This window comes from Scyliorhinus torazame, chromosome 13 (assembly GCF_047496885.1).
Source record: "Scyliorhinus torazame isolate Kashiwa2021f chromosome 13, sScyTor2.1, whole genome shotgun sequence".
NCBI lineage: Eukaryota > Metazoa > Chordata > Chondrichthyes > Carcharhiniformes > Scyliorhinidae > Scyliorhinus > Scyliorhinus torazame.
Genome location: NC_092719.1, coordinates 149285826 through 149862541, shown reverse-complemented (window position 1 = coordinate 149862541; position 576716 = coordinate 149285826). Strand labels below are relative to the sequence as shown.

At 46.3% G+C, this 576716-nt stretch overlaps 1 protein-coding gene across 5 annotated transcripts; it reads left to right on the top strand.

Moving 5' to 3' along the window:
* The first annotated feature begins 113941 nt into the window (after positions 1-113941).
* mitfa (melanocyte inducing transcription factor a) lies at positions 113942-572135 on the top strand. 5 transcript variants are annotated; one of them, XM_072472272.1, is made up of 12 exons: positions 114149-114247; positions 317591-317735; positions 378528-378777; positions 516538-516765; positions 525304-525327; positions 528776-528871; positions 531594-531711; positions 548186-548257; positions 548526-548582; positions 549198-549273; positions 558449-558596; positions 567325-572135. In XM_072472272.1, exons 3-12 carry the CDS (start codon positions 378580-378582, stop codon positions 567712-567714), a joined length of 1407 nt encoding a protein of 468 aa, XP_072328373.1. In that variant the 5' UTR covers positions 114149-114247; positions 317591-317735; positions 378528-378579; the 3' UTR covers positions 567715-572135. The 5 variants fall into 5 exon arrangements, with proteins under 5 accessions (XP_072328370.1, XP_072328373.1, XP_072328371.1 ...); XM_072472269.1 differs by lacking the exon at positions 317591-317735 and having other exon boundaries at positions 113942-114247; XM_072472270.1 differs by lacking the exons at positions 114149-114247; positions 317591-317735 and adding an exon at positions 328609-328725.
* The last annotated feature ends 4581 nt before the right edge of the window (positions 572136-576716 follow it).

Here is a 576716-nt window from a genome sequence, read left to right as displayed (position 1 = left end):
ATGGTATATCTGATGAGGGACTTAGAAAATCCTTATTAAAACAAAAAGACCTAACCCTAGAAACAGCCATGCAAAGATGCTCTACTTATGAAAAAGGTAAAGAAGAATATGAGGAGTTTACTTACTGGGACCAAGGCCTTCACCACGAGGTCGAGCCCGTCAAAATGGTGGCCCAGGCTTCCAGAAGGCGCTCCTCTAGCAGCAATCCCGCGCGCGTGAACCTGAATGCAGGCCACACGCATGCGCATTTCTCTCGAAGATTTGACACGGAAGAAAGGCCGACTGTGCATGCGCGAGCATGGAGGGACAGCGTCATGACGTGCCCCCGCTGCGGACACGCCCACTTAAAAGGGCAATGTCCAGTTTCTGGAAAACAATGTTTAAAGTGTGGCAAATACAACCACTTTGCCTCACAGTGCAGAGCTGCACTGCAAATGAGGACAACAAGACAGAAACACATGAACTTCAACGTAAAAAGCATAGACTCAATGGAGCACAAAAAAACCAATGATGTGTATTCCTCGGATGAGGACAACCTCGCTTGCGACAACTCGTGGACACGATCGAGACAATTGAGGAACATGACGCAATAATCGCCGCGCCTCACCCGGTCAACAGCATTGATTCCAGCAGTGAGTGGACTGCGACTGTGCAAGTCAATGACTTTCCATTAGTCTTCAAGCTTGACACTGGGGCCTCAGCTAACCTTACACACTAATAATGATCTCCATTCGATTCCAGGAGACCATGAAATAATACCCGCTGCATGTCGGCTGAAGGACTACAACGGCAATCAGATCGCCTCAAAGGGATCGTGCCATCTCCGGGTGAACAACAAGACGATACGCAAGCAGCTACGATTCGAGATTGTAGACGACAATAAATCATCACTGTTAGGCGCTTTAGACTGCAAAGACTTGCGGCTGGTGCAACGCATTTACATGTACACCCAGGATCCATCAAGCCTGGAAGCTAAAATCCACAGATTGCTACAAGAATACCCCGACGTATTCAAAGGCATGGGCACCCTACCCTGCCAACACAAAATCATGCTGAAGACAGGCACGAAACCCGTCATTCAGCCGCCCAGGAGGGTTCCAACTCCACTGCGGGAGAAGTTGAAAGCGGAACTCAACAGACTGGAGTCACAAGGCGTCATATCGCGAGTCACACAGCCGACTGACTGGGTTAGCTCCATTGTCTGTGTTAAGAAACCTTCTGGAGATCTTCGCATATGCATAGACACAAATTACCTGAACCAGAACATTCGCCGGGAACACTACCCCATCCCCAAGCGTGAAGAGATCACATCTGAGATGGCGAATGCTCGTATCTTCACCAAACTCGACGCCTCGCAGGGATTTTGGCAGATACAGCTCGATGACTCGAGCAGATTACTGTGTACGTTCAACACGCCATTCGGACGTTTCTGCTTCAATCGCATGCCCTTTGGCATTATCTCTGAGTCAGAGATCTTCCACAGGATAATGGAGCAAATGACCGAGGGCATCGAGGATGTCAGAGTCAATGTGGAGGATGTCAGAGTCTATGTGGATGACATCATCGTATGGTCCACCACTGAAGAAGAACACCTCTGTCGTCTGAAGAAGGTGTTTCAGAGGATTCAGAAATACGGTTTGAAACTGAACCAGGCAAAATGCATATTTGCAAAGGAGTCTGTAACCTTTTTGGGTGACACCATATCATCTCAGGGTGTCAGCCCTGATTGGGCGAAAATCGCGGCAATATGGACCATGAAGACGCCACACGACAAGAAGGCGGTGCTACGATTTCTGGGCTTCGTCAACTTCCTCGGCAGGTTCATCCCAAACCTGTCCCCACGGACGGTAGCTTTACGCAATCTCCTACAAAAGACCACTGCGCTTGAGTGGACACAACGTCACCAAAATGAATGGGTGGATCTCAAACAGCAACTAACGAGGGCACCGACCCTTGCTTTCTTTGACGCAACCAGACCCACCAAGATCTCCACTGACGCCAGTCAGGACGGGATTGGCGCCGTTCTCCTCCAACAGGCCGACCAGTCTGATTGGGTCCCAGTGGCATACGCATCCAGGGCCATGACCGCAACTGAGTGCAGATATACACAAATCGAAAAAGAATGTCTCGGACTCCTCACTGGGATTCTGAAGTTCCATGACTATGTGTATGGCCTGGCCACGTTCCTAGTGGAAACCGACCACAGACCGTTGGTCCATATCATAGACAAGGATCTAAATGACATGACACTTCGTCTGCAGCGCATCATGATGAAGCTGCAAAGGTATGATTTCACTCTAGTATACACTCCGGGAAGAGATCTTGCCATTGCCGACGCACTGTCCCAATCAATTGGCACTGACAACGCACCATCAGCCCCTATCAGAGAAATCGAGGCCCAAACACAGTTATGCATGGAAAATTTGCCTGCTTCAGGTGAGAAGCTTTCCCTAATCCGACAGGAGACGCAGAAAGACGCAACCTTACGGAGGGTGCTGCGCCTACTCCAGCACGGTTGGACGAGGGGACAATGTCCACAATTTCAGAATGTCAAGTCAGAACTGATTGAAGTTGACGGCCTGCTGCTACGCGATGCGCAGATTGTGATTCCGGCCACACTCCGCCCCCAGATTCTACGTAAGATTCATGAAGGCCACCTAGGAATTGAGAAATGCAAAAGGTGAGCACGACAGGCTGTGTACTGGCCCGGCATGAATCAAGACATAACGGACATGGTCATGACATGTGACACCTGTCAAAGACATCAACCCACTGCAGCAACACAAACTCACAATGGCGCCGTGGACAAAAGTGGGTATTGACCTATTTCATGCCACAGGGCGTGATTACGTCTTGATCATGGGCAGCACGGTAGCCTTGTGGATAGCACAATTGCTTCACAGCTCCAGGGTCCCAGGTGTGATTCCGGCTTGGGTCACTGTCTGTGTGGAGTCTGCACATCCTCCCCGTGTGTGCGTGGGTTTCCTCCGGGTGCTCCGGTTTCCTCCCACAGTCTAAAGATGTGCAGGTTAGGTGGATTGGCTATGCTAAATTGCCCTTAGTGTCCAAAATTGCCCATAGTGTTGGGTGGGGTTGCTGGGTTATGGGGATAGGGTGGAGGTGTGGACCTTGGGTAGGTTGCTCTTTCTAAGAGCCGGTGCAGACTCGATGGGCCGAATGGCCTCCTTCTGCACTGTAAAAAATTCTATGAAATTTTACTCAAACTATCCGAAGGTACTGAAACTCCATGATCTCACGTCTTCATCTGTCATCAAGGCGTGCCAGGAGACATTCAGGCGACATGGAATCCCGCGTGTGGTGATGTCAGATAATGGTCCCTGCTTCGTGAGCTGGGAATGGAAAGAGTTCTCAGACCGCTGCAGCTTTTCGGCATGTAACATCCAGTCCACGCTACCCACAGTCAAATGGGAAAGTGGAAAACGGCGTCCACACTGTTAAACAACTTATTAGCAAAGCAACAGATTCACGCTCAGACATCAACCTAGCGCTGTTGTCCTACCGAGCAACCCCATTGAGCTCAGGACTGTCGTCAGCGCAGATGCTCTTCGGCAGGGACATCCGGACAACCCTCCCGGCGATTCAATTCCGAGACCCCGATAATGCTCTGGTACTCGACAAAATGCGGGTACTACGGTCCAAACAAAAACAATACTACGATCAACATGTGATCCCACTCAAGCCACTGAACATGGGCGACATCGTCAGGATCAGGGACCCAGAAGGCGGATGGTCTGAGCCAGCCACGGTGATCAGGCAGGAGGCACCGCGGTCCTACATTGTCAAGTCGTCGGCGGGAGTGCTCTTTCGCCATAACCCCCAGGATCTGTTAATGCTTCGGCCTACAACGCCGGTGTTTCCCACACTGGACTTGACCGAGTCCATTAGTCCACAGGACGTTCCTCGCCACACAACGCCAGACAGTACTCTTGATGACATCAAACCATCATCCCCACCACCACCGTTTAGACGCTCCAGCAGAAGCCGTAAGGCACCCGACCGGCTAGATTTGTAATGACACTTCAACACACCCACAAGACAAATATCTCACGATGGACTCATAACACTGTTAATTGTTTCTGTATTACTTTATCATTTTCGCAGTGTGCAGCTTTCCTTATTCTCACCACTTGTTATGTACAGTTTTCTTGAGGCCAGACTAGAAAACATATCAAGTCAACAGGGGGGGGGGATGTAGTGATCTGTACATCTGTACATACATCTGCACATACACCAGGGACTGCAGCACAGATGTGACAGCCACAGCATCACTAGAGGGAGCATCAGAGACGGGTATAAAGGGTCGAGCCCATGGCAGAATCCGTCTCTTTGAGAAGCACAGAGCTAGTGAACAGCAGCACACAGGGATAGCTTAGCATAGGCAGCTCACCTTAGTTTCACTGGTGATACCTCTTGACTGTTTTACATCTAGTTGAGCTCTGGAAGCAGAACAAACCCTTTGAATAAAGTGTCAGCGTTAACTGTAAGTCTACAGTCATTATTCAGAATTAGAGAATAACATAGTAGGGATCTATCGGGAGTTGTATGTAAGTATCTGTAAATAAACCAAAGTTCTTTATTCTTACTCGGAGTGGACTCCCTGTGTCCTTATTAAAACAGCATTCAAACTCTTAAGGTGTGTAAACACCCTAGATCTTTTCACTGGGCTGTTAAATCTCCTTACCATCCAAGTGACCAGCCGAACAGAGAGCAGTCTACCCTCCACCGCCCCGAACAAGAGTCAGCCATTCCCACCATGTGGGGTAGTCCAGCAACGACTCTGAGAGTGCCGACACCAGGCTCACCCGAGATGGCTGCCAAACCTCCCATCAGAACAGAACAAAGACAAAGTTGTAGCCAACATCAGAGAACTGACCCTCCCCCCCCTGCAACCCACACCGCCTCCCATCAATACAGCACCCAAATAAACCAACAAGCAGCAACAAGGCGAACAAAGGCCCCTACTGTCTCCCTCATCCTTAACCCCAAACAAATCAAAAACAAACCCCCCCCTCACAAAGTATGAGCTGCAGTTATCCCCATAATTCTGCTCCCATTAACTAACTACACAGCTAGCAGGGCGGCCCCCGCTCAGAGCAAAAACAGAACAAATAACCATAACACCAAAGAGCCGCCCAACCCACGTCCAACTTTAACAATCAAAGAAAGAAAAACAGCACCCATCCCACAAACCAACAGTAACAATACAAGTACAAACTCCAAAATGCCTAAAAAGCACCCCAACAAATCCCAAATATCATATGCCTAGCCACAAACACAAATCTCACAACAAATTCAATACACAGTTAACTCGACCCCAGCCCATGCTTCTGCACAAATGCCTCTGCCTCCTCCTGCATCAAAATAGTACTCTTTCGATTCGTAAGCTACCCAGAGGCATGCAGTGTATACCACACCAAATCAAACATTGTTCCTATACAATGCCGCCTTGGCCACTTAACCAGCTCCGCTCCCACATCTTGGTAGAGCCAAATGGCATGGCCTTGCAATTTATAGTCCCAGTAGTCCTTCGCCCACTGCAGGTTTACTTGGTAGTTATGAAAGCACATGATGATTGCCCGCGGTGGTTCACCAGAACGGGGCTTTTGCCTGAGCGACCCACCTCGGGAGGGGATGCCATTCCACCTTCCCCACCATCATCCCAAATATTTGTGACATATAGTTAGTTGGATTTAGACCTTCCAGACCCTCCGGCAGCCCTAAGATTCTCAAGTTCTGCCTTCTGGAGAGATTCTCCAGATCGCCCACCTTGCCCCTTAGTGCCTTGTAATCACCAGCCACCCGTACCATCTCCACTTCCAGGAAGGTGATCTGGTCACCTCAAGAGGGCCACCTCCATATCCTGTATCACCACGCCTTACGCTTGACCATCTGGTCCGTTATTGCCATGGCCGCGCAAATCATAGATCACAGAATTTACAGTGCAGAAGGAGGCCATTCGGCCCATCGAGTCTGCACCGGCTCTTGGAAAGAGCACCCTACCCAAGGTCAACATCTCCACCCTATCCCCATAACCCAGTAACCCCACCCTCAGGGCAATTTATCATGGCCAATCCACCTAACCTGCACATCTTTGGACTGTGGGAGGAAACCGGAGCACCCGGAGGAAACCCACGAACACACGGGGAGGATGTGCAGACTCCGCACAGCCAGTGACCCAAGCTGGAATCGAACCTGGGACCCTGGAGCTGTGAAGCAATTGTGCTATCCACAAGGCTACCGTGCTGCCCACTTCGATTGCTCTGTCGAGATCTTCAGAGACAGCCTGCAGTAACTTCTTAAGTTCCACCACCAAGATGCCTGTGAGCACATCAGCCGTCAGTGGCGTGGCCAATGTCGCAGCAGGAGCCTCCACCATTTTCTCAGCAGACGAAGCTCTTGAGGCTTCCAGTCTGATCACGGTTCTTTACTTGTATGGTGCCTTGTCTTGTACTTCTTGGGCATTCCTTTTAGGTGGGACTCTTATCCCATCAAACTGTCAAAGTTTCAACCCAAATCACCCCTGAAAATCGGGCAAAAAGGGCCAACATCGAAGTACTCTGGCAGGAGCCACATCATGTGTGACTGCTCTCCACAAGCTGCCAATGGAAGTCCCACCCGAGACAGTGGAGTACTACCTACCCTTCTTTGAACAGTGCCATGTGATCTTTGAAATCCCGCTAAGAGATCAGTTGAGACCTAATTTTAATGTCTCACCTGGATGCCAGCACCTTTGACAGTGCAGCATGCCATCAGCACTGCATTGATGTGTCAACCCAGAGTGGGGTTTAATCCATAACCTTCTGACTCAGAGGCAAGAACATGATCATCCTGTGTATCACAGTTAAGCAAATAAATGTAAACTCTCAGAGACAGCAGATGAGGAATGTAACAGTTTTGTTAGTTTATTGGGTTGAACTGATAAGCAAGACACTAAATTTAACATCTGTGCTTTATTAACTATTCTCAGCTGGAATGGAAGTGAGGTGTCACAATTGTGCAGGACAGGGGAAAACTGCCCTGCATTTTAGCTCCTAATTGTTCTTTAGTCATTGGTGTTTGGAAATGTATGTATGACAAAATCAGGTGAAGCAAGGTTCAGATAACCCCACAAAATAACTCCACAAACCCTCTGAGATATATCCATTCTTCCAATTTCAGCCTTTTGAGGATCCTTGACTTTAATTGCTCCACCACTCATCAATATGCCTTCAGTTTTCAAGGTGTTTGTTGAAAAAGGGAAATCCCGGGGCAGCACGGTGGCACAGTGGGTTAGCCCTGCTGCCTCACGAGGTCCCAGGTTCAACCCCGCTCTGGGTCACTGTCCGTGTGGAGTCTGCACATTCTCCCCGTGTTTGCGTGGGTTTCGCCCCCACAAGATGTGCAGGCTACGTTGATTGGCCATGCTAAATTGCCCTTTAATTGGAAAAAATTAATTGGGTACTCTAAATTTATAAAAGAAAAAGGGAAATCCCTATTTAAAACTTTTCGTGCCTCTTTTGTTCCTCTCAGGCACTCCTTAAAATCTACCTCTTTGGTCAAACATTTGGTCACCTGCAGTAATATCTCCTTATGGGATTTTGTTGCCACATTTTGTTTGATAAAGCTCCTATGAAGTGCCTTTGGATGTTTTACTGCATTAAAGCCATGATATAAATACAAGGGGCAGGATTCACTGTTGCTCGATGCCGATATTGTAATCGGCGATCAGGCGGAGAAACCCTTCCGACTCCCAAATCAGGGACGGCGCCAGTTTGACGCTGGTTTTCTATCCTCCGCACTCTCCAAAATGGCATCATCGTGTCGAGTGCCACATGCCGTTGGAACAGCGTTAGCACGTCACCTGAAAGTAGAGCTGGTGCGTTCAGGAGTAAATTAATTCTTAATAGCGTGGTAAGTGATCATTACTGCCAAACAACCTCTGTGGCTGGGATTGCTTAGCCCTGCCATAGTGGGACCTGCGACAAGGGATGCAGAAGGCCAGACAAAAGTCCACTGACTTTCAGCAGGGCCGGAAGGTCCCGACGGTGAGCTGCAAAATCCCATCCTCTATCTTTAACATTTAATCTCATACGTTGGAGTCAGATTCCTCCAAAAACCAAGTAGCGTTGAATACATGGGAAAAGAGTTTTAATTTAACTTATTTATGCACCTTGTTATCTAGCTTTTAATTTAATCTTTTTATCTGTCTTTCCCAGTCTTTATTCCACTTTCTGTCCATATAAACCTCCTTGTTTAGACTTTATGGGAGTTTTTTATGGATACTTTAAGTGTTAGAGTCTCCTCGGTGGCCGAGGTGAGATCTTAAGGTGAAATGTTGGTTTAGACTGTGTTTAGTGCAAACCATCAGCTTGGTAAAGTGTTGATGCTTGTTCTAGGAGTGGCTTGTTAAACAGCTGATTTACACTTCACATTTATTCTGGAAATTCTCTGAGGACTTCGCTAAAAAACAGTAAATGCTGTGTTAATTCTACCTTGCTGGATATTACTCCTTACATATAGGAGTCACCAAGAGAAGTCACATACTTGACCATTGGTACCTTGCCAGGGGACCCCCTTGGTGTCCAGGTGGAATCCAGAGGAGGACATGAGGGCAGGCAGAAAAGGAGGGGCAGGTAAGGACGTAGGGACAAGAAAATGAGGTAAACTCCTTTCTCCTGTGAGTACAGGATATCCTTCCTCCTCCAGGATCTACTTTACAACGTCACACAGTCCTTGAGACATTCGGCTCCACAAAATTTGCATCTAATCATTAGAACGGGGTTCTCCGTTTGAGAGACAAAGGGCAGGATTTACTGGCCTCGTCGCGCCCGACTTGGTGTTGCGATGAGGCCATTGAATCTTGCGAGATCGCTGGGCGTGATCCAGATATACATATGTAAATGATCCATTAGGCTAATTTAAATATGCCCGCGCAGTATTCTCCTGGGGCCCAGGAACTAGCGGCGTCCGCAGCGAGGCCTCGGCTGGGCGCCATTTGTAGTGGCACCTGGGGGGGGGGCAAGCCTTTGGAGACCCCCCGGTGGTCTGCCAGTCTGGCACCTTGGCACTGCCACTAGACACCTGGCACTGCCAGGGTGCCCAGGTGGCACTGGCAGAAGCAATGGCAGGGTGTCAGGCTGGCAGTGCCAAGGTACACAGCTGCCAGGATGCCCATGTAAGGGGTTGGGCCTGGGGTGCCTGGCCCTTAAGAGATGGGGTGAGCGGTGGCTCAAGGACCCCGGAAGAGGTACATGAGTGCAGGGGGTGGGGTGGGGGCAGAGGCTGTGGTGGGGTCACTCAAGGGGGTCTTTAAAATGATGCCTTGAACCGCAAGTATTCTTCCTGTACTGACGAGCTGAGCTGGTTAACCAAAGTTTTCGGCTGCACTTGTCGCTCGAAGGACAGGCGCCAATAGTATACACATGCCCTGATGCGGAGCCTCCTTCTCACCTCCTCCTGAGCCTGTTGGATGGCTGGCACTCTTCTGGGTCAGGCTCATCTTGTGCTGAGCCCTCCCTGAGCAGGCCCTGTTCCTCCTGCCTCCTTGCATTCGCAACGGCAGTTGCAGCCTGGTAGTTCGTGAACATTGCTGGCTGTACTCCAAAATTCATTCTCTGCATGGAAGAGAAGACATGTGAGCAAGATGAGTATTCCCTTTGCCGTCCAAATCCAATAGGCTACATGGTGACCCTGAGTTGCACTTCAGTTCCATCCTCCACATACCCCTCCCAAACCTACCCCTCCCCTCAGCCGTTCCCCCCAATATGGTGCTCTCTGCACTGCACCCCTACCCCCATCAGTGTGTGGCACCGGGCCTGTGATGTGGGAGCCTCTATCCTCACCACCTGTCCCTGTCAATGGCACCAGTTGCTGCGGCAACCTATGTCGGTGATAGGCTCTGGGGCCCCTGTCCTGTTTCCCCAGTTGGGTCTACTGTGGGTCTGCTCACTGGGTGGGCCGTGTGTTTTCCCAACAGCAGGCTGGCACCTGGCTGTGCGGTGTGAACGTCACCGTGTGCCACCAATTGCCTCCGTGCTTCGAGGTTTGTATGTGGGCAGGTCCTGCAGATGGGGTTAAGCAAGCGAAGTGTGTGTCTGTTGTGAGATTAGCGGCAACGTGATATGGGGCCTGGGTATGACACAAGTTATGACAACCTGACTGGAAGCAGGGGTGCAGTAGGCAGGTAGGGCTTAGAGACAGCTGGTGGTCCTGAGGGGTGGGCTAGCTGATAGTGTCACTGGTGAAGCCTCTAAGGGGTGCATTTAAAACACACGCCTAGTTCGGCCACTCTCGTGGTAAAGGCACGTAGATCCTCTGGGAGGGCTGGGACCCATAGAGCACAATGTGACAGACCATGGCCAATAATGGGTATGTCTGTGTCCATGCCTTCACCTGGGCCACCGTAACAGCCAAAGAATCCACGCATTTGGCGTTGGCGTACTGGTGGGCAAAGGAAGGTGGCGGAGAGTGTCCACCTGCAGATTCTTCATTCCCGAGCGATGTTCCAAGACGTATTCATACGCCGCCAAGAACAGAGCCCAATGCTGAATGCAGGCTGAGGCTGCCAGGGGGACTGCCCTATCCTCCTTGAACAAACCCAATAAGGACTTACGGTCCATATAACCTGTGAATGTATGTCCGTAGACAAACTGATGGAACTGTTTCACTCCAAAAACCAGCGGCAAACATTCTTTCTCTATTTGAGCAATCATTTTGCTCTGCCACCGCCAAGATGCGTGAAGCGAATGCAATGGGCCGCTCCGTAACATCGTCCATTCGGTATGCCAGGAATGCCCCAATGCCATAAGGCAAGTATCGCATGTTAAAAATAAAGATTTGGGAGGGGGTCTCTTCCGCCTCTGCCATAGTGAAGACCATGGCGAAGGCGTAAGAAAAAGAGTGCCCCCACGGCACAGGCCTGCCCGTGGATCGGTGGACCCCGATCGCGGGCCAGGCCACCCAGAGGGCACCCCCCCGGGGCCAGATCGCCCCGCGCCCCCCCCCCCCCCATCCCCAGGGCCCCGGAGCCTGCCCGCGCCGCCTTGTCCCGCCGTTCAAAAGGTGGTTTAATCCACGCTTGCGGGACAGGCATTCCTGCAGCGGGACTTCGGCCCATCGCGGGCCGGAGAATCGGCGGGGGTGGGCCCGCCGACAGGCGCAGTGCGATTCCCGCCTCCGCCGACCGGCGCGATGTGATTCCCGCCCCCGCCGAATCTCTGGTGGCGGAGACTTCGGGACACGGGGTGCAGGATTCGTGCCAGCCCCGGCGATTCTCCGACCCGGCGTGGGGTCGGAGAATCCCGCCCCATAGCTTTGATATTGCTACTGAGCTAAAGGTGGGAACAGCATTTTTATCAGTCACTTTTGGGTTAGATGAACTTGGCTGATTTCAGCGCAATCAACCCATACATCAAGACTGTTCAGAGTCTGAAATAGCTCTTTAAAGCTGGTTCGATTATAATGCTCCATTACAGGAGAAAGAAAACTACAAACACGTAAAAATTATTTCTGACAAGTATAGGATTAAAAACAAACATGAAATAAAAACAGGGGAACTTAGTTAACATTACTTTTGAGATTTGAATGCTTTGGAATTAGAATAAGCATTACATTTTTATGTGACGCGACCAAAAGAAAACAACAATAAAGATTTGGACAGTTGAAATGAGTCAGCAGGTGTGAAGATGATAGTCGCTGTTTTACTTAATTGAAAGCCAACTGCTGCGACGGGTCCCAAAACCATCTTTAAGAACAGGTGCAGCAGGCGCATAAGGCCCAAGAAAGAACGGAATTCTGTAGGATCCTTTTGCACAGGGGCCTGTTGGATTGCCCGTACCTTATCGCCCACTGGTTGCGACCCGTTTCTGTCCATCCTGTACCTCTTTTGCGTGGAATACGCACTTTGCGTATAGGCAACTCTGACGGCCTCAAATCAACCTTTAGGTTCTTTATGTGTTCCTGGTCGGATGAACCAGTGATGAACACATCATCCAGGTAAACTTATTCCTGTGGTAATCCTCAGAGGATATTCTCCATCACTCGTTGGAGTATGGCACATGCTGATGAAACTCCGAAAGGCAGCCTGCGGTACTCATATAAACTCTTGTGTGTGTTGATGGTTACATATTTCCGTGAGGCCGTGTCTATTAACTATAGATAAGCATGGCTCATGTTGAGCTTGGTGAAAGTAAGCCCTCTGCTAAGCTATGCGCATAGATCCTGAATCTTGAGCACTAGGTGACAGTCCAGAGGGGACGCTCGATCAATTATCATCTTATAATCTCCGCAAAGGCGGATGGAACCATCAGGCTTCATGACCGGCACGACTGGCATAGCCCAATCCGTGAATTGCACCAGGCGCATGATTCCCAGCCGCTCCAGATGGTCCAATTCTGCATCTCCCTTTGGCTTCAATGCAAAGGGGACAGGATATGCCTGAATATATCATGGTGGCCACTGTGATCTTGGCAGAGGCCCCTTGGATGGTACTGAGTACTTCTTGGAAAACACTCGGGAAGCATGCCAATACCACATCAAGCCCGTCCGGTATGTGGCACATATGCTGCCAATCCAGGCGGAGACGTTACAGCCAATCGTGCCCCAGCAAATTTGGGCCTGAACCTTTCACTACCACCAATGGTAGGTTCGCTGACTGTGTCCTGCTTTCCACGGGGACATCCGAGGTGCCTGTGATCTCCAAAGGTTCCCCGTACATGTTGCCAGCCATGCATCAGTGTCCCGCAATGCCAAAACATGGATACCCAAGCGGATTTTGTCGTAAGTGTGGCAGCTGATTACAGAGGCCATGGGCCCCCTATCAAGCTCTATCTGCATTAGGAAACCATTGATCCAGACTGTCACTTGGATTGGTGCCACCCGTGGTGCCGAGATGCAGAAAAGGTGGTGAGCCCCTTCCAGCTGGTCGTCCATGAAATGGGTCTGTCCTCTGGGATGGTCATCAGGGTTGTGGCGGCAGGCAGACGGGCTTCCTCGCTGGCGTCCATTTTGTCAGTTTCTCCGGATACCGGTGAATCCGTCCCATGGGTCAGGAGTCTCCAGTGTGGGCGAGTTACGATGTATCGCGCCGGGAAAGTGTTGTCTCTGGTCCTGCCATCCTCGGGTGAGTCTCCAATTGCAGGAGTCTTGAACTACAGTGAGGGAAGCGGGCACTCCATGGGTATCCTAGGTCATTCCCCAAAGCTCCTGGGCACCTCATTCAGCACTCTCCCGGTGCAAAGCTATTTTGGTTGCTTTCTTCAGGTCAAGATGTGTTTCCCCTCAACAAGCGTTCTTGGGTTGCTGCATCACGGATACTGGTCTCTAAGCGGCTCAGATAACGTTGGGCCAAACTCGCAGAACTCGGCCGTTTCTGTAAACGGGCCAGAAATTCAGTTACAGATTTTCCCTGGTTTTGGGCGGCCGTGTGGAAGCGGAAATGGTGGCCAATCAGCAGCAGTTTTGGATCAAAATGGTTGCTTACCAAGGTAACTAATTCTGCAAACAGGCGGGTGTCGGATAAATCTGGAAAAGTCAAACTTTTTATGATGCTGTAGGTGTCTACATCGCAGACCACCAGGAGAGTTACTGTCTGACTATCATCCTTGACAATGTTGTGAGTCGAAAAAAGTAGAGCATTCGCTCAATGTATTGGGTCCAGTCCCCTGTCTCGGCGTCGAACGCCTCTAGTTTACTGATTAGTGACATTCCTGAAGCCTGGATGGACCCCTCCTGAGGCCTAATCAAGGTGGGCCTGGTCCGGAGGAAATGGCATCTCCTGCAGCTCCACTTTACTCGCGTCGCCAGTGGAAAGTTTCAGGAAAGCGACCACTCGTCACCGATAACTAGAAAAAAGTAGATTTATTTTACTTATATATTTACATCTCCTACTCCCCGAAGGGTCTCCCAAGCCCGGCCCACACTTGGGCCGGTGTATTTATGTCCCAGAGGCCCCTGGTTTAAGGGGGCGATTCCCTCCCCACCCCCCCCCTCCCCCCTCCCCCCGTGACTCCCCCGGCCTCAACTAGGTAGACCGCACTCAGGTGTGACCACAGGGACTCTGAGGTTGCAGATCCCTGGGTTCCTGTCAGGTTACAACAATGGGAAACTTTGGGGAAACAATAGCAGGTACAATGTTTTCTCTGGGTTATTTTAGTCTGACCAATGGACACGCCTTCATTGCAGTTAGTGTGATAGAATTGTTATTCTTCACCAGAACAAATGATTGCAATGGCTGGCACCCTTCGAGTGTGATGCATTCAGATGCCAATAGCAAGTCTGCTAAATTGAAACTTACAAGCACCTGTAGCAGAGCTACAAGTGCTCACTTTTGTCAGATCCATTATTTTATTAGTATTAATATGTAATCGCAGTTCCAGTGGGCTAATTTCATCTCTTCCAGTAGAATTAAAATGCTTTCTAATTCTGGAGTGAATCATAGAGAGCAGTATGATTCATTGCACTGTTATGCTGCTGCTTCCTGATTGCTGTGCTGAATATAAAATATAAAGAGATTGCTAATTACAATTTAAATATCTAAACTGTGCATCATATCAAAGTGATGGAAAGGGTAGTGGAAGCAGGAAGGATGTGGTCCCAAAATATGTTAACAAAAGCTGAAATAGACAAATCTTTACAGCGTTTTAAAACCATAAGAAATAGGAGCAGAATTAGACTATTCAGATTGCTTCACCATTCAATATGATCAAGGCTGGCCTTCCACCTCAACTCGACTTTCCTGAGCTCTCGATATCCTTTGATTCCCTGATAGATCAAAAATCTATTGCTCTCAGTCTTCAATGTACTCAACAAAGGAGCATACACAATCGTCTGGGGGAGAGAACGCCAAACATTCACAATCCCCTAAATAACAACATTTATTCTTGCCTCAGTCCTAAATGATGGAGCTCTTTTATCCGAAGGCTGTGCCTTGATGTTCTGGCTTCCCCAATCAGGGAATAAAATCTCCGTGTCTAATCAGTCCTGCATCTTCAGGATTATGTGTGATTCAATGAGATCACCTCTCATTCTTCTGAATTTCAGGGAGTATATTTATTCAGCCTCTCATCGTAGGACAATTCTCCCATCCCAGGAACCAATCTAGTGAACCTTTGCCATATCGCATCCAATGCAAGCATATTCTCCCTTAGATGGAGACTAAAACTTCACTCAGTACTCTAGGTGTGGTCTCACAAAAGTCTGATATAATTGCTGCAAAAACTTCCTTATAAGTGTACTCCAAACCCCTTGCAATAAAGACCAACAGGCCATTAGCCTTCGAATTGCTTTCTGCGTCTACATGCCAGCTTTCTGTCTGCCTTGTACAAATACATCCAAGTTTCTCTGAACATCAACATTTACTTGTTACAATCCATTTAAAAAGATGTTTTTTCTATTCCTACTACCAAAGTGAATAATATCTAATTTCCCCGTTGTTGCTCAGTCAATTAACCTGTTAATATATTCCTTTGTGGCCTCAGAGTCATAACATTTTATAACACAAAAAGAGCCTCTCTGCCCAATTGTGTCTGTGCTGGCCATCAAGCACCTATCATTTAAAAAAAAATATGGGCAGCACGGTGGCGCAGTGGATAGCACTACAGCCTCACGGCGCCGAGGTCCCAGGTTCGATCCCGTCTCTGGGTCACTGTCCGTATGGCGTTTGCACATTCTCCCCATGTTTGCGTGGATTTCGCCTCCACAACGCAAAGATGTGTAGGGTAGGTGGATTGGCCACGCTAAATTGTCCCTTAATTGGAAAAATGAATTGGGCACTCTAAATTTATAAAAAGAAACAATTTTTTAATAGTATTTTTATCCAGATTTTTAAGTTTATTTAATACAAAATCATGCAACACAACAAAACAGAACAAAAACCCTGATACCAACATAAATCCCCCAAAACACAGCCTATCCCTCCCAAAACCTATCCCACTTTCCTATCCCCCATCACACCTTAACAACGGTGACCAATTCCTTGAAGTAAACAATCAATGGTTTCCATCTTCGGTAAAACCCCTCAATTGCTCCCCTCATGGTGTATTTGCCTTTCTCAACCTATAGGAACTCCATAAAACAGACCCTTTTGTTAATTAAGACCGCCCCCCTTCAGAGGCCTACAATCAAAGCTCGAGTGAAACACCTAGCTCACCCAGCCGTTTCGAAGCCTAGTGCGACCCGCAGGTGGTCTCCTGCAGCAGCACCACATCGTCCCTTAACTGTAGTGATGTGCATGTAACCTCCGCAGAACCCTGCAACTAGCAGTTAGCATTGCCCATAGAAATGACTTGGTCCTTGAAGACTACAACTCAGACGTTGATTTCTTCTTTGGACATCGCGAGCACAACGACAGCTCCGACACAAAAAGTGATGATATGGTCCTTGAAGACTACGACTCGGAAGATGATTTCATCATTGGATGTGGCGACCTCAGTACCAAAGAGAACACAGAAAGACTCCACAGCGGGACCACTGCACGACTCCGTTGAGAGCGCACAGATCGACTCCACAGTGAGACCACTGCATGACTCCACACAGGGAACGATGCCAGACTCCACAGAGAGAGCGGTACAAGTCTTCACGGCGAACTCGTCGACAGACTCCACGATGGAAGCAATGCAAGACTCCAGAGCGCAGTCCTTGCATGAACAAAACCATGAAGGTCTAGCAACCTTATCTGAGCAACCAGCAGCAGACAATGCAAGTCTGCCATGCTCAAGTGCACAGCAAGACAACTATGCCAGTCTACCACGCTCACGTGAACAACAAAAAGACTATGACAGTCTACCCAGATTATTTGAGCCATCAGAAGAAGACTCTGACAGTCTACCCAGCTCATCTAACCAACAAGAAGACACTGAAGGTCTACCCACTGTATGTGCGACAAGTGATGAAGGCTTCACAATTCCCATACAAGATGTGCGACATCTCAGCGAGACTGACAGATCTCAGTCAGTATGTACTGAGGCACTCGACAATCCAAGTGAGGCTACTAGTGACTCCAGTAACAGCACGTTAATTCAAACCTCATCCACTCGAGCCTCTCCACAAGAAAATGCATTTCTGAACGTTTTGACTCCGGACTGGGGGCATCAAGACACCTCAGGATGATTCAAGTGACACCTCAGATGATTCAAGTGAACCTGAAATAACTCCGGACGGGAAGTGTCAAGAAACCAAAGCTGATTCAGGTAAACCAGAAAGGGCTCCAGATGGGGAGCATCGACAAGTCGAAGATGATTCCAGTGAACCGGACATGACTCCAGATGGGGAGCATCGACAAGTCGAAGATGATTCCAGTGAACCGGACATGACTCCAGATGGGGTGCGCCGAGGAATCAGAGATGGCATGCTCAATGAAACAGCAGGTGCCACAAAGGACACTGACAAGTAACTTTGTGAAGGACTCGAATTCTCCACTCGGTGTGGTCATTGAGGGCAACAAACGCAACAACAAAACCTACAAAAACAACACCAAAGACAACAAGAAGAAGCGTACCAAAGGCACCAACGTCAACAACAAGCATGACAAAAACCAACAACACTGGAACAACGACTGGTATGACATGGTACAACTCTGCAAATGCAGGACAATGTAACAGCACAGCTTCTAGCACTGGCAAGAGTACAGGCATACCATGGCTTGACAGCAGATCTCACCGATTCAAGTTTGCTCCACTATGAACAAGCAGACCAGCTTTCAAGGCAGCTGACATATGGCATCAATATCGCTATCACAAGAAACAGTGCAGGTCGGGCAACACAGATGACATACTGCATCGCTACCACAAGCATAGAAGAGTCCACATCAGACGCCGAAGTGATTTGACCATTTGCACACCTCCTGATGACTTCTTGGTTCCTTAAGCACAGGGATACTGTCGGCGTTCACAAGGAACACTTCAATAACAAAACAAGAAAGCCACTCGACCATATTAATTCATGAACTTTGGACTCATACATATTATTTGGTATTGTATAATCATCACTGTCATCATAACTTGTACATGTCATCACTTATCTACCTATTTTGTTCAATTTTCTTTAACACTGTACAGAAAATATGTAACACGAAAAAAGGGGGGGGATGTGGTGATATGCATCACTATAAATACTCAAGGGGTTAATGCAAATACAGTAAGACTAAGTAAACACTAGAGGGAGCACCAGAGGCATCATGGCATTCAGATATACAGCTGATGAACACATAGAATAGGACATGACCAATGGGCAGTCAAGACAACTAGAGGTGACACTACCACAAGGGTGTCATAATATGCACCCATGCACATCATGAGGTAAAAGCAGGCAGTGACAGACACCCAGGTGAGCCAATAAACATACAGAACAGAGCACGACGACCAATCACCAGACAGAACACCAGAGGGGGGCTTCCAAATATAAAACACACGAGGCATCAGCACTCTGCCTCTTTCCCCTGGTGACAACTGTAGTGACAGTCAGGGTGTACAAATCATTCAACACCTTCTACACGTGGATCAGAGCTAGCCTGGTCTAGATAGTTAATGTTAGTTTACTTAGAGTAGTAGAGAGTCAACCCACAGGCAGCTGTGTGCTTCGTTACTGAAGTTCAATAAATCTTATTGAACCAACGCCTACGTTTGGTGTGTGCTTGATCATTTAACTGCATCGTGTTACAGTCCGTGTTACCCCAGGGTGAATAATACGACATGATACCAGGAGTGGCTACTGCTTCTCAATAATTTACCTTAAAAAATTCACTCACGACCAGCAACTGCCTTCCAGCGGCATGGAAAAGATCCAGGCACCTCCACAGCTCCGGAAACCTTGGTGCCAACTGGCGGGTCTTCAAGCAGAAATTCAGTCTATACCTTGAGGCCTCGGGCCTCGAAAGTGCGTCCAATGCCTGAAAAATTGCGCTGCCACTGTCGACTGCGGGGGACCAGGACACCCAAAGCTTCAATTCGCTCACTTTTGCTCACGGTGAGGACAAGACCAAGTTCCAGACCGTCTTAGCCAAATTCGACAGTCACTGTGAGGTCGAGACGAACGAAAACTTCGAGCGTTATGTCTTCCAGCAGCGCCTTCGGGGTAAAGATGAGCCTTTCCAGTATTTTCTCACTCATCTTTGCATTCTAGCGCAATCCTGCAACTACGGTGACACCGCTGACTCCCTCATCAGGGATCAGATCGTGTTTGGCGTCCACTCCGACGCTCTGCGGGAGCAGCTCCTAACATTAAAAAATATGACCCTGCCAGTGGCTTCGAGACTTGCAAAGTCCACGAACAGGCGAAAAGTCGCTATTCCCGCCTTAAGTCGGCAGAGCAGGACCAACTCGCCTTCCACGAGGCTGAGAGTGTACAGGCCATCGCCCAAATGCGGCGCCTGAGCATCGATGAAGGCGGCCACTTCGCCCGCTTTTCCAGGGATCCCATGCATGCGCACCACGGTCAGGAGAACGGAGCGGCCGAAAACTACTCTGCGCAGGTGCAAGCGGCGGCTGACCGCACTGCGCATGTGTGACGACGCACCGAGCGTCATGACGTCGATGTGATGACATGCCCCAACTGCGGCACCGCCTATTTAAAGCGGCAATGCCCTGCAAGAGGCAGGCGATGTCTCAACTGCAAGAAGCTTGGCCATTATGCGGCTTTGTGAAGGTCTGCATCTCTGATAGGGGTCCAGCGATCCCAGTTCCAACGCAGACGCGTTCGAAGTGTGCAGCAAGGGCTGCTGGATTTGGAACCTGATCCCACCACGGATCCAGAGGATGACTGCCCGGAGTCCCCATATCAAGTGGGCATCATCACCATGCATGACAAGGCCTCCTTGCATTCAGCAACACACACACCCATCCTCAATGTGGATTATGCGGACGAGTGGCGTGCCACAGTACAAGTCAACGATTGTAGCATTCGGTTCAAGCTGGACACCGGTGCTTCGGCCAATCTAATCCACCAAGCAGATCTTGCTCGTATCCAAAGGCAGCCAACAATTCTTCCGCCGGCCTGCCAGTTGCTCAACTACAATGGAAATGCCATTACTGCGTTAGGGTCCTGTCACCTTCATGTATCCAACAAGGCCATCAAGTCCACTTTGCCAAGGACCCTCTTCTGCAGCTGGTCATACATCACCTCATGAATGGCTGTCAGAAAGGGCAATGCCCCCAATACTATAATGTAAAGGATGATCTAACTGTTGTCGAGGGAATCCTCCTGAAATTGGATCGCATCGTCATTCCGCGCAGCCTCCAGAGCTTGGTGCTCACGCAGATACACGAGGGACACCTCGGTATTGAGAAGTGCAGGCGCTGGGGCCCGGCAGGCTGTCTATTGGCCCGGCATCAATGAGGATATATCAAACGTCGTCCTCAATTGCGTGACCTGCCAGCGCTTCCAGCCTGCTCAGCCCAAAGAAATGCCCCAGCAGCACGAGATCGTGACCTCTCTGTGGTCTAAGGTCGGAGTTGACCTTTTTCACGCCAATGGGCGTGACTACGTCCTGATAATTGATTACTTCTCCAGTTACCCCGAGGTAGTGAAACTGTCTGACCTAACATCCAGGACTGTCATAAAGGCCTACAAGGAGGCATTTGCCAGGCATGGAACCCCGCTCACGGTTATGAGCGACAACGGTCCCTGTTTCTATAGTCAAGAATGGTCCAACTTCACAAAGCAATACCACTTCCAGCACATCACATCGAGCACGCATTACCCGCAATCTAATGGGAAGGTCGAAAAAGGGGTCCATATCGTGAAGCAGATACTCTAAGGCTGCAGACTCAGCTTCGGACTTTAACCTTGCTCTTCTGGCATACAGGGCAACCCCTCTGTCCAACGGTATGTCTCCGGCACAGCTCCTTATGTCAAGTTGCCTGGTGGAGGCTGGTCAGCTCCAGGTGTTGTTGTTCGACAGGCTGCTCCCAGGTCGTTTGTGGTTTGCAAGGCTGATGGATCTATTGTCCGGCGCAACAGAAGGGCACTACGCAAACTTGCCTGTCCACCACCGGATCTCACGTTTCCAGATGTCATTCTGCCTTATCCGGCCACCTTGCTCCACGAGGCCACCAATCTGGCTGCAATCCCGCCTGTCAAGGCACCATCATCCCCACCTCCACCTCTCAGGCAGTCCACAAGAATCCGAAAACAGCCCCAACGACTGGACTTATAAATAGTTCCTTTGTATATATACTGTTATGTTTCTGCACACTAGACACCTTACATGTACATATCCATTCACTCACCAATTGCTGTATATAGTTACTTTTGTAAATACGTCATACATGATCTAAGCAGCCAACAACTTTAAAATAAAAAGGGGGATGTCATAATATGCACCCATGCACATCATGAGGTAAAAGCAGGCAGTGACAGACACCCAGGTGAGCCAATCAACATAAAGAACAGAACACAACCAATCACCAGACAGAACACCAGAGGGGGGCTTCCAACGATAAAACACACGAAGCATCAGCACTCTGACTCTTTCCACTGGTGACAACTGTAGTGACAGTCAGGGTGTACAAATCATTCAACACCTTCTACACGTGGATCAGAGCTAGCCTGGTCTAGATAGTTAATGTTAGTTTACTTTGAGAAGTAGAGAATCAACCCATAGGCAGCTGTGTGCTTCGTTACTGAAGTTCAATAAATCTTACTGAACCAACGCCTACGTTTGGTGTATGCTTGATCATTTAACTGCATCGTGTTGCAGTCCGTGTTACCCTAGGGTGAATAACACGACAAAGGGGGCACCCCATATAAAAGGACAGGGCACACATGCTCTTTCTCTTTCCACAGGCGACACCAAGAGAGAAGGACGGGGCAGATCAGAAGCAGATCAGACTGGTTAGTTAGACTGAGTTACTATAGCAAGATTAGCAGGACAGACGAAATCAAGTAGGAGAATTGTTAACTGTTCAATAAATGTGTTGAACCTGTCTTCAAGTCTGAACCTCTCTTTGTCAGAGCATACACCAAGGAAGCAGCTTATGCTACATGAAGAAGCATAACACAACATTAACCTCTTTAGATAAAAGAAAACTCTCAATCATTGCACTGGGCTCCCCAATCGTTCCACATGACTAGTCTGATCGGGGGTCTCTAACTCCCTCTCCCTTCAAGTAAGCCATTTCTACCACAAAGAATTATCCTCTCCTTCTTCCAAGATCCTAAAACCGAAGCCCATCTAAAAAGGCCGCCAGCCCCACCTATAAGGTGAGATATGTAAAACCCCTGGTCACCATCAGCAATCTACCCTGCCCCTCCTACACTTCTCCTAATCCAGAAACCTACCAGCTATCTCCCAATGAACAATGCACTCTCCTTACCACCCCCTTTCCCCTTCCAAACAAACCTTCTAGACTCATCGAAACCTGACCAAACAGGTCCAACGGGCCATAGCCCCTCCCCCACCTCAATCCCATTCACTAGCTAAGGTCTATCTGCTATTGAGGTAGCCCACACCCAAAGAACAAAGAAAAAAGATAGAATATCCACCGCTACAAGGAAATAATCAAAACCAAAGTCTTTACTCTTCTCAACCTTTCATCTCGGGCCATATATTATTCCCATTACACCCTTAATCATTACTCCCAAATTTTTTGGCTCCCCCCATCACTCCCTCAACAATATATACACTCCAATACAAAACAATAGACCCCAGTTTACCAGACTTATACGCAAAAATATTAAAACATCCCCAAACAATCACTTCCTATTAACACCCATTAAAGTTCCACTCAAAACATTCAGGTCAGTCCAAATCCTTGTTCTTTGACAAAAGCCTCCGCCTCCTCTCTGCTCTTATACAACGCCCACTTTGTCTTATTAAAGGCTGCACGCCTCCTTTTAAGCTCTGTCCCAACATCCTGCTAAATCTGAATGCTGCTGCCTTCCCAGCTCACATCCCGGTTTTCTTTGGCCCATTTCAGGGCCCGTTCCTTTGTTGTTCCTTTGTGTGGAAACATACTCTCACCGTCCGTGGTGGCTCATTCACCCGTGACCTCAGCTAGAGTGTTCGGTGGGCCCTATCCAGCTCAGGACCGGACACCTGTTCATAGCCCCCCCAATCACTTTGCAAACATCTGGGCAAACTACTCAGTTGTCCTCGATCCCTCCACCCTCTCCGGCAACCCCACAATCCTGAGGTTCTGCCTCCTCAACCTGTTCTCCAAGTCTTCGACTTCTTCCTCAGGCCCTTACCCCGCTTCTTTCTGAGGGTCTCCATCATCACCCTTCCCTACCTCGCAAAGTACTTGCGAAATTGTCTCTCAAACTCGAGTGCCATTACCTCCATCAGCGTTTCTACCGTGTTAGGCGGGCCCAATCTGACGAGGTTGCCTCTGCTATCTTTGCTCCCAACGAGCCTCGTACCTTCTCCGTCTCCGCTAAAGGGTATCACTCATACCCTTCTTTCCAATATTCTTTTTCACGACGTTCGACGCCTTCCCATAAAGTGCAGTTAAATGTGCCGGATTTGTCAACCAATTTCCCCTGGGAACCAGGCTAAAAGGACTAAAACAGTGGACTCCGGCGGGTGCCACCTTATATGTGACCTCCTCCTCACATGCTGCCACCGGAAGTCTCCAAGCACGGATCTATTCTAATGCCATTCTACAGCACTTGGTCCGTAGCCTTGTCTGCTATGACATTTCATGTGCTCACCGAAATGCTTCTTAAATGTTGTGAGGATTCCGATGTCAAAGCACCCTTTCAGGCAGTGAGTTCCAGGTCCCACCACCCTCTGGGTGAAAATGTTTTTCCTCAAATTCCCTCTTGTCCCTTACATTTAATCTATGCCCCTTGGTCCTTGACCCCTTTAATAAGGGGAAAGATTCTTTCCTATCTGCCCTATCTATGTTCGTCATAATTTTGTACACCTCAATCAGGGGCCCCCTAGCCTTCTCTGCTCCAAGGAAAACAACCCCATCCTAACCAGCCTTTATTCACAGCTGAAACGCTCCAGCCCAAGCAATGTCCTCGTGAATCTCCTCTGCACCCTCTGTAATGCAATCACATCCTTTGCTAGCTTTGACAAAGTCATCCAGATTCAAAATGTTAGCTCCAGTCTCTTGCCACAGATACTGAGATTTTCCAGAATTTTCTGTTTTTGTTTCAGATTCCAGCATCCGCAGTAATTTGCTTTTATCCTTCCTATAATATGGCACAGTACTCAAGTTGTGGCCTAATGAGCATTTTATACAGCTCCATCATAACCTCCCTGTTATATTCTGTGCCTCAGCTATTAAAGGCAAGTATATCATATGCCTCCTTAACCACATTATTTACCTGTCCTGCTGCCTTCAGGGATCTATGGACATACACCCCTCTTTACTTCCTAGCGTCCTACCGTTCATTGTGTATTCCCTTGCCTTGTTAGGCCTCCAAAATGCATCACCACGAACATAGAACTTTTCAGAGTTAAATTTGATTTGCCACTGTTCCGCCTTCTGACCAGCCTGTCTATTTCATCTTGTAATCTAAGGCTATTTACCACACCACCAATTTTCATGTCATCTGCAAACTTACTGATCATGCCTCCTAGATCATTAATGTACACTACAAATAGCAAGGGAACCAGCACCGATCGTGCAGTACACAACTTGACACAGTCTTACAGTTACAAAAACAACCTTCAACTATCACCTCTGTATCCTGCAGGAAGCCAATTTTGGATCTAATTTCCCAAATTGCCTTGGATCCCATGGGCATCCTTCATGACCAGTCTCCCATGCAGGATCTTGTCAAAAACTTTAATGAAGTCCTTGTAGACTACACCATCTGCATTTCCCTCACTTATACACGAGTCACCTCCTTGAAAAATTCAATCAAATTTTCTAGACATGTCCTCCTCCTGACAAAGCCATACTGACTATCTTTGTTCAATCCTTGCCTCTCCAAGTGTAGATTAATTTTGTCCCTCTGAATTCTTTCCAATAATTTCCCTACTTATTCACTGGCCTGTATTTACCTGTTATCTTCCCTACTTCCCTCTTGAATACTAGTACCACATTAGCTGTCCTCAAGTCATCTGGCGGCTCTTCTATGGCCAGAGAGGATTTGAAAATTACCATTTGAGCCCCTCCCTTACCTCCCACAGCAGTCTGGGATACATCTCATCTGGGCCTGAGGATTCATCCACTTCTAAGCCAGCTAAAACCTTCTCCCTCCCAATGCTAATTTGTTCAGTTATATCACTGTCCCCCTCCTTGATTTCTATACCTACATTGTCCTTCTCCGTAGTGAACGCAGATGCAAAAACACATTTAAAACCTCACCTATGTCTTCCGGCTCCACACGCAGATTGTCACTTTTGTCCTTAATAGGCCCTACTCTTTCCCTTGTTACCCTCTTGCCCTTAATATACTCATAAAATAACTTGGGATTTTCCTTTATTTTACCTGCCAGTACTTTTTCATGCCCCCTCTTTGCTCTCCTAATTACTTTCAAAAGTACCCCCCCTGAACTTTCTCTACTCCTCTAGGATTTCCATTGCCCTGAGCCCCCTGTGTCTGCCATAAGCCTCTCCTTTTACCTGTGCACTCTGCTTCCCACCAACTGTGTACATGCAGCTAACTTAAATGCATTACTCTTAGTCTCTCTGTCTAAGTCATTAATATCAATTGTAAATAGCCGAGACTACTTCACCAGTTACAGCCTGCCAACTTGGAAAATATTTTGTTTATCTGTACACTCTGCTTCCTTTTTATTAACCAATCCCTCAACTGTGCTAATGTATTAACCCCAACTCTATCATCCATTACCTTTTGCGTGGCATCTCATTGAATGTCATTTGGAAATCAGGTCTGCAACAAATACTGGTTCTCCTTTGTCTTGCCTACTTCATGCATCCTCAAAAAACTCGAATAAATATGTCAAATATGATTTTCCTTTCATTAAATCATGTTGAATCTACCTGATCATATTATGATCTTCTAAGTAATAATAATAATAATCTTCATTGTCACAAGTAGGCTTCCATTAACACTGCAATGAAGTTAGTGTGAAAAGCCCCTAGTCACCACATTCCGCCGCCTGTTCGGGTACACAGAAGGAGAATTCAGAATGTCCAATTCACCTAACAAGCACGTCTTTTGGGATTTGTGGGAGGAAACCGGAGCACCCGGAGGAAACCCACGCAGACACAGGGAGAATGTACAGACTCCGCACAGACAGTGACCCAAGCCGGGAATCAAACCTGGGACCCTGGCACTGTGAAGCAACAGTGCTAGCCATTGTGCTACCGTGCCGCCCATAAGTGCAATGTTGTGACTTCAGGGGCGAGATTCTCCGACCCCCCGCTGGGTCGGAGAATCGCTGGGGGCTGGCGTGAATCCCGCCCCCGCCGGTTGCCGAAGTCTCCGGCACCGGAGATTCGGCAGGGGCGGGAATCGCGCCGCGCCTGTTGGCGGGCCCCCCCGCGCGATTCTCCGGCCCGGATGGGCCAAAGTCCCGCCGCTAAAATGCCTGTCCCGCTGGCGTAAATTAAACCACCTACCTTACCGGCGGGACAAGGTGGCGCTGGCGGGCTCCGGGGTCCTGGGGGGGGCGTGGGGCGATCTGGCCCCGGGGGTGCCTCCACGGTGGCCTGGCCCGCGATCGGGGCCCACCGATCTGCGGGCGGGCCTGTGCCGTGGGGGCACTCTTTCCCTTCCACCTCCACCACGGTCTCCACCACGGCGGAGGCAGAATAGACTCCCTCCACTGCGCATGCATGGGAAGCTGTCAGCGGCCGCTGACGCTCCCGCTCATGCGCCGCCCGGAGATGTCATTTCCGCGCCAGCTGGCGGGGCACCAAAGGCCTTTTCCGCCAGTTGGCAGGGCGGAAATTTGTCCGGCGCCGACCTAGCCCCTTAAGGTTGGGGCTCGGCCCCCAAAGATGCGGAGCATTCCGCACTTTTGGGGCGGTGCGATGCCCGTCTGATTTGCGCCGTTTTGGGCGCCAGTCGGCGGACACCGCGCCGTTTCCAGAGAATTTCGCCGCAGGTGTTTCCTGATGACTGATGTCCATCTAACTAGTCTTTTATTTTCACTCTCTCTCCTTTCTGGCATTACAATGATTAACTTCCAACCCAGTAAGACTATTCTAAAATCCAGAAAAGTTTGGAAAACCATAACTAATACATCCTCTATCGCTATGTCATCAAGTCCTGAGGATTTAATTGTTGGTTTTTAGTCCCTTCAGTTTCCCCAATAATTTTTACCTGCTGGTATTAATTATTTTAAGCTCTTCACTCATATTAGCTCCTTGGCTGTCCTTTATTTCTGGTGTGTAATTTGTCTATTCTACTCCGAAGAAAAATAAAAAAATTTGCTCAATATTTCTACCATTTTCTCATTCCTCATGAAAATTTCTTACATTCTGCCTCTAAAGGGACCAAAGTTTACTTCAGCTACTCTCCTCATATACACTTGTTAAAGCTTTGAAGTCTGTTGTGTATTCCTGGCTAGTTTACTCTCATGTTCTACTTTTTCTCCTTTTTATCAATATTTTGGCTGCCCTATGCTGGTTTCGAAAACATTGCCAATCCTCAGGCTGACTATTACTAACTGTATTGCTGAAAAAGGGGACACACTAATGAAGCTCTTTGTCTTGCATTCATCAGACAGCGACTCAAGATAATCCAACAGTAAAGGGAACAACAATTTATACTACACGTGAAAAGAGAGTTCTGATTGGTCGGCAAGTGAACTCTGATTGGTAAAGGCATTGCTGTGATGAATAAAGCAAAGAACATTTAACTGTCAACTGGCAATTTTTTGCTGCAAATTCACTCTCATTGGTCAAGATATTGCCATTGGGAATGAATCAAGTTTTTGTGTAGTTGGAAAAGACATTAACCAGAATTTTCCGGCCACTTGCTGGCAGCGGGATTCTCTGGGCGGGCCGGCAACGTACCCCCACCCATGGGTTTCCCGGCGGTGTGGGTCACTTCCATGGGAATTCTCATTGAAAGCAGCGGGAGCAGAGAATCCCACCGCCAGTGACCGGTGCATCCCTCCCGCCGCCGGCTGGGAGACCGGAGAATGCTGCCCAGATGTATGGATGCTCCGTTCAACGCTAGTCTGATCGGGATTCACAATTGGTTGAAGAATGGAGTGCTGAGGGGAAAACGGGGTTGGCGCCTTGCGATGCTCTGATCCCCCGCTGGCAGCCTCAGCGCATTACCTGTCCAGCGCGGTGGGAGGATGTAAAGCAAACATTAAACATATGTTAATGTCATTAACGTGCTTAAAACCTGAATCTCCACCTCTCCCATCATTTATGATCTGACTCCCACAGTGGGAACTCCATTGGGCAGGCTTTGATACAAGCTTGCCCAAGCATGGTCCTGATTTGGTGGACCCCAAGGTGGGTCAATGGGCTCAGAGAATAACTGAGGTGCCCTACAAAGTCCATCGGAAGGTCCCCCTATCCCCCATAACACAAATCCTGCCAACCATGCCGATAATTAGGGGTATCCTCCTCACCACAGGAATTGCGTGTGACCCCCCCCCCCCCACAGCATGCACACATGAGGGTGACCCGAACCTCCCCCCTCACCAACCCCACCAGTCCACCCACAGATCCCCCCTCATTAGACCTCCCATCAGGCATCCCCATCGGTCACCTTTATCAGAAGCCCCATCAGAAACACCCCTATCCATCAGAACCTGCAACAGAGACCCCCAACAAAGACTCCCATAACTTACGCCTGCCTGAAAGCTGAAGAGCAGTCCAGGTAATAGAGTGAAAATTCACTGCATTTTCACATACCCTTCCCCAACATCTGCTGCATCAGACAAATGTATTTTAGATTCCTCAGGCACTGGGACTGATTCTGGAGAAGATGGAAACCTGTGCAAACTGGATGGGTTGCATCCCAGCAGAACCAGGACCAAAATCTGGCAGTGGTATTTGCTAGTAGTGTGGGCGAGGGTTTAAACTAGAGTGGCAGGGGATGGCAACCTGAGCAGCGAGATGGAAGGGAGGAAAATAAAGAAATTGAAGATGGAAAGATAAAAAGCAAAAGTTGAAGGTAGAGCATGCAAGGGCTAGCAGCAAATATAAATGTACAAAAAAATGGATGAAAATGTAAAATAAAGCAAGTCTAAAGGTATTGCATCTGAATGCATGGAGCATTGACAATAAGGTAGACGAATTAGCAGCGCAAAAAGATGTAAATGGGTATGATGTGTTGCAATTACGGAGACATGGCTGCAAGTTGACCAAGGCTGGGAACTGAATATCCAAGGGTATTCTATAGTTAGGAAGGACAGACAAAAAGGAAAAGGAGGTGGTGTGGCATTGTTAGTAAAGGATGAAATCGGTACTACAGTGAGATAGGATATGGGCTCACAAAATCAAGATGTAAAATCAGCCTGGGTGAGTTGAGAAGCAACAAGGGGAGGAAAACATCAGTGGAAGTTGTCTGTAGTATTACTATCCCAGACAAGACCCCAACAGTGACCGAAACTCCAATATTTTAGTTTATTTTAAGACTGTGCGGAATGAATGATTCACTTCAGGAGTGATTGCATAAAAAGAAATAGGGCTTCGGTAATTCTAAACATTTATTGTAAATACAATATTAAACTATTAATTCACACCCGCAAAGGAATAGCTTACCCCTTAACACAACTAATCAATTTCCCATTAAACAAGAAGAAAAGAAACATACAGCTCTGAATCCATCTTAAAATTAGCAGGGCATCGAGTAATACTTGAGGTACAGAAAGATTGTGGCCCTTGTTAGAACCCCTTCAGACTCTGGCTGAATATCTTCGAATAGCTGGTTCAACCTGTTTTTTTCAGCCTCCTCGTCTTCAGACAAGAATGCTCTGATTTTAAAATATTATTACTAGTTTTTCCCTATGCTACTGGAAAAATAAACTGTGGTCTGAAAAACACAAGGGTTGCCAGATCAGACTTCACTTCCAAAAGCCTTTTCTCCAAAACCCTGTCTCTCTCCACAGCTTTCTCCAAAACTGCCTCTCACCACAGCTTCTGAAAATGTCTTTCTGCATTCCTTGGCTCCACCCAGTAATGACCTCGGGCAGGATTCTCTGTTTCTGAGACTAAGTGCTGACACCGTGTGCGTGGGAACAGTGGTGTTTCACGACAGGAAAAACGGCCCATCAATTCAGCAACTCTAAATGGGCTAGCACCACCGCCACGTGGAATGCAACCGTGCAAAACTGTGCCGGATTCACCGGGTTCATGATTGGCGTACATGAGGCTCTCATGCCGCAGCCGCACTTAAACGATCCATCCCCCCACACACACCATCCTAGCCAACATGATGGCTGGAAGGAGAGCAGCGCCACGGTTCAGGGACACTGTGGAGGAGAGGCAGATGACCTTGTACCCCGGCCCGGGAGGAAGGCCACCAGGCACCACCATTTGCCGGGTAGCCTCCTCCTCCTCGGCCTGTTGGGCGGCCGACCCTCAAGCCTGAGCGGCCGTCACTTGCCCCTCTGCAACCCGCTCCTCTGCTGCAGCATCCCCCTCCTCTCTGAGCCGACGCCGCTCACGTGGCTGCAGGGTATCTTGCAGGGCTGTGGCCATCACCACAGTGGCCAGCATTGCAGTTGATGTCCAAATTCCATTCTCTGTATGGGATGAAAGGCTAACATGTAAGCATGGCGCATACTACCGTGCCCATCCAGGTTCCATGGGCTACATGGTGGCCCCGGTTGGCATTGCGGGCCCCGCCCACGCATGTCCCCCTAACCCCCACAACCCTGCCCCTTTGGTATCCGGCCCCGTTGGTGCCTCTGGTCCTGGCGCCCGTCCCTGCTGCCAGCGTTGGCTGGCACTGCCTTCTCTGGGGGCTGCCTTGGGTGTGGCCCTGGGTGGCCCCTGGTAAGTTGTCGCCGGTTGTGCGGGGTGCTCAGGGTTGGGGGGGGGGCACGATTTGGCGGGGGGGGGGGGGGGCGCACAGCCATACGGCCAGTGTCACTGTGTAGAACCAGGGGCTGGAGTGGGTGGTCAGCAAGACATCGGTCGGTGCCTGGGCACCGCCCCAGTCCCATGGGGATACCCAGGCTGCTCGCTCCCCCCACCCCCCGCCACAGCCAGCACGGCCTGTGTCCGGGCCAGCAGCCCGCAGTCATTCCTTGCCATTTCCTATCTTCTCTCTCTCGCTCAGCAGCCAGGATGCCAGGTTCACGATTTTTACAACCACAAGTGAACCACGCCGTCGGGATCGTGGCCTATCGGAGGCCGTGAATCGCGGAGGCCCGGAGCATAGGGTGTCAGGCCCGCTAATGGTATGCCTACTGTACTTTTACCCCGCGCAGCGAGCAACGCATTTACGCCATTTTCAGGGTGTCGGAACATCCCGATTTGGCGCCAAACTGGCGCCTACCGTGATTTCAGCGTCTGAAGCTATTCTCCGGCCAATCGCGTACCGTGATTTCGGCATAGGCAGATGGAGAATCCCGCCCTTCATCTCCCCAAGCTCAAAACCAAATGACCGCTGCAGGCCGCAAAAGCACATTAACTCTCCAGGGACCTCCCCAGTCAAACCACTCCATTAGCATAGACTGAAAAACATGTTTCTTCATCAATTTCACCTTCTATTCCCTGGAAGCAAAACATTTTTAAAGCCATGTTCACTGTAGCCACACACTATAACTCTAGGCTTTTAATTCACAGCTTGTCAGCTACATGTATGATCCAATTGGGCAAACAAATTTGCAATAATACTGTGGTTGATGAATTCCTGGAGTGAGTATGAGAATTTGTTTAGACCAGTAATTCAAGGAACCAACTAGGGAACATGTTATCCTAGATTTGGTATTGGTATTAACAATGGGTTAATTAATAATGTTGTTGTGCGGATCCATTGGGAAGAGTGACCATAACATGATGGAATTCATCATTAGGTTGGAATGTGAAGTTTTTAAAAATAAATTTAGGGTACCCAATTATTTTTTCCAATTAAGGGGCAATTTAACATGGCCAATCCACCTATCCAGCACATCTTTAGTTGTGGGGATGAAATCTATGCAGACACAGGGAGAATGTGCAAACGCCACACGGACAGTGATCCAGGGCCGGGATTCGAACCCGGATCCTCAGCGCCATTGGCAGCAATGCTAACCACTGTGCCACTGTGCTGCCCGTGGAAAGTGAAGTTGACCTGATTGGCAATGATCTTTGACAGAACTTTATGGTCCACATTCAGCAGTGAAATGGGTCATCAATTTCTAGTTTCTTATCTTTTCTCCTTCCCCTTATAGATGAGGGTAATGATGCCTTTCCTCATGGTATGAACACTGACAGCAAGTAAGGCAGGGCTGATTAGGCCATCGTTGATTGACCATCCCTAATGGTCCTTGAGAATTTGGTGGTGAGCTGCCTTCTAATATGCGATTGTGGAGGTACAGGGACAATACAAATGAGCCTAATTCTCATCCAACATCCACATATGAATACTTTCTCAGCAGAGGTCACAGGAAGGGTTTGAGATTAGAAACCAAGCAGTAGAGTTTCCACTTTGGGTGTAATCAGCAAACCATGAAAATTGTGCTCGAAGCAATTATTCAGATTTCTGCTCAAATACATTTGCATAATCACAAGTGCAAAACATTACATGAATCAGCACAGTTGTGCAGCTTCATAGGATGTAATTACTTAGTTTCTTTTCTTTGCATTAAATACTATTCATTGATGTAATTTTGAATGGAAATCTGGTGCAGTTCTATTAATCCAACTGAAAATTAGTTTGTCACAACAATAAGTATTTTTACTTTGAGTGTGTAGTTCATCACTTGTGAGTAACCTGATTTTAAGTCACTGAAAATAACTTAAAAGAACAAGACTGAACCATTTATTAGCTTTGGTGATGTACATTAGTCAGTTACTTAGTAAATAAAATATTTGTTGACTTTTAAAATGTGCCTGGTGTCTAAAACAAATCTCCACTTGAAAGCCCTTTTTAAGTAGCCAGAGTAGAAATTATCCATGTTCATTATTTCAATTTAGGGTATGTTCAGATTGAGAGGCTGGACCAGCTTCCAGCAAAGTTTTTTTAAAGTTAGCATTAAAGATTGGGGAATGCCACGTTTACACGTGACAAAACTTGCATTTAAAATCTGCAATCTTTTACACTGATATGGATGGTTTCAGCTGTTGTGTTATGCTGCTTCGGATAACACAGGCTGCTACTTGATGCAGTCTTAACTAAAGGATGCTCCAGACTCTGAAATGAGTTCAACGTGTTTATTGAACTATTAACACAGTTCTCAAATGAGTTTGACTCTCTGCTAATCTAACTGTAGTAACTCAGTCTAACTGTACCAGCTAATCCACGTGCTGGGGTGTGATGCTGCTGATCAAGCCTGTCTAAGTCTCTATTTGTCTGTCTGTGGAAAGAGGCAGGGTGTGAGTGCCTCATCCCTTTTATAGTGTTTATGTCATGCCCCCTTGTGGTGATGCCACCTCTGAGTGTCCTGACTGCCCATTGGTTGTGTCCTATTCTGAATGTTCATTGGTTGCATGTTTGCATGTCATGACATCAGCCAGAGTCAAATCAATGCAATTTAGTGGAAAATCTAGGCCAACTGTGTATTTTTGTTCCTCTCTCCTGCTCAGCCCAAGGACCCAGGTCAATTTTACTGCTCGTATTATTAATCTGGTTTTGTTCAGTTAATGGAAAAAGAAGCCCGAGATCAAACCTAGAGGGAAAAGAACCTGGGGTTCTTCACAGTCTTTAACAAGTGGGGAGTGCTGCATCCTGGTTGCTTCATTTCTGTGTATTTTGGAGCTGATGAATAAAACAAAGGTTTGTTTCTATGGCTCTCACAGGACCCCAATCACTAATGTGGCCAGTTTTATACTGACTGAGTAAAACAGAGGAAATATGAGGCTGAGTATTACTGGAGACTGCTGTCTCATTCTTCCAAATGTCGGCTGCGAGAGGAATACTGAACAAGGCCTTGGATCAGGTTGTTTACGTAATCTCTACTCCATGAATGTTGCATGTTGTGTAGCCTCAGGAGAGGAAGGCAAACATATTTAAAAATAGGGCAAAAATGTAATTTTAAAAAATGCACATGGAAGAATCACAAATGAATTGACCACAGATAATTCAGAGGAAGAAGATGCGTTGCAAATGCTGTATAAGTAGGTTTTTGAATTTCCTTCACCCTCACAAGATTGAAAGATCAAACTGAGGAAGAAAGTCTATTTCTCCCGACTCATCCACTCAGAATTGACCTCCAGTTACCTTCTCACAAGTCCAAGCACAACATCATCAGTTTCTTAAATTATTCAAGGGCTTAATTAGCTTCATTGCCTATATCCAGAAATTCTTTCCATGTGTCTATCAATCTTTTTGTGTGGAATAACTTCTTCATGTCAGTCCTAAATCTTTATCGGTTGGACCTGTGCCCCCTGCAGTGACGGTTTAACACAAAGTATTATTCTGGGTTTATCTTTTACCATAGCTTGTGGGATATAAGTCGACCTTTGAAGCCTTGAAAAATCCTTCCAAACACAGGGTTCGACTTATACGTTGAATAAAAAATGTCCAGTCAGCATCGATTCTGAATGCCCACAAGGAATTTTGCCACCCAATCTTTTTATACACTTTTAGGTCAGGACTTCCTAAACTGACTGCAGGAACAATGGATCGGTGCAGCCATCTCCACAATAGACCAGCGAGCATGGGAGAAGACGGGTGAAGAGAGGATGTGTCACTTTTTGCAACATTAGTTGCCATGTTCAGGTAACATTTTAAAGATCTCCAGTTTTTCAGTGGGTTCGTGAGTAGATGGGTGATTGAGTAAATGAGCGAATGGATGAATGGATGAGTGACTGAGTGGGTAAATGGATAGTCAGGTGGGGGGTTAATTGAGTGGGGCCAGTCAGGTTGTGTCTTGGGTGTAATTGGGTAAGTTCAGGATCGGGGGTCAGGTCAGGGAGGTAGTCAGGCGAAGGGGGCAGTTGAGAGAAGGAGGTGGTTTGGTCAGGTTGAGTGTTTTCAGTTGGGGGTGGGGGTGGGGCTTGGTTTCCAGGTTGGTTTGAGGGTCATTAGGTCTATGTATGTAATCGGCGAGAGTGTAATCAGGTCGTTTTGGAGAGGGGAGGTGCTGCTGGTGTTGGGTCAGAGCACGGAGGTAGTCAGGTAGGGTTGGTAGTCAGGTGGGCATAGGTAGTTAGGTAGGGTCAGAGAGGAGGTAGTTGAATTGGAGGGCAGTTGTGTCGGCTTCTTCCCCGCTGTTACCAGACTCCTGAATGACCCTCTTATGGACTGAACCGACCTCTCTGTGCATCTTCTCTACTGTTGTAGCACTATACTCTGTATGCTTCACTCGATATCTTTGTCCGTGTATTTACATCTATGTCCATGTATCTATCATATGTCCTATGTTTTTCATGGATGGAACCATCTGTCTGGACTGCACGCAGAACAATACTTTTCAATGTACCTCGGTACATGTGACAATAAATCTAAATCTAATGGAAGCATAAATCTGCACAGTGAGGATACAATCCAGGCATAGCTGTACAACCTCATATTCCTTACCTGGGAAAAGGAGTGCATTGCGGGTTATCTCAGGAACGCCGTGATCGTGACTATATTCAAGAAGTGAGACAAATCTGATTGTAGTAACTATAGATAAGTCTCTCTGCTACCGACACCCAAAAGAGTATTGCAAGCTTCCACCTCAATCAGCTCATCCTAGCCAAAGATGTCTTTCTAGAGTCGCAAGTGTGGTTGTCACCCATTGGGAGGCACCATAGATATAATCTTCACTGCCTGACTATTGTAACAGAAATGCAAGGAACAGCACCAACCACTGTACATAACATTTTTAGACCTCATGAAAGTCCTTCACCCTGTCAACTGTGAAGGCTTACAGCTTAGCCTCCTCAAATTTGGTTGTCCTCAGAAATTTGCCACTAACCTCCACATACTCCATGATTGTTAATATCAATTATAGTGTATGGTGGAGGAATAATATTGCAGCTCATCTTTTACCTTCAGCAAGTTTATTCTTTATACAGTTCAGTAGAGTTACAACTTCCTTATGGTTCCCCAACCACCAACTGTTCCAACTGTATCCATTTATACACTTTTGGAGGTTAAGCCAATGATCATCACCTGTACTTAACAATGCAATTAGCTTAACAATGTAATTACCAAAATATGCAATTGCTGATATATTGACAACAGTGGCAGGCAGCCATAATCTTCACCAATGGAACCACCATAGATCCTGGGCGGGATTCTCCGTCCGCCGATGCCGGAATCGGAAAACACGATTGGGCGGACAATCGGTCTCGCTGCCGAAATCGGGGCCGGTGCAGGTATCACGCCAAATCGCAATTCTCCGTCGCTTTGATAGCGGCGTCAATGACTTCCAGAACGCACGTACAGTAAAATTCCTTGGCATATCATTAGTGGGCCCGACCTGGTATTCTCAGGGGCCTCCGCGATTATCAGCCTGCACTGGGGGGAATTCCCGATGGCGAGCTTCACTTGTGCTTTTAAAAATCGTGAAACTGGTGCATTGGCTGATGATGGAGGGAGAGGAGGTAGGACACTGAGAGGCGTGACCGTGGGCTGCCGGGCTGGACGCAGGCTGGGCTGGCTGGTGTGGGGGAGGAGGGGGGAGAGGGTGGGGGGGGGGAGGGGAGAGGGGAGGGGGGGGAGGATGGGGGATGGGAGGGGGTTGACGATGGTGTTGGGGTGAGGGTGGTGTGGGGGGGAGGGTGATGTTGGGGTGTGGGTGGTTTGAAGGTGGTGTGTGGATGAGGGCGGTGTGGGGGTGAGGGTGGGGGGGTGAGGGTGGTGGGGTGGTTGTGGCGGTGGTGGGGAGGGGTTGACACATGTGTGATACATGTCTATCTGGTATCTAGGTCTGGCTTTTGTTTGATGGCTTATAATGTCCCAGTCATTCACCTCTGAAAGAGTCACCATTCATACTGATGACCCTGTTTCAGGTAATCATTGTCATGCTAAACCCTATGACTCCACTAAACGGGTAAGCTTAGAGAGATGCAAATAATGTCCATTTTCCTTCAATGGTTCCTTTTTGAAATGGATTTTGAGAGTCCCAGATGTGAGATGGGACTGTTTGTACCTCTGCTGGAAAAATTAGTTTCATTGTCTGCGAGTCCCTTGTTTTCTTGATTATAATATATTCTTACAATGAGGTTTGAGATTCTGCAATGATGAGAGTGAAACTCTTTCGTCCTTGCAACTACTGTTTGCGATTTCCAGAGCAGATGGCCGATCCTGTGAATCATGTGACCTGTAGCAGCCATTTTGGTTCAGCAAAAGTCCATTTTAAAATACACAACAAAGAATAAAGCTCGATGTACACAGATGTTGATCTATTTCTTGTGTTAATGACATGTCACAGAACAAATGGGAAACTGTTCAATCTACACTGCTTCAGTCCAACACCAAAGTCACTGCGACCTCAGTCATTGACCTTCAGTATAATGACGACACTTGTGTGCATGTTCACTCATAAATTGAGCTCCAGGTCATTGTCGACTCCTTCTCTGAAGCCTATGAGGCAATGGGCCTTTCATGAAATGTAACTTCCAACCCATAGAATACACCTGTCTCCATGCTCCACCCCCCCCCTCCTCCCCACGCAACCCCAACCCATCAATTCGTAAGATCCTCCAAATCAGTGGCAAGAAACACTAGCATCCTCTCCCAAGCAAAGAAGCTCAGCAACAAGGAGCTAATCACCCAAAACCATCTCCAAGTGTAATTTCATTCATATGCGTTACAACGGACTCCCAAAGCAACGCTCTCCTTGGAACTCGGTCATGGCAGACGATTCCCAGGAGGACAATGGAAACACTTCAGGATGTCACATGATCACTGGAGAAGTCAAATATGCTTGCTGACTCATGAGAATCCTTGTCTTGTGAGTGAGCAAAATGGAGAAGTTTCATTTGGGGGATGGCACCAAACAGACCTAGAGCTTTTTCAGGAATATGCAGAGGCTCCAAATAACACATTTACCTGACACCCTACGCACAGCCTTGCCCCCCCCTCCAAGCACCACCTTCCACCCCAAGCACCACCTTCCGCCCACCAGCACCACCTGCCTCCTCAGCACGTCCTGCCCCCCCAGCGTGACCTACCTCCCCCCAGCACGACCTGCCCCCCCCCCCAGCACAAACTGCCTCCCCCCAGCACGGCCTGCCTCCCCCCAGCACGACCTGCCTCCCCCCAGCACGGACTGCCTCCCCCCAGCAGGACCTGCCTCCCCCCATCACGACCTGCCCCCCCCCCCCCCCCCCAGCACGAACTGCCTCCCCCCAGCACGGCCTGCCTCCCCCCAGCACGACCTGCCTCCCCCCAGCACGACCTGCCTCCCCCCAGCACGGACTGCCTCCCCCCAGCACGACCTGCCTCCCCCCATCACGACCTGCCTCCCCCCAGCATGGCCTGCCTCCCCCCAGCAGGACCTGCCTCCCCCCAGCACGACCTGCCTCCCCCCAGCACGACCTGCCTTGCCCCAGCACGGCCTGCCTCCCCCCAGCACGACCTGCCTCCTCCCAGCACGGCCTGCCTCCCCCAGCACGGCCTGCCTCCCCCCAGCACGGCCTGCCTCCCCCCAGCACGACCTGCCTCCTCCCAGCACGGCCTGCCTCCCCCAGCACGGCCTGCCTCCCCCCAGCACGGCCTGCCTCCCCCCAGCACGACCTGCCTCCTCCCAGCACGGCCTGCCTCCCCCAGCACGGCCTGCCTCCCCCCAGCACGGCCTGCTTCCCCCCAGCACCGCCTGCCCCACATGTGACAGAATCTACAGATCAAACATTGGGCTGATCAGCCATCTCAAATCCTTCAAAGCAGAGTAGGAGCAAGTCATCCTTGATCCTGCGGCTACCTAAGAAGAAGAGGAGATGGAGAAACCTCCATGATGACTTCTCTTAATAACTTGTTTTCAAGGCTGAAAAATTTTCCAGTCTTTCATTCAACCTCAGTTTCATCACTGGCCATCAGTTCATTCATCTTCCCTGTCTCAGCTCCAAGATTCCAAGACCTCTCTTGTGTCTAAATGATCAATATTTGAGGTGCAATGTGACTAAAACCCTATTGTGACTAATCCTGATGTCTGTAACCTGCCCAAACTCTACATTCCCTCATCTACTGCATCTCCAAACACTGTTCTGACAACTGGAACCTCTAATGCTTCCTCCTCCAGCCCCTTTCTCCACCATTGGTAACCATGACTTCAGTCACCCAAGCTCAGCCTCTGGAAATCCCTTCCTAAACCCCTCCACCACTCCATCTTCCTCTCCTCCTTTATGATCACCCTTAAAACCCATTTTCAAACCACACTAATATCTCTGACTTTGGCTTATTACCTCTTTATTTCTTTTCATGCCTGTATGAAGTGCCTTTGGATGTTTTTCTCTCTTAAAGGTGGCGTCTAATTTAAGAATGATAATATCAACTTCAGTGTATAGTTCAGCATTCTATTTGCTGTGGTAATTTCAATTTTACATTACTGGTCAAATGTGCGCCAAGTCTACCAATACCCCCACGTCTTCTACAAATTCAAAGTAGCAATCTCTCATGTGGGACTTTGTTGATGGCTACTCTAGATTTGGGAGAATTCTGAATTCTGCATTCTGAAACTTTCTGCAGGTTGGGACATGGAATTTAAAATGGTTACAAATCCTAAAACGCCTGTTGTGATTCAACTGACATTCTTGCTCAATTGCATAAGATATATATAGAACATAGAACATAGAACAATACAGCGCAGTACAGGCCCTTCGGCCCACGATGTTGCACCGAAACAAAAGCCATCTAACCTACACTATGCCATTATCATCCATATGTTTATCCAATAAACTTTTAAATGCCCTCAATGTTGGCGAGTTCACTACTGTAGCAGGTAGGGCATTCCACGGCCTCACTACTCTTTGCGTAAAGAACCTACCTCTGACCTCTGTCCTATATCTATTACCCCTCAGTTTAAAGTTATGTCCCCTCGTGCCAGCCATATCCATCCGCGGGAGAAGGCTCTCACTGTCCACCCTATCCAACCCCCTGATCATTTTGTATACCTCTATTAAGACTCCTCTTAACCTTCTTCTCTCCAACGAAAACAACCTCAAGTCCATCAGCCTTTCCTCATAAGATTTTCCCTCCATACCAGGCAACATCCTGGTAAATCTCCTCTGCACCCGCTCCAAAGCCTCCACGTCCTTCCTATAATGTGGTGACCAGAACTGTACGCAATACTCCAAATGCGGCCGTACCAGAGTTCTGTACAGCTGCAACATGACCTCCCGACTCCGGAACTCAATCCCTCTACCAATAAAGGCCAACACTCCATAGGCCTTCTTCACAACCCTATCAACCTGGGTGGCAACTTTCAGGGATCTATGTACATGGACACCTAGATCCCTCTGCTCATCCACACTTTCAAGAACTTTACCATTAGCCAAATATTCCGCATTCCTGTTATTCCTTCCAAAGTGAATCACCTCACACTTCTCTACATTAAACTCCATTTGCCACCTCTCAGCCCAGCTCTGCAGCTTATCTATATCCCTCTGTAACCTGCTACATCCTTCCACACTATCGACAACACCACCGACTTTAGTATCGTCTGCAAATTTACTCACCCACCCTTCTGCGCCTTCCTCTAGGTCATTGATAAAAATGACAAACAGCAACGGCCCCAGAACAGATCCTTGTGGTACTCCACTTGTGACTGTACTCCATTCTGAACATTTCCCATCAACCACCACCCTCTGTCTTCTTTCAGCTAGCCAATTTCTGATCCACATCTCTAAATCACCCTCAATCCCCAGCCTCCGTATTTTTTGCAATAGCCTACCGTGGGGAACCTTATCAAACGCTTTGCTGAAATCCATATACACCACATCAACTGCTCTACCCTCGTCTACCTGTTCAGTCACCTTCTCAAAGAACTCGATAAGGTTTGTGAGGCATGACCTACCCTTCACAAAGCCATGCTGACTATCCCTGATCATATTATTCCTATCTAGATGATTGTAAATCTTGTCTCTTATAATCCCCTCCAAGACTTTACCCACTACAGACGTGAGGCTCACCGGTCTATAGTTGCCGGGGTTGTCTCTGCTCCCCTTTTTGAACAAAGGGACCACATTTGCTGTCCTCCAGTCCTCTGGCACTATTCCTGTAGCCAATTATGACATAAAAATCAAAGCCAAAGGTCCAGCAATCTCTTCCCTGGCCTCCCATAGAATCCTAGGATAAATCCCATCAGGTCCCGGGGACTTATCTATTTTCAGCCTGTCCAGAATTGCCAACACCTCTTCCCTACGTACCTCAATGCCATCTATTCTATTAGCCTGGGGCTCAGCATTCTCCTCCACAACATTATCTTTTTCCTGAGTGAATACTGACAAAAAATATTCATTTAGTATCTCGCCTATCTCTTCAGACTCCACACACAATTTCCCATCCCTGTCCTTGACTGGTCCTACTCTTTCCCTAGTCATTCGCTTATTCCTGACATACCTATAGAAAGCTTTTGGGTTTTCCTTGATCCTTCCTGCCAAATACTTCTCATGTCCCCTCCTTGCTCGTCTTAGCTCTCTCTTTAGATCCTTCCTCGCTACCTTGTAACTATCCATCGCCCCAACCGAAACTTCACACTTCATCTTCACATAGGCCTCCTTCTTCCTCTTAACAAGAGATTCCACTTCCTTGGTAAACCACGGTTCCCTCGCTCGACGCCTTCCTCCCTGTCTGACCGGTACATACTTATCAAGAACACGCAGTAGCTGATCCTTGAACAAGCCCCACTTATCCAGTGTGCCCAACACTTGCAGCCTACTTCTCCACCTTATCCCCCCCAAGTCACGTCTAATGGCATCATAATTGCCCTTCCCCCAGCTATAACTCTTGCCCTGCAGTGTATACTTATCCCTTTCCATCATTCACGTAAACGTCACCGAATTGTGGTCACTGTCCCCAAAGTGCTCTCCTACCTCCAAATCCAACACCTGGCCTGGTTCATTACCCAAAACCAAATCCAACGTGGCCTCGTCTCTTGTTGGCCTGTCAACATATTGTTTCAGGAAACCCTCCTGCACACACTGTACAAAAAACGACCCATCTATTGTACTCGAACTATATCTTTTCCAGTCAATATTTGGAAAGTTAAAGTCTCCCATAATAACTACCCTGTTACTTTCGCTCATATCCAGAATCATCTTCGCCATCCTTTCCTCTACATCCCTAGAACTATTAGGAGGCCTATAAAAAACTCCCAACAGGGTGACCTCTCCTTTCCTGTTTCTAACTTCAGCCCATACTACCTCGGAAGAAGAGTCCCCATCTAGCATCCTCTCCGCCACCGTAATACTGCTCTTGACTAGCAGCGCCACACCTCCCCCTCTTTTGCCTCCTCCTCTGAGCTTACTAAAACACCTCAACCCCGGAACCTGCAACATCCATTCCTGTCCCTGCTCTATCCATGTCTCCGAAATGGCCACAACATCGAAGTCCCAGGTACCAACCCACGCTGCCAGTTCCCCTACCTTGTTTCGTATACTCCTGGCATTGAAGTAGACACACTTCAAACCACCTACCTGAACACTGGCTCCCTCCTGCGACGTCAAATCTGTGCTCCTGACCTCTATACTCTCATTCTCCCTTACCCTAAAACTACAATCCAGGTTCCCATGCCCCTGCTGCATTAGTTTAAACCCCCCCAAAGAGCACTAACAAATCTCCCCCCCAGGATATTTGTGCCCCTCAGGTTCAGATGTAGACCATCCTGTCTGTAGAGGTCCCACCTTCCCCAGAAAGAGCCCCAGTTATCCAAAAATCTGAATCCCTCCCGCCTGCACCATCCCTGTAGCCACGTGTTTAAATGCTCTCTCTCCCTATTCCTCATCTCACTATCACGTGGCACGGGCAACAACCCAGAGATAACAACTCTGTTTGTTCCAGTTCTGAGCTTCCATCCTAGCTCCCTGAAAGCCTGCCTGACATCCTTGTCCCCTTTTCTACCTATGTCGTTGGTGCCAATGTGAAACACGACTTGGGGCTGCTCCCCCTCCCCCTAAGGACCCGGAAAACACGATCCGAGACATCACGTACCCTTGCACCTGGGAGGTAACATACCAAACGTGAGTCTCTCACGCTCCCACAAAATCTCCTATCTGTGCCCCTGACTATAGAGTCCCCAATTACTAATGCTCTGCTCCTCTCCCCCCTTCCCTTCTGAGCAACAGGGACAGACTCCGTGCCAGAGGCCCGTACCCCATGGCTTACCCCTGGTAAGTCGTCCCCCCCACAAGTATCCAAAGCGGTATACTTGTTTCTCAGGGGAACAACCGCAGGGGATCCCTGCACTGACTGTTTTTTCCCAGTCCCTCTTACAGTTACCCACCTATCTCCAATCTTTGGTGTAACTAATTCCCTGAAGCTGCTATCTATGACCCCTTCTGCCTCCCGAATGATCCGAAGTTCTTCCAACTCCAGCTCCAGTTCCCTAACTCGGTCTTGGAGGAGCTGGAGATGGCAGCACTTCCTGCAGGTAAAATCAGCAGGGACACTAACTGCATCCCTCACCTCAAACATCCTGCAGGAGGAACATTGCACTCCCTTCCCTGCCATTCCTCTAACTTTCTACCAAGATCTGGCTAACAACTAAATTAAATTTTTATAAAAAATAATAATAATATAATAAAATATGGTACTTACCTCAGACCAATGGGTTTTATTATTAGGTTAGAGGAGGAGGGTGGGTGGGAGACACTACACGTGTAGTGTCTCGGGTTTCCTCTCCACCAGAATTTATTGGTGAGGGTCTTCCCAGACGTCCGCGGGTCGACTTCCTGTTCCCGCCTATAAAACTAATTTAAAAAAAAAAGAAAAATTCTCAGCTCCTGCTGAAATTGACTAACCAGCCAGTTGTTCTCACGCCGCCGAAATCGACTGGCCTGCCCCTGCAAAGACAAGTGCTTTTAAAGGTTGACTTACCTCCCAGCAACCTCCTTCCGCAATGCTCCCGCTGAAACTGACTCACCAGCTGTTCTCACGCCGCCGAAATCGACTGGCCTGCCCCTGCAAAGACAAGTGCTTTTAAAGGTTGACTTACCTCCCAGCAACCTCCTTCCGCAGTGCTCCCGCTGAAACTGACTCACCAGCTGTTCTCACGCCGCCGAAATCGACTGGCCTGCCCCTGCAAAGACAAGTGCTTTTAAAGGTTGACTTACCTCCCAGCAACCTCCTTCTGCAGTGCTCCCGCTGAAACTGACTCACCAGCTGTTCTCACGCCGCCGAAATCGACTGGCCTGCCCCTGCAAAGACAAGTGCTTTTAAAGGTTGACTTACCTCCCAGCAACCTCCTTCCGCAGTGCTCCCGCTGAAACTGACTCACCACCATATATAAAATGAAGGAACCCTAGGAACAATAATATTATCTATTTTTAGGCTTATATTGCTAATATTGGAGGGGGGCGGGACTAGTTGTAACTTACATACCAAAGAATAATGTTATACTTTACACAGGCATGAACAATTCAATTTTGCTGTCAGATCTTAGAGTTTTACAGCACAGAAAGTGCCAAAAATTCCTTTGGCCGATCTTGTCTGTTCCCGCCACCAATCACCTATCTTAATTTTCCAGAACTTGGTCCATAGCCTTGTCTGCTATGGCGTTTCAAGTGCTCATCTAAATGCTTCTTAAGTGTTGTGAGGGTTCCTGCCCCTACCATCCTTTCAGGCAGTGAGTTACAGATTCCCACCAGCCTCTGGGTGAAAACATTTTTTCCGCTCAAATCTCCTTATCTTAAATCTATGCCCCCTGATTATTGACCTCTTTATGAAGGGGAAAGGTTTCTTCCAATCTCTCCCTTTCTATATCCCTCATAATTTTGTAGACCTCAATCAGGTATCCCTCAGCAATCTTTGCGCTAAGGAAAACAATCCCAGCATTCCCAGCCTCTCTTCATAGCTGGAATGTTCAAGCCCAAGCAACATCATCGTGAATCTCCTCTGCACATTAAGATTAAGTGTAGCACACTAAGAATAAATTGATGAAAGAACCCAAGGTCACAACTGTCCTGCATTGCAACAATGCCACACTGGCAAAGATTAATGTACTGCTTAAAGGCAAACTCTGGTGTTGACTAATGTATTGTGAGTGACAAGAAACTTAACTTAAGAGTAGGCCAATTAACTAAAATAACAAATTAATGATATAAATGAAATCAAAACATGTCACCATGTTATTTGCATTTGACATCATTACAATGCAAATAGCGTATATAACTTCTCCCTATCCAAGCAAAAATTCTCACTCTTTTAATGAACCTAAAGCTCCTTTATTAAATACTTTCTTTGTCCTCATCCTAGCATAGAGTTTGTTCTATCGTTCACTTGTCTTCTATTTTTATTACCGTTATAAGTTTCTCCATTGTGCATTATGATGATTCTTTTGTCAAAATTTAAAAAGCTTTCAGTATTTATTTTTGGTTTAATCTTCCTATTGCCTCAATGTCACAAGTTGTTCCAAAGCAGGAATTTATGTGAAATATTGACTAATTTTTTGTGGGATGCAATGATAGATGCAAAGTTACTGTTTGACTTTGTGATAGACTTAATGTCTAGCAGTCATGTTGAATAAAGATCTTGAGCTCTCCCAACACCATTGCATAATTTTCAAGTTATTGACACGTTTGAGAATTCCCCAGCATTGTCACAGTACAGATTGAATACATTGTGGAAGGAGATGATGACAAAAAAATCTTAATAGAGCCAGTCATTTAATGAAATAGATTTTACTGAAGTATCTAGGACGTTTCACATTTCCCAGTTTCATTCTTGAATATAGTTCAGACTTCGACGTCGATGAATGAGATTGTGACATTTCAGCTGGTTATACACAATTCTACCACAAGAAAGCGCTGCTGTGCTGATAAATCTCCCACTAAATCCACCCGTTTGATCTCATTGGTTTAGATTATGTTGTGGTTCATTCCCAAATGGGGACAACATCCTCAGGATAAGCATTGATTAGAAGGACTTGGGCCCTGGTGTTTCAACAGTGGAAGGTCTTCTTTATGCTGCATTTTCTGCATCCGCCAGGCAAGTGGAGATTCGTTGCTGGGACCTTCCCTTAGAAACACAGAGTCACAGTGCAGAGCAGGCCCTTCGGCCCATCAAGTCTGCGCCGACACATGAAAAACACCTGACCTGCCTACCTAATCCCATTTGCCTGCACTTGGCCCACAGCCTTGAATATTATGACGTGCCAAGTGCTCATCCAGGTACTTTTTAAAGGATGTTAGACAACCCGCCTCTACCACCCTCCCAGGCCGTTCATTCCAGACCGTCACCACCTTCTGGGTAAAAATGTTTTTCCTCACATCCCCCTTAAACCCCCTGCCCCTTACCTTGAACACATGTCCCCTCATGACTGACCTTTCAATTAAGGGGAACAGCTGCTACCCTACCCACCCTGTCCATGCCCCTCATAATCTTGTACACCTCGATCAGGGCACCCCTCAGTCTTCTCTGCTCCAATGAAAACAATCCAAATCTTTCTTCATAACTTAAATGTTCCATTGCAGGCAACATCCTGGTGAATTTCCTCTGCACCCCCTCAAGTGCAATCACATCCTTCCTATAATGTGACGACCAGAATTGCACACAGTCCTCCAGCTGTGACCTCACCAAAGTTCTATACAACTCCAACATGACCTCTCTGCTTATGTTATCTATGTCTCGATTGATAAAGACAAGTGTCCCATATATCTTTTTCACACCCTATAACAATAGAGGGACCTATAGAAGGCCAGGGCTGCCGCACACCAAACAATCTAATCGCTTCCAGGTTCGCCGACTAGGGGGCCTGGCCACCGCAGCCCAACAGTCCCATCCCACCCCGATATACACCCTCCCGCACACCCCAGCTCCCGCATCCTCCGACAGTGAAAACAGCGCGGGAGCTGAGTGAGCCGGGACAGTGAAAACAGCGCGAGAGGTGAGTGAGCCGGGACAGTGAAAACAGCGCAGGAGCTGAGTGAGCCGGGAAATTGAAAACAGCGCGAGAGGTGAGTGAGCCGGGACAGTGAAAACAGCGCGGGAGCTGAGTGAGCCGGGAAATTGAAAACAGCGCGAGAGGTGAGTGAGCCGGGACAGTGAAAACAGCGCGGGAGCTGAGTGAGCCGGGAAATTGAAAACAGCGCGGGAGGTGAGTGAGCCGGGAAATTGAAAACAGCGCGGGAGTTGAGTGAGCCGGGAAATTGAAAACAGCGCGAGAGGTGAGTGAGCCGGGAAATTGAAAAGAGCGCGAGAGATGAGTGAGCCGGGACAGTGAAAACAGCGCGGGAGATTTAAAAAGTGCAGGAGCTGCGAGTCAGAGCGGAGATTTTAAAAGATCGCGGCCTAGTTTCGGGAGCCGTTCAGGGGAGGAGGAGCAGTCTCTGTCAGGGAGAGAACCGTAGAACATCTAAGACACTCAGACGGTAAGAAAGTGATTTTTACTCATTTTTACTTTTATACCTTTTTCAAATTGTGTGTGTCGGGGGGAAACTGAAGTGACATCACAGAAAAGCTGTGACCTGAGTGGCTGGTTGGGAATCTACACTAAATTAAAAAAATTAAGCATTGGTAACTAATTAAACATAATTACTTAATTATAATTTAGAGGGGTATCTAAGCCAGAGATCGGAGAGCACTATATTTAGCTTTCGCATTTATATTAGAAATCTAGTGCTAGGAAACAGATAGTTAACAGTAACTTTGAAAATGTTTTAAAAATATACAAAAAACTTTTTAAAAAAAACTTTTAATTTTAATTAATTGACGCAATGTCAGTTAGAGGGGTGCAGTGCTCTGACTGTGAGATGTGGCAGGTCCGGGAGGCTGCCAGCGTCCTGGATGGCTTCATCTGCAAAAAGTGCACCCAACTGGAGCTCCTCACAGACCGCATGGTTCGGTTGGAGCAGCAATTGGATGCACTTAGGAACATGCAGGTGGCGGAAAGCGTCATAGATCGCAGTTATATAAATGTGGTCACACCCAAGGTGCAGGCAGAGAAATGGGTGACCACCAGAGAGGGCAGGCAGTCAGTGCAGGAATCCCCTGTGGTTGTCCCCCTCTCGAACAGGTATACCCCTTTGGATTCTGTCGGGGGGGATAGCCTATCAGGGGAAAACAGCAGCAGCCAGAGCAGTGGCACCACGGCTGGCTCTGATGTTCAGAAGGGAGGGTCAAAGCGCAGAAGAGCAATAGTAATAGGGGACTCTATAGTCAGGGGCACAGATAGGTGCTTCTGTGGACGTGAAAGAGACTCCAGGATGGTATGTTGCCTCCCTGGTGCCAGGGTCCAGGATGTCTCCGAACGGGTAGAGGGCATCCTGAAGGGGGAGGGCAAACAGGCAGAGGTCGTTGTACATATTGGTACTAACGACATAGGCAGGAAGGGGCATGAGGTCCTGCAGCAGGAGTTCAGGGAGCTAGGCAGAAAGTTAAAAGACAGGACCTCTAGGGTTGTAATCTCGGGATTACTCCCTGTGCCACGTGCCAGTGAGGCTAGAAATAGGAAGATAGAGCAGCTAAATATGTGGCTAAACAGCTGGTGTAGGAGGGAGGGTTTCCGTTATCTGGACCACTGGGAGCTCTTCCGGGCAGGTGTGACCTATATAAGAAGGACGGGTTGCATCTAAACCGGAGAGGCATAAATCTCCTGGCCGAGAGGTTTGCTAGTGTCACACGGGAGGGTTTAAACTAGTATGGCAGGGGGGTGGGCACGGGAGCAATAGGTCAGAAGGTGAGAGCATTGAGGGAGAACCAAGGAATAGGGACAGTGGGGCTCTGAGGCAGAGCAGACAGGGAGAAGTTGCTGAACACAGCGGGTCTGGTGGCCTGAAGTGCATATGTTTTAATGCAAGAAGTATTACGGGTAAGGCAGATGAATTTAGAGCTTGGATTAGTACTTGGAACTATGATGTTGTTGCCATTACAGAGACCTGGTTGAGGGAAGGGCAGGATTGGCAGCTAAACGTTCCAGGATTTAGATGTTTCAGGCGGGATAGAGGGGGATGTAAAAGGGGAGGCGGAGTTGCGCTACTGGTTAGGGAGAATATCACAGCTGTCCTGCGGGAGGACACCTCAGAGGGCAGTGAGGCTATATGGGTAGAGATCAGGAATAAGAAGGGTGCAGTCACAATGTTGGGGGTTTACTACAGGCCTCCCAACAGCCAGCGGGAGATAGAGGAGCAGATAGGTAGACAGATTTTGGAAAGGAGTAAAAGCAACAGGGTTGTTGTGATGGGAGACTTCAACTTCCCCAATGTTGACTGGGACTCACTTAGTGCCATGGGCTTAGACGGGGCGGAGTTTGTAAGGAGCATCCAGGAGGGCTTCTTAAAACAATATGTAGACAGTCCAACTAGGGAAGGGGCGGTACTGGACCTGGTATTGGGGAATGAGCCCGGCCAGGTGGTAGATGTTTCAGTAGGGGAACATTTCGGTAACAGTGACCACAATTCAGTAAGTTTTAAAGTACTGGTGGACAAGGATAAGAGTGGTCCTAGGATGAATGTGCTAAATTGGGGGAAGGCTAATTATAACAATATTAGGTGGGAACTGAAGAACATAGATTGGGGGCGGATGTTTGAGGGCAAATCAACATCTGACATGTGGGAGGCTTTCAAGTGTCAGTTGAAAGGAATTCAGGACCGGCATGTTCCTGTGAGGAAGAAGAATAAATACGGCAATTTTCGGGAACCTTGGATAACGAGAGATATTGTAGGCCTCGTCAAAAAGAAAAAGGAGGCATTTGTCAGGGCTAAAAGGCTGGGAACAGACAAAGCCTGTGTGGAATATAAGGAAAGTAGGAAGGAACTTAAGCAAGGAGTCAGGAGGGCTAGAAGGAGTCACGAAAAGTCATTGGCAAATAGGGTTAAGGAAAATCCCAAGGCTTTTTACACGTACATAAAAAGCAAGAGGGTAGCCAGGGAAAGGGTTGGCCCACTGAAGGATAGGCAAGGGAATCTATGTGTGGAGCCAGAGGAAATGGGCGAGGTACTAAATGAATACTTTGCATCAGTATTCACCAAAGAGAAGAAATTGGTAGATGTTGAGTCTGGAGAAGGGTGTGTAGATAGCCTGGATCACATTGAGATCCAAAAAGACGAGGTGTTGGGTGTCTTAAAAAATATTAAGGTAGATAAGTCCCCAGGGCCTGATGGGATCTACCCCAGAATACTGAAGGAGGCTGGAGAGGAAATTGCTGAGGCCTTGACAGAAATCTTGTGATCCTCACTGTCTTCAGGGGATGTCCCGGAGGACTGGAGAATAGCCAATGTTGTTCCTCTGTTTAAGAAGGTTAGCAAGGATAATCCAGGGAACTACAGACCGGTGAGCCTTACTTCAGTGGTAGGGAAATTACTGGAGAGAATTCTTCGAGACAGGATCTACTCCCATTTGGAAGCAAATGGATGTATTAGTGAGAGGCAGCATGGTTTTGTGAAGGGGAGGTCGTGTCTCACTAACTTGATAGAGTTTTTCGAGGAGGTCATGTGCGACCTGTGGGCGCCGCCATCTTCGATTTCAGCCGCCATGTGTGACCCATGGGGGCCGCTATCTTTAACGCCATTTTGTACTTCACCCACCACGCACGACCCACGGGGGCCGCCATCTTTGACGCCATCTTGGGACCACTCCGCAGCCTCCCAGGAGCCCTGCTCACCCGATCGCACACTGGCCGCCGCTACCTCTGACCAGCCTACCCATCACCTTCCGAAGGTCGCCTCCATCACACTCGACCAGTCCCGGCCTCATCACCTGACAATATCGACGATAACCGTCCGGATCAACAGGCACGAGACGGCCTGCCTTTTCGACTCCGGGAGCACAGACAGCTTCATACACCTGGATATGGTAAAGCGCTGCTCCCTCCAAATCTTACCCGCGACCCAGAAAATCTCCCTGGCTTCCAGATCACATGCAGTAGAAATCCGGGGGTACTGTGTCCCGACCCTTACTGTACAAGGTGTAGAGTACACTAACTTCAAACTCTACGTACTTCCCCATCTCTGCGCTGCCCTGTTACTGGGGCTCGACTTCCACTGCCACCTCCAAAGCCTTACTTTAAAGTTCAGCGGACCCCTGCCCCCCCTCACCGTCTCTAGCCTCGCCACCCTTAAGGTCGCACCACCCGCGCTCTTCGCTAACCTCACCCCGGACTGTAAGCCCGTCGCTACTAGGAGCAGGCGATACAGTGCCCGGGATAGGACCTTTATCAGGTCGGAGGTCCAGCGATTCCTACGAGAGGGGATCATTGAAGCTAGTGTCACGTGAGAGTACCTTTAAGACATGGATGTTTAAGCATTGTACCTTTAAGAAAACAGTGATGTCAGAGAGTGGGTGGAGCTGAGGTCAGGTCAGCCATTTTGCAGTTTAGTTTTGCAGTTTGCAAAATAGTTTGTGTGTGTCTGGGTGTTTCCAGAGAGCTGCAGTTTTAAAAAGCAGCTGGTGTGTGTCTGTGTGTTTCCAGAGAGCTGCAGTTTGGAGAAAAAGAGCTTGGGGAGTGTCTGTGAGCTGGATCTCTGCCATGAAAGACTATCTCTGGATCATTTGGGTGATTTAAACTCACAATAGTAAAGCCTTTAACCTGAGGTAATTCTGTTTAAAGGTGTTAAGTCTCTTGGAAGTTTGAAGGAACATTTTGAGGAATTATGTACTGTTGCAATATTTTCTGAGGTATCTTTGAAGTAAGGGGTGTTAAGAGATCCAATGTTTATTTAAGATGTTAAGTTGAGTTCATGGAATAAACATTGTTTTGTGTTTAAAAACCCACGTGTCCATAATTGTAATCCCACACCTAGGGAACAAGTCGTGTGCTAGGAAAAGCAACAAATATATTAAAGGGAGAGGTTGATTGAACTCCATGATACATTTTGGGGTTCTGAAAACGCCTCACCCATAACACTAATAGCAGCCCCTGGAGAGCCCAAGTGGTGGTGGTCACGACTGGGGAGAAGCACCGGATGGTCATCGACTACAGTCAGACCATCAACCGGTACACGCAGCTCGATGCGAACCCCCTCCCCCGCATACCTGACATGGTCAATCAGATTGTGCATTATCGAGTCTGCTCCACAGTTGACTTGAAGTCCGTGTACCACCAGCTCCCTATCCACCCGGAGGACCGCCAATACACAGCTTTCGAGGCAGATGGCCGCCTCTATCACTTCCTCAGGGTGCTCTTCGGCGTCAACAATGGGGTCTCAGCCTTCCAACGGGAAATGGACTGAATGTTTGACCAGTATGGGCTGCGTCCACATTCCCGTACTTAGATAATATCACCAGCAGGACTATGATGAAAACCTCCGGCACTTCCTCCACACCGCCAAACTCCTGAACCTCACTTATAATAAGGAAAAATGTGTTTTCTGCACAACCCGCCTAGCCATCCTTGGTTACGTTGTGGAAAACTGAGTCCTAGGGACCGACTCTGACAGCATGCGCCCCCTCCTGGAACTCTCCCTCCCCCTCCGCCCCAAGGCCCTGAAGAGATGCCTGGGGTTCTTCTCCTACTATTCCCAGTGGGTCCCCAATTATGCGGACAAGGCCCGTCCGCTTATTAAATCCACCGTTTTTCAACTGACGGCCGAGGCCCGCCTGGCCTTCAACTGCATCAAGGCAGATATTTCCAAAGCCGCGATGCACGCTGTGGTCGAGTCCATTCCGTTCTAGGTGGAGAGCGATGCATCGGACTTTGCGCTGGCCGCTACCCTCAACCAGGCGGGCAAGCCCATGGCTTTCTTCTCCCGTACCCTCAATGCCTCTGAAATCCGACACTCCTCCGTCGAAAAGGAAGCCGAAGCCATTGGGCAGAAGCCGTGTGACATTTGAGGCATTACCTGGCCGTCAGGCGATTCACACTCCTCACTGACCAAAGGTCGGTTGCCTTCATGTTTAACAATACACAGCGGGGCAAGATCAAGAATGACAAGATTCTGAGGTGGAGGATCGAACTCTCCACCTACAACTACGATATCTTGTATCGGCCTGGGAAGCTCAATGAGTCCTCAGATGCCCTATCCCGCGGTACATGTGCCAGCGCACAAGTTGACCGACTCCGGGCCCTCTGTCACCCGGGGGTCATCTGTTTTTTTCAGTTTATCAAGGCTCTCAACCTGCCTTACTCCATCGAGGAGGTCAGGACCTTGACCAGGGACTGCAAGGTCTGCGCGGAGTGCAAACCGCACTTCTTTCAACCAGAAAGAGCGCACCTGATAAAGGCCCCTCGCCCCTTTGAGCTCCTCAGCGTCGATTTCAAAGTGCCCCTCCCCTCCACTGATCGTAATGTGTACTTCCTCAACATTGTTGACGAGTACTCAAGATTCCCCTTTGCCATCCCATGCCCTGACATGACCTCTGCCACCGTCATCAAGGCCCTGCACAGTATTTTCACCTTGTTTGGGTTCCCCACCTACATCCATAGCGATCGGGGTTCCTCGTTCATTGACGATGAGTTGCGTCAGTTTCTGCTCGGCAAGGGAATCGCCTCCAGCAGGACGACCAGCTACAACCCCCGGGGCAAGGGACAGGTGGAGAGGGAGAACGCGCTGGTCTGGAAGGCCGTCCTCCTGGCCCTACAGTCTAGACGTCTCCCAGTATCCCACTGGCAGGAGGTCCTCTCCGATGCGCTCCACTCCATCCGGTCGCTCCTGTGTACTGCCACCAACGAGACTCCACACGAGCGTATGTTTGCCTTCCCCAGGAAGTCCACCTCCGGGGTCTCGCTCCCGTCCTGGCTGACAGACCCAGGGCGCGTCCTCCTCCGGAAGCATGCGAGGAGCCATAAATCGGATCCCCTCGTCGAGAAGGTCCTGCTCCTCCATGCCAATCCACAATATGCCTACGTGGCACATCAGGACGGGCGACAGGACACAGTCTCCCTTCAGGATTTGGCACCTGCAGGTTCCCCAGCGACCATCACCACCACCCCCAATCCTGCACCGTCTCACTCCACCACTACCCACCTACCTCAAGAACTGGCACCCACAGGCCCACCGGCGACCATCACCACCACCCCTGCCCATACACCGTCCCCCCCTCCCCCCCTCCACCGACTCAACAACTGGGTGAAGAAGGGGACAACATGCTCCCTGACGCGCAGGTCTCGACACCAGTGCCCACACCACAGCTGGGACTGAGGCGATCACAGCGGAAGGTCAAGGCCCCCGACAGACTTGATCTTTAAGCCCACTTCATCCCCGCTGGACTCCTTTTTTTAACAAGGGGTGAATGTGGTAAACCACTGTATTGTATTGTTACATGCCTGGGCTTGTCCCTGCTGGCTCCGCCTGTGGCTCCTCCCCTCGTGCTCATGTATAAAGGCGGCTGGTCTCCGCCTCTGATCCAGTTCGGGATCAGAGGCCAGGAGGCTTTCTGTTTAGTGTATTAAAGCCTCAGTTACATTCACCACTCGTCGTGTGTTCATTGATGGCATATCACAGCCCCAACAAAATGCAGCCCAAAGTGATTTGTATATCGACACATAAAAAATTTGTTATAAAGACGTGCAATTGGGTAGAGCCTTGGGGGATCCTTTTTGATATTTAGAATATGCTTTAAAACAATAATCTGACGTTAAGAGTGGTAACTTGGTGCACCTTGATTAATGCAGCTGAAAATGTTTTTAATCACAAAAATTAGGCGCAGTATTGTGCAATTAACTCAATTATAAATTATTGGAAATGATTCGGAAAACAGGAGCATTTGATGGTTTTGTTCATATAAAGTTGTAAGTTTTTTAGTAAATCTTTATAAATTGACAATTTAAAATCTTTTTAAACATGCTTATTGGTGCTCTTGTGTTCAAAAGAACCAGCTTAATTTTTTAGAGCCACTTCAAATGCCTGCAAATAACATGATTTGCAGAAACGCCCATGGGTGACTAAATTCATCCTGGGGTCATGGCCAATATTATAGGTGAGACTGACTTCTAAAGTGAGACTTTTGAAACTAGCGCAAAAGATTGCGAAACTCAATTTGCACTGAATGTAATTTTCACATAAAATTCCATAATGTTTTGTGTTGGTTATTGATATTAGAACAATTTTAGCTAATGCTCTCCCCATTTGTTTAGCCATTAGGAACAAATATTTAACTCCTCAGTGATCAAATTTATCTATGTACAGTGTGGCCTGACGCCAAAAGGGCCATCAATTTAAATGTGAGTGTATTATGTATCAATAAAAAAAGACTTCCAGTAATAATGTCATCTCATAATTTTTTCATTGGAAAGGGGAAATCAACAAATAATTAGTGAACTATTTGTAAACAGTAAATGCGGAAAGTATTAAATCAATTCCTGGTTCAGAGGAAATTTGCTTCATTGCAATTTATGTACTGGTTAAAAATGAAACAGCAGGTGAAGAAAATTCTAAAATGGGAATAATTAGATAAGAACAAGACAGGATGTACGCAAGAGCTGAGTGACTTGTAAAAACACATTTAATTTGGACTCTGAAATGATGAAACTCTTGGGACATTCTTCTGCAAATTCCTAGTGCATCTGTTTAATCTGCCATTTGGAATTAGCACATTCCTTAATGACAGGAAGATGGTAAAATCACATTAGAGATGTAAACATCTATTGTAGTGAGACAGTGCATCATGTGTTCTGCTGGAAAGCCACATCGATCGGAATTGACCAAATATTTGGACTTGGGACTCACCATTTGGGAGAAGTTTAAGTGCAGGAAGTGAAAGTTTTAGATACAAACAATTCTCAACATTCAGAAAAAAACACCTAATTTACCATAGAATTTACAGTGCAGAATGAGGCCATTTGGCCCATCGAGTCTGCACCGGCTCTTGGAAAGAGCACCCCACCCAAGGTCCACACCTCCACCCTATCCCCATCACCCAGTAACCCCACCCAACACTAAGGGCAATTTTGGACACTAAGGGCAATTTTAGCATGGCCAATCCACCTAACCTGCACATCTTTGGACTGTGGGAGGAAACCGGAGCACCCGGAGGAAACCCGCGCACACACGGGGAGAATGGGCAGACTCCGCACAGACAGTGACCCAAGCCGGGAATTGAACCTGGGACCCTGGAGCTGTGAAGCAATTGTGCTATCCACAATGCTACCGTGCTGCCTAATGGAACTATAATAGTTTGATTTCCAAACAAGATATTCTAATATCTACAATTGATAAAATGTCATGTTGTAGACTTTTAAAAGCATTTGATGAGATCATGTCACTCATCATTTGCAACATTCTGCAATGAGATAGGATTAAATAATGACTTCATAGATCATAATTTGGAGTCATAGAGTCACAAATGTTTACAGCATGGAAATAGGCCCTTCGGCCCAGCTTGTCTATGCTGCCCAGTTTCTATCACTAAGCTATCCCACTTGCCCGCATTTGGCCCACATCCCTCTATACCCACCCTGCCCATGTAACTGTCTAACTATTTTTAAAGGAAAAAATTGAACCTGCCTCTACCACTGCCTCTGGCAGCCTGTTCCAGATGCTCACCATACTCTGTGTGAAAGAATTTCCTCTCTGGTCTCTTTTGTATCTCTCCCCTCTCACCTTAAACCTATGCCCTCTCGTTATAGACCCCTCTCCCTTTAGGAAAAGATGTTGACTATCTACCTTATCTATGCTTCTCATTATTTTATAGACCTCTATAAGATCATTCCTCAGCCTCCTATGCTCCAGGGACAAAAGTCCCAGCCGATCCAGCCTCTCCTTATAATTCAGACCATCAAGTCCTGGTAGCATCCTTGTAAATTTCTTCGACACTCTTTCTAGTTTAACAATATCCTTCCTTTAATAGGGTGACCAGAACTGAACACAGTATTCCATGTGTTGTCTTACCAATGTCTTATACAATTTCAACAAGACGTCCCAACTCCTATATTCAATATTCTGACCAATAAAACTTAGCATGCAGAATGCCTTCTTCACCACCCTGTCCACCTGCGACTCCACCTACAAGGAGCTATGAACCTGTATCCCTAGATCTCTTTGTCCGTAACTCTCCCCAACTCCCTACCATTAACTGAATAGGTCCTGCACTGATTTCATCTACCAAAATGCATTACCTCACATTTATCCAAATTAAACTTCATCTGCCATTCATCGGCCCACTGGCCCAATTGGCGAAGATCCTGTTGCAATCTTATATAACCTTCTTCACTCTCCACTATGACACCAACCTTGGTGTCACCTGCAAACTTATTAACCATGCCTCCTACATTTTCATCCAACTCATATATATATAAAAATTACAATGGACCCAGCACTGATCCCTTAGGCACTCCGCTGGTCCCAGGCCTCCAGTTTGAAAAACAACCCTCCACAACCGTCCTTTGGCTTCAATCGCCAAGCTAATTTTGTCTCCATTTGGCTACCTCACCCTGGATTCCGTGAGATTTAACCTTTTGCAACAACCTACCATGCGGTACCTTGTCAAAGGCCTTGCTAAAGTCCATCTAGACAACGCCAACTTTACTGCCCTCATCTACCTTCTTGGCTATCCCTTCAAAAAACTCACTCAAATTTGTGAGAAATGACTTTTCCCTTACAAAGCCATACTGACTTTCCCAAATTAGCCCTTGACTATCTAAATGCCTGTAGATCCTGTAGATCCTGTCCCGCAGAATACCTTCTAACAATTTACCCACTACAGAGATAAGGCTAACCGGTCTGTAGTTCCCAGGCTTATCCCTACATCCCTTCTCAAACAAGGGCACAACATTTGCTACCCTACAATCTTCAGGCACCTCTCCTATGGATGTCGCTGATTCAAATATCTCAGCTAGTGGGCCAGCAATTTCATCCCTTGCCTCCCACAACGTCCTGGAATACATTTTATCAGGTCCCGGGGATTTATCTATCTTGATGTGCTTTAATTCCTCCAGCACCTCCTTCTCTGAATTTTACATTCAGTTTGAGGGAGGGAAGAGTGGATCTAAGACTAGTATTTTAAACTTAAATAAGAGCAATTATGAAGGCGTGAAAGCACAACCAGCTAAAGTGAACTGGCAAATTATGGGCTGGATGCTTCGGCCACACCCTCTGCAAGATTGCCATGGACAGGATGGGGGTCCATGTAAAGATCCGTTGACCTCGGGCAAGAATTTTCAGTCGGTGGGCGGGCATGGCCAAATAATCCCGCCCTAGGTTAAGTAGTAGGTCATCAGAGGTGCAATGGTGGCCATTTAAGGGGATATTTCAGAATACACAGAGTGGATACATTCCTACAAAAAAGCAAAATTTAATCGGGAGAACCCACCATCTGTGGTTAACTAAAAAAGTTAACGATAGTTTCAAACTTAAAGAAAAAGTATATAATTGCACAAAAATGTGTGGCAGATCAGAAAATTGGAAAATATTGTAAAAAGCAAAATATAACCAAAAGTTTGACAAGAGAGGAAAAATTAATGTACAAAGGAAAGCAAGCCAAAAATATAATGACAGATAGCAATGATTTCTATTGATATATTTTTAAAGTTAACAAAGTGAATGTTGGTTCGATAGAAAATAAGTCTGGAGAAAATAAGGAACTAGCAGATGAATTGAAGCAGATGAATTTGGCATATTTGTCCACTACAAAGGATACAAGTAGCATCCCAAAAATAGCAGTAAATCAAGAAATGGAAGGGAGGGAGGAAAATTACAATCACCTGGGAAATGGTACTGAGAAAATTGTTGGAGCTGTGGACTAACAAATCTCTGGGTCTGGATGGACTTTATCTTGGGTCTTAAATGAGGTGGATAGTGAGATGATTGATGCCTTATTTTTAATTTTCCCAAATCCCTAGATTTGGGGAAGGTTCCATTGGATTGGAAAATAGTGAATGTATCTCTTTTATTCAAAAAGGGAGGAAGACAGAAATCTGGAAATTACAGGTCAGTTAGCTTCGTATCTGTCATAGGTAAAATGTTAGAAGGTATTATTAATGTCATTATAACGTGGCATTTGGGAAAATGCAGGGTAATCAGGCCAAGTCAACATGGTTTTGTGAAAGGGAAATGATGTTTAACTAATTGATTAGAGTTCTTTGAAGAAGTAACATGTGCTGTGGATAAAAGGGAACTGGTAGATTTCCAGAAGGCGTTTGATAAGGTGCCACATCAAAGGCTATTGTGAAAATTGAAAGCTCATGGTGAAGTGGGTAACATATTGGCGTGTATAGAAGATGAGCTAGCTAACAGAAAGCAAGGATGAACATAAATGGGTATTTTTCTGGTTGGCAAGATGTAATGAGTGGTGTGCTACATGGATCAGTGCTGGGGCCTCAGCTTTTTACAATTTATACAAAAGACTTGGATGAATTGCTATGTGCCAGGGTTTAGAGAACCCCAAAGTGTATCATGGAGTTCACCTGACCCACAACTTTTAATAGATTGTGATATGGGGAGCACACGGCCCACTCTACAGGTATGGTACAGCAGAAATGGAAAGTATTTTTTAAAGCAAAACAATGTTTATTCTATGAACTTAAGTTAACCTTTTTAAAACATACAGTGAACATCTTAGCAACCATTAATTCAAATACAACTCCTAAAGACCACAACACTAAGTAAACCTTTAAGCTTTCCTTTTTAATATCCATACGACTTAAAAACAAAACCTTCATCAGAAGCACATCAGGTTAAAGTTACTACTGACACATTTATAATTCTGAATTCACCAAATGATCAAGAGATAGACTTTTGATGGCAGAAAGAACAGCAGTACACCTGCTTGGTCTGGCTTCAGCTCCAACACTGAAAACAAAACTAAAACACACCCTACAGCCTGCTCAAAAACAAAAGTAAAAAGCTGACAGACAGCCCAGCTCCACCCACACTCTGGCATCACTGCAGTAGAAAAGGTACTCTCACTACAGATATTTACATACACATGCATTTATAAACACCCATTTCTTAAAGGTACTCTTACATGACAGAATGGGCTGAAGGTATGGTTGTTAAATTTGCTGATGACACAAAAATAGGTAGGATAGTAAGATAAGAAGAGGACACAAGGATGCTGGAAAGGGGTTTAGAAAGATTAAGTGAGTGAGCAAAGAACTGGAAAATAGAGTATATTATGGGTAAGGGTGAAATTGTCCATTTTGGTAAGAAAAATTGAGAAAAGGATATTATCTAAATGGTGAAAGACTGCAGAGCTCTGACCTGCAGAGTGATCAGAGTGCCCACTACATGAATTGGAAAAAGGCTAGTATGCAGGTAAAGCAAGTAATTTGGAAAGTTAATGGAATGCCATCATTTATTGCAAAGGGAATTGAATACAAAAGTAGAGAGGTTATGCTTCAGTTGTACGAGGCATTGGTGAGACCATCATTTGGAGCACTGCGTACAGTATTGGCCTCCTTATTTAAGGAAAGATGTAAGCGCATTGGATGTTTTTCAGAGAAGGTTGACCAAACTAATGCCTGGAATGGGCAGGTTGTCATTTGAGAAAATGTTGGAAAGGTAGGCTTCTTACCACTGGAGTTTTGAAGAGTAAGAGGTGACTTGATTGAAACATATAAGTTCCTGAGCAGCCTTGACAGGGTGAATGTGGAGAGGGTGGTTTCTCTTCAGGGTGAATCTAGTACTGGGGTCACTGTTTAAAAATAAGGGGTTGTCCATTTAGCACAGAGATTAGGAGAATTTAATTCTCTCAGAGGATTCTGAGTCTTTGGTATTCTCTTCCTCAAAAGGTGGTGGGAATAGGGCATTTGAATATTTTTAAGGCAGAGCTCTATAGATTCTTGAAAAGCAAGGGGGTGAGAGGTTTTGTGGGTAGGCAGGAATGTGAAGTTGAGGTTAAAATCAGATTAGCCATCATCTTATTGAATGGTGGAGCAGGCTCAAAAGGCCAAGAGATCTACTCCTGTAGATAAATTAATAATAAAAAAAAGAAATTGTAATTTATTATGAGGCCATAATCCATAGAAGTATCAAACATTATCTTGTGAACTTTCTGTTGACTGGATTAACTTGATGAAATTGCTCTGGACATTTAATAAAACAGATGCTCTGTGCTACTCAGTACAAATGAAACTTTTGTTGAAATTGAACAAAACGGTTTTAGATCTATGTATCTTGGAGTAATGGTGTAAACATTTACAATGGCAACTGCATCTGAGTCAGAAGGTTCTGTGTTCAAGTTTATCTCCTACGCTAGTGCCCACTGTAGACTGGTATAATATTAAAAGTGATCACTGCAATTAAGGCTAGCTTCCATCTGGTATCATCTCCACAAACTGTAACTCAAAATGAAACTTGTATTCAATGGTTCCAAAGTCAAGGATCTGCTGACCAAGCTCTATTTCACCTTCGGAAATTGTTTTAGCTGTTGAGGGACCTTGGTATTTTTTGATGAATTGCCCCGTTCACATCCAGATTGTTTTCAGGGCAATGTTTCTCTTCTCATTTTGTTGTTGTTGTTGTAATATTCAGGCTTTCTGAGAACTCCTGAGGTATTTCTACAGTACAGTGGGTCCCTTGAAAGAATATAAATATTACATATTACTTCTCCTTCAATCATTTTGGTTTGGATTTTTAGGGAGAAATGTGCTGAAGAGGATTTTTGTTTGAATGGAATGTACTTTGAAAAGTTAAACCGGAAAATCTCTTTGGAGGACTTGTTTAAGGTTCTTTTTAAAAAGGATGAAGCAGCGAGTAGACAATTTGATAGACAGAAATGCAAGTAAGTGCGTAACAAAATTTAAATTGAGTGTTGGTAATAATTCCACGATTCAGGAACATGATAATTAGCTCAGTGATAAACAATAAAGCAGTTACAGTTCATTATCACTTAAACATCCACAATGTTACAGAATGTATTAGAAAGTAACCTATAAATAAACAGAACCTTATGTTGCTGATGAAAATCAACATAAATTCTTCTGTGAAAGATTGTTAGTTAGGAGTTCTTCTAAGTGCCTCACCATTGATGCAAATAAGAATTTCCTCACAAACCCTATCAGGGAGACTAGAGTTAGGTGCTGCTTAATTAAGTGCATGTACAAAGCTAGTCTCATTGGTCTGCAAATGCCAGAACAAATAAATGAAAACAGCAAATAGTTGACTGTCCAACCATTTTGAATGTAAAACTTAAAAAGGAAATATTGACTTCTGATATTTTAACTGGGCAAGAAAAGGGATACTCTAGAATACAACTCTGAAATAGGTCTTGTTTTTAAATATTCTTGTTAAAATACTACCTTCTCACCTGATTATAAAAGAAAACTGACAAATAAAAGATTTGACTGTCAGAAAATAGCTCACTATGAGGTGACTAGCGTTGTAATTCAGGCACAACCTTTAAGAACTGTATGATAAAGAGGTTGACATCTCCATGCTTGGTCTCATTATTGCTTGACTTCAGTTTAAGTGGAGAATGGCTATGAGAATCTTTGAAAATCGAAAAAGCTTTCCGCGATCAACTATTCAAATATAATAAATAGAGTTTCACTGTCTGTGGTGTTGAAACAAGACACTGCCTGACACATAATTTTACAGGCAACTCAATTTTCCAAAGTTTTATTTGATTTTAAACACAACAGTGTGTATAGTCAACTTTCCAAAACTGGGTCAACTGTCATGGAATACGTACATCCATGACATTGCACTATCTTGCCGCTGTAATTTCTGCTTGCCCTATATTTCCTCCTGAATGCCCTCTTCCTCAAATTAATGACTTCTATGTATTCCCCCCTCCACTGCCCCGCTGTTGTGTAGCAGAACTTTAGCGACCATGGTTTTACTGTCTTGAACTCTTCTCCCACCTCTCCACTTTCTTAAGCATTCACATTATTCATCTCTTTAATTAAGTTTTAATTATGCTCTCCTCATCTCGCTGTTCAAAGTTCGGTATCTATTTTCCTTTCCCTAACTGTGGTGTGTTCTGGGATTTTTCTTTTATTTAAAGTATCAATAACTGTTGTTGATGAATACTTAGAGGAACATGTAATGGTCATGTAATTCAGACAAGTATTGCGCTCTTTTTGATGGAAAAGCAGAGATTTAACAGAAATGTACTTCCCACTGTTTTAAAGACAGGGAAGGGAACCATTAATGCACAAAGTGTGAATTTATCAAAAAGCAGAAACCATTCTCATTCGTAATTTATATAAAGCATTCTGTTATAAAGATATTTTTGTATTTATCACCCATAAATATTTTGCATTCAGCAAACTTTACATGTATTGAATGCACTGACAGTATCTTCTAGAACATATTGGAAAACTTGTACAAGCGGAATAGGAAATATTAATTTACCTATTACTGAGCTAAAATGCTTGTGACCGCACAACTTAAAAAATAATTCAATGGGAGATAATAGGACCTTAACAAAAATATATGTCCCACAGGTAGGATATTTCAGAATTAAAAAGTCTATTAACAGATTCCTTGGGGTGCATATATACATAGTTAAATTTACAAAATTAGGTCAACTGTCATGCTGTTATGCTTGCTGACTAGATAAGCACCTGGAGAAATATAGTACTTTAGATATCAAACAAAATCTGAGTGACTCTACATCAGATTCATTATTTTGCAATCCCATATTATTTTATTATTTTCTTTATAATGCTCATAGGTCAGTAATGGCTGGTGACAATTTTGACAGCTGAGGTAGCAATAAAAGCCTAACCAGGCTGATGTAGTACCAGGACAATGAGTGAGCCTTTAGTTTTGTGGTCGTGCCTTTGAAGCAGAAGAGCCAGGGTTCAAATTCTGCTCCAGGTGGACGCAGTCAATGGAGGCCCGAGTTCAGTCTTTGAATTACAGGTGAACATTCAGCACTGTACTTGCATCCAATGGTCATTCGTCTCCCCGTTCACTATATGGGTTGTAGGAACCCATAAAACCTATCTGCCATATGGAACTAATCACCGTATTAACTGGTATAAATGTAGTTACAGCCATATGAAGAGCCGTGGAAGTGTTGCCCAGTCTGTGAATCCTTCCACAACTTTCTTCCAAGAAGACGTTGTCACGAGATTATGCCCCTTTACTTTTGAATATGATTTAAACTTTCAACTGACTGAAAATGTTGCAATTTGAAAGGAGACAGAACAAGCTATGTAAAAATGCAAGGGCACTTTCCAAGGTGAAGGCAATCAAGTCGCCCTCAGGGGAGTGTGAAGAGAGAGATATTTCCTATAATTCAGATACCCAATGAAACTCATCACACCAAGGAAGAGATATTAAAATGCAAAGTGCTGGATGTTGAAACAATGGCTGCCACAGACAGACTCACCCAAAACCTCTTGGAAATACACAATGGGTGAAGTATATCAGGCCAGGCTGCAGCCACTGCAGAGATATTGCATGAATGTTTTCAGCAGAGGAAAGAGCCAAAAATCTTTTGAAATGAGTGTATTTCCTGTTTTAGAAGTCAACATTATTCAAAATCTATCAGTGAACTGAGATCTCATAATAATTGCAACATCTTCTGCATATGACTGCATCCACAAAACCAACTCATCCAAATCAGTTGTAACATTTAAAAATCTACACCTCAAGGACAATCAAAGGACACTTCACCATAAATTCTTTGAACTTTTCTTTATTGGACTCCAACTTACTTTATTTCTTACACCTGTGTGCATGTGTGACGTCACATTATTTTATTGCTTTTTCTCAGGTTTAGTGGTTAATAAATGTGTTTGTTCTTGAACTCAAGAAAATCTTGTTTGATCGGCTCCTTATTGCTCACAGCTGAAATAGTTAAATTAGCTTTAGAAAAGGCATTTCCTTGTGAAACATTTGTTGTGACCAACTGAGGAGGCTGGGTAGAGGGGAGCCAGTTCATTCCTTCTCACCTGATCATTACAACATTAAAACACCAACTGTGACAATGGACCTTTTCTGTGGAATTCCACCAGGAATATTTTTTATTGTAACAACTATGTTTGAAATAGCCAAAGTAAGTGCATTACTTAAAGAATGAATGAAAGAGCTGTTTTTGTTACGATCATATTCTCTGAACAATAGTTAAAAGGTGGTATAATGTGCAGAAAGATATAAATTGGCTGTGTGGTCAGAGCATTGATACGATATTCTGACAGCAAATTCTCACCCAGACTCATCGGCCGTAATTCAATACTGTGCCTCCGTTTGTGACAATGACACATCCGTGTCAACAGCAAAATGAACTCTTCACTTGTGTGAGCAGACACAAAACTGCCGCACTGAGCTGACATGACGCTTCCGTCATAAGTTATCCCTTAGACATAGGTGGTGGGACACAAGGGAGAACGTGTTGCTTGGTCCTATTAATTTCTACAATACTATTTTTAAAAAATTATACAAATTTTTCTAAAGATTTTCATTCTTGCTAAACCCTTGGTTTTCCATTATTTCAAGAATTTATTTGTGTCTTCCACCATGAAGACAGATACATAGGGCAGAATTTTCCCCAAAAATGACTGTGTCATTTCGGGTGAGAAAATCGTTGCGATTTCCGTTGGCACCAATGGTGTGACCCAGATCACAATCTTCGGCCACTTAGTCAAATTTCTTCCCCCCCCCCCCCCCCCCCGCAAGTGAAACACGCTGCACCTGGGCCATCCGGCATCTTACTCCCTCCCCCCTCCCCCAGTGGGTCAGCTGAGCACAGCAATCACAGTATGGTCTTATAGATAGGTTCTTGATTAATAAGGGGATCAGGGGTTATGGAGAGAAGGCAGGAGAATGGGGGTGAGAAAAATGTCAGCCATGATTAAATGGCGGAGCAGACTTGATGAGCTGGGTGGCTTAATGCCCTATGTCTTATGGTCTAATCAAGGTGGCATTGCATTTCACTGGATCCTCAGCATTCACTTTCAGTCAAGCCAGGAGGATGGCTGCAAGAAGACCCATGCCTAGATTCTCGGAGGGAGCCTTACCAGACTTATCGATGCTGTGGAGGGGAGGCAGGCCTCGATATACCCACATGTTGGGAGGAGACCCCGGAGCAATGTCACCAATCCCGTCTGGCAGGTGGTGGCAGCAGTTGTGAGAGCAAACACCATGACCAGGCGGACAGGGGTGAAATGCCCAAAATAGATGAATGACCTCCTATGTGCTGCAAGTTTGAGTTCTCAGCTGTACCCCCCTGGCATTATTACCACAGAAATACTGTTAACCCAATGGCTGCCAACTTGCAGCCTCCCACAGGGTCTCATCCAGCCAGCCTCTTAGGCTGGCAGCATTTAGTCTCCTCACTCCCTTCCCCCATATAAGGAGCCCCGCTCCCCCAGTCAGTGCACACCCCCAGGCCATTGGTAACTGTTAATCTGTGACCTTGTTCTCACTTATTTGGCATTCAGACTTCTGTTATAACCTGCCTACTTACCATTGGCTGGGGACTAATGACAATCCCACAATCCTATGGGAGTATGAGCTTCCCCAATGAGGGGGGCGGAGAAGCCATTAGTAAACTCCAAGTATAAATAAAGCTGTCCAGTTTGGAAACAGCAGGAAGGAATGTGCAGCAAGGGAAGTTGCTGCTGCTGTTATATATATATTATTGTAAATAAATGTTATTACTTTGTATCCTTAAAACTCGTGCTGGATTCTTCGTGGCCCTCACAAAACTGGCGACGAAGGTTAAAGTGAATAGCTGTCTACACTGCTGAAGCCACCTCCCTGGTTTTTTGTTGGATACAAGTTGGAAGTTGTTTTCTATTATACCATGCCTCTGTACGGACGTTTGGATGTTTTTGATGCTGCGCTGGAAAGCTGGAACCAGTACGCACAACGGATGCGTTACTATTTCTGGGCAAACAATATCACCGAAAACGAGCGCCAGGTGGTCATATTGCTCACCGCCTGCGGCCCGCATATGTTTGGGGTGATTAGGAGCCTTACGTACCCAGCTGCACCGGACACCAAAACGTTTGATGAACTTGTGAATATAGTGGGGCAACATTTTAACCCAACCCCGTCCATGATAGTCCAGCTTTACCGGTTTAATACCACTGAGAGGACCCCTGGAGAATCCCTTGCCGATTTTCTATCCAGGCTACGCAGGATTGCGGAGTACTGTGACTATGGTGAGACCTTGTCAGAAATGTTACGCGACCGTTTGGTTTGCGGTATTAACAATGCGGCCACCCAGAGAAAGTTGTTAGCTGAGCCAACATTGACTTTTCAACAGGCCATTCAAATAGTATTGTCCCGAGAGAGCGCAGAACGAGGAGTGCAGGAGCTACAGGGAATGGAAGTGCATGCCTTGGGGTGCAACCCCTTCCGTCCGAAAACGTCCCCCCGCACTCCTGCGGTACCTTGGGCGAGGCAACGTCCGGACCGACGCCAGTGGCCGTCGGACATTCCTCCCCGAAGGGAGCCTTCTCCAGAACCAATGGATGAGGAGCCATGTCCGTGTCAGACTTGTAGGCGCCAACCCCATCGCGGACGGCGGTCCTGGGGGCGCCAGAGGCGCCGTCGTTCTGACCGAAACTGGGACCAGCCCAGGGGCAATAACTGGGACCAGCCCAGGGACCGTACCTTCCATGTGGATGAACCTGCGACTACTCCTGAGGACGTGGAGATGGAGGACGACTGCCTGCAGCTGCATTGTGTGGCAGCTCCCCATGTGGCCCCCATTAAGGTGACAGTACGGGTCAATGGCCACCTGCTTGAGATGGAGTTGGACACTGGCGCAGAGGTCTCCGTGATCGCCCAGAGGACATTCGACCGCATCAAGCAGGGTATACAGACCCTTACATTAACCGACTCACAGGCCAGGTTGGCCACCTACATGGGGGAACCACTGGACATTGCAGGAACTACAATGACCCCTGTTGTTTATGGACGCCAGGAGGGGCGTTTCCCACTTATCGTGGTGCGCGGCCATGGGCCCAGCCTGTTGGGTCGGAACTGGTTACGCCATTTGCGGTTGCAATGGCAGCACATCCTCCAAACAGTTTCTGAAGGGTTGGCTGAGGTGCTAGGACGATACCCAGATGTATTCCAGCCTGGTTTGGGGAAAATAAAAGGGGCCGTAGCCCATATCCAAGTCGAACCAGGAGCCACGCCGCGCTATTTCCGGGCGTGCCCGGTGCCTTACGCCTTGCTCGAGAAGGTATAAGGGGAGCTCACTCATTTGGAGAGTTTGGGTATTATCAGGCCCGTCCGTTTTGCTGACTGGGCAGCACCAATTGTACCTGTAATGAAGCCAGATGCCACAGTTCGCTTGTGTGGCGACTATAAACTTACAGTGAATACGACTTCCCGACTCGACCGATATCCAATGCCTCGCATAGTGGATCTCTACGCGAAGCTTGCAGGCGGACTCTCGTTCACAAAATTAGATATGAGTAACGCCTACCTGCAGTTGGAGCTGGACCCTGCCTCCCGACCATATGTAACGATTAATACACACCGGGGCCTGTATGAATATACACGGCTGCCCTTTGGAGTATCCTCTGCCTGTGCAATTTTTCAACGTGTTATGGAGGGCATTTTGAGAGGTTTACCACGTGTTGCTGTCTACTTAGATAACGTTTTGATTACAGGGACGTCGGAGCAGGAACATTTGGAAAATCTGGAGGCTGTCCTTAGACGCTTTTCGGAGGCTGGAGTCCGTTTACGTCGCACAAAGTGCGTATTTCAGGCAAAGGAAGTAGTCTAACTAGGTTGTCGGGTGGACCGCGAAGGTTTGCACCCCGTCACAGAGAAGGTGCGTGCAACTCAACAGGCCCCCGCCCCGACTGACACTTCGCATCTTCGTTCTTTCCTCGGTCTCGTAAACTATTACGGGAAGTTCCTCCCCAATCTGGCAACTACGCTGGCCCCTTTGCACCTTCTGCTAAAGAAAAATCACACCTGGGTTTGGGGTCAGCCGCAAGAAACCGCTTTTCGGCGGGTAAAGCAACAATTGTCGTCGTCTGGGTTACTAACCCACTATGATCCTGGAAAGCCTTTGCTCGTCACATGTGATGCATCCCGTATGGTATTGGGGCCGTCCTGTCCCACAAGATGGAGAACGGGGCCGAGCGACCGATAGCTTTCGCCTCCCGCACATTGACTGCAGCAGAGAAAAAGTACGCGCAGATTGAGAAGGAGGGCCCGGCAGTGGTTTTTGTGGTGAAACGCTTCCACCAGTACGCGTATGGCTGCCATTTCACTATCGTGACTGATCATAAGCCTCTGCTGGGACTTTTCAGAGAGGATAAGCCAATACCGCCCATTGCTTCTGCACGGATCCAGCGCTGGGCTTTGTTGCTTGCTGCATACGAGTATTCTCTGGAGCACAAACCAGGTACGCAGATAGCAAATGCCGATGCACTGAGCCGATTGCCTTTATCGACCGGCCCCATGTCGACCCCCACGACCGGTGAGGTGGTTGCAACCCTAAATTTTATGGACACCTTGCCTGTCACGGCATCACAGATCCGTGAGTTGACCCAGACGGAGCCAGTCCTGTCAAAGGTTCGGCACATAGTCCTGTATGGTAGGCAGCATGGACAGCTCCCAGGCGAGTTGCGGGCATTTTCCTCCAAGCTGTCAGAATTCAGCGTGGAAGACGGCATCCTCTTGTGGGGGACGCGTGTGATTGTCCCGGAAAAAGGCCCGGAGCTGATACTAAGAGACTTGCACAATGGGCATCCAGGTGTGACCAAAATGAAAATGTTGGCCCGGAGTTATGTCTGGTGGCCAGGCCTCGACACCGACATTGAGAAGGTGGCCCAAAACTGCTCCATTTGCCAGGAGCATCAGAAGCTTCCGCCGGCCGCGTCCCTACATCACTGGGAATGGCCAGGGTGGTCTTGGGCACGCTTGCATGCAGATTTCGCAGGCCCTTTTCAAGGATCCATGTTCCTTCTATTAATTGACGCCCAGTCTAAATGGCTAGTGGTGCATAAGATGCAGGGGACAACGTCCTGCGCAACAATTGAAAAGATGCGTTTGTCGTTTAGTACGCATGGCCTCCCCAAGGTGCTGGTCACGGAAAACGGCACTCCATTCACGAGTGAGGAGTTTGCGAGGTTCACGAAGATGAACGGCATACGCCATATCCGCACTGCCCCTTACCACCCGGCTTCAAATGGGTTGGCAGAGCGCGCAGTGCAGACATTCAAAAGAGGCCTAAAGAAGCAGTCTTCCGGATCAATGGACACGAGGCGGGCTCGCTTTTTGTTTACGTATAGGACCACCCCCCATGCGGTGACTGGGGTAGCTCCCGCAGAACTCCTAATGGACCGGAGACTTTGCACCCGCCTTAGTATCGTTTTCCCGGACATTGACGCAAAAGTACGCCGCACACAAGATCGGCAGGGACAGGGATTTTCTCAGCATCGGCCGATTCGGCAGTTTGCGCCCGGTGACCCGTCTCGTTACATGCCGCCTGATCCAGCGCCACGTGCAAATGGTGTCCGGCCTGCGGCAAAACGAGTCCGACGCCCTCCTTCGCCAGGGTCTTCGGTGGATTCCTTGGACTTTGGGGGGGGGGAGGGATGTTATAACCTGCCTACTTACCATTGGCTGGGGACTAATGACAATCCCACAATCCTGTGGGAGTATGAGCTTCCCCAATGAGGGGGGAGGAGAAACCATTAGTAAACTCCAAGTATAAATAAAGCTGGCCAGTTTGGAAACAGCAGGAAGGAGTGTGCAGCAAGGGAAGTTGCTGCTGCTGTTATATATATATGTTATTGGAAATAAATGTTATTACTTTGTATCCTTAAAACTCGTGCTGGATTCTTCGTGGCCCTCACAAAAACTTCAAATTCATTAATGGCAATGAAAGAGGTTTTCAAACACTAAGAATTGCTCTAGAATCTCTCAGGGCAGTCAACAACTGTGTACACAGAAAGCCTTTTCTTTCACTCTGGGCTGTGAAGGGGGTTTAAAGCAGACAGGCTGAAGACTATCTCTGGCCTGTGAAGAGGATTCAAAACAGATACACAGCAGGCTTCATGGCAACACACATCATCCTTCCTCGCTCATGGCGCCTGCTTCCCATTTTTAAAAAGCAGTAATTTGATCCTGCGTGACATCACACTAGTGGGTGGATAGAGTCAACAAGGCCTGAGGATTCGACTTTAAGCTTGCTAATGAAATTTAATGCATTCAAATCAGGTTCTCATCCTTTCTGAGCGTAAACCTGATTGCATCATCAGGGAGGGGCTGGGAACATTGCGATCTGAAATCTCTTTGATAAGGATACAGGGAATCCACACCAAATAAAATATAGACAAAATTTTATTTACACGAATGTTATGTACACTACCTGCTAGATCCGTACCGGATTCCTCTCTGGTCAGTGTCATGCTGGCTGACCTGATATACATTGGGTAATTTAGATGCACCGTTCCTGGCAGGGGAGCTCGTACTCCACAAGGAGCACGCAGAAAACAAGCATTCCGATCCCGTAGGACCGGTGCGGGATATTACAATCTCGCCAGTGCAAATTCCGTTTTAGGTCTCTCACAGGAGTTAGCGTCCAGAACAGGATTTGAGGCCACAGTGAATGGGCCCTGGAAATTTTGCTCATAGTATTTGTTTCATGTTTCTATTGTTTCCATTTTTACCCCATTAAAATTTCACCTCTTTCTAACTCAAATTGGTCCACGTTTATTTTTATTCTTTTTCTCCTGTTTGCATCAATTGCTTGGTTCTTCTTTGCTCAATTCTAAAGTTCTCCCAAACCTCAAGCCAGTTTAAGCCTCTTCCTTTAATCTAATCCTATCTTTCACATCTCTTGTTTGTCACATTGGACCACTTTTTCGGTGTGGGCTTTGTGCCTTGAGGAAATACATATTTGTTCCAAATTATGCATTAATTATTTAAATGCTAAGCATTGCTTGTTTAACCATCATGTTTTTTAATGTAATTTCCTTTTAACTTGACCAACTCACTCCTCATACCTTCATAGTTTGCTATGCTAAAATTTAACACCCTTGTTTTTAACTGAATTGAATCATTTTCAAACTCAATATAAAATTCTATTGTATTGCTGTCACTCTTCCTTCTTTACTATAAGGTTATTAGTACTTAGCAGAGAATTCCCACTTACAGCAAATTCCCAACTTGGTAACAAAGTGCTCTTTCACAATTAATCTGTATGGTAGCAAATGCTCTTTACTTGTACAGAACCTATGACCCAAATCAGAGGTGTTGAATCAACTTCCTGTGATAGTAATTAACACCTATTCAGCCAACCTATACAGCAGGATTTAGATTGTTTGGAGACTTGGGCGGAGAGATGGCAGATGGAGTTTAATCCGGACAAATGTGAGGTAATGCATTTTGGAAGGTCTAATGCAGGTAGGGAATATACAGTGAATGGTAGAACCCTCAAGAGTATTGAAAGTCAAAGAGATCTAGGAGTGCAGGTCCACAGGTCACTGAAAGGGGCAACACAGGTGGAGAAGGTAGTCAAGAAGGCATACGGCATGCTTGCCTTCATTGGCCGGAGCATTGAGTATAAGAATTGGCAAGTCATGTTGCAGCTGTATAGAACCTTAGTTAGGCCACACTTGGAGTATAGTGTTCAATTCTGATCGCCACACTACCAGAAGGATGTGGAGGCTTTAGAGAGGGTGCAGAAGAGATTTACCAGAATGTTGCCTGGTATGGAGGGCATTAGCTATGAGGAGCGGTTGAATAAACACGGTTTGTTCTCACTGGAACGAAGGAGGTTGAGGGGCGACCTGATAGAGGTCTACAAAATTATGAGGGGCATAGACAGAGTGGATAGTCAGAGGCTTTTCCCCGGGGTAGAGGGGTCAATTACTAGGGGGCATAGGTTTAAGGTGAGAGGGGCAAGGTTTAGAGTAGATGTACGAGGCAAGTTTTTTATGCAGAGGGTAGTGGGTGCCTGGAACTCGCTACCGGAGGAGGTGGTGGAAGCAGGGACGATAGTGACATTTAAGGGGCATCTTGACAAATACATGAATAGGATGGGAATAGAGGGATACGGACCCAGGAAGTGTAGAAGATTGTAGTTTAGTCGGGCAGCATGGTCGGCACGGGCTTGGAGGGCCGAAGGGCCTGTTCCTGTGCTGTACATTTCTTTGTTCAACCACTTTCAGCTGATTGACAGTTAACACACTGTTTCTGGTAACTAGGTATTCACTTGTGATTTCTCTTTCAGTTTTTCAAGTTCTAAGTCTCAAGGTCTTATTCAAAATTTAAAACTATATTTCAGCTTTAATTGCCCGAAAATTCCTGATTAGCACTCTGTTAATGAAGCACGCATTTAGGAACACGATGCTCCACTTAAGAATACATAGTTCACTGATGGAGTTAATAATTAGGCTGATAAAACCAGTTCATGGGTATTTTACTCATTCAGCATCAGCTGGCTTTATTTATTACAAGTTGATATGAAACTCAATGTCCAAACCGGCATGACGATGACCATGTTTGTTTATGGCTACAATTCTGTACAGCTGATAAATTATGGTAACAGCTTTGAAATAACAAGCCGACAGGATATAGCTGAAGTTTCGTTGGCTTAAATTTTGTTGATAAGCTTATAGTTTGAGAAATTATTTTGGATTTCATACAAACCCATCCTTCTGGCTTTGATCCCTTTTTTCTGAAATGTTTATGTTGACCTCTAAGGATATCACACTGGTAAACGTATGTCCATAGATTGGTATCTTCTCAAAACTGCTCTTTATTTTTCTTTTTTTCTTGACATTAGAAACATCCGAGGCAATTTTCCAATGGGTGGTAACTTGGTAGAATGGATTGTCCCCTGTTGTAGAAATTATCCCATTTTCATTGCATTAGCATTAAAAAAACAAAATTGGATTCCCTCTTCAATGGGCAGAAGATCTACTTCTTCAGGTTACCTCTCAGGTGGTCAAGGTTACTGGGCTGGATTTACCGCTTTTGAGCATAAGTGCAGAGGATCTGTGGCGTTTTATGTCAAAAAAATCAGCGGCGCCCCCTCACCGATCCTGCGCTGCGTAAAAATCCCTGCTCCCACGATATAGACGGCTGGAGAATGGTCGGGTCCATGGCCGCACATGTGCACAATGATGACCAGCAACGGTCGTGCCATAAAATCTGACTTGCCAGATAGTGCACCCCTGGCCACCACCCACCAGTCCCCAGCCCTCACGGAAGCCCCCCCCCAGCCAGCAGCATGGCTCCCGCCGGACTGTGGTCGCGCTGGACACAGTCTGCAGCCGCCACCCCGGGTTCCCGACTGCTGAGGCCACACGTTAACCGCGCAGCCAGGAATTTGGCCCATCGGGGACGGGTCATCGGCGGGGAGGGCCTTCAGGTGAAGTACTAATGTTGTCCCAATGGCGCGTGCTGCGCGACACGATTTTGGAGGGGGCGGAGCATACAAAACCTGCATCAAACAGGTGTCGTCCCCGATTTCGGCGTCAAAATGGAATCTCCGCCCAATCGCCGATTAAAAATCGCCGGCGGGGAATGGTGAATCCTGCCCGAAATCTTTCATATCACTTAGTAATCACAAAGCAAATGCCTCCCCTAATATTAGACCAAAACTAGGTGATGCATGTAGATTTTAAGTATCAATCGCCTGAACCAGATAAAAGCAAATTACTAGGGATTCTGGAATCTGAAACACAAACAGAAAATATTGGACAATCTCAGCAGGTCTGACAGCATCTGTGGAGAGAAAAGGGAGCTTAAAAAGAGAAAATAATGGACAATCTCGGGGCATCCAGACTCAAAATGTTAGCTCCCTTTTCTCTCCGCCTTAATACCCGTCTCAAATTATGATATCACAATTTTAACAACAAAATAAAACCAGGTAGTTCTAACTATCTGATAACTTTCCCTTTATTGTTTCCTCTACATTTTGTGGCCTTAAGAACCTAAACTTATGAACACTGTTTGTGAAAGATTCTTTGTCTCAAAGTACTGTCATTACCCCCACAAGGACCACAGAGAAACCACCGTCAATCTCCTCATGGAACTCATGGAGTGTGAGCTTCCCAGGTAGATGGCAGAGGCCACCTAGCTGGAGCTCGTTAGACCTACTTATAAAACCGGCCCAAGCAGGGCCCGGAAATGTTGCTTGTCCCAATAGGGGTTGGATTGGGAGTGAATTACTGCCGTGGACAGAGTATTGTACATAATTCTAATAAATCCTTGTTCCACCACAATTGGCTTCCTCAGTTACTAAACTGGTGATGAGGACAAAGGAAGCTCCGGGCTCACTTGTGGAACCGCCCAGCTGCCCCTGACAATTACTATCCTGGAACGTGCGGACTTAAAAGTTCAAGATGCCATTATTTGGTAAGATAGAAGCCTTTGACGCAGTCCTGGAAGATTGGAGCCACTTTGCTGAACACATGAGGTACTTCTTCCAGGCTAAGGTTATTTTGGGGGAAGACTGTCAGAAAGTCATCCTCCTGGCCGCTTGCGTGGGCCTGACCTTTGCAATTATAAAAAGTCTCACTTACCCAGCTGCATCAGACTCCAAATTGCTTGACGAGCTGGTCACATTGGTAGCTGGACAATATGACCCTAAATCTTCCGTCATCCTGCTGCGGTATAGGTTTAACACGGCGGTGCAGTCTTCAGGTGAATCAGTCACTGACTTCTTGGCCCACATTAGATGATTGCCAGACCATTGCGACTACAGGCCATCCCTCTCTTAAATGTTGATAATGGGATAAACAACGCGGCCACTCAGAGGGAGCCATTGGCAGAGCACACCTTAGTTTTAAAACGGGCCATCGAGTTGTCCCTGAGCATGCTGAGAAAGGGGTGCAAGTGCTGCAGTGGTCCATGGACTATGGTGTTCATAGTTTGGCTTGCCCTCTGTTTTGAACTCCCACTCTGTCATGGGGCAATGCCAGTCAGGCCAGATCTTCTGCCAAAGGGCAACCCCAGAGGCAATTCCACACTCGGGCCAAGCACTCGGGAGTTACCGCTGACCTGCGGGATACTTCCCCTGAGGACAAAGGGGAGAGCCAGCTACATTGCCAAATGTATGATCGGAGGACATGTGATGGCCAGAGCTGCCAAATTCGGTGCAGAGAATGCCGTCCAAGGCAGCCGCCGACATCACCGTGAGCCAGAGCCTTACACATGGCCTCCAGATGAGGAGGACAGTTTGATGCAGCTGAACTGCATCACGGTCGCGAAGGTACATAGAAAAAACATGGAAAAATACAGCACAGAACAGGCCCTTCGCCCCACGATGTTGTGCCGAACTTTTGTCCCAGATTAAGAACAAATTAATCTACACCCCATCATTCTACCATAATCCATGTACCTATCCAATAGCCGCTTGAAGGTCCCTAATGTTTCCGACTCAACTACTTCCACAAGCAGTGTATTCCATGCCCCCACTACTCTCTGGGTAAAGAACCTACCTGTGACATCCCCCATCTTCCACCATTCACCTTAAATTTATGTCCCCTTGTAATGGTTTGTTCCACCTGGGAAAAATGTCTCTGACTGTCTACTCTATCTATTCCCCTGATCATCTTATAAACCTCTATCAAGTCGCCCCTCATCCTTCTCCGTTCTAATGAGAAAAGGCCTAGCACCCTAAACCATTTCTCATAAGACCAACTCTCCATTCCAGGCAACATCCTGGTAAATCTCCTTTGCACCTTTTTCAAAGCTTCCACATTCTTCCTAAAATGAGGCGACCAGAACTGCACACAGTACTCCAAATGTTGCCTTACCAAGGTTTTGTACAGTTGCATCATCACCTCAAGGCTCTGAAATTCAATCCCTCTGCAAATGAATGCCAGCACACCATATGCCTTCTTCACAGCTCTATCCACTTGAGTGGCAACTTTCAAAGATCTATGAACATAGATCCCAAGATCTCTCTGCTCCTCCACATTGCCAAGAACCTAAAGTCACAAGGACTTTAAACTAGCAAGTTGGGGGGAAGGGAAGTGTAAAGCTATGGACAGTATAATGGTTAATGGAGATCAAGGCAGCAGGTTACGTGACAGGTTATTATGTAGAGATATGGGTTCAAAGACAAGGAAAATTAGGAGAAAGGGTAAGAGGAAAAATAAATTGCAAAAAGTTACTGATCAAGGTGTTAGGATTCATAACAAAGACATAAAAAACAGCATAAGTGTACTTTACCTGAATGCTCGTAGCATACGAAATAAGGTAAATGAGTTGATGGCGCAAATCATCGTGAATGACGATGATTTAGTGGCCATTACTGAAACATGGTTAAAAGATGGTCACGACTGGGAGTTAAATATCCAAGGGTATCAGACTATACAAAAGGATAGAATGGACGGTAAGGGCGGTGGTGTAGCTTTGTTGTTTAAGGATGGCATCCGGGCAATAGTAAGGGATGATATTGGTGCTATGGAGGACAAGGTTGAATCAATTTGGGTGGAAATCAGGAATAGTAAGGTGAAAAGGTCACTGATAGGAGTAGTCTATAGGCCACCAAATAGTAACAGGATGGTAGGGCAGGCAATAAGCAAAGAAATAACGGATGCATGTAGAAATGGTACAGCGGTTATCATGGGAGATTTTAATCTGTATATCAATTGGTTTAACCAGATTGGTAAAGGCAGCCTTGAGGAGGAGTTTATAGAATGTGCCCGGGATAATTTCCTGGAACAGTATGTAATGGAACCTACAAGGGAACAAGCGGTCCTAGATCTGGTCCTGTGTAATGAGGCAGGATTGATTAATGATCTCATAGTTCGGGATCCTCTTGGAAGGAACGACCACAATATGGTGGAATTTAAAATACAGTTGGAGGATGACAAGGTAAAATCAAACACTAGTGTTTTGTGCTTAAACAAAGGCGATTACAATGGGATGAGAGAAGAACTAGCTAAGGTAGACTGGGAGCAAAGACTTCATGGTGAAGCAGTTGAGGAACAGTGGAGAACCTTCCGAGCGATCTTTCACAGTGTTCAGAAAAGGTTCATACCGACAAAAAAGAAAGACGGTAGAAAGGGGAAAAATCGACCGTGGATATCTAAGGAGATGAGGGAGAGTATCAAATTGAAGGAAAAAACATACAAAGTGGCAAAAATTAGTGTGAGATTAGAGGACTGGGAAGTCTTTAGGGGACAACAGAAAGCTACTAAAAAAGCCATAAAGAAGAGTAAGGTAGACTATGAAAGTAAACTGGCTCAGAACATAAAACCAGATAGTAAAAGCTTCTACAAATATATAAGACAAAAAAGAGTGGCTAAGGTAAATATTGGTCCTTTGGAAGATGAGAAGGGAGATTTAATAATAGGAGACGGGGAAATGGTTGAGGAGCTGAACAGGTTTTTTGGGTCAGTCTTCACAGTGGAGGACACAAATAACATGCCAGTGACTGATGGAAATAAGGATATGATAGGTGAGGACCTTGAGATGATTGTAATCACTAAGGAGGCAGTATTGGGCAAGCTTAATGGGGCTAAAGGTAGACAAGTCTCCTGGCCCTGATGGGATGCATCCCAGAGTGTTAAAAGAGATGGCTAGGGAAATTGTAAACGCACTAGTGATAATTTATCAAAATTCACTAGACTCTGGGGTGGTCCCAGAGGATTGGAAAGTAGCAAACATGACACCACTGTTTAAAAAAGGAGGTCGGCATAAAGCGGGTAATTATAGGCCGGTAAGCTTAACTTTGGTTGTAGGGAAAATGCTGAAATCTATCATTAAGGAGGAAATAGCGGGGCACCTGGAGGGAAATTGTCCCATTGGGCAGACGCAGCATGGGTTCACAAAGGGTAGGTCATGTCTGACTAATTTGGTAGAATTTTTTGAGGACCTTACCAGTGCAGTAGATAACGGGGAGACAATGGATGTGGTATATCTGGATTTCCAGAAAGCTTTTGACAAGGTGCCACACAAAAGGTTGCTGCATAAACTAAAGATCCATGGCATTGAGGGTAAAGTGGTAGCATGGGTAGAGGATTGGTTAACTAACAGAAAGCAGAGAGTGGGGATAAATGGGTGTTTCTCTGGTTGGCAACCTGTAACTAGTGGGGTCCCTCACGGAACAGTGTTGGGCCCGCAGTTGTTCACAATTTACATAGACGATTTGGAGTTGGGGACCAAGTGCAATGTGTCAAAGTTTGCAGACGACACTAAGATGAGTGGTAAAGCAAAAAGGGCAGAGGATACCGGAAGTCTGCAGAAGGATTTGAATAGGTGAGGTGAATGGGCTAGGGTCTGGCAGATGGAATTCAATGTTGCCAAGTGTGAGGCTATCCATTTTGGGAGGAATAACAGCAGAATGGATTATTATTTAAACGGTAAGATGTTAAAACATGCTGCTGTGCAGAGGGACCTGGGTGTGCTGGTGCACGAGTTGCAAAAAGTTGGTGTGCAGGTTCAACAGGTGATTAAGAAGGCTAATCGAGTTTTGTCTTTCATTGCTAGAGGGATGGAGTTCAAGACTAGTGAGGTTATGCTGCAATTGTATAGGGTGTTGGTGAGGCCGCAACTGGAGTATTGTGTTCAGTTTTGGCCTCCTTACCTGAGAAAGGACATATTGGCACAGGAGGGAGTGCAGAGGAGATTCACTAGGTTGATCCCAGAGTTGAGGGGATTAGATTATGACGAGAGGTTGAGTAGACTGGGACTGAACTCATTGGAGTTTAGAAGGATGTGGGGGGGGGGGATCTTATTGAGACATATAAAATTAGGAAGGGAATAGATAGGATAGATGCGGGCAGGTTGTTTCCACTGGTCGGGGAAAGCAGAACTAGGGAGCATAGCCTCAAAATAAGGGGAGGTAGATTTAGGACGGAGTGTAGGAGGAACTTCTTCACCCAAAGGGTTGTGAATCTCTGGAATTCCTTGCCCAGTGAAGCAGTTGAGGCTCCTTCTTTAAACGTTTTTAAGAAAAAGATAGATGCCTTTCTAAAGAATAAAGGGATTCGGGGATATGGTGTACGGGCCGGAGAGTGGAGCTGTGTCCACAAAGATCAGCCATGATCTCATTAAATGGCGGAGCAGGCTCGAGGAGCCAGATGGCCTACTCCTGTTCCTAGTTCTTATGTAACCCGACCGTTAACCCTGTATTCTGCATTCATATTTGTCCTTCCAAAATGGACAACCTCACACTTTTCAGGGTTAAACTCCATCTGCCACTTCTCAGCCCAGCTCTGCATCCTATCTATGTCTCTTTGCAGCCGACAACAGCCCTCTTCACTATCCACAACTCCACCAATCTTCGTATTGCCTGCAAATTTACTGACCCACCCTTCAATCCCTCATCCAAGTCATTCATGAAAATCACAAACAGCAGAGGACCCAGAACTAATCCCTGCGGTACGCCACTGGTAACTGGGCTCCACGCTCAATATTTGCCATCTACCACCACTCTCTGACTTCTATCGGTTAGCCAGTTTGTTATCCAACTGGCCACATTTCCCACTATCCTATGCCTCCTTACTTTCTGCATAAGCCTACCTTGGGGAACCTTATCAAATGTCTTACTAAAATCCATGTACACTACATCCACTGCTTTACCTTCATCCACGTGCTTGGTCACCTCCTCAAAGAATTCAATAAGACTTGTGGGGCAAGACCTACCCCTCACAAATCCATGCTGACTATCCAGCAGTGTCTTTCCAGATGCTCAGAAATCCTATCCCCCAGTAACCTTTCCATTACTTTGCCTACCACCGAAGTAAGACTAACTGGCCTGTAATTCCCAGGGTTATCCCTATTCCCTTTTTTGAACAGGGGCACGATATTCACCACTCTCCAATCCCCTGGTACCACCCCTGTTGACAGTGAGGACGAAAAGATCATTGCCAACGGCTCTGCAATTTCATCTCTTGCTTTCCATAGAATCCTTGGATAAATCCCGTCAGGCCCGGGGGACTTGTCTATCCTCAAGTTTTTCAAAATGCCCAACACATCTTCCTTCCTAACAAGTATCTCCTCGAGCTTCCCAGTCTGTTTCACACTGTCCTCTCCAACAATATGGTCCCTCTCTTCGTAAATACTGAAGAAAAGTACTCGTTCGAGACCTCTCCTATCTTTTCAGACTCAATACGCAATCTCCCGCTACTGTCCTTGATCGGACCTACTCTCGCTCTAGTCATTCTCATATTTCTCACACATGTGTAAAAGGCCTTGGGGTTTTCCTTGATCCTACCCGATTAGCTCTCCTAATCCCTTTCTTCAGTTCCCTCCTGGCTATCTTGTATCCCTCCAGCGCCCTGTCTGAACCTTGTCTCCTCAGCCTTACATAAGTCTCCTTCTTCCTCTTAACAAGACATTCAACCTCTCTTGTCAACCATGGTTCCCTTACTCGACCATCTCTTCCCTGCCTGACAGGGACATACATATCAAGGACACGTAGTATCTGTTCCTTGAACAAGTTCCATATTTCAATTGTGTCCTTCCCTGACAGCCTATGTTCCCAACTTATGCACTTCAGTTTTTGTCTGACAGCATCGTATTTACCCTTCCCCCAATTGTAAACCTTGCCCTGTTGCACGAACCTATCCCTCTCCATTACTAAAGTGAAAGTCACAGAATTGTGGTCACTATCTCCAAAATGCTCCCCCACTAACAAATCTATCACTTGCCCTGGTTCATTACCAAGTACCAAATCCAATATGGCCTCCCTTCTTGTCGGACAATCTACATACTGTGTTAGAAAAGCTTCCTGGTCACACTGCACAAACACCACCCCATCCAAACCATTTGATCTAAAGAGTTTCCACTCAATATTTGGGAAGTTGAAGTCACCGATGACGACTACCGTGTGACTTCTGCACCTTTCCAAAATCTGTTTCCCAATCTGTTCCTCCACATAGAACATAGAACATACAGTGCAGAAGGAGGCCATTCGGCCCATCGAGTCTGCACCGACCCACTTAAGCCCTCACTTCCACCATATCCCTGTAACCCAACAACCCTTGCTAACCATTTTGGTCACTAAGGGCAATTTATCATGGCCTATCCACCTAACCTGCACATCTTTGGACAGTGGGAGGAAACCGGAGCACCCGGAGGAAACCCACGCACACACGGGGAGAACGTGCAGACTCCACACAGACAGTGACCCAGCAGGGAATCGAACCTGGGACCCTGGCGCTGTGAAGCCACAGTGCTATCCACTTGTGCTACCGTGGTGCCCCGATCTCTGCTGCTCTTGGGGTGCCTATAGAAAACAAGGTGACTGCTCCTTTCCTATTTCTGACTTTAACCCATACGACCTCAGTAGGCAGATCCTCCTTGAACTGCCTTTCTGCAGCTGTTATGCTATCTCTAATTAACAATGAAACCCCCCTCCCCCTACCTCTTTTCCCACCCTCCCTAATCTTATTGAAACATCTATAACCAGGAAACTCCAACAACCATTTCTGCCCCTCTTCTATCCAAGTTTCCGTGATGGTCACCATATCGTAGTCCCAAGTACCGATCCATGCCTTAAGTTCACCCACCTTATTCCTGTTGCTTCTTGCGGTGAAGTATACACACTTCAACCCATCTCCGTGCCTGCAAGTACTCTCCTTTGTCAGTGTTCCCTTCCCCACTGCCTCACTACACGCTTTGGCGTCCTGAACATCGGCTACCTTAGTTGCTGGACTACAAATCCGGTTCCCATTCCCCTGCCAAATTAGATTAAACCCTCCCGAAGAGTACTAGAAAACCTCCCTCCCAGGATATTGGTGACCCTCTGGTTCAGATGCAATCTGTCCTGCTTGTACAGGTACCACCTTCCCCAGAATGCGCTCCAATTATCCAAATACCTGAGGCCCTCCCTCCTACACCATTCCTGCAGCCTCTCTCCCTATTCCTAGCCTCGCTATCACGTGGCACCGGCAACAAACCAGAGATGACAACTCTGTCTGTCCTGGCTTTTAACTTCCAGCCTAACACCTAAACTCGTTTATTACATCCACACCCCTTTTCCTACCTACGTCGTTGGTACCAATGTGCACCACGACTTCTGGCTGCTCCCCCTCCCCCTGAAGGATCCTGAAGACACGATCCGAGACATCCCTGGCCCTGGCACCCGGGAGGCAACATACATTCCGGGAGTCTCGCTCGCGACCACAGAATCTCCTATCTATTCCCCTAACCATTGAGTCTCCTATCACTATTGCTTTTCTATTCTCACCCCTTTCCTTCTGAGCCCCAGAGCCAGACTCAGTGCGAGAGACCTGGCCGCTAGGGCCTTCCCCCGGTAGGTCATCCCCCCCAACAGTGTACTTGTTTTGAAGACGAACGGCCACGAGGGATCCCTGCATTGTCTGCCCGTTCGTTTTCTTTTCCCTGACTGTAACCCAGCTACTCTTGTCCTGTACCTTGAGTGTGGTTACCTCTCTGTAACTCTTGTCTATTACCCACTCTGCCTCCCGGATGATCCGATGTTCATCCAGCTCCAACTCCAGTTCCCTAACACGGTCTCTGAGGAGCTGGAGTTGGGTGCATTTCCCGCAGGTATAGTTAGCGGGGACACCGGTGGTATTCCTCACCACCCACATCCTACAGGAGAAGCATGAAACTGCCCTAGCCTCCATCCCCTCTTACCTTACAGAATATAGCTGCCCTGTGGACCAGCTTGAACTCGATAGCATCGATCTGGATCACATTACAAGTAAATGGTCATCCTATAGTGCTGGAAATGGATACTGGAACTGCTGTCTCCAGCAGACCTTCAGGCCTTTTGACGACTTTGTGCAGGGTCATGCCACTGATGTTGTGAAGTTGGCTACCTATACTGGTGAGCCACTGAGCATTGTGGGGACTACCTTAACTCTGGTGACACACGGGCTACAGTTGGTCTGACGACCTTTGGTTGTGATATGAGGACTGGGGCCCAATTCACTAGGGTGTGACTGGTTGCGAGTCCTCCGTTTAAACTGGCAACAGGTTTTTTGGATGGGCACCGGGAATCTGTACGACATACTGGGCAAATACCCGGAGGTGTTCCTGGAGGCTCTGGCAGGACAAAAGGGGGCAAGGCCCATATTTACGTGGACCTTGATGCTCATCCCAGGTAATTCAGGGTGAGGCCTGTCCCCAAGCATTGTTTGCCAATGTTGACACAGAGCTACAGTGCCTGAAGGATCTGGGGATTAAACACCCTGTACAATTTATGGAGTGGGCCGCATCCCTGGTGCCAGTAATGAAGCCCAACAAATCTGTCCGGCTTTGCGGGGGTTACAAGCTGACGGGAAACAGAATTTCACACCTGTACCGGTTCCCTATGCCTAGACTGAAAGATTTATATACAAAACTGGCTGGAGGGTGTTCCTTTAGGAAACTTGACATGAGCCACACCTATTTACAGGTGGAGCTAGATCCAGCTTCCAGGACATTTACGACCATTACACCTATAGAGGGTTATTTTAATACACCTGCCTTCTGTTTGGGGTCTCATCTGCCCTGCCGATTTTTAAGCGTATGATAGAAAGTATCCTGCAGGGTCTGCCAAAGGTGGCCATTTAACTAGCTGACGTGCGCATCATGGGTGCCACCGAGAAAGAACATACGGACAACCTGCAAGAAGTGCTCAGACGGTTTTCCCAAGTGGGCGCCTGGTGAAAGGGGAACAAGTGTGTGTTCCGCTCAAGAGAGGAAACAGGGTGGACAGGGGTGGTCTACATCCAGTGGAGGACAAGGTTCGGGCCATAAAAGGGGTCCCGAACCCAAATACCACTGAACTCCTGTTGTTTCTAGGCCTGGTAAATTATTATGGAAAGTTCATCGTCAACCCGGCCACTTTATTAGCTCTACTTCTCATGCTGTTGAAAAAGGACCAGAAGTGGTTCTGGGGTGCCTCACGAGATGAAGCATTCGCCGGGGTAAAAGAGCATCTGATGTCCACACAGCTCATCACTGACTATGATCCAGCTCGGCCGCTAATCCTAATATGTGCTACCTCCCGCAATGCCATTGGGACGTTGCTGGCCGACAGATGGGAAGATAGCACAGAACGCCCCTTCACTTTAGCCTTGAGGACCCTGGCGGATGCTAAAATCGAGAAGGCTTGGCAGTAATATTTGGGGTTAAGAAATTCCATCAATATGTTTGTCGGAGGCACTTCTCTATTCTGACTATAATCCCCTGCTCAGCCTCTTTCGGGAATTATAAAGGTATCCCAGCCATCGCATCAGCCACAATTCAGCACTGGCCGCTTTTACTCACCGTGTATGAATATTTGTTTCAACACTACCCGGGTACGCAGATTGCCCATGCCGGTGTTCTCAGTTGTGTACCTTTGTCCACGAGTTCCTCATCCTCGCCAGTCGTGGATGCAATGGTTGCCTTGCCAGCGTTGGCCACTCAGGTGTGAGCATGGATGCAGTGGGACCCAAGAGTAGCGAAACTCCGCCACATGCTTTTGAGCAGCAGAATGCAGAAGACCGCTCCTGTAGCCCTACAACCTTTTGCCCAGAAGCTCTCGGAGCTCAGCGTGGAGGACAGTGTCATATTATGGGGAGCTCACATGTTATCCCACCGCAGAGTCAGGAGTTCCTGCTGAATGACCTACACAGTTGTCACCCGGGCGCCTCTAAGTTGAATATGCTGACCCATTGTTATGTCTGGTGCCCTGGAATTGATGGAAACATTGAGTCGTACGCAGCTGCCCGACGTGCCAGGATCATCATAAGCTCCTGCCGGTGGCCTCCCTTCATCCATGGGATTAGCCGGGACACCCATGGGTGCGATTGCATGCAGATGCCGAAGGGCCTTTCATGGGGTCCATGGTCCTTGTCATCGCGGACGCCGACTCAAAGTGTACGAAGTGGCCTCAACGACATTCAGGGGCATGGTAGAAAAGCTCCGGTTCTCGTTCAGCCCTTCACAAGTGAGGATTTGCCATGTTTGCAAAATGGAATGGCATCCAGCACATCAGAACCACGCTGTACCATCCCTCATCTAACAGCCTGGCAGAAAGGGTGGTCCAGGCTTTCAAAAGGGGCACAATAAAACAAACCATGGGCTCTATGGACATGCGACTGGCATGGTTCCTTTTTAAATACCACACAACGCCACATGTGAGGGTAGGGGTAGCTCCTGCAGAATTGGTGATGGGCCGAAGGCTTAGAACCGAGTTGAGCCTGACGTTTCCGAACCTCAGCGGGAAACTGGAGGTGCAGCAGGAGGCGCAGAAGTGACACCATGACCGGAGGACACCAGGGCTGCAATTTCACTTGCGGTACATGGCCTATGCCCGTTAGTTTGGTGACGGTTTACTTTGGCTCCCTGGTGTCATGCTGAAGGGAACAGATCCAGTCTCCGACAAGGTTGGAATTCATGGGATAGTTCAGCGGAAGCACTTGGACACTTCAAGAAGTGGAAGCCTACGCTAAACGACACCCAACCAGCAGCACTGGCATCCCCTCTGTGCCAGGAAGTGCTCAGCCAGGGGACCCAACCCCCTCTATCCCGGCATCCGGCCAGCAGGTTGAGGACTCTGGCTTGGAAATGGACGCTGAAGTATCCGTGCAGACGGACAGCGTCGTGTCCGGGATTGAGGTCCTGGCGATAAAACTTTGGAAATTGGCCAGGAAAAGACGATCGACAAACCGATATGCACCGCCCAACCTAAAGCCACCGTAAGCTGAAGCGCAGCCTCAGGCAAAGTGGCGTAAAAGGCCCCTACCATTGGCGGTTGAAGGGGAGCTTTCGGACGTTGTGGGGGAGGGGTGTCATTACCCCCACGATGACCACAGGGAACCATTGTTTTGTTGGATCTACTTAGAAAGTCGGCCCAAGCAGGGCCCAGAGCTGGTGCTTGTCTCCACAGGGACTGGAATGGGAGAGAGTTACTGCTGTGGTCAGTCTACGGTGTGAGAACAGATGGAAGGCAGGTTGAAACGTAAGGCTGGACTTAGCTCTGCCCATCTACCACAGGAACAACTCCTTCCGGTTGAGCAACCTGCATCATAGTTGGACATTAAGAACAGTAATTACTTTCATTTTCTTTTTAAACTTGTAATTTAATTGTGATAGTGATTTTTTTGCGGCGGGATTTACCGACCACCCCGCTGTGTATTTTTCCGCACCGGAGGCGGCCCACCGGTGGGATTTTCTGGTCCCGTTGTTGTCAATGGGATTTTCCGTATGAATTATTCCAAAAGCAACAACCTTAACTAAAAAAAAAAACACCCTTTTAACTGAGCTACATTAAAATGAAACTCTGGTAGGGAAAGGGAAACTGTAATTCCAAATAACGAACTCTGTGCACACGTTTGCATTTGTACCTTTTGATTTTATTTTCGGTTTCCTTTCTCTCCTGAGACCACTGGAATTATGTTGGCTCCATGTGTGAGTCTATAATGAATGTCAAAAATATATAAAGAGAAATCAGCACAAATTTGTGTTTATTGAAGAAGTATCGCTAAGGTTAGACAAGAGGAATCCAGTAAATGTTTGGATTATCCTGTAACAGCCTCCCCGAACAGGCGCCGGAATGTGGCGACTAGGGGCTTTTCACAGTAACTTCATTTGAAGCCTACTTGTGACAATAAGCGATTTTCATTTAATTTCGAAAGGGTCTTGATGGACTGGCGGCGGCCATGTGAGTGGTCAACATTTGGCAGCTCCCACTCGAGGTGTTTTTTTTGGTCGTCTTCCCCGGTTGCCGGGTGGATATTTTGGAAGAAAAGGGTGCAGGGGTGGTGGAGGAAAGTTATACTCCACTGGTGAGGTCAGTGGATGGATTTGTGGACCAGAAGTGGGTTTAGAAGAAAGGAGCTGCAAGAGCAAGAAACTCGTCGTGGGACGCAGGGAAGGATGGCAGAGAGCAAGGGATCGGCCCTACCAGCCCAATGGTCGTCGGACCTGTTGGTGAGCTTTCTGAACGATAAGTTCAGCCAGCAGAGGAGGAAAGCTCAGGAAGACCTGGAGAAGGTAGTAGACCCACTGAAAGTGGGGATTAACTGGGTGGAGCTGAGGCTGGAGACCCAGAGCCAGGTGATCCAGAAGGTGAAGGAGGTGATGGAGGAGCACACGGATCAGCTTGTTTAGGGCTTGGCAGCAGCTGAAAGGGTTTGCGGGGGGGGGGGGGGGGGTTTGCAGATGTAATGTCCGAGGTGCTGAATGTGAGGTTGCCCCGAGTCCAGAGGTGCCGATTTTCAGAGTGTCGGAAGATCCGTGAGTTCAGGGTCCAGGCTTTCGGCCTTTGCCTCCCTGGTAGCCCAGAGACGGATTTTGTTGGAGTGGAGGGACTCGGGGGCACCCAAGCCGGGGAGGGGGGGGGGGGGGGGAGCGACCTCACGGAATTCCTTAAAACTGCAAAAAAAATCAATTTTGCCTTGAGAGGGTCAGTGGGGGGATTAGTCCGGAAATCGAAACTGTTTATCGACTTCTTTAAGGATAGTTAAGATGTCAGCAGTAGGGGGGGGGGGGCAGCATAAATGGGTAAAAATGGGGAAGGCAGGATGGGTGGAGTGGAATGGCAGGGAGGGGGGGGTGTTATTTATCTGTTGTAAGATTTCCTGCTTGTTCTCTTTTTGGTGTTGGTTGTGTTTAATGTATATGTATAAATACTTTAATAAAAATATTTCTTAAAAAAAGGGTTTTGATAAGGTACAGCATAGCCAATTCATGACTAAGTTGAGAGCATGTATAGTGCTAGGGGATAATCCACAAAATGGATAGCAAGTTGAGGTTAAGTGTAGTTACTTAGCCTGGCAACATTTTGGAAGTTGTGTTCGACAAGGGTCGGTTCTGGAAGCACTGTTGTTCACTGCTTATATAAAATACTTGTACTCTGGAATCGCAATAGATTCAGAATTTACAGATATATTTAACACTGAGAAGAACTTCAACAAAATGCAAGAATGCATTAAACTTGCAGAATGGGCATGTAATTGGCAAATTAATTTCAATTCAATTCAAAAGTGTGAAGTGGTGCAATTTTGTTGGAAGAATAAGGAGGCCACATATTCATTGGAAAATAAAAGCCACAGAACAGATGAGCAAAGGTATTGAGTGGTACAGATGCTCTGATCACAAAACGTTGGTAAGCAAGTAATGGACAGGAGCCATTCAGGAAGGCAGCTCACCACCAACTTCTCTGGAGAAATTAGGGATGGACAACAATTGCTGGCGTAGCCAGAGAAGCACACATCTTGTCAAAAACTAATTTAAAAAAAACCAATACAATCAAATCACAAAAAACAAAGCACAGAGTTAATTTCCAGGGGGACAGAATAGAAAAGCAGAGAATTACGTAAAACTTGCATTGACCTTTGGTCAAACCCCACCTGGAGTATTGTGAACAATCCTACTCGCTATATTATAGAGAAGGATGGAGAGGCACTGGAGAAGGTGCAAAAAAGACTTCCAAAGGTGATTTCAGAATTGAGAGATTATACCTATCAGGAAAGATTGAACATGGTTGGCTCTTTTATCTCGTAAAAGAGACTTAAGGGTGAGCTGACAGAAGTCTTCAAGATTATGAAAAGGTTTGATAGGGTAGCCATAGACTAGATATTTTCACTTGCACGTGTAACCAGAACAAAGGCGAAAAAAAGCAATAGAGAATTGAGATGAATTTTTTGCACAAGGAATGGTTAGAATATGGAACTCTCTAAAGGAAAGGTTGAGGCAAACAATACTGATACATTGGAAGCGAGATAAACACAAAGCAAGAAGCGATAGGAAGTTATGCTGATAGGTTTTGGTGAACAGGGAAAGGAGGATGTTAAGTAATGGGTTAAGAGTTAAGTAATGCATTAAGAGACATTGCAATTAGTTGTCTCATTTATGTTAAGTATCCAATGATTGACACTGATATGTAAAGGGGCTTCAGGTGGCCCTTGTGTCAGGTGGTGTGTTGTTGGAGTTTTGTGCGGGGGCTGTGGAAGTGAAATAATTGGTGTTTGCTGAAAAGGAACAGGACTTCTGACTCTTCATACAACGGTAACTAAAACGTATAACCATGGTAGCAGAGGATGGTTGCTGTGCAAATGTGAAGGTTTGAAAGATACAACTTTTCCTGATCAAACCAAGGAGTGAGTGAGAAGGAAAACAAAAAGATACGTGGCTGAACCCAGGATAAAGATGGCTGGATATAACTATCCCCCCTTATTTTCTGAAAGGGAATCGTACGACCAATGGAGAAGTGCAGTAGTTATGTGGACTGAGGACTAAGGCCTTGGGAAAGAGAAAACAAGGTATGGCATTGGCTCTTTCTCTACCTTATAACAGTAAAATCCGAAACAAAGTGCTTCCTGAGCTGGAATTGGAAGAGTTAGACTCAGAAGACGGTCTGGGGACTCTATTACAATATATGGATAAGATTTACATGAAAGATGACTTGTCAAGTGCGTATGAAGCATGGTCGGAATTTGATAAGTTCTGGAAAATAGAGGAATTCTCCATGGAAGACTATGTAATGGAATTTGGCAGACTATATAAAAGGCTGCAGAAACACAACCTGGAATTTCCACAGTCTGTGTTGGCCTTTAAATTACTTGACTGTGCTAGAGTGAGCAACATGGATAGGCTCCTGGTTTTGACAGGAGTTCAGTTTACGGATGAGGATACCTTATTCGATCAGATGACAAAAGCTTTAAAGAAGTTTCTGGGGAAACATTTGATTCCGATGGCTCTGATGACTCAAATAGGTCAGCCTGCTATAAAGCAGAATATGGAAGATACACTACTAACAGGATGGCGAAATTGTATGGCTACGGACAGTGCCTAAGACTATAGAAGGAGATCGAGACAAGGAAATTATGAAGGCAGAAACCCAGTTAGAACTTACAATAGGAAGATGAACCCCAGAAATGCATGCGGCATGATAAATCGATGTTTTTGTTGTGACTCTCAATACCATTATGTCTTCAACTGTCCAAAACGTTATGATAGAGTGTTTGAAGCGACACATGACACGGAAGAGTCAGAAGAGGAAAAAGATAGTGTTCAGAGAGAAGACATTGGCCTATTAACAAGCAGTTTTACGCCGGTAATGAGGGTGTTGGTTGCAGAATCCTTCAATTGTGCTGTATTGGACAGTGGCTGCACATCTACTGTGTGTGGAATTGACTGGTTAAAATGTTACCTGGACTCCTTGAATGCTGAAAGTCGTAACAAGGTTAAGGAATTTGAAAGTTCCACAAGTTTCAGGTTTGGGGATGATAATACTCTGAAGTTGCTGAAATGAGTGGTGATCCCTTGCAATATTACCAGAGCATTACATTAGCACGGATGTTGTATCAAGTGAGATACCTTTGCTTCTGAGCAGACCGTCGATGAAGAAAGCACACATGAAACTGGATATGGAACAGGATAAGGCAACAGTTTTTGGAAAGATGGTTGACTTACAATTTACACAGTCGGGACACTATTGTCTTCCATTACTGACAAATAAGATTTCAAGTAGAGTGGTTAAGGATGTGTTAGTGGCAGTTGAAAATGGGACTTTCGCTGATAAAAAGCTTGTTGTATTAAAACTGCATAGGCAGTTTGCACATCCGTCTCCTTGGAGGCTGAAAAATGTATTAAAGGATGCAGTGGTAAGGGATGAAGACTATACTAAACTGATAGAACAGGTTAGTGATTGCTGGAAAGTTTGTAGGAAGTACAGAAGGACACCAGCACGACCGATAGTAACCCTACCGTTGGCCAGGGATTTTAACGACATTGTGGCTGTGGACCTTAAGACCTGGGATAAGGCCATTTTTCCGAAAGGACAACTACCAAAGGTTGGTACAAAGGTGACATAGTTGCCTGAAGGGCCTAGTCAATGGAAGGATGCAACTGTTATTAGAGCAGGGAAGGCCACTGGAAAGTATAAACATTGGTTGAATGTACAGCATTCAGGAGAGGGAGTTAAGACAATGGATTGGGAACACAAAGTTCAAAAATGGAGGTCACAGAAACGCAGTGCCAGTTCAGATAGTACATCGGTTAGTGAACAGGTCCGCAGGAAAAGGGCGAGAATTTTGAAAGGACATCCCACAGCAGATAGGAAAGATCAAGCAGTAGCAGTATAGAACAAGTTACCAGGCGGGAGAGGGGACGTAGTTTATCAAGGTCTCGGAACATGAGTAAAACTACGAATACTAATCAGAGTAGAAGCCCACATACACGTGAGATTTTGGTGGCTTCCAATAAATGATATGAAAAGTTATCAAAGATGCTAAACAGCAAGAACTGCATAGTTGGAGTGAATTTGGGGTATACACGGAAGTACCGGATAGGGGACAAAGAACTCTATCTCACAGATGGATTTGAACGTAAAAGTTTCTTCCGGATGGAACTTATAAGGCAAAGGCCAGGCTTGAGGCAAGGGAATTTGATGAAAACTTAGAAGATCAGGATTTAAGGGTAGATTCACCTACAGCAGGAAAGGTTAATTTTAAAGATCTTCTTTTAGCCACAAAGGGATGGGAATGCAAATCTATAGATATCTGCTTCTTGCAGGGGCATCAGCTCCAGAGAGACATGTTTCTCCGTCCTCCTAAAGAAGCAGCTAACACAGAAGGGGTACTCTGGAAGTTGAACAAATGTGTATATGGATTAAATGATGCATCTAGAGTCTGGTATTTTTCGGCGAGGTCAGTTTTTTAAAAGTTAGGCTGTTACCAGTTGAAAGTAGATCCGGTAATGTTTTACTGGCACTATAAAGGGAATCTTTCTAGCATCTTTATGATGCATGTCAAATAATTTTTGTGGGGTAGGACTAGTGATTTTGAAGCTTTTGTAATCTCTGGATTGAGGAAAGAATTCAGGGTCGGAAGTCAGGCTTCCGGTGAATTTAAATATATTGGACTGGAAATCGGACAGGCTACGTTAGGGGCAACTTTACGTTAGCAATCTTATTTGGAAAGCATCAGCCCAATAGCAATTAGTCGTGGCCGGGTTTTCACAAAAACATGCAAGGTTTCAAAGATGGAAAAAGAGCAACTGCAAAGTTAAATTGGGCAACTGAATTGGTTAGGTAGGCAGACTAGACCGGACGTGAGTTTTGATGTCTTATAGTTGAATACAAAAATGAATGGTCCCAAAGTGGAAGGCATAATAAGAGCAAATAAAGCGTTGGCCAAACTAAAAATGCAGGAGTGTGTTTTGAAGTTCCCGGTTTTAGGTGACCGTAGGCACTTGAAATTCATAGTTTATAGTGATGCGTCCTATGCAAATCAAGCACAGGAGGTTTTATAATTTTCCTTTGGGAAACAATGGTAAATGTTGTCCTCTTATGTGGGAAACAAAGAAAATAAGGAAAGTGGTCGAAAGCACTTTGGCTGCTGAGACGTTAAGCTTTGTAGAGGCGGTGTATATGGCCTTTTATATTTCTCCGATATTGACAGAAATGTAACTTTTGGATATTGTTAATGAAGGGCGCCTGTTTCTGTGATTTTGTTTTCTTCCAAAAAAAAAGAAGGGGGGAAATTGCGTGTGTGTTTTTGAGTTTCTTTAAATTTTGTTTTCACCTAATTATTTTTTTCTCCAAGCAAGGGGAGACTTTTAAGTAATGGGTTAAGAGTTAAGTAATGCATTAAAAGACATTGCAATTAGTTGTCTCATTTATGTTTAGTATCCAATGATTGACACTGATATCTAAAGGGGCTTCAGGTGGCCCTTGTGTCAGGTGGTGTGTTGTTGGAGTTTTGTGCAGAGGCTGTGGAAGTGAAATAAATGGTGTTTGGTGAAAAGGAACAGGACTTCTGACTCTTCATATAACGGTAACTAAAATGTATAACAGAGAAGGCTCACATGTAGCATGGACGACTGGGCTAAATGACCTGCCATGTGCTCTACCCTCAATGAATGTCAGTAGGCTATTTATCCACAGATATCATAACTAGCAAAATTTTGGGGATAACCCAAATATGCACGCATACACGCGGAATAGATGTCAAATAGGGAATTATCCAGAGTTTGCCTCCTCATCTTTACCCAATAATCTCCTGCTGGGGCGACACATACTTGGACACCAGGGAAGGGCAAGATTTTTGAGACATCATGGAAAATGTATAACAGGCCATTCAGCCATTTGTGTCCATGCCAGACTAATTCCTGTACTCGGTCAATAGCTCTTAGGTCAAGTAAATATCCAAGTATTGGTCCCATGTGTGATGGTATCTGTAGTTGAATGACCTGAAAACACGATATCTGACTGTTGCCAGGCTTTTTCACTGCAGGAGATATTGTAGGTGAGTTTAAAAGACACTTGGGTGAGATACTAGATGTCTGGCACCCATGATCCAATCACCCACAAGGTCTAATTAATAAGGACAGAAGGGAGGAAAAATTGCCTGAAATAAGGGCCTGGAAACTTTGCTCGATTGTGCTGTCTTCTTGACTGCAATTCTGCCAAATTTGCAGTAACCACGCAAAAGATGGCAGAACTATAAGCGTAAATAATGTTCAGTGCAACTTGTGTATCCACGATCTTTACACTAGGTTACAAATACTCTGCACTAGAAGCATGTCCCACCCAAAAAAACTGGCCCATCCTCCACGATGGTATAATCCACCATTGGGACGTTCTACTAATTGTGCTAGTTTGCAGACCTTTGAGAATGTTTGAGAAAATAAGCTGGGTATTTTGGGCACAAATACACGAATAAGATGTTTTAAAAGCTTTTCAATGTAATTTTGATTGAAAAAAAGTTAGAAATAAATTGACTTCAATATAACTTGGGAATAGTTCTGCATGTATTTGAAAAATAATTTTTGGTTATTTATAATCTGGTTACTCACAGATGGTGGATTAATATTGTGATTTTTAAGTTCTTAGTTTTTGTGATAAACTCTTTTTCAGCTGTAATAATCAAACTGCACCATGTTACAATTCTTAAATACTTCAAGGGATATTTGCCTGAATGTACTGGTGTGCGCATATTTTGCATTGGCAATATGCAAATAATTCTGAGCAGAAACTTGAGACTAAAGAACACTCTTTTGGAATGGGTATAAATTTGGGTGACCTGCCATATGTGCTCATTTTGCCAATTACACCCAATCAGGAATTCCATTCTTAAGGTGAAAATACAACAGTGCAGAATCGTATTTAAAGTCCAAGTTAAGTTGATCAATTTGAGGGTGGACGAGACTTAAATTTACGCTTATAATTCTGTGCTATTTTTATGATATTTTGATATTCCTACATGAGGGAAAAATCTTGAAGAAGCTGGAGCAAGAAATCATCCATCTCCTTTCTGTCTGCACAACCAGATCTATTTTTGAATTGCTACTTCAGTTGCTGACTCTTGCATTTTTGTCTATACACTGTTGTGCTGATAATGCTCATTTTTCTATTCTGCATCACCAGCTGTTTGTGAACTAAAACAAGAAACACGCCATTTTCTGCTTCAAAATGTTTGCCTCTCAGTGATACCATATTGTTTTTGATTTCCTGCTCGTGTCATTCTTCTTTGGGAGCTTTGTTTTATGTCTAACTGAGAGGGCAGATAGAGGGCTGGATTCTCCGCCATCGGGATTCTCCATTTTGCCGGCAGCCCAAGGGTTTACCGACGGCGTGGGGCTGCCCCATAATGGGAAACCCCATTGACCAGCCGGCGAAACAGAGAATGCTGATGGCGTGGTGCGGCAGGTTCGTGCTGCGGCTGGGACGGCGAAACCCGTCCAGAGTTTCAGTTTAATATTTAATTCAAAAGACCACACCTCCAGTAGTGGAGTGCTCCCTCAAGGCTGTATTGAAAAAACAAGAATATAGTTAGAAAAGCCTGTGGTGAACCTTGATGTACAAAAGGCCTTTTGATCATATTCTTGGTCCTTGGTTTAATTTCATTGCAACTGAATTGAAGATTGCTGGATAATTCAATTTTGTGATTAAAAATGGAATCAAAATTAATGGTAAAAAAACCTTTCTCTCCACAAATAATGCTTTGATGCACAAAATATTGCTAGTACTTGTTGTCTTATGGTCATGTTGAAAGAAATCATTTGCAGGATGGTGTATCTGTTCATATCTGTTCCATTCATGGATAGCAGTACATTAAGACTGTTTGGAAGAAGATTTTCATATTGCAACATTGACTCTTTAGACACAAAACAAAAGTTTGCAATTTGTTGGAGTTATTACTGCTCGCAAGCCTTGCCTAATCTATGCTTAATTTAATGTTATCATTGTCTCATTTGACGCTGCTAAAAAGGCAGCAGGCCAATTGTGTAAAGTTTGAGACTGAAATGATCTGGAGTTATCCAGCTATTGGGAAGATTGTGCACAGGTGTCACTATTTATTCATCAAACACCTATTCAAATGTCACATTTATGACATTGTGCTCCCCATCTCAGGTTCTGTAAAGCTCAATTGGTTTGGGTCTATTTTGTCTGGATCAATAATTTCATACTGAAATAAAGGAATATAGAGAATCATTGGGCGTGATCTAACGGCCGCGTTGCGGGGGGCACAAATCCAAGTGAGCTGGTTAGATTGCAGAAAAGTCCGAAATCGGTAACCGTGCCAAGCCCCTCTCGGTTTCCAATTTAATCAGCCTGCTCCTGTTTGCGAGATCTGGATCCCGCCGTGGCGTGGAAAGAAACCAATAATCACCAGTTCGAGCCAATCTCCAACCCATAAACGGGAAGAACCCCGCGTGCGATTCTCCGATCGCGGGACAGAGTGTCCGTGCCGTCGTGATGCCGTCGCGTTTCACGACGACGTGAAACGGGCGCGGGCAGTACAAGAACAAAAGAACAAAGAAATGTACAGCACAGGAACAGGCCCTTCGACCCTCCAAGCCCGTGCCGACCATGCTGCCTGACTAAACTACAATCTTCTACACTTCCTGGGTCTGTATCCCTCTATTCCCATCCTATTCATGTATTTGTCAAGATGCCCCTTAAATGTCACTATCGTCCCTGCTTCCACCACCTCCTCCAGTAGCGAGTTCCAGGCACCCACTACCCTCTGTGTAGAAAACTTGCCTCGTACATCTACTCTAAACCTTGCCCCTCTCAACTTAAATCTATACCCCCTAGTAATTGACCCCTCTACCCTGGGGAAAAGCCTCTGACTATCCACTCTGTCTATGCCCCTCATAATTTTGTAGACCTCTATCAGGTCGCCCCTCAACCTCCGTTGTTCCAGTGAGAACAAACCAAGTTTATTCAACCGCTCCTCATAGCCAATGCCCTCCATACCAGGCAATATTCTGGTAAATCTCTTCTGCACCCTCTCTACAGCCTCCACATCCTTCTGGTAGTGTGGCGACCAGAATTGAACACTATACTCCAAGTGTGGCCTAACTAAGGTTCTATACAGCTGCAACATGACTTGCCAATTCTTATACTCAATGCCCCAGCCAATGAAGGCAAGCATGCCGTATGCCTTCTTGACTACCTTCTCCACCTGTGTTGCCTCTTTCAGTGACATGTGGACCTGTACACCTAGATCTCTCTGACTTTCAATACTCTTGAGAGTTCTACCATTCACTGTATATTCCCTACCTGCATTAGACCTTGCAAAATGCATTACCTCACATTTGTCCGGATTAAACTCCATCTGCCATCTCTCCGCCCAAGTCTCCAAACAATCTAAATCCTGCTGTATCCTCTGACAGTCCTCATCGCTATCCGCAATTCCACTAACCTTTGTGTCATCTGCAAACTTACTAATCAGACCAGTTACATTTTCCTCCAAATCATTTATATATACTACAAACAGCAAAGGTCCCAGCACTGATCCCGGCGGAACACCACTGGTCACAGCCCTCCAATTAGAAAAGCATCCTTCCATTGCTACTCTCTGCCTTCTATGACCTAGCCAGTTCCGTATCCACCTTGCCCGCTCACCCCTGATCCCGTGTGAGTTCACCTTTTGTACTAGTCTACCATGAGGGACCTTGTCACAGGCCTTACTGAAGTCCGTATAGACAACATCCACTGCCCTACCTGCATCTGTCCTTCCACAGTGGGCCAGCATGGCGTTGGAGAGGTTCACGCCGCTCCAGCCTTACTTCCTGGCGCGCACTGGGGGCGGCGCCAAACCGCGCATGCGCAGTGGCGACGCGCCAACCCGCGAATGCGCGGTGGCCTTACTGAACGCTCCGGCCCCGACGCAACATGGATGGTGCAGGGGTTCTAGGGCCGGATGCACAACAGAGTAGGGCCAGGGGGGGTAGATGCCGGCCCACGAATCGGTGGGCCCCGATCACGGGCCAGGACCCCATCGGAAGCCCCCCCCCCCGGGACGGAGCCCCCTCCCCAGTACCCCCCCGCCACAGGCCGCCCCCGACCCTTCGCGCAGAGTTCCCGCCGGCAGCGACCAGATGTGGACGGCGCCGGCGGGACTCTGCTTTTTCCATGCGGCCATCGGCGGCCCCACCGCATACAGCAGCCCATGTCGGTGCCACGCCAAATTCGCCGGACCTCGGAGAATCGCGCGCCGGTGTCGAGGCAACGTGGCGCGGTCACGCCGATTCTCCGGCCCGCCGCGGGGCTCGGAGGATCGCGCTCCCCCTATCTAATGGCCTCCCATCATCTAACCTGCTCCCCTGTGAGCGGCACACAGGCGCCGATTAGTACTGGTCCACACAATCGTGGACCAAACATCATGGCACCTAGGGGGAGTCTCCTGGGCTATCAGAGACCCATTGGTGGTCAAGGATAGGACAGAGTGCCCCCTGGCCTTCCTGCTGGACCATGAATACCTTGGCACTGCCAGGTTGGCACCTTGACACTGCCACACAGGCACTTCCAAAGTGCCCAGGTTAGCACCGCAAAGCTGGTAGAAGCACTCCCAGGGTGCCAGGATGCAATGCTGCGGGTCAGGGTGCCACGATGGCACAGCCAAGGGTCAGGGCCTGAGGGGGGCTGTGCCCATGAAAGGAGGGTGGAGGAGGGTATGAAGGGTGGGGGGTGCAGGGTGGGATGTCATTACTTGGGGAGGTGTGGGGCAATGCCCACGTGTGTGGGGGTGACATTCTCCAAGGTTTGGGGTGTGGGGGACTCACAAGCCCACTTAGTGATCAGGGCACCCTTTCAAAATGGTGGCACGATCTCTGAGGAGCGGCGTGGCCAGGGAGTTCAGCTCCCCAGTGATGAAAACAATTCTAAGTGTGGGCTTGACCGGGGAGAAACTCCCAGGGCCCCAAAAAGTGACTAAGTGTGGTTAGATAATGGTGGGGATCACGCCGGGGCGGGAAACTCCCAACAGACCCCACAACAAATGACACTTGAAAACTTTTCCGTTAGATAGCGCCCATAAAATCATAGAATCACTACAGTGCAGAAGAAGGCCATTTGGCCTATCGAGTCTGCATCTACCCTTACCTAGGCCCATGCCCCAACCCTATCCCCATAACCTAGTAACTCCACCTAACCTTTTGGACACTAAGCGGCAATTTAACATGGCCAATGCACCTAACCTGCACATCTTTGGACAGTGGGAGGAAACTATGGCACCCAGAGGAAACCCACGTAGACTTGGGAGAAAGTCCACACAGACCGTTACCCGAGACCGGAATTGAACCTGGGTCCCTGGCACTGTGCCACCGTGCTGCCTATTAAGATGTATAATATATAATCGCTATATTATTATAAATTATAATATTCTATCATTTATATATATATTATATATAAAAATGTATATATATTATATTAATAGTTTCATATTAATTTGGCTGTCTGCAACAACTATTCCCCTATGCTTGCACATTTCTACTCTACAATTAAATTAATCAGGTTGTTGTTGTTCGCATTAATGTATCTTCACATCCATATACTGTTCTTTTTACACTTTGTGGAATAGTGGAGGAAGTGATGGGAGGATTTCCGAGCTGATTATCATCCCATTGAATCATGTTGAATGCTCCTTCTGTGGCCAACAAGTCCTAGCGTTGGACTTGAACCCAGAGTTTGTGGTCCAACGGTAAGGGCGCTACCACTGCGCCACAAGGTGACCTTCAACTAATTGTTGTAAAATCCCATTGGGTTTACTAATGCCCTTTAGGGAAGGAAATTTGCCAAGCTTACTCGATCTGGCCTACATGTGACTCTAACCCACAGCAAGGTGGTTGACTCTGAAATGCCTTCAGAAATGGTCACTTAATTCAAGGCAATTAGGGATGGGCAATAAATGCTGGCCCAGCAGGCGATGCACACATCCCATGAATGAATAAAAATAAATCAGATAGAAAGGACTTAACTAAAACGAGCTAATTGATATCAGTGCAGAACCTGGGGCGCAATTCTCCGATCTGGAGGCCAAGTGCCGGCGCCGGAGTGAAAACCGGAGTGTTTTACACCGGCATCGGAGGTCGTTCCCAGACCCCGATTCACACTCCCCCGGGGGGCTAGGAGCGGTGCCGCGTCATTTACGCGGGCCAGGCCTTGGCGCCGCGTAAAAGCGGTGCCGCGTAAATGACAGGGCCGGCGCCGCGTTAATGACGTCAACTGCGCATGCACGGGATAACCGGCGCCAACCCGCGCATGCGCGGTTGATGTCCTCCCCGCGGCCGCGGGAGGGCGCCGGACCGGCTTCGCAGGTAAAAATGGCGCCCCAGGCGATTCTCTGAAACGGCGCGGGAGCAGAGAATCGCGCCCCTGGAGTCTGGATCATCTGTTTGTGCTTCAATCATTCCTTCACGAAAATTTCAAAGAATAGTAATGCATTACAGCATCTGCCTTGGCGATTGATATATTATTAAGATTATGTAGCATTTAGAAAAATGTTTTGTTGATTTATACTTTTACTGGTGTGGTTTCAAGTATCTGCTTACACAGTAAAACATAAAAGTACACAAGATCAGCATCTCTAAGTCTGGAAATATCAGGAAATGTTTAATTATGCTTACAAGACATTTACATATATAGGATATACAGCACAAAGAGATAGGCCATTTGGCCCAGCCAGTTCATGCTGGTGGTTATTCAACACTCAAGCTTCCCCTCATATTTTCTGATCTAAGTCTACCATCGTAACTATCTATTCCTCTTCCCTTTGTGTGCTTGTCGAACTTCTCGTTAAATGCATCGACACTATTCATTTCACCCACGCCTTGTGGTAGCTATGATAAAGTGCAGGGAGTCTGACAGGTTTCATAAAGCCTTTTTATTCAGTAAAACAACATTACCGACGTGAGGCCCAGTACACCTCACCGGGTCCTCTCTCCTTCCTAATTGGCTCCACAGTGGCCAAGCTTTTATACTATTTCTGGGTAAGCTACCCTGCCCACAGCAGGGGAACACAAGTTCCAATGAGCACGGGGAAACATTCATCCCCAGCTGGATGATTTCCGTGCAGGTTATTACAACCTCCGCCCACCCCCCGCAAAGTCAAAAGCCCTCTCAAGGCCAACCTCTGAGGAGGAGACAGCAAATAAAATGTTGAGGAAAAAGAGAAGGACGAGATCGTTGCAACACCCAAAAAGTGTTTCAGCTCCAACAAGACGTTTTCGAAGGGGGAGCTGGTCGGGGAGTAGGACAGGCCGGCCTATATCCAGCCGAGCATTATGTCTGGTCGACAGCCCCACCAGGCACTGAGGGGGCGAAGTCACCAACAGCCGAATCCGGGGAGGGCGTGCATCATAGCGTCTGACGCATCAGCCCAAGGCCCAATCGGAGTGGCGGTCCTTCCAGCCACAGAGGGACCGGGTGGGGGCAACAACAGATAACGTCCACTCTATGTCCCGTATGCCCAGTACAGCGCCAGCATGGAAAAAGGGGGAACTACAGCGTCCACCGAAATGCCAGGAAAGCTGTGGCCCCGAAGTGTTTCCTGGATATTTCTCACATACACATAAAACCACATAGCATATTTTATACAAAGAAAAATAGCTGGGTTCCTCAATCGCTGCCACAGGACCTGCAATCCCTTACACAACGCCCAGCCAACTCAACGGCAACGGTCTTCAATGTGCTCATCTACACACTTGGCCTGCGCCGACAGCGTACAACCCACCAGTGTGTTTAGTCAGCAATTATCAACTATCAGCTCTCAGGCAGGATCACTGCAGCACAACCCTCCAACCAACCGGTCGCGAACAGTCCAGATAACATGACGTCCCACTCACAATTCAAACGACGTACCAACAGGGCGGCATCAAACTTGAGAACAGACTCCCCGGTGGACCACTCTGCCGCAGAAAATCACATTGCAAAACAACGGCAGATGGAAACAGACAGAAACGTTGCACGGCGCTCAGCAGAAGTCGGTCAAACTAAATTGCATCCAGCACGGCGGGAACTGTCAGACTCTGGACCTCTCCAAGTGTTTGAGCTCCACAAATCGGCAGCAAAAACTTGGCCTGGCACTCAGCTTTCATATCCGCACTGGACTGTGGGAGGAAACCCCAAAAGAACCACAGCAATGAATTGTGTACCTTATTCCACTCAAAAACTTTTTTTCGGTGAGGCTGCTCAGCCGAATAGGAAGCACGTCGACAGCACCAATTCACCTTCGTCGCCTGTGTGATAAAGTGAGGGGAGTCCAACGAATTTCATAAAGTCTTTTTATTCAGTAAAACAACATTACCTACGCGAGGCCCAGTACACCTCACCGGGTCCTCTCTCCTTTCTAATCGGCTTGATAGTGGCCGAGCTTTTATACTACTGCTGGGTAAACTACCCCGCCCACAGCAGTGGAGCCCAAGTTTCAATGAGCATGGGGATCGTCCCCAGCTGGATGAGTCTGTGTAGGTTATTACAGTAGCAAGTTCCACATTCTCACCATGCTTTGGATGAAGAGTGTCTTCTGTTTTCCCTATTGGATTTCTTGGTGGCTAGGTTCCACTGATGGCCTCCAGTTTTGCTCATCCCACCAAAGGAAACTATGGCCCATATCTTCTGAGGAGCAGTAATCATTGTCAAATTGCCACTGTACTTCTACTGTTACGGCCCGGGTTTAGAAACTCCAACGTATATTATGAAGTCCACCTGACCTACAACCGTTATGTTGAATTTGGCAAGGATGAGCACAAGAGCGTTCCCTTCAGATGTGATTCCTCTGTCTTACCAGAAACTTTAATCATAGAATCATAGAATTTACAGTGCAGAAGGAGGCCATTTGGCCCACCCTACTTAAGCCCACAACTCCACTCTATTCCCCTAACCCAGCAACCCCATCTAACCTAAGGGCAATTTAGCATGGCCAATCTACCTAACTTGCACATCTTTGGACTGTGGGAGGAAACCGGAGCACCCGGAGGAAACCCACGCAGACACGGGGAGAACATGCAGACTCCGCACAGACAGTGACCCAAGCAGGAATCGAACCTGGAACCCTGGCGCTGTGAAGCCATAGTGCTAACCATTAGGCTAGCGTGCTGCCCCGTGCTGCCCCATTGTTTTAATCAAAGCAAGCTTTATTCTAAGAACTTAGTTCACATATATGTATAAACACAGAGCAAGAATTTTTAGCAATTACAAACAAAAGACACCACTCAGCTACAGTAACACTTAATATATGTATAACATTTAATGAATGGCCCCTTAACTGTTCCAATTCAAAAACAAAATCGGCTAAATCAAAATACCTTTTTTTCAAGGGTGTGGCCCAGTGCTCTGCATTCTCACTTGAATGAGACTGGCTTTCGCTGAATATATCCTTTAAGTGACCAAAGCCATTAGCCACAACCTGTTTACTTCTGGAACAGTTTTTAAAATGAAAATAGAGAGACAGGCCAAAACACTTCTTTCTCCTTGTCTGTAGTCCACACAGTCAAAATTTGGAACTGAAACCAAAAACAGCTCACTGCCACAGCGCAGCTCCATGCACATGATGACATCACTGAAGTCATGTGATAAGACAAAAACCTTTCTGAAAGGGACACTCCCATGACACAACTTTTCTGCATCACAACTCTGCTCCACACGTCTAGCCAGTTTTCCAGTCCTGGTTTCTTCAGAAGTGCAGAGCAGTCTTCCATCAAGCTGCTTCCTTGTAGTACTAGATTGTCAAAGGGGCTGCACTACAGCACTAGCTGTTATATTCTGGCAAGTGTTTACCATCACGCTGGGGTGGGTGTGAAATTGGGGCTGTTGAATGGAGGCGGTTGTCAGGTCGAGTCAGGGTATTTGGGGGATCGGGATAGTAGTTGGGTGGCTAGGATGAACTGCGGGGAGGAGGGGAGTGGGTGTTGTCGTGGATTAGGGGGTGTCAGTTGTAAAATTATCGAGGAGTTTAGACTGGGAATTTTCTATGCAACATTTCCTGGGTAACTATTCAAGTAAGTAATTTGGGACTGTAAAGCCTCCAACTATAACTCAGAATTGGAGACTTTTTCGGAGGGTCTTGGGAGCTGGAATATGACTCCCATAGAATCAGTACACTCAGACTTCTGAGGGGTCCTGAAGGGCATCTTGTGAGATATTACAGTCTCCGATGGTCTGGAGACTAGAGGATTTGGGCCATTCTCTCACTAGCCACTCCATCAAAGTCTTACATCATTTTAAAGAACTACAGCAAGTCACCCTTCAGTCTTTTTCTCAAGAGAAAAGAGACCTAGCCCATCCTTTCCTGATGTGTATAGCCACATAATTTTGGTAGCATCCTTATAGATTTCCTGTGCAGTCTTTGCATTGCGTCTGCATCGTTTAATACAATATGCTGACCTGAACTGCATGCAGTATTCTAACTGTAGTCTGACCAACATTCGATACAGGTTTAGGATAATTTGCCTATGTTTCAATTCTGTCCCTCTAGAATTATATCCTGGTGCTTGGGTTGCTTTTTTAAATGGACTTGCTAATCAGCAGCGCAACTCTTAGTAATTGATGTATTTCTACTCTGAGATCCCTTTGTTCCTCTACCCCATCTAAACTTGCACCTTCCACGGAATTAGCAACCTCCTTATTCTTCCTATCGAAATGTACTATCTCGTATTTATCTGTATTGAACTTTATTTGCCAATTAATGTCCTCCTGTAATTTGTTACGGTCCTCCTCAGTATTGGCTACCACCTCAATTTAAAATTGAAAGAAAGCTTGTTTCAGGAATGGTGATCATGAATCTATTGTCAATTGTTGGAAAAGCCCATCTGGTTCGCAAATGCCCTTTCGGGAAGGAAATCTGCCATCCTTGCATGGTATGGCCTAGATGTGACTCCAGACCTACAGTAATGTGGTTAACTCTTAAAACTCCTCTGAAATGGCCTAGCAATTGTGTCACTGAGTTTTACCAATCCACCATAGAAAAGCCAAAAGGGATAACACCATACGGACCACCTGGCATTGACCGAGGCCATGGAAACTACGACGGCACACCCTGCCCTGTCAACACTGCATACTAACATCTGTCCGACAGACTAGTCAAGCAACATAGTCATACTCACCGATTAATACCTTACGGACAATATCATCCCTGGGGTATGTGCTGTTCCACTGGCAGGGCATACACACAAAATGTGGCAGCACAATGGTATACAATTGGGAGGGAGTTGCCCTGTGAATCCCCAACATTGACTCTGGATCCCATGAAGTCTCATGACATCAACTCAAACTTGGGCAATGAAACATCCTGCTGATTACCACCTACTGCCCACCAACCCTCCCCTCAGCTGATGAATCAGTGCTACTCTATCTTGAATACCATTTGGAAGAAGTATTGTGGGTGGCAAGGGCACAGAATATACCTTTGGTGGAAACTTCAATGTCCATCACCAAGAGTGGCTCAGTAGAACCACTACTGACTGAACTGATCAAGTCCTGAGGATATAACGCCTAGACTTGGCCTGCTGTAGGAGGTGAGGGAGCCAACAAGAGGAAAAAACCCACTTGACCTCATCCTCACTAATATATGTGTCACAGATGCATCTGTCCGTTATGACATTAGTAAGAGTGTCCTTTTGGAGAAAAAGTCCCTTCTTCACATTGAGGATACCATCCATTGTGTGGTGTCACAACATTATATGCTAAATGGGATAGATTCAGAACGCAATGAAAGGTAATGAAATAAACACTGGAAAGTCTCAGCAGGTCTTGCACCATCTGTGGAGATAGAAACAGAGTTAACCTTTCGTGTCAGATTGACTTCTTCAGAGCTAAAGAGAGGGAGAAATGTGACGGATTATATACCGATTGGAGCAAAGCAGAAGGCCGGTGATGGGTGAGAGCTAGGAGAGATTGCAGCAAAGGTGTGTAGGCCACAAGACAGAGGAAGCCTTACTGGCAGTGTGAACAACTAAGGAAAGTGCTGATTGTGGCATTGAGGTAGGATAGCAGAATGTGTTCATAGGAGAAGAAAACTCTGTGCTTAGTGAAAGCAAACATTAAGAACAAGTGACAGACGGCTGAGTGGGGGATGCCTGTGGCTTCGGATGAAACAAAAAATAAAATGGAACTGGGGACAAAGACAGCTTTGAGATAGGGTGCTGCTGGAGAGAGAGGTCGAGTGTGCACATATGGCGGCACATAGCAGTGAGTATGGATCTCAGAATGCACAGAACAGCAGTCCAAGAAGCATTGCATGATCCAGAGATAGCTGTAATCCTAGTTGGATTCAAAACACGTGATTGAACTTCAGTTGGAATCCATGTGGGGTGAGTCGGAGACGGAGGTTGTTGCTAAGGAGGGAAATATGGTTGTGGAAGTGAGTTTTGGAAAACACCTTGTCAAACACCAAGAGAGAAATTGAAAGCAATGAAGGTGAACTTGGGAAAAAAGACAAATGGAAATTCCATCAGAGAGAAGAACAGTACTTCTTCAAGGTCAGCATTCCTGGAAGAGAAAGAGCAGTGAATTAAACTAAAATAAAGCCAAAATACTGCAGATTATGGAACAAACAGAGTGAACTTTTTGAGTCTGTATGGCTCTTCTTCAGAGATGAAGAGAGAGAGAATTGTGTTTCTCCCTCCACAGATGCTGCCAGACCAGCTGTGCTTTTCCAGCATTTTCTGTTTTTATTTCAGATTTTGAGCATCTGTAGTATTTTGCTTCTATTTTAGATTCAGAACTGATCTCGTAACTCAAAACTGGGTCTGCATGAGGGCGCTGAGGACCATCTGCAACCACATATTTAACCACAATCTCTAACCCTATGGCCCGGCTTATCCCTCATTCTACCATTACCACAAGCCAGGGGATCAACACAGGTTAAATGAAGAGTTTAGAAGAGTATTCCAAGAGCAGAATTAGGCATGCCAAAAAATAATATGCCAATCTGGTGAAGCTACAACATAACTACTTGCGTAGCAAACAGTGGACACAGCATGTGATAGACAGAGCTAAGTGATCACACAGCAAATTCTTCAGATCAATGCTCTGCAGTTCTGCCTCATCCAGTCCTGAAGGGAGGTAAACAATTGAATAAGCAACCGGAGAAGGAGGCTACACAAGTATCCCCACCTTCAATGACGGGGGAACCCAGCAGATCAGTGCAAAACACAAGTCTGAAACATTTCCAACCATCTTCAGAGAGAAGTGCCAAGTGGATGATCAATGGCCTCCTCCTGAGGTCAAAAGACTTTATTCTGTCTGGCGACAGGTAGTGATTGGGTCCTACCTGAGTGGGATGGTTTTCAGAGGACCAAGGAAAGTCGGGTCCTGAATGCTCAGAGAAGAAGTTGTGAATGTCTCTCTCTCTCTTTCTCCAGAAAAGCTGCATAGCTGCCGTGTTTCTGAACCTGCAGAGAACCTGGATGAATTGACCATTACAGACTGAAAACAGAAACCTTGAACTGGAAGCCGAGATTGAAGGAAGGTGGGCTAGAACGCAACAATTTGAAACAAAGACTCTCAACTGGGATTCTCCAAAATTGTGGCAAAGTGTTGACGCCGGCGTAAACACCGGAGTGTTTCACGCCAGCATCAACGGGCCTCTTGGCCCAGCGATTCTGCAACCCACAGGGGCCCAGCACGGTGCCGGAGTGCTTCTCGCAGCTCCAGCTGCTGATACGGGACCCGTTTTCACACCGGCCCCCGTGCAACATGGCGGAGCCCTACGGCGGCCCGGCAGAAGAAATGTCCCCCCCCGGAATGCGCGCGCCCCCCGATCGCGGGCCTGGCCATCGTGGCCCCCCCCCACACACCAGCAGGACTTGATGGTAACTCGGCCGGTCGACCGCGTGGAATTGCGCGGGGGCCTCTTTCAACGGCACCCGGCCGGCGCCGCGTCGACTGTGCACGCGCGACTTGCACCGATTTCTCGGGCGCCGGAGAAGGGTGCAAGAATTTTAGTTTAAAATTACCGGGATCGATCAGCAAAGCTGGTATTTTTCCCCTTGCAGCAGAGAAAGCTTAGAGGAGATTTAATAGAGGTGGTTCAAATCACAAATAATTTAATTTAATGAGAAACTGACCAAAGACTGATAACGAGAGGACACAGATTTAGGATGATCGGCAAAAGGCACTGCCATTTTTTGAAGTGTCACAATGAGGAACATCCTGTTTGATACGGTGGTGGAAACCATTTCAATATTAGCTTTCAAGAGGAAATTGTATAAATACTTCAAGTAAAAAAAATGGCAGGGATCTGGGGAAAGAGGAGTGGGACAAACAACATTGCTCTTTAAAAGTGTCCATTTAGACTCAATGGATTGGCCTCCTTCTATGTGGCACTCTTATGATTTGATTTGCATTTATATTGTGTCTTAATATTGAATAAAGTCCCAAGGCCGTTCACAGAGGAGTAGTTTGATTAAACAGGACAGATAGTGAGTCAAAGCAGAAGGCATTTCAAGGGGTAGCCAAAAGCTTTGGCAATATTGATGTACCGTCAATTACCACGAGACGAGAATGGTGAAACAATCGAGGCTTTATTGCACAAGATGTTGTGCCTCCTGCAGCTGGAACCAGAATGGGAGCAGCGCAGGAGAGCATACACTTTTATAAGCTGCCTGCTGGGAGGAGCCAGAAGGCTGGGATTTACCGTTGTACCTGTAATACAGTATCAGTACCGTAATACATGCAATGTGTTACTAGTGGTGTTTACCACATGCACCCCCTGTTTAAAAAAGAGTCCGACAGGGGTGAAGAAAACATTACAGATTGAGTCTGTCGGGGGCTCTGACCCTACGCTGCGATAGCCTCAGTCCTGGTGGTGATGTGGGCGCCGATGTGGTCACCTGCGACTCCGGGAGCGAGTTGTCCTCTTCTTCATCACCCCGTAGCGGATCCAGTGAGGGGATGATCCTGCTGGGGTGGGGGCTGCAGTGAAGTTCGCTGGTGGGAGGGTGGGTGGCGCAGGGGTGAATGAGGCAACCGGAGGGGGGGAGGAGCGGTATCAGGTCGGGGGTTGTGGGAGCGGACCCAGCGGGTGGCAGGTCCCGGAGGGATTCTGTGTTCTGTCGCCCTTTGGGGTGTGCCACGTAGGCATGGAGGAGGTGGACTTTCTCAACCAAGGGATCCGATTTATGGCGCCGCACATGCTTCCGGAGGAGGATGGGTCCAGGAACTGTCAACCATGCTGGGAGAGAGTCCCCGGAGGTGGACTTCCTAGGGAGGGGTCTCATTAGTAGCGGTGCACAGGAGCGACCAGATGGAGTGGAGCGTGTCAGGGAGGACTTCCTGTCAGCGGGAGTCCGGGAGATTTCTAGACCGAAGGGCCAGCAGGACGGTCTGTGGATGTATGTGGGGAAACCGAACAGAGTGAAGATGCTGTGCAGGGCTTTGATGACCGTGGCAGAAGTCATGTTGGGACATGGGATGGCGAAAGGGAACCGGGAGTACTCATCAATTACGTTGAGGCAGTACACGTTGCGGTCGGTGGAGGGGAGGGGCCCATTGAAGTCCATGCTGAGGCACTCAAAGGGGCGGGAGGCCTTCACCAGGTGCGCTCTATCTGGGCGGTAGATGTGCGGCTTGCACTCTGCGTAGACTTGGCAGTCTCTGGTTACGGTCCTGACCTCCTCAATGGAGTAGGGCAGGTTGCGGGCCTTGACAAAATGGAAGAACCGGGTGACCCCTGGGTGGCAGAGGTCATAGTCAAGAGCCCGGAGTAGGTCCACTTGTGCGCTGGCACATGTACCGCGGGAAAGAGCATCAGGGGGCTCATTGAGCTTCCCCGGGCGATACAAGATCTCATAGTTATAGGTGGAGAGCTCGAAACTCCACCGAAAGATCTTGTCATTTTTGATCTTGCACCGCTGCGTATTGTTAAACATGAAGGCAACCGACCGCTGGTCACTGAGGAGAGTGAATCTCCTGCCGGCCAGGTAATGCCTCTAATGTCGCACAGCTTCCACAATGGCTTGGGCCTCCTTTTCGACAAAGGAGTGCGGTATTTCGGAGGCATGGAGGGTGCGGGAAAAGAAAGCCACAGGTCTGCCCGCCTGGTTGAGGGTGGCGGCCAGAGCTACGTCTGATGCATCGCTCTCCTCCTGAAAGGGGAGGGTCTCGTCGACTGCGTGCATCGTGGCCTTGGCGATGTCCGCCTTGATGTGGTTGAAGGCCTGGCGGGCCTCAGCCGTCAGGGGAAAAACTGTGGACTTGATAAGTGGGCGGGCTTTGTCCGCATAATTCAGGACCCACTGGGCATCGTTTCAGGGCCTTGGGGCAGTGGGGGAGAGGGAGTTCCAGGAGGGGGCGCATACGGTCGGGGTCGGGCCCTAGAACTCCATTTTCCACTACGTAGCCAAGGATGGCTAAGCGGTTGGTGCGGAACACGCATTTCTCCTTATTGTAGGTGAGGTTAAGATGTTTGGCGGTATGGAGGAGTTTTTGGAGGTTTGCGTCGTGGTCCTGCTGATTGTGGCTGCAGATAGTGACGTTGTCTAGGTACGGGAAGGTGGCCCGCAGCCCGTACTGGTCAACCATTCGGCCCATCTCTCGCTGGCAGACCGAGACTCCATTGGTGACGCCGAAGGGAACTCTTAAGGAAGTGATAGAGGCGGCCATCTGCTTCGAATGCAGTGTATTGGCGGTCCTCCGGGCGGATGGGGAGCTGGTGGTAGGCGGACTTCAAGTCAACTGTGGAGAAGACTCGATACTGCACAATCTGATTGACCATGGTGAGGGGGGGCAGGGGTCCGCCGAATTTCGGAGGTGGCATTGAAAATCAAGACCTAGTAACAGGGCAGCGCAGAGATGGGGGAGGACGTAGAGCCTGAAGTTGCTGAACTCTACACCCTGAATGGTGAGGGTCGCGACACAGTACCCCGGATTTCCATGGAAAGGGATCCGGAGGCCAGGGAGATTTTCTGGGTGACGGGGAGTACCGGGAGGGAGCAACGCCTTACCGTAGCAGGGTGGATGAAACTCTCTGTGCTCCCGGAGTCAAAGAGGCAGGTCGTCTTGTGCCCGTTGATCTTCACCGTCATCGTAGCGGTCGCGAGGTTGCGGGGCCGAGACTGATCCAGGGTGATGGAAGCGAGCTGCGGAAGATGTTGGGAGGTCCCGGGCTGATCAGAGGTGGCGGAGGTATCAATGGACAGCGAACGGCTAGACGAGCAGGGGTCCTGAGGCGCGGTCCAAAATGGCTGCACCCACAGCACGCACATGGTGGGTGGCATCAAAGATGACGGCGCCCACGGGCCGCATGCGGTTTGTGGTGGAGAAGATGCCGGCGTACCTGGATCACACGTGAGGGGTGTAGCAATGCCGGGCCTGGAAACAGCGGCGACCAACCGGGCCTGGCAAACGGAAACAAAGTGGCCCTTCTTCCAGCACCTCCGTGCCGGGCAGCGTTGCCTGGGATGTTTGCTCTGGCCACAAAAATAACACTTGTGCCCCCCCAGGGTTGGCTGGCTGATGCGTGGCGCAGGCTTGCGGTGAGCTTGAGTCGGCAGCTGGTGGGGCCCAGGATGCCCACGAGGGTGCCGCGCGGCCGGAGGTGTAGGCCTCCAGATTACGGGAGGCCACTTCTAGTGAATTAGCAAGCTGCCTAGTCTCTGCAAGATCGAGCGTACCCCCTTCCAATAGTCGCTGGCGAACGTACGTAGATTCCTTCCCGTGACATAAGCGTCTCTGATTAATAGTTTGATGTGTTGGACTGCCGAAACTGCCTGGCAGTCACAGTTCCTACCAAGAATCTGTAGGGCCCACAAGAAATCGTCCAGAGTCTCCCCCGGGAGTTGCATGACCAGGAGGTGCCTGGCGTACACTTAATTCACCGACTTAATGTAATGTCCCTTTAGTAGCGTCATCGCTTCTGTGTAGGTGGGCGCATTCCGGATGAGGGGAAAAATTTTAGCGCTCACTCGTGAGTAGAGGACTTTGAGCTTCTGTGGATCCGAGAGTTCTTCAGTGGCTGCTCTGAGGTAGCCTTCGAAGCAGGCTAGCCAGTGGTCGAAGGTGGACGTGGCGTTGGCTGCGTGAGGGCTCAGCTGCAGGCGATCAGGCTTGATTATGATGTTTATCTTTTAAAATCTTGTGCACTAAATTGATGTACCGTCAATTACCACGAGACGAGAATGGTGAAACAATCGAGGCTTTATTGCACAAGATGTTGTGTCTCCTGCAGCTGGAACCAGAATGGGAGCAGTGCAGGAGAGCATACACTTTTATCTGCCGCCTGCTGGGAGGAGCCAGCAGGCTGGGATTTACCGTTGTACCTGTAATACAATATCAGTACGGTACTACATACAATATGTACTAGTGGTGTTTACCACAAATATGATGGTTTACAAGGAGTGTGTTAAAGGAGCAGAGGGAGGTAGGGAACTGGAAAGGGAGGAGAGGCAACTCCAGAGCATGATGCTCAGGCATCATTGGTGAGGCAAGAAGAGTGGGAATGCAGAACAGCCTGGAGAAACAGTGAGTTTGGGCGGAGGTAACAGAGCTTGGACAGGTGAGGCCACAATTTTTCTCTGTATCAGTTTATAGCTCTGTACTAGCTCTTGTTTATTTTCTTTCATTGCACAGTAGCATTGTGGTGAGCACAATTGCTTCACAGCTCCAGGGTCCCAGGTTCGATTCCCGGCTTGGGTCACTGTCTGTGCGGAGTCTGCACGTTCTCCCCGTGTCTGCGTGGGTTTCCTCCGGGTGCTCCGGTTTCCTCCCAGATTTGCAGGTTAGGTGGATTGGCCATGCTAAATTTTCCTTAGTGTCCAAAATTGCCCTTAGTGTTGGGTGGGGTTACTGGGTTATGGGCATAGAGTGGATGTGTGAGTTTGGGTAGGGTGCTCTTTCCAAGAGCCGGTGCAGACTCGATGGGCCGAATGGACTCCTTCTGCACTGTAAATTCTATGATTAACCTTACTGGCTTCGTACTATCATTCCTTTCGTCATTCAATCAACATCTACCTTCCACCCTATCGGACAACTTTCCAGTTTTCCTATCCAATCCCTCGCCCGCTTTTATCTCTCCGCATTTCACTTGGTCGAAACTGTTAAATCTCTAATTTCTTTCTGTTCTGATGAAAGCTCGTCAACGTGAAACGCTAACTCCGTCCTTGGATGATGGCTGACCAGATTTTCTGTTCTCCACCCACAGTACTTTGCTCCCGAGGAAGTGTTATATATCAGACGTTTTTTCATTTTAAATCACGAATGGTTCTGCACAATCATATATTCGAACCCCAAAGTCAAGAACAAGTTGTGCTTGATTTGCAATTTTGTTTGGGTAGGTTTCTTTCATCATTAAAAGGAAACGTTTGTGAAATCCACCTGTGAAACCTGCCCCCCGGGGTAGTGTTTTCCTACATTTGTGTTATATATCCTAACGTATCCGCCTGTATATTTACAAGTGTCAAGCCAGGTGAAGCGAAAGAACAAAAACTCTGGTCTCCTTTTTAACCCCTTTTTGCAAGATCATCCCGAATTGACAATACGTGTGTTGCCCTTTCAAAGCGTATTTGGGATAAATAAACACAAACATTGGTGGAACGTCAAGAGCCAGAGGGAGAGAGACACAAGAACATTCAAAGCACACCCGGATTTTGATGCACTTTGCATTTCGATCCGGCGGAGACACAGGAAAAAAAATAGCAGCGCCACTGCGCTGGAATTAACCGTCTGCCACAGCTCGCTCGTGTATTCCCCCAGCATTTTCCAGTGTTTACCCTTTGGCCGGGCTTGATGCAAACAAATGAAAGTAGAATTTACTGTGGTGCTTTGCTGCAGCAGCCAATAAAACCTGCTGACATTACACTGTATGGGGAGGCAGCAAGCCAGCAAAGCCGGCCGGTCAGCCAAGGGCACATGCTCCAGGGACAGGCGAGCCCGCCCGCGGGGGCTTCTGGGGGTTGTAGTCCAGCGGCTCGGGGGCCGCCGGCGGAAGTGAAGGAGTCGCCGGGCTCCGGAGAACTACAGCTCCCGGCAGGCCGCTCAGCCACCGAGCCGGCAGCCAGGAGGAGGTGGCGAAGCCCGGGCTCCGAATGCGGAGACAGCGTCTGTCACTCAGAGAAACTTTGTATCTTGTTGACATTTATTCCTGCCGCCGCCGCTCCCCTTTCTTTGTAATTCTCCCCCCAAAGTAAAACCCTAATTTTATTCGCAGCCCCTCTATTGCCCCCATCCTCCTCACTCTCCCTCACCATCTCCGGCCCCATGCAGTCTGAGTCGGGAATCGTTCCGGATTTTGAAGTCGGAGAGGAATTTCATGAAGAAGCGAAAACGTTTTACGAGCTGAAGAGTCAACCGCTGATGCGCAGGTTAGTGGGTGGGTGTGGGGAGGGAGATGCCGGGGATCAGGAGGAGGCTGTCCGCTGCAGGCTGCTGACACTTGTCACTGTCGCCCCTCAGCCCAACAGGACGGGGTGTCCTGCCTGTCCAGCGCTGGGGGTGGGCGACCAATCCCCCCCCCCCCCCCCGGAATGTCGACAACATCCCACTCTGCGCCGGCGATAGTTGCCTCTCCACTAAAACAAAACTTGTGTGAAATATCGTGTCAGCTCCCAAAATAAATATTCAAATGCCGTCTTCGCATTGCGCGTGTGTGTGTGAGTCCCGATTCGAGTTGTAAAACGTTAAGCTAAGGAGGCAGCCCGGGTGCTTTCTGAAGCAGGAACTCGCTTCATCCTTTACGCCTGCAATAATTTACCAAGGCTCCCTTCAATCCCTTTTTAGAAAAGGGAGAGAAAATCCCCCCTTTGCTTTTATCGTGCAGCCAAAAAGCAGTCAAATTTGACAGCTCGAGTAATTGGTCGATATTTCCCAGATTTTAACCTGTGGATCCCGGACACGTTGCATATTCGGAAGGATAGGTGCTTATTTTGTAAACTTAAAACAGGTATTTGCTACAGGTTTGGGTGCTACTTTGGATGAACTGATTTTAAAGAACGCCTCTTGTAAACACATTGCACAATTTATTTTTAGTATTCATTTTATACGCTACCGAAATATTCATCTGGGTGCACCAACAATTGAACCATATGGTAAGCACAGATGCTGTGACGAACCCTCTCGGGGTTAATGTATGTATAGCCAGGGTGTTTCCAGGAGTTACTTTTATTTGTTCAGATGTCATAACATTAAAAAAGTGCGTTTTGGAGGATCGAAGCACTAATTGCACGATTGGCAAGTTCTATTTGGTGTCATTGGTCGCATCTATTTTATTTCATCCCCTATCATAGCCATGCAAAAGTATGACATGAGAGAGCGTTTAACACTACATCTTGCCCTAAACAGAGCTAAGTGACTCACAGTCAACATCTCTGCACCCCTGCCACATTCAACCATGAATGGAAGTGAACAATGAAACAACAGGTGGAGGAGGCTCCACAAATACCTCCATCCTCAATGATGGGGGAGCCCAGCACAGCAGTGCAAAAGACACAAGTTGAAGCGTTGGCAACCACCTTCAGGGATGAGCACTGTTGGCCTCCTCCTGAGGGTCCTTGTATCACAGGTGCCAGTCTTCAGTCAATTCCATTCACTCCATGTAATAATAATCACTTATTGTCCCAAGTAGGCTTCAATGAAGTTACTGTGAAAAGCCCCCAGTCGCCACATTCTGGCGCCTGTTCAGGGAGGCTGGAACGGGAATTGAACCCGCACTGCTGGTCTTGTTCTGCTGTACCCTCAAGAAATGGCCAAAGGTACTGGATATTGCAGAAACTATGGGCCTGATAACAGTCCTACACTAATACTGGAGACTTATGCTCTACATCCAGCTGTGCCCTTAGCCAGCATTTACCCGACAATGTGAAAAATCACCCAGTTATGTTCACAAAGAGCAGAACAAATCCAATCTGGCCAATTACCGTCCCATTCAGTCTTTTGTTTTATTCGTTCATGGAACATAGGCATCGCAGGCTGGGCTAGCATTTATTGTCCATCCCTACTTGTCCTTGAGGGGTCAGTTAAGAGTCAACCATATTGCTGTGGATCTGGAGTCACATGTAGGCCAGACCAGATAAGGATGGCAGATTTCCTTCCCTGAAGAACATTAGTGAACCAGATGTAAAAGTACACCTACAAATGTTGTTCCAAATGACAATAGTTCCATGGTCATCATTGGACTTTTAATTCCAGTGGTGGGATTTGAACCTGGGTCCCCAAAGCGTTACTATGGGTCTCTGTTCTCTAGTTTAGTGACAATATCACTATGCCACAGCCTCCTCTCAATCATCAGCAAAATGAAGGACGATGTTGTTGATATGATATTAAGTGACAGTACAGAAATAACCTGCTCATACCTAGTTTGGATCGGCAGGAACACTGGGCTCCTGACCTCATAGAACCTTGCTCGAAACATGGATGCAAGAGCTGAACCCAAGGGGAAGTTAGAGTGACCGCCCTTAACATCAAGGCAGCATTTGATTGAGTGTGGCATTAAGGAACCCTCAGTATTTGGGAATGGGCAAAACTCTCCACTTGTTGGGAGTCCTAGCGAGCACAAAGGAAGATGGTTGTGGTTGTTGGAGGAAATCCTCTCAGTCCCTTAACATCACTATAGGGATACCTCAAGATAGTGTCCAAAGGCCAAACATATTGAGCTATTTCATCATTAAGGTACGCTGATGATTTCATGGTGTTCAGTAACATTTGCAACTTCGATACTGAAGCAGTCAGTGTCCATTAGCAGCAAGACCTAGACCACGTTCAGGCTTGGGCTGACAAGTGTCCAGGAACATTTACGCCACACAATTGCTAGGCAATGGCTACCTCCAAAAAGATAGAGTCTTAACTATTTCCCCTTGACATTAAATGGCATTACCGTTGCTGAATCCGTCACTATCAATATCCTGGGATGAGCTGCTGAATCCGTCACTATCAACATCCTGGGATGAGCATTGCACAGAGACTGGAAATGACCAGCAATATAATAGTGTGGCTATTAGAGCAGGTCAGAGATTGGGAATTCTGAGGTGAATAACTCTGCTCCTTGACTCCTTATAGCCTGTTCGCCATCTACAAGGCACACGTCAGAAGTATGATAGAATACTCTCCACTAGCCTGGATGAGTGCAGATCCAACAAACTCAAGAAGCTTGACACCATCCAGGACTGCTTATTGGCACCTCACTCACCAACTTAAACATTCACTCCCTCCATTACCGACGTACAGTGGCAACAGTGTGTACCTTTTCCTTCAACAGCACCTTCCAAACCTACTGTCTAGAAGGACAAGGGCAGAAGATGCATGGAAAGACCACCATCCACAAGTTTCCTTCCAAGCCACATGCCATACTGTCTTGGAACTATATCACCATTTCTTCACAATTGCTGGGTTAAAGTCCTGGAACTCCCTTCCAGCCCTGGGAGTGTGCCTACACTAGCTGGACTGCAGGGTTTCAAGAAGGTGGCCACCACCACCTTTTCAAGAGATGGGCAACAAATGTTGGCCTTGCCAGTGACACCCACATCCCATTAAAGAATTTTTTAAAAAGCACGGTGGCACAGTGGGTTAGCCTTGCAGCCTCGTGGCGCCGAGGTCCCAGGTTCGATCCAGGCTCTGGGTCACGGTCTGTGTGGAGTTTGCACATTCTCCTCGTGTTTGCGTGGGTTTCGCCCCCACAACCCAAAGATGTGCAGGCTAGGTGGATTGACCACAATAAATTGCCCCTTAATTGGAAAAAATGAATTGGGTACTCTAAATTTATCCCAAAAAAAAGAATTTAAAAAAGGGAAGGCTTTGGATCAAGTAAATATTTGTTCTCCCAACCATTGCTGTAGAGAATAGAAAGACACGTTCCTTTCACCACTTCATTAGTTACATGTAAATTAATTTGATTCTGTTTATTTATGAAAACAATTTTTTTGCAAGAAACATTTTGCCCTTTCCTTTCAAAATTATTGTGCTTTATTCTGAAGCAGGTTGTAGCCAAATCTTGTGGAGACCAGAACCAATCCCATGGTCTACCCTCAATCTTAATTACTGCAGTATAATACTGTTGTCCAGTGTAGATTAGGTCACATTGGGTTTTAAAGCACCATGCAGTTTTATTTGTGAAATTATGCCTTCAGAACTGTACATCTGACATTTTCAGTTTTTTCTATGACAGATGTGATTAATTAACACAACTGATTGTTTTCGTCGACCTGTCCCCAGAGACAGGTGTACTTTTCCAGATTATTTCTACACCTGCTTCTGGTAGCTTGGTCTTTAGATGGCAACACTTTGTTGTTCTTGAAGTAAAGTGTTTCTGCAGTGAGCTGTATTTTGAATTGTTAGAAAGTACCCCAGCTAATTATTATGTCAACTAAAAGGATTCAGTGTGATAGAGTTGTTTGTTTGGTGTAAGCAAGGCATAATAGTTTATGGAAATTTAACAAAATCTATTTTAGCTATGATTTTTTACTTCACTCGAACTTGTGGAGCATAGGAACTTGAGTCGGCCATTCAGCCCCAAAATACATTCAGCAAACACAACTTTACAAATGTACCTGGGAAAGAGTCCTGAGTAACAGATGTCTTTGTATGTAATTCGTTTAATCTACTTTTAAACATTAGTTTTGAGTTTATGTTTCTTCACTTTTGTCTGCTACTTGAGCTCAGTTTCCTCCCTGACATTTAATTTGCTGTTAAAATCACTTTCTTTCATTTCCCTACCATTACCTGATTTCATCCCGACCTCTGTACCCCTTTGGCCTCTATTGCCTGATGAGTTCGCCAAAGCATTCCATTCCACCCTTCCACTTCCATCATTCAGAATGCTGTTTCATCCACCACCCCTATCTATTTCTAGCAGACGGAAAACTTGCTTCAAGGATCTGCAATCTCTCTTGAAAATTCTTCAACCATTATAACTCTTCACCAGCCTATTTTTGTCCACTCCTCCACCACACTTGCTTACTCCTTCCTTGCCTTTGGAGATCCTATTAGCACCTCCAGGTTATCTCCCCCCGCCTTCAAAAAATTCCTTTTGACCTTTGCTTTCTCCTTCCTTGCCTTCGGTTTTGGAGATCCTATCAGCATCTCCAGGTTATCTTCCTTGCCTTCAAAAAATTCCTTTTGACCTTTTTCCATGTGCTTTTGTCCCTTGATTTGTAAAGCATGCTGCATAATCTATCTGTATGTGTTGGCCATTATAGAAGAATAAGTTGTTGCTGTTGAAGTAAAACTGCCTAAGTTCCTGAATGTTCAAAAAGAAGAGTGCTGCAGTTGTGTGAAATGGCCACTGTGCGGCTTTTATTTTCAACTGGACAAATTCATTAGGGTCTGAGCAGATAAAAAGTTATCCAATTTAGGTTGGTAGAAATTTGGATTTTGGGTGAAGTCCACATAGTTCCTATCTTTTCGAATATAATATTTACATGCTGTACAATATATATTGCTTTGCCTCTGTTAAGGCAGCATACTCGGTAAGAGCGTTTTATGTCTTCCAGACTTTTCTATATTAAGACTGTCATAATTTGATGAAAACCATTGTGGATTAAGCTCTAAATATAGGAATCTATGGTGTTTAAACAGTTTGTATTATTAAAATATAATTAGTGGAGGTTAACAGTAAAGCTTCTGTTTTACTGTTGTTCATGGATAATTGTTTATATATTGCTAGATCTTGAGCAATTTTATGATGTACAGATATCCAGGAGTTATAATGTGTGCATTTATTGCACTTACTGAATTAAAGATTGGGGATTAACATGAATTATGCAACATTTTCTGCTAAACTAAGATTGAAGGCTATCTGGAGTTATCTTAATCGTTAGGCAGCCAAGTAGCACAAAATTGGTTTACAAAATGCCTGACATTTAATTTGACCAGATAGCAAAATGCTGAGAAATATCAGAAGTGCTATGGCAATTTACAAGGCACATGTTATTTATTGTGCTGAACTGAAATAAAATGCAAATAATTGTCTGAAAAAGTATCAGTACAAGCATTCAGTTAAGGCTTCCCAATATGTAACCAGAACTGTAGAGGGAAATAAATAGGTAGATTGTATGACCTGATCAGGGTTGATTTACAATTTTAGAATACCATTGTTTTACAGACAGATATTTATCTCTGGATATAAAATGCACTGCATCTTGACAATGGCCGCAAATTACAATAATACACCTTTTTGAGGACTGCTGTAGAAAAAAACGAGTGCGAATTTTGTATGCTCCCCGAAATTTATGCTGTATTGATTTATAGTAAAATAACATATTTGAATTTATACAAGTTTTTTTGTTGGATTGATTATATCTTCCAAAATTAAGACTTATGCTGAGAACTCATTGGAATTATTATTTGTTTGCATTTGGGTTTTGTATGGTATTTCAGACACACAGATGCATAAGGAAGCAATTGAAAACATAAATCAGCCTTCTTAAATTTATAGTTTACTTCAGGTGCTGCGAAGGATAGAACAGTAAATCATAGCATCATTATAGAGCACTGGAGGCCATGCAGCCCATTGTGCCTGTTCTGGCTTTTTGTAAGAGCTACCCAATTAGTCCCACCCCTACCTTTTCCCCATAGACCTGCACATATTTTAATTTTCAAGTATTTATCCCTTTCTCTGTTGAAAATGACTATTGGATCTGCTTTCATCACCCAATGCATTCCAGATCACAACAATCTGTGAATGATGGATGAGTTTATTTTACAGCATTTACTGTTCTGGTTTGAACTTCGCTACATAAGATGTTATCAACATACACATACAGCAATGCGTGTTTCAACTGTGCCTCAATATAGTTTTATTGAGCATTTTGGACCAGGAACATGTCGGATTATTTCTAAACATTTGAGAAGATCGTTTCAGGGGTATGGATCAACGGATGCAGCTTTTAACAAAAGTATTTAAATCCTGCTATTTTTCATTCTCCCTGATGTTGTCCAATTGTAAAATACTGCAGGTTTCTTTATGTGTGGCAGCCATCTGAAAGCTCAAATCATCAAACAAAAACCTATATTTGTTTACAATCCGTAGAACAATAGCTACCAGCGCAGACTCTTGAAATGTACCTAGTGAATGGTCAAAGTTATTTTCACGAATCAAAGCAAGTTTTATCACCAAGTGGTGCCAAATTAGTTGTTGACGTTTAGTGCTACATTGAAAACTAAAAGTACTAAATGTAGTTTTGAAATTTTGATCAAAAGAAAAAGCAGAACACAAGGGAAATAATGGTTTTCTTTGCTCAGCATTTAGGCTTTTCTCTGTGTATTGTAATTTTACTTTAGTATCTGTATTCAGAAACTGGAATTGTGGGTAGTCTGCTGACATTGTACTTTGTTTCAGAGCAATTACCTAGGCCTAGACATTGCGCTGGGAATATAGTGCATATTTTCACATTGCATGTGTAATGTATTCATAAAGTTAGCATCAGTTTTGAAAATATGTTACTGTCTGGACTGTAGGGTAAATTATGTAGGTTTTCCCTTATGATCGTGATGCACATTGAAATTATTAATCTTTTCCATAAAGAGTATAGAAACTTTAGGAGAAAGCAATTTGAAATAAAGTGATTATAATGTTTGTTTTGTATAGATCCACGGAGAGTCTACAATGTGTTGCTGCTGAAACCAGGAAAATTACAGCAAACATTTTAAGGGACTTTTTTCAATCATTGGATGTGAGCACTGCTGATGAGACAAACATTTATTGCCTGTCCCTAATTGTCCTTGAGGAGGTGGTGTTGAGCTGCCTTCTTGAGCCACTGAAGTTCATGTGGTGTTGGTTCACCCACATAGCAATAACCTGCTCACTGGTGCTCAGTTTGGGTTCCAAACCAAGCTTCCTGTTACTCCCTAGCAACATTTATAGGTGTACTTACATCAGATGAACTGCAGCAGTTAAAGGAGCGCCACCTTCTCAAAGGTAATTAGGGATGGCAACAAATGCTGGCCTTGCCAGCATTGCCCATATCTCAGGAAAGAATGAAAAGAGAATTCCAGGTTTTTGACTTGGTAACAATGAAGGAATGGCGATATTGTTCCAAGACAGGGTGGTGTGCAGCTTGAAATAGAACTTGCTGCTCATGGTGTTCGCAGTTATCTGCTGCCCATGTGGGATGGAGTGCTGAACTATCAAACTGCTTTCTCTTGGATGGTGCCAAGCTCCTTATCATAGAATCCCTACAGTGCACACCAGTAACTTGAGGGTAATTAGAGTTGCACTCATCCGAGCAAATGGAGAATATCCTATGTACCTTGTAGATGGTGGACCAACTTTGGGGAGTCGAGAGGGGAGTTACTCTCTGCAGAATTCCCAGCCTATGACCTGCTCTTGTCAAGAGCATTTATGTGGCTGGTTCATTTACTTTTCTAATTGCCAGTGGCAAAACCCAAAATTTTGAAGGTGGATTCAGCAATTGTAATTCCTTTGAATATCAAGGGGAGATGGTGGTAACTGCCTGGTATTTGTTTGTTGAGTTTTATTTGCCACTGATCAACCAACATTGAATGTTGTTCAGGTTATGCTGTATGAGGGCACGGACAGCTTCACTACCTGAGGAGTTGCAAATGGTACTGAACACTATGCAATCATCAGTGAATTTTCCCACTTCTGACCTTATGATGGAGGGAAGGTCATTGATGAAGCAACTGAAGATGGTTGGGCCTCAGACCTGAGGTACACATGCAGTGATGTCCTGGGACTGAGATAATTGACTTCAAACAACTATCACCATCTTCTTTTGACTGTTGACGACACCTTCCATCATTTTGCTTATGATGGAAAGCAGACTGATGGTGGTAAATGGCTGAATAAGATTTAGCCTGCTTTGTGTGGACAGTACAAAACCTGAGCAATTTTCCACATTGCCAGTTAGATGCCAATATGATAACGGTACCGGAATAGCTCTTCCGACCATCCTCTGTCGACCATTTGCTCCGCCAGAACTGAACTCCACACTCGGTCTTACCCACCTTTTATCCTGGACTCCTGTATTTAGCTCTGGTTTCCCAACATGTGAAGTTAAACATTTTCATCCTTGTGTATAAATCCTTTAATGCTCTCACCTTACCCTATCTCTGGACTTTTCTCTAGCCCCATAATCCTCACTTCAAACTCTGTTTTTCTTACTCTGGCGTCTTGTGAATCCCATGCTCCCTTTATTACACGTTTGGTGCACTTTCCGTGTCTGGGCTCCATACAATATCTCTCTAAACTTCTCTGCCTCTGTACCACCCTCTCCTCGATTTAAGGCACATCTTGAAATGCCCCTTTGATCAAGCATTTGGTCACCACTTATAATGTTTCATGCTGCAAGGTTAGGAGATCAGTGCAAGATTGGTGTAATGGTAACTTTGCACATTAGCTACCGAGTGGCCTTTTTGATTCAACGTGGGAAATCGTATTGAAGTTTGGTCAATGAAACTTCCAGGAACTTTGAAGCTACCTAAACACATACTGAGTTGAAAGCTTGAATCCACAGAGAAAATAGACTTTCATCCCATCAATCTGATAAGATTGTAATTTGGCCTTAGTCTAACAATCTTTTTTTTGGATCAAGGTTAATTTTTAGTACACTTTTATGATATTTATCTCATTTTAAGACAGCATTAAACAGTTTATTTTAAATAAATTCCTGTTGAAACAGCCAAGAAAGAAATGTCCTATAAACCTATTAAGAATTTGTCTGCAGAATTGCCAACAGTCGTTTCTGGGCATAAAAGGTGCCAACCTTCGGTATCACTTAGTTCCTGACTTTACATTTCTTTCTATGTGGTGATGCACAAAATTAAAACATTTTCGAAATTCTACATTATCTTGATGGCACATAACTAAGGCTGATGCCCCAGCTGAAGGAATTATGGGATCCCTACAGTGCAGAAGGAGGCCATTTGACTCATCGGGCCTGCACCGAACTTATGAAAGAGCACCATACCTAGGCCTAAGCCCCCATCCTATCCCCACCAACCTTTTGGACATGAAGGGGCAATTTAGCAGGGCCAATCCACATAACCTACACACCTTTGGACTGTGGGAGGAAACGGGAGCACCCGGAGGAAACCCACACAGACACGTGCAAACTCCAGACAGTCACCCAAGGCAAGAATTGAACCCGGGTCCCAGGCGCTGTGCTCGCCACCATGCCGCCCTATATTATATTGAGAAGCATGGTCACACAGTGGTTAGCACTGTGGCTTCACAGCGGCAGGGTCCCAGGTTCGATTCCTGGCTGGGTCACTGTCTGTGGAGTCTGCACGTTCTCCCCTGTGTCGGTTTCTTCCGGGTGCTCCGGTTTCCTCCCATTAGTCCTGAAAGACGTGCTGTTAGGTAATTTGGACATTCTGAATTCTCCCTCTATGAACCCGAACAGGCACCTAGGTGTGGCGAATGTGGTGATAGGGGCTTTTCACAGTAACTTCATTGCAATGTAAGCCTACTGTGACAAATTGTATTATATACTGCCTTTTAGATGGGCACTAAATTAAGGCTCCATCTGCATGTTCCGCAGCATTTAAAGAATCCCAGATGGTTCAGTCGGGGTGAGCAGGGGGATTCTCAGTGTCCTGGCCAGCATTTCTTCTTCAACCACCAACTAGATCCAACTGACCATTCATCTTGCTGCTGAGTGTGGAATCTTGTGGGCAAAAATGGCAGCTGTGTTAGCCCACAGAACAACAATGACTATACTTTCAAAGTAATTCATTGTGTGATTGTCATATTTGGGATATTGCTGAGACATTATTTAGTACAATCTAAGAGCAAGCTTGGTTTCCCTTTTCTCAAATCTGAGGAATACATAGTTGTGCGTGCTTGAGGTGATGTTGAAATTTGTAGTTAGTTGGTTTTTATTTGTGTTTCCTATTGGCTTAATTTCCTTGATGTTAGAGGCAGCCATATTTCTGGCCATCAGTGAACTAATTGGCTCAGCCTTCCCCGCCTGTACAAGAAAACTGTATTGAATTTTGCAAGTGCAATTCTGTGCAGTTGCAAACTTTGGGGAAAATAGGTCTGGCAGAGTTAATGGTACAGTTGATTCTCAGATATTCTTCACTGCTGAGGAATTCACTGTATATTAAAAATTGATTGGTTTCTATGTTGTCTAGAACTCTGGGGCTCTATATATTTTGACTATTCAGTTTTATACTTGTTTGGGTGCCCTGGTTTAAAATTACACTAATTAAAGACTGTGTTTGATATTCCACATACACATTCTATGTATACATGTGCAAACATTGAAAATGAATCACGAAGGACAAAAACTTTGTTCTCTACCCTTCGGATATTTTCCTTGACAATAGATCATGCATTGACTCAACTGTGCTAGTGCTGGTTGTACACTTGCTACATTTTTAAGACCTACAATAAATTAAACTTGCTACACAGTAAGTCCTGCAGTAAGTTACCTTTTTCCATTATCAATGTGACATTGAGAGGGAGCTCAGTAGAGCATAGTAATGAAATGATTGCTGTATTAAACAAGAGGTGAATATCAAACTCCATTTGGACTAAAAGTATAGCTCAAGGTTTGTGAGGAGTGTTTTTACTGTTTACTGTCAGGCCACCCAGATTTGCTTCTATTTAAAATCCAGAAATAAAATTTTACAATTTTTTTCAAAGGTTCTTTATTATTTGCACAGATGTTTGTCATTATTTATTTTAGCTTAAAGGACTTTTAAATATTTATTTGATTTAAATATATGTATAAAGATTGATCAGAGTTGAGACGGCACCGTGGCGCAGTGGTTAGCCCTGCTGCCTCACGGAGCGGAGGATCAGGATTCGATCCCGGCCCCGGGTTATTGTCCGTGTGGAGTTTGCACATTCTCTCCGTGTCTGCGTGAGTCTCACCCCCCACAACCCAAAAGATGTGCAGAGTAGGTGGATTGGCCACACTAAATTGCCCGATAATTGAAAAAAAAGAATTGGGTACTCTTAATATATTTAAAAAAAAAGATTGATTAGTTTCTTTTGTAAATGTTTACCAATTCTAAGGCAAATATAAAGCACTATAGGACTTTTAAAAAGATCTGGGGAGGAGCATTCCAATTCGTTCTTGTGCATAGTGTTTCTCCAAAAGCATTTACCTGCTGGACCCAGCTGCTTTTGACTCCATTTCATGCTTGGGGTTTTTTGAACCCTGAGAATCTTGACCTGCAGCTGTTAAATTTAAATCCAGCTCCTCCGACACACACTCCCCACAGTCCAAGGCTGTGAGAACGGTGGCAGGTATCTATGCTGTGGTTAGATGTAGCATTCCCTGACTTTTAATTTTTGACCTCCCTTTCATTGCCAATATTTAGTATCAAGTCCAATCTATTTCTTTTCTAGAATAGGATGGCAGTGTATTTTGAATTTCATGCTTTGATATAGTTCTGTAGATAAATGTGACAATGCAGTTCTGTTTAACTGGAAATTAAATTTGTTATAGTATTTACTGCTAATGTCTGAGTTTTGTGGATCTTGAGACTTCAAAGTCTGGCTAGCTGAAATACCTCAGTTTTGTTAGATCCCGAACCAGACCCCAACGCTTATTGGGATGCTGGACAAGAACACCAAACACTTCTTTAAAAAATTGTAAACCTGTGAGGAAAGGATACTTCACTCCAGGAGTGATTCCACTTACCAATAGGTATCTTTTCTATTAAAACAAAGTTATCCTTTACACTGGATTAAACACATTAACACCGCAGAAAGCAACTTGCAATTAGCAGTTAAACAATTTAAAGCAATAAAAGGAAGCTCTATAACTGATACCTTCTCTTTCACCAATTAAGCAAAACTGATCACGGGTTTAAAAAATACAGTTACCAAACACAGGGATACTTGCTGTACGCTTGAATAGAGATTTCTTGGAAATATTGCTTGAAGAGAGAGCGATCCCATCATGGAACAGCCTGCAGATTCTTGTCTGTGGACTGCTGCTTAACTTGACAGCCTTTTACAAAAGCTGATGCTCAGCTCAAAGCTCCCAGCAAAACTAAATAGCCTGCTATGGACATGGCTCCTCCTATTAATTACATCTTCTCTTTCCCACTAACCGGGTTGTGACCATCTTAGTAAGGCTAGCCACAACCGCTCAATTATCTAAACCTCGGGGAACCTTCTTTCTATAAACAAAATTTACTTAGCCCGATATAAGTAAATAATATATATAGTTGGAATGAATGATGATCTCACTTAAACGGCATCTTAATTGCACTTTCTGCAGCCACAGTGTCTGGAAACCTTAACCTAGATTATTTAATAATATTACTGAAACAGATATAAAATGTTAGACTGAAGCAACGTGGTTTCAAGACCTCTCCCCAGCATACTCCTGGCAAATGTCCAAGCGATCAAAAACAAGCTGGATGAACTTTACGCTAGACTTACCTCTCAGAGGGAAGTAAGAGACTGCTGTGTGCTCTGTTTTACAGAGTCATGGCTCACCCCCGCCTCACCGGACTGTGCCGTACAACCTGAAGGTTTCTCAATTCACTGGGCGGACCGCACCGTGTCATCAGGCAAAGCAAAGGGTGGAGGGGTTTGCTTCCTCATCAACTCCTCCTGGTGCTTGGATGTGGCGACCCTGGTGGCCTACTGCTCCCCGGACCTGGAATACCTGACCGTGAAGTGCCGCCCATACTATCTTCCACGTGAGTTCACTTCAGCCATTATCACAGCGGTCTACATCCCACCCCAGGCATAAGTGAAGAAGGCGCTGGACGAACTGTACACAGTTATAAACAGCTACGAAACAGAACACCCAGAGGCGTTGTTCATCGTGGCCGGGGACTTCACACGGCCAACCTCGATGTGTACTGCCAAAGTTCAACCAGCACATCTCCTGTCCCACCAGGGGCGACAACACTCTTGACAACTGCTACTCAAAAATCAAGGGCGCCTACTGTTCCATCCCCGACCTCACTTTGGGAAATCAGACCATAAGACGGTGCTCCTTCTCCCGGCATACAAGCAGAAACTCAAACAGGAGAATCCAGCTAAGAAGGTTGTGCAGTGCTGGTCCGAGGAAACAGAAGAGCTCCTCCGTGACTGCTTAGAGACAGTGGACTGGTCCATATTTAAGAACTCAGCGACCAACATAAATGAGTATGCCACCACCGTCACAGACTTCATCAGCAAATGTGTGGATGACTGCGTGCCAAAGAAAGCAGTACGTCCGTTCCCCAACCGGAAACCATGGCTCAATGGCGAGATTGACTCCCTACTGAAGGACAGGTCTGAGGCGTTCAAGTCAAACGACCCTTACCTACACAAGAAATCCAGGTACGACCTCCGCAAAGCCATCCGAGATGCCAAGAGAGAATATCAAACCAAGCTATAGTCACAGACAGACTCTCAGCGGTTGTGGCAAGGCGTAAACACCATAACAGGCTACAAAGCAAAGCCGAGCAGTATCTCCGGCAGCAGTGCACCCCTCCCCGATGAACTCCATGCATTCTATGCTCCGTTCGAGCAGGAAACCAACAATCTGCTGTCGAGTGCCCCAGTAGCCCACAACTCACCCATAACCACCATCACAGCTTCCGAAGTCAGATCGGCCTTCCTGAAGGTGAACCCTTGGAAGGGGACGGGCCCGGACAGGATCCCTGGTCGTGCACTCCGAGCCTGCGCAGACCACTGGCAGAGGTGTTCGTGGACATCTTGAACCTGTCCCTACTCCACTCTCAGGTCCCGACCTGCTTCAAGAAGACCATCATCATATTGGTGTCAAAGAAGAACTAGGCAACGTGCCTCAATGACTATCGTCCGGTGGCCCTGACTTCAGTCATAATGAAGTGCTTCGAGAGGTTGGTCATGAAGCGCATCACCTCCATACTCCCAGAATGCCTTGATCCACTGCAATTCACATACCGCCGCAACTTGTCCACAGCAGACGCCATTTCCCTGGCCTTACACTCATCCCTAGAGCATCTCGACAACAAGGACTCCTACAACAGACTCCTATTTATTGACTACAGCTCCGCCTTCAACACCATAATCCCAGCCAAGCTCATATCAAAGCTCCAAAACCTAGGACTTTGCTCCTCACTCTGCAACTGGATCCTCGACTTTCTGACCCACAGACCACAATCAGTAAGAATAAAGAACAACACCTCCTCCACAATAGTCCTCAATACTGGGGCCCCGCAAGGCTGCGTAATTAGCCCCCTACTCTACACCCTCTACACACACGACTGCGTGGCAAAATTTGGTTCCAACTCTATCTACAAGTTTGCTGACGATACGACCATAGTGGGCCGGATCTCGAATAACGACAAGTCAGAATACAGGAAGGAGATCGAGAACCTAGTGGAGTGGTGCAGTGACAACAATCTATCACTCAATGCCAGCAAAACTAAAGAGCTGGTCATTGATTCCAGGAAGCAAAGTACTGTACACACTATGTCTGCATCAACGGGGCCGAGGAGGAGATGGTTAGCAGTTTCAAATTCCTAGGGGTACACATCATCAAAAACTGTCCTGGTCCACCCACGTCGACGCTACCACCAAGAAAGCACAACCGCACCTATACTTCCTCAGGAAACTAAGGAAATTCGGCATGTCCACATTAACTCTTACCAACTTTTACAGATGCACCATAGAAAGCATCCTATCTGGCTGCATCACCGCCTGGTCTGGGAACTGTTCGGCCCAGAACTGCAAGAAACTTCGGAGAGTCGTGAACACGGCCCAGTCCATAAGACAAACCTGCCTCCCATCCATTGACTCCATCTACACCTCCCGCTACCTGGGGAAAGTGGGCAGCATAATCAAAGATCCCTCCCACTCTCCCAACTTCTTCCATTGGACAGGAGATACAGAAGTCTGAGAACACGCAGACTCAACAGCTTCTTCCCCGCTGTTAACAGACTCCTAAACAACCCTCTTATGGACTGACCTCATTAACACTGCACCCCTGTATGCTTCATCCGATTCCGGTGCTGCCATAGTTACATTGTGTACCTTGTGTTGCCCTATTATGTATTTTCTTTTATTTCCTTTTCTTTTCATGTACTTAATGATCTGTTGAGCTGCTCGCAGAAAAACACTTTTCACTGTACCTCGGTACACGTGACAATAAACAAATCCAATCAAATACAATATATATACCAATTTCTTACATTCATCCCAGTTAGATTTGATTATATATACAGTGCACAAATAGGACCTAACTGACCAGAAGCATGGATGAGGAGATAGCTGATGCTCTGCTCTTTATTTGGATCACATGCTTCTTTTGCATGCATTCCCAATTTAAAAAGTACATGAGGTGGCAGCATGCTGTATAACTAATGAGAAATTCTCAGGATTAAGTTGGGCCTGTACTTTTTAGAGCTACACTCATAAATGGTCCAGCTACTTCACATTTCTATTGTTCCACCATTGGTGGTTGTGCCTTCAGCTGATCGTACCATAAGTGCTGAAATTTCTGCCCTTTTCTTTGCCTTTCACCATCTTTATGCCTTTCAGGTGCCTTTGCCTTTGACCTACTTTTGGTCATCTATCTTGATAACCCAAGATTTTGCTCGTAAAGTCGCCACAGTCCCAGATGACCATAAGCTGCTTTCCCTTTTGAGGGGGAGAGCTGACTGGTGGTGATTTAATCTGAGGATCGCCATACCTCAGGCGAGGGACAAGGTTGAGAAGGTGGGCTTTCATGAATAACGGCAATTGAACCCACACCTTACTCTGCATCACGAATCAGCTATCCAGCCAACTGAGCTAAACTGGCCTGATATCACTCATGTGAAGATGCAGGTTGTTGAGGCTATTCTTATGAGAACCCTTCAGATGTGACTTCCAGTAGCTATTTGTTATTATGCTTCAATTGGATGTTTTGTTGCCAATCAGTGAATAAATAGGGTGAGAAGATGCAGCAGGCAGCAGGAGAAAACCATCTCCAGAACTTCCTTATCAGGAACATTTGATACTTTCAGCATATGTAGCAAACCAAGGAACATGGATAATGTTCTGTAGGTGACCTAACTGCAATGAACCATATTTCTAAATATTAGCATGGAATGTCTTCTATATTCCATGGTCATTCCTCCACATTGTGCCACCAAAATCAAACTGCAATTTTTGTTTATATTTTATTGTTTATTGAAACTAGAGTTTTGTATACTATCATGTGAAACATGTCATTGTCAGTCAGACATGTAACATAGCTTGATTTGCCATCTGATTTCAGTGAAATAACAACTTTGATTCATAATTTCCAATTTTACTTCATTGGCTCTTGTTTTCTGAAAACGGGTTTTAATATTTGGATGGAATAAAATACATCATTAACTCTATTATTTATCACTTACCCGTCCCTATTTTACTTGTATGAGTGAGAATTCCAATTCCCTCACCCCTTTCCAATTTCCCGCCTTTCGTACAAAGGTGATTATACTTGGAAAAGTACCTCACTGGATCTAAAGGGCTTAGGGAGCATGAAAGATGCTACATAAATACATGCATTTTTAGTTTCTCTCCTCAAAGCAATGCTGTTTGCTGGTATGTAGTTCCCCAGGTACTGACTTTCTACCAGTGCCTTAAACATTGGCTGTTCTTCATGTATGAGCCTATGCAGCGACCAGCAGGTTGTTTCACCATTAAGAGTGCCTTTGGGAAGCCTTGTGATATCTTTGCAGGACAACAATTGTGTGCAGCATGGTGGCTGTCTGGTATCCAATTGCAAAATAGTTTAATCTGGTTTGGTTTATACACATCTATACACAAATGGCCACAAGAAGTTGCTATTACACTCTTTCCTCATAAATGAAAAATAAATGTTCAAGCTCCATACAGCTTACATTTTTTTTGTTTTCTATTTATTTACAAATCAAACTTCACCACTGATTTCCAACCCCAAGAATAGCTGTTGCACTTCAAATTTGGCAAAAACTATGTGCAGCCTCTGTCATGCTCTAGCTAACCATTACCATGGGGACAAAGGTACCGATGGTGATGGATTTTCTACTGTTTGACATACTCTACGCTGTGTGATGAATGGAGGATTTTAGGAAAATTGGATTATAAATATATTGGGCAATTTACGGGTTAAAAGCCAGGGCATGGAGTGTGATTGACTGCAGTGGTCATGTTTTAAAAAAAAATAATTCTGTTTTGCTAGCCCTGGATGCTTTTAGGAGCCAGAAGGTGAAATTGACCAAGAGGAATGTGTTTGTCAATCTGGGCTAACGCATTGTGGTTTGACTGGGGTAAGTCTCTGGGGAATTACTTTGCTTTTAGCATGGAAAGCGTAAGTTGTTTTTCAGCTTGGGGAGACTATGCCATTGCTGGGTAGAGCTGAGTGATTCAGAGCGATGTTTTGAGAAAAGTTCTGGAGAGAATTGTTGAAATCTGATCCGGGAATCATTGTTTTAACCTATCATTAACTCTATTATTTATCACTTACCCGTCCCTATTTTACTTGTATGAGTGAGAATTCCAATTCCCTCACCCCCTTCCAATTTCCCGCCTTTCGTACAAAGGTGATTATACTTGGAAAAGTACCTCACTGGATCTAAAGGGCTTAGGGAGCATTTAACCACAAGTAAAGGCAGTTTTCTTTCCCAGTAGGATAGTTTTTAAAAAAAAGATTAATAATCAGAGCAGTCTTGGCTGAAGACAAGGAAGAGGCTGAATCAACCCAGTTGAAGCAGCAATTTAAAGACATTCAGCCAGAGTCTGAAGGAACCAAAATCTGTTCCGTGAAACAAGTATTACTTTGTGCCTTGCTAATTTTAAGCTGGATCGAGAGCTCTTATGTTTATTTTCTCGTTGTTTAATGGAAAATTGCTTAGTTATGTTTTTTTCATAGAATTTACAGAGCAGAAGGAGGCCATTCGACCCATCGAGTCTGCACCGGCTCTTTGAAAGAGCACCCTACCCAAACCCACACCTCCACCCTACCCCCATAACCCAGTAATCCCACCCAACACTAAGGGCAATTTTAGACACGAAGGGCAATTTATCATGGCCAATCCACCTAACCTGCACATCTTTGGACTGTGGGAGGAAACCGGAGCACCCGGAGGAAACCCACGCACACATGGGGAGGATGTGCAGACTCCACACAGACAGTGACCCAAGCCGGAATCGAACCTGGGACCCTGGAGCTGTGAAGCAATTGTGCTATCCACAAGGCTGCCGTACTGCCCCATGTTATGGGGCAATTGTAAGCTGTTCCTTTCTGGGTGTGAAGTTGAAGAGTTTAATATATTCATAATAAAGTTTTGTTTTAAAATAACAAAGTCCTATTTTTTCATTCAATTACTCCTGGAGTGAATCATTCTTTCCGCACAGTCTTACAAAATAAACTAAAATATTGGGGTTTCAGTCCGGTATCCTAGCCACTGTTGGGTTCTGGCCTGGGATCATAAAAGTTTTACTGTGCCTTTTTTGTCTGTTTTAAATCCTGGTCACCAATGATAGTTTCATAGAATTTACAGTGCAGAAGGAGGCCATTCAGCCCATTGAGTCAGCAACGGCCCTTGGAAAGAGCAGATGACCCAAGCCCACACCTCCACCCTATCCTCATAACCCAGTAACCCTACCAACCTTTTTGAACACTAAGGGCAATCTAGCATGGCCAAACCACCTAACCTGCACATGTTTGGTCTGTGGGAGGAAACCGGAGCACCCGGAGGAAACCCATGCACACACGGGGAGAACGTGCAGACTCCGCACAGACTGTGACCCAAGCCAGGAATTGAACCTGGGACCCTGGAGCTGTGAAGCAACCGTGCTAACCACCTGTGCTACCGTTTCTTGCTAGGCTCTTTGGCAAACTCGTATAAATCAGATAGCAACCCCAATCTGGAACTTTCAGGAATTAACGGCGGTGGCTTACCTTGAAACACAAGCTTTATCAATTGACAACTCATTCTTACACATCAAAAATGGCCTGATTTATAAATCCAGTAACCACCCATTTGCTCTATAGCCTATGAGTTCTACTAATCTAGTGGTCCCTATGAGTTATTCTACCAGTGCCATCTGCTGTGACTGGCATCTGACGTGTAAAAAGGCCCTGATGGCGATGGTAATCTTTTTAAAAAAAAAAAAAAAAAATTTTTTAAATTAAAGTTTTCACAAAATATCAACAACAAAATGTTAAAGGAACCCGAAAGAATTAAATACAAAACAACCCCGTGCCCCCCTCCCCCTATACATAAATAATATTTTAACACCCCGAATTAACACATAGCAAATATATACACCCCCTCAGATCCCCCAGTATAGACAAACAAAAGTAAAATAGACCCCCCCCCCCCGGGTTGCTGCTGCTGCTGACCATTGTCTACCGTTCTGCCAGGAAATCCAAGAACGGTTGTCACCACCTGAAAAGCCCTTGCACCGATCCCCTTACGGCAAATTTCACCCTTTCCAATTTAATAAACTCCACCATATCGTTGATCCAGGATTCCACGCTTGGGGGCCTCGCATCCTTCCAATAAAGAAGAATCCTTCGCCGGGCTACCAGGGACGCAAATGCCAGAATACCGGCCTCTTTCGCCTCCTGCACTCCTGGCTCCCCTGCAACCCCAAATATTGCGAGCCCCCAGCCCGGTTTGACCCTGGATCCTACCACCCTCGACACTGTCCTTGCTACGCCCTTCCAAAACTCTCCCAGTGCTGGGCATGCCCAGAACATATGGGTGTGGTTTGCTGGGCTCCCTGAGCACCTAACACACCTGTCTTCACACCCAAAAAAAGGGCTCATCCTTGTCCCGGTCATGTGTGCCCTGTGCAGCACCTTAAACTGTATGAAGCTGAGCCTCACGCACGAAGAGGAAGAGTTCACCCTCCCAAGGGCATCTGCCCACGTCCCCTCCTCGATCTCCTCCCCCAACTCCTCCTCCCACTTACCTTTCAGCTCCAGTCCCCTCACCCTCGACTCGGGCCTCCCACTCCCCCGCGGGGTCCCGTCCCCCCTACCGGCCATCTACCCCCTACTCCGTTTATTTGCCCCCCTCCAAGAGCCCACCTGACAGACCCAACCAAAACAGTGCCCAACCCACCCTAACCACCCATACCGAATCAAAAAGAAACCAGAACAAAGAACACCCCCTCAAAATGTAACACAACAACAACAATCCCCGACCATCCCCACGCCCGACCCCCCCATCCCGACCCTCAGTTTGTGTCCAGCTTCTCGGCCTGAACAAAGGCCCACGCATCCTCCGGGGACTCAAAATAATGGTGCCGGTCCTTATAGTTGACCCACAGTCGCGCCGGCTGCAGCATTCCGAACTTCACCCCCTTCCTGTGCAGCACCGCCTTCGCCCTGTTGTACCCGGTCCTCTTCTTCACCACCTCCGCGCTCCAGTCCTGATATATTCGAACCTCTGCGTTCTACTACCTGCTGCTCCTCTCTTTCTTGGCCCACCTGAGTATGCACTCCCGATCAGCGAACCGATGAAACCGCACCAACACCGCCTGCGGCGGCTCATTAGCCTTGGGCCGCCTCGCCAACACTCTATGGGCCCCTTCCAGCTCCAGGGGCCCCTGGAAGGACCCCGCTTCCATCAGCGAGTTTAACATGGTGACCACATAGGCCCCCACGTCCGGCCCCTCCGGGAGGCCCAGGATCCGCAGATTCTTACGCCTCGACCGATTCTCCATCTCCTCGAACCATTCCTGCCATTTCTTTTGGAGCGCCTCGTGCGCCTCCCCCTTTAGCGCTAGGCCCAAGACCTCGTCCTCGTTATCTGAGATCTTTTGTCGGACCTCGCGGATCGCCACCCCCTGGGCCGTCTGGGTCTCCAGCAGCTTATCAATAAAAGCCTTCATCAGGTCCGTTTTGAGCTCCCCGAAGCAGCGCTGGATAACCTCCTGCTGCTCCTGTGCCCACTGCATCCAGGCTGCCTGGTCCCGGCCCGCCACCATCTTGCTGTTCTTCCCTCGCATTTTCTTTGGGTTCACCACCACTTTTTTAGTCGCCCTGCTCCTGGTCCAAGCCATACACTGTCAGGGGCAGCACGCTAGCATGGTGGTTAGCACAATTGCTTCACAGCTCCAGGTTCGATTCCCGGCTTGGGTCACTGTCTGTGCGGAGTCTGCACGTTCTCCCCGTGTCTGCGTGGGTTTCCTCCGTGCTCCGGTTTCCCCCCACCGTCCAAAGATGTGCAGGTTAGGTGGATTGGGCAAGCTAAATTGCCCTTCGTGTCTAAAATTGCCCTTAGTGTTGGGTGGGATTACTGGGTTATGGGGATAGGGTGGAGGTGTGGGTTTGGGTAGGGTGCTCTTTCAAAGAGCCGGTGCAGACTCGATGGGTCGAATGGCCTCCTTCGGCACTGTAAATTCTATGAAATTCTATGAATGTTGCAGTCTTCTTCCCACACCGGGAAATGTCGAAAAAATGCTGTTGGGGGCCCTAAAAAGAGCCCAGAAGTCCGTTACAAGCGGGAGCTACCGAACGTGCGACTTAGCTCTGCATAGCCGTAACCGGAAGTAGGCGTTTGTAATCGTTGGCATTATAGTGAATTAACGATCGTCTGTACTTAATATTGTATTGATAAACCAAACCCATCCCTCCATTTTGGCTGCAACTAAAGTGGACATGGGAGACTTTGGATTCAAAACGGCATCAGTGGCTTATGATCAGTTTTGATCGTGAAACAATGACCATATCGGTATTTATGTAAACTTTTTACTCCAAAAATCAAGTTCAATGCTTCATGCTCTATCTGAGCATAATTTTACTGACTGGCACAGAGGGTGCATGAGGAAAATGCAGTTGTTTTTTCTTTATCATGATCCAACATTTGAGAGATCAGAACATCTACTCCATTTGGAGAGGCATCACGTGTTAGCTTAATCTTTTTGGACACATTGTAACGTGCAAGCATTATGCTGTCTACCAGTTGACTTTACACAACTTGATTGTTTTGGGACATTCCTTGTGTCTAATTCCACAGAACATTCTTTCCCCCAAAATATATTCCATGAATTCAATAAGGTTTTGAATTTGGTCAGAATCTACTGTAGTAATTCCCTCGGCTTAAAAATGAATTGAGCTCAAAGATATTTTGAGGGTGTGATGGCATTTCTTACAGATTGAACCTTATTCTTGTTGGGTTATAACCCAATTTTGTTTATATCGTAACCCAAAAACCTTACAGAGTTTTGAAGCATTTCATATTAATGTGCTTCACCCAAACTTCATACTTTTCCAAATGTTGGAGAACCTTTTTCAGTCTGTCACCATGGGTCTGCGTTTTTGGAGCTGAAATAAGTATGGCATCCGAATAGCATACCACCCCATTAATTCCTTGCAAAATTCAGGGAAGGATATAATAATAATCTTTATTGTCATAAGTAGGCTTACATTAACAATGCAATGAAGCTACTGTGAAAAGCCCCTAGGCGCCACACTCCGACGCCTATTCGGGTACATAGAGGGAGAATTCAGAATGTCCAAATCGCCTAACAGCATGTCTTTCAGGACTTGTGGGAAGAAACCGGAGGAAACCCATGCAGATGCAGAGAGAACTTGCAGACTCCGCAGAGACAGTGACCCAAGCCGGGAATCAAATCTGGGACCCTGGTGCTGTGAAGCAACAGTGCTACCCACTGTGCTCCCGTGCCGCATTACCCTTTTGGGAAATTCTGGGGGCTGAAGAAACACCAAATGGCAGCTCATGAAACTGAAATAGACCCATGTTTGTATTAGTAGTCAAATATGATTTGGATTCGTCATCTAGCTCAAGTTGCAGATAGACATTTGTCAGATTTATTTTTTCCTTTTTATAAATTTAGAGTACACCATTTATTTTTCCAATTGAGGGGCAATTTAACATGGCCAATCCACCTACCCTGCACATCTTTTGGCTGTGGGAATGGGCATGGGACACCATTGCCGCAGCTGGAAAGGCAGCCATGCAGCTGCAGAGACTGCGAACAGCCCACTTTGAACCTGGTGCCACGGGTCATATAGGTGTCCCCCCAAGGCACCGCCCTGGGTGCTCTCTGGCCCCAGACGCCCCATCAGCCGTATGGGCGCACTCCAGCAAAACCAGTGCCATATTTTTGTCTGGGGTAAGTGTGTGTGGAGAATGTGATTTGTATGTGCGGCTGCAACTTGTCAGCCTCCTTGAGTGGCAATCACGGACCTGGCGAATCCCACACAGTTTTTCATTAGAATCGATTATGTTCCTCGCAAACTGGTGCTAGCCCTTTAATAGTAGCAGAATTGGTGCAGGTGCGGCGATGACTTTTCTGTCGTGAAAGTCCACGGATTCTCCGTTGTCGTCAACATTTAGTCTCAGAGATGGAGAATCCCGTCCAATGTTCTCAGACTTGAATCTTTTCAGTTCTTATTCTGTTTTCTCTCTTAAAGCATAGTGTAGAGATAGAGGCCTACAATAAACTGTGTTGATTTGCTCTCAGCACGTACCTTATGATCCCTAAATCGGTTTGCCGGTTTCACTGAGCACCTGCGGGTACTTGTCAGTCATGTCATCTTGCGTTGTGAATTTCACTTCAACATGTAAAAGCTCATTCAAGTTTAATTTGAGTGCTGTTAATCAGTTTCTTCTGAACAAGGCTGGTTTCTCATCCTTCTCCACAATGATGGTTGTGAGTGGAATTAACACATACAATTATGGACTTTTTCTATCCTGCATATCTATATTCAAGATCGCTAACATTGACTCAACTTTTCACAATTCAGCGATTCGGGAATCATGAAAATCTCCATGTCTACCGCAGCTCTGTTCAACACTACTTAAACTACAATGCCTTGCGAGTTTCCAATAGCATGCTTATGCTTTCGATTGTATTGATCTCCACAACCCCTCAATAACCTGCTACTGTTCCACAACTGTATGCAATTACTGCCATATCCTCCAACCAACGTTTTCTACATTTGCATTCTTGCGTGATGCCTTGACAAGATGAGCCTTCTTGCAGCTGTCGCATGATACCTTCACAAGTAGACAATTCTGCGCCCAATGTTGACCTAAGCACTGTTAATATGACCTTGTACCACTGCTACCACGAACTGCTGTCGTTGGGATCTTCTGCTTGCTTTGCTGCAGGTTATTTATTTCAGCAGATGACCAGCGGTTGTTAACTCTGACTCACCTCGTCATATTCAGCCATATCCGTGGACAGTGTTGTCTGGCAAGCTACGTCAAAAGTTAACTTCGGCAATGTAATCAACTTATAGCGAATGCATTAATGTTCCAAACTGCGCACACATCTGTCGCACAATGTTCATAGCTTTCTGCAATCTCCAATGGTGTGGGACTGTAACACTGCTCCAGATTACACAAAAGCAGTGTGGCTTTTCGCTTTATAGGGGAGAGCAAATTCTTGAGCATTTCATACAGTTCTCAGCCTGTTTAAGTCTGCAATATTGTCCTTTTCCTTTCTCTCACTGCCTGATTAATAGCTGGGTTACCAGGATCTTCATGGATATTATTAGAAGTGACAAACATCTCTAGTTGCTCCACATACAGACCAAAAGACTCTTGAACATGACTACACTTTCCTAGTCACCCAATAATACCTGTTGACGAAGCCATCTTTGAACGTTAGTCCACCCACCATGTCTATCCGCCTATTATTAAAGCCAGATTTTTAAGCTCACAAATTAGTCTGCTGGGTTGCAGGAAGCTCTAAGCTGGGAATCCGCAATCCCACCTCATCGCCAGACTGTGACATCTTTGCAGGACAAAAATATTATGCACAGAATGGAGTCCATTACCAAAATTAAAACCTAGTTTAATCTGGTTTAGTTTATTTACATACATACACAAAATCCCCACAAGAGGTTATTTGACCTGATAAACTGCTCTGCTACACATGATTTGTTCAGCCAGGGATCAGTGACAACTGAGATCATGAATACGATTTGTTTCCTTCGCCTACCATCCTCGCCCAATGGTGCTGAAATGTTGTAATTATGATCATGTGAGGCAAGATAATTTGGAACAGATCAGGAATTTAAACCTAGTGCAGAATGATCTCAAAAATCAGAAATTCACGATTGAATAATGCATGCTGAGCGCCTACTTTAAAAGATCAGGTAGCCTGGCGCTCAGGTTATCATCCACTTGTATACAAGCACGACCAAACGGTCAATGGCAGGTTGCCATAATAGTCAGTTTGACCATTTGTATTGGAAACTTTTTCCTCGTTTTACTTTGCTCTACTTCGGTTTTGGTGCCATCGCATACTCGTATAACAATCTCTGAGATTGTCTCAAATTAGCCATTTAATTGCATGACTGATGTACTGTTGGGTTCTTTTTGTCAAAACTAGTTGAGATACTTCGAGTCGCCTGAGGACGCGTTGGACTTTGCGAAAAAGAAAGGGCTGGTGATGGATTGAGAACTTTTGAACTTGGCTGCAATGCTTATGTTTTTGTTTTTTGTTTTTGTTTCTCTGTTTTGGTAAAAAGTTTCTCGTTTTGCGATTCATGGAAGATGTTTGTGGTGCCGTTTGCATTGATTTGGAACCAGCGGTAGAGCTGAGTGAGTTAAGGTTTTCATTTGCACTGTTTGGGGATGGAGGTGTGCTTGTTTTGATCTTGGTGTTTTTCTGTTGGGCAATTGTGTGGGGATTGTTTGATGTTGGAGTTTGTTTGTATGAGTGGGGGGGCGGGGGGGGGGGGAGGTTGGGAGGGAACAATAGGTGGGAGACTATCTGGCACCAGGGATGGGGGCCACCAGGCTAGCTGGGCGAGCTACCTCTCTGAAGCGCAGTGGGGGTGTGTGCATATGTTTGGTTTAGTAAAGGGGTTGGGTTACTGGGTGTTGTTACTAGGGGGGGGGACGGGGGACGGAGGGTGAATGTCCTGCTGACGAGGGAGGGATTTGGGCTGAGGGACAGAGAGGAGGTTGGGGGCGGGGGCTGCCTGGGGATGGACCGGTGGAGGCGTGGAGCACTGGCTGGAGGCGGGCCTAAAATAGGGGATGGCTGATCAGCGGAGGAGGGGGCAATGAGCCCCCCAACTAGGCTGATCATCTGGAATGTTCGAGGGTTAAATGGGCCGGTCAAAAGGGCACGTGTTTTCACGCATCTTAGGGGATTGAAGGCGGATGTGGTAATGTTGCAGGAGATGCACCTTAGAGTAACGGACCAGGTTAGACTGAGGATAGGCTGGGTCAGTCAGGTCTTTCACTCGGGACTAGATTCAAAGACTAGAGGAGTCGTGATCCTGATCCTGGCGGGGAGAATAGTTTTAGATGTGGGAGGTCGGTACATTATGGTCAGTGGGAAGCTAGAGGGGGTGCAGGTGTATATGCGCCAAATTGGGATGATGTGGAGTTTATAAAGAGGATGCTGGGGTAGATACCGGACCTGGACTCGCACAGGTTGGTCATGGGAGGGGACTTCAACACAGTTATGGACCCTGGCTTGGACCGGTCAAGCTCGAAAATGGGCAGGGTGCCAGCAATGACAAAGGAACTAAGAGGGTTCATGGAGCTGATTGCGGGGGTGGGGGGTTGGATCCATGGAGATTTGGGCAGCCGAGGGTGAAGGAGTTCTCCTTCTACTCACATGTGCATAAAGTGTACTCCCAGATTGATTTCTTTATTTTGAGCAGGGCCTTGCTGGCTGGGGTGGTGGACACAGGGTACTCGGCGGTTACAATCTCAGACCATGCTCCGCACTGGGTTGACCTGCAGGTTAGTAAAGACAGTAACCAGCGCCCGCACTGGAGGTTGGATGTGGGACTTTTGGCGGATGAAGGGGTGTGCGAGCGGCTGAGGAAATGTACTCAGAGCTACCTGCAGGTCAATGACACGGGGACATTTCAGCAGCGGTGGTTTGGGAAGCACTGAAGGCGGTGGTCAGGGGGGAGCTCCTACCGCTAAGGGGGATTCAGGACAGGGTAGTTTCCAGAGTGTGGGTAGGGGAAGGGAGCGTCTCGGACATTTATAAGGAGCTTATGGGGTCAGAGGAGACGCAGACCAAAGAGCTGAAGCGCAAGTGGGAGGAGGAGCTGGGGGGAGAGATAGAGGATGCTCTATGGGCGGACGTGTTCAGTAGAGTCAACACATCTGCAACATGTGCCAGGCTCAGCCTGATACAATTTAAGGTTGTTCATCGGGCTCACATGACAGTGGCCCAGATGATCAGATTCTTTGCGGTGGGGGACAGGTGCGCAAAATGTGCGGGAGGACCGGTGAACTATGTCCACATGTTTTGGACATGTCCAAAGCTTAGGGGATTTTGGCAGGGGTTTGCGGACGTCATGTCCACGGTGTTAAAAACAAGGGTGGCGCTGAGTCCAGAGTTGGCGCTTTTCGGGGTGTCAGAAGACCCGGGCATCCAGGAGGAGAAGGAGGCAGATGTTCCGGCCTTTGCTTCCCTGGTAGCCCGGAGATAGATACTATTAGCATGGAGGGACTCAAAACCCCCGAAGTCGGAGACCCATCTATCGGACATGGCTAGCTTTCTCTGGAGAAAATCCAGTTCGCCTTGAGAGGGTCACTGTTGGGGTTCACCCGGAGGTGGCAACCGTTTGTCGACATCTTTGTGGAAAATTAATCATCAGCAGACAGGGTTGGGGGGGGGGGGGGGGGGCGTTGTTTAGATTAGACTAGGGGGACAATAAGGATGGGACCTGTATAAAAGGTAAATGGCTTTTGCACTGTGTTTATGGTTTCATGTATATTTTTTATTTTTTTTGTTGTTACTATACCAAAAATACCTCAATAAAATGTTCATTAAAAAAGAAAACTAGTTGAGATGTTAGTTGTCTGGAATTGAATTTAAAATGTTGGAAGGACCGGTGAGCCTAACGTCTGTAGTAGGTAAGTTGCTAGAAGATATTCTGAGAGACAGGATCTACAAGCATTTAGAGAGGCAAGGACTGATTCGGGGCAGTCAGCATGGCTTTGTGCGTGGAAAATCATGTCTCACAAATTTGATTGAGTTTTTTGAGGGGGTGACCAAGAAGTTAGATGAGGGCAGTGCAGTAGACGTTGTCTACATGGACTTTAGCAAAGCCTTTGACAAGGTACCGCATGGTAGGTTGTTGCAGAAGGTTAAAGCTCACGGATCCAGGGTGAGGTTGCCAATTGGATTCAAAATTGGCTGGACGACAGAAGACAGAGGGTGGTTGTAGAGGGTTGTTTTTCAAACTGGAGGCCTGTGACCAGTGGTGTGCCTCAGGGATCGGTGCTGGGTCCACTGTTATTTGTGATTTATATTAATGATTTGGATGAGAATTTAGGAGGCATGGTTAGTAAGTTTGCAGATGACACCAAGATTGGTGGCACAGTGGATAGTGAAGAAGATTATCTAGGATTGCAACGGGATCTTGATCAATTAGGCCAGTGGGCCGACGAATGGCAGATGGAGTTTAATTTGGATAAATGTGAGGTGATGCATTTTGGCAGATCGAATCAGGCCAGGACCTACTCAGTTAATGGTATGGCGTTGGGGAGAGTTATAGAACAAAGAGATCTAGGAGTACAGGTTCATAGCTCCTTGAAGGTGGAGTCGCAGATGGACAGGGTGGTGAAGAAGGCATTCGGCATGCTTGGTTTCATTGGTCAGAACATTGAATACAGGAGTTGGGACGTCTTGTTGAAGTTGTACAAGACATTGGTACGGCCACACTTGGAATACTGTGTGCAGTTCTGGTCACCCTATTATAGAAAGGATATTATTAAGCTAGAAAGAGTGCAGAAAAGATTTACTAGGATGTTACCAGGACTTGATGGTTTGAGTTATAAGGAGAGGCTGGATAGACTGGGACTTTTTTCCCTGGAGCGTAGGAGGCTTAGGGGTGATCTTATAGAGGTCTATAAAATAATGAGGGGCATAGATAAGGTAGATAGTCAACATCTTTTCCCAAAGGTAGGGGAGTCTAAAACTAGAGGGCATAGGTTTAAGGTGAGAGGGGAGAGATTCAGAAGTGCCCAGAGGGGCAATTTCTTCACTCAGAGGGTAGTGAGTGTCTGGAATGTGCTGCCAGAGGTAGTAGTAGAGGTGGGTACAATTGGGTCTTTTAAAAAGCATTTAGGGTAAGATGGGTATAGAGGGTTATGGGCCAAGTGCGGGCAACTGGGACTAGCTTAATGGTAAAAACTGGGCGGCATGGACTGGTTGGGCCGAAGGGCCTGTTTCCATGCTGTAAACTTCTATGATTCTATGAGGGTATTTTGAAACGGCATCGTGTACAAATTAGATTATGTGCTCCAAATAAAGGCAGTGTAATTGAGTAACGATAGATGAATGGAAAATCCACTTGAATGGATTAGTTTGAGCACGCATTAGAATGGTGAAGCATGACCCAATTTAGGATCAAATTCAATGTCCGTGTTTAAAAATTAATTATCATGAATGTCGGTAAATTTAAATCAGTGCTCTATATCTGTGGCACTCTAGATTGTTCAATATGCAAACAAAATATTCCATAAGTTTGAAAAGAAAAATATATCGGAAAAAAACAACAATGAATAATATTCTCCTGCATACAGCCAACCATAACTTCTTTTTTAACCAGCTTGTTTTAATTCTCACTGTCATGGCCAGTGCCATATGGCTTTGGCAGTGACCCCCCCCCCCCCTCCCCCCCACACACGGAGAAACCTCTCTTTTGTGTGTCTCCCTTTTCCTCCTCTCCTACCTATCCTCGTGTTTCCTCATGTCTTTGTAGGCCCCCTGAAGTAAGAAGCCTGGCAGGTTTTCATTTAATTATTTCTTTACTTCTTTACCAATTTCACCATTAGTCACCAGATTATGTCTGGGATCATGCACCAGTCAAAATGGAAGGGCAGATGAATGCATAGGTGGTGAACTAGTACAGGAGCGTATTCTGGCAAAGTGGGACCGAAAATGTTTTTTCTGGGATGGTTTGGTAGTGCTGTTGGGGAGGGGTTAAACTGATTTGGCAAATTAATGGTAGCATTAGAAAGGAGAAGCAGGTGCACAAAGGATTGGGAGAAAAGGTGGGGTTAGAGTAAGAGGAAATGATGAGGTCCAAATGAGGTATATAGTGTTTGTATGTTAATACACAAAGTGTGGTAGTTAAATTTAGTGAGCTGCTGCCACAATTAGTCAGTTGGAAATATGCAGATTGCAGGTGGAGGGTGGCTAATGTAACTCCACTATTTAAAAAGGGAGGTTGAGAGAAAGCAGGGAGTTATAGACCAGTAAGCCTGACATCAGTAGTGGGGAAAACTCTAGAATCCAGAATCAAAGATTTTTTTCAAAAACAGTGGCAGGATCAGACAGAGTCAGCATGGATTTATGAAGGGGAAATCATGCTTGACAAATCTACTGGAATTCTTCGAGGATGTAACTAGTCGAATTGATGAAGGGGAGCCGGTGGATGTGATGTATTTGGAATTTCAGAAGGCTTTTGACAAAGTAATGCATAAAAGATTAATGTGTAAAATCAATGTGCATGGGATTGGGGGTAGTGTATTGAGATGGATAGAACACTGGTTGGCAGACAGGCAACAAAAGGTAGGAATTAACGGGTCTTTTTCAGTGACTAGTGGGATACCGTAGTGATCAGTGCTTGGACCCCAGCTATTCACAATATATATTAATGATTTAGATGAGGGAAGAAAATGTCATACCTCCTAATTTGCAGATGCCACCAAGTTGGGAGAGGGTGTGCTGTGAGGGGGATGCAGAGATCCTTCAGTATGATTTGGACAGATTGAGTGAGTGGGCAAATGAATGGCAGATGCAGTATACTTTGGATAAATACAAGATTTTCCACTTTGGTAGCAAAGACTATTATCTGAATGGCCATAAATTGGGAGAGGGGAACATGCAACGAGACCCGTGTGTCCTTGTACACCAGTCACTGAAGGCAAGCATGTAGGTGCAGCAGGCAGTAAAGAAGGCAAATGGTATGCCTTCATTGCAAGAAGATTCGAGTACAGGAGCAGGGATGTCTTGCTGCAAGTATACAGGGCCTTGGTGAGGCCACACCTAGAATATTGTGTGCAGTTTTGGTCTCCTTATCTGAGGAAGGATGTTCTAGCTCTGGAGGGAGTGCCGTGAAGGTTGTCATGATATTCAAACACACACATCATGATAGACACACCAACAGACAAATCAGAACACACAACACCTCAACCAATCACAGACAAGGACAGGGACAGTATAAAAGGACAAACACGACACCTGGTGGCCAGTATTAGCTGGAGATCAGGACAAGGACAGACCTGTTACGCTGCACACTCAGGGAGACACAACGTGCAGAGTATCCAGAACGAACTGTATGTTGAAGTTAAAATAAAATAGAGTTGTACCAAATACAACTGTATTGGTTCATCTGTGCTTCAGAGCACCCAACACCATATGGTACAGGAGTGGATCGATACCTGCCGACATACCTCAGTATACAGAGACAACCAGCAGTACCCAGGCAAGATGTATTGGCTCCCGGTTCCGCAGCCGTTCCAGTGCCACGGCGATCTCCGCGAAAACTGGCGGCGATTCCGGCAAGTGTTTGAATTGTTCCTGGTGGCAGCTGAACTCAAAGACCTGGATGATAATGAAAAAATTGAATTTCTCCTCACCATCGCCAGTGCAAGAGCAAAAGAAATCTTCACAAGGTTCAGGTTTTTCAGGAGGCAACAAAGGTACGATTACCAGGCAGTCCTGGACAAATTCGCCAAGTACTGTGAGGAAAACGCACTCCAATCGGCAAGTAAAGGTAAGAAAAGAGGCAGTACTCACCTCGTGGCCGGGATCCCGGAGGCCGAATTCCCAGAGGCCGAAATCCCGGGCCTGAGAGAGAGTTGGGGTCGATGTCAGCGGCCATCTTGCTAAAGGTAACACGCTAGCACAGTTGCACGAGCAGTGCGCAGAACCGGAAGTTTCGTTTGCGCATGCGGAGACGCTGCGCATGCGCAGTCAAGAAAACGGCCATCGGTAAAGGAACAGCGATCTGCGCATGCGCAGTTGCTTCCTACGTGCTACATACCGAGCGTCAGGATGTCAGAGGCCCCAGACCGCACCAATTTAAAGGGGAAACGTCCCAAATCCAATTTAACAGGGAAATGTCCCAAATCAAAAAAAAACAAAAATCTGTTAAAGCTGTAAAACAACCTTCCCTCACCTGGAATGACAGCACATTGCCGCAAATTGACCCAGGAGATGAATTTGACCTCCAAAGAACCCTGCAACAAGCAGTTACCTACGCACAAGCCGATGATTCCGACCTCGAATACTTCGAGACCGATCTTTACATTTTTTCTGGACCTCGCGCCCAATGACAGCTCCATGGTCCTAGACGACTACGACTCGGACGAACCTTTCGTGTTGCACATTGGCGACCCTCACATTGAATCCGACGCAGATGCGGATTCATTTTTCGGATTTGAAGATCTTCAACCCAGCAGATATGACGTCCCAACTCATCAGTGCAGGATGATGCCGCAACCTGAAATTAACAGACAGGGAGCGGTGCAAGCCCACAGAGAGCGGCCTGCTGCCACACAGAGCATGGTCCACGTCCCGCTCAGCGTTCCCGACTCCACGATAGAAGGAATGCAAGACTCCAGAGCGCAGTCCTTGCGCAAACAAGAAGTGACTCCAGTGTCACAAGCCTCCACAGAGAGCTCGTGGACAGCCTCCACGATCGAAGAAATGCTTGACTCCGATGCGCAGTCCTTGCAGGAACAAGACCATGAGGGTCTAGCAACCTCTCCTCACCAACCAGCGGCAGACGATGCAAGTCTGCCATGCTCACGTGAACAGCAAGAAGGCTATAACAGCCTACCATGCTCCACTGCACAGCAGCATGACCATGACGGTCTCTCATGCTACAATGAGGGGCACAGCGCTGATGACTGTTCAAGCCCAACTGAAGACAAGCCAAAGGAATCGCCTCCTCCAAGCCCGAAGGAAAAAGGTTTATGCGCTGACCTTCAGGATCATTATAGCCGAACAGAGATTAATAATGCTGCACGGTCACAGAAGGATGCTGAGGATTTGCTAAAGAAATTACTTGTATGTTTAACTTGCAAGGAGCAGACTGAGAATTGTCAGTGTTTTAGTACCGATTTAAAAAAAAAAAATGGACAAGACATTGATCCTCAGTTAATGGAAATAACACAACCTGAATCATACCTACAGCAGGGACAAATGTCTCCCTTCAACACAACACCGCAAATTCCCAACTTCGGAGACCAGCAGTTAGTCAGTAATGACTCTTCAAACCTTGAGGGGAACATTAACTGCATTGAATCTATACACACTCCACTGATAAATGAGCAGAACATTGGAGCAAGAATCCTGAGGACACCGACATCGAGTAGCCAGATAAAGAACTTAAAACCCGCAGCAGTTTCAAGTGAACCAAGTGTGCTTTCCACTAATGGTGAAGATGCAGATAAGGTCGACCCGATTATCCACTGTACCACACTAACCCCAGAGATTAAGCAGTTATGTCTGGGGAGTATAATGTGGGCAATTGAGAACAGTAAAAGAGAGACTGTGACTATGCCAGTCCCAGCAAAATCAGACCCAGAGACTATGAAGGCATGTACATTAGACAAAGATACATATGAGGTAACTGAGAAGAAAATTGAAACGGAATGTTCTTTGCAAAATAGTACAATGTCAAAAGAAACATTGGATCCTACATTCGAGACCATACATATGGGAGAATTTGAGGATAATAAACAAGGTTCTGCAATGTCTGGGGGAAGATTTAAAATTCCAAAGAAGAAAAGCCCAAATGAAGGACAACGGCAAGACAATGACAGTCCACCGACATGGTTTGCACCACCAGATGAAAACTCTGACAATTTACCCAACCCGAGTGAACAGCAAGCTGCTAATGAGGATCTATCCACGGGATGTGAGGCGAGTGACGACAGCATCCCACTTCCCAAGCAAAAGGTGCAAGGTGACAGACCTCGCCTAGTGCGTACAGAGGCACTCGACGATCATGGTGGGACCACTGACGACTGCGGTGGCGCCGCACCGCTTCCACCCTTGATGACTCGAGCCTCGCCACTGGTCGGTGCATTCCTGCATGTTCCGACTCCAGAAGTGCAGCTTCAGGGAATCTCGGCTGCCTCCAGTGAACATGTTGGGACTCCGGACGCGGAGCATCGACGGAAGGCAGACCGGACTCCAGATGGGGAGCAGCCAAGCGCCGACACTGATTCGCGTACGCCAGACTTTGCTCCGGACGGGCAGTGTCACGGCCTCGGTGATGGCACGCTCAGGGTGACGGCGGATGCCACGGCAACAGGGAATGGATCGCGTGGCAGTCACACTGGGTCGGCAGTGGCGACCAGCACCGGCGGTCCAAGACGGATACACCAATTCGTGCCATCGCCAGACATTGATGCGAGCAACAATTCTCTCTCCAAGGCGACATGCTTCGACGTTCCTCTGTGGAGTCGCCCTTCCAGCACAGCATGTGGCCGGAACCAGCGTGCACGGTCTCGGCCGACTTCAACATCTGGCACATTCATCGCCTTGCATGACATTAGTGATGGTGCCTCTTCAATGGCAACGACCCATCGGCTACAAGATGCCGTCCAGCGGCACCACCACAAACATAAAAAGAAAAAAGACTCCACCTCGTTCCTGGTATGCATGGCGGATGGATTGGTGCGTAGGCGCAATCGGCGAGCCTTGCGCCGCCTTCAACGCTCGCAACTAAACCGTGCACACACGCCGGATCCTCCACTGGTTCCCAAGGATGACTTTGTGGAGCTGCCACGGATCATTCCCCTTCCATCGCCACCCGTGACCAGGCCACAGCAGCTAAAATCCTCCCCATGCAGAAGCTAAGGCTGTTTCTGGGACCTTGCCACCTGTCAAATCCAAGGCAAACTTTATTGAAACAGACAAGTATTTTCTCCCTTTTGAGTTGGCATGCCAGTCGAAATGTCCCCCCATAGTCAGCACATCACTTGACTGTTTACAGAAATTAATTGCCTATGGGCATCTCACTGGTAATGCCCCAGACAGAACAACACCTGGCAAGAAATTAATTGATAGAATCATAGAGACAATATGTGGTTGTTTTCAAGGACCACAAACCGACGAAGGTGTTCAGTTGCAGATAATTAAGGCCTTACTAACTGCAGTAACATCTCAGCATATAGAAATACACGAAGGAACTGTGCTACAGGCTGTTAGAACGTGCTACAATATTTACCTGGCCAGCAAAAACTTAATAAATCAAACCACAGCCAAGGCAACACTAACACAGATGTTGAATGTTATATTTGCACGAATGGAAACCAAGCACTGCAGGAAGTAAAACAAATGGAAAAGGAGAGACTCCGGCAACAGCATCACCTCCAACAGTCCAATGTGAACCAGTGTGAACCCGAATCTCCACAACTGAACCGACTTGAGGACCAGCCTATTCTTGAGGTGTCACAGGTGCCTGAATCAGGCCACCTCAATGAAGTCGACAAACATGTTCGCGAGGATACAGAACCAGAAAATGGGATGGATATTTGTAATGCCGAAAATGAACAAACCGAAGTTGACCAGGCTTGCACATCAGCCGGTGGTTCTTGACCCACCCTTGAGGCGGTCAACCCGAATTTGTCGCACACCTATTAGACTGGACTTATAACACTGCGCATACGTTTAAATGTTAAACACTGCTGTATTATAACCTGTTGTTCTTTTATCGTTCCAGATATCGTTTGACCGGACCACTAGTCAAAGTTTTTTTGCATTCATGTTTTGTTACGGTACAACCTCATTAGCATGATGCACCCGACATCGCCCCATGTATATAGTTACGTCGTATGCACATGCTGTAAATAACACACACACTCTGAGATGCACACACGACACGATTATATTTATAACCAAGTAGGCACATATCTTTGTAAAAAGGGGGGATGTCATGATATTCAAACACACACATCATGATAGACACACCAACAGACAAATCAGAAACCACAACACCACAACCAATCACAGACAAAGACAGGGACAGTATAAAAGGACAAACACGACACCTGGTGGCCAGTATTAGCTGGAGACCAGGACAAGGACAGACCTGTTACACTACACACTCAGGGAGACACAAAGTGCAGAGTATCCAGAACGAACTGGATATAGAAGTTAAAATAAAATAGAGTTGTACCAAATACAACTGTGTTGGTTCATCTGTGCATCAGAGCACCCAACACCACAAAGGTTTATCAGACTGATTCCTGAGATGGCAGGACTGACGAACGAGGAGAGATTAAATCGGTTAGGATTGCATTTGATGGAGTTCAGAAGAATCGGGGGGGATCTCATAGGAACTTACAGAATTCTAACAGGACTGGACAGGGTAGATGAAGGAAGGATGTTCCCGATGGTGGGTGTGTCCAGAACCAGGGGGCACTGTCTGAGGATTCGGGGTAGACCATTTAGGACAGAGATGAGGAATTTCTTCACCCAGAGTGTGGTGAGCCTGTAGAATTTGTTACCGCAGGAAGTAATTGAGTCCAAAACTGGTTTCATGAAGCAGTTATAGAGCACTTCGGGCAAAGTGGATCAAAGGATATGGGGGAAAGTGGGATTAGGCTATTGAGTTAGATGATCAGCCATGGTCATAATGAATGGTGGAGTGGGCTTCAATGCCGAATGGCCTCCTGCTCTATTTCTTCTATGTTTCAATGTTGTGGCAAGAACAAACCTGATTCAGGAAAGGGCTGGAGTGGGAACCAAATATTCCTAGTTAGAAGGGATTGAATTTCATGTCAGGTGTGCCGAACTCGCGTTCCCTTCTCAGCTTCCTGAACGCAAACCCATTTGTGACTGACTTTGTCCAAGTTTTTTCACACAGCCTTCGGGTTTGTGGTTCAGTTTGCAAGCTACGATGGAGTGCAGGTGCAGAGGCAAGCTCGTTAGGAAGCCCACAAATAGAAGCATAAATGCTGCAGATGCTGGATAAACTCAGCAGGCCCGTCAGCATCTGTGGAGAGAAACAGAGTAAACATTTCCGATCTAAATGATCCTTGTACAGACTCTGTAGAGTCCTCACACGCCATGCAATAACAATGGAAATTCTTTTTAAGTGCATGTGTAAAAAAAAAAAATCAAACCTGTAACAATCTAATAAAACTCGCTAATTCAAACATCTGTCATTGATTCGACAAACAAAAGAACTGTACTCCACAAGGTTTAATCCCTTAAGTAGTCATTAAATTGTGTAAACAAATAATTATATAATCAGAAACCACATGAAAGACAGATTGTTATCACATTTCCTGAAAATAGTCAATCGTACCTCTGTGAATCTGCGTCAATAGACTACCTGACAAGCTAAGAAAGCTGCATGCTTTTGGAACTGAGCCATACATTCATAATGGCCACAGCTGTCAAAACATTAGCTTCCTACTCCAAGATGTGAAACTGCAAGAACATGTGTTCGATTTCCATTTCAAAGCAGATTGCCCGTCAGTCAGTGGAGGGCAACATATGGGGCAAAATTCTCCCCAAACGGCACGATGTCCGCCGACTGGCGCCCAAAACGGCGCCAATCAGATGGGCATCGCGCCGCCCCAAAGGTGCGGAATGCTCCGCATCTTTGGGGGCCGAGCCCCAACATTGAGCGGCTAGGCCGACGCCGGAGGGACTTCTGCCCCGCCAGCTGGCGGAAACGGCCTTTGTTGCCCCGCCAGCTGGCGCGGAAATGATATATCGGGGCGGCGCATGCGCGGGAGCGTCAGCGGCCGCTGACAGTTTCCCGCGCATGCGCAGTGGAGGGAGTCTCTTCCGCCTCCGCCATGGTGGAGACCGTGGCGGAGGCGGAAGGGAAAGAGTGCCCCCACGGCACAGGCCCGCCCGCGGATCGGTGGGCCCCGATCGCGGGCCAGGCCACCGGGGGGGCACCCCCCGGGGCCAGATCGCCCCGCGCCCCCCCCCCAGGACCCCGGAGCCCGCCCACGCCGCCTTGTCCCGCCGTTCAAAAGATGGTTTAATCCACGCCGGCGGGACAGGCAATTTATCGGCGGGACTTCGGCCCATCCGGGCCGGAGAATCCAGCGGGGGGCCCACCAACCGGCGCGGCCCGATTCCCGCCCCCACCGAAAGTCCGGTACCGGAGACTTCGGCAACCGGCGGGGGCGGGATTCACGGCAGCCCCCAGCGATTCTCCAACCCGGCGGGGGGTCGGAGAATGACGCCCATGGTTAGTGTTTTTTTAACAAACAAAGGGGCAATTTATTTTTGAGTCCAAAGGCTCTGTCCATTTAGATCAAATCACAGGACCAAATTTTACAGGAAGGTTTCCAGAACATTTCTCTGCAGTGTTGAATGCATTGGGGAACTTTCTCCAATGGATAAAGTACCCTAATGCATGTCAACACTTGCACAATGCTGGCCAATGTAATGGTCAAATTATCTATGATTAATAACTGCTTTAAAACACATCTACATTGCAATATAATATCTTTTGGTGACATTTGAAGATGTAAGACCATTAAAACCTTACCTGTCAAAGTGTCACCATCTCCTTAGTGGACTTCCCCCAGTGGTCATGAGCTTGCCAAAGACTTTTTTTTTTAACGCCTTACAAAACTCATGCCCCAGGACACAGACACAATGCGCAGAAGGAAATACAATTTTCCTGTGATCCTCACTAGGGTGATGCTCATAATGGTGACCCAGACTTGGCGGTGCATCTGGATTTTACATCCAAGACCTCCCTGACTTGCAAATAGGCAACCCTAAGATGGTTAGGAAGACAGAGGAAAATAGTTTTACCTGCAATCAAAAAACCTGTGCTCTGCATTCTCCAGATCCAAGACATTTGGAGATTAAAATTTGGCTGACAAGTGTTTAGTAAAGATAGAGAAGGAAACAAAGGACGAAGGGTGACAATATTGATTAAGGAGAATATTGCAGTGCTGGAGACGATGCCCTGGAGGGATTAAAGAGAGGTTTTTTTTTTTAACAAGCAAATATAATTGGGCTATCAATACACTCCTAGATGGAAGGGGTGAAAAATAGAGGCTACTGATAGGAGGTGGATAGCGAAAGAACCAACAGTGATAAAGGTAAGATCACAGTGGGTGGTTAAGATCTGGAATGCACTGCTGAGTGTGGTGAAGACCGACTCAGCGGTGGCTTTCAAAAGGAAATTGGATAAGAGAAAATAAATTGCAAGGCTAAATGAACAGTGCAATTAGCTGAGTTGCTCTTGTAGAGAATTGATACAGCACAATGGGAGGGATTTTCTAGCCCCTTCCACCAGCAGGATCTTCAAGTCCCTCCAAACACAACAGACATTTGAATGGCTTTCCACATCTACTGTGGGGCAGAATATCATGGTCGACAGGGTGAATGGTCTCCTGCGATGTGCAACCATTCCATGATTCTATTTTGGCTAAAAGATTACAATCACATCTGTTGAATACAATTGCAAGATTGAGACAATTTGCCTTCAGTGCATAAAATTGTTACAGTTGCTGAGTTGAAGAAGGGATTTAGTGAGCTATCCCAGCATTTTAGAGGAGCCATTTTCTTTCCTAAACTTGAATGTAATGAGTTTTCTTTCCTCCTGAGTTGACCTGTAAGGGGAAAGAATTGCTTATTTCTGAATTTGACTGAAATAATTTGATGTGTAGTTGTGAACATACATGATATTTTCAACTTTGACGTCATCAGTTACATCAACGTCATTAATTACACTATGCAGAAGGAAAAGTTTGGACCAGGATTCTTATTTCCCCGTTTTACTGGTGTTCCATTTTAAAGTATACAAGTTGAGATCAATATTCTTTCTCCGTTTTACTGTTTCTTCCTTCAGGGTAATCATTGGTATTTATCTAGTTATGAACCTGAGCATAGATGTGTTACAAGTCTTTTTTTGTTCTCCCAATGAACTTGATTGAAAAGGTAATGGCTGCAAAGTACAATAGAAAGCAGAAACAGATTATTTGTCTCTGAGGACTGCTAAATAGTTTGTTAGTCCTATCTAAAATGTGCACATGAAAATTAGCAACAAAAAAATCTTGTTGCTTTTCAGGCCTTTTTCGAAAAAGTCAAATAAGGCAACTTGTGCAGAACTATACTGGCGATGAGGGAATATCAACAGCAGTGTCTGAACAAAGGACAACATTTGGCAGAATCTCAGACACTGATAAGTACCCAAAATTTCAGCTCTACAACAAAGGTGGACTGCACGTGACTGGATACCTCTTATGCCATAGCTATTGAATGCAGTGGTGGGTGCATGAATTATTCCATTAAGCCAGCAGATGTACTGCAACAGGATATCATGAAAATATGGTCCTGTGATCAATAAACACTATTGTTGCAGCAATGTTTTGTTTCTGGTACTAATGATTTATGTATAATAAATATCTGTTTTAGCAAAATAGGCTTAAAGTAGGTAGTTAAAAATGAAAATAAGCTACAGTTCTGATTTTAATTTATTTTTGAATTATTTCAGTAATATAGATTGGTTATAAAATATTTTACAGAAACTATAAGTGGAAAAAAAAATAAACATCAACATTTATATGCATGCTGTTTTTTAATACAAATATTTATCATAGTGGCCCCTGTCGTGTTATGTACTCTGGGATAACACAGGCTGCAACTGGATGCAGCTTTAACCAAAAGATACTCCAGACCTTGAAGTTAGTTCAATCTGATTTATTGAACCAGTAGCACAGTTCTCGATGAGTTCAACTCTCTGCTAACCTAATTGTGGTTACTCTGTCTGACTGAACCAGAGTAGCTCGTAGCCACGTGCTGGAGGTGTGATACGGTACATACACCCAGACTCACTCTGTAGATGTTCATCAGTGGAAAGAGGTGGAGTGTGAGTGCCTCGTGCCTTTTATAGTGAGATATCACCCCTGAGTGTCCTGCCTGCTCATTGGTCATGTCCTGTTCTCTGTGTTCATTAGCTGCCTGTCTGTATATTATTGTCTGCATATCATGACAGCCCCATATCACAAAGTGCCTTGTAAATGCCTCCTTGTTGACTTAAGGAATAACCATGTGTGCAGTTTCAAGTTCCTAGTTGTAGAGTAATACATGGCCAGTTAACTTTGAAGCAACCTGATTTGAAGCAACCTGATTTGTGTATTTGAATTGTGCTGTAAATTGGTGCTGTATGCGTGGCACACCTTGACCAGTGACTAAATACTTTTGCTGAGCCCATAATTAAATATAAAAGAGTTCTAAGCAATCAATTTTTTTATTTTGAAGTACTTAACTTTTAAACAAAGTTTTGAAACCGCACCAAAAATTTGACAATGGGCTGCATTTACTGATGCTTAACTGTATTTATTTTCCTATCTTAATTCTTGTTAATAGCATGTAACTCTTTGCTTTGAATAGCTGCAGTAGTTGCATGCTTTTCTAGCCAAATCTAGTGCTACCATGGAAAGTGAATTGTTAATGTTTAAACTCTGAAACCCAGGTTTCTCTCTACTCAAGTCATTGCTCTCAGCAAAGTGCCTGTGTTTGATTAGCTGCCAACGCACCAGAGTTTAGGCAGGTCACACAGGCCTGAACAGGATGTTCCTCACCAGCTATTAACAAATGCAAGCCACAAATATCTTGAATGTGAAACAGATCGTATTTACTTTTTGGGCTCCGTTCAGTGTCTGTACGTTGTGAATAGAGCAGGACGGGCTTTCATAACAATATTTATGATTCCAATACAAACTGGAGGGGGAGGGATGACAAAATGTGTGAAATAAAGTAATTTCTCCACAGATGGGGAGTAGGTATCGATTGTGTTAATCAGTATAAAAATAGCTGCCAGGTTTACTTTCACTCTTTGATACAGCTGGTAAATTGGCTGCAGTTAAAAAAGCACATGCTGACAAATTCTATTTTTAGTTTATGTACTTCTGTTTATATATAAAGTTTTGCTTGTTTAATTAGAAAAAGATATATAGCCTAGTACTTAGCAATTTTAGCAAAAGCACTGCTACTTTTTTCTCATTTTGGCTGTGTCAACAAATTCTTGGCATTGAAGTGGTTATGGATAAGTAGCAGAGATGCTTGATAGGGTTTTGATTTTTCTGACCATGTGCTGCACTCACGTCCAAATTTGGACTATTTTAAGATTTCAGATGTGTCTTTGAAAACATTGCGAAAGCATAATTTAACTTCACAAAAGATATTGGTTCATGCTTCAGTTGGAATCTTTTACTTTTCTATTTCAAATCTCAATGGACCTGGGGCGGGATTCTCCCATTCGGCGACAGAGTGTCCAAGCCGTCGAAAACGCCGTCGCGTTTCACGACGCCGTGAACGGGCCGCTGGGAGTACCGATTCTGGCCCTTGCAGGGGGCCAGCACAGCGCTGGAGCGGTTCACGCTACTCCAGCCTCCTATCCCATGCGCAGTGGTGCCGAGCCAACACGCGCATGCGCGATGGCCTCCCTCAACGTGCCGCCCTCGATGCAACATGGCGCAGGGGTTTCAGGGGCCTCTGGGTAAGAAAATAGGCCCGGGAAGCGAGAAGCTGGCCCGCCGATCGGTGGGCCCCGATCGTGGGCCAGGCCCCATCGGAGGGCCCCTCCCCCCGGGGTCGGAGCCTCCCCCCCTCCCCCCCCCCCCCCCGCCTCCTCCACAGCCGCCCCCCCGACCCTGCGCACAGAGCTCCTGCTGGCTGCGACCAGGTGTGGACGGCGCCGGTGGGGCTCTGCCTTTTTAGAGTGGCCGCTTGCCCATCCGGGCCGGAGAATCGGCGGCCCAGCCGCGTAGAGCGGCCCACGACCGGCGCCGCGCCAAACGCGGAGCAGAGAATCGATTGCCAGCTTCGGGGCGGCGTTGCGGGGATTGCCCGGCCCGGGCTGGGAGAATCCCGCCACTTGTGTATAGGTTCACTGTTTTTTCCCCCCAATGAACAGCATTTTAATTATTTTCAAATTAAGCCACAGATTAAAAAAGGAAATATTCAACATAGTTTGGTAAGATTATGGGGTCTGGATATGAATGATAGAATCTTAGAACAGGCCTATCATGCTTGCGATACTCTTCAGAAGAGCTACTGATGAGTTACACTCTCTTTTCCCAAAACAGCAATACTCTTCCTTTCAAATATTTATCCAATTCTCTTTGGAAGTTATTATTGAATTTGCTAACACCGTTCTTTCAGGCAGAAAATTCCAGAGTACAAGAACTTATTGCATTTAAAAAAAAAATCTTTAGTCAATGGTCTGAAATCATTACCCTCTGGTTACTGATGCCTCTGCCAATAAAGCCCTTTTCCCATATTTGCTCTCTCAAAATCCTTCATGGTTTTGAATGCCTATATTAAATCTTCTGTAATTTAAGGAAAACAGTGCCAGCTTCTTTAGTCTCTCCACAAGTCTTATACCCCTGCTTCATTTGAGTGAATCCCGCCTTCCCCTCTTCAAGGCATTGACATCCTTCCAAAATCATGGTCCCAGAATTGAAGTTTTACGAACTTCACCAGCAACCTTCAGCAATATCTATATAAAGTGTACATGTCTTTCTGCTTGTGCACCCATTTTAAACAATTTGGCTTATATTTTCTCTCCTCATGTTTCCTTCCAAATGCCTCATTTCATATTTTGTGTAAGTTTTGTCCGCCTGTTTTGCTAGTCTGTCTATGTCCTCCTGAATTCCACTATCATCCCTCTGATCGTTAGGCTGATTGGCTTGTAGTTACTTCCTCCCTCTTCCCTTTTTTGAACAGGAGTGTAATACCTGAAGCCCGCCAATTCTCTAGCTCCACTCCCATATCTTTTGGTCTGAGCCACTAGTGTTTCTACCCATAGTTCCCTCAGCAACCTAGGACACCATAACTGGATTAGATAACTTTACCACTTTCTGCAGTCCAACATTTTAAATACTGATAACAGGATGAAAACATTCTGTGCTGCAACTGGATAATGTGTCCCTTAACAGTGATAATCATGTTCTGTTCCATGAATTGGAAAGGTGAAAGTGGTGGGTCAGATCCCAGAAAGGAATTCCGAAGGAAGGTTCTTCCCAGAGGATGATTTTCACACTACAGGAAACAGTTTTCATTGCATCTTTCCATATTTGATGGGAGAGACTTGCCTTCCGCAGGTTAGAAAATGCCTAGCTGTCCAGGTTTATACAGTATTTTTGAGGGGTGCATCAATGCAATCGAATTGTAGTGTCAGGTGTGAACATCCATGTCAGTGCTGAGTAATAGGCAGTTCAGTTCTTCCAGGCACAACTCCAAATATGGTTCTGTGTATAGAACAGGTGTATTTAATTATAACCAGTACAATGATCCAAGTCAGCAGCTGCGTTGGCATTTTGCCTTCTGAAACACTCTCTGTCTTTCTCATACCCTTCTGTCGCTCTTTCCCTTCTTATCCTCCTGCTCCTCCTCCTCTTTCTTCATCGAACTTTCTACATTTTGACTTACATACACCTTTCCCGCAATGGGAGGATCTATAACTCTACCTTTCCACAGCTTAATTCTTCAGGGTCACATTTACCAACCTCCTCACCATGCATTGTGTCTCTGTAGTCAATATTGAATACAATTTATAGCCACATAACAATTTTGTTGACAAAACATAACAAGACAGTTTCATTGTAACATCTTTGTGCTCCTACTTACTCGCTCTCATCCCTTCATTAATTTTACAGTTAACCAAGGTTACAACTGTCACAGTACCTGATCTACGTGGGTAAACAGTACATGTTGTTTCATTAGAAAGAGAGATGTGAGGACAAAGTACCTCCATCATTAGAATCCAATCAGGCCACAAGGTTATCATCAATCATCTCTGCTATGAAGCTAGTTAAATTTTATTGAATGCTCATAACTCTATGACATGCTTCCATGGGCTAATTGCAGATACTGTGTTCTCCCATTCCGCTCCTTTGGATTCATGTACTGATAACATATTTGCTGTCTGAACATTAGAAAGTGACAAAAGAGATGATTATATTGATGCCAAAGGTGAGAATCGGTTCCATCCAGTGTCACTTCAACATTTTTTGATACTTTCTTGTGTAGTCCACCATGCACTTTATTCCATATCCTGTATGGAAACAAATGAACTGAAAGATACCCATTGTACCTGCCTGTAAACTCAGAAACCTAGCATTCCAAGTATTGTACTCTATTTGGACTCTTGTCGGTAAAGTCTAGTTAACCATGTACCTTGCAGTACCTTTGATCACAATGTGTTTTTACTTTCACCAAGTTGCTTTTATCGAGTAAGTTGGCTATCTGTTCTTGTCCTAATTTTCTTTGCATATATTGTAGTCAAGTGGTCTTTTTCAAAATGTTTTTTATTGAATCACCCAGGGTCAGCAAGTAGGCTGTAATGTGTTGCAAAAACCTTTCTGAAAATGATAATTGCCAATCCAGATGTGAGCCTCATATCTGGCAGCAAGAGCCAGTGAATCCATACTTTAAAAAAAAAACAATGTATTTTTATTACAAACATGTATCAAAACAGGTTACAGTGGATAAACACCCCAGGAAAAAAGCTTCCCTACAATCAACTATACAGTCTGTACAGATTGTTCCTCTTTTTCATCCCCCCTCCCCCGAGACGAACAGCCCCTCAAACATGGTCACAAACATCCCCCACCTTTCCTCAAACCCCCCGAAGAGCTCCTTAACTCATACTTTATCTTCTCTAATCGCAGGGTGAATCCACATACCCTAGTCGTTGTAATTCTGATCAACATAAGCTGTTTTGGAATCCTGGCTTTTTGAAGCATCATCTGTTTGATTTGAATAAGCATAGGTTTCCACGTTATGCAATTTTATTCTCAATGTTTCTGCACTGAGTAGGTAGGGTAGATGAAGAAAATGTACCGGTGAAGTATACAAGACATTAGAAGCTGACAAGTTTAATAAAAAGGCCAAGAAATTTGTGTTCCGTGTCAAGAGATACAATAATACAGAACAGTAGTAAAACCTAATTTGGTTTTGGGCAGCCAACTTAGGAAGGATATATAGATTTTTGGAGATAGTTCACTGGGGTGATATCTGGGATGTGATAAGAAACTGGGGTTGTATTATATTCCCTAGAGATAGGATGAATGTGATGAAATACTTTAGCCACAAAATTGGACTCTGTAGTTTTGGTGCTCTGGCTGCTGTTTGAGTACTAAAATGACATCTGCACAACATGTGTTTACTTCTGGTATTACGATCACGGACCAGACCCCACCATTTGCCAGGATACCGGATAGAAACACACTATTTTATTCAATTTGTAAGAATATGAGGAAAGTTAACTTCGCTCCAAGAGTAACTCCACACACAAATAAGGATATGGTATGTTGAGACAAATGTTATTATTAACACAGTATTAAACTAACTTTAACATCATACAAGAAATAGCTTAAACAATAGCTAAATACCTTAACAATAAAATGAAACACTAACTCCTAACTGCTATCTTTTAATCTCCAATCGAGCAAACCCCATCTCGGGTCATAATCCACTTTTAAAGAGATATATTTCATGAAACAGCCTGTAGATTCTTGCTTGTGTCAAACTACTGTTTAACTTCTCGGCATTTGAAAAGAAGCTCCTGTTCTGTTCACATCCAAATCTAAACTGCAACTCAGTCGACTGCTTCAGCTCCTGGCTCCTCCCTTTAATTCCAACATCTGATGCCTCACGGTGCTGAGGTCCCGGGTTCGATCCCGGCTATGGGTCACTGTCTGTGTGGAGTGTTATAACCTGCCTACTTACGATTGGCTGGGGACTAATGACTATCCCACAATCCTATGGGAGTATGAACTTCCCCAATGAGGGGGGCGGAGAAACTCCTAGTATAAATAAGCTGGCCAGTTCAGGAACCAGCAGGAAGGAGAAGGTAGCAAGGGAAGTTACTGCTACTGTTATGTATATATTGTTATAGTAAATAAACGTTGTTATTTTGTATCCTTAAAACTCGTGCTGGATTCTTCGTGGCCCTTACAAAACTGGCGACGAAGGTAAAAGTGAATAGCTGTTTACACTGCTGAAGCCACCTCCCTGGATTTTTGTTGGATACAGGTTGGAAGTTGTTTTCTATTATACCATGCCTCTGTACGGACGTTTGGATGTTTTTGATGCTGCGCTGGAAAGCTGGAACCAGTACGCACAACGGATGCGTTACTATTTCCGGGCAAACAATATCACTGAAAACGAGCGCCAGGTGGTCATATTGCTCACCGCCTGTGGGCCGCATACGTTTGGGGTGATTAGGAGCCTTACGTACCCAGCTGCGCCGGACACCAAAACGTTTGACGAACTTGTGAATATAGTGGGGCAACACTTTAACCCAACCCCGTGCACGATAGTCCAGCGTTACCGGTTTAATACCGCTGAGAGGACCCCTGGAGAATTCCTTGCCGATTTTTTTATCCAGGCTACGCGGAATTGCGGAGTACTGTGACTATGGTGACACCTTGTCAGAAATGTTACGCGACCGTTTGGTTTGCGGTATTAACAATGCAGCAACCCAGAGAAAGTTGTTAGCGGAGCCAACATTGACTTTTCAACAGGCAATACAAATAGTCTTGTCCCGAGAGAGCGCAGAGCGAGGAGTACAGGAGCTACAGGGAATGGAAGTGCATGCCTTGGGGCGCAACCCTTTCCGCCCAAAAACGTCTCCCCGCACTCCTGCGGTACCTTGGGCGAGGCAACGACCGGACCGACGCCAGTGGCCATCGGACATTCCTCCCCGAAGGGAGCCTTCTCCAGAGCCAATGGATGAGGAGCCATGTCCGTGTCAGACTTGTAGGCGCCGACCCCGTCGCGGACGGCGGTCCTGGGGACGCCAGAGGCGCCGTCGTTCCGACCGAAACTGGGACCAGCCCAGGGGCCGTAACTGGGACCAGCCCAGAGGCCGTACCTTCCATGTGGATGAACCTGCGGCGACCACTCCTGAGGACTTGGAGACGGAGGACGACTGCCTGCAGCTGCATTGTGTGGCAGCCCCCCGTGTCCCCCATTAAGGTGACAGTACGGGTCAATGGCCACCCGCTGGAGATGGAGTTGGATACTGGCGCAGCGGTCTCCGTGATCGCCCAGAGGACATTCGACCGCATCAAGCAGGGTATACAGACCCTTACATTAACTGACTCACAGACCAGGTTGGCCACCTACACGGGGGAACCACTTGACATTGCAGGAACTACAATGACCCCTGTTGTCTATGGACGCCAGGAGGGGCGTTTCCCACTTATCGTAGTGCGTGGCCATGGGCCCAGCCTGTTGGGTCGGGGCTGGTTGCGCCATTTGCGGTTGCAATGGCAGCACATCCTACAAACAGTTTCTGGAGGGTTGACTGAGGTGCTAGGACGATACCCAGAGGTATTCCAGCCTGGTTTGGGGAAAATAAAAGGGGCCGTAGCCCGTATCCAAGTTGAACCAGGAGCCACGCCGCGCTATTTCCGGGCGCGCCCAGTGCCTTACGCTTTGCTCGAGAAGGTAGAAGGGGAGCTCACTCGTTTGGAGAGTTTGGGTATTATCAGGCCCGTCCGTTGTGCTGACTGGGCAGCATCAATTGTACCAGTAATGAAGCCAGATGCCACAGTTCGCTTGTGTGGCGACTATAAACTTACAGTGAATACAGTTTCCCGACTCGACCGATACACAATGCCTCGCATAGAGGATCTCTACGCGAAACTTGCAGGTGGACTCTCATTCACAAAATTAGATATGAGTCACGCCTACCTGCAGTTGGAGCTGGACCCTGCCTCCCGACCATATGTAACAATTAACACACACCGGGGCCTGTATGAATATACACGGTTGCCCTTTGGAGTATCCTCTGCCTGCGCAATTTTTCAACGTGTTATGGAGGGAATTTTGAGAGGTTTACCACGTGTGGCTGTCTACCTAGATGACGTGTTGATTACAGGGACGTCTGAGCAAGAGCATTTGGAAAATCTGGAGGCTGTCCTTAGACGCTTTTCGGAGGCTGGAGTCCGTTTACGTCACACAAAGTGCGTATTTCAGGCAAAAGAAGTAGTCTACCTAGGTTATCGGGTGGACCGCGAGGGTCTGCACCCCGTCGCAGAGAAGGTGCGTGCAATTCAACATGCCCCCACCCCGACTGACACTTCGCATCTTCGTTCTTTTCTCGGTCTCGTAAACTATTACGGGAAGTTCCTCCCCAATCTGGCAACTACGCTGGCCCCCTTGCATCTGCTACTAAAGAAAAATCACACCTGGGTTTGGGGTCAGCTGCAAGAAACCGCTTTCCGGCGGGTAAAGCAACAATTGTCGTCGTCTGGGTTACTAACCCACTATGATCCGGGAAAGCCTTTGCTCGTCACATGTGATGCATCCCCGTATGGTATTGGGGCTGTCCTTTCCCACAAGATGGAGAACGGGGCCGAGCGACCGATAGCTTTCGCCTCCCGCACATTGACTGCAGCGGAGAAAAAGTACGCGCAGATCGAGAAGGAGGGCCTGGCAGTGGTTTTCGCGGTGAAACGCTTACACCAGTATGTGTACGGCCACCATTTCACTATCGTGACTAATCATAAGCCCCTGCTGGGACTCTTCAGAGAGGATAAGCCAATACCGCCCATTGCTTCTGCACGGATCCAGCGCTGGGCTTTGTTGCTTGCTGCATATGAGTATTCTCTGGAGCACAAACCAGGTACACAGATAGCAAATGCCGACGCACTGAGCCGATTGCCTTTATCGACCGGCCCCATGTCGACCCCCACGACCAGTGAGGTGGTTGCAACCCTAAACTTTATGGACACCTTGCCTGTCATGGCATCACAGATCCGTGAGTGGACCCAGACGGAGCCAGTCTTGTCAAAGGTTCGGCACATAGTCCTGTATGGTGGGCAGCATAGACAGCTCCCAGGCGAGTTGCGGGCATTTTCCTCCAAGCTGTCAGAGTTCAGCGTGGAAGACGGCATCCTCTTGTGGGGGACGCGTGTGATTGTCCCGGAAAAAGGCCAGGAGCTGATATTATCAGACTTGCACAATGGGCATCCGGGCGTGACCAAGATGAAAATGTTGGCCCGGAGTTATATCTGGTGGCCAGGCCTCGATACCGACATTGAGAAGGTGGCCCAAAACTGCTCCATTTGCCAGGAGCATCAGAAGCTTCCGCCGGCCGCTCCCCTACATCACTGGGAATGGCCAGGGAGGCCTTGGGCACGCTTACATGCAGATTTCGCAGGCCCTTTTCAGGGATCCATGTTCCTTCCACTAATTGACGCCCAGTCCAAATGGCTGGAGGTGCATAATTGAAAAGATGCGTTTATCATTTAGTACGCATGGCCTCCCCGAGGTGCTGGTCACAGATAATGGCACTCCATTCACGAGTGAGGAGTTTACTAGGTTTACAGAGATGAACGGCATCCGCCATATCCGCACTGCCCCTTACCACCCGGCTTCAACTGGGTTGGCAGAGCGTGCAGTGCAAACATTCAAAAGAGGCCTAAAGAAGCAGTCTTCCAGATCAATGGACACGAGACTGGCTCGGTTTTTGTTTACGTACAGGACCACCCCCCATGCAGTGACTGGGGTAGCTCCCGCAGAACTCCTAATGGGCCGAAGACTTCGCACCCTCCTTAGTATGGTCTTCCCGGACATTGGCGCAAAAGTACGCCGCACACAAGAACGGCAGGGACAGGGATTGTCTCGGCATCGTCCGATTCGGCAGTTTGCGCCCGGTGACCCAGTATTCGTGCGGAATTTTGCTAGTGATGCCCAATGGGTTCCTGGTGTAATCTTTCGCCAAACGGGCCCTATATCTTACCAAGTGCAAGCCCAGGGTCGTCTCCAGCGAAAACATGTAGACCACGTCCGGTCCAGAAGATCATCCCCTCAAAAGATTCCCCGCCCCCGGAGCTCATTTCAACAGCTGCAAAGACCAGAGTCAAGGGAAGGTAGTCCTCAAAATCTTCCACTGGTGCCTCACTCGAAGCCTGCGCAGGTCGTTACGGGACCGAATGGAGATAGAGATGCTGACATGACGGAGGCAGCAGACTCTGACTCCGAGAAGGAGACACAGTATACATCAGAGGGGAAATCCTCGGGTCCACAGGCCGTGGATGTACAACCGCGCCGTTCATCACGGAAGCGCCGGTCTCCGTCTCGTTACACGCCGCCTGATCCAGCGCCGCGTGCAAATGGCCTGCGGCCAAACGAGTTTGACGCCTTCCTTCGCCAGGGTCTTCGGTGGATTCCTTGGACTTTGGGGGGGAGGGATGTTATAACCTGCCTACTTACGATTGGCTGGGGACTAATGACTATCCCATAATCCTATGGGAGTATGAACTTCCCCAATGAGGGGGGCGGAGAAACTCCTAGTATAAATAAGCTGGCCAGTTCAGGAACCAGCAGGAAGGAGAAGGTAGCAAGGAAAGTTACGGCTACTGATGTGTATATATTGTTATAGTAAATAAACGTTATTATTTTGTATCCTTAAAACTCGTGCTGGATTCTTCGTGGCCCTTACAAAATGGAGTTTGTACATTCTCCCCATGTCTGAGTAGGCCTCGCCAGCACAACCCAAAGATGTGCAGAGTAGGTGGATTGGCCACATTTAAGTTGCCCCTTAATTGGGATTTTAAAAAAAAGGTATGCTCTCAGTCCTGCTAGCCTTGGCTTCAGTGACAGCTGATTATGTTGACCATTACCTCATGTTTGGGCTTTAGGACATGGAGTTGTGCTCATTTCCTGTTAGAAACTGACTGTGTGCGCCACCTTGTCCTGCAACAGAGATTGAAGTGTGAAACACATTCAATGGCAATGTGATTGGGTGATGTGGCTGAATGACTAGTTGCAAGTTGTGATGTGGATGTGAGGCATGCGGCAGTGGCCAGTGTTGTGAGGCTGAGGTCTGGCTGTGACTGTGAAGTATGAGTCACACTTGATTGAGAATGTTGGTAGATGATTGGGAGTGTGGTGCATTGAATAGTGTATAATTCCACCATGAGGAACATAGCATTTACAGATATGTTCATTAGCTTTGTCCCTTGAGGTCACTAAGCTTTCAGCACTACATCCAAGTGCTCAGAGACAATGCTCATATTGATCTCTGTGGCTATCTGCTCATATTCTCTGGTAAGTGCATATCTGAAGTACAGCATTAGAAATTCTGGGTAAATACTTAAACCCCTGTGCTTTGAGACCTCAGGTGGTCATGAAAAGTGCTACATAAATGCAAATCTTTCTGCCTTTCCGTTCTCTGCTATGTTGTGCCGTCTTCTGTAGACCAGATGCGCTTATCCAATGACTTCTCCTGCTACAGTTAAATGACGCTGCTCAGACTAAGTTTAAGCGACGCAGGCTAGCTTTAGGTGGAGGTGCGAGACTTGTGAGAACACTCTGTTATCATTTAAATATTAAGAAGTCTTACACCACCAGGTTAAAGTCCAACAGGTTTGTTTCTAATTACTAGCTTTCGGGGCACATTCCTTCCTCAGGTGAATGAAGAGTTAGATTCCAGAAACATATATATAGACAAAGTCAAAGATGCAAGATGATACTTTGAATGCGAGCATTTGCAGGTAATTAAGTCTTTACAGATCCAGAGAGAGGGGTAATCCCAGGTTAAAGAGGTGTGAATGTCTCAAGGCAGGACAATTGCCCTCTCTCTGGATCTGTAAATACTTAATTACCTGCAAATACTCGCATTCAAAGCATTGTCTTGCATCTTTGACTTTGTCTATATATATATGGTACAAAGTCTTACAACACCAGGTTAAAGTCCAACAGGTTTGTTTCGATGTCACTAGCTTTCGGAGCGCTGCTCCTTCCTCAGGTGAATGAAGAGGTCTGTTCCAGAAACACATATATAGACAAATTCAAAGATGCCAAACAATGCTAGGAATGCGAGCATTAGCAGGTGATTAAATCTTTACAGATCCAGAGATGGGGTAACCCCAGGTTAAAGAGGTGTGAATTGTCTCAAGCCAGGACAGTTGGTAGGATTTCGCAGGCCAGATGGTGGGGGATGAATGTAATGTGACATGAATCCCAGGTCCCGGTTGAGGCCGCACTCATGTGTGCGGAACTTGGCTATAGGTTTCTGCTCGGCGATTCTGCGTTGTCGCGGGTCCTGAAGGCCGCCTTGGAGAACGCTTACCCGGAGATCAGAGGCTGAATGCCCTTGACTGCTGAAGTGTTCCCCGACTGGAAGGGAACATTCCTGCCTGGTGATTGTTGCGCGATGTCCGTTCATTCGTTGTCGCAGCGTCTGCATGGTCTCGCCAATGTACCACGCTTCGGGACATCCTTTCCTGCAGCGTATGAGGTAGACAACGTTGGCCGAGTCGCACGAGTATGTACTGCGTACCTGGTGGGTGGTGTTCTCACGTGTAATAGTGGTATCCATGTCGATGATCTGGCACGTCTTGCAGAGATTGCCATGGCAGGGTTGTGTGGTGTCGTGGTCACTGTTCTGAAGACTGGGTAATTTGCTGCACACAATGGTTTGTTTGAGGTTGCGTGGTTGTTTGAAGGCAAGTAGTGGGGGTGTGGGGATGACCTTGGCAAGGTGTTCATCGTCATCAATGATGTGTTGAAGGCTGTGAAGAAGATGACGTAGTTTCTCCGCTCCGGGGAAGTACTGGACGACGACGGGTATTCTGTCGGTTGTGTCCCATGTTTGTCTTCTGAGGAGGTCGGTCCGGTTTTTCGCTGTGGCACGTTGGAACTGTCGATCGATGAGTCGAGTGCCATATCCCGTTCGTACGAGGGCATCTTTCAACGTCTGTAGATGTCTGCTACGCTCCTCCTCGTCTGAGCAGATCCTGTGTATACGGAGCGCTTGTCCATAGGGGATGGCTTCTTTAATGTGTTTAGGGTGGAAGCTGGAGAAGTGGAGCATCATGAGGTTATCCGTGGGTTTGCGGTGAAGCGAAGTGCTGAGGTGACCGTCCTTGATGGAGACGAGTGTGTCCAAGAATGCAACTGATTTTGGAGAGTAGTCCATGGTGAGTCTGATGGTTGGATGGAACTTATTATTGTCATCGTGTAGTCGTTTCAGTGATTCTTCGCCGTGGGTCCAAAGGAAAAAAATGTCATCGATGTATCTGGTGTATAACATCGGTTGAAGGTCCTGTGCGGTGAGTAGGTCCTGTTCAAACTTGTGCATGAAGATGTTGGCGTATTGGGGTGCGAATTTGGTCCCCATGGCTGTTCCGTGCGTCTGGATGAAGAACTTGTTGTCGAAGGTGAAGACGTTGTGATCCAGAATGAAGTGCGGCCTCAACCGGGACCTGGGATTCATGTCACATTACATTCATCCCCCACCATCTGGCCTGCGAAATCCTACCAACTGTCCTGGCTTGAGACAATACACACCTCTTTAACCTGGGGTTACCCCATCTCTGGATCTGTAAAGATTTAATCACCTGCTAATGCTCGCATTCCTAGCATTGTTTGGCATCTTTGAATTTGTCTATATATGTGTTTCTGGAACAGACCTCTTCATTCACCTGAGGAAGGAACAGCGCTCCGAAAGCTAGTGACATTGAAACAAACCTGTTGGACTTTAACCTGGTGTTGTAAGACTTCGTACTGTGCTCACCCCAGTCCAACGCCGGCATCTCCACATCATATATATATGTGTTTCTCGAACCTACCTCTTCATTCACCTGAGGAAGGAGCAGTGCTCCGAAAGCTAGTGATTTGAAACAAACCTGTTGGACTTTAACCTGGTGTTGTGAGACTTCTTACTGTGCTCACCCCCAGTCCAACGCCGGCACCTCCACATCATCATTTGAATAAGCAGACTGCACACTAAATCTTTGTTACTTCAGGCACAGGTTAATTACTTGTTGCATTCTCCCAGCTCATGTTTTTTTCGGATGTATTGAATTTTTCGGCCTTTTGGAAAAACAAAAGAATATGAGACTGGATGACTTGTTTACAAATGCAGACTGAACTATGTTGGGATCTGCTTGACTTTTTATACTGAACCTCTGCTGTAATCCATTTTATGAAGCATCCAGGGTCAGGAAAAGTGATTTACAGGATGCTGATAGTGACGTGGTTGTAAAATTTACTGTTCCCATCCATATATTACAGCAGTAGACTCTGTACTGCCTGGAAACAATTCATGATTAATTTGGAAGAGGGTAAAATATAAAGTCTTATGGTTTAAATGTTTTCTGCACCCTACCTAAAACATAGACAAGAATGGTGCCAGCAAGATATGAAGTAAGCTGTCGACTGGTCCGGGAAGTAGAAAACGTACTGTATATTAAGATGAGAAACACAAAAAAGAAATTGAGCACCATTTATTCTGAAACAAAAACATCTCAGCCACTTCAGCTAACAATAGTTAATTGAGTAAAAGTCCAATGTGCTTTAAAACTTTGGTAGAATGTTGTGTTCTAATTTTGTAACCGTATATTTTTGAGATCTTTCACTACTGGGTGAATTCCACAGCTGAATCCATGTCTATTTGGTTTCTTTGTTTGATGCTGAGATTACAGGTGATAAACCCAATACTGTGACATGTTGAGCCAATTACACTTCACTAACTCCCATTACAAACTCCTTTCGGGGCATTTTGAGTGCTCCGGTTTCCTCCCACAAGTCCTGAAAGACATACTGTGAGGTAATTTGGACATTCTGAATTCTCCCCCTGTATACCTGAACAGGCGCCGGAATGTGGTGACTAGGGGCTTTTCACAGTAACTTCATTGCAGTGTTAATGTAAGCCTACTTGTGACAATAAAGATTATTATTATTTGACCCTTCGAACCTGCTCTGTGACAATGAAGATTATTATTATTTGACCCTTCGAACCTGCTCTGCCATTCATTTTTTAAACTTGTTTCATTCAAAATTTTACAGAAAACCACTACTAAAAGAAGGCCCAAAAAACCCAAATAAAAGAATTAACAACTTAACAAAACAAGGTGGGATAACTACCATTTACAAGAAAAATCTATCCACAACCCATACAGTCCCCCCCCGGATTGCTGCTGCTACTGACCTCTTCACTTAACGTTCCGCGAGAAAGTCACGGAACGTTTGCCACCGCCTGGAGAACCCCAGCAAGGACCCTCTCAAGGCAAAATTAATCCTCTACAAATCTAGAAACCCAGCCATGTCACTGACCCAAGTCTCCACACTTGCTGGTTTCGCATCCCTCCACATTAACAAGAGCCCTCTCCAGGCTACCAAGGAGGCAAATGCCAGGACCCTGGCCTCTTTCGGCTCCTGCGCTCCCGGATCTTCTGATACCCTAAATATCGCTATCCCCAGACTCTGCTTTACCCGAGTGTCCAAGACCTTGGACAGAGCCTTTGCAAAGCCTCGCCAAAATTCTTTAAGTGCCGGGCATGCCCAAAACATATGGACATGATTTGCTGGGCTCCCTGAACACCTCACACATCTGTCCTCCACCCCAAAGAGCTTGTTCATTCTTGCCGCTGTCATGTGCGCCTGGTGTACCACCTTAAACTGAATCAAGCTAAGCCTGGCACAAGATGAGGAGGAATTGGCCCTGCCCAGGGCGTCTGCCCACAGGCCCTCAACCAGCTCTTCACCCAGCTCCTCCTCCCACTTGCCCTTCAGCTCCTCTGCTGAGGCCTCCTCCGCCTCCTGCAGCTCCTGGTATATGTCTGATACCTTTCCGTCTCCTACCCACATGCCCGAGACCACCCTGTCCTGTATCCTGCGGGCAGGTAGCAGCGAAAATTCCACCACCTGCTTCAAGAAAGCGTGGACTTGCAGGTACCTAAAGGTATTCCCTGGGGTAAACCTGGATCTCTCCTCCAGCGCCCTCAGGCTAGCAAACGTCCCACCTATAAACAAGTCCCCCATCCTTTTGATACCCGCTCTGTGCCAGCTTAGAAACCCTGCATCTATTCTACCCGGGACGAACCTGTGGTTGTTTCGTATCGGGGTCCAGACTGAGGCCCCTACCTCCCCCCTGTGCCTTCTCCACTGACCCCAGATCCTCAGTGCCGCTATCACCACCGGGCCCGTGGTGTACCGTGCTGGTGAGAGCAGCAGCGGTGCCGTTATCAGTGCCCCCAAGCTAGTATCCCTGCAAGACGCCGCCTCCAGCCGCTTCCACACTGCCCCCCCCCCCTCTACTACCCATTTCTGAATCATGGATATGTTCGCTGCCCAATAATAGCTGCAGAAGTTCAGCAGCGCGACCCCCCCCACCCCCGACTGCGCGCTAAGAACAGTCTTTTAACTCGCGGGGTCTTGTTTGCCCACACAAATCCCGTGATAATCCTGTTCACCCGCTTGAAGAAGAACTTGGGGATGAGGATGTGAAGGCGCTGGAAGACGAACAAGAACCTAGGGCGGACCGTCATCTTCACGGACTGCACCCTGCCCGCCAAAGAAAGCGGGAGCATGTCCCACCAAGTCCCCCTCCATCTGATCCACCAGTCGAGTTAGGTTGAGCTTGTGCCTGGCATCCCAACTCTTAGCCACCCGTATGCCCAAATAGCGAAAGCTCCTCTCCATCATCTTGAGCGGGAGCTCTCCCAGTCTCTTTTCTTGGCCCCTCGCCTGGATCACAAAAAGCTCGCTTTTCCCGACATTCAACTTCTACCTCGAGAAATCTCCGAAATCTTTTAGGATCTGCATGACCTCCCCCATCCCCTCCTTCGATCTGAAATATACAGGAGCAGGTCATCCGCCTAGTGAAACACGATACTCCTCCCCTCCCCGAACCAGCCCCCTCCAGTTTCTAGACTTCCTCAGCGCCATGACCAACGGCTCGATTGCCAGGGCAAACAGCAGGGGGGACAGGGGGCACCCTTGCCTCATCCCTCGATGCAGCCTAAAGTACTCCGACCGCAGCCGGTTCGTGGACACACTCGCTACGGGGGCCTGATACAGTAATTTGACCCACCCTATGAATTCTTTGCCGAATCCAAATCTGCCCAACACTTCCCACAGGTACTCCCACTCCACCCGATCGAAGGCGTTTTCCGCATCCATTGCAGCCACCACGTCTGCATCCCCTCCTTCTGAGTGCATCATGATCACGTTCAGGAGCCTCCGCACATTCGTGTTCAGTTGCCTGCCCTTGACAAACCGAGTCTGGTCCTCATTAATCACCCCCGGGACACAGTCCTCAATTCTAGTGGCCAGGATCTTGGCCAACAGTTTGGCGTCTGCATTAAGGAGCGATATCGGCCTGTAGGAGCCACATTACAACGGGTCCTTATCTTGCTTAAGGATGAGCAGATCAATGCCCGCGACATCGTCGGGGGAAGGGTTCCCCTTTCCTTAGCCTCGTTGAAGGTTCTCAGCAATAGCGGGCTCAACAGCTCTGAGAATTTCCTATAGAAGTCTACAGGATATCCGTCCGGTCCCGGGGCCTTGTCCGACTGCATACCCTCCAAACCTTTAACCAATTCCTCCAACTCAATCGGGGCCCCTAATCCCACTACTAGCTCCTCCTCCACCTTCGGAAACCTGTGTTGGTCCAAGAATTACTTCATCCCTTCCCTCCCCTCCGGGGGTTCTGACTCATACAATTTACCATAAAAATCCTTGAAGACCTCATTGATCCTTTCCGAGCACAGGATCATGTTACCACCCCCCCCCCCCCCCCCCGTCCCTAATTCCCCCAATTTCCCTGGCCGCCTCTCTTCCGTAGTTGGTACGCCAGCATCCTACTTGCCTTTTCCCCATACTCGTACACCCCTCCTTGTAACTTCCTCAACTGAGCCTCTGCCTTCCCTGTGGTGAGCAAGTCAAACTCCGCCTGCAGGCTCCGGTGCTCCTTTAGCAGCCCCTCCTCGGGGGACTCCGCATACTTCCTTTCCACCCTGAGGATCTCCCCCACCAACCTCTCCCTCTCCATCCTATCCCTCTTCTCTCTGTGGGCCCTGATAGAAATTAATAACCTCCTGATAACTGCCTTCAGCGCCTCCCAAACCATACTCACTGAAACCTCCCCTGTATCATTGGTCGCCACATAGTTTTGGATACTCCTCCTAATCCGCCCACAGACCTCCTCATCCGCCAATAGTCCTACTACGTCCAGTCTCCATAGAGTGCATTGGCCTCTCTCTGCCCCCAGCCTCAACTCCACCCAGTGCGGAGCATGGTCGGAGACCGCAATGGCTGAGTACTCTTCCCCCCTCCACTCTCTGGATTAGCGCCCTGCTCACCACGAAAAAAATCGATCCGCGAGTACACTTTGTGGATGTGGGAGAAGAAAGAAAACTCCTTCGCCCTTGGCCGAGCGAATCTCCACGGGTCCACTTCCCCCATCTGGTCCATGAACCCCCTCAAGACCTTGGCCGCTGCCGGCCTCTTACCCGATCTAGACCTAGACCGGTCCAGTGCCGGGTCCAGGACCGTGTTAAAGCCCCCCCTTCCCCCATGACCAGACTGCATGACTCCAGATCTGTAATTTTACTCCATATTCGCTTCATAAAGTCTGCATCGTCCCAATTCGGGGCATACACGTTCACTAGCACCACCCGGGCCCCCTGTAGCTTGCCACTCACCATAATATATCTACCCCCTTTATCAGCCACAATACCCCCCGCCTCAAATGCCACCCGTTTGCTCACCAAGATTGCGACCCCCCTGGCCTTCGCGTCCAGCCCCGAGTGAAAGACCTGCCCCACCCATCCCTTCCTCAGCCTAGTTTGATCAGCGAGCTTCAGATGCGTTTCTTGTAGCATGGCTACGTCTGCCTTTAGCCCCTTCAAGTGCGAGAACACACGGGCCCTCTTGACCGGCCCATTCAGGCCCCTCACGTTCTACGTGATCAGCCTGGTCGGAGGGTTAATTAACCCCCCCCACCGACTAACCATCCCCTTTTTTAGGCCAGCCACGTGTCCATGTCTCCCGCACACTCCACCCCCCCCCGCCGCCGGAGGTTCCCCGTCCCCACTCTTTCTTTGACTCCGAAAGTTGCTTCCCCTACAGCCAGCAAAGCAGCATCCCAGCACCCCGCCCTCGATCCCCCTCTCCCAAGTCAAGCATCTGCTTAACCCCACTTCCCCCCCCATTGCTCTCCCGTAAGTCAGCTGACTCATTGCTCTGCCATTCATTATGATCAAGGCTGATCATCCAAGTTTAATACCCTGATATCTTTCCGCCCCCATTATCCCTTGATTCATTTAGCCTCAAGAGCTTTATCTAATTCCTTCTTGAAATTAGGCAATGTTTTTGCCTCAAACTGCTTTTACGGGAATGAATTCCACAGGTTCACCACTCTCTGGGTGAAGAAATTTCTCCTCGCCTCAGTTCTAAAAGGTTTACCCCTTATCCTCAAACTATGACCCCTAGTTCAGGTCATCGGGAACATTCTTTCTGAGTCTACCCTGTCTATCCTGTTAGAATTTAATAACTTTCTATGAGATCCCTTCTCACTCTAAACTCCAATGAATATAATCCTAACTGAATTAGTCTCTTTTCAGATGACAGTCCCGCCATCCCAGGAATTAACCTGGTAAACTTTTGCTGCACTCCCTTCATAGCAAGAACATCCTTCCTCCGATAAGGACACCAAAACTGCGCACACTACTCCAGGTGTGGTCTCACCAATGCCCTATGCAATTGCAGTATAACATACAATTGCAATATAACATCCCTATTCCTATACTCAAATCCACTTGCTCTGAAGGCCCATATCCCATTTTGCCGTCTTTACTGCCTGCTGTACCTGCGCGCTTACTTTCAGCGACTGTTGCATGAGGACATCAAGGTCTCACTAAGTATCCATTTCTCTCAATTTACACCTATTCAAATAATAATCTGCCTTCCTATTTTTGCTACCAAGGCAGATAACCTCACATTTATCCACATTATACTGCATCTGCCATGCATATGCCCACTCACTCAGCCTGTCCAAATCCCACTGAAGAATCTCTGTATCCTCCTCACAGTTCACTCAACTTTGTATCATCTGCAAATTTGGAGATAATACATTTAGTTCCCTCGTCCAAATCATTAATATATAATGTGAATAGTTGGCGTCCTGGAACAGATCCCTGAAGTACCCCACTAGTCACAGCCTGACAATTGGGAAAAAAAACATTTATTCCAACCTTTTGCTTCCTGTCTGCTAAGCAGCTTTCTATCCATCTCAAGCCACTACCCGCAATCCCATTCACTTTAACTTTACTTAGTAATCTGCTATGAGCCTTCTGAATGTCTAAATAAACCATATCCACTGATTCTCCCCGGTCAAATCTACTAGTTTACATCTTCAAAGAATTCGAGTAGATTTATCAAGCATTATTTCCCTTTCATAAATCCATGCTGACTTTGTCTGATTATGCCATTGCTTTCCAAATGCTGTGCTATGAAATCCTTCATAACGGACTCTAGCAGCTTCCTTACTACCGATGTTAGGCTCGGTGGTCTATAGTTCCTAGTTTTCTCTCTACCTCTCTTTTTGAATAGTGGGGTTATATTAGCTACCCTCCAATCTGTAGGAACCATTTCAGACCCAACAAATTTTGGAAAATTACCACCAATGGATCTACTATTTCCAGGGCTACTTCCTTAAGTATTCTGGCGTGAAGATTATCAGGCCCTGGAGATTTATCCTCTTTCAATCCCATTAATTTCCCCAAAACTACTTCTTTACTAATATTGATTTCCGTCAGCTCCTCACTGAAACTTGTGTTTCTTAGAACTTCTGGTACATTATTCATGTATTCCTTTGTGAAGACAGAAGCAAAATACAAATTTCATTCCTCAGCCATTTCTTTATTTCCCGCTATAAAATCCCTTGTTTCTGACTGTAAGTAGCCTACATTCATTGGATTAGCTCATTTGGCTAGGCAACTGGTTCATGAAGCAGAGCAAGGCCTGCAGCGCGGCTTCATTTCCCTGAGGTTATTCATGAAGGCCCGACTTCTCAACCTTGCCCCTCGCCTGAAGGTGTGGTGATCCTTAGGTTAAATCACCACCAGTCAGCTCTCCCCCTCAAAGAGGGAAGCAGACTGTGGTCATCTGCGACTTTGGCGACTTTACCTTTTACTACAGACCCCCAAAAGTGAGATAGAAGATCAAATCTGTAGGCAAATTTCTGCCTGTAATAACAGGAGGGCAATAATAGTAGGAGACTTTAACTATCCCAATATCAACTAGGATTCAAGCAATATAAGGTGAACTGAGGGAGAAAAATTCATGCAGTGTATCCAGTAAATTCTTTGCAACCAATTAGTGACGAACCCAACAGGAAGAGCTATAATTGTAGACCTAATCTTGGGGAACAAAAAAGGGCAAGTGGGTGAAGTGATAGTTGGCGACCATATCGGAGATAGTGATCACAATTCAGTTAGATTTCGTATTACCATGGAAAAGGACAGAGATAAAGTAGGAGTAAAAGTTTTGAACTGGGGAAAGGCAAGTTTTTCAGAAATGAGAAGGGACTTGGCTGAGGTGGATTGGCCAGCACTGCTAGAGGATAAAATCAGGGTGAAGCACTAAAAAGAAGATCCTAAATCGACAAAGTCAACATGTCCCCTCCAAAAAGAAGAGCGGTATTGCCACATCTAGACCCCTCTGGTTACCTCGAGCAATACAGGGAAGATGAAACAGAAAAAGAAAGCATACGATAGGCACAAAAAACTAAGCGCTTCAGATAGCCTCGATGAGTATAGGCAGTGCAATTGTTAATAAAGAAATCGAAGAAAGGATATGAAAAAAGATTTGCAAGTAAAGTTAAAGAAAACCCAAAGATATTTTACCAATATATTAATGGTAAAAGGTTATTGAAGGAAAAGGTGGGACCTAGCAGACATGGAGAAGGGAACATGTGTATAAATGTAGAGGCTGTGGGAAGGGTTTTAAATCAATATTTTGTCTCCGTGTTTACAAAGGAAATGGATGATGCAGATATGGTAGTCCAGGAGTGTAATAAGTCCACGGAGGCCGAAGTCCCTTCACCAGAATTCCTTTTATTAACAAAACCAACAGCAGTACGACCAAGTGCATTCAGCTTGCTATCTACACTGGGAGTGCAGAGGATCTGACACTCCCTGCTATACACCGAGAAGAGGTTCCCTGATTGGGCCACTAATCAGGGAGCTCGCCAATCTCAAAGGCCTGGTCTAAGTCGTTACAGGAGGAACACTGAGATATTGGATAGGATAATCATAAAGAGAGAGGAAGTACTTGAAGGGTTGAAATCCTTGAAAGTTGATAAGTCACCAGGGCCAGGTGGATTGTTTCCAAGGCTACTGAAGTAGGTCAGGGAGGAGATAGCAGCTGCTCTTAGGATGATTTTCCAATCCTCACTAGTTACAGAGGAGGTAGCAGAGGACTGGAGACATGCAAATTTGGTTCCATTGTTTAAAAAGGGATCAAAGGAAATGCCAAATAATTATAGGCCAGTTAGTCTTACATCAGTGGTGGGAAAATTAGTAGAATCAATCCTGAGGGATCAAATTAACTGTCACATAGAAAGGCATGGAATAGTCAGGGATTGTCAGCATTGATTTGTTAAAGAAAGGTCTTGCCTCACAAATTTGATTGAATTTGGTGAGAAAGTGACAAAAAGGGTTGATGAAGGTAGTGCAGTGGATATTGTGTACATGGATTTTAGCAAGGTGTTTGACAAAGTATTGCATTGGTCAACTAAGTGAAAGCCCATGGGATACAGGGTGATGGATCTGTATTTTGTTAATATATTTATGTGTCGCCACACTATATATCAATCTTACAGAACTCGAGACTGAGCTTCTTGGGTGAAGTCAAGTATGTCTTTATTTATGTCAGTTTCAAAGTCTATTGATCAAATCAAATTTTATATGAATATGGAATCTAAAATGTTCTTTGTCCAACGCAAATATAGATGATTGAGTTGAATTCAATTCAGTTCGAAGTAATTTCTTCAGGTCAAAATGCACGATACAAAAATGAAACTAAAGTAAATTATCTTGTTAGGCTCTGTCCCCTTTCTGACTGTGATTGGGTTAAAATAATTATTGTTCGTCTAATTGACCGAAATGTCTGTCTATCAAATTTTAAGAGATAATATGGCATGGGAAAACTTCTCTATGTTTCTATAATATGGTGTGATCGGATCACCTGTTTCCCACCATATTCTCCAGAACTGGGATGTTTGCCCAGTAATGCTAACAATGGGTCTATTCTGTAACGTGGATGGTTTGAATACTGACTCCCTTATCAGATCTTTTCCCATGCTCTCAACATTTTCTGCTCTCATGGCTTAATATATATTCTTAATAGTATAATGTCACTAAATCATTTTTTCCCTTAAAACTTTATTACCTATAATAAAGTAGGTTTCTATCACAGGGCAATGTGGCAAACTGGATAAAAAGCTGGCTTAGTAACAGGAAACAAAGGGTAATGGTCGATGGCTGCCCTTGCAATTAAAAAGCTGTTTCAAGTGGTGTTCCACAGGGCTCGGTGTTGGGACCCTTGCTATTTGTGTTATAGATTAACGATTTAGACGTGCACATGGGGAGCACGATTGGGTAATTTGTAGATGACACAAAGATTGGCTGGGTGATGGACAGTGTAGACGATAGCTATAATCTCCAAAATGATATAGATGGGTTGGTGGAGTGGACGGTAAAGTGGTAGATGGTCATGCATTTACAGAGGTCAAACAGTTATAGGGAGTACACAATAAATGGGAATATACTAAGAGGGATAGGTGAAGTGCGAGATTGTGGTGTACAAGTACACAGGCCCCTAAAGGCAGCACTTCAAGTACACAGGGTTGTAAAGAAAGCATATGGAATGCTCTCCTTCTACATTAGCAGCCGTATAAACTATAAAAATAAGGATATAATGTGGGAATTGTATAAAGCACTGATGAGGCTGGGGTATTGTGTGCAGTTCTGGTCACCACATTACAGGAAGGACGTTATTGCTCTGGAGAGAGTGCAGCGGATTACAAGAATGTTGCCAGGCTAGAAAGGTATAGCTACAAGGAGAGATTAGATAGGTTGGCGTTATTTTCCTTGGAACATAGAAGGCTGAGCGGTGACTCCATTGAGGTGTACAAAATGAGGAGGGGAAGAGAGTGGACAGGATGAAATTGTTTCCCTGGTGGAGAATTCTAGAACTGGGGACATCGATTCAAGATAAGTAAGTGGCAGAAGATGTAGAGGGGACATGAGGAAAAACATGTTTTTACACAGAGGATAGTGGGAGTCTGGAATTCGCTGCCTGAGTTGGTGGTGGAGGCAGAACCCTTTTTTAAAAAAAGTAACTGGATCTGAACCTTAACTGCTGTAAGATACAGAGCTATGGACTGGGTGCAGGAAAGTGGGATTAGAAAGGGCACCTGGGTGTCCTCGAGCTGGCATGGACAAGATGGGCCGAATGGCTTTCGCATTGCCAGCACCCAGTCTAAAATGGCCTGTTTCCTTGTTTGTTGCTCAACATATTGTTCCAGAAATTCCTCCTTTATTGTGCTGTGACTAATTTGACTCGCCCAATCTACATGCAGGTTAAAGCCACCCATAATCACATGTACCTTATCACCTGCATATCTGATTTCCTGTCTAATGCTATTCCCAACATTACCACTGCCATTTGGTGGTCTGTATACCACCCCTAAGAATGTTTTTTGCCCCTTGGTGTTTCTTACCTCGACCCATACAGATTCCATATCATCTGTGGTAATATCTTTCCTTAATATCACATCAATATCTTTAATCAGTGCAACTCCACTGGAGGATTCGTCGGAGTGAACACATGAGAATGAATGGTTGAATACAAATGAGCTCAGAATTATTTCTGAACAACTCTATTCTCCACTCCCCGAGGGATCTCCCTCCATGACCTGCGTCCAGATCGGGCTTTTTATACTAAGAGGGTCTCTCTGTTAAAGGGGAAGTCCTGCCTTGTTTACAGGGGAGTTAGTGTTCCATGGAGGTCACGGGGAACTGGATGGTGCACACTCCCTGACCTCTGAGGGGGTCATAACATGCATCACGTTTTCCTTTCTGTCTGTCCTTCCTAAAAACTGAATAGCCCATGATGTTTAGTTCCCATCCTTGGAACCATGGGCGCAATTCTTCCATCGGGAGTCTAAGTGCCGACGCCGGAGTGAAAACCGGAGTGTTTCACTCCGGCATTGGAGCCCGCTCCCAGTCCCCTATTCTCCCGCCCCCGGGGGGCAAGGAGCGGCGTTGCGTCATTTACGCCACGTAAAAGTGGCGCCGTGTAAATGACGCGGCCGGTGCTGCGTAAATGACGTCACCCACGCATGCGCGGTTGCCGTCCTCCCCGAGACCGCCCCGCAAGAAGATGTCGGATGGATCTTGCGGGGCGGCGGAGATAAGGAGGTCCCCCTTCAGAGAGGCCGGCCCGCCGATCGGTGGCAACGATCGCGGGCCAGACCATTTGAGCCCCCCCCCCCAAGCGTTCCCGCGCTGTTCCCGCCGGTAGCGACCAGGTGTGAACGGCGCGGGCGGGAACCCTTCGTATTGGGCAGGCCGCTCGGCCCATCCGAGCCGGAGAATCGCCGCTCGCCTGTTGCAAACGGCGAGCGGCGATTCTCCCAGCGGCCAGCCGTGATTCTCGCTGCGCGGGTTTGGGGGGGGTGGGAGAATAGTGTGCGGGTGTCGGGGCGGCGTGGCGGGACACGCGTAGCGCCCCGGCAATTCTCCCACCTGGCGTGGTGGGGGGGGGGGGGAAGAGAATTCCGCCATGTCTCCGTAATCCCAACTATATCATATCTCTTTACATCTATCTGTGCAACTAATTCAACCATTTTGAATGCTCCGCGTGCTCAGGATCAAAACCTCAAGGCTAGTCCTTTTAACGTTCCCTGTCCTGTCCCTACTATTTTTACCGTGTCCTTATCTGATACAGACCCCACCCCCCATCAGTCCCGGTCCTTGCCAGGTGTAACCCATCCAGTTTGTACAGGTCATACCTCCCCCAAAACAGGTCCCAATGCCCCAGGAATCTGAAACCCCCTCACAAAATCTCTTTAGCCATTTATTCATATGATATATCCTGCTATATCTACTCTGACCAGCATATGGCACTGTAAGTAATCCTGACACCAATACCTTTTGCAGTCCAACTTCTCAACTTCCTAACTCCCTACATTCAGCTTTTAGGACCTCCTTTTTTTTTAAACCTATGTTGTTGGTACCGAAGTGCATCACAGCCACTGTCTGTTCATCCTCCCTCTCCAGAATGTCCTGTAACCATTCCAAGACATCCTTGACCCTAGCACCAGGGAGCCAACATACCATCCTGGAGTCTAGTTTGCGACAACAGAAACGCTTATATATTCTCCTTACAATTGAATACCCTGTAACTATTGCATTGCACACTTTTTACTCCTCCCCTCTGCACCAGAACCAACCATGGTGCAAAGAATTTGGTTGTTGCTGCTTTCCCCTTAGTGGATATTCCTCTCAATAGTATCCAAGCGGTATATCTATTTAAAAAAAATTAAAAAAAATTCTGGGATGTGGGCGTCTCTGGTTAGGCCAGCATTTATTGCTCATCCCTAGTTGCCCTTTGGAAGGTGGCGGTGAGCTGCCTTCTTGAACTGCTGCAGTCCTGGAGGTGTAGGTACACCCATTGTGCTGTTAGGGAGGGAGTTCCAGAAAGTTTCCCCAGCGACAGTGAAGGAACGATGACATATTTCCAAGTCGGGGTGGTGAGTGACTTGGAGGGGAACATCCAGATGGTGGGGTTCCCAGGTATCTGCTGCCATGTCCTTCTAGATGGTAGTGGTCATGGGTTTGAAGGTGCTATCTCAGGAACCTTGGTGAGTCACTGCAGTGCATCTTGTAGATGGTACACATGGCTACCACTGTTTGTCAGTGGTGGAGGTTTTGAATATTTGTGGAAGGGGGAGCAATCAAGCAGGCTGCTTTATTGAGCTTCTTGACTTTTGTTGGAGCTGCACTCATCCAGGCAAGTGGAGGGTATTCCATTACACTCCTGATTTGTGCCTTGTAGATGGTGGACAGCCTTTGGGGGTCAGGAGGTGAGTTACTTGCCGTAGAATTCTTAGCTTTTGACCTGACCTGGCAGCCACACTACTTATATGGCTAGTTCAGTTTCTGATCAATGATAACACCCAGGATGTTGAATATAGGTGATTTCAGAGATGGTAATGAATGGCATGGGGCAATGGTTAGATCCTCTCTTGTAGTAGATAGTTGTAGTAGACTTGTGTCGCACGAATGTAACTTGTCAGCACAAGCTTGGATATTGTCCAGGTCTTGCTGCATTGGACATGGATTGCATCATTATCTGAGGAGTCGCGAATGGAACTGAACATTGTGCAGTCATCTGCAAACATCCTCACTTCTGACCTTATGGAAGGGAGGTTGTTTATGAAGCAGCTGATGATAGTTGGGCCTAAGACCCTACCCTGAGGAACTCCTGCAGTAATGACCTGGAGCTGAGATGATTGACTTCCAACCACCACAACCATCTTTCTTTGTGCCAGGTATGACTCCTACCAGCAGAGAGTTTTCCCTCTGATTCCCATTGACTCCAGTTTAGCTAGGGCTCCTTGATGCCAAATGCTGCCTTGATGTCAAGGGCAGTCACTCTCACCTCACCTCTGCCATTCAGCTCTTTTATCCATGTTTGAACCAAGGCTGTAATGAAGTCAAGAGCTAAGTGACCCTGGCGGAACCCAAACTGAGCATCCGTGAGCAAGCAATTTAATAAGTGCCGCTTGACAGCACTGTTAAAGACTCCTTCCATCATTTTGCTGATGGTGGAGAGTAGACTGAGAGGGCAGTAATTGGCTGGGTTGGATTTGTCCTGTTTCTTGTGTATAGGACACACCTGGGTAATTTTACACATTGCCGGGTAGATGTCAGTGTTGTAGCTGTACTGGAACAGCTTGGCTAAGGGTGTGGGAAGTTCTGGGGCACAAGTCTTCAGTACTATTGCCGGAATATTGTCAGGGCCCGTAGCCTTTGCAGAATCTAGTGCCTTCAGCTGATTCTCGATATCATGTGGAGTGAATCGTATTGGCTGACGACTGACATCTGAGATGCTGGGGACCTCCGGAGGAGACCAAGATGGACCGTCCACTCGGCACTTCTAGCTGAAGATTGTTGTGAATGCCTCAGCCTTGGTTTTCGCACGTATGTGCTGGGCACCTCTATCATTGAGGATGAGGATATTTGTGGAGCCTCCTCCTCCAGTGAGTTGTTTAATTGTCCACCACCATTCACGGCTGGACGTGGCAGGATTACAGAGCTTAGATCTGATGTGTTTGTTGTGGAATCGCTTAGCACTGTCTATTACTTGCTGCTTATGCTGTTTGGCACACAAGTAGTCCTGTGTTGTAGCTTCACCAGGTTGACACCTCATTTTGCAATATGCCTGCTTTTGCTCCTGGCATGCTCTCCTGCACTCTTCATTGAAACAGGGTTGATTTCCCTGGCTTGGTGGTAATGGTAGAGTGGGAGATATTCCGGGCCATGAGGCTGCAGGTTGTGGTTGAATACAATTCTGCTGTTAATGATGGCCCACAGCGCCTCATGGATGCCCAGTCTTGAGTTGCTAGATCTGTTCAAAGTCTATCCCATTTAGCAAGATGGTAGTGCCACACAACACGATGGAGGGTATCCTCAAGCAAAGATGGGACTTTGTCTCCACAAGGACTGTGCAGTGGTCACTTCTACTGATGCGGTCGTGGACAGATGCATCTGCAGCAGGCAGAGATGAGGATGAGGTCAAGTATGTTTTTTTCTCTTGTTGGTTCCCTGTTTTGCAGGGAATGGCCATAGGAGATTCCTGAACTTCCTGCCTAGCTCTCTTGCTCTACCTGGTGGTCACCCACTCCCTTTCTGAGTCTGCAGTGTGAATACCTCTCTATACATGCTATCCACTGTACTCTCCACCTCACAGATGCTCCAGTGTCTCTAGTTGCCGCACCAGCTCTGAAATCCGTGCTTCCAGGAGCTGTAGGTGGAGATACTTTGTGCACACATGCTCGTCCTGGGCACTGGAAATGTTCCTGGCTTCCCACTTGGAGCAGAGGAGAAAACCAAGGCTTTGAGCACTTCTGCCATGAGTTACCCCTTTAAATTAAAGCTTGGGAAGAGGCTTGATACTAGATTATATCCATTCTCTATGACCCTTCTTTCCTTGTCCTAGTTACTACTTGCAGATTATGAACCACAAAAAGTATTTTCAAACGACAAGTGATAAATTTGTAAAAAAAACTTGCCAATGTTACCCAATACTTACCAATCAGTTCTCTCCCTTGTAGCCTTCAGCTGCAGCAGGGCAAGACCACTCTCAAGATTTAAAAGTTACAAAGAAAGGAGAAAAAGCAAAAAGTACCTCTTCCCACTCTATACCGAATTCTCACTGTTACAAATTCCAAAGTTTCAAGCTCACTCTGGCTGTGTCTCACTCCAGGGGCGGGATTCTCCGACCGCCCGCCGGGTCGGTGAATCGCTGGGGGCTGGCGTGAATCCCGCTCCCGCTGTGTCCCGAAGACTCCGCCACCAGAGATTCGGCGGGGGCGGGAGTTGCGTTGCGCCGGTTGGCGGGGGCGGGAATCGCACCGCGCCGGTCGGAGGGCCCACCCCCGCCGATTCTCCAGCCTGTGATGGGCCACCTTTTGAACAGCGGGACAAGGCCGGGCGGGCGGGCTCCGGGGTCCTGGGGGGGGGGGTGCGGGGCGATCTGTCCCCGGGGGGTGCCCCCACAGTGGCCTGGCCCGCGATTGGAGCCCACCGATCCGCGGGCGGGCCTGTGCCGTGGGGGCACTCTTTTTCTTTCGTCTTCGCCATGGTCTTCACTATGGCGGAGGCGGAAGAGACCCCTCCCCTACGCATGCGAGGGGATGACGTCAGCAGCCGCTGACGCTCCCGCACATGCGCGGACCCGCGACCTTTCGGCCCCGGCTGATGTGGCGCCAAAGGCCTTTCCCGCCAGCTGGTGGAGCGGAAACCGTTTTGGCGCGGGCCTAGCCCCTCAAGGGAGAGTATCTAATCAGGCTTCAGGAGATTGACAGATAACTGACACTCAGCTCTCTGGGGTGGGGCAGCTCCTTCTTAATCTTTTAACTGGACCACTAATCTTATCAAAAAGGAAAGAGGGAAAGACTTACCAATTAAATTTGCACTCTGTTTCAAACTCACTCTAGTTGTGGTCTCTCCCACTGCTCGTGCGTAAACCTCACTGCCGTCTAGCCTATTAACACGATGCAAATCAGTTCAAATGATCCATTTGCATCCTCCCGCTGGCGCAGGCCGCGAACCTCAATGCCATCGCCAGGGGGGGACCGGAGGTGCCGATCCGGTTTTTTCCCCAACACAGGATTCTCTACTGCATCGGGAACTAGTGGAGACCCCCCTATCCCCCCCCCCCCCCCCCCCCCCGGGTTGATTTTCTTGCCTATAGTTGCAATCTCCTTTTAAAAAAGACATGCATTTTAAAGATGAGGAAGTGAAAAGAACTGGGTTAGAATGTAAGCATTGTCGCCCTTTCGCTAATGGCCGTATTTTCACTTTGAGTGCACAGACCCGTGGTTGGATATTTAAATCTGAAGCTTGGATTGAAATTAAATTCAGGAAAAAGCAGATTTTTGGCATTCATTCATTCATTGAAAATATGATTCCATATCCTGTTTAATACTTAGGACAAACACATTATCAGTGGCACTGTTGTGATTTACTCATTGCCAGTACATAATAAACTTATAATAGCAAACTGAAAGTTTAAACTCCAAGTATAGAAATATATAAATCCCTTCCATGAAGGTAGACTCAACAGAAACTATCCCCGGCATATCTACTTGTCTTCATGGTCTGTCCTTCATCTTAAAATTTGAGTAATCCCCACTGTTATAACCTGCCTACTTACCATTGGCTGGGGACTAATGACAATCCCACAATCCTGTGGGAGTATGAGCTTCCCCAATTAGGGGGGCGGAGAAACCATTATTAAACTCCTAGTATAAATAAAGCTGGCCAGTTTAGGAACCAGCAGGAAGGAGTGTGCAGCAAGGGAAGTTGCTGCTGTTATATATATATGTTATTGTAAATAAATGTTATTACTTTGTATCCTTAAAACTCATGCTGGATTCTTCGAGGCCCTCACAAAACCCACAATCAAAAGAAAACCACATGGCTCAGATATTGCTTTTGGTGCAATCCTAGTCATGTCACAAAACCTGAACATTTCAGTGAGCTTCTCCCAAGGACAGCATGCAGTCAAAATATACAATGGCTTCATAAAGTATAGATTTAAATGTACATTTTGATGACTACAATTTAAAAAAGAAAGAAAGACATGCCCTGTTCACCCTACCTGTGTACTCTTTGTACTCTTGTGAAAGTTACTGCAATTTTGATGGCTCTTAATCCAATGACAATTGGCAACATTGCAGTAAAGCTTTTTTATTTAGTTTTTATGAGTTTCCATGTAACATTTAACATCTAGTGCTAAAATGGTGTAGTAAAATCCTTTGTAAATGAACACCTCTCAGCATGTCTTATATCTGTCCATAAGTGTTGGAGGAAACCTAATGAAAAATGTCACAAGGGAATTAATGGTGTACTCAGGCCCACATTTGTATGGCAATTGCACAAGAACCTTTTAAGCGAGTAGCAAGCCTTATAATTTGCCTTGTTTTCACTTGTGGATTTTACATAGTGGAAGTAACTGTTTCTTTTGAATTCTGTATGTTGCAGTCAAAGCCTCTGCTGCATGAATCCTTCTGAAATGCAATATTCTTAGCAGTACGGGTAGAATTAGGTAATTACATAATTGATCAAATTGTTGAATTGTAGCAGTTGGAGGCGGCTCTTTAAAAATAAATCTTTAAGTAGACTGTGGCAGAGCTTTGTCCTCTGTTTGGGTGTTTTAAAAAAAAGCTGTCATGGTTGACCTTACACTGGTCATGGAATTGCCATTGTGAAAGAAACACCAGTGACAATTTAAAATGATCATTGGGTGTAAATGTCTGGATTTATTGATAACAGCAAATGCTTAAGAGATCCAACTCTCTATATCTGGAGGAGTAGGTCTACATTATTTTTGTACTTGCACTCCTCATGATTCCTGGTGTATTTGATTTTTAGTGTGATCAGATCCCAGTCTTGCATTGCTATTCTGTACAGGTGCAAGAAAAATGGGCAAGCTCAGGAGAATATAAGTCTCCTGTAACTAATATCTCTTGTTCGTGAAACTAACCTGTACAGAGGTCTGCACTATCATAGAAAATGAAATTCTGCAGTGTCTGTTTTTAAAAAGTAAGTCATTCTACCAGAGCATGAGCTGAACTTGATTAAATAATTAATGTTCATGAAGAATTATGGTTGAATCATCCTGTCTGTGATTTAGCATGTTCAGCACTCTTGCAAAACTGTTGTTTCAGCTTCAAACCTGCTTTCATTAGTGCTGCATTGGCTTATTCTGTGCTATAAAGCAAAAAGTAAAGCATTTCTATCCCAATAGATAACATTTAAATCAATAATTAAGGAACAGAACTGACTAGAATACAGCAGCAATTTTGTGACACTGATTGTGGATGTATACAATTGGGCACATTCGAAATAGGGCTTAATAATTACATTCCCTATGTCATGTAATTCATAGAATTGTTGTGATTCATTTCTATTGACTGACTCCTATTAATTAGCAAAAATTATTGTACTTGAAAGGAACAGGATTACATAGTTCAGCAAAGTGCAATGCGCAACCAACTATTTTACTGAATTACTAAGTTTCCTGACAATACATGTTATCTTCTCTGTACATACACCAAAAGAGGAGTAGGTATGGGGAGTACTTTTAATATAAAGCACTCCATGCCTGTGACACTGGGTACGGTTAAAGAAATATCATTTGAAAAACTTACTTGAGCCAGAAGCTTAAAGTTGCGCTTGTGGACTGAATGGAGATGCTCAGCAAAGTGATCAGCTCATAAATGTTGGTCTTGCCAATTATGCCGCACCCTGAGAATCAAAAATGGTGCGAAACTAACAGTAGCCCGTTTGAAAATGTAGCAAAGATAAAAAAGTTGCATAATACTGCACATCATTGGAAGAGAAAATGAAGTGAATTTTATGTGCATATCAAGAAAACGAGAGTTTGAGTGTTTATGCCAGTTTAGTGAATGAAATAATCACATGTTATAAATTGGATACAGAAATGTTCCATTCAGTTAACATTATAAACAATTACTGCAAAGAACTAAACAGCAGGAGATGAATGATAAAGTGACGAGATATATGAAAACAACATACCAGTGAAGGTAACGTGTGCTATCAGTGTTACACATAAAACACCAAATGTCAGCTGTCAGTTGTACTGCAGCTAAAGGACGTACAACCACTTTCGGATATCAGAACTTGAGAAAATTAGTCTATTTAAAAAAATATTCACAGTAAGAATGCAAAGTGACAAAGAGGGTATGGAAATTTAAATAACAATACAAGGATACATTTTAAGAATTGGATTCTTTTCCCAGTATAACAACAGATTAGGATCAAAAATCTAATTATCCCAGTAACATACTTATCAAGAAAAGTAACTTTTCAATATGTAAGGAACAAGAAGTGTTGTTTTGATAGAATGGAGATTGTAAAGGTCTTTAAAAAATATATATATATATTTTTATTCTCCTTTTTCACATTTTCTCCCACATTTACACCCATCAACAATAAACAATAATCAGCAAGATATGTTAATCCACATAACAATAACAACGATCCCATCCGCCCACCAACCCCCAAACATCAGCACGCATGTTTACATAAACAAATGACAAAAAGGAATCAGGGATTACCCATAGTCACCCTTGATCTACTCAGCCCCCCCCCCCCCCCCCCCCCCCGCCCCAACTAATGTTCGATGTTATCCAGTTCTTGAAAGTGCATAATAAATAGTGCCCATGACTTGTAGAACCCCTCCGAGCTTCCCCTCAGTTCGAACTTAACCTTCTCAAGGGTCAAGTATTCCAACAGGTACCCCTGCCACGCCAGGGCACTGGGTGGAGAGATTGCAAAGGTCTTAAGGAAAGTGGATGAAGGAATTAGAAAGCTCAATCATAACTATTTGCACAAAATAGTAAATTGTTCATTTGTTTGGTTAGTGAACTGAGTTATTGAAAGGGAATATTTCAGGTTTTTAACTTGTTGGGAAATTATGACATTTTTCACGAACAAACTATTTTATGATGTGGAGATGCCGGCGTTGGACTGGGGTGAGCACAGTACGAAGTCTTACAACACCAGGTTAAAGTCCAACAGGTTTGTTTCGATGTCACTAGCTTTCGGAGCGCTGCTCCTTCCTCAGGTGAAACTATTTTATGTAAGTTAGTTGCTTCCTCTGGTTTCTGATAACTGAAAGAACAAAACAAAATGCTTCAGGTGCTGGAAAGCTGAAATAAAAACAGAAAATGCTAGAAAGACTAAGCAAGACCAGTAGTATCTGTTGAGGGAAATGAAAGGTCACAGACTCGAAATGTCAACTCTCTCTCTTTCTGGCTGCTGAAATTGATTATTGCAATCTCCACTGTTTAATGGCATGCACAGATTCACCAAAATTCCATTTGGCATTGAAACTAACTATAGGGTATAAGGGCAAATAAATGTTGTCAACAGATTTGTTACCTCTTCCTTCTTTGACATAAACGCAGCAATGATACATGAGGTTAGGTGAAACAATAATGTGGTTTCTTTATTTGAAGGTAACACTGTATCTAGATACCATTCACTAGGGGGCTAAGTATAATATATCTAATCTCTACTCTGCTACTTGCCAATTGCCTATAAGTTATGGAACTAATGCTTCATATCCTGCTGCAATATGTAATGATTGACAACAGTTTAGGATACACTCCCTTAATGGTACACTTCATATCACAACAAAGAAAATTACAGCGCAGGAACAGGCCCTTCGGCCCTCCCAGCCTGTGCCGATCCAGATCCTTTATCTAAACCTGTCTTCTATTTTCCAAGGATCTACTTCCCTCTGTTCCCCGCCCGTTCATATATCTGTCTAGATGCATCTTAAATGATGCTATCGTGCCCGCCTCTACCACTTCCGCTGGCAAAGCGTTCCAGGCACCCACCACCCTCTGCGTAAAAACCTTTCCACGCACATCTCCCTTAAACTTTCCCCCTCTCACCTTGAAATCGTGACCCCTTGTAATTGACACCCCCACTCTTGGAAAAAGCTTGTTGCTATCCACCCTGTCCACCTCTCAATTTTGTAGACCTCAATCAGGTCCCCCCTCAACCTTCTTCTTTCCAACAAAAACAATCCTAATCTATTCAACCTTTCTTCATAGCTAGCACCCTCCATACCAGGCAACATCCTGGTGAACCTCCTCTGCACCCTCTCTAAAGCATCCACATCCTTCTGGCGACCAGAACTGCACGCAGTATTCCAAATGTGGCCTAACCAAAGTCCTATACAACTGTAACATGACCTGCCGACTCTTGTACTCAATACCCCGTCCGATGAAGGCAAGCATGCTGTGTGCCTTCTTGACCACTATCGACCTGCGTTGCCACCTTCAGGGTACAATGGACCTGAACTCCCAGATCTCTCTGTACATCAATTTTCCCCAGGACTCTTCCATTGATCATATAGCCCGCTCTTGAATTAGATCTTCCAAAATGCATCGCCTTGCATTTGCCTGGATTGAACTCCATCTGCCATTTCTCTGCCCAACTCTCCAATCTATCTATATTTTGCTGTATTCTTTGACAGTCCTCCTCGCTATCTGCAACTCCGCCAATCTTCGTATCATCTGCAAACTTGCTAATCAGACCACCTATACCTTCGTCCAGATCATTTATGTATATCACAAACAACAGTGGTCCGAGCCCGGATCCCTGTGGAACACCACTAGTCACCTTTCTCCATTTTGAGACACTCCCTTCCACCGCTACTCTCTGTCTCCTGTTGCCCAGCCAGTTCTTTATCCATCTAGCTAGTACACCCTGGACCCCATACGACTTCACTTTTTCCATCAACCTGGACTGGATGACATTGTGGGTTAATTGGTACATGATGACAAACTTGAAAAAATAGTTGAAATTACTTCAAGAGCCAACCTGAAACTTAATAAACAAGTATTATTGTTCATGGATTGCAGTCATTCACTTTGTGATGAGAGCAGATATGTATGGAAGTATTAAGTAATGTGATTGTGCAAAGTAGAATGTTTTCATATTTGGAATCAGTGAGTTGACATTTATCGGCAGCACCATCCCTCGTGAAGGCATTAAGATTCGGCATGAAAGCCTTAGCTGTTGATCACATACTGTGTGCACAGTACAAAAAAGATACGGACATGCCCTCTGTATGTTTTATATCTAGGCATACTCGAGTCAAATCTTTTGGAAATCTTTGGTAAAAGGGAGAGTATCTAAGCTAATGTGCCTGGGTGACAAAAGAAATAAAAGTTGAAATAAAACAAAAAAAGGCAGCTTACAGTTAAGGTAATGGTATGTACAAGGGGAAATGAAAAAGCTAGTATGGGAAGCAAAGAGAAGTTGTGAGAAAAAAATTAGAAGGCAATATTAAATTAAAACTTAAAACATTTAGAACACAAAAGTGTAGCTAGTGTGCGAGTGGAGGAGTTGGGCCTATTAAGGGTCCAAAGAGAAATCTTCATGTAGAGTCAGAGGACACAGTAAACTCTTATTCATGCCTTTGTTACCTCTCAACTATTGTAGTGCAGTACTGGCTAGTCTCTTTTAAATATCCTTGGTGTCATTCAAATCCCCGCTGCCCATGTCTTAACTCACAGCAAGTCCTGTTCCCGAGTCATCCCTGTGCTCGCTGACCTACATTGGCTCCTGGTTAAGCAATGCATTGACTTTAAAATTTTCATCCTTATTTTAATGTCTCAACCCTTTCCTATCTTTGTGATTTCTTCCAACTCTACAGCTGTCCCAAGATATCAATGCTCATCTAATTCTGGCCTCATTGGTGGCTATGCCTTCAGTTGCCGAGGCTTCAAGCACTGAAGTACCCTCACTATGTCTCTCTACTTCACTTTCTTCCTTTAAGGCATTAATTGGAATTGACCTCTTTGACCAAAGTTTTGGTCATTTGACCTAATATTTCCTTCTGTGGCTCGATGACATACTTTGTTTATCATGGTCCGATGAAGAGTGTGGGAAGTTGCATTATTTAAAGATGTTATATAAATATAAGTTGGTATGAGAACAGGTCCTAATATCTACGGCCCTGAATGAACATTAGAACACCCGGATATGGATAACAAATGAGATTAGAGTTTTGTGTTGTAGCAAAGAATGATGATTTGAATTCCTTTATATATCTATCAGAATACTGGTTGTTGCATTTGATTGTCAGTTTTAATTATATGATATTGCACAAAACAGTCATTAAAAATATTAACCCTGTGGCCTGCCCCATCGATTTTGTGTCAGTGGAAGGTGTTAATCCCAAATACAACATTTTTTGGTAGTACAACCGTCAAAAAAAAGAACATCTTGAAAAAGTGTTAGAATGCTGGAAACAGCCTATTTGATTATAGCATTTAAATAACTGGATCTCTTAAATGCATCTCAGTAAATCTTGTGAGAGTAGGACTCAGATCAGAATGTAATATTTTTCTGCAGTTGACAAACGTACCTTATATAATTTGCTTGTGATTGTGCTTTTTCAAGTTTGGCCAGCAGCTTCTACACAATGCAGTGAGTGAGTAGAATCTTGAATCCATTTCTGGATGAATTTCCTGCTTCTGCCCTGTCCTGTGCAGAGCATGTTTGAAATAGTTGACAACATTTAGAAATTGTCCCTGCATTAACTCCAGTTTTACCAAGTGGTCTATCTAATCTAATTCAAAACAATTATTTTGTGCAATTTAGTTGGCCAATTCCATCATCGTAATTATTCTTCATTCTAAGTCTCACTAATGCCCTGTATTTCTGAACAACTAATTGACCAGCAAACGTATTCAAGGGGATGTTTTTTAATTTATTTGTGAGGTTTTGAATTTGGCCTATTTCAAGTTTAGATTTAAAAATAAAATAAAATAAAGGCATGTATAGAGGGACAAACATCATTTTTGTAAATGAATGAATGTCGCTGATCAAACTTTGCTTCCCAGTGCATAATGTTTCCCAGTGCATAATGTATATGGTTGGACATGCAGGACTGAAGGTCCAATGTTTATTTTAACCAGTTGACCAGAGGTGTACTGGGACAGGAGAGATATGTGAAAGTGGTACAGTGAAGGAGCTCTTTGAAATCTAAAGATGTTCCAGTAGGTTAATGGATCATCCTGGTGATCTGTGGTGCTTAGTTGTACATTATCCTTGTTTGGTTCGAAACATCCTGAATATCTTTGTTCCAGAAATGGTGAAAAAGAAATGGAAACCTTGATAATATTCCTAATATTTGGTGGTGGAGTGGAACGATGTTTGCATTCCCAGCAACCTGGGATTTATAGTCCTTTAGCATTTGCACACAAGTTGTGGCTTTAGAGTTGTCTTATTCTTGAAATATCTGCCAAATTAAAAATGTTCCTCTTATTCTTCAAATTTTCTCTCTGCACCGACCTTGGATCAACAGAATCTGATGGCCTTACATTAATTAGTCACCAAAGACCTATGTTGCTTTCATGGTGGAACGTGTACAGCATATATAATGTATTGAGGAAATGCAACTGTTTAAAATCGTAATAACCTTGCAGAACTCAAAAGTAGCCTTTGTTGGAACATTAGAATGAATTGCACCCATAAATGCATCAATGTGTGTGACAAGATATTTTAAGTCATTAGGTTTTAGCTAAATATTTAAACAATTCCTGCCATCAGGCATTTGACTCCTTTTGGAGATGTCTTCTTATGTCTAAACGATCTTGAAGCAATAAATAAATAAAATTCTGCTGTAATAGATAAAACGTCATAAAAGGTGCAATCAATGCTTTTATGAGAACTATTATTCTGGCATTGCTGCTAAATTTGTGATTGACATGCATATTATCATTCTCTCCAATACTGCCATTTTTGCTTTCCATCCACAGGAACGGGGAGGGCAGTAATATTTGTTTATTGATGGCACATCGCACTCTGTCCATGAGATTTTTCTAATCTTATTTGGTAGCACTGACAAGACAGCAAATATTGTGGCATTGATCAGACGCTGATTAAATCTTCCATAATCAATATGAAGGAGGAGCGACAGCTAGGTCAGTTGACTTGATGGCGAGTGCGAGTTCAGATTAATTCCAACAGCATGTGTGTGAATTTGATTCTGGCTGAGGCAGACTTGGCGCTTGCCATCTAACCCTGCCCCTGAGAGTGGACGGCGAGACAAACCACCACTGACAATAACGGGAAAGAAAAATGGTTGAGGATGAAGCATTAACCAACAAGGAGTGAAGGATCCACTTTTGGGCAGAAAACCATAAATGAATTGATAGGAAAGAGCTCAAAACACTTTTAAAATAGATACAGCAATGATGATGGCTTCAAGTTAATAGCTGTTGCTTTGTATAATAACTCGGAAGGAAGCTGTTGTGCACGAAGATTAATATACTTACATATTTACAATTATGTCTTTATCACATCATCTCACTCCCAGTGCTTGCTGGATGATAGATCTGATCAGGCCTTGAGTTGGGCCTGCTGTGAACCCCTGCCGTAACGAGCCCCAGGTGTTTGGCCTCCACCCCCTACCTACGCAGCTCATATTCCATGAATCCCAAAGGAGATCAATGATTGTTTCCCTGTGGCAGTTATAAGTTATAACTCCAGATTAAGGTGTAAAGTTCACAGCAGGCCTGTGTACATTGGAGAGTGGAGATACAGCCATTCAGAGCAAGGCCACTAGATTCAACAGTTGGGCAGCAAGGTTTAGAACACCAAAGGGTCTAGATGTGAAAGTCAGGCATTTGAAGTGAATGGGTCCAAGTTGAATGTTCTACAGGTAAATAGGACATGGATAGAAATTTGCATTAATGGATAAAGAAGGTTTGTCCTGTTCAGTTGTTAAATTTCAAAGGGAAGTGAAAAGGGGGTTACAGCTAGGAAACTGTCATATATAAAATAAGGCAAAGTTATGAAATGTTATTTTAAAGGAGAATATTGAAAAAATTATATCCTGGGAAAAGTCAATTTCAAAGAAGGACAATGGGAAAAGCTGAAAGTCAGAAAAACATTTTTAAAGAGAGGTTGGGAGCTGTGTTGGGAGTGGCGATGTAAGACCCCCTGGAGTGTACTTAGTGTTGGGAGAGAGCTGTGAAAAGAAACAAAGGAAAATAGTTCTGATTTATCCCCCCCCCCCACCATCAAGTCTTTCTAGTGCTGCTTGTGTGCCCTGTTGTCCTGGAAGAGAGTGAGTGGTGATTGTGAATGTTTGTTGGCAGGTGTCTTTTTTATATAAATGTTTTTTATTGGGTTTTTGAACAAAGTATATTTACCGTTATGTACACAAAATAAAATATATGTACATGGAAGAGAAGGGAACACGCACAAAAATCAAAAAAAACAACAACAAAAAAGTTAGAATAAAATAACTGGTAGGGTATTATGCGCTAGCTCAACAACAACAGCTCTGAACAATTGGCAATATTGTTTTTAGCACATAAGTAGGCAACTGTTTGTTGGGGGCGTGGGAAAGTGGTGAGAAATGTACATATACATTTTGGTGCCGGGGAAACAATTACAGAGGTCAATATGCGAATGGGTCTGGTGTTGGTGTTGTCGCTTGCTTCTCCCGGATGGTTTTCGATGCTGTTGTCGTGTCGCGATCACCTCCGCTTCAGCCGTTCGTCTCGTCTTTCGCCCGGATTTTCCTCGTTCTCTGCTCCTGTAGATACCAAGTTTGTTATCGTGTCCCGTGCCCTTTTTCCAGCTGTCATTCCCTTGCCTCCGCCCCCCCCCCCCTCCAACCTCTCTGGTTCAACTCTATTGTTCTCTGTCTCCTCCCTCTCCCCCCCCCCCCTCCCCTTCTCCTGTGGTTCATCTTTCTTTTCTCTTAGGTTTAGCTGCTATCCCCCCCCCCCCCCCGCCACCTCGGATACTTTCCCCTGATTCTTGGCTGCCTGGTTATTCTTCTGCTTGTTCGTTGGCCACAAGCAGATCCCGGAACAGTTGGGTGAATGGCTCCCACGTTCTGTGGAAGCTGTCGTCTGACCCTCGGATTCGCGAATTTGATTTTCTCCATTTGGAGAGATTCGGAGAGGTCGGACAGCCAGTCTGCAGCTTTGGGTGGTGCTGCTGACCGTCAGCCGAACAGGATTCTACGGTGGGCGATCAGGGAGGCCTTCCTCCCCAGAAATAGATCTGGCTGGTCTGATACCCCGAAGACCGCCACATTCGGGCATGGCTCCACCGTCTAAACCACCACTTTGCACATTGCCTCGAAGAAGGGCAGCACGGTAGCATGGTGGTTAGCACAATCGCTTCACAGCTCCAGGGTCCCAGGTTCGATTCCCGGCTTGGGTCACTGTCTGTGCGGAGTCTGCACATCCTCCCCGTGTGTGCGTGGGTTTCCTCCGGGTGCTCCGGTTTCCTCCCACAGTCCAAAGATGTGCTGGTTAGGTGGATTGGCCATGCTAAATCGCCCTTAGTGTCCAAAATTGTCCTTAGTGTTACTGGGTTATGGGGATAGGATGGAGGTGTGGGCTTGGGTAGGGTGCTCTTTCAAAGAGCCGGTGCAGACTCGATGGGCCGAATGGCCTCCTTCTGCACTGTAAATTCTATGAAGGCTGTACAGTGCCCCGCAAGTCTGGGCAAGACCAGAACATGTGGGCGTGGTTGGCCGGGCCTCCTTGGCACCGTTCACATCTATCCTCCACCTCCGGGAAGAACCTACTCATACAGGTTCTTGTTAAGTGGGCTCTATGTACCACTTTTAGGTGCGTCAGGCTGAGCCTTGCACATGTGGAGGTGGAGTTGACCCTATGCAGGGCTTCGCTCCACAGTCCCCACCCTATTTCAATCCCCAGGTCTTCCTCCCATTTTTTTCTTCTTGTGTCCAATATGGTGTCAGCCCTTTTTACCAGTTGGTCATACATGTCGCTACAGTTCCCTTTATCTAGTATACTTGCGTCCAGTAACTCTTCCAGTAATGTCTGTCGTGCCGGTTGTGGGTACGTCCTTGTCTCCTTTTGTAGGAAGCTTTTGAGTTGCAGGTACCTTAGCTCGTTCCCCCTGGCTAGCTGGAATTTCTCTGTCAGTTCGTCCAGTGTTGCGATCCTGTTGTCCGTGTGTAGGTCCCTTACTGTCAGTGTCCCTCCGTCGTGTCCCCATTTTTTGAAGGTGGCGTCAGTCAGCGCTGGTGTGAACCTATGTTTGTTGCAGATGGGAGCTTTGTCCGACATTTTGGTCAGGCCAAATTGCTGCCGAAGTTGGTTCCAGGACTGGAGGGTGGCTATCATCACCGGGCTTCTGGAGTGTTTTTTGGGTGGGGATGGGAGTGCCGCCGTGGCGAGGGCCCGGAGGGAGGTCCCCTTGCAGGAGGCCTCTTCCGCGAGCACCCACTCGGCTTCTGGCTCCTTGATCCAAGCCCTTATTCGCTCGGCTGTCGCCGCCCAGTGGTAGAATTGTAGGTTTGGGAGGGCTAGCCCTCCCCTGGACTTTTTGTTTTTTATAGGAACTTCTTTGGGATCCTACCACTCTCTCTCCCCCCCACCCCCTCCCCCCCCCCCCCAAATTGCTAATGGTTTGATCGCTAGAGCGAACAGCAGCGGAGACAGTGGGCATCATTGTCTGGTGCCCCTATGCAGCTGGAAGTAACCGGAATTGGTGTTGTTGGTCCGTACACTTGCCATGGGAGCGTTGTATAGGAGTTTTACCCAGGAGGTGAACCCTGTTCCAAGCCCGAACCACTCCAGTACCTCTGCGGTATTTCCATTCGACCCTGTCGAAGGCCTTTTCTGCGTCTAGGGAGACGATCACCTCTGGTGTTCTCTCCCTGGATCGGGTCATTATCACGTTTGATGTTCGAGGTTAGCTGCCTACCTGTGACAAAACCAGTCTGGTCCTCTGCGACCACCTCTGGTACACAGTCTTCTAGCCTTTTGGCTAGGATTTTGGCATCTGCGTTCAGCAGTGAGATGGCTCTGTATGACCCACATTCCATTGGGTCTTTATTTTTCTTGGGTTTCAATGAGATTGAGGCCTGTGCTAGCCTAGGTGGCAGTGTGCCCCTCGCTAGCGAGTCTGTGAACATCTCCCGCAGGTGCGGGGCCAGTGCTGTCGCAAATATTTTGTAGAAGTCCGCCGGGAACCCATCTGGTCCAGCGCCTTCCACGCCTGCATGGAGCTAATGCGGTCCATGATCTCTCCCAGTGCTTTGTGTTGGGAGAGAGCTGTGAAAAGAAAAAAAGGAAAATAGTTCTGATTTCTATCTCCCCCCCCCCCCCCCCCCCCCCCCCCCCAGCGTCAAGTCTTTCTAGTGCTGCTTATGTGCCCTCTTGTCCTGGAAGAGAGTAGGTGGTGATTGTGAATGTATATTGGCAGGTGTTTTTGTGCGAGGTGCCTCACTTGGTTGAAGAGCTATGAGATGAGCCAGGCATGCATATTGTCTGTGAAGGTTGTAATGGTACATTTGTGTAAATGTTAGTTGGTGGATGAAATGTGTTCAGGTTGTATTGTTAGTGGTGGTGCAGTTTTTGTGAAATGTGGGCGCGATCTACTGGCTACGCTGCACGCGATAACAGCACCTCGGGCCGCAATGTGGCCGGTAAATACCGGGAGACCCGCTCCCGGGATCTACCCAGCTCGCCACGCCTTGCGAGATCTAACGAGGTCTCGCGAGACACTGCAATGTAGACGGGATCACTTTTGGCAGATCTGCATATTAGAATGAGACAGCTAGCCTCACTCTAATCTGCAGTTCCCTGAGTTAACCAAGGCATTGGGAGCTATCCCCTTAACCTTGGAGACCTCGGACAGCCTGGCAGTTCTCCTGCCAGTGCTACCTGGGCAATTTGGCAGTGCCAGGCTGGCACCAGCAGTGCAAGGTGCCACCCTGTGCTGTGGGCAAGCACCTGGAGGTCTCCAATCCTCTTGGAGACCCCCATAAGTGCCATTCCATCTGGTCCACATTTGTGGAGACATAGACAGAACGGCGTGGCCTGAGGTCTCCCAAGACGAAGGGGATAGATCCCAATACCGATGCCTGGCACCCTGGCAGTGTTATCTGGACAACCTGGCAGTGAGCTGGCATTTTTCTGCATGGCGATGATCGGGCTCAGGGGTGCCCTGCACACGCAAGGTTGGGGGGCAGGAATGGGGGAGTGGAGTTATGGCATTTAGAAATGGCGTCCCTTTCTCTCCCTGTACTGAGGAGTTTCGGCGAGCGGGGTTCCTTAGTGCAGGAAATGGAATGAAGTGCCACCTCGGCCGCGCGTTCTCCGCTGAGGCCACGTATCTAACTTGAGTCACGCTAGATAGTATTGTGTTTCTCGTCGCTACGAGCACCGGGAAACACGTGGCTAGACCCGGTCGTTATGGGATACGGGTGGTTCGATCGCGCCTCTGTTCTTACTTTGATCGCTTGTGCTAAATTGCTTGTTTTCTTTTCCAGGATGCGAGCCATGTGGTAGGTGCAGGGTTCCTGGTATGTCTGCTCACATACATGTATTATTTGATCTTGTCGCCTCTTTTGCCACCATACACCACCCTTTGAAATCCTTGACATCCCTGCTCCTCAGTGGACTGTCAGTGCTACTTTCAAGTACCTGTGAACCCTTCCCCTTGATCTCTGAACCATTCTGATATGTGCTATTGACTGCCAGCCAGCCAGCGCATTCCATACCTTCAGCAGATTTGTGTCAAGGTTAAATATACTGCTTGAGCAAAATTGTTGTTAATCTGTGCTTGACATGCAAGTCGGCAGTTTAGCACCTCCAGGAAATTGCAATTAGCTTCAAAATTGCAGGCTAAATGCAGACTTTTAAACAGGCAAGTCTTATTTCCACAGCACCCATTCATACCTTTTCTCAAAATAACTCTCCAAGATGCTGTTTTTTTTTCTCGTCAAATATAAAAATATAGGGCAGCATGGTAGCACAGTGGTTAGCACAATTGCTTCACAGCTCCAGGGTCCCAGGTTCGATTCCCAGCTTTGGTCACTGTCTGTGCGGAGGCTGCTCCTTCTCCCCGTGTCTGCGTGGGTTTCCTCCGGGTGCTCCGGTTTCCTCCCACAGTCCAAAGATGTGCAGGTTAGGTGGATTGGCCATGCTAAATTGCCCTTAGTGTTGGGTGGGGTTACTGGGTTATGGGGATAGGGTGGAGATGTGGGCCTGGATAGAGTGCTCTTTCCAAGAGCCGGTGCAGACTCGATGGGCCAAATGGCCTCCTTCTGTACTGTAAATTCTATGATAGCTTCTTGATTCAGGTGAGATATTTTCTTCAGCAATGTGTAATCTTGCTGAATTAAAACTGAAGACGATTTGGAAGTTTCCTCCCTAAGGTGCATTTTGCTGTTGGTATACTAGGCTGGCCATCTAAGTTCTGTGCAGGAACTAACTTAGTTTATCGTGGCCATAATAATTGAACTGGCTGCTTCCATGATTTGAAAGCTTGACCTTTTGAAGCAAGTTGGAATACTCGGTGAAATAAGCATAATAAACATATTCATGAAAATATATTTTTGAAAATACACCATCTTCTGACTGAAAGAGTCCTACTCATTCCATTCCATTGAATGGATATGTGGTAATTTCTGTGTAAAATGGTTTCTGATTCATGTGGGGGTCCAGCTGTTCTATATTGTGGTTGTGTCATCACTGTGGGTTGGCATGGGTGGAGTAGGTACAGCTAAATGGAGTTATGCTCTGCAGTAGAGATATGGTTTCGCAATTTATTAACAAGCCTTGAACTTTGTGTAATTTATCATCACATGTATGGAAATCTCTGCAAGTCACTATGAAACAAAGATGACAACTGCACAAAAGCACAGGAAAGAGTTAGAATTAATGGTATTTTGTGAAAGTGGCTCTCCAATCTAATGTGCGGTGCACTTTCGGACATTGCATGTCCCTGGTCCATTTTAGAATTCTTTAAAAATGTAACAAGCTAAGTGGATAATGACATCCTGTAGAGGTAGTATATCTGGACGTCCAGAAGGCATTTGATAAGGTGTTGCACAAAAGCTTAATACACAAAGTAAGATTACATGGGATTGGGGTAATTTATTAGCTTGGATAGAAGATAGGCTAATCAACAGAAGGCAAAGAGTCGGGATAAGTTCGTCCTTTTCTGGTTGGCAAGATAGTGTAGTGCCACAGGGTTCGGTCCTTGGGACTGTAGCCACCTAAATTGGCAAACTCCCGATTTAAAATGGCGAATGGCAAAGGCTGATGGGAAAGTCAGCCAACAAGACAGAAACCGGCAGGTGCAGGTTTGCTGTGTATTAAAACTCTGCAAAAGGCCAGACAACATCGATACCAGCGACCATAACAACGTAGCAGCCATCTGCATACTGATGAGCAATCCCCGGGAACAATAAGTAACATTTTGGACACACAAAGCAAAGCCAGACTCCTCGGCGCCAGCAGGAGCCAACACAAAGGAGATGAACGAGCACCTCAAGACCGCCCATCGATCAAGGAACCACTCCAGTATTGGAGAAATCGAACCAAACGATTGGGACAAAGTCCAATCACTTGGGACCAGGTACAGGGTCCGCCCCGAAAGGCGGGAAGCCCCTGGGGACTATAAGAGTTAAGCCCCAAGTTCAAATCGCTCTCTTCACCTCTTCGTCCTGCCCGGGTCACCCAGCAACACGAACCAACATTGACCGTGACCGGTGCAGTGACCACCGAACAAAGTAAGTCTTAATTCAACACTCGCTACGAAATAGGCGCTCCTAGCTACCAATCCGTACCAACTTCGAATCCCGCAGATTCAGAACCCGAACGGAAGGCCATTTTTTCCCCATACCTGGTGGGCCAGTCCAAAGTTAAGTATATGCCTGTTAGTTGTAGAAGTAGATTAGACGTAGAATTTGTGCATGAGTAGCGATTACTGTGTATAATAAATGTGCTTTGATTTGAATCTTACTAATCGGTGTATTGGGTTATTGATCATTACTCGAACTTGAACCTCGTGGCGGTATCATAAAGATACCTGGTGACTCGAGAGCAAAGGTAGTAAAACAGAGCAGTTGAACCAAGGAGAAAGTTAGCAACAGGACCCCAAACCTTTAGAATATATAGTAATGACTTGGATGTAGGGATAGAAGGTGTAACAGCCAAATTTGTAGACGACACTAAAATAGGTGGGATAATAAATTGCAATGAGGAAATTAGAAATTTGCAAATGGATATAGATATGTTAGGTGAGTGGGCCAAAATTTGGCAGATGGAGTTTAATGTGGATGAGTGTGAGGTTATCCACTTTGGTCGGAAAAATGGAAAAGCAACTTATTACCTAAATGGAGAGAAACGTCTGAGTACTTTGGTGCAGAGGGATCTGGGTGTCCTTGCGCATGAATCACAGAAAACTAGTATGCAGGTACAGTAAGTAATAAGGAAGGCAAATGGGTAGAGTATAAAAGTAGGGAGGTGTAGCTGCAGCTGTGCAAGGCATTGGTGAGACAGCACCTGGGATACTGTGTGCAGTTTTGGTCCCCTTATTTGAAGGATGCAGCTGCAGTAGAGACAGTTCAGAGGAGGTTCACCAGGCTAATTCCAGAGATGAGGGGTGTGTCTTATGAAGAGATAGTTTTAGGCCTATACTCTCTCGAGTTTAGAAGAATGAGAGGAGATCCAATTGAGGTGTATAAGATGATAAAAGATATTGACAAAGTAGATGTAGAGTGGGTGCTTCCTCTTGTGTGGCAATCTAGAATGAAAGATCATAGTTTTAGGACAAAGGGTAACAGATTTAAAACAGAGATGGAAGAGAAATTACTTCTCTCAAAGGGTCGTGAATCTGTGGAATTCATTACTTCAGAGTGCAGTGGATGGCGAGACTTGAGTAAATTTAAGGAGTAATTGGACTGATGTTTTATTAGTCATGGGCTGACGGGTTATTGAGAACTGGCAGCAAAGTGGAGTTGAGACCGAGAGGAGATCAGCCATGATCATATTAAATGGCGGAGCGGGCTTGAGGGGCTGAATTGCCTACTCCTGTTCCTGGATTTTGTGTTCTTATATTTGAACCCGAAATGCGCTATCCACTACACTCGTGCACATCATCACCAGGACCAGTTCTGAAACACTGCCTGACTCTGCCATTACCTCAATTCATTCTTTTGCTGAAACCCTTATTCATGTCTTCATTAGTACTAGACTTGACTATTTCAATGGCCAGCCTATCATTTTCACCCTCCATAAACCTGAGGTTCTCCAAAATTCTGCTCTTTGTGTCTGAGCTCACACCAAGTCATGTTCACCCATCACCCTTGTGTTTCCTGATCTGTATTGACTTCTGGTGTCCTGTGATGCCTCAATTTAAAAATTCTCATCTCTGTTTTCAAATCTCTTCAGCGCCTCGCCCCTCCCTATCTCCAGAACCTCTTGCAGCACTATAACTTTGAGACCTATGCATGCTTCCTCTTGTGCATCATAATCACTCCACCATTGGCAGCTGTGCTTTCAACTTCCTTGACCCTAAATTCTGGAGTTCCCGCCTTTACCTCTGTCATTTAAAAAAACGATGAAAGCCTATCTATTTGACAAAATGTTGGGTAATTTGCCCACTATTTCCTTGTACGAAGCTTGTTAACTTTTTGGGTGAAATGCCCTGCCATGTTTCACAATGTTTAAGGTTCTACATGAATGTATGTTTTTGTTATTGCTGCAGTATTGTTTATCTTACACTCTGTCGGCTTTAAAGTGTGCAATAGAATGCTTCTTGCAGACTGTTGATTAATATTTCTGGATGACTCACGTTCTTAGCTTTGCTTCCGATTTATTTTTGAAATATTTGGTCTCACCCCTGTAATTTTTCCTATCATGAACAATCGTAGAGTAACTTTGTAGAGGCTGCTTAACTGACCCATGGATAACATGCCTGACTCACTAGTGATGGTACATCTATTCAATCATAATTTTTGGCAGGCGCTTTGCTGTATCCAGTACTTTAGTATTTGCCATTCTGTCCGCTACTTGATTTTCGTGAGGATTCTAAATGTCTTTGTTGAAATCTTCCTCGCTTCACCGTGTGGTGCTGTAAGTAGTGCAGAATTTGCAGTGATATAAAAGTGCAGTAAACGTGTAGAATAATCCATGACATTTAACTTTATGCTCACTATTATGGTCTTGGATTTGATTCTGGGCTGATTTGACCTTGTTACGTTGAACTTTAATGCAAGGTCAACCCAGCAAATTAAATTAGAAATCGGGTTCAGAAAGGGCACAAAGTACTACATTGTAGCTGGTTTACCTCAGTGGACTAGACAGCTGGTTTGTGATGCAGAACAAGGCCAGCAGCGTGGGTTCAATTCCCGTACCAGCTTACCCGATCAGGTGCCGGAATGTGGCGACTAGGGACTTTTCACAGTAACTTCATACTTGTGACAATAAAAGGTTATTATTATTATTGTGCAAAGAGGAAAGACACAAGTTTAAACATTGAGGATTGTTTGCTTTTTAGTAACTATCCTTGCCATCGAGTGCATTATTCTGAAAGTGAGATTGGGAAATGAGCTTCTCTCTAGCCTTCCTGAGAGCTTTTCGGAGAGGAGGCTGGGATAACTTGGTCTTCGGTTAGGGAAATTTCCCCTTCCTCCTTTCCTTCCTTACTTTTCATTAAAATGGTTTGCTTGTAGCATTTACCCAATGCATGAATGTTGTCTGTGATATGATGTTAAATTGGAATGACGTGATTGAATTTCTTATCCATTAGAATTAGATATTTATATTTCTTTTGTTTCCGAATCCCTTTATTGGTTGTGTATTGTGATGTATTGAACTAATTGTATGTATTATATTTACATTATCTTTTTGCATGAAGTTATGGACTGATAATGAGCATATTTTTACTTTGTGAACCTTCCTACTGAATTTGATCAGTTTATCCACTGCTTTTTAGAATAACAGATGAAAGTGGCAATATATTTATTGAATAGATAAATAACAATAGAAATAATATCCATGTCCAGCTTTGATCGTGCACCAATGAATTTTGATAAAATAGATAGGCATTTATAGATAAAATAAATGGGCTGCTTATTCCAGTGAAAATTTGTAATTGAGATCTTTCTCAATAGAATCTGTGCGACAAGATGTATGTTTTACCGTGAAGTACAAATGATCTAAAGATAAGTGTGTAATACGTCATAACATGGATGACATTAATTTGGCCTGCTAGTGAATTGGGGATGTACATGGAAGATACTTGATGGATCGCTGCTGAGTGTTTTGGTTCATAACTTCTGTGCAGTGGCAATCACAGACAATCCGCTCTTCCGTACTTGGTCTGAAGTGCAGCTGCAATTTTCTTGCCTGATCTTATGACTCGGGCCAGGTAAGAAAGATGTGTTGCAGCAGTTTCCTGAGGCCTTGTGTTGAAGGCAGCTGAGTGGAAGGTAAAGAAGCCACACTGCTTTTTTAATGGCATTAGCTGCCATAAAGCTGGTATATTTAAATCCAACCACTTTGAGAAACCAAGGAGAAGGTAAGTGTAGAAGTGGTTAGGATTGGAGGGCAGGTTGATTGTGGGTTGGGTAGGATGATCAATGTGGGAGGGGAGGTGTTGAGTGGTCAATTGGGGAGGGGAGTGTGCTGTGGTTGGGAGGCGAGAAGGTGGGAAGGCAGTTGGGGCTGGTGGAGAGGACTGTTGGTTGGTGGGTATTTATTTGAGGAGTGAGGGGTGTCAGGGATTGCAGGGTATTCGTGAAGGAGGTAGTTGTGAGTTATGTGCGGGTCCAGTGGGGGCTTGCAGGGCAGTTGTGTGGGAGTCACTTGAGATGTCCTACAGGGTAGTCACTTGGATAGTCCTCGAGAGGAGTGGGGGGGCTGGGGTAGTCTCCTGGGGTGTCTGCGTGGGGGCAGTGCGGTTGAGGTGGGTAGTCTCATGGGCGTGGGTGAGTCCTTGGCGATGGGGTTGTCAGTGGGGAGGAGCTGCTGGGTAGTGGGGGGATGGGTGGTAGTAATATGTGACCAGGTTGGGGGGTAGGGAAGGGTGCAGTTGGGGAAGATGGTTTGTGCTACAGTTGTCTAGAAGTGGTTTTAATTCTTCTAACTTTTTCTGGGTAACTATTGCTATAAAACAGTAGGAACCATCTGAAATTAGTGATTGAAATCAGATTTTTGGATGGCTCCCAGTACAGGGAAACTGCCCAAAAGAAGTTAGAACTTCCCAGACAACTTCCATGCAATCCTTACATGGTGACTTCTGTGATGGCTCGTGGGTTCCCCAGTTCATCTTCGGGGTACTCCCCTTCCCCCAGGTACAATGCCCTGGAGCTTGAATGTTTTCGGCCTTCATATTCAATGTTCACTGGAACGGATTGATGTGTAGTACTTACACTCTGCTTGCCAGGTGATTGTGATGTTTGAATGTTATTTCCCATTTTCTTCATTTCTGGTTTCTCGATTTCCCAGGATATATCCTCAGAGTTCTCCAGAGTGGGTGTTCATGCAACCTGCTCCCAGCTTCTGGCTAGTGCTGCTCTTAGTTTGCTTCTCACTGTAGTGAAACACCATTATCAAGCTGGAGTAATATCTAACAAAACAAAAAAACTCTTGTGATTTTAATTAGGTGGAAACCATTGCTTAAGTGAGCAAGGACAAGTTTCAGTTAGGAAAGGTAGCTTAGTTTGAAGCTGCACTGTGGGCAAATTAATCCAGATGCCAGGAGCTCCTTGGTTTAATCTGCCATTGCAGCCTGGTAACTGGGGCCATGAACACAATATTAAACAGGCAGTTTGCAAGCGCAGGAAGGACCTGTTACGGACAGGAGAGATGGGCAAACTGTACTTCTTTCCTCTCACCAACTGTAAGCAGAAAGTGTTTTGAATTATTTTTGAGGAATGCTGTGGCATGTTTTCCCAGACCCTCAGTTCATGTGACCTAATCTTTATGAGTGTCCCATCGACAGTGGCAGGAGCAGAGAATCATGCCATCAGTGAATGGCACGCCGTCTCCCGCCTGGGAAACATGCCCCACATGTGTTAAATGTAAAAAGTTGCTGAGAGAGTGAGGGAAAGAGAATAACCAGCTTTGGGCAGAAACTGACATTCTGAGTATGCAGTTCTCTGATTTTAATGCTTTTGTTGTATAGTGAGTGAACAGTGAGTTTATCATTTTAATTACTGGACATGCCATTAGACTGGCCAGAGTTTAATCCAATGGGGAATTTGGGCACAGAGCTTAGTCTGCCCAATTTGCATGTCTCCGTATTCCAGCTATTGATTCTAATGGTTGGAAAATCAGGAGTGGAATCTTGCCATTTCATGGCTCATGCATTGTGCGGTATTTGGAAAAGAAAATGCCGCATTTTATTTTGTAGTTCCGACATTGATTCAATCTCCCCACTCAGCGTAGTTTCTGATCTTGGTTGTTTTTTTTCAATGAGAAGGCAGTGATGGTATAGATCGTGTATAAATCAACTTTTGAATCCTCAAAATCCTCACAAAAATGGGAGTCGACTTATAATTTAAAATGTGAAACACTGGTGTTGGTGCAGGTGGTTGCAGTTTTGAAATGTGAAACTCAGCACAATACTGGTAATTCAAATTTGATCATGCGATACGTTTTATTCAACAAATTATTTCTACAAGGATACCTTAAACCACAATTTAAAATCATCAAACTGCTAAGATCCTTGAGAATTACCAATGACCAGAAATGGAACTGGATTAGCCCTATAATTACCATGTCTACAAGGGCATGTCAGAGGGTAGGAATCCTGTGGCTTGCCAAAGCCTGTCCACCATTTATAATGCACAAGTCAGGAGTGTGATAGAACACTCTCCGCTTGCCTGGATGAGTGCAGCTCCAACAATACCTCAAGAAGTGGACAATGCAACCCACTTGATTGGTGTCCCTTCCGACAGATATTCATTCCCTTTCCCATTGACACACAGTAGCAGCAGTGGGTACCATCTACAAGATGCACTGCATGAATTCCCCAAGGCTTCTCAGATAGCATCTTTCTAACTAACCCATGATCAGTACCACCCAGAAAGGCCAGGGCAGAAGACACATGTGAACACAACCATTTGGAAGTTCCCCTCCAAGCTTCTCACCATCCTGACTTGCAACTAGTGATGGGCAATAAATACTGACCTAGTCAGCGACGCCCGCTACAATGAATGAATTTAAAAAAAAAATCATTGGGTGGGATTCTCTCAGCCCAGGGCTGGGCCGGAGAACCCCCACGACCGGCACGAATTGCGCCCTGACGCCGGCACGCGATTCTCCGCAGAGTGGAGAATCGGCGCCATTGGCATCGGCGTGGTTGGCGCGGCGCTGGTTATGGGCCGCGCAACGCGGCCGGCCCACCGATTCTCGGCCTGGGATGGGCCAAGCGGCCGTCGTAAAAATGCCGAGTCCTGCCGGCGCCGTCCATACCTGCTCTCAGCCGGCGGGAACTCACTGTGGAATGGTCGGGGGGTGGCCTGTGGGGGAGAGGAGGGGGGTATGACCCTGGGGGGGGCCTCCAATGTGGCCTGGCCCGTAATCGGGGCCCACCGATTGGCGGGCCGGCCTCTTTGGCTGGTGGCCTCCTTTCTTTTGCGCCGTCCGCTGTAGTCCTGCGCCATGTTGCATCGGGGTCGGCCGTTGAAGGGAGCCAGAACCGCTCCAGTGCCATGCTGGCCCCCTGTAGGGGCCAGAATTGCTGATCCTGAGGGCGTGATGACGCCGTTGAGAAACACGACGGCGTTTCCGACGGCGCCAACACTTAGCCTCAGGATCAAAGAATCCCGCCCCATTGTTTTGGCATCCGATTGAGTTCATTGAATTCATTCTGAGTCATTAGGCTATGGCAACATCTAAGGATTGCATTTTGGGTCAGATTTGGCACTTTTGGTTTTAGAATCATTCTTCAACAGCAAATCTTCTTCCTCTTCCATTGAATTGAAAATTGCACATTTAAGAAAATGATCCGGTGACCCTTTGCACATTCATAACATCCTACAATTTAATGACAAAACCACAAGAAATCTCACGCAGGGCAGCACATATATTTTCACTCTCTGTGAAGGTTTTCTCCTCCATCACAATAAGTGATTGTTATTATTATTTCTTCTCATGCATTTCTTGATTTAATTTATTACATGAGTCCCACACTCAAGTTGCATTCTTTACATAGGCCACCATGACATCTATTTCGCGGTTATCAATCAACAACTTCATTCCATCCTCATCCATCCAATCTTAATCATGGACCTGCACTAATTGCTGTCGGGAACTTTAGTCTTAGCATGGATTTACGTTTGAAAATGATCATAGATTGCTGGGCATATCGACTTTCATGGGCATTTCATCCATGTTGCTGATGTGACATAATGGACACTCGTGTTTCTGCCACTGTCTGATGATGAATTGCTGGAAACTGGTAATCTTGGCATCGCAGTTTTTCTGTTTGTCTCTGAACAATCTGGTTTTTCTGTCAGAACACGAGACATTTTCATTTCAGGAAGTGGCTACGGCAACCAGTTGTTTGTCTGAAATCTTTGCAGAATACAGGTTTGATTTTGCCCATTTAAGTGTCATACATGTGTTGCAGTTTTGGTGCAGATGTAACCATTCTGATGATTCTCGAGGATTCATTCCGACACATGCTTCTCGCGATCAGGCCAGTGGCTGGACCCTGTTATCATTGCACATTTGGTTTTGGACATCATCTTCAGCGTGGTCCTTTTTTTTTTTCCAATTAAGGGGCAATTAATTTGGTGTTGGCCAATCCACCTCCCCTGCACATCTTTGGGTTGTGGGGGTGAGACCCATGCAGACACGGGGAGAATGTGCAAACTCTACACGACAGTGACCCGAGGTTGGGATCGAACCCGGGTCCTTGGCACTGTGAGGCAGCAGCACTAACCACTGTACCACCGTGCCACCCAGCAAATATTGCATTTCTTAGCAAATAACAACGTCATTTTCTACGCTGAGTGCTGGCCTGAACATTAAATCTGGCATTTAAAAAAATGGGGTTGTCTTATATTTAGCTATATAATACCTTTTTAAAAATTCATTCATGGGATGTGAATGTGACTGGCTTGGCCGGCATTTATTGTCCATCTCTAATTCCCCAGGAGAAGGTGATGGTGAGCTGCTGCTTTAAACCACTGCATTCCACAGTGTCGTGAGGGTGGGAGTTACAAGATTTTGATTCAGTGACAGTGAAGGAACTGTTATATACTTCTAAGTCAGCATGCTGTGTGGCTGCACCTGCTACCCTTGTACTTCTAGGTGGTGGAGGTTGTGGGTTTGGAAGGTGCTGTCGAAGGAGCCTTGGTGAGTTGTTGCAATGCTTCATGTAAATTGTGCACACTGCCACAACTGTGCACTGGTGGTGGAGGAAGTGAATGTTGCAAATGGGGGATGGACTGCCTCAGGAGAGGCAGCGGCCTAGTGGTATTGTCACTCGGCTGGTAATTCAGAGACCTGTTGCTAATTGTGTTTCTCTTTATTTGGTCTGAATATGGCGGTCAATATGGTCGCCTTCCTTAATTCTCATTACGTTTTGATCTAGAGTCGCCAGGTATCTCTCGATACCGCCACAAGGTTCAAACCGAATACTGATCAAAGACTCGACTCGATACACCAGTTAGTTAGTTCAAAGTCAGATGCTTATTTATTCACACACACAGCTAAATATAATCATGCACAAATACTACAGACTAAACTATCACTACTGCTAAAGCCTATACTTAGCTTTGGGCGCCCACTCAGTCAGAGGAACAATGGCCGTTGTTCGGTTCTGAGGCTGCTGGGGTGGAACTGGTACGGGATAACAGCTAAGGTCATCTGTCTGGTAGCGTGCGTTGACCTTGGACTTACTTGTTCTGGTGCAGCTTTTGGGCAGGTCTCTCCTCGGTGAGAACCGGAGCCAAAAGAACGATTCTCTCTTGAGGGATCCTTCTTATACCCAAAAGGGGCTTCGCGCGCTTTTGGGTGGGCCTTGAACTTGGCCCCAATTAATTGGGCCGTTTCTCAATCATTCCTATCGATTTCCTTCAATAAAGGGGTGGGTGCCCTGATGGCTGGGCGTGTCCTAGGTGGCCGTTGGCCTGCTTTGTTCTGGTCTCCTCTGGCGCCGGGGTGTCTGCCTTAGTATCGTTTACTCAAATGTTACTCTTTTGTCCCCGAGATGGCCCATTAGTATGCTCATGGGTTTGCAGTTTTGGTCTTGTCTGGGAGCTGCGGCTCTAATCAACAGACAAACCCTGAACCTGCTTGTTTTCTCAGAATTGTCCATTTTCCCTGCAATCTTTGCAAAGTGTCCATTTTGTAATCGGGAAGTGGCCATCCCAGATGGCTCACTCCCTCCTTGTGATCCTCAACGCGAAGTGTGAAGGATCACATTACCGCGTCGTCTTCGTTCTCCGATCAAGCGGGGAACCCATCAACACTTCACAGGCTCTACACTGCCCTATCCTATGAAACACAAATTTTACCTAAAATCATTTTACTTACAAACATCAGTATAAAACTCTACTGGGCGCTATGACATTCAGGCATGCATTACAAAATAAAAAAACTGGAACCTCTAACTATCCTCAATAAACTATCCTCACTCAAACAATCAAAAATAATCTAAACACTTTAAACTGTACAAATAGCAGCAACACCAGTTTCTCTGGCTTGGCAGTCAAGCACAAAGGTTTACATTTCTTTATTGAACAAAACACACATAAAGAAAAGCGGATGCACTTTAATTCACTCAAGGGGTTGGGGGGTTTGGTGAAGTCCGAAAATAGGGGACCTAAACGTGTATATCGCAGTGCGAGAGCGGTAGGCTCTCCTTCGCCATTTTCTGAGTCTAAGTGTCTGCACGACACTGCAGTGTAAATCCAGTACTAAGTGTGATTCTACTGTGTACGATAGTGAATACCAGGTTATGTACTTGTCACACCAGATTGGGGTGTCGGTAACTATCTGAGGGTTAACTATCTCGGGGTGTAGTGTATGGTAGGGGTGGGAATCATTCACGGCCTGTGTGGTAGGGATCAGGGGGGTAGCGTCCGTGCGCAACTGAAGGGATCCCGCTAAGATCCAGGTGAACATGAAGGTTGTCTTCATCTTTCCGTCTTTCTGTCTTCTTCTTTTTCTTCCTCTGGGGTTCCTGAGGTTCCGGAGTTCTATGGACACAAGCATAATATCTGTTATTATCTTGCTTAAGATCTCGTATGTCTGTCTGTCTGTCCTTTGTTGCCAATTACCCATTATAATTGGTCACCATCTGTGACTCCCTCATTTAAAAAAACCTGAATCTTTGGACAAGACATCCGAGAAAAATACAGACACGGTGCGAGCCGTCTCGCAGCCTGTGCGATCTACCATCCTAGTGTTTGAGGATGTAAATAGCATACGGAAGCAACCTAAGGGTTGCCAAAAACAAACAAAAGAATTTTGAATGTAACAAGCCAAAATGGGGTGCGTATGGGCCGCGGCGGGTAAGAAATGGGTGGAATCCCCGGATAGGACGGTGATCCGTACCGTATGTGCTCTACCCGAGCGTAACTGACCAGAGGGGGGGTCTTCAGGCAGGGCGGGGACCAGTGCTGTTTCTCCACTGCCTGAACGACCAGCAAGAATGTAAGAATGTGGTCGTCGTGGGGGCTGCCACTCGTGATCGAATCAGAATAGTAGCTATGAGTGGTGTCTGCCGATAAACTAGTTCCTCTGAACGGTTGTCTGTAGCCAAACTTGTTCCTCTAACAGCCATTGGGCGTCAAAGGGTGGTAGCGTGGGGCCATGAAAAACTTTCAAATTCACAAACAACATTTAACATGTACATTAAACAAACAAACATACAACAAATATGGTGCCGGTTCCATCAGAAAGGACACCGTATCTCTCCATCGGTTCCTTTTTTCCATCATGTGGACACCTCATTGCTCAGTAGCGAACATGGTCGCAAAGGGATTTGTTTGGTGGGAGTCAGACTCTAAGTCATCATCTTCTCCTGGCTGCCATACTCTTGACTGGAGTAGTTTGGTTAAAGCTGCTTGGGGTGAATTGGGGCCCATCTCATCATTCCGGGTGAGCCTGAACAAATTGTCTCGGTGCCAGAATCGTGTGTCGAGGTTGGAGCTACTAGGTTTTAATCCGTAATCGTCGGGCGGTGGGTCTGGGTCAGGGGCTTTGATGTATGTAATTTCGAAGGGGTCACTGGAATCATGCTTGGATTCGCTGGGAGTGGGCCTGGTGCAGGGGTATAATCATAACGTGGTGTGCTGTGGCTGTCGTCATTGCTGTCACTATCACTGTCGCTGTCGCTGCTGGTTGAAGGAAGGGAGAGATGGAGTTGTGTCTCTGGGAGTGGAGTTGAAGATGTGTCTGAGGACGGGCTGGACTGGCTGGGGGGAAGGTAGGAATGCGTCATCGGTGGGCGGGGCGTGCTCGTCTGCTGCTGCGAGCGAGATGTGGTGTGCATGGTTGTTCTGCGAGCCATAAGCCTTAAGCTGGTTTATGTGAAACCACGCAGACTTGCCATTGGGATATGTGATCTTGTATATAGAGGGGCTGACTTTGTCCGAAATGGAGTACAGTCAAGAAAATTTGGGGGAAAGGAATGAACTGGGGTTGTATAGGGAAAACATCACTTGCTGCCCTACTACAAACTCGGTGGCGTGTACCTTTTTATCGAAACAAGCCTTGCTGGTCTCAAGTCTCACAGCTGCTGCGAGTTGGGCTGCCTTTATATTCCCAATAAGCTGATGTACAGCATTTTCATGCGTGAGGGCGGTGACTGCGGGGCTGGCCAAATCCAGTCCTAATAAAAACTCTGTCCCTTTCATGGGGCGTCTGGTCATGAGAGTGTGGGGCGTGTATCCTGTGGACGTGGATACCGTGTTTCGTAAGAACATTAAAGCAAATGGGAGAACTGAATCCCAGGTGCTGTTGTTCTGTTGCACCATTTTCCTGAGAGTGGCTTTTAGAGTTTTGTTCATCCTCTCTACAATGTCGCTTGACTGGGGGTGGTATGCTATGTGAAACTTTTGCCTAATTCCGAAAATTATGAGGACGTTTTTCATTACTCGTCCTGTAAAATGGGAGCCTTGATCGGACTCCATACTGCGTGGGAGGCCCCATCTTGTAAAGATGTGCTATGTTAGTATTTTAGCTGTTGTTTTGGCCGTATTCGTTCTCGAAGGAAAAGCTTCCACCCATTTTGTGAAGGTGTCGATGACCACCAACACATACTTATAACCATTTCTGCAGGGGGGTAGGGGTCCTCTGCAATCTATCTGCAAATTCGCCCGGGGGCCATTAATGGGACGGGTGTGACTAAGCTGAGCCTTTCGTGCATATCTGTCCGGATTGTTCCGGGCACAGATCAAGCAATTTTCAATGTAGTGAATAACATCGGCTTTTAAATCAGGCCACCAGCAGAGAAGGCTGAGGTGGGTTAGGGTGGGTTCAATGCCTTGGTGTCCATGATTGTCATGGAACTGACAAATAACCTGGTTCCTGTCCTGGCTGGGAACTACATAAGTGCCTTATTTCAAAATCTCACCGTCGTGTGTGGTGATTGTGTTCTTAGACTTGTCGCATGGGCCTGGGAATGTTCCTTTTAAAACTTCCCTGAGTTTTTCATCTTCCTTCTGGGCCTTTGCTAGGTCCTGAATGTTGGTCTGTGAGACCTGAACCGCGTGTACTGGGGTGCTCTCGGGAGGGGGGGGGGTTCCAAACGTAACCATGCCTGGAACCTGCCTTTGCTAGGGCGTCTGCTTTAACGTTACCAGGGGGGGAAGAACGGTGATGACTGCGAACCTTAATTAAGCCGTATTTCCTATCTTCAGCTGTCTCTAGGATATGTCGGAGTAATGAGGCTGAGGGTAGGGGCTTTCTATCTGCGGAAACAAATCCTCTAGTTTCCCACAGGGGTAGGAATTCCGTTAAACTATTACAGACATCTCAACTGTCCGAATATATGTCTGCCGGGGTAGGAAATGAGTTAGGGTGGTCTACAATGTAAGCTATGGCTGCCAGTGCTGCTGCCTGCGAGCCTAGATGTCCTGGCAACTTTAGTGAAATTTCATCAAGGGCGCATCCCTGCGCGTCCTCCACATAAATGCCGCAACCGGTGACTCTCTTTCCATTCAAAACTGTGGAGGAGCCATCTACATAAATTTTCAGGGGTGGGCATGTGTCTGTGGGCTGGGGTCACTGGGGTGTATTACCTGCGTTCCTGGGAGCTGACTTAGGTATAGATGGGCCTGTGTTGTGTTTTGTGGTGATGATCTCACACTCATGTGGGGTACCTGCATATTACAAATTATCAGCTAGGAAAGTGTGGGTCTTGGTTCTTTTAACTGTAATGTCCCGTCCCTGTATAAGAAGGGTCCAACGGGCTGCGCGGATTTGGCTGACTGTGCCATCTTTAAATCGACCGTCTAATAATAGCTGTGTTGGGGTGTGTTCAGTGAGAATGGTGATGGGGTTGAGTCCTGTAATGTAGGCGAAGTACTGTACTGCCCAAAAAACTGCAAGCAGTTGCCTTTTTCAGGCATAAAATCCTTGTTTGACAGGATCTAACACACGTGAGGCGTATGCCACGGGGCATAATTGGTCATGGTGTTCCTGGAGGAGTACAGCCGAAAGGTTTCGGTCGGTGCTTGCAACTTCGATTGCGTACGGGGAAAGTGGATCTGGGACCTGTAATGCAGGGGCTGTGCTGAGGGTTCTCTTTAAAGCATCCACGGCATCCGTGTGCTGTGGAAGCCATTCCCAAGGTGCCTGTTTCTTGAGAAGGTCTGATTTCTGCTTTTGTGGCAAAACCATCGATGTGGTTTCTGCAGTAGCTAACCAGTCCTAAAAGTGACCGGAGGCTGTTACGTTATGGGGAAGGGCAATTTGACGATCGAGTCAATTTTCTTTTGCTCGATCTCGCGTTTGCCATGAGTGATTACTGCACCCAAGTAAATCACTTTTTCCTGCAAAATCTGGGCCTTCTTGGGGTTGACTTTACATCCAATTTCTTCTAGGAGTTCGGCGAGAAGCAAAACGTGCTGTCCCTTTGTGTCAGTCTGTAGTAACAAGTCATCTACATACTGGACCAGACAATCGGGTCGGGAAAATTTTGCTAGTCCATTTGCCAGCTGTCGGTGGAAAATAGAGGGGGAGTTGTGGAAGCCTTGTGGAAGGCACATCCACATATACTGTTGTCCCTGGAATATAAAGGCGAATTTGTACTGGCACGCTTTATCCAATGGAATGGACCAAAAGCCGCTGCTAATGTCCAAAACCAAAAAAAAATTTGAGTGGAGTCCCTGTTTGAGCATGGTCTCGGGACTCGCGGCTACGGTGGGGGCTGCTACTGGGGTTACTTTGTTCAGTTCCCGGTAATCAATGGTCAGTCGCCATGATCAATTGAGTTTCCAGGCGGGCCAAATTGGTGCGTTGTTTGTGGAGGCTACTGATCTGAGTACGCCTTGATCAAGCAAACTCTCTATTACTTTGGAGATTTCTCCCTCTGCCTCTTGCGGAAAACCATACTGCTTTTGGGGTCTGGGGTCAGGACCTGTAATGTTCACCAAGCCAGCTATCTTGCCGTGCTTGTGCTATGCAAATACTGCTTTGTGTTGCTGCAGGACTTCCCTAACCTGTTTGTCCTGACTAATGGCTCGAGGGCCGAACCGGAAGTCTCCAACTGAGCTAATTCTGTTTTCATAGTCTCCAACTGTGAGCGTGGCGGGGGCTCGTGCTGCCTTTGCCATTTTCCATACACATTTATTAACTGGATCAAAAGAGAGATTGTGGGAGCTCATAAAATCGATTCCTAGGATGTGTTCAGCTGTCTGGGGTAGATTGACCAAAACTACGGGGTGTTTAGTTGTAATGTTCCCTATTTGTATCGCTACAGGGGCTGTGATGTGTCCCTGTTGTAAATGACCTGTAAAGCCGCTGAGTGTGATGGTGTCTGTTGTGGGCCACGTGTCTCGCTGGAACATCGTGGAGGAATTGAGTGTGGTGCAGGACCCTCCTGTGTCCCAAAGAAATTCTACGGGGTGTCCCCGGACTTTGCCTGCTACGACCGGTCTACCGGTCTTGTCCCAAAGGATGTCACAGACCCAAGTTGGGGTGCCCGAACACCGTCAGTCGGTGCCGTTCATGTCTATGTTCTCTGAACGGGCGCTAACGCTATGGATTGGCTTTGCCCTATTCTTATTTAGGGTGCCTGCCTGTTGGCTTCTCTGCTGCTTTTGGGGCGCGTTGCACTCTCGTGCAAAGTGTCCACTTGTCCACAGTTGTAACATTCCTGGGATTTTGGTTGCAGTGGGCTGTTCCTGCCCTCATTTACCCATGCGGGGTTCTGGTGCACTTTAACTGGATTCCTGTCTGCCTGCTCTTCCTCGGGTTTTGCAAATGCAGTTTTGCCTTGGACGGATTGTTCCCCAGTGCAGGACAATCTCTTCAAAACCCATTTCTCGTTGTGGGCCTCGTCTGAGGGTGTCATTATTTGCGCAAGTTCCCTGTCCTGCCTCTATTGCATGAGAGACTAGGATTCAAATCCATTTGGCCATATTATCCGCGGACAAATGGGCGCGGGCTAACTCTCCGAATACCGCTGTAAAATGTATCAACAAGCATCCAGCAAACGCTGTGGGGTGCACTGTTTTCTTTTGCCTACACTTGTTTAGGCCTTCTACGGGGTCTCTTCTGTTATAGCCGATCTCATCTAGGATCGCTGTGTGCATCTCTTGGAGTGTGCCTCCTCCTACATTCTGTGGGTCGGGAAGGGCTGCCACGACTGAAGGGTCGAGACTTAAAACTGTGAGCTTCACTTGCTCCTTTTCATCCAGGCCGTACATGGTAGCCTGCTGTTTAACTCAATCGAAAAACTGATGGGGGTCTGATGTGGGAAGGAACGGTGTAATCTTTCCACACGTGTCCGTAATTGGGTCACGGTTAACGGGGTTGTATACAAGAAATCTGCGTTTCCTTCTGCTGCGGCCCTGCGGTGTGTGGTTACAGGGTCCCGTGTGCGTATCTGTGGGCAGTCTCATTTAACTCCTGCCAATCGGGGCCGTTTTCCTGGTCTAATTGGGGTCCAAACGTACCTTGAAACCCATTCTGAATGGAAAGCAGAGATTGCAATTCTGCAATTTGCTTCCGGCACTTTGCGTGATTTACTGAGCTCTGCCTTTGTTCCGTCGTGAAAGTATGGAGCGCTCGTAGGGCTGCTTTTAAATCATTGCACTGTTTCTGCAATTTCTCTACCTGTTGCTCAGTTTCTTGTCTTACCAAGACCGCACGTTGCGTGTCCTGGTAGGCCTTACCATACTGGGTCTGAAAACTACTCAAATGGGCGAGACAAGACTGGTGTGCCCCCTTGGCATCATCCACCTCTCTGCCCCTCGCTGCTAACTGTTCTCTCAAATCTTTATTCTCATTCTCAAACTCGTTCACATCTCCGTCACTATTTCTGTCTCTCTCCTCTATCTCTCTACGGAGCGTCCTAACGACCTCCTCTGTGCCTCGCAATTGTGCCATGCAAGACACGATTGCCATCGGCTTGCGAGCTTTCACTAAGCTCTTCTTGTGGATCTCTGACAGGTTCTCCCACCAAGTATGTCCTATACTCCCGGGATCTGTTTCATCATTCGCGCAGAATTCGCTCCAAAGAGGCCATCCTTTCCCTTTGAGGTACTTTCCGATTTCCTCTTCCCATACGGAACACTGTCCTACTCTACTGGTCACTGCGACCTCGAATTCTTGGGTGTTCGTGAGGCATTCCATTGCCTTCATTGCCATTTTCTCTATCTGGGTTCTCTATACTGAATTTGGAACAGGGGGTGATAAAGTGGTGATGTAAACACGGGTACAGCTGACGCTATTTTCCGGCTTAAAAGACTCCCGACAGTTTTACGCAACAAAATCTCTCGGGTTTACCTTATATCCTTATATCCACCAGTTGATGTGGTGTATATGGATTTCAGTAAAGCGTTTGATAAGGTTCCCCATGGTAGGCTATTGCAGAAAATACGGAGGCTGGGGATTGAGGGTGATTTAGAGATGTGGATCAGAAATTGGCTCTGAAAGAAGACAGAGGGTGGTGGTTGATGGGAAATGTTCAGAATGGAGTTCAGTTACAAGTGGCGTGCCACAAGGATCTGTCCTGGGGCAGTTGCTGTTTGTCATTTTTATCAATGACCTAGAGGAAGGCGCAGAAGGGTGGGTGAGTAAATTTGCAGACGACACTAAAGTCGGTGGTGTTGTCGACAGTGTGGAAGGATGTAGCAGGTTACAGAGGGACATAGATAAGCTGCAGAGCTGGGCTGAGAGGTGGCAAATGGAGTTTAATGTAGAGAAGTGTGAGGTGATTCACTTTGGAAGGAATAACAGGAATGCGGAATATTTGGCTAATGGTAAAGTTCTTGGAAGTGTGGATGAGCAGAGGGATCTAGGTGTCCATGTACATAGATCCCTGAAAGTTGCCACCCAGGTTGATAGGGTTGTGAAGAAGGCCTATGGAGTGTTGGCCTTTATTGGTAGAGGGATTGAGTTCCGGAGTCAGGAGGTCATGTTGCAGCTGTACAAAACTCTGGTATGGCCGCATTTGGAGTATTGCGTACAGTTCTGGTCACCGCATTATAGGAAGGAAGTGGAGGCTTTGGAGCGGGTGCAGAGGAGATTTACCAGGATGTTGCCTGGTATGGAGGGAAAATCTTATGAGGAAAGGCTGATGGACTTGAGGTTGTTTTCGTTGGAGAGAAGAAGGTTAAGAGGAGACTTAATAGAGGCATACAAAATGATCAGGGGGTTAGATAGGGTGGACAGTGAGAGCCTTCTCCCGCGGATGGAAATGGCTGGCACGAGGGTACATAGCTTTAAACTGAGGGGTAATAGATATAGGACAGAGGTCAGAGGTAGGTTCTTTACGTAAAGAGTGGTGAGGCCGTGGAATGCCCTACCTGCAACAGTAGTGAACTCGCCAACATTGAGGGCATTTAAAAGTTTATTGGATAAGCATATGGATGATAATGGCATAGTGTAGGTTAGATGGCTTTTGTTTCGGTGCAACATCGTGGGCCGAAGGGCCTGTACTGCGCTGTATCGTTCTATGTTCTGTGTTCTATATCCCTGTTAGTACGCATGCATTAACACACTTCCGAATCTTGGAGGTTTAATCAGTATTGTTCTCACACTTGTGGTTTTTCTGTTTCCAATTGGATTCCAATTCAAATTTGGGTTCTCTCGGAGTGACTAGGCCACTTTTAAGTCGAGTCCCTTCAGAAGTCGCCAATAAATGTTGCTAATTGTGTTCCTCTTTATTTGGCTCTGAATATGGCGGCCAATATGGTCGCCTTCCTCAATTCTAATTACGTTTTGCTCTAGAGTCGCCAGGTATCTCTCGATACCGCCACAAGGTTCAAACCAAATACTGATCAAAGACTCGATACACCAGTTAGTTAGCTCAAAGTCGAATGTTTATTTATTTACACACACAGTTAAATATAATCATGCACACGTACTACAGACTAAACTATCATTACTGCTAAAGCCTATACTTAGCTTCGGGCGCCCACTCAGTCAGAGGAACAATGGCCGTTGTTCGGTTCTGAGGCTGCTGGGGTGGAACTGGTACGGGATAACAGCTAAGGTCGTCTGTTTGTTGACCTTGGACTTGTTCTGGTGCAGCTTTTGGGCAGGTCTCTCCTCGGTGAGAGCCGGAGCCAAGAGAACGATTCTCTCTTGGGGGATCCTTCTTATACCCAAAAGGGGCTTCGCGCGCTTTTGGGTGGGCCTTGAACTTGGCCCCAATTAATTGGGCCGTTTCTCAATCGTTCCTATCGATTTCCTCCAATAAAGGGTGGGTGCCCTGATGGCTGGGCGTGTCCTAGGTGGTCGTTCGCCTGCTTTGTTCTGGTCTCCTCTGGCGGGGTGTCTGCCTTCGTATCGTTTACTTAAATGTTACTCTTTTGTCCCCGGAGATGGCCCATTAGTATGCTAATGGGTTTGCAGTTTTGGTCTTGTCTGGGAGCTGCGGCTCGAATCAACAGACAAACCCTGAACCTGCTTGTTTTCTCAGTATTGTCCATTTTTCCTGCAATCTTTGCAAAGTGTCCATTTTGTAATCGGGAAGTGGCCATCCCAGATGGCTACAGACCCAGGGTACTGCTCTGGGGACACAAGTTCGAATCTCACCACGGCAGATAGCAAAACCTGATTTCTGAAATGAAATGTCTCCTGATGACTTTGAAACGAACGCCATAAAAACTCACCTGGTTCACGAATGTCCTAGGACATCCTTACAAGGTCTGGCCTACAATGTGATTGACTCTTAAATGCCCCCTCAAGGGATAAGCAATAAATGCTGGCCCAACCAGTGTTCCCATGAAAGAGAAAGGGTGGTGGAGGCAGAGACCCTCATAACATTTAACAAGTATTTAGATGTGAACTTGCGATGCCAAGGCATGCAAGGCATATGGGCCAAGTGCTGGAATGTAATATTAGAATACTTAAATTGTTGTTTTTGACTGGTGCAGATGTGAAGGGCCATAGGGCTGTTTCAGGCCAATGGTAACCCCAGGATATTGGTGGGGCATTCAGCGATGTTAATGCCATTGAATGTCAAGGGGAGATGGTTCGGTTCTTATAGGAGGTATGGAAAAGGAGCATGAATGTTCCATTTGACCCATTAAATCTGCTCTGCCATTTAATAAGATCATGGTTGATCTAATAGTAACTTTCAATCTGCAATGTTCCTACCCCCGATAGTCGATCACCCCGTTGCTTACCGAGAATCGATATTTTTAAGGCAGAAGCATGTAGAAAGATTTTTAGGATGAGTTCCAAAGACTCCTGCCCCCCTGAGAGAAAAAAAAGGCCTCTTCTCTGTTTAAAAGGGTGACGCTCATTTTTAACTGGTGACTCCTAGTTTTAAATTCTTCCACAAGAGGAAACATTCTCTCCTCATCCACCTTGTCAAGACCTCTCAGGATCTTGGATGATTCAGTCAAGTTACCTCTTACTCTACTAAACTCCATATGGTCATCGCCTGGCATTTGTGTGATGCAAATGTTATTTTCTACTTGTCAGCCCAAGCCTGAATATTTTCCAGGCGTTGCTACATATGAACATGGCTGCTTTAGTCTCTGAGGAGTCAGGAATGGTGCTGAACATTGTCCAATCATCAGCAAACATCCCAGTTCTGACTTCATGGTCGAGGGAGCTCATTGATGAAGCAACTGAAAATGTTGAGTCTGACCTGACCCTCTGGAACTCCTGAAGCAATGTCCTGAGACTGAGAGGACTAATCTCCAGTAACCAAAACTATTGTCCTTTGTGGTAGATATTGACTTTAGTTTTGTTAGGGCTCCTTGATATCATACTTGGCCAAAAGTCAATCTCGCCTCACTGCTTGAATTCAGGTCTCTTGTCCATTTTTGGAACAAGGCTGTATGAGGTCTGGAGCTGAGTGGAGCAGAACCTAAACTGATCATCAGTGCATAGGTTATTGCTGGATAAGTATCACTTGATAACACTGTTGATGACTACTTCTGGACAACTCCTTCCATCACTTTGCTGATGATCGAGAGTAATTGGCTGTAATAGATTTTCTCTGCTTTTGTGGACAGGAAATGCCTGGGCAACATTCTGCATTGCCGAGTAGATGCCAATGTTGCAGCAATACTGGAACACCTTGGCTCGGGGTGCGGCTGGTTCAAGAGCACAAGTCCTCAGTACCACTACGAGAATATTGTCCCTACGTAAATATCAGGGGAAGTCTGTTGAACGAAAATATGCTTCAGTAAAGAATTGATCTTTTACACCTCTGGGCAGCGTTAAATTTCTATCCTTTCCTTAATCTATATGCACATTTATTCTAGCCATCTTTTCTGGTAATTTTCTCCACTGCTTTTCCTTTCTTCCTTCCTTGAAAGTCTTGACCCCATCCTGACATTAAGCTCGACGTGAACTAATTAAGCCCGATATCTTGCCTAAATTGTCTCCTTACCCTGGATTCATAGAACATACATACAGTGCAGAAAGAGGCCATTCGGCCCATCGAGTCTGCACCGACCCACTTAAGCCCTCACTTCCACCCTATCCCCGGAACCCAATAACCCCTCCTAACCTTTTTGGACACTAAGGGCAATTTAGCATGGCCAATCCACCTAACCTGCACATCTTTGGACTGTGGAGGAAACCACAGAGCACCCGGAGGAAACCCACGCAGACACGGGGAGAACGTGCAGACTCCGCACAGACAGTGACCCAGCGGAGGAATCGAACCTGGGACCTTGGCGCTGTGAAGCCACAGTGCTAGCCACTTGTGCTGCCCAACATTTCCTCATGTTCTGTAAATGAGATGTGGAGGTTATGACTCATCCTACTCTTGGATTATATTGTTATGAACATGATTGCTTCGCTTCCACCCTGTGAGAGAAGACATTACCAGAGTCTACAACTGGCTAAGCTTTTGTGTAAAATCTTCCATTTATTTCAGTTGCAATAGTGTTTATTTTCCACTTATTTCATGTACTTTGGTTTCGTCGATATTCTTGTGTTGATCTTGAGATTAAGGACTGTAGAATTAAATACAAAATTGTAAACTCAAGTGAGAATATTGTCTTTTACCACTTTTTCCCAAGTAGTGCTAAAACCACATTTTCAGGGCGGCACGGTGGCACAGTGGTTAGCACTGCTGCCTACGGCGCTGAGGATTCGGGTTCGATCCCGGCCCGGGTCACTGTCTGTGTGTGGTTTGCATGGGTATCGCCCCCACAACCCAAAGATGTGCAAGTTAGGTGGATTGGCCATGCTAAATTGCCCCTTAATTGAAAAAAATAATTGGGTACTCTAAATTTAAAAACAAAATCATATTTTCAAGATATATGATATGAACAACTAGATTGGACAGAAAAAGGCATTTAAAGTGTGTTGTATTTCAAATGTAGTGGCATAAATAGTTACATAATGTGTTGCATATTTGTAAGAAGTGTAAATGTTTTAAAGAGATAAATCTTGATTGTGCAGAATTATTAGATTTATTTGTATAAAGCAGTGGGGCAGATTCTCAGGTAAAATGAGGCTGTTGTTTCCCATGACGTTTCAGTGTGGAAGATTGCAGACCGTACATCATGGGAAAACTCGATGTTTAGAAATCAGTTAAGTCAAAGGTTGGCCTTGTCAGCAGGAATTACAAATTTGGAATAAGAATATATATAGATAAACAGTGAGGGTGATGATTGTTCTGATTATGAGACATTAAAACAATCCATTATAAAGGTTATACTCTTGTTGGGGAAAATATATGTAAAAAATGGCAAATATCAAGACATTAACCGTAACAGAAAGTTAAGGTCTGTTTTCTCAGTTTGATTGCTCACTTTAAAAGAACAATGGCTACAATGTGAATCAGGTTCTGTGGCACAACTCTTGCTGCTAATCTTTAATTCTGACAAAGGCATCTGAACTCTTGTGGGTGATTTGTTCTTTGTTGCATCTCAATCTGAAGGTCTCCCAAGAGACAACCTTGACTATTTCATTTAAAAGTCACATTGCTTATCAAACCCTGTGGGAAACTGTCCTCTAAAATGTTTATACTAATTAATTCCAGTTTTGTGCGTTATTTTAATTAATGTGCTGTTGGATATCTTGCTGTACCTTTTGACCTTGTGCATGATGTAACCTGCAGGTCATTGTGACCAAAGAACATTAGTCTGATGGCATGTTATTATCTCCCTTTTAAGGAATGGTGGGTAGAATGGAATGGGCTCTGAACGAATGCTCAATGAACAATACGTTGTATTTAGGGTATTAGTTAAATATGGGGATGCTATCCCATGTACTGCATTCATATACACTGAGGTTTTGGTTCCTAGTTACTTTGATTATGGAAAGTGCTATCTAGCCATGAGCCGGAGATGACACTTGGTGAAAAATCTTGAACTATAATAAATGCATTCCTTTCTTGAGGCATTTATTATAACTTGGACCTGTTTTTTTTTTTTTAACTCAAAGCAGGTTTTGGACAAGTGGATGCTGAGATTAGTTGGAAGCTCCAAAAATGATTAATGACCGAGGCTCATTTAAATCTGGCCAGTCATCTGGTGACATAAATAGGAGCTGAGTTTGGGCTCTGGGGGTTTGTGTGTGTGTGTGTGTGTGTGTGTGTGTGGGGGGGGGGGTTGGTGGTGCATGCCTCATTTGTGAAGTGAGGCGGGGTGGTGTTTGGGCACAGCGGGGAGAGTGGGGAAGCTATTCTTGGGCAGTGGGATGTTTTACTGTTGATGATAGATTATGAAACAATGGATTAGATTAGCTGCCACTGAATGCTTATGTTAATACCAGGATATGAAATTACTGCCATCGAACAGTCTAACCTGTTTTTATGTGTGACAGTCCACATAATTTACCTTTCTACTTTATGATCTGAATATTGTCATCTTCAATCACAGTTGTGAGAGCAATTGTTTTTGGAGTGGCTGAAAATGTGTAGGTATGAATAAACCAAATTAAGATTTCTAGTATACTCGTATTCCACTCAGTACGTAGAATTTGGAGAATATATATATGTATATAATAAATATTAGTTGTAGTTTGTCACCATATTATTTTTATTAAAACAGTTTCTAGCATTTAAGGACACAGTTGCTGTGCACAAATGTAAATCAAAGCCATTAATTACCATAGAAGATGCTAAGTAAAAATATCATTGTATCTTTCAGTGATTACAAAACTGAATTCTACTTTTTTATGATCAATGAAAATCCGAATCAGATATAAAATGCCACTTTAGATTTACAGGTTCAAGATGAGGTTGGCACTTGCAAGTTCGTTTATGATGGTGGTCCCATTAATATGTTGAATGACATAGACAGGTGTGTTATGTCCAATCACTGACTCTGCATGCACATTTCTGTAGGCTGAATCATTGGTTATATTGGTGCACCATGTAACTCATTTAACAGATCCAAGTGATTTTGTTCTAAATGTAACTTTGTTGATTACCTGACATAAAAAAAACATTACTCCACTTCAAAGATCCTTTCTACTCGTTTTCTCTTTTATTTCCCCTTTCTGTGAGGAAGTGTCTAGTCTCTGTTTAGCATCTCATCCTCTTGTGTTTTATGTACATCTCTGACTACTTGGCCGATATTGGGAAGTCATCATGCGTTGGAATCAAGGGAGTATACTTTGACTTAAAATCAGAAAATGCTGGAAAAACCCTTCTGGCCGCATATGTAGAAAGAGAAACAGTTAAAGTTTCAAGTAAAACATGACTGTTCTTCGAAACTGCAACCAAAGAAAAGTCCTGTTGGACTCAAAATGTTAACTGTTTCTCTCGCCACAGATGCTGCCTGACCTGCAGAGTTTTTCAGATCTCCAGCAACTACAGTAAATGTCCAGCATCCTTCGTTAATTGGAAAACGGAGCACATTTAAAAGCGCAATTCTCAAAATCCTCAGAAACCTTCAGTGCAGGAGGTCTGTGACCCCAGCCAACTTTAAACCTTGCTTGCTGCATTTGACCTTTAGTACGGGAAATCTAGTAGTTTGTCTGCACTGTTTACCATGTGATTTTTGTGGTGAACATGTCTAGGCTCCAGCCATTGTTATGCAAGTAGGCCTGGCCTATATATGGTATTAGAAATTCAAAATGATCCAAAACGTAATTAGCCCCAAGGGTTTCAGATAAAAGATATTCAATCTGTATTTTGATTTTATTTTAGAGTAGATTTGGGCTTTATTCAAACAGGAGAGGAGATGAAAAATTGTCTGCTGATTTGCTATTGCCCATTTTGCACAATTGCACAAAGTCATGATGAATCGCAAGGAGGTAAAGTTCTAATCACCGAATTTCTACAGTGCAGGAGGAGGCCATTTAGCCCATCAGGTCTGCACCGGCCCTCTAAAGAGCACCCCACCAAAACCACACTCCCACCCTATCCGCGTAACCCCACCAAACCTAAACATCTCTGGACACTAAGGGGAAATTTAGCATGGCCAACACACCCAACCTGCACATCTTTGAACTGTGGGAGGAAACCAGAGCGCCTGGAGGAAACCCACGCAGACACGGAACAAAGTGCAAACTCCATGCAGTCACCCAAGGGTGGAATTGAACCCGGATCCCTGGCGCTGCGAGGCAGCAGTGCTAACCACTGTGCCACCATGCTGCCCCCATCTTTGTGATATTTAGCGTTGCCAGTTCATGGGTGTCATTTAACTGCATAAATAGAATTTATACTTTAAATATTTGCATAATTGTTAGTTTATTACATTGTTTCAGTTACAGCTATTTGGCTCCCATTGCATTAACTATAAGAAGTTGCAGTTTTAAAACAGCTGTGACTTGTTATGTTTTAATGTTTCCACAAGTCATGGCAAAGCAACTGGAGCCTTTCTTCAAATGTATAAAGAATTAATAAAATTGTTCTTGTGCGCAGCATCATTTAAAAAATATATAGATTTGTGACTATTTTTCTAATAAATATAGTTATTCAAGAAAGGAGGAAATCTTTTAGAATTCTACTATTTCCACACACTGCTCTGAAGTTCCTTTTTTAAGTTTAGGTTTTAGTGTACGCAAAGAATTTAATGAATAGGCAGATGAATCAATAATTACACAGTTACAATATTTTAGGAGATTTATGCATGGACGGTTTTATAGGTAAAAAAGTTTTAATATGTAACAACTTTAGTGGCCAGTGAGTTTCAACAAAGCTGTATTTAGACATAAAAACTTGTGCGAACATTCTGGGAGTCATAATTCCTATCCACCTAAGATGATACAGGTTTTTAACCCATACCTCTCCAGCACTTCCTTCTCAGCCAGGGTCCATTGTCCAAAATAATTCTAATGGTTTGAATAAGGGATTATGTCTGGATATCTGTGAATGATTCAGGAAATAGGCCATTTACATTCGTTAAAGTTGATTGTCTCTGATGGGCTACTTCCAGACAGCCCACTTCCATTCTGATGTCTTTGTAATTTGCAAGCTGAAGTTCTATAAATGTTCGGCCATCTTTAAGAGTTGCTGTTTCGGTCGCCCAGAATGCTGTTGCCAGTCTTTGTAAAATTGTACTGGGGTTTCAGCCCACTCTAAACGAAGTCATTTTCAATATAAAACAAGAAAAGAGGATACTGGAAAAACTCAGCAGATCTTCCAGCATCTCTTAGCAGATAGATGGACACCCAATGGGGATATCCTTTCTCTCATGCCGACATGTCCATTTGGCTCCAGTGAAGCCTGGCACAAGTTGGCAGAGCAGCATCTCATCTTCTGGTTGAGCACGTTGCAGACTCAACTTTGAGTTCGGCAACTTTAGATTTTGACATTTCTCTTCCACCTTACAGCCTCATTCTTTTCTTTTTAAATATGCCATACATGTATTGCCTCAATGCAAAAAGCACCCCCTCCACATGTCACACCAGGCCATCTGTTGTTTCTTAAAGGTGCTCGTCATGCTGCAATTTATTGTTCTCTAGCCTTCTCCCTCTTTTCAGTTCCAGCAAAGGGTCTATAGCTCGCAACGTTAACTCTGTTTCTAACCTGACAGATGCTGGCAGACCTGCTGAGTTTTTGATTTCAGATTCCAGCATCTGCAGTATTTTGCTTATTTCAATATAAAACATGGAAGGTTGGAGCTTGAGTGACTGTTACAGAGGTGGAGGTAAGCAGTTATGGTTATTGCATATATGGTCAGAAATTCAACTAGGGAGTCGAGCACAAAACCAAGGCTGAGAACTGTCTTAGTTGTCTTAAGACCGTTACCAGAGATGAAATGGGGACAAGGAATGGGGTTCATAGTGGGGCCAAAGGCAATGGCTGCAGTCTTCCCAGTATTTATTTGAAGGAAAATTTCTGCTTGTCCAATATTGGATGTCAATCAGTGAGTTAAATCGGAGACAATTGTGGAGCCCAAGGAAGTAGTGGTGAGATGAAGCTGAGTGTTTTTGGCATACATTCGGAACTTGTTGTTGCATTTTCGGATGATATCGCTGGGAGCTAGCATGGAGAAAGGATATAAAAGTTATCCTAGAACAGATCCTCATGGAATTGCAGAGGTGAGTAGGAAGAGAAGCCAATGCTCGTTGACGAGGTTTTTTTTAATGTATATTCTTTGACGAGAATTAGAAAAATAATAATGGAGTCAAACTAAGGCAGTTCCATCCACCTGGACAATAGAGGAGAGGCATAAAGAGCAGGATAGTGTGGTCAACTGTGTCAAAAAACTGCAGACAGGTTGAGAAGTGACAGTTTATCATGGCCACAGTCATTAAAGATGTAATTTATAACTTCAATGATGATTTCTCCACTGAAGCTGGTTCAGAAACTTGATTAGAGGGATTCAAACATGGAATTGTGGGGCTGTTGTGCCAAATTTGAGAAATTAAGAAACAGGAGTAAATGTTGTCCATCCCAATATCAAAAGTCCGAATCACGCAAGTCATAAAAGGAGCATTTGTTTATATTCTAGTCAGAAGATAATTCAGTGGCTTTTCTAATCCTCACAAGTGTGTCATCAACAAGTGATTATAGATTTTCTAGTCAATTAAATAATCACAGATCAAAAATGCAATGGGCATTTTTCCGATACTAAATGAATGCTTTGTATCTGTCTTTAGCAAGGAAGAAGACATAACCCATTTAGGATGAAAGAGGAGTAGCTGAGGCAACTGTGGTTTTAAAATTAATAAGTATTAGTTGGCTGTGGTAAGTCACCAGGACTGGATTGGATACATCTGGGATACTAAGAGAAGCATGGGTGGTAATTGTGGAGGTCCTGGTCATAATTTACCGACTCTCCTTAGATACAGGGATGGTGAGTAAGCTTTTAGAAATGATAATGTGGGACAAAATTTCATGTCACTTGGGAAAATGTGTATTTTTTTAATAAGGCAACAGAGAGGGTAGAGCGGCTGATGTAGTGTAAATGGACTTCGCAAATGCAATTGATAAGGTGCCACACAACATACTTGTAAGCAGAGGTAAGAGCTCATGGAATAAAAAGAACAGTAGCAACGTGGATACAAAATTGCTTGGGTGACAGGAAACAAAGGGTAGTGGCGAATGGTTGTTTTTCTGACTGGCTGAAGGTTTATAGCAGGGTTCCCCAGTCGTCGGTGTTCGGACCCCTGCTCGTTTTGATCTTTTTTTAATGACCTCGACTTTGGTGAGAAAAACAATTTCAAAATTTGCAGGTGGTACATAATTTGGAAGCATTGTGAACAGTGGAGGGGGAAAGTGTTGAACTTCAAAAGGGCACAGATGTTTGTGCAATGGATGGACAAGTGGCAGGTCAAATTTGATGCGGAGATGTGTGAAGCAATGCATTTTGGTCAGAAGAATGAGAAGAGGCAATATAAAATAAAGGGTACAATTCTAAAGGGTGTGCAGAAGCAGAGGGATTTTAGGGATTTATGTGCACAAATCATTGAAGGTGACAGTGTAGGTTAAGAGAGCAGTTAAAAAAGCATACGTGATCCTGGATTTATAAGTAGCGGCTTGGCGCACTAAAACAAAGTTGTGATAAGCCGGTATAAAACACTGATTCATTTTAAACTGGAGTAATGCTTGTGTTTTTGGGTAGATTAGTTGTGGGATCCACAATTTAGGATGGTTGTGAAAGGGCAGAAAATCTTTGAGAATAGATCCTGGGTTGAGAAGCTACAGTTACGTGGCTAAATTAGAGAAGTGGGGGTGGTTCTCCTTGAGGAGAGAAGATTGAGGAGCGAGAGATGCTCAAAAGCATGAGGGGTATGTACCAAATGATAAGGAGCTGTTCCCATTGGTAGAAGGATGGAGAACTATAGGACACCGATTTGAATACGAAGCAATGGTAACATGAGCAGAAGTTTTTTTTGGGTAGTGAGTGGCTAGGATCTGGAATGCACTGTCTGAGAGTGAGGTGAAGGCAGATTCAATTGTAGCTTTCAAGAGGAAGTTGAATCATTATCTGAAGAGAAAAATGTTGCAGGTCTTCAGGGAAAAGGTAGCTGGATGGCATTAGGCATATTGCTTTAGCAGAGAGATAGCACAGATGTGATGGATTGAGTGGCCTCCTGTGGGCAGCACGGTAGCATAGTGGTTAGCACTATGGTTTCACAGTGCCAGAATCCCAAGTTCAATTCCTGGCTTGGGTCACTGCTTGTGAGGAGTCTGCCCGTTCTCCCCGTGTCTGCGTGGGTTTCCTCCGGGTGCTCCAGTTTCCTCCCATAAGTCACGAAAGACATGCTGTTAGGTGAATTGAACATTTTGAATTCGCCCTCCGTGTACCCGAACAGGCGCCAGAATGTGGCGACTTGGTGCTTTTCACAGTAACTTCATTACAGTGTTAATGTAGCCTGCTTGTGACTATAACGATTATTATATTATTATAGATTCTGAAGTACTTCTGTGTTCTGCAGTTTACTGATACATTATTCTCTCTTCCAGGCAATTATATGGCTGCGGGGGTAGGTTCAGGCCTGGGGGAATGAAAGGGTTTAGTAATAATTTTGTGGCTATCATGGGATGGGGCAGAATTAATAGAAAAGCTGGCCGTTCCTACTTGTCAATTTTCTATGTATGTAACCACCATTTTTGCCTTGTCAAAAGGATTTATTTATATGGAAATGGGCAGCAACAGTTAACATGCAGTGTAGTTTAAGGATTACTTAAAGAAAAATTGTTGAGTGACTAACTTCTGACGTGAACACTTCTGCAACATTATGTGCAGAAAAACATCTAGCTTCCTTTTCTTCCTCTTCTGTGCTTTGGCTGAAGCAGCTGCTTTCTCCACCCTGTAGAGTAGTTGTGAGCAAGAAAGCATTTTCCCACTACTTTGTCAGATTCTGGAGGGGATTCTGCCATCTTGGAGAACTATTCCATTTTGGAGGAATGGAAGTGAAGGGTCAAATAAAATCTTTTTGTGAATGCTTTTGCAAGGTCATACTGGTTTAGTTGAAAATTTCCTTTCCAGATTACTCACAGATGTAATAAAAGAGCTCATAATAAAATCGCTTTTTCATTCCTTGATGGCCATTGTGTAAACTTTGCCCTCTGTTCCTGTAGGGTTGCCACCAAATAAAATAATGTTTATGCCAATACAAATGAAGTTTGATTCTGGTGGCTGAAAGAAAAAATATGAAATCTTTGCTGACCTCTCAATAACCGGTCATATGGGAAGGTGAACGGGAGCACATGGAGTCAAGCTGCATTTTGAGCATTGCACTATCAAAAGTGCCTTAGTTGTTTGCTGTAACATGCCCCATGAATCAAAGTCTCAAAAATAGAAAGTGTGATGAAAGAACTGACAGATGTCTACAGATGTCTACAGTGAAAAGAATCTATGCACAAGAGTTCACATTTTGCAGTAAGTGATGTAACTTTGCTTGCTGCTGCCCACAAAGATCTAGTGATCCATGGATTTCAACTTTCCTGGTGCTAATTTCATTCTGGAACCAGCTCAAATGGATCTCTAACAATAATAATGTCATAAATTAGGCGAAGTAGCCAATTCAACTGAGGAATTCTCACAGACAGCAAATCAGGAAGTAAATCGCACTGTTTATCCTTTACTTTTCAATCTTTACAGACAACAAAATAAAAATTGGCACATATACATGTTATTAAGGTAGAAACAGAAATATCATAAACTTAAAACTAATTATTTTAAAATCCATGGCATTTCTTTGGTAATAAAAAGGACTGACATTCCACAAATCGAAAATCATTATTTCAGGGCAAGTGAGACTGTTTAGGAGTAATTGTGAACTTTGTACAATGTTAAAAATCCAGTTGCATCTCATTGAATAAGACATAACTTTTTCAAGGGTTTTTACAGCAAAACTAATGGTGTAATAGTGGGGATCATGTCAATTTATGGAATTTCTACATTTAACTGCACATATATAGGCTAGAAATTGCTGCAAGTTTTACAGTTGAACACTGCCAGTTTTCATCATTATAAACATACAAAATCTGTAGGCCAATTTTAATTTGTAGTTGGGAAAATACTAACGTTTTCAAAAACCTTCATGTAAAATGCAATTATGAGATACTATGTGATTGAATAAACAATAGTGTTTTGCTAATGCCATTTAAAATTTGTACTGAATATGGAAAGTGACGTCTTCATTAGACTTTATCGACTGGTTAACATAGGGCTTGCTAGTCTGTCTGATAAAGTGCTGCTCTGTTTGAAAAAGCAGCACTTTTTCACTGTTCACTGTTGAAAAAGCAACATTGTAATATTCAGTATTCCAAAATCAAATCAGAAACAAATGTTTTTATTTAAATCCTCACTGTCAGGAAAGATTTAATGTTAAAGCAATCGACTCCCATTGACAGGCCTCAGTTGGAGTTGCACCTCTTGTTGATGTTTTAATTTGGTTTTCTGTCTTAGCTCTTGCCTCGCTCTAGAATTGTAACACATCATGCTGAACTACAATTTTTCTCGGGAAGACGGAAAGTTGAATCATGCTCTAGTTTGTAAAGCTATTAAACACCTTCCATTATTTCATTCTCTCAGCCTCAGGTGGGATTGATTGTATATTACCAGAAAAACTGCGATGATGTAACCAGTTACATTGTTTTTTTAAAAAAAAGATCCACATTTGTTATCAAAGTCTTAAGAGTGTTATGGGCCAGAGTTTAGGGAATCCCAAAGTGTATCATGGTGTTCACCTGACCCACAACTTTTAATATATTGTGGTATGGGGAGCACGTGGCCCACTCTACAGGTGTGGTAGAGCAGAAATGGAAAAGTGTTTTTTAAAGCAAAACAATGTTTATTCTAAGAACTCCAGTTAACCTTTCCAAAACAAACAGTGAACATCTTAGCAACCAGTAAATCAAATTCACCCCCTAAAGAATACAACACTAAGTAATCTGTATGCTGTTCTTTTAACATCCAAAAGACTTAACAAACATCCAAACAGGAGCACATCAGGGTTTACATTCAAGACTGAAAACATTTATACTTCTTCTGAATTCACCAAATGATTAAGAGATAGTCCTTCATGGCAGAGATCAACAGCAGTGCAGCTCACAGACACACCCAAGCTTTCTCAAACTGAAACTAAAAAGCAAAAGTGGAGCTCAGCTCCACCCACACTCTGACATCACTCCAGTAACATGAGCAGCTCCATTTCTTAAAGGTACATTTTGTAAACACTCATTTCTTAAAGGGTACTCTCACATGACAAGAGTAATGTGCCCCTTTCATTTTCTTAAAGATTTTTGCTCCATTATTTGTTGATTACCATAAGCCATTTGTAATTGGCACCGATTGGTAGCCGGCTTTATCAGTGATACTTTAAAAACTTGTCAAGAGAAAGTATATGAAAGGATTTGAGGATTGATTGGATTTTATTTCTCCGCTCCCTCTTGGAGGCAGGTGGTTTCTCTTTTTTTGCCTTGCTCTCACCATGGAGCAGTGTAATGCCATTCACACTTGATTATCACTCGATTGTATAACGTTGGCATTTCTGTATGTTTTGTTACTTTACGGCACAACAGATCAGGGTTATAATACACGTCATTACGTCAAGGCAAAATGCCGTGGTGCTAATGTTTCCTTAAAAGAGGGCACAACAAGCCAAGTGTTATATTACTCCATGTGCAATATCCATTCTATCACAGTACACAATATATTGGTGGACCAAGTGTAATCGTCTATTGATTTTTATTGATCTTTGTATTTTGTTTTCTCCCTGGGTTGTTGATACCACATATAGAACAAGACACTGAGGGCGGAATTGAATGGAAACATTTCTAAATTTGCTTGTGGCGGGTTTTGCAGGGATATTCCTGCCGGCTCTGCTGATGAGCCCCCCACCACTATTAAACAACATTTTGTCACTTTCTGGACCCTGGGGAGTTTCACCAGTTCAGCCTGCACTTAGAATTTTTTTCAGCACTGGGGAGCTGAACTCTGAGATCGGGCTGCCATTTTGAAAGGGTGCCCTGATCTCTTAAGTGAGCTTGTGGGTCCCCCACACCCCCCACCCATGGCCAATGTCACCCCCCACACACGGGCATTATCCCATCCCCTCCCCCCCAAGTGTGGACACCCCTCTATGGGAGGCCCCCTCTTCAGGCCCGTCATCCCTCCCAAATTTCTAGAGACCCCTACTTATCTGCCCTGCATCTCTCCCCCCCCCCCCCCTCCTTCATACCCATTGTCCTTTCATGGGCATGGCCCCCCTTGAGCACTGACCCTTGGCAGTGCACCCGGGCACCCTTGCACTGCCAATGTGGTATCCTGGCAGTGCTCCTGCTAGCTTGGCAGTGCCAAGGTGCCCCAATTCTAGGGGGAGGCCATGGGGCCACCCTGGACTATCCCTGGCCATCCAAGGGCCTCCGATTACTTGGGAGACCCCTCAGATGCCATTTTACCTGTTCCACATTTGTGTGAACCAGTACTGAATGACGGCCGCTTGCAGACTCCCTGGGGAGGCCGGTAGATCCTGGGAGGCCAGTATCCCGGATAAGCTTGCATGCGTAGGTTTAAAACCTACATAGGCGTGTGGCATTTGGTCACATCCCTTTTGGGTGAGATTTTGATTCCGACGTCTCGCAGGACTTGGGTATATCCTGTGCAGCGTAGAGGCTGCAGGGAATCTCACGGGAGGCCTCTGCCGGGATCTACCGGCCGCAAGAGCAATGGGGCCAGTAGATCGCACCCTAGATTATTCAACATATATTTGAAAAACTAGCCCTATATAACATGTCCTATCCAATATTAATGTTTTTTATTTAAGTGATGCTGAGGAAATGGCAGTTTAACATTTCAATATTTGGGTCTGCATTTTCTCGATGTAATGCAACTTACTAATCTGAATATCATAATTGAATATAAAATTAGAGTAGCAGGGCAAAATTGAATGCTCTGACCAAGAGGATGACAGGTGGTCTACTAGGATATCAATATTATTGTAAGTGGCTTTTATGCAGAAGCCAGAGGGAATTGCTTTCTACTCAGTGCTATTTTCCCAGGAGGTAGCTCAAGGCTTTGACAACAGCACCCCTAAAAGTTGTGACCTGCATGACCTAGAAGCACGAGGTTGATGAGTACATTGGAATGCCATCAACTCCATTTTCCCCTTCTGGTCACACAGCATCCTGACTTGGAGTTTCCTTCATGGCTAAGGAGCTCCTTTGCTATCAGGATGCTCACAACCTGTACTGCTGCAGTTCAAACAGAAGGCTCACACTACCTTCTCAAGGGTGACTAGGGATCGGCAATAAATATTGGGCTTGTATGTGACACCCACATGCTGAGAATGAATAAAATTAAAAGGTCAGGGCATCACAATGTTTGGGATTATGTGCACAATCTATTACAAAATATCGAAGGGCAGTTATGGCATCCCACATTAGTTTATTGGCAGTGTTTACAACTTCTCCATTTCACAGTAACTTATTGTTTTAGTAACATTTTCACAAATATAATGCAATGCAGGCACTTATTCCAATATCAAAGTTGATGACATAATTTGACTGAAAGACAGCACTTGCCCAATTTTTATTTTTGCTTTTGTTTGTAAGTGTAATGAGTGTATATGGTCTAAAGTAGTAAAATATCATTATCTATCTAGTGATATCAAAGAATAGAAATAGGTCGTACACTGCATACATTTTTCAGATAATGGCTGAAATGATTAGAGTTGTAGACCGAGTGGTCATGTGGCGCCTGGCTACTTAAAGGGTGACATGATGGGTGGGCAGATGCTCACCCAGAGTGCAGGCAGAATAAAACATGTAGAGCGGCTCAGCATAGTGAATAAACTTTTGTTGTTCTGAGTCCTTAGTCGCCAGTTATTGGAACACAGCACTTTACATTGTGTCAGGAGTTAGCATTGTGGTATAAGGACTTTGCTGCATTAACCCACTTGTGTTCGACAAAAACATTGTGGACAGTTGGGTTAAGTTTGAAAAGTAGTGGAGTATTTACTGTGATACTGGACAAATCAAAAAAAGATACAAGCTTACACCTTACAAAACCTGGTGGGTATCAAGGCCGTCAAGATGTTTGAAATGTATTATTTATCAAATGGAGGAGGAGAAAGAGGAACCCTAAATAATTCTAAAAGAATTTGAAAACACTTGCCTGCCAGTGAAGAATATACTGCATGACAGGCACACTTTTAACTCAACAAACCAAAAATCAGGTGAATTGATACAACCTTGCTAATCTGAATGAAATAAATGTGCATTTGGCTCCCTCATCGATGAGTGAGTCAGGGATCGAATAGTTTGCGGGATCCAGGGCGATCTTGTCTGCAAGCAGCAGCTGCAAGAGAAAGATTTAACCATATCCCTCTATACCCATCTTACCCATATAACCGTCTTAATGCTTTTTAAAGGGCAAAATTGTACCCGCCTCTACTACTGCCTCTGGCTGCTTGTTCCGGACACTCACCATCCTCTGTGTAGAAAAAATTGCCCCTCTCGACCGTTATGTGTTTCTCCCCTCTCACCTATGTCCTCTAGTTTTAGACTCCCCTACCATTGGGAAAATATGTTGACTATGTTCCTTATCTATGCCTTTCATTATTTTATAGATCTCTATACGATCATCCCTAAGCCTCCTGCACTCCAGGGAACAAAGTCCCTGTCTATCCAGCCTCTCCTTATAACTCAAGCATAAGTCCCAGTAGCATCCTAGTAAATCTTTTCTACACTCTTTCTCATTTAATAATATCCTTTCTGTAATAGGGTGACCAGAACTGTACACAGTATTCCGGTGTGGCCTCACTAATGTCTTGTACAACTTCAACAAGATGTCCCTACTCCTGTATTCAATGTTCTGACCGATGAAAACAAGCATGCCATTTGTCAACCTGTGACTCTACTTTCAAGGAGCTATGAACCTGTACTCCTAGGTCTATTTGTTCCATAACTCTACCGAACACCCTACCCTTAACTGAGTAGGTCCTGCCCTGATTCGATCTACCAAAATACATCACCTCACATTTATCTAAATTAAACTCCATCTGCCATTCATCGGCCCATTGGCCCAATTGATCAAGATTCTGTTGCAATCCTAGATAACCTACCTCACTGTCCACAATGCCGCCACTCTTGGTGTCAACTGCCATCTTACTAACCGTTTAGCTCAGTGGGCTAGACAGCTGGTTTGTAATGCAGAACAAGACCAGCAGCACAGGTTCAATTCCCATAACGGCTGAGAATTCTGAATTCTACCTGTATAGGCGCCGGAATGTGGCGACTCGGGGCTTTTCGCAGTAACTTCATTGCAGTGTTAATGTAAGCCTACTTGTGACAATAAGAGATTATTATTCTACCTCCTATAATCTCATCCAAATCTTTAATCTAAATAACAAATAATAGTGGACCCAGCGCAGATCCCTGAGGAACACTGCTGGTTACAGACCTCCAGTTTGAATAACAACCCTCTACAACCACCCTTTGTCTTTTGTCGTCAAGCCGATTTTGTATCCAATTGGTTGCCTCACCCTGGATCCCATGAGGTTTAACCTTGTGCAACAACCTATCATGCGGTTCCTTGTCAAAAGACTTGCTAAAGTCCATGTAGACAACATCGACTGCACTGCCCTCATCTACCTTTTTCGTTACCCCTTCAAAAAACTCGTGAGAAGAGCGGCAGGCTTCTCCCATCCCGTGGCAGAGTGTCCACACCGTCGTAACCAATGTCGCGTTTTACGACGGTGTGAATGGGCCGCTGCCAGGAGTAGGGCCAGCACGACGCTGGAGTGGTTTACGCCGCTCCAGCTGCCGATCCCGTTGCGAACTGTGCACCGCGGGATCTGCGCATGCGCAGTGGCTCTGGCGCCAACGCGCACATGCGCGGTGGCCTTCAACGCGCGGGAGTACAGGGGCCGGCATGTAGGAAAAGAGGCCGGGGGACAGAGAGGCCGGCCCGCCGATCGGTGGGCCCCGATCGCGGGCCAGGCCACATCGGAGGCCCTCTGGGGTCGGAGGCCCCCTCCACTCCCACAGGCCGCCACCCGACCCTTGCGTGCAGAGGCCCAGGGCTGGGAGAATCCCGCCCATGATTTTCCACTCACAAAGCCACACTAATTGTCCTTAATCATTCATTGCCTCTCTTAATGCCTGTAGATCCTGTCTCTCAGAATACCTTCCAACAACTTGGCCACCACAGACATTAGGTTCACCGGTCTGTAGCTCCCAGACCTTTCCCTGTGGCCCTTCTTAAACAAAGGCACAAACTTTGCTACCCTCCAATCTTCAGGTTCCTCACCTGTGGCTGTCGATGATTCAAATATCTCTGCTACGGGATCCGCAATTTCTTGCTATCCTCCCACAATGCCCTGGGATACATTTCATCAGGTCCCGGTGATTTATCTACCTTGATGCGCTTTAACACTTCCAGCACCACCTACTCTGTAATATGCACACTCCTCAAGACATCATATTTATTTCTCCCAAGTTCCTTAACATGCATGCCTTTCTCAGCAGTAAATACCAATGAGAAATATTAATTTAGGATCTTACTCATCTGTTGTGGATCCACACACAGATTTTGATTTATTTATTTTTCATAAATTTAGAGTGTGCAATTCATTTTTTCCAATTAAGGGGCAATGTAGCGTGGCCAATCCGCCTAGTCTGCACATCTTCTGGGTTGTGGGGGTGAAACCCACGCAAACACGGGGAGAATGTGCAAACTCCACACGGACAGTGACCCAGAGCTGGGATCGAACCTGGGACATCGGCGCCATGAGGCAGCAGTGCTAACCACTGCGCCACCATGCTGCACGATCCACACATAGATGACTTTGTAGATCTTTAAGTGGCCCTACTCTCTCCCTAACTCTTTTGCCTTTTATGTATTTGCACAAGCTCTTTGGATTCTTATTTACCTTATCTGCCAAAGCAATCTCATGTCCCCTTTTTGCCCTCCTGATTTCTCTTTTAAATCTACTCCGACAACCTCTGTTCTCTTCAAGGGATCCACTCGATCCCAACTGCCTGTGCATGTCATGTCTCCTCCTTTTTGACCAGGCACTCAATATCCCGAGTCATCCAGGCTTACCTACTTCTACCAGTCTCGCCCTTCACTCTGAACCCTGAACCCTGGTTAACACACTTTTGAAAGACTCCCACTTACCAGCTGTCCCTTGGCCTGCCAAAAAAGACTCCCCCAATCAACTTTTGCAAGTTCCTGTCTAATACCATCAAAATTGGCCTTGCCCCAATTTGGAATTTTAACTTTTGGGCCAGACCTATCATTCTCCATAGCTATCTTCAAACAATGGAATTATGGTCACTGGTCCCAAAGTAATCCCTCACTAACACTTCTGTCACCTGCCCTTCCTTATTTCCCAAGAGGAGGTCAAGTTTTGTCCCCTCTCTAGTCGGGCCATCGACATACTGAATGAGAAATTCCTCCTGAATACTTTCAACAAATTTCTCTCCATCCAAGCCCCTAATGCTATGGCTGTCCCAGTTAATGTTGGGAAAGTTAAAGTCCCCTACTATTACCACCCTATTTTTCTTGCAGCTATCTGTAATCTCCTTACATATTTGTTCCTCAGTTTCCCGCTGACTATTAGGAGGCCTATAGTACAGTCCTATCAAAGTGATCTCTCCCTTCTTATTTTTCAGTTCTACCCATAGACTCAGTAGGCGAACCCTCGGATATATGCCCTCTCAGTAATGCCGTGATATTCTCCCTAATCAAAAAGGCTAGTCCCTCTCCTCTCTTACCTCCTGTTCTATCTTTCCTATAGCATCTGTACCCTGGAACATTGAGCTGCCAGTCCTGCCCCTCCCTTAGTCATGTTTCAGTAATAGCTATAATATCCTAATCCCATGTACCCATCCATGTCCTGGGTTAATCTACCTTGCCCGTCATTCTCCCTGTGGTTTATTTCTCTTAGTCTTACTGGACCCATTCACTGAGTTCCCCACAGTCTCTGTACTGTCGGCGTTTTTGATTTTTTTTCTCTGCCGTTCACTTTTTCCCTTACTGCCTTTTGTTTCTGTCTCCAGTTTACTTCCCTCCGACTTCCTGCATTGGTTCCCACCCCCCTGCCACATTAGTTTAAACCCTCCATGAAAGTTATGGCAACTCTCCATCCGTGCCAGTTAGGGCAATATTGGTACAGAAATGGCAAGACTTACAGACATTTTAAAATAAGAAAGCTTTCCTGCAAAAACCTGCAACAAAATGGCTGGAAGCAGCCAGACAGAGATATACACATCACAAAAATCATCCCAGAGAAGGACAAAGGGGACAATGGGCCAGGGCAGGGCCAACTGAAAAATTATGCCAGAAATGTGGATGGCTCAGAGTGAGCTGAGGAAGCCAATGACTATGGAAATGAATTCCTGCCCAAACCAGACAGAAACCTATTCCACTAATGGCAAATCAATTCCAACTGTCCCAGTATCCCCTCAAAGTCATTTGTGAGCAATCAGGCAAGCTCTGGTGACGTCATCAGCTATTGTGAAGAAAGTGATCAGGTTAACTTCTTCCTGAGAGTGATTAGCGTGCCTTTTATCTTTGAAATCGATCAGTGGGAGGAGCCAGCCAGCTCCTTTGAGAGAGAGAGAGATCTTGGGTTGGTTACTCAGAATTTCTGATTGAGAAGTTTGGCACAGAAATTTGGGCTGGAGGAGATTTGTAAACCAAGCAGAAGAAACTAAAAACCTACGAAGCGGCCACCACAAGGTAGAACTACAGGCTCAACAGGAGAAGCAAGTCTCCACGAACCAGGTGCAGAGACAGACGTAACGAACTAGAACCCAAGAAGCCAGAGGGGAGCCTGAAGATTGTGTGTGTTCTTAAACGGACCCATTCAGCTAGGAAGTGGTGAGTATATTTTGTCAGCTTACAGAAACCCCCAATTAGGCTAGACTTGTTGAGGAGGGGTGGTAAGGGACGATATATATTTATATATCTATCTATGACCTCCTGTAAAACATTGCTAAAACTGTTTAAAGTAAGGATTCTTTGATGTGCCGTTTAGTCTCTTGTTTTACACATAGTAATTGGTGTTTGTGTGTGTGGGATAATCTGAGTTGCAATTTCTCTTGAATAAATCAATTATTTTTAAAACTACCATTATTGTGGTCTCACCTTCCTTTCACTGTCCGCTATGGTCAAGTCACAATAATTGCCAGGACATAATCCCGTAGTCAAGGACCAGAAAAGGGGATCTGAGCACTTCGAACACGCTCACTCAAGAGAGGCTACTGGTCAGGAATAAACAGTGGTCCCTCTTTCTCTCTCTCTTGTGAAGTTGCACTAGTGGGGCATATCCGGGTGACATTTCACCATCACAGGAGAGAGACTCACACAAGCGTAGGTGGCAGCCAAGGTAACTGGTGTGGCATAAGGACAACCTCACTGGTTAGGTATAAACAGTGAGACGTGTCCCCTCTCTCTTGTGAAGCTGTCCCAGTGCGACACTTCCGGCTCGTGGTTTCAACACCTGCAGGAGAGAGACACCCACAGTTATCTGTGACACCCAATACCAGCCTGTTGTGGAGTAAAGGAAACCCTTTTCGTTACGTCTCCAACAGCACTAGCAAACACTCCCCTGAGGACATTGGTTCCAGTCCTGCTCGGGTGCAGAGCGTCCGGTTTGTACTGGGCCCACCTCTCTCAGAACAGCTTCCAATGTCCCAGGAATTTGAATCCCTCCCTCTTGCACTATCAAGCCTTGTATTCATCTTATCCTAACATTTCTACTTTGACTAACACATGGCACTGGTAGCAATCCTGAGATTACTACATTTGAGGTCCTACTTTTTAGTTCAACTCCAAACTCCCTAAATTCAGCTTGTAGGACCACATCACGCTTTTTACCTATATCGTTGGTGCCTTTATGTGCCACGACATCTAGCTGTACACCCTTCCCTTCCAGAATGCCCTGCAGCCGCTGCTCTGAGACATCCTTGACCCTTTCACCAGGGAGGCAATATACCATCCTGGAGTCTCGTTTGAGTCCGCAGAAATGCCTGTCTATTCCCCTTACAATTGAATCACCTATCACTATAGCTCTGACACTTTTTTTCCTGTCCCATTGTGTAGCAAAGCAAACCATGGTGCCATGAAACTGGCTGTTGCTGCCTTCCCCTGGTGAGCCATGTCCCCCAACAGTATCCAAAACGGTATATCTGTTTTGGAGGGAAATGACTGCAGGGAACCCCTGGACTGCCTGATGGTCAACCATTCCCTATCTTCCTCAGTAATTTTAATCTGTGGTGTGATCAACTTACTGAACGTGCTATCCGTGATTTCCTCAGCATCACAGATGCTCCGAAGTGAATCCACCTGCAGATCCAGAGCCATCAAGCAGTCAAGAGCTGCAGTTGGGCACACTTCCTGCACGTGAAGGAGTCCGGGACACCGGAAAGGTCCCTGAATTCCCACATCCCACAGAGGAGCATGACACGGGTCTGGGATCTCTTGCCATGACTTGACCCTTAAGTTAAGTGGGCAGCACGGTAGCATGGTGGTTAGCACCATTGCTTCACAGCTCCAGGGTCCCAGGTTCGATTCCCGGCTTGGGTCACTGTCTGTGCGGAGTCTGCACGTTCTCCCCGTGTGTGCGTGGGTTTGCTCCGGGTGCTCCGGTTTCCTCCCACAGTCCAAAGGTGTGCAGGTTAGGTGGATTGACCATGCTAAATTGCCCTTAGTGTCCAAAATTGCCCTTAGTGTTGGGTGGGGCTACTAGTTATGGGGATAGGGTGGAGGTGTGGGCTTGGGTAGGGTGCTCTTCCCAAGGGCTGAGGCAGACTCGATGGGCCGAATGGCCTTCTGCACTGTAAATTCTATGATTCTATGAAATTAACTTTACAACACGCCAAGAGAGAATAAGAGAAAAGAAAATAGGAAATAAAAACTACTTACCAGTCACCAGCCAATCACTTACCTGATGGCCGTGATATCCTTCTCTACCTTTGCTTGTCCTCCTCACAGTGCCTTTTTTTTTGGTTAGAACTGGAGGGAGAGAGGGAAACACCTATGTAGTGTTTAAGGCTTAACCGCTTCTTGGCGCCAGTTCTTCGGCTACGTCTCTCAGAATCCTCTTCTGCCGCCTCTAGTGGATGAACTTCCTCCTGTTTGTCACTGAGGGTTCTTCGGCGACCCATAGTACAGTCAAGGTGACGGAGTTGAGTTCTCCCAGAATCCTCTTGTGCTGCCTCTATTGGATGAACTTCCTCCTGTTTGTCACTGGAGGGATTCTTCGGCTACCCACAGTACAGTCAAGGTGACTGAGTTGGCATCTCTCAGGATCCTTTTCCGACGCCTCTACTGTCTGTCTGGGTTCTGAGTGCGGCTTAGTTGCCACATTCCGCTGATTTCCATCCACGTAGTTATTTCCCTACTGGTATGACTGAAGTGATACGCACTTAAAAAAGAGCAAAGGCAAGTGAAGTTAGGTGCATGCTGATTACAGACATTGACTGCGAAAGCCGTGTGCTCTCTCCGCGTCCAAAGCATAACTATTTTGATTTTACCATTTCAAGTTGACGACAGTTCAACTAATATATAAATAATGAAGTAGTTTCCAAAGCTGGTATGGAATATTTGACGTGTATTGAATGTATTTAACCTTATTCATGGGGTCATGGTTAGTGAACAAGCCCAATTTCAAGCTTGCGGCTCGCTAAGGTGAAGGAGGGCCATTCATGTGGCCCACTCATTTAGCAAGGTTGCACCGCAGGGACCAGAACTCACTGCCTGAAAGGGTGTTGAAAGCAGAAACTCTCACCACATTTAAGAAGTACCTGGATGTCTTCCTGAAAAGCCGACACCTGCAGGACTGGAAACCTCGAGGAGGAAAGTGGGATTGGGCTGAGCAACTCTTTGTTGATTGGCATGGACATGATGAGTCAAATCTGCTCCTGTGTTGTAAATTTTCTTTGAATTTTTATAAATCCCATTTGTTGAAAAACATTTTTTTAAAAGAGTAAAAAGATGGTAACAGAAATAAATTCTTTGTTTTTATTTTTTTTAATTCAGAGGACCCAATTATTTTTTTTTCCAATTAAGGGGCAATTTAGCATAGCCAATCCACCTATCCTGCACAACTTTTTGGGTTGTGGGGAGTGAGACCCATGCAGACACGGGGAGAATGTGCAAACTCCAGATGAACAGTGACCCAGAGCTGGGATCGAACCCGGGTCCGCTGCATCGTGAGGCAGCAATTCGCCACCATGCTGTCCAACAGAAATTAATTCTTACTTCGGATACTTCAAGGGAAATACTACTTCCTAAAAAGATATTAGTAATTTGACATTGTTTGACTGTAGTTACATTCAGTTGCATTGATTTGTCTGGAGATATTTAATTAGCTCGATTGGTTGGTTGCCTCTGCTGTGCTGGGCTGTTGGGCAAGAGGTTGTCTTTTCTTTTGATGTCTTTCTGCTGGTACTTAAAATTATATCTGACAACTATTCTCACCTATTAAAGCTTGAAGGACTGCCTGTCAATTCCAGTACAGAAATTAGAACACAACATCTCTCATATGTTTTAAAAGATCCATGTTCTTTCCCATGTCTTTAAAAAGTAAGTGGCCTGAGCAATAAAACTACTGTCATGGCTTCCTATCTGCTAGGAGGTGCACTAGAGAAAACCAGTAATAACTCTTGCTCTGTCTTTTCCTTTTCTATCTGAGGAATTGCTTTTTTCTTCATTACCTTCCTTGGACTCTAATCGCCAGGCCACAACAAGGTGTTCATTCAGTGAGCAGATCAAACCTGCCTTGGTTTTAAACGTAAACTTTATTTCTCCCTCCACTGATATGCCAGATTGGTGAGACGGTGACATTGTGATATTGCCACTGGACCAGTAATCCAGAGACCCAGGACAATACTCTGTGTACTTGGGTTTGAATCCCAATGTGCCAGATGGGGAAATTTGAATTCAATAAAAATCAGGATTTAAAAGTCTAATCATGACCATGAAGCCATTGTCGATTGTTGTAAAAACCCTTCTGGTTCACCAATGCCCTTTGTTTAGGGAAGGAAATCTGCTGGTCCTTACCTGGTCTGGCCTACATGTGACTCCAGACCTACAGCCATGTGGTTGACTCTTGATGCTCCCTGAAAATGGCCCAGGAAGCCTGGCACTCAGTTCAAGGTCAGTTAGGGATGGGCAATAAATGCTGGCTCAGCCAGTGATGCCCACAACCTCAGAACGGATATAAAAAAAAGCTTGCAGAGTTTATCTGGCATTTTCTGTTTTTATGTCAGATTTCCAGCATCCATAGTATTTTGCTTTTATTTAAAGTAGCTTGTTTTCAAATCCTTCCATGACCTCGCAACTCCCTGTCTATGTTATATTCTTCAGCCCCACAACTCCCCCAAAATACACTCCTCCAACCCTGGCTGTTGTCAGTATGGCCACAAATTGGTGGCAATGCCTTGAGCTGGTTAGCCTCTAAAGCTCTGGAATTCCACCTCTAAACATCTGTCTCTCTATCTATCTCTTTCAAATTTTAAGATGCTCCTTAAAACCTTCCCCTGTTTCTGGCCATCAGCCATATTATCTCCTCATATGCCTTGGTGTCAAAACGTCCTTGATAAAGCTCCTGTGAATATTTTACAGCATTAAAGTTGCTATAATTACACTTTGTATGACAAATGTTGTATGACCAACTGTATGTTCAAAAGTATGTTCAAGTTACTGTAACTGCAAATTAAATGTTTTTAAGTATGGACTATTATAGGATTACATTGATTGACATAGATAATGTGTGCTTAACCTGGTTCTTTAGTAATTCTAAGGAAGAGCTTGCATTAAAAAAAAAACTTTCGGGCCCCCACTCCTTCTTGGCCCCTGGCCCAACAAAGCTTGCACTTTTTTTATCATCTTGTATATTTCTGCACATCCCATGTGCTGTGCAACAGTTGAATTATTGTTCAAGTGTAGTTATTCATGCCATTGGGAAATCATGGGAACCATTTTGTGCATTATAAGACTCCATGAACCACAAGATGAACGGTGAGTGATTTAAATGTCTAGTTCAAGGCTCATGTGTTTTGCTCTGTCATTTTCAGTTTTGAGAATTAAGGTTTAACTGATCATTGCAATTAAAGCTAACTTGGAACCTGTTGCATTTAAAAGGTTGGGGACATGTTGCCTTCAGAGATTAACAGCAAGAACGGTAAGGGGCGGGTTTCTCTGTCCGACCGTGCCATATTTCTGGTTTAGCATGCTGTTGGGAATCTTTTTTTCGCCGGCTGGTCAATGGGGTTTCCCATTGTGGGGCAGCCCCATGCTGTTGGGAAACCCCCAGGCTCCCGGCAAAACGGAGCATCCCGACGGCGGAGAGTTCAGCCCAAGATCTTTAAAATGCTGGGCTTTAGAGTTTGTCAGAAGACCTCTAGAAATGACAATTCAAAAGATGATCCATTTTCTATAATAAAGTCAGAATAGAAAAGTTAGAACTATAAAAGAGTAAGTGGGCTTACTTAGCTTAAAAAAACTGGAGGTGTGACATCTGCAATCTTTGCATGCCAGATAAATATTTTTGTTTTGGTAGTTAGAGCTTGGTTAGCTTAAAAGCATTCAGTGAAACCTGGAATGTTGTAAAATCAATTTATTCAATTCGATCAAAGAAGAAATTGTAAATGAGGGATAATTAATCTAAAGGTTTGTTTCAGGACAGCCCATAGTAATGTCATTATGGAGATGGCTGGATCTTGGGAAGGTTCTCTGGTTTCAATTTATGTGGGTGTTTGATGGAAAAGATGGTCAGTTTGGACCTTGTGTGGTTTGCAACTCAGTGGAACAAGATAGCCAAAGTAAATGTCAGATCTGCAACAGAACCGGCTCTGGTCACTGTTCGTGTGGAGTTTGCACATTCTCCCTGTGTTTGCGTGGGTTTTGCCCCCACAACCCAAAGATGTGCAGGGTAGTCGGATTGGTCACACTAAATTGCCCCTTAATTGGAAAAAATTAATTGGGTACTCTAAATTTAAAAAAAAGATCTGCGTCAGAAGCAGAGTAAAAACTAACTTCCGCTTTGTTTGGGATGTGGATACATTTAGGGGCAATTTTGCACAAGTGTTCGTCGATGAAATCTCGCTTCCTATTTTTTTCCACGCACCTCGCTGGTAACATGATGAGGTTGATGCCCACAAGGAGTGGGGACCTTATTCAAATACATTTTTGATGAATTTACATATTATTCAAGGTCCGACATGCTACATGATCTCTATCGCTGAATATTGAAAGTTAAGGGTGGCACAGTGGTTAGCATTGCTGCCTACGGCGCTGAGGACCCGGGTTCGAATCCCGGTCCCGGTCACTGTCTGTGTGGAGTTTGCACATTCTCCCCGTGTCTGCGTGAGTTTCACCCCCACAACCCAAAGATGTGCAGGTTAGGTGGATTGGCCACGCTAAATTGCCCCTTGGAAAATAAATAATTTGGTACTCAAAAGTTTTTAAAAAAAGAAAAAGAAAAGAATATTCAAAGTCACGTTGGTGAGTTTCACCACAGCTTTACGAAGATGGGAAACAGTGAGGGGTTCCCACTAAGAGTGCCAAGCTGACTATAGCCCCTGTGGGGGAAGAGGGCATGCCTGGCACTGCCTCCTGGCACATGTTGGCACTGCCAACCTGGCTATGCCAGCCTGTGCCAATGTATGCCAGGGTGGAGTTCTAGAGGCAGGCCCTCTGGGGAGCCCAGTTTGGGGGGGGGGGCAGAGAGTTCCTGTTATGTGTGGAAGAGGCTGAGACCTTTAAAGCGGGTCTTGGCAGTGATGGGAGGAGGAGCAGCAGCCTTTGAGGGCGTAAATTGCATTGAGGGGGTGTGGCTGTGGAGACGTGGGGAGAGCCCCTGACAACTCCGTCATGGTGGGGAAGCGTGGTGGGGGAGTTTAACGTCAGCTATGATCAGGGCACCCTTTAAAATGGTGCCCCAACCTCTGGGGAGCTGGCCGTGCTGGCTCTGAGCCCAGCCTCGCCAGGCTGACGGCATAAATCCGCTACCTTAATTTTTTTTTGTCAGAGTGGCTCAATGTATGGTCTGAAAATTCGACTAAGCATCTGGAGAGATACACGTCGGTTTTCAGTCAGAGCCTGACATTCTAACGAATTAAGGGAAAATTCCACACTTGATCTCAGTTTGAAGTTTGTGAGAGAACAGAAGATGGAAGATTGCCTAAAATCTGCAGTGGGCCTCCATGTTAATAATTAATTTTTTAATAATCTTTTTTAAATAATCTTTATTGTCACAAATAGGCTTACATTGCAATGAAGTTACTGTGTAAAGCCCCTAGTCGCCACATTCCGGCACCTGTTCGGGTTGTTATCTCAATAGAAAATAACCCGTTCGATTAGCTTGGAAGTATTGGAAAGTAATCAGAACAAGGGACTAACATCCACAGTCAAGAGATGGGAAATGGAAGTTTTACCTCTTGAGAATCGCTGGAGCTGAGGAGAATGCTTCAGAGGACTATGGTGCTTTCATGGTTGTTGCCTACAGAAGAAATAACTTTTATAGAACATATGAATCTCAGAGAATTCTTGGGGGAAGTAAGGAGTAAACCTGAATGTGTGACATACGTAGTTAAAAACTATGGGCTTGATTCTCCGGCCTCGTTGCGCCCTTGCTCAAGCATAATGAGGCCGGTGAATAGTGGGAGATGCCAAAATCGAGATCTGCGCCGGGCACCAAACAGTTTGCGATGCAACCGGCCGCTCCCATAGGCAAAATCGGGATCTCGTCGTAACGTGGCAAGAAACAAATTATCACCATTTAAGCCCCATTTCCAGACAACTAACGAGAGCCACCCCATATCCAACGGCCTCCATTCAGTGGCCTCCCGAGCAAGTGGTCATACTGACGCCGTTAGTACTCCTTTTGAATAACATGAATTTAGAGGAAGGGCTTCTGTGAGGAGCTGAGAAGGTGCTCCCAGGTAAGGAGCCCAGGGACACTGGGCGTGCCACCCCAGCTCGTGGGTGGCGAAGCTCGACTGGGGTTGGGGACCCTCCACAGGGGGGGGGGGGGGGGTTGCCATGGGGGGGGGGGGGCAACCGGGGGCAACTGCTCACGGCACCACCATGCCAACCCCTGGATCATGTGTAACCGTTCCAGGGGCAACCCTTGTCCTTGCCCGTCTGCCCTACAGACCACCCATAACCCCCACCGACTGCTGAGGCCTCTAGCCATGCGGCTTAAAGTTATTGCTGATAGGGAACTGGCAATCGTGCACACATACCAAGTGGACTCCCATGGAAGGGCGGGCCATGTAGCATGTGGGAGTCATCGCCGAGCATCCCAATCATACCGTGATGCCTGTACACTGTGCTTGGACACTGCGGGAGGCAACACCACACAGGCAACATCCGAACACCAAGAGGATGGGACACAGCTCCGGGGACATGTCCATGGCCGGAGGGTGGGTGAGTGCCACGGGTCGAGGGGGGTTGCCTGGAGAGATGGGCAAAGGGTCCGGGGATCAACCCGCATTGCGGAACAAAGTTACAGAGGCATCATAATGGTTGTGCGAAAAGGAGTTTAATGTGCTGTACAATACCCTACTCCCAATGGTACCTCACCTCTCTCCACCCCCTACATATACCTCCCACCCCCTACCCCGGTGCCCTCAGTGATCCTTAATCTGCCTAGCCCGCCTAGCTCTACTGCTATGTCTCGGTGTTTCCCCAGGATGCATATCTGAGGTGGAGGCTGCCAGCTGTCTACCTCGCCCCTTGGCCTTCGATTCCCCTGGTGGGTGTCCTCTGGGGACTTTGGGGCCGGAGGGTCCCGGCTCACTTGTCGGTGGCACAGGCACAGCTGTACCGCCCTGTCCCGTGTGCTGGCCTCAAGAAGCGACCTCATCAGAAGAGTGGAACTCGGGGGAGCTGGTGCCCACCGTTGCCATTCCATGGGACGGGTCCGGGTTGGCACTCAGTGCCCCCTCCCGATCAGTGCCCCTAGGGCCTGGGGGTCCATTTTGGGACAGAGAGGCAGCTGATTCGAGCCCCGGCTGACCCTACGTCGTGCACCAGGCTGTCCACTGCGGTCATCACCCTAGTAGTGTTGGTCTCGGTGCCACTCTTGTGCCCATAGCCACTGGGATTCCTCCAAGGGGCTATGAATCTGTAGGAGCGATGCTGGTATCTCTCTTTGAACGCCCCGGCTGCTCTCTATCGCCTCCATCAGTTCCGGGTTACCCACTGCCATAGGCTCAGCATCAGGCTGGGACCCAGCTGTGTCCTGGCATCCAGCAGCCACTAGGCTGCTATCTCGCCTGCGGGTTCCTGCCTCCACCTGATGTGCATCATTAGCAGTATGGTGCTCACCAGATTGGGCCCCAGAAGCCTCACCACTAACATTTCCTACTGGGGTGTGTGTATCTGCTGGTTGGGGTGGGGATGACAGCTGTGCTGCGATCTATGGTTGCATCCTCGGAGCTTTCTTCCGAAATGTTCTCCTCGAAGTCAGGAGAGGGGGCTGCCCGGATTAGGCCAGCTCCGTCGGCTGGAGGTCCAAGGGAGAACGGACATATGGTCAGTGGGATGGATGGGTCAGTCAGTACGGCAATCAGTATTGACGTGTGACTGGTCCTCCGGGTGGATCCTGGTGGTTCCTCACCTCTGCCGTGTCCGCCAGTCTCCGCATGGGTGACAGATCTATCCTCAGCCGCCCCGGTCACCTCCACGGCCCGCTCCTTATGTCTGCAACCTCTCCGTCAGCCTGGGCCCTCTCTGCCGATTATGGGAGAGCTTTCCACCATGTCCAGGAGCCTCCCCAGATCAGCATCCCCAAAACCTGGGGCTGGTGTTCCCAGCGCCATTGTTGCCAGCTGGCTTGGGTTGGCTCAGCAAGTGCCGTTTAAGTGTGGCTTGATCTTGTTAGCGGAGGGCTGGCGAGCACAGTGCCAGCGAATCAGCTGGTGAGCCGTTATTTGCGGTGAGAAGCCCGTGAGGCCTTGTTAAGTGGACCAATTAACATTGAATTGCATTACCGCCTCGCTGGGACAAGCGCCGAAACATGCGGCAATTCCCGCTCGCAACCACACTTAGAAATTTTTCTGGAGAATTACGTCCCATAGGCGAAGCTAATACTGCTGACATTGCTTTACTTTTTTATGCAAAATTTGTTTTAAAAAAATATATAATTTTGGTGGCCCAGTTGTATTAGTTAACGTAAGGTGTTGGATTTCTCATTGATTGTTAACGGTCCCTAATTGGGCTAATCATAACACTAGCTAACCTATTTACTGGTTTTCGTTAAGGATGGAATATAAATCAGTTGCTATCACCAATGTTCTCTCTGATTTATATTTGCTGTGTGTGACCTGCTTGTCCCTTTAAAATGACCAAGTGGCTATGCATGCATCTTAAGTAGAACATTTCTTGTGTGCAGTCTACATGTTCCCTGTGAAACACGCAGCTTATAAACAACATTATCGCCCGAGTACTCCAGTATTGCAAGGAGCGTTTCCGAAATCTTCCAGTTTAAATGTGTCACTGCCATCCCTTAAATTAATTTTCCAAAATATTTAGTTATATTTCATCCTCCAAAATGGGTTGGGTAGGAGGTTAAAAATGTGAAACCGAAACCCAACCTGCCTTGAGTCTGCCAATTTCCAGTTTTAATGGAGGCGGGGTGGGTGAACATGTCTGCTTTCAGGCAAAGTGTTCTGTCTAAGCTGCATGGCTACAGACCGGAAGGTACTGCACAAGCTGTGTGCAAACCATCCTCTTTAGTTTACCACACGTGCAAAGAAAAGTATCCTGTGCTCAAATGAATTGGCTGGCCCAACAAAAGAAATTGAGGGGACTGCTCAGAAGGTGGGTCAGTCATTGAAATCTTTTGAAGAGACTTTGTGCCTTTATTTTTACTGCACTTCTATTTTTATCCCATGATATCTGTTTTCCTGAGCTTTGGGAAACCACAGATTGTCCAGGAAATCTGTCCTTCCATATCTACTCCTTCTCTGATGCTCCCTCCACCACCCTCTTTGAATGAACAGCCCTGTAAATTTGCCTTTTCATGTGTGTTTCAAACAGTGTTTTCTTGCAGCAAAGTATCTGCTGCGTGGTCGACAGCAAGTTATCATGTGTTGAATCTGGAAATAATCTTTCAATAACGCTACTTCGTCAAAGTGCCTGTCTAAAAATTACACTTGCCCTCCAGTGTATTAACAAATGCAGTTGTCTCAATTTAAGAAGCTGGAAGTTGGAAGAGAAAACTTAGTGAGATTGCAAAATGTACAGCTCAAGAGAAGGAATTTTTGGAAACCTTTGAGTACGGAGGGAAGTTGCAACATGAAGTGGTGAGGGAGTAATCCTAACTTTCAAAATAAGTGGGCTTGGTGTGGAAAGTCTTTTGCAACCTTTCAAGGAAGCTGTGAGGCATTTTCACAGAACTTGTGTTGACCTATGTTGTTTAGCTTTCTTGAAACTTAGGAGCAAAGGCCATTGAGAAGGATTGTGTCCATCTAGTAACTGCCTTTACAACATTGCTTGTGGGACTGGAGGAGAAAAATGCTTCCCCTGGTCCCCCACACCACCCCTGACCCTCTGAACACCCCATATCACCACAATCACCCCATGACCTCTCCATGCTCCATGGCTTCAGTGAAGCCCATCCTTCCTGTTTTCCTCTGCATAGCCCCTTCCACCTGCGTTGTCCCAGTGAATATTCTGGCCATTGTGACTGGCCAACCTCTGATGAAGAAAATCTCTGAATGGATGTAAGTAATCAATAGCGGAAAACGTGAACATGGGTGCATCATTAGAGAGAAATTACCTCACTTGGGAATGAGAGATTGAAGGGGAACCTAAGAATTTTGGAATTTGTACACTGAGGGACAGGTTGTGCCTCGGACTTGACCATGGAAAAAATGCTAAGTGGGGTAGTTATATGTGAGACCAGATGTGGACCATGGATTTTTGGATTAGTGGAGGCTTGTGAAGAGGGAAGCAAGAGAAGCTGATGACAAGATCATTGGAGAATTTAGTTTGTGTGTTGGTGACAGAATGGATGAGGATTTCTAGGAATGGTGGGAAAGGGGGAGTTATGAAGAGGTGATGTTGTTGAGAAGGATGATTATACTTCCTGATTGAGTGGTTATGAGGTTGGAGGATCAAGTTAGGGTTGAGCAGGTCATAGGCTGCACACCACCAGGATTTAGCTGGAGAATATAGTTGTTGAAGCTGATGGACTTGGACAAGATCCAGGTTGGTGCTGGTACAAGGTGACCAGGGTTGCTTTGTGTTTGATGAATTGGGGGAGGCTTTGACTTGTTTAGGGCTTGGTGTTGAGCAGACTACCACAAAGTATGGGAAAAGCATTTTAGTATTGATGTTGGGGCAGGGGGTGAATGGTAATGTTTGTGTCACTGCTATCCATGTGGAAGTTAACTGCTTGTTTCTGGATCGTATGGAAATTCTGAGAGGACTCAAGAATGGACCACTGGAGAATGCTTGAAGTGACATGTATATGGATCGAAAATCCATTTGAAGAAATGTGGTGGCCGCATTTGGTAGGACTGTGTGTGGAACTAGAAAGGATGATGTTGTCGTGAGGGACCATTGGAGAGAACTTATGGAAGAGGAATGTGGGACACATTGAGCAGCAGAAGTTGAGAAGGTCAAGGGGACACAGCGTGCTTTTCTCCCAACCAATTAGTTCATGACTCTGCCAAATAGAGGTTACAATAAATGAACACAGTAAGTGTGTACAACAAGACTTTATGTTCAAAATTGATCATGTACAATCTTTGTGGATTTTTTCAAAAATAAATTTAACACACAAAGGGTTAATTCTTCTGAGTGCTGTAGTTTTTCAGTGAAATATTCATGCATTGATGTTTTCAAATACTGTGGCTTTTGCAAAGTTGCAATAAATACTGATGGAAAAGAGAAACAATTCATCTCATTTAGATGTTATCTTTACATCTTTTCCAGCACAGCTTACATCCCACCACTGCTGAAAATTGCAATAAAATGTATGCTGACTAAACACTTCTGACCACCCTAAATTGCACAACTGTGGATTCAGTTTAGCTTCATTTCTGATTATGCCATTGTTATTTTAAGGCAGAAATATGAATATGACCACGTCTGATTCTTTCAGTATTTGATCAATAAAAACAATCTGGGCGAGGGAGGTGGGCGATTGCACATCCACAGTTTTGCCTTTCATTATCTATAAGGCCCTTTGAGTCATGCAACTCAAAAACTGAGAGAGAGCAGATAGCTGCCCTGCTTTCTGACCATTGTCAAGCTCTGTGTGGTACTGATCAACAGGAGCATACATTTCCTAACTGTTTGCCAGGGCCATGTGCTCGAGGGAAACAAGATCATTTGGTTTATTTTTTAAGAATGAAATGCATGAATGAACATAACTGAGTTCTGCCATCTACTATCACTCTTGCAGCAACAAAAATCATTTACGCTTTGTGCAAGTATTGTTGACAATTTGGCACATGCTTTTCAAGTAAAGGCCATGTGCATTTGAATCACAACCTGGAGTCCATTGTAGCCATCATCTGGCTGGAGATGAAGTGACATGTTTCTGCCTTTGGTTGTTCTAGAACTGTTGGAAATTAGTGATTTAAATTGTTTTGTCAGATGGTTCGCAACTCAGCACAGAGGAAGGACAATTGTGCTTAAGGATAATTGTTGGGTAAACCCTTACATGGAAAATTCCTGGAAAGATTCCCAGCGCATCATTGGTGTACGCTCCAAATGCGACACTGTGGAGCCACAAAGTTATGACTATCTTCAATAGCTTTATTCCTCTGTATATGTAGTTCTTCAAGAGGTTGAAGATCTTACTGCAGATACCATGGGCTGGATTCTCTGCTCTGACGAGCCAGATTTCTGGTTCAACACACCGTTGGGATTCTTCATTTTGCTGGCTGGTCAATGGGGTTTCCCATAGTGGGGCAGCCCCACGCCGTCAGGAAACCCCCGGGCTGCCGGCAAAACGGAGAATCCCGACGGCAGAGAATCCAACCCAATGTCTTCCCTTTCCAGCAGTTTAATTTGTCAATTAAATTTACATAGAGCACCTAATATCTTGAGCTGCACATAACAACAGATGTTCAAGAAATGTTTTGTAATGTGCTGTTTTCTTTTTCAAAATATTTTTATTATAGATATTTTGCATATATACATAGAAATATCAGAACAAAACCCAACAAATACAAAACACAAGCCAACCCGCGGCAATTGATAACAAGTCTGCAACTCACCTGCCCCCTTATTTTTCACCCTTATCTCCCCACCCTCCCGAAACCAAGAACCCTCTCCCACCCCCACTGACACCTTAATTCGCTTTAAAGAAGTCGATAAATAGCTTCCACCTCCTGGTGAACCCCTCCTCCACTCCCCATATGGTGAACATAACCTTTTCCAAGTGCAGGAATCCTGCCAGGTCGCTCACCCACACCCCACCTTTCGCAGCTTCGAGTCCCACCAACCCAGCAAAATCTGTTTCAGGGCCTATCAGGGAGTCAAAGGCCAAAACATTGGCCTCTCTCCCCAACTGGACTCCCGGCTCTTCCGACACCCCAAATATCGCCACCTCCAAACTCTGGGCCACCCCTACATCCAAAATCTCGGACATGACATCCAAGAATCCCTGGCAGAACTCATCAACTTTGGACATGCCCAGATCATGTGGATGTGATTCGCAGGCCCCCCCGCACACCGCCTGCACCTATCCTCCACTGCTGCAAAGAACTGGCTCGCCCTCGCAACCGTCATGTTGGCCCGGTGTACCAACTTAAATTGGATGATGTTAACCTTGCATACGACGAGGGCGCGTTCTCCCTCCGGAGGGCTTCCTTCCACAGCCTGGCCTTCTTCCCACCCCCCCTCCCCCAACTCCTCCTCCCATTTGCACCCAACCTCCACCAAAATGCCCTCCCTCTCCATCAGCTCTGCATAAATATCTGCCACTCTCCCCTCCCCAATGTCACCTTCGGAAAACAGCTTATCTTGTAGCAGATGGCAACTCCAGGAAGCACGGCACATCTTTCCTTACAAAGTCCCTCACCTGCAGGTACCTGTACCTATTCCCCTGAGGCAACTGATACTTTTCCTCAAGCTCTTACAGGCCTGCAAACCTGTCCCTTACAAACAAGTCCCTGAAGTACTCTATCCCCACCTGCCGCCACCCCTGGAACCTCACATCCACCCCCGCCGGCACAAACCTATGATTATTGCATATCGGCGCCCACAGAGACACGCCTCCCAACTCAAAATGTTGAGCCAACTGTTTCCATAGCAAGCAGTGTTTTACCGAGTTGTAATTCACTGTACAAAAAAGAGGAAGTCCAGCCATTCTGCTTAACTCTTTTGGTTAAACATAAAATTGTCTTTCAACCTAAAATGAACGTCCCTTCTCCTGCTCCTTCTCTTTTATCTTACGTAAGTTATTACTTTCTACATTATGTTTGCAAAAATGATATGCAGCTAACATTATCCTGTACCTTGTTTTATGGAGATTGAAATTTACTTCTGCTGGGAAAAAAACTTTGGCTTCATGGTAAGCATGTTTACAAGCGTTTAACATGTCAGGGCTAAAACACTTCTCTTCAAAATTGAATCCAATTAGTACGCATGAGTAGAAACTGCAAAATGTATGCTTGACGAAGGATGGATTCAGAAAGTGATTTCTCATGAACAAAACATGAAACAGAGATTTAATCATCTTGATTTTACATCTTTGATCCAATACTAATCTGCTTATTTTGTTCTTTTGTATCCTAGCTATTTAATGGTAATTTTGAATAGCAGTCCTGATCGAACAGTTAGTAGAAGAATCCATAACAAGTTATTTGAGTGGTCTGGTTTGACTTGCTATCCAGTAGTTCTAATCCATTTCTTTTCCCGGATCTAGTGGTCCACGAAGGCAGACTTCTGTCTGTTTCCATAACCAGTAATTCCCGGAACAGGTAGTTTCACCAGAGGCTTATAACTTGAGGGGCGCCACTCCACATCAAGCATGGCTAACCAGGAGTGTCTCCCACTCTGACCACCCGCCACTGGCATGTTTGGAAGAATTTGTAGGTTAGCACTCCACCTGTTTGACTGCATTATGAATGTACCTTCCCTGGGCCATCATTTCCTGGAGTGGGACTCAAACCCAGAGCTTCTGGCTCAGAGGTGGGGACGCTACCCAATGCGTAACAGGACCCTCCTTATCCAGTAGTTGCTGCTTGATTTTCACTTGGGAGATCCCCAGCTGTGAGCAGAAGCTCCACTAAGCCTCACTGGGAACAGGTTCTGTCCTCCAATTATTGGCGTAGTGTGGGTGTGTAGTAACTCTGCTGCTCTTGACAGGCTGCAACAGTTTCTCATGGCCTTGTGTTCGCCAGATTCTTCAGAATCTGAAAAATGTATTTAAATAAGGTCCCCATTCTTTGTGGGTATGAACCTCATTATGTTACCAGCGAGGTGCGTGGAAAAAAATAGGAAGCGAGATTTCATCGACGAACACTTGTGCAAAATTGCCCCTAAATGTATCCACATCCCAAACAAAGCGGAAATTAGTTTTTACTCTGCTTCTGACGCCGGGATTCGAACCCGTGTCCTCAGCGCCGCAATCCCAGTGCTAACCACCGCGCCACATGCCGCCCCCAAACATCATTTATAAAACATCAAATCACATCTGAAAAAATATTTAGAAGTACAAGTATCTGTATCTAAAAGAAAGCAAGTATTTCCTGCTAGTTTTCAATAATCTGATCACTTGGCCCGCGTCCAAGAGAGCAGCTGGAGATTTACAAGCAGTTGCCAACCTGGTGATAAACATTCTCGAACAGCAACAATTAGTATCTAATTGACCTCAGGGTGCATTTATCTGTAGCATTCCCCCACACCCATTAATTGAGCAGTGGCTTTAAAAGGTTAACAACATTTGCCAACAGAATTGATATTGCGATTTGGACTGAAAGCAATGTCACAGGAGTTCAGCAAGTGTCGTTCTGAATTGTTTTGATTCTGCTGCCACATTTTGGATTTTTGGAAATTGTGGCACAGCTTCAAGATAATGGGGCTTACACCGTTGTTTCAAAGTACAACTCAGTATCTGGTTTAACATAACAAATTTGCAAGGCTATTATTTGCTGGGCCCCATTTAAAGGGTCCTGTCCCTGTCGGATTTGAAGCAATAAGCCAAGTGCATTCTGCACCGTCATCATAAGTAAATAATTATGGAAGCTGTCAACTGTACACTCGTATGTATTAAGGATGACACAACAGATCTTGAATTTGCATTGTAATATTAACAAACATCACTTCTGGTAATACTAAATATATTTGTACAGTATATTTGAATATCATTCACCGAACATATCCACACAAAGTACCTGTTGTACTCACAACAATGACCAAGCTAATAAAATTGGTTAACAGTGCGTTGTTATATTACAAATTGGCTTAATTTGTTAGATGCTTTTGTTGCTGTCTGTGGGAAAAAATGAAACATTTTCATGCTGTATAACTGACTAAAAGGGGTGCTTTCAAGAACAATTTCAAGAAAGACAAAGGCTCCATCAATGTAAACAACAGATCTTTTGTAGATTTTGATTTTCAGAACCTATATCCATGTGATCCTCGGCACTTTCCTTCTGAAGGAGGCCATTTCTATTTAATGTTCTGGAAATGTAGTTGAATATATTTTAACTTTTCTGATAAATTCACATAAGCCAGTGAAATGAAATGAGATCCTGATTCCACAGATTAAAATAATAAACTGCTGCTTTCCATGAGTTGCTCTCAATTTAAATTTACTAGTTTGGTTTAATTGGGTAAAGTTATTCTAAATTGTAATACAATGATCATTTAAGTGGGTTACAGTGAAGGCAAACAGAATGTTCTGATACAAAAGCAAAATATTGCAGATGACAGTCATCTGAAACAAAAGCTGCAAATGCTGGAAATACTTACCAGGTCAAGCAGCATCGGTTCTGATGAAGGTTCATTGGCCTGGAGTGTTAACTGCCTTTCTCTCCATGGATATTGCCTTACCGGCAGCGTGTTTCCAGAATATGTTGTTCAGAATATTCTCGTGATTTGTGAACTGCACAGCTTTGTGCATTTGTGTGCAAAGGAACGTCACATTAATTCAGTGCCTGGAGCACATTGTGTGCCCTGAAGAAGTATTAAGGACGTTATTAAACGGAAATATTTCCACGTGTCATTTTGGGAATGCTGGCGGTGTGTTTCTCGACGGCCACAGTGGCGAGATTGCGGGCTTTATTTAATGGCATTTAGCCCCCACTCGCTTCTCGCCAATACTGGCTCTCTCGCCGTCTGATCGCCAGACTCTGGCTTCAGTGTCTGGCCGCGAACAAAGGGGAGCTGCTTTTAAACGCTCCCTCACCACTCACTCCCAGTCAACATACAAGCATGGCAGTGCACAGACCTGCTCCACGCTCTGACGATGCTGACATGGCCAGACCTCTTAGCCGTCGATGAGAGGCAGGGCGTCCTATTGTCCCAAGGGGGTCGGAGGACGAGGAGAAGACCACCAGTACCGCCCGGGAGGCACGGCACTGGCTGTCAGTGTGGGCAGCATGACAAAAAGGTCCAACATCGGAAGAAGACCAACGACCTCCATAGAGCTGCAAGGGTAAGTTACCACCTCTCTCTCCTGGCATCAGTCTCACCTGCCACTCATCAAATTCCCAACTCCTCTCGTACCCCCCCCCCCCCCCCCCCCCCCCGCCCAAAATCACTGACGCCTCGCACCCTTCCCACCTCCGATCTTCATGCTTGTTCCTCAGCACCCTTGGCACCCACCAACATAACCCCTTCATGTCCAGTTGCGGTGCTCACACATGCCACCTGCTATAGACTCCCCTGATCCGTTAAGTGCATAGCTCACAATGCCCTCTCTTTGTCCCCTCAGAAGAAGATAACCCATAATAAGTGGGAAAGATCCAAGATGGGCAGGGGTGGAGTACCAGAGATCAGTGTCCTCATCCAATACCAGAACGGACCCTGGAAATCGCAAAGTTTTCCAAGGAGAGGGCAGTCACCGACTGTGAGATTCCATTACCCCTTCATCCAGATGGACTGTCTCAAATTAGCTGTTCATGTCAGGCAAAATGATCCTTCCCACTCAATGACCACACTTCCATTCTCTTGCAGGATCTCCATCTGATGGGGCTGGGCCATCTGGAGTCGTCACCCCCCTGCCACCCAAGAGACCACCTTGGAGGATGCTCCGAGGGGACCACCATCAAGGAGTCACAGCTAACACTCCCACCTTCCACCAGCGCAGAGACTCACACCTATGGTGGATGACATCAGCGGACAGGCTTCTGGGATAAAATCTGGTAGGCATCATACAGTTGGTGATGTACATCAGGTGGAGTCAGGAACATCCAAGTGAGTCAGTAATCGGAGGTCAACTGAGTCCCAGTCAGATACCGAGCCTCTGGATCAGGTTATCCTGGAGCTGATGCAGATGCTAGGATATGGCCGTGGGATTCAGGAGGTGCTGTCGGCGACATTCCGGCGAGTGCATAGCCGATTGGAGGAGTCCCAAAGGCTATGGACGCAGGAGATGATGCCGACAATTCATGCCACCGCAACCAACAGTGCTAGGGTGGCGACCGCAGTGGAAAGCCTGCAAAATGAGGTCAGCACCTTGAGTGGTGGTGTCCAAGGCATGGCTCAGTCCGTGACGACTATGGCTGAGGGCCTAGACATCATGTCCCAGTTGATGAGGGATATGTCCCAGATGCAGGTGGGAAGGCATTCCAGAGTATGGCCCAGCACTGAGGACCATCGCTGAGTGCGTCAACATCATGGTGAAGACAATGGGGAGCCATCTGGGCTGGCAGAGCCAGACGACGCAGAAGCCTCTGGAGGTCAGTCCAGCTGTCCCTCCGCCTAATGGAGACCCCTAGAGTCCTACGGGCACTGTAAGGGAGGAAGAAGCACTGGAGGTCAACCTGGGGTCTGCCACTAAGGAGTCAATGGTGGTCTGTCCTTCTTCCAAATACCCCCACCCACTCCTGACGCTGGCGAATCACAAAGGCAGCGGGCAGAACAGGGTGGCAAAGCGAAGCCAGTGACACAGGTAAGTCGGCCTGGGCGTTCCAGCTCCAGGCCCTTCAAAGGTGTCCGCGAAGGGTATCGACAGATTGAACATTGAGGGAGTGGAACATCTTCCTGTTAATGAAGGGCACTCTCTGATGCCCCGGTGTGCACACGGTGACATGCGTGTGATCAATTACCTGCTGAACCTGGGGTTCCTCCTTGGCTTAATGGGCGTCCGGGTCTTCAGGGTGTCCAGTGGCCCCCTGCACATGGGGAACCTCGTCAAGCCAGTGTCAACACCGCTGCCTTTTCTGGCGTCTGGCCACCTGGGCTGCCACCAGCACCACAAGGGCATCCTCTGTGAGGATACCACCATCCATTTTTATGCAGCACTCACCACAGGAACAACAAAAGCATCAGAAAAAATTGTCATTCTTTCCGGCGACAGAAAAGGAAGGAGCGGCAACTGCAGCCTCCAGGCATTGCAGCCAACAGCAGGAACAAACACAACCTGGAAATATTTTAGTTTATTGACAGTATCAAAATATAGAAGACAGTACAATGAGGACACCAATCACCTGGCACCCAGAACCCCCCCCCCCCCCCCCACAACTTACATCAGTCGAAAGGCACACCGGCCCAGCCCAGCCCATCAGAAAAGGCCACTCCGACTTGGAGCACAATGGAAGTGGGGCACAGTTCAGCCCAGAACAGGTCCGACACATTATAAACCAATCCAAATATAGAGCAAACACAGAAGGAGAACACAAAGGCAGGAAGACTCCCTCTCACCCCCTGCAGCAGATCTACATCGGTGGAAAGGCACCTAACACTTTTGCAAGAAAGTATTTGTATCAGTGCATGCATATCGGTGAGAGTGTGCATGCATAAAGCATATGTGCGTGAATGACTGCAAGTTCATGTCTGTTAGAGCACGCATGCGTTAGAACGATCAGCACAGACCGCCGGGAAAGGTCACGCCAACATGGGGCATAACAAAAGAAAACTCAAAACGGGCAGGAATATAACGAGGACACCAGCTGAACCAAAGACACAATCGAGACAAGAAACAAAAAAAAATACAATACCACCAGCAGCCGAGTCAGCAGACCAGCATCGGTGGAAAGGCGACCAATGCGTGTACAGGAAAGTATGTGTGTGAACATCAGTGCGTGTATTTCGGTAAGACTGTGCATAAAGAGTATATGTGTGAGTGCTTGTGCATACCTGTTAGAGTATGTGTGTCTGAGAATGAGCAGCAGAGACCACAGGAAAATGTCATGCTGACACGGGGCACAGGAGAGGAAGGAGAGAGAACACTCCACCCCTTCTCCAGCACTAGTAATCAGCAGGGACCAGGCCATAGAACGAGAGGGGCTGCAGCAGACAAGCACACGGCGGCCAGAAAAAAAAAAGCAACGCAATGCCAACAGTGGAAAAGCGACTCATCCCGACCCTGACCCTACAGTGGACCTACATCAGTGGAAAGAAACTATGTGAGCCAACCACCGAAAGGTCGCACCGACATGGAGCATAGCAGAGGAGGAAGAGAAAGCGAAAACCTCCAGCACTGGCAGCACCTTGTTCCGCCGACTCCCAGGCCACAGAGGCAGGGTGGGGCTGCAACCAGCGAAAAACCTAAACCGCTGTTACATGGTATCCATCATACACTTCTCCCCCACAATATAGACGAAACACAGAACAAAAGGAAAACAAGGAACACCAGTGACCTGCATGGCTCCCATGATGGGAGCAGCAGATGGCTCAAGTGCGCGAACACACGGGCCTTTTTGACTGGCCCCTTCAATCCCCGAACGTCACCAGTAGTCCATGTGTCTCGATACAACCTCGGGGCTGCGCAGTCGGGTGGAGCTGCCACCCTTCCTCTCCTGTGGTATCGGCATCTGAACGTCCATCATCAGCCTGTCCGAGGACCGGGCCTCAGAAACCCAAGTCCAGAACAGAATACACGGTCAACGCACAAAACAAATCTTTAAAACATCCATGGACTGCTCGAGCAAGTCCTCCTACATCCACAGCCCGGTAGTAGGCCCGCCAAAATCCTCCCCTTGCTGAACTCCAGTTACAAGAGACCGAAAGGCAACTATCTTTTTTCTTCCTTCTCTTCATCCAGAAAGCAGCAAGTAAGCCCAAGGAGAAGAGGCAGCAGACAAGCCGAAAAGGCAGCAGTAACAGCAAACAAACTCTCAGCTGCAGTCTCCAGGCATTTGCAGCTAAGCTGCAGCAAGCACAACCTGCAGCTGTGAAGATAAAGGCTGCTCACAGTCAAAAGGAGTTGAAGTGACCCTCAGCACATTATCAAGAACAGGGTTCTGTCCTGGAAGTGTTTGGTAGGACAGACGTGTAGCAGCTGTAGTTGCCCCTATTATGGGTATCCACAATATTTAAAGTTGACTTGAAGGACTCACAGATGAATCCCCACCTTCAATCTGGACGACTTTAGCCCCCCCGACCACGCCTGCCCCCCCCCGCCCGAGCACGGGGGCAGCAGTTCCAGTGCCCTTGCGGAAAATGGAAATGGATACTCACCTCCTCAGTTCCCCATAGCGGCTATTGTGCCAGCTTCACATTTTTAAAAAGGAGTGCTAAACGACACCCGGATGATTTCTCGCTGGGGTCGCGGTTAATTCCAGGGAGATCATTACATTTGACCTCAATCTCGCGAACGAGATTGAAATTAATGCAAATTAGAGTAAGTAATATGCTCACCATATTTGGGCGAGATCCGGAACTTGTCATCAGGAGCAGGCCGCTTAGATGGCAAACTGAATCGCACCTGGCACAAATCTCAATTTATGGCCTTTCTTGCTATTTAACCGGTGCACCCAGGTCTGCGCTGGACACACCATTGTCAGATATCCAGTGAGTGATTGGTTTTGCTGTTGGTTTTGTTTAAATCCAACATTTGAAAAATCTACCCCCGTGCATCAATTTATGTATTGTCTGTGTGGGAAGAAAACTGATCCTTTGCAACTGAAAATGGACAGGTTTTCAATGGGTAGACATGGATGAGATTATCCATTTAACTCCTCCCTCTGGGAGTAGAAATCCTTGCTCGTTCACATTAATCAAAATAATGCATGGTGTAAAAGAGAAGTTAAAAAAAATGTTTAACATTAAAATATAAATATTCTTATGGCCACACAGTATTTAAGTAGGCAATGTCAGTTAATATGCAGGTTTTAATACTGAGTTGTGGCATTTGGAGAAATATAATTCCACCCTTAGTCCACAAAGTTAATAAACAATGAATGTTATTGGAAAATACTTCCATGTTTCCTGTGTCCAAGATATGGGTCAATTGGTGACGGCCATGGCTGATTGTCTCAACAGCATGTCCAGTCGCTGGGGGATGTGACCCAGTACCAGGTGGACCTTGATGAGGCACTGCAGAGCATATCCCAGTCTCGGATGGGCATTGCCTAGGCCTTCCAGAGCACGTCCTAGTCGCTATGGGAGATCTCTAGTCGCGAGTGGGCATATCCGAGGCGCTGCAGGACATGTACCAGTCTCGGGTGGGCACTGCCGGGGTGCTCCAGAGCATGTCCTCATGTCCTAGTTACTAAGGCTTACAACACCAGGTTAAAGTCCAACAGGTTTGTTTCGATGTCACTAGCTTTCGGAGCGCTGCTCCTTCCTCAGGTGAATGAAGAGGTATGTTCCAGAAACACATATATAGACAAATTCAAAGATGCCAAACAATGCTTGGAATGCGACCATTAGCAGGTGATTAAATCTTTACAGATCCAGAGATGGGGTAACCCCAGGTTAAAAAAAGAGGCGTGAATTACATAAAGCCAGGACAGTTGGTAGGATTTCGCAGGCCAGATGGTGGGGGATGAATGTAATGTGACATGAATCCCAGGTCCCGGTTGAGGCCGCACTCATGTGTGCGGAACTTGGCTATAAGTTTCTGCTCGGCGATTCTGCGTTGTCGCGCGTCCTGAAGGCCGCCTTGGAGAACGCTTACCCGGAGATCAGAGGCTGAATGCCCTTGACTGCTGAAGTGTTCTCCGACTGGAAGGGAACATTCCTGCCTGGTGATTGTTGTGCGATGTCCGTTCATTCGTTGTCGCAGCGTCTGCATGGTCTCGCCAATGTACCACGCTTCGGGACATCCTTTCCTGCAGCGTATGAGGTAGACAACGTTGGCCGAGTCGCACGAGTACGTACCGCGTACCTGGTGGGTGATGTTCTCACGTGTAATAGTGGTATCCATGTCAATGATCTGGCACGTCTTGCAGAGATTGCCATGGCAGGGTTGTGTGGTGTCGTGGTCACTGTTCTGAAGACTGGGTAGTTTGCTGCAAACAATGGTTCGTTTGAGGTTGCGCGGTTGTTTGAAGGCAAGTAGTGGGGGTGTGGGGATGACCTTGGCAAGATGTTCATCGTCATCAATGACGTGTTGAAGGCTGTGAAGAAGATGACGTAGTTTCTCCGCTCCGGGGAAGTACTGGACGACGAAGAGTATTCTGTCGGTTGTGTCCCATGTTTGTCTTCTGAGGAGGTCGGTGCAGTTTTTCGCTGTGGCGCGTTGGAACTGTCGATCGATGAGTCGAGTGCCATATCCCGTTCGTACAAGGGCATCTTTCAACGTCTGTAGATGTCTGTTACGCTCCTCCTCGTCTGAGCAGATCCTGTGAATACGGAGCGCTTGTCCATAGGGGATGGCTTCTTTAATGTGTTTAGGGTGGAAGCTGGAGAAGTGGAGCATCATGAGGTTATCCGTGGGTTTGCGGTAAAGCGAAGTGCTGAGGTGACCGTCCTTGATGGAGACGAGTGTGTCCAAGAATGCAACTGATTTTGGAGAGTAGTCCATGGTGAGTCTGATGGTTGGATGGAACTTATTAATGTTATCGTGTAGTCGTTTCAGTGATTCTTCGCCGTGGGTCCAAAGGAAAAAAATGTCATCGATGTATCTGGTGTATAACGTCGGTTGAAGGTCCTGTGCGGTGAGTAGGTCCCGTTCAAACTTGTGCATGAAGATGTTGGCGTATTGGGGTGCGAATCTGGTCCCCATGGCTGTTCCGTGCGTCTGGATGAAGAACTTGTTGTCGAAGGTGAAGACGTTGTGATCCAGAATGAAGCGGATGAGTTGCAGAATTGCGTCTGGAGATTGGCAGTTGTCGGTGTTGAGTACTGAGGCTGTTGCAGCAATGCCGTCGTCATGGGGGATGCTGGTGTAGAGTGCCGAGACGTCCATTGTGACGAGGAATGTTCCTGGTTCAACTGGTCCATGGGTGCTGAGTTTCTGTAGGAAGTCCGTCGTGTCGCGACAGAAGCTGGGCGTACCTTGTACGATGGGTTTCAAGATGCCCTCGATGTAGCCAGAGAGGTTCTCACACAAGATCCCATTGCCTGAAACGATAGGGCGGCCTGGTGTGTTGGCCTTATGTATTTTTGGGAGGCAGTAGAGATCTCCAATGCGAGGAGTACGTGGGATGAGATGTCCCGAAGCGTGGTACATTGGCGAGACCATGCAGACGCTGCGACAACGAATGAACAGACATCGCGCAACAATCACCAAGCAGGAATGTTCCCTTCCAGTCGGAGAACACTTCAGCAGTCAAGGGCATTCAGCCTCTGATCTCCGGGTAAGCGTTCTCCAAGGCGGCCTTCAGGACGCGCGGCAACGCAGAATCGCCGAGCAGAAACTTATAGCCAAGTTCCGCACACATGAGTGCGGCCTCAACCGGGACCTGGATTCATGTCACGTTACATTCATCCCCACCATCTGGCCTGCAAAATCCTACCAACTGTCCTGGCTTGATGTAATTCACACCTCTTTAACCTGGGGTTACCCCATCTCTGGATCTGTAAAGATTTAATCACCTGCTAATGCTCGCATTCCGAGGCATTGTTTGGCATCTTTGAATTTGTCTATATATGTGTTTCTGGAACAGACCTCTTCATTCACCTGAGGAAGGAGCAGTGCTCCGAAAGCTAGTGACATCGAAACAAACCTGTTGGACTTTAACCTGGTGTTGTAAGACTTCGTACTGTGCTCACCCCAGTCCAACGCCGGCATCTCCACATCATAGTTACTAAGGGGCATCGGTGAGGGGGACGACACAATACAGCAGACATGGAGGAGCTGCCAGGGCTGGCAATGGCATGTCTCGGAGTCAGCACCCTGGAGGGGGGGGAGGGGGGGGGGGGGGGGGGGGGGCGGTGGTGTTGTTTGTACCGGGGAGTGTGGGTGGAGAATCTGGGAGGGTGGGGAGAGTGGGATGGCACTATCGGGGGATTGGGGCAGTTGGGGATACGTGTTAGAAATCGTTGACTTCGACTAATATGATGCCTCTGGCACTTCCTTCTGCAATGCGGACCGAGCACCAATCCCATGCCCCATCTGCCTGGACAAGGAAGCCCTGGGTGCCTCTTTGCTCTCCCCCAACCCCCCCCCCCCCACCCCCCCCCCCCTCCCACATCCCCTGCCATCTGTCACGCCCTGGGGGTCCCAGCCTACCGGATCCCACACAGTGTACCCCAGACACCTGCATGTAGCGTTACCTGGACCGGGCGCCGGGCCCCTCTCCGGTGCACACAGCCACCCTCTGGTCACCGAAATGTCCCCGGTGCCGGGGCCCAGCTTCTGAGTCCTCGGATGTTGGCTGCTGCATCCGTGCTGTTGCTGCCTGCAGTGGTCAAACACCGTGTCCAGGCATCATGGTTTGATTGGGATGCTCCACAATATCTCCCACGTGCTATATGGCACGTCTACCCACGGGGATCCATTCGAGAGGTGTAAAGTGCTTACTTAACTAGGATTGTCAATTCTCAATTAGCAATAGCCTACAGCTGCATGGCTAGAGGGAGTTACAGGTGGTGGGCGGGTATTTTTCTCTCTATCTCTCTCTCTCTGCACAATGTCTCTCTCGTTCTCTCTCTCTCACTGCCACTGCATACCGTCTCTCTCGTTCTCTCTCTCTTGCACTGCACACTCTCTCTCTCTCTCTCACACACTGTCTCTCTCTCTCTCTCTCTCTCACAAACTCACTGTCTCTTCCTCACTCACATTCTCATTGTCTCTCACTCACACTGTCACTCACACACTCTCACTCGCACTGTCTTTCTCTCACTCGCACTGTCTCACTCGCACTGTCTCACTCGCACTCACACTGTCTCTCTCTCTCACTGCACACTCTCTCTCTCTCTCACTGCACACTCTCTCTCTCTCACACTGCACACTGTCTCTCTCTCTCTCGCTGCACACTGTCTCTCTCACACTGCACACTGTCTCTCTCTCTCTCTCACACTCACTGTCTCTTCCTCACTCACATTCTCATTGTCTCTCTCACTCACACTGTCACTCACACTCTCTCTCACTCACACTGTCTCGCTCTCTCACTCACACTGTCTCTCTCTCTCACTCACTGTCTCTCTCTCTCACTCACACTGTCTCTCACTCACACTGTCTCTCTCTCTCACTCACTGTCTCTCTCTCACTCACACTGTCTCTCTCTCTCACTCACACTGTCTCTCTCTCTCACTCACACTGTCTCTCTCTCTCACTCACACTGTCTCTCTCTCTCACTCACAATGTCTCTCTCTCTCACTCACACTGTCTCTCTCTCACTCACACTGTCTCTCTCACTCACACTGTCTCTCTCTCTCACTCACACTGTCTCGCTCTCTCACTCACACTGTCTCTCTCACTCACACTGTCTCACTCTCTCACTCACGCTGTCTCTCTCACTCATACTGTCTCATCCTCGTTTCCTCCCCAGCCCCCCTCCGGACATGGGGGCAGCAACCCCAGTGCCCCAGGCTCGTTGCCTGGGAGTGAAGACGGCTACTCACCTCCTCGGATCCCGACAGCAACCCTTCCGCCAGTTTCAAGTTTTTAAAAAAGAGTAGGAATCAGCGCCCGTGTAACCACTTGCTGGGGAGCTATTAGATCACGGGTGGGTGTTAGATAAAGGGTCGTTCCTGTTATTTGTATGGAGATTGGGGTTAAGTGGGGATCATTGGTTTCTCTCCACGCTATGTTGGGATCCTCATTTTGCCAAGGGAACGGGCCGGTCAGATCACAAACAGATCGGCGCTCAGCGCGGTTCTCTGTTTTGGCCTCCGCGATCTAATGGCCTTGTCGCATTCTCGCTTAAGTGCAACACGGCCGTTAAATCACAGCCAATGTATCAGATCAGCCACTCTTGGCCAGAATGCCATTTGAGCCAGAATAAAGTTTGAGGTGCGGTGGATGTCATATGCATTGGCATGCTTTTAACAAATATAGTAACCGTAATAATGTTTGCAGTAGCAGATCACTGGGCTGGTGATATCCTCAAGTCACTCATATAATAATTGTATCCAAGGGCAGCATGGTGGCGCAGTGGGAAAGCCTTGCTGCCTCACGGTGACGAGGTCCCAGGTTCGATCCAGGTTCTGGGTCACTTTCCATGTGGAGTTTGCACCATGTGGAGTTTGCACATTCTCCCCGTGTTTGCGTGGGTTTCGCCCCCACAACCCAAAGATGTGCAGCCTAGGTGAATTGGCCACGCTAAATTGCCCCTGAATTGGGTACTCTAAATTAAAAAATATATGATAATTGTATCCATAGTTAATATGGGAAAATATTGAATCTGAATGAAAAGGGGCCAGACATAAATTATTTGCAACAATTATCTTTGGACTGTAGTAACCTTTAGTGTTTTAGCTTATAAACTTGCTTTTTTCCTGGAAGTGAAAGAAATTTGCTGAATGTAAAGAATTAGCTTAATCATCCCAAAATTTTCCATTTCTAAACACAACAAAAGAGTTCCATTACTTATTTGCATTAGTTCCGCTGTTTGTTGTATGCCAGTTTCTTCTGCCAAGCAAGTATCTTATTTTCCTCCTTTTTTAAATATTTGGGTTTAATCAAGTAAGAATTCATAAAATTTTGGCCACTAGTTACTGATTTTATTTATTTGCTTGGAAACTAGTGGGCATTTGAACCATTTCTGCATATACTCTGCATTATGAATAAGCAGTAACACCTAAACACCTAACATAACTGAATAAATACAGTGACTTAACTACTCCATACGTAAAAACTAATTGGGCTAATCGGGCTAATCAGTATTTTTGTATGGCCAATTGTCCTAAAAATGGGGATTAAACCTTATTCCCGTCTTCAAAAGATGAAAGCTGGATAACTTTCCTGGTGTCTAAAAGAAAATTTGTGCTTTTGAATATCAATAGCCACCTGTCGAACTAGGAGTACAATTTTACCAGGAACTGATCCTTAATCCTTTACATATATTGACATTTTTGAAACTCCTAAAGTCTTATTAAAGCTGCCTTCATTTGGCGTTTTTGCTAGCTTTTTTATTATAGGGATTCTATGATCAATAACCTGACAATTAGAATTTAAAAAATAATAGAACTAGAACCAGTGGCGATCTACTCTGATAAAGTCTGCATTTCAGAGGTGGGTCTGCTTAGGCAGCAGATGTGTTCCTACCCGCCTGAAGCTTGATCCTGTTTATCCAGCCAGCAATGAATCAGTGATAGATACGATAGGCTCACCAGGTCATCGGTCTCTCCAGCTGAATGAAGACTAGAGTGGAAGCAACTAGAACCAGCTGCATTAAAAAGTCTGGGCCTCCGTGCTTTTTGCATTTTTTTTTGTTTAATGTAAAGCTGGTAAATTGACCTTTGTAAATATAAACAGTTCATTTAAAATCTTAATCCAAAATTACTCAACAGCACATTTAGGTGCAATATAGTTCCAGGCTAGCACAGTAAACTGTTCTGGCTGTTCGTTGCACCTCTTGAACACTTTTCTTTGATGTACTTATTTTTCAATGATTTTCATGTTCTTCATGTTAAGAGATGGTGCATGGAACTTCTGCTCATTAAAAAGAAACCACATAGAGAGTAGGGCTTCACATATATCCAGGCATGCACGCCCATAGCCCAGTGTCAAAAGCAGTTGACAGTATGGGGGCGATTCTCCGAGCACCGCGCCGGGTCGGAGAATCGCCGCAACCGCGCCACGATGCCCCGACACCGCCACGCGATTCTCCGAGGTGATGAGAATCGGCGCCATCGCTGGCCACGGGCCACTGGAATCGGTGGGGCCGCCGATTCTCCAGCCCGGTTGGGCCGAGCGGCCGCCACGATACGACAGAGTCCCGCCGGCGCGGTTCACCCCTGGTCGCTGCCGGCGGGAACTCTGTGGGAATGCTCGGGGGGCGGCCTGTGGGGGGGTTGGAGGGGGGCCCCTTCACCGAGGGGGCCGCCAATGGGGTCTGGCCGCGATCGGGGCCCACCGATCGGCGGGCCGGCCTCTCCCCTCCCAGGCCTACCTTCCGGCGCGGACAGCCCCTGAACACCGACCCCATGTTGGGTTGGGGCCGGCGTGCGCGGGTTGGCGCGGCGCCCATTTGGCACCGCGTAAGGAGGCTGAAGTGGCGTGAACCGCTCCGGCGCCGTGCTGGCCCTCTGGGGGGGCCAGAATAGGTCGTGCCTGGGTCCTGTTCGCGCCGTCGTGAAACGCGACGGCGTTCACGACGGCGCGAACACTTGGCTTCCATATCGGAGAATCGCCTCCTATATCTTTATTCTGTCAGCTGCACATTACACCCCACTGGCACAAGTCTGACAATAATGTCTGCAGTTTAACTCTGGGCAAAAATGTTTCGAAAGTTAGGAGTTGCAGTAGAAAACTTTTCTGGCAGTACCTTTTCTGTTGATGTAAAATTTAGTAGTATTCATGTATAGCAGTGTTCATGCGATATAACAAAGTTCGGTAAAACAACCGCTTTGCTTATCAGAATATATTTCTTTTAATGACTTGTTGCTTTTTGCTTGTTGTTCAAATATTTTCATGTTTATTAACATAAATATTTTTGGCTTTCCAGGCATAGATTTTGGTTTGAATAGTAATGAATGAAAATCAAGTTTCTCCAAAATAAAGAAAATACTTTATCTATTTGGTACAGATACCAACACCGGAGAGTGTTTACGACAATTATCGGTATGGTTGTTTGGCAGAATGACAGCTAGCTAGGCCTTGCTACAGGTTGTAATAAACATATAAATACTGTGTTTTAAACTAGTAAAGCCTAATTTATTATTTTCAGCGAAGGTTCTTGTGTCATGTTGACACCTTATCAAAAAATTATTACAGATCCTCTGATCCAGCATTCCTTCTAGAAAAGCCGAGAAGTATGCAGGAAATTGAAGTGTCTCGTTTTGGGTGGGATGAGAGTTTGCATTGAAGTTTGAAGTGCATATTGAGGGAATTTTCAGGATTGTTTTACATTTTATTCTATGCAATTCATTGGATCAAGCATTCTTATATTTAATGCCGAATGGGAAAATATTTAAATTCTGGTGATTCCTGCAGCTGAATATACCCCCATTTTACTTAACTGAACATGCCTCCTTTAAAAACATTTTTGAGGAAGTTCGTACCACCTTTGCTGGTCAAAGCAAGATAAATTGACGCTTGATTTTGTTATATTGAGGCTGGTTTAACAGTAGTAATAAATGGCACCAGGAATACCTAAACAATGCTATGAGGGAAACAAAATTGTAGTTGTTAATGCTCACATTATTGTGAATTCCTGATGACTTACTTCCCAGACATTAAAATTGGAGAATCATAGAAATATAAAATTTACAGTGCAGAAGGAGGCCATTTGGCCTATCGGACCTACACCGGCTCCTGAAAGAGCACCCTACGTAAGCCCAACCTCCACCCTATCCCCGTAACCCAGCAACCCTACCTAACCTTTGTACACTGCAGGGCAATTTAGCGTGACCAATCCACCTAATCCACACCACATCTTTGGAATGTGGGAAGAAATCGGATCACCTGGAGAACATGCAGACTCTGCACAGACAATGACCCAAGCCGGGAAATAACCACTGTGCCACCATGCCGCCCCTATGAGGGAGTTTTTTGAATTGGGACCCAAAATGGAACACAATATCATTGGTGAGCTTGCACTGCCAAATGTGATGAATGTAGAAATTTTTATGTATTTTTATATTCTATGGCAGTAATGTCATTAAAAACCCTGGTTCAAAATACATGCAGTGTGTCTACTAAAGCTATAATTAAAGAATCGTAAAAGGCGATGTAATTATTTAATCCAACTGCATACTTCGTTATGGATAAAGAGCTAATGGAACATTGTTTTTATTTTGGATAGTTCCCTGGAGTGTATATAATTTATGAGGGATTGTATTTAGTGTTAGCCCACTAGGTCATGGAACTAGATTGTGTCATTAATAGGAGGAGCCAGATCTGACTGTAGTTTTGCAGTCTTTTATAGCATTTTAAGTTGAACAGCAGTTTTACCAAATGCTGTTAGGTGGAGCAGAAGTGTACTGGATCTGCTCTTGAAATGCACTCTCTCTACAGATATCTCCACATCTAAGCAAATAACCTGTTTTGTTAACTTTATTTATCAGTTGCATTTGAACTGTATTGGGTTGCTGAAGTGGAATTGGTAGCAGGTATAGATCGGAAGTTCAAGTTTTTCCCTTTTATTTAAAAACTATTTAACTGATAATTGGAAAGCTATTTATTTGATGTGATTAATTCTGTGTTTAAATTAAAGTTTGTTTTAACATAAAAGATACCGATTGGTCAGAGTCATCACTCCTGGGGTGAAGTATCCTTTCCTCTCTGTTTTACAAATAGAAGAATTGTTTGGGGGGTCTGGTCCTGTGTCCTAACAATAGTTGGGGTCTGATCTGGTATCATAACACTATACAAGGCCACTGTTGGAAGGTCTGATCACTTTCAGTTTTGACCTTCACTTAATGTTTAGAGTCAAATTGCGGTTTCCAAGCAGTGCACTGCCGTAGCTCAATAGTTAGGTGTGGCAGAAAATCATTCACTTGTGCATAAAAGAAGGGAGACAGAAGTAGAAAGAAAGCATTACATTTTTCTAACATCTTTCATGACCTCAGGACATCATAAAGCTCATTGCAGTAAATTAGTTACTTTTTTATGAACTCCCTACTTACAACAATATTTATATTCACGTAGGAGACGTAGTGGCCAACTGCTCCCACAAGCATAATTTACAACATGACCAGATTATCTGCTTTCAGTGTTGATTGAAAGATAATTGGTAGGCGGGACACCAGTAGAAACTCTCCTACTCTTATTCATCATCCGACAGGTCGCAGTTCTGACAGTATAGAGCTTCTTCGATTCTATACTCAAGTACCACCCTAGATATGTGCTAATCCTTCTGGAGTGTGGCTTGAAATGCACATAATTTTTTTGAAGCATTTTTATTTGAAGCATTTTAAATTTTATACAGAAAAAAGTTTCATAGCATAGAAAAATAACCTTCAGAGATCGCACTCCAAACACCTAAATCCCTCCGGCCCAGCCCCTGCCCCATTTTCCAACTATAATTACAAAAGAATCCCCCCCCCGCCCACCTCCTGCTGATGTTTCACCGCTCTTTAAAGAAGTCAATGAACAATCTTCACCTCGAGAAGAATCCCTCATCTTCGCCTCTGATTGCAAACTTTATCTTCTCCAGGTGTAGAAACTCCGCCAAGTCGATCAGCCACACCATTGCTTTAGGTGGCTCGGAGTCCCGCCACCCTAACAGTATCCAACCTCTGGGCTAGCAAGGAGGCAAAGGTCACATGACAACTCCCGGATCTTCCGTAACTCCAAATATTACCACCCGCTGGTTCGGAGCTCCCTTCACTCTCAGCACCTTCGACATAGTTCCTGCAAAGGCTTCCCAAAGCTCCTCGACCTTCAGGCATGCCCAAAATATGTGGATATGATTCGTTGGTCCACTTGCGCACTGCCTGCATCTAACCTTACCTCCTGGATAGAACTGACTCATCCTTCATACCGTCATGTGCGCACTGTGCACCACCTTGAACTGGATGAAACTTGGTCTCGCATATGAGGAGGACGTGTCTCTCCACCCCATCCCCACCCCAAACAACCGCAGGGCCTCACTCCATAGTCTGGCCTGTACAACAAGCTCTTCTCTCCCTGTTTACGTTTTTTTTCCTCCACTGAAGACTGCCCTCTCCATCAACTCCCCATATACGAGCACACGTCCTTCTGAATCAGAGGTTCAGTGTGCTACCTTGCGTAAGGATGATGCTTAGTTGCATTTTTGAAGCGGCCCCTACCTGGATCAGGTGGCAACATTGTGTCTGATGGAATAATGATCATTTCAGAGAGCTTTTATGGAATAATTGCTTTTGTATGGAGGCTTGTTAATGACGAGTCTTGTGAGAGATATGATGAGTTGAGTAACAATTTAAAAATTGTGTTCATAATATAGGTGGAATAGTCTGTACCAGCTCTGTATCATTTATACTCTTTGCCACCAAGTTTTCCTGTGATAAGTTTATTTTAGAACAAAAGTACCGTATAATTATTGTGCTGTGTTTTTATTTTGCAACCAGTTTAGTTAGCCATAAAGGCCGGGATTCTCCATTCCCCTCCGCTAAGATCCCGATCGGGCGGAGAATCCCATGGCAGGACAAAATCGTGATTCACACCTGGCGGCAAACCGGTCGGAAGTTTCCGTGCCCGCCCCGCTGCCCATGGCAGGTTTCCTGATGACCCAGTCGGGCTTCCCGCCCTGACTCGGCTGGACCATACAGATAGCTCATCAGAATTATCTTACATGTCATTACCAGGTGGGATGCACCATTCACAAGCCAGGTGGGATGGTCTTCAGCTGAGATTCCCACTGGCCTTGATTAGCACAAGTATTGAGGAATGTGGACCAGGTGACTTGCAGTCCAAGGGGTGGCAAAATGGTAAATACCCTCCAAACAGTAGCAGTCAGAGTGCTGAGGGGGTCCATCCTGGGAAGTGGGTGTCAAGGAGACTTGTGTTAGGCTGGAGTGGTCTTCCAAGGTTCTTTTGACTGTGCTCTCCATCTGCAGCCTTTAAACCCATTAAACAGTCACTCAGTTGATGCACGATCAATGACCACTAAAGCGAGGTTGTAGTCCAACTGAAGGCTTTAATAACATAGATGTTTCCCCCAGCAGCTCAGGTACAGAATGAAGGTTGCTGGGGCGGCACGGGCTCTTATACCCCGCCTAGCAGGTCGGAGCTACCATACATCCGAACCAATAGAAAGCATACAGTTTCCATCAATGGTGCTCCGGCCTATCAGGTACCGTAATACCTCTGATACCACATTCACCCCTGTAAAAAAAAGAGTCCGGCGGGGATGGTGGCCTGATACAACAAACATGGCAATGTGGTAGAATTAGTTATGGAGGTACTGTAATACCTCCATACAGAGTTTTGTAACTATTTACAATTCTGATAGCTATTTACAATTGATGATTTAAGTTTACAGTTTACAGTTTGCAGTTTACAATTTAAAATGGAGCAATCAGTTTACAGTTTACAATTTAAAATGAAACAATCAGTCGATTGGGGGCCCTGGTCGTCCATGGCAGCTTTGGCACCCCTAGACGGCGCTGGTGGGGAAAATGGTTGACCTGGGAAGGGAATGCCTGCGGGGAGCGTCGGTGGGTGCGGGGGCCTAGACGGGGCCGGCGGAAGGACCGATCGTCCTGTAAGGTGCCCCGGTGGAGGGAGGGTGGGACTGGTGGCTGGGATGTGTGTGGGGCTCCGGCGGGCGCCAGGTCTCGTAGGGAGAGCGTATCTTGTCGGCCGTTGGGCTACGCCACGTAGGCGTGCTGGGGGTTAGCATGGAGCAGATGGACCCTCTCGACCAACGGGTCCGACTTGTGCGCCCGCACGTGTTTTCGGAGAAGGATGGGTCCGAGTGCTGCCAGCCAGGTCGGGAGTGAGGTCCCAGAGGAGGACTTCCTGGGGAAGACAAGGAGACGTTCGTGAGGTGTCTGGTTGGTGGTGGTACAAAGCAGTGACCGGATGGAGTGGATTGCATCCGGGAGGACTTCCTGCCAGCGGGAGACTGGGAGGTTCCTGGACCGTAGGACGGTCTTCCAGACTGTTCCGTTCTCCCTCTCTACCTGTCCGTTACCCCGGGGTTGTAACTGGTTGTCCTGTTCGAGGCGATGCCCTTGCTGAGCAGGAATTGATGCAGTTCGTCGCTCATAAAGGAGGACCCCCTATCACTATGTACGTAAGCGGGGAACCCGAACAGTGCAAAGATGCTATGGAGGGCCTTGATGACGGTGGTTGCAGTCATGTCGGGGCAGAGGATGGAGAATGGGAACTGGGAGTACTCATCAATCACGATCAGGAAGTACGTGTTGCGGTCGGTGGAGGGGAGGGGGCCTTTGAAGTCCATGCTGAGGCGTTCAAAGGGACGGGAAGCCTTTATCAGGTGCGCTTTTTCTGGCCGGTAGAAGTGTGGTTTGCACTCCGCGCAGATTTGGCAGCCCCTGGTTGCTGCCCTGACCTCCTCAATGGAGCAGGGCAGGTTGCGGGTCTTGACAAAATGGAAAAAGCGAGTGACCCCCCCCCCCCCCTCCCCCCGGGGTGGCAGAGGTCCTCGTGGAGGGCTCGGTGGCGGTCCACTTGTGCGGTGGCACATGTGCTGCAGGAAAGGGCGTCAGGAGGCTCATTGAGCTTCCCGGGACGGTACAAGATCTCGTAGTTGTAGGTGGAGAGTTCGATCCTCCACTGCAAGATCTTGTCGTTTTTTTATCTTGCCCCGTTGTGCATTATCAAACATGAAAGCAACCGACCGTTGGTCAGTGAGGAGAGTGAATCTCCTGCCGGCCAGGTAATGCCTCCAATGTCGCACAGCTTCTACTATGGCCTGGGCCTCCTTTTCGACTGAGGAGTGGCGGATTTCGGAAGCATGGAGGGCATGTGAGAAGAAGGCCACTGGTCTGCCCGCTTGGTTGAGGGTGGCTGCCAGAGCTACGTCAAGACACATCGCTCTCGACCTGGAAGGGGAGGGACTCATCGATGGCGTGCATCGTGGCCGATGGCGGGCCTCTATCGACAGGGGAAAAGCTGTGGATTGGATCAGGGGACGTGCCTTGTCCGCATAGTTGGGGACCCACTGGGCGTAGTAACTGAAAAACCCTAGGCAGCGCTTCAGGGCCTCGGAGCAGTGAGGGAGGGGGAACTCCATAAGGGGGCGCATGCGTTCAGGGTCGGGGCCTATAAATCCATTTCACACTACGTAGCCGAGGATGACTAAGCGGTCGGTGCTAAACACGTATTTATCCTTGTTGTATGTAAGGTTAAGGATTTTTGCGGTCTGGAGGAATTTTCGGAGGTTGGTGTCATGGTCCTGCTGCTCGTGGCCGCAGATGGTGACATTATCGAGATATGGGAATGTTGCCCGTAAACCGTACCGGTCAACCATTCGGTCCATCTCGCGCTGGAAGACCGAGACCCCGTTGGTGACACCGAAGAGAACCCTTAAGAAGTGGTAGAGGCGCCCATCTGCCTCGAAGGCAGTGTATTTACGGTCACTAGTGCGGATGGGGAGCTGGTGGTAAGCGGACTTGAGATCCACCGTGGAGAAGACCTTATAATGCGCGATCCTGTTTACCAGGTCGGATATGCGGGGGAGAGGGTACGCCTCCAGCTGTGTAAACCTGTTGATGGTCTGACTGTAGTCGATGACCATCTTATGCTTCTCCCCGGTCTTTACCACCACTACTTGAGCTCTCCAGGGTCTGTTACTGGCTTCAATGACCCCTTCTCTCAGTAGCCTTTGGACCTCTGACCTAATAACGATCCGGTCCTGGACACTGTACCGTCTGCTCCTGGTGGCGACGGTTTGCAATCCGGGGTGAGGTTCGCAAACAGGAAAGGCGGGTCGACCTTAAGGGTCGCGAGGCCGCAGACAGTAAGGGGGGTATAGGGCCGCCGAATCTGACGTTGGAGGTTACACTGGAAGTCTGAACCCAGGAGTGTAGCCGCGCAGAGGTGGGGAAGGACATAGAGACGGATATTTTTGAACTCCCTTCCCTGGACTCTGAGGTTCGCGACACAAAACCCCTTTATCTCCACCGAGTGTGAACCGGAGGCCAGGGAGATTTTTTGATTAACGGGGTGGATGAGGAGAGAACAGCGCCTTACCCTGTCGGGGTGTATGAAGCTCTCCGTGCTCCCAGAGTCGTTTAGGCAGGACGTCTCGTGCCCGTTGAATACAGTCGTTGTAGCAGTTGAGAGTGTTCGAGGCCAGGACTGATCCAGGGTCACTGAGGCTAATCACAGCAGTTGAGAGTTCTCTTCGGGCAGTGCGTGGTCAGCCGAGCTGGGGTCCTGGGGGTTCATCCAAGATGGCGGCTCCCATTGGTCGCACATGGCTGGGGGTGCACAAAATGGTGGCGCCCATCCCTCTAACGTGACATCCGTGGGACAAGATGGCGGCGCCCGGGGTCCGCACGTGGCCCTGGATTAGGAAGATGGCGGTGACCGCTGGCCGCACGGGGACCGTGGAGACGTTTGTGGTGGCGGTCCACATTCGCCGCCGGAGACCGCGGCAACCGCACGGTCCTGACATACCCCCACAAAATGGCCCTTTTTGCCGCATCCCTTGCAGGTGGTTGCGCGGGCCGGGCAACGCTGGCGGGGGTGCTTGGCCTGCCCGCAAAAGTAGCAGCGGGGCCCCCCAAGGTTGCCAGGCCACCTTGCAGCGCAGGCTTGTGGGGGGATGGGGTTGCCTCGGGGTCGGCTGCGGAGGGGTTCCATGCTGCCCAGGGTGCTGCCGCGCAGTCGGGAACATAAGCGCGGGCGTTCCTGGAGGCCACGTCCAGGGAGCCGGCAAGGGCCCATGCCTCCTTGAGACCCAGAGTGTCTTTCTCTAACAGTCACTGGCGAATTTGTGAGGATAGCATACCTGCCACGAAAGCTTCCCGGACCAAGAGTTCAGTGTGTTCGCTTGCCGAAACTTGCGAGCAGCTGCAGTTTCTCCCCAACACCAGGAGTGCATGGTAGAATACTTTCAGCGATTCCCCAGGGATTTGTCGCCTTGTTGCAAGCAGGTGCCGGGCGTAGACCTGGTTTACCGGGCGAATATAATGTCCTTTTAGCAGCTCTACTGCTGCATCGAAGTCTTCCGCTTCCTCGATGAGGGTGTAAATCTCCGGGCTCACCCTCGAGTGCAGGACTTGCATTTTCTGCTCTCCAGTGGGTGTGTTTTCGGCCGTCTCGAGATACCCTTTAATGCACGCCAGCTAGTGATTGAAGATTGCCGCTGAGTTCGCCGTGTTGGGGCTGAGTTGCAGACACTCAGGCTTGATTCGGAGCTCCATCCTTTAAAAAAAAAACTAGCTTATTAAATTGATGCACGATCAATGACCACTAAAGCGAGGTTGTAGTCCAGCAGAAGGCTTTAATAAGCTAGATGTTTCCCCCAGCAGCTCAGGTATAGAATGAAGGCTGCTGGGGCGGCACGGGCTCTGATACCCCACCTAGCAGGGCGGAGCTACCATACATCCTAACCAATAGAAAGCATACAGTTTCCACCAATGGTGCTCCAGCCTATCAGGTCCCGTAATACCTCGAATACCACATCAGTATGTTAAAAAATAAAGTTTGCTCATCATTCAGTGAAAGTGTTCATATCTGTAGCCACAAATCATTTAAATAGTCAGTTTATGTGTAGAAGTTAAAGTTTTCCCAGAAAAAGTAAAAATGTTCTCATCTGTACCCCAATACCATTTGAAGTCACGCATTATCTCATAAATACGCATAATAAAGTGAACATGTTCTTTTCTGCACCCCTAAAACCTTTAATAATTCTATTGTATGTCAAGTTTAAAGTTCCATGAGATGAAGGTAGAATAATCCCCTTAAAATGGGAGACACATTTAAAGTGGTTTGCACACAGTCAGTTTCATTGCCTTTTGAAGTATTTAAGTCAAAAGTATTTAAGTCCGTGTGTATGGCTAGGAGGCTGAATGCATTGAACTTGATTTTTTACATTGAATTTCACTCTCCATTGCCTGCTAGATGCATTGTGATTGCCATCTCGCTGGACCTTCAAAGGGTAGAATCAGGTTGTTTATTTTTATAGCTCTGCAGAGATTCATTAAGTGAGGGTCAGGGTAGCAGCTGTTTTCATAACATTTTAAAAAAATTAATCTGTTTCTGTGCTCATAGAAAACGAAGGGGCAGCCTCCAAGTTGTTCATTCCTCAAGAACAAAGAGGCAGACTTTTTGTTGGAGGGGTGGAGCTGAATGGTGGGCTGAAGGGGGTACTGGGGAGGAGGGGGGGGGGGGGCTCGCCAGCGATTAGAGTGGGGTGGTGCCCTGCCTGTGTTCCGGTGGGGGTGGGGCTGCAGCAACTAATTGAGATTGGTCCGAACTGAGAGGTGCTGGACCTGTCCGAGAGATTAGTTCCTGCATCTCTCAGTTGCAGCGCGCTCCTGGATTGGCACGGAGAAGCGTATTTTCACAAAGATCTTTTCCAAATGCGATAGAATGGCACATCGAGGTCGCTCCTAGGGCCAGGGGGAATCGCTCTGGTTTCCCTGCTGGCGGGAGCACTTTGATTCTGGAATGGAGAATCCCGCATAAAGTAATAGAAATAATAGCAGTAAGTTATGGCGGAAGCAGAATAGTTTTAATCCTGACCTTTTTTGACCTTTTAAATGGATATCAGTAAAACAGTTGTGTAATGTGGCTAATTAAGAAATATCGACATTCTGCTGGCCAAATTTCATTGTTGGCTACTTTATTGTACATTGTCATTTTCTCCATGTTATTCTGCAGATGGTTTTCCATACCTTGGGTGCAATTCTCCGACCCCCCACCGGGTCGGAGAATGGCCGGGGACCGGCGTGAATCCCGCCCCCGCCGCGTCGCGTATTCTCCGCCACCGGAGATTCGGCGGGGGCGGGAATCGCGCCGCGCCGGTCGGAGGGAATCCCCCGGCGATTCTCCGGTCCGCGATGGGCCGAAGTCCCGCCGCTGTCAACCCACGCCAGCCAGCGTGGATTGAACCACCTTTGGGACGGCGGGACACGGCGGCGCGGGCGGGCTCCGGGGTCCTGGGGGGGGCGCGGGGCGATCTGGCCCCGGGGGGTGCCCCCATGGTGGCCTGGCCCGCGATCGGGGCCCACCGATACGCGGGCGGGCCTGTGCCGTGGGGGCACTCTTTTCCTTCCGCCTTCACCATGGTCTCCACCATGGCGGAGGCGGAAGAGACCCCCTTCACTGCGCATGCGCGGGGATGCCGTGAGCGTCCGCTGACGCTCCCGCGCATGCGCCGCACGGCAAAGTCAGTTTCCCGCCAGCTGGCGGGGCACCAAAGGCCTTTCCCGCCAGCTGGCGGGGCGGAAATCAGTCCGGCTCGGGCCTAGCCCCTCAAGGTGAGGGCTCGGCCGCTCACGATGCGGAGACTTCCGCACCTTTGGGGAGGCGCGATGCCGGACCAAAGGGTAAAACCTACCTGTTTTTGTGTAACGCATAGTGAAAATTTAGAGGAATCTTTCTGGGAATATTGCCCTGCTGAGAGCATGCTCAAGTAATGGGAAATATTCGACATAATTAAAGAGTCAGGCTTGCCTTTGCTGACTTAAACTCTGGTCATTTAAATGAATTGGTTGTGCAGTAATGGGTGTTGTCAGGCATCATTTACAAGTCATGACCTTGGATTTGACAAAATCTAAACCCACTTCTCAAAGCTTATTTTTCAAGGACTTGAGAAACTAAGAAATAATGATGCAGCAAAGATATGTACTTGTGTAAAAAATTCCCTGCTGGAGATTGTTTTAACAAGAGAATGTTACCAGTCAGAGAGTTTTCTGGATTTGACCGTTCTGGTGAACATCTTTTTCAAATGGGTTGGTTTCTTTTTACATAAGTGGTATGATAATCACAGTTCGGATGAAGCCTTAAACCTGAACAATAACTTTCCTTTTTCGGGATGTTGATGTTCAGCATTTTAAAACACGATAATCATGTTCATTCTAGTCTTGCCTCCTGTTCAGACTATTGAACAGAATTTTCTCTCCCACGATCACGAAAATTGACCACCATAATATTGTATTAAAAGCACAAGTGTTCTATTTTAAAATCTCTCCTTTTCAAGAATTTTTCACGTTATCGGGAAAAAAAATGATGGTGCAGTATTAAAGGAAGCTTGTGTTAATTGATGGAGCCCACATGATTTATATTAGATTAGCTTTGTTAACGGGATGATAAAGGTTCAAGCCAAAGAAGGTTCAAAGGCAGGTCAGTGACTTTTACTGTACAGTGCACGTCTCAAACTTTGGAAGCTACAGTTTTGAAAAAGCTGGTGGTTAATGTTATTTGGAGAGAAAACAGCAAAAACTGAAAGGCATTTCCATGACATTTTACAGAAATGACCGTTTAATTTCATGGTTCCAGCGATACATCATGCGTCACTGAATGTGTCCCAGTAGTTGAACAGCATATAATTATTATGGACAGTCCAATAATTGGTTTTAGTGTTGGTTCAACCAATAATATACAACCCAAATATGTCACAGAAAAGAAATGTACTGGTAGATGGAAAGATTTTAACCATTCATCAGAGAAGATTGTGAAAACAAAAATGTTCTTGCCTCCAAAATCATAATAGAACATAGAACATAGAACAATACAGCGCAGTACAGGCCCTTCGGCCCACGATGTTGCACCGAAACAAAAGCCATCTAACCTACACTATGCCATTATCATCCATATGTTTATCCAATAAACTTTTAAATGCCCTCAATAATCTACCTATTGTGGGAGCAGAATACTGAAACCTTTTTCTTCATTTACCCCCCTCAATATGTAATGCTCAAAATCATTATTAGTAGAAGAATGAAACAGAAAGGATTGCTAAAGTTAAAATACCATGAATTTGCAGGCAAACGAGAACTACTAATGAGAGCATCGTGCCTCCATTTGCATCAGCGCCAGCTGCCTTGTTCTAAAATGGATAGGAAAGTATTAAGGAATAAAGACCTCTAACATGGTAACTATTAAAATTATTTTTGTTTGGTAAAAATGGGCATCTATACACAACAACAAATAATCTGCTCACTGAACTCCAGTTCGGCTTCTGCCCGGATCATAGAACATAGAACAATACAGCGCAGTACAGGCCCTTCGGCCCACGATGTTGCACCGAAACAAAAGCCATCTAACCTACACTACGCCATTATCATCCATATGTTTATCCAATAAACTTTTAAATGCCCTCAATGTTGGCGAGTTCACTACTGTAGCAGGTAGGGCATTCCACGGCCTCACTACTCTTTGCGTAAAGAACCTACCTCTGACCTCTGTCCTATATCTATTACCCCTCAGTTTAAAGTTATGTCCCCTCGTGCCAGCCATATCCATCTGCGGGAGAAGGCTCTCACTGTCCACCCTATCCAACCCCCTGATCATTTTGTATGCCTCTATTAAGTCTTCTCTTAACCTTCTTCTCTCCAACGAAAACAACCTCAAGTCCATCAGCCTTTCCTCATAAGATTTTCCCTCCATACCAGGCAACATCCTGGTAAATCTCCTCTGCACCCGCTCCAAAGCCTCCACGTCCTTCCTATAATGCGGTGACCAGAACTGTACGCAATACTCCAAATGCGGCCGTACCAGAGTTCTGTACAGCTGCAACATGACCTCCCGACTCCGGAACTCAATCCCTCTACCAATAAAGGCCAACACTCCATAGGCCTTCTTCACAACCCTATCAACCTGGGTGGCAACTTTCAGGGATCTATGTACATGGACACCTAGATCCCTCTGCTCATCCACACTTTCAAGAACTTTACCATTAGCCAAATATTCCGCATTCCTGTTATTCCTTCCAAAGTGAATCACCTCACACTTCTCTACATTAAACTCCATTTACCACCTCTCAGCCCAGCTCTGCAGCTTATCTATATCCCTCTGTAACTTGCTACATCCTTCCACACTATCGACAACACCACCGACTTTAGTATCGTCTGCAAATTTACTCACCCACCCTTCTGCGCCTTCCTCTAGGTCATTGATAAAAATGACAAACAGCAACGGCCCCAGAACAGATCCTTGTGGTACTCCACTTGTGACTGTACTCCATTCTGAACATTTCCCATCAACCACCACCCTCTGTCTTCTTTCAGCTAGCCAATTTCTGATCCACATCTCTAAATCACCCTCAATCCCCAGCCTCCGTATTTTTTGCAATAGCCTACCGTGGGGAACCTTATCAAACGCTTTGCTGAAAACCATATACACCACATCAACTGCTCTACCCTCGTCTACCTGTTCAGTCACCTTCTCAAAGAACTCAATAAAGTTTGTGAGGCATGACCTACCCTTCACAAAGCCATGCTGACTATCCCTGATCATATTATTCCTATCAAGATGATGATAAATCTTGTCTCTTATAATCCCCTCCAAGACTTTACCCACTACAGACGCGAGGCTCACCGGTCTATAGTTGCCGGGGTTGTCTCTGCTCCCCTTTTTGAACAAAGGGACCACATTTGCTGTCCTCCAGTCCTCTGGCACTATTCCTGTAGCCAATGATGACATAAAAATCAAAGCCAAAGGTCCAGCAATCTCTTCCCTGGCCTCCCAGAGAATCCTAGGATAAATCCCATCAGGTCCCGGGGACTTATCTATTTTCAGCCTGTCCAGAATTGCCAACACCTCTTCCCTACGTACCTCAATGCCATCTATTCTATTAGCCTGGGGCTCAGCATTCTCCTCCACAACATTATCTTTTTCCTGAGTGAATACTGACGAAAAATATTCATTTAGTATCTCGCCTATCTCTTCAGACTCCACACACAATTTCCCATCCCTGTCCTTGACTGGTCCTACTCTTTCCCTAGTCATTCGCTTATTCCTGACATACCTATAGAAAGCTTTTGGGTTTTCCTTGATCCTTCCTGCCAAATACTTCTCATGTCCCCTCCTTGCTCGTCTTAGCTCTCTCTTTAGATCCTTCCTCGCTACCTTGTAACTATCCATCGCCCCAACCGAAACTTCACACTTCATCTTCACATAGGCCTCCTTCTTCCTCTTAACAAGAGATTCCACTTCCTTGGGAAACCACGGTTCCCTCGCTCGACGCCTTCCTCCCTGTCTGACCGGTACATACTTATCAAGAACACGCAGTAGCTGATCCTTGAACAAGCCCCATTTATCCAGTGTGCCCAACACTTGCAGCCTACTTCTCCACCTTATCCCCCCCAAGTCACGTCTAATGGCATCATAATTGCCCTTCCCCCAGCTATAACTCTTGCCCTGCGGTGTATACTTATCCCTTTCCATCATTAACGTAAACGTCACCGAATTGTGGTCACTGTCCCCAAAGTGCTCTCCTACCTCCAAATCCAACACCTGGCCTGGTTCATTACCCAAAACCAAATCCAACGTGGCCTCGCCTCTTGTTGGCCTGTCAACATATTGTTTCAGGAAACCCTCCTGCACACACTGTACAAAAAACGACCCATCTATTGTACTCAAACTATATCTTTTCCAGTCAATATTTGGAAAGTTAAAGTCTCCCATAATAACTACCCTGTTACTTTCGCTCATATCCAGAATCATCTTCGCCATCCTTTCCTCTACATCCCTAGAACTATTAGGAGGCCTATAAAAAACTCCCAACAGGGTGACCTCTCCTTTCCTGTTTCTAACTTCAGCCCATACTACCTCGGAAGAAGAGTCCCCATCTAGCATCCTCTCCGCCACCGTAATACTGCTCTTGACTAGCAGCGCCACACCTCCCCCTCTTTTGCCTCCTTCTCTGAGCTTACTAAAACACCTAAACCCCGAAACCTGCAACATCCATTCCTGTCCCTGCTCTATCCATGTCTCCGAAATGGCCACAACATCGAAGTCCCAGGTACCAACCCATGCTGCCAGTTCCCCTACCTTGTTTCGTATACTCCTGGCATTGAAGTAGACACACTTCAAACCACCTACCTGAACACTGGCCCCCTCCTGCGACGTCAAATCTGTGCTCCTGACCTCTATACTCTCATTCTCCCTTACCCTAAAACTACAATCCAGGTTCCCATGCCCCTGCTGCATTAGTTTAAGGATTTAGGATCATTCAGCTCCGGTCCTCATTAAAGGCTGAGTTCAAACATGGATAAAAGAGCTGAACTCCAGCTTTGACAAAGTGTTACCCAGACGCAGCATTTTCTGTTTTTGTTCCAGAGGTGAGCTGAGAGTGATTGCCCTTGCGATGCAGATGGCATTTGACCAGGTATTGCATCAAGGAGCCTGAGCAAAATTGGAGTCAATGGGAATCGGGAGGAAAATACTCCACTGGGTTGTCGTCATACCAAGCACAAAGGCAGATGGTTTTGGTTGTTGGAGGCCAGTCAGCTCAGTTCCAGGACCTCACTACAGGAGTTCCTCAGGGTAGTGTCCGAGGCCCAACCAGTGGAGAGTTTACCCCCTGATTCCCATTGACTCCAGTTTTGCTAGGTTCCTTGATGCCAGACTCCGTCAAATGCTGCCTTGATGTCAAGGGCAGTTACTCTGTGCTCTGGAGTTTAATTATTTTATCCATGTTTGAATCAAGGCTGTAATAAGGTCAGGAGCTGAGTGGCCTTGGAGGAGCCCAAACTGAGTGTCAGTGAGCAGGTTATTGCAAAGCAAGTTGTGCTTGATAGCACTGTTGATGACCCCTTTCATCATTTTACTAATGATCGAGAGTAGACTGGAGGGGTTCTAATTGGCCAGGTTGGATTTGTCCTGATTTCTTTGCACATAACATACCTGGGCAAATTCCACATTTCTGGGTGGGTGCCAGTGTTGTAGCTGCTCTAGAACAGCGTGGCTGGTGGAGCAGCAAGTTCTGGAATGCAAGTCTTCAGAACTATTGCCAGAATATTGTCAGAGCCTATAGCCTTTGCAGTATCAAGTGCCTTCAACCATTTCTTGATGTTATGGAGAATTACTTGATTTGAAGACTGGTATCTTGCTGCTGGGGATGATCACCTCTGAAGGAGGCCAAGCTGGATCACCCATTTGGAACTTATTGTAGGTGCTTCAGCCTTATCTTTCACACTGATCTGCTGGGCTCTCCGATCATTGAGGAAGGGGATATTTGTGGAGCCTCCCTTTCCAGTGAGTAGTTTTATTGTCTGCCACTATTCACGACTGGATGTAGCAGGATTGCAGAGCTTAGATCTGATCCCTTGGTTGTGCGATCGCTTTGCTCTGTCTGCCATTTGCTGCTTATGCTGATTGGCATGCAAGTAGTCCTGCGTTGTAGATTCTCCAGGTTGACCCCTAATTTTTAGATTTATGTGGTGCCCTTCTGCACTTCTCATTGAACCCGATATGTGTTGTATTTATTTTTAGACACAACAGAGTTGTAAACAAAATTGATTTAGCAGTGGAGTGGCCTGCAGCCAAAAATGCAGGCATTAGTCCTGGCATTAGATTCAGAGTTGTTTTGTTTAATATGTTCCTATAGCTTTTTGTCACTGCTTTCCCTTTGCCTGAACTTGTTGGGGAGTTGTAGTATTAGTCTGTAGTTATTGGGGTGCGACTTGGATTCTGATTTGCAGACTTCCACTCTGATAAGACAATTCTGCTTTAGGTGAATTCAGAACACCAGATATCACCATGGACATCCTGCCTCCAGGGCTAGCAGCTTTTCTGGAATCAGGGTTTTGCAAGAAGTGTTTGGTATTCTTGACTTATTTCCATTTGCCTGATAAGTTTTACGTCTTGAGAACGATGTTTGCACCTTACTTTGATTTCAGATGGCTGAGCAACAAGAGTACTCAACAATCCTGCCCTGTTCAGGATATGCCACCTATGCAAATATTGTAAATGTATCCACTGAGCAGATATTTTGAAGGGAATTAGAGCACAGTTGATGGTGAGAGCTTAATAGTGGGGATCTGCTTGATTATCTGTTACTGTGGGCCGAAACGTGCACAAAATAGTTGTGCGTAGTTTCCTTAGCAAGGCAGTGGTGAACTAAGAACCACATAGACTCATTGTTGTTTGATTTATCAACAGGTTTTGAAAGTTAAGTGAGATAGAAAGTGAGTGTTGCTGTCACCTTCACTGGCAAAGCCCAACTTGTTTGTAAACCGCATCTGCACAGCCAGCAACAGCTGCTTATTTGATATAAATGATGAGTCTTTGAAATCACTGCCAGCAGATTCTTTCGCACATTTTCCTTCTCATGTTTCTTTCGCATCTTGCCACCCAAAACTATTCCGGCCATTTTAAGCTTTGAAATGCCTGATTGGAGGCTGTGTTTTATACTCCACCATTACCAACGCTGTTGATCTGGGATATTAACTGCAAAGAGGCTTAATGTGGCTTCTATTTCAAAGAATTTCTCCTGTCATTGAGCTTGCAGTTTTTATTATTGTTCCAGCTTCCATTATATAATTGTAGTTAGCTACAGTTTTGTATTAATTAAAATTTCAGTTGTTAGCTTATTTGTATTTATTTAGCATGGCTCACTTGGTGCGGCACGACGGCACAGTGGTTAGCACTGCAGCCTCACAGCTCCAGCACTCGGATTCAATTCCGGCCTTGGGTGACTGTCTGCGTGGAGTTTGCATTTTCTCCCAATTTCCTCTGGGTGTTCCGGTTTCCTCCCACAGTCCAAAGAAGTGTAGGTTAGGTGGATTGGCCGTGCTAAATTGCCCCGTCATATCCAAAACATTAGGAGATGTTATGGGAATGGGGTGGAGGTGTGGGCTTAAACAGGGTGCTCTTTCCAAGGGCTGGTGCAGACTCGATGGGCCAAATGGCCTCCTTCTGCACTGTAAATTCTATGATGCAAGGTATATCTTGCGTTAAGGGGCCCAAGGAAACAAACCCCCCAAAAAATTAATCTTGATGAAATTTGTCCTGCTACTGAAGAGGAGAAATGGGCACAAGAGCAGAATGGCACCATTCCAAGACATAGTTTAGGAGGGGTTGCTGCCGCAGTAGCTTTCCAAGTTGTGCAGTAGTCTTGTTCATCCATCATTCTTGTGTTTACTGACCTATAATAGTTCCTGGTTCTGCAAACCCTTTGTTTTAAAATTCTCATCCTTATGCTCAAATCCCACCCCACCACCCCCTCCCTCACTCACTTAAGTCTCATCCTCACTTATATCTGTAACCTGCTCCAGGCCCTAACCACTACCCCACATACTCTCCCTTCCTCCCCCCCCCCCCCCCCCCCCCCCCAAAGCTCTCTAACCTGTTATCACCTGTCACCTCAAGCCCATACAAAAAGCTCCATATTGATTGTCACTGCTGCTATATGTCTCAAACTAGGCTGTTCTGAAACCTTGCATATCATTTGAGCTGAGTATCTGGCCACTTACTCAAGCATATCGACTTCCAGTTCCAAAATATTGCTCACCTTTTGTACCTATCTCAGTCAATCTACAGCTGCAATCCTGATCTATAGGTTTGTCACATTCAGACTCGACTTCCTTTTGTAGAATATTTCTATTCAAGGCTTTTCAACAAAAGGATAAATGTACTGAATTTCAGAACAACATCAACCCAATAAACACCCATAACCCTCCGCCCCCCCAGTCCCCCTGTCACTGACCACCAGCCACACCCCACCTCACCCATTTTAACCCCCTTACCGACCCTTCAATCCCCCTTGAAGAAATCAATAAATGGTTTCCACCCCCAGTGTCATCCCTTCTACCAACCCCTGCAGAGCAAACTTAATCTTCTCCAACCTCAGCAATTCTGCTTTCAGTGGCTCCGAGTCCTGCCAACACAACAAAATCCATATCTGGGCTATCGGCGAGGCAAAGGCCAATACATTGCCCCCAACCCCCACACTCGGTGTTCTGACGCACCAAATATCGCCACCCCTGGACTTAGTGCCACCCTCACACTCAGATCCTCAGACGTAACGCCTTGCCACCGTAATGTGGGCCCTGTGCACCACTTTAAACTGGGTGGGACCTAACCTCACACATGACGAGGACGCATTCGTCCTCCGCAAGGCCTCAGCCCATGTCCCAGATCCCATCTCCTCTTCCAGCTCCTATTCCCATTTGCTCTTAACATCCTCCACCAGGGCGCCCCCCCCCTCCATCATTATCTGCCAGCCCCGGAACCATGCAACTAGTCATGCCGGCACAAACGTATGGTTATCGCAAATAGGCGCCTGCAGCGACACACCCACTGACGACAAATGCTGCCTACACAGCCCTCACACTCTTAAAGCCAACACCACCATTGGGCTATCAGAGTACCTGGCTGGCAAGAACAGCAAAGACACCAACAACAAAACCCTCAAACCCGTTCCCCTACACGATGCTGTCTCCGTCTATCCACAAACTGACCTCTTCTCCAAGGGCTGATTTCCTCACCATCGCAATGTTTGCAGCCCAATAATAATTTGTCAAATTCGGTAATTCCCCCCACCCCCGTTCCAAAAAAGCCTGCCGCACCCTCGGGGCCTTCCTCTCCCACCCAAACCCTGAGATCAACCCATTGACTTTCCTGAAAAAAGACTTGGAGACAAAGATATGGAGGTTCTGAAAGACGAACAGAAACCTAGGTAGCACCATCATTTTCACTGCCTGCACCAGCTCAACCAACAACAATGGCAAAAGGTCCCCCCTCTTAAAATCCGCCTTCATCCCCAGGCCAAGTTCAATCTATGCAACTGGGCTCAGCTCTGCTCCACCTGCATACCAAGGTATCTAAAACTCGCCCCTACCACCCTGAACGGCAACTTCCCTAATCTCCTTTCCTGCTCTCTGGCATTGATTGGGAACACCTCACTCTTTCCCATGTTCAATGTATATCCTGAAAACCAACCGAATTCCCCTAAAATCTCCATAATCCCTCCAATGCCGCCCAACGGGTCCAAAACAGGTCGTCCGCGTACAACGAAACCCAATGCTTGGCACCTTCTGTTCATTGCTCTCCAATCCCGCCTGCCGAGGGCATCATAATCACGCTAGCTAACCTCTGCACATTCGGCAACAACTGCCTTCCCTTCACAAAACCCATCTGATCCTCCCTGGTCAACCTGGTCCTCAATCCACGATGCAAGCACCTTCGCCAACAGCTTAGCATCGAAACTCAACAACGATATTGGGCGTACAACCCACACTGCTCCGGATCCTCATCCTTTTTTAGAATCAGTGAGATAGAAGCCTACGATAATGCAGGGGGGAGTGTCCCCCCCCCCCTGCCTCATTATACGCAGTGGCCCCAGCTCCGCCCCAGACATTTTTCCTGGAAGACGTGGCTAAGGTGGTGGAGCCGCTCAGAGCAGTGATTGAGAAAGTGGGGCAGAAGTAAGAGGATCAGGGCCTGGCGATTCAGAAGGTAGGAAGTGGTGGGAGAGCATGAGGAGCAGATGGCCTCGCTGGTGGTTCCGACGACCACTGGATGGGCAGCACTGATCCCTTGCCCTCCACCATCGTAACCTGTGGCGCAGCATGAAAACCGTCCTGCTCCAACTGCTCTCTCTATCACATGGCACTTCTCGTCCTCTTATCCATACACCGGTCTCACCTTCCCTGGGCACTCACACTAAAAAAATCCCCAAAACGGTTGGGGAAGGACCAACAAAATGCATCTTGAATGGGAGCCACCAACTGTGGGACCACTCACTCAATGGCCACCGCCTGAAGTCCAGACTCGACTTTTCCAATGGTCTCCAGATAAGCCTCTCATTCTTTGTAAATTTCTCCCATCCAAAACTCTTAACCTATAAAGTTTTCATTTATTTTTATTTTTCTTCCCTTTAGTATTCTCACAGATTATGGGCGGGAATCCTCGGGAATCGGCTGGGTGGGGAACTCCGGCGTGAAGGAGTGGCGTGAACCACTCCGGCGTCGGGCCTCCCCAAAGGTGCGGAATCCTTCACACCTTCAGGTGCTAGGCCGGCGGCACCGAAGGGCCTCCCCCGGACGGCGCGAGTTGGCGCATGTGCGGGAGCGCCAGCGTGTGCTGGCGTCACCCCAGCGCATGCGCAGAGGGGTTCATCCCTGCGTCGCCCATCGCGGAGGACCACAGTAGCCGACGCGGAAGAATTGAGTGCCCCCACGGCACACGCCCGCCCGCGGATCGATGGGCCCCGATCGCGGGCCAGGCCACCATTGGGGGCACCTTCAGGGGCCAGATGCCCCCCCGAGGACCCCGGAGGCCGCCCGCGCAGGAAGGTCCCACCGGCAAATACCTGGTGTAACATACGCCGGCGGGACTGGCTGAAAACGGGCGGCTAGCCGGCCTATTGCGGGCCGGAGAATCGCCGGGGGGGGCCGCTGCCAGAGGCCGTCACCGGTGCGCCGCGATTCCTGCCCCCGCCACATCCCCGGCGCTGGAGAATTCGGCAGACGGCGGGGGCGGGATTCACGCCGCCCCCCCCCGGCGAGGGTCGGAGAATCTTGCCCCATATGTCAGGCTAGCTATTCAACAGACCTGTTTTTAGGTTTTTACCTGAAGCACTCTGAGTGACCTATTCTTGGGAAGTTTACATTAATATTATTTTAACATATGTGTATAATGGAAAATGATCACTCTAAAGTTTTAAACTTGGCTTGGGGAACTATTCAATAATCACATTTACCAATCTGCTGATTAATGCATGTACTGAAACAAGTTGGGTCAGACGTATCCATAAATGTCGCTTCAAATATTGTTAAACACCGGCAATAGATGTTATGTGGAAAGACTGTGTCAAAACTGCTCATTGAATCGTGCAGGGGCACCAGTTTGGCAGCCCTGGTCACGGCTCCCCTACCGCTGTCACCGGCCAGGTACTCCACCAGCCCGGTAGTGGGGGCGTCCCTGCGGATATGGCGCCAGTGGAGGAGGCATGTGGGGGGGTGGGTGCGTCTGTCTGGGCTCCAATATGTGATAACCATCTATTTGCCCCCGGGAACATGGATGGAGGGTTTTGAACATGGTGGTGGGGAGGGTGGGCGATATGTTCCTGGAGGGGAGCTTTGCGAGTTTGAGGGGCTTAGAGGAGAAGTTTGGGCTGGTAAGGGGAAATGACTTTAGGTACTTACAGATGCAGGACTTTGTACGCAGACAGGTCCCATCCTTCCCATGCCTCCCGCCAATAGGGATCCAGGACAGAATAGTCTCTAGAGGAGAAGAAGGAGAGAGTAGAGTCTCGGATATCTACAAGGTGCTCATGAAGGGGGAAGAGTCCCAGTCGGAGGACTGAAACTCAAATGGGAGGAGAAGCTTGGCGGGGAGATGGTGGACGGGCTGTGGGCGGACGCCCTGAGTAGGGTAAACTCAACCGCAACATGTGCCAGGCTCAGCCTGATTCAATTTAAGGTCGTTCACCGGACCCACATGATGGTAGCTCGGATGAGCAAATTCAAGTGCGCTAGATGCGCGGGAGGACCAGCGAACCATGTTCACATGTTTTGGGCATGTCCTAAGCTTAGAGGGTACTGGGAGGGATTTGCGGGGGTCATGCCCCGGGTGCTGAAAACAAGGGTGGTGATGAGTCCAGGGGTGGCAATTTTCGGGGTTTCGGAAGGCCTGGGAGTACATGGGGAGAAAGAGGCAGATGTTCTGGCCTTTGCTTTCCTAATAGCCCGGCGGCGAATACTGCTGGCATGGAGGGACTCAAAACCCCCGAAGACCGAACTATGGCTTTCGGACATGTCAAGTTTTCTGGGTATGGAAAATGTTCGCCTTGAGGGGATCTGTACTGGGGTTCGCCCGAAGGTGGCAACCATTCATCGACTTCTTCGCGGGAGAGTGAACGTCAGGGGGGCGGGGGGGGGGGAGATTAGAGTAGAGTAGGAGGGATAAATAGGCGGGTAGTGTCTAGGGGAGAGGAGCGGGCATGTGCAGTATGGTTTGGTTGAAGTATTGGTTTTATGTTGATGTTTGCACATTTCTGTTATCTGTAACTGTTTACAATGCCAAAAAATACCTCAATAAAATTGTTTGTTTAAAAAAAACAAAAAAAAACTGCTTATTGAAAGCATTGCAAAGGCCTCCTTTGGAGTTTACCAACCTTCATCTCAGGTCCACTTTTTACCCTACCTTCCTCCCTCCATGTGTGGAAGTACCAGGCCACATTCTGCCCACAGTAACATAATTGAGATTCAGTAAGAAGTCTTACAACACCAGGTTAAAGTCCAACAGGTTTATTTCGAATCACTAGCTTTTGGAGTGTAGCTCCTTCATCCTTCCGAAGGAACTGTGCTCCGAAAGCTAGTGATTCGAAACTAACCTGTTGGACTTTAACCTGGTGTTGTAAGACTACTTCTTACTGTGCCCACTCCAGTCCAACACCGCGCATCTCCATATCATAATTGATATTAGTAGCTTAGTATGTGGGAATCATTGCTTTGCCGTTCCCTATCACGTCACACTTCTGCCTCTTAATACCTTATCTGGACATACTTTATAATTAGGCTATCTTGGTACGATTTTTCTTATCTTCCAGTAATATGCAAAAAACATTGGCTGGCAAAGTTGAGTTTCAGTCATTCGACTTGATGTTTGAATTTATAAAATTTTGGTGATCATTATTTCAGCTTCAAACTATATCTTTTAATTACTTATTGAATGTCCAGTTCAGCATCTGAAATACAAACGTGGAATCATACTGATCTGGTCCATTGGTGTGGGATCGCTTGGCCCTGTTTATAGCATGCTACTTTGCTGTTCTGCATTCATGTCATCCTGTGTTGTAGCTTCACCAGTTGGCATCTCATTTTTAGATATGTTGATGGTGCTCCTGGCATGCACTTCCAACGCTCCTCATTGAACCAAGATTGGTCCCTAACTTTGTGGTAATGGTAGAGTGAAGGATATCCTTGGCTGTGAGGCCCAGGATGTGGTTAAATACAATTCTGCTTCTTGACCCGCAGCATCTCATGGATGCCCAGTTTTGAGCCACTAGGCCTATTCTGAATCTGCCCCATCAAGCACGATGGTAGTACTCTCCAACATGATGGAGAGTGTCCTTGGTGTGAAGATGTAACTCATTTCCACAAGGATGTAATAGTGGTCTCTCCTGCTAATGCTGTCAGGACAGATGCACCGATGACCCATTAATTAATGAGGACGAGGACACGTACGTTTTAATTGGTTCTCTCACCGTCTGCCAGAGGCAGTGTTTGGCAGATATTTCCTTCAGGACTCGGCCAGTTCAGTCTACCGAGCCACTGCAGGTGATGGACGTTAAAGCCCCACCCACAATACATCTGGACTCTTGCTACCCTCCGTGCTTCTTCCAATGCGTCAGGCTGTTGTTCGACTCAGCTGAGGTACAGCTTTCCAAATATTGGCAGTTCCCAGATCTTAGTGAGGTGGACTTCCAGGGTCAGTTGGGAAGTGTGCTTCGCTTCTAGTGCTTGCGCTGATGTCGGGAGGCTTGTCTGGTTTCTTGTTCAATTTTTCTGTAGTGGCTTGATATAATAGAATGGTTTGCTAGGCCATTGCAGAGGGTGGTTAAGAATCAGTCACACAGCTCAGAGTCTTGAGGTTTTTTTAATGGAAGTGTGGTAGTGTTATGATTGTTATTACTGATACTAACTGCTTATTTCAGATTTATTTATCAATTGAATAAGTTTCCCAGGTGGTCGAATTTGGACTATGTCTCTGGAGCATTAGTTCAGGCCTCTTGATTAATCATCCTGTAACATTAATACTATGCTACTGTTTTCTAAATCAGTCATTCTATTTTGTTGAAGGTGAAAGAAAGGTGATGCTGGCACTCACTTTATTATGAATTTTAAAATATAGCACCCTCTAGTGCAGAGACAGCAAGTCTACTGGCGATTATACAGATTGATAGAAGTGTGCTTTGCTCTTCAGAGATCTTTTGGCAAAATTGGGCAGAGACTGGAAATGGGTCTGGGTCGTGATGCAGGATTACTCCACCCACATTGCACCGAATGCAGGCAATGTGCAAATGTAGTGCTGCCTGCTAATTCCAATCATTTCAGCTTGTAGCCAACACTAATTAGGCAGTTGAGAGCCTGAACATCTGATCATGGGGGAAAAAATCATCAGAGAGGCTAGTGTGAGTTAAACCTAGCTTTTAATTCTTAAAGTCAATCTGCATCTCTTAAAGGAGTGGTGCATTGTGGCTGGGCAGGTGCTGGAAGTCAATCCAGAAGTGATTTTTAATGTGGAACACACTCAATAATGGCACAACATAGCGGTGATGGGCTCCAAGATGTTTTGATGCTGTACCAGAGGCAGAGTTGGAATTGGCAAGAGATGTGGTCCAGCTATACAAGGGTCCAGGAGGCCCTCTGGTAAATATTTGAAGACAGCAGAACCAAATAGCTATGACAGCCAATGATTTCATTTCATAGAATTTACAGTGCAGAAGGATGCCATTTGGCCCATCGAGTCTGCACCAACTCTTGGGAAGAGCACCCTACCTAACCCCACACCTCCACCCTCTCCCCATAACCCAGTAACCCCACCCAACACTAAGGGCAATTTTGGACACTAAGGGCAATTTAGCATGGCCAATCCACCTAACCTGCACATCTTTGGACTGTGGGAGGAAACCGGAGCACCCGGAGGAAACCCACGCACACACGGGGACAACGTGCAGACACTGCACAGACAGTGGCCCAGCGGGGAATCGAACCTGAGACCCTGGCGCTCACTTGTGCTACCGTGCTGCCCAAATGGTTGGAATTTAGTTCCAAAGTGTTGGATGCAGTGCTACAAGAAGTTCCTGAATCCCACACAATGCTCAAAACGCTTTCTTTTTCAAATTTTCCGTAACATTTGCATGCCTCGCCCCACTTTCACACACTTAGCACTGCTGAAAGCCTCACAGCCACTACTTGCACAAACTCCCAGCTATTCTACTATGACAGCCAAATTGCACCATACTCACTGATACACTTTCCTCTTTCACGTGGGACAAGGTAGTGCATTACTGCAGACACCAGGACATAATTGCTGTATTATTGGTGACAGGCATGGTTGCATATCCTGATCCTCTTGGAAGAGATGGTGTTTGCCCTCATTGCAGTGGCCATGACCAGTAATGGGGCTGAGGCCATTGATGATGATGGAATGCATGTGAGCCTCTTGCCTTTATTTATCCTCCTCCACACACTACAACCCAACACTTGTGCTTTTCTCCTAGCAAATATCCAAGAACCCAGCCAGAGAGTGGTGGCAGAACAAATGGTGTAAAAGCAGGAAAGCCGTGATGAAGATGAAACATCATCATCCTCTTGTACTCACGGTCACCAGATTAGATGATGATACTCTGTGTACTCTCCAGGGTAGCTTTGAGATAGGATCTGCACATGGTGAGAATAGCCATTAATGACCACCAGCCAGGACAGGAGATGAGGTTGGCCTGATGCTAGTCCGACAGAGCATGAGCTTGTAAATGGGTTCGAAAAAGATTTGGTATGAGGACTTTGAAAATATGTACAGAAAAGTGCGAGTGGATATGCACAATGAAATGCTCAGTGCATTGACACCCCTGCCAGAGAGAGCCTGTGGTCAGCGCCAAGGAACATGCTGGAATGTGACACATGGCTAGGCGCAGCACTTGTAGCCCATTCTTTCTAGTGTGGAAGGTAGTGCATGTACGGACCCCCAAAACATGAAGTCTGATGGCTAATGTCTCCATTCATTGCACAAACAGAACACACTGAATGTCTGGGTGCTGCAGTAGGAGCTCAGACTTCTGTGATGCAAGGTCAACTTGCTGCCACTCGAGCTCACACTGCTACTACAGTCTGCAGTTATCAGTGTTCCAAGGGACTTGCAGGATGTCACAGTGGTCCAGAAATTTGTCTTCCAACACATTAGGACTGCTGAGACATCACCCTCTAGAGCGATAGTAACAACTCCATGGAGCAGGAACCCATTGTCCTCCCACAGTATAAGAACATTCATCCTTCCACAAATCAGCCAGCCAAGGCCCGCCTTCTCAACCTTGCCCCTCAGCTGAGGTGTGGTGATCCTCAGGTTAAAACGGCACCAGTCAGCTCTCCCCCTCAAAGGAGAAAGCAGCCTATGGTCATATGGGACTATGACGACTTTACCCTTACTGCTGCTGCCCATGTTGGGTTGGCGCAGTCTGAAGTCTGGCCTATTGGTCCAGAGCTGATTGAGGACATCTTGAAAAGCCATCTACAGTCTCCCTTACTGAAAGTCAGCTACCTTTCATCACTGGGTAGCAGTGTGCAAGAGCACCAGGAAAACAAAGGCTTACAGAATCAAGGCACTAGCAGAATGCACAAGGATGATCAGTTGTATGCAACGTGTTATGGTTTGATTTGTAAATGTGGGTTCACATATTTCTTTTCTACTGTTTTTTTTCTGTGTGTCTTCTGCATGTATGCCGTTTTCTCTTTCAGCATAGAATCATAGAATTTACAGTGCAGAAGGAGGCCATTCGGCCCATCAAGTCTGCACCAGCCCTTGGAAAGAGCACCCTATTTAAGCCCACATCTCCACCCCATCCCTGTAACCCCACCTAACCTTTTGTTTGGACATTAAGGGCAATTTAGCATGGCCAATCCACCTAACCTGCACATCTTTGGACTGTGGGAGGAAACGGGAGCACCCGGAGGAAACCCACGCAGATACTGGGAGAACGTGCAGACTCCGTACAGATAGTGAACCAAACCAGGAATCGAACCTGGGACCCTGGAGCTGTGAAGCAATTGTGCTGACCACTGGGCTACCGTGCCGCCCATATATTGTGTATGAGCAGTTGAGAGCTGAACATCTGATCGTGGGGAAAAAAAATCATCAGAGAGGTTAGTATGAGTTAAACCTCTATAAGCATATTCACCTCAGTCCTCTATGCCTGTATCGTATGGCTCTAACTTCCCAAACTGCGGCATCTTTGAATCTCCTTTGGATTTGTTTTCTTACTGAACTATTTGGTTATGGCATGGTTGGCCAGAATAATTTTTTTCTCCTTTTTCCTCATCGCCAGTATATTTATTGAGGAGACCCGATAAAGAAGTTTCATAAAGTTTATTATAAATGTACAAGGTCACTAATGCAGCATACAACAATATGGTCCCAGTCGGGGACTAACGAGGGTGGCATGGTAGCACTGTTGCTTCACAGCGTAAGGTCCTAGTTTTGATTCCCGCTTGGGTCACGGTCTGTGCGGAGTCTGCACGGTGGGTTTCCTTCGGGTGCTCCGGTTTCCTCCCACAAGTCCCGGAAGACGTGCTGGTAGGTAATTTGGACATTCTGAATTCTCCCTCAGTGTACCCGAATATGCGCCGGAGTGAGGGGCTTTTCACAGTAACTTCATTGCAGTGTTAATGTAAGCCTACTTGTGACAATAAAGATTATGAGAGAGTGCCAGTCCCGGTTCAGGCCAATATTTAAAGGGCGAAGTGACAATCCCCAGTTGGGTGGATCACCACACGCTAGCGGGGAAGCCTGAGTCCCACAGGAATATCTAACAGTGTGTCCTTGTGGGCCTTGTGAGGATTATCACAACATCAATTCCTGATTTTTCATATGTTCTATACTCTGTGAATAGAACTCAGAAATCCATTTGCCTTCTTTTTCGCCCTTTCTTTCATCATTTAAATGTATATTTTTGTTGCACTTGGACTTTTTGTTCATCCACAATATTGTAATCCTCACTGTTTAGTATATACTTTTCATTATAATTTTACCTAAAATTTGTGTCTCTGTGTCTTTGCCACCCATCAGTCCCCATTGAGAACCATCTTGCCTTTCCATGGTCTCTTGCACTCTTCCTCAGATTGCTGCAGCCCTTAATTTGACAGCATCAACAGACTTCAACATCATTTTTCTTGTACCTACGTTTGTAAAATTAGAAAATAAGAGATCCCAGGGCATATCCCTGGGGTATACTATTGTCCACATATGCAGTCTGTAAATAATCCATGTACCCTTCTGATTCCTTTTTGATATGAAACCATCTCTCTATCTATCTACCTCTATTTAGTTTCAATACCATGTGCCTTATTTGTCGTAAGTCAGTGATTCAGCAATTCTTCAAAAAGCCGTTATGCAAATCCAAATATAGATATATACCACAATGTTTTCCGTAACTCCTCCGTTATTTCCCAAATACGTCATTTAGATTAGTCAAGCTCAGTCCTTTTACAGATTAATGTTGGCTGTCACTGATTAATGCAGCCGTGATGGTTTTGGTCTTCAAATTTGTTTAATATATTTGAAGATCATGGCAGACTATTTGACTGGGAAGGAACATTACAGTCTATCCAGTTCTCAGCTGATGACCAACTGCAGGAGGGAAAATTTGGTTTGACAATTAAAAAAAAAAAATGTCCCACTTATTCTTAGCCTGTGGATGCTGAGGCTAATGTTAGCGATTCTCACATTATTTGGCGTGCTACGCAATGAATAAACTTGAACTAGGCAACCTTATAGAATTACATTTTTGTTCCATTTATGTTGCTAATGGACTTTTTTTTCTCGCAACAAAGAGCCCTCAGATGTTGTGACATCCATAGATAAGTGCTCAAAATCATACATTCCTATCTGCACAGACACTCTTTTGATTGGACATTCGAAATCTGATGGGCATAACTCAACCAGGAAAAGGGAAAACAGAGAAGATTGCTTCAGTTGTGGTTGTTTTCATAATATATTTTTAAAAGGACAAGTAAATCTAGTGGTATTCGTAAGGAGTCATCAGCCACAAGGGTCTTCAATTCTCCTCTGACCTCCGCCTACACATGCCTGAAGGTGCAAAGCTCCCCAAAGACCTAGCTCACTAAAAATATTTTGCATTCTATGCAGGCGGGCCTACAACAGATGTAGAGTGACATTGAGAGCCTTGCATCACAGTATGCAGATTGGCTAGGCACAGCGATGCTGTTTGACTACAATACTCAGCAATCAGCAACTCCTGTTGTTGCCAGTCAGTATTTTTTAACGTCCTCTTACAACCAGCATTATGGGAGTATCTGGAAAATCTTGGTTGATATCGATACTGGTTATACACCTCTGTACAGAGGCTGATTCCGAACAGGATTCTTGGGGGAATTTGCATGTCGAGCAGTTCCACTTTCCCCCAAATTAAAACATCGTACTGCAGTTAACAGCTGATATTTTCTTACAATTTTTCAAATTGATATTTTGTGAAACTTTTTTCTGACCATAGGTCAATGCTCTTCATGCTCATTGTTGTTTACCGTTTCAAATTAAATCTATATTTTTAAAAAGCTGTTGGAATTGCTCCTGTTGGCATTGTATTTCGCAATCCCACTGTTTCTGGCGTTTTCTGCATATGTGATTTTATCCTCCGTGACATTATCATTCCACTGTATTCTAAAGTTTTTACATCACATAATCAGGCCTTCAGCCCAAAAGATCCATATCAGTGTTAATCTTTCACACCAACCTCCTCTCTTCACCTAATCCCATCAATGGGTGAGATTTACCGGCTGTTCACTCCGGCAGGAAATTCCGGTCCCTCGCCTAGCGCACGGGTTTCCTGGCTGTGAGGGAAGATGTCAATGGGAAATCTCGTTGACAATGGCGGGACCGGTAGATCCTGCTGGCAGGCCGCCACCCCCGCCGAAAAACATATGGCGGGGTGGTCAGTAAATCCCGCCCAATATATCCTATTGTTTTGGGCCAGGGTTTAGTGAATCCCAAAGTGTATCATGGAGTTCACCTGACCCACAACTTTTACTAGATTGTGGTATGGGGAGCACACGGCCCACTCTACAGGTGTGGTACAGCAGAAATGGAAAAGTATTTTTTAAAGCAAAACAGTGTTTATTCTATGAACTCAAGTTAACCTTTTTAAAACATACAGTGACCATCTTAGCAACCATTAATTCAAATACAACCCCCAAAGAATACAACACGAAGTAATCCTTAAGCTGTCCTTTTAACATCCTTAAGGCTTAAAACAAAACTTTTAACAGAAGCACATCAGGTTAAAGTCACTACTGAGAGCAGTTATTAGTTTTAAATCACCAAAGGATCGATTTACATTCTTCAGATTACAGAGAGAGACTCTTAATACACCTTCTGGCTATGACTGCAGGTATCCAGCTCTGAATACGAAACCAAAAAGACACAGGCACACCCAAGCTTTTCTCAAAGTGAAACTAAAAAGCAGAGCCCGAGCTCAGCTCCACCCACACTCTGACATCATTGCAGTAACATGAGCAGCCAAACATTTCTTAAAGCACCATTCTCATGACACCTATAAACAAAATATATATTGTACTCGATAAAAGATTAGTGGAATGTAATATCCACTGATTTTTAAAAAAAAATTACATTATATATAATGTAATCATTGTGGGTTTTTCTTTTATATATCATTGATAATTATGTAGATCACAACAGTTTCATAAGTGGTAAATCAGATTGCCTCTTAAAGATAAGTTTGAATAAATGATTGCTATTGTGGAAAATCCCAGGGCATGCAGGAGGATCCAGACTGATGGATGCATTAGGTGGACAGGAGGAGATACATCATGGTCCTGCATGGGTCAGGTGACCCTCGAGCACCATTCTCAAGGGGGATGGGATAGGTGACCAGCAAGGGCAATTAATAATAATAATCTTTATTAGTGTCACAAGTTGGTTTACATTAACACTGCAATGAAGTTGCTGTGAAAATCCCCTAATCGCCACACTCCAGCGACTGTTTGGGTACACTGAGGGAGAATTCAGAATGTCCAATTCACCTAACAAGCACATCTTTCTGGACTTGTGGGAGGAAACCAGAGCACCCGGAGGAAACCCACGTAGACACGGGAAGAAGGTGCATACTCCGCACAGGCAGTGACCCAAGCCGGGAATTGAACCCGGGTCCCTGGTGCTGTGAAGCAACAGTGCTAACCACTGTGCTACCGTGCTGCCCAACTCCTCCAGTCTGGAGCCAAGGAACTGGCAACAGTGCCACAAGATGTCTAATGATGGTCAAGGTCAGTGAACGCATCTTCATGACCTCCCTTATCCACCACAACGCCAACTTTTTACATTGCTCACCCGGATGCATTTAAGCCAGACATCCACATACTTTGACTTCATCCTGGCACACTTATCAATGCTGACAGCCTCATACCTCTTGAGGCCGACACTTTCAGCTGATAAGCTATGGCACGCACATCACTGAAACTTGGTGCTGCATAATCAGAGGTATTCTACCCTCTTCTCTTGCAAGGTAAGGTGCTGACGGTAGCAGATCAGAACTGGATAGAGACGAGGACACCTACATCTCCTGTCTATGGAGGAGGTGGTTTTCTGCATTGTGACTCCGCCATTAAGGGTGATGGCATCTTCCTGCATTTTCTCATTTTCAAATCCCAACATGCCCTCACATTTCTATCTAGCACAATGAGCAAATGCTGGTGGCGTGACAGTTGGCCTCTTGCTCTCCAACCCAATCTGTTACTCTCTCCCAAATCTTCGCCTTCTGAGCTCCTGCTTTCACACACCCAAGAATTGTTGCTTGTTCAGGCGTAGGAGCCCAAGATGGAAGAGGTTGAGCCACAGCACAGCACTGATAATCAGGTCACATTTCTTGATCTGACACTTAAAGATACCAACTCAGATACTAGCACTGCACATTTAGTAGGAATGAGTTGTGATCAGCATATCTTGAATCATCCAGGCACAGGCCAGGAGTAAGGCATGTTTCATTTGCCAGCTCTCAGGAGGTCAAGTCCGTAGACACATTCTGCTGGAACTTGATACAGCAGCGTACACGAAAACACTGATTGATCTGCACAGTGGTGCATTGGTTTGCTTGCCAGACAGCCGACTGTCGAGGAGTATGGAGGAGTCTGCTTCCGAATTGGCGGAGGGCATAACTGTGGAGCTTGCCTTTCTGCATCCTCTGCTTCCTCCTGTCATGCTGCGGATCCAGAAGCACTGACTGCTACCCATACTTATTGCAACCTTTGACTACACAGGTGACCTTCTTCTCCTCTGCCATCGCTGTGAGAAAGCAGCAACCGTCTCGGGCAAATATACCAAAAACAGTACTTTCAGACACTAAATGGACGAAGAAAAATAAATTTTACTTCGTAATTGGGGCGCTGATCCTTTATATTTTGGTACTGAAGGGCCTATCTTGGTGCCTCACACTTTTTTTTAAGGAATGGGCAATGCAGGGCCTGCATGTATTAATCAATTTTGGTATCCTGGTATCACATAAGTTCATTGGGATGGTGTGATGTAAAGATATTATAATTTCACATGTTTGGCACACATGGTTGATGCAGCTGCATGTACCCATATTGATGATGGATGCTGTATCGGTCACGCAGGTGGCTCTGTCTGGCCCTGAAGAATGGTGGAAAGTCAACTGTGGCAGTGTGCCATTGAATTGCTTGCCCTGATCTCAGGCTGTGACTACAAATTAGGTTTATTAAGAAACAAAATTAAACAAGTGAAGGAAAGACACAGTATTTTTCACCAAACCTTTACTTGCAGTCGCAGTTTCAAAGTAATAAATGTCTCAGAATGCTAGTTGATGTCAGAAATAATAACTTCATTTTGAGATAAGCTCGACAATTGGAAAAGAATGACACTAAACTTCCAGATTCCCCCACAGATTTCTTTATTAAACTAGTGAGCTGTATTGGTACCCTCTTTCAGGAAGCTTCTGGCTACAAAAGTATCAATCAAACTAGGCCTCTAAGGTACCTGTGAAGCCTGCTGCTAGACCTTAATCAATTTCCAGGATTGCAAACCAAGTAGTCATGTGATAGTGTGATGATGCAGCTACTTAAGGGGGTCACATGTTGGGAGTGCGGATGATCACCCCGTAGCGCAGGCAGATGGAAGCATGTAAGAGCGCTCTGAGTACTTAATAAACTTGTTGTTATAAGTCTTTGGTCGCCAGTCATTGGAACTCAGCACTTCCGCATGGTGTCAGGAATTGCAAGGATGGCAAAGTGACTTTGCCGTATTTGACCCGCCGGTGTTTGATGAATACATTGCTGGGCAAATATTGAAGAAGAGTGTCACATCTACGGCAGTGCTGGGTTATCGGAAAAATCCAAAAAGGTACAGGCCAACACTTTGTGAAATCTAGGTGGCCCTGAGGCCAAGTTTGAATTTTTGTTCTCCAAATGGAGGAGCAGAAAGAGGACCCTGAGATACGGTTAAAAAAAAAAGTTTGAGAACATTTGTTTTCCAGTGAAGAACAAAATAATCGACAAGAACATGTTTAACACTACAAACCAAAGATTTGACGAATCGTTACAATCCTACATTGCAACTTTAAAAATCTTAGCAAATAATTGTGGTTTGGCACCCTTACCGGAGTTAGTCAGGGATTGCATAGTTCATGGAGTCCACAGTGATCTTGTCTGCAAGCAGTTCTTTTGTGAGAAAGATTTAACACTGTATTCAGGAAACAGCATCTGCATGCTATAAGAACTCAGAAAAAAAGCAACAAGGAGATAAGGTGGGAAACAGGTTTTGTACAGCGCATGCCATGCCCCAAGCAGCAGCGAGAATGAGGGGCGGAGTTCTCACCCCCGGGTGGGAGAATTGCCGGGGCGCCGCGCGTGTCCCGCTACGCCGCCCCAACGCGATTCTCCCCCCCCCCCCCAAACCGGCGTGTCGAGAATCACGGCTGGCCGTTGGTGAGCGGCGATTCTTCGGCCCGGATGGGCTGAGCGGCCTGCCCAATACGACGGGTTCCCGCCGGTGCCGTCCACACCTGGTCGCTGCCGGCGGGAACAGCGGGGGAACGCTGGGGGGGGGTGGGTTCCTGCACTGGGGGGGCCTCAAATGGGGTCTGGCCTGTGATCGATGCCCTCCGATCGGCGGGACGGCCTCTCTAAGGAGGACCTCCTTTCCTCCGCAGCCCTGCAAGATCCATCCGACATCTTCTTGCGGGGCGGCCTCGGGGAGGACGGCAACCACATTTACGCGGCGCTGGCCGCGTCATTTATGCGGCACCGCTTTTACGTGGAGCCAAGGCCCGGCACGCGTAAATGTGTGACCCCGCTCCGAGCCCCCCGGGGGCGGGAGAATAGGGGGCTGAGAGCAGGCTCCGACGCCGGAGTGAAACACTCCGGTTTTCACTCCGGCGTCAGCACTTAGACTCCCGATGGGAGAATTGCGCCCGAGGAATCCAGAAGTTACAAGGAAGAATATTCTGCTAGCCTCTGCTGGCTTGAACAGGAGCTTCAGACTTTTCGGCACCAGAGAGAGAGATGGGATGGGACTTGGTTTGATTGATTGATTGGCTGGTGACCAATGAATTGGCCAAAAGGCCATATCATGCCTGGTATCGGGTTGTGGTTGGAACCTATCCCATTGGAATGATTTTCAGAGTCCCAGGGGCTCAGTTTGACTCCTGGAAGCAGAGAAACAGGACTCTCTGTCTCTCCTCTGTGTTTCCTCCAGAAAGACTGTGAGTGCTGTATTCCTGAAGATGCAGAGAACCTGAATGAATGAATCTACAGGAAATCTCTCTCTCTCTATCCCCCATCTCTCTCTCTCTATCCCCCATCTCTCTCTCTCCCATCTCTCCCTACCATCTCTCACTCTCTCCCATCTCTCTTTCTCTCTCCCCATCACATTCTCCCCATCTCTCTCTCTCTCTCTCTCTCCCCCATATCTCTTTCTCTCTCTTTCCCCATACCTCTCTTTCCTTCATATCTGTCTCCCCGATATCTCTCTCTCCCCATCTCTCTCTCACTCTCCCCATCTCTCTCTCACACCCCCATCTCTCTCTCTCTCACGCCCCCATCTCTCTCTCTCTCTTTCCCATATATCTCTCTCCCATCTCTTTCTCTCTCTTCCTCTCTCTCCCCATCTTTCTCCCTCTCCCCCATATCTCTCTTCCCATATCTTTCTCTCCCATCTCTCTCTCCCATTCTCTCTCCCATCTCTTTCTCTCTCTTTCTCTCTCCCTCCCTCTCTCCCATCTCTCTCACTTTCTCTCTCTGTCCCCCCCCCCCTCTCTCCCATCTCTCTCCCATCTCCTCTCGCTTCTCTCTCTCTCGCTTCTCTCTTTCTCCTCTCTAGCTCTCTCTCTCTCTCTCTCCTCCCCCATTCCCTTTCTCTCACTCCACAGAAAGCACTGTATGCCTGAAACTACAGAGGACTGAATGAATCTACAGTAAAAACCTCAAATTGAAAGCAAAGTCTGAAGAGGAATAAGGTGCTGGAAATGCTCATTTGAAACAAAGGCTCTTTTTCTCTTTAACTTATGTTTCTTTTACCCTCTTTCTCCCCCTCTGATTCTCTGTCTTTGTATCTGTAGGGAGGGGGATTAAAGTGGGGAATTAGATAATAGCTAACCAGTTGTATTTGCTACATGTTTCTTTACAGTTCTTGTTATAAATAAACAGGAACTGTGTTTAAACTTACAAACCTGGTGACTGTAATTATTGGGCAGACAAGGCCCAAAGACTTTGGGTATTTTTCAAGAATTATTGGTTAATTTAATTATGTTTCGACTATGAGTCAAGCGGGGCTCGAATTGGTTGAGGACTAGGCCAAGATGTTGTAACAATGTGGCGAATTGAACCATTTTAAAAAGCACTGTTAATCTAAGCCCCCAACAGTCTGTGCTCCGAGAAGAGTACCTTTAGCTACGAAGCAAAAGATAGTCAATTAACTGCATGGGATGCCGACACTGGGTGCCATAGCGCCAACAAGGAGGCCACAGGATGGGTTTCAGCAATAGTGGTTGAGTAAAGAAAGATGGCTTGGTCAAGATTTTCATCAACCCAGTCCACTTAAATAAAGTGCTGCTCAGACTTCATCGCCCTAAGAAGAAGATTGTACAGGTGATAGCTAACATGCCCAATGCCAAGATTTTCAGCATCCTGGATGTGAGATGCCGGTTCGGCAAATCTCACTTAATGAGGGACCTTGAAACTCACCACATTCATGTTCCGGGAGGTAGGTTGATACAATTTTCTTTGCATGCCCTATGGGATCTCCATTGGCAGCGAGGCCTTTCAGTGGTGCATGGAGCAACTCTTTGCAGGCCAACCCTGTGAAATCATCGTCACTAACGATGGGGTTGTGCAATTCAAGAATGTGATGCATGTCTTCATTTCATCGTTGACAAGGGCGGCATGGTAGCACAGTGGTTAGCACTGAACCTCACTGCGCCGAGGATCCAAGTTCAATCCCGGCCCCGGGTCGGTGTCCATGTGGAGTTTGCACATTCTCCCCATGTCTGCGTAGGTCTCACTCACACAACCCAAAGATGTGCAAGGTAGATGGATTGGCCAAGCTAAATTGCCCAAGCGAAATTGCCCCTTAATTGGAAAAAAGAATGGAGTACTCTAAATTTATATTATAAAAAAAATCTCATCCTCGACAGAATTAGAACTATGCAGCTAAAACCTAACGCTACTCAGTGCAGATTTAAGGTCAACCAGGTTCCTGACATGGGTCACTTACGCGCAGCTGATGGTGTGAAGCTAGATCCAGAAAAGACAACAGCTATACAACAGATAGCTTCACACCATCAGCTGCGCGTAAGTCCACGCCAACCCACGCATGCGTGGTTGCCGTCCTCCCCGAGGCCGCCCTGCAAGAAGATGTCGGATGGATCTTGCGGGGCGGCGGAGGAAAGGAGGTCCTCCTTCAGAGAGGCCGACCCCATTTGAGGCCCCCCCGGTGCAGGAAACCCCCACCCCACAGGCCATCCCCCAGCGTTCCCGCGCTGTTCCTGCTGGCAGTGACCAGGTATGGACGGTGCCGGTGGGACCCCATCGTATTGGGCAGGCGATTCTCCCAGCTGCCAGCCGTGATTCTCGCCGCGCCGGTTTGGGGGGGTGGGAGAATCGCGTGCGGGTGTCGGGGCGGCGTGGTGGGACACGCGCGGCGCCCCGGCGATTCTCCCACCCGGCATGGGGGGGGGGGGGGAGAATTCTGCCCAGGGTCTGCCCTCGTCCGCACAGAGGTCGTTCTCCAGATGCACCACGACTACAATCCCCACTGTCGAGGCGCTCTTGCAGCTGAATATCAAAACCAATGTGAAATTTGCCCTCATGGTATCTTAATTAAGAGGGAAAAGGTACTATGATTGAAATGTCCACAGACTCTGCCCTTTTAACACCCGGTCTGGATCCAGAGCACACACGGCCATGACAAATTGGCGGTGGTAAAAGCCATTCCCCGCAGCCCAATGGTTATGTGGTAGCTTCAGATGATGCCCATTATCTTAAAAACCGGCATCACCTACTAGAGGCATCAGAAACCAGCACCAGCAAATGCCACAGTACCCCAACCATCTAGACTACACTACACAACAAAGCCACAACACCAGTATAACGGAGGCTCCTCAAGCGCCTGCACAGCAAACCCTGCACACATTGGATATACCGAAGGAATTCCCTAGGTTTTGAGGACATTCAATTGGCGTAAATTACACATTCAAGGCAAATGACCGAGCCAAATACAAGGTTCCAGTAATAAACTGGTCTACCACTGGCCGTCGTCTTTTAAACAGCAAAGCGAGGGTCGTGAGGGACGGGGAGACGTGATGGGCATTATTCTGCTAATTGACTCTATTATCTGGGTGAAAACCTGTGAAAAATTAGGATGATGAAACTTGTGATCCATATAGCTGGGTAACTTGTGACAATGTTGTAAAGCTAAGAATTCCTAGTATTATATTATATTGCATTTATATTTTTTTATGAAATAAGAATTATGATTGAAAAAAAATTAGATTGACAGAGCTGTAAAAATAAGAAAAATGTAAGGATGTAGTATTTTTTAGACTGAAGTGCCCCAAGGTTTGGTGGCATATTTTCTCTTTGACAGATAGACGAGTTACCAATAGGATCATATTGACATTATATGGATAATGAAGTTCTACTTGTGAAATCGTGCTTGGTTAACTTATTTTTATTCAGAAAATGAGACATCATGTTCAAACCAAAAGTCACTTTAGTCTATTTTAACAGTGAGTATTAAAATAATAAAAACACAGCATTTGTATGATTGGCTGTTCAAACACGCAAACTATTTAATATAATTTTAACTATTACTTACCAAAGTACGGCAGCACGATGGTACAGTGATTAGTACTGCTGCTTCTCAGTGCCAGGGACCACCTTGGGTGACTATGGAGTTTGCGCATTCTCCCTATATCTGCGTGAGTTTCCTCCAGGTGCTCTGGTTTCCCCCCACAGTCCATGTGCAGGTTAGGTGGATTGGCCATGCTAAATTGCCCTTGGTGTCCAAAAATGTGCAGGTTAGGTGGGGTTATAGGGATAGGGCGGGGGAGAGGGTGTAGGTACGGTGATTTTTGGGAGGGTCAGTGCAGATCCGATGAGCCAAATGACTACCTTCTGCACTGTACGATTCTATGGATACTGAGATTCCTTAAAAATTTCAATTCAGATACTTTTTATCACCAGAGATAAGTTTCTCTTTGGAAATGGTTCAAAGTGGAATTGAAGAAAAGTTTGAATATCCTGTAAAATTAAGTGCTGTTACACATTTAAGAGATTCCAGTTACTGCTAAATTGGTCACAGTTGTGGGATTCTGTTCTTCATTAAGCAGAAGGCTGATTCTGGAAAAGGGGTGGGATAAGGGGTGGGTGCAGGATGGTGCTTCATCACTGGTTTATGCAGGTCATTGGCTATCGTGGTTCAATGCTCTAGGAGTGGTTTTCAAATGCTTGAGTGACTGTACGGACAACCGAGGCAGTAATTAACTCTGTCAAGCCAATGAAAGGCTTTAAAAAAATTTTAAAACCAATCTTGAAATTAAACTTGTATACCAAATTTTAATAATGTATATATTGATTTAAATAATCTGCACTCTTTCAAAACTGCTTCCAGAAAAATGTTTACTTTAAAATTTTTTAACTACAAGGTCGGCACGGTGGCATAGTGGTTAGCACTGCTGCCTCAGCACCAGGGGCCAGGGTTCAATTCTGATCTTGGGTGACTGTGTGGAGTTTACACTTGCTCCCCGTGTCTGTTTGGGTTTCCATTGGGTGCTCTGGTTTCCTCCAAGATTCCAAAGATATGCAGGTTAGGTGGATTGGCCATGCTAAATTGTCTCCCCCCTCCAGTGCCCTAGGTACGGTGCTCTTTGAGAAAGTCAGTGCAGACCTGATGGGCCGAATGGCCTCCTTCTGCATTGGAGGGATTCTATGAATGTGATTACAATATATTTTAAGATGTTTGCCACGTTAACTATGTGCTTCAGTGTTCCACATGAGAGCATATCCTCATATTCTGGAAAAAACATAAGAGTCATTTAATTTACTGCTGTTGTTAACAGGTCATAGCTATTGTAAAGGTGTCCCTTTGACTGAGAAAGGAGAAGGTTTGCCACCGAGCTTTTTATTATTTCAACCTGAAATTACTATATTCAGATCATGGAGGAACAGCATTGCTTGAAATCTCAGTTTGAATAAGATATTTTTGGTCTGTGGCAGGTTCACAATATTGGTGTTTCTGCTGCTAATAACATATCTTAATATTCCTTAAAAGGTGGGGAAATAATTGATATGAATTTTTAATTCAAAGAATTATTATAATACATCTTAAAGGGAAGTTTTGACACTTCCTCGATAAAATGACATTAAAGCTGTGAAATATGATCATCAAATTAATTTGTGAGAAATTTTTTAAAAAGCCACTGTTGATATTTTTATGATGAACAGCTTTCACTGATCTATTATCTGATCACAGTGGTGACGTCAATCAAATAACATAAACTGGGGGTCATTTTCTAAATTACATGCTTTCTTTTCACTGGTGTCGCTGACTGGGCCAGCATTTATTGCCCATCCCTAATTGTCCTCAGAGGACATTTAAGTGCCAACCACATTGCTGTAGACCTGGAGTCATGTGTAGGCGAGACCAGATAAGGATGGCAGATTTCCTTCCCGGAAGGAAATTCGTGAACCAGATAGGTTTTTACGACAATCGACAATGATTTCATGGTCATCATTGGACTTTTAATTCCAGATTTTTATTGTATTCAGATTTCACCATCTGCTGTGGTGGGATTCAAACCCGGGTCCCTAGAACGTTACCTTGGGGGCGGGATTCTCCCAGCCCTGCGCCGGGCCGGAGAAACCTCGCGAATGGGCTATGCCACCCTGACGGCGGCACGTGAGTCTCAGCAGTACGGTGAATCGGCGTGGTTGGCGCGGCCCCGGTCGCGGGCTGCTCTACGCGGCCGGCCCCCGATTCTCTGGCCCGGATGGGCCGAGCAGCCGTAGGAAAAGAGCCGAGTCCCGCCGGCGCCGTTCTAACCTGCTCTGGGCTGGCGGGACCTCGGCGTGTAAGGGTCGGGTGGCGGCCTGTGGGGGGGGGGGGGGGGGTGCCCAACCAGGGGGGGGGCCTCCGATGTGGCCTTGTCCACGATCGGGACCCACCGATCGGCGGGCCGGCCTCTGTGGCTGGGGGCCTCTTTTTGTATGCGCCAGCCCCTGTAGCCACTGCGCATGTTCTCGTTGGCGCCGGTGCAACTGCGTATGCGCGGATCCCGCGGCGCACAGTTCGCCCCGGGATCTGCAGCTGGAGCGGCGCAAACCGCTCCAGTGCCGCGCTGACCCCCTGTAGGGGCCAGCATTAGACTTGCCAGCGACCCGTTCACGCCGTCGTAAAACGCGACGCCGTTCACGACGGTGTGGACACTCTGCCGCGGGATTGGAGAATCCAGCCTGGGTCTTTGGATTACTAGTACAGTGACAATACCACTGTGTCACCACCTCACCTAAAAGCCAGGGTGTTGAACACACTCCTCTATAAATGACAATATATATTGTATCTATGTGGGTGATGTTCCCTAATGGCAACATGTTCTCAGAAAATTTCCCAATGGTCCCAACACTCTTGAGTTAGAGATGATAAAAATTGGCTAAGTTTCCATCATAGACAACTACTGGAAGATCATGAATGCTGAATACAGACAGGTGGGGATAAATTTCAGACTATCCCTTCACTCAATCCCCCTTTTTTTGAGAGTAGGAATCCATGACAGAGTTTGATTATTTGGATGAAAATTAGTTTCCTCAACAATGCTCCTCCTACTGCTGAGACTAATGCTAGTGCTTCTAAGATTGCCCTGACTCTCTCAGTTAAATTACACAGACTTGAGACTTTCTTGATGACTCATGAGCTGCATATTACATCATTCACCGAAGATTCATGAAGTTCAATTGGATAAGTTATTCTCTGTATAATATAGACAACTTCTTGGGTAACCTATGTATGTTTATTGTATGTCTCACAATTCATAGACTTGGGCCGAGATTTACCAGTTGTTCACGCCGACGGAAAATTCCGGTCCCACACTGGCGCACGGGTTTCCTGGCGACAAGGGGTGCTGTTACCGGGCAATCCCGCTGACAACAGCGGGGTCGGTAGATCCTGCCTTTGGAGTTGACACCAAGCGTGAGATTCTCTGGGCTCCCTGCAATGCGTTTCTCAGTGGCTTGCCATTGGCCAGTGGCAGGATCATCTGGTCCCGCCACTGTCAATGAGATTTCCCATTGAATTCACCCCCGGCCTCCGGGAAACCCGCGGTAGGGGTGCGCCTTCAGGAGGACCTGAAGATCCCGTCGGTGTGAACAGTCAGAAGATTTCATCTCTGGGCAGCACGGTGGCACAGTGGTTAACATTGCTGCCTCACGGCATTGAGGTTCCAGGTTCGATCCCGGCTCTCTGGGTCACCGTCCGTGTGGAGTTTGCACATTCTCCCCGTGTTTGCGTGGGTTTTGCCCACACAACCCAAAGATGTGCAGCGTCGGTGGATTGGCCACACTAAATTGCCCCTTAATTGGAAAAAATGAATTGGGTACTCTAATTTATTTTAAAAATCTCACCTCAAATTTATTGCAATTTGAATCAACTATTGGAACACATTAGCGCTGAGCTGAAGTTACTTAACAAGATTGGACCAGTCTACTTGTTCAAATTTTCGAACTTCATTCTTGTGGACTTTTCTTGTGAAACCTCCAGCCTACATATTGGGCGGGATTCTCCGACCCTCCACGCCAGAAACACGCCCGGTGTGGGGGCGGAGAATAGCCGTTCACGCCGGAAATGTGGCGCGACAGCGCTTCCGCGGTCAACCGGCCGAACTCCCGCCGGCTTGGTTTACATGGGGTACCACGCGGTGGGAGCTGGGACCCGCAGCCGCGGTGGGGGTATGTAACTCCATGGGGGGGGCTCAGCAGTGTCCAAGCCCGCGATCAGGGGCCACCGATAGGCGGGCCATGGCAATCTGGGAGGACCTACCTTCCTCCGCGCAGGCCTGCTGTGTGGCTCTGCCATGTCGGCGGCGCCCGCGCCGATGTGGGCCCACTCGCGGCCGCTGTGCGCACGCGTGGCCACACGGTCTGGCTAGCAGGGCCCCGCCGGCAGCCAGAGCTGCGGGACGCACGCCGGGGCTCTGCTAACCCCCTGGAAAACGGAGAATCATCCCGGACCTTAGAGGAAAAAATCCGGAGTGATTCTCGCCCGTTTTCCGGCATGCGCGGGGACTTAGTCCCCAGGTGGGAGAATCCCACCCATTGTCCCTACAAATATTTGCTTTCTCTAGATGCTCACCTTTTTAACGGCCAAATTTATATCTACTGTACTGGCGTCATTGCTTATCTATTTCTAGATAAAAGTAGGTGGCAAATCTTATATACAAGATATTTCGAGTCCACTTATATTGCCACTTTAGCTCCTTTTGTTTTTGATTTTTGATGCATGTGAACTTGGCTACAGTCTCCAAGTAATGTATGTTAGCTTGTGTTATCACTGTTTATTGATTGAAATGAAACAGTGTTTACTTTTTATGAACATTTAATTCACAACTCAGTTTGCAGATAACGTGCTCAGTCCAGCCTCTTTGTGTAAATGTACGTGTACTTCAGAATTTAGGTGCATGTGACTGTGACTGTTCATAGCCGGTAATGCGGAATATAAAAGTACACGTATAATGGGGATTGCATCTCTTGATCTGGTTTATGTGGTATTATCAGGTATTGCAGTACCCGAGAAGCTGAAGACCATTGGTTAATCCTAGGAGTTTACCATTGGCTGTTTAGTCTGTAGCTCTGCCCTGACAGGCGGGGTATAAGAACTGGTGCCGTCCCAGCAGGCCTCATTCTGTACCGAAGCTGCTGGGGAACAGTTCTAGTCTATTAAAGCCTTCAATTATGTTACTACCTCGTTTTAATAGTAATTGATCGTGCATCAATTTAATAGACTACTTCATCTGGCCTCGGTGACTCTGGACCAAAATCGACCTCGGACACTCTCAACGGCAACGACGACGGTCTTCATCAACGGCCACGAGACGTCCTGCCTGATCGACTCTGGGAGCAGGGGGAGCTTTATACACCCCGACACGGTAAGGCGCTGTTCACTTGTTACCCACCCTGTAAACCAAAGAATCTCCCTGGCCTCCGGGTCACACTCAGTGGAGATAAAGGGGTTCTGCCTAGCAAACCTCACGGTCCAAGGCAGGAAATTCAACAATTTCCGCCTTTATGTCCTGCCGCACCTCTGCGCGGCTGCACTCCTGTGCTTGGATTTTCAATGTAACTTGCAAAGCCTAACCTTCAAATTCAGCGGCCCTATACCGCCCCTTACTGTCTGCGGCCTCGCGACCCTTAAGATCGACCCGCCTTCCCTGTTTGCGAACCTCACCACGGATTGCAAACCGTCGCCACCAGGAGCAGACGGTACAGTGCCCAGGACCGGACCTTCATTAGGTCAGAGGTCCAAAGGCTACTGAGGGAAGGGGTCATTGAAGCTAGCAACAGTCCCTGGAGAGCTCAAGTAGTGGTGGTAAAGACTGGGGAGAAACATAGGATGGTCATTGACTACAGTCAGACCATCATCAGGTTTACGCAGCTGGACGCGTACCCTCTCCCCCGCATATCCGACCTGGTAAACAGGATCGCGCAATATAAGGTCTTTTCCACGGTGGGACTCAAGTCCGCCTACCATCAACTACCCCCCCGTACTAGTGACCGCAAATACACTGCCTTCGAAGCAGATGGGCGGCTCTATCATTTTTTAAGGGTTCCCTTTGGTGTCAGTAACGGGGTCTCGGTCTTCCAACGAGAGATGGACCGAATGGTTGACCGGTTCAGCTTGCGCGCAACATTTCTGTATCTCGATAATGTCACCATCTGCGGCCATGACCAGCAGGACCACGACACTAACCTCCTAAAATTTCTCCAGACCGCTAAAATCCTTAACTTAACGTATAATAAGGATAAATGCGTATTTAGCACCGACCGTCTAGCCATTCTCGGCTACGTAGTGCGAAATGGAGTTATAGGCCCCGACCCTGAACGCATGCGCCCCCTCATGGAGTTCCCCCTCCCCCAAGGCCTTGAAGCGCTGCCTCGGCTTTTTCAGTTATTACACCCAGTGGGTCCCTAACTACGCAGACAAAGCCCGACCCCATATCCAGTCCACAACCTTTGTCGATGGAGGCCCGCCAGGCCTTCAGCCGTATCAAAGCAGACATTGCAAAGGCCATGATGCGTGCCATCGACGAGTCCCTCCCCTTCCAGGTCGAGAGCGACGCATCTGACGTAGCTCTGGCCGCCACCCTCAACCAAGCGGGCAGACCCGTGGCCTTCTTCTCCCGCACTCTCCATGCTTCCGAAATTCACCATTCCTCGGTCGAAAAAGAGGCACAAGCCATAGTAGAAGCTGTGCGACATTGGCGGCATTACCTGGCCGGCAGGAGATTCACTCACCTCACTGACCAACGTTCGGTGGCGTTCATGTTTGATAATGCACAGCTGGGCAAGATAAAAAAACGACAAGATCTTGCGGTGGAGGATAGAACTCTCCACCTACAACTACGAGATCTTGTATCGTCCCGGGAAGCTAAACGAGCCTCCTGATGCCGTGTCCCGCGGCACATGTACCACCGCACAAGTGGACCGCCTCCGAGCCCTCCACGAGGACCTCTGCCACCTGGGGGTCACTCGCTTTTTCCACTTCATTAAGACCCGCAACCTGCCCTACTCCATTGAGGAGGTCAAGACAGCCACCAGGGACTGCCAAATCTGCGCGGAGTGCAAACCGCACTTCTACCGGCCAGAGAGGGCGCACCTGATAAAGGCTTCCCGTCCCTTTGAACGCCTCAGCATGGATTTCAAAGGCCCCCTCCCCTCCACCGACCGCAACACGTATTTCCTGAACGTGATTGACGAGTACTCCCGGTTCCCATTCGCCATCCCCTGCCCAGACATGACCGCAACCACCGTCATCAGGGCCCTCCAGGGTATCTTTACTCTGTTCGGTTTCCCCGCGTACATACACAGTGATATGGGGTCCTCGTTTATGAGCGACGAACTGCGTCAATTCCTGCTCAACAGGGGCATCGCCTCAAGCGGGACGACCAGTTACAACCCCCAGGGAAATGGGCAGGTAGAGAGGGAGAACGGAACGGTCTGGAAGTCCGTCCTACTGGCCCTACGGTCCAGGGTCCTCCCAGTCTCCCGCTGGCAAGAAGTCCTCCTGGAGGCCCTCCACGCCATCCGGTCACTGCTCTGTACAACTACCAACCAGACACCTCACGAACGTCTCCTTGTTTTCCCCAGGAAGTCCTCCTCCGGGACCTTGCTCCTGACTCGGCTAGCAACACCCGGACCCATCCTGCTCCGAAAACACGTGCGGGCGCAGAAGTCGGACCCGTTGGCCGAGAGGGTCCACCTGCTGCATGCTAACCCCCAGTACGCCTACGTGGTGTTCCCTGACGTCCGGCAAGATACGGTTTCCCTACGGGACCTTGATCCCGCCGGAATCCCTCGCGCACACGAACCGCTCCCCCCCGCCACCCCCCCCCCCCCCCCCCCCTCCCCAGCACCTCACAGGAGGCTCCGTCCTCCTGCCGCTCCTGCCTAGGCCCTCCCACCCACCGACGCCCCATACAGGCACCCCCCTCCCTTGTCAACCTTTTGCCCCACCAGCGCCGTCTAGGGGTGACAAAGCTACCATGGAGGCCAAAGCCACGCACCCGCAGTCGCAGACACCCGGAACACCACCGGAATCACCACCGAGGCTCAGACGATCCAGGAGGACGACCAGGCCACCCGACTGACTGATTGCCTCAGTATAACCGATCTGTAACTGTAAATTAGCACTGAATGTATATATCTTCCACGATTGTAAATATTCTCTACAACCCTGTAAGGAGGTATCACAATACCTCCATATCTGATCATACCATGTTAAATGCAATTGTAACTACTGGCCACCACCCCCGCCAGACTCTTTGTTAACGCTGGATGAATGTGGTATTATCAGGTATTGCAATACCTGAGAGGCTGAAGACCATTGGTTAAACCTAGGAGTTTACCATTGGCTGTTTTGTATGTAGCTCCGCCCTGACAGGCGGGGTATAACAACCAGTGCCGTCCCAGCAGCCCTCATTATGTACCGAAGCTGCTGGGGAACAGTTCAAGTCTATTAAAGCCTTCAGTTATGTTACTACTTCGTTTTAATAGTAATTGATTGTGCATCAGTTTACAAAATAACAAACTTGAACAAAAACGCAAGAAGAAATGTATCTTTGGACAGGAGAGCTGATTTTTTCAGTTGCACCTGATAAGCAAGTATAATGTGGACCCTAGGCCGGTGATCGGTAATGCTGAATCTTTCACAATTCGGCTTAATTTTCTGTTCATACAGCCTCACTTCCATTTTGCCAACCTTTAAAAAGTGGTTCAGGTATTATAATGCTTGTTTCTACCACATTTATTTTGAATGACCCTTGAGGTTTGCTGCCATTTTTGTTACCTATTCTGCCTTTGCAAAGGCAGCACGGTAGCATTGTGGATAGCACCATTGCTTCACAGCTGCAGGGTCCCAGGTTCGATTCCGGCTTGGGTCACTGTCTGTGGGGAGTCTGCACATCCTCCCCGTGTGTGTGTGGGTTTCTTCCGGGTGCTCCGGTTTCCTCCCACAGTCCAAAGATGTGCAGGTTAGGTGGATTGGCCATGATAAATTGCCCTTTGTGTCCAAAATTGCCCTTAGTGTTGGGTGGGGTTACTGGGTTATGAGGATAGGGTGGAGGTGTTGACCTTGTGTAGGTTAGATGGTTTGGCCATGCTAGATTTCCCTTAGTGTTCAAAAAGGTTAGTAGGGTTACTGGGTTATGAGGATAGGGTGGAGGTGTGGGCTTGGGTCGGCTGCTCTTTCCAAGGGCCATTGCTGACTCGATGGGCCGAATGGCCTCCTTCTGCACTGTAAATTCTATGAAATATATATGAACTGCAGTAGAACTCTGTATAAAGGCTATCGACATCGCTAATACCATTAAATGGCTATTTTCTTTGAAGTTATCTACCACTTCTTTCAAGTCGCTTTTACATCCAAAGACGTTTTAAGTCCAATTTCCAACCTGGTATTGCTGAACTCCAAACATTAGGCAAAGTAATGTCTTGGGCCTTATTCACATCATTCAAGTGAAGCTGCCCCTGCTAAATAAGTCCACCAGATATTGAGCTACTACTCATAATGCAGCACCAGATATTCATGCTTTCGGAAAATCAACTGGCGAAAATACAGTTCCAGTTAAGATCAAAAAACTGATTGCAAGCATTTTATTAAATATATATCTTTAACATTCCTTTGTTAATTTAAATAGATGCATTTTAAAATAAAGTGTTCCATACCAACATCCTAGGCGTTAGCATTAACCAGAAACTGTACGGGGATAGTTATCTCGGACCATGCGCCCACTGGCTTGAGATTTGGTTTTATTTGGAACGAGAGCAGAGGCCGGGTGGGGGTTTGATTCGGGGTTGTTGGCGGATGGAGGCTTTGAGGTGATAAGGTGCAGGTGACAATTAAGGAGTATGTGGTGTTGAATCAAAATGGGGAGGTGTCGGTGGCTATATTTTGGGAAGCACTAAAGGCAGTGGTCCAGGGGAAATTATTTTGTTTAAGGCTCATGCGGATAGGGAAAGGAGGGAGGAACATGACCGTCTAGTGAGCAAGGTAGTGGAGGTGAACAGGGAGTATTCGAGGGGGCCCACCGCGGAGGGATTGGCGAGGAGGAACACATTGCAGGGGCAGTTTGACAGGTTGACAATGGGGAGGGCAGTGGAGCAACAGTGTACGGAAAGAGGGGTACAATATGAGTATGGGGAGAAGGCGCGCCGGTGCAAATGGCGGCGATTCTCCGCTCTCGGAGAATCGTGTGCCGGCGTCGGGGCGGAGTGGCACAGTTGCAGCGATTCTATGGCCCGGCGCGGGGCTCGGAGAATCCTGCCCGTGGTGTCGGAGCGGGGAAGATAAACGAGGCATTTAGGAAATACTACCAGGGACTGTACGAGGTGGACCCGAGGGTAGAGGAAGGGAGGTGGGGCGGTTTCTGGAAGGGCTGGAATTTTCCCAAGTGGAGGAAGCAAAGAGGCAGGCGTTGGAGGAGTCCTTGGGTCTGAGGGAGGTGCTGGATAGTATCAGGGGTACGAAGTCGCTTAAGGCCCCTGGGCCAGATGGGTACCCGGCGGAGGTTTATAAGGAATTTGTGGCGGACCTGGCACCGTATTTGTTGGGGACGTTTAATGAAGCACTGGAGAAGGAGGAGCTGACGGAGACAATGACGCAGGCAGTAATTATGCTAATCCCGAAAAAGGGGAAGGACCCGGTGGATTGTGGGTCGTATAGGCCCATATCACTATTGAACACGGATGTGAAAGTACTGGCTAAGTTGTTGGCGGGGAGAATGGAGGATTGTGTCCCGGGGGTGGTTGCAGAAGATCAAACAGGCTTTGTGAAGAACAGGCAGCTCGCGAATAATATAAGACGACTTTTAAATGTGGTGATGAATCTGTTGGGGGCTCTGGTACCAGAGGTGGTGGTGTCCATGGACGCGGAGAAGGCATTTGATTGGGTGGAGTGGCGGTAGTTGTTCGAGGTTTTGGGAAGGTTTGGGCCGAGATTTGTGGTATGGGTGCGGTTGCAGTCTTGGCACCAAAGGCGAGTGTGATCACGAATATGAGTTCGCGGAGCCTTGACTTACACAGGGGTACGAGGCAGGGGTGCCCACTGTCCGCATTACTGTTTGCGCTGGCCATAGAGGTCTTGGCGATGGCTCTCAGGGGGTCGGCGAAGTGGCGCGGGATTATGAGGGGACAAAGGGCGCATTGGGTGTTACTCGAAGCCGATGACCTGTTGCTGTATGTTCTGGATCCACTGGAGAGTACGGAAAGGATTATAGGCCTGCTGGGGAGGTGTGGAGGGTGCTCTTGATATAAACTGAATGTAGGGAAAAGCGAGGTCTTTCCGGTGATTGAGCTGGGACGGCGGGCAATTTCGGGGGGATGCCATTTACTGTAGCGAGGGATAGGTTTAGGTATTTGGGGAATCAGGTAGTGAGGGAATGGACGGGATTCCATAAGTAGAACTTAATGAAGCTGGTGGAGGAATCCAAGGAGGATCTTAAGAGGTGGGATACACTGCAGTTGACTTTGGCAGAGAAGGTCCAAGTGGTGAAAATGAATATTCTGCCGAGGTTCGTTTTTATTTTTCAGGCTCTCGCGATCTTTATTCGGAAGGCCTTTTTTCGGAAATTAGACACGATCATTTTGGACGTTGTGTGGGCGGGGAAGGTGCGGAAGGTGGGGAGGACCCTGCTACAGAGGCAGAGGTGGGGGGGGGGGGGGGAGGTGGTTGACGTTGCCTATCGTGCTTCATTATTATTGGTCGGCGAATGTGGATAGGGTGCAGCGATGGTGTGAAGGAGAAGGGGTGGAGTGGGTTAGGATGGAGGAGGAATCTTGTAAGGGATTCAGTTTGAGGGTTATGGTAACGGCAGTGTTGCCAATGGCTCCGAGTAGGTATTCAGGGAGCCCGGTGGTGCAGTTCAAGGTGAAGATATGGAATCAGTTGAGGAGGCATTTCAGGGTGGAAGGGATGTCGGTGCTTACGTCGCTCTGCAAGAATCATGGGTTTGAGCTTGGGCGGGATGGATAGTGTTTACAGGAGGTGGAGGGAAGTGGGGTTGGACAAGATGAGGGATTTGTATTTGGAGGAAGGATTCGCCAGTCTGGAGGAGCTAAGGGAGTGGGTAGAGCTGATGAAGGGTAGTGAGTTCAAGTATCTGCAGGTTAGGGACTTTGCGCGAAAGGTCTGGAGGGGGTTCCCTAGGTTGCTGGGATACACCCTGCTGGAGCGACTGTTGCTTCTGGATTTGGAAGGGGAGGGAAGAATTGGTGATATATTTCAGTGGCATGGAGTGAGGCACTGCGTTGGTTACACGGGACCTCCTCCTGTGCGAGGATGAGCCTGATACAGTTTAAGGTGGTGCATATGACTTGGGCAAGAAGGAGTGTGTTCTTTCAGGGGGTAGCAGATGATTGTGAGGGTTGTGGGTGGGGGCCAGCGAATCAAGTGCACAGGTTTTGGGATTGTGAAAAATTGGTAAGATTCTGGGCGGGAGTGTTCGCGGGGAGGGTGAGAAAGGGGAAAACATTTGTACAGACTGTATAGTTGATTGCTGGGAAGTATGTTTCCCGGGTGTTTGTGTTGTAACCTGTTTTGATAAATGTTTGTAATAAATGTAATAAAATGTTTTTTAAAAATTAACCAGAAACTAAACTGGACCAGCCATATGAATACTGTGGCTACACTTTTGCAGTGAATAACTCGCCTCTTGACTCCCTAAAGTCTGTCCAGAACCTACAGAGCACAAGTTAGGAGTGTGATGGAATGCTCTCTCCTTACTTGGATGAGTAAAGCTCCAATAACACTCCAATAACGCTTGACATCATCCAGGCCAAATTGCTTTATTAGCACCCCTTCCACAAACATTCACTCGCTCCATCAGCAAGAAGCTGTGACAGCAATGTGTACCATCTACAGGATGCACTGCATGAACTCAACAAGGCTCCTTAAGCAGCACTTTCCAAACCCACAACTGCTATTATCTAGAAAGACAAGGACAGAAGACACATGGGAACACCATCACTTGGAAGTTGCCCTTCAAGTCACTCACCATCTTGACTTGGAAATATATATCCATTCCTTCACTGTCACTGGGTTAAAATACTGGAACTCGCTCGCTAATGGCACAGTGGGTGTACTTATACTACATGAACTGCAGAGGTTCAGGAAGGCAGATCACCATCACCTTCTCAAGGGCAATTAGGGATGAGCAGTAAATACTAGCCTAGCCACTGACACCCAAATCCCATGAATGAATAACAAAAAATCATCTGTGCTTTGGAACTATTGTTTCTATTTCTATGCAGTACTATATTTCCTAAAAGTCAATATTTTACTGTTCTATTAAGTATTATAATGAGTCATTTTTGTTTAATTTGATAAGTTAAATGCAGATTCATGCACATAACCTAATATAACCTGTTTTAAGGTGGCCTAAACTTTTTATTATTTAGAGATCATAGAATACAATTTACAGTGCAGAAGGAGGCCATTCGGCCCATCGAGTCTGCACCAGCCCTTGGAAAGAGCACCCTACTTACACCCACGCCTTCACCCTATCCCCAGAACCCAGTAACCCCACCTAACCTTTTTGGACACACGAAGGGCAATTTATCATGGCCAATCCATCTAACCTGCACATCTTTGGACTGTGGGAGGAAACCCGAGCACCTGGAGGAAACACACTGGGAGAACGTGCAGACTCCACACAGACAGTGACCCAAGCCGGGAATCGAACCTGGGACCCTGGAGCTGTGAAGCAACTGTGCTAACCACTAAGCTACCGTGCTGCCCTATAGATGCTACTATATTTTGCATTGCAGTGCAATTTAAACTAATTCCTCGTAATTGTTTTACCCTGCTAACTATTGCAGTACTGTTGGAAAATAGTAATAAAATTAGGCGTGTTCTGGAGTTAAAGAATTATTAACTTTAGCAGTAAACTGATCATAAATGATTATTTGAACATCTGCGTTAGGTGGTGATTATGTGAATTTGAAAGAATTTCAACCAACAAATTGATAGATATAATTCAATAAAATTTTTGATTTTATCGTGTTTGTCGCTCCCAATATTTCATAGGGTTTCTATGAAATATTGGAAGAGACAAACATGATAAAATTAAAAACTGCAAACACTGGAAATTTTAGATAAAAATAAGCACTGAAAAAGCACAGCAGGTATGTTAGCACCTGAAGTAAAGGAGAATGGTTGCACTTATAGAACATAGAACGATACAGTGCAGTACAGGCCCTTTGGCCCACGATGTTGCACCGACATGGGAAGTCAAAAAACAAAAGCCATCTAACCTACACTATGCCATTATCATCCATATGCTTATCCAATAAACTTTTAAATGCCCTCAATGTTGGCGAGTTCACTACTGTTGCAGGTAGGGCATTCCACGGCCTCACCACTCTTTGCGTAAAGAACCTACCTCTGACCTCTGTCCTATATCTATTACCCCTCAGTTTAAGGCTATGTCCCCTCGTGCTAGCCATTTCCATCCGCGGGAGAAGGCTCTCACTGTCCACCCTATCTAACCCCCTGATCATTTTGTATGCCTCTATTAAGTCTCCTCTTAACCTTCTCTCTAACGAAAACAACCTCAAGTCCATCAGCCTTTCCTCATAAGATTTTCCCTCCATACCAGGCAACATCCTGGTAAATCTCCTCTGCACCCGTTCCAAAGCTTCCACGTCCTTCCTATAATGAGGTGACCAGAACTGTACGCAATACTCCAAATACAGCCGTACCAGAGTTTTGTACAGCTGCAACATGACCTCATGACTCCGGAACTCAATCCCTCTACCAATAAAGGCCAATACTCCATAGGCCTTCTTCACAACCCTATCAACCTGGGTGGCAACTTTCAGGGATCTATGTACATGGACACCGAGATCCCTCTGCTCATCCACACTTCCAAGAATTTTACCATTAGCCAAATATTCCGCATTCCTGTTATTCCTTCCAAAGTGAATCACCTCACACTTCTCTACATTAAACTCTATTTGCCACCTCTCAGCCCAGCTCTGCAGCTTATCTATGTCCCTCTGTAACCTGCAACATCCTTCCGCACTGTCGACAACACCACCGACTTTAGTGTCGTCTGCAAATTTACTCACCCACCCTTCTGCGCCCTCCTCTAGGTCATTTATAAAAATGACAAACAGCAACGGCCCCAGAACAGATCCTTGTGGTACTCCACTTGTGACAGAACTCCATTCTGAACATTTCCCATCAACCACCACCCTCTGTCTTCTTTCAGCTAGCCAATTTCTGATCCACATCTCTAAATCACCCTCAATCCCCAGCCTCTGTTTTTTCTGCAATAGCCTACTGTGGGGAACCTTATCAAACGCTTTACTGAAATCCATATACACCACATCAACTGCTCTACCCTGGTCTACCTGTTCAGTCACCTTCTCAAAGAACTCGATAAGGTTTGTGAGACATGACCTACCCTTCACAAAGCCATGCTGACTATCCCTAATCATATTATTCCTATCTAGATGATTATAAATCTTGTCTCTTATAATCCCCTCCAAGACTTTACCCACTACAGACGTGAGGCTCACCGGTCTATAGTTGCCGGGGTTGTCTCTACTCCCCTTCTTGAACAAAGGAACCACATTTGCTATTGAGCATTAAAATCCTGCTATGGATATGTTTCTGTGTGGAGTTAATGTTAAGTAATATTGTTTCTTTCCCCGGCTCCCCCGTTAACAGCACAATGGTAACAGTACAGTGGCTAAAATGTTAATTCAAAGAAAGTACAAACTAATTGTGTGCCATTTGTATATTGTGATATAGAGCTGAAGTAAAGAAACCTTAGTCAAATCAGAGGAACTCTTTTCAACTGGTGTATGATGGCAATAGTAGGATTCAGGTGGTTCATTTGTATGCTTGTTATAATCGTATAAATATAGATAGATTACATTGGATTCAAGATTTGTCATATTTACCAACTTAATGGTTTATTCAGATATTTCTGTGTTACAGTGGTATTAGTTCTCAACATGATTACAATAGTATGGATGGATTTGTATAGCATAGAGAGCATTATTTGACAAGCCATTAGGATATGTATTAAGTGGTGATGGTCTGTAAAATTATTCGTCAGATGATATTTGCAAACATAAATTCACACTCCAGTAGAGCCAGCCCATTGTGTCACATGCAGGTGCTGGATTGAACAGGTTGAGTGCTGCAGACAGACAGAAGGCACCACTTAGGCATAGAGCTGTGCTAGGATTGGAGTTGCCAGGGCCTTATCTGGAGCCACCCCCAGTGACACATATACTGCTGTAGAGTTTGACTTTCACTGTTCTCCAAGGGCTTGCAGAACACCTTTCAGGGAAAAAAATGGAGGCTGTTGGAGTGCAAATGTTCAGACCATGTCCATTCCAGAGCTTTTACATGTAAGTACTTTGTAACTTTTGAGAAGTTCCTAACTGAAAACTTAAAAAACAAATTTTTCTAGTTGTAAATATCTTAAGGCAAGAGCTTTACAGAAAAACAGATTAAGAGTTTAAAGATCATTCAGAATCTGCTTTATGATTATTTTCAATCTTGATTTGCAAATTTATTGTAAACAGATACTTTGTTATTTAAACTCCTTTGCAGTTTTGTATTTTTCTTGACTGATCATTTACGATTACTTCTTGTTCCCAAATTTTTTGGATTGTCCAGTAAATGTGTCTGTACACAACACATACATTTGTCAGTGAGAACACATCTAAATATAAATATTTAAATACATTGGTGTGAGCTCAAAAATCTCAAACATTTTAGTTCGATGAATAGTAACTGCGAACTTAGTTCAACCTTTTGTGCTGTATAAGATGGTAAAACATTAAAGATACCTAACTGGACATTTGTAGTGTCGCAAAAATGTGAATATGTAATTTGGATCTGACGATGCCTTATCAAGCACATGTTAATTTCAGAACATGAAGGTTTAGAGCATTTATTTAATACTTTGCAGTGCTAGAGTCGAGAAATTCTAAGGATTTGTCTTTTATTAAAAAAGGGTAGCGAAGCGAATCATCATTGTGGTCATTTATTAAGTTCAAACTAAAGAAAAAAATCCAGCAGTACAACTTATTAATTATTTACTGAGTAGTCATGGGTCAAAAGAGAAGGTTTTCTTGAACTGAATTAACATCGTCTTGCGGTATGAGGTTCCAGTACATGTGTTGGGATTTGTACAAAAGGTAGTGTAACACAGAAGCATGCCATTTCTATCTAGATTTTTTTGTTGTGGCACTTATCAGAAGGTGAGATATAATGTTTAAAGTTTTTACTAAATACGTAGTTGTTTAAGTGGAGCTTTAAGATGAATTATAGGTGAATTGTAAGCGTCACTGTGTATTAAAATATCACACTGTAACTGGAGAATTAGATTTCAACATTTGTACAATTGTTTTCTCTAGAATCAAGCAAATCATTATGCTAATGTTCATACTCATGGAACTTTACTATGAGCAACAACAACATTGTTGTTGAAAACCTTCCAAGTTTTAGTTTTGTGCTTGGCAGAGTTTATCTCAAACTTGTTTTTGCTAAACTAATTATCGGTGCTGTTGAATCAAGGCTGTGCGGAGTCTGCGCGTTCTCCCCGTGCCTGCTTGGGTTTCCTCCGGGTGCTCCAGTTTCCTCCCACAGTCCAAAGATGTGCAGGTTAGGTGGATTGGTCATGCTAAATTGCCCTTAGTATCCAAAAATGTTAGGTGGGGTTACTGGGTTACGGGGAAAGGGTGGAGGTGTGGACTTGAATGGGGTGCTCTTCCCAAGGGCTGGTGCAGACGTGATGGGCCGAATGGCCTCCTTCTGCAATGTAGATTCTACGAAGTACTAATGTAAACTTGTGAACAATTTTAATCTTGAATGAACAGGACAAGGTTCTGAGTCCTCACCTGTGATACTGCACTTCACCTCCGGTGTGGTGTCTGCAATTTCCGCTAGGATTTGTTGGCAAAGATAGAAGCATTTTACCTTAATGTGTAAAACAAAATGTTTCCTATTAATGCTGTTTAGTGGCAGGCTCTTTTGAACAATGAAATGTATTTTCAAATACATACACGGGACTGCATAAATGACCTAAATGCCAATTATTGCCTACAGCAATTTTAAATATCATACTGCCACAGCCAGTGTGAATCGTTTGTAACCTTTATCGTAGTTAAAAAATATCTTTCTGCTGTTGATTTTTGATCGATCTAGATATCGAAACCTAGAAAGCTCTGTTGTCTGCTGAAATAGCCATACATTTTCATTGCATTTCGCAGTTGTTAGTTTTACACCCAGTCGTTGGTTTGATATGGTAAGATATCAGAAAGTCACTTTAAAACAAATTGATAATGTTAAGTGATATAGTGTTCTTGTTTCACTTTAAGGAAACTGTAAGATTCTTCTTTGCAAGCTTTTAAAACTTTAATGCTTTAATGATTAAATCACAATTTTCATGTTACTCTCAGCTTCAAAACTGCATATTTTCCAGACGAACAACAGGCAATTAATTTCATGCAAATAGGTAGCAGTAAATATTGAGATGTAAATGTGGAAATGTTTTTCAGGGTATTGTCAGGGATGACTAATTCACAGCTTGTACCTTGCAGCTTTCAAAATAAAGGCTAGATCCACTGGTGCCATGTGCCTGCAGGTATGCAGTGGGTGGAGGGGAATCACGGAGAGCAGACACTGTCCCCATTTCCTTCTGGGTGCAATTTGGTGGACTGAAGGACTTGCAGTCCTCAGCTAATTAAACCCCTAAATTTAATGCAGAATATTTATATGAAAACCTACTGCAATTAGTTTCATACCACATTTGCTGTTTTTCTTTCCTTTGAATTGAAGCAAGAGAGTCTTTGTGTGTGAAGTAGCTTTTATTGCCACAGGATTTATCTTTTCCAGTAGCATGTAGGACAATATTCTTTTAACCTTTTATTCGATGTTTTTCTATTCTGCCAACCTTTTTGTTAAAAATAACTTCATATCCTAATGCTTTACCCAAGGGGAAATCCAAACCAAGTATATCCCCCAAGGGGTGGCATAGTGGTTAACACTGCTGCCTCACAGCCCCAGGGTCCCAGGTTTAATTCTGGCCTCAGGTGACTATGTGGAGTTTGCACTCTCTTCCCGTGTCTGTGTGGGTTTCCTCCGTGTGCTCCGGTTTCCTCCCCAAGTCCAAAGATGTGCAGGTTAGATGGATTGGCTACGCTAAATTGCCCATTTTGTGTCCAAAAGGTTAGGTTGGGTTACTGGATTACAGGGATAGGGTGGGGGTGTGGGCTTAAGCAGGGTGCTCTTTCCAAGGGCCGGTGCAGACTCGATCGACCAAAAGCCTCCTTCTGCACTGTCAATTCTATGATTCTATGGTACATCCGAAAGTGAAGCACACTTATGGAGAATAATTGGACTATAGTGTGCAGATGCAATTCCTTCACCACTATAAATTATTATGCTCTATCCGTCTTTAATTGATCTGCAGCAAGGTCACTTACAGCGAGCATTCAAATATTAGATTGCAACTTCTAGTGGTTGGCAAGGTCATCACTGCCAACAGCAATTATGCCATTGACCCAGTTTTGGCTACCATTTCCAAGCTAATTTATACATACACCAAACGGATGACTGATACTTTGGTCAGTGTGCACTGCACTCTCATCTTTTCATCTTTCCTACTGAATGGCATAACCTTGCTGCCAATGTCACTGCGCTGCTGCATTTCCTAAAGGAGGAGCTGGGTGGAAGATCAGTGAGGATTGGCATATTCTTAAGTTGAAGTTCATCCAGAGTGTCAATAGGTGATCATATTTGTACTAGTGTGGTTTTATATGCAAAGTTGTGGAAGATGAGAGTGTAGCAAGGTACGTTGCATCTTGACAGTGTGAGATGTTGAGACCTCCGTTTGTGTGAGGGGCTTTGTATGGATGCATACGAAGTGGTGTATAGCTTAGTCAACAGTGCTTTATTGCCATAGCATTTGGGCCATCTACCAGCCACACTATTCATTGCCAAATTCCTTCAAGTATGTTGTCTGTTTTTGTATCTGTTCTCTGGTTCAAACTCTGCAGACATTGTTATTGAGCCTAATTATCATTTCCTGGCAGGCATAATGCTTGGATGCCTTGGGCCAACCTTCTTGCAGTCACAAGTCCATTTTGTCCAATGCATGCTGCACCACCAGTTACCCACAGACCACCACCACCATATTAGATTTATGTCCTTTTGACCTCATCCAACACTTTTGTTTCTGTGCTTTGATTAATTTTTATCTTTTAAACAGGTACCAACTATTTTAATGGGATGCATCCCTTTGAAAGGGCTGTATGCTTACATACAATAGGTTGTTAAGCTGAGTCATATTTCCTGTTCAATTTTCAAGTAGCACAGGGGTGTGTTTGACTGTGAACCAGCCTTATAGGCTCTGGCAAAACCAGTTCTATTAGCATGGAATTTGGGATTCCGTATTCTCGCCAAGGTTGTTGATTAAAGCAGTGTTTTCAAACTTTTGTTCCGGGGACCCATTTTTACCAACCGGCCAACCTTTGCGTCCCACGCCGGCCGACCTTCGCGGCCCAAGCCGGCCGACCTTCGCGACCCACGCCGGCCGATCTTTGCGGCCCAAGCTGGCCGACCTTCGCGACCCACGCCGGCCGACCTTATTGGCCCACGCAGCCCGACCTTAGCGACCCACGCCGGCTGACCTTCGCGGCCCAGGCCAGCCGACCTTCGCAGCCCAGCTGGCCGACCTTCGCGGCCCATGCCGGCTGACCTTCGCGGCCCACCTTCGCGACTCACGCCGGCCGTCCTTCGCGGCCCAAGCCGGCCGACCTTCGCGGCCCAAGCCGGCCGACCTTCATGACCCACGCCGGCCGACCTTATCGGCCCACGCCGGCCGACATTCGCGGCCCACGCCGGCCGACCTTGGCGGCCCAGCCGGCCGACCTTCGCGGCCCACGCCGGTCGACCTTCGCGGCCCACGCCGGCCGACCTTCGCGGCCCAAGCCGGCCGACCTTCATGACCCACGCCGGCCGACCTTGGCGGCCCAGCCGGCCGACCTTATCGGCCCACGCCGGCCGACATTCGCGGCCCACGCCGGCCGACCTTGGCGGCCCAGCCGGCCGACCTTCATGACCCACGCCGGTCAACCTTCGCGGCCCAGCTGGCTGACCTTCGCGGCCCACGCCAGCCGACCTTCGCGGCCCACGCCGGCCGACCTTCGCGGCCCACGCCGGCCGACCTTTGCGACCCACTCCAGCCTACCTTATCGGCCCACGCCGCCCGACCTTCGCGGCCCATGCCGACCAACCTTCGCGCCCATGCCGGCTGACCTTTGCGACCCACTCCAGCCTACCTTATCGGCCCACGCCGCCCGACCTTCGCGGCCCATGCCGGCCAACCTTCGCGCCCATGCCGGCTGACCTTCTCGACCCACCATTTTCTCTTACCTTGTTTGCTGCTGACAAAATGGAGGAATCGCAATCACGCCCAAACCACGGGATGTCAACGCTCAGGGGGCGTGTCCTGCTCTCTCCCTCCCTTCAGGCAGGAAGATGACATCGAATTTTTTAAAAAATCTTCTGCGTCTCTGATTGCGCAGATTCGCGGGCAACAGCCGCAGCAGCTTGCTTTTAACAATGCCGGCTGCAAGCGGCCTTCAAAAAGGCTGCGACTATATTAAAAAATGCGTGCCCGCTCATCGATGCTCATGCAAAAAATTCTGCGCATGCGCACCGATGAGCGGGCACACATGCGCATTGTGGCTGCATTTTTTAATATGGTCACGGCCTTTTTGAATGCCGCTCGCAGCCGGCATAGTTAAAAGCCGGCTCCTGCAGCTGTTGCACGCGAATTTGCGCAATTGGGAGTACCGCGACGGACGGCTCCACGACCCTCCCGACACCCACCCATGGGTCGCGCCCCCGACTTTGAAAATGCCTAGATTAAAGCCTTGGAAGCAAACTTACTTAGGTCCTAAGATTACACGTAAAATAACAAATGAACAACTATTAATAAGCTGTTTGATTTTGATGTGGAAGTTATTGTCGGAAGGAAATGGGGCAGTTTTAACTTTGAGCAGTAGGGTATAGGGTGAATTGAGTAATATATCAGCCATCCCTTATAGGCCTTGCTAATCCAAGTCAATTGTCAAGCAACCACTTTAGGTCCACAAGCAATAATATGACATTACTCTATTATATTAGTGCCAAAAGTAAACATCTTACCCTTTTAAAAAAAATTGATTGCTCCCTGAATAGAAAATTTTATTTGATCACACCGACGAAACACCAGGGCCGCGACTCTCCGAAATCCCGGCCAGGTGTTGACACCGGCGTCAAAACCGGCGGGAGCGACGCCGGCATCAACGGGCCTCCAGGCCCAGTCATTCTCCCCGTCCTCGGGGGCTAGAAAGGCAGCCGCCGCAGGTCCGCGCATGCGCGCCATGCCCGTCTCCTTGCCGACCCCCCGGGCAACATGGCAGAGCCCGACAGGGGCCCAGCATGGACGAACATAGGCCCCCCCCGGAATTAGCGCGCCCGCCGATCGATTGCCCCCGAACGATTGGCCGAGTAGGACCATACGCAGACAACGCCGGCGGGACTCAGCTCGTCGAGCGCGCAGAATCGCTGCGGGGGCCGCTTTCACCAGCCCCCGACCGGCGGCGCGATTGTCGTGGATTCTCCAGTCGCCGGAGAATCAGCAGCCCGGATCCGGTAGGAGCGGTGTGGCGGGATCCGCCCCCCCCCCCCCCCTCCGATTTTCTGACCCGGCGCGGGCTCGGAGAATCCTGGCCCAGAACTATGAGAAATAGGATCTTAAAAAACCTGTCATATATCCATTTTTCATGTTAATTAGTGATAACGATAGCTATCTGAAATTAAATTGCTATTTTACTGATATGTAAATCAAAAATCAGTGCTTATCAGATACAAAATCAGTGCTTATTCTGTAAATCACCCATAACTACCTACTTGAGGATGAAATAACAATGGTGTCCATTTTTGCACCAAATATTCCTTTAATTTAACCATATGCCAATATAAATACATAAAACATTGATATTACATAGAATTTAGACACATGACTTTTTAAAAATAAATTTAGAGTACCCAATTCATTTTTTCCAATTAAGGGGCAATTTAGCATGTCCAATCTACCTACCTGTCACATCTTTGTGTTGTGGCGAAGCCCACGCAAACACGGGGAAAATGTGCAAACTCCACATGGACAGTGACCCAGAGCCGTGATCGAACCTGGGACCTCAGCACCGTGAGACTGCAGCGCTAACCACTGCGCCACTGTGCTGCCCCAGAATTAGACACATAATTGAAAGAAGAACCAAAATGCAAATGGTTTTGATCCATAACTGTGCCCCTTCTCTTGATCACATTGTTCCCCAATCAATTTTATCCAATGCCAAAGGTTTATATGAAATAAAGTTTGATTGAACTAGTCGATCTCCCTTGACATTGTTCATCGATAGTTTGGGATTGGGACACAGGTTTGTGATGTTTGTTGCAGTTCTGTTCCTGACCAGGCAGCACCCAGGGTTTGGAACACAGTGTGGCTGGAGGGCAGCATATGCACTTTGAAATTAAAACTAATAATATCAGAAGAGTCAGGAGTTACCTGTTTCAACACAGCAGACATTAAACCAGCACTGGTTCAGGCAACATCTCCGATAAGCTCACGGACCCAAACATTTTGGCAGAGATATGGGTTATAACTCATACATTCTTAGAGAAACAGGAACAGTGGACGTGGAGAGAAAAGCTGGAACCCGAGGGCACAGCCTCAGACTGAAGGGACAATCCTTTAAAACAGAGATGAGGAGGAATTTCTTCAGCCAGAGGGTGGTGAATCTGTGGAACTCACTACCGCAGAAGGCTGTGGAGGCCAAATCACGGAGTGTCTTTAAGACAGAGATCGATAGGTTCTTGATTAATAAGGGGATCAGGGGTTATGGGAAGTAGGCAGGAGAATGGGGATGAGAAACATATCAGGCATGATTGAATGGCGGATTAGACTCGATGGGCCAAATGGACTAATTCGGCTCCTATGTCTTAATGACCTTATGGTCTTAGGAGGAAAATAAATTTTAAAACTTGTTGATTAAACTAGCCTCTATATTGATAGCTGTTCTATTTTAATATGAACCAACTGCTGAGTGCGTCATCAGTATCTTCAAAGGATCTGTCCTACACCCAAGTAAAATGCAATTTATACAGTTGGTCATGGACCTAATGCTATGACATACTATTAGTGTATATATTGAAAGACTACTTTAAATGCGGAAAACATTTTGCTATCGAAATGATGATGAAGACGCTGATAGCTTTGCTACTGCTACTTCTAACCTTCAAATTGCAAGGCCTGTTTACCAAAGGAATAGGTTTTCAATGAATAGAAGTATTTGATTGCGGGGGGTGGGGGAGGAAGGAAAGAGAAGAGAAGAGATACAGATTGGGTCTGATCCATTTCAAGAGCTTGAAACCAGAGGATTTCACCATATAATATTGTGCAAATAATTGTTGATTGGGAGAAGTGGAAACCTGAGCTTCATTTAATTTCCAAGTAAACATTGTCTCCTGTACAGCAAATAAAAATCATGCCATTGATGCATATCCAAGGTATTCACCAAACATTAGTGAGCAGGATATAGTTTCTCTTCTTTAAAACTTCCATTGTTCACAATGCCAAGGTCCCTTATTTCTTTTTCTAGTTATATTTTTTCTATTTTTTATCTGTACAGCTGAGTTTATCTGCTTTACCGTTCTGATATGTTAAAAAATATATAAATATGCTGCTCTGTTCAAAGGTTGTTGTACGGATATGGAATCTGTGGCCCAATAGTGCAATGGTTGGTGCCCGTTGCTCTGACACATATCAGGCTCCACTTATTTTTGGGTGACGAGGTTCAAGGCCGCTTTTATAACTTGTGCTTCTGGTGCTTAACAATACAGCATGTGCACAGACTTGCCCTCTGGGGTTCTTTATTTTATTTTAATGAGGCATCTTCCCAATATTCTGATACGACCATCAGAGCTGTCCTCCAGTCACTAAGTGCTCATTTACAGGAAATGTTGGTGGGGAGGTCTGCCGCAGAAGAAGGAAGATTTATTCCTCAGTGAGCCATCTTGCTCACCAAGACACCACCTTTTAAATCAAATGATGCTGCAGCATAAGAACAGCCAACAGCCTGTTGCTGGTTGGTGACCCTCTGATCTTCAACCCCGGCTCCTATAGTGCTGTCACCGCATTATACTTAATTAAATATTTAAACGAGCTGCCCTCTCCACGTTTTTTCTCACAGGCAGCAGCATTGGATTATTGTTCACCCCATATACAAGGAGTGTCAGCTTCTGCTAAACCAGCCAAGCAATGTTCCTTTTCACAGAAATTCTTCCAGTCACAAAGTTAGTGATAGTTTGAAGACTAATTTTCTGATTATGACATGAGATATAAAAATGTTGAAAGTTTTCTCCAAGCAGTGAATCAGGTGATGAGCCAAAAACTTTCCCATTCTTACATAGGAACATAAGAGATAGGAGCAGGAGTAGGTTGGTAGGAATTCAGGACCGGCAAGTTCCTGTAAGAATGAAGGATAAGTATGGCAATTTTTGGGAACCTTGGATAATGAGAGATACTGTGAGCCCAGTGAAAAAGAAAAAGGAATCATTTGTCGAGGCTAGGAGGCTGGGAACACACAAAGCAAGTGTGGAATACAAGGAAAATAGACAGAAACTTAAGCAAGGAGTCAGGAGGGCTAAAAGAGGTCACGAAAAGTGATTGGCCAGCAAGATTAAGGAATATCCCAAGACTTTTTATACATATATGAACACCAAGAGGGTAGCCAGGGAGAGGGTTGGCTCACTCAAGGACAGAGGAGGCGAGGTATTAAATGAGTACTTTGCGTCTGTATTCACCAAAGAGAAGGACTTGGTGGATTATGAGTCTGGGGAAGGATGTATAGATAGTTTGGGTCATGTTGAGATCAAAAAGGAGGATGTATTGGGGGTCTTGAAAAACATTAAGCGAGACAAGACTCCAGGGCCTGATGGGATATATCCTAGAATATTGAGAGAGGCAAGGGAGGAAATTGCTGGGACCTTGAGGGAAATCTTTGTATCCTCACTGGCTACAGCAAAGGTCCCAGAAGATTGGAGAACAGCCAATGTTGTTCCTTTGTTTAAGAAGGGTAGGAAGGATAATCCAGGTAATTACAAGCCGGTGAGCCTTACGTAGCGAAATTATTGGAGACGATTCTTCGAGACAGGATTTACTCCCACTTGGAAATAAGTGGACATATTAGCGAGAGGCAATATTTTGTGAAGGGGAGGTCTCATTAACTTGATCAAGTTTTTCGAGGAAATGGTGAAGATTTTTGAGGGTAGGGCAGTGGCTGTTGTCTACATGGACTTCAGTAAGGCCTTTGGCAAGGTCCCTCATGGCAGACTGGTACAGAAGGTGAAGTCCCATGGGATCAGAGGTGAGTTAGCAAGATGGATACAGAACTGGTTTGTTCATAGAAGATAAAGGATAGCAGTGGAAGGCTGCTTTTCTGAATGGAGGGCTGTAACTAGTGGCATTCCTCATGGATAAGTGCTGGGACCTTTGCTGTTTGTAATATATATAAATGATTTGGAGGAAAATGTAACTGGTTTGATTAGTAAGTTTGCGGACGACACTAAGGTTGGTGGAATTGTGGATAGCGATGAGGACGGTCAGAGGATATAGCAGGGTATAGATTGGTTGGAGACTTAGGCGGAGTGATAGCAGATGGAGTTTAGTCCGGACAATTCTGAGGTAATGCATTATGGAAGGTCTGATACAGATGGGAAATATACAGTAGATGGCAGAATCCTTAAGAGTATTGACAGGCAGAAGGATCTGGGTATACGGGTACACAGATCACTGAAAGTGGCAATGCAGATGGAGGAGGTGGTCAAGAAGGCATACGGCATGCTGGCCTTCACCGCCTAGGGCATTGAGTTAAAAAATTGGTAAGTCATGTTGCAGCTTTATAGAACCTTAGTTTGCCCGTGCTTGGAATATAGGGCAAAATTCTCCCGAAACGGCGCGATGTCCGCCGACTGGCGGCCAAAACGGTGCCAATCAGACGGGCATCTTTGGGGGCCGAGCCCCAACATTGAGGGGCTAGGCCGACGCCGGAAGAATTTCCGCCCCGCCAGCTGGCGGAAACGGCCTTTGTTGCCCCACCAGCTGGCACGGAAATGACATCTCGGGGCGGCGCATGCGCGCGAGCGTCAGCGGCCGCTGACAGTTTCGCGCGCATGCGCAGTGGAGGGAGTCTCTTCCGCCTCCGCCATGGTGGAGACCGTGGCGGAGGCGGAAGGGAAAGAGTGCCCCCACGGCACAGGCCCGCCCGCGGATCGGTGGGCCCTGATCGCGGGCCGGCCACCGTGGGGGCACCCTCCGGGGTCAGATCACCCCGCGCCCCCCCCCAGGACCCCGGAGCCCGCCCACGCCGCCTTGTCCCGCCGTTCAAAAGGTGGTTTAATCCACGCCGGCGGGACAGGCAATTTATCGGCGGGACTTCGGCCCATCCGGGCCGGAGAATCCAGCGGGGGGGCCCGCCAACCGGCGCGGCCCAATTCACGCCCCCGCCGAATATCCGGTGCCGGAGACTTCGGCAACCGGCGGGGGCAGGATTCACGGCGGCCAACGGCCATTCTCCGACCCGCTGGGGGATCGGAGAATGATGCCCATAGTGTTCAATTCTGGTTGCCACACTACCAGAAGGATGTGGAAGCTTTGGGGACGGTACCGAAAAAATTTACCAGGATGTTGCTTGGTTTGGGTGTCATTAGCTATGAGGAGAGGTTGGAGAAACTTGGTTTGTTCTCATTGGAACAACGGGGTTGAGGGCGACCTGATAAATGTTTATATGATTATGAGGGGCATGGACAGCGTGGATAGTCAGAAGCTTTTTCCCAAGGTGGAAGAGTCAATTCCATGGGCCATAGGTTTCAGGTGCGAGGGGCAAGGTTTAAAAGAGATGTACCAGGCAAGTTTTTATCACAGAGGGTGGTGGGAGCCTGGAACTTGCTGCCGCGGGAGATAGCAGAAGCAGATACGATAGTGACTTCTAAGGGGCATCTTGACAAATACATGAATAGGATGGGAAAAGAGGGATATGATCCCCGGAAGGGGGGGGGTGTTTAGTTCAGACGGGCAGCATGGTCGGTGTAGGCTTGGAGGTCCAAAGGGACTTTTCCTGTGCTGTAATTTCTTTATTCTTGTCAAACATGGTTTCCCTTTCCCCCATGTTGACTCTACCCAATCCTACCATTATTTTCCAAGTGCCCATTCATCATATCCTTTATAATAGATTCTAGCATTCTCCCCACTACCGTACTACTGATGTCAGGCTAACAGGTTTGTAGTTCACCATTTTCTCTCTCTCCCCTATCTTAAATAGTGGGGTTACTTTCCAGTCAGCAAGAACCATTCCAGAATCTATAGAATTTTGACAGGTGACCACTAGCACGTCCACCTCATCCAACACTCCGCAATGTAGATCATCAGGTCCAGGAGATTTATCAGCTTTCAATCCCATTAATTTATCCAGTACTACTCTTTTTTTCCCAATGCTAATTTCTTCCAATTCCTCATTCTTGCTCGTACCGTGGTTCTGTCGTACTCCAGGGAGGTGTTTTGTTTCTTCTTCCATGAAGACAGACACAGAAGGAGGGATTTTCCGGCCCTTCTCGCTGGCTGGATATTCTGGTTGCGCTGAAGTCGGCCTCCATTGCAGGTTCCCCAGTAGTGGGGCTGGTGATCCATGTAAAGATCCCGAGACTTTGGTAGGCCCAGAAGATCTCGCTGACAGCAAATGGCTAGTCACATTCACTATGGGAAAACCTGCCATGGGGAGCAGGAAATTCCTAGCCAAAGTACTTGTTTACTTTCAACACTTTCCTTATTCTCCATTATAAATTCTGCTATTGCTGCCTGCAATGGGCCCATCATTGTGATACACTGTTTGAGATCCCATGAATGGACTCGCCAACATTAAGGGCATTTAAATGGTCATTGGATAAACATATGGATGATAATGGAATAGTGTAGATGGGCTTTAGATTGGTGTCACAGGTCGGCGCAACATCGAGGGCCGAAGGGCCTGTACTGCGCTGTAATATTCTATGTTAAAATTCAATCAGTTACAACTGAGTTTTTAACAATCAGAATAGTAATCATTGCTGAAGTATTGATCTGGCCCTGAAAAAATACTTCATTTGTACATTTTTGTGAAATATCTATTGTGATGAATTATCAGAATTTTTAAACTAATTGTTTTAAAATCCAATTGTATGTCAACATTTTCGAAAGGTTATTAAGCCATTAGTACCTTTCAATACCTGGTTGGCTGGCTATGAGAATTCTTTGATGTGATTGGCTCCTTGGACTGCTTGACATCATCACCTCAGCTCCATGCTGAGAATCTCCATGAGACAACACTACGATCCATTGCATGGCATGATCTTTCGGCAAGGCTTTCTTCAAGGTCAGCAGCAAGCACCCTTGCTTTGTTCATTAACTGGAAAAGTCAGATCATCGGCACACTTAATATAGAAAGTTCTATAAAAGACACACAGATTTTATATGGCACAATTATTTTGTTGGAATCTTATCGGTTTTACTTGAAAATAATATTCAAATTGATTTGTAGAAGCTGCAAACAGATTAGCTCAGATTACTGGTGCTCCATTTCAAGTTATTAAGTTAGTAGCCAAAAATACCTGTTGTTTATGGGCCTGACCACATGGAACATGTAGCTACACTGGCATTTCCACAATTGTTATTTAGCCCTCAGCTACTACAATTCTGCACTCCACTGCTGGATTCTCAAGTGACTCCTTGAGAAGGGGAATAGATCATTATTTCGAGCAAGTCATGATTGACTGCTATACTAATTGTTATCATGGATAAAGTGGCATCCACAGTGGGTGTTAGTAATTTTATACTTATTACAATACTTTCCCTTTCCTAATTGCAGGCAGTTGAATGGAGCATTGTAAAACATTGTTGGAATGCCTCATTTACAGTCTTTGAATCAGTGAAAATGCTTTCTGAGGATTTAAAAGATACCTTGCTATATAATGCAAGGGTGGCACTGTGGTTAGCACTGCTGCCCCACAGCGCCAGGGACCCGGGTTTGATTCCAGCCTTGGGTGACTTTGTGAACTTGGCATATTCTTCCTGTGTCTGCGTGGGTTTCCTCTGGGTGCCCCGGTTTCCTGCCACAGTCCAAAGATATGCAGGTTAGGTAAATTGGCCATGCTAAATTGCCCCTCTTGTGTCCAAAGATGTGCAGGTTAGGTGGGGTTACGGGGATAGGGCAGGTGAGTGGGACTCGGTTGGGTGCTCTTTCACAAGATCAGTGCAGACTCGATGGGCTGAATGACCTTCTGTACTGTAGAGATTCTGTGGATGCTCTTACTCTTTATTTGCCACTTTCCTTCTGATCTGGCCATCCATGCTGGTTTCTTGACTGGGTTTCTGGTTTCTTTCCTTTTTGTATTTCAAATTTTGATTCTCTTGAGTATATCCATTTTGTGCACACTGAGGGTCTCTGCTTTACACACACAATTCTCTCAACCTCCTTTGAAAAGGCCTTTGATATTCTGTCAATACTGAGACATAAATGGCATTGTGGAACGGTTGAAGTGTTGGTAAAGGTTGATAACATCTGGCTAATGTCAACTGGAGCTCCTGTATCCAAGTTGCTTCGCTATAAAGGCTAAAATCAAGTGGAGGTCAAATCATATAAAATTGAAACAAAACACAGCAACTTCACTCCATTTATCTCTCTGCTCTCTATTTTGTATTAACTTAATTACAATGATAGATTGGAACCCAGTGGGGCAGTGAGAGAAAATGATGACAGTGCTGAGCCTTTTGTAGAGACACAAAAAATATTCGACATTACCACTGCGACAATTAATAATGCAAGTTTCAAGTTACAGTTCACATTTGCATCAGTGTGGGCTGCTTTGTTATTCGGAGAACTAATAGAAACATAACTGGAAACAGCGTGGTGTCAATAAAAATCACTTAGGAGCTGCAGAGTTTTTGGGAGGGATTCTCCGGCCACGTCCGCCCGGCGACCGGAGAATCCCGCCCAAGGTCAGTGGAGTTCTCCATTGTACGCAGCTCGCCCGTGGCTTTCTTGCAGCGGGCGGGGCGGGATAATCCATCCTCTTGAAATTATTGTGAAAACATAACAGCCATGGGTTCATTGTAGAGCTGAAAATTATCTGATGAGCTGTATGGCAGAACTGTGATTTGTCTGAAATGTTTTGCTCTTTCAAAGCACTTAATGGACAAAACATTTTAGCATCATTTTGGAACTAGGTACATCACAGAATGAGGCTATTTGACCAGTTGAGGATGCGTGGGCTCTCTGCAAGAACAATTTAGCTATCCCACTCCCCTGATCTTTCCTCATTATCCTGAAAATTTCTAGCGGCTAATTTTAACTGCAATTTCAGCAACTGTAGTTCATTTTGTTGTGTAATTCTCAATGATGTACTTGCATTTATTTTGAGTTACGGAATATGATGATGTTTAATATCCAAGGTGAACCAGGGTTTGAAACGAGGTCGCTGAAACAACAAATTACAATGACTATGGGGGGGGATTTTCCACCCCCCTTTGAGGTGTGTTCCTGCTGTTCGCTGGCGGCAGGATCTTCTGGTCCCTCTGCTGTCACTGGGATTTCTCATTGAATTTACTCCTGGCCATCAGTGGACTTTGCTATCGGCGGGACTGAAGATCCTGCTGATGAGAACGGTTCCCTCTAATTTTCAGTAATATTTCCAGAATTTTACATTTTTCCTATTTTAAGTTTGACTGAGTTTTGGAAAAATTGACAAATTCCCAAATCCCCTGAATTTTCTCCAAATTACATTCTTTTTCCACGTCTTTAAACATTTAGTTTTGTGCACCTTTCCATTGTACCTGGATATAGCATCTGATATAACCTGCAGTGTTTATTTTTATGTCCTCGAGTATGCCACCAAATGGAAGTTCAATTCAATTTATAACTCTTCAATTACTTCATGCCGATAATAATTAGGTACCAGGCTCCCTCCTCCTCCTGGTCTTGACTTCTCTCTTTCTTTCTTTACTATGCCCAGATGTGCTCCATCAGCAGCTCAATCTAATTCAAAGCAACTGCTGTAGAGAAAGAAACTTGGAATAGGTGCCAGCAAGCTCTTTTACCCAGAGAATGTCGGAATCTGGAGCGAAATTCTCCATCCCGCCCCGCCACATTTCTGCCCCTGCCCGCCGGCGTGATGCTCCGTTACACCGGCCGGTCAATGGGGTTTCCCATTGTGGGGCAGCCCCACGCCGTCGGGAAACCCCCGGGCGCCGGCAAAACGGAGACTCCCGCCGGCGGTGAATGACGCCCCATGTTTTAAATTTCCTCTTTGGTGACGGGGGATCTTTTTTCCCTCATAATAAACTTGGGAAAAAATTGGTCATACAATAGTAAAATAATAAAACATTCTAAGTAAAGTCAAATTGGAAAATTCAAGTTGTATAGCCAGTGGAAAAGTAAGTCCATATATTTCTAAATGTTCCTGTTGAGGATTTTGTAATGTGAAAATTTCTCTGGTTTTCACACAGAAGATGACCTACTCATTTACTCTCATCTCCCTGCCCCAGTTTTTACTTTTGTAAGTAATTGAAAAATTGAGGATAAATTGGGTTTCAGAAGAGAAAATCTCGAGGACTAACTAACACCTTCATGGGTGTATCCTTCCAGAATTTTTTTTTTAAAGTACAAATTATATTTTCATCGGCTGCTATTTTGGTTTATGTGTGGATGTATATATGTGTAAGTCTTTGAAGGTGGCAGGACTGGTTGAGAGAGATGGGTTAATAAAAGCAGACTGCATCCAGGGCTGTATCACGAGGAGTCCAAAAGCAAGGAAGTTATGTTAAAGAACAAAGAAAAAAAGAAAAGTACAGCACAAGAACAGACCCTTCGGCCCTCCAAACCTGTACCGATCGTGATGCCCGAACTAGAAACAAACCTTCTGCCCTTACTCGGTCCGTATCCCTCTAATTCCTCCCTATTCATGTGCCCATCCAGATGTCTCTTAAATGTGCCTACTTCCACCACATCCTCTGGCAGTGCATTCCAGGTGTTGTGTTATGCTGCTTCGGATAACACAGGCTGCTACTTGATGTAGTCTTAACTAAAGGATGCTCCAGACTCTGAAATGAGTTGAACGTGTTTATTGAACTATTAACACAGTTCTCAAATGAGTTCGACTCTCTGCTAATCTAACTGTAGTAACTCAGTCTAACTGTACCAGCTTGCTCTAAGCCACGTGCTGGGGTGTGATGCTGCTGATCAACCCTGTCTAACTCTCGATGTCTGTCTGTGAAAAGAGGCAGGGTGTGAGTGCCTCATCCCTTTTATACTGTTTATGTCATGCCCCCTTGTGGTGATTTCAACTCTGAGTCATTGGTTGTGTCCTATTCTGAGTGTTCATTGGTTGCATGTTTACATATCATGACACCAGGCACCCACCACTCTCTGTGTGAAAAACATGCCCTGCACATTTCCCTTAAACTTTCCCCCTGTCACCTTGAGCCTGTTCCCCCTTGTAATTGACACTTCCACACTTGGAAAAAGCCTCTGACTATCCAGCCTGTCTATGCCTGTCATAATTTTCTATCAGGTCTCCCTTCAGCCTCTGTCTTTCCCGTGAAAACAATCCTAGTTTATTCAGCGTCTCCTCATAGCCAACACCCTTGAGACCTGCTGAACCTTCATTGCACTCTCTCCAAAGCTCCCAAGTCCTTTTGATAATGTGATCCGAACTGCACGCAATACTGCAAATGCGACCGAACCAAGGTTTTATACAGCTGCAACATGATTTCCCAACTCCTGTACTCAGTGCCCCGGCTGATGAAGGCAAGCATGCTGTATGCCTTCTTAATCACCTTGGCTACCTGTGTTGCCACTTTTAGGGAACTGTGGACCTGCACTCCCAGATCCTTCTGTATGTTAATGTTCCTAAGGGTTCTGCCATTTACAGTATATTCCATAACTAGATTTGATCTTCCAAAATGCATCACCTCGAATTTGGCTGGATTAAATTCCATCTGCCATTTTTGTGCCCAAGTCTCCAATCTATCTGCATCCTGTTGTATCCTCTGACAATCCTCGGCACTATCAATAATTCCGCCAATCTTCATGTCATCCACAAACTTCATAATCAGACCACCCATGTTTTCCTCTAGATCATGTATATATACTATGTTATGGGCCAGGGTTTAGAGAACTCCAAAGTATATCATGGAGATCGCCTGACCCACGACTTTTACTAGATTGTGGTATGGGGAGCACACGGTGGGGCAGCAGAAATCTAAAAGTATTTTTTTAAAGCAAAACAATGTTTATTCTATGAACTCAGCTAACATTTTTAAAACACACAGTGAACATCTTAGCAACCATCAATTCAAATACAACCCCCAAAGAATACAACACTCTAAGTAATCCTTAAACGTTCCTTTTAAAATCCATAAGACAAAAAACCCTTTTTACAGAAGCACATCAGGTTTAAATTCTCTATTGAGAGCGGTTATCACTCTGAATTCACCAAATGATCTAGAGATAGTCAATGGATGGCAGAGAGATCAAAATTACACCTTCTTTGGCTGGCTGCAGCTCCAAACCTAAAACAGAAACTAAAAAACACAGACACACCCAAGCTTTTCCTCAAAGCGAAACTTAAAAGCAGAGCCAGAGCTCAGCTCACCCACACTCTGACATCACCGCAGCCATTTGAGCAGCCAAACATTTCTTGAAGTGACATTCCCATGACAACCACAAACAACAGAGGCCCCAGCACTGATCCCTGGGGAACACCACTAGCTACAGATCTCCATTCTGGAAAACACCCTTTCACCGCTACTCTCTGTCTTCTATAACTAAGCTAGTTCTGTATCCATCTAGCCAGCCTATCCCGAATCCCATGTGATGTTGGTTTTTGTACCAGTCTACCATGTGGGATCTTGTCAAATGCTTTACGAAAGTCCATATAAATACATTCACAGCCCTTCCGTTATCAACATTTTTTGTCACCTCTATAAAAAACTCAATCAAGTTGGTGAGACATGACCTTCCCTGTACAAAACTATGCTGCCTGTCACTAACTATTCAATTTTCCTCCAAATGTACAGAAATCCTGTCCCTCAGTATCTTTTGCAAAAGCTTCCCACCACTGATGACAGCCTCACCGGCCTATAATTTGCTGGATTATCCTTGCTTCCTTTCTTAAGCAGAGGAACAACATTGGCTGTTCTCCAGTCCTCTGGAACCTCGCCTGTGGTCAAAGAGGATGTGAAGATATCTGTTAAGGCTCCAGCTATTTTTCCCCTTGCCTTCCGCAGTCACCTGGGATAGATCCCATCCAGCCCCGGGGACTTGTCTACTGTAATGCAATTTAGGATACTCAACACTTCCTCCTTTGATATATTGACGTTGGCAAGAGCGTTCACACACCTAACCCTGACTTCAACATCTGTCATGTCCTTCTCCCTGGTGAACACCGATACAAAGTACTCGTTGAGGATTTCACCCACTTCATCCATTGTCCTTGAGTAAGCCTACTCTTTCTCTTGATACCCTCTTGCTCCTAATATATGCATAAAAAGCCTTGGGATTCTCCTTGACCATGTTTGCTCAAGACATTTTGTGGCTCCCTTTAGTCCTTCTAATCCCACGTTTAAGTTCCTTTCTACTTTCGTTGCACTCAAGAGCTTTGTCAGTTTTTAGATGCCTAGACCTATCACATGCTTCCTTTTGACTTTTGACTAAGCTTACAATTTCCCTTGTCATCCATGGTTCCAGAATCCTGCTATTTCTATCCTTCAATTTTGCAGGGACAAGTCTGTCCTACACTTCAATCAACTGGCCTTTAAAAGCCTCCCACATGTCAGATGTGGATTTACCCTCAAATCCAAATCACTCTCAATCTACATTCCCCAGTTCCTGTCTAACTTGGATGTAATTGGTCCTTGCCCAATTATGCACCCTCACCTGTGGGCCACTCTTGACCTTATCCATGACTCCCCAAAATCTTATGGAATTATGGTCACTAAGCCCAAAATGCTATCCCACTGTAACATCAATCACCTGGCCTAGTTCATTCTTCAGTATCAAGTCTAGTAAAGCCCCCTCCCTAGTTGGATTGTCAACATACTGCATCAAAAAGCCCTCCTGGACACATGTGACAAATTGCTCTTCATCCGAGCCCCTAGCTGTATGGGATTCCCAGTCAATATGGGGGAAGTTAGTCACCCATCACAACTACCTTGCTTTTTTCACACCTTTTCAGTATCTGACTACACAACTGCTTGTTTGCCTTCTGCCGGCTGTTGGGAGGTCTATAGTACACTCCCAATATTGTGAGTTCACTCTTCTTATTCCTGAGCTCCACTCATAATGCCTCACTGCAAGATCCCTCCAATGTGTCCCCCCTCAACATAGCTGTGATCTGCTCCCCAATCAGTAATGCAACTCCCCCACCTCTTTTGTTTCCCCTTCTGTCCTATCTGAAACAATGATATCCCGGATCATTAAGCTGCCAGTCCTGTCTCTTTAACCATGTCTCTGTAGTTGCAATTACATCTTAGTTCCATGCAGTAATCCAGTCTTTCAGTTCATCTGTTTGCATTGAAGCATATGCAGTCCAGACTTCCAGTCCCACTGAGTCCTGCAGCTTCCTTCTGCCTGCTCTTACTCTGCGCTGTGTTTATTTCAGCCTCACTTCCCCCCAGTCTCTACACTTACTGGCCTGCTGTTCTGGTTCCCACCCCCCCCTGCCACACTAGTTTAAATCCTCCCAAACAGCACTAGCAAACCACCCACCCAGGATATTGGTATCCCTCCAGTTCAGGTGCAACTCGTCTTTCTTATATAGGTCCCACCTTCCCCAGAAGACATCCCAGTGATCCATGTATCAAAAGCCCTCCCTTCTGCACCAGCTCTTTAGCCATGTGTTCAACTGTACTATCTCCCTGTTCCAAGCCTCACTAGCACATGGCACGGGGAGTAATCCTGAGATTACTACCCTAGAGGTCCTGCATTTTAGCTCCAGTCCTAACTCCCTGAATTGTCTTTGCAGGATCTCTTCCCTCTTCCTGCCCATACCATCAGTACCAACGTGGACAATGGCATCTGTCTGTTTACCTTCCTGCTTCAGGATACCCTGCAGCCCTCTAGAGACATCCAGGATCCTGGTACTAGGGAGGCAATCCTTGAGTCCCATTTGCAGCCACAAAAACGCCCGTCTGTGCCCTTGACTATTGAGTCACCTTCTACTATCACTCGCTTGGACTTAGCTCGACCCTTCTCTACAGCAGAACCAATTGTGGTGCTGTTGGTATCTTCCCCTGAGAGGTTATCTCCCCCCCCCCCCCCCCCCCAACTATATCCAAAATGGGATACCTGTTTGAGAGGGGAATAGTCACAGGAGGCTCCTTCCTTGCCTGCCTGCCTCTCTTGGTGGTCACCCATCTACCTGCCTGAACCTGCGGTGTGACCATCTCCCTGAAGCTAGTGTCTGTCACACTCTGTACCCCTTGTATGCTCCGCAATATGTCCAGCTAGTGCTCCAACTGAACTACACGGTCTGTGAGGAGATGCAGCTGGTCACAATTCCCGCAGACATAGTCGTCAGGGATGCTAGAAAGCTCCCTGATCTCCCACATTTGGCAGGAGGAGCATATCACTGTCCTAACTGCCTTCTCTGCCTTTGTACGCTTAAGAAAGATACAAGAATAAGAATCTTGCCTTGCTTGTCCGCCTCACAGTGCCTGTTTTGGTTAGAGGAGGAGGGAGGGAAACAAGAATGTAGTGTTCGGGCTTAACCGCTCCTTGAGACCAGTTCTTCGCCTATTCACGGTACAGTCGAGGTGACTGAGTTGACTTCTCCCAGAGTCCTCTTCTGCCGCCTCTGCTCGATGATCTTAAACTTGTGTAAAACACTGGTTCAGCTTCAACTGGAATATTACCGGGCAGCACGGTAGCATTGTGGATAGCACAATTGCTTCACAGCTCCAGGGTCCCAGGTTCGATTCCGGCTTGGGTCACTGTCTGTGTGGAGTCTGCACATCCCCCCCGTGTGTGCGTGGGTTTCCTCCGGGTGCTCCGGTTTACTCCCACAGCCCAAAGATGTGCAGGTTAGGTGGATTGGCCATGATAAATTGACCTTAGTGTCCAAAATTGCCCTTAGTGTTGGGTTGGGTTACTGGGTTATGGGGATAGGGTGGAGGTGTTGACCTTTGGTAGGGTGCTCTTTCCAAGAGCCGGTGCAGACTTGATGGGCCGAATGGCCTCCTGCACTGTAAATTCTATGAAAACAGATTACATCCAGTTCTGGGGCCACAATTGTGGAATAATGTAAAGGAATTAGGGAGTGTGCATTAAAAAATCACAAAGGGTGGTTTCAGCGTCATGACAATTGTAGATTTAAGTGGTCACCTTGCTCTCTAGATCTACCTCAGGGTGTCTGAGCACCCCTTATTTGCATAAATAACAGGAAACATTAAGACCATGAATGGTCTCCTTGTTTTTGTTTACATCCATGTACTTAAATAAAATTCCCTTGTAGCTATTTTATTTGAAAATGGTGAGGACCTGTACAAGCCATACTTCTCCCATACGTGTGTGTGCGTGTACAGTGGACCATTGTTAAAAGAGCTGAAATTAATCATTTTACAGCAACCATGCAGCAAATGCGCAAACTACAATCTAAGATGTAACATTTTAAATCTGCATTTCTTTAATTTGCCAGTAAACTTAAAACGTTACTTTCGGTAAAGAGTTCTAAAATGTTGTTACCTGACCAGCCTGATTCAGTTTAGGAGATCTATTTATGTGGTGGGAATTGTAATTGGAAACAATACAGTTTGCTTGCATATGGTGCTGACCTTCGTTGTGCCAGAGGCGCAGCCAAAAATTAGTGGAGCAAAGCAGAGGTCAGATTCCTCTGTTAACAAAATGCACATTTCTCATTCTTTCCAAAAGAAATCTTAAAAACATATCTTGTTTGAATTGCAAATTTTGATATAGAACTGTATTGTGGAGCTCCAACTTTTTGGGGAGGGGCTGCTGTCTGGCATAGGTAGGTGTTATGAAATTATAAGATGTGTGCCACTTTCTGGTTAAATATTTTAATATATTATGAAAAATGAAACCCCATCCCTACTGCATCATCGTCCTCAGCAAAGATTTTTGCTACACTAAAGGTTCGCAGTAATTTTGTATGCTCAATTATCTTTGCCAATGGAAATAGAAACGTGCCAGTACAGCTTTTCAGGCTCCTGCTACGCAAATGCACTTTATCTTCTGATCTGTGCTGTCAGAACCTTTTACTTTTTGTTCATGTGTGATGGTAATAAGTACTTCTAAAAATGTAACACTTTTGTAACCATTCTTAAGCTGCACTATTTGTTTTTACAGTGGGACCCCAGCTTGTTTTATTGAGCTATGTGTAAACATTTCGTGGCAGTTATAGTGTTTTGCACTATCGAGTTAGACCTTCATATTGGCTGCTGTGTAAACACTGTAAATATTAGAAGCTACAACTTCAGAACAATGTGACCTTCAACAAAAGCTTTTTGTACTCTGGAAATTCTGGACGTCTAGTTGTGCATGAGATTTGCCCTTGAAGGGGGCATGTCAGACATGGTTAACGTTGGCCTCTGCAAAAACCATTGGCAGATTTAATCTCGTTTTAACTTAGACTGCTTTTCTAAATCGTCATAAACAAATATGTTTCTGAAATGCTATACTTTGAATATGTCAGTATTCCCTCATCATTTGTTTCCCTTAAACTTGGATCTCTAATATCATAAGATCAATAAAATTGATTATAAAATCAGTATCCGGCTTTTTAAGATTTTGTTCCTTTTCCCCTTCTGTATGATGTGGAGCATATACAGTTGTTTCCGCTGGCTGTGGATTCCTGTGACAGCAATAGAAGGCACATTTTCCAGCAATTGCACAGGGAATCACTATAGATGTTTGCAAGCTGTCCCCATGTTGCTCTCGTATGCATGGAATGATGTGAGGATAATAGCTCGCCTTTTTAAATTTTGCACGTTGTATTTATTTTTTGACTGCAAGAATTTGAAAATAAATTTTCATCTCCCCTTAAGGTGAGATGGTAAAGCTGCTCCATGACTCCTCTGTAATTGTTTGGATGTTTGTAAGGCTAGCCCAGTTTTTAAAAATATTCGCTCTGGGCATCAGAGGGTGTCATTGGCAAGGACAACATTTATTGCCCATCTATAGTTGTGCTGGAGAAGGTGGTGGTGAGCTGCCTTTTCAAACCATTGTAGTCCATGGTGAACAGGTGAAGGTACTCCCACAATAGTACTAGGTCGGGAATTTGGGGATTTTAACCATGCGCTGATGAGGGACCATTGATATATTCAAAGTTAGGATGGTGTGTGACTTGGAGGCAAATGTGGAGATAATTGCGTCCTCATGTGTTTGCTGCTCTTGCCCTTTTAGGTGTTAGAGATTGTGCGCGGGATTCTCCGATTCTGAGACTAAGTGCTGACGCCGACGTGGGAGCGGTGGCCTTTTACGACTGAAAACACGGCGCAAAACGGCCACCGATCCCCCGTCTGGCACGCAGCGTAGAGCACCCGGCTCTAACTGCCGATACGGCCGGAGAATTGCTGGGTCTGTGGCTGCGCGTGTGCATGGCGGCGGCCTGCAGCGGCCCGCCGTGCAACATGGCGCCGGCCGTGCGCGGACCCGGCCTGCCAAATAGTGCCTCCCTTTGGCCAGGCCTGCCACCCCGGACCACCCCTCACCAGTGCCCCCACCCTCTGCCAAAACCCCCCCCTGCCCGCGGATTGCCTCTCCCCTGACTGTGGCGGCGCTGGACTCAGTCCGCAGCCGCCATGCCGAGTTCCCTGAAAAAAATAGCATGAGTGATCCATGCCGTCGGGAACTCGGCCTGTCGGGGGCGGAGCATCGCAAAAGCGGCGCCGCCCCCAATTTTGGCACCAACGTGGATTCTCCGGCCGATCGCTGAATGCGATTTTGGCATCGGAGACCGGAGAATCCCGCCCTGAGAGTTTGGGAAATGTGATTTAGCTTCACGTTGTTCCTTACCCTTTTCCATAATTCCTAGCTCAATACGTGTGGAATGGAGTAGGAAAGGTTCGGACAAGAGTGGTAACATTAATTCCTGGATGCCAAGGGTGTGCTTTTGGATGTTAGACTGAGGCAGGTTTCAACGCCTCAGGACATCTGAAAGTGCTTTACAGCCATGAATAGTGAAGGAAACACAGCAGCCAATTGGCTCACAGCAGTGTTACAATGACGGGATAATCTGTTTGTTGTGATGTTGATTGAGGGATACATATTAGCCAGGATACTAGGGATAAGTCCCCTCACTTGTTCGAAAGAGCAACATGGGACATTTAACATCCACCTGAGGGCAGACAGGGACTCGGTTTAACATCCAAAAGCACCTCTGATAGTAAAGCACTCACTCACTACTGTACCTGGTGCGTCAGCTTAGGCTTTTGTGCTCAAGTGGGATTTGAACACAACCTTCAGAAGCTCGGCAACTCCCAGGTAAGCCACAGCTGATGGGGAATATAATTCTGACACAGTAGTTATTTTGTGGGGTCAGCTGACATCTTTATAAGACAGATACATCTGTTGAAAAGAGTGCTTAATAGGTGTAGAACTATTAACAGTATTATTTGACTTTTTTTAGAGGAAGGAAGAACTTATTAAAATTAAGAAGTTGTCAGCTGGATAAACAGTACACTAAATAGGCATAGTAAAGTTCACTTTAAAATATTGCAATTTTAAACTTGACACCTGGGAAGACATGGGTACTGACAGACCGTAATAATGAACTTGAGGTTGCAAGATCTAGCTGCCAAGAGTCTAGCTCATGAGACAATGCCTGCTGTGCCATTCAGTAAGATCATGGCTGATCTCATTGGGGCCTCAAATTCCACATACCCCCCACCCACCCCATTACCCTTAACTTCCTTGCAGATCTAAAATATATGTACCTCAGCTGTTGCCTGATTCTTCCAGGTCCTGATCTTGAGCTGTTCTTGAATCTGTTCTTCCAAAAATCTGATTACTGACATTGCTTCTGGCCAAACAGGTGCACTTTGAATTGCTGCTCAACAGTAAACTTTAAAGTCAGGTCCTTAGTATGGTTCACCTTAAGTGGCAGAAGTGGTGCTCATGTTTCGGACAGCATTGTGGCATAGTCGTTAGTAGGGTTGCCAGGAAACAGGGTTCAAATCTGGCCTGGGTTATTGACTGTGGAGTTTTCACATTCTCTCTGTGTCTGCGCGGGATTCCTCCCAATGCTCTGGTTTCCTCCCACAGTCCAATGTCCAAAGATGTGCAGGTTAGGTGGATTGGCCATAATCAATGCGCAGGGTTGTGAGGATGGAGGGGGACATGCACTATTGGAGGTTCGGTGCAGACTCGATGGGCCGAGTGGCCTAATTCTGCACTGTAGGAATCCTATGATAATCCAACTTTGTATTTATAATCTCATTTTCTTTTCCATTCATTCTTAAATTGACTCAGTTGCCATTTCTCTGTGTTCTTATTCTCGTATATGTGAGCTGTTTTACAATGATTTGTTCTCTTGCTACCACAAGAAGATGTTTACATCAGTCTCTCTGGTCAGACTTTTGACTCCTCCACTGTAGCTCACCCTCTGGCTAGGTTGTAGACTTACTTACTGTCTGATTGCAGCTTACGCAGACTAGACCTAGCCTCCTCTTTGGCTCCCTCTCCAGGTCCTATTAGCTCATTGAATGGCTTCATATTGAATTTTATGCAGATGCTCTGTGAAACAAAGTATATATTTTTTCTATTGTGCACGACTCTTCCTGACTAGCGAGAGATTGGATAAGTCACACCTTCAGTAGCATTGGATCACTATTTCCTCTCCTGGGAAGGGGAAGCAAGATGGGCTCAGTAAAATAGCTGGACAAAAGGCACGGAATACCTGATAAAACAGTTGATTTTGAGATACCCACAGAGTGATACTGGAAAATTACCCAGCTGCTGTCTGAGGCCAAGAAATCTCTCCTGCAATAAAGAGCATATATTGGAATACCGATGAGGACAACAACAGCATGCTTTTTAGAGCAGGGGTTCTCAAACTGTGGGTCACGACCCAGATGAGAAACTGGGGTCACAAGCTACAAGGCAGATATGGCGGCGAAGGAGTTGGGATTGAGCTTTGACAGCTGAAAGGCCCGTTTAAATGCTTGCTTGTTTTTCTGATGGTACACATAGTTTAATAATCTGTTATATGAGACCCAATTGCTGCTACTACAAGAGCCTGTATCTTGTTTTTTTTGTGTATACTGTGCTGTTTTAACACCCTCTGCTCCTGGTCAACACTCCCCCTGCCCCGTTCAACGATCTTAGGCATCTCTAAACAATCCCCAAAGTTTTTATTCTGGAGTCACACAAAGTCTGAAGCATTAAAATGTGGTCCCATATGTATAAACGCATATGCAGTTCTCATTCCACTTATACAGGCAGAGGCAAAGGCAATACTTGCATTTAACGAAGCAATATTTCTAATGTTAGGGAAATTCGTTCTGAACCCTTTTCCAAAGCCTGCCTCGGCGCAACTTTCATGATCTCCCTTGATCGATTTCTGAAGCCTTCTCCTATACCTGTTCAAAACAGGATTTGTTTCTCTCGGACTTGAACCTATCATCGTTATCCTGGCTGTTTGATTGCCGTTTATACAAAAGAACAGAGCCAAGCTATTGATATGCAATTAACCTCCCACTGACGGACAAAGAGGCCATCAGACTCTGTAATGGACTCGTAGCTATTCGGGCAGGAGTGCCTGTGTATTCCCACTACCAAGTTTATGTCTGACTGGGATAATGTAACACGGCCAGGTATTCCTCTGACTCCATATCAGCAGGTTTTTCTTACCCACTGCTCCTGGTCAACAACTCCCCACTGCCCCAGCATGGTATACACAAAAAACCCAGATACAGGCTCTGTTTAATCTCTAAATTGCCTGCTACATCTGGGATCTCATTACTGGACCCAAGTTCCTAATATCTCCCGCGTGTAACAAGGGTGCCTTCAAATGTTTCACCTTGCCCTATTTGCTTGTGTATGCAGCTGTTAGAGGCTTGGATCCATGATTCCAGGAAGGAATTTTCAAAAATTCTAAAGTAACATAAAAGTTAGAGACCCGGCAAATGTGGCCTTCTACTCTTTTAACTGACCTCTGAGTCCAGTAGTAGAAAATAACCTAATAAGTGTGCTTTTCTACAGTGCCTATAACATAGTAAAATGTCCTAAGGTACTTCACAGGAGTGTTTAAAAAAAGAATATTTGATACAGAGACACATAAATATACAATACAAAAGTGACCAAAATCTAGATGAAGGAGGTTTTAAGGACACTTGAAAGTGGTTGGGAGAGATGGAGAATTTTAACACTGGTTGGGTAAAACGTCACTTTTGCCTTCAGTGGCTGTCATCTTCAATCCTGGAGTCTAGGTTCGGTGGTGGGTGCGGAAGTGGGAGTGATTCCTGCTGTGACATAGGAAGGCTGACCATGCATGATCTTGCGCTATTCAGCTCATTACGAGGAGTGGCAAGGAAGTCGCCATCTCCACTGTTAACTCATGGGTTTGGGGGGTCCAGGTGCCATATTTAAAGGGTGCCTAGACAGCCTGCATTGTCCCTTCCATCTGTGCCCCATCTCTGCTCCACCCTTAGCTGCTAACCCATCCTCGGTCATCTCCCATCAAGATGCACAGCCATCACCATGTCGTAAGCTTATGCTGCCATCTGGCATTTGCAGATTGTGGTGGTATGTATTAGGGGTCATGTGGGACTGTGAAGCCGTGATGCTATTGGCTGACAGATCCCGGGTCCTGGTTGGCTGCTGACTCCTGGCTCCGCCCTGAAGGCGGAGTATAAGAACCCGAACTTCTCCCCGCAGCTTCATTCTGTTGCTGAACTGCTGGGGACAAGTCTCGCTTAATAAAGCCTGAATCGACTTCATCACTTCTCGTCTCTCTCATAAGTCATTGTGCGCTACAATTTATTAAGCGAGCTTAAAAGACTATGGAGCTCCGGATCGCCCCGGAATGCCTGCGGATCAGCCCCCACGCAGCGAACTCGGCAGCAGTATTTAAACACTGGCAAGCCTGTTTTGAAGGCTACCTCCGAACGGCCCCCGGCCGGATCACAGAAGGCCAGAAAATGCAGGTCCTGCATTCGAGGGTAAGCCCGGAAATTTACCCTCTCATAGAAGACGCAGAGGATTTCCCGACGGCGCTCGCATTACTGAAGGGCATCTACGTTCGGCCCGTTAACCAGGTCTACGCGCGCCACCAACTCGCGACGAGACGGCAAAGTCCCGGAGAATCGCTAGAAGAATTCTACGCCGCACTGCTAATTTTGGGACAGGGATGCAGCTGCCCGCCGGTGAACGCGATCGAACACACGGACATGCTAATTCGCGATGCTTTTATGGCAGGTATGAACTCTCCCCAAATCCGCCAAAGACTTTTAGAAAGAGAGTCGCTAGGACTCTCAGAGGCACGGGCCCTTGCAGCTTCCCTAGATGTGGCCTCGCAAAACGCCCGCGCCTACGGCCCCGACCGCGCGGCAGCCCCTTGGGCTCCATGGACCCCCGTCGCGACAAACCCCCCCCCTCGCAGGCTTGCGCGGTTAAAACGCCAGTCCATCCCGGGGGGGCCCGCTGCTATTTCTGCGGGCAAGCGAAACACCCCCGGCAGCGCTGCCCGGCCCGCGCAGCTATTTGTAAAAGCTGCGGCAAGAAGGGCCATTACGCGGCAGTGTGCCGGTCCCGGGGGGTCGCCGCAATCCCCGGGGAAGAACGAGCCCAGCATATCCCAAACGCTCCCCAACCCCCCCAGCGCCCCATGTGCGACCCGCGTGGGCCGCCATTTTGGGTCCCGGGCACCACGAGGGGAGGATGGGCGCCGCCATCTTGTGACCCCCCAGCCACGTGCAATTCATGGGGGCGGCCATTTTGTCCACCCCTGACCACGTGCGATCCATGGGGGTGGCCATTTTATCCACCCCCGGCCGCGTGCGATCCATGGACGCCGCCAGCATGGTTGACAACAAAGGACCCCAGCATCGACGGCTCCACGGGGTCCGAAGAAGACGCCGCGACACTACTACCACTACTGGCTTCGGTGACACTGGATCAATCATGGCCCCGGACGCTCCAGACGACGACAACAACGGTGCTGATCAACGGACATGAGACACCATGCCTGATCGACTCCGGGAGCACTGAAAGTTTTATTCACCCAGATCCGGTAAGACGCTGTTTTCTGACCATCCATCCAAGCACGCAAAAGATTTCCCTAGCTGCAGGATCCCACTCAGTCGAGATCAAAGGGTTCTGCATCGCGAACCTAATGGTGCAAGGGAGGGAGTTTAAGAACTACAGGCTCTACGTCCTTCCCCAACTCTGCACGCCCACATTACTGGGATTAGATTTCCAGTGTAACCTGCAGAGCCTAACATTTGAATTCGGCGGCCCAATACCCCCACTCACTATCTGCGGCCTCGCAACTCTCAAGGTTGAACCGCCGTCCTTGTTTGCAAACCTCACCCCGGATTGCAAACCCGTCGCCACTAGGAGCAGACGGTACAGCGCCCAGGACCGGATATTTATTCGGTCTGAAGTCCAGCGGTTGCTGAAGGAAGGCATAACCCAGGCCAGCAATAGTCCCTGAAGAGCCCAGGTGGTAGTAGTAAAGACCGGGGAGAAGCAAAGGATGGTCATAGACTATAGCCAGACCATCAACAGGTACACACAGCTAGATGCGTACCCTCTCCCCCGCATATCCGACATGGTAAATCGGATTGCCCAGTATAAGGTTTTCTCCACCGTGGACTTCAAGTCCGCCTACCACCAGCTCCCCATCCGCCCAGGTGACCGCAAGTACACAGCCTTCGAGGCAGACGGGCGTCGATACCACTTCCTAAGGGTCCCATTTGGTGTCACAAACGGGGTCTCGGTCTTCCAACGGGAGATGGACCGAATGGTTGACCAGCACGGGTTGCAGGCCACGTTGCCGTATCTCGACAACGTAACCATCTGCGGCCACGATCAGCAGGACCACGACGCCAACCTCCAAAAATTCCTCCAGACCGCTAACGCCCTGAACCTCTCATACAACGAGGACAAGTGCGTTTTAGCACCAACCGGCTAGCCATCCTAGGCTACGTAGTGCGCAATGGGATAATAGGCCCCGACCCCGAACGCATGCGCCCCCTTATGGAATTCCCCCTCCCCCACTGCTCCAAAGCCCTGAAAGGTTGCCTGGGTTTCTTTTCATATTACGCCCAGTGGGTCCCCCAGTATGCAGATAAGGCCCGCCCGCTAATACAGTCCACTACCTTCCCCCTGTCGACAGAGGCTCGCCAGGCCTTCAGCCGCATCAAAGCGGATATCGCAAAGGCCACGATGCGCGCCATCGACGAGTCCCTCCCCTTCCAGGTTGAGAGCGACGCATCCAACGTAGCTCTGGCGGCGGCCACCCTTAACCAAGCGGGCAGACCCGTGGCCTTTTTCTCCCGGACCCTCCACGCCTCAGAAATCCGCCACTCCTCAGTGGAAAAGGAAGCCCAAGCCATAGTGGAAGCTGTGCGACATTGGAGGCATTACCTGGCCGGCAGGAGATTCACTCTCCTCACCGACCAACGGTCGGTAGCCTTCATGTTCGATAATGCACAGCGGGGCAAAATAAAAAATGACAAGATCTTAAGGTGGAGGATCGAGCTCTCCACCTTCAACTATGAGATCTTGTACTGTCCCGGAAAGCTGAACGAGCCGTCCGATGCCCTGTCCCGCGGCACATGTGCCAACGCACAGGTAGACCGCCTCCAAACCCTCCACGAGGACCTCTGCCACCCGGGGGTCACTCGATTTTACCATTTCATAAAGTCCCGCAACCTCCCCTACTCTGTGGAGGAGGTCCGTACAGTCACCAGGAACTGCCACATCTGCGCAGAGTGCAAACCGCACTTTTTCAGGCTGGATAGAGCGCACCTGATCAAGGCTTCCCGCCCCTTTGAACGCCTCAGTTTGGATTTCAAAGGGCCCCTCCCCTCCACTGACCGCAACGCATACTTCCTGAGCGTGGTGGACAAGTACTCTCGTTTCCCCTTCGCCATCCCCTGCCCCGACATGACAGCGGCCACAGTCATTAAAGCCCTCGGCACCATATTCACACTGTTCGGTTGCCCCGCGTATATCCATAGCGACAGGGGGTCCACCTTCATGAGTGACGAGCTGCGCCAGTTCCTGCTCAGCAAGGGCATAGCCTCGAGCAGGACGACCAGCTACAACCCCCGGGGGAACGGGCAAGTAGAGAGGGAGAACGGCACGGTCTGGAAGACCGTCCTGCTGGCCCTACGGTCCAGGGATCTCCCAGTTTCCCGGTGGCAGGAGGTCCTCCCGGATGCTCTCCACTCCATCCGGTCGCTGCTGTGTACCACCACTAACCAAACGCCTCATGAGCGCCTCCTTGTCTTCCCCAGGAAGTCATCCTCCGGAACGTCGCTGCCGACCTGACTGGCGGCCCCAGGACCCATCTTGCTCCAGAAACATGTGCGGGCGCACAAATCGGACCCATTGGTCGAGAGGGTTCACCTTCTCCACGTGAACCCGCAGTACGCCTACGTGGCATACCCCAACGGCCGACAGGACACGGTCTCCCTGCGGGACCTGGCGCCCGCCGGCAACACACACACACCCCCGACACCGATCATCCCCTCCCTGCCACCGGCGCACCCCGCGACCGCCCCCTTCCCGGGGGGATCGGTCCTCCCCCCGTGCCCGCCCAGGAGTGAAACAGGAACAAACACCGAAACGCTCCCGGAGACGACAACGCCTGAACAAGCACCTGCACCACCACCGGAGCTGAGGCGATCGACGAGGAAGACCAGACCGCCCGCTCGACTCGTGGCATCCGCGTGACACCAAGAATGTTGTTGTATTGTAACAAAAAAAATTTTCTTGCTAATATTGTAAATAGTTTTCACAAACTTGTACATAGCCCAGTGTAGGTCTAAAACTGTAGTAACATGTCTGAAATTTTACTTCCAGGGCCAGCCTTGTAAACCCCTACCACCATGCGAACCACCACCCCGCCGGGTTCCTTTTTAACAAGGGTTGAATGTGGTGGTATGAATTAGGGGTCATGTGGGACTGTGAAGCCGTGATGCTATTGGCTGACAGATCCCGGGTCCTGGTTGGCTGCTGACTCCTGGCTCCGCCCTGAAGGCGGAGTATAAGAACCCGAGCTTCTCCCCGCCGCTTCATTCTGTTGCTGAACTGCTGGGGACAAGTCTCGCTTAATAAAGCCTGAATCAACTTCATCACTTCTCGTCTCTCTCGTAAGACATTGTGCGCTACACAGATGCTTCCTCGAGAGGACAAAACAGCAACAACACACTGTTAATCATCGGAGAAGTCACTCTTGCCAGGTGCCACACCACTTACGTGTGGTCATAAAAATGAATGTTCTAATTTCTCGCTGATAGAGAATTTCATTTGGAGGAGGAATTTAATTCCAGTGAGATGACCTTTTAATGAGCATGCATAACTTGCTAAAGCATGCAAAAGGGCTGCCCAACATTGCTCATCAGGATGCTTGACCCACCGTTAACCTGCCTTTAACGTCCCGGGAACTATGGATGGGATTCTCCGACCCCCCCGCTGGGTCGGAGAATCGCCGGGGTGCGGTTGAATCCCGCCACCGCCAGCTGCCGAATTCTCCGGCGCCGGGGATTTGGCGGGGGCGGGAATCACGCCGCGCCAGTAGGCGGCAGCTGGCAGCGGGCCCCCCCGGCGATTCTCCGGCCCGCGATGGGCTGAGTGGCCGCCTGTTTTCAGCGGATCTTGCCGGCGTATGTTACGACAGGTACTTACCGGCGGGACCTGGCGGCGTCGGGTGGGTTGCGGGGGGGGGGGGGGGGGGGGGGGGATCTGGCCCCAGGGGGTGCCCCCATGGTGACCTGGCCCGTGATCGGAGCCCACCGCGGGCGGGCCTGTGGCGTGGGGGCACTCTATTCCTCCGCGCTGGCTGGTGTACCGGTCCGCGATGGCTGGCGCGGAGATGAACCCCCCCCCGCTGCGCATGCGCTGGGATGACGCCAGCACTCCGGCCGGCAGAGGCCCTTCGGCGCCGGTTGGCGTGGCGCCAAGCCTCTTCCGTGTCAGCCGGCGTGGCGCAAACCATTCCGTCGCTGGCCAAGCCCCTGAAGGTGCGGAGGATTCCGCATCTTCAGGGCGACCCGACGCCGGAGTGGTTCACGCCACTCCTTCGCGCTGGAGTTGCCCGCCCCGCTGGTTTCCGAAGAATCCCGCCCTTAATTCCTGAAGTTCATCCTGCTGATTTTTGGCCTCACTCCAAATTAAGTTGCCTTGCCCCCGGCGCAGCCACATAAGTGGCGGTTTGCAACTCCCACCATTCAACATCAGGAATGTCATTATAATGTGTTATAGCATATCATTATCGGACCCTTACGCCGGAATCATATCCCCATGTCAAATAAAGCGTCGACGGTGGTGTGATGGCAGAACGGTATGATGTACGACTGGTTTCAAAGTGAGTGCCCTCACCTGGCGGAGTGACTCCACATCTGCAGAGAAGAGGGGGTTACAGGCAATTTTCAACAGCAGCGTATTTGAGGCTGCCATCTGGTGTGTGAGCACGGGATTCTTTAAATTCCAGCCTTGGGTGACTGTCTGTGCGGAATCTGCACGTTCTCCCTGTGTCCGCGTGGGTTTCCTCCGGGTGCTCCGGTTTCCTCCCACAGTCCAAAGATGTGCAGGTTCGGTGGATTGGCTATGCTAAATTGCCCTTAGTATCCAAAAAAGGTTAGGTGGGGTTATGGGGATAGGGTGGAGGTGTGCGCTTAGGTAGAGTGCTCTTTCCAAGGACCGGTGCGGACTCGATGGGCTGAATGGCCTCCTTCTGCACTGTAAATTCTACGATTCAATGCCCGGGCAGCTGACTAAATCAAATTTGTGCTGGACCAAGCCCATGAAGATGCCTGGGCTGCAGGATTCTCTGCCATTGCTGGAATGCCCTAGGTCCAGCAGGTAATTGATGGCACATGTTGCCATGTGACATGTTTTAATTGTGAACATTTGACATTTCCGCCTCCTCCAAGTGCCCATTCAGTAATCCTCAATCATTTTGATCATTCGTGTCTACTGCTACGTCCAGATGTGTCCCCAGGGTGCACATCAGAGGTGGAGGTAGCCTGCTGCTTTTCGTGCCCTGTGACTTTAGATGCCCTTGGTGGACGTCCTCTGGAGGACCTGGGACCGGATGGCCCCCGGCCGTCTTAACGGTGTAACTGGCATCGCCATGCCACCCTGTTCTGCCCGCTGCCCTTGAGATGCGCTGGTGTCAGGAGAGGGGGATGAACTGGACCATTGTTGTCTCCTTGGTGGAAGGCCCCGGATTGGCCTCCAGTGCTTCCAATCCCACATTTTTTGACGGTGCTCGTAGGGCCCTGGGGGGTCTCCATGGGAGGAGGGGCAGTTGGAGAGAGCTGCACAAGCCTCTGCATCATCTGGCTCTGCCGTTCCTGGTGCCTCCCCATTATCTGCACCATGGTACCAACATCCTCAGCAATGCTCAGCGACTGGAACATGCTCTGCAGTGCCTCGGTAAGTCCACCTGCGACTGGGACATGTCCCTCAGCCACTGGGATGTGATGTCGAGGACTTCAGCCATGGTTGTCACAGACTGAGCCACGCCTTGGGCACCACCACTCAAGATAGTGATGTCATGCTTTCCACTGCAGTGTTGACCACAGTGCCACACATGGTCAGCATCATCTGCTGCGCCCATAACCTTTGGGACTCCTCCAATCAGCTATGCACTCACCGGAATGTTGCAGACATCCCCTCCTGAATCTCACAACCGTATGCTAACATCTGCATCAGCTCCAGAGGCGCGCCATTTGACTGGTACTCAGCTGAGTCCTGGGATCCAGCAGACCTCTGACTAATTAATAATAATCTTTATTGTCACATTCCGGCACCTGATCGGGTAGCCAGGGGGAGAATTCAGAATGTCCAAATTATCTAACGGCACAGGCGGGATTCTCCATTCTGCGGACTAAGTCCCCATGCCTGCTGGAAAATGGGTGAGAATCACTCCGGACTTTTTCCTTGAAGGTCCGGGGTGATTCTCCGTTTTCCAGGAGCCAAGTAGAGCCCCAGCATATGCCCCGCAGATCTGGCTGCTGGTGGGGCCCTGCTCGCCAGACCGCATGGCAGCGCATGCGCACGGCGGCCGCAAGCGGGTCCACGCATGCGCACTGCGGCCCACTTCGGCGTGGGTGCCGCTGACATGGCGGAGCCATATGGCGGGCCCACGCAGAGAAAGGTAGATCCCTACCAGATCGTGGTGGCCCCCGATCGCGTGCCTGGCCACCGCTGAGGACCCCCCCCCCGGAGTCACATATCCCCCGCCCTCCACCAGGATTGCCACCGCGGCCGCGGGTCCCAACTCCAGCCGGGTGGTACCATATGTAAACCACGCTGGCTGGGGTTCGGCTGGCCGACCGTGGAGAATCGCCCCGGGGACCTGTTCCAATGGCCCCCGACCGGTGCAGCGTCGACAGCGCACGCGGGATTGGTGGGTTCGCGGAGAATCGCAAAAGCGCCATCATGCCGGATTTCCGGCATGAACGGCTATTTTCCTCCTCCCACGCCGGGTGCGATTCCGGCGCGGAGGGTCAGAGAATCCCGCCCAATGTCTTTCGGGGCTTGTGTGTCTCTACATTAGGGAAGATGGGGGTATAAACTGTGCCGCCTCAATGGTGGACTCCTCGGAACTCCCCTACGAGGTATTTTCTTGGATGGCTCGGGAGGTGTCGACATTTGATGGGACTGGGCCACCCAGAGGAGATGGGGCAGCACAGTAGTTATCATTGCTGCCTCACAGCACCAGGGATCCGGGTTCGATTATGACCTCAGATGACTGTCTGTATGGATATTGCACTTTTTCTGCATGGGTTTCCTCTGGGTGCTCCAGTTTCCTCCCATAGTCCAAAGATGTGCAGGTTAGGTGGATTGGCCATGCTAAATTGGCCACAGATGGGGTTATGGGGATAGTGTTATGGGGTTTGGTGTGTGGGGTGATCTTTCAGAGGGTCAATGCACTGTAGAGATTCTATGAATCTAGATTCTGTGAGAGAATGGACCAGTGGTCAGTGAGAGGGAAGGATCATTTTGCCTGGTATGAACAACTCACTTGAGACCAGTTACCTGGGTAAAGGGGCAATGGATCCTCTCCTTTGCAGTGCAGGCCAATCTCACTATCGGTGACTGCTCTCTCCTCTGTCAACCCCTTGAGCTCCAGGGCCCATCCTCATAGGGGGTGAGGACTCGGGTCTCTGGTACCCAGCCCCCCCATCTTGGCCCTTTCACACTATTGTGGTCTATCTTCTCCTGCGGGGACTAAGAGAAGGCAGTGTGAACCACACGCTTGGTGGACCAGGGGTGTCTATGACAAGTTGCATGGGCGCATGAGTGGGCACTGCTAAGGGGTTGTGCTGGTGGGTGCCAGGGGGTGCTGAAGAACAAGAACGAAGATTGGATCTGGGGCGGGTGTGAGGTGCCAGCCAGTGATTTGGGCGAGGGGGGTGTTGGGAATTTGATGGGTATCAGGCGGATGGTGGGAGGTCATTGGTCATCTTCCGACATTGTACGGCGATCCTCCCAGTCATGCTGCCCGAACTGACAGCCATTGTCAATGCCTCCCAGGCGGTATTGGTTACCCTGCTGCTGGTCCACCGACCCCTTCAGGGGAACAGAATGTCCCATCTCACCTTCACAGCACCCTGAAGCCTGGCCACGTTGACACCCCCAAATTGAGGAGCAGGTTTACGCCTGCCATCCTTGTGTGTTGACTGCGTGAGTGCTGAGGGAGCACTTAAAAAAACAGCAGCCCACCCTTGTTAGTGGGGAGACGTTGAGGCACGAGTCCGGCGAATTAGACAGCGAGACAGCCAGTAATAGTGAGAAGCTCGTGGAGGCTCCTTTGTGGCACTAAGTGCCATTAAATGTGGGCCGCGATCTCGCCAATGCGGCCGTCGAGAAACACACCAACAATCGCGCTAAAAATGACACCAGAAATTTTCTGTAAAATCGCACCCATAGTAAATTACAGTTTGATTAGTAATGGGCAATCTCATATTTACAGGGTATATGTATGTATACTATGCTTTTTTTTTTTGAATGTTTGTTGGTAAAGTGGTAAGACTGAAAATGTATTCTGGTCCAATCTTAAATGCAGACTCATGTTTGCAAGAGTTGGGCAATAGTACTGAGTTTGCATCGTAGAAGTGAGGAATTGAACTGTGTTCTTGACCTTGTAGAACAGGAAGTTTTAGGCATTATTCTTCCAGCTACAAAGCTGGCGTTTCTCATCTCCATACATGATCATCATCCCTCGATGTGAGGAGAACGCTTGCCACAGAGTACAGGCTGTGGCAATAGCTTGTGTGTGGAGTTTGTGGACGTGGGGAGGCTTCTGTGCTGCAGCTACCAGGCTGACCAAGAAATTCTCCCAATCTTACTAGCCGCAGTAGGTGTATTGGAAGAATTTGCAGGTTGACAATCAACCTGGTTGGTCAGTTTGTTCTGTGGCTTCTGGCTTAGGGACAGTGATGCTACCCACTGTGCCACAAGACCTCTCCTTACATGTATTGATTGTTAAAGGTGTTTTGCTGAAGTAAAGCCGGATTATAAATGATGGCACCCTCTTGTTGCATGATACAATACTGTTATTGCCAGAAACAATAGCACTAACTACAGTTTGATTTTGTGATGACCTTTGACCCAAAAGCAGTAACCACAGTAATAACGATCAATAACAGTAGTAATAGAAAGCAGCAACGATGACTGGGGAATCTGTAATTGTTAGAAAAATATTTGAATAGGATATTTAAGAGTTTGTATAAATTGCAAAGGGATCAGTTCTAACTTTTATGGATAATAAATACTGATCCATGTGACTGTGCGACCTTGACCTGGAAGCAGTACCAAATGAAGTTGAGGTGCCGAAGCCAAGTGGCCAGACACCCAAGGAGGACTGGAGAACAGGAGAGCGAGAGGCAGAAGGCGATCAGCACACGGATGCAGACAGAAAGAAATTGAAGTGAAGCAGAAGCAAAAAAGCTGGAGGGAGAGGAGGGGTAATGCTCCGGAAGCATATGGTGCGCCATACTGGGGAGATTGCACAGGCAGAATCTTGTTTGCGTGGAAAGTTGCTGCCTGTGGAGAATCAACTAAGTCAGTCCTTGAAGGAACTGGATTGAAATTCTGCTTGGATGAACTGTATGACTGAAACTGGTGCCCTACAGGTGAAGTGGGCTTCCTGCCAACTCGGTGAGGTTGTCTCTGCTATCTGTTACCCCTGCTGAAATACAGTTTTTTGTCAATTTTTGACTTAAAAAATGCAGTGCCTCTTATAGGGAAAATAATTTGGGGAGGAAAAGTTGATATGTTCACATAAACAATTTAAAAGATCCAGCAGCTCTGCAATAAGTTGCCGAGTCTGAAAAGGCCAAAGAAATACAATGTTGGCTTTGTCAACAAGTTGCAATCGATTAAGATCCCTTGAAATCTGCCTGAATACATTAAAAGCTGAATATGTAGGATTCATCGACTATTTTTGTGCAATGAAAATTAACTTACAGGAGGAAATTTGATTTTCACCGGAAAGAATTAGGCACTAAAGAGCCTCTGAAGGTGGCCAAGTTGGGATCTTAAGCTGAAACATTAGTTTCAGTCCACATTTTGCTGAAGATGTCATCATGGTGAAGGAATTGAAACTTGTGTTTGGAACAACTGCCTAGAGGATCATTAAGCAGCTAGTTGCCACTTAAATTGCCCGCTGGTGCTTGTTAAGAAGGTTTCTGGTGGTCAGAACTCAAACTAGCCAATAGGCACCAGCTTATTTGGGAGTAAACAAGTTGTCACTGAGGATTTTTAGCACTATTTAAACGGGTAGCATATTTTACTGTTAACCTGCTACTGGTTTGAAGAGGACTTTTAAAATCCACTGAAAGACTTTGCCAAAACTCCCACCATAATTCGGTCAATAGTTATTCTCGAAATTCTGTGGATCTCACCTAAGAAAAATGTAACTGTTGTGCTACTTTACCATATTCAACATTTTAAGGAGTCACCCAGAGAAAGGCATTATCACCTTTCCAGGGGCTCTCCTCAGTCTGCACGGGGAATGGGGAAAGGCCATGAGGATCAGGCACAGCATCACTAGCTGTTGCAGAAGAGGGGAGACAAAGGGGAAGAGGACACTCCCTCGTATAAGACAAAACTCTTCTGAACCTGTGCCATGTCTGAGAAGTTGTTGTCATGATATTCGTATAAACATATCATGGCGCAAACACACTGATGGACAGATCAACGGACCGATCAACACACACGCAACATCACAGCCAATCACCAGTGAGAGCACACGCACTATAAAACGGGGAACACCACAGTTCCCGCTCATTCCAGCAGGCGATAGCTCAGGGCACAGAGCTCACAGCGTGCCACTCAGACAATCACCATGTGCTGAGTGCCTCTCTAAGATAGTGCAAGGCTGGGTCCACAGGATAACTGGTAAAGTACGAACCACAGCCAGAAGTTAATAGTTATTATTGTACAGAATAATAAAACAGAGTTGTACCATCTACAACCGTGTTGTTTTGTTTATATAGCAGAACACCCAACACGACATAGTACCAGGATTGGAACCCAGCAACTGTGAGACCTACCTGCACATCTTCAGCGATCCGCCATCCTGCGCCATGGACATCATCAGCCCGCCGCAGCCGCTATAAATCGCTGGAAACCTCGGCGTCACCTGGCAGCCGTTTAAACAGCGCTTCCAGCTCTTCCTAGAAGCCACAGACAGGGAGAATGCATCCGACACCAGGAAGATCGCCCTCCTCTCCACGGCATGGCAGCACGCCATCCACGTCTACAACTCCCTGGCATTCGCGGACGGCGAGGACAAGACGAAGTACAAGACGGTCCTTCTAAAACTTGAGCAACACTTCAGCGTCGAAGTGAATGAGAGCTTCGAGAGGTACCGCTTCCAGCAGCTCCTGCAGGGTAAGGATGAGCCTATTCAATCCTTTTTGACACACCTCCGTATCCTTGCGCAGTCCTGCGGCTATGAGGCCACCTCCGATTCCATGATTCGGGACCAGATTGTTTTTGGGGTCTCCTCGGGCACCCTACGCCAGCAGCTCCTCAAAATAAAGAGCCTCACCCAAGCCACCGCCATCGCAACCTGCGTCCTCCACGAAAACGCGTCCAGCCGGTACTCCCAATTCCAGGCGGCCGAATCGGCATGGCACGGATCCCACGAGGCTGAGCGGGTCCAGTCGATCGAGTTCCTCCCGGCCCACGGCCCAGACGAGGGCGGCCATTTTGCGCGCCAAAAGAGACGTCGACGCAGAGGGACGTGACGCGCAGGCGCGCTCTACGCAAGACCGAGCTGCGCATGCGCGGTGGCGCAACGAACGCCATGACATCACGACGTGCGGCAACTGTGGATCCGCACATTTAAAGCGGCAATGTCCAGCGAAAAATCGACAATGCCTCCGCTGTGGCAAGATGGGCCACTACGCTGCCTGCTGTCGAGCAGCTCAACCTGCCAACACTCCCCAATTCCGCCAGCCTTGCAGGGACGTGCGGGCCATTCAGCCTCCAGACACCGAGTCATATCCTGACGACGTACAGACCGGTGATACCGACGACCGGGAAGCCTTCCGCGTTGCGGTAATTGACAGAAATTGGATGTCCCCAAGTAGGACCCACCAGCCGATGCCAGTGCACAGCGTCAATCCGGGTGTGCCACCCTAACGGTCAACCCGAATTCGTCGCCCACCTACTAGGCTGGACTTATGAGCCTGTTTGCACATTGGACTCACTGAATTGTTATGCAACAATGTTAATGTGTTTCTCTTTTTGTCGTTCCAGGAGTTCTCTTTCGATGTTTGATGATTGCACTTGTTTTGTTTATGGTACAACCTCATTGCTATGTTGCACCTGACACCTTCCTATGTATATAGTTTAGCCTCATGTACATGTTGTAGATATTGCACACACATATTCAGCTGCACTCAGTACACACCAATATTTATTACCATATAGGCACATATTCTTGTGAAAAGGGGGGATGTCATGATATTCATATAAACATATCATGGTGCAATCACACACACACACTGATGGACAGGTAGATGGACCAACCAACACACACACAACATCGCAGCCAATCACCAGTGAGAGCACACGCACTATAAAACGGGGAACACCACAGTTCCCGCTCATTCCAGCAGGACATAGCTCAGGGCACAGAGCTCACAGCGTGCCACTCAGACAATCACCATGTGCTGAGTGCCTCTCTAAGATAGTGCAAGGGCTTTGTCCACAGGATAACTGGTAAAGTACGAACCACAGCCAGAAGTATACAGTAGATGTTATCAAGAATAATAAAACAGAGTTATACCATCTACAACCGTGTTGGTTCGTTTGTACAGCGGAACACCCAACACGACAGTTGTGTGCCCTCTTTTTTTGTCTCCATAAGCTAACCTGAAATATGCTGTTGTATATCGGCCAATACACTTCACAACTTCAGTGGAAGGAAGTGCAGCCAGCATTTAATGCTCTTAAGCAACTTGCACCTAACCAGTGCTTCAGTGCTAAATCTTTGGGTGTCTGTTTTAGCACCTCCAGGCAAGTTCGTATTATGGAAACCAGGAATTTAAGATCATACTAGTGTTCTAAACTCAAACTTAACAAAAATAACTTCCATGGTGCCTTTGCGAGAGTTAAGCCCATTTTCAGATTTTAATAGTTGAAATGATCAGTGGACCTTGACAGTTGTTGATCTTGTGCGAAGGTTTTCTTGCAGGATAAGTTTTGAAACTTGGCATGATATGAACGAGAAAGATTTCAGAATATTATATGAACTGTTTTCTTTTGGAAAACAGGTTCAGTGCCCAGGTGCAAGTTACAGGGCCAGGACCGAGCTCTCTTCTTGGTTTTCCAGGTGCAGGCATTCGCAACCTTCATGGTTATTTTGAAAATTTAGATACATGTAAAGAGAGAAGTTTGCATTTATGTGGAAAACTTGTAGTGATATAAATTTTGGTCTCTGGTGAGGGTGTGTGAATTTAAACTAGGTATGTGAAAATATTAAATCTGATAATGGATATTAAAGCTGTGAATTGAGGAGTCAGAAATCCTGACGAAATCTGAGATAAGAAAGCAACAATGGAACCATTAATTCTTTCAAATATTAACTGCATAGAGTTCAATGGAAATAAATATCATTAATGAGTAGATAATTTCAAGATGATGATTTCAGTGAAGTTAAGTAGGAAAATGTATAGGCATTAAGGATTCAAGCAATTCACGCGATGTATGAAAGGTCGAAGTTTAATAAAATGAGAATTAAGAGATAAAAAGGAAAACTTGAAAACAATTCATCCCTGACAATATTTGGGGTACTCAAAATAGCACCATAGGCCAATTATCATTTGAAAAGAGAGGCTTTTGTATTCTCTTCATGAAGGTTCATCCAAAAGATTAATTTATCTTTCAATTTGCTAACCAATTTTGTTTTTTTTGTTAGATTTCTAGCAGTCTTAATACTTTTATTTTTGTATTAGTGCTAAGAAATACTGAATCAGAACTTCTGTGGCATGGTAATCACCATTGAATGCCACTCCACTCCCTTTTTCACCCATTCTTTCATTGTGGGCCTGGTAAGAAATGTGTAGATCAAACTGCTCTAGACCTCATTCCAGTAATGGGCAGCTGTGTCAGGGAAGGGACCTTTTTAACAGCACCAATGTTGTGGTGGTGGGTGTCAGTGGTGGAGGTTTGGGATTGACTGGTCAGGGGAGAGTTCGGTGGCCACAAACAAGGGGTCAGGACTGCTTGGAGGGGGGTGGGTGGGTTGGAAAGATTAGGGATGCATTTAGTCATGTAGTTATCAGGAGTTAGAAGAGGTTTTAATCCATTTAACTGTTCTTGGGAAACTATTCTGTTAATAGAGTTGGAATCACATGAAGTCTCCGATTTAAATTGAAGGTTTTAACTTACCAGGCAATTCCTGATCAATCCATGCCTGGGGACTTCCAGGTGGTCCCCTCGCACATCATCTGGGATACGTCCAGGGTACGATCCCCTGGAGGTAATTATAATCTTTATTAGTGTCACAAGTAGGCTTACATTAACACTGCAATGAAGTTACTGTGAAAAGCCCCTAGCCTGTTCGGGTACACAGAGGGAGAAATCAGAATGTTCAGTTCACCTGACACGGATGTTCTGGACCAATTTGTATCTGTACAGGACAAAAATAAATCAGTGAAGTGAAAGATCCTGCTGAAAACCATTGCTGAAGGTTATGAAAAGCAAAGGTAAATGAATTTTGTTCAGGAGAGAATAAATAAACACCATTAAATGACCTGGAAAGTAACCTAAATTTAGAAGATTAGACTGACCCTTTTAGTATTATTCTTCATAGTATGTGGCAATATTCTAGTCTTTTCTTAATTGGACTAATTTTATAGCCAGCTACAATATGGCTTTATCAAGCAGTCTATGGGTGATGCTCCTATTTTCAGAAAATAGAGGAGGAGCCAGTGGAGTAGTAGTATTGTCACTGGACTAGCGATCCAGAAGCCCAGGGTAATTCTCTCTGGACTCGGGTTCGAATCCCACCATGGCAGCTGGTAACATTTGAATTCTATAAAAATCTGGAATTACAAGTCTAATGACCATAAAATCATTGTCAATTGTCATAAAAACTCATCTGGTTCATTAATGCCCTTTAGGAAAATCTGCCACCCTTACCTAGTCTGTGACATGTGACTCTTAAATGGGGTCTAGCAAACCACTCAGTTCAAGGGCAATTAAAGATGGGCAGCAAATGCCCACATCCCATGAAAGAATTGAAAGAAAAAGGTGGATTCATGGAGTATGGAACGTATGCTCGAACACGTTGAAAACTGCAGAGTTCATTCACTCTCCAACTCTCATCAACTCTCCAACTAAAGTATTACTTCACATTTGAATACAAAATAGTCAGGATCCTTTTATTAAATAAGGAAGATCGACCACTCAAATCCTTACACAGTATTCCAATTTTCAGTTGTTTAAACTATCCTTTCTCCGGATAAATGTGAGCTCAGGAAATTGAACTGGATTCAAACTTTCCTACATCAGTTCATTCTCACGTTTGTTCTCTCGTTGGGCACAAAGATTGCAGATTATTTTGCTCTTTTTAATGTGTTCCACTTTGGAAAAGAGGATAGTCGTCTATTCTTTCCACTAACATGATCTGTAGCCTTTGCCTTATCCCATCTTAATCACGCCAAAAGATTGGCCTTTTGTGCACATGACTTGAACACTGCAGAAACTGATGAGGTCAAAGTTGTTTGGGTGCTGTTTAATCCTCTTTATCACAATTGATTGCTTTGGAACATTAATATTGATTGGGGTAGGTGGACTCCATAGTTTAGTAACATGTTGTAGATTTGACTGGGTACACTGTTATGACCCTGAAAGAGAAGAGCATTTCTAAATGTGATTTTTCCAGACTATTTTAATTAGATCAGTAGTATTTCGAAAATTGCCTGATGGAAAATAACTCTCAAGAATTTGGAATCTTAAGTTTATTGCATAATATGGTATGAAAGAATGCCTTTGACATTTGCTGCAACCTTTGGAAGCACTTTTGTAGGAAAGTGTAGTTGCATATGATATCCTTACTAAAATGTTGCATGAGAATGATCATATTGCACAGTTTCAGACTTGTAATGTCGAGGATAACTTTGATTTGTTTGACAACCCTAAGTATTAGTGTCAGGCTGCACTTTGGGACTACAATAATTTATGCACTGATTTAGGAGTTAATTAGTCTTATTGTACACCCGCCGCATTTGTTGTGGCACTAAAGTATTCTTCTCATTTTATGTAAAGGATTAGTGCCTCTGGGAATGTTTTAAACTGATAGATCTTGAATAGAAAGAGAGCTTTTTATTTTTGTATATCATGCTCCGGTTTCCTCCCACAAGGCTCGAAAGATGTGCTTGTTAGGTGAACTGGACATTCTGAATTCTCCCTCTGTGTACCTGAACAGGCGCCAAAATGTGGGGATAAGGGGCTTTTCACAGTAACTTCATTGCAGTGTTAATGTAAGCCTACTTGTGACAATAATAAAGATTATTATTATAATGGTGTTTGTTGCTATTGGATTAATAATAATATATTATTATCTTATATAAGGAAACATTTTTAAAAGTTAAAAGTGGGGATAAATGTATTTTTACTACTTTTAATGTAATTTTTTTTTTAAAGCTGTAATTCATACAGTTTAATTGTATAAGTTGTAAACACTATGTAAGTAATAACAGAAGAAAATAAAGAGCAAAGTAAACTTTTTGCTTACCCTCAGAAGTGTATGGATGCCTGACTAAAATAAGTGTATGGGCCCTGATATGACAATTAGACGTCCAACGCCTGTTTTGGGACCACCACTAGAAAAACATTGTTTTTAAGTTTTCCGTCACTTTCACTCAACATCCCTCCTTGGAAATACCAGTTGATTGATGCTCTTTGATCATCACTGGGTCAAAATGCTCCAACCCAACAGAAGTGACCAGACTTTCTTTCCATGCTTTCCTCTCCCTCCATTCCCACTCTCTTCTCTTCCACCAACAATGGCCTCTCTTTGATCCTACTGAGCTCCGCCAACTCCAACCCCCCCCCCCCCCCCCCCAACACCCCCCCCCCCTTTACACACACAGAAACGACCCCTCCATGACATGTGCTGTACCCCACTTCTGTGGTGACGTTTGTCCATCCCCATGCCTACAGCATCTCCTTTGTTCTGGTTTTCCAGCTGCTGATCAGGCTGACCTCTTTACTGGGTTTGTCAGCCTTTTTAACCTCCCTCACACCATCACTACTTCCTTATTAATACTGAGTCCTATGACCCATTGTATAAACATATGAAGTTAACAGTTTTACATTTTGACCTGAATGTTTTCATCTAATTCGAGGTGTTATGTAAAAGCATTTTAAAATAGATTCTATATTATGCAACACTGTTATTTCCAATATGACCCACAAAAATGAATGTGCTTGAAACGTTATTGTATTGGTTCTATAAATTCACTTTACTGCAATAGAATGCAGGTTTTCTTTTAAAACTTCCCACGTAGAAATTGACCACAGGAGAATACTTTTAATTATTTTGCTGCTGCTATCATCTGTAAAATTAGAAATTTCAAGTTTCTCGTCTGTAAGGAAGACTGTGGCACCTGAAGGAAATGATTTATTTGAAACGAGGCACATCATTTGGCCTGACAAAGTTTGCAATTTTTGTGAATGGATCAGCAAATATATTTTAAAAAATAGAAGAAACAGAATTCTTGATTTGTAATGAGTAAACATAGTGCAGAGCTATATCAGAAAAGGCTAAAGTAGAAATATTTTGTGCATGCAGATCTTTGAGTTTATGGCTTAATAACTGAATGTAGATCAGAAATAAATGCCTCACAATGGGTTATGTTTTAATTGGACTTCTATACTAAAGCCAATATGCTACTGGTATACATAGTGAACGACATTTCATTTCAAACTCCTGATGGGCCGTTTAGTCCACACCATAAGCATCAGCTTCTCTGCTGGAGATTTGACTGGAAATTCCCATTGGTGAGCCTTTGGTCCATCTGATGAATGCTTTTACGGCCTAACCTCTGTTTCAAATACGTGCTTGGTATTTTAAATGTTTTTCCAGAAATGTTTTTCTAGATTATTTTATCTAGAAGTGTTTTTCTTGGAAAAATCATCATAATTTAAAAAAAATTAATTAATGGTTCTAGCAGAAGAAAATAATGTATTTTACTCTTATTCCTCTCCCCATCATATATATGTTTTAAAATCACTTCTGTTTGTTTGAGATATGCAAGGTGCCCCGATTGTGGGGTGAATAGGTGAGCTAGTTCCAGTTAGTGATATATTTTCTTTCTTGTTCGTGGGATGTGAGCATTGCTAGCAATGTCAGCATTCGTGGCCCATCCTTAATTGCTTTAGGGAATGTGGTGGTGAGCCAATTTCTTGACCTGCTGCAGTCCATGTGCTGTATGGACTGATACAGTCACACTGCTGTTGGGGATGAGTTCCTGGATTTTGCCCCAGCGATAATGAAAGGATGGTGATATAGTTCCAAGTCACGACAGTGTGGGGCTTGAAGGAGAGCTTGCAACTGGTAGTTTTCCCATGCTGTCTTGTTCTGCTAGGTGGAAGAGCTTGCTGGTTTAGAAAGTGTTGTTGAGTGTGCCTTGATGGGCTGCTGCATTGGATCATGTAGATGTGGCACACTCCTGTCATGATGTGCTAATGGGGTGCTGACCAAGCAGACTGCTTTATCTTTAATGATTTGAGCTTGTTCAGTGTTGGAATTGCCCTAAACTCCTGACGTGCATTGTTTGTGGTGGTCATCCATATTGGAGGGAGGTTGAGTGCAGTTAAAAAGGAGCGGTGGACATTCTCGTTTGCTTCCTGCCTCAGTCTGATTGGCTGCAATTTTAAATTGTTAGATGGTCAGGACATCTGCCAGAATTCAATAGGTCCTTCTTTAAGTGTGCAGATCGGGCTGTGAGGCCTGTGCGCCTGCGTGTACTGTACTGAGTGGAAGAGCTCCTCTTGGGTATCTCCCAGACAAACAATTTTAATGGCCAGGGATTCGCTTCTTTGTCCTGTTGGTTGGTTAGAGACCCGAGACATTAAAATGAATGTTTCTTGCTCTCCAACTGCATTTTCACATGGGTGTTAAAATTACCCTTTATATCTGTAATGTTTTTGATTGTTGACACTGTACAGATTAATAATTTGTCATATCGAGCTTTAATATAATGTTTGTAACTGAATTTAATATCTGTTCTTTGTTAACAGTATTAGTAGCACATAATTGACAGAAGTTAGCCTGCCTATCTGATTGTACTTGTGTTCTACCGAATTATTGTGATACTTAGTTTAACTGTTTCGGAACAGTTTTTCCATTCATACTGTGTGAAGCTGAAAATATTGTATGTTCGCCTAATTAAAATGGCTGTTGCTCCATAATAATTTTTTAAAAATCCCTCAATGTTTTTTTAGTCTGATTCTTCCTCTGTCTCTTTGAGTTTGGATTGAATGTTTTGCAGCTTTTAAAGTATGGAATCAGTTATCATCATTGAAGTGACCCATCTATGTTTCTAGTTTTTGCCACGAAAGTCGTTTCCAGGCTTTTATTTTTAATACTTTTGTCTTAAGATTTTGTTTTAAATTTCAGGAGGGTTCAGGAGTTTGAAAACTAAGTCACCAATGAAAAATAGGTTAAAAGGCAATATTGGATACCTTTTCATGTGTTAAAGTTTAGCTGCTCTTTGGAATACCTTGTGATATTTTTGATGGCGTTCTTATTGTAGAATGATACAGCACAAAAGAAGGTCAGTCAGCCCTCTCGCCTGTGCCAGCTCTTTGAAAGAATTATCCAAATTAGTCCCACTCACCCTGCTCTTTCCCCACATCTTAACTTTTGTTCAAGAGATGAAGAGGAGGATGGTCTAATTTGCTTTGACTCGGCTCAACTTTGTATTATAGTTCATATAATGTTTTAAAGAGCCAGATGAAGGGATTCTATTTGGTTTATTGAGTAAGACAACTGCATATATCAATGTACATGTATTTCAGAGCAGAAATCACACGTGTCATGATTCACCGAGAACAATTTAAAATGCGTATTCAACTTTTGTATTTAACTATGTGATGATCCTTTTTGAATCTTGGGAGCTATTCAGCTTATTGTGGCTTAAGTATAAAAAAAATTGCCTTGTAAGCGTATACGTTGCATATTGTTAAACTATTTGTGCCAGCTCTTAAATTTTTGCCAATAGTTATCTAAATCGCGAGCTCACTGTGAGTCTTGTTCCCTATCTAACAAGCATATTTTTCTGCTCATCTGTTGTCAGAATCTAATAGAAGCCTGTTTTCTCCATTATTGGTTTCCAACACAGCAATTCATCAGAGCCGCAAGGATCAGCTAAACCCCCATTAACCTCCTCCAATATGACATCACGAATACTGCTACGACAGCAGCTCATGCGCGAGCAAATGCAGGAGCAAGAACGACGAGAACAGCAGCAGCAGCAGCAGGCAGCACAGTTCATTCAGCAGCGAGTGCCAGTCAGCCAGACACAGGCCATCAACGTCAGCGTCCCCACCAGCCTACCCACAAATACCCAGGTGCCAATGGAAGTCCTCAAGGTATAGCTTAATCCTTTATGTCTAAATTCCTTATCAGATTGTGTATCACCCAAGATATCAGACTTTTTGAAGAGATGCTCATTCAGCTAACAAAGAGAATAATATTCTCTGTACTTTAGATTAACCAGATGAGCAATAGGAGAATTATACACAGCATAAATGTTTTCAATCCTTACAGCTAATGTCTTGTTGAAATTAAAAGCAGATATGTACTCTCTACAATGCATTGTGTATGAAAATGATAACAGGGCAAATTTGGTTTGAATACAGCTGTTGCACTCATTTTTAAAGTTATTTTCTTTGGAAAGTACTTCTTGTCGGATGCCTCGAATTGAAGCTCTTCACAGAAACTGCACACGATCTAATACATGCTAGGCTTTCAACTCTTTGCCAGTGGTCACATTTAATCCAATTTCCTCCAATGAGTTGACGTCCTCTAATCGCTCCGATTCTTCATCAGACAAGGAACTGCAGGAGCTTGTTAGTATCTCCCTATTATGGAGGATATAATAAATACTTTCCTAATTACTTCTGGATCTCCAGAAGTGGGTAATAGAAGAATTTTGATTGTTCTTGTTGTGAATCTGCATTTTGATTCAAATACTTGAACAGTCTCTTGAAGTGTTCAGACTTTGATCATTTATTTCATTTTCCTTATAAAATATAACAAATTAAGAACAACTGCATAAAATGGTTAATTTCACAGTGACTGAATCTGGTTTAGCACACTGGGCTAAATCACTGGCTTTTAAAGCAGACCAAGGCAGGCCAGCAGCACGGTTCGATTCCTGTACCAGCCTCCTCGAACAGGCGCCGGAATGTGGCGACTAGGGGCTTTTCACAGTAACTTCATTGAAGCCTACTTGTGACAAGCGATTTTCCTTTCCTTTTCCTTTCCTTTTTATAACTCCACTATTTATCTGCTCGGTGCATCAGGTCTTTGATCAATTTTATGGTTGGTGAAGCTTGTCAAAAAATGAAGTGCCAGAATAATTCCTTCCTGGCTCCACGTCTTTATTTAATGTTGTTGTTTTGAAGGGAATTTTTTCATTGAATGCTTCAAATGATGTAAAGTTTCACATTTAAACAGTCAGATCTGTATTGTCCTGTTTCCATTGGTCTGAAATCTGTAATCAGCTTGGTAAAATCAGATGTAATAAGTTTCACTTGAATGAATGAAACCGAGGAACAGCAAGGCAAAACAACTTGACATGTTTTGAAATTTATTTTGCTGTAGTTCCCATTTTCTTCTCTAGAAAAAGTTTCCGTAAGTATGTTAGAATTGTATAAATTGGACAATATTTGTAACCTGAATTCTTGAGCAATGTGTTATTTTTGTTTCGACTGAAGTTGGTCACAGAGTTTGAATATTGTCACCCTAATTTTCACTGCCATCTGTCTATGGGTAGTAAAACCTCTTCTGTAGCTGGAAATCGGTAATACTTTTTCATGTGTCATAAAACCTATAATGGAATCAAAACAATTTGCTTTGGAGTTCATGCAGAATGGGTTGTAAAGGAGGACTTTCATGTCAAAGATTGAAAAATATTTCTACAATTGACTTTCGAAGCTGTAATGCAGTCAAGGAGGCTGGATTTTCCCTCTGGAGATGGGAAAGAGGAGGTGAAATTATTTCCAGGTCTGAACTCACCTTGAGTTTCAAACAGTCACTCTTCCAGGTTTCACAGAGACAGCCTCTTATTTGGCATGAAGACAGGTGGGCAGGTTCAGGAAGCTGGAGGGCCTTCCAACGCGACAGGAACAGCAAGTTGCAGTAGATTGTGAGTAACTGAGAAGGCCCTTCAACATGGAGACACCCTCTCACCAACTTTTTAAAAAGTTAAATAAAAAACTGGTTGAGTAGCCAGGCTACCAGTGCAGGGAGCAGGGGTGGTGGTCTGAGATGGAAAACGTACCATAGGATGGCCTTTGATTGCACCCCCTCAAAGAGGCAGGCAGGAAACACCTGTAGGCCGACCTGGAAATGCGGACCTCCAGCTTGCAAGTACGTTCCCACCTCCGGGCAGTTAAACCGGCCCCCTTTGGGTCGACTGTTGTTAACTAATCCATTAACTAATCTAATTGGCTGCCCGCCTTGTGGGAACAGCTAACCCTGCCGACCCTGAACTTCCCTCAGCAAAAGTTGCTGGTGCCAGGAATAGGTTTCGGAAACAGGCATGCCAGCTGGCACTGGTACGTTTGGGCATCATCTGCCTTTGTTCCTGCGGTGCCTGAAAATCCAGCCCAGGGTGCTGAGAAAATTCCGAGAATGGAGCATGAGGCTCCTGTATCTTGGATGGTTCAGGCAATACATGGCTGCTCCGCATAACCAAGACAGTTCCACATCCAATTTCTGGCCTTTTCCAAGTTAATTCGTCTGAGTCCAGGTGATGGTGAGGCGCTACAGATAGCCTTAAGTTGAGGCAGGGAGAAGTCGAGAGCTGCTGATTCATATCTAGCACCTCCGGTTTGAAGTATACATATTGAAATATCAGGTGGGGAGGCGATCAGGCACTCATGGTGCTATTTATGGTCAAGCAGCTGATTGATGCACAGTCTATACTCCTGGATATTGTTACCTGGGCATGTTGCAGAACATCAGGTATGTGTGAAAATGTTTTGTAGTAAGAAAGGATGGTGGGAACACTTTGAAAAAGAGCCAATGTTCTATGAAAGTTAGTCAGAAGTTCTAGTTTGAACAGAAATCTCATAGAATGTCATATATAATAGATAGTTTTCAGATATATAATGGGAAGGCTCACATGGTAAAGTGTGTTGGATGTGAAACGTTTGAGGAGACTTTTCTCAATACCATACATACCATACATAGTTTGGTATGATGAGCACTACATTTTATTTGAACAGTGGTTTACCAATGAAAATATAGACATTGATGTTATGTTCGCTGTGAATAAGTTTACTTGTCCAGTTACATTTTTTCACTGAAAGACTTCTGACAATTACACTAATTTGGTAAAGCTGTTTCTCGTGTTTGTCTACATGTCAAGCAGGGATCTGTTTGCATTATGGTAAAGTGTCAATTTGTACAGATTAATATCAAGCTGGCCAATCAAAGGTCAATTTCTTAGTTTATTTCTGCTTACTGCCATCTTAACTAGACTCATTATTCGGTGGTTAAGGGACTTGCCTGACTCAGCCAGGAGGCCTCACTCAAGTATGTTGATCAGGTGAGATATCAAAAACCTTAGTGAGTCTAGGAGAAGAATTATCTCTCCAGGCCCACAAGGAAAGTGTGTATTGTGGCTTGCCATTGTCATGTTACTTCTGAAGTCATCCTTTTGTGTATAAAGGCTTGAGAGCAGAAGTCTGGTATCATGGAGTGTGCAGCTGAAACTGAGTAGATTGCCCCTATGGAGCAGAAGGAAGATTTGAAAATAAATTGCAAATTCTTCCAGTCTCAGTGGCAGAACGATGAAAAATTATAACAAGAAACCTGAACAAATAAGAGTAGCAACTCTGTTGTCAGTGCTGGGGAAATGTCACAAGCTCCATTGCACACTAGACCTCAAGAGGAGCAGAAAAGCCAGTCTTTTGAAACCTTGGGAGCCTTGAAGACCCCCTTTGAGCCCTCTACTAATGTTACTTATGAACACTATTGGTTCAACACCAGAGCTCAGGAAGAGGAGGAAAATATTGATCATTACATGACCCCTATTGCAACCGCCAGCTGAATCTAGTGAGTTTGAGCCACTGAGGATTGACCTGATCAGAGGTAGGATTGTCTTGGGAATAAGAGAGCACGGACACTGAAAGTTGAGAAACTTGCTCTCAAGAAAGTTATTGACATGTACAGAAACTCCAAAGCCATCATATGAAGAGTATTGATGGGAGAACTGACAAGGTTTTGCATTAGATGAGAGGCAGTTCAGGCCAACCAAGCACAAGACAATGGAGAAAAGGAAGCACTGCTTACTGAAAGGCCATCAGAAAGATTAAGGCCAGAGTACTGGATTTAAATATTGTGAACGACACCAATCACCAGAAAAGGAAGCATGTCCGGTGTGGGGAAAGCAGTGGTCCAACTGCAAAAAGCTGAATCGCTTTGCACACGAGTGTTTTGCTGGAAAGAATTAAAACAAGCCCTTTTAAGATGGTTGCTGGAGAGGTGTCGGACATGAGTCCTGATGAATTACTCTACATCCTAGAACAGGTTGTCACCCTCAAATCGCAAGGAAAAACATGGTTTGTGACTTTTGGAACGATGACTGCAGAAGAATGCATAGGTTGGCATGGATGTGAAATCGAGAGTGTGTGTGTGGGGGTGTGAGGGCTGGAGAGATGCTTTTCATTTTATACATTTAAACACCGTGTCGGAGCACAGAGGAAGACGTTCTGCACACCTTGTCTCTGCAGCCTGAACACTTGTTCCAGGGTTGCCCACCCCAACTCCTATTTCAGCTCATCCTCATCCCCCATGACCAATGTCCATCCTGTGAGTGGCCATTTTTAACGGTCAGGTCCGCTGAGCCAGGAGGTCTCCTGACTCTACACAACCCAAGGTCAAAAATCTAGGTCTATTTCTGCAATGTGTCCATAGGAACAGACGAAAGTGGGACAGACTAGAATGGTCAAACAATTTTCTGTACATGCTTGATTATTTCCATTGTACGTCATGTATGTACCTGACTTACAACTGTGAATAGTTGTGTATGCTTCTTATGAAAAGGGGATTGTTTGGAGAAGTGCCTTTGTGCACTGAGGTTGTTATGGGTTTGCTGTAGTCATGTGACCTCCAATGCCATCTGTTAGTGCATGAAAGCTTGAAACAGAAGCCATTTCACCCATTTGGAACAGAAAACCAGGGCTTCTGTTGCCCTTGGTCCTCATCCTTCACAACCTTGAAATGGCAAACATTTGCACTTCCTTTTACCCCCACTATCCTGCTTCACTTTATAGACATGCTAGCAGTATGAAGGTCAATTCACTCTATCGTTTAAGCTATGCTTTAATTAAAAATGATTGGTGCAGTACCACGTCAAAATGTTTAAAGCTGCACATAAACAACTGCGCATATTGACAAACTCATAGTTATCACAACAATACCTTGCATTTTCTTCCTTAAAAGTCATAGTCAGACGGCACAGAAAAAGCCCTTCGGTCCATTGCGTCTGCACCAGTCAAAAATAACCACCTAACCGTTCTTTTTTTTATTATAAATGTTTTTACTGGGTTTTATACATGGTATACTTACAGATGTACCCACAGAGAAACCAAAAAGAAATACAAAACACTAACAACTAAAAACAAAGGGAGAGGAAATAAAAACAGAGGAAGTATATGTACAAAGAAGCAGAAAACAAAAAGATTTCATTACACATGCCAGTGGGGGGGGGGGGGGGAGGGGGGGGTGCTTTCTTGCCCCCTTTTTAAACATTTACTAAACAAGCAAAACAAAGCCGGATGGCAGGCTCCTGGTTGGTGCCCTGATGTAACTTGCATCTCTTTTGTCCATTTGCCTCAGCTTCGGCTGTCTGTCGTTAATGTTGTCCCTTTGTTTAAGAAGGGTAGCAGGGATAATCCAGGGACCTGTGAGCTTGACGTCAGTGGTAGGCAAACTGTTGGAGAAGATACTGAGTGTTAGGATCTATTCACATTTGGAAGAAAATAGACTTATCAGTGATAGGCAGCATGGTTTTGTGCAGGGAAGGTCATGTCTTACAAACCTAATAGAATTCTTTGAGGAAGCGACAACATTAATTGATGAGGGAAGGGCTGTAGATGTCATATACCAATGGACTTCAGTAAGGCGTTTGATAAAGTTTCCCATGGCAGGGTGATGGAAAAAGTAAAGTCATATGGGGTTCAGGGTGTACTAGCTAGATGGATAAAGAACTGGCTGGGCAACAGGAGACAGAGAATAGTGGTGGAAGGGAGTGTCTCAAAATGGAGAAAGGTGACTAGTGGTGTTCCACAGGGATCCGTGCCCGGACCACTGTTGTTTGTGATATACATAAATGATCTGGACGAAGGTATAGGTGGTCTGATTAACAAGCTTGCAGATGATACTAAGATTGGTGGAGTTGCAGATAGTGAGGAGGACTGTCAGAGAATACAGCAAAATATAGATAGATTGGAGAGTTGGGCAGAGATATGGCAGATGGAGCTCAATCTAGGCAAATGCGAGGTGATGCATTTTGGAAGATCTAATTCAAGAGTGGACTATACGGTCAATGGAAGAGTCCTGGGGAAAATTGATGTAATGAGAGATCTGGGAGTTCAGGTCCATTGCACCCTGAAGGTGGCTGCGCAGATCGATAGAGTGGTCAAGAAGGCATACTGCATGCTTGCCTTCATCAGATGGGGTTTTGAGTACAAGAGTCGGCAGGTCATGTTACAGTTGTATAGGACTTTGGTTAGCCACATTTGGAATACTGCGTGCAGTTCTGGTCACCATATTACCAGAAAGATGTGGATGCTTTAGAGAGGGTGCAGAGGAGGTTCACCAGGATGTTGCCTGGTATGGAGGGTGCTAGCTATGAAGAAAGGTTGAGTAGATTAGGATTGTTTTCGTTGGAAAGACGGAGGTTGAGGGGGGACCTGATTGAGGTCTACAAAATTATGAGATGTATGGACAGGGTGGATAGCAACAAGCTTTTTCCAAGAGTGGGGGTGTCAATTACAAGGGGTCACGATTTCAAGGTGAGAGGGGGAAAGTTTAAGGGAGATGTGCGTGGAAAGTTTTTTACGCAGAGGGTGGTGGGTGCCTGGAACGCTTTGCCAGCGGAGGTGGTAGAGGCGGGCACAATAGCATCATTTAAGATGCATCTGGACAGATATATGAACGGGCGGGGAACAGAGGGAAGTAGATCCTTGGAAAATAGGTGACAGGTTTAGATAAAGGATCTGGATCGGCGCAGGCTGGGAGGGCCGATGGGCCTGTTCCTGTGCTGTAATTTTCTTTGTTCTCTCTTTTGCCTTGCTGTGCTTGTTGTGGTCATTGTCGTTTCCTGTGCTCTTCCCCCAGTGTGTGTTCCCTCACATCTGGCTCATCTCTGTTGTTCCCTTTCCCTCAACCTTCCTCTCTCCCTGTCACCCCCCCTTCCCTAGTCCTCCCTTCCCCTCCCCTCCCCTTCTTCTCTGCTACTCCCCTTTCTTTTCAGCTGTGTTTTGCTACTCCCTCTTGCCCCCCCCCCCCCCCCCCCCTGTCCTCCCTCCCTCCCCTCTCTTCTATCATGTCTTTTCTACTTTCCCATGGCTCTTGGCTACTTGTTTATTTATTTGTTTGTTTGTTGAGGGGGGTGCAGAGGAGGTCCCAGAACAGTTGGCTCCCGTGTTTTGAGGAAGCCATCTTCCGACCCTCGGGTGGTGAATTTGAGTTTGTCCATTTGGAGAAATTCTGGTAGGTCGGACAGCCAATCTGCAGCTTTAGGTAGTGCTGCTGACCGCCAGCCGAGCAGGATTCTGTAGCGGGTGATCAGGGAGGCAAAGGCAAGGGCGTCCGCCCTCCTCCCCATGAAGAGATCTGGCTGATCTGATACCCCGAAGACTGTCAACTTTCGCACCTAACCATTTTAATCTAAAGTCATGTAGCTTCTTCTCAAAAGGCACTTTAGGAAACCTGATCTTTGTTTTACGGGTACCTTAAGTATGTTGGATTATTTCCTGTCCGAAATACAATGTTATTAATTGAACTTTTGGACCAAATATTGTAACACGATAAGTTACATTGCGTTCACTTATTAGAAAGTTGTTTTGTTCACTGATGATTTTGTTTATAAATTTAGAGTACCCAATTCTTTTTCTCTCAATTAAGGGGCAATTTAGCATGGCCAATTCACCTACCCTGCACATCTTTTTGGGTTGTGAGGGTGAGACCCATACAGACACTGGGAGAATGTACAAACTCCATATGGACTGTGACCCGGGGCCGGGATCGACTTGAGCCTTGTCTCATCCTTATCTAACTTAACAGAATGCTCCATTCCCCTTACCTTTGTAGTTTCCCCATACTCACCTCAACTATCATCTCACATTCTGGGTAAAGATATTTCTTCTATAGCTCCCTCCTGTTTCTCAACATGATGCTGCCCTTTGACAATATCATCCAGAAACACAGCAACAGTTTTCACATGTGGAGGCAGACAGCTCTACTTCATCACAACCTCTCTCGAACCTGCCACTCTGAATAAATTATCAGACCGCTTGTCAGACATCCAGGACTGGACATTTCCTCCAATTGAAAATATTGGGAAGACCAAAACCATTGATTTTTCATAGATTCATACAGTGCAGAAGGAGGCCATTCGGCCCATCGAGTCTGCACCGGCTCTTGGAGAAGAGCACCCTACCCAAGGTCAACACTTCCACACCCTATCCCCATAACCCAGCAACCCCACCCAACACTAAGGGCAATTTTGGACATTAAGGGCAATTTATCATGGCCAATCCACCTAACCTGCACATCTTTGGACTGTGGGAGGAAACCGGAGCACCCGGAGGAAACCCACGCACACACGGGGAGGACGTGCAGACTCCGCACAGACAGTGGCCCAAGCCGGAATCGAACCTGGGACCCTGGAGCTGTGAAGCAATTGTGCTATCCACTATGCTACCGTGCTGCCTGTGACAGTCCCCACTACAGGCTCCACTCCCTTGCCACTGAATTCGAACCCCTCCCTGGCAGCTTTGAAGCCAAGCCAGGCTGTTTGCAACCTTTGTGTTATATTTGAAGTTGAGATTATGTTCTGACCACACACATCCACACCATTAAGACCGTGCAGTTTCATCTCCATTGCATTGCCTGCCTTACTTTGCTCCTGCCTCAGCTCATCTGCTGCTGAAAGCTCCATTGTTACCTATAAACTTAACTATTCCAGTGGACTCCTGACCTCCCAATTCCATGTTCTGTAAGCTTGAGGTTATCCAAACTCTGTTGCTCGTGTCCATATTTGTATCAAGTCTGTGATCACTGCTGTTCACCGGTGAATGTTTAAATAATGCCTCAATTTTAAAATTCTCATCCTGTGGTCAAGTTCCACCATGGTCTTGCCCTACCCTATCTGAAATGTCTTCCAGACCTCTGTGATATCTGCACTCATCTATTTCTGGCCTCTTGGGCATCACCGATTTTAATTGCTCGACCATTGGTGGCCATGCCTTCACCATCAGTTCTGAAAGTCTCTCCCTCAGCTTTTTCTGCTTCCCTTTCCTCATTTAAGGCCCTCCTTTAAAATGTACCTCTTTTACCATACTTTTGGCCATATGTGGATTAGTGTCAAATTTTGATTTATCATGTTCTTGTGAAGATTTGTGGGACCGTTTCTTATGTTAAAGGAACTATATAAATACAAATTGTTATTGCACTCCCTATTTAAATTCTTGGTGACTATCTTGTATTGATGGCCTCTAGTTTTGCTCTTCCCCACAAGTAGAAATCCATAGAATTCCTACAGGGCCGAACAAAGTCATTCAGCCCATCAAATCTGCACCTGCCCTCTGAAAGAGCACCCTACCTAGGCCTACTCCCTCACCCTATCCCCATAATCTCACCTAACCTGCACATTTCTGGACTGTAAGAGGAAACCGGAACACCCGAGGAAACCCACGCAGACATGGGGAGAACATGCAAACTCCACACGTACAGTCACACAAGGCCGGAATTGAACCTGGGTCCCTGGCACTTTGAAGCCGCGGTGTTAACCACTGTGCCACCATGTGGCCTGTAGCTACTTGATATGTACATGCAGAATTTTAAAGACCTCTTTTAGACCAATCTTCAGTCTTCTCTGTTCAAGAGAAAAGAAATGCGGTCAGCTCCATCTTTCATGATAGATATAACTTGTCAGTTCCAATATCAACTTTGTCAATTTTGTTTGCATCCTTCCCAGTGCCTCTGTATCCTTAATATTTTGACCAGAATTGTATACAATACTCAAAGTGGTCTTTTGATACTAGTTTAACATTTTTCTACTGTTCAATTCTAGAAATAAACCCTAGCGTTTGGTTTATTTTTGTTCTGATCTTATAGTCAGCAGCGCAATACTTGATTTGCATTATTGTACTCCCAGAACCCTTTGGTCCTGTAGCCATTTGGAGTCATAGTTAACCAAAATGTAATGTCTCACACTCGTATGTTGAAATTCACATGCAAATAATGTGCCTATTCAGCAAGTTTATTGATGTCATCTTGTAATTAATCGCGGTCCTCCTCAGTCAATGTCCTTCCCAACTTGCTATCATTGCAAATTTAGAAATTGTCTTTGATTGTGAAGTTTGAACCATTAATATAAATTGTGAATAACACCAGCCTCAGCATTTTAAAAATAAATTCAGAGTACCCACTTCATTTTTTCCAATTAAGGGGCAATTTAGTGTGGCCAATTCCCCTCAGGATCAGCAATTCTGGCTCATACAGGGGGCCAGCATGGACCCCAGCTGCTGATCTCTGCATCAACTGGGTGCCGCGGGGTCCGCGCATGCGCAGTGGCACCGGCATCAATACGCGCATGCGCAGTGGCTTCCTTCTCCGCGCCAGCCCCAACGCAACATGGCGTATGGCTACAGGGGCCGGCGCAGAAGAAACGATGTCCCCAGCCCGAGAGGCCGCTCCGCCGATTGGTGGACCGTGATCGCGGGCCAAGCTCAACGGAGGCCCCATGCCCCCCGGGGTCGGACCCCCCTACCCCACACTGGTCTACTGAGGGGCGCGGAATCACTGCTCCTGAGGGCATGTTGACGCCGTCGTGAAATGTGACGCCGTTTACGACGCCGTCAAAACTTAGCGTCAGGATCAGAGAATCCCGCCCCACATTACACTCTGGAGGATTTGAATTGCCAGTCTGTAATGAGGTTTGAAGTGGCCCTCAGGCCAGTTTCATCACTCCTCCTTTTTCTCTGGAATAGTCCTATTTAGATTGCACAGGGTATCATTAGAGTAACCTGTCACTGAAGATCACCCTTCCTGAGAATCTTCATGTCTGCCTTAATAGTGATATTTAACAAGTTCCATCAAGATCATTCATTTTTGATCTAAAAGGTGGGAGTATTTTGTGCAAGAAGCACTTTATGTGGTATTTAAGGTGGGTTCTGCTACGTGGGTAGATCCACGGTTAATGAAAATTAACTTATTAAGCGGCACCTTGCCAGAAATTAGAAGGCAGAAAAGAGCAATCCCATCGCTTTAATGTGATCATCGTAGGTTGAGAAAGTCAAAACATTGTGTTCTAGCTTGGAGCTTTATATTGTGAACTGTTAGCATTAATTTTGTCTTAGAAGTAATTCAGGAATTGTGGCCTGCATTTGGCTTCAATTTTTAATGAAACGATTATCAATTTTTAAAAATAGAAATATCTTGAACAAAGAAATGCGTCGTAAACAAGCGATAAAATATACAATTCATTAAGCTTCTTCATCGTGTTTGCAAATTCACAATTTAACTATTAGTTCAATTCAGAAACAATCTGTTAAGATAATGTTAGAGGAATGTCGTAAATTGTTTCTGATGCAATAACAATTGTAACTGATATGGTTGTAATATGTATTCAAACTGCAGACTTAATAAATTTTAATCTGAAAAGATAAGTAGTTTAGATTAGTTATATATAGATATCATTGACATTTCTGCGCTTTGTACTATCAAAATGTACGTTGGCTCATTCAAATTTTTATATCAATACTGATGTCTTTATATATGATTTTTGCGAGACCAAAATGAAAGTCACTGATAATTGCAAATGCTACTGTTTCTTTAAATTCATTCATGGATGTGGGCTTCGCTGGCTCGGCCAGCATTTGTTGCCCATCCCAAATTGCCATTGAGAAGGTAGTGGTGAGCTGCCTTCTCAAACCGCTGCACTCCATGTGGTGTAGTTGGTGAAGGAAGTTCCAGGATTTTGACTCAGCTCAGTGTAGAAATCGCAATATATTTCCAAGTCCAGATAGTGAGTGGCTTGGAGGGGAATATCCAGGTGGTGGTGTTCCCATGTATCTGCTGCGTTGTCCTTCTCGGTGGTAGTGGTCATGGGTTTGAAAGATGTTGTCTGAGGAGCCTTGGTGGATTCATACTGTGCGTCGGTGGTGGAGGGAGTAAATATTTGTGCATGGGGTGCCAATCAAGTGGGCTGCTTTGTCCTGGATGATGAAATGAAATGAAATGAAATGAAAAGAAAATCGCATATTGTCACAAGTAGGCTTCAAATGAAGTTACTGTGAAAAACCCCTAGTCGCCACATTCCGGCCCCTGTTCGGGCAGGCTGGTACGGGAATTGAACCCGCGGTGCTGGCCTTGTTCTGCTTTACGAGCCAGCTGTTTAGCCCACTGTGCTAATGTCAAGCTTCATGAGTGTTGTTGGAGCTGCATTCATCCAGGCAAGTGAAGAGTATTCCATCACACTCCTAACTTGTGTCTTATAGATTTTGGCCAGTCTTTGGGGAGTTAGGAGGTGAGTTACTCATCGTAGCATTCTTAGCCTCTGACCTGCTCTTGTAGCCACCGTATTCATATGGCTAGTCCAGTTCAGTTTCTGGTAAATGGCAGCCCCAGGATGTGGATAATGGGAGATTTAGCTATGGTAATGTCAAGAGGTAATGTTTAGATTCCCTATTGTTGCGGATGGTCATTGCCTGGCACTGGTGGAGTGCAAATGTTACTTGTCATTTGTCAGCCCAAGCCAGAATATTGTCCCGGTTTTGATGAATTTGGACATGAACTGTTTAAGTATCTGAGGAGTCGCAAATGGTGCTGTACATTGTGCAATCATTGGCGAACATCCCCTCTTCTGACCTCACGATCGAAGGAAGGTCAGTGATCGAGCTGCTGTAGATGAATGGGCCTAGGACACTACCCTGAGGAACTCCTACAGTGATGGCCTGGAGCTAAGATGACTGACGCCTCAACAACCACAACTATCTTCCTTTGTGCTGTGTATGACTCCCACCAGCAGTGTGTTTGCCCCGATTCGCATTGACTCTAGTTTAACTGGGACGCTTTGATTACATACTCGGTCAAACGATGCCTTGATGTCAAAGATCTCACTTTCACCCCACCTCTGGAGTCCAGCGCTTCTGTCCATGTTTGAACCAAGACTATAATAAGGTCAGGAGCTGAATGTCCCTGGTGGAACACAAACTGAGTGACAGTGAGCAGGTTATTGCTAAGCAAGTGCCACTTGATAACACTGTTGATGACCCCTTCCATCATGTTACTGATGATTGAGAATGGACATATGGATTTGACCGGGTTGGATTTATCTTCTTTTTGTGTACAGGACATATCTGGGCAATTTTCCACATTTTTGGGTAGATGTCATTATTGGAACAGTATGGCTACAGGCACAACAAGTTCTGGAGTACAAGTCTTCGGTACTATTGCAGTAATATTGTCAGGGCCTGTAGCTGTTGCAGCATCCAGTACCTTCAGCTGTTTCTTGATATCTTGTGGAGTGAATTAAATTGACTCAAGGCTGTCATCTGTTATGCTGGAGACTTCTGAAGGAAGCCAAGGCGGATCATCCAATCGGCACATCTCGTTGAAGATTATAGAAAATGCTTTGGCCTTATCTTTTGCACTGATGTGCTGGTCTACCCCATTATTGAGAATGTAGGTATTTGTGGAGTCTCCTCCTCCAGTGAGCTGTTCAGTTGTCCATCATCATTCACAGCTGGATGTGGCAGGACTGTAGGGCTTAAATCTGATCCACTGGTTGTGACATTAGTTAGCTCTGTCAATCACTTGTTGCTTATGTTGTTTTTCACGCAAGTAGTCCTGTTATGTAGCTTCAACTGGTTGACGCCTCATTTTTAGGTGTCTCGGGTGCTCCTCCTGACATGCCCTCCTGTCCATTTCGTTGAACTAGGATTGAACACCAGGTAAATGGTAGCATGGGAGATATGTCAGGCCATGAACTTGCAGATTGTGGTTGAATACAATTCTGATTCTGCCAATGGCTCACACCACTCATGGTTGCCCAGTCTTGATTGGGGGATCTGTTCGACAACTATTCCATTTCACATAGTGGTAGTGCCACACAACACAATGGAAGGTAGCCTAAATGTGATCATCTCCACAACGGCTCCACAAGGTCACTCCAACCGATACTGTCATGGGCAGACGCATCTGTGGCAGGCAGGTTCGTGAGGATGAGGTCAAGTGTGTTTTTCTCTCTTATTGGTTCCCTCGCCATCTGCTGCAGACCCCGCCTTGCAGTTATGTTCTTTAGGACTCGACAACTGCTCATTAGTGGTGCTACCGAGCCACTCTTGGTAATGCACATTGCAGTCCCCACCAAGAGTACATTTTGCACCCCTGCCACCCTCCATGCTTCTTCCAAGTGGTGTTCAACATGGAGGTGTATTGATAATTTAGTGATTGTGGCAGACTCAGAAGAGGCCCTGGCGAAGTAGAGCTGTGTGACATCAGTGCACCTGTGAAAACTATTGCTGTGTTTCTGAATGATGTTGTCAAGGGGCAACATATAGTTGAGAAATAGGAGGAAGCCATAGTAGGAACTTCTTTACCCAGAATGTGAGACATAACCACAGATAGTAGTTGAGGGGAATAGTATAGATGCATCTAAGGGGGAGCTACAATGGCAGGGGAATAGAGCATTCTGTTAAATAATTTAGACAAAGCTCAAGTAGTGCACAAAAGCTGGCATGTTGTGGTTGAGCCAAATGGTCTGTTTCTGTGCGCTGATAAAACCACTATTTTCTTCCTCTTACTGTTTAAATCAGGTTAGAATTGCTATGCTGTCACTAAAGTCGTACTGAAGTAAACTGGACTTGCAGGGTTGTCAACGCTTAGTTTGCCATTGTTATTTCCAGTGCACAGGTTGATGCCAGGTGATCCATCCTCTTCATTCCTTTGAGACTTTTTAGTGGTTTGATACAACTGAGTGACTTGCTGGGCCATTTTGGAGGGAATCTAAGAATCAACCACATTGCTGTGGGATCTGTCCTCATAAGTGGGGCAGTACAGGTAAAGACGGCAGATTTCCTTCCCTCAAGGGCATTGACGGTCATCAGTGACTTGTAATTTCAGATTTATTTTTATTGAATTCAAACCCAGGTCTCCAGAGCATTACCCTGGATCTTTAGATTACTAGTCCAACAATAATACCACTATTCCACTGCCTCCCTTATTTATGAGATTAGCTGTGATTCTGGAGTTGAAAGTATTTTTCAATAAATCAAATGAAATAACTGACACAATTTGCTAACTTCAGTATTATTTTTCGCTATTGATAAATAGAAGCTTAACGTATTGCTTAACGTTAATGTATTAATGACTGAAGTCATCCTTGCAGCACTGGTTATCACCATAAGACAGATAATTTAAAATGATAATTATGCAATCAATGTCAAATTATTGGTTACATTTGCTAATTAAAAGATCGTATTTATATATTTAACTCGTTGGTAATTTTCCATTGCTTATGCAGCAATGTTAAATGTGACCCTGCCCTTCCCTGTGCTGAAGAGAATACCACCCTTGAGCTACACTTCAGAACTTCTTACCATACTGTCGGCAGCAGTCTCTGGCCTTTTGCCAACCAGTGGAAAAGTACCGTGCATTAGTGAAGTTTGTTGTTCCATGCTGTTTTGAGTAATTTCCCTGTGGAATTTTTTGTTGCCATACGACAGTTCAAAGTCATCAAGTGAAATTTAAAGACAATTTGTAATTTAGAACAGCTATGGTTCCCCATAGTTTCCTCAAGAACTCAGTTTCTTAGGTAATGTACTCAATCTATGTGCTCAATTCTACAGCACTGAGGGGAAAAAAATGATTCGTGAGCCAATCATTAGCCAGCTATTAACTATTGTTTGTGACTGGGGGAATAAGACTTATTTTCCAAACTTCATTAATGATGTCACAGTGCTATCCGCATACTTTTACTTCTGTCAACATCAGAATATTACTCCACTTTTGAAGTAGCCCCTGCTTATCTACAACAGGACCTGGGTGACATCTAGATTGAGACAGACAAATGGTACTCAACATTTGTGCCACTTAGGTGCCAAGTAATGGCAATCTCAAACTAGAGAAAGCCAAGTCATCTCGCTATGAGCTTCAATAGCAATACAGTACCATTACCGAGTTCACCCATCATAAATATTCTGCAGGTCACTTTTTTGACTAGAATTGTACAAACATCTCAACACTTTGGTACAAAAGTGAAGAAAGTCTGTGTGGTCTGCAGCACATGGCTCACTTCCTGACCCCTGAAAATCTCTTCACCATCTCCAAGTTTCAGATCAGCCATGTGATGGATTGCTCCCCACACACCTGGCTGGATGCATCCACAAGTACATTCAAGAAGCTTGGCGCCATCCAGGGCAGAGCAGCTAGCTTTATTAATGGCCTTGATTATTGGAATTCATATGTACCTCTTCCACAACCAGTTCTCTGTCGCTGTAGTATGTATGATTTACAGAAATCAGCGTCTCACCAAAGTTACTTGACAGCACCTCTTTCCCTTATGACCATCAAGAAGAACAAGAGCAGCATATTTTGGGAACACCTTCAGCTGCAAGTCGTACACCAACTCTGCCATTGCCATTGCTTTATCACTGCTCGATAAGAGTCCTGGAATTCCTGACTAAACAGCACTGGAGCACCAGTGGCTCGAGGAGAAAAACACCAATCAATAGCTTTGGCAAATGAGAGATGGGCAATAAATACCATATTCCCCACATTCATAGATTGAAAAGAAATGACAAAAGGTATTTAGATTGTCCTGCTTTTATAAAATATTATTAATATTTCTATATCATAGAATATTGAGACCATTAAAATATAACAGAGGCTCTGCATCTTATAATAATGAGGTTTATAAGATTGTTATGTTTTGGGACTGTCTTTAATTTAGGATAACATGAAGAGGGCCCTATGACCTGCTCTGTAGTCTGCCTGACAACAGTCCTGGGGGAGAAGGTTGTTTAAAGATTTATGAAAAGCCCAGGTTGTCTTGCTGAAGGTATAAAGTGTCACAGTTGGAGACAATAGCAGCAGCATTTGTGTATACAAGGATTAGATAGGTAGTCTCCAAAGTCCCAGGAAGGTGTCGAGAATGTCAGTTTGTAAATAGTCATGCTTTAAACTGTCCACTTAATTCCACGATCGAATAGAATTGGAGTATAAAGAATAGCTCATCAGCATTTCTACCTGGATATAAGGCCAATGCCATTCATATTGCCATAGACATGGACTTTGAGAGGGTAAAGGTTTCTAAAATATCCCTGAAACCAGTTAGCTTGCCTGGATCCAGGAGACTGGGACCAGCTCGATGCCAAAAATCTGCGTGGTTCACCACACAGGAATGTGTCACTCGGATTGAGAAGACCAAATTTATAAGGATTGGAAATCGTTCTTCTGCGAGAGAGAGAATCACCAGGGTAAACCTTCACTGGGAAAGACAGGTCAGTGTTAAATGTTAACAGACTAAGAAAGGAAATTATGGAAATAACCCGTGGGAGTTGAGAACCATTTTGGACTGGGTCTAGGGAAAATCAAATGTCTGCTTAAGGGACAGTGTAAAGTTATGTTGTCAATAGTGCTTTAATTCTATTTCAGTAAAAGTCTTGTGTCATCCTCCTATAGCTATTGATTAGAAGTTTGAATTTTTTTATTTATTTAAAGTTATTGGTCTCTATGGGGATCACAATCTAAGAAAAGTCTAATGTACTGCATCAGAAAGGAAAGTTCAGATAGGCATTTCTTCCCCTGGTTTGTTTTTTATTGTCAAGATAAACATTGTACAAGCTAAAAATCTTAGAATTAATGCAAATATATTTTCAAAAGTTCGCAACAAGTTTGCACATATTCAAAAAGACTAATTATCTTCTTTCTAACTCTCTTCCTCCTCCACTCTTGCGATCATGAGCTGTCATGTGAGAGTACCTTTAAGAAATGGGTGCTGAAGAAATGTACCTTTAAGAAATGGGTGTTTATCAGTGATGTCAGAGTGTGGGTGGAGCTGGGCTGTCTGTCAGCTTTTTATTTTAGTTTTAGGCTGTTTGCTGCAGGGTGTGTTTTAGTTTCGTTTTCAGTGTTGGAGCTGAAGCCAGACCAAGCAGGTATACTGCTGTTCTCTCTGCCATCAAAAGACTATCTCTTGATCATTTGGTGAATTCAGGATTATAAATGTTCTCAGTAGTGAATGTAAACCTAATCTGCTCCTTAAAAGGTGTTTCTTTTGTCTTCTGGATGTTGTTTGGGAAGTTATTAAGGATTACTTAGTGTTGTATTCTTTGGGGATTGTATTTGAATTAATGGTTGCTAAGATGGTCACTGTATGTTTTAAAAAGGTTAACTTGAGTTCATAGAATCGTGGGGAGGGGGGGGACCGCAAACCAGCGTGGCGCGATTCCTGCCACCAGCCAAATATCCGGTGGTGGAGAATTCGGCAACCGGCGGGGGCGCGATTCACGCCAGCCCCTGGCGATTCTCCGACCCGGCGGGGGGTCGGAGAATCTCGCCCCTGATCTTTGTGTTCAAAGGGTCTTTTGTCTTCTGAATATTGTTTGGCAATTTATTAAGGATTACATAGTGTTGTAGTCTTTGGGGGTTGTATTTGAATTGATGCTTGCTAAGATGTTCACTGTATGTTTTAAAAAGGTTGACTTGAGTTCATAGAATAAACATTGTTTTGCTTTAAAAAATGCTTTTTCCATTTCTGCTGCACCACTTCTGTAGAGTGGGCCGTGCGCTTCCCATACCACAATCTAGTAAAAGTTGTGGGTCAGGTGAACTCTATGATACACTTTGGGGTTCTCTAAACCCTGGCCCATAACAGAGTATTAAAGGCAAAATATCCCAGTGGTTATGATACTGGACTAGAAGTGATGTTTTGTGTTCAAATTGAATAAAACAGATTTGGTAGTTTGTGGGTTAACACTAGAAGCCAATCATGAAAGCTGTAACATCCCAACTGGTTTGTTCTTCAGGCAAGGAAACCTGTCACCATGCCTCATCTGTCCCAAATGCAATTTTGCTATGTGGTTAACTTTTAATACCTCAAAGATTTGCAATTAATTATGTCTTGCTAGTGTTGCATACACCCACAAGGACTGTTACGATAGAAGAGAGAGGGTAAGTAGCCAGAGTGTAAACCATGTGCCTAGCAGCCATTGTTCAGAGGCGCTTTCAGTCTAGTTAGCAGCATGTTGTGCCAGGGAATTACAGCTGTACTTTCCTGTTAACAATAGCTGTCGAACCTTTATCGTAAATCTGTCACTGAACAATTCTGTACCTCATCTTCAAATAAACCAAACTTATATGCAGGTACAGCAGGTGGTAGAGAAGGAAAATGGTATGTAGGCCTTCATAACAAGAGGATTCGAGTACAGGAGCAGGGATGTCCATGCAATTATACAGAACCTTGGTGAGGCCACACTTGGAATATTGTTTGCAGTTTTGGTCTCCTTATCTGAGGTAGGATGTTCCTGCTCTAGAGGGAATGCAGAGAAGGTTCACCAGACGGATTCCTAGGATGACGGGACTGACGTATGAAGAGAAATTGAATCGGCTAGGATTGTATTCGCTGGAGTTTAGAAGAGTGAGGGGGATCTCATAGAAACCTATAAAATTCTAGCAGGACTCAATAGGGTAAATGTAAGAAGGATGTTCCCGATGGTGGGTGTGTCCAGAACCAGGGGTCACAGTCTGAGGATTCGGGGTAGACCATTTAGGACAGAGATGAGAAAGAATTTCTTCAACCAGAGAGTGATCGGCCTATGGAATTCATAGAATTTACAGTGCAGAAGGAGGCCATTCGGCCCATCGAGTCTGCACCTGGAGGATTAGTTTGTATAAAGATTAACTTTTGAATACACCACTTAGAGCTGATGGCTTACAGACAACAGCCACAAGAATCAATCGATCAGTTCATCTCATCAGCAGGAACTGAAATAAGGGTAAGGATTGTGATTTCTTGGAAGCCAAACTGTCTGGATGAATCATGGAGCCATAGAACATAGAAAATACAGCACAGAACAGGCCCTTCCTCCCACATTGTTGTACCGAACCTTTGTCCTAGATTAATGATAGATTATCATAGAATGTACAGTGCAGAAGGAGGCCACGCGGCCCATCGAGTCTGCACCGACTCTTGGAAAGAGCACCCTACCCAAGGTCAACACCTCCATCCTATCCCCATAACCCAGTAACCCCACCCAACACTAACGGCAATTTTGGACAGGGCAATTTATCATGGCCAATCCACCTAACCTGCACATCTTTGGACTGGGGGAGGAAACCCGAGCACCCGGAAGAAACCCACGCACACACGGGGAGGATGTGCAGACTCCGCACAGACAGTGACCCAAGCTGGAATTGAACCTGGGACTCTGGAGCTGTGAAGCAATTGTGCTATCCACAATGCTACCATGCTGCCCTGAAGAACAAATTAATCTACACTCCATTACTCTACCGTAATCCAGCTGTTTAATTCTTCAAAGCCAATTGAAGCGTTCCAAAAAGATCTTTTGGAATAAAAGAAAGTTCACGATATTGACATACTGCTAAAAAATTGCAAAAAGCTGCAGATGGATAACATCACCTGTCAGCGTTAGGTGCAACTATTAGTATTGGTGCAGAAGCAAGGGCGAAGAAAGAGCGCAAGCCATGTGGGAAGTACAGTCTGTGACACCCACTGTGAAGCTGCCCTGTATTCTAAGATCTTTGTAAGTTGTGCGGTGCAAAAGGACATTGGGCTCGCCTGTTGCAGGATCTGGTTCCAGAGGTGAGATGCAATCAAACGAAAAGTATATGCAGCATACTTGTTGCAACAACGGAGTGCACCAGAGACCCACTTAAGCACTAGCACATATACAAGGTTAGCGACAAGTCGGAGCAGGATCAAGATGCAGAGCAGCGATATCTTCAACTGGAAAACGAACAGGCTTTAACACATTGTGAATCTACAGAATGTGTAAATAAAATCAAACAGTTAAGCTTTTGTTCAACATCACATGCCCGGTAGCATCAAACATATGTTCACAGGCAGAGTTGACACAGGGGCAAGTGCAAATATCTTTCTAGTCGGAATCCTGAAGAATATGTATCTGGATCATTGGAAGCCAATGATACAACACACGGCAAACAAACTAATTGCATACAATGAATTACTCACTTACCGCATAGGTACATTAACATTGAAATGCAGCTACGGCAAGAGTGCATGGTAACCACAAGTATTCCACTTGGTGGACATGAGCAGACTAGCTGTAGCAGGCTTATGAGCGTGTTCAGCACTCAACAGTGTGATCGTACACAAGATCGGTAAGTTACCAATCACAACAGAAGAGGCCGAGAATAATTACATCGATCGTGTCTATCCATGACCTACAACAGATGTAGCCAGACAGATTCGCGCCATAGGGAACTTCAGTGATGAGATCATGCTACATCTCGGAGAAGATGCAGTTCCATAAATTAATCTTCCTAAAAGTGCAGTGTGCATCTATAAGAGGAACCAAAGAGTGAGTTGAATGACATGGAGCATAATGGCACGGCAATATGTGCATGCTGAGAAAAAATGGCACAGTCCGGATGTGACCCAAGATGTCAAAATCTCCCCCCAAAGAGGTGCACAAACAAGATTCCAATATTAAAGGAATTGAATCCCAAATTCCCAGGGGCAAAGTTTTTCTTCCAAGTTGGATGATAACCATTGATATTGGTCGGTCTATTTGGCAGAGGGATCTCAAGAAATAATGGGTGGGATTCTCTGTCTGCCACACCAGTTTTCTGGTGCAGCGCGCACAGCCGGCAATGGTTCACAGCAGCTGAAATAGTGCAGCCCTCCGCTCCTGACTATATGCTGCAGGTCTGCTCCGAATCCCAGGAGGTTAAGCTGCACGAGAACCCCTGGGCTTTATCTATAGGTGCTCCTCGGTTCTCGACTGTCTCCTGAAGGTCCACTCTGACTCCTAGGAAGACAACAATGAAAACAATGAGCACTCTGACAAAATATCTATAAATCAAGAACATCGCGTGAAAGGCTAAATCTCAGAAAGCTCATGCGACCCGGGTGGGTTATTGAACCACCGATACAATATGGAGGTTCTTAAATTCTTAATCTCTGTTCAATAGTTTAAGGATTTATTTTTTGTGTAAATAGTTTTCAGAATTGCCTTCATAGAATCCCTACAGTCTAGAAGGAGGCCCTCCGGCCCATCCAGGCTGCACTGAGCCTTGGAAAGAGCACCCGATATCGGCCCAAGACCCCACCCTATTCCCATAACCCAGTAACACCACCTAATCTTTTGGACACTAAGGGGCAATTTACCATGGCCAATCCACCTAACCTGCATATCTTTGGACTGTGGGAGGAAACTGGAGCATCTGGAGGAAATCCACGTAGACACGGGGGAGAATGTGTCAACTCCACACAGTCAGTCACCCTAAGCCGGAATTGAACCCGGGTCCTAGCACTGTGAGGCGACAATGCTAACTACTGTGCCACAGTGCCACCTTTAATGTATTTTATTCTTAAGGTATGTAATGTTATCTTGGAGAAGAAAAGGATATTGCGATATCATGTTAAGCATGTATATGCTAATGAGTATATGAACAGGATGTAAAATATGTGGCCGGCAGACATTGTTCACCGGAGCTTTCAGTTTAGTTAGAGCATGCTGTGTGAAGGAATTGCAGCTGTACTTTTCTGCGAACAGTAGCCATTGAATCTTTATTGTAAATTAGTCTGCTGAACAATCCTGCACTGAATCTATGTTTAGTTTGCCAGTCCTTTGGTAAGCTTGTGTTAAGCAAACATAGAAATACATCAGGGACAACATTACCAAAAGAAGTGTCAGATCTTGCACCTTTCAAAACTTTTTAGGGGTGAAATTAGACAATGATGGCAGTGTAATGGCTCCAAAATATAAACAATGTTCCTTTTTGCCCTTTATCTGTAAGCAAGTGAATAGTTGGATTACTCACTCTTTTACAACACCTTAATTAAAGCTTTAGCAGGCATCCTGCCTGTATGTATTTTAAACCACGGTTTTTAATAACATTACTGCCACAAATATGAAATATATATGTATATATATATATATATATCAGTTTCTACATTTATCACTGCCAATAAAAATAATGGCATCTTTGGCTATTGCTCACAAATTAAATAATCATATTATTTTATACCTTCTGTATTTTTTATTTCCCATTTGATTAATTGCCTTTTATTTGATTATTTTTGCATTTTCTTGTTCGACTTTAACTCTTGTGTAAAAAAAAAGCAGTATTGTGAACTACAGATAACAGGATATTCCTAAATAAATAATAACCTCAGTTGTCTGTAGGAGTAAGTAATTTACTTCCAATCACCACAGAAATGAGAGTATTTAATGTAATGCACTAAAAACATTTAATTTTTCCTTTTTTTCTTTTAAACGTAGAAGTCTGTCCTTTTGCAGAAAGCAGTCGAATATCAGTGTCAGTATTTCTAAATCCTACTGTTAAAAATCTTCAGTCTCAGGAGGCATTCTGTCAAACTCCGCATCACTGGCCTCTCCAAAAAATGACTGCCACACCTCCTAATGTTAGAAATTTACTCTTTAATGCTCAACATCTTGATATAGCATGGCATGATCTGGGGATGGTAAGATCGTTTATTACGTGCATTGAATATTGTAAAATCGCATTCAATTCTCTTATCTTCTAGGAAGCAACTAATAAACACCCTAGACCGATATGATCATTTGTAAACTGGTAAATTCTATACAAGACAGTGAAGTGAACTTCGCTTTCAGTGAAGTTCAGTTGATTTCATGTCTCTCCTTGCAACATGGAAAAACAGCAAATTATGCCATTTTACTTGTTTTAATGGACTTAATTCACTTTACATTCAGTTTACTAGTAGTCCCTAAATATGGCCAACTAAAACCTCAAAAACGTCTTTCTTCCTAACTTTTTCCCAATTTTCTTTCTTTCTTCTTTCAGAGGATATGGGCATCACTGGCTAGGCCAGCATTTGTCACCCATCCCCAATTGCTCTTCAAATCATTGTAGAGGCTCGTAAAGAATCAGCCACATTGCCTTGCAGAAAGAGGGCCCTGCAGTCAGAATTGAGAGAGCTGGGTAGGAAATTAGCAAACAGGACCTCAACAGTAGTAATTTCTGGATTACTCCCAGTATCATGTGCTGGGGAGTATAGAATTAGAAAGATGGAACCAAGTGAATTTGTAGCTGGAAAGATGGTGCAAGAGGAAGTGCTATAGATTTTTGGGACACTCTTCAGGTGATGGCACCTGTATAGGCTAAAAGAGTTACACCTAAATTGAGCCAGTACTGACTTCCTTGTGGGGCATTTTGCTTGTGCTATTGGGGAGGGTTTACACTTACTTGGGAGGGGTGTGGGAACCAACAGAGAATATCAAAGCGGAATACCAATGTGCAGAAAACTGTGAGAGATAGCTAGCACTTGAAAATGAATAGTATATTAATAGGTGGGGCCAAAGTAAGAAATAAACTTTAAATCAGGATTACTGTACATGTACGTGAATCCACAGAGTGTGATAAAGATTGGTGAGCTACAAGAACATGTGGAAATACAATGTTGTGGCTATAACAGAGATCTAGTGCAAAGGAGGGTAGGGCTGAGTGTTAAATAATCCTTGGGTACAAGATGTTCAGGAAAGATAGGAAAGGCAAGAAAGATAGGAAAGGGGGAAGGCCGTGGTATTGATTAAGGAGAGCATTGCAATGCTGGAGGAAGAGGATATCCCAGAGGTGTCGAGGACAGAAGAGATTTGGCTCGAGCTAAGCGACAAAAAAGATGCAATAACATTGCTCGATATTTTCCAGAGGCCACCAACTATTGGGAAGGATGTAGAAGAACAAATTTGCTAGCAATTTACAACAAAGCGCAAAGATTATAGGGTAGTTGTAATGGGGGACTTTAATTATCCAAATACAGATTACGATAGTAGTAGCGTAGAGGTCAATGAGGGGCAAGGAGATCCTGCTACGAGGCAAACACAGCCAAAGTCGACGGGGAGGAAGAAAAGGGAGGGGGCGGGTGGGAAAGAGGGAGGACACAAGGGGGGCGGGGGGGGGGGGGGGGGTGGGGGTGAGCGGAAGGGACCAGAGGGTGGTAAAATGGACATAAAGCAAATTAAGGGAAGGACAGTATAATACAATAAATTAACGCGGCAAAATGGTATATAACTTGATAAATGTGGAAAATGACAATAAAAATATATATATTTTAAAAACCAGTATGTTTCTCGTCCAATGATAAAGGAGGCAGTGCCAGACCTGGTTCTCCGGAATAAGGTGGGGCAACTGTATCAAGTGCTACTGGGATAGTGATCATTGTATCTTAAGACTTCGACTAACCATGGAAAAAGTTGAAGAACAATCCTGAAAAAGAATAATTAATTGGGGGAAAGCCAACTTCAATGGGGTAAAAATGAATCTGGGCTGAATAAATTGGAGCCAAATGGTGCCTGAACAATGGGCCAAATTTCAAAGAAGCGGTATTTTGGGAACAGTCAAGGTATATTCCCTCAAAGAGGTAACAGAGGGCAATGCAGTTTATATGTACAAAAGATGTTTAATAAAGGAATAAAGAGCCAGTGGCAGCATGGATACATAGAAAAACATGGAAAATACAGCACAGAACAGGCCCTTCGGCCCACGATGTTGTGCCGAACCTTTGTCCTAGATTAATCATAGATTATCATTGAATTTACAGTGCAGAAGGAGGCCATTCGGCCCCTTGAGTCTGCACCGGCTCCTGGAAAGAGCACCCCACCCAAACTCAACACCTCCACCCAACACCAAGGGCAATTTTGGACACTAAGGGCAATTTATCATGGCCAATCCACCTACCCTGCACATCTTTGGACTGTGGGAGGAAACCGGAGCACCCGGAGGAAACCCACGCAGACACGGGGAGGACATGCAGACTCCGCACAGACAGTGACCCAAGCCGGAATCGAACCTGGGACCCTGGAGCTGTGAAGCAATTGTGCTATCCACAATGCTACCGTGCTGCCCTTAAGAACAAATAAATCTACACTATATCATTTTACCGTAATTCATGTACCTATCCAATAGCTGCTTGAAGGTCCCTAATGTTTCCGACTCAACTACTTCCACAGGCAGTGCATTCCATGCCCCCACTACTCTCTGGGTAAAGAACCTACCTCTGATATCCCTCCTATATCTTCCACCTTTCACCTTAAATTTATGTCCCCTTGTAATGGTTTGTTCCACCCGGGGAAAAAGTCTCTGACTGTCTACTCTATCTATTCCCCTGATCATCTTATAAACCTCTATCAAGTCGCCCATCATCCTTCTCCGTTCTAATGAGAAAAGGCCTAGCACCCTCAACCTTTCCTCGTAAGACCTACTCTCCATTCCAGGTAACATCCTGGTAAATCTTCTTTGCACCTTTTCCAAAGCTTCCACATCCTTCCTAAAATGAGGCGACCAGAACTGTACACAGTACTCCAAATGTGGCCTTACCAAAGTTTTGTACAGCTGCATCATCACCTCACGGCTCTTAAATTCAATCCCTCTGTTAATGAACGCGAGCACACCATAGGCCTTCTTCACAGCTCTATCCACTTGAGTGGCAACTTTCAAAGATGTATGAACGTAGACCCCAAGATCTCTCTGCTCCTCCACATTGCCAAGAACTCTACCGTTAACCCTGTATTCCGCATTCATATTTGTCCTTCCAAAATGGACAACCTCACACTTTTCAGGGTTAAAATCCATCTGCCACTTCTCAGCCCAGCTCTGCATCCTATCTATGTCTCTTTGCAGCCGACAACAGCCCTCCTTACTATCCACAACTCCACCAATCTTCGTACCGTCTGCAAATTTACTGACCCACCCTTCAACTCCCTCATCCAAGTCATTAATGAAAATCACAAACAGCAGAGGACCCAGAACTGATCCCTGCGGTATGCCACTGGTAACTGGGATCCAGGCTGAATATTTGCCATCCACCACCACTCTCTGACTTCTATCGGTTAGCCAGTTTGTTATCCAACTGGCCAAATTTCCCACTATCCCATGCCTCCTTACTTTCTGCAGAAGCCTACCATGGGGAACCTTATCAAATGCCTTACTAAAATCCATGTACACTACATCCACTGCTTTACCTTCATCCACATGCTTGGTCACCTCCTCAAAGAATTCAATAAAATTTGTAAGGCAAGACCTACCCCTCACAAATCCGTGCTGACTATCCCTAATCAAGCAGTGTCTTTCCAGATGCTCAGAAATCCTATCCTTCAGTACCCTTTCCATTACTTTGCCTACCGAAGTAAGACTAACTGGCCTGTAATTCCCAGGGTTACCCCTAGTCCCTTTTTTGAACAGGGGCACGACATTCGCCACTCTCCAATCCCTGGTACCACCCCTGTTGACAGTGAGGACGAAAAGATCATTGCCAACGGCTCTGCAATTTCATCTCTTGCTTTCCATAGAATCCTTGGATATATCCCGTCAGGCCCGGGGGACCTGTCTATCCTCAAGTTTTTCAAAATGCCCAACACATCTTCCTTCCTAACAAGTATTTCCTCGAGCTTACCAATCTGTTTCACACTGTCCTCTCCAACAATATCGCCCCTCTCATTTGTAAATACAGAAGAAAAGTACTCGTTCAAGACCTCTCCTATACAATATTGGCTGAGTGGGATGTATGTTTTTTGGAGGATGATTTGTAGTGGAGTTCCCAGGGTTAGGACTCTTGCATTTGCTGATTTTATTCTTTCATGGAATGTGGGCCAGCATTTATTGCGCATCCCCAATTGCCCTTGAACATGAACTAGACCATTTCAGGGGGCATTTTTTAAGAGGGAACTGTCTTTGAGCCACATGTGGGCCAGAATAGGTCAGGGTGGCAGATTTCCTTCCTTAAAGAACATGCTCGTCATTGAACTTTAAATTCCAGATTTTTATTGAATTCAAATTTCACCATCTGCCATTCGGAACCGGATCCCCAGAGCATGACTCTACATTTCTAGATTGCAAGTCTAGTGACAATACCGCCATGCCACTGCCTCCCTAAACACCTAGATCTTTGTGTACAGGGAACAATTTCAGAGTTTGCAGACAGTATGAAACTTGGATGTATTGTGAACTGTGAGGAGTAAATTAGAACTTCAAAAGGATCTAGACAAGTTGGTGGAATGGATGGACAGGTGGTGGATGAGGGAGGAGGTGCACAGATTTATAGTATCTGGTAAAAGGTGCAAAAGCAACACGAGGAAAAACATTTTCATGCATTGAATGGTTAAGTTCTGGAATGCACTGCCTGAGAGTGTGGGGTGCAGGCTCAATGGACGTATCAAAGGGGAATTTGATAGTTAGCTGAAGAGGACAAATGCAGGGTTATGGGGAGAAAGCAGGAGAATGGCACGAATGATAGTAAGTGAATCACTCATTCAGGGAGCCAGTGCAGATGATGAGCTGGAATTGCCTCCTTTTGTGTGTAACAGTCCTGTGCTTCTTTGAGGTACGAAGTGAAAGTAAGAATATGATCTGTCTCTTGTATTCGCACAATTTTCAAAATTAACGGGGGGACGACGACAAATCTTCCCTTGATGATTCATTTTTCCCGCGTCTGAAAGCGATTACATAGGAGGGGCAAGATGCACAACAGAAATGTTGTTATGGAGTGTTGTGCTGTGTGCGAGAGATGGGGGAGAGCGTACACAAATGTATTTGTGAGGAGCTGATGAATGGGACTCCACTTCTCAAACTGCATCATGTCAGTAGATGTATGGAACAGATACTATTTTGCTCCAATTCCATTATGTGAAGCAACAGTTTAATTAGCAGCTCTGCTAAAGGGCCACAGACCTAAAATATTAACCCTATCTTCCTTTCTCCTCACACTCCCTGATTTACTCAGCATTTCATGGGCGCGATTCTCCACTCCCTCGCCGTTTGGGATAATCGCCTGGGCCGCCAAAATTTCCCGCGATGCCGGTCCGACGCTCTCGGCGGTAACGGCCCCGTCGTGTTCCGCGGGCCGCAGGCCGGAGAATCGCCCGAGACACCCAAAATGGCGATTCTCCGGCACCCCTGCTATTCTCAGGCCCGGATGGGCCGAGCAGCCAGCCCAAAACGGCGGGTTCCCCCCCGGTGCCATCCACACCTGGTCGCTGCCGTCGGGAACAGCGCGGGAACGCTGGGTGGGCGGCCTGCGGGGGGGGGAGGGGGGATCCTGCACCGGGGGGGGTACCTCAAATGTGGGGTGGCCCGCGATCAGTGCCCACCGATCGTCGGGCCGTCCTCTCTGAAGGAGGACCTCCTTCCTTCTGCAGCCCCGCAAGATCCGTCCGCCATCTTCTTGCGGGGCGGACTCGGAGAGGACGGCAACCACGCATGCGCGGGTTAGCGCCGGCCAACCCGCGCATGCACAGGTGACGCCAGTTATGCGGCGCCGGCCACATCATGTATGCGGCGCCGGCCGCATCATGTATGCGGCGCCGCCTTTACGCGGCGACAAGGCCTGGCGCGTGTAAATGACGCGGCCCCGCTCCTAGCCCATTATCGGGCCCTGAATCGGTCGGGATAGGGGCCGTTTCTCGCCGTCGTGAACCTCGACGCCGTTCACGACGGCGAGGGCACTTCGGCGCGGGAGTGGAGAATCCCGCCCCCTGTTTTCATTACTTTGATGCTTAATATATTTTAATACATTTTTGTGGTCTTTTTCAATAATTCTGTATGGTTTACACCATGCAGGGCAGAATTCTTAAGATGACAATGGTGACAGGTCATGAAAATTCTTGTCATTCATTCTAGCATTTGGTAATTCTTGATTGAAATTTCTTATTCGCCATAAAATAGAAACAAAAACTGATCACGCTTGCTCTGGATGGCATGGTATGCCTGTGACAAGATTAGCAGATGGCGAGCAGTGTTATAAAAGAATCAAAATTAGATTAGGGGTACTAGCCGGAGCTTTTAAACCTTAAAAGTGAAAACATTTATCTTGGGTGATTCTGTTTTTAATGTGATTGGTCCTTTAATTACCTAAATGACCTCTCACCTCTCAGGAATAAGTACGGGATAATTTTAGGGATCAAGGCAAAGCCTCCCAGAGATTTAGTGCACAACACACACTAATACATGAAGGAATGCTGATAATTAGCTTTGCTCCTGTCATTCTTTTGGCTGTTCTTTTTAAACTGGTTGCTTTGAAATAATACCTACAGGTTCATTATCCGCAGGTTTAAAGCTGAAACGTGGTTGTTAAACAAAAGCATATTGTACAATGAAAAGTAGTTTCCATGTACTGTATGTAATGTGCAGACATGGACAAAAGTAGTTGTGCACTTCCTTTGTTTATCGAGGTACTGTACAATGTTTTTCACTATTGTAATTATTCAGTAACGCAAGACATTAATGTTAATTTGAAGACCATAGGTACTTTGTAAAATCAGAACTCTACAAAGTAAAAGTAGCTGCATTTTTTTGAAGTGGTGCATAAATCTTATAAAACAGGAACTAAATTGATTTGTAATTTTTATTAAATGTATTCTATTTATGTTGTAAACATTCTCTAGTAAGGCTTAAAAGGTTTTGCAACAAAGCTGCCTCTTGGTAGTTAATCTAGTGGACATGACTATATTTAGTATAGTGCTAATTAAATAAAAAATTAGCTTGATTATTTAACTCGGTAAAGGAAAGCAAGCCTATTCATTTTAATGATCTCAGTTGCTTTTTAATCCATATAATGTTTAAAATAAAAACCAAGTGTTCGTTGTACAGGCTATCTCGTAGATAAATACGCAACACAGTATAATGCTGTGCACATACCAGGGAGGTTCTAAGATTTAGTCTCTGCGCTCTGTTAAGTTAGTTGATCTCCGTCAGGGTAGTAGAACAATGCTGTAATTGAACCTGGGCTCTTCGGAGTAGGTCAGAAAATTTGAGCAGAATTCCTTTTCCTCTTTCCTAATCACTGAGCCTTACTGGAAAATGTGTGTGTAAGGGCATCGGGTGAGAACAGTATCAAGTTCAGCTGCAGTATCCCTGCAGTCAAATAGTCTAGAGTTCAGGTTCACACATGAAAAGTGGAAGCTTGGGCAAGGTGCTGGAGGACTGCTGGTACTTGTGGATTTGTACCAAAAATGAGTGACTGGTTTCAGAAGAGAAGAAAAAAGTTTAATTCTAGGTTAAATAGCACTATATTGGAAGGGTGAGCAGAAGCACACAATGTGTTGTTGAAATGAGAACGATATGTTTAAATATATATGTTTAAATTGGTATTTCTGTGTATGGAAGGAGCACTAAAACAGGTCAATGAGAATGTGTCAAATTTAATTGTTTTTGAAAGAAAGTGAAAATTGGTGGGGGTTTCATTGAATATTTTCAGATTTTGCCACTTTTGTTTCTAGGTCAACTTTTATTTTTCGAATTAAATTCATTAGATCAAATTTTTATGCATTTACATTTGATCTTTTTGACAGTGAATGCATCTGTTGAAAAATGAACTTGCAACGATTATCAATCAACTCATTGTTATTCTCTGTGTTACATTGAGTGTGATATGCAGCTTATTTTGCCTGCTGGATATTATTTCAGAACTCTTCCTCATATTTGGTGTGTTATCTAACTGCAACCAGAACATTTATAGAGTGGTGAAATCTGCAACATCAAACTAGTTAGGTCCAGCAGTTAGACTAATCGTGCTAAAAAATTAAATCCTACTCTTCCCCAAAAGTTCAGTTAATTACAGTGAAGGCAGATCAAACCTCTCCATTATCGATGTAGAGTGAAATGGAAGATATTCAACTATAAATCATTATAAGCAGTGATTGCTATTCAACATGGCCCTTGAATTTTTCACTGTTGATGAAGGTCCAGGATGATGACTGAAACCATTCTGAGTTTCTGAGTACTGTAATCACACTTTATATGATGGTAACAAAAACGTTTTGAAACACGATCTGTTTTGCACCTATGAGGCAAATTTGGACTAGTATTTGAAGACATCCACTACTGTTTAGATCTGCACCTGTAAACAGTTCATATATTCACCCCCATCAGGGAATTAACTAAAAACCCTTAGGAATGTAATTAAGTATATAAGGCGGCTTGGTATTTGTATTTCACTACACTGGAGAAGGTTTGTGCTTGTTGACCAAAACATATTGAAATAGTTTCTGCTACACACACACACACACACACACACACACTCACTCACTCACTCACACTCTCCTCCTCCCTGGCTCAAGTAACTCAACAATGCAGTTTTGCTGCGCTGCTATGAGAATGCTCAAGGCAGGAGCTGATTACTGCTGACTCAACGAGAGGTTGCAATGAGAAAAGTGAAGTTGCTTTATCAGATTATCTCAGTTGCAAGCAGTAGTATTCCTCAAATGATGATTCAGTCCAGGATTTGTTGATGCACATGGCAGAGCTGCAGTCCTTGAATTCACGGGGTTGCATTGATTAATTTCTTATGCTGGGAGATAATGACAGGTGATTCCACAGTAAGTTCAAGTTTTTGAATTAAGATACAGTATAGCACCATGCAGCCTAAGTTGCATTGACAATTGGTTTTACTTTACTGCACCTTGCTAGGGAATAGTGAATCAACAGTGTCAACTAAATTCTGAAAACCTGTTTGAAGAATTAGGACTAGTTCAGCATTTTCAAAATTTTGGGGGGTAGAGAGGATAATTGTAAGTTATTAGCAATAATATTTTTTGATCACATAGTTCAATGTATGGAGGTTGATGGCTCTATAAATAATTGAAATCAATTTACTGAAGCTGGAACTGCATGCTGAACATTGTCCAAAATTGGAAGGAATTTTTAAAAAAATCCAGTTGGAATTTCATCTTGTGCCTTGGAGTCTCCGGAAAGATTTCGAAATATGCTAGCGAGCGGGAATTACTGCGAGTTTCCTGGCGCTCGGCCAGCAACACTATTCAACGTTAACTGGTCCACTTACTGAGGCCTCACGGGCTTCTCGCCCCAAATGATTTGCCAGCACCGCGCTCGCCAGCCCCCCGCTAACAAGGTCGTGCAGCACTTAAACTGCACTTGTTCGGCCAGCCCCAGCCAGCTGGACCTGGCGGAGGCCAAGAGGAATGTCCTGTTCCCCCGGGGGTCCCGGAGGTTGAGCCACAAGGCAGCCAGTGCTGCCTGGGATGAGGTGGAGGCAGCAGGAAGCGTGACCAAGAGGACTAGCCTCCAGTGCCGGAAGAAGGTCAACGACCTACACCAGGCAGCAGCAGTCAGTAGACACCAACTCCCCCTCCCCAAGGGAGCATCCACCAATCCTTCCTCCACTCCCCTCCCCCTTCAACTCCCCCTTACACACAGACACATACATAACTGTGAACCACGCATGTGGCTAATAATGCCCTGTCTGTATCTCCTCAGCAAAAGCTCTCCCATAATCGGCAGGAGAGGGCCCAGAATGGCGATGGGGGCCGGACCTGAGAATCCTCAACCCCTTAGAGGAACGGGCCCTGGAGATGACCGGGGTAGCCAAGGCAGGGCGGTTACCCATGCAGAGGCTGGCAGATGCCGCAGAGGTGAAGAACCACCGGGCTCCACCTGGGGACCTGACAAACGTGAGTTGTTATTGCCTTACTGATTGACCCTACCCTCCCACTGACCATATGTCCATTTCCCACAGGTCCTCCAGCTGACAGCTTCTGCCCACCCCGGGCGGCACCCTCACCTGAGTCCCGAGGAGAACACCGTTATAGTTGCATCACAGCTGTCATCCCCACCCTCCTCCAGCGCAGATACACACACCTCGAGTGGGGCTTCCGGGGCACAATCTGGTGAGCACAAAACCGCTGATGATGCACATCTGGTGGAGGCAGGAATCCCAGGCAAGACAGCAGTTGGAGGGCTGCTGGATCCCTGGACCCAGTTGGGTCTCATTTTGATGCTGAGCCTCTGGGACAAAGTTACCCGGAGCTGATGGAGGTGATCGGGAGCTGCCAGGATATTCAAAGGGAGATGTAGCATCACTCCAGCAGATCCTAAGCTGCTTGGAGGGGTCCCAGAGGCTACGGGCGCAGGAGATTGTGCCGGCAATGACTGGCACCGTGGCCAACACTGTTAGGGTGCAACCGCAGTGGAGAGTCTGGTGCACGACGCCATCACCATTAGTGAAGGTGTCTAGGTGTCACTTAGTCGGTGACGAACATGGCCGAGGGTCTCAACACCCAGTACCTGGTCAACTTTGATGAGGTTCTGCGGGACATTTCCGGCTCTTAGATGGGAATAGCTGAGGCATTGCAGAGCTGGTCCCAGACACTGAGAAGCATCGCCAAGGGCATCGACACCGTGGTGCAGTTGGAGGACCTGTGGGAAAATGGACATGTGGTCAGTGGGAGGGTAAGGTCAATCAGAAAGGCACTAACAACTTACGTTTGACAGGTCCCCAGGTGGAGCCCGGTGGTTCTTCACCTCTGCGGCACCTGCCAGCCTCTGCATGGGTACCACCATGCCTTGGCTACCCCGGTCATCTCCAGGGCCCGTTCCTCGAAAGAGGGGAACCGCCAGGGCTGGCAGAGCCAGATGATGGAGGGGCAGCCGGGGCTCGAATCAGCTGCCTCTACATTCCAAGGTGGACCCCAGTGCCCTATGGACACCTACTGGGAGGAGGGGGCGCTGAGTGCCAACCTGGACCCATCCCATGGGGTGGCGATGGTGGCCAACAGCTGTCCCACGTTCCACCCCCCTGATGTGGCCATGTCTTGGGGTCAGCACATGGGACAGGGTGGCATGGCTGTGCATGTGCCGTCGACAGGTGAGCCGGGGCCCTCCGGCCCCAGAGGATGCCCACGAGAGGCATCGAAGGCCACAGGATGAGGGAAGCAACTGGCTGCCTCCACCTCAGATGTGCATCCTGAGGAGACACCTAGACATAATGGTAGAACTAGGAGGGCCAGGCACATTGAGGATCACTAAGGGCACCAGGGAGGGGAAGGACATGGTAGATAGGGGGTGTGGAGAGTGGGTCGGCAACATCGGGTGGTATTGGGTAATTTGGAAATTCTGAATTCTCCCTCCGTGTACCTGAACAGGCGCGGAATGTTGCAAGGGCTTTTTCACAGTAACTTCATTACAGTGTTAATGTAAGCCTACTTGTGACAATAAAGATTATTGAGGTTTTGGGTGTGACCGAGCACTCAGCAGACAGGCAGGGGTAAATGGCATAGATTGAGGAGTACCAATGCCCAGATCTCTGCATGTTATCATCACACCCCTGCCCTCGACAGTGGCCCGCTGACAGTGCCGACACAGTCGCAGCACCCTGGAATGATCAAACATATACCTTGAGAGGGTGGGAAATGGGGGTGGTCGGTGGGTAAGGCTGCGCTGAGGGACCAGGCCACGTGCGAGGTGAAGCGGGTGAGTATGAGGGCCTCCCTGACCCTCCGGGCTTGATGGCCCCTCACTGCTGTCGCCTTTCCTGCAGCCTCCAACTGGGCCTCAGGTTCCTCCCCGGTCTCGTCCTCCAGCTCCTGCTGGTCGACGGCGCCACCTCATTATCCCCATCCTCCTCCTCTTTGGAGGTCGCCACATGTTCTTCGTCACCCTGCTCGTCGCCCTGCTGCTGTGCCAGATTGTGGAGGACACAGCAACCCCCAACAAAGTGGGCGACCCTCCGGGCAGTATACTGCCTGCACCACCGGAGCGGTCGAGGTATCGGAAGCGCATCTTGAGGAATCTGAAGTACCGCTCAATGACACCCCGGATGGCCGCATGGCCCTCGTTATACCATGTCTCCACTTCAGTCTCTGGCCTCCGTACTGGCGTCATTAGCCAGGTTCTCAGTGGATACCCCTTATCCCCCAAGAGCTGCCCATCCTGGGGTGCTCCTCGAAGAGGGCAGGGATGACTGACTGCCCCAGGATGTAGCTGTCGTGCAGACTCCCTGGTGGTCGCACACGAGTTGTAAGTTGAGGGAGTGGAACCCCTTTCTGTTAACATAGGGTACCCCCAGATAACCGGTGAGCGCAGGGCTGCACGCGTGGCCTCCATGACCCCATTGACCTGGGACATCCCTGCGATGGTGGAGAGCCCTGCTGTCCATGCATCTTGCTGAGCCTGGTCCACGTCAAAGACAATGTAGTCTTCCGCTCGGGCATACAGGGCATTCGTGACCTACCGGATGCACCTATGGGCTGTGGCCCGTGAGATACCACACAGGTACCTGCTTAAGCCCTGGAATGATCCCGTGGCATAAAGGTTCAGAGCTGCAGTGACCTTGACGGCCACCGGGAGCGGTTGTCCTCCTCCTCCAAGTGGTTCCAAGTCCACGAGGACATGGCACAGATGTCGCACCATCTCCATGTTGAGATGGAGCCTCCTGTGGCACAAGCTGTCTGTCATTTGCCCAAAGGACCAGTGACGCCGTACACCGTGGGTCGTCGTGGGACTGCCCTCTGCGTCCCTCCCTGACCTGATGGGCGGCCGGGCCCTCGGGACATGGGGCCTGGTCCGGCACATGGGCTGCTGCCTCGAGAACCTGCAGGTGCTGCTGCTGCCACCTTCTCCGGCATCTGGCCGCATCATGTAGCACCGGCACCATTAGGGCAACCTCTGCGTCCAACATCCCTCCCATAGCGTTCAATATCTGTCAGGCATTGGGAGAGGGTGTTAGACTGACAAACAGAGGTGGCTCCAACCCCGTGACACTCTATTCCTCCACTGATCTCCCCTCCACCTCCCCTACCAGGAGCGCTCTGCCCTCGTACTCCCAGCCGCAGCGGGCCCCCCTCACCAGGCCCCAGAACCTGTACCCCGACACCCGCTCACAACGTCAACCAGACTAGGCACTGCCCCCTCCCCGTGGCACTCAACCACCTTTTGGCTGTGGCCATGTACCCCGGAGCTGTGTCCCATCCCTGGGTGTTCAGATGTTGGCTGCTGCATCTGTGGTGTTATCTCCCGCTGTGTTTAGGCACACTGTCCAGGCATCCCTGATTAGGATGCTCGGCAATGACTCCCACATGCTACATGGTCTGCCCATCCACGGGAACCCAGGTGGGTTGTGAGAAGTGCTCACTTAACCACGATTGCCAATTCCCTAAAGGCTGTCGCCTTCCGCTGCACAGCCCGAGGCCTTGGCAGTCGGTGGGGGTTATGGGGGGGTTGGTGGGGCAGATGGGGAGGGAAAAGAGTTGCCGCTGGAACGGGTACACATGATCCAGGGATTGGCATGGTGGTGACGCGACCGGTTGCCCTCCATCGGCCCTCCCTTCCCCACCCTCCTATGGCAGCCCACCCCTGCAGAGGGTCCCCCACCTCCCACTGAGCACGGGAGCAGCTTGCCCAGCGCCCCCTGGCTCTTTGCCTGTGAGAAAAAAAATCGCTGCTCGCTTCCTCAGCTCCCCACAGAAGCCCTTTTGCCGGGTTCATGATTTTAAAAAAAAGTATGCATAGGCGCCAGCGTGAGCACTTGGTGGGGAGGCCGCTGAATGACGGGAGGCCATTGAATAAGGGGTGGCTCTCATTAATTGTATGGAAATGGGGCTTAAGTGGTGATAATTAGTTTCTCGCCACGCTGCGGCGAGATCCCGATTTCACCTAGGGGAGCGGGCCAGTTGCATCGCAAACTGTTTGGCGCATGGTGCGGATCTTGCTTTTGGCCTCTCCCGCTATCCACCGGTCTTGTTTCGCTTGAGTGAGAGTGTAACGAGACTGGAAGATCGCGGCCAGTGTTACAAGTTGAATCGTGCTGCATTTGTAAATCTCAGGTTTCATTTACCACAATTGTGACTTTCAAAAGGAGGTGCCAGGAATGGATGAATTGCATTTGTAACATTGTAATGTGCATGGTTTGTTAAAATTAAGATATCAGACAGCATTGACCAGAAACGTAAAAGAACCAGCCATATAAATACTATGGCTACAAGAGCAGGTCAGAGGCTGTAAATTTTGTGGCAAGTAACTCACCTCCTGAATTTCAAAAGCTTGCCTACCATTTGTAAGGCACAAGTCAGATGGAATACTCTCCACTTGCCTGGATGAGCGCACCTCGCGAAACACTCAAGACCTCAATGCCATCAAGGAAAAAGCAGCCTGCTTATTGGTAATACGTTCACTCCCTCCATAACTGGTACAAAATGGCAGCAGTGTGTACCAGCTATACGACTGTAGCAATTCGCCAAGGTTCCTTTGAGCCTTGTGACCTTTACCACCTAGAAAGACAAGAGCAGGAGATGCATGAGAGCACTACCATTTGCAAGTTTCTTTCCAAGCCACACAACTTCCTGACTGGAAATATATCGCCATTTCTTCACTCTCACTGGGTCAAAATCCTGCAACCCCCTCTCTTAACAGCTCTGTGGGTATACCTACAGCGCACAGGCTGCATCAGTTCAAGAAGGCAGCTTACAGCCACCTTCTCTAGGGCAATTAGGGATGGACAACGAATGCTGTCCTAGCCAACAATGCCAACGTTCCACAAAATAATAAAAAGCAATGGCAGCTGAAAGTTTGTGCTGGTTCAATTTCGCTGCAACAATTTTGATATGTTGCATTTTAAAACCCATTACTTTTGCTAAACATGAACTGGGCATTGCTTCAGCAGCCCTCTTTAATTTTCATGATGGTCTTTTGGCTGTTGAGTCACTGCCTTTCATTAGGTGATCGACTTTGCTGACATGTCACTGGGCCCACTTTATTTGATTGCACATTTAACCCTATTCAGTTCTTCCACTTGATATGTTTGACTTTTTTCCGACATGCTCACAATGTGAGTGTTTTTAGTGCTTTCCGTTTGATGGAAGCGTAAGTGGCATGTACAAAAGAAAATGGTTTTTGAAACTTTTAAAAAATGACATAAATCAAGGACAGCAATTGCTGAAGGCATACGTATCCCTAAACTAGCAGAGGAGGAATAGTACAAAGAGGCTTTGATCTGTTTAAATGTGGGTGGGCACAAATTAACAATGTAAAGACCCCGATTTATTCATTGTATTATATTTATTCCATTGTTCACAGTATGGCAAAAACCATAAAATAAATTTTTTGGTAATGTCAATATTTGGTGTGAAAATGTTTCCAGCTTGCTGACCAAGAGCATTTCATTGGTGACTGAAATAGCTGTCTGATTCATTCAGGCAGGAAATTCAACATTTCTAGAAGCTGTTTGGATTCTTCTAAGAAACATTAAAGAACATGTGGGTTTGCATTGAGGAGAAACTTTTATTCAGAATCAGTGATTATAATTCACAGGATGGCCTACATTTTACGACCTGCCATTCATTGGGTGAAAATGCAACAAGCTTCCACTACAACTCGGCCAATAGCTGTACCAGTGACCTAGATGGAGCCTTTTTAGGAAGATAAAAAGAGATTAAAATTGAACTTTGAGAGAGATGTGAAATAGGCAGCAGGGGATTGGCCATCAGTTACATACTACTGGTGTCAATAGAAAGGAGAGTCATGTATGTGTACAATGGGCTGAGCCAATAGACTATCACTTGTTTTGCACTCTGCTGAAGTTGTATTTCACCTCCAAAACCTAAGGACTTTGCAGTTCCTCTATAATCTTTTCTGTTTGATCTAATATCTAAGCTCCCTCGCTTTGCGAGTATCCTAATTTTGAGTAATAGGGAGACTGAGCTTTTATCCGTTGACCTTTCCCAGCTTGGCAGGAACGTTTCAGCCTGGAGTGCTTTTCTCGGAATCTGTAAACTTGAAGTTCAACCTTCTAGCGTTTCAGATACTGTTGACTTTTCTTTTACTGATACTGAAATGCCAGATGTTCATTGAATGGACTTATGAGATTCAAAGTGCTGTTCAATTATTAGATTTTAGCGGTTTAGGTTTTTTTTTTTGCAGCTCCATTATAGGAACAATATAACTGTGGTCTTTAGGTGATTAGTCCTCTGTGCATGACCTAATGAATTTGCTGAGCTTCCAATCGACTTTTACTTTCGTTGAAGCTTGAAAAATGATATGCTTTCGAATTCTGCTGTTTAGAAAAAAGCAAACCAGTTTCTCACTTTGATCAGAAGTCTCACCTTCCACAGATTTGACTTCTGCTTAATAAAGCAAACAAAAATGACATTTTTAGATAAGTTGTTCCCGCACTCATTTATAACCTTCATTTGATGACCTTGAGGTTTTTCCTAAGTTGTTGATGCATGCTGGATGCAGTTTTCCAAGTATGATGGATGCCCATGGATTTGTCCTTAATCCCCACTACCGCCTATTTCTTATCTGCAAGTGACCCTCTGGGGGAACATAGGAACAGGAGTAGGCCATTCAGCCCATTGAACCCGCTCCACCATTTAATATGGCCATAGCTGATCAGGCACTTCAATGCATTTTATACCCCTACCCCCATAAGCCCTTATGTTATTGTTAATCAGAAATCTACCAATCTCTGCTTTAAAGATACAAAGACTGAGCATCCACTGCCCTCTGGGGTAGAGAATTCCAAAGATTCGCAACCCTCTGTGGAAAGAAAGGTCTCCTCATTCGCCCTATGTTTTGAAATTGTGCTGTTTGGTTCTTGACTCCACAACCAAGGGAAACATCTTACCTGCACCTACCTTTCTAAATCATCCAAAAGCTCAGCAGATTCCACATGTATACATACAGCATCCAGCTGTACCTCAACACTACCTCTCTTGACTCATTGGGTGGAATTCTCCCATTCTGGGACTAAATCGTGTGGTAGAGCGCCAATGAGTCCTGCCATGGGTCTGTTGGGAAACAATTCAAACCTTTGGCCTCAATCTTGTTGATTATGCAAACGGGTGTTTTGTGCCATATTCCGTGATGGGGCAGACCTGATGGGGTGCAGTCTGCCGCTTTATCGGGACGGCACATTGAAAAGATGCCAAATATTTGCTGACGCACTATTGGAAGAAAGAAGACTGTCCTCCTGAAAATGAAGATGCAACTCCCGGAACATTCTCATACTGGTCGATGAACCCCATCCAGGACACCAAATCTGGAAGGTCCCTCTTCAGATGCTCCCTGAACCACTGCTGTTGTATTTCGGGGTCCAGGGTTGTACTCAGGAGGCAATCCCAGGCATTGTTCAGGTGAGCCCTGATATCTGCACGTCACATGTCTTCTGCGGCGACACGTTTTCCTGCTGGTATCGCGGAGAATTTAGCATGGATGGAAGATTCAGGTGGCAGGAAATTCACACCAGCTGAAAATTCATACCAGCGTGAAACCGATTTCTAGTCCTCTTGCCATAGTCTCCCCTCATGTCCATCATGTGTCTTAGTTCCGTCTCGGGAATACACTTGCTAAATAGACAGTTCATGGCTGGTATTTTTTTTCATTTCTGTAGAACTGTTTTGTACATCTAAGTTCCTCGCAACAGAAAAAAAAATTCCTCAAATGTTTGTTCACTTATTAACATGCATAGGTCTTTGTAAACTGTTGATATTTCATTCTACACATCTGTACAATTCTTTGCAATCGTAGACTGCCATCGCACAGCTACTTTTACACCAATGGGAAGAGAGAACTGGCTCTTGTATGCAGTAATTGAAGAGATATAAAAACATCTCTTGCAGATAGTTTTGTACTGGTTGTAGTTAAGACAACTTTTTGAAAACAAAAGTGCCTTGGCAAACCAAATCTGTGAACTTTTAAAAAACTTTCTTATGTAGAATATTTTTAAGCTGAAAAGAATTCGACATGGCAGACCTCTTTGCATTAAAAGCGAACCGTCCAGGTGCATACCTGTTCACATGAATAGAGCGGTCCTCAATGGGAGAGCATATGATGAAACTAACCAAATTTCAGGCTGCTGGTAAAATACTGTCCTCACTGAAATTAATCTCTATTCAATTCAAATTTTATTGTCCACTTGGAATGTCATTGCGGTTACAAAAATCCCACGATGCAACAGTTCTGCGCCATTTCAGGTCTTGTGTCCTAAAATCTAACAGTTAATTTGAAAAAAGGTATTATTCATGAGACTTGAGGATGGAATTGATGCAACAGAAACCCGCAGAAAGGCATTATTATCTCTTTTTAAAATAAATTCAGAGTACCTAATTATTTTTCTCCAATTAAGGGTGAATTAAGTGTGGTCAATCCACCTATCCTGCAAATCTTTGGGTTGTGGGGGTGAGACCCATGCAGACATGGGGAGAATGTGCTAACTCCACACAGACGGTGATCCGGGTCCGGGATCAAACCCGGGTCTTCAGTGTCGTGAGGCAGCACTGCTAACCACTGTACCACTGTGCCGCTCCAGAAAGGCAGTATTCTCAATGGTTCAGGTGCTTCTCATTTCTCTGGAAGATTAATTTACTTTATCCCAGTTGATAGGTGTCACAGTACTCTAGTAGACTGAGGTTTGGGGCAAGTCCAGGCTGATGGTCGAGCCAGCACCGAGTACAGCCTCTCTTCTAGCTTGTGCACAATCCCAGCCTGGGCCCCCTGTCGCTGCTTCATCGGCAGCGACCACCAACTCGGCCTCCGGTTGGGCCTGATTCTTGGAGCTCGGTCCTTCGTCCAATTCCAGGTGGTTCAGCTCCTGGTCCGTCGCTGCCTTGCACCTGCCACTCTCCAGCTCACGGAAGCTGATAAGCACCAAACCCGGCAGGCAGAAACCCAAAGAGACTCTCACACCTGCCAGCAACACCAGGGCTGGGAGGAGGAAGGAAACCCCCAGATCCAAATGGATCTTATTCATTTACACCTATAATTTTAGTTAAAATACTGATTAAAGTTCTTCAGGTGACCCTCATAATTGAATTACGAAGTAACCAATGTTGAATTGTGCGATCAATAAGAATATGTTTTGTAATTATATCTTCAAATTTAGGGCAAATGAGGGGGGTCATAGGCATTGCTCCAAAGTCTGCGAAGCAGTATGCCTGGGTGGATTGATTGTCAGAGATCAAAGGAAGACTTGGATTGTTTTAATCGGAAAGAGGTTTCAACGGTGTTTAGGCTTGGAAACAATAGCAGCAGTCTCTGAGTTTGCAACGTGTAGACTTGAGTTTTCCAAAGTCCATAAAGCTTTGGTAAGTGTAAACAGTTGTGGTGTAAATGGTCCATTTACTTCTAGTTGGGGACAAGAATAGCTCATCAGCATTTCTACCTAGATTCAAGATTCAGGTATTCCCCATGTGTACCATGGGGAAGAGGGCCGAGAAAGCAATTTTTAAGCTTAGGTTGCAGATTTCCTTACAAATCAGTGAACATCAGAGACGGGCATCAATTCTGTGTAGTTATCATAGAGACTCGATGGGCTGAATGGGCTCCTTTTGCACTGTAGGTATTCAACTCAATGGGCTGAATTGCCTCCTGCACTGTAGGAATTCTATGTTCTAAACTGTTCTCCGGCGCCGGTTTTCGGGCGGGGGCGGGGATCGCGCCACGCCGGTTGGGGGCCGTTGGCAGCGGCCCACCCGGCAATTCTCTGGGCCCCGATGGGCCGAGCGGCCGCCCGTTTTCGTCCAGTCCCCCCGGCGTGAAATGGACATGGTCCATCCCTGCAGGACCTGTCTCGTCGGCCGTCTAGCGAGGTCCTCGGGGGGGGACCTGGCCCCGGGGGGGCCCCAATGGTGGCCTGGCCCGCGATCGGGGCCCACCGATCTGCAGGCGGACCTGTGCCGTGAGGACACTCTTTCCCTCCGTGCCGGCCTGTGTAAGGCTCAGCCATGGCCGGCGCGGAGAAGAAACCCCCTGCGCATGTGCAGGAAACACGCTGCCGGTTCTGCGCATGCGCCAGAACACGCCGGCAGTCCTGTGCATGCGCCAACTCGCAGTGGCCCTTCGGTGCCGGTTGGCGCAGCGCCAACCCCTCCGGCATTGGCCTAACCCCCGGAAGTGCAGAGGATTCCGCAACTTCCGGGCGGCCCGACGCCGGAGTGGTTCGCGCCGCTCTTGGAGCCAGCATTGGGCCATCCCGCCAAGTGCGGGGGAATCCTGCCCATGGTTCTACCCTGGGGTGTCCAGACTTGAACTCGCCATTGTTATCTGGGCTTTTGATTGCCCATTCCCATTTACACAAAAGAGCAGGGCTATGCTCTGAATAGGCAATGAACTTCCAATTTACAGACAAAAGAAGCCATCAATCTCTGGATTGGGCAAATGTTTGGCAGAGTTCCGGAGGACAATGGATCTTGAGTGGATCACCCGGGCTGAACAGGGATATCCTGTTTATTCCCATTAACAAAGTCTGAATGGTATAATGTAACTCAAGCCACGTGTGGGCATATGCCTCTGACTCAGTGCCAACAGTTTTACCCTCTGTCTGTTAACTTCCAAATTACCCACATCTTCGATCCTATTTCTGGATCCAATTTCTTAATATCTCCCTTTCATAACACCAGGGGGAAGAAAAATCTTCGGAATAGGCTTGACTGTTAGTTCTGAATTTAAGAGACACTCTCTGCAAATTGAGGGAAGTGTTTGGAGACGGTCACTGGAAGGTACCACTCAGTAAAATGGCAATATGGCAACACATAGGATGCTGGTGAAAACTTCCATAGGGAGTGCTATGTGTGATAAATATAAAAGGTGAATGTTCCTTGAGTACTTTAAAGTATAAATTGCCTCCAAAAAGAAAATAGTATTTAGTCAATAGTGTTTGTTTTAGTCATTTGTTCGGGTAAAATATTTTAAATGTGAAATATTGTCATGTCATTCTCACAGCTAGTAACCAGAAGTTCACAAGTTATCGGTGTCTATGGAGACTGTAACAACAATAATATGAACATAATGCATTTAAAGGAATCTTTTAAAAAGATAAGGCCCTCAATGGTGAACCAGAAACCGTGTTAATTCCAATCAATCCTGTCAGCGCTTAATTGAAGGTAGAGGAAATCTACTTGAGCACTTTACAGAGTATTAGAATAAACTCATGAGCACAAGCCAAGAAGTTCCATTAGGCTAGTTCAGCTTTGAATCTTCATTCAGATTAATGAGCTATGCCCTGGGAACAAATGCTTTTCTGGAATTCAATGAACGTGTATATAATTTATAAACGGAGAACAAATTATCAGAACCAATTGGTTTCTTGGTCTATAATAAAAAGGCAATTTTCTAGATGAATTGATTTGCCAAGTTTGCCTACACTTTGTAAAGACCTTTTTGACGCGGGGTTTTCTATATGTGTTCAAAAAATATATTTCAGAGTGCTTTATATTTTTTGTTTGGAGCACTTGGTGGAAATATCCTTGACATTTTCACTCTAGGAATGCTAGGTTGACAATTTTATTACTCTGGAGTAATGGCCTTGCCTCTCAAAGAACACTGAATGAAAGCAGTTTTCCCAAAGTAAGAGTATTTGTTGAGAACGTTGAAAAAAAAAGTTCTTGTGATGTGTTTGGCAAACATCGCCGCTGACTCATGGGAGACCCTGACTTGTGAAAATCAAAATGGAGAAGGCTCAATTGGAAAGTCACCGAACGTATTGAGAGACTTTGCTGGGTACAGGCAGAGGCAAAGTCGAGGCATCGGAGGAAATGCAAAAACCTCCGAACAACACATCTACCTAATCCTTCCCCTAACCCTTCCAGCAACACCTACCCTGCATGTGGCAGAGTCTGTGGATTGTGCATTGGATGTTTCAGCTATCTCAAGACCCATTGAACTTGAGTGGAAGTAAGTCCTCAATCCCACTGCACTACTTAAAAAAACTATTTACAGACCATCTGGAGTTGTCCTGGGCGTATTGAGAGTAAACTATCTACTGTTGGCCACACCCAGGCAGCAGTGACTCTGAAGGACATGTTTAAATCAGTTCACGTTTTGCAACAGCAATTTCATTGCTATTTCTGGTGTGACCTGAAAAGAACCAATTTTTTTGAATTCAGTTTCCTGAGTATCTTAGTGAGATAAAATGTTAGGACCTCTGTGTTAATCAACCCAATACCATAATTACTGACTCATCTTATTCTCAGTTATTGCAAAGCAAATAGTAAGAATAAAAATCAATATTTTCCACCATGTTTGATAATCTGAATGAATAATTATTTTTTGAACAATACTTTATTAAAAGCTTTAGAACTAACAACATAACAATAGAATATGTAATCAGCAATCAACACATCCAATCCCCCACCCCCCCCATAAATAAAACAAAAAACGCCTTAAGACCTGACAGTGACTAACTCCTTGAAAAAGGAAATGGCTCACCAACGGTGTACTTAACCTTCTCCAAATGTAAAAACTCCATGAGGTCACCCAACCAGGCTGAGACGCTGGGTGGAGTAGGAGACCTCCACCCAAGCAGAACTCGCCTCTGGGCTACTAACCAGGCAAAGGTGAGGACATCTGCCTTCACCCCCATCTGCAGTGCCGGTGAGTCAGAGACCCTTCGCCCCATCTGCATTACCAAAGAGTTAGAGACCCCACAGCGGAAAAGGCTCCAGCTCGACTTTAAGAATCGCCGACGTGGTGCTAAAGAAGGATATCCAAAAGCTTAACAATTTGGGACATGACCAGAATATGTGTGTACGATTAGCCGGTCTCCAAGAGCAACGCTCACATCGACCCCCCCCCCACCCAAAAAAAAACACTCATTCTTGCCTTGGTCAGATAAGCCCTGTGCACCACTTTTAACTGGATCAAATTAAGCTGAGCTCAGGAGGGCGCGGAGTTGACTGACGAACAGCATCGTTCCACACCTCATCCAGAATAGGACCCAGTGCACCCTCCCATTTTATCTTCATCTCACCCAATGGAGCCGACTCCACTGAAATGACTTGGCCATAAGCACCCAAAATACTCCCCCACCAGACCCTGTCAAAAATAAAATTATCTTCAACAGTGCTGTCAGGGGACAAATTCATGGATCTGGAAGAATCTGAACATCGGTTCACAGGGAGTTGAAATTTTTCGGACTGGTAAACCTTCCCTTCCCGAACAAATTCCCAAACCTTTCCCCTCACATGTCCTAATTGAGTCCAAGCCTGCGGGCACAAAGAGATAATTACTACAGATAAGGGCTAACAATGATATGGATCTCAATTTAAAATGCTATCGGAACTGTTTCCAGATTCTCAGGGTGGACACCACCACCGGCTTCGAAGAAAATCTCGCAGGAGAGAACAGAAGTGAGACAGACACTAACGCAATCAAACCAGAACCCCTACAAGAACTCTCCTCCATTTGCCCCCAAATGAAACCCAAATCCCTGAGCCACCTCCGCACTTTCCTAATATTAGCAGCCCAATAATAAAATACCAAATTGGGCAAAGCTAATCCACCAGTCTGTCTATCCCTCTGGAGACAAGCCCTCTTGGGGTATTGCCTGCCCAAATAAAAGAGGACACTAACTTGTTACCTCTCGCAAAAAAGAATTTGGGGAGAAAAATCGGCAGACATGGAAAAGAAACAAAATCCTTGGAGGTCATTTTACTAGTCTGGACACTAGCCGCTAAGGACAAGGAAAGGTTGTCCCACTCCTGCAAGTCACGCTTGACCCCATTCACCAGATTAGCAAAATTTAATTTATGGAGCAAGACCAAATTCCCAGTTAATGAAAGATAAACCTGGCAACGCAAAAAGGCGATATCCCCAGATGGGCTCCCCTGCTGACCCTTAACAAAGCCTGCCTGGTCTTCCTCGATCACCCCTGGAAAGCAGGGTTGCAACTGCAGCACCAGCACGTTTGCGAGCAGTTTACTGTCTGTATTTAAAAGCAAACTAGAATGATACAACCCACAATCTGTCGGGTCCTATCTTTCTTCAAGATCGGGGAAATCGAGGCCTGCGCCAATGTAAAGGGCAATGAACCCTGTGACAAGGAGCCATTGAACATGTCCAACATTAATGGAATCAACTAACCCCCAAACCTCTTGTAAAACTCAGTGGGGAATCCATCAGAGCCGGGAACCTTTTTTTTGAAAAAGTATTTTTATTAAGGTTTTGCAGACTTGTTCATAATAAAACAGTAGTAACAATAATAACAAAACAAACTAGAGTGAACATTAACATAGTGCAAAAAGAGAATATACAATAACAATTAAATAGAAGGTTAGCTGGATTGGCCATGATAAATTGCCCTTAGTGTCCAAAATGGCTCTTAGTGTTGGGTGGGGTTACTGGTTTATGGGGATAGGGTGGGGGTGTTGACCTTGGGTAGGGTGCTCTTTCCAAGAGCCGGTGCAGACTCGACGGGTCGAATGGCCTCCTTCTGCACTGTAAATTCTATGATAAACCCCACGCGACTCAGTCTTCCCACACCATCTCCCCCCCCCCCCCCCCCCACACACACACACCCCCGTCCCCCCCTACGGATTGCTGCTGCTGACATTTTAATTTTCCCTGAGAAAGTTGACGAACGGCTGCCACCTCCGAGAGAACCCGAGTGTAGACGCTCTTAAGGCAAACTTTATTTTCTCGAGGCTGAGAAACCCAGCCATATCGTTATCCCAAGTCTCTACACTCGGGGGCTTCGAGTCCCTCCGCATTAATAAAATCCGTCTCTGGGCTACTAGGGAGGCAAAGGCCAAGACGTCGGCCTCTTTCGCCCCCTGAACTCCCGGGTCTTCTGACACTCCAAAGATCGCTATCTCTGGACACGGCACCACACACGGCACCACCTGTGTGTTAAGCACCTTGGACATTGCCCTCGCGAACCCTTGCCAGAACTCTCTAAGCTCCGGGCATGCCCAAAACATGTGGACATGGTTTGCAGGGCTGCCCTTGCACCTCATACAACTGTCTTCTACCCCAAAAAACTTTCTCATTCTCGCTGCCGTCATGTGTGCCCGGTGGACCACCTTAAATTGAATTAGACTGAGCCTGGCAGATGATGAGGAATTAACCCTGCCCAGGTCCTCTGCCCACAGACCCGCTTACAACTCCTCACCTAGCTCCTCCTCCCACTTGCGCTTGACTCCTCCACCAGGGTTTCCCCTCCTGTAGTTCCTGGTAGATATCCAAAACCTTCCCCTCCCCCACCCAGGTGCCGGAGACCACCCTGTTCTGTATCCTCAGTGGCGGCAGCGTCGGAAAGGCCACTACCTGTTTTTTCAGGAAGGCTCGTACTTGCAGATATTTAAAGACGTTTCCTGGCGGCAGATTAAATTTGTCCTCTAGCGCCTTCAAACTGGGAAAGCTTCCATCTATGAACAGATCTCCCATCCTTCTACCAGCTCTGGAACCCATCATCCATCCTACCCGGGACAAACCTGTGGTTGTTACATATCGGGGTCCAGACTGACCTTCCCTCCACCTTCTTGTACCTCCTCCACTGTCCCCAGATCCGCATTGTCGCCACCACCACCGGATTTGTGGAGTAACGGGTCGGCAAGAACGGCAAAGGAGCCGTTATCAAAGCTCCCAGACTAGTACCTTTACATGATGCCACCTCCAGCTGCTCCCACGCCGCCCCCACCCCCACCGCCCACTTCCTAATCATAGCTATATTGGCTGCCCAGTAGTAGTTGCGAAAGTTCGGCAGCGCCAACCCCCCCCCCCCCCCCCGACTGCACTCCAACAGCGATCTCCTTACTCGCAGGGTCTTATTCGCCCACATAAAACCCGAAATGATCCTACTCACCTGCTTTAAAAAGGCCTTTTGGATGAAGATGGGGAGGCACTGAAAGACAAACAAAAATCTGGGGAGGACAGTCATTTTCACAGTCTGCACCCTCCCTGCCAGTGACAGCGGGAGCATGATCCACCTTTTAAAGTCCCCCTCCATTTGCTCCACCAATTGGGTCAGGTTGAGCCTGTGCAGGGCATCCCATTTCCTGGCCACCTGTATACCCAGGTAACGGAAACTTTTCTCTACCATCCTGAGCGACAGCTCTTTCAGTCTCTCCTCCTGCCCCTTGGCCTGGATCACAAACAACTCGCTCTTTCCCATGTTCAGTTTGTACCCTGAAAAACTACCAAAATCCCTCAGGATTCGCAGAACCTCCCCCATCCCCTCCACAGGGTCCGAAATGTACAGGAGCAAATCATCCGCGTACAGCAAGACCCGATGTCCCCCCCCGCCCCCCCCCCCGCCAGTTCCTCGAGGCTCTCAACGCCATAGCTAGCGGTTCTATAGCTCGGGCAAATAGTAACAGGGAGAGGGGACACCCCTGCACCCCCCCCCCCTCCGAACCCGTCCCCGCCAGTTCCTCGAGGCTCTCAACGCCATAGCTAGCGGTTCTATAGCTCGGGCAAATAGTAACAGGGAGAGGGGACACCCCTGTCTCGTTTCCCGGTGAAGCTCGAAGTACCCCGACCTTAGCCGGTTTGTACATACACTTGCTAGAGGCGCCTGGTACAGCAATTTCACCCAGCCAATAAAGCCCTCACCAAACCCGAACCTCCCCAGCGTTTCCCACAGATACTCCCACTCCACCCGGTCAAAGGCTTTCTCTGCGTCCATCGCTGTTACCACCTCCGCCTCCCCTCCCTCTGAGGGCATCATAATAATATTCAAAAGACTCCGGACATTGGTATTGAGTTGTCTGCCTTTAACAAATCCAGTCTGGTCTTCCTCTATCATCCCTGGGACGTAATCCTCAATTCTTGTGGCTAGAATCTTAGCTAGCAATTTGGCATCCATGTTTAAAAGCGAAATCGGCCTGTATGACCCGCAATGTTCCAGGTCCTTCTCTCATTTAAGAATGAGTGAGATCAAGGCCTGTCCTCATCAGGAGTGGGCTCAATTTTCCCGAAAATTTCTTATAGAATTCTACCTAGTAACCGGCCGGCCCCAGGGCTTTACCCGATTGCATGCCCTCTATACCTTTGACAATCTCCTCCAATTCAATCAGGTCCCCAGCACCTCCACCAGGTCCTCTTCCACCTTTGGAAACCTCAACTGGTCCAAATATTGCCTCATCCCTTCCGCTCCCGTTGGGGGCTCAGGGCCGGGAACCTTACCCATCTGCATTAACCCACCACATTTCATAATTTACTCAGGATTCACCGGGGATTCCAACTCCTCCCGCCTCTCTCTGCACAAGTGGGAAGATCATCACATCCAAAAACACCTCCACGGCCAAACCCTCCTCCACGACTCCGATCAATAGCGATCCCGGTAAAATGTTTCGAAAGCCGCATTGACTTTAGAGGGGGCAGAAATCAAACTACCGCCAAATCCTTTACATGCACAATCTCCCGAGAAGCAGCCTGATTTCAGCTGATGAGCTCAAACGCATCTGGCCTTCTCCCCATGCTCGTAAAATGCGCCACTCAAGTGCCGCAACTGGCTCATCGCCTTACCTGTTGTAGAAAATCAAATCCGGGGTAGGGGTAAGCAAGTACTCGTGGTTCACCTCCAGGATAGAGTCCACCAGCCTCTGCCACTCCGCCCTCGCAGTCCTTTCCATGTGAACCGTGTAAGAAATCATCTCTCCTTCCCGCCCCCCCGCCCTGATGGCCATCTTCAGGGTCTCCCACAGGGTGAAATGCATGTTAGACTCACTTTTAGTGAATTTTATGTACTCCCAATGGCGGAGGATATACAATCGCAAAAACCTTTGTCTGCCGACAGTGCCGTTTCATACCTCCATGGTGGGCATTGGGATGGACCTGACTCTAGGGCCAAATCCACAAGTGAGGAACATCGTCCCAAATCATTTATAAAAAAATATTTTTATTAGGGTATTTGCAAGTTTTTATAATAATAACAATAACAGCGACATAAACATGGTACAATAAGCATTTCCACCCCATCTTAATCCCTCCCCCAACAATAAGAACCCCCCCCCCACTTTGGGAATTCTGCTTCTGCTGACGTTTTAATTTTCCCCGAGAAAGTCGACGAACGGCTGCCACCTCCGGGTGAACCCTACCATTGACCCTCTTAAGGCAAACTTTATTTTCTCGAGACTGAGAAACCCAGCCATGTCACTAACCCAGGTCTCTGCACTCGGGGGCTTTGAGTCCCTCTACATTATTAAGACCTGTCTCCGGGCTACCAGGGAGGCAAAGGACAAGACGTCGGCCTCTTTCGGCCCCTGAACTCCTGGCTCTTCCGACACTCCAAAGATCGCCACCTCCGGACTCGGCACCACCCGTGTTTTGAGTACCGTGGACAGTGCCTTAGCGAAACACTGCCAAACCCTCTGAGCTTCGGGCATGCCCAAAACATGTGGACATGATTTGCTGGGCTTCCCGCGAACCTCGCACACATGTCCTCTACCCAAAAAACCTTGCTCATCCGGGCCACCGTCATGTGTGCCCGGTGGACTACCTTTTATTGTATCAGGCTAAGCCAGGCACATGATGAGGATGTGTTAATCCTGCTTAGGGCATCTGCCCACAGATCCGCCTCTATCTCTCCTAGCTCGTCTTCCCACTTGCCCTTGAGCTCCTCCACTGGAGTTTCCTCTGATTCCAAAAGTTCCTGGTAAATATCTGATACCTTCCCCTCTCCCATTCAGGTACTGGAGACTGCTCTGTCCTGTATCCCCCATGGTGGCAGCAGCGGAAAGGCCGGAACCTGCTTTCTCAGGAAGTCTCGCACCTGTAGATACCTAAACCCATTCCCTGCTGGCAATTCAAATTTATCCTCCAAGGCTTTCAAGCTGGGGAAGCTCCCATCTGTGAATAGATCCCCTATCCTCCTAATTCCTGCCCTTTGCCATCTCTGGAACCCACCATCCAGTCTACCCAGTACAAACCGATGATTATTATAAATCGGGGTCCAAACCGATGCTCCCTCCACTCTCTTATATCGCCGCCATTGCCCCCAGATTCTCAGAGCCGCCACCACCACCGGACTTGTGGAGTATCTGGCCAGCGAGAACGGGAGAGGTGCCGTTATCAGTGCTCCCAAACTTGTGTATTTACATGATGTCGCTTCCCATCCGCTCCCACACCGACCCCTCCCCCACTCCCCACTTCCTAATCATGGCTATATTAGCCGCCCAGTAGTAATTGCAAACGTTCGGCAGCGCCAACCCACCCTCCCCCTGACTGCGCTCCAGCAACATTTTCTTCACTCGCGGGGTTTTACCCGCCCACACAAAGCCCAAAATAACCTTAGTCACCCACTTGAAAAAGGCCCTCGGGATGAAGATGGGGAGGCACTGAAAGACAAACAGAAATCTGGAGAGGACCGTCATTTTCACTGTACCCTCCCAGGCAGTGATAGCAAGAGCATGTCCCATCTCATAAAGTCCTCTTTCATTTGTTCTACGAGCCGGGATAGGTTTAACTTGTGCAGTGCCTCCCATTCGCGGGCCACCTGGATTCCCAGATATTGAAAGCTCCTTCCAACCATTCTAATCGGCAGCTCTCCCAGTCTCTTCTCCTGCCCTCTTGCCTGAATCGGGAACGAATTGCTTTCCCCATGTTCAGTTTATACCCAAAGAAATTATCAAATTCACCAAGGATCTGCATAACTTCCCTCATCCCCTCCAAAGGGTCTGAAATATACAAGAGCATGTCATCTGCGCAGAGCGAGACCCGGTGCCCAACCCCCCCTCTCCCCCCCGAACCAGCCCATTCCAGTTCCTGGAGGCTCTTAACGCCATGGCCAAAGGCTCTATGGCCAGAGCAAACAGTAGCGGGGAGAGGGGGCCTCGTCCCTCGGTGTAGTTTAAAATACCCCAACCTCAGCCGGATTGTATGCACACTCGCTACTGGTGCCTGATAGAGCAACCGCACCCAGTCAATGACGCCCTCACCAAACCCAAACCTTCCCAGCACCTCCCACAGGGAATCCCACTCTGCCCGATCAAAAGCCTTCTCTGCATCCATCGCGACCGCCACCTCCATCTCCCCTGCTTCTGAGGGCTTCATAACATTGAAAAGCCTCCGAACATTGGCCGTGAGTTGCCTGCCCTTTCCAAATCCCGTCTGGTCTTCCCCTAGCACCCCTGGGACACAGTCCTCTATACTTGTGGCCAATATCTTAGCCAGCAGTTTGGCGTCCACATTCAGTCGAGAAATTGGCCTGTGTCATGATATGCAGATAATGATGTACAGCCAGGCAGCTAATGAACACAGAGAACAGGACATGACCAATGAGCAGGCAGGACACTCAGGGGTGGTATCTCACTATAAAAGGCACGAGGCACTCACACTCCGCCTCTTTCCACTGATGAACATCTACAGAGTGAGTCAGGGTGTATGTACAGTATCACACCTCCAGCACGTGACTAAGAGTTAGTCTGATTCAGTCAGACAGAGTAACCACACTTAGGTTAGCAGAGAGTCGAACTCATAGAGAACTGTGCTACTGGTTCAATAAATCAGATTGAACTAACTTCAAGGTCTGGAGTATCGTTTGGTTAAAGCTTCATCCAGTTGCAGCCTGTGTTATCCCAGAGTACATAACACATCATGCTACCAGGAGACTGCTTAATCTAGGTGGTTTACCTCAGTTCGTTCCGTGACCAACGAATGTTTCCCGGCACCATGGAGAAGATTCAGGCTCCTCACCAGCTCAGGACCTCCGGCAATCTCAGTGCCAACTGGCGGACATTCAAGCAAAAGATTCTGCTATACATCGAAGCTTCAGACCTCGTGGGTGCTTCTGATGCAAGGAAGATCGCGCTTCGCCTCTCAACAGCGGGTGATCAAACCATCGAACTCTTCAACTCTTTTCACTTCACCGAAGGCCAGGACAAGACAAAGTTTCAGACCATCCTGGACAAGTTTGACAGTCACTGTGAAGTGGACACCAATGAAATCTTCGAGCGCGACTTATTCAAACCACGTCTACAAGATAGAGATGAATCTTTCAACTCCTTCTTAACTAACCTCTACCTGCTAGCGCTGTCCTGCAACTTTGGTGATATTGCTGACTCCATGATCAGAGACCAAATCGTTTTTGGAGTTCACTCTGATCCTCTGAGAGAGCAGCTAGTGAAAATCAAGCATATGACCCTGCCAGTCGTGATTGAAACATGCACAGTGCATGAGCACACCAGAAATCGTTATGCCCAGTACAAATCGGCTGAAAATGAGAAACGTGCCTCCCATGAGGCAGAGAGTGTGCAGGCCATCTCCCAGATGCAGCGCCTCAGCATTGATGAAAGCGGCCATTTTGCGCGCTTTTCCCAGAGCCCCATGCATGCGTGATGCGAACGGGATAACGAAGCGGCCGACACCCGCACTGCGCATGTGCGACGATGCGCGGAGCATCAGGACGCCGACGTCATGACGTGCTCGAACTGCGGCAACGCCCACTTAAAGAAACACTGCCCTGCAAGAGGCAGGCGATGTTTAAACTGCGGGAAGCCTGGACACTATGCAGCCTTGTGCAGGTCTGCACCACCAGTCAGGGGCCAGTGCTCCCAATTCCGATGACGGCACGTTCAGAGTGTGCAACGATTAGAGGATTCTGATCCTGGCAGCACAACGGATCCAGAGGAAGAATGCCTGGACTCCGTCTACTGTGTCATCATTACCAAATGTGAATATGCCACATCCAACTCATCACAAATTCAATCCATCCTCGCTGTGGATTCTGCGGACGAATGGTGTGCGGTGATGCAGGTCAACCACTGCTCCATCCAGTTTAAGCTGGGCACAGGTGCTTCTGCCAACCTCCTCTCACAGGCACATTTCAAACGCATCAAGAAGCCCCCAAGATCCTTCCAGCAGCCTGCAGGCTCCTGGACTACAACGGAAATGCCATCACGGCACTGGGATCTTGCCATCTACTCATCTCCAACCGGAGAACCCATGCACGGTTACGTTTCGAAATTGTCAAGCCAGAGTGGGCATCCCTACTTGGCGCACATGCCTGCAAGCAGCTGAACCTCGTGCAGCGGTTTACACAACAACATCCTCCAATGTGGATCTTTAGGCCGGCATTGATGACATCCTCGCTCAGTATCCGGATGTGTTCAACGGGATGGGCACTCTGCCATATCGATACAAGATTCTGCTACGACCTGATGCCAAGCCAGTGGTCCACGCACCACGCTGGGTCCCGGCTCCGCTGAGGGAGCGCCTGAAGGCACAGCTCAAGGATCTTCAGCAACAGGGCATCATTTCCAAGGTAACCGAACCGACTGACTGGGTCAGCTCGATGGTATGTGTTAGAAAGCCTTCGGGAGACCTGCGCATCTGTATTGATCCCAAGGATCTCAATAAGAATATAATGCGTGAACACTACCCCATCCCGAAGCGGGAAGAACTCACCAGTGAGATGACCATCGCACGTTTTTTCACCAAGTTAGATGCGTCACATGGATTTTGGCAAATCCAGCTGGATGAGTCCAGCAGAAGGTTCTGCACATTCAACACACAGCAGATACTGCTATAATCGCATGCCGTATGGCATTGCCTCGGCATCGGAGATCTTCCATCCCATCATGGAGCAGATGATGGAGGGCATTGAAGGGGTTTGGTGTAAGTGGACAACATCATCATATGGTCCATGACCCATGAAGATCATGTTTCCCGTCTCCAGCAGGTATTCCGCCGTGTCCATGCCAATGGCCTGAAGCAGAACAGGTCCAAATGTTGCTTTGGCCTGTCGACACTCAAGTTCCTAGGTGACCAGATCTCTCAGCAGGGCGTGCGCCCGTCTACAGACAAGGTCAAGGCCATGGAAGCCATGAAGGTCCCTGAAGACAAGAAGGCGTTGCTGCGCTTCCTGGGCATGGTCAATTTTCTGCACAAGTTCATCCCAAACCTGGCCTCACACACCACGGCCCTATGAAACCTGGTGAAAAAGTCCACTGCCTTTTGAGTGGAAGGCAGCACATCAGGCAGAGTGGTTGGAGCTGAAAGCCAAGCTCACCACTGCACCCGTCTTGGCATTTTTCGACCCAGACAGGGAGACGAAGATCTCGACAGATGCGAGCCAGGATGGCATCGGTGCGGTGCTGCTTCAACGTGATGACACTTCATCCTGGGCACCGGTAGCTTACGCATCGAGGGCCATAACGCCCACCGAAGAGGTCACAAAGATGATTGATGCAGGTAGGGCTGTGGATATTGTATATATGGACTTTAGTAAGGCCTTTGACAAGGTCCCTCATGGCAGATTGGTACAAAAGGTGAAGTCACACGGGATCAGGGGTGAGCGGGCAAGATGGATACAGAACTGGCTAGGTCATAGACGGCAGAGAGTAGCAATGGAAGGGTGCTTTTCTGATTGGAGGGCTGTGACTAGTGGTGTTCCGCAGGGATCAGTGCTGGGACCTTTGCTGTTCATAGTATATATAAATGATTCGGAGGAAAATGTATAACTGGTCTGATTAGTAAGTTTGAAGACGACACAAAGGTTGGTGGAATTGCGGATAGCGATGAGGACTGTCAGAGGATACAGCAGGATTTGGATCGTTTGGAGACTTGGGCGGAGAGATGGCAGATGGAGTTTAATCCGGACAAATGTGAGGTAATGCATTTTGGAAGGTCTAATGCAGGTAGGGAATATACAGTGAATGGTAGAACCCTCAAGAGTATTGAAAGTCAGAGAGATCTAAGTGTACAGGTCCACAGATCACTGAAAGGGGCAACACAGGTGGAGAAGATAGTCAAGAAGGCATACGGCATGCTTGCCTTCATTGGCCGGGGCATTGGGTATAAGAATTGGCAAGTCATACAGCTGTATAGAACCTTAGTTAGGCCACACTTGGAGTATATAGTTCAATTCTGGTCGCCACACTACCAGAAGGATGTAGAGGCTTTAGAGAGGGTGCAGAAGAGATTTACCAGGATGTTGCCTGGTAAGGAGGGCATTAGCTACGAGCAGCGGTTGAATAAACTCGGTTTGTTCTCACTGGAATGACGGAGGTTGAGGGGTGACCTGATAGAGGTCTACAAAATTATGAGGGGCATAGACAGAGTGGATAGTCAGAGGCTTTTCCCCAGGGTGGAGGGGTCAATTACTATGGGGCATAGGTTTAAGGTGCGAGGGGCAAGGTTTAGAGGAGATGTACGAGGCAAGTTTTTTTACACAGGGTAGTGGGTGCCTGGAACTCACTGCCGAAGGAGGTGGTGGAAGCAGGGACGATAGTGACATTTAAGGGGCATCTTGACAAATACATGCATAGGATGGGAATAGAGGAATACGGACCCAGGAAGTGTAGAAGATTTTAGTTTAGACGGGCAGCATGGTTGGCACAGGCTTGGAGGGCCGAAGGGCCTGTTCCTCTGCTGTACCTTTCTTGGTTCTTTGTTCTGGTTCTTTGAAACAAGGTATGCACAAATAGAGAAGGAATGCCTGGGTCTTCTCACTGGCATTCTCAAGTTTCACGACTATGTCTACGGCCTGCCGACATTCACTGTCGAGACGGGTCATAGGCCCCTGGTCCACATTATCCACAAGGACCTGAACGACATGACGCCTCGGTTGCAGCGCATCCTCCTCAAACTCAGAAGGTACGACTTTGACTTAGTGTACACGCCTGGCAAGGAGCTCATCATAGCTGATGCATTGTCCTGCTCCATCACATTGCCTAGTGAACCGCTGGAAATCATCCGGCAGATTGAATCACAGGTGCAGCTGTGTGCTAGCACCCTCCTGGCGTCTGATGAGAACATGGTTCGTATCCACGAGGAGACAGCCAAAGACCCCCTATTGCAGCGTGTCATGCACAACCTCGCCAATGGCTGGCAGAAAGGGCAGTGCCCACAATTTTACAATGTAAAGGACGACCTGACTGTGATTGATGGCATCGTCCTCAAACTGGATCAGATTGTCATTCCACTCAGTCTCCAGAGCTTGGTGCTCCGCCAAATCCATGAGGGACACCTGGGTGTCAAGAAGTGTAGACGCAGAGCCAGGCAGGCTGTCTACTGGCCCGGTATTAGCCAGGACATCTCGAACATGGTCCTCAACTGTGCGACCTGTCAACGCTTCCAGCCAGCGCAGAGCAAGGAGACGCTCCAGCAGCATGAAATCGAGACCTCCCCATGGTCCAAGGTTGGCATCGACCTCTTTTGTGCGAATGGCCGTGACTACGTGTTGATTATTGACTATTTCTCCAATTACCCTGAAGTCGTGAAGCTCTCAGACCTCACATCTCGGACCGTCATCAAGGCCTGTAAGGAGACGTTCTCCAGGCATGGTATCCCACTGACTGTCATGAGTGACAATGGCCCGTGCTTCAACAGCCACGAGTGGTCTATGTTTGCCAAGTCATACCATTTCAAACATGTCACTTCCAGCCCACACTATCCGCAGTCCAATGGGAAGGTTGGAAAAGGGGTGCACATTGTGAAACAGCTCATCGGCAAGGCCACGGATTATGCTTCTGACATCTACCTCTCGCTGCTTGCGTACAGGGCGACCCCACTGTCCACTGGCATGTGGCCGGCTCAACTCCTGATGAACAGGGATCTGCGGATGACACTTCCAGCCATACACTTGCCCAACCTGGATTACCTCCCGGTGCTGCAGAAGGTGCAGCAGCTCCGAAACCAGTCAGGCTTCCATCCCGCCTGTCAAGGCGCCGTCGTCCCCACCACCACCTCTCCGGCGGTCAACAAGGATCAGACACAAGCCCCAGAGACTGGACTTATGAACATTTGTTTTGTTTGCTATGTTCTGTTTTCTCACATTCGACAGCTGTCTTCACACGTTCACATATGCCACTGCTTGTAAATATGTTAATATATGCCACCACATGTAAGTACGTTCCCATATGCCAACAAAACATTTTTTAAAAAGGGAAATGTCATGATATGCAGACAAGCAGATAATGATATACAGACAGGCACAGACAGGCAGCTAATGAACACAGAGAACAGGACATGACCAATGAGCAGGCAGGACCCTCGGGTGGTATCTCACTATAAAAGGCACGAGGCACTCACACTCCACCTCTTTGCATTGATAAACATCGACTGAGTGAGTCAGGGTGTATGTACAGTATCACACCTCCAGCACGTGGCTAAGAGCTAGTCTGGTTCAGTCAGACAGAGTAACCTCACTTAGGTTAGCAGAGAGTCGAACTCATAGAGAACTGTGCTACTGGTTCAATAAATCAGATTGAACTAACTTCAAGGTCTGGAGTATCTTTTGGTGTACAGAACACATCAGCCTGTATGACCCGCATTGCTCCGGATCCTTTTCCCGTTTCAGGATTGATGAAATCGAGGCCTGCGACATTGATGGGGGGAGGACTCCCTTCTCTCTTGCTTCATTAAATGTCCTCACCAGCAGTGGGCTCAATATCTCAGAAAACCTCTCATAGAATTCCACTGGGTAGCCGTCCGGCCCCGGGGCCTTGCCCGACTGCATGCACTCCAGCCCCTCAATTATTTCCCCAATTTCAATTGGGGCTCCAAGCCCTTCCACCAGCCCTTCCATCCTCGGGAACCTCAACTGACCCAAAAACGGCCTCATCCCCTCCACCCCAGCCGGGGGTTCCGACTCATATAATTTGCTGTAAAAGTCCTTAAACACCTGGGGCATGATTCTCCGACCCCCACGCCGGGTCGGAGAATCCGCTCCGATGCCGGCTGCCGAATTCTCCGGCGCCGGTTTTCGGGCAGGGGCGGGGATCTTGCCGCGCTGGTCTGGGGACGTTGGCAGCGGCCCCCCCGGCAATTCTCCAGGCCCCGTTGGGCCGAGCGGCCGATCATTTTCAGCCAGTCCCGCCGGTGTGGATTAGACATGGTCCATACTGGTGGGACCTAACTTGGAGGGCGGCTGGTGGAGCCATCGGGGGAGGGGGGGGGGGGGCGCGGGGGGATCCGGCCCCGGGGGGGGGGGGGGATCCGGCCCCGTGGGGTGCCCCCACGGTGGCCTGGCCCACGAGCGGGGCCCACCGATCTGCGGGCGGGCCTGTGCCATGGGGGCACTCTTTCCCTCCGCGCCGCCCTGTGTCCTATGTTAGACTCTGCCATGGCCGGCGCGGAGAAGAAACCCCCTGCGCATGCACAGGAAACACGGCAACGGTCCTGCGCATGCGCCAACTCGCGCCGTCCAGCGGAGGTCCTTCGGCGCCGGACGGCGCGGCGCCAACCCCTCCAGCGCCGGCTTAGCCCCTGGAAGTGCGGAGGATTCCGCAACTTCCGGGCGACCTGACGCCAGAGTGGTTCACGACACTCTTTGGCGGCGGTCTGGGCCGCCCCGTCGATTCCGGGAGAATCCTGGCCCTCATTCACCCAGACTGGATCCAGGACCGTAATCCCACCTCTACTCTTTACTCTCCGTATCTCTCTGGCCCCCTCCCTTTTTCTGAGCTGGTGCGCTAACACTCTTACCTTTTCCCCATACTCATAAATCACCCCCCTTGCCTTTCTCAGCTGTTCCACCGTTTTCCCTGTCGTCAACAGCCCAAACTCTACCTGTAACCTCCGCCACTCCCTCAGTAGCCCCGCGTCCGGGGCCTCCGGATATCTCCTGTCCCTCTGGAGTATCTCATCAACTAACCTATCCCTCTCAGCCCTTTCTGCCTTTTCTCTGTGGGCCCGTATCAAAATTTATTCCCCTCTGACCACTGCCTTCAAAGCTTCCCAAACTGTTGCTGCAGAGACCTCCCCCGTGTCATTTGTTTCCAGGTAGTTTTGGATGGACTTGTTCACCCGCCAACAGATCACTTCGTCCGCGAACAACCCCACATCCAGCCTCCATAGCGGGCATTGTCCTCTCCCCAAACTAACCCATAGATCCACCCATTGCAGGGCATGATCCGTCACCGCGATTGCTGAGTACTCCGGTATTAGAGCCCCGCTCAGATCAAAAAAGTTGATGCGAGAATATACCTTGTGGACATGGGAGAAAAAAAAAACTCCTTCGCCCTTGGTAGTGCAGACCTCCATGGGTCTACTCCCCCCACCTGTTCCATAAACCCCTTCAATTCCTTTGCCGCGACTGGCACCCTCCCTGTCCTGGATTTTGACGGGTCCAATTCCGGATCAATTACTGTGTTAAAATCTCCCCCCATGATCAAGTTATGTGACCAAGTCTGTGATCTTACTTAACACCCGCCTCATAAATTCCACATCGTCCCAATTTGGAGCATATACGTTCATGAGTACTATCCCTCCAGCACCCCCTCCAGCTTCCCACTCACCATTATATACCTGTGTCTGACACGATTCTCCCTGCCTCGAATGCCACCCGTTTATTGATCAAGATCGCTACGCCCCTGGTCTTTCAGTCCAGCCCTGAGTGGAATGCTTGGCCAACCCACCCCTTTCTCAATCTAGTCTGGTCTATAGTCTTCTCGCGTCCCCGGCCTCCTCAGGCCCCCTCCCCCCCCCCCTCGGGCATTCAGGGTACCCGACCTCCCATTTGTCCCCTAGTAACAGTTCCTCCCCTGTCAGCAAAGCAGCTCTTCCCTCCGTCCCCCGTCCCCCACTGCGTCCCCCCGTGGTAACAGCACCAGAAACCCAACCCCTCATATCAAGCTCCAGCTTGCTCGCCCCCCCCACTGTGCATCTGTGAGTCAGCTGACCTTGCTGACTTGATAGCTCCCACCCATGGCACCAAACAGTCTGTCTCTCCATTGTTCTCTCCCCTCTCCTTCCACTTGGATAAACATATTCAAAGCATCACATTCCCCAGTGGAAAAACAACCACAGAAAAAACAACCACAGGAACCCCGCCCCCCCCCCCCCCCCCCTCCAACCAGCTCCCAGGAAGACAAAGCCATTGAAATAGCCCCTTATTGCACATAACACTCCTTATTCCAACCAGCACAAAAGTGATTGTCAACAAATCGCCACTGCAATTCTCTCCCCAAGGATTCAGTGTCTTTAGTTCACATCCAGTCTTTTTTCTTTGATGAAAGTCAATCCATCGTCTGGTGTTTCGAAGTAAAAATCCCGTTCCTCATATGTGACCCACAGACTGGCTGGGTACAACATCCCGAACTTCACCCCCTTCTGAAAGAGGGCCGCTTTTGCCTGATTAAACCCAGCTCGTCTCTTGGCCAAATCCATGCCCATGCCTTGATAATTGCACAGCTCACAATTCTCCCACCTGCTGCTCCTTTCTTTGTTGGCCCACCGCAGAACGTGTTCCTTGTCCAGGAATTGGTGCAAACGTACCACCATCGCCCTCGGCGGCTCGTTCGCTCGGGGCTTCTTCGCGAGGGCTCTGTGCGCTCGATACACTTCCAGGGGCCAAGGAACGCCTCAGCCCCCATCAGCATGTTCGTCACATAGGCCCTCGCATCCGATCCCTCGCTGCCTTCAGGGAGGCCGACGATTCTCAGGTTCTGCCTCCTGGACCTGTTCTCCACGTCCTCCAGCTGCTCCTGCATTCTTTTCTGGCGGTCATTCATCATCTCCACCTTGGTCTCCAGCACGGTTAGGTATTCCTTGTGCACGGACACCTTTTTCTCCACCTCCTGGATCGCACGGATGGTCCCAAATCATAATCGCCAAATACCCTGCCGCCTTCACCCAGGGAAAGAAAGACCTTCCCATCACAAAAAAGTCAATCCGTGAGTAGACCTGATTGTCATGGGGAAAAAAAGGAAAAATCTTTGTTCCCGGAAGTAAAGAACACCACAAATCCACACCTCCCTCCACCCCTCAATCTTTTCCCTGAAGGAGCCAGTGAATTGAGCCTAGATTGATTCATCCTCTGATCTAAGACGCAGTTTAAGGCCCCCCTCAGGGTTAGCTGCTGCGAGTCCAAGTCAGGAATGGAGGCCAGCAACTTGTTAGCAAAACCCGTATCATCCAAATTTAGTGCATAAATGTTAACTGGGATCAATAAGGTGGCCAGGACAAGGAAGGTGGTACTGCAGAGGGGGCGGCAGTCAGGGGGGTTGGGCCTCCCAAATCTGATGCACTATTATTAGGTGGCGAATGCAGAGAAGGTTTAGGGATGTGGAGGCTATGCGGGTAAGGGTGGAGGGGGTCTAATGGCCCCAGGGAAGTATTTGCTGAGTCCAGTGGTGGAGGCAGTTTCGGCAGCATTTTGTTTGGGAACTGGGCCGGGGAAATGCCAATCGGGGAAATCACTGATTTGGGTGGAGGGGGGGGATTAGGGATAAGAAGGATTTTGTTTTCTGGGATCGCGTGGAGGAACTGAATGAGAAGTTTGGGTTGGCACAGGGGGGAGAGTTTCCGGTACGTGCAGGTGGGAGAGTTTCCGGTACGTGCAGGTGGGGGACTTTGCGACCTTCCCGACAGCACCTGCCTCCTCGTTTTAAAAACATGAGCACTGTAGTCAAATACACTATTGCCCCAGGCTTTTTAACCTTAAATTGGCCCAATATTTAGAAGTCAATATTCCTAAAATCCTCCATTTAGAGTACCCAATTCATTTTTTCCAATTAAGGGGTAATTTAGCGTGGCCAATCCACCTAGCCTGCACATCTTTGGGTTGTTGTGGCGAAACCCACGTAAACACGGGGAGAATGTGCAAACTCCACACGGACAGTGACCCAGAGCTGGGATCGAACCTGGGACCTCGGCGCCGTGAGGCTGCAGGGCTAACCCACTGCGCCACCGTGCTGCCCTTCACATGCGCTTTTACCAACTCATTGTTTTTTTCCAATGCCAACCGAATGGGAGCTAGGGCCTCATCTATTAGCCGCTTCTGCTTCACAAATTCCGCTGCCAAGATGCCAGACAGCACCTCGGCCATTAGTGGAGAAGACTGAGTTACAGAAGACTCCCAGAAACTGGGTGAACAGGGCTGAAAATTCCGTACACTGGCGGGAGTCACCTCGTGCGTGGTCTACAAAGCGCCACTGGAAGTCTCAAATTATTGTTATTTTTTAAGCAACACATTAATTTTGCACCTCGCCATGATAAGGCACTAGAGTTCTTTTCTGACTGAATATTTTTGCTTTGAGACATAATACCAGCTTCATCATACATTGGATTTCACTGTTGTTATTGGTATACTTTATGAGAACTAAAAATCACAAAGAATGATTCACATTCAAAGACACATTAAGAAGCTCTATTTGTTATGAATACACAATGTTGCACTTCATAATGTTTGCCCAAAATAAGAACATCTGTTGATTATTCAGCTTTTATTCATGTTTGTATCAATGCAATAAAGTTAACAATCTTTACAATTTATCACTTAATTAATACATTTCTTCCACCATAGAAAAAATCCTATCAAATGTACATGGGTTTATTGCTCATTCATCTCCTCACTCCTGCTTTCCCAGTTTTACAGCTAGTGAGAGAATTATTCTTTAAACGGTCAGCTATTATGCTGTGATTGCTATGACGCATGCCCAAGGTGTGTTTGGTTTCAGATCTATTAGACTTAAACACATTGAGGAAAACCCAAATCTGGGTTTTGAATAAAGACATTTTGTTTAAATGTCTTTATTTTGGTATCTCTTCCTTCATTACCTTTCTGCATTAAAGCTCAAAACCTTCACGCATCTGATGGTCAAAAATATCTCTAGTCTCACCAGGGCATGCAACATGCCCAAATATGAATAAGTTAACGTTTGAATAATCCGAACAGATATGAATTTGTCATGGGCTTTGATAAAAATTGAGGCTCAAGAGGTCAGAGGCCCCTGACGCAATGGCTAGTTTATGAACTCTAAACAAGATAACCTGTATAATTCTTACTTTTCAATTGGTTTCCTTCTTGCTGGCTTTAGAAACTTAACATGAAGCTGTTAATGTATCCAATATTTGCCAGCCAATTGATTGTGTTTAGCTAACTTTTAAAAATAAAGTGAGAAAATCAATCTCATGGAGATGAAACAGAAACAAGGAAGTAAAATAAAGTGGAAAAGTGCAATAGAAATCTGATGATCTGGTTCAAAATATGTACTTTATTCTTAAAACAGTTCAAAGTTGACATTAGCTGACGTTCATAACATCAATTTCAATATAGTGAGGTACTCTGAGGTGCCTTACTACACTTAAAATGAATATTGTTAATACGTATGTGTTATAACCCGCACAAAACCTACGGTATTGGAGCGATCAGTCTCCCCTTGAGTCTCGCCGAATATGAGCACCCCTGCTCAGGGCACGGGGAGCCTGAGGACATTCGTGATTGAGATCTGTATAAAGTCAGCCAGGTATGGAACCGACAGAGCAGACCCAACTGAAATCTGATGTATATTGTAAATATAATTGCTTTGTAAAAAAACAAGGTTTCTATTTCGGAATGTTTGTGGCCTACTAAAGTATGTCAAACATACAACTCAAGAGATTATACTCTGTTTCCAGCCCCTCAATATACTACGATGGGCAGTGGCATTTTTCCCATTGAGCCTTTGCTGGAACTGCCCCCAACTTTTTTGTGTCCTTCAGCATGTGATTCTGGACCTTGCACTGTGCCAATCTGCAACAGTCAGTAATCGACAAACCTGCACGTTTTGGGCAGACCAATGAGTGTCTTTCACTGAGTTGATGATATTCTAGTAGCAGTAAATTTTTATCTTGACGTGTGCTCCTAAAAATAGGCCATAGAGCATGGAGTTCTGCGTTATGGGATGAGCCTTAGCAAAAGCTGCTGCATCTCTTTCTAGGCCTGCTTTGTACGTTTCAAAGTTTGTGGGCGACGATCAGTTCCACACTGCAGCTGCCTCCAGGGTGGTGTGTGGAAGAGATGAAACTCAAGATGTACAAAAGGATCTGCTGGCCAGTGCCCCTCTCACCCCCCGCCATGTTTGTTTTAAAGTTTTGGCAATGAGGCATTCTATTAATTGACTTTGGTCTGCTTAGGGAACCATTCGACAGTGTTCACCGTCTCCTTTTTCGACAGGGCCTCGAGGGCATTATGTGTGGACCACTGCCTAATGCATTTATAATAATAATAATCTTTATTAGTGTCGCAAGTAGGCTTACATTCACACCGCGATGAAGTTACTGTGAAAATTCCCTAGTCTCCACATACCGCAGAGGTGGTATGTCGCAATCCAACTGAACGGAGCATTCCGTGACCATTTGATTAAATCTATTCTTCACAAAACTGGGGTCAAATGGATCTTCAGCAACATTAGGGGTGAGATTTTCCACACACCCCCACAGTGTATTTTGCGGTGGCAGAGGCGACCCGCCATTGTCAGGTGGCGGGAGCTGGCGATGGGGTTTCCCGTTCGGTGCACCCCTCACTGCTGGGAAACTTGTGGCGAGGGTTCGCCGTCGGTGGGACCAGAAGATCCTACCGGCAAGAATGGCCGGAAAATTCCAGCCAAGCGTTTGAGTTTATACACAGCCTGATGCAGCCACTTCAAAGGGGCCAACAGGATGAGAGTAATGTTGGATGTGTTTCTCCTCTTCTCCCCCCCCCCCCCCCCCCCCCCCAGTTTTGCTTAGAGATTAGCTTGTCGTGAGGGTTACTTAGCAACTAGGAGCCTACCCAGTTCCCACTACTTGCCATCCTAACCAACACGTTTTGCAGGCGACGGAATCTGTGTGATCAGTATCAGTAGGATCATAATTGTATTTTAATTTAAGCCTGAATGGGGAAGCATTGTGGCTTTCAGGTGAAATCAGATTGATAGGTGTGAGAATGGAAGAAAAGGCCAAAATGATCAACAGCTGCTTTGCACTTATTCTTCTCATCTGAGACCTGGGGCGGGATTCTCCGACCCCCCCACTGCGTCGGAGAATCGCCGGGGGCTGGCGTGAATCCCGCCCCCGCCGTGTCCCGAAGTCTCCGCCACCAGAGAGTCGGCAGGTCGGCGGGGGCGGGAATCGCGCCGGTTGGCGGGCCCACCCCCGCCAATTCTCCGACCCGCGATGGGCTGAAGTCCCGCTGCTGGAGTGCCTGTCCCGCCAGCGTGGATTAAACCACCTTTTGAACGGCGGGACAAGGCGGCGCGGGCAGGCTCCGGGGTCCTGGGGTACCGGGGGGGGGGGGGGGGGGGGAGTGGGCAGATCTGGCCCCAGGGGGTGTCCCCACGGTCGCCTGGCTCGCGATCGGGGCCCACCGATCCGCGGGCGGGCCTGTGCCGTGGGGGCACTCTTTTTCTTCCGCCTTCGCCATGGTCTTCACTATAGTGGAGGCGGAAGAGACCCCCTCCCCAGCGCATGCGCGGGGATGGCGTCAGCTGCCGCTGACGCGCATGCGCGGACCCGCGTCGCCTGGCGAAGACCTTTCGACCCTGGCTGGCGTGGCGCCAAAGGCCTTTCCCGCCAGCTGGTGGAGCGGATACCGCTCCGGCGGGGGCCTAGCCCCTCAAGGTGAGGGTTTGTCCGCACCTTTGGGTCGGCCCGACGCCCGAGTGGTTCCCGCCACTCCATTTCGCCGGGACCCCCCCGCCCCACCGGGTAGGGGAGAATCCCGCCCCTGGTGTTTAAATTGTTGCTGCCTTGCAGTATTCCTTTTTTGAGATTCAAACCACTCTCCTGGATTTCCAAATTTATAGACAAACCTCAACATTATTACCATTCCTGGTGTTGCAGTTAAACAGTTCTCTTGTCAGCATTTCAGCAGTAATTCATAGGTGATTTTGTTGAGACCTATCAAAAGCAATCTGTGTCAGGACAAATTATAAAGTTTATATTTGACTGGTGTTGACAATTCCACAACCCTCAGTCATGCCAATAAACTTGCTTGTTTTTCGGGAGTGGGGCAGAGTACACCCATTTTTTCAATAGTGCTTGCCAAATTCAAAAACCAATGTGCATTCAATCTCATTAATTGGTACTAAGCCACATTTTGTACCACAGTGCCTTATTTGTCTTATTTGTTTCATTTGTTTGCACATTTTATTATTGCTGATGCCTTAATTTGCTTCACTGTTAAACCTATTAAAGATTCTGTTTGTTATTTACAGCACAGGAGGCCATTCAGCCCACCGTGACTGCACGAGCTCCCAAAAGAGCAACCTAGCTATTCCCTTTCCCAGCCCTATGTCCGTCGCCCTTCAAATTCATCACTTTCAAATATATGTCCAGCTCTCTTTTGAAACCTCCTATGGACACCACCACTCGCCCAGGCAGCGCATTCCAAACCCTAACGACTCACAGAGTTAAGAAGTTTCTCCTCATCGCACTCCTCGCTCTCTTGCTGACCATCTTGAAATTGTGACCCCTAGTTACTGATATACAAACTAGTGGAAACACAATATCCTGCTTTACCCTGTCAAACGTGTTCAGAGTTTTGAACACCTCAGTAAGATCGCTTCTTAATCTTCGCTGCTCCAAGGAGAATAAGCCCAATTATTCCAATTTTTCCATGGATCTAAAATTCCTCTTTCCTGGTATTATTCTAGTAAATGTCCTCTGCACGCTCTCGAGGGTTTTAACACCCTTCCTTAAATAAGATGCCCAGAACTGAACACAATACTCCAAATGTGGTCTGACCAATGATTTGTCGAGGTGTAGCATCACTTCCTTGCTTTTATACTCTATGCCTCTATTTATAAACCCAAGAATGCTATACGCCTTCTTAACAATTGTTTCAACTTGCCTGGCCACCTTCAGAGAATTATGCACTTGAACCTTGAGGCCCCTCTGCTCCTGTCCTCCCCTCAAAGTTGTACTATTGAGTTATCTCTGTTGGGTAAATGTTTTGTTCTTTCTGGAATTCTCAGAAGAACTGTTTTAGGTGAAAATAATTGTTTGCCAACTGTAGTATTGCTGATGTCCACTGGTCAGATAGCGAGCTCAGCCAGGAGGCTGATGAGCTACATATGAGTGAGACCCAACTTTTGAACCATTCAACACGTTTGGGTCCATCATCTTCTTCAAGCTCGCTCTGGCCTGGCCATTGTGCACCGCTCCCTCTCAAACTAATGGCAGTGTGGTTGCCTCTGTGCAATCAATGAGCTTCTCTGATTGGTGGACTAATGCAAAGATGCAATTTTGGTAGCTAATGTTGCTTCAATCCCCAAAACAGAAAGAAAAGGTCTTTTGTTTTTGTTGAATGAAGTTTCAGTTTCTGAACAAAGCATATTCAAATGAAAGAAGCTTAACTATAAAAACTAAGTACGGTGAAGGCTCGCCCCTGTTGAGCTCGTCGGAAAATGTACAGATTATTCAACCCCTTAAGACTATTCTTCTATTCAGTTATATCATGGCTAATCTTAACTTTGACTTCATTTACTTTCTTTGGCCCCATATTCCTTAATGCCCTTACCAAACAAGAAGCTTTCAATCTCAATTTCAAATTTCTCAATTGACCTGGCCCCATTAGCTTTTTGAGGAGGAAAGTTCCAGATTTTTTGCTATCCTTTACATGGAGGCATTTGCTTGATATCGCTCCTGAACAGCCTAGCTCATAATTCTCCTTGTTTTGGATTTCCTCGCCTGAAGAAATAGCCTCTCTTTCTGCCTACTTTTTTAAACCCTTTATTCATTTGAAACACCTCAATTGAATCTTTTATATTGAAGGTAATACCAGCCTAGGCCATACAACCTGTACTTAAAATTGAACATTTTACCCCTATATGGTGGCACACGGGGGTGGCACGGTGGCGCATTGGTTAGCAGTGCTGCCGCACAGCATCAAGGACCTGGGTTCAATTCCAGCCTTGGGGACTGTGTGTGGAGTTTGCACTTTTTCCCCCTGTCTGCGTGGGTTGCCTTCGGGTGCTCCGGTTTCCTCCCACAGCCCAAAGATGTTAGCTGGATTGGCCATACTAAATTGCCCCTTAGTGTCCAGGGATGTACAGGTTAGGTCATGGGTTACTGGGATAGACGGGGTGGGCATGGGTAGAGTGCTCCTTCAAAGGGTCAGTACAGACTCAATGGGTTGAATGACCTCCTTCTGCATTTTAGGGATTCTATGTACCTTCCACAAGGCCAAAACCTACCTCCTGAGGTTGTGCTCAGATCCGAATGCAGTACTGTAAATGTGTCTTGCCTGAGTTTTCTTACTGTTGTAAAATGACTTCTGTCACTTTGTATTTCAACCTCCTTGAGATAAAGGCTAACATTTCAGTCTTTTAAATATGTTTTGTATTTGTCCATCTGGCCACTAGCTTTTAGTGATTTAAGTACTTGGACCCCTAAACTTCCCTGTTTCTCTACAGATCTCGGCTCCTTTTTTAATTCATTCTTGGGATGTGGGCGTAGCTGGCTAGACAAGAATTTATTGCCCATTCCTAATTGTCCTTGAGAAGATGGTGGTGAAGTGCCTTCTTGAACTGCTGCAGTCCATCAGGAAAATAGTCAGATCTATCTTTCTTGAGTCCAAAGTGTATGACCTCACGTCTCCACATTGACATCCATCTGCCACCATTTTTCCAACTCACTTAATCTGTCAATGTCTTTTTATTGCTTTATGCTCCCATCTATAAACTTGTTTGCCACCTAACTTAATGCTATCAGCAAACTTGGATTATATGGTTCTCCAGTCCTTTATCAAAACCATTGATAAATGTTGTGAAAAGTTGTGGCCGCAATCCAGATCCCTGCCAGACACGAGAAGTCACATCTTGTCATTGACGCACATAGCCATCATTCCTAATCTCTTGTCTCCTGCCCCCTTACTGATTCCCTACCCAATAGATTGCCATATGTGTGGTGTTACGATCTCCGTAGAGACTGATTATTTTTTAAAAAGAGATTTGAATTCCCAGTGATCAACTCAAGCCATGACAAGGTTTCATATTTAAGAAATGCAGTATAACAAACAAGCTAAAACCAACATTGATTAAACATTACTTAGTATGAAACTGATGCACTATACTACAGGAAAGTTATTTCCCCTTCCTGACATGACTGAAAACTTCATGCCATACAGTGCAGATGGAGGGCATTTGGCCCATCGAGTCTGCATCAGCCCTCTAAAAGAGCACCCTACCTAAGCCCACTTCCCCACCCTAACCTTGTCATAATATACACCAGTATATCATGGTGCAGACACACACTGATGGATACACAGTGGGACCAATCAACATACACAACACTGCAGCCAATCACCAGTGAGAGCACACGCACTATAAAGACAGGGGGCATCAGAGTTCCCGCTCATTCGAGTAGCAGCTAGCTTGGAGCACAGAGCTCACAGCCTGCAACACAGACATTCACCATGTGCTGAGTGCATCAACTGGTTAGGACAAGGCAAAGGTCTTTAGTTAAAGCTAGTATCGTATTTACCCACAGTTCAAGCATGTTTAAATAGTTAACCTTTTAATAAAATAGTGTTGCACTACTTCAAGTGTTGGTGACCTGTGTGTTATCCAGAACACCCAACACATCATGATACCAGGAGTGCATAGCACTTCTTAGACCTACCTGCAAGTGATCTGCCTTCCGCCAGCATTCTGTCATCCTGCAACATGGACAACATCAGCCCGCCGCCGCCACTCCGCATCGCCGGCAACCTCGGGGCCAACTGGATGATTTTCAAACAGCGCTTCCAGCTCTTCCTCGAAGCCACGGATAGGGAGGGCACCTCGGACACCAGAAAGATTGCTCTTCTCCTCTCCACGGCCGTGGACCGTGCCATCCACATTTTCAACTCTCTCACCTTTGCAGATGACGAAGACAAGACGAAGTTCAAGACGGTCCTCCTCAAATTTGACACTCACTGCGGCGTAGAGGTGAATGAAAGTTTCGAACGCTACGTGTTCCAGCAGCGTTTGCAGGGTAAGGGCGAACCTTTCCAATCCTTTCTAACGCACCTCCGCATCCTTGCGCAATCTTGCAGCTACGGGCCCACCTCCGACTCCATGATACACGACCAGATCGTTTTCGGTGTTCAGTCGGACCCCCTACGTCAGCAGCTCCTCAAAGTAAAGCAACTCACCCTAGCGACCGCCATCGAGACCTGTGTCCTACATGAAAATGCCACCAGTCGGTACTCCCATATACAAGCGGCTGAAACGGCGCGGCAAGGTCCCCACGAGGCGGAACGGGTCCAAGTGATTGAGCACCTCCAGGGCCTCAGCCTGGATGAGGGCGGCCATTTCGCGCGCTCCCGCGCTTGTGCGCACCAAACGAGGGGACGGCGACGTGGAGGAACGTAATGCGCAGGCGCGCATGACCGCACCGCGCATGCGCGGTGGCACAGCAAACGTGCTGACGTCACGCCGTGCGGCAACTGTGGCTCCGCCCATTTAAAGCGACAATGCCCCGCAAAATCTCGACAATGCCTACGATGTGGAAGACTTGGCCACTATGCTGCCTACTGTCGAGCAGCTCAGCCTTCCAATTCATATCGCTTCAGCCAGCCTCGCAGGAATGTTCGGGCAGTTCAACCCACAGTCACCGAGTCCGATTCCGACCTCCCACACAGCAGTGACACTGAGGACCCGAAGGCGCCTTTTCGAGTCGGTATCATAACGAAAAACAGGCTGTCCCCGAAGCAAAGACACCAGCCGCTATCGTTATACAGCATCGATCCAGATGATGAGTGGTGTGCCACCCTGACGGTCAACCGGTCCCAAATACGATTCCGCCTGGACACTGGTGCCTCCGCCAATCTCATGCCGTGGTCTGCTTTCCAAAGCCTTTGTGTCAAACCAACCATTCTTCCATCGGCCTGCCAGCTATTGGACTACAATGGCAACATCATTCCTGCTACCGGCTCATGCCAACTCGAAGTGACGCACAAGTCACGAAAAGCCATCCTTCCTTTCGAGATCGTGGGCTCCTCGAAGATCTCTCTGCTTGGCGCACAGGCGTGCAAGCTGCTCAACCTCGTTCAAAGAGTTCACTCTCTCCTGATGACACGTCTGCCTTCCAGGATGCTGACTTCAGGGCGCAACTCAACGCCATCATCGACCAGCATCGCGACGTGTTCGAAGGCATGGGCACGCTCCCATATACTTACAAGATCCTACTCAAACAGAACGCCACGCCTGTGGTGCATGCAACTCGCAGAGTCCCAGCACCCCTCAAGGACCGCTTCAAGCAGCAGCTGCAGGATCTCCAAGACCAAGGAATGATCTCCAGAGTTACGGAACCAACCGACTGGGTCAGTTCCATGGTGTGCGTAAAAAAGCCTTCCGGCGAGCTCAGAATCTGCATTGATCCAAAGGATCTGAATTGCAACATAATGAGGGAGCATTCCCCACTCCCCAAGTGCGAAGAGATCACAGGCGAGCTGGCTCGCGCCAAGCTCTTCACCAAACATGACGCCTCGAAAGGATTCTGGCAAATTCAACTCGACAGATCCAGCAGGAAACTGTGTACCTTTAACACCCCTTTTGGCAGATATTGTTACAACAGGATGCTGTTTGGGATCATATCGGCGTCAGAAGTGTTCCACAGGATCATGGAACAAATGATGGAAGGCATTGAAGGTGTTCGTGTCTATGTCGACGACGTAATCATATCAGTCGCCTCCAGCGCGTGTTCAAACGCATACGGGAGCAGGGCCTACGCCTCAATAGAGCCAAATGCTCCTTCGGTCAGACAGAACTCAAGTTCCTAGGGGACCACATCTCCCAGTTGGGTGTGCGGCCGGATGCGGACAAGGTGGTTGCCATCACAGCCATGAAAAAGCCAGAGGACAAGAAGGCGGTCCTCCGATTTCTGGTCATGGTCAACTTCCTAGGGAAGTTCATCCCTAACCTCGCCTCTCATACCACAGCTCTCAGGAACCTGGTCAGGAAGACGACAGAATTCGTTCAACCAGAATTCGTTGCCCACCTCAGAGACTTAATTTGTGAACTTTGTGCACTAATGAACTCTCTGGTCTGTTCTGTTCTTCCGTTTAGTCATTCAAGTGGTTTGTATATCGTGTTCATCTCGTTATTTGTGTGACACGTTTTTCTGCACCAGGCACCTGCCCATGTAAATATCTTAGTTTTATGTACATAGTCCTGTAAATATTTCGCACAAACGTAGTCAGGAACATTCACCACACACTATCTATTGTCACGCAGGCACATTTTTTTTATATAAAAGGGGGATGTTATAATATACACCAGTATATCATGGTGCAGACACACACTGATGGACACACAGTGGGACCAATCAACATACACAACACCGCAGCCAATCACCAGTGAGAGCACACGCACTATAAAGACAGGGGGCATCAGAGTACCCGCTCATTCGAGTAGCAGCTAGCTAGGAGCACAGAGCTCACAGCCTGCAACACAGGCATTCACCATGTGCTGAGTGCATCAACTGGTTAGGACAAGGCAAAGGTCTTTAGTTAAAGCTAGTATCGTATTTACCCACAGTTCAAGCATAAATAGTTAACCTTTTAATAAAATAGTTTTGCACTACTTCAAGTGTTGGTGACCTGTGTGTGATCCAGAACACCCAACACATCAATCCCCATAACCTAACCTGGACACGAAAGGCAATTTTAGCATGGCCAGTCCACTCAACCTGCACATTTTTGGACCATGGCCCTCTGGTTTGTTAACCATATAAGAAATAGCTTTGAAAGGCATAAATTCTTTGTCTTATCTGCAAATTCTATGCTTCAGGTAGACAAGTTGATATCTCTAATGCAGATCACATATACTATGTAAATTGGTCACATTTGCAAATGTCTGTACATTACATTGTACACTCTACAGAATTGTAGTCTTCGCAGGAACCAGTTCAAAATTACTCTTTTGCTCAGTTGTAATGTTTCGTGTCCATCAAAAGTTGTTTCCCTGGGTCTGCTGAGAATCATCAGACCAACTTCCAAAGGCAAGGCTCACTCCGGCAAGCCCACAAGTCCTCGCCCCAGTTATGCTGGGGCAAATCTTCCAGTTTCCTGAAATTTCCACAAGTCCCATCTCTTCGACTAAAGAAGGAGCTTCCACCAGCATCCAACGTTTTCCCCGCAGTTCGCAGCAACTGCTGTTTTTTCTCTCTCTGTCTCTATGTCTGTCTATTTGTGTCCAGGGTCTCTGAGTCAATAAATCTGAGAGGATGTAAGTTTACACACAAATGTCAGTTTGTACCTCTTTGTGTCCAGATGTGAAAGCTGGCACTTGAGTTTCAATAGGACTTGCCTAGGACCCCCTTCCTCCACGGCAACCAGGTCACATAAGGCTGATTGCCAGGCAGGGCTAAGAGGTGGTCACATGTCCTTCTCTACTATTACATTTTACCTTGAATTAAAAATGACATCTTAAAGCACACTCATAACAGTGGGCAAAAAGTTCTTTCAAATGGGGCTTGAAAAAGCAATTATCTGGGCATCTGGATGTAACAGAGTATAATCTGTTTCCCAATAAAATACTCCCGCCCCAGTATTTCAGTGTAATATTTTTAGAATTTCAACCCCTTAACATAAAAGATTGGTACTCCTCACTTATATTGAAAATAAAATATCATGTGCTCAATCCTTTCTGTTCAAGAACAACTGCTTTTATTTAACTCTGAACTTTCTCAAACCTGATGATATGATTGTTGGTTTGGACCTTCCATGATAAAATGTCAACCATCACTTAATGTAAGGAAGTTGTTTTATCAGATCACTAGCATTAAGCTCAAGATGTGGTAGAACACTGTCACCACTGAGGTGGTGGAATCTGTGCTCTTTGAGCTCCCTCACGCTATCAGACCACGGTTTGACGTGAGTGCCTCCAGCTTCATGTTAGTACTCACTGAACGATGAAGTTTTTGATGCAGAAGAAATTAAAGCTCCTTTGAAATTTCTGGTGCTTAGCATTTTTGTGACGTCAAATGTCGAGACTGCTCTAAGATGGTGTTCAGTGGTACCAAACTGAAAAAATAGGCTTTGCTGCAGAATGAAAGATCTTTTGTCTAGTATTTTCTCACAGCCTCTTTGTGTGCCGTTAGATAATATTTAGAAAATAATTTACACTATTTTTTTGGGATCATGAAATCATTGCAGACATTTTATGAAATTGAAATGTGAATGCAATAGTCCTTGTCAATGGAGTTCTTTTTCTCATATTTTAATTACTTTTTCACTAGTGAATGTGTTTCACTCTGCAAGATAGTTCCATATAAAATCAGTAACTTGATGTTGTTTTAACCAAATATTATACTTTTCAATGGGTATTGGAAAGAACAAGTACTTTGAAAAATGACCATGCCATCCATGCTACTTGACATGCAGTCAACATAGTAATTTTGTGATGCAACTAAGAAAAGTAGAAAGAAACTACAAGGTACGTAACATTCTTAAACCTTAATTTGGGAGGCTGAATAAATCTGTAGAAGTCCGGAAGGTGCCACCTAGCAAGAATCCGAGAGCACAGAAACTATTATGGCAACACACTCTTTGAAAGAGCTATCTAGTTCGTCTACGGAAGCATTGCATCTTGATGCTTCCTACATAATATAGTTGATCAGAAAGCGACACTATATCCTAAAACCTAGAGGGTTAGTGCTGCAGAATATAGAAAAGTTCCACCATCCCTGTATGAGGGGAATGCAAAGGAAGCAGAGGAGGACTGTAAACTGTAACCTTTGATAGGATGCACAAATTTTATTTGTACTTTTTCAGTCAAACTTGCCCTGGATGCACAGTGAGGAAAAAGCAGTGGCTTTGCAATAGTATATATTGGCAGGTAGAAATTCATCCCCACTTCTAATATGCCAATTAGAGGAAAATCCAATAGAGGTACCAGTGATAAATTGGACTTGAATGGAGTGTGAGTTGGTCAATGAATGCTACGGTGTTGAACCCTGTCACCAAATTGCAATCTGTCCAGGCTTGGAGCATGGAATCACTCAACCATAGAAGGACTGGCCTCGAAAGGCATAAATTCTTTGTCTCATCTGAAAATTCTATGCTTCAGGTATACAGACATCTCTAATGCAGATCACATATGCTATGTAAATTGGTCACATTTGCAAAGTAAAAACTCAAGCAATTAGCACCATGCAAGTTCATGCATATTAGGAAGGTGAAGTGTATTTGCATATCATTCAAAGGGTCAATTTATGCAAAATATTTTAGAATGGAAGACAAATAGCATCGTAGGTTATCACATTATTATTAATAATAATCATTATTGTCACAAGTAGGCTTACATTAACACGGCAATGAGATTACTGGGAAATTCCCCTGGTCGCCACATTCCGGTGCCTGTTCGGGTACACAGAGGGAGAATTCAGAATGTCCAATTCACCTAACAGCATGTCTTTCGGCACTTGTGGGAGGAAACCGGAGCACCCGGAGGAAACCCATGCAGACATGGGGAGAACGTGCAGACTGCACACAGACAGTGACCCAAGCGGAAATCGAACCTGGGACCCTGGCGCTGTACTACCGTGCCGTCCTTATTAGGACGTTGACCTTTCATTTGGAGAGCTCTACTCCAACCTAGACTGCTGGGATGAAAAGTCTCTCTCCTTGGTGCTACAGGGGTCTAAAATAAAAAAAAAGGTTTGGCTAGTCATAAGCCAGTTCCTGAGATAGCTGGAGTGGAGGTCAGATTGAGGATGTGTGATGCAGCACAATAAAGCTTTATTTTGTATCTGACTGTGCTATTCTATAACTGTAAATTGATCATGCTAACACTCTCAACCAGAATTTTGAAAAGCTTTTCCACTGCAAAGGTTTCGCTAAATCAACTGAACCCACCTCACACTTAGGATGATATTTGAATTGGCTTCCTTCACATCTTTCCCAAACGTAGACCACTCACAATTGAATGATACCCTTGGCTCTAACTTTAATGGGTTGTAGAGCAACCATTTTGCTTCAAACCTTTGACATTATCCTTTAAATCTGTATTTTACTGGTAAGCATGGGTACCTTTTAAAGCTGCAAGGTAAAAAGTCAGAAGTGAAATCGAGAAAATAATCTTAATAATACAGACAATAAAAAATTGTCACTTCTATCAAAGATATAATAGAATTTAATTCTGAATGACCTACATATCAGAAGAGATAACTCCTTTGTGTATCAGTTACCCTCAACAATTGCATACTGAAGCATGGATATCCAGACCAGTCAGCTCCACTTTTACTACAACAACCCCTTCTCCATCCCTTCCAGCATTATTTTTTACGAAAGGGGCCAACACAGGCATGAGGGGTCAAGGCCTGTTTATGATTCACTAAATAAAATACTTCCGTGATCTGAGCCAGGGATAAGAGTTTACAACATAATTGCTTGAAAGTCTGCATTAAATGTTTGGAAGGAAGGCTGTATTCACTTCCCAATATTCAAAGCAGCAGATGAACTCTATAATGGATGGGCATCCTCGGGTGATTTGCAGGGCACTTGCCTTATGAATCTCAAAGACAACATTCTGCGTACTTCTACACAGCACTGTTCCATTGGAAGTATATCTTTGTCCTGTTGAAGAGTGAGTACCATATGAAGCCATTAATGTTTTGCGAATATGTAGTGGCTTATTCATATGCTCGCTGTTTTCACATTCTCAATTTGTAATTTTACCCCGTATCTGTTAATATTGCAGTATTGTGTTTTGCAGATGTGTGTTTGACCTTGGTTGTATGTTATAAATATTGAAATTGGAAGTTTGAAGGCTTTAGATGTATGAAACTAACCAATAGAAGTTTGCGAAGAGCTTTTAAAGACTAGGTGTCTATTTAAGAGAGAAATGCAGTTGCTACTAAATGTACGAAGTGATTTTTTAAATGAATAAAAGGGCTGGAGGTGTGATCTAAAGCAATCTCAGAAAAATGAAAAGGCTGGAGTGCATTAGTGAGCTATGACACAAAGGTGAGATGACACTTTGAATTGTGAAATAGAAGCTTAAGCAGCTTGCCAAAATGGATTCAGCTCCAAGATATGTTACGGCCTTGCAACAGGATGTCATATCCTGTATATTATATGGACTACTTTTTTAAAAAAAAAAAAATTTTTGTGCTTGTTTTTCCAGTTCAACCTTTAGATTTGTTTCTTAGGATAACCTAATGGATTGATCAGAGTAATGAATCAAGTGATCTTTACCAGAACCTTGTGCAAGTGGCATCTGTGTCCCGCCATGGTTTACAGCGTTGAAATTACATGCAGGAATTTGTAGTGTTTGATCTCAGTTCGGACTTGACTGAGGGGATGGGGCTTACATTAAAACCACGTTTCCAATGGGTTGCGTTCCCTTTTATGTGTAATTCCAACATTCACACAGGGGTATTAGCAGTTTGTGACATCATTGCTGCAGTTATATTGAGCATAATCTTCAGGGAGCATTAGGAAATTCTGTGCCCAGTATATATTATAATGGTTTTAATTTCAGACATGACCTCCTTCAGGCTGCCCAAAGTTGCGGAGATCTCCTATTGTGAGGAGCAAATCTCCATGAGGATGGTGCACGTACTAGAGGGACTGCAGCCACGGTTGGGTGAATCCTCCATGAAGCTGGAGGATGACAACAAATGTTGAGGTAGGCCCCATTTTTTCAGCGACGGCTTTGGCTGAGATTTACCATGGGTAATGACAAATATTAAAGAACTGAATTTTAAAATAGTAAAATTACCATATATCTTTGGGCTGATAAGTGACAAGTAAAATTTTTCTTTCTTATTGGGCAGTCCCTCCGCGTCAGATGACTTGCTTCCACTCCAGGAAAGTGTGTTCTGACGTGGTTGAATAGTCCAATTCTAGATCTGCAGCCTCTGCCACAGGTTTGGGAGGTGGTGTTTGATGAGGTGGGTGGGTGGGCAGCTCTGGATTCTGTGCTTTCCTTCCACTGTTTATGCTTGGCTTCTGCGTGCTCCACCCTATGGCCCTTAATGGTGATTGGCACCCTCGCGGATGCTTTTTTTCCATTTATTGCATCCTAAGGCAAGCAAGTAACATACATGCTACACAAGTGCCAGACAATGACCATCTCCAACAAGAGAGAATTTAACCATATCCCCATGACATTCAATGGCTTAACCATTACTGAATTCGGCATATCAACACCCAGGCATTACCATTGGTCAGAAACTGAACTGGATCAGCTGTATAAATACTGTGGCTACAAGAGTGGGTCAGAGGCTAGGAATTCTGCGACGACTGACTCACCTCCTGGCTCCAAAATGGCTGTGCACGATCTGCAAGGTACAAGTCAGGAGTGAGATGGAATACCCTCCATTTGCCTAGATGAGTGAAACTCCAACAAAACTGAAGAAGCTCAACAGCATCCAGAATAAAGCAGGCCATTTGATTGGCACCCCATCCACCACTTTCAACATTCACTCCCTGCACCACCAACGCACAGTGTATGCCATCTACAAGGTGCACTTCAGTAACTCACAAAGGCTTCTTCGACAGCACCTTCCCAACCGACAATCTCTGCCACCGAGAAGGGTAAGGGCAGCGGATGCATGGGAAAACTACCTGCAAGTTGCTCCCCATGCCACACACTCTGTGTTGACTTGGAACTATATCACTGTTGCTTTACTGTTGTTGAGTCAAAATCCTGGAACTGCCTTCCTTAGTAGCACTGCACTGGACCAGCTGTAGCACCTAGACCACATAGAACATAGAACAATTACAGCGCAGTACAGGCCCTTCGGCCCTCGATGTTGCGCCGACCTGTGAAACCACTCTAACGCCCATCTACACTATTCCCTTTTCGTCCATATGTCTATCCAATGACCATTTCAATGTCCTTAGTGTTGGCGAGTCCACTACTGTTGCAGGCAGGGCATTCCACGCCCTTACTGCTCTCTGAGTAAAGAACCTACCTCTGACATCTGTCTTATATCTATCTCTCCTCAATTTAAAGCTATGTCCCCTCGTGCTAGACATCACCATCCGAGGAAAAAGGCTCTCACTGTCCACCCTATCCAATCCTCTGATCATCTTGTATGCCTCAATTAAGTCACCCTTAACCGTCTTCTCTCTAACGAAAACAGCCTCAAGTCCCTCAGCCTTTCCTCATACGATCTTCCCTCCATACCAGGCAACATTCTGGTAAATCTCCTCTGCACCCTTTCCAATGCTTCCACATCCTTCCTATAATGCGGTGACCAGAATTGCACGCAATACTTCAAATGCGGCCGCACCAGAGTTTTGTACAGCTGCAACATGACCTCATGGCTCCGAAACTCAATCCATCTACCAATAAAAGCTAACACACCGTACGCCTTCTTAACAACCCTCTCAACCTGAGTGGCAACTTTCAGGGATCTATGTACATGGACACCGAGATCTCTCTGCTCATCCACACTGCCAAGAATCTTACCATTAGCCCAGTACTCTGTCTTCCTGTTATTCCTTCCAAAATGAATCACCTCACACTTTTCTGCATTAAACTCCATTTGCCACCTCTCAGCCCAGCGTTGCAGCTTATCTATGTCCCTCTGTAACTTGTAACATCCTTCCGCACTGTCCACAACTCCACTGACTTTAGTGTCATCTGCAAATTTACTCACCCATCCTTCTACGCCCTCCTCCAGGACATTTATAAAAATGACAAACAGCAGTGGCCCCAAAACAGATCCTTGTGGTACACCACGAGTAACTGGACTCCAGTCTGAACACTTCCCATCAACCACCACCCTTTGTCTTCTTCCAGCTAGCCAATTTCTGATCCAAACTGCTAAATCTCCCTGAATTCCATGCTTCCGTATTTTCTGCAGTAGCCTACCGTGGGGAACCTTATCAAACGCTTCACCGAAATCCATATACACCACATCAACTGCTTTACCCTCATCCACCTGTTTGGTCACCTTCTCAAATAACTCAATAAGGTTTGTGAGGCACGACCTACCCTTCACAAAACCGTGTTGACTATGTCTGATCAAATTATTCCTTTCCAGATGATTATACACCCTATCTCTTGTAAACCTTTCCAAGATTTTGCCCACAACAGAAGTAAGGCTCACTGGTCTATCGTTACCAGGGTTGTCTCTACTCCCCTTCTTGAACAAGGGGACAACATTTGCTATCCTCCAGTCTTCTGGCACTATTCCTGTAGACAAAGATGACTTAAAGATCAAAACCAAAGGCTCAGCAATCTCCTCCCTAGCTTCCCAGAGAATTCTAGGATAAATTCCATCCGGCCCAGGGGACTTATCTATTTACACACTTTTGTGAGGGCCACGAAGAATCCAGCACGAGTTTTAGGATACAAAGTAATAACAGTTATTTACAATAACATATATATATATATAACAGCAGCAGCAAGTTCCCTTGCTGCACACTCTTTCCTGCTGGTTCCTAAACTGGCCAGCTTTATTTATACTAGGGGTTTACTAATGGTTTCTCCGCCCCCCTCATTGGGGAAGCTCATACTCCCACAGGATTGTGGGATTGTCATTAGACCCCAGCCAATGGTAAGTAGGCAGGTTATAACATCCCTCCCCCCCCAAAGTCCAAGGAATCCACCGAAGACCCTGGCGAAGGAGGGCGTCGGACTCGTTTTGCCGCAGGCCGGACACAATTTGCACGCGGCGCTGGATCAGGCGGCGTGTAACGAGACGGAGACCGGCGCTTCCGTGATGAACGGCGCAACGGTTGTACATCCACGGCCCGTGGACCCGAGGATTCCCCCTCTGATGCATCCTGTGTCTCCATCTCGGAGTCAGAGTCTGCTGCCTCCGTCATGTCTGCGTCTCTATCTCCATTCGGTTCTGTAATGACCTGCGCAGGCTTCGAGTGAGGCACCAGTGGAAGATTGTGAGGACTACCTTCCCTTGTCTCTGGTCTCTGCGGCTGTAGAAATGAGCTCCGTGGGAGGGGAATCTTTTGAGGGGATAGTCTTCTGGACCGAACGTGGTCTACATGTTTGCGCTGGAGCCGACCCTGGGCTTGCACCTGGTAAGATATAGGGCCCGTTTGGCGAAAGATTACACCAGGAACCCACTGGGCACCACCAGCAAAATTCCGAACGAACACTGGGTCACCGGGCGGAAACTGCCGAATCGACCGATGCCAAGAAAATCCCTGTCCCTGCCGTTCTTGTGTGCGGCGTACTTTTGCCCCAATGTCCGGGAAAACCATACTAAGGCGGGTGCGAAGTCTCAGGCCCATTAGGAGTTCTGCGGGAGCTACCGCATGGGGGGTGGTCCTGTACATAAACAAAAAGCAAGCCAGTCTCGTGTCCATTGATCCGGAAGACTGCTTCTTTAGGCCTCTTTTGAATGTCTGCACTGCGCGCTCTGCCAACCCATTTGAAGCCGGGTGGTAAGGGGCAGTGCGGATATGGCGCATGCCGTTCATCTTCGTGAACCTCACAAACTCCTCACTCGTGAATGGAGTGCCGTTATCCGTGACCAGCACCTCAGGGAGGCCATGCGTACTAAACGACAAACGCATCTTTTCAATTGTTGCACAGGACGTTGCCCCTGCATCTTATGCACCTCTAGCCATTTAGACTGGGCGTCAATTAATAGAAGGAACATGGATCCTTGAAAAGGGCCTGCGAAATCTGCATGCAAGCATACCCAAGGCTGCCCTGGCCATTCCCAGTGATGTAGGGGCGTGGCCAGCGGAAGCTTCTGATGCTCCTGGCAAATGGAGCAGTTTTGGGCCACCTTCTCAATGTCGGTGTCGAGGCCTGGCCACCAGACATAACACCGGGCCAACATTTTCATTTTGGTCACACCTGGATGCCCATTGTGCAAGTCTGTTAGTATCAGCTCCTGGCCTTTTTCCGAGACAATCGCACGCGTCCCCCACAAGAGGATGCCGTCTTCCACGCTGAATTCTGACAGCTTGGAGGAAAATGCCCGCAACTCGCCTGGGAGCCGTCTATGCTGCCCACCATTCAGGACTATGTGCCGAACCTTTGACAGGACTGGCTCCGCCTGGGTCCACTCACGGATCTGTGATGCCGTGACAGGCAAGGTGTCCATAAAATTTAGTGTTGCAACCACCTCACCGGTCGTGGGGGTCGACATGGGGCCGGCCGATAAAGGCAATCGGCTCAGTGCGTCGGCATTTGCTATCTGCGTACCTGGTTTGTGCTCCAGAGAATACTCGTATGCAGCAAGCAACAAAGCCCAGCGCTGGATCCGTGAGGAAGCAATGGGCGGTATTGGCTTATCCTCTCTGAAAAGTCCCAGCAGAGGCTTATGATCAGTCACGAGAGTGAAATGGCGGCCATACACGTACTGGTAGAAGCGTTTCACCGCAAAAACCACTGCCAGGCCCTCCTTCTCGATCTGCGCGTACTTTTTCTCCGCTGCAGTCAATGTGCGGGAGGCGAAAGCTATCGGTCGCTCGGCCCCGTTCTCCATCTTGTGGGACAGGATGGCCCCAATACCATACGGGGATGCATCACATGTGACGAGCAAAGGCTTTCGAGGATCATAGTGGGTTAGTAACCCAGATGACGACAATTGTTGCTTTACCCACCGGAAAGTGGTTTCTTGCGGCTGACCCCAAACCCAGGTGGGATTTTTCTTTAGCAGAAGGTGCAAAGGGGCCAGCGTAGTTGCCAGATTGGGGAGGAACTTCCCGTAATAGTTTACGAGACCGAGAAAAGAACGAAGATGCGAAGTGTCAGTTGGGGCGGGGGCCTGTTGAATTGCACGCACCTTCTCTGCGACGGGGTGCAAACCTTCGCGGTCCACCCGATAACCTAGGTAGACTGCTTCCTTTGCCTGAAATACGCACTTTGTGCGACGTAAACGGACTCCAGCCTCCGAAAGGCGTCTAAGGACAGCCTCCAGATTTTCCAAATGTTCCTGCTCCGACGTCCCTGTAATCAAAACGTCATCTAAGTAGACAGCAACACCGTGGTAAACCTCTCAAAATGCCCTCCATAACACGTTGAAAAATTGAGCAGGCAGAGGATACTCCAAAGGGCAACCGTGTATATTCATACAGGCCCCGCTGTGTATTAATTGTTACATATGGTCGGGAGGCAGGGTCCAGCTCCAACTGCAGGTAGGCGTGACTCATATCTAATTTTGTGAACGAGAGTCCACCTGCAAGCTTCGCGTAGAGATCCTCTATCCGAGGCATTGGATATCGGTCGAGTCGGGAAGCCGCATTCACTGTAAGTTTATAGTCGCCACACAAGCGAACTGTGGCATCTGGCTTCATTACAGGTACAATTGGTGCTGCCCAGTCAGCAAAACGGACGGGCCTGATATTACCCAAACTCTCCAAACGAGTGAGCTCCCCTTCTACCTTCTCGAGCAAGGCGTAAGGCACCGGGCGCGCCCGGAAATGTCGCGGCGCGGCTCCTGGTTCGACTTGGATACGGGCTACGGCCCCTTTTATTTTCCCAAAACCAGGCTGGAATACATCTGGGTATCGTCCTAGCACCTCAGTCAACCCTTCAGAAACTGTTTGGAGGGTGTGCTGCCATTGCAACCGCAAATGGCGCAACCAGTCCCGACCTAACAGGCTGGGCCCATGGCCGCGCATCACGATAAGTGGGAAACGCCCCTCCTGGCGTCCATAAACAACAGGGGTCATTGTAGTTCCTGCAATGTCCAGTGGTTCCCCCGTGTAGGTGGTCAACCTGGCCTGTGAGTCGGTTAATGTAAGGGTATGTATACCCTGCTTGATGCGGTCGAATGTCCTCTGGGCGATCACGGAGACCGCTGCGCCAGTGTCCAACTCCATCTCAAGTGGGTGGCCATTGACCCGTACTGTCACCTTAATGGGGGCCACACGGGGAGCTGCCACACAATGCAACTGCAGGCAGTCGTCCTCCGTCTCCACGTCCTCAGGAGTAGTCGCCGCAGGTTCATTCACATGGAAGGTACGGCCCCTGGGCTAGTCCCAGTTACGGCCCCTGGGCTGGTCCCAGTTTCGGTCGGAACGACGGTGCCTCTGGCGCACCCAGGACCGCCGTCCGCGACGGGGTCGGCGCCTACAAGTCTGACATGGACACGGCTCCTAATCCATTGTGCGCTGCACACGTGGGTTCGAATCCCATCCTCGTCGCCAGTTTTGTGAGGGCCATGAAGAATCCAGCAAGAGTTTTAAGGATACAAAGTAATAACATTTTTTTACAATAACATATATATATATATATATATAACAGCAGCAGCAACTTCCCTTGCTGCACACTCCTTCCTGTTGGTTCCTAAACTGGCCAGCTTTATTGATACTAGGAGTTTACTAATGGTTTCTCCGCCCCCCGCATTGGGGAAGCTCATACTCCCACAGGATTGTGGGATTGTCATTAGTCCCCAGCCAATTGTAAGTAGGCAGGTTATAACACACACTTTCCAGAATTGTTAACACCTCCTCCTTATGAACCTCAAGCCCTTCTAGTCTAGTAGCCTGAATCTCAGTATTCTCCTCGACAACATTGTCTTTTTCCTGTGTGAATGCTGACGAAAAATATTCATTTAGCACCTCTCCTATCTCCTCGGACTCCAAGCACAACTTCCCACTACTGTCCTTGACTGGCCCTACTCTTACCCTAGTCATTCAATTATTCCTGACATATCTATAGAAAGCTTTAGGGTTATCCTTGATCCTACCTGCCAAAGACTTCTCATGTCCCCTCCTGGCTCTTCTTACTTAGCTCTCTCTTTAGGTCCTTCCTAGCTAACTTGTAACTCTCGTGCGCCCTAACTGAACCTTCATGCCTCATCTCTACATAAGCCTCCTTTCTTCCTCTTTTTTAAAAACATTTTTTTAAAATTCTCCTCCATTTTCACATTTTCTCCCACATTTACATCCATCAACAATAAACAATAATCAGCAAGATATGTCAGTCCCCATAATAACAACAATCCCATCTACCCACGAACCCCCAAACCTCAACCCGCATGTTTACATAAACAAATGACAAAAAGGAATCAGGGATTACTCCTAGTCACCCTTAATCTTACACAGATCCCCTTTTAGCACACAAACCCCGCATATCCACCTACACCCCAAAGAACTCTCATTTCGAGTGCAAGTCCCGTCCCTTCCCTTGTCCAAATATATACCACATTGGCTCCTTTAATCTCTACACCCGCGCGCAGTGATACAAAAAAGAAGAAAATACAGTCATGAGGTTACATCGGCACATGGCCATTCCTCAATTTGTCAGTTCTGCCACAGTCCTTCTGCTTTCGCAAACTCCTCCGCTGCTTCCGCCGTTCCAAAATAAAAGTCCCTGAGCTTGTAAGTCACCCTCAGCTTCGCTGGATATACAATGCCGCACCGCACCTTGCTAATGTACAGTGCCCTCTTCACCCGGTTGAAGGCAGCCCGCCTCCTTGCCAGCTCCACCGTAAAGTCCTGGTATACACGTATACCAGCTCCAGCCCACTGCACCACCCGCTTCTGCTTGGCCCAGCTCAGGACCTTCTCCTTCACACTGTACCTACAGAAGCACAGAGTCACTGCCCTTGGCGGCTCACTCGCCTTTGGTACAGGCCTCCACGACCGATAAGCCCGATCCAGTTCATATCGGGAGGGGTCCTCCCCCTCCCCCAATAGCTTTGCCAGCATCGCGGCAAAATACTCAGTCGGCTTCAGTCCTTCAACTCCTTCGGGCAGCCCCACAATCCTCAAGTTCTGTTGCCTGGATCTATTTTCCAGGTCTTCCATTTTTCCTCGCAGATCCTTGTTAGTATCCATCACCTTCCGCATCTCTTTCCCCATCGAGGCAAGTTGATCACCGTGCTGCAATAACGTCTCCTTCACTTCCTTCAGCACCTCCCCTTGCTCTCGCACCTCCGCCACTGCGCTCGCCACCTCCGTCCTCACCGGGGAAACCGCCTCCTCCACCAGCACACACACAACCTCCCTCATCTCCTTCCTCACTGTCTCCATGCATTTCGCAATCTGCGCCAACTGCTTTTCAAATTCCGCAGCCATCACCTTGGTTATTTCTTCAGCCATAAGAAGTGCGGCCTTCCCTGGTGCTCCAGCCTCCATTTTTCCTGGTGACCCCGCAGTGACCTTTCCACTCCCCGACGGACCTCCAGCTGTTTTTTTTCCGGCCGTTTTTTTGCTCACCCTCAACATTTTTCTTTGGGTTTTTTTCCCTCCTGTGTCTTCACAGTGCCTCTTCCGTGCCTTCTCCCTGCTTCTGCCACCTCCGTGGACCCTGGGACCGGGCTTAAAGCCCCGAAAATGCCGTACCCGAGCGGGAGCTCTCCATTGTGCGGCTGCCTCCCGCCCGCCATCACCGGAAGTCCCCCTCCTTCTTCCTCTTGACAAGTGTTTCGACTGCCTTAGTGAACCATGGTTCCCTTGCTTGACCACTTCCTCCCTGCCTGACAGGTACAGACTTATCAAGGACACGCAGTAGCTGTTCCTTGAACAAGCTCCACATTTCGATTGTGCCCATCCCCTGCAGTTTTCCTCTCCATCCGATGCATCCTAAGTCTTGCCTCATCGCGTCATAATTGCCTTTCCCCCAGATATAACTCTTGCCCTGCGGTATATACCTATCCCTTTCCATCACTAAAGTAAACGTAATCGAACTGTGGTCACGATCACCAAAGTGCTCACCTACCTCCAAATCTATCACCTGTCCTGGTTCATTACCCAGTAGCAAATCCAATACGGCCTCGCCTCTCGTTGACCTATCTACATACTGTGTCAAGAAACCCTCCTGCACACACTGGACAAAAACGGACCCATCTAAAGTACTCGAATTATAGCGTTTCCAGTCAATATTTGGAAAGTTAAAGTCCCCCATAACAACTACCCTGTTGCTTTCGTTCCTACCCAGAATCATCTTTGCAATCCTTTCCTCTACATCTCTGGAACTTTTTGGAGGCCTATAGAAAACAGGATGACCTCTCCTTTGCTGTTTCTAACCTCAGCCCATACTACCTCAGTAGACAAGTCCTCATCAAACGTCCTTTCTGCCACCATAATACTGTCCTTGACTAACAATGCTACCCCTCCCCCTCTTTTACCACCTTCCCTGAACTTACTGAAATATCTAAACCCTGGCACCTGCAACAACCATTCCTGTCCCTGCTCTATCCACGTCTCCGAAATGGCCACAACATCGAAATCCCAGGTACCAACCAAGTTCACCCACCTTATTCCGGATGCTCTTGGCATTGAAGAAGACACACTTTAAACCACCTTCCTGCCTGCCGGTACACTCCTGCAACTTTGAAACCTTACTCATGACCTCACTACTCTCAACCTCCTGTATACTGGAGCTACAATTCAGGTTACCAAGCCCCTGCTGAACTAGTTTAAACCCTCCTGAAGAGCATTAGCAAATATCCCCCCCAGGATATTGGTATCCCTCTGGTCCAGGTGTAGACCATCCCGTTTGTAGAGGTCCCACCGACCCCAGAATGAGCCCCAATTATCCAGAAATCTGAAACCTACCATCCCTGTAGCCACGTGTTCAACTCCTCTCTTTCCTTATTCCTCGTCTTGCTATCACGTGGCACGGGTAACAACCCAGAGATAATAACTCTGTTTGTCCTAGATCTAAGTTTCCATCCTAGCTCCCTGAATTCCTGCCTTACATCCCTATCCCTTTTCCTACCTATGTCGTTGGTACCTATGTGGACCACGACTTGGGGCTGCTCCCCCTCCCCCTTAAGGATCCCGAATACACCATCCGAGACATCACGCACCCTGGCACCTGGGAGGCAACACACCAACCGCGAGTCTCTCTCGTTCCCACAGAATCTCCTATCTATCCCCCTAATTATGGAGTCTCCAATGACTAATGCTCTACTCCCCTCCCCCCTTCCCTTCTGAGCAACAGGAACAGACTCTGTGCCAGAGACCTGCACCCCATGGCTTACCCCTGGTAAGTACCCCCCCCCCCCAACAGTATCCAAAGCGGTATACTTGTTACTAAGGGGAACGACCACAGGGGATCCCTGTACTGACTGCTTCCTCCCAGCCCCTCTCACCGTCACCCATCTATCTTTATTCTTCAGAGTAACTACATCCCTGAAGCTTCTATCTAAGACCACCTCTGCCTCCCGAATGATCCGAAGTTCATCCAGCTCCAGCTCCAGTTCCCTAACGCGGTTTCTGAGGAGCTGGAGATGGGTGCACTTCCCACAGATGAAATCAGCAGGGACACTGTCGGCGTCCCTCACCTCAAACATTCTGCAGGAGAAACATTGCACTACCTTCCCTGCCATCCCCTCTAGACAAAAAAGAAAGAAAGAAAGAGCCTACCTGTTATTCACTCCCCTTCTCAGCAAGCACTCACTCAGCAACCTCTGCGCCCTGCACGATAGCACCTGAGGGAAAATAAAAGAACAACTACTTACCAATCACCAGCCAATCCTTTACCTGCAGGCTGGGATGTCACGGTTTAACTTCTTTCTACTTCTACCTGCCCTCGAGCCTTCCTCTTGATCTTTACAGCGGTTGTGTTTTTTTTTGGTTAGAGGAGGTGTTAGGGAGGGAAACACTGAAGAAGTGTTTCGGCTTTAAGTGTCACTTGACAACAGCTCCTCCACAAACCACCTTCAAGTTAGGGTGACCACAACGGAGGTATGCAAATTTCCCTTGCAACAGCCAATCAGCAGTGCCACTCTACTGCCCTCTGCTGGACTATAGTGCTTCAAGAAGGTGGTTCACCTTCTCCAGGGAAACTGGGTATGGACAATAAATGCTGGCTTGGCCAGCAACATGTCTCATAAAAGAATAAACTAAAACATGCCAACTTAGGTTTGTGTTCATTGCTCCTGAAGATATGCTATCTGATAAAGAAATGGAACTCCATCAGTGTCAACTCTGATTACATTTAAGTTAACTATACTTGCACCACTGTCATTAAAGGCATTGGAAGAACGTTGGCCAATCAAATCACCACTACAACTTGAAATTATAACCACATACATGTACAGAGGTATTCACAATTGACTGATTTTCACTGTCGCAATTGAAGGTGTCTGAGTGACCCATTTAAAGGGTAAAATTTTAATACATATTGTCACCGCTCATCTGAGTCATTCAAATACCATATTCATCATGTTCACCAAACACAGCAGAAAGTGAAAGTAGCATCTGAAAAAAAAAAATTGGCTTCTCCAACCTTGATAATCTTGCTGCTACCAAGAACAAATGGGGATTTACAAACCCCGGCCAATCTTGCAACAGCAACTTGGCTCTGCTTGCCCTCACAATAGTACTTATGACATTTCGACTTTGTGTCCTAAAAGGCGCAGTCTAAGGTAAGCAATAATTTCATTTTAACATCAGACTGAAAAACTCGAAAGAGTGCTGCCTTCTGCTTTTCATGAAAAGGCTATTAAGCAACAGGTATGTTACTCTTCATTTATATACATACATATATTGGGCTGAGTGGGGAATCTCACAACATACACTATAGTTAGACTTTGTCATGCACTCTTCAGCTTAAACCTTTTGCACCACAATTTGCTGGGAATGCGAATTGATAATGGTGTAGTTATAGCAACAGCATAGTAGATTCTGGGAAGTTTAGTTCATTGTAGGGCCAACAGTACACTTCTTCAACCAATGAGATTCAAAGATTGAAAGGAACAGAGAAACAATGGAGAAGGAAGGAGAATTGGAATTCAATAGGGAGGTGGTGATGACATGGTAATGATACGAGATGCTCGGGGACATGGGTTTGGATCCCACCGCGGCAACTGGTGGAATTTAAATTCAATTAATAAATCTGGGATGAAAAAGCTAGTCTCTATAATAGTGATCATGAAATCATTGTCGATTGTAGTAAAACCCCATCTGGTTCACTAACGGCCCTTTTAGGGGAGGGAACCTGCCGTCCTTACCTACATGGCCTACATGTGACGCCAGACCCATAGCAATATGGTTAAGTCTTAAACCTCCTCTGAAATGGCCTAGCAAGCTACTCCATTGTCTCAATCTGCTACAAAGTCTAAAAGGAATGAAATCAGACGGATCATCCAACCTAGGCAAATCCAGCCCTGTTGACGCTGTAAAGTTGTCCTTAGGAAAACCTGGGAGCTTGTGCCAAAATTGTGAAAGCTGTCCCACAGACTAGTCCAGCAACTTAGTCATACTCATGGAATCATGCCAAGCAAATAATTTCCCAGACACCATCACCTCGGCATGTTCTGTACCACCTACAGGACAGACCCACCGGAGGTTGTGGAACAGTGTTATACAGTTGGGAGGGAGTTGCCTTGGAAGTTCTCAACATTGACTCTGGACCCCCAAGAAGTCATATGGCATCAGATCAAACATGGGCAAGGAAATTGCCTGATAATTACCAGCTAATTCTTCACCACCACCTCAACAGATGAATCAGTGCTCAACTATGTTGAATATCACTGGGAGGAATCATTTGGAGGTTGCCAAGCACAAAGAATGTATTCTTGTTGGGGGATTTCAATGTCTATCACCAAGAGTGGACCAGTAGCACCACTGCTGGCCGAGTCCTAAAGGAGATGGATGCAAGCTGTGACTGTGGAGATGATAAGGAAACCAACAAGAGGGAAGAATGTACTTGGCTTTATCCTCACCAATCAACCTGTTGCTGATGCATCTGTCCACGACAGAATTGGTAGGAATTGGACAAAGTCTGAGTATGCCCACAGTCATATTGTGTGGCACAACCACTGTATTAAATGGGATAGAATTTGAACGGATCCAGCAACTCAAAAATGGGCATCCACGAGGCACTGTGGGCCATCAATAACAGCAGAATTGCATTGTTACTCAATCTGTACATTCTGGATCCAGAATATCCTCCCATGTAGATTACCATCCAGATGGGGGATCAATCCTCATGCATTGAAGAGAGCAGGAAGGCATGCCAGGAACAGACCAGGCATTCCTAAAAATTCAACCTGGTGAAGCCACAATACAGGACTACTTGCATGCCAAACAGTGGAAGCAGCACGTGATAGAGCTAAGCGATCCCAGAGCCATGAATCAGGTCTAAGCTCTGTAGTCAAGAATGGTGGTGAACAATTAAACAGCAAACTGGAAGAGAAGACTACACAAATTTTCCCATCCTCAACGAAGGGGTAGCCCAGTACATCAGTGCAAAAGACAATGCTGAAGCATTTGCAACCATTTTAAGTTAGAAGTGCCAAGTTGATGATCCACCTAGACCTCCTCTGAATACCCCAACATTACGGATGCCAGTCTTTAGCCAATTCCATCCAATACCATGTGATATCAAGAAATGGCTGAAGGCATTGGATACTGCAAAGGCTATGGGCGTTGACAATATTCCAGCAATAGTACAGAAGACTTGTGCTCCATAACTTGCTGCATCTCTAGCCAGGCTGTTCCAGTACAGCTACAGTGCTTCCATCTACCAAACAATATGGAAAACCATCCAGACATAGCCTGTACACAAAAAGCAGGACAAATCCAACCTGGCCAATTACCATCCCATCAGTGTACCTCGATTATCAGCAGAGTGATGCAAAAAATTGTTGACTGTGCTCTCAAGTGGCACTAACTCAGCTAACTAACCTGCTCATTGACGTTTCACTTCCACCAGACCCACTCAGCTCATGACCTCATTGGAGCCTAGCCAGTGGTGCCCACATCCCGAGAAAGAATGAAAAAGGTCAATTCAAATACAGAATGAGATATAAAGACACGGAGGAAATATTGAATTAAGAGAGAGAATAAACTGAAAGGAAAAGTAAGAATCACGTTTTAAATTTGATCTTTTTTACCTCTGTAATAACATGCAGGAATGAGATTGAATTCTTTAAATTGATCTGATGCTTGACACTAACATGATATTGCACCATAATCATTATAAAGTAAAGTTTCTTGTGACTTATTTTGCACAATGTATGTTAGATCTATCTGATGGAACGAGAATTTCCAGTTTTGTAATTCCTTTTCATGCCGATGCTAATTCACTATGGATCGGCTTTTGCATTCTGCTGCCTCTGCCATGCTAATTTGTTCAAGTTACTTTGACATTACGCCCATTCTATATTCCATTTACTGGGATAGACAGAAGTACCATGTGGGCTATGACTGACTTGAAGCTATTTCGGCTGGTTAAGTAATAAATGATGTTGGTTGTTTCATAGCCATGCAATTAAAATCTACCATTAAACAACAGATCCAGGAAACATCCCAGGACAGTTCAGGTTGTAAATTCCAACACTTGTACTTTGACTTGTGGAGGTGCACATCAACACAGCAAATACATTGCAAAGGCTATTTTTGCCAGAGCCATGGTATGCACTAGTTCCTGTATTTTTTTATTGTGTCCTGCTTATGACAGTACATTGAAAGAATATTAAGCAAGATATCATGATTAATGCTTGCATACTGTGAAACATGAGAGTACATTTCTTCTGCAAACACACAAGTACAATTTTGAAGACTCTCCGTTTATGTTACAGTTCCATTTTCACTATGAACTTCTTCTTATGACAGCTTCATGGCCTTTGTCCACATCTTTTGCACAATACCTTTCTCAGAGTGATATTTCACAATGTTTCTGCAATGTCTACTTCTGCTGTCATGATCCAATGCATTATTACCAAGTCTAAAAGGCCAACAATGGTTGAATCGGTGTTGCCAGAAAATCATGAGCACAGAGCATATGGGACTTTTATACTCATTGAAATAAATTTAGGGAAAATGACAGGTCATGCACCTATGCTTCCCTGTGGGTATTGCCCAGTGCCAGGATCCTAGAATTGGCCCACATATGTTTATGCTGCTAGAGTGTTCTATTTCTGCAGAACTGGATGATATTTTCATGAATTCTTCCCGCTGGCTGACTCTAGTCTTTCTGTAATGTCCAAACACTCTAAAGTTCACTTGTCTTGGATTTGGAAAACCTAATTGCCGTCATAATAATGAATAGGGAATTCAGTGAGAAGACTCTTAGAATGGATTTTATATCAGAAACGCAGTCATCATATTTAAGAAAAAACTGGGGGCATGATCAGAGATTTAGCTTTCGGGATTCAAGTGACTATATTGTTACAACTTCACATTCATGGTTTATGACCTTGGGCTCTGTTGCAACCATGTGACACATACCCAGTCATCATCTAGTGGGAAAAGAAGAGGATCACCTTCCAGTTAACACAGCCTGCCTGTTATACAAAGAAAAGCATTTATAAAAGTTTCCCACATGTATGAGATAGCTGGCACAGTAAAATACTTCAACTTGATTTAAACACTAACAAATGAAAAAGTGTTATAATTTTTTTTAAAGCTAGGATTTGAACTAAGATTTTGGGGGCTTTTAAAATAGGAGTGGGGGAGAATGTGATCTTTTTTCTACTTTTGAGGTGAAAGATTTTCCCTTTTGGTACCTGGTGTCTAAATTAATCACTTTGTAGATTGTGTGATGCAGTGTAAAGTACTCTTGCCAATACTTAACATAGCTATAGGTCGGGATTCACCGACCCGCCGGGATTCTCCGACCTGCCGCGAGAATCGCGTCCCAACGCCCGCTTCCCCATTCTCGGGCGCCCGCGGGATTCCCGCCGTGCCGGTCGGAGACCGTTGACAGCGCCCCCCCCGGCGATTCTCCGGGCCCCGATGGGCCGAGTGGCCGACGAGTTTGCCCGAGTCCCGCTGGCATGGGTTAGTCGGGTCCCACACGGCGGGACCTGGGGGGGGATCCGTTCCTGGGGGGAGGGCCCCCACGGTGGCCTGGCCCGCGATCGGGATCTACCGATTGGTGGGCGGGTTGGTTCCGTGGTGGCCTATTTTACTCCGTGCCGGGCCCGTGTAGGGCTACGCCATATTGCCCGGGGGCCAGCGCAGAGAAGGGAACTCACGCGCATGCGCGGAAATATGCCGGCCGTTCTGCGCATGCGTGGAAATATGCCGGCCGTTCCGTGCATGTGCGAACCTGCGCATGCCGTTCCCCGCCGGCTGGAGCTGCAGGGACCACTCCGGCGCCAACCTAGCCCCCTAGGAAGGGGAGCAATCACATATTATCGGGGACCGTTGACAGCGGAGTGGTTGGCGCCGCTTTTCACGTCGGCATGGGGACATAGCCCCATTACTGGAGAAGTCGCCCATAATCTCTGAAGAGCATCCCCATACCCATCATTCTATGTTCTCCCTAAAGAAAGATTTTCTAATTAGCACCAATTAGAGATGTATGAGGTGTGACAAATAGAGGATTTTTAGAAATTAGGGGCGGGATTCTCCCAGCCCTGCACCGGGCCGGAGAATCCCCGCGAATGGGCTACAGCACCTCAATGCCGGCACGCGATTCTCCGCAGTGCGGAGAATTGGAGCCGGCGTGGTTGGCGCAACGCCGGTCGCGGGTCGCTCTTCGCGGCCGGCCCCGGATGGGCCGAGCGGCCGTAGGAAAAGAGCCGAGTCCCACCGGCGCCGTTCTAACGTGCTCTGACCCGGCAGGACCTCGGCGTGTAAGGGTTGGGTGGCGGCCTGTGGGGGGGTGAGGGTGGTTCCGACCTTGGGGGGGGGGGGGGGCTGCCTCCGATGAGCCTGGCCCGCGATGGGTACCCACCGATCAGCGGGCCGACCTCTGTGGCTGGGGGCCTCCTTTCCTACATGCCGATCATTGCTGCGTGGGAGCCCAGCAATGCAGTGAGGCAGTTAAGTTTTGGAGAAGCTTTGGGAGAGAGAAGAGGTCTGATCTGGCTACCACAGGGTCTACAGTTAGAGGCTGCTTTCCTTCGCAGTAGGACAGTTTAGAAAATGAGTATGAATATTTTAATGCAGAGCAGTCTTGTCTGAAGACAAGGAAGAGGCTGAAACAACCTAGTTGAAGCAGCTATTTGAAGACATTCAATAGAGTCTGCAGGTGTTCTAACCGGGGCCCAAATATGTTTTATAAAGCAAGTATTACTCTGCTCTGCTAAATTTTATGTTAGATTGAGAGCTGTATGTTTCTTTTCTTGTGGTTTAATAGGAAATTCAGTAGTTGTGTTCAGCTGTTCTTTTGGGGTGTGAAGTTAAAATGTTTTAATATTGTATTCAAAATAAAATTTTGCTTTAGAAATACCAAAGCTCTATTTTTTCATGCAATTGCTCTTGGGGCAAGTCCTTCTTTCTTCTTTCAGCACAGTCTTACAATAAATGAAAATATTGGGGGTTTGGTACAGTATCCTCGCCACTGTTGGGAGTCTGGCCTGCGATCATAATAGAGGGAAGATTTGTCTCCCACATATGAACTCAGTATGAACTAGCTGGGACTATACATGTTTGCTTTTTATAAGACTCCTAATAGTCAAGAGATTAAATATATTTTCATTCCATTAATTATTTTTGAAGGAGTATTATCTTTGATTTCTCACATATTCTGCAGAAAAGAATAGAGCGTTTCACAGATTTTGAAATTAAAGGTCTGGCTCCTAAAAAGTTGCATTCCCAAATTTTCAATGATCACAAATGCAAACAAATTAAAATATTAATTAGATTGTGTTAATTACAGGGATTGTTTCACACCTAAAGCCACTGTTTCATGCCAAATATACAATATCATTGTGGTAAATGATTAATAATAAACCATGTTATTATGCAAAAAGAAATGTCAGCGAAGCACTGATTGTTGTCTATTAGATCATAGATCATAGAATTTACAGTGCAGAAGGAGGCGATTCGGCCCATCAAGTCTGCACCGGCCCATGGAAAGATCACCCTACCTAAGCCCACACCTCCAACCTAATCCGTAACCCAGTAACCCTATCTAAGCTTTTTGGACACTAAGGGAAATTTTGCATGGCCAATCCACCTATCCTGCACATCTTTGGACTTGGGAGGAAACCCACGCAGACACAGGGAGAACGTGCAGACTCCACACAGACAGTGACCCAGCTGGGAATTAGGGTTTTAAAAATGCAGCATTTCACATTTGTGCATCATTAGCCCATTATACCTAGCATTTAAAATGCTATATTTTAAATACTGTTAACAAGGATGTGTCACACCATTGCATGGATAACACACTCCTGCTGCATGTTATCTATAGCCATATTCACAGTAAACACGGTTTAAATAGCTAAACCTTGAAGCAGAAGAAAATTGCCAGTTAATACTTTTGCTGCTTCCAGTTGCACTATCTATTATTTTGCTGCTATCTTATATATTTCTCGCAGTGCATGCTAAACTGGGGAATTATGAGCGATCTCATTCAAAAGTTCTAAATATTATGTCGTTAAGGAATGTCTCCCAACTAAAAGAATAGCTTGGCTCTCCAAGAGAATCCAGTCCACTGGCTCTTGTACTCTTACTAAGAACATAAGAATAGGAGCAGGAGTAGGCTATTCGGCCCTTCAAAACCGCTCTGCTATTCAATGAGATCATGTTGATCTTTTACTTCAACACAGTTTTCCCTTGATGATTTTAATATATTGTTATGGGCGAGGCGTTTTCAGAACCCCAAAATGTATCATGGAGTTCAACCAACCTCTCCCTTTAATGGATTTGTTGCTTTTTCTAGCTTTTTCCCGAGGTGTGGGATTACAATTATGGACACGTGGGTTTTTAAACACAAAACACTGTTTATTCCATGAACTCAACGTAACATCTTAAATAAACATTGGATCTCTAAACACCCCTTACTTCAAGATAACTCAGAAAATATTGCAACAGTAAATAATTCCTTAAAATGTTCCTTCAAACTTACAAGAGACTTAACACCTTTAAACAAAATCACATCAGGTTAAAGGCTTCACTATTATAAGTTTAAATCACCCAAATGATCCAGAGATAGTCTTTCATGGCAGATATCCAGTTCACTGCAAAACACAGACACACACCCAGCTCTTTTCCTCCAAACCAGAACTTCTCAAGCTGCTGTCTCAAACTGGCTTTCTCCTTTTAATCAGCTCACAGCAAAACAGCCAGGCACTTTTAAACTGCTCTCAGCAAAACCAGCCAGGCATTTTCAAAACTGAAACTTCAAAATGGCTGAACTGAGCTGAGCTCCACCCACTCTCTGACATCACTGTTTTCTTAAAGGTGCATTGCTTACACATCCATTTCTTAAAGGCACTCTTGCATGACAATATATACATTTATTGATCTCAGTTTTGAAGGTACTCAAATGACTAAGCCTCCATAGTCCTTTGGGGTAGAGAATTCGAAAAATTCATCAGCATCAGTGATGACATTTCTTGTTGTCTGTCCTCAGTGGACTGCAACTTATTCTGACTTGCAGCCCAAGCTTCTGGACCTGCCGGCTAGGGGAAACATTCTTTCTGCATCGACTCTGTCGATCTCTGTAAGAATTTTGTATGTTTGAATGAGATCACCTCTCGTTCTTCTAAACTCCAGAGAGTAAAGGCCCATTCTATTTAATCTTTTCTCACAGGACAAACCCTCTATGCCAGGAAATAGATTGGTGAACCTTCAGAAGGCAGATGAGCGTGGCCAGAAGAGACATGCTCCCACAGTTTCCCACTCTATCTGCCTTTCATTTCAACCTGTATTTTCCTTCCCATCCTGAGAATTGTATAAACTGTTTTCAGTTGTTCCATTTATTCACAAAGCAGAAAAATTTCATTGGCTTTCGGGTCGAAAAAAAATCTCAGTTTTGAACGGAAACCATTCACAATTGCCTATAAATTCTGTTAGGTATAATTTCAGTGGGGGGTGGGTTCTGGTTATGATTTGTTTGCAGACAGGCTGAGATATACATGATTAGAATATGCAATTCAAAGGATAGGGAGTTAACAAACAGCAAAATAGCAAACAGTCAGACAGGCATGGAAGAGCTATCTAAGATTAGAGTGAGTGGCAGAAGCTGAAGTAAATAAATGAGAAAACTGTGAAGAGTGGGTCTTCAGGCAAAGCTATTTGTACCTCAACCAGACTGCAGAGCACTTCAGCGAAGAGGTTGTAATAAGCTATGCTGTTTGCTGCAGCAACAGCTGCAGCCCCAAACCAGAATATAGTCACCCCATCTGCAGCTCATTCTCTGGAAAGAGCAGATTTTCTTATGACGAACGGTTAGACAAACTGGGAGAGATTTTATGGCTCTTCTCACAAGCAGGATCTTTCTCTCCCACAGAAGGCAACCCTCCTGCAATAGCTTCCCCAGTGACAGCGCTACTGGGCAAGCCATGAAAAATGTCATTGACTTCGGCGGGACGGGAAGATGAGGACGCCGGCCAATGTCAAGCCGAACCCGCCGCCAGAAAACATACCATGGAGCAGCGGGAAAATGCTTCTGACTGGCCTTGTTTCCACTGGGGAGGAAGAGCAACGGGTGACTTGATTGAAGTACATGAGACCTTAACAAAATTGACAAGATTGACATGGAAAAAATTAAATGAAAATCGCTTATTGTCACAAGTGGGCTTCAAATGAAGTTATTGTGAAAAGCCCCTAGTCGCCACATTCCGGAGCATGTTCGGGGAGGCTGGTACGGGAATTGAACCCGCGCTGCTGGCCTGCCTTGGTCTGAACAAAGAACAAAGAAAAGTACAGAACAGGAACAGGCCCTTCGACCCTCCAAGCCTGTGCATACCATGCTGCCCGTCTAAACTAAAATCTTCTACACTTCCTGGGTCCGTATCCCTCTATTCCCATCCTATTCCTGTATTTGTCAAGATGCCCCTTAAATGCCACTATCGTCCCTGCTTCCACCACCTCCTCCGGCAGTGAGTTCCAGGCACCCACTACCCTCTGTGTAAATAAACTTGCCTCGTACATCTCCTCTAAACCTTGCCCCTCGCACCTTAAACCTATGCCCCTAGTAATTGACCCCTCTACCCTGGGAAAAAGCCTCTGACTATCCACTCTGTCTATGCCCCTCATAATTTTGTAGACCTCTATCTTGTCGCCCCTCAACCTCCGTCGTTCCAGTGAGAACAAACTGAGTTTATTCAACCGCTCCTCATAGCTAATGCCCTCCATACCAGGCACCATCCTTGTAAATCCCTTCTGCACCCTCTCTAAAGCCTCCACATCCTTCTGGTAGTGTGGCGATCAGAATTGAACACTATACTTCAAGTGTGGCCTAACTAAGGTTCTATACAGCTGCAACATGACTTGCCAATTCTTATACTCAATGCCCCGGTCAATGAAGGCAAGCATGCCGTATGCCTTCTTGACTACCTTCTCCACCTGTGTTGCCCCTTTCAGTGACCTGTGGACCTCTATTGCTAGATCGCTCTGACTGCCAATACTCTTGAGGGTTCTACCATTCACTGTATATTCCCTACCTGCATTAGACCTTCCAAAATGCAATACCTCACATTTGTCCAGATTAAACTCCATCTGCCATCTCTCCGCCCAAGTCTCCAAACAATCTAAATCCTGCTGTATCCTCTGACAGTCCTCATCGCTATCCGCAATTCCACAATCTTTGTGTCGTCTGCAAACTTACTAATCAGACTAGTTACATTTTCCTCCAAATCATTTATATATATTACAGACAGCAAAGGTCCCTGCACTGATCCCTGCGGAACACCACTAGTCACAGCCCTCCAATCAGAAAAGCACCCTTCCATTGCTACTCTCTGCCTTCTATGACCTAGCCATATGTATCCGTCTTGCCAGCTCACCCCTGATCCCGTGTGACTTCACCTTTTGTACCAGTCTGCCATGAGGGACCTTGTCAAAGGCCTTACTGAAGTCCATATAGACAACACCCACTGCCCTACCTGCATCAATCATCTTGGTGACCTCTTCGAAAAACTCTGTCAAGTTAGTGAGACACGACCTAACCTTCACAAAACCGTGCTGATCTCGCTAATACGTCTATTTGCTTCCAAATGGGAGTCTCGAAGGATTCTCTCCAGTAATTTCCCTACCACTGACGTAAGGCTCACCGGCCTGTAGTTCCCTGGATTATCCTTGCTACTCTTCTGAAACAAAGGAACAACATTGGCTATTCTCCAGTCCTCCGGGACATCACCTGAAGACAGTGAGGATCCAAAGATTTCTGTCAAGGCCTCAGCAATTTCCTCTCTAGCCTCCTTCAGTATTCTGGGGTAGATCCCACCAGGCCCTGGGGACTTATCTACCTTAATATTTTTCAAGACGCTCAACACATCTTTTTGGATCTCAATGTGACACCCTCCTCCAGACTCAACATCCACCAATTCCTTCTCGTTAAAAGCCAGCTATTTAGCCCTGTGCTAAACCAACCCCTGAAAAGTGAAAAAATGTTTCCACTTGTGAGTGAGTCCAGAATTAGGAGGCAATGTTTTAAAATTAGGGATCACCCCTTTCGGACAGCGATGAGGAGAGTTTCTTTCTGGAGGGTTTTGTAACTTTGGAACATTCTGCCTCGCAAGACGATGGAGACGGAGTTATTGAATATCCTTCTATTCAGAATTTTTATGTGGGGATTCTCATCATGTGGTATCTGAAATGCAGCAGATCAAAGATATGTATGAAAAGATTTATTGAAGTAATATTGTAACACATTGATAGCACATGCTTCAAACTTTATGACCTTTAGCATTAAACTTTATGTAAATTAATAAAAGACAGCTATTTATGCTGCACTCTAAAGTTGGATTTAAATATCTACTGAAACAGTTATACTTTTCTATTGTGACAACATTTTGTTTTGTTGGATTGAACTTGGGTGTTCCAGTTAGAATGTTGTATTTTGGTAAGCTTGTCCGATTGTCACTTATAAGTAAACTTAAAGGGCCGAATATTCCTCGGGTGGGCAATCACTGGTCAGGACTGGTCAGAGGTATGGGAGGTTCGGAAGGTCAGTGGGGGAGTTGGTGAGTTGGGAGGGTCGGGGGAGGGGGCCGGAGAGTTTGGCAGAGTTGGGAGGGAAGCGGGGGTACAGAAAGGAGTCTAATTGTCACTGGAGGATCAGGGTGGAATCAGTTTTGGAGTTGGAGTGGGTCAGTTGCATAACTACTCAGGAGTTAGATACATTTCATTCCAGTCTAAAATAAGTAACTGTCCAGGTACACGAGTCACAGCCTGTGAAGTCTCCAACTCTAACTCAGAGTTGGAGACTTCCACAGAGGGTTCCGGATGCGGGGTGATTGTCCATTGGAAATTGAAACTTCCAGGGCAATTCCATGGAGTATTGCTTGGGATTTCGCATGGTTTAGCAGTGCAGGTATCATCAGGGTATGACCATCTACTGGGTGGCATATTCTCACCGGGGTTTCGCTTGACTCCTCACATCATTCCAAAAGCAAAACTATACATGCTCACAAACTGGTGTTCCAACTTTGGATACCCTCACAGATTACATCAGCGTGGTTTGTGACAGAAAATTGGTAGTGAGGAACAAGTGGAACCAAGTGAGAACGTGTTATTTCAAGTAAGAAGGCTTTAGAAATGGCTATTGATCTAGCGCAAGCTGATCTAGAAGTAGTCAATATGACCTTAGCGAGTTTGCTAAGTGTACCTAAAACCAAATTGATGGAATTGGCAGATAAATTGAAAGTAGTCGTATCTACAGGGCCTAAGAATTCTGAGATAATTGAAAACATAGCAATGCATTTAAAAATAGGAGAGGGTTTAGCTGGACCCAATATTTTGAGAAGTGAGGATATTGAATTAGCGAAGCTTTAATTACAAAGAGACAAAGAAATTAAGAAGTTAGAGATCCAGGAAAAAGAAAGGGAGAGAGCTTTCCAACAGGAGCGAGAGGAAAGAGAGGGAATTTTAAAGGGAAATGGAGCAAGCTGCGAGGGAAGAAAGAGACAAAGAGAGAGTGAGACTTCCAACTTCGCTCACAGGCAGCAGAAACCGAAAGCTTGGAGCAGGTGGCGGAGGAAGAAGGTGTTCCTAGATGGGAAACCAATGGGGAGATGTTCAGATACGTACAAACGCCCCCAAAATTCGATGAACGGGATGCTGAGACGTTTCTTTGTGCTTTTGCACAAATAGCTAGTAATTAAATGGCCACAAGACTTTTGGGCCCTACTCTTACAGACTAAATTTGTAGGTTGGATGAGTGAAGACAATGGCATCCTTGTAAGAAGAAAGATTTGAGGACTATGAGACAATAAAGAAAGCTATATTGGATTGATTTGAGCTGATACTGGAGGCATACAGACAAAGGTTTCACGGCGTAAGAAAATATTCTCGACAAAATTACATTGTATTCAAGAGGGTTAAACAAAGTCATTTTGATAGTTGGGTGTGAGCATTGAAAATAGAAGAAACCAATGTGCCTTTAGAGAGAGAATTTGTTTCCTACAATGATTAGAACTCATGGTGAGGAACAGAAAGTTAGAACTTGCAACGAGCTGGTCACAGATCAAAGCCTTTCTTTAGACCCACTTTTATATCAGAGAAATTGATATTGGGAAGGTGCAAGAGAGAACAAGCCAGCAAGAGGAGGACTGGTTGGAAACTCCAAAGAGGCTTCATGTCAAAATAAGACCGAGTCTGTTGGAGGGATGAGAAATATAAAAAATGTTAAATGTTTTCACTGTAATAAACTGGGCCACACAAAATCACTATGCTGGAGATTATGCAAAAAGCCAGTTGGTCATCAATCTTAAATCAGGAAAAAGGAACTTAGAAACTGGAGAACAAAAGAAGCCAATCAGATTGGTACAGACAAAGCAAGGGCAGAGCCAAGGGATGAAAATGTGTGCACAACTTGCGCAAGGGAAGAGTGACCAGAAGATGGCAGATGTATTTAAAGATTTTATATGCATTGGTAAAGTATCTCCACGTGGACAGGATAGAATAGGAAAGAATGTTAAACTTTCACAAGATACAGGCATGAGTCAATCTCTGATGTTATGGGATAATGATATTGGTTGTTCCAGAATGGATATCAAAGGAAAATTTCTGGTGAAATGAGAGAGATTCCTTCAGTAAAAATAAGCTGACAGAGCAGCTTGAAGATGGGAAAGTAGTGATACGTGTCGTGGAAATTGTGCCCATTACAGGCATTCAATTGATTTTAGGGACTGATATAGCAAGATTCCAGATGGTAGTGATGCCTACTATACTCAAACAGTTGATGGGGAATCCTACCACTGTCATGTGAGAGTACCTTTAAGAAATGGGGGTTTATAAAATAGCTGTAGTGGATGTACCTTTAAGAAGCGGGTGTTTATCAATGATGTCAGAGTGGGTGGAGCTAAGCTGTCTGTCTGCTTTTACTTTCGCTTTGGGCTGTCTGCTACAGGGTGTGTTTAGTTTCGTTTTAGATTTGGAGAAGCTGCAGTCACCATTTGTATGAATGTCTGCGAGCTAAAGAATATTTATTTGGTGATTTCAAAGTGGTAAGTGCTCTCAGTAGAGAAGTTAAACCTAATGTCTCTGTAAAAAGGGTTCTCTTTTGTCTTATGGATGTTGCAAGGAAAGATTAAGAGTTACTTACAGAGTACTGTATTATTCTTTGGGGGATTTATTGGTGTTGACAGTTGTTAAGATGTTCACTGGAGTTTATAAAGTGTTAACCGGTTTCATAAATAAACATTGTTTTAATTTAAAAGCACTCTGAAGCACCACACCTGCAGAGTAGGCCCGTGTGCTCCCCATAGCCACAATCTATTAAAAGTTGTGGGTCAGATGAACTCCATGATACACTTTGGGGTGCTCTAAACCCTGGCCCATAACACCACAGAGAAATTTCAAACAGTCCACCCTGGAGTATTTCCAGATTATGTGGTGACATGATCAGAGGCTCATAAGCTAAGACAGAAGAAGGGAAGGGAGGGGTGAAAATAACAAGTAAAAGAATAAAGTCTTTGTCTCGGATGGTTGTCTTTAAGCACACCTTCTTTCACTAGGCTTTCAGGTCGAGGTCTCTGTCTTCAGTCTGTAATTATTTTCATTGTAGATTCATTCATTCAGGTTCTCTGTATGTTCAGAAATACAGCAACACATGGAATTTCTGGAGAGGCAGAGAAATGGGGGAGAGTAGGCCCTTTCAGCACCTCCTTCCTCGAGTGTCCAGGACCAACTTGTTTTCCTTACATCTCTGGAAATCATCCCACTCAGGCAGGATCCAATCACCACCTGTTACAGGGCAAAATGCGAACTTTTGGCCAATTCATTTACCAACAGTCGAACTGAGTCCCACTTCATCTCTCAGGTGCCACAAAGTCTAAACTCAGCTGCTTGAAAGCTAGCACTATCTACTGTGTTGCTGCTTGACTTAAAGATGCATGTTCATTAAGCATCCATGGACCAAAATGATAACGGCAAAAATAAATTAAGAAATGGGAAATCCCCTTAGTAGAGGAGCTCCTATTCTTCAAGGTTCACGGGGAAGTTAATGGTTTCCACCCCATAAAATAATTGGGAATTATCAGGAAGCACCCTTACATACTCCAATCCTTTTGTAATAAAGGTTAATATACAATTGTCTTTCCTAATTACTTGCTTTAATTGCATTTTTCTTTGATTTGTGTACAAGGACACCCAGGTTCATCTGAGTTCCAACATTTCGCGGGTTTTATAAAGGGATTCTGCGTTTCCATTTTTCCTACCAAAGCGGGGAAGTGGGTAACTTTCATTTCTCCACATTATAATCTATCCGCTATGTTCTGGCCCACTCAATTAATCCCTTTATATCACTTTGCAGCCTTTTTGCGTCCTCCTCACTGTTTACTTTCCCATCTAGCGTTGTGGCAAACTTGGATACATGGGGTGGGATTCTCCACTCCCGCGCCGAAGTGCCCACGCCGTTGTGAACGCCGTCGAGGTTCACAACGGCGCGAGACGGCCCCGTCCCGACGGATTCAGGCCCCGACAATGGGCTAGGATCGGGGCCGCGTCATCTACACACGCCAGGCCTTGTCGCCGCGTAAAGGCGTCGCTGCATAGATGCCGCGGCCGGCGCCGCATAACTGGCGTCACCCGCGCATACGCGGGTTGGCTGGCGCGCCCCGCCCCGCAAGAAGATGGCGGACGGATCTTGCGGGGCCGCAGAAGGAAGGAGATCCTCCTTCAGAGAGGACGGCCCGACGATCGGTGGGCACCGATCGCGGGCCATGCCACATTTGAGGTACCCCCCGGTGCAGGATCCCCCCTCCCCCTCCCGCAGCCGTCCCCCCCAGCGTTCCCGCGCTGTTCCCGACGGCAGCGACCAGGTGTGGACGGCGCCGGGGGAACCCGCTGTTTTGGCCTGGCCGCTCGGCCCATCCGGGCCTGAGAATAGCGGGGGTGCCGGAGAATCGCCATTTTGGGTGTCTTCGGCGATTCTCCGGCCTGCCTCCCGCGGAACTCGACGGGGCCGTTCCCGCCGCTTGGGAGAATCGCAGGGGGGCGTCGGACCGGCGTCCCGGGAAATCTTGGCGGCCCAGGCGATTCTCCCAACCGGCGCGGGAGTGGAGAATCTCGCCCATGATACTTGGTCTCCTTACCCAAGCCATCGATATAGGTTTTATAGTAATTATCTTTATTCATGTCACAAGTAAGCTAACGTTAACACTGCAGTGATGTTATTGTGAAAATCCCCTAGTCGCCACACTCCGGTGCCTGTTAGAGTACACTGAGGGAGAATTCAGGATGTCCAATTCACCTAACAAGCACGTCTTTCTGGACTTGTGGGAGGAAACCGGAGCACCCAGAGGAAACCCACGGAGACACTGGGGGAATGTGGAGACTCCGCACAGACAGTGACCCAAGCCTGGAATCGAACCAGAGACCCTGGCGCTGTGAAGCAACAAACAGGAGCTGCGGTCCAAGAAGCATGAATGCTTGTATTATCAGACCAGTTGCATCTTGCCAACCGGGGTTGTCTCTATTTTCTATCCATTAGCCATTCTTCAATTTATGGTAATATTTACTTCCTAATCCCGTGAGTTCTAGTATTGTCCAACAACCTCTTGTGTGACACCTTACTGAATGCTCTTTGAAAATCCAAATATTCTACGTCTGCTGATTTCCCTATATCTACCCTACCAGTTAGTTCCTCAAAAAATCCTCCCTTTCATCAATCCATGTTAACTCTGCTCAATCAGGTTATGATTTTCTCAGTGTCTTGATGCCATGTTCCTAATAATAGATTCTGAAATAGAAATATCAATTTTAAAGTAAATCCAAAACAACATTTAAATTTAAAATGTGTAAAACCTGTAAGAGTCCTTCCTGTTTATTTCCTAAAATTTGTGAAAAATTCTACAGGACATAATTCATAGTTTAGGTATCAACCAACTAAAGTCGATCGCCTATCGCCCACAAACTCAGGGAACTTTTGAGAGATATCATCAGATTCTCAAAACCATGATTAGTGCCTATTGCCATGAATATCCAAGGGATTGGATTTTTTACTATTTGCCACCATGGATTCTCCGAACCACACTTAGTTTAGTCCATTTGAATTGGTCTATGGCCATGACGTACGGGGTCCATTAAAATTGATGAAAGCGAAGATTCTAAAACAAAAAGATGAATCCTCAATGTTGAATGGGAGCTTATCAGGTCGCCCGTGAGCATTTAAAGCAATCGGGAGAAAGAATTAAAATGTGCGTGAAAATGCCAGGTCCAGAGCATTCCAAGCTGGAAATGGGGTTCTGGTATTGTTGCCTTTGTAGGGTGAACCTCTGAAAGCAAACTTCAGTGGCCCCTATAAGGTAGTTAGGAGGGTGAGTAAGGTGAGTTACCTAAAGGATACTCCAGCCTGTAGAAAGAAGGACCGATTATGCCACATAAATGTGTTGGAAAAATATAATTGTTGGGAAGGTGCCAGAGTGTCAGGTAATAGAGGTAGTGGAAGAGAACAAAGATAGTAAGAGTGAGGTAGGGGAAAAGGTCAACAGCTCATAGAGCCATCATCCTGTGATACGACTAAAAATATGGTAATATGAGAACAGTTAGATACTGACTGTGCAATGTTCCTAAAAGGAAACCCGAGTGAGCGTGTTTCCCGGCAATCGCATTGCCGAGAAACATATGGCTATTCAACGTGACTCGCTTTCAATAAGGGGCCTGAACAGGAAACATGCGGCCGAGGCCACACACAGCCCCTTTTTTAACAATGGGGAAATTTGCTCGCCTGAGCTCCCCATTGTAGCGAGAGATCAGGAATCCACAACCGAAGCCCACAAATGATTCCCACAAAAGTGAGGCTTACTGCCTCGCTCTAATATGCAGATTTGCCAAAATGTAATCCTGCCCATTGTAGGCAGGATTCAACTTGCAACTCTCTCGAGATTGCATTGAATCTCACGAGGCGTTGCGAGTCCGGTAGATCCCGGGAGCAGGGCCTCATGGCTTTCAACGGCCACGCTGCGAGCAGCTTTTCCAGCGCAACGTGGCCAGAGGGCCACGCCCTGAGTTTGCATACTTAGAAGAAGAGCAAAGAAAATATTGCATAAGGCTACTACAAAAGTACATGAGGTAGATAGGTAGGTCAGGTGTTTTTCATGTCTCGGTGCAGACTTGATAGGCCGAAGCGCCTCTTCTGCACTATATTTTCTGTAATTCTGTGACTCCAACCTGATAAAACAGCATCCATGAGGACTGAACCCACAGAAACTAGCTCAGCTAGAATTGGAAGTGCAATACATGTCAGAATAATTTAACTGAGCTGAATAAGAGTAACTGGAGTTTGCCGGTCGTATTAGTACCTCAGCCAGATAGCACAATCTGGTTCTGTATAGGCTACTGGAAAGTCAGTGCCATCACCAAAACAGATTTGTATCCGATTCCAGGTTTGGAGGACTGTATCGATAGGATAAGTAGTGCCTCATTTCTTTTGAAAATCGGTCTATTGAAGGACAGCTTCCATTAATGGCCAGGGCTAAAGCGATATTCGCCTTTGTGACTCAAAGGGGATTTAATCAGTATAAAGTGATGCCGTTCGGATTTTGATACACACAATTTACATTTCAGCGACTCATGTAGCAAGTAGTGGCTAGGCTGCCTAAATGCTTGCTCTATTTGGATGATGTGGTAATTCACAGTGACATATGACACCAAGAATCTTTTCTCTTGCTATTTCTTATTTCTACCCAGATTGATTCCACATCTTGCTCTCCAGTGCTTACATCATTTCTCATTACAGCACTGATCCTTTTCCCCACCAAAAAGGCTATGCCACTTACAACTCATCGGTTGTGACAAGGCTTAAACAACTTAACAGGATACATAGCAAAGCCGAGTAGAATCTCCGGCAACAGCGTACCTCTCCCTGATGAACTCAATGCATTCTATGCTTGTTTTGAGCAGGGAACCAACAAACCGTTGTCAACTGCGCAGCAGCCTGGGACATACCCACACCTACCGTCACAGCTTCTGAAGTCAGATTGGCCTTCTTGAAAGTGAACCTTCGGAAAGCAACGGGTCCTGCCGGGGTCTCTGGTCGTGCACTCAGATCCTGCGCGGACCAGCTGGCAGGTGTGTTCACAGACATCTTCCACCTCTCCTTGCTTTTCCCGAGGTTCCCACATGCTTCACCATCATAGCGGTGCCAAAGAAAAACAAGACATGTGCCTCAATGACTACCGGCCGATGGCCTTGACATCTATCATTATGAAGTACTTTGAGAGGTTGGTCATGAGACAAATCAACTCCATGTTCCCAGAATGCCTTGGTCCACTGCAATTCGCATACCGCCACAACCGGTCCACAGCAGACACCATTTCCCTGGCCCTACACTCATCCCTGGAGCATCTTGACAACAAGGACTCCTACGTCAGACTCCTATTCATTGACTACAACTCTACCTTCAACACCATAATCACAGCCAAATTCATTTCAAAACTCCAAAATCTAGGATTTGTCTCCTTCCTCTGCAACTGGATCCTCGACTTCCTGATCCATAGACCTCCATCAGTAAGTATAAGCAACAACACCTCCTCCACGATAGTCCTCAACACCAGGGCCCCGCAAGGCTGTGTACTTAGCCCTCTACTATAGTTGCTACACACAGGACTGTGGAGCAAAAATGTGGTTCCAACTCCATCCACAAGTTTGCTGATGACACGACCGTAGTGGGTAGGATCTCGAACAATGCTGAGTCAAAGTACAGGAGGGAGATAAGAGGACCTAGTGGCATGCTGTAACGACAACAATCTCTCCCTCAATGTCAGCAAAACTAAGGAACTGGTCATTGACTTCAGGAAGCGAAGTATCTTACACACCCCTGTCTGCATCAATGGTGCCGAGGTGGAGATGGTTGACAGCTTCAAATTCCTACGTATGCACATCACCAACAATCTGTCCCGGTCCAAGAAAGCACAGCAGCACCTATATTTCCTCAAGAAACTAAGGAAATTCGGCATGTCCATATTGACATATTTTCCAGATGCACCATAGAAAGCATCCTATCTGACTGCAACACAGCCTTGGTTGGCAACTGCTCAGCCCAAGATCGTAATAAACTACAGAGTCATGAACACAGCCCAGTCCATCATGTGAACCCGCCTGCCATCCATTGACTTTGTCTATACTTCTCGCTGCCTTGGGGAACGGGCAACATAATCAAAGACCCCTCCCCAAGTTATTCTCTCTTCCAACCTCTTCCATCGGGCAGGAAATACAAAAGTCTGAGAACATGCACTAACAGATTCAAAAACAGCATCTTCCTGCTGTTACTAGATTCCTGAATGACCCCCTTATGGACTGAACTGATCCCTCCACGCATCTTCTCTACTGAGTAGTACCACACTCTGTATGCTTCACCCGACGTCTGTGTCTATGTATTTACATTGTGTATCTATCGGATGTGCTGGGCGGGATTCTCTGTTGCCAGACACGAAAATCGTTTTCGGCGATCGGGTTGAGAATGGGCTCCGACGTCGAAATCGGTGCCAGCGCCGGTTTGACGCTGGTCAGCCATGCTTCGCCTCCTCCGAAATGGCTTCATCGTGTGCAGTCGCAATGCCGTTGGCGCATCATCGGCCGGCTCACTCGCGATGCTCCGCCCCTAATGTGCCGAGTTCCCAATGGCACGGGACATGTGTGCTCACACAAATCGTGAATCCAGCCTGGCGGCTGTGGACTGTGCCCAGCGCCACCACACTCGGCCGGGATCCGTGCCGCTGGCTGGGGAGGCTTGGGGAGGACGGAGGACAGTGTGGCCAGGAGGTTGTTGCTTTCCCCTGAGAGGTCATTCCCCTCAACAATATCCAAAGCAGTATATCTGTTTTACAGAGGAATGGCCACAGGAGATTCCTGCACTGTCTCCTTGCCTCTTTTGTGCTGCCTGGTGGTCACACGATTCTTCGCTATTCCCTCCCACCACCTTCCTGCTTCCTTTTCACACCTCATTCATCGGGGTTAAATTGTCCTCCAACCTCAAATCCCTCAGCACTTAATGAGCCAAAGAAACACGCCGTCTTCACATGCAATGATTTAGGAGATTGTTAATAACTTTTAAAAATGCAAAGCACCAACAGCAAGCTAGATGTTTATATGAACATTATTCACAATGATTGACCAATACTAAAGTCTCCTCTAATAGATCGGGGATAGTGAATATAACATTCATGACACAGCTTCCTGCCCACCAAGAATAATTCTTGCAACAGAAGCTTCATGTCCTCCACATGCTATTACAGCTTAAAAATAGCACAAGTGGCCAAGCTATCAAACATTTGAAGAGGTTTGTTTATTTTAAGCAGTATCATATTTTCCAATTAATCTTAACCTATTATGGCAAGAAAGCTTTAAGTTTATCTATTACTGTGCTTTCTACTTGAAAAACCAGTGATTGCCATTCTAAACTACTTATTTGTTAAGCATTGTGAAACAAAGATAATGACAAGCCCTTACTTTGCCAAATCACCACCTGAATTAAATTATATGACGTAAATACAGCACTGTGCAGAGATGCATGCTTTTTAAGGTAAGTTAGAGACAGATGATTCTATCCTGGTAAATTTTAGAGTAGATTATTTTCTGCTCGTAGAGTAGCTGTCTCAAAGAGAAGAAAGTACATTGCTAAACTTTTATAGTGAGTAGTTCCTTGTCTCCTTTCGTAGGAAGTTTCTGAGCTGTTGGTACCTTAGCTCGTTCCCCCTGGCCAGCTGGAATTTCTCCGTCAGTTCGTCCAGTGTCGCGACCCTGCCGTCGGTGTAGAAGGTCCCTGACTGTCAGTGTCCCCTCGTCCTGTCTCCACCTTTTGAAGGTGGCGTCAGTCAGCGCTGGTGTGAACCTATGGTTGTTACAGATGGGAGCTTTGTCCGACATTTTGGTCAGGCCAAATTGCTGCTGTAGCTGATTCCAGGACTGGAGGGTGGCTATCACCACCGGGCTGCTGGAGTGCTTTTTGGGTGGGGATGGGAGTGCTGCCGTGGCGAGGGCCCAGAGGGAGGTCCCCTTACAGGAGGCCTCTTCTGCACACACCCACTCAGCTTCTGGCTCCTTGATCCATCTCCTTATTCACTCGGCCGTCGCCGCCCAGTGGTAGAATTGTAGGTTGGGGGCACTATGTTTAAGGTCCAGAACCGCGGTCTGATTCCACCATGGAGCACGGCACGGCCTCCGCCGTGCGCATGCGTGGAGTCTGACCCGGAAATGCGGGGACCCTTATCTGCAGCAAAAGCTGCTAGTTTTATGATGGTTCCTGCAGGGCTAGGAATATGTAGCCCCCTGCAGGGCTAGGAATATGTGGCCCTCCTGGTGTGAAAGTCCACAGTTTTTACGACGGTGTGGGGACATAGACCAAAAACAGAGAATTCAGCCCCTGGTGCTTACGCTAGCATGTCCCGCTTCCACCCATGCAAATGTTTGGCCCAAAGATTTGCTGGAGCAATAGCACTGATCAAACAGTTGGGGATGCACAAACCTCCTGTCAATTATTCATCCAGTTCACATTGAGTGCCACTTCTTCACTGCAAAGAACTCATGCACTTTTGATTTAGTGTCATCAGTAAAGCCTCAGAAAAAAAGCCATATGATACCATTTCTTGTGCTTTATACCAAGGATGCGCTGAAGGCATTGAATAATTGTTCAGTAAAAATATTTCCACACTTTAGATATTAGAATTTATTATTAATTATGCAATTTTCTTTGCAGTGGGATTTGTTGACTTTAGTATGTATTTTCATGTGCTGTTGATTTTGCCATAGTATCATTTTTGAGTCTTCGGCATGAATTGCAAGTCCTTATTTTGTATCTGAATTGTTGCCAGCTGCAGATTAATTTGCCATAAGGATGGGCGTCCTTCTGGAATTTCTACAGTTACGAAAAAGGAACGGGAGTATCTGTAGAGTTATGATAGAAACACGTTTAAACCTCGGATGGTCTTATTGCACCTGGTATTTGCAACAACCCACGCCATGTCTACAGCTTAATTAAATCCTATCTAAAGATATCTGAGAAGACCTGTCATCACCATCTGCAATTCTCGAGGGAGACAAGTCACAGGCTTAGACTGCTTCCTTGAGACAAATCTTTAAATACATTTCAGGACAGGTACATCTTTCTCACTAGTTGTCAAGATGACAAATGCCTTGGATTTCTTTGCAACTGACTTATTTCAGGAAATGCAGCAAATACGTACAAATCTTCAGCAGAGTTCACCATTGGATATCTTTTTTGCCTCCATTCCATTGCCACTCGAGATCATTAGAGTGCGATACACTTTTTTAACCAAATTTGAGGGAAACATATGTGTGTGGCTGTCTGAATATGATCTATTTGTTAATATTGCCAGTTCTGCTTTCATCTGACATTTCTGATAGAATTTACAGTGCAGAAGGAGGCTATTCGGCCCATCGAGTCCGCACCGACTCTTAGAAAGAGCACCCTAGCCAAGCCCACACTTCCACCCAACCCAACACTAAGGGCAATTTTAGACACTAAGGGAAATTTATCATGGCACATCTTTGGACTGTGGGAGGAAACCAGAGCACCCGGAGGAAACCCGCGCACACACGGGGAGGACGTGCAGACTCTGCACAGACAGTGACCCAAGCCGGGAATCGAACCTGGGACCTTGGAGCTGTGAAGCAATTGTGCTAACCACCATGCTACCGTGCTGCCCGTAATGACAGTCATCCTCTTGGAATATTTCATGTTCAGTGTTGAATGACACGCTGCCTTAGCTCTGTTATCGGATGGAATTTTCCCAAGTCCCCACCAGTGGAATCGTGAGGGGGGGTGTGGGGGGCAGCGATTCGGCAGGACGTCCAATTCATGCTGGCGGAAAACAATGACCCGCCCCCCCTTCCCCTGGAGGATCCAGAATCCTGCCGTAGGCTGGTATGAAAGTGATTTGCATCCCACTAATGGGATATGGGATGCAGATCAAGGCCTGACAAGAATCCCCCACCCCACCAACCACCCATCCATACCCGACTCTCTGCAACGCCAGCCAGCCAACATGCCAGTTCAGAATTTGTCTGGACCAGTGTGGCGTGCAAAAGTCAGGACTTGGCTTAAGGCCCAGCTCGGCTTGCTGATATCCAATGAGAAGATGATGGAGGCCAACAGTTACTGGACCCTGGAACAATACATGGTGGGTGGAGCCTTATCCAAGTGGCACCACCCCAAAGCAGATTTAAAATGTGGGAATTCTCCATGCAGCAGCTTCGACTTCGCTGAGGCTTTGGATTTTCAGACACTGGGCAGTAGCGTCAGGAATGATATGAGTGATTCCGCAAGGGGACAGAGGGAGCTGGTAGGATGAGAGGGTGAAGTTTTGATGAAGTTTTGATGATGTTTGGTGAAAGGGCAGCAAGGGTTGTGTACTGGGGACATGGATGCAGACACGGACATGGGGGTGGAGATAGGAGAAGGTCAGTGTGAACAGGAGTGGGATTCTTGGGAAGGAAGGGAACGTGCAAAGTCATCTGGACATTTTTGGAAGTAAAAGGGTTCAGGCTGGAAGACGACAGTGGGGAGATCAAAGGTGATGCCAGGGAGGTCAGTGCTGATGGGGGAAAGGGCATGGGTGACTGGAGGATGGGATATAGTAGTGGATAAATTGAATATAACCATGGTCGTCAAAACGGAAGTGAGCAGAGCCTTGTGCTGGATTGGCACAGGTGCAGCGTGGGAGCTGAGTCAATGGGTGGGCCGAGATGCAGGTCATTTCGCACTGAAAGGGCACCTCAGCATGCTTGAGACCAGTGAGATGCGTTTGATGCATGTGCAAGAGAGTGCTTGCATGAGACACTGAAAGGTGATACCACAGACCCTTCTCACTGCAGATTTATGGCTGTGTGTAGAAGTCCTTGGGTGGTGGGGTAGGGTGGCAGTCAAAGGCTTTAGAAGAATGCCGCAAAATAAATAGTGGACATGAATGCAGTAAGTGTGAATATATTTGTAGACATTTGATTTGTAACAATTATGTGTTCACCCGTGCAACTAGTTGTGATCAAAGGTTTCTGAATTTTCTTGGCCTATCACTTCTAGATGCTGCTCTGACATCTGCGGAGAGGGTGGGGACAGTCTGCTGACCCATTTACCCTGTTGCCTTTGATGACTTCAGCAGTCATCCTCTGGAGAGCCGACACCTGTGGGGTCCTGGCTTCCTTTGGCTGTTGTCCGATGGGCAAGCTGCTCCCGCAGCAGTGACAGAGGACGACGTTGAAAGGATAACAGACAGAGCAGTTGGGCGGGTGCAAACAACCTCTGAGAGCCTAAATGGATGACCTAGAGGTATCCAGCTGCCACTCCCCCCTCCTTTTGGGTGCCCAAGAGCCTTGTCAAACTCCTTGAGGGGAAGGAGCGCCTGGTGGGATGTCAGTGTGCCCCAGCACCCTTTGCGTTGTCATGCACAACCTCACCTAGGGCTGCTGTGATGGAATGCAGGTCTGCGCACATCTCCGGAAGAAATTGGGTGTTCTGCTAGACCAGGTTCTCCATGGCATCCTCCCAATAGTGACATCAATGCACAGACATGTGGACACCACTTCATCAGAAGAGTACGGTGGACAGACTTCTCCAACTCACGTGCCAATCCTTTGGGGGATTCCAACAACTCTGTCTGATGTCGCTCAGTCTCTTGCTGACGCTTCACTATGAGTTGGAAGGCCGATTGCAGAGGCTCGTCACCGGACTCTGACCTCGCCGGTGCTTCTTCCCCAGCAGTCTTCCTAGTGCTAGTGAGCTCGTCTGAAACTACCTCCTGCTGTGGACACATGTCTGTGCAGTGACCTCCAGCTAATGACACCATTCCTCACTTACCACTAATACCCATCAAGATGTGTCTTCCTGAGCTGGTGGAGGGTGCAGGTGTTTGCTGTGATGCCTCTACAGTTGTACAGCTCTTGCCTTCTTCTCTGTGCTGGCTTCTCACTGGGCTGGGGTTGGTGCTGAGGCCGGAGAGAGAGTTCTCCTGCTCAGTGCTTAGACTCTACCTGGAAGCACCAGTAAGTGAGATGGGAAAGTCCAAATGATAGCAACAGCTGCCTCCAACATGGAGGTACATTTGACTCTCAGGTTTGCATTGAATAGATAAATCCTTACTAGGTTGACGCCCAAGTCTGAACTCCACATTGCCAATGGCACGGCTCTGCTCCTCTCCTGCAAGCTCAAATGTCCTCTCCTCTCTAACCTGGTGACAGAACTCAGATGTGGATCTCTCCTCTCTTCCTCCACCTTCTGCCGTTCTCTGTGGATATGACTGATCTCGCCCTTGTTTAAGACAAAAGAACATGGGCTGAATTCTCCAGCGTCGGGATGCTCCATTTTGCCAGCAGCCCGGGGGTTTCCCGACAGCGTGCGGCTGCCCAACATTGGGAAACCCCATTGGCCAGCCGGCGAAACGGAGAATCCCGACGGCGTGCTGAACCAGAAATCTTGCGCGGCGGGACGGTGAAATCCGCCCCATGAGTTTGAGAGGAGTTGCATGTATTTGAACATGGCTATTTGACTCATTTCTCACCATTCCCCTTGTAATTTACCTTTGCATGGCAGGACATCACTGGTGTGAATTGTGCCAGAAGGACTATGGACCAACATATTCCAGAGTGCTGAGCATATCCACATTCAAGGAGAAGGCTCAGACAGGCATGTGATGTGTGGATGTTGCTGGTTCCCTCTGTGCCTAGGCCCATTGCCGCCCCCCCCCCCCGCTCCCCCTCCAAACCGCTGACAGTGTTGTGTGTCTGTTGAAGGGCGAAAGAGGCACAGTGGTACCATAGAATGAAAGCACTGCAATAGGGCTCTGAGCCACCAGCGAGGTTACTGAGGCCCATGCACCCTGACATATTGGTATATTGGTCTCTTTGTGGTTTATGTAACCATCTGATGAGACTTACCCTGATGAAGCAAATAAGGTAATCTATTCTCTTCAGTCCAGATTGCCCAACCACGAATGCATCACAAAACCCTGGCTGTATAATTACTGAGGCCAGGACGGAAGATACCAAGGGATTTCCCGACAACCCCTGCCACGGGGCTTAGCCCCGGATAGGAGAATTCCGCCCCGACATCTCTGGTGATATGGATATTCAAAACATAGGATTTATAAATGGCTGCGATTTGAATTTGGATCCATTAATAGAAAATCCAGTAAGACTGTGCTCCTGGAATGAAACCACAATAGATATAAATCATTGAATTATAACGCTGATTATCGGAGAGCACCACTGTGCCAATTTGAATTGCCTTGTACAGCATCCCTAGGCCAGGTAGTCACCTGTTTTCAGTTAATTTTGCAGATGGATATTGGGCATTATTGCAGACGGATTGAGCAAAGGATTGTTTGATGTACTAATTCATCTACTCAACTCTGCAACGGCAGTGTGAAGGGATCATCTCTGCACATGTAAAGTCAGAGGAAGAATAGGATAAATAAGCTCTTTAAGAGTGGAACTGAACTGTGAATGAACTGATGTTATCAGCCTTTTCTTCATATGTCAGTGGTTAACCTTTTGTTCTTTTAGTACAGTTTGTGTTCCCCATTCTTTATAGTTATATGGTTGTTCTGTGTTTTGGTTTCTACGTGAGACTATTCTGCTGAACACTGTCTATTAGTGAAGCTAGATAAGGGAATGATGTTTGTGGCACCGTGGTGTTCTGAGGAATGGTCAACATTTGTTTTGTGAACTCTAGTCTCTCGACATATACTGCCTGCCGTATTCTATGTGTCCAGAATTTTCTGTTCAGTTTCAGATTTCCAAATGCAGGAGTTTTTTCGGTACAAAGTGATTGTTCCCAAAAGCCTACATTTTCAGTTTTAGATCCATAAACCGTTAAGAGTCTGCATGGGGATTGTCATAATATCCACTCATGTATATAATGAGATACAGACAGGCAGTGACTGACACACAGAATAACCAATAAACACACAGGACACAGAACAACCAATCACCAGACAGGACACTGCAGGCGACACCACCACTATAAAACACACACAGTATCAAGACTCTGCCTCTTCTCACTGGATACAGCTACAGAGATAGGCAGGATGCACAGTGCAGTGAGCACCGTCTCCATGTGTCAGAGAGCCAGTCTGGTCAAGTCAGACAGAGGTTACCAGTTTAGATTAATAGAGTGTCAACCCACAGCAGATTATGTACAGCAACCAGCAGGTTCAATAAAACAGCGTTGAACCATCTCCTGTGTCGGAAGCCTGTTTCTCGTCTTACTGCATCCAGTTGCAGTCAGTGTTAAACCAACTCATATAACACGTCATGGTACCAGGAAACTATTAATTCTAAAGAACCTACCTCGAGTGAATCTGCAACGACCAGCAAGCAACCATCCAGTGGCATGGAAAAGATCCAGCCCCCTCCGGAACTCCGGATCTCCGGTAACCTCGGTGCCAACTGGAAGGTCTTCAAACAGAAATTCCTCCTGTATATCGAGGCTTCCGACCTCGAGGCAGCATCGGATGCCAGGAAGATTGTGCTGTTCCTGCCAACTGCGGGGGATCACGTTTGCCGATGGCGAAGGCAAGATGAAGTTCAAGACAGTTCTGCTGAAATTCGACAACCACTGCAAAGTCGAGGTGAATGAGAGTTTTGAACGGTACATCGTCCAACAGAGGCTTCAGGGTAAGGATGAACCTTTTCAGTCCTTTTGGCCCCAGCTCCGCATTCTAGCGCAGTCATGTAATTATGACTCAACTGTTGATTCCATGATCCGGGATCAGATCATTTTCAGGGTCCATTCCGACTCCCTGCGGGAGCACCTCTTCAAAATCAAAAGGATGACCCTCTCTGTTGCCATCGAAACGTGCGTTGTCCTTGAACTTGCCAGCAATTGATACTCCCACATCAAGGCGGCAGAAAATGCAAAACTGGCCTCCCGCGAGGCAGAAAGGGTGCAGGCCGTCGCCAGAATGCAAGGCCTGAGCATCGCGGAGAGTGGCTGTTTCGCACGCTTTTCCCGGGTTCATACGCGTGCGTACCACGACCGGGAGGGCGATGAGGCCGAAAACCCTACTGCGCATGTGCGAACGTCAGCCGACTGCACTGCGCATTTGCGAAATGCACGGAACGCGCTGACGTCAGCGTCATGACATGTCAAACTTGTGGCTCTGCCCATTTAAAGTGGCACTGTCCAGCCAAAGGAAGGTGATGTCTACATTGTGGAAAGCCTGGGCATTATGCGGCCTTATGCAGGTCCGCTCCACTGTTCAACAGCCAGCGATCCCAGCTGTAGTGCAGACGTGTCCGCTGCGTACAGCAAGGCATGCAGGATTCTGATCCAGACAGCCCAATGGACCCCGATGCTGACTGCCTCGAGTCTCCATATCAGGTGGGCATCATCACCACACACGAGCTGGTCTCCTCCGCTCCTGCAAAACGCCTTTCAATCCTAAGTCTGGATCCTGACGACGAATGGTGTGCTGTCATCGCGATCAACCAGTCTCGCATCCGATTCAAATTGGACACTGGGCGTTTGCGAATCTCATATCCCAGTCAGACCTCGACAGCATCCGAGACCAACCTAGAATTCTTCCACGGGCCTGCCAGCTCCTTGACTACAATGCCAATGCCATAGCTGCTAGTAGCTTGTGTCAGCTAAGTGCTTTCACAAGGCAATCAAGGCGATGTTAAGATTCAAGATCATCCAGCCTGACAAGGCATCCCTGCTCGGTGCTCGTGCATGCAAACTCCTAAATCTGGTCCAGCCATGTCCTCTGCACCTGCGACTGCCTCGCCCAATGCAAATCTACAGGCTGAGGTAGATGACATCCACACGCAATATCACAATGTGTTTGATGGGATGGGCACGCTCCCATATCGCTACAAGATACTACTCAAACCGAATGAAACCCCAGTCATCCATGCACCACGCCGGGTGCCAGCTCCTCTCAAGGATCGTCTAAAAACACAGCTGCGAGAGCTCCAAGACCAGGGCATAATTTCAAAGGTCACGGAACCAACAGACTGGGTCAGCACCATGGTCTGCGTTAAGAAACCCTCTTGTGAACTACGAATTTGCATCGATCCCAAAGACCTGAATTGCAACATAATGCGAGAGCACTACCCGATCCCGAAGCGGGAAGAATTAACCTGTGAGATGGCTCATGCCAAATTCTTCACCAAGCTGGACGCCTCACTTGGCTTCTGGCAGATACAACTGGACGAGTCCAGTCGGTAGCTGTGCACAATTAACACTCCGTTCGGCAGGTATTGTTACAACCGCATGCCTTTCGGTATCATCTCAGCTTTCATCGAATAATGGAGCAAATGATGGAGGGCATCGAGGGGGTGCGAGTCTATGTGGATGACGTGATCATCTGGTCCGCGACACCCGAGGATCACATAGCGCGCCTCAGACAGGTTTTTCAGAGGGTCCACGAGAATGGCCTCTAGCTATACAGGGCCAAATGCTCATTTGGTTGTTCCGCGATCAAGTTTCTGGGTGACCACATTTCCCAGCAGGGTGTGCAACCTGATGCTGACAAGGTACTGGCAATCAATGCCATGAAGACCCCAGAGGACAAAAAAGGCGGTCCTACGTTTCCTTGGGATGATAAATTTTCTCAGAAAATTCATTCCTAACATGGCATCCCACACCACAGCCCTCCGGCATCTCGTAAAAAAGTCCACAGTGTTCCAGTGGCTTCCTGCGCATCAAGCGGAGTGGCTTGAGCTGAAGGCGAGGCTCATCACAGTCCCAGTACTGGCGTTCTTTGACCTGACCAAGGATACCAAAATATCTACAGACGCAAGCCAGGACGGCATTGGTGTGGTGCTCCTCCAGAAAGACGACGACCCGGCCTGGGCTCCAGTGGCACTTGCATCCAGGGCCATGACTCCGACCGAACAACGGTATGCCCAGATCGGAAAAGAGTGCTTGGGTCTCCTGACAGGAATAGTCAAGTTTCATGATTACGTATACGGTCTGCCAAAGTTCACGGTGGAAACAGACCACAGGCCCTTAGTCCACATAATCCAGAAGGATTTAAATGATATGACACCTCGGCTTCAGCGAATTCTTCCTCATCTCCGCCGCTATGACTTCAAACTCATCTACACACCGGGTAAGGAACTGGTAATCACGGATGTCCTATCCCGATCCATCACCACGACATGTGAACAGGTCGACTTCATTCGCCACATTGAGGCACAGGTACAGTTGTGTCCCAGCAACCTCCCAGCCACTGATGAACGAGTTGTCCAAATACGCGAAGAAACTGCCAAAGATCCTCTACTGCAGCGCATGATGCAGCACCTCGCACATGGCTGGCAAAAGGGGCAATACCCCCAGTTCTTCAACGTTAAGGACGAGTTAACGGTTGTTGAGGAGATCCTTCTTAAACTGGATAGAATCATCATTCCCCAAAGCATGCAAACCATGGTGCTCAAACAGATCCATGAGGGTCACCTTGGGGTCGAGACATGTCGACGCAGAACTCGGCAGGCAGTTTAGTCGCCTGGCATCAGCCAGGACATTGCCAACATGGTCCTCAACTGCACCACATGCCAGAAATTCCAACCATCCCAGCCCAAGGAAACACTGCAACAGCATGAGATCGTGACCTATCCGTGGTCTAAGGTGGGGATAGACCTCTTTCACGCAAATGGGCGTGATTACGTGCTTTTAATCGACTACTACCCGGAAGTGGTGAAACTGTCGGACCTCGCGTCAAAGTCGGTCATCAAGGTCTGCAAGGAGACGTTTGCCAGGCATGGTATACCTCTCACAGTAATGAGTGACAACGGTCCATTTGTCTACAGCCGAGGGTGGTCCAATTTTGCACAATCCTACCACTTCAGGCATGTCACAACCAGTCCCCATTACCCGCAATCAAACGGGAAGGCCGAGAAAGGGGTCCACATTGTCAAGCGACTGCTTTGCAAGGCTGCAGACTCAGCATCTGATTTTCACCTTGCGCTGTTGGCATACAGGGCAACCCCTCTGTCGACTGGTTTGTCTCCGGCTCAGCTACTCATGAACCGCAACCTGCGGACGACTGTTCTAGCCATCCATGTTTAAGACCTTGACCACCTCACGGTGCTGCAGAAAGTGCAGCGATCCAGGGACCAGCAGAAGATTACGTATGATGCTCATGCCACTGATTTGCCTGTGCTGGCTCCAGAAGATGTTGTTCGCATCCAGTTGCCTGATGGAGGCTGGTCAGCCCCAGCTGTTGTCATCAGACAGGCTGCCCCCAGGTCTTTCATTGTTCAAATGGCTGATGGCTCCATTCTACGTCGCAACAGGAGGGCGCTGCGCGAAGTTGCCTGCCCACCATCTGACCACACCTTTCCGCATGTCATCATGCCTCCTCCGGAAATCTCGCACCACGAGGCCACCGATCTGGCAGCAATCCTGCCTGTCCAGGTGCCGGCGACCCCCCCACCCCCCTCCACCTCTGAGGAGGTCGACAAAAATCCGTCACCAACCACAAAGACTGAATCTATAGACTTGAATCCTGTAAATGTTGTTCAGTTTGCTCTGTATCTGCACGCTAGACACCTTCCCATGTACATATGTTCATTCACTCACCACTTGTACATAGTCATACATGTATATACAGAAACATTCAAAAAACAAAAATTTATTCAAAAAGGGGAGATGTCATAATACCCACTCATGTATATAATGAGATACAGACGGGCAGTGACTGACACACAGAATAACCAATAAACACACAGGACACAGAACAACCAATCACCAGACAGGACACTGCAGGGGACACCACCACTATAAAACACACACAACATCAAGACTCTGCCTCTTCTCACTGGATACAGCTACAGAGATAGTCAGGGTGCACAGTACAGTGAGCACCATCTCCATGTGACAGAGAGCCAGTCTGGTCAAGCCAGACAGAGGTTATCAGTTTAGATTAATAGAGTGTCAACCACAGCAGATTATGTACAGCAACCAGCAGGTTCAATAAAACAGTGTTGGACCATTTCCTGTGTCGGAAGCCTGTTTCTAGTCTTACTGCATCCAGTTGCAGTCAGTGTTAAACCAACTCATATAACACGTCAGGGATCCTAGGAAGCCAACAAGGTAATTGGTAAAGCAAATAGTGCATAGCAAGGCTAGATTTTGTTTTCTATGCCTTTTGACTTCCTAGCTTATTATTTCTGTTGTTGAATAGTTGGGGGGAAAAAACAAATGCTGCAACAACAGTGCTACATTTCCTTGGATTGCTGGCACAGGGTCTCACCACTCAGGACAGGAAAGAATATAAAGCTGCTGAGAGCAAGCCAAGCAGCAAGACAACTACATCAAGAGCTGTTAACTTGACTTTAAGTTGGAATGCTATTCTGTATATACTTAATTATTGGCGTGTACGGTAGATGATAACCACATGAAAATTGATCAGGATCCAAGATGCAAAGTGTTGATAAACATAGCACATACAAAAAGATGTTTGGAGAGCTGCTCTTTATTTTACTTTACTGACTCCTGCATATCTCATTCAACTGAAGTATCCCCTTATTAAGTCAAGGATATTTTACAGTAACACAGTCAACAGCCCACAGCCAAAGGTGAGACTATTTAAATAATTTATAGGGCACCAGCATTCAACCCAGCAACATTGTGTCATTCTCACCTTAGCAGATGTACTAATAGGTAAATCTGTTAAATTCTGGCCTTGTGGCAGCACGGTGGTGCAGTGGTTAGCACTGCCGCATCACGGCGCCGAGGTCCAAGGTTCGATCCCGGCTCTGGATCACTGTCCGTGTGAATTGCACATTCTCCCCGTGTTTTCGTGGGTTTCACCTCCACAACCCAAAGATGTGCAGGGTAGTTGGATTGGTCACGCTAACTTACTCCTTAATTGTAAAAAATTAATTGGGTATTCTAAATGTTTTTGTTTTTAAATTCTGGCCTGGAATTGATCTCCTTGATAGTGAATTACCTATAACTATGAAGGTTACCTCCCCTCACTTTCTAAAACAATGTGGACAGACTTTACTACATTCTGATAGTTCCCCATATCTATTTGGATTGAGATTCATTAGCATTGCACAGCTACTGAAAATTTCCAGCTGCATCTATTAAATATGAGGGGCAATAAATAGCCACCCAGCAAATTAAGTAAGTTTCCTGCGGCCAATGAGAAGATATGTATATTGCCGCAAGAGTATTGTCGCAAACCACATTGACGTTATTTGTGAGGGTATCCCAATTTGAAACACGGTCCATGAAGGTGTATAGTTTTATTTTTGGAATGGTGTGAGGAGTCCCGTGAAACCACAGTGAGAATAACCAGCCCAATCATCGTGTAGCAAATATTAAAAACGATTTATTAATTTAAAGACAAATACACATAAACAGGATTACAATACTCTAAGACAATTAGGTACATGAATCACTAAACACAAACATGGTTTACATAGAACTTACCCCTTGTTCCAAGATAGATCTGCAAACCCATAACACTTTAAGGTGTCCCCTTTCCACGAACAACACCCAAATTCAATACATCTTAAAGTCAAGTGCAGCTTGAGAGTTACCAAACAACACCGGGCTTATAGTCAAGTTTGGAAAATGTCTTTTCCAGGTCCAACGAAGATATTTAAACTGCCTTTATAAAGGTTTCTTCATGAACTTGGCTCGAAGACTTAGATGCGGGCCTAGCCTCATGGCTATGAACTGTGGACTGGCCCCTCAGGCTGTAAGATGTCAACTCACCTCTCAGATCATTGAATGTAAACTGACCCTCCCCCCTTTCTGAGGGTGCTGGAAATTATATTATGTTTCTCCTTTGATTCTGCCTCTTTCGGGTTCCTTGACTCTAAAAATTAGCATGCATATATCTCCACTGATCACTTGTCATCTAGGTAAGCTGTTTCTACTCATAGGGTTATTTACACCTGATTTTGCCTAGATGCCTGCTAACAGGGAAAGTCACATCTCACCGTGCCTTTTGAATGTTGGCTACTGCTGTAGTGGGGTGACCCCGAACAAGACTGTTGGGGGTCCCCAGGCACGGACCGCCATTGCCGCAGCCTGCAAGGCAGCCATCTAGCTGCGCATTACACTGACCACCCACCTTGGCGCCTGGTTCTGCAGAGTGATACCAGCAGTATGGGTGCCCCCATCCCCATACTCCAGCCCCCGCCATACCCCCAACCGGCCGTCACCCGCCAGTGGGGCATCACGCAGCCCGCCCAAGGGCAACATCTCAGGGGGGCACCTGATGGGGGTCACGGAGCATACCGCTGGCATGGGCAGTGCCAGCCGATGGTACCCCTGGCATCAGAGACGGGCGCCAGGGCCATAGGCCCCCAAGGTGCTAGGCACCGGCAGGGCAAGAGGTGCGGGGTTGGGAGGGATGGGGAACATGTGGGGGAAGGGGCCGCAGTGTCAACCTGGGCCACCGTGAGCCTGGTGGATCTGGTTGGGCACAGGGATATGCACCATGCTAACATGTCGGCCTTTCACCACCTGCGGACAATGAATATTGGAATATAACCAGCAATGGTGGTCGGTCTTCTAGTTGCCGCAGCCCTGGGGGATGCACTGCGGCTGTACGAGCTGGAGCTTCTCGACGACAAGGAAGCTGCAGCAGCTGGACGTACTCCAGAGGAACAGGAGGCAGCCGCTGATGATGGAGTGCCGGCCGCCAAACAGGCCAAGGAGGAGGAGGTGCAAAGGAGGCACCGTGTGAGGCCTCGTGTGTACCCGAAGTGTCTGTCATTCGAGGACCTGCTGGACCAGGCATGCCTCAAAGAATCCGGCTGAGCAGGGGGACGATACGGCATATCTACTAGATCATGACATACCTGGCAATGTGGTGAGGACACCCGCTACCGGTGGCCATCGGTGACGGTCGCCCTGAACATCTACGCCACGTGATCCATCCAAGCGCCAAGTGGGACCTGTCCTGGATATCTCCGACTTCGATGCCCTAAATGCCTAGTCGACATAATACATCCATTTCAATGTAGGCCAAGCCTACCAGGATGCCAGGGCAGCCATCACCGATATGTCCTGGGTCCTTAGGGGTGATCGATGGGACGCATGTCGCTCTGCGAGCACTGCAGATGGCAGGCCGCTCTTCACAAACTGAAAGGGGTTCCACTCGATGAACGCGCAGCAAGTGTGTGACCATCAGATGCGCATCATGCATGTCTGCGTCCGATACCTGGGCAGTGTGCACGACGCCTTAATCCTGGCACACTCGACGTTTCCTGGCACCCCCCACCCCCCTGGGCTAGGGGGTTGGCTCTTGGGCGACAGGGGTTATCCGCTGTTGTCATGGCTGATGGCACCTATCCAAAGGCCACAGACTGATGCGGAGATTCGCTGCAATGACGCCCATGCCCCGATCAGGGCCATGATTGAGTGGTGCTTTGGCATCCTGAAGATACGGTTCAGGTGCCTGGACTGCTCTAGAGGGGTCCTCCAGTATAGCACTGGGAGGGTTGCACACATCATGGTGGCCTGCCGCGTCCTCCACAACATAGGCCAGCAGAGGGGCGACGTGCTGGAACAGGAGGATGAACGTCAGGCCTTGTTGGACAAAGAGGACGTGGGGAAGGGCGAGGATTGACAGGACATGGGGCATGGGCAGGCACGGGAGGCATCACGTGTGTGGGTCACTAGAGTGCTGGTTGAACTGCGGCCCCTGAGCCAAGCCCACAACTAACGTCCACCCATTCTCCCCCCACTCGGCCCCGCTGCGGCCAGCCCAGACCAGTGCACCCTTCTGACAGAGCTCCGAGGCGGGTTGTAATATTGGGTGGCATGGTAGCCCAGTAGTTAGCACTATTGCTTCACAGCACCTGGGTCCCAGGTTCGATTCCCAGCTTGGGACACTGTGCGCAGTCTGCATGTTCTCCCCGTGTCTGTGTGGGTTTCCTCCGGGTGCTCCGGTTTCCTCCCACAAGTCCCGAAAGACATGCTGTTCGGTGAATTGGATATTCTGAATTCTCCCTCTGTGTACCCGAACAGGTGCTGGAATGTGGCGACTAGGGGCTTTTTACAGTAACTTCATTGCAGTGTTAATGTAAGCCTACTAGTGACAATAATAATAAAGATTATTATTATAATAATTATTCGGTGTTTAATGTGGAATCATATATACAGATTCGTACCCTAGCCCCTATCGCTAACCTGTGCCCTGCACCCATGCCAACTTAACTGATGTCTACTTTTGTGGCCTTACTGGCACCAACACTACAACCAAGTGGATCCCCAGATAGTACACCAGGAGTGGAGGTGGCCTGCTGTGATTCCTGCCCTGTGACATGGGTCCCCTTTGGCGGCCATCTTCTGAGGCGACCGGGCCTGAATGGGTTTGGTGCTGCTTGGGTGTCCCAGGTGGTGTGGTGCCACCATGTTCTGCCTGTTGCCCATGTGATGCACATGGGAAAAGTGGGGGCTGGGGTGTCCAAGATGCTGCGGTATTCCGGCACCTCCCCTGCGGGAGTCACCGGCACGGGCCCCATCACCTCCTCCTCCCTCGGAGTGCCCGATGCCTCTGGGGCTACTCCATGGGATGGGGGTGCGAGCGGAGCTACCTCCTGAGGCTCCCCTGCCGCTGCCAGCCCTGGATGTCTGCTGCTGACTCGACCAAGGTCTGCATGGTCGCGGCCCTTGAGCAAACGTGGACCACCTCCATCTGGGACATTGACTGTGCCACCACCTTATCGGTATGTGCCACTTCAGCCAGTGACTGAGCCATCTTCCTCTGGGACAGGGCCACCTCCCTCTATCTATGCCACGTTGGCCAGTGTCTGGGCAATGCAGCCGATGCTCTCAGCCATGGTCCGCTGTGCCTGGGCCACGGTCAGGAGTGCCGCTGCAATGTCCAGTTGGCCATGGCACATGGCTGCCTGTGATAGGGCAGCCCTGTCCTGGGCCTCTGCCACCGCCTGCACAGAGTGCCCCAGGCCTTCGACCTGCTGATCCATGGCAGAAGCTCTCACCTCCAAAGCCTGCACTGCGGACACCACCCGTGCGGTGTCATCCTGGGTGGCACGTGTGGCCAGCACTACCTTCTGCTCCTACACGTGGTTGGACTCCTCCAACTGCACCTGCAGGTGCTGGATGCTCACCGACACCCCCTCATGTAGTCCCTGGTTTTGCGACTGCATCTCCACAATTGATGGGTCTGTCCGTTCCAGAAGCCCAAATCCCATCTGGATGGCAGCTGGTCTCTGGTGTCGGCCTGGTTTCTGACCATCTGCTTGCTCTGAAGCTCCTGTCTCCGCCTCCTGTCCTGGAGCATGTGTGTGGTGTGTACCAGGTAGTGGCCCAGGAGCCTCTTCAGTAACATGCCCAACCGAGGTGAGTGTCTCTGGACTGGTGGAGGGTGTTGGAGACAGCTGTGATGTGAAATCCGTGTCATCCTCGGGCTCTAAGTCCGGGGTGTCCTGCATTTCGGATTGATGGCTCCTGTCGGTGTCGTCCTCCTCGCTGGTCAGCACCTGGGGTTCTGGCTGTGGTTGGGGGCGGGGGACATTAAAAAGGTCTGCCCCATCACCAGCAGGTCCTGCAAGACACACGACAAGAAGAATGATTAGACCACAGAGTGTGTTGGGGAGGGGGCTGTGATTGGGATGGGGAGTAGGGGCGGTGGTGCTGGTGGGTGTGGGAGTGGTGTTGGGTGTGGGTTGGGAGAAGTGGTAGGGTTGGATGTGAGGGTGGTGTGGATGTGGGGGTGTCACGGGGACCTCAACTCAGCGGGGTCTCACTTCCTCGTCCGTGCCGACATCCAGCCCGGCGATTGCCCTTTCCTCGGGCAGCTGACCACATCCACGGCCCTCTGCTCTACTGCGCTGAGGGGCCGCAGGTCCGGCGGCCCTCTCCATCTTCTCCCGCTCCCAGCGGTTATGGGCTGCCTTCTGTTGGGGGGGGGGGGGAGGGCACGACATAAAACGCAGTGTTAGACAGTCTGATGCATGCAGCCCAGGGGTGGGAACCTGGTGGCTTCAGTGGCCACGGCACCTTGCCAAGGCGGCCTGCATGCTTGCCGGCATGTAGTGCAGGGTGGGGGTTTGGCCACCCTTCAGGTTGTGAGGGGGTGTAAATCGGTGTGTGGGACGGGGTTTGGTACCCGGGGCACAGTGCAGGTCGTGTGGTTTATTCCAGCACTGGTGGCCAGTCTGGACAGTGTTGACGACCTCTGCCACCTGTGCCCAGGCATGGTGAACGGTGGCAGGTGCCAGTCTCCTTCCCGGGGCGCAGTACAGGGTTGTCCGCCTCTTCTCCAAGGTGTCCAGCAGGGTCTCGAGCTCGCGTCGGAAAACGGAGTGCAGCTCTCCTCACTGCCATCTTGTTGGCTGGTATGGTGTGTGTGGGGAGTGAAGTGTGTACATGCGGTTGCAGCTTGTCGGCCTCCCGAGTGTCAATCGCAAATCCAATGAATCCCGCAAGATTTCTCATTGGCATCGATTGTGTTCCATGTGCCTCGGTGGTCGCCCCTGAACGGTCGTTGAATCGGCCCAGGTGCAGCGACAGTTTTGCTGTCGTAGAATTCCACGAATCCTGCCCTGATATCAACACTTTGTCTCAGGAGTGGAGAATTCTGCCACTGTTCTTTAAACATGAGTGTTTAAAAACTCTCCATCTGTATGTGGAGATCCTCAGAGTCAAAAAAACAGCAACTTTCATGACCTCAGGATGTTTGAAGGTGCATCATAACTAATGAAGTTCTTTTGAAATGTACTGACTGTTCTGTGAGAAACCTGATGGTTAAGGGATAAACATTTCACAAAACACCAGAGATAATCATCCCTGCTCTTCTTCAAAATAATGCAATGGGTTTTACATCTACCTCAGAGAGAGATGGAGCCTCGATTTAACATGACACCTGAAAGACTCAACAACACCTTGTTGAATTCACAATAGAAAACACATGCTACAAATATAATATTCGGAGGGTATGAACATCTTGATTGCCTTAAGTCCCACAATTTAATTCAAAAACTCTTTTCACTTCAAAGGGGCAATAATGCTAATTTAATGAAGGAAATAAAATTGATCTTTTGGTCAAAGACCCAACTTGATCTTTATGTAAATGAAACATGCAATTAAAATCTAATTTTTATGTAAACACTGCGACATAAAAATCTCAATAGTTATTCATCCTTGATGCAGTTGAAGAGTTTTGATGATGGACCAAGAAGTTTCAGCAACTTTGTCGTGGAGATAATGGAGGGGAAGGGGTGGGGTTTTTGCACCCCGTCCCCGCGCTGTGTTTCTTGGCAGCGGGAGGCAGTCTGCCGCCTTTGGCTGGCCATGGGATCCTCTGGTCCCATCGCTGTCAATGGGATTTCCAGTTGAATGCGGCCTCCGCTGCTGGGAAACCCGTGGCTGGGGTTCACCATCAGCGGGACTAGAAGATCCTGCTGGTGACATCGACCGAAAAATTCCACCCCCACCTTCTCAACATAAGGGACATCAGAGTGAACTTAATTCAGGATATGTTTTACTTAAAATCTTGACAGAAACTGAACCGCAACGGAGGAACATCAACACTAACAACTAAATATTTTTTTAATATAAATTTAGAGTACCCCAATTCATTTTTTCCTATTAAGGGGCAATTTAGCTTGGCCAATCCATCTACCCTGCACATCTTTGGGTTGTGGGGGCGAGACCCATGGGGAGAATGTGCAAACGCCACATGGACAGTGACCCAGAGCCGGGATCGAACCTGGGACCTCGGTGCCGGGAGGCAGCAGGGCTAACCTATTGCACCCCTATGCTGCCCTTAATAACTGTAAATATCACGTGAAGATATTTGTAAATGGAATGTGTATTCCATATCAAACAAAGACAGCAAGTGGAGGTAACTAACACTATCGGAAGAACCTTTACAGGAAGCAAGGAAAGCAAATATGATGTTGGACTGAATAGCAAAGGATAAAAGTTACAAATTGAAAGTGCAAGCTATTGTGCTTCATGATAACAGTCATTGCTTTTGGAGCTGAAAATGTGTGTTAGCATTTGTTGACCAAGCAGTGCAAAGACTGGACCTTTCTGTGTTCTGAAGGAGTGCCAGGACACACAACGTTGACTCTGTTTCTCCCTCTCCACAGATGCTGCCAGGCCTACTGAGTTTTTCCAACATTTTCTGTTCTTATTATAGATTTCCAGCATCTGCAGTATTTGGCTTTCAGAATGTAATTGAGTTGGTTTGCTGGTTTAGCTCATGTAGCTGGACAGCGTGGCTACCACCATTGGACTACTCGAGTATTTCCCTGGGGCAAACGGGAGCGACGCCGGTGCCAGCGTCTGAAACCCTGACCCCCTACAAGAGCTTGCCTCCATCCTCACCCACATCGTCTCCGGCCCCCTAACCCAGCCCCTCACCTTCTCGCCGTTCACTGCCCAATAGTAGTACATCAGATTCGGAAGGGCCAAACTCCCCGACTGTCGCCCTCTCTGAAGCACCGTCTTCCAAACCCTCGCCACCATACCCGTCCATACAAACGACTAAATGAACCCTACCACCCCCAGAAAAAACGTCTTCGGCAAAAAGGACAGTAAGCACGGGAACAAAAATTAAAATGGCGGCAAGATATTTACCTTTACTATCTGCACCCGGCCTGCCAATGATAGCGGGACGCTTTCCCATCTCAACAGATCTGCCTTAAACCTACCCACCAGGCTCATAAAATTCAATTTACGGAGCCGAGCCTAGTCCCGAGCCACCTGCACTCCCAATACCTGAGGTGAATAGTTGCCACGCGAAACGGCAAACCCCCCCCCCCCAAGCCAGCTCCTGCCCAGGAGTGGAAACCAAAAAGCACTCACTCTTCTCCAAATTTAATTTGTATCCCAAAAAAGCCCTAAATCGCCTGAGCAGCCCCATTATATCCCGCAACTTTGGACCCAGGTTAGAAATATACATCAAAAGGTCATCAGCGTACAGGGATGCCTTATGCTCACCTCCGCCCCCTCTCACTATCTTCTCATCTTATTTGAGCAACTTAGCTTAATGGCCAAATGCTCTATCGCCAGCACAAACAAAATGGGGAACATGGGACACCCCTGCAGCTGAAAATATCCCGAATTCACCTCATTTGTATGAACACTTGCCTTCGATTCCTTATGTAACAATTTGACCCACACCACAAACTTAGACCCAATCCCAAACCATTCCAACACCCCAAACAAATAGCTCCACTCTACTCGATCAAACGCGATCACCACATCCAGCGCCACCACCACCTCTAGCTAAACCCCTGAGGAGATTACCACATTTAACAACTGCTGCACATTCGAGGACAACTGCCCACCCTTCATACACCCTGTCTGATCCTCCCCAATCACCTGCGGAAGGCATTCCTCCAACCTAAGCACCTCCACTTTGGCAAGAATTTTGGCATCCACATTTAACAGGGATATTGGCCGATACGACCCACACTCTATCGGGTCCTTATTCTTTTTTAACAACGGTGAAATTGATGCCTGTTCCGCCTTCTCTGGGAGCGCCCCCTTAGACTCCTCATCCTCAAACATCTCCATTAACTGCGGCAACGGCCTACCCAAAACTTATAGAATTCCACCGGGGAACCCATCCGGCCCCGGTGCTTCACCAGTTTGCATCTTCCCTATCGTCGTCCGAATCTCCTCAATTCCCACTGGCTCGTCCAAGTCTGCCCTCTCCTCCTCTTCTACTTTAAGACACTCCAGCCCTCCAAGAACTCCCTCATATCCAACTCATTCCCTGGAGCTTCGACCTATACAACAATAAAACGACCTATAAAACTCCTCAATTGCCCTGTTTACCTGCTCCGATGCCAGCACCAGCCCCTCGCCCCATCGCGGAACTGACCAATCTCTTGCGAAGCCGCCTGCAGGTGGAGCTGTCCCGCCAGCAGCGACTGGCCTTCTCCCAGCATTCGTACACCACACCCTTTGCCCACCTCAACTGGTGTTCCGCTTCCCCTGTAGACATAAAGTCAAACTGCAGTTCCTTTTTACAGACCAAAAGCTCTGGAGTGGGATCTTCCGCATATTTCCCATCCACCTCCAAGATTTAATCTACCAGTCGCTGCCACTCCTCTCTTGCCTCCCTATCCACCTACACCTTATATGAGATGATCTCGCCACCTACCACCGCCTTCAGCGCCTCCCAAATCACCGACAGCAAGACCTCCACATTCTTCTTAAACGCCACATCATCGTCAATCACCTTTGCCATCTTCACACAAAAACCCGGATCTGCAAGCAGCCCCACATCCAACCTTCACTCCGGCCTCTGTGCAGGCCTCTTCTCCAAGACCACATCCACCAAGTGCAGAGCGTGATAGGAAATGACAATCACCGAGTATTCAGTTTTCCTCACCCCTGACTACATCGACCTCCCCATAACAAAGAAGACAATCCTCGAGTCTACATTATACACTGGCAAAAAAGGAATACTCTTTGCCCCCTGGATGTAAGAACCGCCATGGGTCCACTCCCCCATCTCCTTCATAAACGCTGTCAACACCCTCGCCTCCCCGAAGGGGTCAAAAAGCACGGCTTGGACTGATCTATCTTCGGGGGCAACACTGTAATTAAATCCCCACCTAAAATTAATTGATGTGTCCCCCTCCCCTCCACATGAAAACAAAAGAGCCCTCCCCCACATCCAGCCCTTCTAAACCATCCAAACATGATAAACCCCAAACATTATCCTACCGTCCCCAATCACAACATAGTAAAACAAAATCTAAACTCCGTTTTAGTCCCAATCCCTCAGCCCTCCCGAACGCCACCAGCCCTCCCCTGCCGTCTCAAAGTAATAGTCCTCGAGTTATCCGTACCTCTCAACTTCGCCGGGTAGACCACCCCGAACAGATTACTCTTGTAAAGCGCTGCCTTCACCCTGTTAAAGGCCGCCTGCCCGCCCTCTTGCCTGTGCCAACGTGACGTCCTGGTATATACGAATACCAGGTGCTTTCACACCTCACTTTAGATTCTGCTTGGTCCATCTCAAGACCTTCACTTTCATCTGATAGCTATGAAAACAAACTATTACAGCTCTTGGGGGATCATTCGCCTTGGCTTTGTCGGAGCGACCAATGAGCCCCATCCAGCTCAAAAATGAAGGTGTTCTCCTCCTCCCCCAACAACTTTGCGACCATCTCAGAAAAGTCCTCGATCAGCCTCCAGCCCCCCAGCCCCTTAGGCGGTCCCACGATCCAAAGATGCTGCTGCTGTGACCTGTTCTCCAGGTCCTCTACTTTGGCTCTCAGCCCTTTCTTACTTTCCTCCACCTTCCGCAGCTCCTCTGCCATTGAGGCGATCTGGTTGCTGTGCCGCGACAATGCTTCCTCCCCCCTTTCGACACTGGCGTCTATATCTTTCCAAGAGCCTCATTTATCAGGGTCAACATATCGTTTCCTTTTCATGCCGCTCAAAATGCTGCTCAAATTCCACCACCATCATCTCGGCCTGTGTGACCACCATAATAGGCCCAGCCCCACCCGGCGAGCTTGCCCCCGCCATCTTTCCTCCCACAGTACTCCGCACCAAAATCGAGCTCGCAGGCAGACTAGCGCCCGTTCCTTTTCATGCCGTATTCTTCTGTTGCATTTTTGACATCCTCTGATTACCACAACTTTACTGGAGAATGTTCATATAAAATATACCCCTAAAACTGGGTGAAAAGGGCCAAAAGAATGAAAGCTCTAGCGGGAGCCACCCAATGTGCGACCTCCACCTCCATGTCGCCACCGGAAGCTCGACTGTAAAGCATTTTAATAAAAATGATGAACCTTGTTGTTTCCTAATCAGATGGTCAGTGCTTCAAGCTGTACAAGTGCCGGTGACTTAGATTATTGTTGCTCATCTGTCTTAGCTGGTTAATTCTCTATTTGCCAGTTCAGAACGGAGATTTAAGGTGGATCGATAGAGAGAAGCAAGGCTTTTTTAGACAGAAAGAAAAACTGATGTTGTCTAGCTCACCATACATACGCCACAGTACTGAGCGCTGGCAAAATCCACACCTCAGATTATATCGCCTACCCACCAACAGAGAGCTTGTAATGAAAGGAGAAACTAAGGAAAATGGGCTTAACAAAGTAAAAGGAGAAATAAAAGACTTAACAAAGATATTTGCATATCTATTTGTGCATTTCTCATCACATTTAGATCTCTCCATAACTTACTCAATTACAGCACTTTCACGCTGTAAAAAGGCTTCTTTGTGAACTTTGTTCACTTTTCCACTTCTAATGTTGGGACTGGAACGAAAAATGAATTAGCCTTGGAGCAATTATCAGTCAAAAAATCATAATCTCCCCATGAAAGAACCCATTTTATGCATAAAAATCAGTGACGTCAAAGCTGTGTAAAACAGCTAATGGCAAATAATTTTTATTTATATGGCTAACTACCATAGCATCTTGAAAGCTTCTTCTGTATGCTGTTGATGTCTTTATATGCATAACTAATTAAGGGAGCTTTTTTTTATAAGACCAGTGGTTTTGATGCCACTTTATCTAGGCCACTGGGAAACCATATTTGAATCATAGTCGACAGCTACCAATGTCCTTGAGTGGAGCAATTGTAGTTGCACTCCTAACATTTATTGGTTCATTTACTTTAAAACACTGGTAAATGTTTCATCATATTTGAGATGTTGGAGCTTAATCATTATCAGGTAAGTTTTGCAGTAATGTACTGTGATTGACCAGTATTTAGGTCATTTCATTTGGTTGTTTGTTAAAACAACACCTCATCTTATTTCATTGCTAAAAGAAATGTGATGACCTGATTGTCTTCTAAATGTAACTTTTGGGTGGTTTCCGTTGCAGACATTACCATTTCTGAAATCAGCATTAAGACTTCCAAAAGTTATAAATAGTCTGTAGGAATCTGAAAGAGCTGCTTATTAATGCTAAACAGCTGCTTGCAAGTAAATTATCAGCAAATATGTTTTCGATTGAATTATAGTGTAAATTAATTTTATAATTTAATATGCGGAAATTGGCTTCGCCATTGTGGAAATTATATGGCTTCGTAGTTTAAAGACTTTTTGTTATCCCATTGAGAGCTTAGAAAATCAGTAAAATCGTAGATCTGCCACACAGCTTTGCAACCTCATAGTAGTTCAACTACAGTAAACTTTCAATGTGTGATGCTCTCCTAAAATCTTGCACAAAAGCAAACACTCTGCAGTTTATTGCAACACTTTTTATAAGGGAAGTGATCTTGTATTTAAGTTACCATTTTGGATGCTTTCTATTATTTTATTTGTTCACAAGAGAGTCTCACTTCTTTGACACGAAGAACTTCAAAATGATACTCAAGCTTTTGTTACACTGTGCATTATGTTGTTTTAATTATAGCAACAATTAAAAACATAAGATTGACACTTTTTTAAAAATTCTGTTCTACATGTAGGTGCAAACCCACCTTGAAAATCCAACCAAATACCACATTCAGCAAGCCCAAAGGCAGCAGGTAAAGCAGTATCTGTCAACCACCTTGGGCAACAAGCTGTCAAACCAAGCCTTAAGCATGCCCTGTTCTAACCAACCAAGTGATCATGCCATGCCTCCAGGAACTGGAAGCAGTGCACCTAACAGCCCAATGGCCATGCTAAACATCAGCTCAAACTGTGAAAAAGAGGTAATCGTAAAATTCTTTTGTGTGGATAATATTGGGTTGGAAGTTAAAAGGTAAATAATTTCACAAAGTATGATCAACTTAAACGTGAAGCTGTGTTTTTTTTCAATTCAGGTTTTAAAATCTTATGCATAGTTCAGATACTTTGAGCTTTTTGTACTTTTTTTTGCAGTTTGATAAAATGGTTGTGACTTTCATGTTAATTAATAGTATTTTGTGTCTGAACTACAAGGATGAGAAAGTTGTGAAAGGTTAAAATCAAATGTGCACTTGTGAAGGCACAAAGGTGAAAATGTCTCATATGGCGCAATGTGTCTCTATATTTCAGAGATAATGGCATCGTAAATGTAATGATTCTACTGCTAACCAATAGATTAGTCAGCATGCAGTATAAAAACAAAATACCTTTTATGTTAATTATCAAAAAGTAATTATTGAAGCTCCCTCAGGATTTTAGTCACCTATAAACATTGTGTTCCTAACCCATCTATGCTTATGCCTGCTATCCGCACTGCAAATCTCAGTGTTACATACATGTTTGCTATTAATATTATGTTTGTTCATGTACCAGAACTAGCACAATTGGCTGTCTGAGGGTGTAGCATTACAATAATTTGCACTGTCAAAAAATCTACCCTCAAGAAGTGTAAGAGTATAACATAATTACTCTTTGCACCCTCTTCCATAATTAACAGCTAACTGACCAACCCATTTTAAGTAATGTAGCATGCTGTATGTAGCATGTGGGTAGACCAAGTTGACTTGTGCGATTTAGTATATGCATTTTTCAAATCATAGGTGCAAACCTAGAACATTTGCCAGTGAAGATTTTACTTATTCCAAGATGAAAGTGGTATATTTTGGAGGCCTAACTTTTTACACAACTTAAATCTAAATATGAAATATATTAATGTACTGCCTATTTCCATCAGGAAATGATGCAACCTTTCTACCAACAGTCTGTCATGTCAAGCAGTAATGCTAGTGAGAAATGAGTGAAAATTGCTGATGGAGGGAGCCAGATTATTAAAAATACAACATCCATTCTGTTAACCTAAATATACTGAGTGTTTAAAAACTTATAAAAGAAGAATATCAGTATACAATATCACGTCTGACTGGCTTCAAAATTAAGAATAAATGTTTTGTCGCAATACATTGGGTGCTGTTGTGTCTTAACATTAACATATTGATTACAAAATGCTTTCTAGCACAGGCTGGTGCTGTCATCTTTGAAATATTTTATTTTAAAGCCTGGACTTGTGTAGCATTTCGTTTGCAGAGGAGAGTGACATGAAAACACAAATATAGGAATTTAATGACTATAGAATTGAAGCCACTGCTAACTTTGCTAAAACTCTGGCAACACGGTGGCACAGTGGATAGCACTGCTGCCTTACGGCATTGAGGTCCCAGGTTCGATCCCGGCTCTGGGTCACTGTCCATGTGGAGTTTGCACATTCTCCCCGTGTTTGCGTGGGTTTTGCCCCCACAACACAGAGATATGCAGGGTAGGTGGATTGGCCAAGCTAAATTGCTCCTAAATTTATAAAAGAAAACTTTGCTAAAACTCAAAAATGACCTCATGGGCCCCAAAATATAAAACAAACAAACAAAAAGGACTGTTTTGTGAAACAGCTGCAAACCAACAAAGATAAGAACGAGAATAAATAAATTAAAAATGGTGGTGAGGACCTTTTTAAATGGATCACCACTCTACTTTTTTCTGCACAAACATGATTTAGTGTCTGAAGATTTCCTCCTGCACTACTTATGATAGCTGAGTGGACTGTTAATTTTCAACTTGTTATTGCTGTACAGTGCAGCAACTTTAGCAGGTAGTAACACAACTTATTCAGATGCACATATAGACAATCAGTGGTCCATACACAGATTTCATCTTTGTGAAGGATTTCTTTCCCTCAAATTTAACTTCCACTATTTGCATAACGATGGACATACAAATCTGCTATGAACCAGCAGAATCAGGTCAAGTGTGAGATCAAATATACATTTTTGCTGTAAAATAATATTCCTTTATATATTATGTATAGATAATATAAATATTTGAATGATAACTTGGTGCATTTTGATGACTGCGGCTGAAAATGGGTTCATCATAATAATAAGCATTATTTTAATCAGTGTCTAGTCCACCATCTGTAAGTATCTAGATTGAAAATAGCAGAAAATAACTTTTAAAAACTGGACAGAACCTTCTAGTTACATTGGCCAATAGTCAGTTTCTTGGTAAATTTAAAAAAAAATCTTCAAATGCTTTTCAAACTTGCCTATTAACTTCCTTGTACCTAAAAGTAAGCTGACTTTTAAGAGCCTCTTTGAAGTCCTGCAAAGAGGGGCAGTTAGTGGAAACTCACTGACAATTTGGGGTGTGACCGGTTTTGTAAGATGGACCAACTTCTAGCACAAAAGCTGACAGAAACTTGATTGCTATTGGATGTGATTTGCACCTGAAATTCCTCAATCTTTAGTGTGCTGGATTGGCCAATTTCAGGTGAAATGCTTTGGAGAGAACAGCACAACCTAGTGGAAACTCCAGACCTTGGTCCTCTCTGCTTTTGATTTTGCAGACAAATTTTGTATCTGAACTCTTGTCTTTTTTCCTCCATGTATAAATGTCACACTCTTGTAATTAACAGCACCTCATGAATTGACATATTAGAAAGTAGGGTACGGTATTCAGTGTCCTCAGCTGGTCATCTAATTTTAAAAAAATAATTGAATGCACTTTTCTGTTCCTATGTCCGAGTCTTTTGATGGTTGTCTCTACCTTAACCTGGGGATTTTTTTTTTTTAATTAAATATTTTATTGAAAATTTTTGGTCAACCAACACAGTACATTGTGCATCCTTTACACAATATTATAACAACACAAATAACAATGACCTATTTTATAAACAAAAAATGAATAAAATATAATTTAACAGTCCAATATATAATTATCTGTAGCAACGACCTATACATACTATACAGTATATATTAACAACCCTGAGAGTCCTTCTGGTTCCTCCTCCCCCCCCCCCCCCCCCCCCCCCCCCCCCCCCCCCCCCCCCCCCCGATCCTGGGCTGCTGCTGCTGCCTTCTTTTTCCCATTCCGTCTATCTTTCTGCGAGATATTCGACGAACGGTTGCCACCGCCTGGTGAACCCTTGAGCCGACCCCCTTAGGACGAACTTAATCCGCTCTAGCTTTATAAACCCCGCCATGTCACTAATCCAGGTCTCCACCCCCGGGGGCTTGGCTTCTTTCCACATTAGCAATATCCTGCGCCGGGCTACTAGGGACGCAAAAGCCAAAACATCGGCCTCTCTCGCCTCCTGCACTCCCGGCTCTTGTGCAACCCCAAATATAGCCAACCCCCAGCTTGGTTCGACCCGGACTCCTACTACTTTTGAAAGCACCTTTGTCACCCCCATCCAAAACCCCTGTAGTGCCGGGCATGACCAAAACATATGGGTATGATTCGCTGGGCTTCTCGAGCACCTCGCACACCTATCCTCCACCCCAAAAAATTTACTGAGCCGTGCTCCAGTCATATGTGCCCTGTGTAATACCTTAAACTGAATCAGGCTTAGCCTGGCACACGAGGACGACGAGTTTACCCTGCTTAGGGCATCTGCCCACAGCCCCTCCTCGATCTCCTCCCCCAGCTCTTCTTCCCATTTCCCTTTTAGTTCATCTACCATAGTCTCCCCTTCGTCCCTCATTTCCCTATATATATCTGACACCTTACCATCCCCCACTCATGTCTTTGAGATCACTCTGTCCTGCACCTCTTGTGTCGGGAGCTGCGGGAATTCCCTCACCTGTTGCCTCGCAAAAGCCCTCAGTTGCATATACCTGAATGCATTCCCTTGGGGCAACCCATATTTCTCGGTCAGCGCTCCCAGACTCGCGAACTTCCCATCCACAAACAGATCTTTCAGTTGCGTTATTCCTGCTCTTTGCCACATTCCATATCCCCCATCCATTCCCCCCGGGGCAAACCTATGGTTGTTTCTTATCGGGGACCCCCCCAAGGCTCCAGTCTTTCCCCTATGCCGTCTCCACTGTCCCCAAATCTTCAGTGTAGCCACCACCACCGGGCTTGTGGTGTAGTTCCTCGGTGAGAACGGCAATGGGGCTGTCACCATAGCCTGTAGGCTAGTCCCCCTACAGGACGCCCTCTCTAATCTCTTCCACGCCGCTCCCTCCTCCTCTCCCATCCACTTACTCACCATTGAAATATTAGCGGCCCAATAGTACTCACTTAGGCTCGGTAGTGCCAGCCCCCCCCTATCCCTGCTACGCTGTAAGAATCCCTTCCTCACTCTCGGGGTCTTCCCGGCCCACACAAAACCCATGATGCTCTTTTCAATCCTTTTAAAAAAAGCCTTCGTGATCACCACCGGGAGGCACTGAAACACAAAGAGGAATCTCGGGAGGACCACCATCTTAACCGCCTGCACCCTCCCTGCCATTGACAGGGATACCATATCCCATCTCTTGAAATCCTCCTCCATCTGTTCCACCAACCGCGTTAAATTTAACCTATGCAATGTGCCCCAATTCTTAGCTATCTGGATCCCCAGGTAACGAAAGTCCCTTGTTACCTTCCTCAACGGTAGGTCCTTTATTTCTCTACTCTGCTCCCCTGGATGCACCACAAACAACTCACTTTTCCCCATGTTCAATTTATACCCTGAAAAATCCCCAAACTCCCCAAGTATCCGCATTATTTCTGGCATCCCCTCCGCCGGGTCCGCCACGTATAGTAGCAAATCGTCCGCATACAAAGATACCCGGTGCTCTTCTCCTCCCCTAAGTACTCCCCTCCACTTCTTGGAACCCCTCAACGCTATCGCCAGGGGCTCAATCGCCAGTGCAAACAATAATGGGGACAGAGGGCATCCCTGCCTTGTCCCTCTGTGGAGCCGAAAATATGCAGATCCCCGTCCATTCGTGACCACGCTCGCCACTGGGGCCCTATACAACAGCTGCACCCATCTAACATACCCCTCTCCAAAACCAAATCTCCTCAACACCTCCCACAAATAATCCCACTCCACTCTGTCAAATGCTTTCTAGGCATCGATCGCCACTACTATCTCCGTTTCTCCCTCTGGTGGGGCCATCATCTTTACCCCTAACAACCTCCGTATATTCGTGTTCAGCTGTCTCCCCTTCACAAACCCAGTTTGGTCCTCGTGGACCACCCCCGGGACACATTCCTCTATTCTCATTGCCATTACCTTGGCCAGGACCTTGGCATCTACATTTAGGAGGGAAATAGGTCTATAGGACCCGCATTGTAGCGGGTCCTTTCCTTCTTTAAGAGAAGCGATATCGTTGCTTCAGACATAGTCGGGGGCAGTTGTCACCTTTCCTTTGCCTCATTAAAGGTCCTCGTCAGTACCGGGGCGAGCAAGTCCACATATTTTCTATAGAATTCGACTGGGAATCCATCCGGTCCCGGGGCCTTTCCCGCCTGCATGCTCCTAATTCCTTTCACCACTTCTTCTACCTCGATCTGTGCTCCCAGTCCCACCCTTTCCTGCTCTTCCACCTTGGGAAATTCCAGCCGATCCAAGAAGCCCATCATTCTCTCCCTCCCATCCGGGGGTTGAGCTTCATATAATTTTTTATAAAATGTCTTGAACACTCCATTCACTCTCTCCGCTCCCCGCTCCATCTCTCCTTCCTCATCCCTCACTCCCCCTATTTCCCTCGCTGCTCCCCTTTTCCTCAATTGGTGTGCCAGCAACCTGCTCGCCTTCTCCCCATATTCGTACTGTACACCCTGTGCCTTCCTCCATTGTGCCTCTGCAGTGCCTGTAGTCAGCAAGTCAAATTCTACATGTAGCCTTTGCCTTTCCCTGTACAGTCCCTCCTCCGGTGCTTCCGCATATTGTCTGTCCACCCTCAAAAGTTCTTGCAGCAACCGCTCCCGTTCCTTACTCTCCTGCTTCCCTTTATGTGCCCTTATTGATATCAGCTCCCCTCTAACCACCGCCTTCAACGCCTCCCAGACCACTCCCACCTGGACCTCCCCATTATCATTGAGTTCCAAGTACTTTTCAATGCACCCCCTCACCCTTAGACACACCCCCTCATCTGCCATTAGTCCCATGTCCATTCTCCAGGGTGGGCGCCCTCCTGTTTCCTCCCCTATCTCCAAGTCCACCCAGTGTGGAGCGTGATCCGAAATGGCTATAGCCGTATACTCCGTTCCCCTCACCTTCGGGATCAATGCCCTACCCAGCACAAAAAAGTCTATTCGCGAGTAGACTTTATGGACATAGGAGAAAAACGAGAACTCCTTAATCTCCACGGGTCTACACCTCCCATCTACTCCATAAAATCTTTAAGTACCTTGGCTGCTGCCGGCCTCCTTCCAGTCCTGGACTTCGACCTATCCAGCCCTGGTTCCAACACCGTATTAAAATCTCCCCCCTTTATCAGCTTTCCCATCTCTAGGTCCGGAATGCGTCCTAGCATCCACCTCATAAAATTGGCATCATCCCAGTTCGGGGCATATACGTTTACCAAAACCACCGTCTCCCCCTGTAGTTTGCCACTCACCATCACGTATCTGCCCCCGTTATCCGCCACTATAGTCTTTGCCTCGAACATTACCCGCTTCCCCACTAATATAGCCACCCCCCTGTTTTTCGCATCTAGCCCCGAATGGAACACCTGCCCCACCCATCCTTTGCGCAGCCTAACCTGGTCTATCAGTTTCAGGTGCGCTTCCTGTAACATAACCACATCTGCCTTAAGTTTCTTAAGGTGTGCGAGTACCCGTGCCCTCTTTATCGGCCCGTTCAGCCCTCTCACGTTCCACGTGATCAGCCGAGTTGGGGGGCTTCCCCCCCCCCCCCCCCCCCCCCCCCCCCCCTTGTCGATTAGCCATCACCTTTTTCCAGCTCCTCACCCGGTTCCCACGCAGCTGTATCTCCCCCAGGCGGTGCCCCCCCGCCCATCCTCTCCCATACCAGCTCCCCCCTCTCCCCAGCAGCAGCAACCCAGTAATTCCCCCCTCCCACCCCTCCCCCACCCCCCGCTAGATCCCCCGCTAGCGTAATTACTCCCCCCATGTTGCTCCCAGAAGTCAGCAAACTCTGGCTGACCTCGGCTTCCCCCCGTGACCTCGGCTCGCACCGGGCGACGCCCCCTCCTTCCTGCTTCTCTATTCCCGCCATGATTATCATAGCGCGGGAACCAAGCCCGCGCTTCTCCCTTGGCCCCGCCCCCAATGGCCAATGCCCATCTCCTCCACCTCCCCTCCTCCCCCCATCACCACCTGTGGGAGAGAGAAAAGTTACCACATCGCAGGATTAGTACATAAAACCCCTCTTTGCCCCCCACATTCGCCCCACCACTTTGTTCGAACGTTCTTTTTAATAACCCGCTCATTCCAGTTTTTCTTCCACAATAAAAGTCCACGCTTCATCCGCCGTCTCAAAGTAGTGGTGCCTCCCTCGATATGTGACCCACAGTCTTGCCGGTTGCAGCATTCCAAATTTTATCTTCTTTTTATGAAGCACCGCCTTGGCCCGATTAAAGCTCGCCCTCCTTCTCGCCACCTCCGCACTCCAGTCTTGATAAACGCGGATCACCGCGTTCTCCCATTTACTGCTCCGAGTTTTCTTCGCCCATCTAAGGGCCATTTCTCTATCCTTAAAACGGAGGAATCTCACCACTATGGCTCTGGGAATTTCTCCTGCTCTCGGTCCTCGCGCCATCACTCGGTATGCTCCCTCCACCTCCAACGGACCCGCCGGGGCCTCCGCTCCCATTAACGAGTGCAGCATCGTGCTCACATGTGCCCCGACGTCCGCTCCCTCCACACCTTCAGGAAGACCAAGAATCCTCAGGTTGTTCTTCCTTGCGTTGTTTTCCAGTGCCTCCAACCTTTCCACACATCGTTTCTGATGTGCCTCCTGCGTCTCCGTCTTCACCACCAGGCCCTGTATATCGTCCTCATTCTCGGCTGCCTTTGCCTTCACGACCCGAAGCTCCCGCTCCTGGGTCTTTTGTTCCTCCTTTAGCCCTTCGATCGCCTGTAGTATCGGGGCCAACAGCTCTTTCTTCATTTCCTTTTTGATCTCTTCCACACAGCATTTCAAGAACTCTTGTTGTTCAGGGCCCCATGTTAAACCGCCACCTTCCGACGCCATCTTGGTTTTTGCTTGCCTTCCTTGCCGCTGTTCTAAAGGATCCACTGCAATCTGGCCACTCTCTCCTCCTTTTTCCATCCGTATCCAGGGGGGATTCCCTTCTGGTTTACCGCACAGTGTTTTTAGCCGTCAAAATTGCCGTTGGGGCTCCTATCAAGAGCCCAAAAGTCCGTTTCACAGGGAGCTGCCGAAACGTGCGACTCAGCTGGTCATCGCCGCACCCGGAAGTCCAACCTGGGGATTGTTAAACATCAATTAAATGGTTTTGTGTTAGAATCTAAATATACCTCATTAATGCACAAGGCGCATACAATTTAGGGAGTTTTTGTGGAATATCTAATATTTTTCTTTTCTTTTGCAGGTCTGGTTGCCTGAAATGAAAATGGTAATAAAAAGCTACCTACAGATGCTAATGTTTCACTGAAATCTGCTGAATGTATTGCATTGTATTAAATGTTAAAATCAGTAATTATTTAATGTTTGCTACTCCATATAACAAGGTATATGTTGCTAAAATAAATTTGAGGTTGATGATCTTTCATCTGAACTGGTGACCATTTCAATTCCGACTAACATTGGTTTGGCAACGTATATTGATGGACTGCGGATGGGGCGTCCATGACCCCTACCTGATAATGTCATCAAAAAGCTTGATTCTTTTTCATGATCAGGACACATTTCAATATCGGGGGCTAACCTATCAGCACAATTCATATTATCTGTCATCAGCTCGGCTGTTGGGAGTGCATGAAATTTGGGGAGATCATGATATTGAGAATATGTTCAGTTATTTGTTTTGAAAACATAAAAGAGTGGGGAAAATCTGTGTTTGCGTTGAGTATTGTGGTGAGACTCTGGTACTGTGCCTTTTCAGTTGTGTGGTGATACACAGCTGCCCGTTGATCAGATGCGTCTCATTGAGTTGGAAGCAATGGGACATGGAGCACTCATGACTGGACAGGATGCAGGATATGGATGGGAGAATCAGGACAACTCCGCATTTAGATTCCCTGAAAGGCTCAGGTTACATTGACTCACAAACAACAACAACTTTCTGGTACTTTTAATGTAATAAAGCTTCCCAAGTCATTTAACAAGAGCACATGAGAGTAAAACTTGACTCTGAGCCGCATTAGACAATATTCAAACATATAGCCAAAAGCATAGTCAAAGAGATTGTTTTTAAGGAGCATCTTAAAGGAAGAAAGGGAGAGAGGTAAGGATGTTCAGGTAGGAAATGCCAGAGCTAAGGGACTAGGCATCTGAAGGCACAACTATTAATGGTGGTGTGATTAAAATAGGAGTTTTGAAGATGCCAGAATTAGAGGAGTAAAGCTATCTAGAGGTTGTTGGACTGTAGGAAATTACAGCGATTGGGTTGGTAAGGCCATGGAGGAATTTGAAAACAAGGATGAGAATTTTGAAAATGAGGCGTCACTTATCCGGCAAAGCAAGTAGGTTAGCATGAACAAGCATTATAAGAACTAAGAGCAGGAGTAGGCCATCTGGCCCCTCGAGCCTGCTCCACCATTCAATGAGATCATGGCTGATCTTTTGTGGACTCAGCTCCACTTTCCGGCCCGAACACCATAACCCTTAATCCCTTTATTCTTCAAAAAACTATCTATCTTTATCTTAAAAACATTTAATGAAGGACATGAAGGTTATGCGTGAACAGGACTTGATGTGAGTAAGGACATGATCCCCAAGTTTATGAAAAGTAGAAGTTAAAGATAAAATTATTATACTTGTTTTTTTATCTCTCTGTGGCCTTATCCCTTGCTGTCCCTGTAATCCCCTACAAACTCTGTTCATTGTCTGTTCCTCTCTGATGTCATGCCTTCTCCTTCACCCATTCCTTGATATGTCCCACTCTCTAGAATTTCCCCTTCTACCCGACCACCCCCTTTTCCTTATTTAAAATCATGATCAAAATCCACCTCGTTCATGAAAATTTGGCCACCTTCTGAATCTCTCCTTTTGCTTGACACCAATTTCCCTTAACCCTCTGTGAAGCAACTTGTGCTGTATTGCAATTTGTTATATAATATGGGGATCAGATGGTACAACACATTTTAGGCCCAACTGCTTCTTTGCACGGAACATCTTTACACTTTAGGCTTTGTTGCTAACTTTTGGTTGGCTCTTACTTTGGCTCTGTTTAATCACGTTTGCTCAAGAGTCGCCAGGTATCTTTCGACACCGCCACAAGGTTCAGAACCGAATACTGGTCAATGACTCGATACACCAGTTAGTAAGTTCAAAAGCAATGCTCATTTATTTACACACAGTCAAATATACTCATGCATAAACTCTACAAACTAAACTACCACTATTACGAAAGCCTATACTTAGCTTTGGGCGCCCACTCAGTCAGAGGAACAATGGCCGTTGCTCGGTTCTGAGGCTGCTGGGTTGAGCTGTTTACAGGTTAGCAACTAGGAGCGTCTATCTCGTAGCGTGCGTTGACTTGGGACTTACTTGGTCTGATGCAGCTGCTCGGCAGGTCTCTCTCTTTGGTGAGAGCCAAAGCCAAAGGAGGAAGATTCTCCCTTGGGGAATACCTTTTATACTGAAAAGGGCTTCGCGCGCTTTTGGGCAGACCTTGAACTTGGCCTCAACTAATTGGGTCTTTCTCAATCCGTTGTATCGATTTTCCTCCAATAGAGGGGTGGTTCCCTGATCGCTGGGCGTGTCCTGGTGACTGTCAGTCTGCTTTGTCTTAGCTTCTTCTGGCACCGGGGAGTCTGTCCTAACATTGTGTATCTAAATGTTTCCCTTTTGTCCCCGGAGATGGCTCATTAGTATGTAGATCGTTTGGTAGGTTCTGTCCTGTCTGAGAGTTTAATGTTCTAATCAACAGACAGAGCTTGCACCTGCTTGTTTCTTAGCATTGTCCAATTTTCCCTGCATTCTTTGCGGGTGTCCATTTTGTAATCGGGACATGGCCATCCCAGATGGCTACAGCTTCTTGTTCTGGTTTGAAAACCACCGCCAAAACCTGACTTTCACCTTTGAGACATGCAATTGCCATAGAATTGCTACAGTCCAGAAGGAGGCCATTCGGCCCATTGAGTCTGCACCAACCCTCTGAAAGGACACCCTATCTAGGCACACTCCCCCACCCTATCCCTGTAACCCAGTAACCCACCTAACCTGCACATCTTTGGACTGTGGAGAAAACCGGAGCACCCAGAAGAAACCCATTCAGACATAGGGCGAAAGTGAAAACTCCACACAGTTACTCAAGGCCGGAATTGAACCCGGGTCCCTGTCAGGTCCTGACCACTGCGTCACCTTGCCACCCTGTTAGGTTGAATTTGAATCCAGCTCAGACCTAGAATTTAATTTTCTGCCATTTCAAATCAATGTAATGAAAATGGGTCACGTTCTATAAAAGCCAGCCTATCTGCTGACAAAAATGAAAATCTGTTCCGTAGTATTTGAAACTCATTTCTGCTGGCACAAAACTGTGATGATGATGAACACAAGCGTTTTAAAGGGAATGGTGAACAATAATGATTTTGCATGCTCCGATGACTGATAACCAATATTAAAATTAGATTTATAATCTTCTGTTCATGAAAAGAACACTGATGTAACAGAGGGCTGTGATGGTGATAATTTTAACAAGTTCTAAGATGAGAGAAGGAGGCTTAGTGTGATCTCACATATTTCTCCCGAAGCTAAAAATGAATCAGCTTGAAAACTTATATTACTATGAATAGTTCAAAGGATTTTAAAATTAAAAATCACTATATCTAGGCAGATGTGATCTGAGGCGTTTTGCTTCTGATTGTTTCTTAAGCTTTTTCCCCTGCTGGTTATTACAGATGGACGATGTCATTGATGACATTATTAGCTTGGAGTCAAGTTATAATGATGAAATCCTTGGCTTGATGGACCCAGGAATTCCAATGGCTAATACGGTAATTTTATACCTCTATCAATTTTGATTCTGATTTCTTTCCTCTTATCCTTTCCATAACTTTTTCCATGTAGTTCCTTTTTTCCCTAACTCTTCCCTTCAGGGTGAGTGGAATCAAGGTGGGTCAGTCTGGACAAAGAAAGTTGTGGAGCTACCATAACTTTTTTTTTAAAACACAGGATGCACTTCACACAAAAAAATCACATCATTTTGGGCGTGGAAATCGGTGGGAATCCTCACGAACCTCTCACACTTAGTCATTTTGTTTGAGGGGGTGTGACTTCTACCGGCATTGAGAGGGCGGGGCCTAAATACGCAGGCATGTCTGGCTCCTCCGAGGTCAGGACAGCCACTGGCATAGTACGGGGAGGCAGTGGCGCAGTGGTAGTGTCGCTGGACTAGTAAACCACAGACCCAAAGTAATGCTCTGGAGGTCCAGCTTCAAATCCCACCACTGAGGATGGTGAAATTTGAATTCAGTAAAAATCTGGAATTAAAAGTCTAATGATGACCATAAATCCATTGTAAAAACCCATCTGGTTCACTAATGTCCTTTAGCGAAGGAAATCTGCCATCCTTACCTGGTCTGGCCTACATGTGACACCTATAGCAATGTGGTTGACTCTTAACTTCCCCCTCGAGGGCAATTAGGGATGGACAATAAATGCTGGCACAGTCTGCGACACTCAGAACAAATTTTTTTAGAGGGTGCCATTTTTAATAACGCTACAGACGCTCCCTTTTCACTGGTCTCCATTTGCGGAGGTCAGTAGTGATTGACGCGAGCTTCATGCTGCGTCGGCGAGTGGGAGAATTGCAGGAGTCGGGAGTATCTGGCTTAAAACCGATCCTATAATATAATAATAATCGCTTATTGTCACAAGTAGGCTTTAATGAAGTTACTGTGAAAAGCCCCTAGTCGCCACATTCCGGTGCCTGTTCGGGGAGGCCGGTACGGGAATTGAACCCGCGCTGCTGGCATTGTTCTGCATTACAAGCCAGCTGATAAGCCCACTGTGCTAAACCAGCCCCATATGTATTTAAATGAAGCTGGGAAGGTCCAGGAACACCGTTAACTGTTTGTACTCAAGCAAATCCCGTTTCAGGGCTCACCCAGTATTTTCCTGACATAGCAGGATTTGCTCTGGGCGCAACCACAGTTTCTTGTGTAGAATGCATTAAGTTAAGATTCGGCCAGTTGTTTGGGTTTGTCTGCCAGCTCACTATAAATTCCTAATGTATATGTAATCCATGTAATATTGTGAAGAAACATACTCCATTACTGCGACACTAGACAGAGCCTATCCAGTTGGTTACTTTCAAAAGCAGTAAAGGTTAACAGTTTAAAAATTACAATGGCTTTAATGAACTTATATCAAAGATTAAATTATCTGTTTATCTTTAATACTGTGTGTGGGACATTACTGTTTGCAAAATGACTACTGCTAACACCTGCATCATAGCACTGACTGGACTTTACAATAATTCCTTGTATTTGAAATGTTCTTGAACATTTTGAAGAGATATGTGAAGGCACTGTGCAAATACAAGTTTGTTTTTTTGTATGCTGTGCAAGGTTTGTCGATATAGTTATTACACAGTTATTTGAAATAGCTAAGATTTGTAATTAACAAAACCGCATACACTTAGAAAGCCCAGCTTGTTATTACACATTGTTCGTTTAATCAAGGCCATCTTTGAGGTTTGCGTATCTGTTAAAAGCAACCCTTTATAATGTGAGGAGGGCATAACTATCAGCCAAAAAGCATGAAGCAGTACATGCTGACAAACTGGCTGCTGATGTGGGAAGAGCAGAACAGCCTGAGACACTTAGGCTGTTGGTGCCCAATCCATCTTGGCTGCCACAATTGTTTATAGACATGGAAAATGAAATTGGAATCTACTCAGAGTGCCTCCAATGCAGACATTGATCACAAACAGATTTTCAAGTTCACATAGTTTCCAGAAAATGTTGTATTAATGCAAAATGTTTAAGGCAAAATAACTGCTGAAAATTTAAGCAATTAAACATGCAGCATATGTTATAAATTGGATATAGATTTAGGATTTGGGTTTAATTAAATATTAATTATTTGGTATGGTTGCCATTGCCTTCTTATAACTCCGCTCGTCGTGCATGCTGTGTTCAAATCTACGGTTTAAATCACCAACTCCCTTCAGGATTTCCTTTATATCACATTGTTGCTCAAAAGAACAAATATTATCACTGGTATCAGAACATAACCATCATTATTCGTTTCCTTGTATCCAAAGGTTACCTAGTCAAAACTAGAAGTTCACGCTACCTCAGCCAACATATAATGTTTGTTCATTCGTTACTTTTATTCATTGAAAATTGCTCTGAATCAAATTAATGCTTTTAATAGTAGTCTTTCTATATTTGCTTTTTTAAATTCAGATATAACCTGAAGGACTTTACCCATAGGTTTTTCCACTCGTCAGTTAGACTTGTAGATTAGTAGTCTTTGTAAAATAGAATTCTGGTTGTTTGGAGCATTGTGGAAATGCACAATTGGATAGAATTTGGCTTTGCCATAGTGTCAGAAGTACGCAGGTAGAAATGTAAAATACATTATAAAACAGATTACAACAGGTCACTAATCTAAAGCAGCACTCAGAAATCAGATACACATATTTGTTTTTCCACTGATTTTCATCTAATTTGACTGAAGAATTCCTAACTCATGTTTTTAATATTTCAGTTACCGGTACCTGGCAATATGTTAGATGTCTACAGCAATCCAGGAATGGCAGCTCCTGCCATTACCATCAGCAACTCCTGTCCCGCGAATCTGCCGAACATCAAAAGGGAACTCGCAGGTACAATCAAGCTCACTTTGCCACAAAAACCAACACGTTGATTTTCTTTTTAAGTGCATGTGACAATGTACTCGGAGTATTTTGGCAAATAAAGTAGAACCAGCAACAAATTTAATTGCCATAGCATAGATCAAGACCAACATGACTATAGGGCAGCACGGTGGCACACTGGCTACCACTGCTGCCTTACGGTGCGGAGGACCCAGGTTTGAGTTCAACAAACTGCCCTCCAAGTAACAGGAAAGGAAAGTGGACAGATTGGAAGCAGAATTTAAACTATTGCTTTAAATGTTATAATAGTGAATGGGGTACATGTTTCTGTGCTATAGAATAGCTAAAAGCCCGTTAGTACTGCTGAATTCATGCAGCATTTTCAATATTATTCCAATGTCTCCAAGTCTATTATCGAGCATTACCCATATGTATTGGTATTCTCTATAAATTCATCCCTGTTCCGCAGGGATCAGTACTGGGACCTTTTTTGTTTGTAATATAAATAAATGACTTGAAAGAAAACGTAGCTGGTCTGATAAGCACATTTGCAGATGATACTAAGATTGCTGGAGTTGCGGATAGTGATGAAGATTGTCAGAGAATACAGCAGGATATGGATAGGCTGCAAAATTGGGCGGAGAAATGGCAGATGGAATTTAACCCGGGCAAATGCGAGGTGATGCATTTTGATAGATCCAATTCAGGTGGGAGCTATAAAATAAATGGCAGAACCATTAGGAGTATAGACACATAGAGACATCTGGGCATGGAGTTCCACAGATCCTTAAAAGTGGCAGCACAGGTGGAAATGGTGGTAAAGAAAGCATATGGCATGCTTGCCTTCATCGGAAAGGGCATCAAGTATAAAAGTTCACAAATTATGTTAGTTAAACAGAACATTGGTTAGGCCACATTTGGAATACTGTGTCCAATTCTAGTCACCATACTACCAGAAGGCATTGGAGAGAGTGCAGAAAAGGTTAACCAGGATGTTGCTGGTATGAAGGGTATCGGCTATGAAGAGAGATTAAATAAACTGGGATTGTTCTCCCGCGAAAGACGGAGGCTGAGGGGCACCTGATGGAAGTTTATAAAACTACGAGGGGTATAGATAGGGTGAAAAGTTTGAGGCTTTTTCCCAGGACGGAAATGACAATTACGAGGGGGCACAAGTTCAAGGTGAGGGGGGGATAGGTTCAGTGGAGATGTGTGGGGAAGATTTTTTACACACACAGTGGTGGTGGCCTGGAATGCACTGCCAAGTGAGGCAGTTGAGGCAGATATGTTAGTGACCTTTAAGACTTATCTAGATTGGCCCATGAACAGACAGGGTATAGAAGGACACAGGTGATTGGTTTAGATAGGACATGTGATCGGCGGCGTCTTGGAAGGCCGAAGGACCCGTTCCTGTGCTGTGCTGTTCTTTGTGCTTTGTATCAAAAGATTTTTTTCTGAGAGTATATCGTTTTATTTTAAACTATTTATGGATTAAAAAAACACTTTATAATAGGTTTAAAATGTCCTTCCATATCCTTTACTTGGCTAAAATAACATTGCTCTTGATATTTATCAAATGGTTTGTATCAGGGTTTGGCGATGAGTGTTAGGAATTAATCTGGAGGTTATGCCATTTCTTCATCTATTAGATTACTCAATAATTGAACAGTAGATGAATATCGACATCCATGCTTCTGTTACCTCTCATTTCAATGTTCTCCTAGCCATCCTTCCATCTTCCACACTCCATAGACTTCAGCAAATACAAAGCTCGCTGGCCTACATTATATCCCAAACTGGCACTGCATCAATGTTAAAATTATCACCCGTTTCAAATTTCTTTGTGGCTTTGTAGCTCCCTATCTCTGTAACCTCCACTTGCCCGACAACCCTCCAAGATCTCTCCAATCCTCCAGTTCTAGCCTCTTGCACATCCCAGATATTAATTACACCACCATTGGTGGTCATGCCTTCAGTTGCTTCGGCCCTGTGCTCTGAAATGTTGTTCTTAAATCTCTTGGCTCTCCACCTTTCCCTCATCCTTTAAGGTGCACTTTAAAATCTACCACTTTGATCAAGCGTTTGGTCATCTGTTGTAATACTGCCTCGTGTCTCTGTGACCAATTTTGTTTGATAATGCCCCTGTGAAGTGCCTTACAATGTTTAACTCCCTAAAAGTGCTAGACAAAATGCAACTTTTATTGCTGAATATGCATTTAAAATAAATCTTGACATCCATAAATCAACACCTCCATGGTTGGTACAATAATATCCCTTCTGCAAAAGGACAAGCACAACTATAGTGTGTGTATGAACAAAGTGAACTTGGTCAATGTTTATTTGTCACTGGTGTAAAATGTAAAGTGCAGCACTGCCCACTAAATATTACCTCAGTCAGCTTATTAATAATTCAGGATGGATTTCCCTTCTGCATATCTTGACATAGATGTGAGGAGGATCTGAAAGCCGGTTCCCAAATACATGCTTTGTTTCAAGAACCCGCATGGCAGTTTTGAGTCAATCCTTTTTAGTCTTGTTTCAAAATGGGGCTTTCCTTTACGTGCACATCCTCTGCCGTTACATCATCCTGCACAATTGCAGGAGTGATGTGGAGTGCCCACAGTACGAACCAGTGTGACGCTTCTGATGGCTCCACTTAATATTCTTCACTAATATTTCAGTAGCATTTTACAATGAGATTCAAGTGATTGCACAATATAAAACTCAGTTCACAGGATCTCAGTTCACAGGACCTTCAGATTGGTCCCAGAAAAGCCGAGACATATTGGAAATCAGTTTTTGTACTGAACAGTCACTGAAATCAATTGTAGTGTAACCACCCCTGGTCGCTAGAGTTACAGATTCCACGTTGGCATATTTACTCACAAAAGAAATGTAATTGTGCAGTTTGTTTTGTCTGTAAACATCTTTCAGCAGCTTTCAGATAATGAACTAATTTGCACATTGCTAGCCAGTTTACAATTTCTACATTAGTAACACCTAAATGTAGGATTATCTTCATTGAATTAATTTCTGACCATTTGTTATTGCCATTATCTTCCAAAATGAGGGCAGCACGGTAGCATTGTGGATAGCACAATTGCTTCACAGCTCCAGGGTCCCAGGTTCGATTCCGGCTTGAGTCACTGTCTGTGCGGAGTCTGCACATCCTCCCTGTGTGTGCGTGGGTTTCCTCCGGGTGCTCCGGTTTCCTCCCACAGTCCAAAGATGTGCAGATTAGGTGGACTGGCCATGATAAATTGCCCTTAGTGTCCAAAATTGCCCTTGGTGTTGGGTGGGGTTACTGGGTTATCGGGATAGGGTGGAGGTGTGGACCTTGGGTAGGGTGCTCTTTCCAAGAGCCGGTGCAGACTCGATGGGCCGAATGGCCTCCTTCTGCACTGTAAATTCTATGATCTATGAGAGCTTTTTGCCAAAATTACACTCTGCGTAAAACTCTTGTTTTGTTCACTCAATGTTTCTCTCCTGAGAATATCAAATGTATCTGTCAAAACATAACTTTTGCTCATATTATACGTCCATTATACAACTCAGATGTCTCGCTTCTGAACTCATCAAACATTGGCCAATTTTTATTGAATTCAAGGGTAAAGGGCCAGAGATGTCAACAGAGCCTGATCAGTAAAGGGGAAACTTCCAGTAGGTGGCCCCCTCACCCGTACAATAGGCATTGGGAATTGGTTAGTATTGGCCACAGTGGCCATTTTAACCGCCTACCTGCCCAATTTCCACCAGCTGGGCAGTGTTAAAATCTTCCCTAATGTGTTTAGTTAAGTCATATGCTGAAGACAGTTGAATACAGACTAGAAACAGATGTTACCAAAATCACAAGAACATGATGAATATTAAATATTGCCAATTAGCAACTTTTTCTACATTTGCTGTTTCGATTTGGCACAAGTTAAAGATGTGGGAGAAATATCTATTTTTATCAGTAAGGCGATAGATTCTGCATTGAGCGTACAGTGGGATTATTTGTACACTCTGTTTATGGTACACAAATTGCCAATTGCAGCAAGTCAATAATTCAAGGTCATATTGTGCATCGAGATTTCTTCTCATGACTTGCGTGCTCGAAGCAACAACATAGCAAAATGCACCTTAATGAACATCGCTGACCCAGTAATGAACCACAACATTTTTAGTTGGATAGTAAAGCTTTCTGGTGGTTTGGTGAATGGTGATGACTTTCACTCAAAACACCAAACCAATGCCCACTCTGACCTCCCATGGTGGATGTATTAAGATCCCATGGTGGAGTATTTTGAAAAAGAGCAGGGAGTAATCCCCACTGTACTGGCCAATATTTATCCTCAATCAACATCGCAATAAACAGATGATCACGTTGACGTTTGTTATGTGCAAATTGGCTGCCTACATTGCAACAGTGATGATACTTCAGAAGTACTTAATTGCTTGTAAAGTGCCTTGGGGCATCTGGTGAATGTGAAAGGCATCCTCAAATAACAAGTCTTTTTTCTTTAAACTATCAGATTCCCGACATTTGCTTCAAATGTGCAGTTACAAACAGCGAAGGAAACTCTCCACTTAGATTTGCTCCATGCACAAGATATATCTATTTTGACTTGGATTTTAATGGGCAGCACGGTAGCATTGTGGATAGCACAATTGCTTCACAGCTCCAGGGTCCCAGGTTCAATTCCGGCTTGGGTCACTGTCTGTGCGGAGTCTGCACATCCTCCCCGTGTGTGCGTGGGTTTCCTCCGGGTGCTCCGGTTTCCTCCCACAGTCTAAAGATGTGCAGGTTAGGTGGATTGGCCATGATAAATTGCCCTTAGTGTTCAAAATTACCCTTAGTGTTGGGTGGGGTTACTGGGTTATGGGGATAGGGTGGAGGTGTTGACCTTGGGTAGGGTGCTCTTTCCAAGAGCTGGTGCAGACTCGATGGGCCAAATGGCCTCCTTCTGCACTGTAAATTCTATGATATGTAAATTCTATGATCTATGGATGCAAATAATAAATAATATTAGGTACATAAAAATTCAAAGTTAATATTGAGCAAAAGGAAAGGTAAAGGGTAAGTACTGAAGTTAAGAAATTCAGTGCTTTTGAAGTGAGCTTCATGGCTCTTTTTAAAATCATGCACAAGCCAAAGTTCACCGAAATATTTAAGCTTTTATCTGATGTCATAGAGCATAGATGATTGGAGGAACCATTATTCCATTTTTTTGAAGCTTTGCTCTTTATATCAAGAATTATTATTGTTAAGTTCATCAAGTGTCAGCCTTGGCCCAGTAGCAGTATTAATACATTAAAATAAAATAGCATTTCCCCTTTTTCTTGATATTTCTGATTCGTGGCACAATCACATAGTGAAGCAGCAGGTCATACCCTCAAAATTGAAATCTGAATAACTCTAGACAGCTGGGGGAATCTGTGGAGCTCATGACTATAAGATCGAGTCTGCATGTTCTCCCCATGCCTACGTGGGTTTCCTCCGAGTGCTCCAGTTTCCTCCCACAAGTCCCGAAAGACGTGCTTGTTAGGTGAATTGGACATTCTGAATTCTCCCTCAGTGTACCCGAGCAGGCACCGGAGTGTGACTACTAGGGGATTTTCACAGTGACTTAATTGAAGTAAGCCTACTTGTGACACTAATAAAGATTATTATTATAAAAATAAAAAGGTAAAAATATTTCCCAAATCCCACAGCACACAGTAGCATGCAAACGAGAACAAATCAGCAGGTTGAGGAGGTAGAATTGGTAAGAGTTAAGTCTGAAAGAAAGTAAAGGAATATACGTTCTGACATTCCTTTGGTAGTCTTGAAATTCCAGGTTGTTGCGACCAATATAAGCTGGTTCTTTTTCTGGAGACAGTCTCTTTTTAACATGTAATCTGTCATTTTTCAAAGTGGATGCAATGACAGTTGAATTCCTTTTGATTAAAATTCTCTATCTCTGTTGTATTCCAAAATGTAACAGAGATTGGGTTGTGAACTTGAGAATAGCAGGGAGAGAGATGATGTTACATTCTGCAGTTGTCTTCTTGCTGTTACTGATGCATTCTGCGGACTTTTTTTTCTTCTGTAACCAACTGAAAAGCTTCTAGTAGCTTTTCGCAGGTGGGGTTCCAATCATATGACAGCGATTGAAACAAAATGGAGGGCAATCCATATTAACGAAGGAGCGTCGATATATCTTTGTCAAAACTACCAAGATGCCATTGTGATAGATAGAGGGCCCTGAGCATTCTCCTTGCATAATGGGTTTTGTTAGTTCTTTGTTCCTGACAGTTTCTGGAATCAAGTAGCCTGCTGGCCTATTGTTCCTATCTTTAGCAGAGTGCAGACAATGGCAGATGTCATGTCGATCGGGGACCTGCCATACATGACTCCTGGTAAATCACTTTCACAGGTTGCTAGAGGTGTGGCCAGTTTTAGGTAAGGTGACTTCTGAAACCATTTTAAATCAAAGTAGGTGGAATTCTCCCAAACCCCTGCCGGTGGGTTTAACGGCAGGCATGGGGGGAGAACATAGTGGGAGGCTCAAAAATAGTTCCACGCCTGCGTGAATTTACAGCGGGATCTTACACTGGTGCCCCTACGGTGGGTCAGAAAACCCGCCAGACACCGGCATTAACCTAATTTGTATCCCATTAATTGGATGCAGATGAACCCCCCCCTCCCATGCCAGATTCTCTGTGATGTCGGCTTGAAAGGCATTCAGAACAAGTGGTGTGCAGATGTTGGGATACATCTGAACAATGCTTGGGGCTGCCTCTGGAGTTCAGGATGGACATTGCCAGCGACCCTGGAATGCCACAGCAGTGGGTCGGGGGTGCATCTGCAGATAGGTGATCTGGAGGAGGTCCATCTTCCAGCCTTGGAATGTTCTGCAGGTCCATTTTCATTCTCAGGAGGTCCATCATCTGGTCTCAGTGTTCCAAGAGATCTAACTTCATTTTCAGATGGTCCATCTTCTCAATTCAATAGCAGGTCAGTGATGTTGGACACCTTTTCAATACGTCTACGTGCCATCCCGCCACTAAATATGGGGCTGGATTCTCCGTTTTTGGAACTATGTCCCCATGCCGTTGTGAAAACTGTGGTCTTTAATACCAGAAAAACTGGCGTCAAAAGGCTACAGATTCACAGCCTTGAAGGGGGCTAGCAGGCAGCTGTCGTGGAGCTCACAGCTCCAGCTGTTGATACAGCCCCCGCACGTCCGGGTCAGAGGTTGCGCATGCACACAGCGGCGGCCTCCAGCGGCTGCACCGTGCCCATGGCAGACTCAGCCCGTGGACCTCGACCGCCAAAATAGTGCCATGATCGGCCGCTCGCCCGCCCCGGACTGCCCGCACATATAGTCACTAGTCCCTGCCCTCCGATCGACCTGCCCCCGACTGTGGCGGCCACGGACTGAGTCCTAAGGCATTACACCAACTGATGAAATTAACAATTAACATTCCACAATGCCATAACATATCGTCGTGATAGGATATCTGAGGATGTAAAAAGCACTGCATAATGGCAAATTATTTTTCTTCAGAGACGGGTATGTGTAAACAGACGTTCAGTCAGAATACTAAAAAACAATGGAGGCATCTCTGCAATGTGAGTACTTTGATCATGCAATGAAAATCAATCAATACCATTTGATACTTCATGAAAAATTTTCATATTCTCTTCAAAATTGAATCACTTATGTACTTAGTGATGATGTGGAGATGCTGGAGTTGGACTGGGGTGAGCACAGTAAGAAGTCTTTCAACACCAGGTTAAAGTCCAACAGATTTGTTTCGATATCGCTAGCTTTCGGAGCGCTGCTCCTTCCTCAGGTGAATGAAGAGGCATGTTTATATGTTTCTGGAACATACCTCTTCATTCACCTGAGGAAGGAGCAGCACTCCGAAAGCTAGTGATATCGAAACAAACCTGTTGGACTTTAACCTGGTGTTGTAAGACTTCTTACTGTACTTAGTGCTGTCAGATTAAAGTAATCTGCAGTACACTGCACATGATAGTTCTAGGTAAAAGTCTATCAGAATGACCGAGTGAGAAATTGGGTTCAACAGTCCCAGCATTTTAGGTATTATGTGAACCCTAAGAACTTTAAATGGCATTTGTGGCATGTGTGCACACCTGTGGGATGATTTGCACTGGATGGCACATGTTAATATACGTGCAGTGAACACCTGCTAGCAGTATGCAGTCCAAGGAGATCATGTGTCAACAAACAATGTTCTTTGATGCCAGTGGTATAATTTTGGAGCTTAATGCTCCAGTTATCATCTTCTCAACTTTGTACAGTTGAACCCGTGTTTAGCAGCAGGAAGGACATCCTACCAGCATACCTAAAGTGATCATCAACTACTCAGGTATTGGTTTCTGGTTGTTTTCTTAGTGCTCCTGCTAGGACTTCGCAAGGGCTTGGAGTTTTCTATGGTTATTTCAAGTCGCAAAAGTCTATGGAGAGTGATGTGGGTGCTGAAGGATTTGCTGCTGACTTGAAGACTGCTGGACGAACTATGGATGCCCTAGTAACCATTCCCTTTGGAATATATCACCACTTGGTAAATGAACAGAGCAGCCAAGCTATTGGAAGAATGAGGAGGATGAGGCTGATAAAAATATTAGTATAGGGTTCACCAAAGGTTTTCAAGAAGTTCTCCTTGAAACTCAGAGAGGAACAATGTTTGAGACATCAATACTTCAGTAACGATGTCCTCACTGAAATCTGTAGCAGCTGCAATTACAACCACAGAAGAGTTCAAGTACTGCATTATTAGTGGGTGTAAAGGTGTCATTTTCCAAGATCTTTTATGGGGCTGGCTCCTTGCAAGCTAGAGCAGATAATATTTGCAACATCTCAATGTTCTCACCCAGGTTTGCGTAAGGGATGTCCATGAGAATCTGTGGAGAGCTAACTACATTTTGTTCCCTCTTGGTGGAGACAAATGTAATGGAGAGAGCAAGCACACAGCTTCACCAAGATCACAGGGTGCAAGGTACCATTGACCGTGCACAGATTGTTTTGTGGGCACTACGTGTAATCTTTATTCTATATCGGAATCAAAAACAATTCTTACTTCACCATCCAGCTAATGTGTGATCAGAGGCAGTGTACCATGCAGGTCAGTGTCTGATATCCTTGCAGAAGTCGTGATGCTTTCATTCCCGCAGTAGATAGCTGTGCCAGTGCCTTTGAGTTACCATGGCAAACAAAGAATGTCTAATTGGTGACGCGGACTGTATGCTGATGACATTGTTGATGATTTTTGTACGCAACTTACACACATGTATAGCATGCATACAAGAGGTCATACTTCCACCTGAATTATGATGGAGCAGACCACAGGTGATTTGTCTACTTCCTGGACAGTCCTGGAGAAGTCCTGTAGTACTCAACAGAGTGGGTAACAAGATTCATGGTGGTCTGCTGTGTGCTGCACAACCTCGCCATTATGAGGTGCCAGCCTTTGCAATCAGCTGTACAGCAGGCAATTGAGGAAGAGGAAGGGAGGAGGCACCTTGATAGTCGCTTTCTTCATGGTCTGCCCACCAAGAACTAATCCAATTGTGACACTAGTAACAGCAAAGCCAATCCCCAACGGTTTCACATGCAGTCACTTAAGATCACAACATCCACTTAACCATAAAGAAAAAGAAGAAGCTGCCTCTGCAAAATAAACATTCCAGTCCCAATTTATAAATTAAAGCATGCCATATTGTAAATAATACTCTGTTGCATGCCCTTAGTGCCTGCTTTAGAAGTGCTAGTATTATTTTCTTGTGCTCAGCCAGCGTCTGCCAGTGATGGACTTAGAGAACAACCTCCGGCCGAGAAGGCCCAGCTGTAGACTGTATCATCTTGTCATGGGAGGATCTACTCCCATTTGGAAGCAAATGGACGTATTAGTGAGAGGCAGCACGGTTTTGTGAAGGGGAGGTCGTGTCTCACTAACTTGATAGAATTTTTCGAGGAGATCACTAAGATGATTGATGCAGGTAGGGCAGTGGATGTTGTCTATATGGACTTCAGTAAGGCCTTTGACAAGGTCCCTCATGGTAGACTAGTACAAAAGGTGAAGTCACACGGGATCAGGGGTGAGCTGGCAAGGTGGATACAGAACTGGCTAGGCCATAGAAGGCAGAGAGTAGCAATGGAGGGATGCTATTCTCATTGGAGGGCTGTGACCAGTGGTGTTCCACAGGGATCAGTGCTGGGACCTTTGCTCTTTGTAGTATATATAAATGATTTGGAGGAAAATGTAACTGGTCTGATTAGTAAGTTTGCAGATGACACAAAGGTTGGTGGAATTGCGAATAGCGATGAGGACTGTCGGAGGATACAGCAGGATTTAGATTGTCTGGAGACTTGTGCGGAGAGATGTTGACCTTGGGTAGGGTGCTCTTTCCAAGAGCCGGTGCAGACCCGATGGGCCTAATGGCCTCCTTCTGCACTGTAAATTCTATGATAATCTATGATACCATCAATCACCATCAGGTCATCCTTCATATTGTAAAATTGTGGGCACTGCCCTTTCTGCCAGCCATTGGTGAGGTTGTGGATGACGTGCTGCAAAAGGGGGTCTTTGGCTGTCTCAACACGGATGAGAACTACCTTCTCATCTGTCGCCAGGAGAGGGCTGGCACACAGCTGCACTTTCGATTCGATGTGCTGGATGATCTCCAGCGGCTCACTGGGCGAGGTGACGGAGTGTGACAATGTATCAGCGATGATGAGCTCCTTGCCAGGTGTGTATACCAAGTTGAAGTCATACCTCCTAGATTTAAGCAGGATTCTCTGCAACCGAGGCGTCACGTCGTTCAGGTCCTTGTGGATGATATGGACCAGAGACCTATGATCCATCTCGACAGTGAATGTCGGCAGGCCGTAGACATAATCATGAAATTTGAGGATGCAGGTGAGAAGACCCAAGCACTCCTTCTTAATCTGAGCATATCTGGTTTCCGTGGGTGTCATCGCCCTTGATGCGTAGGCTACTGGTGCCCAGGATGATGTGTCATCTCGTTGAAGCAACACCCCACCGATGTCATCCTGACTCTCATCTGTGGATATCTTTGTCTCCAGGTCGAAGAAAGCCAGGACTGGTGAGCTTGGCTTTTAGCTCCAGCCACTCTGGTGTGCCGCCTTCCACTCAAAGGCAGTTGACTTTTTCACCAGATTGCGTAGGGCTGTGGTGTGTGTGGCCATGTTTGGAATGAACTTGCCCAGAAAATTGACCATACCCAAGAAGCGCAGCACCGCCTTTTTGTCCTCAGGCACCTTCATCGCCTCGATGGCCTTGATTTTGTCTGTGTCCGGGCGCACACCATGCTCTGAGATCTGGTTGCCCAGGAACTTGAGCGTCGATGTGCCAAAACAACATTTGGACCTATTTAACTTGCCATTGGCATGTACACGGCAGAATACCATTTGGAGACGGGACGCATGTTCTTCAGGGGTTGTGGACCATATGATGATGTCGTCCACGTACACACGAACCCCTTCAATGCCTTCCATCATCTGCTCCATGATGCGATGGAATATCTTCGATGCCGAGATGATGCCAACTGGCATGCGATTGTAGCAGTATCTGCCAAAAGGCGTGTTGAAGTTGCAGAGCCTTCTGCTGGACTCTTCCAGCTGGATTTGCCAAAATCCCTGTGATGCATCCAATTTGGTGAAGAAGCGCGCGTGTGCCATCTCACTCGTGAGGTCTTCCCGCTTCGGAATGGGGTTGTGTTCCCGCATGATATTCTTATTGAGATCCTTGGGATCAATGCAGATGCGCAGGTCCCCCGAAGGCTTCTTTATGCACACCATCGAGCTGACCCAGTCAGTCGGTTTGGTGACCTTGTATATGATGTCTTTTTGCTGAAGATCCTTGAGCTGATCCTTCAGGCGCTCTCTCAGTGGAGCAGGGACTCATCGTGGTGCGTAGACCACTGGCTTGGCATCAGGTCATAGCAGAATCCTGTATCGATACGGCAGCGGGCCCGTCCCGTTGAACACATCTGGATACTGGGCAAGGATGTCGTCGACGCCGGCCTGAAGATCCACATGGGAGGATGTCGTGGTGTAAACCCTTTGAATGAGGTTCAGCTGCTTGCAGGCGTGCGCACCTAGTAGGGATGCCATGTCCGGCTTGACAATTTCAAAGCATAACCGTGCTTGTATGTGTCGGTTGGATATGTGCAGATGGCAGGATCCCAGTGCCGTGATGGCATTCCCGTTGTAATCCAGGAGTTTGCAGGCAGCTGGAAGGACCGTGGGGGGGCCTCTTAATGCGTCTGAAGTCTGCTTGTGAGAGGAGGTTGCAGAGGCACCTGTGTCCAGCTTGAACTGGATGGGGCAGTGGTTGACCTTCATCACTGCTCGCCATTCGTCCTCAGAATCCACAGCTAGGATTGATTGGACTTGCGATTTGTCTGGTGTGGCATATTCACACGTTGTAATAATGCCCACATGGTAGGAGTTGTCCAGGCATTCATCATCTGGATCCATTGCACTGCCGGGATCAGAATCCTGAAGGCGTTGTTGCACACTCCGGATGCGCCGTCATCGGAATTGGGAGCGCTGGCTCCTGACTGGTGGTGCAGATCTGCACAGGGCTGCATAGTGGCCTGGCTTCCCGCAGTTTAAACAGTGTCTGCCTCTTGCAGGGCAGGGTTTCGTTAAATGGGCGGTGCCACAGTTCGAACACGTCATGACGTCGGCGTCCTGACGCTCCGTGCGTCGTTGCACATGCGCAGTGCGGTTCTCAGACGTCTGCACCTGCGCAGTGAGGGTTTCGGCCGCTTCGTTATCCCGTTCGCATCGCGCATGCGTCGGGCCCCGGGAAGAGCACGCAAAATGGCCGCTTTCATCAATGTTGAGGCACTGCATCCGGGAGATGGCCTGCACACTGTCCGCCTCGTGGGAGGCTAGTCTATCATTTTCTGCCGTTCTGTACTGGGAATAGCGATTTTTAGCGTGCTCGTGCACTGTGCATGTTTCAATCGCGACTGGCAGGGTCATATGCTTGATCTTCAGGAACTGCTCTCTCAGAGGATCAGAGTGAACTCCAAAAACGATTTGGTCTCTGATCATGGAGTCACCGAAGTTGCAGGATTGCGCAAGCAGTCTAAGGTTAGTTAAATATGAGGTGAAGAATTCGTCTTTACCTTGCAATCGCTGCCTGAATATGTAGCGCTCAAAGATTTTGGTGGTGTCCACCTCACAGTGGCTGTCAAACTTGTCCAGGATGGTCTGAAACTTTGTCTTGTCCTGGTCTTCGGCGAAGTAAAAGGAGTTGAATATTTCCAAGGCGTGATCACCCGCTGTGGTGAGGAAAAGAGCTATCTTCCGTGCATCAGAAGCACCATTGAGGTCTGATGCTTTGACGTAAAGCTGAAATTTCTGCTTGAATGTCCGCCAGTTAGCACTGAGATTGCCAGAGGTCCTGAGCTGGTGAGGAGACTGAATCTTTTCCATTGTGCCGGTATACATTCGCTGGTCGTCACGGATCTTGCTGAGTTGAACTAGCTAGATTGAACAGGCTCCTGGTATCATGTTGTGTTATTTAATTTGGAATAACACAAGCTGCCACTTGATGTGGTTTTGAGTAAAAGATGTTCCAGACTTTGAAGTGAGTTCAATGTGTTTCCTTGAACTATTAGGACAGTTCTCAATGAGTTTGACTCTCTGCTAATCTAAATGTATTAACTCAGTCTAACTGAATCAGCCTTGCTCTAAGCCACGTGCTGGGGTGTGATGCTGAGGATACACCCTGTCTCACTCTGTAAATGTTGGTCTGTGGAAAGAGGCGGGGTGTGAGTGCCTCATCCCTTTTATAGTGAGGTACCACCCCTGAGTGTCCTGACTGCTCATTGGTCGTGTCCTGTTCTATGTGTTCATTAGCTGCATGTTTGCATATCATGACATGGACTACTAGTCTGGTGACATAACATTTGTACTTCAGTCCCCATACTGTCTACTAATGCCCCAACAAAATCCACACCGGAGGTCCTCTGCAGTAGAGCCCGTGTGCAGTTTCTGCGTGATTCAATGGAACAAAAATAGATTCCCATTTTGGGCGGGTTGAGCAGAGTGTTTCTTGGTGACTGCAGCGTCGAGAAAGACCCCACTGTGCAGTGGCACTTGGCTGTTTTATTGGTCATGGCGGGAAAGTCCCATCGAGGCCATATTTCTGTCACTTCCTGCGCTGACTAGCTCAGCTCACCAGTGCAGGAAGAGCACTCACAGATCGGGGTGACGTTTTTAAAGGCCGCTCTGATGTTTCGACCCCACCCTCAGGGATCCCACTGTGGCCTCCGGACTCCCCCCAATACACTCAACTTGCCTCTTCCAGTGTCCTTGATCCCCCCCCTCATCCCAACTCTTATGGGCAAGACAACCCTGGCATGGGCATCCTGGCAGTGCCCCCTGGGCTCCCTCTTTTAAATATGCTAATCTGGATCACACCCAGTGAGGGCAAGATCCAGATTGTGACATCTCGCGAGGTTCCGTTGAATCTCGTGAGACATTTCAAGCGTCGCAAATCATGCGAGAGGCCTCTCGTGAGATTCAACGGCCTCATTGCGCCACCAAGTAGGGCGTGACGAGGCTGGTAAATCATGCCCTCTTTCTCTAGCGAGCTGGCATCTGCATTCTTTCCTCCTACCCTGTCTGTAGCCCGCTCATGCCTGATGTCTCACCATGTGCAGACCCCACTTCTAATCTTTCCCTGAAGTTGTGTGCAGTGCTGATGCTGCGAGTGTGAAATCAGGTGATGAAGCTATGCCTTCATAATACCTCTCTTCTTGGCTTTCCTGATTTGGCTAGTTTGGGCCTCTGGAGTATTTGAAAGGGAATAGATACCAGGGGTAAGGGATAAGGGGCTGGTTTAGCATGGGGCTAAATAGCTGGCTTTTAAAGCAGACCAAGGCAGGCAAGCAGCACGGTTCAGTTCCTGTACCAGCCTCCCCGAACAGGTGCCGGAATGTGGCGACTAGGGGCTTTTCACAGTAACTTCATTTGAAGCCTACTTGTGACAATAAGCAATTTTCATTTTCATTTCATTTCATTGGTATGGGAATTAGAGGGAAGTAAGAGGCTTATGCACCATCTGCAGGTTGTAAATCAGAGTGAGTGTGAGATAAGGGGGAAGTGGAATATGAAGAGAAGGAATAGGTTTGAGGATGCTATCATCTTCGAAGGTTTCAGTCCAGCTGATGGCTACACTTCAACAATGGACATCCCAAGAATAGCTAGCATTACTCCTGTATGGGCCCCTCTGACTATTTCCTGCCTGCAGTTGTGTACCACCTACAAGAAAGAGTGAAGTGTTTCACTGAATCATGTGCAATCTGTTTAGCTGAAGTGGTTGCTGTGGTTGAATATTTAGCAATGTGTCTATCTCTGTGATGTGTGAATCTTGCAGCAATGCAAAGTTTGTGAGGGAGAGGGGAGGCATACAAATGTTGAGCATGATTCTTGATTAAGAGGCAATTGATAGGGGTATAATGAGTTGAACAGGTAAGACTTACCATTTGACAATGCATTCGTTGACCAGGGCATTAAACTTTCAGTATTACATCCAGATATCAAAGTCATCGAGGCTTAAATTCTAGCATTGACCTCCACTGCTATGTGACCCTATAACATTCTCAGAGTTCATCTGGAAGACCTCCTCCACCACCGGCGTGACAAATCCCAACCTAAATACAGGGCATTTCTCCTCCTTTCCATCTCCTCCACCATGACCTCCAGCACAATGTCAGAAAACTGCAGAGCCGAGCCTCTCCCTATTTTGCCATTTCACACTCTTTCCCAGGACAGATTTTCTTCATTCACAACTCCCAGAACCTGCTCTAATCACAGTTCACCACCCCTTTAAGTGTTCAGGCTAACCTTCAGTAATGCTAGTCTCTCTCAATATTGCCCCCCTGCTGATGCATTCAGCCTATAAACAACACAGTTAGTGCTGGCAAGGTGCTGAGATCATTGAAATGAGCAGGTAGCACCGACCTGACGTGCTGCTTGCATTGCAATCAATGTGTGTGAGTTGATCGTGCATCATGAACCCAGCACCCAAAATGTGGTCTATCCAGTTTATTCGCCTTCATATTTAAAATGTACCTTTTAAGGTTATTTTCTCTTTGTAAATCAAGAAATGGTCCAGGGAACTGTAACATTTCAATAAATGCCAATGTTTCCTTAGCTCCTTTACAATTTTCATAATTGTACAATTTATTATAACACTCAAGTGACCTTAACTGAGAAGCCTTTGAGATTGTGGAAATTGGCATTAGGCTACAATTTATTTGTAAAAAGTCATTTCTGTGATTACAAATAGTCAACCATGTTTAGGCATTAGCAGCAGTTCTGTCTAATCATGTTACTGCAGTGTCCCATCTAATTCTTCAATCAGTATAGATAGCTGAAATAACGTTATATTATTTACAAAGCCAGATGTTATTTGTAGTATAAATTGTTTTCTATATAATTCGCAGAATCAATGGTTGCAGGCATGGAACTCCATTTTAAAAGTCCCTCTATGAAAATGCATAATGCTCTATTACCAGGCAAGTTCTGATACACAGAATTTATTTCAATCGTTCAACATTGCTACAGCCATTATTGTTTGTCTGTGATCAGGAAACATTGCTGATAATATTTTAACTCTGTAGTACTGTTTGTTAACCTTAAAAAAATTTATTTTGTGTAGTCCAGAATTAGTTGTTGCCCCATTGCTGGTGCAAATTGAACATTGCTATAATTTGAAACAAAGGCAGTGGTTCCCCCTGAATTGGTCATCAGTTCCATTTCTAAACTTGAAGTTTTTATTTTCAGAAGCTGAAGCCAGAGCGCTTGCCAAGGAAAGGCAGAAGAAGGACAATCACAATTTGAGTATGCTTTCAATTATTTCCATTTGACAAAATTTTGCAAAATAGTCAAAAATGTTGTACATCTAATTTTTGCAAAAACCTTTAAAGCAGAAATTTGAGGCTGTGCCCCCTATCATCTTTCTCTCTTGTGGTAAGGTTCTTCTGGGAGACATATTTGACATCAGGAACTATGCTATATCAACCTCACTTTTTTCTTTATTCTTTCATGGGATTATGGTGTCACTAGCAAGGCCAGAATCTCTAGTTGCCCTTGAATTGAGTGACTGTGGTGGGTCGGGAGTCACATATAGCCAGATCGGGTAAGGATAGTAAGATTTTCTTCTCTAAAGGGCGTTGTGAACCAGATGGGGTTTTAACAACAATCGACAATGGTTTCATTAATGTTTTTAATTCCATAATATTTTCTTTTTAATGAATTTTTCAATTTCATCATCTGCTGTGGTGGAATTTGAACCCAGATCTCTGGATTACTGAGTCTAGTGACAATACCACTGTGCCACCTCCTCCCCTGAGGGACTGATACTCAAATGTTATGCAGCAAGGCAGCCATTTTTATTATTTCTGAACAACTCATTTTTTCTCTTGGATTAAGCTTCTTTACTTTTTATTCTCCAAGTTGAAAGAAGGAGGAGGTTCAACATTAACGATCGTATAAAGGAACTGGGTACATTAATTCCAAAGTCCAATGACCCGTAAGTACAGCTTCAGTTACATTTTTCGAATTTTGTTTTTCGTTATTTATTGACATCCTTGGATAGTTATCTTATAAGCTGATGTCAGTCTTGAATCTCACAGGTACATTTGCTATTCAAATAGAGGAATTCATTTTTTGGAACAATACAACTTTGCCACTAAATATTGGGTTTTCCTTTTAACTGTGTAATCCCTTTTTGGAACAAATCGAAGTTGAAACTCAAAGTAAATCTATGACAAAGTGCAAAAATACAGGGAGAAACTTAGAAGACCCAAGATTATTGTAACCCAATCATTTGTGTGTGAAAGCAGGTTCAGCGGGACTTTATAATCTCATTGCAACATTTACGTTGGCACCACAGGGTGAAAGTGAGGTAACCACCTGTCCCAATTTGTCTATTTAGTCAGCCAGCACTCCCGTCGGAAACAGACGTGGGCCTAATTAATATACTTACTAGCATGTTTCAACCAAAATCTCTACAATCCATAATTTCTTTGTCTCTGACTCCTTACTGTAATTAATGCATGCATTAAGCAGGTGAAAACTGTAATTTCATCATCTCCTTGTTAAGCTGCAGATACCGTGCTGTGCATTGTTTCCAACCTTTGCGTCTCCAATGCTGCTTCTCCTATTGTTACCAATGATGTCAGTGGAGTGAAAGTTTACAAAGCGGCAGGAGACATCCTGTTCTTGAGGTTTTCCTCTTATTGTATGCTTATTTGTCTGCAAGAGTCGGAGTAGGTGTTTGCCCTGTTGAAGGTTTGTGAAGACGTGTGAGGCAGCTTAATTGAGCATGTGTGGTGAGGGAAAAAGGCAGCAAAAATGGGCAAGAGTGGTAAGTCATTGTGTGGGCAGTAGCAGGTGTGTTGAGTTGAGTGCAAGTAGAAAAAAGCACTGCAGGTGCCTCAGCCCCTGTGGTTCTCCAACAGGATCGAGATTCTTGCTCCCATATGGACGAGAGCAGGGACTGTAGGAAGAATGTGCAAACTGACCATAGCACCATGCTACAGGGAGCTATTCAAGTTGGGGGAGAAAAGAGAGCCAGATTTGCACATGGGTCATGTGCAAATTGGCATAAGGTACATAAAATTATGCAGATGAATATGTGGCTCAAAGACTGGGACACTAGCATCAAGGTGAAGTTGGGGGTTGTACCATTGGGACAGCCTACATCTGAACTGTGCTGTGGCCAGTGTTCTTGCAAATCGCACAACTAGGGAACTAGTGAGGGCTTTGAACTAAATAGAGGGAGGGTGTTCTGTAGAGCTTGCAACACAAAAGGATATGACAGTTTAACAAGGCAGCTATTTAGGTGATGATACCCATAGTGCGATAGGAAGAGAAAGAGTGTACAAACATAAAAAAGCAGCAAAACATAGGGTCAAAAAGGGAAAAAATGGCAACAAGGCAAAATTAGTAGCTGTTTACTTATATGCACATAGCATTCAGCACAAAGGAAATGAATTAGTGGCACAAATTGAGGTTAATGGGTATGATCCTATAGCCATTACAAAGGCATGATTACAAGGAGGAAAAAAACTGGGAACTAACTTTTCAGGAGTATGTGACTCTTTGTAAGGACAGGCAGGAAGGAAAGGGGAATAATAATAATTACCTTTATTAGTGTCAGAAGTAGGCTTACATTAACACTGCAATCATCATAGAATTTACAGTGCAGAAGGAGGCCATTCGGCCCATCGAGTCTGCACCGGCTCTTGGGAAGAGCACCCTACCCAAGGTCAACACCTCCACCCTATCTCCATAACCCAGTAACCCCACCCAACACTAAGGGCAATTTTGGACACTAAGGGCAATTTATCATGGCCACTCCACCTGACCTGCACATCTTTGGACTGTGGGAGGAAACCGGAACACCCGGAGGAAACCCACGCACACACGGGGAGGACGTGCAGACTCCGCACAGACAGTGACCCAAGCCGGAATCGAACCTGGGACCCTGGAGCTGTGAAGCAATTGTGCTATCCGCAATGCTACCGTGCTGCCTCAATGGAGTCACTGTGAAAATTCCCGAGTCACCACACTGTGGCGCCTGTTCAGGTACACACAGGGAGAATTCAGAATGTCCAATTCACCTAACAAGCATGTCTTTCAGGACTTGTGGGAGGAAACCGGAGCACCTGGAGTAAACCCTCACAGACACGGGAATCAGACCCAGGTCCCTGGCGCTGTGAAGCAACAGTGCTAACTACTATGCTACCGTGCCGCCCATCACTGTGCTACCGTGCCCCCTACTGAGGTAGCTTTGTTAGTACGAGATGGAATACTCCCGCCCCCAGAATCCGTATGGGTGGAGGAAAGAAAGAAATAACGGGCGGGATTCTCCGACCCCCCACGGGATCGGAGAATCGCCAGGGGCTGGCGTGAATCCCGCCCCCGCCGGTTGCCAAATTCTCCGGCACCGGATATTCGGCGGGGGCAGGAATCGCGCCGTGCCGGTCGGCGAGTCTCCCGGCGATTCTACCCGCGATGGGCAAACTCCTGCTGCTGAAATGCCTGGCCCGCCGGCGAGGATCAAACCACCTCTCTTCCCAGCGGGACTAGGCGGCGCGGGCGGGCTCCGGGATCCTGGGGGGGCGGGCGCGGGGCGACCTGGCCTCGGGGGGTGCCCCCACGGTGGCCTGGCTCGCGATCGGGGCCCACTGCCTGCGAAGTCCTTTCGGCCCCGGATGGCATGGCGCCAACCATTCCGGCGCGAGGCTAGCCTCTCAAGGTGAGGGCTTGGCCTCTAAAGGTGCGGAGAAAATCGCACCTTTGGGGCGGCTCGACGCCGGAGTGGTTCACGCCACTCCATCCCGCCGGGGCCCCCCCGCCCCGCCGGGTCGGGGAGAATCCCGCCCAACAAGGGGGTAGAAGAAAATGGTGGAAGTAGTCAACAGGACCCCAAACAGTAGCTATACTGTAGGACAGAGAATAAATCAGGAGATATAAAAGGGGAAACCTCTGGCCACGTCGTATTGATCCATCTTGCCTGTTAACTCCTCTCTCATGGTGAAAAATGTGCGGAGCTCAGGGGAACTCTTTTAATGTTGCAGGCCTTCCCTTCATGATAGCATCATGAAGCTGCCTGCATATGTGATCCGTTTGTCTGACAGCTTTGAGTTTATCAGTTCTGCGTGATGACAGCACTTGCATTGCCATAATATCGAGGCCCTCCTCACAACCTGCTAGGAATTGCTCCTTACCACACTTGTAGATCACACTATGGTTGTGTCACCAGAAACCACATACTGGCCCTTAATGTACGGTGACATAGAGAGGGAAATGTCCAGTTGTGCACCATGCAACTGGCTCGGGCCTCGCCAAACCACAGAACCACTGCATCTCCATGAGGTTCCAGATCATCCGCTGTATGTGTGGTGATGCAGTGTGGAGGTGCTTTTTAAGGGTGGTGATGAGCAGCTGATGATCAGTTTCGACGTTGACAGTGCTGCCGTATGAAATCATGGAATTTTTGATAGGTGAAGATAAGGGCAGGGAGTTCCTTCTCGATCTAGGCATAGCGAGTTCGGATTCGGATTTGATTTATTGTCACGTGTACCAAGGGACAGTGAAAAATATTGTTCTGCGTACAGTCCGGATTGTTCCATACATGAAAAAGCATAGGACATCCGATAAATACACAATGTAAATACATAGACACAGACATTGGGTGAAGCATACAGAGTGTGGTACTACTCAGTAGAGAAGATTTGTGGAGAGATCAGTGCAGTCCATAGAAGAGTCATTCAGGAGTCTGGTAACAGTGGGGTGAAAAGCTGTTTTTGAACCTGTTAGTGCGTGTTCACCGACTTTTATATCTCAGAAAGAGCCCTTGATGCAAAAGCTACTGGTCTGCCATTCTGGATGCACGCTACCCCAAACCCATGCTATGACGCATCATCTGCTAAGATTACAGGTGCTCAGACTGGAGGAGCTGACAGCAGATCCTTGAGTCTGTTGAATACAGCATTATGGTGCTCCTGCCAACACCATTCCACATCCTGATGGAGAAGTTGATGGGGCGGGTCCAGTCACCTCACTGTTGCAAGGAATGAACTTTGATAGATAAATTAGTAATGCTGAGGAAAGACTGCAGGGCGTGTTTGTCGTCAAGAGTAGACATCTGCCATATCGTCTTTGTATTGTCTTGACCTGGCTTCACACCATCAACAGTCAGCAGGTGGCCCATGTAGGAGACCTTTCTGATTGTGAATCTGCATTTGGCATTGTTGAGCTTGAACTGTATGGTTCTGATTCTGTCGAGAACCAGGTGCAGATGTTCATTGTGCAACTCCAAATTAGGATGTCATCAACGATAATTTCACATGGTTTCCCTGCAAAGAGCTGTTCCATGGATCTTTGAAAGTTCTCACCATCAGTAGAGACAGCATAGGGCATGCGGAGGAACCTATTTCTCTGCCCACTGGAAACACGAACGTAGTGAGCTTTGAAGATTCTTCATCAAGTGGGATTTGCCAAAAACAGCATTTTGCAACCAAGATGCTCAAGACCTTGGCATTGGGCATGTCGGCTATGATCTGTTCAACTGTCTCCATCGGGTGATGAGGTCTCAGAAATGTTCTGTTCATGTGAACTGGGTCGATACAGATTCTCTGACTCTGCCGTCTTTCTTCACTGCAGCTACCATAGCGGAGACCCATTCCATTGCCTCATCTATGAGGGCTGTGACAGCCAGTCTTGTCATTCTGTCTAGTTTGTTTATTACCTTCTCTTTCATGGTCAAGGATACTCATCTTGGAGCACAGACAGCAGGTGGTATTGAGTCATCCAGTTTCATGTGAAATATAACAGGCAGCTTCCCAATGATATCACAGTCAAACAGATCTTTGTATTCCAGCATCTCTAGGGCATTTGATTGTAATGATTTACCTCCAGCTCATTCACTTTCTTTATATGCTGAGCCTTGGAAGGGTAGCTGGTTGCAACGTGTTTTGTGGTAATGACCAGTTGATCTGGTTTCGATCTGCAACATTTGGCAAAGTCATTGCATTTGCCACAGACATTGCAATGCTTGTTGAATGTAAAACAAGTGCTTTTTTGTGGGTGTTGGCCATCGCAGTTCGGGCAGGGTATGTTCTGTACTGAGAAGACATCAGTTTCTCCTCTTAATTCTTTAGAGCTCCCCTCAGACTGTTGATTCAACATACAAATATTAATTCCAACGTTAGTTTTTTTTGGCGGAAAAAGCAACTGCTTGACCCAAGCTCAACAATACCACCGTGTACTCCACGCACCAAACCGTCTCTTACGAGTTCATCAGTGAGAGTACCGAATGCACACTTTTTTGCCAATAATTTTCCATTATTGAGGCATACAATTGTATCGATTCATTCACTTTCTGATTAGCAGTGATGAAAACGTGCCTATCCATGATGACAGTTTTTACAGGCGTGCATATTTGTTCTAATCCTCTTGGTCTTCCCCCTCCTGGAATATAAAGGATTCCAATTTCTCCACAGCATCTCGGCCCACTAGGTTCAGAAATGTGTAGGCTTGGACTTTCTCCAACTTGTCGGAAGACCGGCATAGCAATATAGGCGCTATTCTTTCTCAAACGTTTTCCAATTGTCAGCGATGATCTCATCAAAAATGAGCGTGTCGATGCATCAAAGACCTTGTGCCATCTCAGCCAGTTCTTGACACCATGTAATATTGTGGGGTTGTGTAGGAATGATGGTGAGGACTACAACTTCAACAGTTTATTATAAAAATCGTCAACAGCTCTCATATGCCATGCCTGGTGAGAACTCCTATTTTACTGACACATCACTTCTTCAGTGCAGGTCATGGCAATATATACATGAGTACACATGCCACAGTAACCATCAAATGTTGATGCCTATTCCTATTACCAACAGCTAATAACAACACAGACCCCATCATTTCTGCTGTCCGCATTTAAAATCAGTGAAGAAGCATTGAGCATTTCCCTTCGATTATCATGAATTACAACATTGTGCTTAATGTGTTAAGCACGCTGTATTTTAGGCAAAAATGGGCCTTCACTGACTCAATTGTCCCTCAAGAAGGTGCAGTTATCTGAAACACTTCAGTTCTAACTGGTGTCAAGTTGCACTTTAGACATTGCAATGTTGATTGCAATAACAATGTAAATTACACCGTTAAGGATAGTGAAAGTATCCAACTGATACCTTTCATCATGGCTGTGTCACATTAATCACTGCATATGCTTACAGCTGCTCTTCAGAATTCACTTTTCAGTTTTCTGATTACACATTGATAAGGATTATTCTAAAATATAATTGTTTCTAAAAGAAATAGCTGAATCCCGATTAGCCATCGATATCTTAGCACTAAATGTATTTCTTTGATGGTAAACCATCCATCGCGTGTAGTGGGCAAACAACACTAGCCAACACCCCCACTGTAAATTGGGTACTGTACTGGTAACAGTATGGTGGCCATTGTGTACAGGCCTCATGCCACATATCAACCTTTCATTTTCTTAAGGAATTGTGCTTATTTTATCCATCTGGGAATGGCTGAAAATGTAATGAACTTGCGAGCATCTGAACTCAAGAACCCCAGCTTTCAATCCAGTATTTTACAAATTGAATTATAAAATGTTCAAATTCTTCATGAAAAGAAATTTTATTTTATGCCTGACATAAGCATGATATAACATTGAATCAACCTGTTGTTGGATGTATTTCTTTACCCGGAACATCTGTATTTGTAATGTTTGTAAGCCATCTCTGCTGGACAGAATTCGGGTCGTTTCACATTGCATTCCTGCCAAAACAAATTCTGGCCTATTTTGTTGGATTAATGGTGGATGATCCATGTTTGGTAGGATAAGAAATACATTTAATTGCTACAGATACTGAGGGTATGATCCCTTCACTTAAGCAGTTGGCCCAATAGAAATAAAAAACGAGTAAAATGGCCAACTCAGCGAGCCTGTCATTTACTGCATTATTAAGTCTATTCGTTCATTTATTGTGCAATTAGCAATTTGGAAACAAATATTAAGAACATAAGAAATGGAAGAGGGTGTAGACCATAATGGACTCTCGAGCCTGCTTCACCATTCAATATGATCAAGACTGATCTTGAGCTCCAAAGATCTGCCTATCTCAGCCTTAAATATGTTTAACAAAGGGGTACCCACAATCCTCTGGAGTGGACAACTCCAAAGATTCACAATCCTTTAAGTGAAGAAATTTCTACCCTAAATGATCAACCTACATATCCTGAGACTCTTCCCCTTGTTCTAGATTCCGCAGCCAGGGGAACCAACCTCTCAGCATCTACCTTATCAAGCCCCTTAAAAATTGTGTATTCCATCACCTCTTGCTCTTCTAAACTCCAAAGAGTGTATGTCCAATTTACTCAACCTTTCATGATAGGACAGCCCCTTCATCCTAGGAACCAATCTGGTGAACATTCACTGTACAGTCTCCAATGCCCTTGTACCGCCTCCAATATCCTTCCTTAAATATGGGAACCAAAATTACACACAGTATTCCAGGTGCAGTCTCACTAAAATCCTATAAAAATGTAGCATATGTTTACACTCCAATCCCCTTGCAATAAAGGCCAACATGTTCTTTGCCTTCCTAATTGGCTGCTTTACCAGCGTGTTAACTACCTGTGTTACTTGTATGAATACACTCATTCTCTCTAAACAGATGTTTCAGGTCTCTTCTTTCTTTTTCTATTTTTACTACCTCACACGTCTCCACATTATGTTCCACCTGCTACCTTGTTGCCACTCATTGAACCTGCCTGTATCTCTTTGCAGTCTACTTGTATCTTCCTCACACCTAACATTCTCACCCAGTTTTGTATCATGAGCAAATTTGGACACATTTTGATGTCTTTGCCTAAATCATTTAAATATATTGTGCCTTAAGGCACTGCATGAGTTCAGTCCACAAACTTGAAAATGCCCATTTGTTTCTCTGCTTCCTGTCTATTAGTCAATCCTCCATCCATGCTAATACATTACTCCCAACTCCTTAAGCCCTTAGTGTATTTTTGTTTGGCACCTTACTGAACACCATTTGGAAATCCATCTGCACCAATGCACCCTTTTCCACTCGTCCAGTTACATTCTCAAAAATCTTCCTGAGAAACAGATTCCAGTGAGTTCCTGACAATTAAATCAGGCTAACTCGCCTTCAGTTCCTTGGTTTTTCTCCTTTATTGAAATTAGGTATTACACTTGCTGATTTTCAATCCACTGGGATTGTTCAACAATTTGGGAATTTTGATGAACATCAGTGAAATATTGGACTTTTGTCAGTATTTTATGAAAAACAAATAGGAAATAAATGTGTCACACCAGAACAATTTGTATGATAGTCGGGGAATCGCCGGGGGGGGGCAGTGTGAATCCCGCCCCACCGCTCCGACGCCGGCTGCCCAATTCTCCGGCGCCGGTTTTTGGGCGGGGGCGGGGATCATGCCGTGCCAGTCGGGGTCCGTTGGCAGCGCCCCGACAATTCTTCGGGCCCCGATGGGCCGAGCGGCCACCCGTTTTCGGCCAGTCCCGCCGGCGTGAAATAGACATGGTCCATCCCAGCGGGACATGGTTTGGAAGGGGCCCTACGATGGCCTGGCCCGCGATTGGGGCCCACCGATCTGTGGGCGGGCCTGTGCCGTGGGGGCACTCTTTCACTCCGCGCCTGTCCGCCATGGCCGGAGCGGAGAAGAAACCCCCTGCGCATGCGCCAACGCGCGCCGGACCTTGGGCGCCGGTTGGCGTGGCGCCAACCCCACCGGCACCAGCCTAGCCTCCGGAAGTGCGGAGGATTCCGCAACTTCCAGATGGCCCGACGCCGGAGTGGTTCACGCCGCTCTTGGTGCCGGCGTTGGGCCGTCCCGCGAATTGCGGGAGAATCCCGGCCTATATATTTTAAGTCCCCCCCCACAGTAACTTTTCATTTGTAGTTTGTAGGTAATTATGCCACTTTGGTACTCTGATTTAAAGTCAAAAATTAAAATGTATTTTTGGCATATCATAGTTAAATTGAAATTAGCATGTATATGCTTCTTTTTTTCCCTTTTTGACAGCAGCCGATGTTTACATTTAGTAAAATCTAGCACGATTTACTGATGCCAAAGTTTGTTGTACTCTAAATTTGCCTTGAGCATCTTTGTCTAAATTCTTTTGATTGTTTTAACAGGGATATGCGCTGGAACAAAGGCACTATTCTGAAGGCATCTGTGGATTATATCCGAAGGCTTCAAAAAGAGCAGCACAGAGCAAAAGACTTTGAGTCTCGACAGAAGAAACTAGAGCATGCTAACAGACATTTATTGCTGAGGATACAGGTTCATTAAGATAACTTTTAAAATATTTCTTCCTTGCACCATTTATTTCTCACGGCCTATGCTAGTCACCCCCCCCCCCCCCCCCCAATCAAGAACATTGAAACCCTCTATACCTTTCCTGCTTCCAATTTTTCTGTAACCTGCACATTTATACTTGTATGTTGAAGTCTGTTTTGATCATAGAATATTACAGCACAGAAACTGACCATTCAGTCCAACAGGTTTCTCTCTCCATTCCCTTGGGTCCCTCCTTCCCAAGCCATTTTCTAATTCCTTTTTGAAAAAAATAATTATGGACTTTGCTTAAATAATTGTTTGTGCCGGATAATTGGACATTCAGAGCAACATTTGTGTAAATAATTGTTTTCTAATTTTGCTCTCTCATTAACATCTCACTAAACAGTGGAAATAATCTATCACTATTTTCTTTATTGTATTTTTTCATTATCATAAGGAGCTGTATGAGGTTACCCTTAATTGTCTTAGCATCCATGATAAATGTCCCAGCTTCCAAGACCGATTTTAATAAGATCAGATATGATTTGACCAGAGTGGACTGGCACCTTTAGGTAAATCTGTGACAGAACATTGGGACGCATTCAAGAAGGAAATAGGGAGCGTACAGGGCTAGCATGTTCCGATTAAAAAAAAAAGGTGGGACCATCAAATCCAATGAACCTTGGATATCAAGCGATATACAGCATTGAATATGGAGAGAAAGGAAGGCTAATGGCAGATATCAAGTACTCAAATCAGCAGAAGCCTTAGAGGCATATAGAATGTGCAAGACGGAACTTAAAAAATAAATTAGGAGAGCAAAAAGGGGACATGAAAGAATACTAGTATGTTAAAAGAAAGGGAAATCCTCAAGTTTTTTACAAGTTTATTAAGGATAAAAGGATAACTAGGGAAAGAGTAGGACCCATTAAGGACCACAGTGGTAATTTGTGTGTGGACCCGGAGGATGTAGGTAGGGTTCTAAATTAATACTTTGTGTTGGTGTTCCCTAGTGTGAGGGACGATGTGGGTATAGAAATCAAGGAGAAGGACTGTGATCAAATTAAAGAAATTAACATAAATATAAAGGAGTTTCTGAGTGATCTGGCAGGCTTAAAAGTAGACAAACATCCAGAGCCAAATGAAATGTATCCCAGGCTATTGAGTGAGGCAAGGAAGGAAATAGCAGGGCACTGACAATAATTTTCAATTCCTCTCTGGCCACAGGAGAGGTGCCGGAGGGTTGGAGGATAGCCAATGTGGTACCATTATTCAAGAAGGGATAAACCAGGAAACTACGGGCCAGTCAGTCTAACCTCAGTGGTGGGAAATCTATTGGAATCAATTCTGAGAGACAGAATTAATCTGCATTTGGAGAGACGGGGATTAATCAAGAACAGTCAGCATGGTTTTGTTAAGGGGAGGTCATGTCTGACCAACTTGATTGAATTTTTTGAAGAGGTGACCAGGTGCATAGATGAGGGCAAATTGGATCCAAAATTGACTGAGTGGCAGGAAGCAGAGGGTGATGGTCGAGGAGTGTTTTTCTGACTGGAAGCCTAAGTCCAGTGGGGTCCCGTAGTGATCTGTGTTGCCCTTGTTGTTTGTGGTTTATATAAATGATTTTGATGTATAAAATTATGAGGGGCACAGATAGAGTAGACGGGAAGAAATGTTTCCCTTTAGTGGAGGGATCAATGACAAGGGGGCATAGATTGAAGGTAAAGGGCAGGAGGTTTAGAGGGAGTGTGAGGAAAAGCTTATTTCCCCAGGTGGGAGTCTGGAACTCACTGCTTGAAAGGTGTTGGACCCTCATAACATTTTTTTTAAAAAAATCATTTTATTGGCTTTTCTCATATTTATAAACAATTGTATGCATATACATCACATTTTTCTCAACTGCGTTAATTTACTTTATTGTACAGAAAGGTTTATCCTGCCCTTTCTTTAATTGACCCTATATACATTTTGCCTTCCTCTGGTTCGGTCTATTGTCCCTTTAGTCTTTCCACCCTCCTTTGCGTACTCTTCCCCCCCCCACCCGGCTTAGGCTGTACTTTTCTTTTGTGTTCAGGGAGGGGGGGGTAACGTTACCCCCCTCTTCTTTTTTGTGGCTTTCCCACCTTCCTTGCGTCTTCTCCTTCCCCCCCCCCCCCCCCACCCCTCCCTGCGACCCTGATAACATGTAAGAAGTATTTAGATGCGCACAGGCGATGTCAAAGCAAAAAGGGCGATGCGTCAAGTGCTGCAAAATGGGATTAGAATACTTTGGTGGCTATTTTTGACCGGCACAGATGTGATGGGCTGAAGGTCCTTTTCTGTGCTGTAGACCTCTATGACTTGAGTCTCTCTTCATAACCATAACTTATAATATCCTAATGATAGCGTGCTGCAACCATTCTATTGCCTTTGTATAAAAGATGCTTAAAACTGCCTGTAGTTTCCGGTTGCGGCTATGCGGAGCTAAGCCGCACGATTCGGCAGCTCCCGCTATTACGGACTTTCGGGCTCATTGGAGGAGCCCCAACGGAATTTTTTCGAAGACAACCCATGGGGAAGGGAAGAGAGAGGTCCCCCTCCAACCTTTATGGACCGGACCAGAAGTGCAACGGCCAAAAAAGCGGCATTGGAGCAGCGGGTGAAGCGAGGGAAAAAAATCAAAATGGCGGCGGCCGGGGACAACGCGGAGTGCGGGCCGGAGCTGCAGGAGTTCATCAAGCGCTGCTTCGAGGAGCTGCGCAAGGAGATGCTGGCGCCTATGCTGGCGGTGATTGAAGGACTAGGGATAACCCAGAAGGCCCATGAGGTGAAGATCCAGGGGGTACAGAAAAGAGTCAGTGAGAATGAGGACGAGCTCTTGGGCCTGGCGGTGAGAGTGGAGCAGAACGAGGCGCTACACAAGAGGCGGGCGAGAAGACTCGAAGACCTGGAGAACAGGTCGAGGAGAAAGAACCTGCGGATCCTGGGTCTCCCAGAAGGAGTGGAGGGGGCTGATGCTGGGGCATACGCGGGCACGATGATCGGGGCGATGATGGGCGCGGAGGCCCCTTCGAGATCGTTGGAGCTGGACGGGGCACACCGGGTGCTGGCGAGGAAGCCCAAGTCAAATGAGCCGCCAAGGGCGATGGTGGTGAGATTTCACCGGTTCACGGACAGAGAGAGGGTCCTAAAATGGGCCAAGAAGGAGAGGAGCAGTAAGTGGGACAATGCAGAGATCCGAATATACCCGGACTGGAGCACAGAGGTTGCAAAGCGGAGAGCGGGTTTCAACCGGGCCAAAGCGGTGTTGCACCGGAAAGGAGTGAAATTCGGAATGCTGCAGCCAGCGCGACTGTGGGTCACATACAAAGACCAACACTAATACTTTGAAACGCCTGAAGAGGCGTGGACCTTCATACAAACCGAAAAGTTGGACTCTAACGAGGGTTTGTGAGGGTGGAGGGGATGTTTGAGGTTTGATGTGTGATGGTTGTTGTATATAGGGGGTCAATCACGCACAGGAAATGTTACACGGGCTGGGGGAGAGAGACAAGGCCGCGACAGGAGCTGCGGCAGAGGGGGCGGGCAGGCTTTGGAAAGCGCGGGGTTTTTTCCCGCACGCGGGAAGAAAGGCGGGAAGGGGAACGAAGGAACGCATATTGATTGGGAGACTCCCACACGGGGAGTTCAAAGGGCCGGCGGGGAAAGCCGGGGTCAGCAGGTGTCAGCTGCCTTACGGGAGTGATATGGGGAGCAAAAAAGCTAGACAGGGGTCTAGCGGGGGAGGGGGTGGGGTGAGAGCCCCTCCAATCCGGCTGATAACGTGGAACGTGAGGGGCCTGAATGGGCCGGTGAAGAGGGCTCGAGTGTTCGCGCACTTAAAGGGACTGAAGGCAGACGTGGTTATGCTCCAAGAGACACACCTGAAGGTGGCGGACCATGTCAGGTTAACAAAGGGATGGGTAGGACAGGTATTCCACTCAGGACTGGACACGAAAAATAGAGGGGTGGCAATATTGGTGGGAAAGCGGGTGTAATTTGAGGCCAAGACTATCGTAGTGGATAATGGAGGGAGATATATGATGGTGAGTGGTAGGTTGCAAGGGACGTGGGTGGGTGTTGGTAAATGTATACGCCCCGAACTGGGATGATGCTGGATTCATGAAGCGCATGTTGGGGCGCATTCCGGACCTGGAGGTAGGCGGCCTGATAATGGGAGGGGACTGTTGGACCCAGCACTGGACCGCTCCAGATCAAGGACTGGAAAGAGGCCGGCGGCGGCCAAGGTGCTTAGGGGGTTTATGGATCAGATGGGGGGAGTGGACCCATGGAGGTTTGCCAGGCCGCAGGCCAGGGAATTTTCTTTCTTCTCCCATGTGCACAAAGCCTACTCCCGGACAGATTTTTTTTGTTCTGGGCAGGGCGCTCATCCCGAGGGTGGAGGGGACGGAGTATTCGGCCACAGCCGTTTCGGATCACGCCCCGCACTGGGTGGAACTGGGGCTGGGAGAGGAGAGGGACCAACGCCCGCTGTGGCGGCTAGATGTGGGAATGCTGGCAGATGAGGTGGTGTGTGGGAAGGTGAGGGGGTGTATCGAAAGGTACTTGGAGGCCAACGACAACGGGGAGGTGGGGGTGGTATGGGAGGCGTTGAAGGCGGTGATCAGGGGAGAGCTAATCTCCATCAGGGCTCATAGGGAGAAGACAGAGGGCATGGAAAGGGAGAGGTTCGTGGGGGAGATTTTGAGAGTGGACAGGAGATACGCAGAGGCCCCGGAGGAGAGATTACTTGGGGAAAGACGACGGCTCCAGACGGAGTTTGACCTGTTGACCACAGGGAAGGCGGAGGCACAGTGGAGGAAGGCGCAGGGGGCGACCTACGAGTGTGGGGAAAAGGCTAGTCGGATGCTGGCACACCAGCTCAGTAAGAGGACGGCAGCGAGGGAAATAGGGGGAGTCAAAGATGGAAGGGGAGCCACGGTTTGGAGTGCGACGAAAATAAACGAGGTATTCAAGGCCTTCTATGAAGAGCTGTACGGATCCCAGCCCCCAGCGGTGGAAGAGGGGATGAGACGATTCCTAGACCAACTGAGTTTCCCAAGGGTGGAGGAGCAAGAGTTGGCTGGTTTGGGGGCACCAATTAGGTTGGAGGAGCTGAGCAAGGGTTTGGGGAGTATGCAGGCGGGGAAGGCCCCGGGGCCAGACGGGTTCCCGGTGGAGTTCTACAGGAAGTACGTAGACCTGTTGGCCCCGCTACTAGTGAGGACCTTTAATGAGGCAAGAGAGGAGGGGACCCTGCCCCCGACAATGTCGGAAGCGACAATTTATTTGATCCTAAAGCGGGACAAGGACCCACTGCAATGTGGATCGTACAGGCCGATCTCGCTCCTCAATGTGGATGCTAAGTTGTTGGCAAAAGTGCTGGCCACGAGGATCGAGGACTGTGTCCCGGGGGTGATCCACGAGGACCAGACGGGATTCGTAAAGGGCAGGCAATTAAACACTAATGTGGGCGGCTCTTAAACGTGATAATGATGCCATCGGAGGAGGGAGAGACGGAGATAGTGGCAGCTATGGACGCGGAGAAGGCCTTTGACCGAGTAGAGTGGGAGTACCTCTGGGAGGTGCTGCGTAGGTTTGGGTTCGGGGGAGGATTTATCAGTTGGGTTAAGCTCCTTTACAGAGCCCCGGTGGCGAGTGTAGTGACGAACCGGCGGAGGTCGGAGTACATTTGGCTGTACCGAGGAACGAGGGAGGGATGCCCCCTGTCCCCTCTGTTGTTTGCATTGGCGATCGAACCCTTGGCCATGTCATTGCGGGAGTCTAATAAATGGAGGGGGGTGGTCCAAGGGGGAGAAGAGCATCGGGTGTCGCTATATGCGGATGACCTGTTGTTGTACGTGGCGGATCCAATAGAGGGGATGGTGGAGGTCATGCAGACTCTAAGGGAGTTTGGGGAGTTTTCGGGCTATAAGCTCAATGTAGGGAAGAGTGAGCTCTTTGTATTACAGGCAGGGGACCAAGAAAGAGGGATGGGGACCTACCGCTGAGGAGGGCGGAGGGGAGCTTTCGGTATCTGGGGTTCCAGATAGCCAGGAGTTGGGGGGCCCTACATAAGCTGAATCTGACGAGGTTGGTGGAGCAAATGGAGGAGGACTTCAAAAGATGGGACATGTTACCGCTCTTGCTGGCGGGTAGAGTGCAGTCGGTCAAAATGGTGGTCCTCCCGAGGTTTCTGTTTGTGTTTCAGTGCCTTCCCATCGTGATCACCAAGGCCTTTTTCAAGAGAGTAGGTAGGAGTATAATGGGGTTTGTGTGGGTGAATAGGACCCCGACGGTAAGGAGAGGGTTCCTGGAACGAAGTAGGGACGGGGAGGGCTGGCGCTGCCAAACCTAGGGAGCTACTACTGGGCAGCAAATGTGGCGATGATCCGCAAGTGGGTGATGGAGGGAGAGGGGGTGGCATGGAAGAGGATGGAGATGGCGTCCTGTAAAGGAACGAGCTTGGGGGCGTTGGTGAACGGCACCGCTGCCGCTCTCGCCGACAAGGTACATCACGAGTCCGGTGGTGGCGGCAACGCTAAGGATCTGGGGTCAGTGCAGACGGCACAGGGGTGCAATGGGAGCGTCGGTGTGGTCCCCGATCAGGGGTAACCACCGCTTTGTCCCGGGAAGGATGGACGGGGGGTTCCAGGACTGGCATCGGGCGGGGATTAGAAGAATGGGGGACCTGTTCATTGACGGGACGTTTACGAGCCTAGGGGCACTGGAGGAGAAGTTTGAGATACCGCCGGGAAATGCTTTTAGATATATGCAGGTGAGGGCGTTTGTGAGGCGACAGGTGAGGGAATTCCCTTTGCTCCCGGTACAAGAAATTCAAGATAGGGTGATCTCGGGTGTATGGGTCGGGGAGGGCAAGGTGTCGGAAATACACCAGGAGTTGAAAGAAGAGGGGGAAGCGCTGGTAGAGGAGCTGAAGGGTAAATGGGAGGAGGAGCTGGGGGAGGAGATTGAGGAAGGTCTGTGGGCTGATGCCCTAGGTAGGGTTAATTCCTCCTCCTCGTGTGCCAGGCTCAGCCTGATACAATTTAAGGTGGTCCACAGAGCGCACTTGACGGGGGCGAGGTTGATTAGGTTCTTTGGGGTAGAGGACAGATGTGGAAGGTGCTCAGGGAGCCCGGCGAACCATGTCCATATGTTTTGGTCATGCCCGGCACTGGAGGGGTTCTGGAGAGGAGTGGCGGGAGCAATATCTCAGGTGGTGAAAGTCCGGGTCAAGCCAAGCTGGGGGCTAGCAATATTTGGTGTAGTGGATGAGCCAGGAGTGCAGGAGGCGAAAGAGGCCGGCATTCTGGCCTTTGCGTCCCTGGTAGCCCGGCGAAGGATCTTGCTAATGTGGAAGGAGGCGAAGCCCCCTAGCGTGGAGTCCTGGATAAACGACATGGCTGGGTTCATAAAGCTGGAGAGGATTAAGTTTGCCTTGAGAGGGTCTGCGCAGGGGTTCTACAGGCGGTGGCAACCGTTCCTAGACTATCTCGCGGAGTGTTAGAGGAAGGTCGGTCAGCAGCAGCAGCAACCGGGGGTGGGGAATGTGCTGGGAAGGGGGGTGGGGAATGGGGGATTGCTTGGGGGGGGGGGTGGGGGATGAGCAAGAGATAACATGAAGGGTTGGGGAAACCAGCACGTGTGGGAGAGAGCCAGTGTACAAAGCTATGTAAATATACCATTTTGCCATGTATATATCTTGCTCAGTGCGATTTCTTGTTATTTTGTTACCGGGGGTGGGTTATTGTTTGTAAGGGAGAAAAATTGTGTTAAAAAACTTTAATAAATATATGTATATTTTTTAAACTGCCTGTAGTACTGTACCCTAACTCAGATCTTGTTTGCATTCAACATTTCCTCTTTGTGTTTGTAATCTATGAGCCGAATTTTGGATTGTCATTCGTTAAGGCCTTATCCACTTGTATCACTTGAACGCTATGTGCACTAAGTACCAAGATTCCACTTCTCCAAGCTTTTATCATGAGCAGCCCCAAAAGAAAGCCCCTGTATAACTCCTCATCGTAGTTCCAGTTGAAGATTTCCCTTTTATCATTTCACTTGGATTCTTGTTCTCCAAATTCTGTATATCCATGTGGCCCTTAATTCCATGTGCCATAATCTTTGGCATGCCAACCTTCCTTCAATTTTAGTATTTTCTTCCTTGACTCAGAACGTTCAACCACACTCCAGGGAGTTGAACACATGCGGCGGGATGCTCCACCCCGCCGCGCCACATTTCTGCCTCAATCCGCCAGCGGGATTCTCCGTTACGCTGTCTGGTCAATGGGGTTTCCCATTGTGGGGCAGCCCCACGCCGTCGGGAAACTCCCGGGCTGCCGGCAAAATGGAGCACCCGCTGGCGGATAATCCCGCCCATTATCTGAACTGACACCACATACTCGCAGAATAAATTGGCAGAATAAATAGAAATAAATGGAAGCATTGAAGAGCAGAAGTGTATCTGCCTGCAGAAAGACAGAAAACTGTAGGTTATAAAGAGAGACTCAAGTCATAGAGGACCACACTATTGTAAGGTGAACTATTAATTATTGCCATAACAAATAACTGAAAAAACTTGTATGGTGAAGTAAGAAAAAAAATCATGGGAAATGAGTTTCCATCCACAATTTTAAGTCGAGTAAGAAACAACTAACACTTCATCATAATCGGCCTATTTTTGAACTTGATTATTGTGTTTAATTCTCAGGAACTTGAAATGCAAGCCCGTGCACATGGATTGCCACTTGTCAACCCTTCTGGCCTCTGCTCACCTGATCTTACTGGACGGAACATTAAACTCGAACTAGTACGTAATGAGTGCCACAATGATAGCTTACAGCACCACTCAGATCTTTCTCGCACTACTACACTGAATCTTGCTGATGGAACTCTCACCTTCAACGATAACCTTGGACATGCTGTCACCTACAATGCCCCCACAAAAATGGGTTCCAAACTAGATGATATTCTGATGGACGATACTCTCTCCCCTGTGGAAGCTACTGACCCACTCCTATCATCTGTATCACCTGGTGCTTCAAAGACAAGCAGTCGGCGAAGTAGTATGAGCATGGAAGATAGTGAAAATGGGTGTTAGCAAGAATAATTTTTTTTTTAAATCTCCATCTGATACTTCACTTTTCCTTAAAGTTCTCTTTGTGTTTTTTTTAGCTTTAAAAATCCTGTGTTGCAATGGTAAACCTATTTATCCATCCAATAAAGGGTAATTTGGCAGACTAAATAGAAATAAATGTAAGCATTGAAGGGCAGAAGTGTACCTGTCTGCAGAAAGACAGAAAACTGGTAAATTGACCGATAGACAGAGCAGACAATGATGACACCTTGAAGACGAAGTAACCCTTTGGGCGCATAGATGGTTGATTTCATTCTCTGAAGTCGCTTAAGGCCTTTAAGTAAATGTACGAAAAAAAAACACTGTACCTTTTAATTTGGGCAAATATTTTCTATTGTCTGTTTCTTAACTTTTACATATATTTTAATTAATTTTTACAGCCAGATTTGATTTTGCATGACCTGTACTCATTGATTTGTTTTCATGCTAGTCCTCTACATTTTTATTTCTTATTTCTGTGTATTTAGTTGTATGAATGTGCATATACTGAAAGGTACCGGTATTCAGTAGGATAATATTTCCTCAGTATGTTTTTAGTGAAGGGTTTGCATTGGCCACAGATACTTAAGGAAGTCAGGACAAGACATTTTTAGTGAAATGTCAGCATTTTTTGTATATCTAAATTCAATCTTATTTAGACATGTTTTAAATTAACTTTGAAAATAAGAGCATTACTTGTTCAAAGACATGATTGTAGTTCAGTATATCTAAAGTGATGCTTTAGTTGCTAACATGATGTGCTATTTATTTTATTTTGAAACGGTAAGAGTGTAACTATTAGAAGAAAATGTGCCGTGTGTAGTTGGAACTCGATCTTTTTATCATCTAATGATACCTCTTCCGGTAGTAGATCTACATGTTGAGTCCTTTAGCACTGCAGCATGCTAAAAAAGGAAACAGCTTTCTGCTTATGAAATTATTACTTGATAATGTACATGCTCTTGATGAGGTTATTCGGATAATCTTGCAGATTGTTTGATGATGTCTGTCAAGGTGATGGCCAGTTCGGGTATTTATCAACTGCATTGATCATAGTGAGGGAAGCGGAGGAGATGAGGTGTATTGCGTTGTGAGGCAAGGTGAGGGTGAGGATGGAATTAAGATGAGATGCACAGTTTGTTCTGTGAGTGAAAATTAATTTCTAATTCACAAGAAAATACACCAAAGTAGATGTAGATGGCCTTGGTCTTGAGCAAGATAAATTGTGAGTCCTGCAATAAATTCCTTTACATCTCATTCACAATTTTGCAGTTGTATAATTTGTAGCACATAATATGATATATGAAAATATTGGTGAGAATGATTATTTACAGTTGTGTATTGTGATGTACTCAACTCACCTCTGCCACAGCAGATTTAGTGATGATCAAGAAAGGACTTGCATTCCGTCAGAGCAAATCAATCAACTGATCATCACAATGATTGAAATAATGCTATTTTAACTACAACAGTGTTGTAAGAGTAGAAATATGATGTACATCATCTACTTTGTTGTAGATCTATGCAATTTCAGTAGATGTATTTGTATTGAACTGTGCCTAGGTAATTATGTTACATTCATACCATTAGCTGTGTGAAAGGTGCGAAGAAGAGAAGAATTTTTAAACAGGTTTAAATTTACGACGTACTGTATGGCAGCGGAACATGATGAATTCAGAATGAAGTGCCTTAAATCGATTGCTAATCTTTTGGATATGCACTGACTGAAGGGTGTAATACGTGAGGGTTTGGCCTGTGTACGAGTATATATGACTTTGCTTTCTGCCTGAATTCAGAATGTGAGCTTCCAATTTCTTCAATGATATGATTCAAAGTTTTATTGACATTGTGCCACCCTTCTGTGTAACTAACCTCAAGAGACTGCTTTTAAGTTTAATCTGAAGGGAATTGACTACACAGCCTAGTTCTGCCAAAATCCTTGGACAGGAGAAAAGTATGCAATACTATAATGTTAAGAAAGCAATAATTCTTGTTAAACCTTTTCAAAACAGCAAGTGAAGAAAAGTGGGTAAAATAATGATAGAAAAGCACAACAGCCATGCACTTATGGGGATGTGATTCGAAAAAAATATGCACTTGATTGTTTGGAGACTGTTGTTGTAGCTATTAACAAATTATAAAACCTGTGTTCCTTGAAAACGTAGCTTAAAATACTGCCTTTTAATGAGCTAATGTAATGTGATATTCATTTTCTGCCAGATGCAGGATGATTTGTGTATGGTCCACTGGAATGTAAATCACAGACCATAATTTATTTTCTGCTTTAACCCTGGCCACACTATAATAGAAGATACACAATTATTGGCTGTAGTTTGTTGTTTATGCCACCAGGGAATCTGACCACTTAACCAATGAATACCTTCTGCTTATTCATTGGAGTGGCCAGCTTTGTATGTGGTGAATATTCTCACAGCATAAAATAAAGATGATTGTGGTTGTTGAGAGGCCAATCACCTTAGCCCCAGGATATCACTGTCGGAATTCCTCAGGTTAGTGTCTTAGGTGCAACCATCTTCAGCTACTGCAAAGTCAGAGTGAGGATGTTCATTGGTTTTTTTCACAGTACTCAGTTTCATTGACAACTGATACAGAAGCAGTCCCTGTCCAGATGCAGAAAGAATTGGACAACATACAGAATTGGGCTGATAAGTTGCGAGTAGCATTCGCACCACACAAATGCATGGCAATGAACACTTCCAGCAAGAGGGAATCTTTTCATCTCCCTTTGACAGTCAACAGCATTACAATCACTGAAATCCCTTCAATTAGAATCAATATCCTGAGGGTTGCAATTGACAAGAAACTTAACTGGACCAGCCATATAAATATTGTGGCTAAAAGCAGAGGTTGGATGAATTGTACAGTGAGTAATTCAGTTCCTGACTCCACAAAGTCTGTCCACCATCTACAAGCACAAGTCAGGAATGTGATGGAATACTTCCTGCAGATCCAACAACACCCAAGATGCTTAACACAGTCCAGGACATAGCAACCCACTTGATTGGTACCCACCCACCATCTTAAACATTCATTCCATACCATCAGTGCACCATGGCAATAGTGTGAACCTTCTACAAGATGCACTGCAACAATTCACCAAGATTGCTTCGACAGCACCTTCCAAACCCATGGCTTCTACCACCTAGAAGAACAAGGCAGCAGACACATGGGGACAACATCTGGAAATTCCCCTCCAAGTCACTCAACATTTTGACTTGGAAATATATTGCCATTCCATCACAATTATTGGGACAAAATCCTGTAACTCACTCCCTAAAAACACTGGGTGTAACCTCACCGCATGGAGTTAGGTGGTTCAGTTGGCTCACCACAGACTCAAGGGTAAGCAGGGATGGGCAATAAATGCCTTACCAGTTACCTCCATATCCCATGAACAAATTAAAAAAGAAATGCACCACATTTAATAGTTGTGTATCTTCTGTATATTTGGGCTAATTTTCATATTTATGCCACAGTCATTGTGCCATGAAGAGGATCCTGTGAATCTTTAACTAATATGTATACAATACAACTGACTATCTTGCAACCTAGTGATACATAGAGAAATATAAAATGTGATATCCAGGTTTACGTGGGACCTAAGCCACAGCAACAGAGAATGTCTGACTCCATTACTCAATTTTTTTGTGTTGGTTTGTCTCACATAAAATCATTACTAAATTAAAATAAATCAACACTTTCCTAAAAGATGGTCCGAGCTACTGTTGTTTGCCTGTACTTTTGTGTCATGGCGAAAGAACAGCGTGTTTGTGAAGAATGCAAACCCGTTTTGTTTTACAGCTTTGTTGCTTGTGGGTTAGGAAGTCAAACCACTTGAGTACAATTTTCCTGGAATGCCTCCGTACCATCAGAAGTCAACGCTATAGTATAAATGATGACTTGTGGATTTATTAGTGTATTCCTATCCAGAATACCTCTCTCTACATTGTGATTTCCATCTGGAATTGACTCTAAGTCTAAAAATTATTAAATATTGTGTTAGTTTCAAATTGCACAAAATAGGGTGAAAAGCACAATAAATAAAAAAGGTGTGAGTTGCCATTTATGAAGGAAAGTTTGAAAGGCGTCTTTATAGCTTCAGCACTTCTATATAGATTCCAGGTTCAGAGATTATTCTCTGAGATTCTTCTGTTACATAAATTATAAGCAACATATTGTGACAACATTTAATGAACCTGAAACTGCAGCTTCTGATTGTTACTTTTGTAAATATATTTGTAAGTACACTTGATGGAATAGTATCTGTGGTTAGTTTTTAAGTTTCAAAATTTTTACGTTTTGCCAAAAAATTTTTACATTCTTATTGTATAGAATCAGTTAATAACTTAGCTACCAACACACTTAAATAAAGGGCATCAGAAGTTTGTCTTTCTCTTCTTGTGTTTGTTTGTGTCATTGTACACGCAATTTTTTTTTTTACATTTTGAAGGATTAAGAATTTCTATTCAGAGGACAGCTCGTTTTTTTCTGGTTGCACGTGTAATTCAGGATTAGTTTGAGCTACAGTAATCAAAATTCCATTTCCACACACATGCCAGTATCACTGACCGGGTCTAATGGAACCTCGACCAGCACAAGGACTCATAGCTATTCATTGTAGATTTTTCCTCTGGCACAGAAAACCGAGGGCTGGATTTTGCGTTCCTCAGCAGGGTGAGAATGGAAACTGAGTGCTCAGCTCACTCTCAGCCCTGCCCACTCTGCTCATTCAATCAAGCGTTGGATCGCTGTCAAGCAGGAAGGAGGCCATATATGGGTGCAAAGGGGGCCTCCACACCCAATCACTGTAATCTGGATGTCATGTGGTATATGTCTACTCACATGAGCAGGAATTGTAACGGTTTCCTGCTCTCAATCATTTTGTACTGAAGACTCAAAACATAAAACATGTAATTAAATATTATACAGATGCTGCCACCTTCTCTGACAGAATCAGTATTACATTTTTAAATTCATTTATGGGATATGGATGTCGTTAGCTAGGCCAGCATTTATTGCCCATCCCTAGTTGCCCTTCAGAAGGTGGTGGTGAGCTACCTTGAACTGCTGCAGTCCCTGATGTGTAAGTACACCCACAGTGCTATTAGGGAGGGAGTTCCAGGATTTTGACCCAGCGACAGTGAAGGAACGGCGATATTTTTCTAAGTCGGGTGGTGAGTGTCTGGAAGGGGAACCTTTCATTTTCGGTATGCCTCCGGTTGCTCCTGGCATGCTCTCCTGCACTCTCATTGAACCAGGGTAGATCCTGTGGCTTGGTGGTAATGGTAGAGTGGGGTATATGCCGGGCCATGAAGTTGCAGGTTGTGGTTGAATACAATTCTGCTGTTGATGATGACCCACAGCGCCTCATGTGTGCCCAGTCTTGAGTTGCTAGATCTGTTCGAAGTCTACCCCATTTAGCACGGTGGTAGTGCCACACAACACGATGGAGGGTATCCTCAATGTGAAGACTGGACTTTGACTCCACAAGGACTGTGGTGGTCACGTCTACCGATTACAGTTATGGAATACATCTGCAGCAGTTGATATAACCATGGTCCCACTGGCAGGCCTTGTTTAGCACACTTGCTCCACCATGTTATAGCTGGTGTAAAGGACTCCCAAACCGTTATCTTGCTAATTAGTGATTTGAAAATGGTGGGTGGGTTGCCGATTTCCATAATCTGAGAGTAGCGTGATTCCGTCGTATTGCCAACACCATCGTCACACCAAATTGGTCATCAGGATTGGGGGGAGGGGCAATGCAGCGCACCTGATTTGGGTACATGAAAAATCCAGACCTGAATCTTCTAATTATATTCATTGCCCTCTAACACCATCATCCTGTGGGAAATAAATCAAAATGGAAAAGCTGATTCACTATGTCTTTGGCAGTGTCATTAATTGTGCTGCCAAACAACTTCTGCGTAAGTGAGTTTATGGCACGTGTGTGCTTCAAGCGAGCGTTGCTTATGGTGCGGTCATATATTGCAGTAATAACACGGTGCAAGCGGATCAAATTGTAAAATAAAAGAAATGTGCACACCTCACACCAAGTGTAACATGGGAGACAGCGTGGATTAGTAATCCTACAGCCAATCTGTTCAATCGCATCCTGCACGAATACTCTCAATTGTGGGACTCTATCTCACTTTATCATTATCAATCCACTCAGAAATGAACACTGGCGCGACCTTGAGCCTAATACACAATCTGAGAAATTTGATCAAAAACTGTTCTTAACCTGAGTCAAACCATGTTGTTTATATCCCAAATGTGGTCTTTGTTGTGCCTCTGTCTCAGGTAAACAAATAGTACCTTGCTGATGATAATCATACCTGTGAAAGACTCCTGACGTACCCTCCATAAATAAAGAACAGCATATTGTAGAATTGTGTAGCTACACAGTGCCACTGTGACAGCCTGATATAAGTATGTTAATAAAATTTGTTCCATCTCTCCAAGTAATAATAGTGGCAGGCGTGCATGCAATGTGTCAGGGTACAGATTTTTACATCTGTTATGACTTAATCCTGCTCCCCTGATCTTTTCCTACCTATTGTATGATTACTATCGAGTCCCATGTCAGATAATGGAGATTAACTAAAAGCAAAATATTAAAGATGACGGAAATCTGAAATAAAAACAGATCTTGGCAGGATCTGTGGAGACAGAAACAAGAGCCAACGTTTCGAGTCCATATGACTTCTTCAGAGCTGAAGAGGCATAGAAATGTGATGAATTATATAGTTGGAGAAGTGGGTGGGAATAGGTTAAGATTGACAAAGATGTCATTGACTTCAGACAAAATGAATGTTAATGGTATTGTTAAACACTAAAGAATGTTCTAATAATGACAAAAGTAAGCTGGCAGAATGTGTTCATAGAATCCTCACAGTGCGGAAGGAGGCCATTCGGCCCATCGTGTCTGCACCGACACTTTGAACGACCACACCACGCAGGCCCAATCCCCCGCCCTATTCCTGCAACCCCACCCAAAGGGGCAATTTAGCATGACCAATCCACCTAACCTGCACATCTTTGGACTGTGGGAGGAAACACGTGCAGACACTGGGAGAAAGTTACAAACTCCACACAGTTTCCCCGAGGTCGGAATCGCGAACCCGGGTCCCTGGCACTGTGAGTGCTAGCCACCGTGCCACCCCGCATTAATAGTAGCACAACGGTCACCACTCTCTGATAGCAAAACAAGTTACAAATGGCCCTATGGGGGCTGGGATGGGGGAAAAAAATCAAAATGGAGGGGAGAGTTCCAGCTCTGAAGTTGTTGAACTCAATGTTAAGTCCATAAGGCTGTAAAGTGCCTAATTGGAAGTTGAGGTACTGTTCCTCCAGTTTTCCTTGGAACTTCATTGGAACATTGCAGCAGGCAAAGGATGGAAATGTGACCATAGCAGCAAGATGGTGAGTTAAAATGGCAAGTGACAGGAAGGCTGGAGTCATATCTGCTGACTGAGTGAAGGTGTTCTGCAAAGTGGCCCCCAATCAGCATTTAGTCTCCCCAATATAGAGGAGACCGCATTGTGAGCAACAAATACTGTAGACTAAATTGAAGGAAGGTTCCGTGGACATGAGGAGGCAAAGGGGTAAGTGTTACATCTTCTGCAGTTGCATGGGAAGTGATATAATGTTGGGGTGCTGGAGGAGTGGACCAAGGCGTCGCAGAGGGAATGTACCCATGGAATGCTGACAGGGAGGTGAGGGGAAGATGTGTTTTGTGGTGTCAACATGCTGGAGTTGGTGGAAATGGCAGATGATGATCCTTGGCTCTGGGAGGGAGTAGAAGGGTTGATGGAAAAGATGCGGGAGATGAATTGGATATGGTTGAGAATCTGTCAACCGTAGATAGGGGGGATATGAGACCTCGGTTCAGGAAAAGGGAAAAACATGTCATTCGGACTATGCGATGGTGAGAGGCTTGTGGAAATTCAAAGCAAAATTGGTATATTTTTTACCAGTCCAGATGAGAGCTTTAAGATGCACCAAAACATACATTGATGTACTGTGAAAGGAGTTGTGGAAGAGGGCCTGAAAAGGAATGGAACAAGGAGTGTTCCACATAACCCACAATAACCAAATCATAAAAGGGGCCCATGCCCGTACCCATGGCCACACGAAAACGGAAGCTAAACCTCAGGAAGGCATGAACTAGAAGTCATCCCAGTGCATCCAAGATTCTTTATCCTTTTATTTGTATTAATAATTTCTTTACCTCTCAACCACCTTTCCCTCTGTGCTGTTTGTAGGGAGTGGAGATAGTTAGAAAGGGGGAGAGGGTTGAGAAAGGGGTATTAAATAGTTAGTTACATGTTTCTGTCAGTTTAATTATAGTACATAGTTACTTGTGTTAAAGTTACAACCTGGTAACTAATTTATTGGGCGCAGCAAAGGTCTTCAAGTATTTTAAAATAATATCTAATTTCACTTGTGTGAGGCTGGAATTAACCATGCACTTGCCCAGGGGGTTGTATAGTATATATATGTGTGTGTGTATATATATATATATGTGTGCATATCCATTTTTACCCTGATTACAAATAAACCTCTTAGATTTAAACATCTATGTTGCACTTTGAGAATATTTTTCACGTGTTTTCCCTTCAATAATCAATGTGCGCCCTCTGGGGGACAAATCTTTTTTCAGGGAAAAGCAAGTAAATAAGCACAGTAACCTTATGATTTCTTCCCTGCCCAGGGGCTCGTCTTTAAGAAAATTAACTAAAAACAGATTTGTACAAATCTGTATAAAAGATGTGGATTCATACTTATGTTGCAAAAGCTTCATCATATATTGTAAAAATGAGCAACGTTTGCATCTGAAATTAAATGAAAGAGTTAAATATTGACTAATTAGTAATTTAATTTTATTAGATCATGTGTGCAGTATTTAACAATAAGTAAAATAATAGATTTATTGAAGACAAGTTGTGTTAAATCAATTTGAC

Excerpts from the sequence above, each read along its gene's own strand:
- mitfa (XM_072472269.1), top strand. The coding sequence starts at position 114,144 with ATGCAGTCTGAGTCGGGAATCGTTCCGGATTTTGAAGTCGGAGAGGAA. Across the intron at positions 516,766-525,303 it reads GCTCAAACTGTGAAAAAGAG|GTCTGGTTGCCTGAAATGAA; the intron begins GTAATCGTAAAA and ends TTTCTTTTGCAG. Across the intron at positions 531,712-548,185 it reads CATCAAAAGGGAACTCGCAG|AATCAATGGTTGCAGGCATG; the intron begins GTACAATCAAGC and ends TATAATTCGCAG.